Genomic DNA, 522,134 nt, shown 5'->3' with positions numbered 1-522,134 from the left:
TGACGGCGGCGGCGGCGGCGGCGGCGGCGGCGCAGTCCCGGCCCGGCGCCCGCGGCGGCCCCGCTGCGGCCCGAGCGGCCTGGCTGCGGGATCTGTGCGCAGCCATGGCACGACCGCCCCGGCAGCGCCCGGGGGCCTGGGTGCCGCTGCTCTTGCTGCTGCTGACCGGGCCCGGCACCTGCGCCGCCAGCCCCGCAGACGACGGCGCGGGCCCCGGGGGCCGGGGACCCCGGGGCCGCGTGCGGGGGGACGCGGGCGCCGACGAGGCGGTGCCGCGCCACGACTCTTCCTACGGCACGTTCGCCGGGGAGTTCTACGACCTGCGCTACCTGTCGGAGGAGGGTGAGGCTGCGAGAGGGAGACGCGTGGTGGGGGTGGGGGGGGACCGAGGCGGCCGCGGGAGCAGGGCCGGAGGGGCGGTTTGGTAAGGAGGCCAATGGAGGTAGCTCTGGGACCGCGGGACTGGGATGGGGAGCGCACTGCTCAGACCCCCGCCGGCCCGCAGGAGGCACCCGGAGAGCTGTCAGCGCCTTCCACCCGCCGCCCGCTTTACAGGTAGGGAGACTGAGGCCAGGAGAAGGAGGTGGTCAGCCGAGCCCTGGGAGGCTGCGGACAGGTGGGGCTGAGCCTAGGCTCCCCCAGTTCTTGGCGTCTGGCCTCCACTCTCCCTGTCCGGGGTTGGGGTAGCGGGTGCTAGGGGAGGAGGCCGCCATCTGGCCTGGGGTGTGTGAGATCAGGGAAGCTGGTGGGAAGCAGAAATCACAATTTAAAGTGATGCTGTTTTATTTTCTCCCTGTCTGTATTGACCTAAATTTACAGTGACTAGTGACCTAACCTTTCAGCGTTCTGTTCTTGCTGATTGCCTGCCATCAGAGCTGGGGCATATTTCCGTGCCCACTTCCATCCCAGTTCTTTTCTGTTATCACACATGTTAAAGTTCCCTACTGTGAGCCACCATTGTAGGGGGCTGCTGGGCCCAGAGACTAGGGGTTTTTCAGCTACAGACCTCCCTGTGGAGTTGCTTTAGTGAGCACAAAAGCCAAGCTGATTCTGTTGTAGAAGGCATAGAAACTGGCTTCTTCTGCAGTTTGGAAAGTAGTGATTTTTCCTATTTTTATGCTAAGAGGAATATGCAAGAATTAAATTGGGGTTGAAATGTCCCCGCAACTGATATGATGCTGGGTGTATTTGTTATGAAGGATTCGGTTTAGCTGTATACAAGAAGCACACATTAATAGCTTAAATAAGATAGAAGTTTCTCTGTCATGTAAAGAAATCTATAAGTAGGGAGTCTGGGCTGGTATTGGAGGCTCCATGCTCATCAGAGACCCTGGATCCTGGTCTTCTGCTTCTTCACAATTCTTAGCATGTAACTTCGTGGTCCAAAATGGCTACTTGATGTCCAGCCACTACATTCACTGTCCAGACAGTGGGAAAGAGAAAGTGGGAAGGTCACTAACTACTTTATAAGGAGATTACTCAGAAGTCCCATATAACAATTATACTTCCTTGGCCACAATGTGGCCACATGTAAATGCAAAGGAGGCTGGGAAAGTTAGCTTTTTAGCTGAGAGGCAATATGCCCAGTTAAAAAATTGGAATTATTGTATTGAAATGGAAAGGATGGATTTGGGGAAATATATTAGTTGGGTAGAGGTTCAAGCACTGAAACAGAGACCCCTACGTATAGTGGCTTAAATAAGGTACTTTATTTTTTTTTCTCACATGAGTCTGACTGGTCTGGGCAGTTGGGACAGCTCTGTTCCACAAGGTCAGTGCATCTTGTTCCGCCATCCAGTAAAGTTTTGTCCTCATTGGTGTGGTAGAAGATGGTTGCTTGCATGTCCTTGTTCAAGCTTGAGGAAAGGAGAAGAGGAAATTCAGGACAGGCCATTACCTTTTAGCCTGGTCACACAGGTCACTGCTGTTCACATTCCTTTGGCAAGAACATGACATGACCTAGCTGCAAGAGAGGCTGGGAAATGTAGTCTTCTAGCTGGGCAGCCATGTGGCCAGGGAGGAGGAGGGATGGGGGAGGAGGCGGGGACAGACAAGCCGAAGCAGCATCTATCACCCTGGAAACGAACAAACATTTCAAAGCCCATCTGTTTCTGAAAGGATCTAATACATATTTATTCTGTTCGTCGTCAGCCCGGCACGCTGCCAGGTGACTCACGCATGGCACCCGAGAGCTCATATTCTCATTGGGCACATGTCCCTAACAGACGGAGGAGAACAAGGTCAGATGCTGTATGTCCGTTTGTATATACAGAGAGAAAGAAGTTAGTTGTAGAGTCCAGACGGTTTTATGAACATGGACGTCAGGGGGCTGAAGCCATCAGGGAGGCTTTATAGAGTTGAGCTAGGAAGTATGAAAGACTTTTATGAGCCAGAAGAGGGAGGGCATTGCAGTGAGGTGACCCCACAGGGCAACAGGGCATGTAATGTGTGTACAAATCCCTGGTTTGTCTGCTTGCCCCTCTCACCTGGCCTGCACATGCAGCCGCCGGAGGCTCAGCTCTAACCCCCAGAAATCCATGATGGTTCCAACCTGCTCACTGAATGAAGCTTCAACTCCTTTATCTGGAATTTTCTCTTTGGCCCAGCTTCCTTTTACCGTCATCTCTTACTCCTCCCCTTTGCTTATCCGGGGCTTTCACTGTCATTTCTTCTCTTCTCTCCAGCACTTTCACTATCTTTAAATGCAGACCCTACACCCGGCTGGTGGGTGCTAGTGGGGATGTTTGTGGGCTGAACCTCTCTGGGGCAGCACCTCTACTAGATTACCCTGGGCCTGGGTTTTAGCCCTGTGGATCCTGAATAGAGATTTTCTCAAGATCCTTAGAAATAATCAGTGATATTGCCTTAAAGGGTACGCCAGAGCGGGAGAAGCAGACCCAGGAAATGTCCCCAGTGGATGTTCTAACCCAGAAAGTGAAGGGAAAGAGGGTGTCAGGATGCCGTGTCCCAAGCCATGGTGAGGCCCAGTAGCATGAAGGCTTGAAATAGTTGATGGATTTGGGAAATGAGAGGTGAATTTTCCTGGGATAAATTCAGTGGAGAAAGGAGGGACCCTGATTGATTTTGAAGGAAGTGGCAAGTGAAGAGGTAGAAATAGTGCCTTTAAACTACTCTTTCTTCTTCTTCTTTTTTTTTAAGATTTTATTCTTATTTATTTGACAGAGAGAGTGAGCACAAGCAGGGGGAGTGGCAGGCAGAGAGAGAAGCAGGCTCCCTGCTGAGCAGGGAGCCCAGTGCAGGGCTCAATCCCAGGACCCTGGGATCATGACCTGAGCTGAAGGCCAATGCTCAACCAACAGAGCCACCCAGGCGCCCCCCTTCTTCTTCTTCTTCTTCTTTTTTTTTTTAAGATTTTATTTATTTGAGACAGAGAGAGAGCATGAGAGCATGAGGGGTGGGGAGGGGCAGAGGGAGAAGCAGACTCTCCGCTGAGCAGGGAGCCTGACTTGGGGCTCGATCCCAGGACCCTGAGATCATGACCTGAGCTGAAGGCAGATGCTTAACTGACTGAGCCACTCAGGCAGCCTAAAAACTACTCTTTCTTTCTATCAGTACAAATGGGGCTGTCTTTTCTAGTGATTGGACTACGTGTTTCCTCTATGCAGGGGACCCCCTTCTCAGGTTCAAAGTAGCCAATAACTGAGTTTTCAATGAAAAGATGGCCTGGTGGTATGTAAATTCAAAGAAGGGAATTAAACTAATGGAGATGGAGAATTCACTGAAACTTCCAGAGAGCCCACTGACTATTACCCACCCTGTCTAGAAACCATTTCTCCAGTGTCCTGATAGCCCAAGACTCCCAAAGCCAGCGCTGAAAACTGGCTAATTTGGTATCTTTAATTGCCCCCTAAACATGTTCATTTTTAAAAATTTATGTTTTGGTTTAACTATGCTAGGGTTGTTTTGTTTTGTTTTGTTTTTTGGAGAGAGAGTGCAGGGGTAGGGGGATGGGCAGAGGGAGAGAGAGAGAATCTTTTTTTTTTTAATGTTTTATTTATTTATTCATGAGAGTCAGAGAGAGAGAGAGAGGCAGAGGCAGAGGGAGAAGCAGGCTCTCCACCCAGCAGGGAGCCCGATGTGGGACTCGATCCCAGGACGGTCCTGGGATCATGACCTGAGCCGAAGGCAGACGCTCAACCATCTGAGCCACCCAGGCGCCCCAAGAGAGAGAATCTTAAGCAGGTTCCATGCCCAGCAAGGAGCTCATTGCAGGGCTCCATCTCATGACCCTGAGATCATGACCTGAGTTAAAATCAAGAGTCGGACACTTAACTGACTGACCCACCCAGGCACCCCTTAACTGTGCTAGATTTTAGAATTCTTAAAGATTTCCCCTGTCTTAGCCTATACGACTCATCTTTATATTCCTAACACCACTGCTACCTCTTTCAGGGAGCCTTCCCTGATTTTCTCCTTCCCCCCATCCCCTGCCATTAAGGGAGGATATTCTCTTGCAGCATACAATCTAACCCTGCCATTGACCCTTTTTGCTCTCTATGATCAAGAGTTTGGATAGGGTCCTGGTGCTCGAATCCTACCATTCATACCTCTTCCTCTTGAGGTTCTTAACACAGAATCTATATATTCAGAACAACAGAATGTAAAATAGATTTCTTCATGATTACGGGCAAATATTCTATTCTGAGGGTTCTTTGAAAAAACTGAGTTGGGTGTTTTTGGCTTAGTGTTAAGTCCCAAGTAAAGCCTCCTGCTCTCTTGTCCCTGCCATGAAGATCTGCATGCCCTGAAGCCTTACTAGCCAGCCATATGGAGGGTGGTAACTGACTTGTCCCTAGAAACATACTCTGCCTTGGAAGGAAAAGAGGGAACATATTCATGGTTGCTTATCTTTAAGGCACAGTGATCTGACCACTCGTAAAATGTGGCCCATTTCTGATCAAGTTCCGACCACATTTTTTCCTACTGAGGAAAGAGCTAGTAAGACAGTAGAGAGAAGGACAGAGCTTGGGGAAAAGGGCACAAATTCCTTCATCTGCCTGTGTTATTCCTACAAGTACATGTATTGTATGTGGATACCTAACTCATCACCTTGCCAGTCTGCAAGTCCTTTAAAGGTAAATAGCCTACATCTGATTTACCTATGTATCCTCCATGAGTGTAGTCTGATAATAACACTAACTGGGGCTAGCTTTCAGTAAGTGCTTACTGTGCACCAGGTGCTGTTCTCAGTTCCTTACCCATATTAACTTTCATTCTTACAGTAAACCTCTGACTTAGATGCTGCTATTAGCCCCACTTCGAGTTCAGAAAACTGACCCACGGAAAAATTTAAATAGCTAAAGCCACACAGCTAGAAAGTAGCAGGGAACTACATAGATTTGTTGATTAACTTTATGGATGAGATGGTGCAAGTTGTCCAGCTCTTTGGAGTAGAGGGTCCCTGTTGATCTGCTGTACTTGGAGGTACAGTGGGACAGGCTGAATGAGGTATTTCGGCAGGCAGACTTGAGGAAAGGGATTCAGAACCAATGGGGTAGGCAGTTAGTGGGGAACTGCGGGTTCCCTCCTGGTGGAGTGCCGTGAAGAAAGCTTTGCTCGATGGCCATTCACATGTGTGTGGAGCTTTCCGTATTTTCCATTTTCTAAAGCCCCTTGACCTTTGTACTTGATTCTCTGACTCTGATAAACAAAAACAATGATTCAGGCAGTTCGGACAGTGAAAGAGGCTGGTGTAGTAGTTCTCAGATTTGAACAGACAGCTGCTGGTTAAAACTTCAAGGAATCAAGTACTAAATTAATACCTGAGGGCTGTGAGCCAAGCAGTCAATTAGAAGCAATAAATAGCAGACCAGAATCCATTAACCACCCAGTGGAGGATGGCGAAATAGGCTCAAGGGATTGCAGAAGAGAACAGAGAGTGTTTAGGAATTAGACAAGAAAGGAAACCACAGATACTCACCAACTGATGGATATTTGGGTTATTTCCCATTTTTGGCAATTATGAATAATGCTGCCATGAACACCTGTGTACAAGTCTTTGTGCAAATATATGTTTTTTAGCTCCCTTGATGTATTTACATAGAAAATCAGAAAGAATCAACAGATCCATAATCAGGAGAATGCAATAGGTCGCCATAGGCAAGATCAGCATATGTAAACCAAAATCTCTCTTTGTTTTTAGCAGCAATAAGCTAGAAAATGTCAAAACAAGATATCATCTAAAATAGCAACAAAAATCTGTATATTGTCCAAATTTTGCCTAACAAAAATGCCCTGGTCCTTGTGTGGAGAAAAAATTTTAACTATTAAGTGATATAAAAAAAGAAAAAAAGGAATAAATGGGAAATATACCATGGTCTTGGAAAGAGTAACTTGGTATTATAAAGATGTCAGCTCTGCCCCCATTCATCTATTCATTTACCGCAGTTCCATACAAGAGCCCAACAGCATTTGGGGAGAGAATTTGACAAATTAGTATCTATCCTTTGCATGGAAGAATCAAGTTCTGTGAATTACTGAGATATGTTACAATGCCTAGTAATTCATATAGTGTGGTCTTGGCTCAGGAACAGCCAAATAAACCAGAGAACAAAGCAGAAAAACCCAGAAATAGACCTGTGTTCCTCTAAGAACCAATAAAATATCAAGGTGTCCTCATAAATTGCTAGGGAAAAGATGAGTTATTTAAGTAAATGGCATTGAGAAAAATTGAGTCAGTGTAGGGAGAAAAATAAAACTGTTTTCTTCACATCGTATAAAAAAAATAAATTCCAAATGGGTCAGGTCTAAATGTGAAAGGCAGTACTACAAAGTTAATAAATAAACGTGTAGGGAAAGATCTTCATGTCCTTAGAATGGAGATTAATCTCTGAGATAAGACTCTAAAAGCACAAACCGAAAGAAGAAAAATCATTTCCCCAACTACATCACATTTAAAGATTTTGGTCCAAGGAAGGATATTATAGAAAAAAGTAAGATTGGTGGCAGACTAGAAGGGGGAAAAAATGCAGCATCTGAAACCTACAGTGAGTTAGTATCAAGAATACACATAAACTCCCATGAGAAAGACCGAAAACCAAGTCTAAAAAAAAGCGCAAAGATTATGTATATAAACATCATAGAAAAGGAAACCCAAGTGGCTAATACAGATACAAAGAGATGTTTAACCCCACTAGTACTTGGGGAAATACAAATTAAAATATTGAGAATGTCGGATGATATCAAGTACCGGCAAGAGTGGGGGTGGGGAATAGGAACCTCGTGCACTGTGGATGGGATTGTAAACCGGTGCTGTTAGTCTCAATACTAATCTCACTGAGCTTTGTGGAATAAAGATGTGACCTACCTATTGCTCTCTGGGGTTTACTGAAATAAAACAAAAACCTCTTGTATATGTCCACAAGAAACATATGTAAGGCACTTCATCTCCTCATTATTTGACGAAGCAAACATTGAAGGCACTTTAAACATTAAGGCAATTGGGAGTTATTTCAAAAAATGTGGTTATGTGCACATCAAAGAATGCTATTCAGTCAGAAGTAATAACAGGTCTCACCTTTATTATAGGGATAGATAGGGATAGATTTCCAAAGGAAAATAATAAATAGAACAAGATGTACCACACAGGGTCGTTTATGCAGATTAAAGACATACACAAGCCATCTAGTTTTCAAGAGCACACATAGATAGAAATAAACATAAGAATGGCGGCTGGTGAGTCGGGGTGGGGCCTTTGCTAGTCTGCTCTGCTCAGATGCTTCCAGACCTGTGCATGGCCATGGGATGGCCAGGGCAGTGCAGCTGTGGGCAGCATGGCAGGGTGGCGCTGTTGGCTTAGTGAAAAATTGGGCCTGGACCCTCCATGGTAGATCCAGGTTCTGCTAAAGGCACTTCGGTGATTATTTTATAAGGGAGTCACGCAAGACTTTCAGGATGGTGTGGTTGGGAGCGTGGAAGGACTTTTGCAGTAAAGCAGGACCTCCCCCTGGGCAGGCAGAGTTCCATGCCCTTTGAGGAGCTCGCACAGATGTGAAGCTTACCCCCAACCCCCCTTTCAGTGTATCACAGTAAAATATTGCTTTTCTAAGATGTGTATGTGTCAGAGTGCTCATTTTGTTAAAACCTGCAGCGTTTGCAGAAGGATACTTAGAAAATACTCTAGACCAGGAGGAAAGTGGGTTTAGGATCGGATTAGGGGAAAATAGAAGATGGGCTTTGCATAGACTGATAGGAGTATCCCATAAACCAGGAAATGTCATCAGTTTAATTCGGTGCACCTACATACTTAAAAATTAAAATTCTGCCGTCAAGATAATGGGCCAGTGCAATTGTACACAGCGTGTCCGACATCCCGTTGAACGACGCTGCTCTCTAACTAGTCACCAAGAGAAAGGCTGGTAGGGTACACCCTGCAAAAAACCCACTGTGTCAGTATTTAAGGATTAATCCGTTCAGTCTCTTTTCCATCAAGATCTGATCAGAAAGAAAGATAGAAACCAGTTCTAAGTTGTGTGTTTTTTTTTTTTAAACGGGATGACCAGCCCAGTCAGCTATCTAAGTAGATGTTGGGGGACAGGAGAAACAAAAAGGAGCACAGAGACAGTAACGGCGGGAAGCAGCTACTGCCCCTGGGACTGGGGTGCTGGGAGGGGTCGGGGCACAGAGCAGGGCTTGAAGCTGTGAGAATCTAGAAGCTCAGCCAAGAGACCCCCCGCAAAACTGCAGCCCATCCTCTCTGCCCAGCTGCTGCTGGTTCCTTTGAGGGCATGACAAGGCTGGTTAGGGGAATTTAGATATAAAGCTGGCACCAACTTGCCACTGGAAGGATGAAGCAGGATCACCGAGGACTTGTGTAGGGGACAGCAATCCAATAGGAAGGAATGGTCTTTCCTTCCTCCTGCCTCCTAGCCTCCCTCCAGTGTTTCAGCAGAGCCCAGCCAACTGGCAAAGGAGAAATGTGGTTTGCAGAGTGCTCAACCCATCACAGAGTTGGCTATCGAAGGCTGGGGTTGTAGCTCAGAGACAAGAGCTTAAACACTGGCACGCGGGCCAAACTAAATTTATGCCAAATAGGTCATTTAAATTCAGGGGAAAATTGTAATGTTGTTGTGCTTAATATTATTCTGCCAACCCCAGCTAGTATAGTGAAATTAATTTGTGGTGCTAATAACCCAGAGTTAGCTCAGGCCCCGCAAGCTAAAGGGGGTGGTCTATAACAAGACTGCTCTCACTTTAGATCAACTGGCTGCAAATCCTGGGGCTACCTACAACCCCCCTCAGATTCTGTAATTCACTCGAATGTTTCATAGAGTTCAGGAAAGCACTGCACTTACTGTAAAGGATACAATTCAGGAACAGCTGGTGGTGACACACGTGGAGTGAAGTCTGGAGGTCTCCCAAATGCAGAGTTTCTATGCCCTCTCCTCATGGAATCAGGCCTTGTCACCCTCGCCAGTATTAGTTTGTTCACCAACCAGGAAGCAGCACTGACTTGTGTCCAGAGTTTCTACTGGGGTCTCATTACATAGGTATTACTGATTTAATCACTGGCTACATCATTAAATGTAGTCCCCAGCCTCCCAGCCGTCCCTGGAGGTGGGCCTAACTGACAGCCCCAAACCTCTAGTCACATGGTTGGTTTTTCTGGGGACTAGCCCCCATCCTGAGTCATCTCATCTCTTAGCACAAGCTCAGGTGTGATCCCAAGGGGCTCATGAATAACAAAGACAGCCCTGCTGGGAAGTTCCAAGGATTCGGAGCGTCTCTCCAGGACCAGGGATGAAAACCAGTTAAATTCTTTATTATACAACATCTTACAAAACAAGAGAATAAGATATGCCCAAATGCATTTGGCAAAACAAGTTCTCATTCCAAGTTTTAGAAGCATAAAAGAGAATAGGTCTGTACCTCTGAAACAAATAATGCAATATATGTTAAGAAAGAAAAAAAGAAGAAGAAGAAGGTAGCAGGAGGGGAAGAATGAAGGGGGGGAAATCGGAGGGGGAGACGAACCATGAGAGACGATGGACTCTGAAGAACAAACTGAGGGTTCTAGAGGGGAGGGGGGTGGGAGGATGGGTTAGCCTGGTGATGGGTATTGAGGAGGGCACGTTCTGCATGGAGCACTGGGTGTTATGCACAAACAATGAATCATGGAACACTACATCTAAAACTAATGATGTAATGTATGGGGATTAACATAACAATAAAAAAAATTAAAAAATAATAAAATAAATATAGGTGGCTTGAAAAAAAAAAAAGAGAATAGGAAATTACTGCTAAAAAAGCCTTGAAAAGCCATTTGCCAATGCTAATAAGGTAGTTTGGTACATTAATAAATGAGTTTTTTCCCAAAGCTTGCTCATAATTAGAGCTTAGAAACCCATTCTTCTAGAGATGATCTTACCCAATGGTTATTAGTTCTCAGTCCAGTTTACAAAACTTAATAGTAATCCCATAGTAATAATAACTGGCATTTATTGAGATGGAAATCTGCTATATGCCAAAGTATTATTCTAGATGCTAGGAAGTGGTAAGGATAACAGAAGATGGGGAAATCGAGACGCAACATTATGAGAGACTGTCTTTTTCAGTTACCCATAGAATTTTTTCTTTTTTTTTTTTTTTTAAGATTTTATTTATTTATTTGACAGAGAGACAGGGAGAGAGGGAACACAAGCAGGGGGAGTGGCAGAGGGAGAAGCAGGCTTCCAGCTGAGCAGAGAGCCCGATGCGGGGCTCGATTCCAGGACCCTGGGATCATGACCTGAGCCGAAGGCAGACGCTTAACAACTGAGCCACCCAGGCGCCCCATCTACAGAATTTTTTCAAAAAAATATTTATTTGAGAGAGAGAGACTGTGTGAGCAGGAGGGGCAGAGGGAGAGAAAGAATCTCAAGCAAGCTCCCAGCTAAACACAGAGCCCAAGGCGGGGACCCTGAGATCATGACCTGAGTTGAAACCAAGAGTCACACTCAACTGCCTGAGCCACCCAGGTGCCCCGGTTACCTATAGAATTTTTAAAACATAAGTAGTCATTGCATTCCTGGATAGATGTTCTGGGAAAAAAATAGCCTCAGCATTGTAGTAAGAATAAGAACATATATGAAGATGCTTAACATAGTTCGTACCATTAAGCAGTTGCTCAGTACATGTTAAGAGAAAAAAAATTCATCCAAGCCTGGACTCAGTCTAGAGTACCAAAGTAGACTGAGGACTCAGCATAAAATATGCATAAAAGTAGAAAAAATAGTACACTTGGTCCAATTACTTAAAGATGGTAAAAAGCTACTAGGACTGTATTTTAGCAGGTGGTCAATATCTAGGGTAATAGAAATGAACTGTCCAAAGTGTACACACGTGTGCCAGGAAAGTATAGCCTAGTGGCTTTTTTTAAAGTATAATCTGCTGTGATGTGAGAAACAAAGGCAAAAGAAAAATTAAATTTCCTTACTACTTATAGCCCATTGACAAGTCCTTGAAATAGGCAGTGACATTCCTCTAGGAACTCAGCTGCCTCGATGTTAGTACTTTGCTAAGGGCCTGACCCCCAGGATCCTGTAAGTCTACTTTGACATATAAAAGTTCCTTTGGAAACTTCCTTTATCTCTACCCACCAAGATATATATTGGCAATCATCCCCCAAGCATATGACCCACTGATAATACATCTGAAGGGTCTCATGACTGAGTTTTTACTAAACAGTAATAAATGACCTTTTCCTAACAATAGCTGGCCCCCTCAAGGTCCTGGAAACCTTGTTTCCAAAATACCTGGGAGGCTTGTGCTTTCCCTAACCCCCTCCCAACTTGAAAGGACATAATGGGCCACTCCTCACGACTGAGTGCAGCTCCTTCTGCCCACGGGTCCTGTCCCCGTGCTTTCATAAAATCACCTTTTTGCACCAAAGACATCTCAAGAATTCTTTCTTGGCCATTGGCTCCAGACCCCAACATCTTTCCTACTACATCATAATGGAACAAAGTAAACAAAGCCTCAAGTTTACATTTATTTACATTGCCTATTATCTGTGGGTGATTTTATTTATTCATTTGACAATCATGTAGTCAGCGTCCAGTGCCGAGCACAATGCTGGACAGAGAACCCAAGATGACCCACACGTGGTTCCCGTGTGCATGGAGTTAACAGCCGAGGAGAAAAATCTTTGCTGTCACAAACTGGAAGCATAGTGCAGGCCTACCCTTCAGCATGTGGTTGAATGCATTAGGATGTGAAGTGATCTTACAAGAAAGATACTCAGGTGTTAAAAAGGATTGTGTTTGAAGAATTTAGTGAGCTAGGGAAATGTCCTGTACAGCTTAATGACAAATGGAAGTTCAGAGAAAGGGGAAAATCCTATTATCGTGTATAGGTATACATGGAAAACCTCTACTATCACATATACAAATATTTCATTGTTGATTTTTTTTTTTCCCCTCTTAAAGCATGGGTATTGTATGAAAATTGTGATGTTCACACTCCCAGGGATGGTGGTGAGCCCGTGGTTGTGTGAAATTACGCCACCTCTCTGCCTCAGGTTCCCTGCCAGTAAAAGGATGGAAAGGCCACATAATTCTCAGTTCACATGTAAGACTGGCTCAAAGATGTGTGCCCTACACCCTCCCCTCATGAAGAGGGTGATTAGGCTTACACAAAGCCCTTTTGTGAGGCCCTAAACATTTCTAGACAACGTGTGGTAGAAAATAGTCAACGTATTAGAAAGAAAAATTTCTCCTTGGAAAAACGGTGTTGTTGGATTTTCTAACCATTGTTTATTCTCACTGTCTAGGTTACCCTTTCCCTACTGCTCCTCCTGTGGATCCATTTGCCAAAATCAAAGTGGATGACTGTGGAAAAACTAAGGGATGCTTTAGGTTGGTAGATCTGCGAGTTGGTTAACTTTAAGGCTAAGGCACTGATTTACTTCTCAAGGTAGTATTTCAATCGCGTATAGCTCATTCCAGTCAGGGGCCTGCATCCCCTCATTGCTTCAGCCTGTTTCCGATGGCCACTCCAGTTTTCAGCCTTAGAGGCCATAAGCTCTCGAATGCTCCTTGGCACTGGAACATCCTTCTCTGGTTTTTCATTTATGGCCATACTGCTATTGGCCCAGGTATCTACTCCTGACCAGTTGGCTGTATGAAAAAGAATCAGGTGACATGGGCTGTGTCTTACTAGCTGGGCTGTGAGCGGGACAGACCATGATTGACACATTTAAGACCCAATTCCTTTTCAAATAAAGAGTCATGACTTTGGGGTATCTGGATGATACTAACTAGTCATGAACACTGATGATTGTAGCGAGCTTGTTATCTCAGATTTAGGGAGTCCCCACGTGATTACTAGTCATGCTCTATCAAAACATGATGGGCTGGAGCTAGCAAACACTAGTAAAGACGGTGAGCCTCCCAGCCAGACAGCTCCGCTTTGTTGGAAGAGCCGCCTCCTCTTTGAAACTGTTATTTCCTAAAATAAATTGTCCTTGAGTAAAGGTTGTGATGGCTACTGCACTGAAAGTTCTGGATGTTTTTTTTCTTTTGTTCAGTGCTCAAGGCCTAAGGAGAAAAAAAATCGAATAAAGGGGTTTTGAGTTTTCTTTGGATTACAAGGGTATTTCTAAGGAATTTAAAAAATATATATTTTATTTATTTATTTGAGAGAGAGAGAGAGAATGAGAGAGAGCACAAGCAGGGGGCAGGGGCAGAGGGAGAAGCAGGCTCCCCACTGAGCAGGGAGCCCGATGTGGGACTTGATCCCAGGACCCAGGATCCCAGGACCTGAGCTGAAAGCAGACACTTAACCAGGCGCCCCTCTTAGGAATTTTTAAGAATCCAAATAATACTATTATTGAGGAAGATGGCCAGCAATGTTAAGTCTGGTGACCGGGGGACATTTTTGAGAAGGGAGGGAATTTCAGTAGCTGCTGGCTTCAGGGTGACTTGTTTTCTGGCCCATTCGTTCCTCCTTTAGCTTTCCTTACACTCATTTAGCGTTTTTACCCGGTTCTACACTGTCCTGATCTCACATCTCTTCCCAGCCATTCAGGGTCCCTGCCTGGCATGTTCCTTGCCTCCCTCTTCAGTCAGTGCTTGGCAGCTTTGTGCCCTGTTCCTTTAGATACCTTCCACCTGAGCTTCCCTTGTCCCACCCATTGCTACAGTTTTCTGTTCTTCTGAAAATGGCATAAAACAATGTCCCTCTCACTAGGGCTTCCCGATTCTTAAAGGATCCACAAGTCCCCTGGAAGAAAATTTAAATTTGAGTTTCCATTTCAATCATGCCCCTTAAAATGATGAATGTATGCATAATCGGATTATCTGGATAACCAGTTTATGCTGCTCGGTACTCTGGCGTCCTGATTGGTAATTGTGTGATAGCCTGATAGAGCCAAGGCAGATTTTATAAATAAATGATGTATTCATGCTCAGTGAATACTAGATGAGGTATTCATTTGATGTATGTATGAGGGTTTTGCAACCTTTCAAACAGATAAGAGTGGGGGAAAGTGAAATCATGTTTAGTAGTAAGAAAGTGCTCATCCAAGAGACCCTGCACTGTGTGTCAGATATACCCCATGCAGGTAAGCAAAATCTACCTTCAGTAAGATTACACCATCCATCACACGGATGCTGAGAATTTAAATGTTCCTGCGTTTGTAGTTTAATTTGTATTTAATTTGTAAGTTTTTGTTAATTTAGTTGTATGAAAATTTCTAAGTAAAAAAGAACTGGTATATATTTAATTCACAAAAACAGTTTATTAACTCTGAGAATTTCTTCCTCTGAAAGGGATTCAGAAATAACTCAGTAATAACGACTATCTGAGAAGCTCTAATATAATGTTGAGAACACTGGCCGGGAGTGGAGGCCCAGGTTCAAGTCCTCCAGCAGCTACTGACTCACTATGCAAGCAAGCCCCTTCCCATCTCTGGTCCTCAGGTTGTATGTAGATAGAAAGGAGCAGATCTTTTCCAAGATCTCTCCCAAGTGAAACTGTGGTTTTCAGATCCCTGGTAGCAAAGATCTCATTTACTTGGTAATCTTGCTTCGCTCTGCCTGATACACTGTTGCCTTCTTAATGTGTTGTGAGTAAGGAGATGAAGCAGCAGTGCTGTGTTTTGATCTCTCCTGCAGATACGGCAAGCCGGGCTGTAATGCGGAGACGTGTGACTACTTCCTTAGCTACCGGATGATCGGGGCCGACGTGGAATTTGAGCTGAGCGCTGACACAGACGGCTGGGTAGCAGTTGGATTCTCTTCAGACAAGAAAATGGTAAGATGCAAATCATGATAAAAGATGATTTTTTTCTTCTTTAGTTTGCTGTGCTACTTTAGATTTTGGAAAATGGGCATGGTTTCTCCAAGCCACCATGCCACTATTAAATGTGTGGATTTCTAGCAATTGATTTTCTTTTTCAAAGCAAGGGAAACAAATTGATAAAAGCAGTATAACAATTACATTAGTTACGGCTCTCTGATTGCAAGTGAAAAAAAATTCAAGCTAGCTTAAACAGAAAAGGAAGGGCTGGTTATGGGAATGTGAGGTATCTCGTGGTACCTGCATTTATTAGTTATTATGGCAGTACTGCTGCAAGAAAAGCCTCCAAACCACATGGCTTATTAGCATTTATTTCTTGTTCACGTGTGTGTGAATTGGCTAGGGTTCAGCTGGGCTTGGCTCCAGCCCATGAGTTGGATTCGGGTTTTCTCTAATCATTCTGGAACCAGCAGCTACCAAGGCATGTGGTTTTCATGGCAGAGACAGAAGGGCAAGAGCCCTCCAAGCCTATTTCAAACCTCTGCTCTCGTCCCACCTGCTAACATTTCATTGCCCAAAGTAAGTCACACAGCCAGGCCCAGAATGAAGGGATAGGGAAGTTCACTCCCCTGCCCAAGAGGCCCTGTGAAGGGGCGGGTATGTAATAGTACTACTGGGGAATGAAGAATCAAGTCCAACAACTCAGTCTTCCACAGTACGCGTGGGCAAGAACGCTGCTGGACCTCAGAAAGACCAGAGACAAGGAGCAGGACCAGGCAGGGCATGCAGATCCCAGGCAGCGATCCGTCACTTACCTCTGCTTCTCTCTGTGCCTCTGCTGTCTTTTTCCCTCTTCCCTCTGTGATACCATCATTTGCCACCTCACTGTGCCAGGGTGCTTCCACAGCCAGACTTTCTTGGACCCCTGTACCTTTGCACAGGCTGCTGCTCTGCCTTCTTCTTCTTTTCACCTGACCTGTCTTGAGGCTCCTGCAATGAGTGGAGGCCAGCTCAGATAGGCTTACCGCAGTGGGAGTGGTGAGAAGTGCTCACATTTGGGATATGCTTTGAAGTAGCACTGACAGCATTCGCTAGTGGATTGGAGAGAGGTTGTCGGTGGGTGTTAAGTAGAGACTGGGGGATCAGGCTAAGCAGTCAGAACCCCGGGGGCTTTGTTCTTGGAAAGGGCACCAGAAGGATGAGCTTCTACTAAAGCCAGTCCAGGCAATAAGACAATGGGCCTAACTGGTAAGATTGCATGGATATGAATCTGCATGTCCTGTCTCCTACTTTAGGGTCAGTAAGAGAGAAACAGCAGGTGTGTACCATCCTAGAAGCTGGCTTGCAATGCGATTGACCGTTTCCTGTCCTAGAATGCGTTTGCCCTCATGGTGCAGCTGTTAAGATTAGGGCGCTCGGAGGACGGAGGTTGAGTAACGCCATTCACATTTTATGTTTGACTTTTTTTTAAAGATCTATTTATTTATTTTAGAGAGCATGAGCAGGGGAGGGGCGAGGGAGAGAGAGAATCCTCCAGCAGACTCCCTGCCGAGCACGGAGGCTGACGCAGGGGCTCGATCCCAGGACCCTGAGATCATGACCTCAGCTAAAACCATGAGTCAGACACTTAACCGACTGCGCCATCTGGGTGCCCCTATGTTTGACATTTTGCTATCTGAAGGCCTTTAACAGATAAGTCTCTCTTTTCTTCTCCTATTGTTCCAAGGAGAGGCATAGCTGAAATTTTTTTCAAAATTTGATGTAAAGGAAAAGCAAAATGGAACCCCTTTTTAATAGCCTTAAACTTTTTTTTTGAAATGGTACGTTATTGTTTTTTTTTAAATAAGACTTGATTTTTAGAGCAGTTTTAGGTTCACAACAAAATTGAATACAGGGCTCAGAAGATTTTCATATACTCCCTGCCTGCACACATGCATAACCTACCCCATTATCAGCATCCCCCACAGAATGGTACATTTGTTATGGTTGATGAACATCTTTAACTTTGGGGACCTGGGTTTTTTTTGTTGTTGTTTTTTAAGATTTTATTTTTAAGTAACCTCTACATCCAGAGTGGGGCTTCAAACTGCAACCCTGAGATCAAGAGTCTCATGCTCCATCGACTAAGTCAGCCAGGTGCCCCATTTTTTGGACTTGTTTTTACTTAAATGTACAGGGGGCACCTGGTGGCTCAGTCGGTTAAGCGTCTGCCTTCGGCTCAGGTCATGATCCCAGGGTCCTGGGATCGAGCCCCGTGTCAGGCTCCCTGCTCCGTGGGAGAGTCTGCTTCTCCCTCTCCCTCTGCCGTTCCCCCTTGCTCATGCTCTCTCTCTCTGTCTCTCTCAAAAAATAAATAAAATCTTTAAAAAAATTAAATGTAAAATGTACAATCTGCAAGGATAGTGCAATACATATTCTTCACCCAGATTCACCGAACAACTTTCTTTTTATTGTGGTAGAATGTACATGACGTAAAATCTACCATCTTAACCATTTAAAAATGTACACTTCAGTGGCCTTAATCACGTTCATGGGGCAACCATCACCACTGTCTACTTCCAGAACTTTTTTTTTTTTTTTTTAAAGATTTTATTTATTTATTTGAGAGAGAGAGAATGAGAGACAGAGAGCATGAGAGGGAGGAGGGTCAGAGGGAGAAGCAGACTCCCTACCGAGCAGGGAGCCCGATGCGGGACTCGATCCCCGGACTCCAGGATCATGACCTGAGCCGAAGGCAGTTGCTTAACCAACTGAGCCACCCAGGCGCCCCCAGAACTTTTTTTTTTAACAAGTGATGACATTTTGCCACACATGCTTTAGCTCTCTCCCCTGCTGTTGCTGCTGCTATTTTCATCATTTTCTGGAAACTTTGGAGATTCAACCTATTAAAGTCGGGAAGTTTGACATTAACATGATAGTATGGTCAAACATAGTGCCCATTTTCCAGTGTTGCCCATTGTCCTGATACTACCCTTCATAGAAATTCTCATTTTATGACTTAGGATTCTGTCTAGGAACACTATTAGTTGTCATGAATCCTTAGTCTTCTTTATTTTGAAATCGTTTCTTCGCCGTGTGTGTGTGTGTGTGTGTGTGTGTGTGTGTGTGGTCTTTCATGACTGACATTGGCCCTTTTGAAGATTACAAGTATTTTTTTTTAATACTTTTTATAATTGTTTTTTGTAGAATGACTCTCAGTTTGGGTTTGATTGTTTCTTCATGATTAGGTTCGGTTTGCGTTTTCAGCAGGAATACTAAATAGCTGGTGATGTATTCTTTGAACATCACGTCAGGAGGCACTTGATGTCCGCTTCTGCGATGCTAACTTCGTCACTTGGTTAAAGCTTTTTTAATAAAAATAATTTTGGAGGGTGGGATTTCAAATTTACAGAGATAATGAAATGGATATATCTGAGTGAAATTTCTTTCTAGCAGAGACGTTTGTAAAAGACGCACTTTTGACTCTTTCCTTCATCGTTTTTCATGGTAGGGTGGTGATGACGTCATGGCCTGTGTCCACGATGACAATGGGAGGGTCCGCATACAGCACTTTTATAATGTAGGCCAGTGGGCAAAGGAGATCCAGAGAAATCCTGCCAGAGATGAAGAAGGAGTCTTTGAGAACAATCGGGTCACCTGCAGATTTAAACGCCCCGTGAACGTTCCCAGAGATGAGACAATTGTCGATCTGCATTTGAGTTGGTATTATCTGTTTGCCTGGGGTCCAGCCATTCAGGGTAAGCTTACATTTTGGCATCTGGATTAAACTCCAGACACTGCTTTGCTTGTGTTCATTATTTATTGGGCAAGAGAGCAATAAGCCCTTTGGATAGTGTAAAAGACAAAGGAGATAGGATCCTGCCTTTAGGAAGTTGTAATGGATTTATTATACACATGGACATACAAATGGACAAGTAATATGCGAACGTAGTTGGCACAGTACAAGGTAGTATGTGATGAGCTCTGCGCTTAATGGAACAGATCATGGGTCTGCTATATGTGGAGGTATGTGCTAATTCTCACGACATTCTCATTTACTCCTCACCACATCCTTGAGTGGTATAGATATTACATCCTCGTTTTAGAGAGATTAAGGAACTTGCTCAAGGCTATACAACTAATTAATGGAAGAACTAAAATTCAGTCCTAGGTCTGACTGACTCCAAAGTCAGTGAGTACTCTTAGCTCTTATGCCCTAAATATAAAAAATATTGAACAGGAAAGGACATCTGGAGACTTCTGTAGAGACTGACGCCAAGCATCCCAGTAGTGTTCACTTTATGACCATTCTGGTAGTCACAAATCCATCAAATTATCCTATAATTTAGCCCACTGCTCCTCAAATTTTAATGTGTACAGGAATTGCCTGGCTATATCATTAAAATGCAGTTTCAGTAGGTCTGGGGTGGGACCTGAGATTCTGCATTTCTAACCAGCTTCCCAGTGGATGCTGGTTCATTGACGACCTTGCTTTGGGTGGCAAGGCTTTTCAGCAGATCCCCGACAAAGACCCAAGGATATCATGAGACCTTTTGGAGGCTGCCAAAATCAAGTTACATGGTGTCTTCAGCAGTCCTCCTGGCTGATCAAGCCTAACGGCCTAAGAACGGAAGTGAGTTCTTCGTGGTGCTTGTAGGAGAGCTCATTCTGGCTTTGACAGTTGTGTCTTTCTTTACTGTGTGCTCATCAACTTTCAGTTGCCTAATCTGATCTAGGTTTGTTTTTTTTATCTTCTTCTTCAAAATGTTTCCACTGATTGGTCTGGAGATTTTATACCTTCTTTGCCTGTTTCTTTCTTTCTTTTTTTTTTTTCTCCATTCTGAGAGAGAGAGAGAGAGTGCATGAGCGAGAGCATGAGCAGGGGGCAAGGTCAGAGGGAAAGGGAAAAGCAGGCTCCCCAGTGAGCAGGGAGCCCGATGTGGGACTCGATCCCAGGACCCCGAGGTCATGACCTGAGCCGAAGGCAGACGCTTAACTGACTGAGCCACCCAGGTGCCCCCTTTTATGGGGCTTGTTTCTAATTGGGAAAACATTTGGATGCCTCAGATCTGTGACACCTTTCCCATTTGCTTATTTCCCAGGATCCCAGCAATGGATCTGCAGTTATGTCTGAGTACTTTCAGTACATATATCTCAGCCTAGAGAAATGGACCTATTTAAAATGATGGGGTTTGGAGCCCAAAACTTTAGATTTGAGTGCGGGTTTTTCCCATTGGTAGCTATACCCGGCCTTCCTCTAAATTCTGAACTCCCATTTCTTTGTATCTAAAATGGGGATGATGAGAATACCAACTTCAAAGGATCATTGGAAGCATTCAATGAAAACAAGTATTTGAAGTTCCTTTACAATTTGGAAAGTGTTGTACTTGGGAAAGTCATCATCTCACATAAATGGAATAATAGCCTAACAGTCCAGGCCCTCCTCAAGTCTGATCCCTCTTTGCCTAATAAGCCCTCCAAGACTCTGGGTGTTCTTACTGTCCTCAAACAGAACAGGCATATTCCTACCCCATATACAGGCTTGTGCACCCTTTTTTGATTAAATCCCTCTCTATTGATCAAATCCTATCCATTCTCTTAAAGTCTCTCAAAGGGGCTACACTTTAAGCTAAGGCTTAAAGGGGATATGGGATTAGGTTTCCCTCAAGGGCAGCGTTGCTGCATGGTTAAGCCTAGGAGCCCATGTACATGACCAATGAGGGAGGTTAGGTTAGATGGGAGAGGGGAGTGCATCTGTTGAAAGAAAAATGTCTGCCGACCTGAGGAGTTAGACTTGCGCTAACAGGAGCCAGCGCAGAATCTGGAGCAGGGAATTAACGTGTCCGATTTGGCAGGCCTTCCCTAGCAGACAGGACTTTAAAAAACTCTCACTCGGAGCCCTGTTTCCAAGGAGACCTTTGCACTGAACTCACACACCTGTGGTCTCCCTAACCCAAGTTCCATGTGGCTTATTCAGGAGGCCAGGCACGTTGAATAAATTTCAGCTTTTTTTTTTTTTAAAGATTTTATTTATTTATTTGAGAGAGAGAGAATGAGAGAGAGAGGGGGGAGGGTCAGAGGGAGTAGTAGACTCCCCGCGGAGCAGGGAGCCCGATGCGGGACTCGATCCCGGGACTCCAGGATCATGACCTGAGCCGAAGGCAGTCGCCCAACCAACTGAGCCACCCAGGCACCCCAAATTTCAGCTTTTTAAGCATCCCATGTACACAGCCTTTCCCTCTTTACACATCTAACCAAGTTAAAAAAAAAAGTCTCTAGTCCAGACATTTGTTTGGTATCTTAATCCTCCTGCTACCTCACTCTGCTTCTCAACCATACAGACATGCACACAGCACACCCACACGCTCTCCCGTCTGATCTGGGCCGGCCACCACGTCATAGCCCACAGACGGTGACAGAGACCTCCATCTAGAAGCAAGTATGGCGTGGTCAGGAGTGGTTGATGATCATATATAAAAGATATGTTTGAGGGGAAAAAAGAGTAGCTCTTACTGTTTGAAATCAACATACAGTTCTCCTTATGGTATTAGTAAGATAAAACTCATTAGAGACCTTGAAAGTAGGCATTCATACAATACTAGGAAGCAACAGAGTGGGGTGAAATGGAAAGATCAGTAGTATTGTTCTGGTAGTGGGTGTGTGGATTCATGAGAACCAGTCTTCTGGGTAAATTTAGGTAATTTCTATGTTCTTTCTATTTCTATGTATGTACCATTACAGAGAATTCTGATGATAGCTCTAATATCTGATTCCAGATCTTTATAATTCCTGCTTATGTAGTCAATGCTAAAGACTTGTCTAATCTTTCTGTTGTTTGCATATATCATTTTAAATCTTTTTTTTTTTACTGCCCCCTTCCTTTTTCTTTCTTTCTTAAAGGCTCTATCACCCGACACGACATAGACTCACCACCGACTTCAGAGCGTGTTGTCAGTATTTACAAGTATGAAGACATTTTTATGCCATCAGCTGCCTATCAGACCTTCTCCTCTCCATTTTGTTTGCTTCTCATTGTTGCCCTGACCTTCTACTTATTGATGGGAACCCCTTAAACACAGCTGCAAAGCCAACATATTAAATGGATTAGAAAGTCTTTAGTATAAATATATTTTTTAAGAATATGCAGTATAATTTTAGCTTTTCTTATTTAAAAAAAGACTCCTATGATTTCAGTTTTTGGAAGAAAGAGCAAGCTGCTTTTCTAATCAAAGAGGATTGTTTAATATTGATCCCATACTTTTGGAAAGTACTTAAAAATTTTTCTAAGCACTTTCAAATGTGTTTTCTTATTTGAGCTTCAAAACATCTCTGAGTTGGCTTGATGAAAATTGTCAGTGCCATCTTACTGAATGGGATTTGAGGTCGAGGAAAGCTGCCTTTTTTGGTGACCCACATACCATGTGGCCTTGGCTACTTGGTCAGATAACACATAACAAGGTAGAGAAAGAGCTAGGCATACAGCTTCTAAACAACCTTTATGCTTCCAACTACAGCTCAGGAGAGTTACTTTGGGACATTACTAAAGAGAACTTTACTGGATGGCCCTAGTTCACAATCAACCTTTTAGGCAGAAGAAGTTTCAAATTTCCATAAATGCATTTGGATATTTACACAGCTGATGGGGAGAATGGGAAAGATTATAATGATAAGAAAATGGTCCATACTTAGAGGAAATTTCTTCTCAGTCAGTGAGTAGTTATGAGAAAATATTTTTTATTGCTGTTTGGAAAGGTTAGGAATGGAACTGTGAGTGTTCCTGAAGATGTAAAACTATATTAATGATAAAAAAAAAAAAGGGCATTGTTAGCGGTTAGAATTTGGACTCTTCTCTCACTGTATTTTATAAATTAACCGATTCATGTGTTGTTACAGCTAAATCCGTTGTCAGAGTCGACATCCACTGAGTATGACTAAATATGTATTATAATAGACAAGTCCTCTTAATAAAAATTTAAGGCATTTTGAAAATAAACATTTTTGGAGATTGTGGAGATTTGGAGTAGAAACTTTTTAAAGACGACATTTCTTTTTTAAATCAGAAAATGGGAGATGACCCCTAGAGTGAATTCACCTAGAGTTTCCGTTCAACATGTTTGGACTTGTAAACTGGGCCAGCAATCAGCAGTACTTATCATAATGCCTTGACTTAATGTATCCCCTTTTTTCAAAGGAACCCAAATGTTCCTTTGTTCCAAATGTCTGTGCTAACAGCCCATTCAGAGGAAAAGAGTCTATGGGTGTCATTGAGTTGCCGATGGATTTCCACTGGAGAGTTTCGCAGTCCTCTGGCTTGGCCCCATCGTTGCTATAGAGCTGGATTTGTGGATTTTGTGATTAAACAAGACTGGAGATTGATTTCTAATGCCATCCTTGAAATTCACCGTCAGGGTGAAAGTCCGCCTGGGGGGTAGGGGGAGAACTTTTAAATTCTGGAACTGTACAAAAATAAGGAAAACATTGCGATTCTGTGACACATAGTCTACCAAGTGACGTAGGAGAAATAATCCTCATTGCAGATGGAGAGAGGTTCAATGACATTAGGTGAGCAAAAGAACTGGGTAGGATTCAAACTCAGGTCATCTGGTTCAAGTCTGTGGCTCCACCTCACTGCCATGGCCTTGGAACTGAGCCCTCCAGTCCCGGCTGAGGGTGGCCTTTGCACACCTTCTGAGCTGTCATGCTTGTTCAGTAGTGAGGATACAGCGTATGCAGGCACCCACTTTGTAAATAAGAAGGCAAATATTTTTATACTTCACTCTCTGATGTATATGGTATTTCAGCTATAAATAGGTTAAGACTAAAGAAAGACGGGCTAGCCTCTGTAGCAGGCAGGGAAGGAACACATTAACGGATTTTCCCTCTGCTTGGCGTTTCAGGTCAAGCTATTTATTTCACAAATTGTTTCCACTTTGACGACCAGTCTTGCATATTCGTGCTTAGAACTTTCTCTGACTTCTTATTGCCATTAGGGTAAAATGCAATCCATTTTGATTACCTCCCAAATCATCTTTTTTTTTTTTTTTAAGATTTTATTTATTTATTTGACAGAGAGATACACAGCGAGAGAGGGAACACAAGCAGGGGGAGTGGGAGAGGGAGAAGCAGGCTTCCCGCTGAGCAGGGAGCCCGATGTGGGGCTCAACCTGAGCCGAAGGCAGATGCTTAACGACTGAGCCACCCAGGCGCCCCTCTCCCAAATCATCTTTTGCCACCACTCCTCACTTGCCATGTCCACGCAAGGCAGCTGCTCTCAACTCCCCTCTCATGGTGTTGCCTGTGCCCAGACATCTCCCACTTCCTGTGCTTGCTGATCTACTTACCTTTCAGGTCACAGCTTCGGTATTTGTTCCTCCAGTCCCCTGGACTAGATAGGTTTAAGTCCCCACCTCGTGCTCCCACAGCACACTGGGCTTCCCCATCCAGCTGTCCATCACACTTTACTGCAATCCCTTGCTCGTCCTCCCTTGCTCGCTCCCCGATGCAGGGACCATTTCTTGCTACTCATGGTTGTAACAAGACACCGCTACACCGTGGGCGCTCCGCAAACACTTGTTGGACAGAAAAAAGTGATGAAACTGTACTTCCGTGGCAAGTTTGTTTGGTTCAGGGGCTTGTATTTCATATACAATGCCAGACTGACCAGCATTTTTATATTCTTCCACCTGTGATCAAACCATAAACCGTTTCTTTAGCAAACACTGAACTTTTGAAACACAGATAGAAAGTCGGTTCTGTCTTGCCCTGCGGTGAACCTTAATTGATATTCTGAACAATAATTATTGTTTGCAAATAAGAACTAACAGACCAGGAATGCAGAACAGCATTTGACTCATTCCAGAGGACCGTTAGTTTATAGGCACACTGAAATTAAAATTCTGTAGACTTCAACTTCATTTATTTTTACCTAATACGAGAATAAATTTGTTTTATCTCTGTATTCCCATTTTCCAACATAGTACTTGTCACCAGGGAGATGCCTAACCAATATTATTTTTTTCCTAAAATGCCCGAGTAGAACCATAATAATAGCTAAATGTGTTTAGTGCTGTTCTAAACACCTTATGTGGATTAACCCATTTAATCCTCACAATCCCCACAGGAAGTAGATTCTATTATTAATCCAATTTTACAGATGAAGAAACTGAGGCTAGTCATTTGGCATAAATGACCAGTGCTGGCCATTTAATCTAATGCCCTTACTTGACAAAGGGGCAGCTGAGGCCTAGGAAGGTGAAAGGACTTCCTACACATTCGTGTCTTTATGCACACTCAATAAGGTGTTTGTTAAATGGAACCCACCATGCACACTCAAATTAGGTAGGTGCTTTCCCCCCCTTTACTGATTCACAATAAATAGGAGGACTTTTATAGTTCTGTTTGGGGAAAGAGGTACATTTCTCTTTCTATAACTTTCTTCTCAAAAACATTTAGAATCTTTATCAGGTATGTAGTGCTTTTAATAGGTTTTTTTTTTTTTAATACAGATTGGACAATACTAGAAGAATGTATTTGTCTTAGTTAATTTTTAAAAGTGATTTGCCTAAAACCCCAGGTCTTCTCATTTAGAATCCAATGCCCTCTTATTGCCCCACTGTAGTCTCCAAGCTGAATTTATAACCACGATTTCAGACAAAATGCAGGAGCCATATTTAATGATCTTAAGTTGGCTTTTGACATTAAGGACACCGGAAAGTTCGGACAACTCAGGGATGGATTTTTCATCCCAGACGGTTTTTACTACAATTTCTGTAATTAAGTTTACTGTCTATATTCTGGATTTTGTGCTTCCAAGATATTGCCACTGAGGTTGTGTGTCATTCTCAGGCCTAGCCTGGGGTCCGCAAACTTTCTGTAAAGGGCCAGATGGTAGAGAATTTTAGGCTCTGTGGTCTCTGTTTCAGCTGCTCAGCTCTGTTGCAGTAAATTCAGAACTGGGTAAGCAGCAGTTTTAATTTCTCTAAGCTGTGGCCATCATGAATGACTTTTACTATTGAATTGCTCTTGTGGGGATTATAGTGTTTCAGAGTAATTTATTTCTCTGTAGATTTCTTTTTAAGCATTATCTAAATCTGTTATGCCCAGGGGAGAGTTTTACACACACGACTATGGCATCTCCCTCATGTATCCTCATGGAAAGATATTTGAGAACTCCTTCACTAGGCCAGATGCTGAGATGTGTATACTTCGTTGTATATAATTGTAGTGTATATCCTTGTTCTCTAAACAGAACTGATTATGTTTAGTGGACAGTTTGATTATTCTCAGTATGTGTGTGTATATACTTGTACATACATGACGAGGTCTGTGTGTGTTTGTACATAGACGCCATGCCCCTGTGAAGGTCTTTGTCAGGATTGTTTCTGTTCCTGATCCCTTGAATACTCGAAAACCCAAGCGATACAACATTGTGCATATTACAGGCAAAACTACCTTTGAGTTTATAGGAATTTAGTTTGTAGAAAGGATTCCTTTATTAAGCCTTGCCTCCTCCACTCAACATGATATGAATTGTTAAGAATGTATAAAGTATCACTGTTGAGTTTGACTTGTCTATACTTTTAGTTAAGAAACTAAGGCTAATGTTAATTAAGTAAATGGCATGTTGATAGAACCTATACATATTTTGTATTTAGATTCCTTATTCAGATACTCTGTTATTTAGTTACAGGTTGGACTTCCTTGTTTTTATATTTAATAAACAACCTGATATAAGTTCCTTTTCACAAAAATAGTGGCTATGCTAGTGTGATTTTAAGTATGTCTGGAGACTGAACATTGAAGTGAATCATCAAGCTCATTGAGATTTTTCACTTAAAATGTACTGATGCTTGTTATTAGGCAAATAGCTGTTCCGTTCCATCCTTCCGGAGGGTAAGTGACTCTCTAGGGTGACTCTCTGTGGTGGTTGTGGCGTTCACCTAGGTCACTAGAGTTACCACTTCAGCACGTACAATGTCCCGGCCACCTGGATGAGTGAATGCAGCTTCTCCACATGCCTTATTCCCACAGACACGCTGATGCTGGGACAATCTGGCTCCAGGAGTATTAATATACTTTTTTGAGACTGTCTACAAAATACTATTTTGTAAAAACTATGCCTTTAAATAGACACCGATGGGTTATATTTGTTTTATAATAATTGTGTACCTAATGTTCAATTGCAATTGATTTTGAGATTTATGTATATTTATAAGCCTGTCCTATGTGAATTTTTACTCTAAGATGTGATACCTTACTAATAAAGACATGGATTTCTATTTATGTAAAGTAATTGTAGCAATATTCCTAGATGCTACCTAAATGATTGTTTGGTCCATTTGCCATCACAAATCCTTTTATCTTTAGAGTATTATGTTACAGTTAGAATATATTAACTAGATTTAAACTTTAAAGTATAAATTCTCAACATGGTTTGAAATTCTTCCTGTTGATACAATTAAAGTTAGTTTATAATTCCTTATCGCTTTGCTCTGGTCCATTTTCGGTTTTCTTTTAACATGCTTTCATTTGTAAAGTGTCCCTGAATTTATAGACCTTGGAGAAGATGACAGCCTGTCTTGTCTGACAAAGAGGAAAGTCACGTTGCAGTAGTCAGATAAAAGTCCTTGTAGAGAAACAGCTTGCAAAATGAAATTGTATTTATAGCTTCAGCTTAATACCTTTATCAAATAGTACATGAAGGCCTATAATCCCATTTAAAGGATACAGTATTAATTAGTTAGTAGCATAATTTCGGTTATGAGCCTTACTAGGAGCTAAATCATATTATATGTTAAGAATAGTTAGAGTTTAGTAGTAGAGCTTCATGAATCATGAGGGAAGCATGGGATTTGCAGAATGGAGCTTCTGAGCTGTCAGTACTACCCGGGCTAGGTTGAGAAGCTCAAGGAATGTCAGGTTGGGAAAGAATCAGGCATTACCACATTCTACATTATAGGCTCTAATCCTCACCCTGCCCCAAGAAAACAAATATTTTGGTGTTCTAAGTGTTCCCTCTGGCATTTATTTTGCAGGATTCTCAGGGGATAGCTCAGCTGTCAGACCTGAACCTGGCTGATGGTTGAGTTGGAATTTTCTTAGGGCTCAGTCCCAGGCGCAAGGGACTGTTCATTCATTCATTCAACAATTACTGAGGATTCTGATGTGCCCATTCCTGTGCTAGACACTACACAGAGAGGACTGAAGGAAGAAGAGCTTTTGATTTCTGCCCGGAAGAGGCTCACAGCCTGCTGGGGAGGCAGACACATAAACACCATGATAAGACCTTTTGGTGACTGCAGTGGTAAGGAAATACTCAGGTGTGGTGCACGCCTGGAGGACGGACCCTCACCCGCCCTGGGGCAACCAGGAGAGCAGGCGGTGGTCCTGAAGCTGAATCTTAAGGAAGGGGTAGGAGTAAAACAGGCAAAAGGCATGGAGAAGCATCTCCAAGAAAGAGGAGAGCAACCCCAGAAGAAAAACCAGCAGGATGTGTCTGGGACCACTGCCGTTTGACAAGGTTTATATGAGTTTCCCATTGCAGCTATAACAAATTACCACAAATTTCGTGGCTTAAAACGACAGAACTGTGTTCTCTTTCAATTCTGCTGGCCAGAAGTCCGAACTGAATCTTAGGGCGCTAAAATCAAGATGTTGGCAGGGCTGGGCGCCTGGGTGGCTCAGTCGTTAAGCGGCTGCCTTCGGCTCAGGTCATGATCTCAGAGTCCTGGGATCGAGTCCCACATCGGGCTCCCTGCTCAGCGGGAAGCCTGCTTCTCCCTCTCCCACTCCCCCTGCTTGTGTTCCTGCTCTCGCTGTCTCTGTCAAATAAATAAATAAAATTAAAAAAAAAAAAAAAAAGATGTTGGCAGGGCTGATTTCTCCTGGGAACTCCAGCTTCTGGTACCTATGGGCATTCCTTGGCCTCTGGCCTCACCACTCCAATTTCTCTGCATCCTTGGTCAGATTGCTGCTCCTCTTCTGTAGCCTAATGTCTCCCTCCCTCTGATGAAGATATTTAAGATTACATTTAGGCCCCACCCATATAAACCCAGGATAATCTCCTATCTCAAAATCTTTAAGTGCCAAGTGCCTTTAACTACCTAAGGTAACACACCAGATAGGTTGTAGGGATTAGGACATGGCCATTCTCCTTTCCACCACAGTGCTGGAGGATAAAGGACAAAGAAGGTATGGGGAGAAGTGAGGGTGACTGTGGCCCCATCACACAGGATCTTGGAAGTCAGAGTAAAGAGCTTGGACTCTTCCATGGGGTAAAGAGGTTTTGAAGGGATCACATTGTATTTGGAAAGGTCACAGTGCCTGCAGTGTAGAGAATTGAGTGGAGCAGGAGGGCAGAGATGGCAGCAGAGACAACCCAGAGGCTTCGGTGACATCACTGTGTGGTGCCAAGAGCATACAAACAGGTGGACACTTAGGATTCAAGCCCAGCAAGACTTGATTCTCAGACACAAATTGTTTATTTATAAATAAAGAAGGATTAGTCTGGCCAACTTGAAATGCATCCAGCATCTTCTGGTTTTCAGTCTTACTCTGATTTACCCAGAAGGGTGGGTGTTTATACATTGGGTGGTCTCAGCCTTAGTTTGAGTATATTCTTGGGAGTAAAGCCAAGGAAGGGGTCGGCTAAGAATTCCAAATTCTGATCTGTAATTCTCAAACTCAGCCATTCCAGATAAAAGGTAAATCTCTATCAACTAAGGACACGTAAGACCACCTACTTTCTGGACAGGCACTCTGGCTTTCAGCACAGAATTGTTCATCACAAAATTCACCCATTTTCCTGACCAACCTTCCTCCCACCCTAGAAGAGGAAGGGGGAGCTCTCTTGGTTACAGACTTTTTTTTTTTAAGATTTTATTTATTTATTTGAGAGAGAGCGAGCGAGCATGAGCAGACTTCTGCAGACCAGGGAGCCCAGCGCGAGACTTGATCCCAGGACCCCGGGATCACAACCTGAGCGGGAGGCAGACTGAGTCTTTTGAACCGACTGAGCCACCCAGGTGCCCCAGACTTTTTTTTTTTTTTAAAGATTTTATTTATTTATTTGCGAGAGAGAGCACAAGCAGGGCGTGGGGGAGGAGCAGAGGGAGAGGGAGAAACAGACTCCCCGCTGAGGAGGGAGCCTGATGCGGGGCTCAATTCCAGGACCTTGAGATCATGACCTGAGCTGAATGCAGATGCTTAACCGACTTGAGCCACCCAGGTGCCCCATTGGTTGTAGACTTTGAAAAACGTGTGTGTGTGTGTTTTCCCAAAAGGACTACCCAAGCTGCTTCTTATTCACCTGGCTCTCTCCTGGGTACATAGGTCTCAGTTGAGTTGATTGAATCAATTTGATAATCTTTTCACTAACCTTTTCATTAACTAGTAAAATTTTCTTTGTTGACATGGCATGGAAGGTTAGCTGAAGCTGGATGTCACAGACCAGAAGGACAGGAACCTGGAGGCAGGAGAGGCTACAGTCTACTCAATGAACTGGCAGGACCCACACTGTAAGTGATGTCCTGTGTCCCAACATGGGAAGAGGAGAGGGAAGGGGAGTAGTTAGGGAGTCAGGCAAGGCCTGATGGTAGCAAACTTGTTTGCAATATTTGTCCTTCAGCCATTGAGATTTTTTTTTTTAAATCTCTTATTAATTTCTCATATACACACTAATTAACTTCCTAAACCCTTCTTCGAGACCAGTTATCTACCTTTTTAGTCTGCCAGTTTTATCTAGTATCAGACACTCCATGATTAGTTACAGTAGGAAAGGCAAATAAATTTCACCTTGTGTGCCTACTTTGTTGATAGTGGTTCCCTAGAATATTCTGCTGAGGATTTTGAGGTATATACCTAGGCATAGGGAGAAAGAGATCAGTGGTTGATTAGCAGTGTCTGCCTTGGACTTAACAAAGAAAAGTTGTAACTTGTATTTGGAATTGCATGTCTGTTTGATTACTTTTTCACATGATCTCTCCTCCTTCACTGTACATATGTATCACTTTATACTTGACATACACACTCCATGGTTTTTGTTTTATTTATTTTAATTCCAGTGTAGTTAACATAATGTTAAATTAGTTTCAGGCGTACGATATAGTGATTCAACAATTCTGTACATTACTCAGTACTCATCAAGATGAGTTTCCTCTTAATCTCCTTTACCTCTTTCCCCTATCCTCCACACTGGGTAACCATCTGTTCTCTATAGTTAAAAGAGTCTGTTTTTTGGTTTGTCTCTTTTCTTTCCTTCGTTTGTTCACATACACTCTATTGTAAGCACTGGATTTTGTACAAAGCAGGTGCTTAGCACAACTCAGTAACTGTTTGTAGAGACACTTGGAGAACTCCAAGATACAATGCCTGGGAGAATCCTCCCTTTATTTGCTTTATCTCTGGGGCTTTTATCTTTGTTTTTGTTTGTTTGTTTTGTTTTGTTTTGTTTTTTCCTGGGGCTTTTATCTTGATACCTTGAGGAAGTGGGGGGGGGGGTCTGTGGACGTTAACTGTTGTTTAAGAACTGCCTCTTTGGCTTCAAGACAGCCATTAGTCACCCTGAGAGCCCCTATCAGGTTCTCACCATATCCCAGGCACTATACTGCTGCTTTAGATAGACTCTTACTTCGAAAATCCTCAGAGCAACCAATGATGTAGGTATTATCATTTTATCTGCCAGAAAGCTTTCTGTTGCAAGAAATGTAAAACCCAACTAAAACTGGCTTAAATGATTAGGGAATTCATGGGTTCGGGCAAGAGGAAGGCCAAAGGCAGTGTGGTGCCAGGGTCGGTTTGATCCACTCCTGAGTCCATTTTACCTCCACTGTATCCTGGCTGTCCATGGAGGCCATTCTTGCTCGAGGTGGTTGGAGTGAGTTGTTATGTGAGGTGAGCAAAGAAAGCTCAAGTAACCTTGCATTTTGGAGGAGAAGCCTAAAGGCACCTGTCCTGTGAACTAGAGGATTGAATGGACTGTGTGTACTCTTCTCAAATGTAGTCTGTGGGTTCTACATCTCAGTATTTTAATTTGTCTCTACTCTCAATCTCAAGAATGCCTGGCAGAAGCATTCTCAGTGTTTCAGTAACATTTCGAACAGGAAGCACAAACAGGCTTTTTGAAAGGCTACCACTCATTCATTCACTTGCTTAGCAAACACTTACTGAGCTTCTACTCTGTACTATGAATGTCATATACTGTGTCTGGTGCTGGGGAAACAGAGCTGAAGCAAACCCATGTAAACCACCGACCTTGACCACAGTGTGGTAAGTACAATCATAGCATGGTGAGCAAAATTCTGTAGAAACCCAACCTTAAATTAGGCCATATAAATGTTAGTCTAGTTCGTTTCTAGTGCATCCGCCATCATTTCTGTTAGAATTCCATTCTTGACTGGAAGTTCTATCGGAGACTTGTCAGTTCGATTGCTTTGGCCATTAGAACAGTTTTGAAATGTTCAGCAATTTTGCCTTTTGCTGAGGCCTGGAACCAGGAACACCATGACAGGGAATTTTTGGTTTGCCGAGCTGGGGCCCTAACACAGTTTAGGCAACCTTACTGCTGTGCCAGCCCCCCCCCCTACTTCCCCCCCACCCCCAATGTCCAATGCATACCTAAGTCACTTTCTGTTTGTAAAGCCTTTTGTTACATAAAATGGAGCTGTTGGGGTTTTTTGGTTTTTTCTTTTGTTTTTCTTTTTTTTTGTACCACAGGAAGAGAGCTGTCTTTGGTTGAGGAAGACCTGGGATACTTGGTCTTGATAGCTTTTGAGCCCCTGTGCTAGAGGACAGAAGGCCAGACATGGAAGGAACTCTCATGAGAAGAGTCACAATACATTGAGCACAAGTGGCTTGGTGTAGGGCTTGGGTCACAAAGGGGTACAGGGTAGGCAAGTCAGGGAGGAGGACTTCTTCCCCTTCTCTGAGTGGAACCCAGCTCTTTGGCACTCTGAGGATTAGAAGTTTGGGAGTATCCAGGATCTGGGAATAGTGACATAGACACTGCCAATCCTATGACAGGTACAGGTAAGCTGTGTGGGCAGCAGGGTGGACATAGGGTGTTTGGTGGTTGACTCATGTCTCTGGATATATATGAGGCACCCTCTTTGGGATTCCCTACTCATTACTGAGGACTTTTTGGGAGGGAGGCTGAGGCCTTGTGATATAAATAGGAGCTTGGGGCCAGTGTAAAATGGGAACTGAAAACAAATGTGACCATGATTGTAATATAATCTCAGCAGCCCCGGACAAAGTAAAGAAGCAGAGCAAAATGTAAGACAAGTGAAGCAATATATTTACAGAGTCAAAGTCCAAAGACCACTTGAGAAACAAGAGCTGTGACCTGAAACCTAAAAAAATGAGATGGAAAAGAATTATTTTTTATTTTACTTTATTTCCTGACTCACCTTGTCTCCAAGTCTTAGTAAGCAACAGTTTCTTCATCTGAAAACTGTGGATAATGATACTTGTCCTGTCTAATTTAAATAGAGAAACAAAAATTGTGTTTAAATTAATATGAAAACAGAAAAGGTATGACCTGTAGGGTTTAAAAGCAATCACATATTGAGTACTCAGTAAAGCCTGCCTGCTTGCTTTTCTCTCTCTCTTTCTTTTTAAATATTTATTTGTTTGAGAGAGAGCGAGCACTGCTTGAGCAGGGGGAGGGGCAGATGGAGAGGGAGAGAATCTCAAGTGGACTTCATATTGGGCTCTTTCTTTTCCTTTCCTTTCTCTTCTTTCTTTCATCTTCTTTTTTTCTTTTTTAAAAGATTTTATTTATTTATTTGACAGAGAGAGACATAGCGAGAGAGGAAACACAAGCAGGGGGAGCGGGAGAAGGAGAAGCAGGCTTCCCACTGAGCATTGAGCCTGATGCGGGCTTGATCCCAGGACCTGGGATCATGACCTGAGCTGAAGGCAGACGCTTAACGACTGAGCCACCCAGGCGCCCCTCTTTCATCTTCTTTTAATAAAAATGTTGGTTAAGGTATGAGTAGTAGGGTTGGATCCCAGGACCTTTCCAACATAACAGAAGCAACTTGCACTGCTCTAGCCATTTCTCTTTTTCTCTCCTGAGACAAGAGCTTCTATTATTATCATTTCCATGTGACAAAGGGGAAATCAGGGTTGGGGGCTTAAATAAGCTGACCCCAGGTCTCAAAAAGAAACAGTAGCAGTTTGAGACTCTGATCTAGAGCTCTTTTAGGAGTTTAGATAGCTCTCACATGACACCAACCCCAATGTCAACAGTAGCTGTACTTTATAGTCCACCGAGGAGCTTTAAAAAATATGCCAAAGATCACTAGTCAGACCAATTAGTATAACAGGTAAGACAACAGACTTAGGAGCCAGATTCCGAGCTTGAATTATGCCTTTGCTACTCAGTAACTGCGTGACCTTGGCAAGGTACTTAACTTCTCTGTGCTTTAGTTTTCTTTTTTGTAAAGTGGGGATAATAACACCATGTTCTCTGTAGGGTCATTCTAAGGATTAAATGAATGAGGCACTTGGAACAGGGTCTGCGGTATGGTAATCGCTACTTAAAGTCCACCAGAGCAAATACTTTGCTTATTAAATAAATGAAGAGAATTGAATGTGGGGGTCCGTCTTTCGTAAGTACTACCCCCCACCCCCGGGATTCTAATGTACCGCCTAGAATTTCAATCTGCGAATGTAGTGCCTCTTTTGGAATTCCGCCTCCTGAAAAGTTGACTTTAACCAATGGGTGAAGGGACCTTCCCCCCCTCCACCCCGACCCCCCGGGAAGATGTTGAGCCCAGAAACCTGTTACCTGGATCTGCAGGGACCAATGGGCGAAGGAACCCGGGGGCGAAGGAACTCTTTCCATACTTTCTGGGAGTTGTAGTTCCCCAAGGGTCTCGTAGGTGCCCGGTGCCCAGCTAGAAACTACAACGTCCATAATGCTGCGCGCCGCGCGCCTTGCCTCTCTCCCGAGTCCCCCGCTCGGCTTCCCAGTACCGCCTCTTGGCGGCGGCAGCAGAGGCACTATGGCCGACGGCGGCGGCCCTCCCGAGGCGCCCAGTCCACGGGGCTCCCCGGGCCGGGTGCCGCGGGTCCCGCGCCCGGTCGGCCCGGGAAGCGGCGGCGGCTGCTGCGGGGAGACCTCGAGGACGCCGGCGCTGGCGCTGCGCTTCGACAAGCCCATCAAGCAGGCCTTTTACAACACGGGAGCCGTGCTGTTCGTGTGCCTGTGTTGCGGCGCTGCCGTGCTCGTCTACTTCATCCTGGAGGCCTTCCTGCGGCCGCTGCTGTGGGCCGTGCTGTGCGGCACCTTCTTGCACCCCTTCAAGAGCTCGCTGACGCGCCTGGGCCGCCACTGGCTGCAGCGCCTGCACCGCGCGCACACGCCCATCGTACTGGCCGCGCTGCTGCTGCCGCTCTGCTTCGCCGACTACGGCGTGGAGGCCCTGGGCGAGCAGGCGCTGCGCCGCCGCCGCCTGCTGCTGCTGCTCGGCGCCGGCGGCCCGCTCCTCTACGGCCTCTACAGCCTCGGCAGCTACCTGGGCGTGCAGGTGCTGCTGGCACACGCCGGCGCGCTCATCTGCCGCGGGCTGGACTACTTCAGCAGCCTGTGGGTGAGTGAGCGGCGGCCCGGCCTCCGTCCGCGGGCCCAGCGGGCACGCGCGCGCCGCACCCCTCACCACACACCCCTGGTTCCCGGGGGTGCCCTCCCGCAGCTCCCCCTCACCAGTGCGGGGACCATCAAAAGTCTCCGCCCTCCTCCCCGGGCAGCTAAGGAACTTGGCCCACTTCCTTCCAAAGAGAGAGCGGGTGTGGCTCGAAAACAGCCTCCTTGTCCCCCGGCCCCATCTGAATACATCCTCTTTGGGGGACGTGTCCCCAGGTTGGGAATCGCAGGTCCGCTCTGCAGGTTGAGTTGAGCATCGGCAGATGGACTTGAATTTACCCTTGGTCAGAGGAGGGGGAGGGTGGTGGTGGCTCCGGCCATCTGGAGGGCCGCAGGAAGGGACCTTACAGATCCTAGTCCAGCTTGTCATTCTGCAGATGGGAGAGGTGACTTTTTTTTTTTTTTTTTTTTTTTTTACCAGGCCACGGCTAGTTAGGGACAAAGAAGGGACTGGTTGACTCAAGTTTCTCAAGTTCTAATCAAAGCGTTCTTCAAAGGCCGGGGCCGCTTCTGAGTTCAGATGATTTCAGTACACTTAGTGAGAGGGACCTGGGCCTGCTCCACCACACTACTTCTTGGGAACCACCTGTGGAGGTACCCCGCCTCCCGCCTGGATTACTTAAGCAGACTGAGTGAAGGAGAGGTAGATTTGTGATTCTTGGATCACCTGAGTTTATTCTTAGAAAATTAGGGAGCTTTTGAATTGGAAGGGATTTCAAAGATAATCTAGTGGCACATTTCCTAACTCAGACTAGATTGCAGACCAATTAATACCCAACTATTTGAGTGAGGACTATTAAAAACAGGTGGATATTTAATGCACAAGAAGACTAATTTGTCAATAAACAGTACCATTTAAAATTTTACTCACTTTTGTCAGTGTTCAGTGCACCTTGACGTCAAGTTGCAAAATAATTCCCCTTATGTGTCAAACAGGCCTTTGACTTGCCAAGGTTATTTGTAGAAGTGATGATCAGGGACGCCTGGGTGGCTCAGTCGGTTGAGCGGCTGCCTTCAGCCCGGGTCATGATCCCAGGGTCCTGGGATCAAGTCCCACATCGGGCTTCTTGCTCAGCTGGGAGCCTGCTTCTCCCTTTCTCTCCCTCTGCTTGTGCTCTGTCAAATAAATAAAATCTTAAAAAAGAAAAAAGAAGTGATGATCAATCCCAGAACTCCTGTATTCTCTTGCTCTATCACTGCTACCTCTCAGTTTCCATTGAAAGGTGATTGAACATGTTGATGGATACTAGGCTTTGTGTAGGGGTTTAAAAGGAATATGATGCAGGCTTTGTCTTCAAGGTGCATATAATTGTATGTAAACATATTCTCATGGAGAAGACACACAACACACGTCATGGGCCAGCAAGGTATTGAGGAGTGCCTCATCCATAATTTTGGGATGCTGCCTGTGTGATCAGACAGACAAGCTTTGGCCTCCAAGTGGCCTGAGCTATTTCAGTTGTGGTAGGAAGGAGGGATGTGGAATGACCTTTGAACTCCGAGGGCCTGCTGGATTGTCAGGTGGGAGAGATCCTGGAGTTAATGTACTTTTTACTGCCAGATGCCTGCCACTTTTCAGGAGAGGCTTCTTAGGCACAGAGAATGTGATTGTTCCAAAGTCAAACAATGTGAAGAGAGCCACGCTTCGCTTTTATGGAGTATGTCACAGCTCCTTTAAAACCCTGTTATTTATACCTTCAGTGCTATTTCTCCTTTATCTTGTTGCACAGTTCACTTGATTGAATGGCTCATATAAGGCAGGATACTGTATGTTGTTAAGAAATATAAATACTATGACTTGATTCTGAGAAATTCAGTCTTGTCAGAGGCAGACACATGTATGGTTTCTGCTGACATTTTGACTGTTGATACTGCAATTTAGTATAAATTATTGTAGGCAAGGCCAAATAGGGTATCCACCAAACTAGGAAATTGGAAAATAAAAGATCGAACATGTGAATAGTGTAATTTCATACTGTAGTGAGAAGTTGAATACATGGGTAAATTGGCAGGGTTAGTGGAAAGTGGGGAATTTCTGCTAGTTACCCTCAGTGAAAAGAGATGAGGAATTTGAGTACCAGTGAAGAAGTGCCTGGAGCTGAATGTATGTAGTTTTGTATGTGTTTTTACAGAGGAGAAACCCTCATTTTTGTATTTTACTTAAATACCCTAATCTGAGTTGTGGATGAGTGGAAGAGAAGTAAGGGCCAATACTGATTTTGCAGCGGGGAGCGGGGGTTAGGGTGGTCAAGTTAATTAATGATTTTTAAAAGGCTTGAAACAGCTGTTTGGCTATAGTGAAGGGCTCCGGAGAAGAAGAGTCGGGGGGAAACAAAGCCATTATAACAGAAACCGTATGAGTTAATTAGTAGTGAGTAGGAGTGGTAGAGGGGGTTAAATTGAACGAGTAGGTCCCCTAGGTTGATCTGAGTTTGAGAGAAATGAGGCTTGCAGTTGTGGTTTCTTGAAGCAGCACTTAGGGGTGGGTGTTTGGATGCGGGGAGAGGTGTACTTGGGAAACAGACAGGGAGTCCTCAGCTCTCAGCCAAAAGGGCTGATTAAGGCTTGACATGAAGTGAAGGAATGTCGGGTGACTGGGCAAGGGGCCCACTCTGTAACTTTCCTGTATCATAGTTCACTGTCGCTGTGGTTCTGTGAGCCCAAGCAGAGCTGCCAGGTATTGAAAAAGAGTCCATGTTTTCTAGACAACTTGTAAATTTGAGCTTGCTGCTGAAGAGGGATGTACATGGGAAAGGCAGGGAGAAAAGTCACATAGCTGACAATTCATATGTTTAAGATCCAACTTTTAAGCATCTATCACGTGCCAGGCGCTGGATTAGGTGCTTTCATGGGTGTTGTCTTATTCTCACGATTATCCTGTGAAGGAGGGAGGAGTTTTGTTGGTGCAAAGATTGATTTAGAGATTGATCTGTTTATTCTGTCAGTAAAAGGTATTCAGCAGACCTATCAGCAGGTGAAGTCCTTTTGTCAAAATTCTGAGTAACCTTTGATAAGGATTTATAAAAGTTTTCCCCCCACTATATTGTGTTTAAATGTTTTAATTTAACTTTTTAAAATAAAAATTGATTTTAATTATTTGGGAAAAAACATGAAAGAGTATCAGGACTGGGCTAACCATAAATGTTTCCCCAAAGACCCTTGGATTCTAGTCATCTAGAAACCTTGGTCATCTCTTTTCTTCTTTTTTTTTTAAGATTTTATTTATTTGACAGAGACACAGCGAGAGAGGGAACACAAGCAGGGGGAGTGGGAGAGGGAGAAGCAGGCTTCCCACTGAGCAGGGAGCCCGATGTGGGGCTCAGCCCCAGGACCCTGGGACCATGACCTGAGCCGAACGCAGACGCTTAACAACTGAGCCACCCAGGCACCCCATCTGCTTTCTTCTTTTATCTTTGTATCTGTTCAGCTATTTCCAAGTGGCTTGGAAATAGTTTTCCTTTGTAGTGGCTTCAGTACCTGTATTTTCCTTTTTTGCGCGTTTTATCCTTCTAGTTCAGTTCCTCTTCACCTCACTTTTGTGTTTCTTCAGTCTCCTAACACTCTGTCCTGCTTACAAGTAAAGACCAGTAATTTATGGTATGAGTAATTCTTTTAAACAGTTACAAATATATTAGAATTTTGTATGGACTTAGTGAGTTCTAAACACTTAAAAAAAAAAATCCCCTGTTGCACCATGCTCACATGTGACACAGTCCTTGGGGCCCTTGGTGTCTTCCATGATGTGGAGTTGTCAAGATGAAACTGAAAAGCTAATACCCACCCCTCCCCCACCCCTTTTCTTTCTTTTTTTTTTTTTTTTTTTTAAAGATTTTATTTATTTATTCACGAGAGACAGAGAGAGAGAGAGAGAGAGGCAGAGGTTGAAGCAGACTTCCCACAGAGCAGGGAGCCCGATGCGGGACTCGATCCCAGGACTCTGGGATCATGACCTGAGCCGAAGGCAGATGCTTAACCATCTGAGCCACCCAGGCGCCCCCCACCCCTTTTCTTTGCTGGGAGTGTTTTGATCTTCCTCTCCGTCTTAGTTCAGACATGTTAGAAAATTTGGAGACCATTTACAGTTTTTGCAGTAGTGATAGATTTGACTTCTCCATGGCCCCTGACCCCACTGTTTCCATTTTACTTTATAAAGAAGTATGAAGTAGGAAGAATAGTGGTTGAAAGGTGAGAAGACTGTAAATTCTATTTATTTATTTATTATTTTTTTGTAAGTAATCTCTACCCCCAACATGGGGCTTGAACTGAGATCAAGAGTCGCTTGCTCTTCTGACTAAGCCGGCCATGCGCCCCGAGACTGTAAATTCTAAACTGAGCTCTGTCAATAACTTGTTTTGTGACCTTGGATTGACCAGGGCTCTTCTCTGAGCTACTCAACTCCAGTTATGTGAAGTGCGGGGTTGGCTTGGATGATTTCTAAGGTTCCTCGCACAGTTCCGAAGTATTTGTCAGTGCTGCTCTAGAGGCTCTTAGGAAGTGCACATTAGTCAGCCAGCCAGGCCCACTCCATCCCACTTCTGAACCCTTCTCTAGGTGTGTTTCTGCTCGTCTGGCATCAGTAAGGAGAAACGTTTCCAGTGCTTAGGTTCTTTCTCAAAGACTTTGATCAAAAAAGATTCTTGACTCTAAGTTGCCACACCGCAAAAGAGAATAGTTTTCAAATTAGAATAAAGCTGTTTTAAAGGAGGATGAAGTACCTGAAGCGAACACTGTACATTTGTGCAATTGGGATTGTACGTTTTCTGTGGTTTTATTCTCTCTGTAAGACTTAGGAAGCTGTTTTGCAAAAACCTGCAACAGAAGCAAGCCAAGTTATTTTTCTGGCTAATGTCCACATGATGATAAATACAACAGTCTAAAAAGCAAAGTCTACTAATGCATTTAATATTTTATTTAATCAGAAAAGCATATGTGGTTAATTAGCCAGATGAAAGGAAATTGGATTGTTTATTAGTTTGCATGTAGTGCTAAATAAATGTTGCCAGTTTTTATGGGGCGTCTTATATGGTATCTGGCGCACAATGGTGCTTTAAAGTAAGTATTGAATGTGTATTTTGAGAAGGATACATTGTTTTAAAGAACATAAATTTGAGAAAGTATGACCTCATATATAAACTGGTTCGTTGATTTATGGCTAGAAGAAAATTCATACTTGAACAGGTTTGCTCAGAGGCTAAACATAGAGACAAATAAAAAAACTCTTAAGGACACACTAGTAGGAATCCATCCTAGAAATTATGTATGAAATCTGAAAGTACAAATCTTTACTTTTGGTCAAGTTATTTTAAAGAATATTTAGCAATTTCAAAAACTGATTCAAGTAAAACATGTTTGTTATGTAAGAATCAGTTTAAGCATCATAGAAGTCTATATGGTAAAGTGAATAATTTCTTTTTTCTGCCACCATTCCCACTGGGTAGATGTTACTATTGTTAACTGATGAATAGCCTTCTAAATTTATTTGTATGCTTATGTGAACATATAAAATATAGGGTTTTTGTTTTACAAAACAGAAATTGGTAACATAAATATAAAATTTTGCACCTTGCTCTTTATCATTGTATTGCAGACATCTTTCCTTGTTAGCACTTACAGATAAAATTCTTTCTTTTTAGTACTGTAGTATAAAAAACTTTTTTTCAGATGTTTTAGAAAGTGTTCCTATCAGATTGTTGTAGCTCACAATTTGTATTAGGATAATCTGATAAATATTTTTTTAAACATTGGTAATTTGTATAATATGGCTTAATAAAAAAAAATCTCAAGTGCTTACAAATGGTCATACTTTTTGAGCTAATAATATTCTGTGACTCTTTTCTGAGGAGACACTTGAGAATATTGAAAAAAAAATCCATAGCCAAAAGAGTTTTTTTTAAGTTAAAAAACATTTGCTATTTATAAATATAATAATCTTAGAAAATTCAGCACTTGAAGAAAAACAGAAAGAAGCAAATTACCCCCTGAAATCCAACCATCCAGAGATAATATTTTTAAATATTTTGGCAAGTGTATTTTCACCATTATAAATTTATACGTGTATGCATTTATACTGTCATTGAATGTGGATATTCATCACGTCTCTGAAAGCCTGAATAATTATTCCAGTTTTTCGAGGTACCGTTATTTAAAGAGTCCCTTATAAAATGACACATAGGTTGTTATTAATTTTTTAATATTTTATGCTGCCATGGTGAACATTTTCATATCTCTCTGCGCAGTCTGTAGTGCTTCTGTAAACCAAGTTTAGAAGTGGAATTGGGGAGTGTATTTAATAAGTGGTCATTTTATTTTTTATTTTTATTTATGTTTTTGAAAGATTGTGAGCAGCAGTGGGGGAGGGGCAGAGGGAGAGAATCTTTTTTTTTAAAGATTTTATTTATTTATTTGACAGAGAGAGACACAGCGAGAGAGGGAACACAAGCAGGGGGAGTGGGAGAGGGAGAAGCAGGCTTCCCGCGGAGCAGGGAACCCGATGCGGGGCTTGATCCCAGGACCCTGGGACCATGACCTGAGCCGAAGGCAGACGTGTAACGACTGAGCCACCCAGGCGCCCAGAGGGAGAGAATCTTAAGCAGGCTCCATGTGCCCAGTGCCCAGCCTGATGACCCTGAGATCCTGAGATCACGACCTGAGCCGAAATCAAGACTCAGGCGCATAACCGACTGAGCCACCCAGGCGCCCTTAATAAGTGGTTATTTTAAACTGAAATGAGGTTATCCATGAGTTTTAGGTTTACTAGGTGAAAATATGTGCTTCTCTTTAGACCATGCTTTTCCCTTAAAAAATCTGAAATATGAAGTCTTTTCTCTCCCTGTAGGTGATACTGATTCCTTATGAGTCCAGGTAAGAACGAGAAACTTAATGGAGATCAGTTTAAAAACATAGGCTTAAAGTCTGAAAGGATATGTCTTTTGTGATCCTCTAGGTCAGCTTCTCACTGAGAGCAGACTCTCCTGCTTTGTCATCCCTGACAGCTTTTGCTCAAATAAAACATTCCATTTTTAGACAGCTGTAGTTTGTTAGAAAAATTTATTCTCATATTGAGCTGAAATGTGCTGCTTCCTAATTCCCACGTATTTTTCCTACTCTCAGGACCACAGGCAATTAAGGCGAATGCCTCTCCCAGAAGACATTTCCCCAGCTATTTGAAGATAGTTATCAAACCTTGATATTTCCTCCTTTTTTCTAAGCTAAGCAGTTTTTTCTCCCCCATCTATATTTGTATCTCCTATGTTGTGATTTCTATTTCCTTTCCCAGTCTGAATTTTATTGCTGTGGTTCGATAGTGCAAACGTCACTGAAACAATCATTTCCCCTGATATGAGCATTGTTAATAGGCACTCACACCACTTATACTCCTGACTCACACTGAACTGGAGATTAGCTTAGCTGTCCTCTTCCCATTCAGTACTTGTGCAGTTGAGTTTTGAACCTAAGAGCAGATTTTTGTATCTTTCTATTAAATTTAGTCTTATGAGCCGTTTTCTAGCTTCAGCATATTATTTTGAATCATTATAGCCATCTCAGTTTTTATTGACTCTTCCCAGTTTTGTGTAATCTCTGAGTTCAATTAATAAGCCTTCTAGTCTCTTACCTGAATTACTGACTAAATGTTTCATGGGGTGGGGCTGATCACCCCTGTATGGCATACCCACTGAAGACCACCATTTGCTGAGGATCATTTTCTATTTCAACAATTTGTAGTTGCCAAAACAGACTTTTTATTTTTGCTTGTGAATACTGGAGCAGCTTTTCATCTTTATTTTTTTAGCACCACCCTTCTTTCCTCTCACAGTTAAGAAAGCAGACTGTGGATCCAGATTCCTGGGTTCTAATCCTGGCTGTGTCACTTTTTAGCTATGTGACCTTGAGCAGGTCACTCCCCCAAAGTCCCAGTTTCTTTCATCTGTAAAATGGGGATGGTAATAATACTTATTTCCTGGGGTTATGAGGATTTAATGAGTTCATATATATAAAGCATTAGAACAGAGTCTGGTCTGTAGTAAGTGTTATGTAAGTGTACCATTATTATACTCAAGGTTTTGTTTTGAGTTCTACAGCCCTACCTCAGATTCTCTGAATTCGCAGGTTAAATTTGTGTGGTTCTGCAGGCTTGAACTGTTTTGAAGCAGCTGTGGTCTCACTTCCCATGTGCTCATATATCTGGGGCTTAAGACCTCTTGATATTTATGGAGTTGCTTGAAGAAGAGTATTTTTTTTTTTAAGATTTTATTTATTTATTTGACAGAGAGACAGCGAGGGAACACAGTAGGGGGAGTGGGAGAGAAGAGGAAAACCTATACACATGCCATTTAGCACCACCACCTTCATCTTATCTGTGTTGTATCCACAGCTCTCATGCTATATAGATGTGTGCAGATTTTGTATAATTATATGTTTATTTTCATGTGTATATATTTACAACTGTGTCTATATTTCATTTTAAGATCTGGACGTTGGTAGTTGGCTATGTGTTGACTGTTTCATTCAAGTGGAATGCAAGCACTGAACGCTACTTGAGAGCAGTTTCAATTCCTGTCTGGATTATATTGCTTTTTCATTTAGGTGGGTCCCTTTTTCTAAGAAAGTCTAGATTAAGATCAGCAGAGGCTGATCACGTGAATTCAAGTGAATTTTTTTTGTAGTGTTGTATGCTGCATTTAACATTCTGTAAAATCTTTAGAAATTGTGCTTTAATCCTTCTTTAATCTTTAATACAAATGTTATGCTTTAACATGTCTTTTAATGATATTGAATGTTCATTTTCAAAAGGTCCTTTAAAAATAAATATATCTTAAAAAGTAGAGCACCCTTAGACTGTCATGGCCACTTCTGAGTGTCAGACTTAAGGAGGATATAGATAAGCAGTCAACTGTGTGAGCAATAGTTACGGAACCAGAGGTATTTACTCAGGATGAGAGAAGGGGACTGGGCTCCATGGGTGGAGGGAAGGAGGAGATAAAATATGGAAGCCTGTTGCAAATATTTTAAGGACTATGATGTGAAAGAGTGGTTTAAACAGATCTCTGTAACCATGAGGGAGAGATGTCAGAGCAACGAGTAGCTTCAGGGAGACAAATCTGTTCAATGTCAGGACGATCTTTGTCAGCAGCTTCAAGTAATGAGTTCTCTTTACTGTTAGCTGGGTGGCTGCTGGGAGATTGCAGAGTGATTTTTTTTTTTCAGGGACTCTTTTATCTCCAAGTCTTAAGCTTATGGAAACATTAGGTTCTAATAAATACAAAATTCAGTAATCTAGAGCAGTAGTTAGCCTATTTAAAGTAGTTTTTAGAGCTCCTTATTGTTAAAAACCAGAGTTTTCCATGCTTAACCTACTGAGCCACCACGACCTGAGCTGAAGGCAGATGCTTAACCTACTGAGCCACCCAGGCGCCCCAATATCTTTTTCTCTTAATGTAGGCACTTATCACTCTAAAGGTCTTTGCTTAGAGTCTGATGTGGAACAAAACATTAACAAAACATTACTTTCTAGCTTTGCTGATTTGGAATCCTAAGGAGTATGTTATATGTTAGCAAGATCCCCTGATGTCTGATGTGACTCATTTTGAATTTGGGGAAAGCAGCGGAGGGAAATAGGCAGTCCAGGGGGCTCTAGATCAACTCAGGGAAACGCAAATGGCTACAGGTAGGGACGAAAAATGTTAGCATTTTTGCCCTATACACTGAGGATACACTGAAGCTTTTTGCAGTGCCCCTTTGGGCCATTTCACCCTTTCTTGAGAGATGGGAGTTCACACCCAGTGGTATTTTCAGGAAATGAAGTCGTGACTTTAGGTTCTGTGCCTGATGCAGGTCACTTTGGGGTTAAGCGAAAGGCTTGAGTTCAGGATTGTTTTAAATGCTGGTGTGCCTTAGAACAGACTTGATTCCTCAGGTGATAGAAGCCCATTCAGGGTAGGCTGGCACATACCCAGTCCTTTAGAACAGGGGCCTCAGAGCAGGGCTGGATTTAACTGAGAGGAGTCCTGAACTGAGATTTCATCTGTCTTATGGCCTTTAAAAGAATTTGTTTTCCCTGTGAAATAATTTTGTTAATGACATCTATGCCAAATTGTTCTGTCAGTCTACTGAGTCTTTTTTTTTTTTAATCTAACCTTTACCTTCAGATACTGTTGCTAAGAATAAACTGAATCTTTTAAAGACAAGTGCTAGATTTTTATTTAACTAAAAATGTTAACTCTTAATAATTTTCAGCATCCCTGGCTGGCTCATGGAGAATTCCAGTGTTCCTGGTTATTGTTTTCCTGATGTCTGTGGGCACGCTGTATGAGAAACAGAATGGAAAAGAGTCTTCTGGTAAGAAATAGGGCATTCTATTAATATTACTTTAAAGAAGTATTTGAGAAAGTAGCTTTATTTAAAAAACATGCAATGATGAAAGTGCTTTAAATCTGTTTTAAAATCTGTGGTATTTTCTGAACAGAAGATAAACATGTTTAAAATATTTTAGGTTTTAAGACTGTGCCCCACTCTCCCCCCTTTTTTCATTTTTTAAGGGTATAATTCATATAAAATTAACCATTAACTTTTTAAAGGTGGATTTAGTCCATTTGCAACCACTACTTCCATCTAGTTTTAGGACATTTTAAAAGGAAAGGCTATACCCGTTAAGCAGCTAGCCATAAAGTTATTTATTTGCGTTTTTCCTTCCTTCCTTCCTTTCCTTCCTTTCCTTCCTTTCCTTCCTTCCTTCCTATTTTATTTATTTATTTGAGAGAGAGAGAGAGAGCCTGAGCAGGGGAAGGGCAGAGGGAGAAGCAGACTCCCTGCTGACCGGGGAGCCCAATGTGCGGTCCTGGGATCATGACCTTAGGCAGACGCTTAACCTGCTGAGCCACCCAGGTGCCCCAATATGTTTTTTCTTAATGTAGGCACTTACCACTCTAAACTGTCCTCTTAGAACTGCTTTTCCATCCCATAAATTTCATTTGTTGTGTTTTCATTTTCTTTGGGTCGAGATACTCTTTGATTTCTTCTTTGACGCATTGGTTAATCAGAATTGTATTGTTTAATTTCCACATCTTTATGAGTTTTCTAATTTTTTTGTTGCTTGTTCTTTTGGTGTCCTATGTAAAAATACCATTGCCAAATTCAAGATTGATCTTGGGTCCTGCAACTTTGCTGAATTTATTCATAAGCTTTAATAGTTTTTTGTGGCTTCTGTAGGATCATGCATATATAAGATCATGTCATCTGTGAAAAGAGATAGTTTTACTTCTTTCTAATTTGGATGCCCCCCCCCCCCTTTTTTTTTGCCTGGCTGCTCTGGCTGGAACTTCCAGTACCAAGCTGAATATATCATTTTCTCCTAAAGAATATTTTTGAAATGCCCTGGTTGCAAGTGATTTATATCCAGAAACAGTTTGTTAAAGACACAGGTTTCTAATGAGTTGTAAGGTGAGGCGTGGGGTGGCCAGATACTAACGGATCATCAGAGTGGACGTCTCCTCATCCGTCCCTGTGGAGACCGCTGTGACTGGAAAGGTGGGTCTGAGCAGCACACAACTTTACTGCAACTGACATTCGTTCCTTCTTTCTGAGGGCTATACATGAAGTAAAAGCAAATTACTAATCGCAGCAGATTTTTCAAAAAGAATTAATTTCTTCAGTATTTTGTTGTTGTTAAGTTGGAGAAATGAACAAAAAGAAAATAAAAATCATTCAAAACTCCACTGTCCACCTAAACATTAACTAGTGCCTTAAGACTTGTGTGCCTTCAGGCTTTAAAACACAAGAAAATTGGCTGATAGTGAATGTTCTCTTTTGTAATCGACATTTTAAACTTTATGTCATGAGCACCTTTCTGTGTCCGGTATACTTCTACATTATTCTCAGTCTCTTCATTTTATGCTAATCGCAAGGCTATTTGTGGTGTTTTGTACTGCTACCTCATAGTTTTTGTCTTTGTTTTTTAATTAAATTGCTCTTTGGTTATTATTTTGCTTGGAAACCTTCTCTCTCTGATAGTGGAAAATAGGAAAGATTTTATTTTGCTCTCTTTCTGGGTTTTCTTTGCTCAACCTGTCTTCCTGGTCACAATCTGTTAGACTCTGTGGTTTTGTATCAGCCCAGTAGACGTGAACTTCCTGTTTCGACAGCTATTGTGGAAAGCTTAGTGGTCTAAGCTTTCCACAATAGCTGTCTTGTTCCTCTTGGTAGCTTTATCTCCTCTCCCCCAGCCCCCCACCCCTTTTTTGCTCATAGTGACAATTCAGATAACTCAGCTTATCCCTCACCCTTCACCCCAGGACGGTTTTCTTTTTTTTGTTCATCTGGAAAGTCCTCTCTTTCTTTTCTTTAATTTTTTTTCAAGATATATTTGACATACAGCATTGTATCAGTTTCAGGTATACAACAATGATTTGATGTTCGATCAGTACCTTGCAAAGTGATTATAAGAAGTCTAGTTAACATCTGTCACCTTATGTATGTACAAACAAGTTTTTTTTTTTACTTGTGATGAGAACTTTCTCTTTTGGCAACTCTCAAATACGCAGTACAGTCTTATTAGCTTTAGACACCATGCTGTACGTGACATCTCTATGATTTATTTTGTAATGAAGTTTGTACCTTTTGATCCCCTTCACCCATTTTTTCTATCTCCTACCCCCAGCTCTGACAACCACCAATCTATTCTCTGTATCTGTGAGCTTGGTGTGCGTTTGTGTGTGTGTGTGTGTGTGTGTTTAAGTTTCCACATATAAGTGAGATCATATGGTATTTGTCTTTCTCTGAGTTATTTCACTTAGCATAATGCCCTGAAGGTCCATCCATACTGTTGCAAATGGCAAGATTTCTTCTTCTTCTTCCCCTCCTCCCTCCCCTCTCCCCTCCCTTCCCCTTCCTCCTTTTGTGTACACATACCACATTTTCTTTATCCATTCATCCATTGATGGACACAGGTTTTTTCCATATCTTGGCGATTGTAAGTAATGCTGTAATGTACATGGGGGCATATAAATCTTTTCCAGTTAGTGTTTTTGTTTTCTTTGGATAAATACACTGAAGTGGAATTGCTGGATCCTATGGTAGTTCTATTTTTAATTTCTTAAGGACAGTGTTCTCTTCTTGACTGCTTTTGTCCAGGGCTAAGTAAGTATGTTGCTGCAAGTATATGAATGATGTAGGTTAAAATGGATTTCAGATGGGTTTTCTCTTGGGTGTAAATTCTAGTCAGCTATGGGGCGCCTGGACAACACAGTCGGTTAAGCCTCTGACTCTTGGTTTTGGCTCAGGTCATGATCTCAGGGTTGTGAGATTGAGTCTTGTGGTGGCTCTGTGCTGAGCGCAGAGTCTGATAAAGTTTCTCTCACCCTCTCCCTTTGCCCCTCCCCGCCTTGCTTGTTCTCTCTCTCTCAAGTAAGTCTTAAAAAAAAATTCTAGTCAGCTGGTGATGGCAGCTGAGGGAGCTGTGCAGTTGGGATTCTAAGACCAATTTTTGAGCTGTGGGAGAAAGAAGGCCATATTTGATTATTATCATTATTATTTTTCATGTTCGATTATTATTATCAGCGATAAACCCAGCATAGTGATGTGCTGGCATGCCAGCCAGATTTCTGGTATTTGTATTCTAGACTATTACAAGGAAGGAAATCACAGGGACACAGAATACATGTTGAGAACAGATTTGGAAATGTTGTTTTTTGTTTTGTTTTGTTTTGTTTACTCTCATTCCAGTCTATTTCAGAATTTTTTTTTTTTTTTAAAGATTTATTTATTTTGTAGAGAGAGAGACAGAGAGAGTGCAGGGAGGGGCAGAGGGAGAGGGAGAGAGAATCTCAAGCAGACTCCCCACTGAGCTCGGAGTTCTACCTGGGGCTAGATCCCTAAACCGTGAGATCATCACCTGAGCCAAAACCAAGAGTCAGGCACTCAACCGACTGAGCCACCCGGGCTCCCCTAGAATAGATTATTCTTGATCTAGAGTCCTTTTACAGATTTCTAGTCTAGATAATCTTCATCATAAAATAGGCCTTTTAAACACTTTTTTCCCCTAAATTTCTGAGTCTTCTTGCCCCTAGAACCTTGTTTCTTTTAGGCATCGGAACTCAACCCATCTAGTCCATATCAGGACAGCCTTTCCCTTTTATTATAGTCAGTTCTGTCCTGAGATGTCACTCTAATATACTTAGGCCCAGGAAGGCTTAAATGCACTGCTGTGGCAATGTGTGCATTTATTCCTTATCATTTCCAGTGTCCCATTGGAGGATGTGTCTGATAGTCAACTGTGTAGGCATCTTTCTCTGTGTCTTCTGAGCTTTGACTCTTGCTGTTGTAGGAGCTTTTAGGGTGTATGGTTCACTGGATTCACAGGATAAATCCTTTGGATCAAAGCATGAAGGCTGTTTAGTTCCTAGATCTGGAAAACTCTTCTTGTGGATCATCATGGAGTTAGTTTCAGTGGTTCCTTCTGAACCCAGGGGCCTTACTCAATGGTTTTCTCTTAGACCTTGGGAACTCTTACTTGGCATTTTCTGGAACTCCAAGATAATGGAGGGAAAAAGTGTTAAGTGTGTACTGTGTTTTAAAATGTACTTTTTAAATCCATAAATAATCCCCAACCCCTCCCCGCCAAAAAAACCCTTGTAAAGTAGATATGTCCATTTTGCTGATGAAGGCATTTAATTTCAGAGTTTAAGTAACTTGCCCCCACAGGCGACTGGTAGAGCTAAGATTTAAAACTTAGGGTCCTTGACCCTGAGCCTGGTGTTCTTCCCCTTTACCAGGCTCTTTGAACAAGCATCAGTCATCCTGAAAAGGGAGTGACTGCTGATCTCTCTTGTACTCAGTTGTAGTTGTGAGCTCCTCAGTCTTACCTGTGGGCCCCGTTGGCCTACCACAAGTTCAGGAACTAGCTTCTGTGCCTCCTGGATCATGTCTCATTTGGTAGAAACCTGGAATCCAGCTTCAGAGTGTGCCCTTGGCTTGTGAGGAAAGAACACTCACATTGTTAATAATAGCAACATGAGGGGCGCCTGGGTGGCTCAGCCGCTAAGCGTCTGCCTTCGGCTCAGGTCATGATCCCGGGGTCCTGGGATCGAGCCCCGCATCGGGCTCCCTGCTCAGCGGGAAGCCTGCTTCTCCCTCTCCCACTCCCCCTGCTTGTGTTCCCTCTCTCGCTGTGTCTCTGTCAAAATAAATAAATAAAATCTTAAAAAAAAAAAAAAAAATAATAGCAACATGAGTGAGGCCCTGCTGGGCTCTTTAAACATGCTATCTTATTTAATTTTCTTAATAATCCAGTGGGGTTGGTACTTATTTAATTAATTAATTAATTAATTAATTAATTTATTTATTTATTTATTAGATTTTATTTATTAATTTGACAGAGAGAGACACAGTGAGAGAGGGAACATAAGCAGGGGGAGTGGGAGAGGGAGAAGCAGGTTTCCCGCTGAGCAGGGAGCCCAATGCAGGGCTCAATCCAGGACCCTGGGACCATGACTTGAGCTGAAGGCAGACACTTAATGACTGAGCCACTCAGGTGCCCTGGTTGGTACTTATTTTACAGGTGAAGAAACGTAGACACAGAAAGCCATTTACTCTGAGTAAATTTACACTTGAAAGTGCTTTTTCAAAAGCTAGGCAAACAAGCACCAGATGTACCTTTGATAACCTGGACACCCAGTCTGACAAGTAAGGGCAAGTACAGTTGGGTCTGTTCCTCCAAATATTGGTGATTGTTTATAAATGATCAGAAATACCTTGCAGGGAAGGTGTTAGGAATACCTTAGGAAGGTGTTAGGAAGGTATCAGAAATACCTAAGCAGGGAAGGCTTAGTAGTTGCCTTAATCATTTTGGGGTAACATGTAATATGAGTGAACAAGTTTGGTCCAGTTGAGCCCAAACTGGAAAAAGAAAAGGAATAAACTAAATTTCTTACTGCTCATCTGTCACTGCCCGGTCTGACACAGTCATTTAAAGAGGCCTAGAGAAACTCCTACTGGTCCATATCCAAGCCCTTGCTACTGACCAGTAGTATAATGAAGTGATACTAGAAGCCATTGAGAGGGAGGCATATTTTCCACATTATTGATGGAAACAAGCCTTCTTCAAAGGGAACTTTGCATGCTGGGGAGATTTTACTTGGTCTGTGGTAGAGCCCCCTTCCAGTAAGCATCCTTGGATGTATTTCTGGCATCTGCCACTATCACTGTCAACGAGCACTAAGTAGATCGAGTATCTCCTTCTTTAGACTGTTCTCGAAATATATCATCCTCTGAGTATTAGAAACACTGTTCTGCCCGTTGTTGCGCTAGCCATGTTAACAGATACTGTCCAAACATGTGATTGGTGTCTTATGTGCCAGACCGTGAGTTTCCATCCCCTGGTGCTAGGCTGCTAATGTTAGTGTCCTGCTTGCTTGGCCTTGTGTTAGGTCCCTGTTATTTGGGCCTCCACTTGACGCTGGCCCTGTCCCTGGGTAGATTGATACTTGAAACCTTGGATGCTCTTTCCTTTTTTTGTTTATGGTTCTGAGGTCCCAAGATTATGTGCCCTTGTCTGTGTGCCTATTTTTAGCTGGGGTTTCTTTTCGAGTACCGTGACTTTGCCTAGATTCTCTGTCCTGGCGTTCTTGTGTTTTTAGTTCATCATTTCTGCCAGAACCCTTGGGGTTTTTGAAGTGATGATTTCACTAAAGCAGAAATCGTTAAAGTGCCTGTTTGATGAATAAGAGCAGTCGTCACATCTTACATCCATGATTTTCAGGTACTCTGGATTTTCCCTGTGTGCTACTCTTTTCATTCCTTTGCAATGTTTCAGGCACTCTAAAAATTTGTCGAATTGTTTGTGTATCAACGAGGATGATATTGCATAGTTTTCATTGATTTAACTATGATTCACTGAATATTTACTGCATTATTTTAGTGACATCAGCAAGTTGGAGAGTCTTTAAGCGATAATTGTGAAGGTTTAATTTACTGGCCTTTTCCTTGAGTCTGTCATGCCTACTGGATGCAAGATATTTCGCATAACTCTGTGGGGAGATCTAAAAATGTGGCTGAGGACATAAGATCTAGGAAAATGGCTATACAATGAAGTAGAAAGGGGATGAGAAGCACAGACAAATAGTACAGGAGTGCTAGTGGCTTATGCTCATAGTTTATACTATCAAAGCCAGTGGTTTTGAAATAGCTAACATTTATTGAGCAAGCCCTTCATACCAGGCATTGTTCTGATTATTTCATATGTATTGTTTCACTTAAATGTCACATGAAATAGGATTTTATATAAGTCCGATACATGAGGATTTTAAGTAACTTGCCCATGGCCGTCTAGCTAGTAAGGAATAGACCTGGGATTTGAACCTGGACGGTCTTGTTTCCTCCCCTGTGCTCCCAGCCACTGGGTTGCACGGATTGTACTGCCTGGGTGCCTAGTAAGTATGAGATGCTCCGTTCTCCCTCTGCATCCTTGCATCTCTTCGCTCTTCTCATTGTACCATACGTCCTGGCCTTATTGGACTTCTTAGAGTTCTTTGAACAGGACACTCTGCTTTTCCTTGCCTTTGTGTCTTTACACCTGCTTTTTTTGTCTTTTGGGAAACCTTTTCTCCCTCTGCCTTCTGAGATACCAGCCTCTTCCTCTCCAAGACAGACTTGCTGTGTCTTTTTTTTTTTAATCTGGATAACATATTTAAATGGATTAAAAGAGTGGCATCTTTTACCATTCTTGTCAGGTAGCACCTTTGGAAGTCCTTCCCTGACCTCCCAAGCATGGATTAGGTTTCCATTTTCTGTGCTCCTCAAATATGCTACACTTGTGTTTACATTAGCTCCTAATGTACTGAATCGTAACTGATCATCTAAATATCAGACTGAGCTTGGGACTTGGCTCTCAGCGTCTTATCTCAGCATGTAGCCTAGTCACCTGTTTGGTCAATGAGGATTTAATGGGAGTTGAGAAATATAAGTCAAACTGCAGCCGAACTGAAAATCCATAATTAAGGAGCTGTAACATCATTACTGCGGAGCGACTTAATACAAGGGACTTATTTTTCAGAATCTCTCAAAGATGAGTCACTATTTGATTAAATTACTTGTGAAGAGGCGGGTTTAATAATTTAGGACCCTTGACTAGTCTTTAATCTTACATAAGGGAGAATACTTTGTTTGCATTCTGACTGGAGGTCTTTTTCTGTCTCTGCTGTGCTGTCCCAGGCCATTAGTCATCAGGCATTCCCATCCTCTTTCTGGAGTGGAGCCTAAGAAACCTCTCTTGGGTGCACAGAAAGCTAAGTCCTGTCTTGTCTCCGGTGTAATCAGTTTTTGAAAATTCTGTCTGGAAGTCTAAAAAAGCATGTTAATATGTTCAGATCTTCCTCCGTTTCCCCTCCATGGTTGTCAATATGGTATTCCCTTGTGGTTATCTGTATAACCATAATCTGGAAACTTGGGGCTTACCTTTGACCCTTAATCTCTTTCATTCCCTTCATGGGTTCATCATCACGTCTGGTCCACTTTGACTACTCCCTGCCTCTTCAGTGTGGCCACTTTTCCGACACCTCCCCTGCTAGCTGCTGCAGACCACACTATCATCATGTCTTGCCTGTAGTATTGCCGTTAACTTCTCTCCCTGTACCCATTCTTGGTCCCCTCCAATCTGCTCTTGACCAGACAGCAAGAGTCATCTTTTTATATCTCAAAACTGTTCATTTATTTATAAACCAGGCAGCTGGGTGTGCTCCTGAAGGGGCAACATGAGAGATCCTTGCAGTGATGAACCTGTCCTGTATCTTGTGTCCATGATGATAATCCTGATCACAGTACTGTGCCTCAGTGTGGCAAGATGTTACCACTAGGGGAAACTGCGTAAAGGGTAGACAAGGTCTCTCTGTCCTCATTTCTTAAAATTGCATGTAAAGCTACAATTATCTCAACATTTCAGTAGAAATATTATCACCCTGTTTAAAATTCTTCACTACTTTCCTACTCCTTTCAGAATAAAGCCTAAAGTACTTACTTTGATCTTCTGTGACGTGCATCATCTGACTCACCATGTCCAGCCTGGTTTATTAGATACCGGTTTCCTGCTAGCTGTGATCCGGACACACTGACCCTCTTACACTATCTTTAACATGCTAGTGTCTTCACTTACAGCCTTCCTACTCACTTCCTTCTGCCCAAAATACTGTTCTTTACATTCTCTTGATGAATTCCTTCTCATCCTTTGTATATCAGCTTCATTTTCTTTTCTTTTTTTGGCATTTTATTTTATTTTAATTTAAATTCAATTTAATTAACTTAGTGTATTATTAGTTTCAGTGGTAGAATTTAGTGATTCATCAGTTGCATATAACACCCAATGCTCATTCCATCAAGTGCTCTCCTTAATGCCCATCACCCAGATACCCCACCCCCCCCCACCCATCTCCCCTCTAGCAACCGTCAGTGTGTTTCCTGTGGTTAAGAGTTTCTTATGGCTTGTCTCCCTCTCTGTTTCTGTCTTATTTTTCCTTCCCTTCCCCTGTGTTCATCTCTTTTGTTTCTTAAATTCCACATGAGTGAAATCATGTATTTGTCTTTCTCTGACTTATTTTGCTTAGCATAATACCCTCTAGTTCTGTCTACGTCATTGCAAATGGCAAAATTTCATTCTTTTTGATGGCTGAGTAATCTTCCTCTGTGTGTGCGTGTGTATGTATACACACACTATATATATATATCCCACATCTTCTTTATCCATTCATCTGTTGATGGACATTTGGGCTCTTTCCATATTTTGGCTATTGTGGACATTGCTGCTATAAACATTGGGGTGCATGTGCCCCTTCAAATCACTATGTTTGTATCCTTTGGATAACTACCTAATAATGCAATAGCTGGGTCCTATAGTAGCTCTATTTTTAACTTTTCCAGAGTGGCTGCACCAGTCTGCATGCCACCAGCAGTGTAAGATGGTTCTTCTTTCTCCGCATCCTCACCAACATCTGTCGTTTTCCTGAGTTGTTAATTTTAGCCCTTCTGACAGGTGTGAGGTGGCATCTCATTGTGGTTTTGATTTGTATTTCCCTGATGCTGAGTGATGTGGAGCGTTTTTTCATGTGTCTGTTGGCCATTTGTATGTTGTCTTTGGAGAAATGTCCACGTCTTCTGCCCATTTCTTGACTGGATTATTTGTTTTTTGGGTGTAAGTTCTTTATAGATTTTGGATACTAGCCCTTTATCTGATAAGACATTTGCAAATATCTTCTCCCATTCCATAGGTTGCCTTTTAGTTTTGTCAACTATTTCCTTTGCTGTGCAAAAGCTTTTTATCTTGATGAAGTCCTAGTAGTTCATTTTTGCTTTTGTTTCCCTTGCCTTTGGTGATGTGTCTAGCAAGAAATTGCTGCAGCCGAGGTCAAAGAGGTTGCTGCCCATGTTCTCCTCTGGGATTTTGATGGATTCTTGTCTCACATTTAGGTCTTTCATCCATTTTGAGTATATTTTTGTGTATGGTGTAAGGAAATGGTCCAGTTTCATTCTTCTCCATGTGGCTGTCCAATTTTCCCAACACTATTTGTTGAAGAGACTGTCTTTTTTCTATTGGATATTCTTTCTGCTCTGTTGAAGATTAGTTGACCATAGAGTTGAGGGTCCATTTCTGGGTTCTCTATTCTGTTCCATTGATCTATGTGTCTGTTTTTGTGCCAGTACCATACTGTCTTGATGATTATAGCTTTGTAATATAGCTTGAAATCTGGAATTGTGATGCCTCCAGTTTTGATTTTCTTTTTCAACATTCCTTTGGCTATTCGGGGTCTTTTTTGGTTTCATACAAATTTTAGGGTTCTTCGTTCCAGCTCTGTGAGAAGAGTTGATGGTATTTTGATAGAGATTGCATTGAATGTGTAAATTGCTCTGGGTAGCATAGACATTTTAACGGTATTTGTTCTTCCAATCCGTGGGCATGGAATGTTTTTCCATTTCTTTTTGTCTTCCTCAATTTCTTTCATGAGTGTTCTATACAGAGTACAGATCCTTTACCTCGTTGGTTAGGTGTATTCCTAGGTATCTTACGGTTTTTGGTGCAATTGTAAATGGGGTCAATTCCTTGAATTCTCTTTCTTCTGCCTCATTGTTAGTGTATAGAAATGCGACTAACTTCTGTGCATTGATTTTATATCCTGTGACTTTGCTGATTTCCTGTATCAGTTCTGGCAATTTTTTGGTGGAGTCCTTTGGGTTTTCTACATAGAGAATCATGTCATCTGTGGAGTGAGAGTTTGACTTCTTCTTTGCCAATTTGTATGCCTTTTATTTCTTTTTGTTGTCTGATTCTCAGCTTCATTTTCATTTCTTGAAGAGAAGCTATTCCTGATTCTCCAGACTAAGTCAGGTTTTTTCTGTTAGGAGTTCATAAGATAGTATGTTTCCCTTATAGCAGTCACTATAGTTTGTATGCATTCACATTTGTGTGGGTTTTTTTTTTTTTTAGTTTTTTATTTTTAAGTAATGTGTACACCCAGTATGGGGCTCAAACTCACAACCCCGAGATTAAGAGTAGCACACATGCTCTCTATCAAGTGAGCCAGCCAGGTGCCCCTCTTTTTTTTTTTTCTTTAAGGTGAATTAACAAATTATTCCCTAAGTATGATAAGAATTTTTTTTTTCCATGTGGTTCTTTAATTCGTATCTGTCTCTTCCACTAAACTCCATGGGGGCAGAGTCTGTGTCTTTATCCCTAGCATTCAATACAGTGAGTAATGAGAACATGTGAGACATGAAAGACAGTGTCTTTCTTTCTTTCTTTTTTTTTTTTAAGATTTTATTTATTTATTTGACAGAGAGAGAGACAGCGAGGGAGGGAACATAAGCAGGGGGAGTGGGAGAGGGAGAAGCAGGCTTTCCGCCGAGCAGGGAGCCCGATGCGGGGCTCGATCCCAGGACCCTGAGATCATGACCTGAGCTGAAGGCAGGCGCTTAATGCCTGAGCCACCCAGGCGCCCCAACAGCGTCTTTCCCTCTCAACCTGTTCCCTTATTGGCATGTAAGAAACACCTTACATACTTAGGCCAGAAGAATAGGTCCCAGTTGTTCTCTTCCCAGATCATGAGTTTGACTTTCTCTTGGATTGCCTAAAAACAAACCTCTGTTAGGCATTTATTAGAGGAAGAATAGGATATGGTTGAGTAAGATGAATGCTCTTGATCCTGATGGTTCGGCCTACCGGTGAGCCATTTCAGGGCCTGGCCTACTTGTCTCTGGGAGATGGCCAGCCTTGGATTTGTTGAGTAGGTGGAATTCATTTGGAGCTGAAATTCATTGGCTTTCTGAATGGTCAAAGCTATTTTCATTGGTTTGGCAGAATTCTCTGTTGTTACATTGTATATTGGCCTACCAAAAGTGAGGTCCCATCTCTATGAGTGTGGGTGTATGATTTGGTGAGTGTTAATGTTCTTAGTTGTGGACAGTAGAATCCACACTAGCTAGAATAGAAAGAGATATTGGTTAGCATATAGAATTTTGGGGAAGACCAGACAATTAAGCTTGGATCTGACAGAGGCAGAAGCAGTATAACCGGGAAAAGTGCTCAGTGACACCAAAGGACTATTTGAGCAAAATGCCACAGCTGCCACAAAGTTAGAGATCAGATAGCAGAACTTTCAGAACTTCTGCTAAGTAAGTTCCTGCAGAAAAACCATATGCCTCCATGACTGTTTGACACTCGAGTGCCCAAGTTACAGTCAGTCCCACTTTGGTCTTCTGGGTCTTGTACAGGTGTGCCTGCCTGGTAGAAACTGCCTGTACATGGGACCTTAGCTGCAAGGGGATCTAAGGAGTACAGTCTGTAGCTTTCCAGTCCCTTGGAGGAGGAAAGCATGCTAGAACCTGGCACTGGGTGAGCTCGTCTGTGTGGTCTGCCATAGCAGATGAAGGGCTGACCATTACAGACAGACCTCATTGGGAAGTGTTTTATTTGAGTTTAGTGCAAATGATTAAGCTTGGTGTACTACCTTTTGGAACTTAACATGGGAACATATAACATGAAACAGAGTAATGTATTTTAGACTCTCAGTGGTGGATTTTGCCTGTGCTGAGTTATGCACCTTATGGAGCTATATGGTTTTGCATTGTACCCATATGTTTGCCTATTCATTCATGGAATGTTCTTATCGAGGGCACTGAGTGTTGGCTGTTCCGTACGGTACTGGGAGCTAGTAATGCAAAGGAGAGTAAGACAGTCTGCATTCAGGAAACTCACAGACTTGGTGTGGCAGTGTTTTTCAGCAGAGATGTGCATTTACATTAAGTTGTGAAGTTAAAAAGTAAAAAAGCAGGACTCCACATTTAGATCTCCACTCTGAGCTGCATGCACCAGTGTGAGGTTCCTAAGGGAGACTGATATGCAGAGTCCAGGAGCCAGATTTTTAGCAGACTTTCCTATTGATTCTTAAGCATTCTCCCTTGGTAAAGAACCCTTGGTCCAGTGGATCAGTTAATAACCATTTTGTTTTATTGCTTTTGAAATCTTAGGACTATATTTCCGCTTGTAACAGTTGTTTCCCACTTTGCTTTAAAAAGTTGTAAAAACACATACTTGTTTTACAGGAGCAGAGTTACCAGGGCAGGTTATTTCCATGGCAGCTTCTACTCTGGCAACCTTGGCCATCTCCATCACAGGGTACGAATCAAACCCTGAGGACCCGCCCTCCGCCCACCCTGCAGGTGACTGACCTTACGAAGGAATGTTTTCAAAATCATTCTGAAAATGAAAGACGCTTTATAAAGGATAAACTTAAGGACATGAGCATCACAGAATGTAATTTACTGGTCCTTCCTTTTCGTCTGATTTCTCTTTTTACACTTTTTCCTCCTCTCATCTTTGTTCTCACATAATCACTTTTTTCATGCTTTTAATTATTTACCTTTTTATGTTTCTTATCTTGAATCTTTATCTTTTCCCTTTTTTTTTAAAAAAAAGCTTTTCTTATGTTTCTTTTCTTGAATCTTTATCTTTTCCCTTTTTTCTTTTTTAAAAAAAGCTTTTCTTATTTTTCTTTTGTTATTCCTTCTCACTTTCCTTTCATTTTATTTTTTTTTCTTGGTGCCCTGTGTACCTTTTCCATATTTTTTCCCACTCAATCCTTTCCTTGTTTTCCACTTCTATAGCTGTCAGTTCTTCTCCATTGTTCTGTTTTGCTCTCTTTACATTTGTTCTCTTTACATTTTGCTTTTGTTGTTGACCCAACTTTTTTTTTTTTTTCCTCTCTCTTACAGTCATCCATTTCTCTGGCATTTCTTGCTTTACTTCTCAAAGTTTGCTTTGCATGCCTCATGCTGTTACTATATTAACTGTTTCCCCTAAAGCGGGCTGTTTGGTTGTTCTGGATACCATGCTCCAAAAGATCCAGCTGGTAGATTTACATCAGCTTTAAAGTCACACTGTCCTCACACAGGGTTTAGGAATGGAAAGGGCCATCTCTGTGCCAAGCGGTCTACTAGTGCCAGGGGATTTGCAGTTACAGAATATTTTTCGTGAGCTCTTCCTGAACAACTGACTTTAGAAAACTCTTGAAAGGAGGGATCAGCTAAGAAAAGTCATTTGGAGTGGTAGGAAAACACATTTTTATTTCACATTGAATCATGTTTTCAGAATGAAGGAGGGGATGATGTTTTGGTGATGAACATACTCTTCTTCTAAGTATCTACCACACCCACCAACATGCAGTTTCCAAATTAGAAAGATTCTTAAAGAGCAGAGTCAAACAGAAGCGTATTATAACTAGTTGGGCTTTAGCCCCAGACCTCAGGGTGGAATGTTAGTTCTGGTGAGATGGGCCGACTTACAGCGTTCTAGTGTGTCAGTAGTAAGAGTTTACTCACAGATAAACATTTAACATTAGGAGAGGCACTAAGGACATTATAATACAGCACTCAGAGGGCTACTGTGTAGTTCCTTATGAACATTATGAAATGAGACGGAAGGTTGTCTTTCAACAGTATTTAGGGAGCACCCACTGTATGTCAGGTACTATTCTGTGTGCTGTTCAGCGGAGGGAGAACAAGACAGACAAGGTCTTAGCTCTCCTGGAGGTGACATTCAGCTGAAGGAAGAAAGTGCGACAGGGTAAGTGGAACACGATATAACTACATAAAACTATGTAAAAACTATGGGACAGGATGGGGGTTCTTGTTTCTTTCCTTTATTTTTGAGACTTTATGAAATATAATATTCTTTTGTCATTAGCTTTTTTAATGGAAGGCAAAATGCAAGTTGTAGGGTGTTACTCATTTTCATCATCATGGCATATACTGAATAATATTGCTTTAAGACTTACATGATTTCTGAGGTATATGGTATGTTTTGGTAAAACCAGGAAATAGAAATAATATAACCCTATAGTAAAAGGTAACTTGGTAGTTGCATTGTTAGAAAACAGTACTTTATGTGAACTCATTCGGTATGGTCTCCTTTATTTGAAAATTCCTCACCCCCAGCAATCTGTCGTTGTTTTATTTCTCATTCTAAGGGAACGACCTGTTTCAAAGCCCTGGGTTTGTTTTTATAAGAGCAGTTGGCTCCATTTTAGGTGAAATGACACTGAAAAGCCGTGTTGTATCAGAAATACATATATATCTAATAAAATTATATTAAAAGAGGTGACATTTTTATATCTAGGAATTCTGTATCTTAATATTTCTTGCTTTATACAGTTTGAGGAGTTTTCATGGGGTAATTATAATTCTCAGCTATTTTGTCATAATTTTTATTTAAATTACATATATATAAAACTTTGAACAGTATGAAATGTATACAGTAAAATATAAAAAACTCACCATACCCAGCTCTACCCCCCAACAAACTCAATTTCCCTAGATTTTTTTTTTGTAAAGATTTTTTTTTTTTTTTTTTAGATTTTTTATTTATTTATTTGAGAGAGAGAGAATGAGAGAGAGCAAGCACATGAGAGGGGGGAGGGTCAGAGGGAGAAGCAGACTCCCTGCCGAGCAGGGAGCCCGATGCGGGACTCGATCCAGGGACTCCAGGATCATGACCTGAGCCGAAGGCAGTCGCTTAACCAACTGAGCCACCCAGGCGCCCTAAAGATTTTTATTTATTTATTTGACAGAGAGAGCGAGAGTGAGAGCAGAAACACAAGCAGGGGGAGTGGGAGAGGGAGAGGGAGAAGCAGGCTTCCCGCCGAGCAGGGAGCCCGATGCGGGGCTCGATCCCAGGATCCTGGGATCATGACCTGAGCCAAAGGCAGACGCTTCACACCAATGGAGCCACCCAGGCACCCCTCAATTTCCCTAGATTTAAATACGGTCGGTAGTGTAATTCTCCACACGTTTTTCAGTGCATATGCAAACACACATCCAGATCCTTGTTTCTTTTTTAACCCAGTGTAATCATGCTGTCAGAGTCCATTTTGAAGGCTTACAGTAGAGTAGCTTAGTGAATTGCGCCGTAGGACTGCTAACTAATGTGGACTAATATGGTGGTGATTTTACCCCCCTTTTCAGAAACCATGGACAGAGGAGAGCCCCCTCCAGCGCTGTCCTCCTCTCCTTCAGCTTCCTCCCCTTCACCCACTCTGGGCAGACAAAGGCCTGAAATGGGAACGTTTGTCAGGAAGAAGAAGACCAGCGACATCTACTTCGTGTCCCTCGTGTGGGCCATTATTGGAGTCCAGCTCTGGTTGAACCTGTGGATTATACAGTTGCTGCCAGTGCCTATTGCAGGTGATCGGTCCCTGTGGTCTGGTCTTGGAAGCCTTCTTTTTCTTTAAATTTTGGATTTTAATATTTGAGGTAATATTATTCTCTTTTAAGATAAAACAATTGTATATTTAAAGCTGTCTTCTGAGGATGGAAAAGTAAGTAATTCAGGTGAATTTTAGAAGAGTCTTTTATTTCATGCTTTCCTGATTGTTTGGGCTTAACCTCTTACTGCAGTCAGAACCTTTGCCAAATTTATTTATTTATTTACTTTTTTTTTTTTTTAAAGATTTTATTTATTTATTTGACAGAGAGACACAGTGAGAGAGGGAACACAAGCAGGGGGAGTGGGAGAGGGAGAAGCAGGCTTCCCGCCGAGCAGGGAGCCCGATGCGGGGCTCGATCCCAGGACCCTGGGATCATGACCTGAGCCGAAGGCAGACGCTTAACGACTGAGCCACCCAGGCGCCCCTATTTATTTACTTTTTAAAAGATTTTATTTATTTGAGAGAGAGAACGCGTGCGTGAGAGCACAAACAAGGGGGGAGGGGCATAGGGAGAAGCAGACTCCCCGCTGAGCAGGGAGCCCTGTGTGGGGCTTGATCCCAGGACCCTGAGATCAGGACCTGAGCCACACAGGTGCTCCCCTTTGCCAAATTTATTAAGTCCTCAGTTGATGCTCAGGGTCCTGCCATCCAGATACCGCCTAAATTTGATTAGTCTTTTCTTTATCAAAGCTTTTCATTATTGACTTAAACATAATTTCCTTTTTGGAAGCCTGTTTTCCACCATGGTTTAAAAATCTAAACTCATTGGACCATTTACCTTCTAGATCCTTAGTTTTAAAACTTGTGATTCTCATTAACTTGGACAGTTAATGAAATAGTTACCTTTTTTTAAAAAAAATGAAAGATTTGTTAGGACCAGAACGCTGTATAATGCCTGTCCTTAGGGAACATAGAATACGAGGTCGAAGTTTGTCTGTGCTTCTTGCATCCTCAAACAGAACTTCTGTTTGGCAGTTGGAGCTAGTCACAAAGTACATACCATAGCCATGCTTTCTGTTAAGGAATTTATAGAAATGCTTAGTGAAATAGTTTAAATTGCTCTTTCTGGATTGTTCCATACATTTTTGGTTTTGCCAAATGATTTATTTTATACTGCCAAATTGTGTCAGGTACTGTTGGAACCCCCTTCTCTTTAAAATTTGTTAGCAGGAGTTAACATTTATCCTAGTCATTTCTTGACCTTCAGGCCATCATAACAATTTGACATGGCTTGGGAGAGCAGGCTTTGAACAGGTGGCCCCCAGAACATTTTCTACAGCCTGTAATTACTCTGGGCTTATTCTAGAGACCATAGGCGCTTTCCTAGGACCTCTCTAGAGATTTAAAAATGTTAATGATGGAATTGTTGAGGTGGTATGTAACACTGACCTCACGGTTCAAAAGAGTAAACTGTGAACCATTAGATTGTATGGCCAGGGGTAAGGACACAGAAATCCTTGGAATTAGGGAAATTATAGTAGTTGGGATCAGTTATCCAGGGTCCAGACTTCAAGGCACCCCCACAGATAAATAGCACTTCCTTCTGGCCCCACCACCTTCTTAGGTGGCCTTTAATAGGAAGCTCACCCCCTGCTTGCAGGGTGACCTCGCTGCCCAGTGCAGAGGGTACATACATATTGTGCTCTGTGAGTGGTCTCTGCAGAAGCTGTGCCCTGTGTAGCCTCAGGGACCATTTGTAACAACCCTGCTTGTCCCTACTCTACTTCTCTACTGAAGCCTGCTCAGAGATTCGGATGTACAGAGCAGCATCAAGTAGAGAAATAGGAATACCAGGGGTATAAAATCATGATGCAAATGGAATACCTGATACTTTCCTGGCCACTAACGTTAAACATCCAAGGAGAAGAATAACATTTGGCAAGAGCATCTATAATAGCCAAGGAAATTGGGACATGTCAGGGGTTAGGATTCTTCATCCCGGAAGGGTAAGGTGTGAGGGGCCAGGATTGTAGTCACTGAAATCTTCATGATCAGAATATCTTATGTTTATATGGTCTATGAAATAATCCCTGGCTCCTTCAGGGATTCGGACTTCACAGCGAAGGTAGTATATGGGCAGGTGGGGATTGTGTAAAAAGTTATTTGTCCTAATTCTGTCAGTTTGGAATACCATGAACTTTTCATTTCTCCCCTTGCCTTTTTTTTTCTTAACTGATTTTTATTTAATATTAGCTTCACTGTTTTAGAAACGTCACATGAAATTAAAGGACCTTTTCACGTTCTGACTTTGTAATCTATGTTTTGGTTTTATATGCATTCGTTCCTTCTAGTTTGGATCCTCAAAAAGCTTGTTATTCACTTTGGAGTTGTGGACTTCTTGGAGAAACGCTGCCTCGTGTGGTGGCAGGCCGTGGAGCACTTCCTCAGGGAGCGGCAGGAGGCTCTCGCCCCGTGGCCCGTTGTTGGGCTTGGAAAATTCTTGTTAAAAGTCGATAGCAAGGTATTGTATTTTAAGACTTGGGCTGTTTTAATGGAGTTTATATATGCATATATTCCATGTCATGGTATTTGGTATTCATACTATGATTGTCAATAACACGTTTCATGTCTACATCTGTGATGAAATTTAAAGTTTAGAATTATGGCTTCTGTAAGGGTAGGATAGATTTAGGTTGAGTCAGTATTGTATAAGTAGTTTTCCCTCTTAAAAATGGGAGAAAAGGATGTTAGGGAGCACCTGTTCAACTCCCTCATTTTATAAGGACCAAACTGAAATCTAGAGGGGCTATGTGACTTGCCTAAAATTATATTGCCAGGTAATGCTGCCTCAGTGCAGTATTTCTGGAGTAATTCCCACATGTCAGATAATGGGCTAAGTCCTCAGGAAAATCCACTGACTCACAGAAAACTAGATGCAGGAGCTCTGTTTAGTGGAGAGACAGCAGTCCATTAAAATTTAGATGCAGTGGTTAGGAGCATGAACCCTGATCCCAGTTCTGCTATTTACTAGCTATGTGATCTTGGATGAATTTCTTAACCTTCCTCTGCCTTGTTTTCCTTACCAATACAATAAATATAATAGCATGTGTCTCGGAGAACGGCTGTGGGGGTTAAATGAGTTAATAGACGTACAGTTCCTAGATTGGAGCCTGATTCATAATAAGCTCTGTGTGTTAGCTGTGGTTTTAATTTGTGGAGGAAAGTATGTACAGAGTACAGTGTTAGTACTGAGCAAGAAAGGACTCACTATTGGCGAGGCAGTGGGAGAGGGGAGGTTTTGCAGAAGAGGTGGTGCCACAGCAAATTTTGAAGCACAAGTAGGAGTTTCTTAGGTGACAGGGCAGGAGGAACAGGTGGACGGAGCAGGGCAGAGGTAGATAGAGACTGCCGCAGCCTGACTTCTTAGGGAGCACCAAGGAAACAGGCATGGTGGGATATATGCAGAAGCGAGGCTGGAGAGTCAGGCGAGACCCAGTCGAGGTCTTTGTGGGTGCTGTGCTCTGTGAGCCGGACTTCCTCACAGAGCCTAGTAACTGTTTCCCTGAGCAGGTCCGTCCATGACTTCAGGTTAGGTGAAGTCACTAATACTGTTAGATGAAACCAGCATAGATAGAGATGAGAAGAATAACTGGAGTTCACGTGAGGTGGAAGGAAAGAAATCTTTTAAAGCCATGGTAACATCTCCTGGGCAACAGAGATGCAGGGGGATATGTTTTTCTGTTTTTGTTTTTGTTTTTGTTTTTTTTTAAGATTTTATTTATTTATTTGAGAGAGAGTGAGTGAGAGGGAGAGGTAGAGAGAATTTGAAGCAGACTCCGCACTGAGCACAGAGCCCAACGTGGGTTTCGATCCTGCAACCGCGAGATCATGATCTGAGCCGAAACCAAGAGTCGGTCTTTCTGTCTTCCAGAAAGCTTGCCAGTTTTAATTACCATCAATGTAACATAAGGCAGTGCCCATTTCCTGAGCTCTTGCTAATACTAGATGTTATAGTGTAACAAAATGTCCTTTTCAGTTTCATAAGAAGAAGTATCTCAGTGTGGTTTTAATTTGAAATTTTAAAAAATAGAGTTTGCTTATTGGCTATTTATATTTTTATTTTGTGATTTGCCTATTTGTATTCTTACTTTTTTCAACTTTTTAAATAAGAAGTCTAAGACTTCCCACAAATTTTAACATATTTATCACATCTTCCTGGTATAGGGTGCAGCTTTGTCTTACTAGAGCAGATTTAGTCCTTCAGACTGTTTAAAGGGGGCGACTCTTATTTCAGTTAACTTCTGACAGCCGTACCACTATCAGAAGGGATGGACACTAAATCTTGTTTTCAGAATCCCACGGACTTGTATTTGGAACCCTTCACTTAGGACGACTCTATAGTTGTGTCAGTTGAAGTTCCGGGGGTATCAAAAGTATTTGTGATGGAGTAGCCTTGTCAAAATTTGTCATTTTTTTATTCAAATTTATATGCCAATTTGTTCTTCTTAAGGGAGATAGTAAAATGAATAAAACTAGCATTTTGGGCTATAATAATAAAACATATCAGAATAAATGTCTATCGCAAACTGAGTGTCTAGTGATAATTGATGCCATAATTATATTTTATCTAATATAATATATATGGGCTGCTGCTTTGGGGAATAAATCTGTTTTTCATGTTTCTGTTAAATTTCGATTGATTAGACTACTGTTTTTGAAAATATTCCTCTACAGGAGATTGTTTGAAGTATAGTTTTAAACGTGCATTGAGTGTACTTTTAGTAAAAAACTCTGCAAAGAGCATTTAACAGTTACTCTGATAAAATTATGCTTTTTAGCTTTTATACTTTTTATATCACTAATAATGCCTTAAATCCTATGTTTAAGAAGTTTTACATCGTGTGTCCACTAACTAGCATTAGTTATTATAGTGCTAAATATTGTGAGGTGTTTAGATGAGGTAATGTTAGTGTGAAAGAAAGGATGTTACATAAAGTAGAAGGATGTGTGCCAGAAAAATTGAGATGGAAGGAAATACACCAAATATTAACAGAATCTTGGATGTGTCTGCTCTTTGGCCAGGTGTTCATTGTTCCAAATGAGCTCTGATGTGTTTTACTGTTTAAAAAAATGTGAAATAACCAATACTATAAAGCTACAACCACAGAGTTCAATGAACACATAGTATATGAACATTAATTAAAAATCCTTTTGGTACATGATATGTGAAAGAATCTTAGTTATTATTCTGATCTTTGGAATTTGGTGTGACTATTTAAGCTGATAAGCATTCAGGCTATTTTTTGTATTTTTAATTGTTGAATTGCCCACAAAGCTTGTGGTTATTTCAATCATTGTGTATCTTAAATGAATACTATATTCACTTGATTTTAAAACTTTGTTAATGCATTACAATTATTTTTCTAGTTTTTGTTTTGTTTTTTTGGTCTGGGATTATTTCCTCCTCATACTCTCAGTGACTTTCTTTTCTTTTCATACTATTATTGCATTCTCTAATGATATTCCACTGTTCTTATCTTCTCTTTCTTACCTTACCCCCTATCCTCAAGCTCTGGCACTGGCTAAATAAGAAGGTAAATGAACACATGGATGTTGGTTTTTACTATTGAATTCTGTAACTTCCCCCTGTATCTCCATTCTCATTCTGTTTCTGTCCATATGTCAAAATTAGTTTTTGCTTTTAAAGTTCAAATTAATAAGCTATGGAAGGTCGTGAAATGTTGATACTATCACAGTACAATTTGCTAAACACCCAAAGCTATATATTTAGGATATATGGTTACTATCTCCTTGCCCAGGTGTGTGTAAGAAGTTCTGTCTTATAGTCCTTCTGTCCACAGTGAGTGAGTGACGTTCCTTTTCAGCTCTAATGTAGCCCTACTTTAGTCTTCTTTGATGTGTGAGAGCACATTAGGCAATAGTTACCGAAAAGGAAAGAGAACTTTTTTTTTTTTTTAAAGATTTTATTTATTTATTTGAGAGAAAGAGAGCACGAGCCGGGGGGAGAGGCAGAGAGAGAGGGAGAAGCAGGCTCCCTTTTGAGCAGGAAACCAGATGCCGGGCTGGATCCCAGGACCCCGGAATCAAGACCTGAGCCAAAGGCAGATGCTTAACCAACTGAGCCACCCAGGCGCCCCAGAAAGAGAACTTTTTATTGCTACTTATTTTATAAATGACACAGGAATTTTTTAAAAAGATAAATTTGTGAAATACTCGATTTACTTGGCTGGTAATTTTATATAGTATCTTTTTTTTTTTTTAATAGCAGCTATTCTAGAATTTCATTTTTAACTTAAAAAAGATGGTGGTCATGGCCTGTGACCTCGTATTTCTCAAGGTATGAGGTTGTATGTGTGGTGAATGCTTCACATGATTTGCATGAAGTAGGTACATTTTTAATAACTTCGATAAAGGATAATCCAGATAAATTAGGAGTGCTGTACTTGTGACATGTAGCCCACATATAGTAGTTCTAGACTTAAATTCAGCAAATCCCTGAGACAGATAGCAAGAGATGACATTTATGTGTATTGTGTTTAGGCACAACAAAACTCTAAAATTGTCAGTGGAGATATTATAGCAGACCTTAAGAAGAATGTGGTACTTCTTAGAAATAGACCAAGGTGACACATTTGGGTTAGAGTTTAGGGTTTTCTTCTTTCTTTTGAAGAAGAAGAAAGAGGGGACTTCACAGTGCCTTAAACTTCTGAACTTTGGATTGAAAATAAACAGTGTGTAAAATAAATACATACATACATACATACATACACTTACCGGGCACTCCCTCGCTCCCACCAATGTACATGCTGTTGTCTGTACCTCCATTCCCTGCAAAACTAATATGAGTAAATGAGTTCAATCCTTGGCAAATGATAGTGCTGCAAACAAAAGTCACATTTTCTTATTTTGATCAGAAGAGGTGGTTTTATATACTGCTCCAGCTTGTGTATATTGAAATGAAATTGTCCTCAAGGGATGAGAGAAAGGAGAGCTAAAGTCATTAGGTGCAATTTGATTTAACCTTAGGTGACTACATGAGTTAGATCACCTAATTTAGGAGCCTAATTCATAGCTAACCAGTTGTGACTCAGTTTTAAAAGATTCCTAAGAGATCAAGTGACGGTTTCCTTTCTTTGATGATTCCGTGTAGCACAGGTAAAGCATTGGTGGAGAGCAGGAGTGCTGCTGTAAGTTCTGGGACTGTGTGTTCTAGGAAAGCACATAAATAAGTTGAGGTCTGTTTTATTACATTACATCCAAGGTCAGAAAATTTACAGTATTGGGTATTTGGTTTTTCAGGTTCAAGTGGAGTGAACTAGGAAACTAATTCAAGGGAAGGGAGGGTGAGAGAGAACATATCTGTGGTTAATTGAGACATAACCTATTTCTCAAGGCTTGTTTTATTTTTTAGTGTTGGTTATTTGCACTAAGACTCAACTAGAATTTGGTTCAAAAAACAAAGCAAAATGAAAGGCCCAGAATAATGAAATAGAAAACTCAGTAATGGAACGATAACTTTCTTAATAGCTTGCTATAAATAAAGCCAGTTTAGAAGTTTCAAAGTCTTGCAGTATAACCATACATTTACTGACCTCTCTAAATTTTAAAAAATGCATGCCCTTCATTCACACTGGAAACATTTCAGAATGTCATTTTAAAATTACTCCCCTTCCCCTTTAAGAAAATAAATTTTAATAACTAAGATAATTTCTCAGAGCTTAGAAGGCTGGGGAGATCACCAGGGACAGTGTGATTTCTACAGGCAGGCATTAATGACAGCTGATGGCAGTGATGACAGGTGGTGTGGATCCTGCTGCCCAAAGCTGAGTACAGCACAGAGTCTGTCTCCTTGGACAGTGCCTCTGGCATTTCTTTAGGAATTCTCTCCTCCATTCCCTTCTGCTTCTCTATTGCTTCTTTTGTCCATGTTTCTCTCCTTTTCTTTTTTTTTTAAGATTTCATGCATTTATTTGAGAGAGAGAGTGAGTGAGAGAGAGAGCACAAGCAGGGGCAGAGGAAGAAACGCACTCCCCTGCTGAGCAGAGAGCCCAAAGCAGAGCTTGATCCCAGCACCCCGGGATTGTGGCCTGAGCTGAAGGCAGATGCTTAACTGACTGAGCCAGCCAGGCACCCCTGTGTTTCTCTTTCGATGTCCGAGTTTCTGTTTCCTTGAGAGTCTTGTTCCATTCACTCTTTCTTGGGGTTCTTATCCTCCATTTAAGTTTTCTGTCCACTTCGTTATTTCCTCTTTATTGATTGGTCCTTCGTTCTATGCACCAGTTGCCCCCAGCCACACATTTTTTTCTCCTGTTTTGACCTTTAAAAAAAAAAAAAAAATCTCCCTTTATTCTTTAATAAGTCTTTCCTGGTCTCTCTTTCCCACTCCTTCTCTCTCTGTCTCCCTTTTTGTCCTGTTTTTTCACTGTACCTTAGCTGTCTATAATGTGAATAGATTCTCCTCCCCATCTTTTTTAGTTTATATATTGAGCATCTTAAGTGGTTTTATTTATTTTAAATTTTGAATGAAACCTCTAACCCTCACTGTTAGCCCTGAATATAAATTTTTATTTAGGTGACTCTTAGTGTGGATTTTTTCCAATCCCTAGGTATATGGCTTCTAGTAGGAAAATTCTACCGTGGTTTGAAAACATAAAGCTTGATTTTGTAATGTTGATATTCATAATGTGTTTGTGAATTCCATGTTTTATATGTTAGAAATACCTGGTCTTAAATTTAGTTGTACTTTCTAAATCATCATTTACATTTAAAAAACATTTCAGAATAGACATTTTTCAAAAAATTGGGGCTCCGAAGTTATTTTTAGAAATTGTAATTTGTGAATACAGATCTGGTCTTAATTCTGAAATTATTTATGTTTGCCTGTTCAGATATATATTTGAGCTTTCACCATGGGCCGTGCACTGTCAGGCTTGGGAACTACAAAGAAGAATAATACAACCCTAGCTCTTTTCTCAGGAAACTGTCTCAAGAACTCTGTGTAGAGCTGGTTTCTAATTGTGAAACTTTTCAGTTTCATTGATTTTAGAATGTATATTCAAAATATGACATCTGACCTTCCATATCTTAAAAACTTGATACTACTTTTTTTAATCTCTGCATTGTCTTTGATGCTTTGGTAGCATGCACTGAAAATTAACTCTTCTGTTTGAAGCTGTAATTGTCAAGATAAAAGATGAACTTTTTATCTTTGAGCTCACTGCATTGATCTTTTAGTGATAGTATCTTTCATGAAAGATAAAGGGATGCAAGCTTTTAGCCTGGAATGGAAAATGTTTTAGAAGTCATGTTTTATTTTTAACCACCATTTGCTCTTGTTTGTTTAACTCACTGGAGAGCATAATTCAGATTTAAATTAAGACTAACTTATTCAGCAATGCTGTAGCTTATGTAGGGGTTGAGGGGTGCAATGTGGTATTTCAGCAGTCATCTAATTGATTTTATTTTTGGAATGTTAAATGTAGCTTTGCATGGCAGAAATTCTAGAAATCTGTCAGAATTATATATTCTGAAAACAAACATTTTTTTAAATGTAGGATTATTTGTGATTGTGAAAGATGAGAGAAGTTATACTCAAAATGGAATGTCAAGTAGCATTTAGGAAGAGCATAATTTTAATTATTGATTAAGGAATAACCATTACAATAATGATTATTCTTTATTTACAGCCAATTTGTCCTAAAGCTTATGTTTTCAAAAGAATGGAGATTTCAAGTGGAATATCAGATTTTAAAAAGTATTTTGTTAAGAAATATTTCAAATATAAAAAGATGTAAAGAACATCAGTGAGTCTGTCCTCCAGCTTGATAAAACATAACCTATGTAATTAAAGCCCATTTTGTACCCCTCCTAATTGTGCATCTACCTGCTGACCCCCCCCCGGTAGTATTCTGAAATTGATATTTATCATTACCTTAACATTAGATTTTTATTATTACTATTTTTGTAACCCTAGTGGCATCAAAGGGAAAAAATATTTTGAATGTAATTCCTATTTTAATTTGCTCCTATTTTATCTGTATAATTTAGAGCATACCTGTTTTGTAAGAGGCCTATTTTTTGTAAAGCTATCTATATTTGCTAATTGACAGTAAAATTTCATGAGATTTGAGGTCAGCTAATGTATTATCATTATTTCATTTAAATATTTTATGTTGTTTAGAATATTTGCCAATTACAAATTACAATTTGAAATGTAAATATACCACTGTATGAGAATTCAAACGTAAATATGGATTATGTTCAAATTGCCTTTTCTTAGATAGGACAATAATAAACTTTTTTTTTTAATTTATTTTTTTATTATTATGTTATGTTAATCACCATACATTACATCATTAGTTAATAAACTCTTTTTATATAACAACAGTAATTAATGCTATTAGTTAATTTTCTGAAGTTGCTTACAGCTTTAATCATTATGCCATAGTTTGATTTGCAATGCTGACTATCCTATTTTGTCTTAATAATACTTGAATATGTATGCATTTTTATTAAGTTGTGCTTGAAAGATAAGTAATTCTCTTTTTTGTTTCTGTGCAGATGATCATCTGGTTGGAGAAGATGTTAGACAAAATAATAAGCATTTTCATCATATTTTTGTTAGTAATAGGAACCCTTCTTTTAGCTCTACTCCTGACTGCAAAGGTAGAGTATGATAATTACTATTGCCATTGATAAACTCTTGTTGGAATTGTAGTATGCAGGGGCGCCCGGGTGGCTCAGTTGGTTAAGAATCTGACTCTTGGTATAAGCTCAGGTCTTGATCTCAGGGTTGTGAGTTCAAACCCCTAGTTGGGCTCTGTACTGGGCGTGGAGCCTACTTAAAAAAGAATTGTAGTATGCACAAGAAGCTGGCAGAAGCTGGCATGGAAAGCTTACTTTGCTTATAAATATATAACAATTAAATTATTTAGATTTTTGCATTATTTGTTTTTATTTTTTTTTAAAGATTTTATTTATTTGAGGGAGAGAGAATGAGAGAGAGAAAGAGAGCACATGAGAGGGGGAGGGTCAGAGGGAGAAGTAGACTCCCTGCTGAGCCGGGAGCCTGATGCGGGCGGGACTCAATCCCGGGACTCCAGGATCATGACCTGAGCCGAAGACAGTCGCTTAACCAACTGAGCCACCCAGGCGCCCTGCATTATTAGTTTTGCCATGAATTTGCCTACTTTTAATTTTCTTACGTGCATTTTAATTTTGTTATCAAAGTCCTCAGAAATGAGCACAAATTAAAAAAAATTGAGATAGTGAAGAATAAATGGCTTCTTTTTTTAATGGGAGAACTGTGATCTGGTCTCATGAGTCCTAATCTAGTTAGTTCCTTATTTACTAGATCAGAATTTCTTAATTAGCTCCTTCCCTTCTTGTCCCATTGGTCTTTCTGCTAATTTACCATAGAATCTTTATGTCTTACTGTCTAGGTCCTTCCAGCTTACACTTCCATTTCTTTCTCTTCTTAGTTTGGACTGCTGTAACAGAATACCGTAGACTGGGTGGCTTAAACAACAAACATTTATTTGTCACAGTTGTGGAGTTGGGGAGTCTCAGATGAAGGTGCCACCATGGTCAAGTTCTTGGTAAAAGGCACTCTGTCTGGTTTAGAAATGACCATTTTCTCCTTGTACCCTCACATGGTGGAGAGAAAGATCACCTCTCTTGTGTCTTATAATGACACCAATCCCATAATGAGGGCTCCATCCTTGTGAACTAATTACTTCCCAAAGGCCCTATCTCTTAACCATCATATTGGAGGTTAGAATTTGAACCTAAGAATTTTGGGAGGATACAAACATTCAGGTTTTAACACCCTTCATTATTTAAAAAAAAATTCTCTAAAGTACAGCTAAAATTTTCTCGATAGTGATATATCTTACTGACTTTTAAAATAAATTTTTATTATATATCTTAATCTTTATCTGAAGTCCACTGAACTTCTCATCCTAGATTTTGATATGTTACTTTCCAGGAATTGTGAAGTTTATGTGAAATCATGGATATGAAAAATTTTCATATAGTGCTGTAGAGATATGTTATCAGTAGGATTTCATTGTTTCCTGCTATGTGAATCTCCACTTGGAAGTCCTGTTCTCAGTTATTTTCAGACTCAGTATGTCCTCAGTCTCAGCTTCTAACAACTTGCTCTCTCCATATCTCTGTTTCAGTTTCTATGTAGTTCTTATCTGTTCTTTGGATATTGATCATGTATAGTCACTTACATAAACTGTATAGACTTGTTCAGAGACCTTTTTTGTTTTTGTTATATTTTGCCTAAGCCTGCCATTATACATTCTTACCTTCTATTCTAGTTCTTAGAAAAACCTTACACCAGTATGATCTTCCATTTTTTTTTGTCTCTTTTTCCTTTCTCCTGCTCTTCTATTCCACTTTCCTTTCTTTGTTTCTTTGCATAGGGTCTTCTTGACTGCTCACGTCAATTCTATTCATTTTTCACATCCTTTTTCTTTGTTCAACCCATGCTTCAGCAAGCTTTTGCTTTCCTGAACTTTGATAACATGTATTACTGAACCACTTTTTTGTGGTCTAGGACTTATGCAAACTGAGCTTTTGAAGGAAACTTATTGGTTATCTAGTTTATTCAATAATGGGATTCTCTAAAATATCCACTTGAATGTCTAATAGCCTTCTGAAATATAACATGTCAAAAACTGAATTTCAGCTCTTTCCTTGCTTGTCTGTTCTCCTGATAGTCTATTTTGGTGTAAATGACCACTCCATTCTACTTGCTTAGGTGAAAAACCTTAGGGTCATCCTTGACTACATTTTTTCCTTTTGTATCCATACCCAGTTTGTCAGAATTCTTTTTGGCTTCATCTTTGGGTAATAACAGGGCAATGATGTCAGATAATTCCTTCCCACAGAAAGGAAGAGCAAAACAGTATAAAATTATTAAAAACACTGGGATGCCTGGGTGGCTCAGTCGGTTAAGTGTCTCACAACTCAGGTCATGATCCCAGGGTTCTGGGATCGAGCCCTGTGTCGGGCTCCCTGCTGAGCAGGGAGTCTGCTTCTCCCTCTCCCTGTGCCCCTCCCCCTGCTCGTGCTCTCTCTGTCAAATAAATAAAATCTTAAAAAAAAATTATTAAAAACACCATGTCAGGGCATTGGAAAACCATCAGTTAGGCAACAATTTGAGGAGTATTTCCTCATGAAAAACTGTTACTGCAGCTGGTAAAACAGGTAGTTTGTGGCTCTCTTGCTTGGACTTTTTCTCATCCTGCTTGGCTTGGGCAACAGAAACCTGCAGCTTTTCCTGTGGGAGGTGGTAGACTTGGTTTGGGGCTGGTAACAGAGCAGCTATAAATTAAAGGGGGAGGTTCTGGAAGCAAGAGAACCATGAAGGGCTTAATAATAAGAAGATTAATAAGCCATACATCCTAAACTGGTATATGGGAGACCTCAAGGAGCCCTGTGCACTTTGAAAGCCTGGGGAGATTTGCAAATTGGTTGTGCCTTTGATTGCATTTCTCAACTCACACATCTCAGGCTGCAGAGAATGAAGATTTGTATTGTGAAGTATCTGGGCATGATTTCTGCCAGAATCATTTGCTGTCTGCTAAGCTATGCAGGCTCAGGGGAAGGCTTTAGGCTTTAAAAAATAATAATAAAAAACACCGAGCAGAAACATCAGTGACAGGGAAGGCAGATTTCGCAGCTTAACTACAGAGAAGTTAATTGCTTGCTGAAACAAATAACAGGTCTCAGAAGAATAAAACAAAATCCAGAGTTGCTACAACACATTTTTTAAACAATTTTTTAACCAGAAATTACCAGACATAAAAGAAACAGAAAAGTGTGACTTGGAGGGGGAAAAAAAACAGTCAAAAAAGTGGATACTTAAGTAGTGCAGATGTTGGATTTAGCAGCTATTATAAATATGTTCAAAAATTAAAGGGAAGTATGCTAATAATGTGTAAACAAATGCAGATGTTCAACAGAGAAATGGAGACTATAAAACAGAACCAAGTAAAAATCCTAGAGTTGAAAAGAGCAGTAACAAATGAAAAATTTACTAGATAGGCTCAACAGCAGATTTGAGATCCAGAAAAAAAAAGAATGAATTTGAATGATTAATAGAAGGTATCCAATCTGAAGAACAAAATATTTTTAAAATAGTGGATGAGGAGAGACTCAAAGATTTATAGGACAATAGCAAAGACTAACAGACGTGTAATTGGCATCCCAGAAAGTGAAAGGAGAAGGAGAAGAGTGGAAAAAATACTTGAAGAAATAATGGTCAGAAACTTCCCAAGTTTGATGAAAAACGTTAAAATAGCCAAGAAGTTCAACAAATGCTGAGTGGAATAAATACATACAAAACAAAACCATACCTAGACACACATCGTAGTCCAACTACTGGAAGCCAAAGAGAGAAAAAAAATCTTGAAGGAAGCAAGAGAAAAATTACACATCACACACAGGAAAACAACAAAACAAATAATGACTGACTTCTCATAATAAACAGTGAGTACCTCAGGACGTTGGAATGACATATTCAGTCTTGGGAAAAAAACAACTAGTCAACCAAGAATTTTATATTCACTGACACTATTCTTTTTTTTTTTTTTTTTTAAGATTTTATTTATTTATTAGAGCAACGTGCACATGAGAGTGAGAGAGCGGGGAGCCCGATGCGGGGCTCGATCCCAGGACCCTGGGATCATGACCTGAGCTGAAGTCAGACACTGACTGAGCCACCCAGGGGCCCCTCTAAAACTATTCTTTAAAAGCAAAGGCAAAATAAAAGTATTTCTAGATAACCCAAACTGAGAATTTGTTAATAGCAGACCCGCACTGTAAGGAATGCTAAAGGAATTCCTTCTGATTGAAGAGCAATGACTCTAGAAATAACTTGTATCCAAAGGGAAGAATGAAGAGCACTTGGTAAATATGTGGGTATATATAAAAATTATATCCCCCCCTTTTCAGTTTATTTAAACAACAGGACTATTTAAAGGAAAGTAAAAGAGTAAAACACTGTATTGCAGAGTTTATAATACACATAGATGAACTATATATGTATAACCATAGCACAAAAAGAAGACCAGGAAACAGAATTATACTGGTATGAAGTTCTTATATTTTATTGGAAGTAAGTCAATATTAACTTGAGGTGATCTGTGATAAAGATGTGGTAAGCTCAAGATAAATAGCAACCACTAACAAATTTTAGAGGAACTAAAATGGTATACTAAAAATATAGTTGCTTAACACAGAAGGCAGTAAAAGAATAAGAATAGGGATGAGACAGAAAGCAAATAGCAAAATGGCAGACCTAAATCCAGTCATATCAATGGATGTATTAAATGTGAAGCAATTAAATAATCAAATGGCAGAGATTTTCAGACTGGATATAAAACAGCAAGTTCTAGCTAAATGGTATCTATAAGTGTTTTACCTTTGAAATTCAAAGCCATGAAGGGGCGCCTGGGTGGCTCAGTTGGTTAAGTGGCTGCCTTTGGCTCAGGTCATGATCCCGGGGTCCTGGGATCGAGCTCCACATCGGGCTCTCTGCTCAGCGAAAAGCCTGCTTCTCCCTCTCCCTCTGGCTGACGCTCTGCCTACTTGTGCTCTCTCTCTATCTCTCTGTCAAATAAATAAAATCTTTAAAAAAAAAAAAAAATTCAAAGCCATGAAAAGATTGATAGTAAAAGGATGAAAAAAGATATACCATGCAAACTGTAAACATAAGAGTTGTAGAATGATTATATTAATATCAGACAGTGTAGTTAAATATTACTAAAGACAAATAAGAAATAAGGACTTTTCGTAATGGTGAAGTAATACTGCAGTAGGATATACCAATTTTAAATGTGTATGTTCCTAGCAATAGAGCTCTAAAATACATGAAGCAAAATATTCAAAATTAAAAGGAGAAATAGAAAAACCAGTGATTCAGTAATACTCCTCTTGCAGAAATTGAGAGAATAAGTAGATAGCAAATTAGTAAGAATATAAAAGTCTTGAAAAACACTATCAGCCAATGTGAAGTGACCACAACAGAATCATGTTGTTTTTATTTTTATTTTTTTATTTTTTATTTTTTAAGATTTTATTTATTTGCGAGAAAGAGAATGAGAGACAGAGAGCATGAGAGGGAGGAGGGTCAGAGGGAGAAGCAGACTCCTTGCCGAGCAGGGAGCCCGATGTGGGACTCGATCCTGGGACTCCAGGATCATGACCTGAGCCGAAGGCAGTCGCTTAACCAACTGAGCCACCCAGGCGCCCCAGAATCATGTTCTTTCAGGTAAACATGGAATACCAGGATAAACCATATGCTCAATATGCCTAATTTAAAAATAGTAAAATACTTGGTAAAAAAAAAAAAAAATAAATAAAAATAAAAATAAAAATAGTAAAATATAGGGGAACCTGGGTGGCTCAGTCCATTGAGTGGCTGCCTTCCGCTCAGGTTGTGATCTCAGGAAGTAAGCCCCATGTTGGGCTCCCTGCTCAATGGGGAGTCTGCTTCTCCCTCTGCCCCTCCCCCTGCTCGTTCTCTTTTTTTTCTCTCTCTCTCTCTCCAATAAATCTTTAAAAAAAATAGTAAAATATAGAGCATGTTCTCTGACACTGGCTTGTTTCTTTTTATCCCTCTCTCTTTTTTTTTTTTTTTATTAATTTTGGGGGTGGGGGAGAGGGGGAGGGGCAGAGGGAGAGAGAAAATCTCAAGCTGACTCCACGCTGAGTGGGGATCCTGACACAGGGCTTGATCTCACAACCCTGAGATCATGACTGGAGCCGAAATCAGGAGTCAGACGCTTAGCCAACTGAGCCACCCAGGCACTTCTGTCCTCCTCGTCTTGTTGGTTATTTAACAAAGTAAATTCTGAGGTGCAGTTTCAGCTGGCTTTGTTTTTTGTTTTTTTTTACTCCAAAGCTTTACTAAATTCCTTATTTGCTTGTATGTCTCACACTGCATCATAATTTTGTAAGCTCATGCACCGTTGGTTTTGCTTACATATACTATAGGCACGTGTGTGAACTGAATATATTTACTTATTTGTCTTGTGTATATGTATAAATATTTGAATGTATCATTTTATGTAATTTTTCCTGAAGTTGTTGAGCTTGAAGTCAGGGAGCTGTTATGTACTTTTTAAATTCCATAGTGAGGGTCATAGGACATTATGTATAGCAGCTGTTCAGTACAGGGTTCTAAATTAATTGAAACTAAGATGCGTAATTATTTGACTCAAAAGCATAGTTCCAATAATAGTGTAGAAAAATAAATGTTAAATTGGGCTTATTTTTTATTGAGATTCTTTTCTATCCATAATACAGGTACATCAAGAGAGTGTACACATGATTGAAGTCACAAGCAATTTGATTAATGAGACTCTAGCAAATCACCCTGAGTGGGCAAAGTAAGGATATTATTTTGGCAAAAATAGAAATGGATGCCCTAGGTTTAGTATCATTTCACGAAATGATCTTCATTGATGCAGCTACCTTGGAAGAGAAAAGATGGGAAGAGAAAAGCTTTGATGAATGTTGTCATTTTTGCATAAGAACGGCATGTTTTGGGGGTGGTGGGAGAGGGAAGTACTTAAGATTTTGGGAACAGTTTATGGTCAATGTCTTTATATTTGAAATGAGATTTACAGTTTATAATATATTTATGATTTGCAAAGCACTTTCACCTACAGTGTGTCCTGTGTTCCTAACAGTGACTGAGGAGATTGAAGAGACAATCCCCATTTCACAGATGAGGAATCAGGATCAAAGGTTAAGAAATTGAGATAATCCCCCAGTGGCAGAGTCAGCAGTGTTTCCACGTTGTATCTTTTTTTTTTTTTTTTTTTTAAGATTTATTTATTATAGAGATAGAGCAGAGTGGGAGGAGGGGTAGAGAGAGAAGGGTAGGAAGAGAATCCCAAGCAGACCTGCAGCTGAGCGTGGAACCTGATGCAGAGCTCGATCTCACTACCCTGAGATCATGACCTGAGCCGAAACCAAGTCAAGATGCTTAACTGACTGAGCCACCCAAGCACCCTCACATTGTATCGTTTTGGAGGCAAGGTTGGCAATCTGTGGCTCAGGGCGACTTCCAACCACCTATTTCTGTAAAGTTTTGTTGTTGTTTTTGTTGTTGTTTTTAAAGATTTTACTTATTTATTTGACAGAAAGAGAAAGAGAGCACAAGCAGGGGGAGTGGCAGGCAGAGGGCCAAGCAGGCTCCCTGCTAAACAAGGAGCCTGATGTGGGGCTCGATCCCAGGACCCCGGGATCGTGACCTGAGCCGAAGGCAGATGCTTAACCGACTGAGCCACCCAGGCATCTCTGTAAAGATTTATTAGAACAAACCACACCCATTCATTTACATACTGTCTATGGCTGTCTTGGGGCTGCAAGAACAGGTAGAATTGAGTAGTTGTGACACAGGTTTTATGTCACAAAAGCCTGAAATACTTACTCTCTTTCCCTTTACAGAAGAAATTTGCCAACCCCTGTCTTAGAGGATCTCTTTTTGTACTTGTTTAATTTGGCTTCTGTGAAAGGGGTTTTTATGTTACCTTGTTGAATTTGATGACAAATTGTATGGCCTCTTTTTTTTTTTTTTTAACTCCAAGGTAGTCACTAATTTAAGTAGGAAATATTCAGCCAGTTTTAGGATTGTAAATTGACATTTAGCTTGGTTTTCTCCTTTCAGTTGACTTTATTTCTTTATGTAAAACCTGCTTGGACATTTCTTGAACTTGGTTTAGAATCATATTTGAATATCCTTAAAAGGATATCTTTCAGAATATATTTCTCTGCACTTATCTCCTGTTACCCAGAGCATACTCAAGTGCTTGTCCTTAATATTTCTGATTAGTTACAAATTGTAGTATATCCGTACAAAGGAATAATACTTAGCATTAAATAAAAATTAACTATATATGCAGCAGCATGGATGAATCTCAAAATAATTATGCTGAGTGAAAGAAGTCAGGCAAAAAAAAAAAAAAAAAACAGTCCATACAATATGATTCCATTTATGCAAAGTTCTAGGAAATGCAAATTAATCTATAGTGACAGAAAGATCAGTGGTTGTCTGTGGATAGTGGGCTCTGGGAAGGGAGTACATAGGGGCACAAGGAAACTTTTGAGAATGATAGATATGTTCATTATCTTGATTAAGGATAGAAGAAAAGAACTGGCATAAACAGATTTCATTCTAGAACAGTTTTTCCCTCTGTACTGTGGAGAAAAGATGGACCAGGGTATAAGATTTGAGCCTTTTAGATCAGTTAAAAGCCAGAGTAAACCAGGTAAGAGATGATGAAGCCCTTAATTGTGGATAGTTATAGTGGCAATGAACAGGATGGACAGATTTGGTGATTAGTTGGATATAGTTGGAAGAAATCTAGCATTACTTGTGTTTTTGGCTTTGTAAGTTGGCGGATGATGGTAGATTCACCAAGATGGGAAATAGAGGAGCAGATATGGTGGGGAAAAGAATTCACTTACTTTTTTACTTGTTGAATTTGAGGTGCCTATGGTAAGTATAAGCAGAAGCATGCGGTAGGCCATTGCCTTTGTTGGTGTGTAGTTCAGGAGAGAGATCTGGAGTGAAGTTAAAAAATTGGCAGCCTTAATATCTCAGTGGCTCCTCTTCTTTGATGGTCATTCTTCTGTAGTGGAAATGAGTCCAGACGTCCAGAGCCTCTCTGTACTGGTTTTCAATTGCAATAGGACTGACTATCTCTACTACTGTATTGAAGGCACACACAGTCTGGGGAGCCCTAGATCAGAGTAGTTTAGAAAGTTGCTTGTTTTTATTTTTAAATTTTGAAATAATTCTAGATTCACAGGACATGGCAAAGAAAGGCACAGGGAGGTCCCATGGACTCTTCACCCCACCTCCTCTAATGTTGTCATTTTGCATAACTATAATACAATAACAAAACTAGGAAATGGACAGTTCACTTGTTTTACATGCACTCGTGTGTATGTGTGTGTGTGTGCTCACAGTTTTTATCATATGTGTAGCTTCCTGTAAGCTATCAAGACCAAGACCATCAAGATACAGAGCTGTTCCATACCACAAGAATCCTCATGCCACCCCTTTATAGCCACACCTACAGAATAATTCTGTTGAAATTCATTGAAGGTGTTGTATGTATTATTAGTGTGTTCCCTTTTATTGCTGTGTAATATTCCATGCAGGCAGTTTTGTGTTTTGTTTTTTTTTTAAGATTTATTTATTTAAGAGAGCACACACAAGCGGGGGGGAGGGGCAGAGGGAGAGAGAGAGAGAAACCCAAGTAGACTCTGTGCAGAGCGGGGAGCCGGACGCGTGGCTTGATCTCACAACCCTGAGATCATGACCTGAGCCGAAATCACGAGTCTGGCACCCAACCGAGTCACCCAGGTGCCCCATGCAGGAAGGTTTTTAAAAGCTGTTTAGACTTTGATGATTTGTGGAAAGTCTGATTCTTTTGCAGCAGATTAATGGGGGTGGACATGAATACTAATGGTTCTTATAGTCTCAGTACCCAAGTGGGTTCCTGTCTTGAAGAAGACAGTTGACTTTGTGGAAAATTCATGTGGGTATACCTAGTGGAGGAGATACAGTTAAGAATTGGTCAGGGGTCCCTGGGTGGCTCAGTTAGTTAAGTGGCCGACTCTTGGTTTCAGCTCAGGTCATGATCTCTAGGTCCTGACATCAAGCCTGGTGTCGGGCTCTCTGCTCACTGGGGAGTCTGCTTCTCTCCCTCTGCCCCTCCCCCCACTTGCTCTCTCTCTCTCTCTCTCTCTCTCAAATAAATAATCTTAAAAAATAAAAAAGGAATTGGTCACATATATTTCCAGTGTGCACATTTTATACACCCTATGTAGGTACCTTGACTCCCCATGAGTGTATTCAGTGAGCTGATGAATAATATGAAGACAGGATAGTGTCATCTTTACAGAGCTTCATAGAAAATGAAGTTGAAGTTGGAGCACATCTTAATTCTTGTCTTGGATGGTTCTGTTCACTTGGAGTCCATTTCCTGCTTTCTGTTAACTAGTCTCAAGCCTGTTGATTCTCATGGCCCTCATTAGGAGATGACATTAAAATGGTAATGAATGTGACTTAGCCCTTCCCTTACTTGGAAGGAATCTAACAGGCTAAGCTAAGTTGTTTTTAATTGTTCTCTTGGTAGGTCATATTGTGATACAGATTAACCTTTACCCAGGAAGATGAGGGTACACCAGTCCAATTTGTAGGAACTTGGTTTCTCCTAAGGGATCCCTCTTGACTTAGTGTAGGAGAGTTAGTGATTGGCTCTGGTTGGTAGAAGGTCAAAGCGCATCCCAGCGTGTCCCAGCCAGGGTTGCTCAGGTGGTTTTGGCCCTGTGTCTTCTAGAGGGCACTCCTTGTGAGGAGGTCTGGACAGAGCCAAGATCTTTGACTTGGCCTCACAACAGCTCCTCTCATCTGTGGCTCTTAGGATACCTGTGTGAGTATTTTGGCAAAGTGTTTTCACAGTAGCCAGCAAGAATTTATCAGGCCTAATAGATACTTGTTAGTCATTAAAGATCTATTCAAATACTAATGTGAATTCTCATACTTTAACACTAGAGGTTATAATTTTCCCCATAAAATGTCATACTACATAATTGAAAATATTCAGCAGTTCCTTCAAAGCACTGGTGAACCTCTAAATACTAGAATAATTTAAAATCTACTAAATTTCTCCCAAATCCCATCTCTATTTAAAGATTTCAATTTCCGGGGCACCTGGGTGGCTCAGTCAGTTAAGCGGCTGCCTTCAGCTCAGGTCATGGTCCCAGGATCCTGGGATCGAGCCCCGCATCGGGCTCCCTGCTCAGCGGGAAGCCTGCTTCTCCCTCTCCCACTCCCCCTGCTTGTCTTCCCTCTCTTGCTGTGTCTCTCTCTGTCAGATAAATAAATAAAATATTAAAAAAAAAAAAAAAAAGATTTCAATTTCCTGTTCATGTCTTCATACTTAGATTATTACATTTGTAATCATCTCTAAAGTTTTGTCTTAACTTGCTGAGAAATATTTGAGAATTTGCCAAAAGTTTCAGAAATACTTTATTTGGATGTAGGAAGAACTGATTAAAGATTGAAACCATTACCAATTTGACATTGCACTTTCTAATGTATCCAAAATGTCTTTTTCTCTGTATCATTACATTTGTCCCTGTCAGTGGCAGTTGGCTTTCTCTTTAGGACCGTCTTTCTCTCTCTCTCTCACACACGTACACACACACTTCCAATTTACTATATAGAGTACTACAAGTATGTAAAACTGCTGTAGGTTGAGAACATTGCTCATTTGACTTGACTCTTTCCCATAAGCCAGCTTTGTGTTTTGTGTCATATTTAGGCCTCAGGAAAGTTCTTAGTTACTGTTTGCCTTGGCCTTTGGGCATCAGTCATGGATAGTTGAAATCAGGACTATTAAATTTGTGAATGCCAACATCTGTAGTGTACAACCCTTTGAGGTACAATTTAAAGAATATATGAGGGGCTCCTGGATGGCTCAGTCAGTTAAGTGTCTGTCTTTGGCTCAGGTCATGATCTTGGGATCCTGGGATCGAGGCCTGTGTCAGGGCTCCCTGCTCAGTGGGGAGTCTGCTTCTCCTTCTCCCTCTTCCCTTCCCCCTGCTTGTGCGCTCGCTTGCTCTCTCTCTTTCTCTCAGATAAATAAATAAAATCTTAAGAAAAATAAAGAATACATGAAGGTATTTCTCCTTCGGAAAACACTGGGTATAGGTAATGTGTTATTGATTAAGGCAGATGATACAGTCTGCTTAGTTAACAGGATAGTGGGGAGGCCGTCTCTCATGGCATGAAGAGTAAAGCTTGTAGACGCAGTTCCTTGTATAGCTAGAACTCTGCTCAGGACTTCCTCACATCATAACGAAAAAGATCTCCATTGAAAACAATGATTTGCCCTCTTTTCTTGTTTTCTTTCTCAGTTCTTCACTCAGTTCTTAGATCATGTATCAGAATCACTTTCACAGCTCATTAAGGATACTGGTTGCTGGGCCGCAGCCCCATTTCTTTTTCAGTAGGTCTGGACCTGGGCCCAAGAATTTGCATGTGTAACAGGTTTCTGAGCCTTCTGATGCGGAATAAGGCTGGTGTTGAATAAGGGAGATGATCCGGGACATGTATGGGCAGAGACACCAGGCAGAGCAGAATGAAAGGGAGTTTGTGGGGAAAGTGGGTCTAAAAGCTAAGGAGAGCTTGAAGGGCCTCTCTGATGGTAGAATTAAGTGTTAGGCTTGGAAGTCAAGGATTCCTGCATGAGATTCATTTGTATCTGCTTGTGATGACTGAGCAACAATTTGTCAGTTACTGATTGTTTAAATACATGGAATTCCAAGAGTTACTGACACAGTCCACTAAAAATATACTAGCTTGTAATTTTTTCTTTCTTTTATTTTAAATTAGTTGGCTTCCTGAGGCTCAAGTAGTCCAAAGAGCCCTCAATTCTGCAGCTAACAATGTGTACCAGTATGGAAGAGAATGGATAACACACAAGGTAAGGGAAGAGCCTCTCTCTGTGGCTTTCTCTCTGCAGGGTCTTCATTGGTAGGGGCTTCCTGCTTTGATGAAGTATAAGTAGAGATTCCATTTAGAACAGTTTCCATTTTTTAAATAGGCTTAAATATATAAGTCAACAAGAAACATACAATGAAAGTAAACTTTCTGGAGGCTTTATTTAATAGTGCTAGTAGCCTGAACAGAGAGGTTTGTCTTTTGCTTCTTGTTCAAGGTAAGTATTCATTATTTGTGCATTAGGACAGAATGATCATTAAAATTGGGTGGTCAAATAAGGCTTTGTGGAGAAAAAAAAAGGTTGTTAGCAAATATTAAATATTATTATCTGCTGGTGACTGTGCTTGGCAGTTTCCAGTTTGTTTCATTTAATCTTTCCAAGAAACCTATAGTAGTCTAAATTGTTTGGCCCACTTTACAGAGGAAGAAACAGGTTTAGCAAGGCTAAGTAAATTCCCAGTGGTCATGTAGTAAATTGCGGAGCTTGGTTTCAAACTGAAGAGGAATTCTAAATCCCTCGTTCTTTCTGCTGTACAGGCTAAGAAGTGCATGCCCAGAACTGGGTTAGGTGCTTTACTGTGGCACTTGAGATAAACCTTGAAGGAATGAATGATAGGTTTTCGATGAATAAAGAGAAGGCATTGTGTATTTTAAGGTGTGTTTATGTGGGTCAAGATGTGGAGGCAGGAGTGTGCTTGAGGAGATTAGCTTGTCTGAAGCTTTGTGGAAGGACATGAAGGATAGAGGATAAGGCACAGTTACTGCAGGTAAGGGTCAGACTCCATGATACAGATTTGGGATTGCCCCCCCTGCCCCATATTGCCTATGAGAAAGAAGGTAATTTGGAATTTTAATATATTGAAGTAATTAGGAACATCTAGGGATTGACAAGATTTGTTGCAGTGAGATGTATGCCCAGAAAAAAAGTATTGGTATGTTCAAAATTAAAAAACAAAATCTCAAAAAAAAAAAGTTATCTTAAAAATTATACTGTACACATGTGTATAGTAATCTAACCTAAGGATGAAATTGTGGTCAAGTAAAAAGTTAAAAGAAAGATCTGTGTAACTGATTTTCTTGAGTCCATACCAGGTGACCTAATCAAATGCCACATGAAAAGTCTTTAAAAAATATTTGCTGAGTAAGTGAAAGATAAAGTTTATGGGTATAGATCTCCTAACTATCATAGAAGAAGATCCAGTCCAGGCCTTTTAGACCTCTAGAACTATATTGGCTGATTTACTCTGCTGAAAGCATAGCATTTACTTTTTTGGTTTTTCTCTTTGAGTTCTGGAATTCTTACCTATTTGGAAAGAGCTGGAGAAATATGCCTTAGATTTTATAGAAATAAATTTCAAATTACGTAGAAGATAAGTTTGAAACCTTTTGCTCAGGACTCGAAAAGGGAAGACAGTTGAAGAGAAATGACATTGCTAACAAAGGTTGTAACATATTCATGTCCTGATTTGGAAGACATGGGGATAATATCTAAAACCAACCATTGAATGTCCGTTGACTGATGAATGGATAAGCAAAATGCGGTATATCTCTCTAATGGAATATTATTTGGCCATAAAAAGGAAGGAAGCACTGATACATTCTACCATATGGATGAACCTTGAAAACATTACACTGAGTTAAAGAAGCAGTCAGACCACATATGTATGATTCCATTTCTATGAAATGTCCAGAAGAGGTATACCTACGGAGACAGAGAGTAGAGTAGTGGTTTCCAGGGGTATGGGGAGATTGAGAGAAATGAGGGAGTGATTGCTAAGGAGTATGGGGGTTCTTTTTGGGGTAATGAAAATGTTCCAAAATTGATTGTGGTGATGGTCCCATAACTCTGAATATACTAAAAGAAACTATTGAATTGTACACAGAAGTGAGTGAATTATAAGGTGTGTTAATTATCTCAATGACTCAGTAAGTTAAGTGTCTGCCTTCAGCTCAGGTCATAATCCCAGGGTCCTGGGATTGAGTCCCACATTGGGCTTCTTGCTCAGCAGGTAGCCTGCTGCTCCCCCTGCTTGTGCTCACTCCCTCTCCCTCCCTCCCTCTCTCTGTGTCAAATAAATAAATAAAATCTTTAAAAAAAAATTAAAAAACCATTGAAATTGTAGGGGTAGCTTTTTTTTTTTTAAGATTTATTTATTTATTTTAGAACTTTAGAGCATGCTCAGAGTTGGGGGGGGTAAGGGGGAAAGGAGAGGGAGAGAGAGAATCCCAAGCAGACTCCTTGCCGAGTGGGGAGCCCAGTGTGGGGCTTGATCCCACAATCCTGAGATTGTGATTGGAGCTGAAATCAAGAATCGGATGTTTAACCTACTGAGCCACCCAGGCGCCCCTGTAGTGCTAGCTTTTCTAATAAGCTCAGATCTCATCTAGCTAAAAATCATGTGAGAACTGGGTCCTGAGAGCTAAAGTGTAGGAAGGGCTAAAGCTAGGGGAAAAGGTCATACTCAGAAAACGAAGAGTTTTTTAGGGTATGTTTAGGTATGAGCAGAGAAGGTTCCTGTCTGCCTGCCCCAGTGTACCTTGTCAGCCTTGTCTCCTGTATCCTCCATGCATTATTCTACCCAGACCTGCTAGTTTGCTGTTTGCTCAAATCTAATTTACTTTCTTCATTCGACATCCTTGCTTGAGCTAACCTTTCTGCTTAATAGTCGTGAATGGGTTTTCTCTGTCCCTCCTCCCATGCCTAGAATGAGGGAAGTGACAGCCAGTCCACAAATGTGCCAGGCACTGTTCTAAGTGCTGGGGAAAAGCGGTAGACCAGAAAGAGTTACCACCCTCCCGGAGCTTACTCTAATGAGAGGAGGCAGACGTGAAACATGTCAAGAAGTAACCATTCCAGTTCTAGAAGTGCTGTGACCAGGTAATGTAGAGAGTAACCTAGGGTGATGCCTTAGCTAGAATGCCAGAGAATGTCTCTCAGAAGGTGATGCTTTCACCAACACTGGGAAAAGAATGTTCAAGTTGAGGGCATAGAAAATTCAAAGGCTCTGAGATAGGAACACGCTTGGTTGAAGGAAAGAAAGAAGGCCAACATGGCTGGAAATGGGGGATGTGGTGACAGGACGAGCCATAGGTGATAATAAGAAGTTGGGATTTTATTTTAGTTACAGAGATAAACATGGATTTAAAGCAGAAAGGGACATGACCTGATTTAGGATATTGAAAGCTCATTTTGGCTGCTTTATGGAGAGATGGGCAGGAATGGAGAACGCAGGGGGCTGGCTAAAAGAATATTCCAGTAGTCCAGGGGAGATGTTGATGACTTGAACTAGGATGGTAGAAGTGGAAATTGAGAGAAATGGTCACATCTGGGATATATTTTTGAGGTAGTTCTGACAAGAATTACTCATGGATTAGATGTGGAGTGAAAGGGAAGGAAGTTTTGGTTAGCCCACCTGGAAGGGTAGCTGTGCCCCTTCCTGAGATGAAAAGACCTGGAGGTGGTGGGGAGGGTGGGGGGTGGGGTGGGGAATTACAGATAGATGGAGCTGTAATTCTGTTTGGGGCATGGTAAGTTAGAGATACCTAGCAGATATCTAAGTCAAGGCATCAGAAAAGGCAATTGGACATACATAGCTGGGGCTCAGAGGAGAGATCGGGGCTGTAGGTGGAAGTTTAAATATCATCAGATAGTACCTATCACTCTACCCATCAGTAGAGATGAACTGTATTAGTTTGGTAGGGTTGCCATAACAAAGTACCACAGGCTGGGTGCTCAGACAACAGAAATTTATTTTCTCATGGTTCTACAGGCTGGAAGTCCAAGATCAAGCAAGGTGTTGGTGGGATTGGTTTCTTTTGAGGCGTCTCTCCTCAGCTTATAGATGCCTGTGTCTTTTTCACATGGTCTTCTGTCTGCGTGTGTCTGTCTCTTAATCTCTTTTTATAAGGACACCAATCATATTGGATTAGGGCCCACCCTGATGGACTCATTTTAACTTAGTTACTTCTTTAAAGACCTTATCTCCAAGTACAGTTATATTCTGAGGTACTGGAGGCGTTAGGATCTCAACATATGAATTTAGGAGGGATACAGTTTATCCCATAACATGGCCTAAGGAGACAGCACAAACAGAAGAGGACCAAAGATAGATTCCTGGAGCACTTATGCTTTTGAAGGTCACAGAAGCGAGCCAGCAGTGAAGACTGAGGAGGAGGAGTAGCCTGTGAGGTGGGAGGAACCACCTGTGTGTGTCTTAGGGGCTGAGAGAAGATTTTGCAAGAAAGACTTGGTCAGCTGTGGCAGATGCTGGCAAGGTTCCAAGCAAAGTGAGAGCAGAGAACTGCCCACTGATTCCCCATCCCCATTTTATAGATGAGGTTATTCGTCTTAAGTTAACAAAGCTCTCGGCGGCATTCTGACTACTCTTAGTGCTTCATTGTCTTCCGTATGCGAAGAGCATCTCCTCTACCACCAACAGTACCTGTGCTTTGGTGATTCTTCTGAGAGCAGTGATGTGGCCGCCAGGCTCCTGCTCTCTGGCCCAGTCTTCCTTGTGATTTGTGATACGTACCGTAAGGTCACAGGCTGGTGTTCCGGGGCTGATGTTCTGTGGCCGGCAACACCACAGGTTTGAAGTGACGCTGAATTCTGCCTTCAAAGTCGTGGTGTTGTAGAGTTACTCACTGTCGTGCTGGGATAAAGGGGGTGCGGGTTTGAGAGACTGCTTGATTGTGGCAGAGGCCGCTGGGTGGACAGCCAGCCCGGGGGCTCTTCTCGGTAAAGAAGGGTGTCAGGAACTGAGCGGACAGTGACAGAAAGAGCTGGTAGTAGGAAGTCTGTGAGTATCCAACAGTCGTGATACCTAAAAGACAAATGCAAAGTAATTAAAGGAAATTAGACTAGGGGTAATTGTGGCTTGTAGTTATTTTGGGCAGTTTGCTGTGTTAGGTGTTCCTTGTTCATAGGTTATAGATGCTAAGTTGATATTAGAGTTTTTAATCCTACCTCTGCCAGTTAGCTGCCTGACCTCAGGCCTGTCATGGGTCCTTTCTAAATCTGCTTTCTCATCTTGAAAGAACAAAGGTGATAAAAACCTTTTTCTGCCTAACTCTTGGGTTTGTTGTAAAGATCACATAATGTAGGGGAAAGCCATTTGTAAATTGTAAAATGCTGTGCAAAGATAAATGGTTTTTATTATATTCACTCATTTGCATTTGGTTTATGAATCAGTATAGAGGAAAACATTGGGCAGATATGTTTGCATCCAATATGTCTAAAAACTGGTTCAGATATCTATAAGGACAGTGTCAAGTGAGCAAAAGGTGTGGATAGGACACACACAAGAAAATACACATTGAAAACCAACATGGAAAAATGGTCACTCTTGTAACTGAAGAAGAAAATAATAAATAATTGGTTACAGTTTCACACCTATTAAATTATCTAATAGTTTATCAGTCTATAAGGCTTTGGAAGAATTGGTTTATTCATACAATGTTGGAAAATATTAATTGGTACAATTCCTATAGAAGACAATTTAGCAATGCATAGCAAGAGCCTTTAGTAAAGTGCCTCTATCCTTTGATTCCTGTACATTTATCTTACTATTAATAGTAAGAAAAAAATTGTGTGTAAGGACGTTCATTGCAGCGTTACTTGTGATATTAAAAATTGGGAACCATCTCTATATTCCTTGATCAGGTAATGTTAAAATAATACCAAAACTTCATGAACTGGGGTGCCTGGCTCGCTTATTCGGTAGAGTGTGCGACTCTTGATTTTGGGATTGGGAGTAGAGATTGGGTGTAGAGATTACTTAAAAATAAAATCTTAAGGGCGCCTGGGTGGCTCAGTCGTTAAGCGTCTGCCTTCGGCTCAGGTCATGATCCCAGGGTCCTGGGATCGAGTCCTACATCGGGCTCCCTGCTCGGCAGGAAGCCTGCTTCTCCCTCTCCCACTCCCCCTGCTTGTGTTCCTGCTCTCGCGCTCTCTCTCTCTGTGTCAAATAAATAAAAAATCTTTAAAAAAAAAAATAAAAAATAAAAAAAATAAAATAAAATCTTAAAAGAAGAAAAACTTGAACTAATATGGAACCATTAAAAATGAAGATGAAAGTTAGTGATGAAGTGATGAAGAATTCTAAATTTCTATAGACAGGCAGAAAGTTGCAGAGGATATGGAAAAATAGAAACAGTTATGGTAAGAAAGTGGGACTATAAATTCGTATTTATCTTTTAAAAAATGTCTTTGGGGCACCTGGGTGGCTCAGACGGTTAAGCATCCAACTTCTGATTTTGGCTCAGGTCATGATCTCAGGATCATGGGATCGAGGCCCATGTCAGGCTCTGCACTGGGCATGGAGCCTGCTTAAAATTCTCTCTCTCTCTCTCTCTCTCTCTCTCTTAAATAAATTTTCTACTATTAGGCTGTGGTTTTAATAACAAAACATGTGGTATTATAATGAATCATTTTCCTCAAAGTTATCTTGTCTCACTGTACTTGATTCCCAGAAGCCCCACCAGTCTCATTAGTTGTAACTCTGAGACCTGACGTCTCTCAGCAGACTATGGGAAATATTTGTGTTTATAACTAAGGTTCTAAAATTTTACTTAAAGTTCTGTGGTAATTCTTATACCGGTGATAAATGTAGCATGGGATTTCTGTGTAACGGATGAGCACTTGGGCCACATGCAACAGATTTTTCTCTGGGCAGATTTGCTGAGTCTGATCATGGTTTTATATGACCATTCTCTTACAACCTGAAGTAGCTCTCTTAAAGACCCAAAAATAGAAGGAAGCAAAAAGCCAAGAAAGGCAAGGAAATTTGCTAGGAATATTGAAGAGTAGAGTTTAAGAAAAGATCATAAGGTAGCTAGAGGCAGTTAAATAGTCTGGAACATTTTAGTTTGATTTGGAACAAATGTAAAGACCAAGCATGAATTAATTTTACTGGATTGTTGTCTGAAATATTAAACCAGATCATATCTATATTTCTTCCAGCTTCATAAAATTCTGGGAGATAAGGTGAACAATACTGCTGTAATTGAAAAGCAAGTACTAGAACTTTGGGACAGATTGTATCATTCTTGGTTTGTAAAGGTAAGTTATTTTATTAGAGGATTTCAGTTGTAAACTAATAAAGTCCTTTTATTTTACAGACTCATTGACTAGATAGATGTTAATTAGATAGATTATTAACATTGGGATATCATTTATTGAAATTTTTAAGCTGCAAGGTCTTAAACTTCAGGTTACTAAAAGTCCACTTGAATTGATGGCTAATCTGCATGCAGAACCCACCAGTCCCTGTGATGGGGACTGAACACAAGATGAAAAACAGCATCATCAACAGCATCTTATCTCATTATGTAGAAATGCAATGTAAACCATGTGTATAATGTTAATTTTTCTAATGGCCACCTGAAAAAGCTAAAAATAAACAGTTGAGATTAATTTTAATATTTCACTTACCCCAACATACCTCCAATATATCATCATTTCAATATGCAAACAAGTAGAAAAAATCTTAGTGAGATATTTTATATCCTTTGTTTTTTTTCTTACAAGCCTTGGAAACCTGGTGGTGTATATTTTATACTAATGCCGTTTTTGGACTCTCCTGTTTTTGGACTAGCTCCATGTTAAGTGCTAATAGCCACATGTGATTAGTGGCTCCTGTTTGAGATAGTACAGCTCTAGACATTAAGAACTTTTTCTTTGAGGAAGTAAAATAGATCCAAAAGTTTGGAGATCTTGATTTTTTAATCACCTTTACCTGTTCTTGTGCTGATATACTATTATTACTTCAGAAATTGTGATGGAAAATAATACCATTTTCCATCCAAAACTAATACAATGTTATATGTCCAATGGTATTAGTTCCAATACCATTGGAAAATGGTATTATTTTCCAATAAATATAAAAATGCTGGTTTTGACAGCAGCTGGTTGTGTGGGGTCATGCTGTACACCGGGTTGGCTGGGCCCGTGGGCCTTCAGGAGCAGCAGTGTGGAAGAGGACTGTCCAGTGGGGAAGGAGTAGAGAACGGGACAAGTTGGTGGTCAGTTGTCACAGGGTTGACAGGAGAAGAGGAGCATGTATATATCAACCTCTTCACTTGGGGTGGAAGGGAGGAAAGCTCAGTTTCAGGTTTGAATTTGTTGCTCAGTGACCTGTTTTTACTCTTCCCCTGGGACGAATTGAGGGAATAGTGTTGGTTTTTGGGGGTTTCAAAGAGGGGAGGTTAGAACTAATTGAGGAATTTGTAGGTAGCTATCTGCTGAAGAACTGGTCAATTGGAAAGGTGTCTTTTTCCTCTGCTAAGTCTGGGGCTTCTGCTTACAAACAGCTTTTTCTATCCCTCACCCCCATTTAAAAGCTTCATTTTATGGTCCAGGAAGCTCAGTGTTTTAAAAGCATAGGTCTGTAAGCAGGCAGGTGTATTCCTTTCTTTATATCTTCTACTAGTACCTAATGTCTTCATTGCGTAATGAAGAGTGATTTCACTGTGCCGTTGGCAAGTGTCAGAATGCAAACAAAATGTTAAGAAACAACTTCTGTTTCTGAATGTTAACCTCACTAGTCACTTTGTTTATTCTTATCTCTTTCAAATTTAATTATTCCTGCATTCTTGTCAGTGTAATTGTCTTTCATATGGAGTTAGATTCCCCCCCATTCTTGTTTCTTTTTCATTTTCCCCCATTTTGTCGAGATAGAATTGACATATAACATTGTATTAGTTTTAGATGTCCTTTATATTCTCTCCCCCTTTGCTCTCTTTATCTTGTGTGGAAGATTAATAAGGGGGATGAGAAAAGGAGGAAAAAAGCAAAAATGGGAGACCCAAAAAAAGGTAGAGGGGCTGAAAAGAAAAAAGAAGGTAAATGCTTTGTTGGTGTATAGTTGTACATATTGAGGAACAAAGTGTGTTCACAACTGTATTTAGGAAGGGAGCACTTGAGCTAGGCTGACACGTGGTATTGAGAAGATAGGCAGAAAAATAGAGTTCAGGTCTTTAGATGGAGTTCTTGGCTGATTTCTTAAATAATGCAAAATTTTTCACCTTTGAGTAACTGCTAAAGTGTTCCAGTGGACCTAAACTGAAATGGGGTATTTATACTTTTTCTGCTTTGGATTAAATGGAGATTTCATGTGTGAACCATTTTGTTCCGTAGAATGTAACGCACTCTGGAAGGCACAAGGGACACAAGATGCATATAAATCGTCAGAATAGCTGGCTGGGAGACATCCTGGACTGGCAGGATATCGCCTCCTTTGTTCACGAGAACATCGAGACGTTTCTTTCGGTAAGAAGTAGTATTTTTAGTGAAACTGGACTTAGAAATAAAAACAGAAATTCTAATTTCCAGTTTTCCTTGCACTGTTAGAGGCCTTTAGTTACCCTGTTTTTAATGCCATGACATTTACAATTTTGAGAGTTCTAAATGCACTAGAAAGATGGCCAAAAGCCATAGGCCTCAAGGGTAAATAGTTCCCTGGGTGCCGTCTCTGTGGTTGAAGAGTAACTGAGCAATGCTGAGTCAGAAAGCAAGTGTGCAGTGTTGTGGACTCTCACATTCTGAGAGACAGGTGTTCATGTCCCCTCAAGCTGACTAGGATGTCCCCAGGCCGGACTCCTAGAGAGAGAATGGCTTTTCTGGTGGGCAAGGTCTTTGGCAGATGGAAATATGGTTGCAGTTACATTAGAGAGACTGGATGTTCTTTAGTCCACACTTTGGCCGTGTACCACGCACCTCTGCCTTGTTTGCCAAAGGGTCAAAGGCAGCAGGGAACCATGCTTGGTTCCACATCGTGTTTTGTAAAGTGTCTTGGCATGTGGCTTTTCACAGAGATGAGAGGAATTTTCTTGCAAATAGACTCATGACTTTCATCAAGTTAACGAAAATTGAAGTTTGCAATGTAGTTTTTTTTTTTTTTTTTTTTTAAGATTTTATTTTTAAGTAATCTCTACAACCAAAGCAGGGCTCAGACCCACAACCCTGAGATCAGGAGTTGCACACGCTACCAACTGAGCCAGCCAGGTGCCCTGCAATGCTAGATTTTTTTAAATTTAATTTTTATCAAACTAATAGATGACCATAGTGGAGAGTAAGGAATATTTTAAGATTTTTTTGGTAAAAGATAACAGTGACCTGCTTTGTGCTTCCCCACTTCAGTCTCATTTTCTAGAAACAGTTGTCAATTCTTTTAGCTTTCTCTGAGTATTTACCTCTAAATTTCCAAAATAACATTTATGTTGGTCTGTCTTGGTTTTGCAATTTGTGATATTATATTTTGGCTCCCTGATGTGGAAGATGAAGATAAAGATGTGCTTTTGAAGTCTCTCTGTGCTCTCTTACACCACCTTTGGGGTTTTCTTACAACTCCCTTGGTTCTTCCCCTGTCCCTGCGCTCACACTTGCCCTTCCTCCCATGCACCTAATACAGCTGATCAGAGTTTGGAGTTAAATCTAGAAATTCATGTCCGTCAGTCCTAAGACTTTATGGTTTTGATAGTCCCCTCCCTCTGTTTCCTCTAGTCCAGTGGCCATGAAACTTTTTGGTCTGAGATGTTTGTTTTTGTGGGTTTTGTTGATTATTATTGTATCAGCAGTTAAAACTGAAACAAATAATATATATAAATATATATATTTATATATATATATTTATATATATATTTATAATATAAACAAAGTGTTTGTTTTTGTGGGTTTTGATTATTATTGTATCAGCAGTTAAAACTGAAAACTTTAAAAATATTTATCAATTCACTAAAAATAACATTGCGTATTAACATAACACATTTCTTGCATCTGCAAAGTAACCTTTTTCCAAAACGAAATATAATTTTTTTAAAAGATTTTATTTATTTGTCAGAGGGAAAGAGAGAGAGAGCACAAGCAGGGGAAGTGGCAGGCAGAGGGAGAAGCAGGCTCCCCGCTGAGCAAGGAGCCTGATGCAGGACTCAATTCCAGGACCTCGAGATCATGACCTGAGCCAAAGGCAGCCGCTTAACTGACTGAGCCACCCAGGCATCCCCAAAACAAAAAATTATTTAGTGAGAAGAGTGGCTTTCTTTTATATTTTTTGCAAATCTGTTTAATGTCTGGATTCTCATATATTCTTCTATATTCAGTCAATTGGAATACGTTGTTTTGATTGATAAAAGAAGAAAATCCAGCCTCATACGGATATGTAGATGGAAAAGAGGGGAGTCTTTTAATAGCCTTTTCAGATAATTGTGGCTCTTCTTTGATCCTACACCAAAACTCAACAAACGGTATTTCTTACAGGTTAGTTGCAGTGTGGAATTTGAAACCGTATCAATAAACTTTTTGTACTGTCTTGTATTAAAGTCCATTGATCTATCTTGGCTAGAAATGGGTCTTTTACTCTTGCATATTTTTGTGATATGCACTGGTCATTTGGAATATTGGTTCACTGATTTTTGTACATCATCTAAATATCAACATATATTCTTACAGAGTATAAAACAATCACATTCTTTAATATAACTACCTGTCTCATCAGAAAAAAATCTTAAGGTGTGAAGGTCAAACCTTGATCAAATTTTTTTTTTTTTAAGATTTTATTTATTTATTTGACAGAGAGAGACACAGCGAGAGAGGGAACACAAGCAGGGGCAGTGGGAGAGGAGAAGCAGGCTTCCTGCGGAGCAAGGAGCCTGATGCGGGGCTCAATCCCAGGACCCTGGGATCATGACCTGAGCCGAAGGCAGACGCTTAACCGACTGAGCCACCCAGGCGCCCCTCAGATTTTTTATTCCTGCCTTCATACTTGGAATATCCAAAAGCTCTCACGTTCTAAACCTTTCTTCCTAATCCCCTTGGTTACACAGAAAGGTTACTTGATTGTTGTTGGAGACTGAGAGTTGACAATGTATTCAGTTAATTTCTTAAGAATTACAACAGAGTATTTCCTGTCAGTGTGACCCAGAAACTATTTAAATTTTTTTTTGATAAAAATTCCAAAATGACAGAAGCCCGCAAAAGAATGCATGTAAAAATCACAAGTAAGGGCATTGTTGATTTGTTTCTTGGAATCAGTGGTGTTTTTCATTCATTCTTTATCCCACAAGGTCAAATGGTCAGTCATGCATATTTTTGTAGGCATTGCGAAGCATTTGCAAGATTTTCTGTAAGGAGTTATTGTAAATGAAACCAGCCTGCAAAAAGCTCTCCCATGAAGACTGAGCTGAGGTTTGCAAGAAACGCAGGGACAACAAAATACGCCTTTATAAATGGTACATTTGAGATAGGAAAGGAATGGATAGGCCTTTCATAGAACAGATGGTATAACTTGCACATATGACAAAAAACAGAACTGCTGTTTTGGAAAGGGCACACCAAAATAAAATCAGACATTAGACTTCTGGTCCCAGTCTAGTTCCACTTCTTAGCTCCAAGGCCCTTGGGCAAGTTTTAAAAAATCTCTGAGCTTCAGTTTCTCTATCTTTACAATAAAGATCATGTCATCTGCATTGCTTCTGTCACAGGGAACAGATGTTATCATGAGGGAATTTAAGTTCATGGGGAGATAGGACATGAAAACATGTAGATGTGCCATAGATATCCTACATCTTCTTTAAGAGGTATTAATAACTATTTTAATAACTGGTTCTAGTGAATTTGCAGGTGATGGACTAAATGAACATTTTAAGTCTTGATATAAGGGTCATCGTCTATCTGAAGAAAGATCATCAGCTGCAGAGTTCTGCCCTTGACCTATTTCTTTTACTATGATTTTAGTGAAATCATCCAAGTGATGCTTTTGTGTTTGTAAGTGAATCTAAGTTGGAGGTGGCAAGGGGGGAGGCGGCTAATAGGACAAATACTAGAATATTCATGATCTACACTTGTGATCCTGTACAGGTTGCCTTCTGGCATATTCTCCTGTAGGTATTTTTTCTATAAATATCATTTTTACATAGTTATAATCATGCTGTATATAAAGTTTTTATTTCCTGCTTTTTTAGCTTTGCAGTGTATCAGAAAATGTTTTTCTGTGTTATAATAGAGCTATCTTTAATGGCTACCTAATATGATTTGGAGTTAGGTTCACCATGGTTTTCTTAACCATTTTCCTTACTATTCAACGTTCACGTGATTTCAGGTGATTTTTTTTTTTTTTTCATTTAAAATAATACTCTATTTTCAGTTTCTGGTACTCACACTTGTACTAAAAGCACAGCAGAGAGCTGTAGAAACTTCTTTCTGGAGGATTAGTTCTGATGTTCAGCTTTCCCTCGTCATCAGATCTTGGAGTCTCTGTGGATTGTCATGAGCCGGAACGTGAGCCTGCTTTTCACCACCGTCACCACTCTCCTGACCATCCTCTTCTACAGTGGGACTGCCCTTCTCAATTTTGTCCTGTCTCTGGTATGTACATGTAGATAAGTGCATGGCGCCTCTCCTTCCACAGTAAAGCACCTTCTTGGTTCCATTTATGTTTCCTTCCTGTAGTTTCCAAATGTGATTTTTTAGGAGATACTATCCTTTGTTTTGCAGATAATTTTCCTGACCACCCTATTTTATCTATTAAGTTCCAGCGATGAGTACTACAAGCCAGTGAAGTGGGTGATAAGCCTGACACCACTATCTCAGCCAGGTCCTTCTTCTAATATTATTGGCCAATCTGTGGAAGAAGCTATCAGGTAGGGAGAAGATTTATGCTGTTCTTCTTTCCATTAGAAACTGCTTTCTGTGAGAAGCCTGTTTTCTGTCTTGAGCCTTTCTAATAACATTCGGTGCTAAACTAGTGACGTACCCTGGTATTTTCAAAAATTTTTATTTCCTTTTGAGAGAATGATGTGAGCAGTGCAAGTGTTGATAAGAAAAAAATTCAGTTTCAGTTTCCTGCTGTCAGTCTTAGGAGTTAACAGCTTTCCCCCACTGCAGCTCTTGCTGTAGCTGCAGCTCCTGTCATCATGTCACTTGCTGGGGAGAACCCTCTTGGCACCACACATACCTCCTCTTCTCTGGGAGCCCTCCTATTCTCAGGAACTGCAGCTGTGCCCAGGGAACGGCAGCAGATGGTCTTTCTGTTTCTTCCTCTCTTCCTCTGTAGCCAGGCTGTGCCCTTTGCATGAGGGTAGATCGGATACTGGAAATGCAAAGTTTCTGGTTATTTTCAAGTCACAGGCTATGTGTGCATCACAGGTTCTGGCCAGAAACTTCCATCATGTCTTGTAGCGTCCATGTATTGCAGGCTTGGCTTCTGAATTAGATGATTCTTCAACTTTTTTTCTCCATGTGCGCTTTCCAAGTCTTTGGCTCCTGGTTCCCCACGCCTTCCTCTTTGTCATTTTGGATAGGGAAAGGCCTCTTGCAGCTCAGGCCTATCTCCGCTCCTTCCCTACCCTTGTCCCCCATTGCTTTTAGCTCATTAGGTTTCTACTGTATTTTTACTGCTTACGAATAGTTGCCCAAATTGAATCCTCATGTTATCCATCAGAGTTTCTTTTTCAAATAAGTTGTTCACTAATGGTCTTAAACTTATCTTGAATAATGAATTTTTGGCTGGCCTTTATGTTTCCACTTACTTTTAAGAAATAGCATTCCTTGGAACTAGTCTTTCGTAGAAATCTTGATTTGACCTGCTAATGCTGTCTGACTGATCTTGGCTTATCTTCATTGTGTTCATTTAACAACTGATTGAGGATATCACTTTGGTCTCTGGAAAACCCTTAGTTACATTCAAATAGCATATATGTTCCTAAAATACATTCTCTCTAGAAAGTTTGCTGGATTATCTTTCTTTTTTCCTATTAGCAAGGCCTGGGTAAAGTCTTCATCAGTATCTTGCTTCCTTTATTAGCCATCAGGTAGGATTTTAAAGAATGTCCTTATCCTCTGTGGTGCTCTTGGGTATCCCATGTGGGACCATCTGTGTAAAGATTCCAAGTTTGGGGGGCGCCTGGGTGGCTCAGTCGTTAAGCGTCTGCCTTGGCTCAGGTCATGATCCCAGAGTCCTGGGATCGAGCCCCGCATCGGGCTCCCTGCTCAGCGGGAAGCCTGCTTCTCCCTCTCCCACTCCCCCTGCTTGTGTTCCCTCTCTCGCTGTGTCTCTCTCTGTCAAATAAATAAATAAAATCTTTAAAAACAAAAAAAAAAAGATTCCAAGTTTGGGAGTGTATTATCTAATGTAACAGTTTTCAAGGTGAAGCTGTCTTCTTCAGGGAAGAAACTTGCTGGCTTTAGCATCCCTTGTAAGTCTATATGATCATGGGGTATCATCTTTATTGAGTAAATAAAATGTTGAAAACTCTAGCAATAAATTCACGTCAGTTTATCTAAGTGACCTCTCTCTGACTCAAAGAAGTTTATGTAAATCACTCAACCAAAAAGAAAAATAACCTTCTACCTTCCTAATAGGCCGAAACTATCAAATCAACCATGTCAAAGGTTGGCAGAATTCTTTAGTCAATGTGACTAAAGCCAAGCCTTACAGAAAATTATCTGCCTTGTCCCATTAAGAACTTCAAGAGAGTTACTTCCTTTTCCTGAAATAACCTTTATTAACACTGACTCTTATTCTCACAAAAGCTTTTCTGTTTTCAAATCACGGTTCTTGAATTTTCTCTTGTCCTGCTTTCTTAGAGTGAACCACTGGTCAACTGTCCTCTGTCATTCCAGTCAATTTTGTTTTCATACCAAATATGCCACCTCCTTTGTTTTAAACTTAATTCTTTAATGTCATGGTTGCTTGGAATTGGTAAGCTGAGCTGTGATTTGTACGTTGGTCCCACTGGTTGAAAGCACATATCCTGGAGCCCCTGGCTGGCTCAGTTGGTGGAACAGGTGACTCTTGATCTCAGGGTTGTGAGTTCGAGCTCCACGTTGGGTATATAGTTTACTTAAAAATAAAATCTTTAAAAGAGCAAGCAAGCAAGCACATATCCTTCTGGTGTACCATGGTGCCTTCTTCCAGGAGTTGCTGGTTGGAGCAGAAGATTGTGAGTTTAATTTGTGACACTGTTAGGACTGTTCAAATGGACACATGAGGTTGGCAGCTAAAAATTCAGGCCTTTGACTCATCAAGGGAATTTGAGGTTAGAAAGAGTATGGTCACATCTGTAGGGAGAGGAAATATATATGTGCCTTTTCATCAATTAGATTTGCCTTATCTTCCTGGGATTGTACACGCTTACGCACTATAGCAGCAGCCCATGTCTTGGTTCCAAAGGATACTGGTATAAAAACCATTCATTTTGTCATATTTTTAATTTTGGAAAAAGTTTAAGCCCTCAGTACCAGAACTATAATCCTAATGGTTGTCAAAACTGAAAAATACAGTACGGACTAGATAACTCGTCTGGACCATTTGTGTAACCACAGCTATATCAAGTTATGTAAAGTAAAAATTATAACTCAAGACAGTTTTTAGCGGTCCAAGTGCTTTTTGTCTCTTTCTTTACTGGGTCAAATTCAAGACCTAAAATGGACAGGTTTTACATAGATGCCTCTGAAGAACCTTCTCACAGGTGTAAGATAACAATGAGTTCTAGTTCTCAGAGCTCTTGTCAGAGTTTTCATTCTGAAGGATTGTGTTCAAGACGGAATATGTTTCTTCATGGACAAAGATTTTAAGAGGAAAAATATTATACAAGTGAATATGAAAATGTTATAAAGTCCTGAGAGTGCAATTTGGTCTGCAAATCATCAATGAAATCAGACTTCATAAACATCAACCATTAGTCGTCACCACTGTTATGGTCAAGTGAAAATTATTCAACTCGTTTTATATGATCCATCAATAAGTTGAAAGTGGAATTGAAATTGAGAGTTAACTGCATGGCCAGGCAGCCCAAGTGTCTAGGCTCTCGAAGCTTTTCCTTCCGAAATATGTGGCTACTTTATGTTCACCGTCTTGTTGAATTTTTGAACCTCAGTTATGATTCTCAGTTCTGAATAAGTAAGTGTTTTTTCTAAATTGAATATGTTTGTGTATTCATTTGGATTTCCATTTCATGAATTTTTGAGTTAGTGGCATGCATCTTTTTCCCCCAAACCATTGTCGTCCCTGTAGAGCATGTTGTGTCCTGAATGTTTGCATCGCACCCTTCTGCCCCGATGCCCCCATTCTGCTTGCTCTGGTGGAGATATTGCACATTACTAAGTTGCATGTTGTCACGGCCTCCGTGCAATTTAGTGTGTGTGATATTTTCACACGAGTGCATGCACACGGGTATGGCTCTTGCTTGTGGGATTACAGCTTTTCAGTGCCGGTGGGTGGGAGTCCTACTTACGAATTGGATGGGAGAATGTATGTACTGTGAGATTTATTTTTTCTTTTTTTTTTGTTTTTTGGAAAGTGAATGTGCTTCTCACCTCTACCCCCCAACTCTGGAAAATTAAAAGTATTTGGGTTAAAAAAAAAAAAACTGTGTCGATCATTCAGTAAATCAGTATTTCTATTTTTGACTTTGAACAAATTAAATATTGGTTGGAAAGAAATTCTCATGAATTTAAGGTTATAAACATTTGTTTAAATTAAAATGTATAAGGAAGAGTTTAAAGCTGTAAGAAAATGTATTTTCATTTATTTGAAGAGGTAGCTCTCCTAACACTGGAATAGAGAGACAAAATCTCTTATGCATATTTGGGAAGATCAAATTAACTGAAGTTCTTAAGTAATAACCCACTCAGTAAAAATAATGCCTTTTTAAACTACTTGATTATAGATTGGTCTAATAATCTTAAACCTTTATGTCAAGTTTCCAAGGAAATGACTTAAGAAACTTTGTCTTGTATTTAGTTTCCCATTGTGATGATTTAAAAATTGTTAAATTAATTTTAATAGCCTTATAATTGAATTAGTGTTGAGATACAAATGTTTGCTATTTGTCTGTATGATTGAAACAGCCCCTTGTTAATGTTTTAGTTAGCATTAGAGTAAGCATCCGTGATCAGTGAGCACCGTCAAAGACACAAAACCATGTACTGGGGCGCCTGGGTGGCGCAGTCGTTATGCGTCTGCCTTCGGCTCAGGTCATGATCCCAGGGTCCTGGGATTGAGCCCTGCATCGGGCTCCTTGCTCAGCAGGAAGCCTGTTTCTCCCTCTCCCTCTGCTGTTCCCTCTGCTTGTGGTCTCTCTCTCTGTCAAATAAGTAAATAATCTTTAAAAAAACAAAGAAAAAACAAAACCGTGTATTAATGTGTAAAAATATTGAATTAATATTTCTACTGCCAAGAATTCCAGTTGATTGAATGTGATGTCACTGTTGTATGCTTCTGTGTGTGACGGTGACTCACTGTTTTTTCCAGTGGGGATGGAAGGCTTCCACAGAAGCGGCCTCTCCCTGTGCTTCTCAGCAGCACACTAGGTCTGCTCGTGCAGCCTGACCATTCCCCTCTGCAATGGGGAAATCCAGTGTCAACCAGGTTTCTGTACACTTCACCGTGGAGCTGGGTCTCTGGGGCAGATGAACCAGGAAATGGAAGGAGATGTAACTTTTCCTTCTTTTTTATTTTTTAAAGATTTTATTTATTTGTTTAATTGACAGAGAGAGGGAGAGACAGCGAGAGAGGGAACACAAGCAGGGGGAGTGGGAGAGGGAGAAGCAGGCTTCCCGCCGAGCAGGGAGCCCGATGCGGGGCTCCATCCCAGGACCCTGAGATCATGACCTGAGCCGAAGGCAGTCGCTTAACGACTGAGCCACCCAGGCGCCCCGAGATGTAACTTTTCAAGAGAGGTTAGGTGTTAATGAAGAGAGCTGGGGGATACTTTTCCCGATTGGTAATTTTATCTGCTGTGTTTCTGGAAGCTGGCCTGCCCTGTCTACTCCCTAGCCTTACCTGGAGGAGCAGTATATTGTAGTGAGGGTAGAACACTGGTAAGGTCATGCTCGTGGCTGTTTCCTGAGGGAACAGTAATCTGGTAAGTCTTCCTATTTGACCTTTAGAAAGAAAAAAGGGCAGAACCAGTGTAAGGAAGTGTTGGGAGTAGGCAGAATTTGATTTTGGACTCTTCTTCCTTAGACACGTGCACTCTACTTGTCTATGGTCTAGAGCCTGGTGTCCTCTGAGGGCATAGAGCTTCCTGACTGTGGCTTATCGTTCTCTCCAGCCCCCTCCTTGCTTCAATCTGATTCCATTAATCCAGGTCGTCTGATCAAATCCTGGGTTGTCTGGCCAATTTTCTCTTACTTGTTTAGAAAAGTAACAACACCCCTTTCTTCTTCTTCTTTTTTTTTTTTTTAAGCTTCCTCACCATCTCTCCCTACAAGAACACCCTTTTGGTCAGAAATGAGAGAGGGCTGAGAGCTGAAGGAAAGTATTACCTAGCTTGTAAAAGAGTTAAGTTTCATCTTAGAGTTTAGTTTGTAAAGGGTGAGGAGAGAGCTGGTTAAGAATTAAATCCTAATCTAACCAGGCATTTTTTTTTTAAAGATTTTTAGAAAATATTTATTTATTAGAGAGAGCATGAGTAGGAGGAGGGGCAGAGGGAGAAGCAGACTCCCCGCTGAGCAGGGAGCCCTACGTTGGGCTCGATCCCAGGACCCAGGGATCGTGACCTGAGCCGAAGGCAGACACTTAACTGACTGAGCCACCTAGGTGCCCCCAGGCATTTTTTTTTTTAAAGATTTATTTATTTGAGAGAAGAGAAAACGTGAACGAGGGGAGGAGCAGAGGGAGAGGGACAAGCAGATTCCGTGCTGAGTGGGAAGCCCGATGCAGGGCTCAAGCCCACGACCCCAAGATCATGACCTGAGCCAAAATGAAAGAGACAGACACTCAACTGACTGAGCCACCCAGGTGCCCCTAACCAGGCATCTGAAACTAGTTCAAGTCCCTGGTGCAGAGGAGTTAGATATGTAGTTCACCCGTGAACAATGTGGGGGTTAGGAGACACCAACTCCCTACACTGCCGAAAATTTGTGTATGACTTTTGACTCCCCAGAAACTTAACTACTATAGCTTCCTGTTGGCCAGAAGCCTTACTGATAACATAAACAGTCAATTAACACATACTTTGTGTGTTATACTTGTTTTATACTGTATTCTTACAGTGTAGTAACCCAGAGAAAAGAAAATGTTATTAAGAAATCATAAGGAAGTGAAGATATATACCAGATTGAAAAATATCCCCATAAAAGTGGATCCACATAGTTCAAACCCCTGTTGTTTAAGGATCAACCATGTAGTTGTGTAAACGACGCATGGACACACACCTTTAGTGCCATATAGTATAAATCCACAATAGTGTTTATTAGGGGAAAACTTAGACAATAACTGCTTGTGAATGAACTTGGAATTTTTATTCACAGAGAAGTATGCTTAGGTGGGGCCTGACTGGATTGGATGCACTGGAGCCTGCCTTCCAGTTGAGGGGAAACCCTGCCCTTTATGGGTCTGCATGTAGCATGGGGCAAGGGAACGTCTACAGGACTATCTAACAGTGGAAGGTTTCTGAATGAGGCTGTGGCCTTGTTAGAAAGGGGGAGCTTCCAGCTCTGTGGCTGGTATCAGTCTCATCCCTTGAGCTAAATCAGACTTGTTGCACCAGCTTGACTGAGCTACCAAAAGAGGGGAGGAAAAGGGCAGCCAGGGTCTTCTGAATTTGATTCTCTTAAACTGCTGAGTGTTAGGAAAGCCTGGAGATGTAGTTGGAGAACAATGTCAATGATCTTTGAAGAATCACTGAAAAAAGAGGTCCCAGAAGACTGGGCACAGGCAAACACCCTATTCAAGAGAGAGGACTGAAGTAGACAGTAGAGGAAAACTAAATGTTACATGTATATTAACCTGATGAACTTGATGCAGGTTTTCCGTGAATTTCTATAGTAGATGCTTGATCATATGGTTGTGAACAGTTATAAAGGGAAGGGTAACTTCCAGTGGCACCGTGCGTTCGTGCAGCACAAGTCCTACATAACCACCCTTAGAAAATGCCACAAGTCAGAGCTTTTGTGATTTTTGCAGATTTTTTTAAAATTTTATTTTGTTTTTTTTTTTAAGATTTTTATTTATTTATTTGATGGAGAGACAGAGAGAGTGAGCACAAGTAGGCAGAGAGGCAGGCAGAGGGAGAGGGAGAAGCAGGCTCTCCGCGGAGCAGGGAGCCCGATGTGGGGCTCGATCCCAGGACCCTGGGATCATGACCTGAGCCGAAGGCAGACGCTTAACCGACTGAGCCACCCAGGCACCCCTTTTAATTTTATTTTGATGAAGTATATCATAGTGTCTTTCTTTGATGACAAGATAGGAAAATGCTCACTGAATTTGAGTATCCAAAAGTGTTGATTAATGGGTTGATATCAATGAGTGAATGAAATGAGTGAATGATGATTATAAGGAATAAATACTCTTTGCATTGATTAAACTAGTGATTTCTGGTAACCCATTCAAACTGTATTGTGCATGCCATTAATTATGTGCCAGATAAAGTTGTATTTGATTTGATTATGAGAATGAACAATTCCTAGCAGTCTCTGAATTTTAGGTTCCAAAGAACCTGAGAGATGAGTGATTATATACACTGTATTTTGGGTTTTTGCTTATGTAGCTTCATCAGTACCTTACAATTTAAAATCATTAATCTAAGACTTTGTGGTATGCTTCTTCTACTCCCAGCTTTGCCATACCCCGTATCTCTTTAGGACACAGCAAAAATTGGTATACTTCCGGGGCGCCTGGGTGGCTCAGATGGTTAAGCGTCTGCCTTCGGCTCAGGTCATGATCCCAGGGTCCTGGGATCGAGTCCCGCATCAGGCTCCCTGCTCCTTGGGAGCCTGCTTCTCCCTCTGCCTCTCTCTCTCTCTGTCTCTCATGAATAAATAAATAAAGTCTTTAAAAAAAAAAAAAAAATTGGTATACTTCCAAAAACTGCAAGGAGAAAAAAGAAAGTTACTATGTGCATTATTTTTAGCCTTACTAAAATGCTAATTGGTAATAATGACACAATTGTCTAATAGCACCAACTTAATTGCGTGCTTACTGTGCACCAATCACTAAGCTTATCACTTTAGTTGCATTATTAATCTTCATAATAACATCAGGAAGTGAATGCTTGTCTCTGTTATCTCTGTTTTACAATGAAGGAAAGCGAAGCTCAGAGAGGTTTTACAGTTTTGAAGATCATGCCACTAATCAGTGACAGAACTGGGATTCCAGAGCAGTTGGTGACAGACCAGAGCTCTTTCAGGTCTTGTGACACCCATTTCTGTATTCTTGCTGCCCAATCCACATCCTGTTCGCCTTCATTAACATTTCTCATGTATTACCTCATTCTTGACTGTTGCCTTCCTCACCGCCACTCCTTTCGTTTCATTCATTACCTCTCGGAGTCTCGTAACTTCTGGGCTCATGACCTCCAGTTCTGTCCCTTCTTTCATCCATCCTCTACCTGACATTTGCTGAGTACCCGCTGTGCGCCAAGCACTGAGTTACACGCTTTGCATATATTATTTCATCGATTTCCTCTTGGGTCCCCTCATTCATCCAGAAAAGAGACCTCTGGTCAGATATCAAGAGAATCTTTTAATCTGGGAGTGTAGTTCAGTTTTTTAAAAAATGAAGGCAAAAAAAAAAGGCTCAAAATGAGGGCCTGAGTTCTTCCAAGTAAAAAGGCAATAACGAAATTGTTGGATCTGTACTAGATCAGCCTGGTGTACTAACTCCCAGTCCAGGCACCCGACTCACTAAAAGCCCAACATTTGGTGCCGCAGTGGTTCACAGAGCTCTCCACAGAGTTGTGCCAGCAAGGCATGGAGGTACACACTGTGGGCACTGTGTGCCGTGTCACATCTCTCATTGCTCCTCGCCCCATCCTCATGTTCTACCTCTATTTTCCAGAACATCTCACTCTAATAGGGTGAATAGGACCCCAGTTTGTCTCAGGATGGGTATACTGAGCCCCAGTCCCCTTTGGAAGTGGGCAGCTAGGATGGCCACTATTGAACAGTGGCCCTGGCCAGAACCAGATGTGGGCGTCACGCGGCTGCTCAGGCTTCTGTTGGTGGTGTCTGGGCTTTGAGAACCATTAAGTATGTGTTTGGCCTGCAGGTGAGTATCTTAGTAATATTTAATAGGAATCTGGATACCAAAAATACATCTTTATCCAACATTTTGAGCTTTAGTGAGTTGGGTGCCTTGACTGGGAGTTAGTATACCAGATCGATCTAGTACCCAGATCCAACAATGTCCAGAAAGAGTTTTCTTGCCTTTTAACTGTAAATAGCTCAGCACCACCCCCCCGGCCTCCGTCCTCAGTTTGAGCTTTCTTCTTCTTCTTCTTTTTTTTTTTTAAAAAGATGTGCATATGCACCTTCAGTTTAACAGATTTATCTGATTTTTGACTGGGACTCTTTTCTGGAGGAATGAGGGGACCCAACAAGGAGTCAGTGGAACCACACAGGCAAAGCATGTTAACAGCACTTGGCACGTAGTGGGTTGTATTAGTTTCTGATTGTGGCTATAACATGACCATAAGCTTATTGGCTTAAACCACAAAGATTTTTTTTTTTTTTTATCTGACATTTCTGGAGGTCAGAAGTCCTAAAATTAGGGTGTCAGCAGGGCTGTGTTCTTTCTGGAGGGTTTAGGGGACCGTCTGTTTCCTTGCCCTTTCCAGCTTCTGGAGGCTGCCTGCATTCCTTGGCTCATGGTCCTCTCTCCATGTTCAAAGCCAGCAGTGTAGCATTTTCAAATGTCTCTTTCTCTCTGACCTCTGCTTTTGTCCTCATGTCTTCTCTAACTCAGACTCTCCTGCTTTCCTCTTTTTATAAATTGTTTTTTATTGAGATAAAATTCATATGCATGAAATCCACCATTTTAACCATTTTTAAAGCATACAGTTCAGTGGTTTTAGTATATTCACAATTTGTGCATCCATCACCACTGTCTTCTATCACAGCCTCCTTCTTATAAGGACTTCTGTGATTACATTGGGCCTACCCAGTAATCCAGGATAATCTCCCTAATCTCAGAATGCTTAGCTTAATCCCATCTGCAAAGTCCCATTTGCCATGTAAGGTAACATATTCACAGGGCCTGGGCATTAGGATGTAGATATTTTTGTGGGGCTGTTATTCAGCCTACCACACGGGTACTTAGCAAACGTTAGCGTCTCTTGAACTTACCTTCTCAATTCAGATACACTAAGCTGTTGTACTACAACCTTCTAGAGTTTTCATCATCAGAATCCTCTGAGCATTAATGAAGTCTACTGTTCTCAAGAACTAGAACTGTAATAGCTCCTGTTTATTGGGCACCCAGCATGCACTGGGTCAGTTAGGAGGGGATTTGGATGCATTGCCATTTAGCTTTTCGTGAGGTTGAATTGCTCTTTCTGCCAGTGTTCACCCTCATAATACCATAAGTATGAAATTGAGCCTCACACCTTGAAGAGATGTGGGGTCGTATAGCAGGAAATGACTTCTGGCTGATCGTCCATGGACTGTACGTTTTCTTTGAATTGAGAAATCAAAGGAATTGCTAGTGTTTCTTACAGAATTAAGACATACCACATGACCCAGCATCTCCATTTCTAGGTACATACTGAGAAGCGGTGAAAGCAAATGTCCACGCAAAGACTAGTGCTCGAATGTTCAGAGCAACATTATTCACAATAGCCCCAAACCAGAAACAGCCCAAGTGGCCATCAGCCGGTGATTGGATAAACAAATTGTGGCATATCCAAATAATGGAATACTACTCCGCAATTAGAGAGCAACAGACTGCTGATGATAATGTGAGTGAATCTGAAAATATGGTAGCAGGTTGAAGAAACCAAACACAAAAGCTATATAATGAAAATGTGAATGTCTTTGACACTACTGAACTGTACAGTTAAAAATGGTTAAATGGCAAATTTCTTGGTATGTATATTCTACCACAGTTTTTTTAAAAAGCTACATAATGTATGATTCTGTTCATACGAAATTCTGGAAAAGGCAAAACCATAGTGACTGTAGTGACAGAGAACATACCTAGTTGGTGTCAGAGATCAGGGTTCAGGGAGGGGTAGACTATCCCGGGGCATAACGTTTTAGGGTGATAGAAATGTTCTACATCTTGGCTGCAATGGTGGTTCTGCAGCTGTATACATTTGCCAAAACTTACTGAATTAATACACTTAAAGATGAGTTTTATTGTTTATAAATTCTAGTTCAGTAAAGCCGATAAAAAGGAAAAAATGGCTAGGAATTTGATGGAGTTAAAAAAAATTCTGTCTCCTAGTAAATTGTTAGGGGATTTGTCTTTCTGTTCTATAAAGCCTGTGTACCAGATCCTAAACAATAAGATCGAGGGGAATGCATTGCCTTTTCATCCCTCATTGGGTTATGTGAACATGTTTAGTAGCTGTAAACAGTATCTAATACGTTTAGGGTCCACAAAGTTACTTGAAAGTTGTCTTAATGAGAATGTTATCAGCAATCAGTATTCCCAGAGGTAGAGGAAGGAAGACTGTGTGCTGTTTCCTACAAGTGGTCCTTTTTGGATTGAGTTTTGCCTACTTGCCACCCAGAGGGGTGATTCAGTTGAGATATTTCATTGCACCTTTGATATCAACTTCATTTTGGTGTAACAGTTTTTGAATAACAGTTGGTAAAACATTTTGAATAACATAAGGTTGGTGAAAATATCTATATCTTTTCTCATTGATCTTCCCAGTTCTGGTCAAATTCTTTACCTTTTTAAAAAATTTTATTTTTTATTTTTTTAAAGATTTTATTTATTTACTTGAGAGAGAGGAGATATAGCTAGAGAGAGCACAAGCGGGGAGGAGAGGGAGAAGCAGGATCCCCGCGAGCAGGAAGCCCAATGCGGGGCTTGATCCCAGGACTCTGGGATCATGACCTGAGGCGAAGGCAGATGCTTAACTGACTGAGCCACCCAGGTGCCCCTGTACTTTTTTTTTTTAAGACCTTAGTCTTATTAATCTCCCTGGGGTATTTGACCTTAATATCATCCCCTCTTTCTTAAAAGCTGCTCTCTCCTTTGGTCTCTGGGAATACTGCACTCTAGTGATTGTCTCCCAGCTGCAGGTGTGATTTCATTCTCTCTTTGGCTGATGTATCTCTGTCCTTAGGTCCCCTGTGGGAACACAGCCAGTTGCCCCATTTTCTCTGGGTTTGTCCCTGGAGTATCTTATCCTTTCCTGTGATTAATCTCTTCTGGCACATCTCAAAGCTCTTGTCCCAAGTTCTCCATCAACTTTGTCTTTTACTTCCAGCTACCTCCAGGGTTCACCATCCTTATTTCTTACCATTGCCCAAACTAAATATATTCCCCTTTCTTCCATGTCCTCTCTCATTTGGGGCTTTTCCATGCCCTTGAGACACTGCTGTTCTTTTCCCCTCAGGTTGAAAACCTGAAGCTCGGCTATTTTCCCTTTTTCCCCCATCTCCTCTATTTATTTACTGTTTGGATATTTTCTGTTTCCTCTGGGCTCTCTCCCTTCCTTTCAGCCTTTTTGATACCACTTTAATCTGTATCTTTATTGTCAGAGGTCACATGGCAGTTCCACATTCTCGAGTGAAAGCTGCTGGTCAGCATGACAAAGGAGGTTTGACAATTTGGGGAGCCCTGTGTCGCCGAGTCCATGTGTCAGAACCCTAGTAAATGACTGAATCTCTAGGTTCTGGAGCTTGACTTTGCTCTTACAGTCTATCTCTTGGGATGCTTTGGAAAAGCGCGGTGTGTCCTTTTGTGTGTCCAGTGTCCCCTTTGCTGCCACAGCCTCTGATTTTTTAATGACAGCTTTTCCTTCCCTCATGAGTATATGCCCATGCTTCCCCTGTGCCCCACAGAATCCTGGGTTTTGTAATTTTGTGATACCTTTGGGATAACTTAAGGTTTGCTGCCTTTGTGCTCTCTTTGAGCAGTTCCTAATTTCTCCTCCTGACACAATAGTGCCTTAATCTTCCAACTGAAAACGAAAGCTGAAGCACCTGACATTGCAGATTTTCATGTACTTCATTCCTATTAATCACCAGTTATGTGGGTCTGTTTTTATCCCTTTTGTATTTTCCTCTCTGCTTTTACTTGGGAGGTAATAAGATTTTTTTTTTTTCCATAAATTCTCTCCAAATGACTTGCATTTTTTGACAGCATTTGTAGAAGTGTCTTTGTAGGCTTGGTTGCAGAGTTGAAGGAACATGGGAAAATTTTGTAAATAAGACCCATGAAGTGCAAGTTATATTATCCTGCACTTGTTCTTCCCAAAGAGGAGAGCTGGCCACAGCCTGTATTTCTTTTTTTTTTTTTTAAGATTTTATTTATTTATTTGACACACAGAGAGATAGAGAACACTAGCAGGGGGGAGCAGCAGGCAGAGGGAGAGGGAGAAGCAGGCTCCCCGCCGAGCAGGGAGCCTGATGTGGGACTCGATCCCAGGACCCTGGGATCATGACCTGAGCCGAAGGCAGACGCTTAACTGACTGAGCCACCCAGGCGTCCCTCACAGCCTGTATTTCTTTTTTTTTTTTTTTTTTTAAAGATTTTATTTATTTATTTGAGAGAGAGAGAATGAGAGAGAGCACATGAGAGGGGGGAGGGTCAGAGGGAGAAGCAGACTCCCTGCCGAGCAGGGAGCCCGATGCGGGACTCGATCCAGGGACTCCAGGATCATGACCTGAGCCGAAGGCAGTCGCTTAACCAACTGAGCCACCCAGGCACCCACAGCCTGTATTTCTTAAAATTTAACTGCATCCTCAGAAATAAGATAGTCATGCTTAATTTTTTTTTTCCATTTATTTTGGCGGTGAAAGATGTGCTTCAGAAGTGAAAAGTTGATGAGTTATTTCAGTGAATAGGCATTTTAAGGTGTTATATTTCAGTTATTTTTTTCATCAGAGAAATTTAGTTAAACATGAAGCCAGAGGCCTGGAAATATTGATTTTTCTGAATCACAATGTGATGCTGTGTTTATTTACTGTCCCTTTTATCTTTGGGCATTCTAGAGGAGTGTTTGATGCTTCCCTCAAAATGGCTGGCTTCTACGGATTGTACACATGGCTGACTCATACCATATTTGGCATCAATATTGTCTTCATACCATCAGGTAACAGTAGTATCATAACTTCCACTGTCCCCTGTTTAAGGAAAATTAAGCCATTTTCTGTACATTGGGAAATGTCATCTTCCTCAAGCTTAAAATACTAAATTTTAGAGATCTAATCTAGTCCAGAATAGGAGCAGAAGTATGATTTGTAATGTGTATTTATGCTGTATTTCCAGTAGCTCGAACGATAACCCAGCACATAGGAAGCAGTGCATAAGTATTTGTTAAATGAGTGAATGTCCCAGCACTTAGCACAACACCTAGTATCTATGTACTTGGCACTCAGTAAATGTTTGAGTTGAACTGATTGGCAGGGAGCAATGAGTTGGTCAAATAGCTTTGTCCCATGAAGGATACTGTCCCAGGGGCAAGATGAATGAGTTGTCTCCATACCCCGTAGGATCAATTCCATATGCTCATTCCATAAGCACCAGAATGGTTCAAAACCACCCTTTACTTTTTCCTCTACATTATCTCTGCTCCTCTCCTTCCACTTTTCCTTCCTTTATTTCTGTGGTTGCTTGACTTCCCGGATATATCTGCCTTCCACATTTACCCTCTACCACCCTTTTTTCCCCTTTTGGTCCACACTCCCTTTCTTCCTTACATTCCCAAGTTCATTCATGTTCTTTCCTACTTCGCTGTCCACTAAGCCACCCTCTGATGTGCGAGCAGCCTGAGAACACATGGCGGTCGTTGTTTCATAACGACCTTGTGAAGCAGGCAGGGTCGGTGGGGTTCCTGTCGTAGAGATGAGAAACCACACGTTTTCCAAGGTCACATACCTGGCAGGACCAGAACTAGATCCACGTCTGCTTGACTCTTAGTCTGGAGGGGAGCCAGAGGAGAGAGCGAACACGCTGCTGTGGAAGGGGATGAGCTTGAAGTGAGTCCTTTGGCGAGTAGGGCTTTTGGTTTTGTTTTTGTTTAAACTACATTTCATTTTTATTAGAAAGAAACAAGGTGAAGGATATACATTCATCTCTGAGGTTTAGAAACTAACTTCTAATTTGGCTTTGGACTCAGTATAAATTTGACCAATGCTTTACTGTTGCATTATAGGGTTGTATATTAATTAACTAACCATTGATTCAAAATAACAACTGTGGGACACTAGAATTTTGTTGCTTAAGAAGAGATTCATGAAAAGAAAAAGAGATTCATGAAGTAGACACATACTTTAGAAAGATTTTCAGCATCAGCTTTTGAGATACATATCAGACCTTCATTTCACTAACAAATTCAGTTAAACGGGGCGTTATCATGCACTGAGTTTGTGTTTAACTTGTTTTGGTGTAATTGTTTAAGTAGGAGGAGCTAGTGCTTAGGTTCTGCTGTTTTGTTATTGTTTTAGTGGTGATGTTAAGTTGCTTTCCTTTTAATCTTAGCTTTGGCAGCAATCCTGGGAGCGGTACCATTTCTGGGGACGTACTGGGCAGCAGTACCGGCAGTTCTAGACCTGTGGCTTACACAAGGCTTAGGGTGCAAAGCCATCTTACTGTTGGTTTTCCATCTCTTGCCAACATACTTTGTAGATACTGCCATCTATTCGGATATATCAGGGTAAGTATCCACAGAACTTCTCAAGTTGCTGGTGAATCATATCCAGGGATTTATGTGGCCTTGTTAAAGAAAGGTTGTTTTGTTTTGTTTTCCCTTTTGGGGATGGGAAAAGGGACAGATGGTAGGATTTTTCAGTGAAGTAGTCTTTTGTGATCCCACTGATACAATCAGATTTTAATGTAATATAATTAATACTGTTTGCAAGGTATGCTATTTTGTTGTCTAAGTATTTACAATATATGAGACTCTGTGTTAACACAAAATTGTGAATAATCTTCTGTTTTAGTGATATTTAAGCTAGGAAAGAAATATTATTAGATGTACATAAAACATTTAAAGTACAGAAATGAGTTAGTGGTTATTTTTAGAACTTCTTTGCTTTTGGAGAAAAACATTTAGTTGTAGGTCTGAGGTTCTCCATGTGAAATCAAATCTTATCAAGTTAATGTCTGATAAGCAGAGAGCTCTCTTTACTTAAGATATTATAGTATGGTTCTAGGATGAGTACAGGTTAAATTGAAGACAGAATCCAAGCTTTGGCTATGTAATATAATAAATACCTGTTTTTTAGATTTTGGTATCTCTTAGAAATTGCATTAAGTAAATCAAGCCAATTCTTATTTAGTCACATATCCAGATTCACATTGCTTATTAGAATCTAGGATGTAACCAAATGCTGAATTTTCATCAGTTACTCAAGTTCAGAATATGCCTACTGAAACTGTCATAATAGTTAATATAGTAAAATTCACCATCACAGTAAGTGTAGACAAGGGCTCAGTTCATAGAAAGAGTACCCTTCAGTTAATTTGAGAATATACAGGGACAAATTATATGCCACCTTGTTTTCTCTCTAGTAAGTTGAAGTAGAAAACAAATGATATATAACTACTCTGACGTCCCAAAGTTCCAGAGCAGAAAGAAACAAGCAATTCCATACACAAGCCTTAGGGAAACTTATGTCTAAAACTTGAGAGAGAAAATGAAAGACAAAAGGAGAACATCAGAACGTGGTTAACTAGTGCTTAGCAGTTGAAATTTAAATAGAGTAGTTATATGACTTATCGTTAAATGTTTTCATTTCTCTAAACTTTAAATTTTTTATTGAAGTTTCTAGCTAGAATTTAAGATTTTTATGTGATTTTATCTTAATAATAAAATACTACCTTATTTAGCCAGCATTAGGAAATGAAAGAGTTTGTGTAAGTTGTTTTATTTTTTAATAAATGAAGCCTTTATTTAAAAGCTTCCACACTTTTTTTTAAGCTTTAAGCATTTTTGATAGGAAATTTTTAGAAGTGTATTATTTAGGGAAAAAGCTTACTTACATAGCATACATATGTGGAATATTGCCCTAAATTTTTTTTTTTTTGGAGTGAGGAAGATAGATTATGAATATAGTGTATTAGTTTCCTAAAGACTACCTCACCTTAAATCTTACTTATTGAACTGTAACATAGTACAGAACATTATTCCAGAGTTATTTGCCCCACAGTAAATTGTTCCAGTCACCTGTGTTTGAAAACTAGAAATAGAACAGACCGTCTTTCCCAGTCGCTCCTATGTTAGTGGTCATTTGTTATTGTTATCACTGTGCGGTGCTCCTGTAACCTCTTACTGTATTCGGGTTATGTAAGTGATCCTGTGATAAGCTGGAGGACAATTATGACTCTTGTGAGATAGAAATCTTGGGCTTTGTGACCAATAGTTTCTTCATGAGGCCCTTTATCATTACCCGTGTTTAAAAACTATTTTACGATGTTGCCACAAGTCTAACCTATGAGTAATGTGGATGCTATTGTATTGCTTTATAAAAAGCATAATTATTTGAATTATATGTAAATTGTGCCCATTTAACTATTCTTGTTGGAAGTAAACTTAACATGTGACTTTTGTAACCAGTCCTCAGCCAACACTAACCTAGGTCAGGCATCCATGTAATGGGTGTAGGATATCTGCTAACAGTCTGACTTCACTCCCTCCATTGATGGACCTTATAAAAAGGCAGATGTTGTATGTGTTACATAGGTAAGAAAATGCTTGCATCTCAGTATTATTACAACCAACGTTGTTATCTGCACTGAGGTAATCTAAAGAAAGCTGGTCATGCAATCAAAGGCCTGGTGTGTTAGGAATGAACATAGTGTTAGAGCTGTGTTTCAGATTTACTCCAAGGTTTATGTTTGTTAAAAGCCATGAGCTAATCTGTATGCTCTTTCTTCCAGAGGTGGGCATCCTTACTTGACAGGCTTGGCAGTGGCTGGCGGGGCTTACTACTTAGGCCTGGAAGGAGCAATCATTGGGCCCATACTTCTCTGCATACTCGTGGTCGCTTCTAATATCTATAGTGCCATGCTAGTGAGTCCCACGAATTCAGTGCCCACGCCAAACCAGACCCCGTGGCCTGCTCAGACTCAGCGGTGAGTTAAAGTAGAATGAGCATGAACTCTGTGTGTGAAATTGAACTATCCCATGATTTATTTTTTTACATGAATGGTCTGTCAGGATACAGGTATTTCAGTGCACACGTTCTGCTAAAGATTGTAGAAGACTCTAAGTAGAAAACATTTGTTTGTAGACGTTTGGGTTTCAGATACCAGGAAATTTTAAAAACTAAATTGGGACAGAATTGTTCATGTCATGAAAGACCAAAATAAAAAAAAAAAAACATTTAAAAAACACTTGGGGACATGGTGTACCAGATTAAAGGGGGGGGATCAGGGAACAGGACAATCAAATGCAGTGCAGGGATCAGTGGATGGTCCTGGATTAGGGGTGGGGAGAATCGATAAAGAATATTTATGGAACAGTTGGAGAAATCTGAATATGGGCTATATATTAAATAGTATTTTTATATCAGTGTTAAATTTCCTAGGCATGATAATGATACCTTGGTTGTATAGCAGAATATCCTTTAGGGGTAAGATGTCAAGATGTCTGCAACTTATTTTCAAATAGTTTAGCCAAAACTAATAGAGGGGGAAGTGACTAATAGCAACATACTAACAATTGTTGAGTCTGGATGAATGACATATGGTTAATTGCACTAGTCTTTCAATTTTTCTGTAGCTTTATAAAGCTGTAAAAAGTTGGGAAAAAATTTTGAGTATGCTAGTATGGAGTTATAAAAGTACAGACAGACAATTCATAATTGCTGTCATCTGCTGTCACCAACAGTTCATAAATTAAATTATAATGTAATATGAATTATAATTAAAAAGTTTTCCCTGATTGTGTCAAAATTTTACAAAGCTTTTTATTGAGGTTTATCTTCCATGGGCTGAGATGCACATCTTAAATATACAACAGATGGATTTTTTCAATACATATACCTATGTAAGCATCCCCTGTATTAAGGTATAGAGTATTTCCATTACTCTAGAAAGCTTCCCCATACACCTTCTCAGTCAGACCCCTTCTCTGCTAATAATCTGACCACTGTCACCTTAGATTGGCTTTGCCTATTTTTGAACTTCACTTAACAGGAATCCTATATAGTAAGTACTCCTGAGTCAGGCTCTTCTGCTCAGCATTGTGTCTGTGGCCTCAGCCACATTGTTGCATGGACCAGTCATCGTTTTCTCATGCTGCCTAGTATTCCAGTGCATGAGGATACCACAGTTTATTCATTGCAGTGTTGATGGACATTTGTGTACTTGCCAGTTTATTTTTTTTTTTAAGATTTTATTTATCTAAGAGAGAGGGAGCACAAGCAGGGGGAGGGGCAGAGGGAGAGGGAGAAGCAGGCTCCTCGTTGAGCAGGGAGCCCAGTGCGGTACTCCATTCCCACCCCTGGGATCATGACCTAAGCCAGAGGCAGACGCTTAACCGACTGAGCCACCCAGGCGCCCCCTACTGGCCAGTTTCTTGTACTACATGTCTTCTGGTGGACGGGAGTACTTAGTTTGAGTATATACCAAGAAGTGGAATGGCTGGGTATACATCAGGTTTAACTTCAGTGGATACTACTTGTTAAACAGTTTTTCTTCATGATTGTACCAGAAATCACATGTTAACAACAGAAAAGTAAGATGGACTGTTAAGAATGAAAAAGTAAGAAGTCTCAGAATGAAGAATTTTAACTTTTCAGAGACTATACTACATTGTCCTTATTATTCTCCACTGGAAAATAATTTTTCCTGCCATTGGGTCTTCTAGTGTAATCAAGGAGTCATTAACGAGTTGATTCTGAAAATGTATTTACTGAAACTATTTTATGTTTTTCTTTAAAATTCTTTAGAGGGGCGCCTGGGTGGCTCAGTCGTTAGGCGTCTGCCTTCGGCTCAGGTCATGATCCCAGAGTCCTGGGATCGAGCCCCGCATCGGGCTCCCTGCTCCGCGGGAAGCCTTCTTCTCTCTCCCACTGCCCCTGCCTGTGTTCCCTCTCTCGCTGTGTCTCTCTCTGTCAAATAAATAAGATCTAAATAAAATAAAATAAAATAAAATTCTTTAGAAACATGTTTCTGCTTATTTTGTGTAAATGTTGTACTTTGTGAAGAAAGACATGGTCCTTTAACTCAGAACAAGTCGAATACAGTTTCTGAGTTAGACCCACTTGGTTAGAGGGCCATTTTAGCTAATGCAAGGCACTTAACTTGATGGCAGGGAAAAATCCGTTTCCTTAAAAAGAATAAAAGGAGAGGCACTTAGGTAGCTTTAACAAAAGCTTCACCATTTTGAAGGTGGTGACCCTATGATTTCTGCCTTTACCTCTTAAAGGCAGGTACGTGGGTACCTGAGAAACCAATGAACAGTTACTTGAAAGCAATAAAGAGCACTTGATAACTGGATACCCTACTCCTTGGGGATCCATACAAGAAACCAAAAGAAAATTGGTTGATCAATATTTTGCTGTTATTTTAGAAAAAAACTTTTAATGATTCCAAGTTAGTAAAGCAGGAATTGGTTTTTAACTAATATGAATTCTTCCAGAGGCAAATGACCCTTTCCCCCTTCTCTGAAGGGGGAACTAACATTCTCTGAAGGTAGAATATTATTAATTAGGTGGCAGGGGAGCTAGAAAATTTAATGTGAGGGCTTTTATAGTCTTCATCTTTTTTTTTCTTTAGAAGTTATGTATGCATGTATTTGAAAGGGTCAAAAATTTCTACAAAGCTTATTGTGAAAACTATCTTTTGCTTTCCCCTTGTCTCTCCTTTTCTGCTCTGAGAGGAGCCACTTTTTTTTTTTTTGAGAGAGAGAAAGAGCATGGGGTGGGGGGTGAGGAGCAGAGGGAGAAGCAGGCTCCCTGCCAAGCGTGGAGCCTGACGTGGGGCTTGATCCCAGGACCCTGGGATCATGACCTGAGCCAAAGGCAGCTGCTTAACCAACTGAGCCACCCAGGTGCCCCTGAGAGGAACCACTTTTTGACTCTAATTTGACTTTTACCTCCATTTCTTGAAATAGCATGTTTATTTCTTGATTTTTTTTTTTTTCATGAATAGGCATTATCTGTTTACTTCCCAGTTGGAAGGTGAGAAATTAGCTCTTTCCTACCCACCTCCCATTATTGAACTGTGATATCGGTTAGATCAGTATTTGGCACTTACATTATTATGACTCTGTAAATTACATTCCTATTTGAGCCTTCTTGTATATTGTGTCTGTATTTCCTTACTTTATATAGCTTTTTGCTTTCCTTTGAGTTATAAAGATACTGTGTTTTGTTGTATGTGAGTACTTACAATTAGCCTCAAGCTGTGCACCAGGTGTTCACATCTCCTCTTGCTCAGTATGCTCAGTTGTATCAACTGAGCATATCTTCCTGATGAAGTCTCTGCTAGAGTCTTCTGATCTGCTCCAGTGGATGCTGGCTGCCCTTTTCCCCGCTGTTCAGCTGTCATTCCTTCAGCTCTCCCCTGTGTTGGAATTCTCACTTCCTATATCATTCCCCATATCATTTTCTTTCTTGATTTATTCCCTTTTTGTTGGAGCACAATCTCCTATAGATTTTTGGGAAAGAATGCATGGGGAGTGAATTTTGGGAGGATGATGCATGTCTGAAGAGGCTTTTCCTAAAGTCATACTTAATCAATAGCTTGCCTGGGTAGAGAATTTTTTTTCTAAGATTTTATTTATTTGAGAGAGAGAGAGTGTGCGCATGACCAGGAGAAGGGGCAGAGGGAGAGGGAGAAGCAGACTCCCCGCTGAGCAAGGAGCCTGACAAGGAACTTGATCCTAGGACCGGGATCAAGACCTGAGCCAAAGGCAGATGCTTACTGACTGAGCCACCCAGGCGCCCCTGGGTAGAGAATTTTATGTGTGAAAATTTTTACCTTTAGACTTTCTTTATTTCCTCATTCTCTTCTTGTTTCCATGCTTGTTAAAAGTCTGAAGTCGTTCTGATTCCTGAGTCTTTGTAATTTAACTGTTTGAAAACCTATAGGATCTTCGTTTTACTTTTTTGTTGTTGTTATTCTAATTGATACTTGATAAGACCTTTAAAACTGGAAACTTATGTTCTGCAGTTCTAAAATTTTTCTTGAATTATTTCATTTTTATGATTTCCTTCTCATCCTTTCAGAAACTTAGTTTGATGTTGAGTCTCTTACCCTGGTCATCTTATTTTCTTATCTCTGCTATTTTTCCATTCTGATTTTTTGCCTCCGTTTTCTGGGTAAATTTTTCAACTTTATTTTCCAAACCTTCCACAGAGATTTCCATTTTTACCACATTTTTTTTTCAGTCCTGTTTATCAAGGTGTTATTTACATAAATAAAATCTATACTTTTTTTTTTTAAAGATTTTATTTATTTATTTGAGAGAGAAAATGAGATAGAGCATGAGAGGGGGGAGGGTCGAGGGAGAAGCAGACTCCCTGCCAAGCAGGGAGCCCGATGCGGGACTTGATCCCAGGACTCCAGGATCATGACCGGAGCTGAAGGCAGTTGCTTAACCAACTGAGCCACCCAGGCGCCCTAAAATCTACCTTTAAAAAAAAATAAAATCTACCTTTTTAGCATTCAGGAAGTTATTAGTTTTCTGTGATGCATAACAAATTAGCCCTGGCTTAATGGCTTTCAAACAACATGCATTTATTCTGTCCAAGTTTCCGTGGGCCGGGAGTCCAGGCACCATGTAGCTGGATCTTCTGGCTTTGGTTCTGACAAGGCTGCAGTCAAGGTGTCAGCTGGAGCTGGGGTTTCCTCTGCGGCTTGGGTTCTAAGCTTGCCTTGTGTTGGCAGGATTCATTTTCCTGCAGTTGTGGAACTGAGGCTGACAGCTGGAGGTGGCCCCTCTCCATAGGCAGTTTCGTATCATGGCTGTTGGCTTCTTCAAGGCCAGCAGAAGAGCAGTTTTCTGACTTCGGTTTCTGACCACTCAGATCCCTTTTTAAAGGGCTTGCCTGACTAGGCTCAGTCTACCCAGTGTGCTCTCCTTTTGATTAATTTAAAGTCAACTGATTAGGGGCCTTAATTACATCTGCAAAATCCCTTCACCTTTGCCATATTAACACAACATAATCACAGTATCATTTATCATATATATTTGGCTGTTGGTTCCTATTAAGAGTGAGACATTCACTCAGGAGCTGTGGGTGGGTTATTGTGTGTGTTACCATGATAGAATCTGGCAGAGCCATTGTCTTGTGCAATCCTTGGTGTCAACATTTTTTGGTTCCCCATTTGGACTGGTAAACCCCTCTGAGAAAGATCTTAATAATCTCCTGCCTAGAGGTTGGTGGCCCAGGGGCTGGCATTCTGGAAGCCAAGAGAGGGAAAGGGACAGACGGTGTTTAAGATGTGAGTATTCATGCAATCTCCCGGTGTCAGTGTGTACCCCCACCCTCATCTCTGCCTCTTGTCCCCTACTCCAGAGACTTTTTGTTTTACCTTCTGTCCTGGGGAAAAAAACTCTTAATTTTCTGCCGACGACAGGGGCAATTCCTTGGCCAGGTGGAGGTGGGCGGGGTTATTGAGCAGGGGAGTCGTACTGCTTTTTAAGTAGATTTTAAAGCAGTCCTTCGGCATTTAGCACCACCTTCACCCCAATTCCAGAGTTTACTTGCTGTCACCAGTGTCACCAGTTCCTGAGCCCTCATGGGGATTTTACTGAAGAAATCAAATTGTTTGCTGGCGTTTTCCACTACCGGCCTAGGATCAGCTTTTTAGGGTATGCTGGGTCAGAGCAGTTGTCCCATCTGCCTTCCACCTTCTAGAAGTTTATGGCTCTTACCTCTTACATTCTCTCTCCCTGCCTTCCTTTTCAAGTAAGTGTATGCCTTCAAAAAAATACTTTCACTGGCATTTTAATGAGGTTTTGAAAGGGCTTGAAGGAAGCGTGTGTTCAGTACCTCACCCTTCAGTGGGAAGTCTGAACAAACACAACCTCTGGGGACGTTTATTGGGGTGAAGTTCTGTGATAAAACTTTACGTGTGTTATTTTATTTGATCTGTCCAGTGTTTGCATATAGGTTAGGAATTGGAGGCTTCCATGTTTTATAGATGAGGGACTCAAGGCTTAGGTTCCCTTGCCAATAGCCACCCAGCTAAAAAGCAGGAGAGCCGGTGCGTTTCAACTAATGATCTTTCTTTTCCTTCTTGAGCCATCCTCTTCCCTTCCACAAGAGCAAACGTCATCCTGTTAGACTCAGGGAATGTTACGCTCCACTTCTGTGGGCCAGTTTGTGGTCATCCTTACTACTCCCCACCTCCTTGTTCACCGCCCTCACCAAGTGCTGTCCGTTTGTCTCAGCATCTCTGAATCTTCTTCCTCCGAATCTCCAGTGCCACGCCCCTGGTCTGAGCTGGGCCCAGCTGCTGCATTTCTCACCTGGACTGCTGTGGTCATCTTAGCCTTCTAACGTCTCCCGCCCTCCGCTTGTACAGTTCTCTCGTCCCTTCTCTGCACTGCAGCTGACATGTTCTCTTCAAAATGCAGGCATATCTGATCGTGACCCTGGCTGACCAAAAATGGCCTCCCGTTGGTTTTAGGAGGGAGATCAAAATCCTTGACATGGTTGCAAGACCCTACCTGATCTGATCCTGAACTCTTTCCTCTTGCTGTCTGAGCTGCTGCCATACAGGCTTTTTCTCGGGGCCTCAGACACGCCAGGCTTGCTGCACTGTGATAGTAGAGGGTGGATGGTTGCATTTTGTTAGGCGGACATACCTTTTATGGTAGCTACAAGTACACATTTGCAAGACTGTTTCTGTGAACTACCACCTACAGGAAAAACGAAGGAAGGAGGACCCCCTGCTCTGATTATCACTGTTGATAATGCTGTTTGCAGTATTTGATGGGGGTGAATGTCATGGACACACCACAGCGTAAGGCTCCCAACTATTTTGGCCTTGATTCAGTAACCCGAGTGTATCACTTCCTCTGTTCTGTTTCAACGCTGGGGCTGTCTGGGAGGTGTGGGGAAAGGCAGAGACTCTCCTGCAGTCATGTATCTTAGAGTACTTTCTTGATTTTTGGACAGGATATTCAGACTTGATTTGATGTATTTATTTCACTCCTCCCCAAAATTGAGCAGCGATCTCTGAATATTAAAGGTCAGCAAAACCTGCAAGGAGCAAGTAGCAACGTAGCCCAGCGACTCCTCCAGGAATGTTGTTCTCTGTATTAAGGTTTTCCCCTGCCCTCTGTCACATCTGGACAGTACCTAGAGCGACAACTGGAATGTGGTTCTTTGGGAACTCAGCTTGCTCTTTCACTAGGAGGAGTTATCAGGAGCTCATTTCTGCTCATTCAGAAGCATTCTTTTAACCAGACTTCGAATATCTTTTATAATTTAATACCCAAAGTTAAATCAAAAGTGAGTGTTCTGTTACAAAAGAAATTGTTTAGTAATTAACCTAAGGTTTCACACATCCAGCTTTATAGAGCAAGAAGTTATTTTTTTTTCTCTGTCTTTGCAAAATGAGATAGGAAGGTGTTCTCCAAAAAACCTCACCACTGCTGCAGACCTTTATATTAACCTTCAGAATTTCGGCTGCAGTGCACTCCCCGTTTGGCCAGTTTGGACTAATGAGGGAGAAGAGAGAGGGCTGGAGGTGGGAAGTTTAAGTTGGCCCATCAGACTTCATGCCTACTTTCTGTCTACATCTGCAGACTCCTCTCTCTCTCTCTCTCTCTTTCTCTCTCTCTGCTGCCTGCCTTGTGTTTTATTTTCTAGCCATATTGAACTTGTTTTATGACAATGACCTGAAGTCATTGTCATCTTTGCACATGTTTTCCCTCTTTATAAAGAACACCGCACCGTTTCTAGGCACGGCTGGTACTGTGGCCTGTCCTCAAAGGACTCTTCTTCCGAGAAGCATTGCCAAAACTCTCTGGGCTAGGTGAGATGTGCCTGCCGTGTGGTCCCCTGCACCACAGCATCTTCCACTTACCTGTTGGAGCTTAATACACATTATAACTGTGTCGTTTTAATTAATCATCTTTCCCAGTAGTTGGTAAGCTTTCTGAAAGTAGGAGCTAGGTCTCATCTGTTTACTACTCTTCTACCATTCCTAGCATGGTGTCCAGCACATAAAAAATGCTCAGTGAACATTTGATGAATTAATAGATTAGTGAAACCAAGAACAGTTCAGATAAAAAGATTTTTGCAATATCACCTTGAGGCTGATAAAAGAGGATGGGACATAGTAAGCCCCAGCCTTAGTGCTATATTCCAGATTTGTCGGAAAGTAAGGGATGTGCCTAATAGTGATGCCATGTGCTCTGTCACAAGATTGTGCACCTGTGTGCCAGGTGAGGGTTTGGAAATATACACTCAGCTATGCCAAGCCAACTACGTTAATTTAGTCAGGTAAAGCTTTTTACTTTTAAATGTCCAAAGTTTATTCTGTATCTTTAGGAGGCAAGGAGTCAACAGCTCTTGAGCTGTCAAATCAGAAAAAGTTTAAACATTTACATAAAGGAATTTTTAAAAATCTTACCGAAATCTTTTGGGGAGGAATATTCAGAATTCAAGGAGCTGGGATTGTAAATGAGAAATCACACTGCACATTCCCCATTGCCATTAAAGGAACTGTAAAATGTTAATAGCAGTCTCTGTCCCTCCAGTCACATGTGGTCCTGTTCTGCTTTTCTTGCTCTTAAGTGAGAAATTCTACCACTGTAGTTCTTAGCATATAATAATCCATATGGTTTGGAAAAGAATACTGTATTTATTTATTTTTAAAGAACACTGTATTTAGATGACTGAGGTAGGACATTTACCATTTCTAGACATACTGTCAATGCAGTATTATCCCTTTGTTTCTTCCTATTCTAGAGAGGTCAGGATTTATGAACCCTGCTGATTTGTGAGCCCAGTGCTTCTCCATGAGGACGGAAATAAATTATTTCTGTATCACTAGGTTAGGGGGTTTGTTTTCCAGGAGATAGACATTTATTTAAGATCATTGTTACTTCTGGGGCGCCAGGGCTGCTCAGTTGGTTGAGCAGCTGACTCTTGATTTCAACCCAGCTCGGGTCATGATATTGGGTTCCTGGAATTGAGCCCCGTGTGGGGCTCTGAGCTCAGCGGAGAGTCTGCTTCAGCATTCTCTCCTTCTTCCTGTGCACGCAGTCACTCTCTCTAAAATAAATAAGTGAAAATCTTAAAAAAAAAAAAGTGTTACTTCTGTAGGCTTCACACGCACATGCACGTGCGCGCACACACACACGCACTCACACACTCACACACGCACTCACACGTACACCCTGCCATTGCCACTCTAAACATCTAGAGAAGATAGAGTGTTGAGTTGGAAAATTGTTAGTAACTGTTTTCTTAGCTTGCTTCGGTTTGTTTTCCTTTTTTCTGGGTCCTTTTCTAGGCTTTCTTGGCCTGGGGGCAGAATTGAATAGTAGGTATGAATTTCAAGGTGACAGCTAAGCTTACTTGTCAACAGAAAGCAGTCACCAGGCCAACCACAGTCTTAATCTCATTTCATGCATCTTTGCCCTGAGGCAGAAATTTTCATTCATAATACAGAGGAACTGAATAGAGATTCAAACTTGCAGATATCTTAGAAATGTGAAAAGATGTCAAAGGGTGAATTTAGAAACCTATTGTGTATTGGGAAATGCTTTTTAATATTGGCAAATTTTTGGTTATTGGTTTTAAAGATTTTCCAGGGCTTCCCACAGCTGGTAGCCAACTTTGCCTGTACACAAATGTAAGAACACAAATTTAGGTGAGAGTGTGAAAAATAGATACATAAATAGCAGACACCTAGGGCAGTGGTTCTGGGTGGGAGTTGTGAGTTTTGCTCCCCTCAGGAGATATTTGGCAATGTCTAGAGACATTCTGATTGTCACAACTCCAGCAGTTAGAGGCAGGAATACTGCTAAATATCTTACCATGCACAAAAATGTCGATGGTGCTGCTGTTGAGAAACCCTGATTTGATAGACAGGTGGACAGTAACACATATAAAACCTGGGAGGATAGAAGTCTTCGTTTTGGGGGATTTCTTTCTTTCTTTTTTTTTTTTTTAAAGATTTTAGTTATTTATTTGACAGAGACAGACACAGTGAGAGAGGGAACACAAGCAGTGGGAGTGAGAGAGGGAGAAGCAGGCTTCCTGCGGAGCATGGTGCCCGATGTGGGGCTCGATCCCAGGACCCTGGGATCATGACCTGAGCTGAAGGCAGACACTTAACGACTGAGCCACCCAGGTGCCCCTGGGGGATTTCTTTCAGAATGTAAAATTACTTAAGGAAACAAAATTCATTCCAGTTCTTTCTCCTATCAGCATATATTCAGCGTGGTGGGTTGGGCCATGTCACACGCATGCCCTTTCAAAGCCATAGCCAGGAAGCTTATCCATTCTTCCGAGCTGTTCCTTTGGATGTAGGGCCGTGCTGGGGGAGGCAAGCGTCAGAGGTGCAGAGGCCAGGGCCCCCCGCCAGGGAGGCAGCCTTGAGATAGGGCAGTGTTCTTGAATGTAATCTCTTTTCTGTAACTTTCTGCCTGTGCCCTCTTGATTCTGAAGTACTTCTGACATTATGCTAAAGGGTTAGTCTTTCATTTGCCTCTGTTCCACCCAGCTGGCCCGCCTCGTAGTGTGATGCGAAAATTGAGAAGACAAAGGAAGAATGCAGAAAGGGGTAAGACAGGTGGCGTGAGTGCACAATTGCACCTGATGTACAGATTATTTGCTTTATGATGTTTTAGATGATTTGTACTTAATGACAAATTTTTGTCACCTTTTGTATCTACAGCTGAGTTGTTTTCTGAATTTTTGGAGTATTTCCCTTATATTCCACTTTAGGTCTGTTTGTAATAAAAAAGTTGAGTCATCTGTGTACAGTAACCAACACTTGGTTATAGGTATGAAAATAAAATGGGCTTTATTTGACTGATAAAAAAAATTAAGAAGATATCACATAGTATAGTGACAGGGCTACAAGTTATAACTTGAAGATTTTAGAATTGTTTTGAAAAATGCAAACATTTTAAGCTTAACTGTTTTTCTGAGTTCCTAGTTGATGATATTGCTGTAAAGGAGCAATGTCACTTATGTCTGAAAGGGTAATATATGTGTGCTTTGTCTCTTTATCATTTAAGATAGATTTGACTGTATATAAATAGAAAAACCCCCAAAACTAAAGAGTTTCCACCATCAGGAGAACTCAAAATAACAATGACTTAAATAAGCTAGAGGTTTATTTCTTGGGCAAAAGAAGCCAGAAGTAGGCAGTCTAGGACTCGTATGACTGTTCCACAAACATTCATGCCCAGTCTCCCTACATCCTGTTCTGCCACCTTGGTATGAGGTCTTTTCGGGTAAGATAGGATGTTGAGCTCATCATCAATAAACTCTGACCTGGCCACCACAGATACAGACCAGACTGGGTCACATGCTCCTAGCTCAGGCATGTAAATGATGTAGCAAAGGCGAGCTAGCTATTACAGTGCTAAGGTAGGCACGTTGGATGTGCAGCAGACAACTCCATCCAGACTAGATACTACTTAGTCACGTGGTCGGTCATACGTGGTTTCAGGGGAGTCTGGGGAGATTGTCTTGGATGGGAGACAATGGACCCAGCAAAAAAAAAAAAAAAAGAAGAAGAATTCTTGTTACCAAAGACTGAGAGCCAACTAGCTGGACTTTGAAACAATACTTGGTGAAAGTATTAGCGATACATAGTGACCATATAACCTTGTCAAGGCTCTCAGGTTATAAAAATAAAATGTTGTTCTATGGTAATTAATTATTGGTTGGACACTGTTTTGCTTTTCTTTTTTTAAAGTATTTCTTTGGCTTCATCCACACCCCCTCCTCTCTTTCCAAAAGCAGAACTAATCATTCTCTCTTTTCTCCTTACAGGACTTTCCATGATATTTCTGATGATCTGAAATCTTCAGTAAACTGACATGGTTTGCAACAGAGTGATTTCTGTAGGAGGTTCAGTCTTGATAGTGAGTTCAGCCCAGCTGTGGCCTTCTGTCCTTTCATCTGTGCCTAGCAAACAGAGCCCAGGAAAGAAGCAGAACCCTCCTGGCCTTCCAAACAGAATGCCTGGACAAGAGAGAACTTGCTGTGGGTTGCTTTGCCTTTTAAAGCACAGCTTTAGAGCTCAGAATTGTGGTTTGCTCACTTACCTGTTGCTAAGATGGCTTGAAAAGTTTCAGTTTATACACTGGTACCATGGCTCGAAATTTCCCACTTTTGGTTATCTATATTATTATAATATGTATTTATAAAGTTATTTTAAGAGTCCTGAACTACCTGCTGTTAAAAGTATTTGCCATGTAATTTTCTCCTGGTTTAAGAAATCTGTTCTTAAACTTTTTTATGACCGTCACTTTTTAATGAAGAGGGTTTTTCACTTTTGAATATGTAGTTGTTTGAGCAGGAAAAGGAAGCCTTCTACCCTTCTACCCTTCTACCTACTCCCCTCTATAAGGGTAAGGCGGGGTGGCTTATTTCAAGGTCACCTAGGTGTGTGTTGCAACCACAGGAGACACAGAGAAACAAGCTCTTCCTGCCCTTTCTCCTCCCTCCATCTGCCATTACACTATTGCCAAATTCTTAAAACTTGGTTGACCACTTTGAAGCAACATACTTACTAAGCTGCTGTTAATGGTACCAATATGACAGAATTCATGTTGTGGTTCAGTTTTTCTTTCCAAATGCTTTAAGTGAAAAATCTCAGGAGTAACAGTTCTCTGAGTTGTTAAATGGATCCCTGTTTACTTACTTGGAATTCTGCCAATTAGTTACTTATTAGCAGTAGAATGTTACAGTTAGGTAGTATTTTTCCATCACTTAGCAGAGTGCGTTGCACGTAAGACTCTAGATGAAGGCGTGTTGAATTATGACTTTTTAAGTCTCCCAGACATCGCAATAACCAGCATAGTGCTTTGCATTTTACAAAGTCATTTTGCACGTATTCTTCCACTATCACTTCCCGGCAGCTTTCATACAGCTTTATGGTATTTTATAACACTTTCATACAGATGGGAAAACTAAGGTTCAGAAAAGTTTAGTAAGATTTTTACCTCAAATTTTTCTGACTTCACAGTCTGCCAACTCTGCTCTGCTGTAGCCTTTCTTCTAATTCCTTATGCAGTTTCCCCAGCACTTGTCCTGCAGTTAATGACAGGCTGGGACTAGAACCCAGCTCTTAGCTTGGTGTCCTTCCCACGGTAGAAAACAATCATCAGGCTCTTTCTCCATCCCCAGGGGAATATGGAGGAGAAAGCGTTCCTGAATATCAAAGACTTCCCTTTGGAAAACATTTAAAAGTAGAAATCCTTCTTTTTCTAAACCATTGTCTCACTGAGAAGCATAGTCTGTGATAATTAGCTTAAATTCATTCTGATATTACTTAAGAAATTAACTCCCTTTGGGAAAGAGGCTACTGTGAGGGTTTTGACTGTTCATACAGTAGACTGCATGCAGATCTCTTGTTTTTACTGTTCTTCTACAGTTATTATCTGATATTACATCAACTGTTCCATTTGGCCGCTAACCGACTCCTTTTTGGTCATTCGTTCAGTAACACATTCATTGAGAGTTGGCCCTCTCTGGTTTCCACGCCAACCGCTGTCCGGGGTGCTGTAGGGGATGGCTCCTGGGAAGGCCTTCTCCCACCGTAAATCTTAGCCAGATCATGTGCTTGCTAAAATTATGAATTTTGCAGTAAAAGGGTTAAAAAAGAAATCAGGTTTGTTTTTGTTAATTGTATACTGATAAGTTTATAGCTGTAATTGGCACATATTCATAAGCGGCAAGTGTTAGACACAGTTTAGTGTGCATAAACAAATTATGTTCCTCCAGAGTGTTTTTAGCTGAATAAAGTGATACTGCAAAAGACTAAACTCCAGCTAATGTATGGCTGTTGCCGGTCATAATTATTAGTATAAATACCAGGTTCTTTAGAAAAGAACTTGGAGCCCTAAGAGAATAGTTTGGAGCTCCCAAAATGGGCAGTGATGTAATATCACCTAAAAAATCAGTCCTACACACGGTCCTCATGAGGAGACTGGAACTGCGCTGGTACTTCAGCAACCGCAGAAGGACTCCGAAGGCCAGCCAGCTGGGGGAGGAGCCCTCGACCAGAGAAACCTATCCCCTCAGACAGTGAAGAGGCTTTACAGATTTTCACAGGGCACAGAGCTCACGTGGCATGAAAAGCAAGGAGTCTCAAGCTCAGGTCTCAAAATGGCTTGCCCCCAGATTCTCAGGATTTGTCCCAGAAAGAGTACATTTCCTAGGAACAGACAGTGCATGGATGAAGTAGCTTCAGTAAAAATGGATGCAGAAAGCCTATCACAAGTCTTATAATTTTATAGCTTTATTAAAGATTAGTTTTAAGTTCACATTCACTATTTCAGTTGTAAACCGAATGGGGGAATGAGAAAAGATAAAAGTCTCCACACAGATGTGCTCCTCTCTCTTCCAAGAATAAGGTATAGCATTTTTAGCATAAACACCATGTCCTATAAATCCTTCTTCAGTTCCAAAATTACTTTCACATTCTGTGTTTCTGGAAGTGATCTGTCACACTGCCTGAGATACAACTCTTATTTATGTTTAAACTTGTGAGGATTCCTACCACTCTCTTCCATTAGAGGTAGTTAGCTGGTAGAATTTTCCTGTGACTTGTGAGACTGGTGTAGATTGACTCTTGACAAAGAGGATTACCCAGGAAGTGTTCTGAAGGCCTGCTGTATTTAAACAAACTCAGAGCCTTGGAAACAGCAGCTGTTTATTCCAGTTAAAGGGCTGCTAAAAGGCTTGCAGATGAGGTCCTCTGGCTAACCTTGGTCTTAAATACCCATTGTGACCTTACTCATACCCCTAGTTCCCACACTGGTTGTATCTAGTGCTTTAGGATGTGTCCCTACTGGGCAAGAAATACTCAGAAATTCAGGCCATGAAGGGTTAGATTAGAGCAAAAGAATTTTAGGTGAGCTATCCAGGGCTCTCAACGTCAGGGTTTGTAGGAAAAACCCCTTCAGAACTTCCCATACTCTAGTCCTGACTGGCAGTTTCCTGTAGGGGTCTTCTAAGACCCTTACAAGAGTATTACACTAGGCATTTCATATTGGAGATAGTCTCTGGCAATATACTTCTAAGTGTTAGTTCCAGCTGAGAGCAACTTTTTTTTTTTAGTTTTTGTCCTTACACATTTGCCATCAAAATATATTCATTTCATTAATTTATTAAGGACCTGCAAAAAATGTGCTACCTGAAACCACTGAGCAGTTATTTTTTTGATAGTTTAAAAATAAGAGAATTGTAAATCAAGATGATCTGTCTACTAGTCATAGAAATTCTGTGCTAGAATGGGCCTTACATATAATTAGGCGATCCTGTCATTTTCTAGGGGAGAAAATAAATCCATAGATTAAAGTGGCTTTTCTACCACACAGAGAGTCAGTTAGTAACAGAATTCTGAGTAGAATACAGTTGTTTTTTTTCCCTTAGCCCACTGTTCTGTGTCTCTTCCCTTTCCCTTATAGTTGAGCAGCTTTTGGAAAAATGTGTTCCTTATAGCAGTAGTTTCAAGAGATGTTATTAGATGTTATAAGAGACAAAAGTGGGCATGGGGGGAGGGGACTCCATGGTCAGTTAAAATTGAGGAATGCTGAGTTTGTTTCCTTTCCGTAGGACTTCTAAGAGTTTTTAGCGTGCTGTTATATATTGTGAACTTATGAGGGGACAGATTGTGTTTACTACACTTATTTGACCTTAAACTGCACTCCCCTCCCCCGCCCTCCCATCCTTTTAGCAGAGCTTCTCCAAGGACTACTAGTCCTTTGGGAAACATGGCTCTCGAGTAAGTTTACAGCTCTTTTAGGAGACATCCTTAATGGAAATTCTGAATGGTAAATCTGTTACCATAGTACCACATAAACTATAATAAATCTCAAAGTTTAGTGAGATACCAGAAAGAGAACCTATTTGCCATTCAGAGCTATACGTCAAGTATAGAGATTCTTTTCCACCTATGGTGTGTAAAATCAGTATTTGTGTTTAGTTTTGCAAGTTTTTCAAGGATCTAGTAATGTGCAGATACAGTGATGATATATTGATATTACATTTTTATAATGCTTTTGTATGTCACTTTATAGTTTTCAGACTGCTTTCTTAACAACCCTGTGAGATAGGCGGGTGTTAAGTATTATTGAATGAGGCACTGGAGGCTCAGAAAGGTTTTTTGTGAATTTTCCCTTAAGTTTATACCATAAAATGATGGAGCCAGAATTCAGTGGCAGAACTTCTGACTCCAAGTCCAGAGTTCTTTACTCCATACCTGGTTTCTTATTTTTCTTCTGGCTTTATAGCTTACAATGAAAGGTGTGGAAATGAATCTTAAAGTAACATCATTTTGGCTATTACCAAATCCTATTTCTTTTTTATTGCAGTGACCCAGAAGGTGTAACTCTCATTATAGCTGTCCCCAAGAAAACCCTTCTTCTGTCTTTTGCAGTGCCACTTGTTTGGGTGACTAGAGTATATTTCAAATACCATTTGATTCGGAAACCAAGCGTGGATATATAGTTGTAACTGCTTATGTAACTTTTGGAAAAGATATCCTCTGCATTCTCAGGCAAAGTAGAGATGGTTTGAAAGCAAAAAAGTTTATTCAAATACAACAGTACATATTCTTCATTCTCACACAGATGCTACTTCTTAGCTTTAACTTGGGCTTTGACAAACTTCTAATGTAACCTCTTTGTAAATGTGAAATATTTATATTTTGAAATAAAATTACTAGTGTTGAATGAATCAGATGGTAAACTTAGTCTCATTTCTGTGGAGAAATTTGATCTTCAGTGGGGTGAAACTTCCGCGAATACATCCGTCTCCTAGGCCTTACGTATTTTCCTTTGGCATCAATGCCTACACTGAATTTTTATGTAATATGGGCAGCTTGCATAAGAGAAGAAGATATGTCTGGAGAGGGAATGTGGGTACCTGAAAGAGGTGAAAGGGTCCAAGGCTGAGGCTAGAGCCCTCAGTGCACAGGGAAAGGTGGCCTTGTGGTAGACAAGGAATTGGTAAGGTGAGTGGCTGGGGAGTAAGAATCTGGGGCAGAGAAAGTTGGTTAAAGGAACTGCACATTTTGAACGAAGAAAACAAGCCTACCTTATGGCTATCTTCAATAGCAAAGATATCTGTGCAGCCCTGGCAGACGGAGCTGAACCCCTAAGTGGGAGTGCTGTGAAGCACATTTCAACAGTGCTTGGGAAAGAGCCTCTGACACCTGGAGTTGGTGGTGTTCAGCTCATCAATCTGACATGGAGGGAGAAATAATCCTGGCAAAAGTGAAAGGGTGGACTCGCCAGCCTCAGATTCTTCTCTACTCTGCTGGTTGCTTACTGGCAGATATGTTCACAAATATTTCTCCATGCTTCTCAGTCTATTGCTAAAGCCGACGACCCCCTCACAGGGGTTTCTGACAACCTCCTTTGGGCTTTGCTTCTGAACTCCTGGGGAAAGGGGTGTTCAGCTCTCCCTCCCATCTGATCAGTTTCGGGCTCCCTGATTCCTTTTAGTGAGTTTAGTCAGAAATCTACACTAACGATCTTTTCAGTCAATAGAACAGCCTTTAGGAAATTGCTCTGTGCTAGGCCCTAGGGGAAAAGTAATTCTCAAAAGTAGTTTTAGGCACGCCTGGGTGGCTCAGTGGGTTAGGAAGCTGACTCTTGATTTCAACTTGGGTCTTGATCTTAGGGTCATGAGTTCATGCCCCCCTTGGGCTCCACGCTGGGCGTGGAGCCTACTTAAGAAAATAGTTTTAAAATGTAATAGTGTTGAACAGTAGGTGAAGCTTTTCCATATGCTCTAATTTCCTTTTGAAGAGTAATTTTGAACAGTAGCCTGAAAGATACCCAAATCATTGCCTCCTTGCCAAGTACTCAGGTACTCCTTAAGGCTGCATTATCAAATGTTTCATTCTCAATCCAGCCCAAATTGTGACAATGAGAGGGTCAGAAGAGGAGCCAAGGGGAAGTGGGACCTTCAGGAAAGCTCCAGAAAGACGCTTTACCGGCAAAATTCCTGTCTCAGGGTAAAAGACGCTTCCTACAGACTTGACTGTGATTCTGCTCCACCAGTTAGCTCAGCTTCTAGAAATCCTCGTGGGAATTCGGAGTTAAGCCGAGTCACCTACCAGGAGGACGAAAAGCTTTGCTAGAGATAGTTGTCCTCTTCCCGGTGGGAGGCCCGCAGGTGTCTGGCTTGATCCGTCCTGGCAGGGGCGAGTCAGAGCAGGACAGACCCAGCCGGGCTGCAGGGCAGACCCTAGACCCGAGCGCGTGGGGGCGTGGCTGCCAGGGGGCGTGGCTCTGCTGGGGGCGGGGCCTCGGGCGGCGCGGTAGCATTGCCGCCGCCGCGGGCGTGCTGGCTGGCGGGCGGCGGGCCCGCAGTGGCGCGGTGTCCCGGCTGCGCGACGGGCCGAGGGCCATGGCCGCCTCTTCGGGCCCGGCAGGCGTCGGCGGCGCCGGCCCGTCGGGCTTCGCCTTCGACTCGGGACTGGAGATCAAAACTCGTTCGGTGGAGCAGACGCTGCTCCCGCTGGTCTCTCAGGTAAAGTGGCGCCCGGCGCGGCCCCTCGTCTCCCTCCAGCCGCGGCCCGCGATGGCGGCGGCCGCTCGCACGGCCCGGGGCCGGGTCGGGCCCGGCGGGAGGCAGCCGCTGCCCCCCATTCTCAGCAGGACTGCGGCGTCGGGTCGGGCCGCCTGTCTGAGGCTGGGGGACCGGCCTCGGCTGCGGCTGCGGCGTTTGGTCTGGACCATCCGAAATCCGGCGGCGAGGCCGAGTGGGCTGCGCGGCGGGGGAGGCAGGGGGCGGGGAGCCCAGTGCGGCCCCGAGAGGCCGGCAGGCAGGTGCGCCGCCCGGCCTGCCCCGCGCGACCCGCCTCGGGCTGTGGCTTCGGCGGCCCCCGGCCCAGCGAGGGGCCCCGCGCGGGCTCCCCCGAGGCAGAGAGGACCCTGCGGGGGCCCACACGTTTGCATCCCCAGTCCACACCCCGACTGCTGGGCACTCCGGCCCGGGCATTCCTGCCGGCCTCCAAGTCCAGCGTGCTCTCCCCGAGGCCTTTGTCCCTGTCCCCTGCGCGTGTCTGCTCGCTGGGCTCCCATTCCCGCCCCCCCCGCCCCCCGGGCCACCCTGCCTGCCCCTGCCCCTTAACCTGCCGCTCACTTCAGGCGGCTTTGTCTGGCTTCGGAAGAGTGCAGCGAAGCACTGTCTGATAGTTAATCCGGATACACATCTTTTTGCCAAATCCCGTCTGGGATGTATGCTTTATTGTATTTGTTGGTCGTAACAGAAGTCTGGAATCAGCTAATTGACGCGCCGAGTTTTACAGAAGTTTTTGTTACTGTGAGCCGAGTTATACGCAGCCTGAGGGCTAGAATTCCTCACCTCGATCTGTTGTAATGTGCCAAGCACTGTGGGGAGTGAAGAATTCTGTGCCTTCGGGAGCGCGTTGGCGATGTGTGATTCACAACTAGATTGTAATGTCTTTGTGACTCACGCTAGTACTGCCAAGACTTTAGAGGTAGAAGGAATCTTAAAGTTTATCTGACTCTAAATTAAAAAATTCTTTCTTACAGCATCCTTACACCTGGTCACCAGTCTCCTGCTTAAACATGTTCAGTGATGGGGAGCCTGTAGCTCTTCCGTAGAATTTTAAATGCTGTCTCTTCTCCATCCCAGCCCTGCAAATATTTGAAAATAGCAGTCACACATGTCCCTAGATTCCTGTTATGCTGATTAAATAAACAGCTTTTTTTTTTTTTTTTTTAACCTGTGCTTACTTTAGCTTGGCTAACAGAACAGTGAATGAATACACCTGACACACCTCCCCCCCTTCCCTTCCATGTCTGAGAGAGGCACTGACCAGAGAGAAGGAGTGCTAGGATCGGTTAATAATGTCTCCCACCATGGGGTGCCTGGGTGGCTCAGTTGGTTAAGCGACTGCCTTCGGCTCAGGTCATGATCCTGGAGTCCCAGGATGGAGTCCCCCATAGGGCTCCCTGCTCAGCGGGGAGTCTGCTTCTCCCTCTGACCCTCCCCCCTCTCGTGCTTTCTCTCTCTCATTCTCTCTCTCAAATAAATAAATAAAATCTTTAAAAAAAAAAAAAATAATTTTTTATTTTTAGAATTACTTTTTGTTTTTTTTTAATGTACGACCAATACAACCACAACCCAAAATGAGAAATACTGGAGTAGATTTAAGAGTGATAAGAGAGTGGTGGAGTTCAACCTGACAGTATTTTATCTGTTTATTTAACAATATGTGTGTTGCTTACTATATGTTAGGTAATGGTTTAAGCACTTTATAAATATTAACTGCTTTCATTCTCGTAACAATCTTATGAGGTAGATATGTGTTTATTCTCATTCTATGGAAGAGGAAACTGAGGAATAGTGAGGTTAAGTAACTTATCCTGGGGCTTTGAACTGTAAATGTCAAATTGGCATTTGAACCCAGGCATTCTGGTTCCAGATTCTGTGCTTAGTTACACCATATGCTGTTTCTCTCTAGAGATTAGAAGCAGTGATGAGGTCAGCTAGTAGGTACAGAGAAGGGAGTCCACAGTGGAAAAGCAAGGTGGAAAGTAGTTGTAATCTGGAGAAATGGTAACTTTTCACAGTATCACTGCTAAAAATGTATCAGTCCTACAGCTCTGCTTTGTGTAATTCTGGGATAAAAGAGGGTGGAGTGGAGGAGGAAATGTGTGAATCTGTGAGTCCTGTGAATTGCTGCTTAGAGTTAACTAGAGGTCAGTGCTAAAGGGGGAAAAATGCCAGTTTTTTTTTTTTTCTTCCTTATTAAAGATTCATTCAGGGTCATAGCCGAGGTTCTGCATCCCACATGTTATGTATCCACAGCTGTATCTTTAGTACAGTATCATAACTGACATTCCTAATGATTGACTGTACTCAACAAGTAACAGTTGACTTTGCTTAGAATCAAGAAATGAATAAAGCATGGCCAGAACACTGTTAACAAAGCAGGAAAGTGTGCAGTACAATTTAGAGTGATTTTTAAGTTTCAGTGACTATTAGCTGATTAAAACTTCACCTTTCTAGAAAATTCATGTCCAGAAGTCTCATTTTTTTAAGGATGCTGCATTATTATCCAACTCATGTTTCACCATTTTATCACAAGAATATTTTAAGTGATCATTTATTGTGTACTTACTAGCTGCTGCTTGAGGAACTTGTAGTCAAGTTGGGAGACAGGACATACAAAAATTAACACATGCCAAGTGTCAAATGAATAACATCAATAGTAAATGCTCTAAGAGCTCAGAGAAGGCATGGATGAGTCAGGAACGATGCCGTAAAGAAGACAGGGTCTTGAGGTGAGCAAGTAAGACTAGCATCATAAAATTTATTGAGTTTTAAGCAGGTATCATCTAACCTCTTCTGACTCTGCAAGTAAAAAGTTCTGGGTTACTGGCCTTATTCTAAGAATGCATGGTTGAGTTAGTATTAGGCAAATGGGTATTGTTTTCTGCATTCATGTATTAGAAAAGATACATGTTCTTATCAGTAGATGCAGAAGAAGTATTCAATTAAGTCCAAATTATAACCATGATAAAAACACTTAGCAAACTAGTAATAAAAGAAAACTTCCTTAACCTGATAAAGAATATCTGCAGAAAACCTACAGTTAACATCATAGCAACAAGTCAAATTTAAAACAAACATTTCCTGGTGCGCCTGGGTGGCTCAGTCTGTTAGGTGTCTGGCTCTTGATTTTGGCTCAAGTCATGGTCTCGGGGTCTTGGGATGAAGCCCTGAGTCGGGCTCCATGTGCAGCAGGGAGTCTGCTTGAACTTCACTCTCTCCCTCTCCCTCTGCCCCTCTACCCTGTGCTCTTTTGTGCTCTTGCTCTCTCTCAAATAAATAAATAAATCTTAACAAAACAAAACAAAATATTTCCTTTAAAACCAGAAACAAGAGGAGGGATATGTGCTATTGCAGCTTTTATTCAACACTGTACTGAAAATCCTAACCAGTGCAATGAGACAAGAAGTGAAAGGTGTAAAGAGAGAAGGAAAAAATCAAAACTTTCGAGAGTCTACAGATAAATCATAAAAACTAGGTTTAGTGAGCTCACTGAATGTAGGATACTAAAGTCAACTGCATTTTTCTACATTAAAAAAAAACAAAAAGTAATTCTAAAAAAAATACCAGTTAGAATAAAAATTACAGCAGAAAATGAGGTTCTTAAGAGTATACGCATAGCAAAAGAGATGCCAAACTTTGTGAAAATAATTTTTTAAAATTTTTATGTTTTTTAAAGATTTTCTTTTTAAGTAATCTCTAATCCTACTTGGGGCTCAAATTCACAACCCCGAGATCAAGAGTCATATGCTCCACACACTGAGCCAGCTAGGCACCCCAAGAATTTTAAAAATTTATTGAAAGCCAAAGTAGATCTAGATAAATGGAGTGAAGTACTGTGTTTATGACTAGATTGACTCAATATTATAGACACATAAATTTAATACAATTCCAGTGAAAACTTCAACAGGATTTTTGAGTAGAATTTGATAAAAAGTAATTATAATTTCATATAATTATATGAAAGAGCAAAGAGCCAAGAATAGCCAGAAGAGAAACAAAGTGGGAAGATTTCAAGGCATTATAAAGCTATCATAATTAAGGCAATAGACCAGTGAAAGGGAACAGAGAACCTAGAAACAGGTCCACACATATGTGGAAACTTGATAAATCACAGAATTGGCACTGCTGGTTAGTGGGGAAAGGAAAAACTTAAAAAATGGGGCTAAAACAATTGTTATCTAATAGTAACATATGAAATTGGATCCTTGTCTCACACGATATACAAAAATCAATTCCAGATAGATTAAGGACATCGATATGAAAGTGAAAACGTGTGACACTTTTAGGGAAAAAAACCCCAAAAAACTGGGCAATATCTTCACTACCTCATGGTGGGAAGTGATTTTTTAATATACCAGAAGTAAAAATTCTGAACAAAGATTGATAAATTTGACTCCATTAGAATGAAGAATGTCTTCTTATCAAAATTGAAAGGATAAGCCATAAAGTGGAAGAATATGATTGCAACACAAATCACCAATAAATGATTGGTAGTACCCAGAATAAAGGACTGCAATGAATCGAAAATAAAAAGATTACCTATTAAAGATTGGTAAAAATAAATAGTCATCTCATGTAATAGGAAACAGATGGCTAAAAGAAACGTAAAAGATATTCAATTTTATGAGAAATTAGTGGAGTACAAATTAAAACCACAATGAGAACAAGTATTGGTGAGGAATGTGGAGCCAATGGGAATGTCAAGAGTAAACCACTTTGGAAAACAGTTTGATGTAATCTAAAGTTGAAGGTGGGAATTACCTATGGCCCAGCAATTCTACTCCAAAATCCATACCCTCTCTCTAAAGTCCTGCATGTGTATTAGAGACATGGATTGAAATGTTGATTTTTTTTTTACTTCTAATGGCCCCAAACTGGAAACTACCTAAATCTACCTAAATGTCTTTTAACAGTAGGATGTTTAAATAAATTGTGTTATGTTCATACAGTGAGATACTGTGCAGCAGTGAAATAATTGAACTACAGTTATAATTATCAGTATGGATGAATCTCAAAAACATAATGTTGAGTGAAAAAAAATTAAAGGCTCAAAAGCAGGCAAAATGAAACCATGTATCATTTAGGGATATAACATCTGTGCAGTAATAATAAGGAATAATAATAAGGAAGTGATGAGCACAAAATCAGGACAGTGGTTTCTTTTGGGGAGAGGGAGGTGGGTGATGTGGAAAGGTAGGGGTCCACAAGGCATGTGGGCTGTCGGAGGTACTGGTAATGTTCTCTTAAGGTTGGTGCTGGGTGCGTAGGTCTTCCGTTTCTTTATACTGTGCATATATATGTTATATATACTCATTTGTTTTATATTTTCTCATTCAGACAGTTGTTTAAAATGCCCTGGATTAGATCCAAAACACATTTTCTGCACCTTCCTTAATAATCATTTTGTTTTTGGGGCACCTGGGTGGCTTAGTCGGTTAAGCATCTGTCCTCTGCTCAGGTCATGATCCCAGGGTCCTGGGATTGAACCCCACATCGGGCTCCCTGCTCAGTGGGGAGTCTCCTTCTCCCTCTGTCCCTCCCCCCTGTTTGTGCTCTCTCTCTCAAAAAAATAAAAATATAAAAAAAAAGCCCATCTTAAAAAAAATAATCATTTTATTCTTCCTGTCAAAACGCCCACTCCCAGTCTTAAACTGTTTTTATCCAAGGAAGGGAAGAGGGATGTCTGCCACGTACCCCACCCTAGTGTGGAATGTTATTCTACCACCCACTAGTCTTTTCCTGTCTGTGATAGATTTACTTCATTCACCATTGTACAGACCCCTCACATTTCTAAGGTAGCTCACCTTGTCTTTCTGTTTCTCTCTGTATTGTCCTGTAGGCTTTTCAGGATCCTTGTCTCATTAATTGAAGATGAATAGAGAATGTATGGGGCCCTCTTTGCTAATTTATGTATGTGAATATATGTGTTTTTTTACTTGCAAACATAAAACACATAAAATAAGTGAAAGTGTCCTTTTTTTCTGATTCTTTTAAAACACCTCCCATGATTTGGTATGTTTTCTTCCATACTGGTTTCTATAGCTGATTAGCTTTTTTTTTTTTTTTTTTTTTTTAATAGCTCTATGCCCAACGTGGGGCTTGAACTCACGACCCTGACAGGATCAAGAGCCACATGCTTTACCAACTGAGCCAGCCAGGCACCTCTAATTTTTATATCTAATTATTTTGAGAACTCACTGATGAGTTTAAGCCCAGAGACAAATTTCTCTGTACTGGGCTGGCTCCCTTAATTTTTTATTAAGCCATTGTTCATTTATCTGGGCTACTAGCATTTTTTTTTCTTCCTGGTCTTCACTTGCTTTCTTGCTTCCCCACAAAATAAGTAAGTAAACTAAGAAAGTCCATTTCAATGAAGAGATTACTGTGAGCTATTCTAGAAAATAAGAATAACATCACAAACATGAGGAAAGAAGATTCTAGAAATGTAAACTGTAATATCTAACAATTATGTAATGTTTACTATATACCAGACACTATTCTAAATACTTTATTTAATTTACTAATGTATTCCCCACAATGACCCTGTGAAATGGGTACTATTATTATTCGTGTTTTTACAAATGAGAACATGGAGTTACGGAAAGGTTAGATGACCTTTGTCATTTTCACATGACAGAGCCAGAATTCAAACCCAGGCAAAATAAGCCAGAGTTCATTCTCTTAACTGCTAGGATATACTTTGTTGGAGATTGTTACTTCTTGATACCCTTTGTCAGAAGGTATCAGATAAGCCCTACTTCTTACTAGAAGGTATCAAATAAGGTATCAAATAAGCCCTAGTTCTTATTCTTTTATTCCACAGCAGAATTCTTCAATATATCAGATGCTTTCTTCCTCATAGGATGCCTTTCTGCCCTCCTTTCTCCAGTTCATTCAGGCATACTCTAGACTCGGGTCAGGGCGTCTTCAGGTTGTGTCTCCCAATTTAATATGCCTCCTATTTTTGTAGAATAATAACTAAAATTTTATTTGGCACATATAATTTACAAGGCACTCTCATCAACTGTCTTTTCCCTGATCTTTAGCATAATCCTGGGAGGAAAGAAGCAGTGTAATTACTAACAGTGTAGGCAACTTACTCCCTTTGTGACCTTGGGCAAATTCTTTACCTCTTCAAAGTTCAGGTCTTTATCTGTAAGTTGAGGGTAATAATAGTATCTGCCTCATAGAGATGTAAGCATTAAATGAATTAATTTGCATAAAACACATGCGATAGTGCCTGAGTGTTAAATGCTATCTAGTCTTATTTTTCACATGAAGTTTGATCTCAATTTTGTAAAACTGTATTTAGGTATGTATAAAACACGATTGAGAAAAATTATGGCAAAATCCTCATGGGGTTGTGTGATGATGAATAATTTTTATTTCTTTAGTCTTTCCTATATTTCCTTTTTTTTTTTTTTTTTAAGATTTTATTTATTTGGCAGAGAGAGTGAGAGAACACAAGCAAGGGGAGCAGCAGAGGGAGAGAGAAAAGCAGGCTCCCCACTGAGCAGGGAGCCCAAGGTGGGGCTCAATCCCAGCACCCTGAAATCATGACCTGAGCCGAAGGCAGAGGCTTAACTGACTGAGCCACCCAGGCACCCCATTTCCCATTTTTTAAAAATAATCAACATGTATAACTTTTTGAGCCTCCCTTTTAAAAAGTTTAAGAATAATTTAAGGATATAAATCGACCTTTTAATAAGGAATTTTATAAATTGATTTGACTCCTGTATATGTCAGTTTCAAATGTATACCTGTATTGGGATTAAACATTTTCTAGGCTGCTTCGAGTAAAAGGAAGACAGCCACACCTAATTATGCACTAGGGAGGATGCTTGTAATGAAACAAAATGTGTGTTTCAGAACTGAACAATAGTTGGCATTTTAGTCTAATTGCTGATCTTTTCTATATAATTGAAAATTTAAAGCTTTTGGTAATAAACACAACTTAAACTCCTTTTCACTCTAGAGTTTCTTCCAAGTTAATTGTTTGGAATAGTCAATGGTGATTAAGTCTTCTGTTCTCCAGGTGGTACAAAGAGTTCCTTAGGGTCTATCTGGTGTGGGGAAGGATCAAAGGCTCCTAAGGACTACACACAGACACACAGACACACACACGTACACACAGAATAAGTGGATTCAGTAAAGTTGCCAGTTAAAAAATCAACATAAAGAAATCAGTTGTGTTTCTATACACTGACAACAAAATATTTGAAAAAGAAATAAAACAATCTCACCATAGCATCAAAAACAATACTTAAAAAATATATTTAATCAAGGAGGTGAAAGATCTGTACACTGAAAACTGTAAGACTTTGATAAAAGAAATTGAAGAAGACACAAATGAGTGGAAAGATAGCCCATGTTCATGGATCTGAATTAAAATGTCCATAACACCTAAAGCCATCTAGAGATTCAGTGCAATCCCCTATCATAATTCCAAAGGCATTTTTTTCCCTACAGAAATAGAAAAACAATCCTAAAATTTGTACAGAAGCACAAAAGACTCCAACTAGCTAAAATAGTCTTGGGAAAGGAGAAGAAAGCTAGAGGCAACACACTTCCTGACTTCAAATCATACTACAAAGCTGTAGTAATTAAATAGTATGGCACCAACATAAAAACAGACACATAGTCCAATGAAACAGAATCAAGAGGCCAGAAATAAATCCATACATATATGGTAAACTAATATTTGACAAGGGAGCCAAGAATAACCAATGGTAAAGGATAATTTCTTCAATAAGTGGTGTTGGAAAAACTGAATCATCGCATGCAAAAGAATGAAACTGGACCCCTATCCAGTAAATGGACCAATGACTTAAATGTAAGACTTGAAACTATAAAACTCCTAGAAGAAAAGAGGGAAAAATCTCCTTGACATTGGTCTTGGCAGTGATTTTTGGATATGGCACCAAGAATACAAGTAACAAAAGCAAAAATAAGCAAGTGGGACTACATCAAACTGAAAAGCTTCTGCAAGGAAAAGAAGCAATCAACAAAGTGAAAAGACAGCCTACAGAATGGAATAAAATATTTGAAACCATCTATCTGATAAGAGGTTAGCATTTAAAATATAATATATATATGGAGCTCATACCACTCCATAGCAAGAAAAAAATCTGACTTAAAAATGGGCAGAGGAGGGGCGCCTGGGTGGCTCAGTCGTTAAGGGCCTGCCTTCGGCTCAGGTCATGATCCCCAGGTCCTGGGATGGATGCTTAGTGGGGGCCTGCTCCCACTCCCCCTGCTTGTGTTCCCTCTCTCGCTGTCTCTCTCTCTGTCAAATAAATAAATAAAATCTTTTAAAAAAAAAATGGGCAGAGGAACTGAACGTTTGTTTGTTTGTTTATTGCAGAACTGCTTTTAATAACAAAAACTGGAAACAACCAAAATGCATATTAGTAGAGGAGTGAATCAATAAATTGTGACTGATTCATATAAAATAAATACACCAGATCTACATATATCAATGTAGCTCTCAAATTTATCAAACTTAACAACAACAAAAGCAAATCCAGAAAGATACAGTATAATACTATTTATCTGATACATATTGGAGTCACTTCAAACCCTGCCTCAGGGAAGAGTGTGAAGGGAATGAAAGGTAGTTCACTTTTATCTGTACATTTTAAAATCTAAAGCAAAACTAATAAAATCTCAACATTTTTAAAAAAGATTTATTAGAGTGGGAGTGGGGTGGGGGAGGGGCAGAGGGAGAGGGAGAGAGAGAGAGTCTTAAGCAGATTCTACGCTGCCTAACACAGGGCTTGATCTCATGACCCTGAGATCCCGACCTGAGCCCAAACCAGGAGTCAGATGCTCCACTGTCTGTGCCACCCAGGCACCCCTGAACAGACATTTTTTGAAAGAAGACACACAAATGGCCAATAGGTTTATGAAAATATGTCCAGCATCACTAGTCATCAAGGAAACTAGGTCAAAACCACAATGAGATATCAACTCATACCTCTTAGAATTGGATGTTATCAAAAAGACAAGAAAACAAGTGTTGGTGAGGATGTGGAGAAAAGGGAAGCCTTGTGCACTGTTAGAGGGAATGTAAATTGGTTCAGCCACTATGGAAAACAGTATGAGGGTTCCATAAAAAATTAAAAATAGGACTATCATATGACTCAGCAATCCCACTTTTGGGTATATATCCTAAGGAAATGAAATCGGGATCTTGAAGAGATATTTGCACTCCCATGTTCATTGCAGTATTATTCACAATAGCTAAGATATGGAAACAACCTCAGTGTCCTTCTATTGATAAATACATGGAGAAGATGTGGTATAAATATACAATGGAACATTATTCAGTCATGAGAAAGAAGGAAATCTTGCCATTTGCTACAACATAGATGGACCTTGAAAGGCATTATGCTAAGTGAAATAAATCAGACAGAGAAGGCAAATACCAAATGATCTCACTTATATGTGGAATTTACAAAAGCCAAACCCACAGAAACAGTCCAGTGGTGGTTGTGAGGGGCTATGTGGTGGGGAAAATAGGGAGATGCTGGTCAAAGGGTGCAAATTTCCAGTTATAAGATGAATAAGTTCTAGGGATCTGATGTACAGCATGGTGACTATATGTTAACAACTCGGTATTATATACTTAGAAGTTGTTAAAAGAGTAGATCTTAAATGTTCTTACCACCACCACAAAAAAAATTATGTGAGGTCGTAAAGGTGTTAACTAACTATTGTGGTCATCATTTGTAGTTTATTGTGGAATCATATGCAATGTATATGTGCATCAAATCATCACGTTGTACACCTTAAACTTACACAATGTTTTATGTAAGTTATATATCAGTAAAAATAAAGTATGGTCTCAGAGTCAAATTGTCTGACTGTGAATCTTGGCTTTACCTTTTAATAGCTGTGAGACCTTAAATAAGCATCTTTTAATGTCAGCTGCCTTCTCTGTAAAAAGGGGATAAAGTAGTGCCTACATGCTAAGATTATTGTGAAGATTAAATTAGATTATTTGTGCAAAAACACCTTTTTTTGTGCCTGCCACATAGAGATGTTAGTGTTATGCCAATGCACTCTGTTTCTTCTACCACACATTTAGGGGTCCTCTTGGACAACACCAGTCTAATCCATCAAACAATCCAGTTTATCCGTTTTCCTCCATCTTGACTATTGCTTCCTTATTTCAAGCCGGCATTTTTAAAAAAAGATTTTACTGATTTACTGATTTGAGAGCGAGAGAGAATGTGAAAGTATGAGCAGGAGGGAGAGAATCTCAAGCCAACTGCACACTGAGCATGGAGTCCAACGCAAAGCCCGATCTCACAACCCTGAGATCATGAACTGAGCCAAAACCAAGAGTCGGATGCTTAACCAACTGAGCCATCCATGTACTCCACGCTGGCATCATCTTTTACCTGGACTATTGCAATGGTTTCCTAACTGGTCTCCCTCCTTCTACTTTTGCCACTTTATCAATCCACTCTTCTCCCCAGAAGGGAGTATTCTTTAAAAAAAAAAAAAACATTTGAGATTGTATTAGTTATTTACTGCTGCAAAATAAGTTACCTCATACTTAATGGTTTAAAAACAACAAACATTTATTATTTTAGATTCTGTGTTTCAGGAGTTTGTGAGTGGCTTACCTGCCTGGTTTTAGACTACTCACGTGTCTGTAAGCAGTAGGCCTCAGACTCTTGCTCGCTCGCTGTTGGTCAGAGGCCTCCCTCAGTTCTTTGTCATGTCAGACTGCATCCGGCTGGTCAGGTGACTTCATGACATGGTAACTGGCTTCCCCTAGAGTGAATAATCTCAGAGAGAGAAAGATTGAAACCACAGTGTCTTTATGACCTGCCCATAAATGTAGCGTACCGTCACTTCTGCTTTATTAGAAGTGAATCACTAAGTTCAGCCCACACTCAAGGACAGGGGAACGAAGCTCCACCTCTTGAAGGAGGAATAGCAAAGAATTTGTGGACATATTTTAAAATCATCACACTCCACCCTCTGGCCACAGATCGTTTACTTTCTTCCCATTTGCAAACAACCTCCACCCCAGTCCTCCTAAAAGTCTCATTCCTCTATGGCATCAGCTGGAAATTCAAGATTTTGGCATCTAATTCTGATTCAGATGAGGCTTTTTGTGTGTGTAGTTCCTTAGATGTAGCTCCTTGAGTATAGTTCCATTTGATCTGAAAACTTGTGAACTACAGCGACAAATTATCTGCTCCCAAACACACAACTTATAGTGGTAGGACAGGCAGAGAATAATCATTATGGACATTTTTGTTAAAACAACAATAACACCCCCCAAAAAACCCAAACAAAACAAACAGAATAGGCATAGGATAACTGCCATATACTTCTGTTTGAAAATGGGAAACATAAGAATAGGAATCACTGGTTCACAGTATTCTGAAAGCTACCGAGACACGTGTTAGCAGTACCTTGACGAAGACCTGCGGTGTGGGAATGATTCTTCATGGCTCTTAGCACTGCTCTCGGAGCCATCCTCGCTCATGAGAGGTGGCTCATGTTGTAGCTGCATAGTTTCTCAGCCCGCTCCCTGCCTGTGGAAGCTTGGGGATTCAGAAGCCTCTCTTCATTTTGTACTGATCTGTCTCCTTCAGTCCAAGCTGGTAGCATTCCTCCTGACATAATTAGCTTTAAAATTTTGTGGGTCTCCTGCGAATCTTACTGGGCTCACTCAATTAGGCAAACCATACCCACAAGTCTCTTTATGATAAGCCCTGCTCTAACTTGGGCTTTTGCTGGGGCTCCTGAGGACTATACCTCTAAAACTTCTCAGGAGACCTGTTGTTTAAGTGAATGGATCTCTGGAACACCACCTTGAACACCATCTCTGAACGCCATCTGAGATCTTAACAAGATTTTATAGTCACACTCTTAGCTTCATCTTTAGACCGTGCTTTCCTGACAGTGCCCTAGATTTTGTTTTTGCTTGGAAGCCATTCTTAATCTTAGCATCATTTGCCTTCTGGAGGAGCAAGGAATTTTCAAACCCAGTAGGGCCTGGCTTCTTTTTATTTAAGAGTGTTCCCTTTAGCTTCTGTCTCACCTCTTATATTTTACGTTTTAAGCAAGAAACCAAGTGGCATCTTCAAAATCTGTCTTGAAATCTCCTTAGCTAGATCATCCAGTTCATTAGGTATATTCTGTAATTTACACATTCCTGGGGTGATTTTCTGCCATTACATAACAAAGATCCTTTTTTCTCCAGTTTCCAATAAGATTTTTCTCATTTTCCTTTAAGCCTTCACCCATAGCTTCTCAATGGTCACCATACTTCTATAAAGTTTATTCAGCACTCTCTAGCTTTTACTAACTCCTCAAAGTCCATTCAGCTTCCACGGCCTGATGTCAAAGCCACTCCCACATTTTGGGTTTTGTTACAGCATTGCCCCAGTTCCAGATACCAAAACATGTATTTGTTATCTATTAATACATAACAAATTACCCCAAATTTACAGCCTTAATACAATAAATATTTATCATCTCATAGTTTCTGTGGGTCAAGAATTCTGCAATGGTTTACCTGGTAGTTCTGGATTAAGGTCTTTTGTGAGATGGAAATCAGGATGTTGGCTGGACCCACGGTAATCTGAAGGCTTGACTGAGGCTGAAGAATTTGTTCCCATCTTCACTCTTGCTGTAGGCAGGAGGCTTCAGTTCTTCATTACCTTTTGGCCAGAGGCCTCAGTTTCTTCCCCTGTGAGTCTCTCCATAGAATTGCATGAGTATCCTCCAAGATATGGTAGCTGGTTTTCTCCCACAGTGGTTGATCTGAGATTGAGGAGTGGGAGAGATGGAAGTTACAATGTGTTTTATTACCTACTCTCAGAAGTATGCCATTGCTTCTATGTTATTCATTAGAAGTGAGTCACTAAGCTCAGTTCATACTTAAGGGGAGAAAAATGAGGCTCTACCTCTTAAAAGAAGAAATATCAAAGATCTTATGGACACATTTAAAAATAGCTACAGGGGCGCCTGGGTGGCTCAGTTGGTTAAGTGTTGAACTCTTGGTTTGGGCTCAGGTCATGAGATCAAGCCCTGCAACGGAGCTCTGCACTCAGTGCAGAATCTACTTGTCCCTCTCCCTCTGCTCCTCCCCCCCCCCAACTCTCTCTCTCTCCCAAATAAATAAATAAATACATACATACATAAATCACTACAGAGATCATATCACTTTCCTGCTTAGAAACCCTTCAGTGGCTTCCTGTCACACTTAGAATAAAATACAAACTCTTTACTCCAATTCACAGCCTTCCATGGCTGATCCCTGCCCACCTGCTGGATATTGGTTTATATTTGTCCTCTTGACCCTGTTCTTTGACCACTTCTGGCCTTACCTCATTTCTTGAACAGGACAGGCTCCCCTTCTCTCTCTCCCCATCTCTCCCTTTCCCCCTCTCTCTCCATATCCCTCTCCCTACCCCTCTCCCGCTCCCTATCTCTCTCCCTTTCTCTCTCTGTCTTTTAACAATTATATCTTCTCCCTAGAATGCTTTGTCTCCTGGTGTTTGCCAGCTTGGCTGCTTTATATCATTTATATCTTAGCTTAAATGGCATTTCCTCATAGAAGGAAGACCAACTAATCCGAAGTAGCTACACAAATACTTTCTACCACATTATCCTATTTTAATCTTTTGCATAGCATTTACATTAATTTTTTTTGTTTACCTATTTGCTTGATTATTGTGTCTCCCCTCCTCCCACTTGAATGAGAGTTTGGGCCTTTCTTTCTTGTACATTGCTTTTTCATCATTGCATATGATAGGTGTGCAATAAATATATTTCATATGATTGCATTATTGTTATCCTGTTAGACTATAAGCTGAATAGGGACGGAGTTGTGTTAGTCTTGTTCACTGATACATCTTTAGGAACTGGCATCTAGGAAATATTAAAAAATTTAAAAATAATATTATAGGTGAGGAAATTTGGAAAGATTAAGTAAATTTCCCTGGGTCATTTAGCTGGTAATGGCAGAGCCGAGGCTCAAACCCAGGCCTTCCTGATTCTAAATTATTAATACCATAACATAAAGTGCCTGGCACATAGTAGTTGCTCAAAGAACCATTCCCTTCCTCTTTTCTTAATTCTCTGTTCTGGTCTTTGTTAATGCACTTACATAAATCATTTCACAGTTATATTTAGTGGACATGTACTATTTAGGATCTGTATTTTTTATGTAACATTGCTTAAATATTTTTATATGTCAGTATAGTTCATGTACTAGTTCTCTAGGACATTTTGAAGACTTATATTTGTTTCAACAAGCTTAACTTGTCACCTTTTATATTTTATTTCAGGGCCTGGAATCAAGTGTTAAAACTCTTGGTATTTAATTTACTTTGGGTCTACAACAACACTCAGAGAAGTATAACACGTAGATTACAATGGTCATTTTAAAATGTTTGGCTAATTCAGTAAGCATGTGTGGCACGCTTACCCTTTTGTACGACCTATACACTGTGCTAGGCAGTGGAGTGAAATGCAAGGGGAACAAGGTGCTGTCTCTACTCTCACAGCAGCTCAAGCCGTATTAGAGGAAACTAGATCTCTAGTATGCAGTAAGAACTAAGAAGTATTTTGGTTTTCTGTGGGGTTTATTTGAATGTAATGATCCCTCCTTTTCTACTTTTCTCCTGTCTTTAAATTTGTTGAAATATCTGGAGGGCTTCTGGAACTATGTGTCCCAGATAACTGTCATCAGGTAAACTTGGAATTGTTATTAATGGAAACATTGTCCTAAGGAGGGATGCAGGATGGATGCTTTGCTGGTTGTCTCTGGGTTGAAGCATTAAAGCTGTAAATTTAGTCTTAGGCCAAAGACTGTTGCTATATGCTGGACCTAGTCTCATATGCTGGACTTAATTTTCTTAGCCTTTGTGATACAGCTTTAAAAGATATTGAGGGGCGCCTGGGTGGCTCAGTTGGTTAAGCCACTGCCTTCGGCTCAGGTCATGATCCTGGAGTCCCGGGATCGAGTCCCGCATCGGGCTCCCTGCTCAGCAGGGAGTCTGCTTCTCCCTCTGACCCTCCCCCTTCTCATGCTCTCTCTCTCTATCTCATTCTCTCTCTCAAATAAATAAACAAAATCTTTAAAAAAAATAAAAAATAAAAAATAAAAGATATTGAGATAGGGGCGCCTGGGTGGCTCAGATGGTTAAGCGTCTGCCTTCAGCTTAGGTCATGATCCTAGAGTCCTGGGATCGAGCCCTGCATGGGGCTCCCTGCTCGGCGGGGAGCCTGCTTCTCCCTCTCCCTCTACTACTCCCCCTGCTTGTGCTCTCTTGCACTCTGTCAAATAAATAAATAAAATCTTAAAAAAAAAAAAAGATATTGAGATAAATTTTAATCAAGTTGCTTTCATCTTTTATTTTTAGATTACCACGCTTATTAATCATAAAGATAATACCAAAAAGTCTGATAAAACTCTGCAAGCAATTCAGCGTGTAGGACAAGCCGTCAACTTGGCAGTTGGAAGATTTGTTAAAGTAGGGGAAGCTATAGCCAATGAAAACTGGGATTTGAAAGAAGAAATAAATATTGCCTGTATTGAAGCTAAACAAGCAGGTATGTGATATTGATATTAAAGCCTATTTATACCAGTTTTATTGCTTCGGATATGATGACAAGTTACTGTCTTATTTTGAGTAAAGATGTGTACTGTGCCTTAGCCCTGTGATTACAGATTCCTAGGACGTTAAAGGCCTGGATTAGCTTCCAGGAATATTGAACTTCTCTTGGCTCAAATCCTAAATCTGGCACATTGAATTCTTTCACTGGGTAGGGTAGTGTCTTCCGTTCTTGCCATTAACCATTGAAATGCCAGAGACATAGGAGAAGGTGAGGCATAGACTCTGCCCTTGAGGAGCGTATTAGTCTAATTGCCACCATGTAGAAAATGGAAATAAAATTAGCATGTTCGGGGTTGTAAGTTTGAGCCCCACGTTAGGTATAGAAATTACTTAAAAATAAAATCTTAAAAAAATTAGCATGTTCCTATACTCATAGCAGACAAATCATAGCGATTTCAAATTTTGTGATGTCCCACAATTTTCTATAGCTGGTGGCACAAAAGCCTGAGAGAACCTGGGGTGTCTTGATGGATACAAATAGTTCACCTTTGTTGAAGTATACTTTATCCATTTATCCTTTCAATAAAGATTTACTGAGTGCTGGCTATAGGCCAGGCTTTCTTCTAGGCCATAGGGATACAGCTGTGTACACGTCAGTCAAATGTCTGCCCTCATGGAGCTTGCATTCTAGTGGGGGAGACCATAAACAAATGAATAGATATATAATGGTTATTCATGAAAAATTAAAGCAGAGTAAGGGTTAAGAGATCAATGGAGGTATATTTTAGAGAGGTCGGGTTTTCCCAATTTTGATGCTATTGACATTTTGGGCTGGATAATTACTTGTTGATAATTCTTTGTTGGGGGTGGGGGCTGTCCTGTACATTATAAAGTGTTTACCAGAATCCCTAGCTCCTACATATTAGACGCCATTTGATTCCCCTCTTCCCACACTGTGACACCAAAAATGTTTCCAGACATTACCAAATGTCCATCACGGGGTCAAAATGGCCCCCCGTTGAGAACTATTGAGGTAGGGGGTCAGGAAGCCCCTCTAAGGAAGTAACATTGTGGCAGAGTCTGCTCCAATGAGGGCCCCAGCTACATGAATGAATATCTGGTAGAATGGTACTTCTGGCAAGGAGGAGAGTGAGAACAGGTATAGGCTTCTAGAAGGGCAAAGACAGGAGCTTTGGACTGTGTTCTAAGTATGATAGGGGGCCTGGTGGAAGGTTTTTTGCGGGGTGGTGACATAATCTCATATTTTATTATTTTTATTTATTTATTTACTTATTTATTTTAATTTTTATTGTTATGTTAATCCCCATACATTACATCATTAGTTTTAGATGTAGTGTTCCATGATTCATTGTTTGTGCATAACACCCAGTGCTCCATGCAGAACGTGCCCTCCTCAATACCCATCACCAGGCTAACCCATCCTCCCACCCCCCTCCCCTCTAGAACCCTCAGTTTGTTTCAGAGTCCATCGTCTCTCATGGTTCGTCTACCCCTCCGATTTCCCCCCCTTCATTCTTCCCCTCCTGCTACCTTCTTCTTTTCTTTTTTTCTTAACATATATTGCATTATTTGTTTCAGAGGTACAGATCTGAGATTCAACAGTCCTGCACAATTCACAGCACTCACCAGAGCACATACCCTCCCCAGTGTCCATCACCCAGTCACCCCATCCCTCCCACCCCACCCCCCACTCCAGCAACCCTCAGTTTGTTTCCTGAGATTAAGAATTCCTCATATCAGTGAGGTCATATGATACATGTCTTTCTCTGTTTGACTTATTTTGCTCAGCATAATACCCTCCAGTTCCATCCACGTCGTTGCAAATGGCAAGATCTCATTCCTTTTGATGGCTGCATAATATTCCATTGTATATATATACCACATCTTCTTTATCCATTCATCTGTCGATGGACATCTTGGCTCTTTCCACAGTTTGGCTATTGTGGACATTGCTGCTATAAACATCAGGGTGCACGTACCCTTTCGGATCCCTACTTTTGTATCTTTGGGGTAAATACCCAGTAGTGCAATTGCTGGATCATATGGGAGCTCTATTTTCAACTTTTTGAAGAACCTCCACACTGTTTTCCAGAGTGGCTGCACCAGCTTGCATTCCCACCAACAGTGTAGGAGAGTTCCCCTTTCTCCGCATCCCCGCCAACATCTGTCATTTCCTGACTTGTTAATTTTAGCCATTGTGACTGGTGTGAGGTGGTATCTCATTGAGGTTTTGATTTGGATTTCCCTGATGCCGAGCGGTATTGAGCATTTTTTCATGTGTCTGTTGGCCATTTGGATGTCTTCTTTGGAAAAATGTCTGTTCATGTCTTCTGTCCATTTCTTGATTGGATTCTTTGTTCTTTGGGTGTTGAGTTTGATGAGTTCTTTATAGATTTTGGATACTAGCCCTTTATCTGATATGTCATTTGCAAATATCTTCTCCCATTCTGTCGGTTGTCTTTTGGTTTTGTTGACTGTTTCCTTTGCTTTGCAAAAGCTTTTTATCTTGATGAAGTCCCAATAGTTCATTTTTGCCCTTGCTTCCCTTGCCTTTGGTGATGTTTCTAGGAAGAAGTTGCTGTGGCTGAGGTCGAAGAGGTTGCTGCCTGTGTTCTCCTTTAGGATTTTGATGGACTCCTGTCTCACATTTAGGTCTTTCAACCATTTGGAGTCTATTTTTGTGTGTGGTGTAAGGAAATGGTCCAGTTTCATTCTTCTGCATGTGGCTATCCAATGATCCGAACACCATTTGTTGAAGAGACTGTCTTTTTTCCATTGGACATTCTTTCCTGCTTTGTCAAAGATTAGTTGACCATAGAGTTGAGGGTCCATTTCTGGGCTCTCTATTCTGTTCCATTGATCTATGTGTCTGTTTTTGTGCCAGTACCATACTGTCTTGATGATGACAGCTTCGTAGTAGAGCTGGAAGTCCGGAATTGTGATGCCGCCAGCTTTGCTTTTCTTTTTCAACATTCCTCTGGCTATGCGGGGTCTTTTCTGGTTCCATACAAATTTTAGGATTATTTGTTCCATTTCTTTGAAAACAGTGGATGGTATTTTGATGGGGATTGCATTGAATGTGTAGATTGCTCTAGGTAGCATTGACATCTTCACAATATTTGTTCTTCCAATCCATGAACATGGAACGTTTTTCCATTTCTTTGTGTCTTCCTCCATTTCTTTCATGAGTATTTTACAGTTTTCTGAGTACAGATCCTTTGCCTCTTTGGTTAGATTTATTCCTAGGTATCTTATGGTTTTGGGTGCAATTGTAAATGGGATTGACTCCTTAATTTCTCTTTTTTCTGTCTTGTTGTTGGTGTATAGAAATGCCACTGATTTCTGTGCATTGATTTTATATCCTGCCACTTTACTGAATTCCTGTATGAGTTCTAGCAGTTTTGGAGTGGAGTCTTTGGGGTTTTCCACATAAAGTATCATATCATCTGCAAAGAGTGAGAGTTTGACTTCTTCTTTGCTGATTTGGATGCCTATTTTTTTTTTTTTAAATGAATTTTTTATAGTGGTTAGGCGATGGGGGCCGGGGTGAGAGTTCCTGCACATAGGCAGGGCCTTATGTGGTTTGAATCTCCAACCAGTGGCAAAGGAGGGAGCACCCACCCTTTCTTATCAACTGGCTTAAATGTAGGGCAGAAGGGGGAAGAAAAGGGGTCAAGCTTAAAAGGTGTTAGCAGTTGAACATCAGAAAATGGAGTCAGACTCCTCATGAGGTAGTTTCCTTCTTACAAGGACAGTTGTGATTACATTTAGGGCCCATGCAGATGATCCAGAGTAATCTCTCCATCTCAAGATCTTTAACTTCATCAAGTCAGCAAAGTCCTTCAAGCCATATAAGATAACATTCACAGGTTCCAAGGGATTAGGACCTGGGTATCTTTGGGGGCCATTATTCAGCCTACCACAACCCACCACTGATATTGCACTATTAGTGCAAATAGCAACATAGTGCAAAAGGCAAATAACTTCTTGATATTATGAGAACAGTTGCCATGGACCCCTTAAAAGGGTCTCAGGGTCCCCCACAGGTCCATGGGTCACACTTTGAGAACTGTAGCTCTGGGGTATGTAGGTAGAAGTGGACTTAACTAAGTTCATAGGGATGTACAACTTCAATTTTACTTGATATTGTCAAACTGTTCTCCTTAAAGGTTGTAGCAATTTGTATCCCACCACCAAGGTGGCAGGGTTCCTGTTTCCCCACATCCTCACCAAACCTGGCGTTATCAGATTTAAATTTTTTGCCAACATGACAGATGTGACACAATCTTACTCTTTTTTTTAGATTTATTTATTTATTTAAGAAATCTTTGCACCCAATGTGGGGCTTGAACTTATGACTCTGAGATTAAGAGTCGAATGCTTTTCCAACTGAGCCAGCCAGACACCCCAACACAAATCTTATTCTTGTTTTGCTTTGTATTTCTCTAATTTTTTTTTAAAATTTTATTATGTTAGTCACCATACAATACATCATTGGTTTTTGATGTGGTGATCCACGATCCATTGTTTTCGTATAACACCCAGTGCTCCATGCAGTACGTGCCCTCCTTAATACCCATCACCGGGCTAACCAATCCCCCCTCCCCACTCCCCTCTAAAACCCTGTTTTTTTTCTCAGAGTCCATAGTCTCTAATGGTTCATCTCTCTCTCCAATTCCCCCCCCCCATTTTTCCCTTCCTTCTAATATCCTCCATGCTATTCCTTATGTTCCACAAATAAGTGAAACCATATGATAATTGACTTTCTCTGCTTGACTTATTTCACTTAGCATAATCTCCTCCAGTCCCATCCATGTTGATGTAAAAGTTGGGTATAATCTCATATTTTAAAAAGGTCACTGGTGGTTTCTATATGGAGAGTAGATATTAGGAGGCATGAGGGTGAAATCAGAGACCAATTAGAAGGTTGTTGCAGGGGTTCAGTTGATGAATGATGGCGACTTAGATCAGGTCATCACATTTGAGGTGGTGAAAATCAGTTGCATTTGGTTGTATTATCAAGGTAGAGCTGATACGATTTACTGATAGTTTGGATGTGGGATGTGACAGAAAGAGGAGTCATGGATAACTCCAAGGTTTGGAGTATGAACAGCTAGGGAAATGGTGGTGCCATTTACTGAGATGGGCAACCCTGAGGGAAGAGCAGGTGTGTTTGGAGGATCATCCTAAGTGAGATAAAGCCAAGTAAATACAGAGGGACCAACCAGATCATACATGGTCCTGTGTGTTATATGAGTGACTTTAGGTATTACTCTATAGATGACAGGTTGAGGAATTTTCAGCCAGATAAGAGACATAGTTTTGTGTTAGAAATCTTTCTGGTAGGATAGAAGAAATGAACAAATGAGGGTTAATTAGAGAGAGTTGAGGATAAAGGCAGGGAGATTAATGTGGAAACTTTTACAATAAACCAGGCTAAGCCAAGGCAATGCCTTAGGGATAATAACAGGGAGAATACCTGAAATATTCATTAAGGTGGTTAAATAGATAGGACTTCGTTATTGGTTAAAAGCAGGGAGGATTCTGAGTTGACTCGAGTTTGTAGCCATTCACTGTGCTAGTGAATAGATTTTAAGTGGGGAAGGAAGGATGATGGCCTTATTCTATTCATAATTTATATTTTGCCTACATTTTATTTTATTTATTTATTATTTTTTTAAAGATTTTTTATTTATTTGACAGAGACACAGTAAAGAGAGGGAACACAAGAAGGGGGAGTGGGAGAGGGAGAAGCAGGCTTCCCGCGGAGCAAGGAGCCCGATGCGGGGCTCAGTCCCAGAACCCTGGGATCATGACCTGAGCCGAAGGCAGATGCTTAATGACTGAGCCACCCAGGCGCCCCTTGCCTACATTTTAAAGAGGATTTGAAATAGCTTACAATAAAAGATACATGTTTAATAAATCATTGCAATGGGAGATGAAAATAAATATACTGGAAACTTTGGCCAACATTGTTACTCTAATTAAGCATGAAATTTATCTTTGTACTTCCTGGAAGGCAAGACACAAAAGTGGGAAAGAAAGGGTTATATAATTCTCATTGTTTGTTGAAAGGAAACAAACCAGCTTGTCAAGTGGAGAGCAACTTCTTTCCTGGCACTAAATTACTGTGTGGGCGCTTATACAACAGACATTACATAATGCAATGGACAATTTAACAGAAAATGTAGAGATGTTCTACATATTACTGTTTTTTTATAGCAGCCCTTAATTAAAGCAAGAGTAGGGGTTTTTGAATGAAAGGGCAAGCTGAGTCCTACTCACCTTATGGGCTTTGTAGGATGTCACTGTGCTCAGTATAGGGTGAGAAAAGAGGACGTGGTCCACCGACTCACACTCCTGTAGACTGTGGCACTTGGAAGCCATCTGTTGTCATGGGCTCCACCTGTTGTCTCTTTTTGAAGTGCCCTTCCCCCTCTTGAGAACTACCTCTTCTGTCACTCTGGTAAGAGAATGAGAATGGCGCCTCCTGGAGTTGTGTAGTATGGAAGCCTTATTTTCTCTTAACATGTACAAATTTCAGACTTAACTTGAATCACTCCTGAAATGTTTCTAGCCCACTCAGCCCATAGTAATCAATTTCTCCTTTGGACAATTTAATATTTATTTGAGGGAAATAATGTAAAGTAGTGATAAGGAACTAGGATTTTGGAGTCAGACTGCCTGGATTTCAGTCCCAACTCTTCACTTGATAGCAGTGTGATATTGGGCAAGCTATTAAAATTTTTTAAACCTCAGTTTTCTCATTAATAAAATGGGGTAATGTTAGTGTTTATAGAAGTGTTTTGATATAATGCATGTATGCATTTGGCACATAAAAGGACTCAATAAGTATTATCATTATAATTGTTATTATTTTTTTTTACTTTTCTTTCCTCTGGTGACTTCTTTTTTTTTTTTTCTTAAAGATTTTATTTTTAAGTAATCTCTGCACCCAACGTGGGGCTCAAACTTACAACCCTGAGATCAAGAGTCACACGCTTTACCCACTGAGCCAGCCAGGGGCCCCTCTTCTGTTGACTTCTTGCATTGTGTTTTTACATTTGGTTAAATTGAGGTATAATTGGCATATAATGTTATGTTAGTTTCGGCTGTACAACACAATGATTTGATATTTGGATGTACAGTTGACCCTTGAAAAACACAGCGGTTAGGGGCACCAACCTCTGTGCAGTTGAAAATCCATGTATGACTTTTGACTCCTCAAAAACTTAACTCCTAATAGCTTACTGTTGACCAGAAGTCTTACCAATAACAAATGGTTGATTAATACATGTTTTGTATGTTATATGCATTGTATACTGTATTCTTACAATAAAGTAAGCTAGAGAAAAGAAAATGTTATTAAGAAAATCATAAGGGGGACGCCTGAGTGGCCTAGTCAGTTAATCGTCTGCTTTTGGCTCGGGTCATGATTCCAGGGTCTTGGGATCGAGTCCCACATCCGGCTCCTTGCTCAGTGGGGAACCTGCTTCTCCATCTGCCTGCCGCTCCCCCTGGCTTGTGTTCTCTATCTCTCTGACAAATAAATAAATAAAATATTTTTAAAAAATCATAAGGAAGAGAAAATACATTTGCAGTACTATCCTGTGTTTATTGAAAAAAATCTGCATGTAAGTGGACCCACAGCATTCAAACCCACATTGTTGAAGGGTCAACTATATTGTAAAATGATCACCATAGTAAGTCTAGTTAACATCTGTCACCAAACATAGTTAAAAATTTTGTGTGTGTAGTGAGAACTTTTAAGATTTACTCTCTTAAAAATATGCAATATTTAAAAAAATATGCAGGGTGCCTGGGTGGCTCAGTCATTAAGCATCTTCCTTTGGCTCGGGTCATGATCCCAGGGTCCTGGGATCGAGCCCCACATTGGGCTCTCTGCTCGGCGGGAAGCCTGCTTCTCCCTCTCCCACTCCCCCCTGCTTGTGTTCCTGCTCTCACTATCTCTCTCTGTCAAATAAATAAAATCTTTAAAAAAATTTAAAAAATTTAAAAAATAAAATATATGCAATACAGTATTAACTATGGTTGCCAAGCTATATATCGCATCCCCATGACTTACTTGGTAACTAGAATTTTGTAATGTTGACTCCACCCAATTTGTGCCCCCTTTCAACATTTTTACTTGTCCCATATTTTTTATGGGAGTGCAATAAATATCTATAATAGACTGACTTTAGATTTTCACATTAAGACACAACACTAATTACATATACAAGTTAAAAATGGCAACCACGAAGCTAAAAGGACAGCATTGTGACTTTTTCGGGGAGCTAATTTCTGAACAGTCTACACTTTGAACAATTTTTGTAATGTTAAGGAAGAATTTGACCATGTTAATGGAGCTAACCAAATGTTACCATCCCACATAGTTACGAGTTTAATGCCTGGGTTTAGTCAGAAAAAGGAAAAGTTACATAATGCCATATGGGCAGGCTCATATGTAGTATCTTTGAGGATTGAGAGCTGTAGGAAAAAGTAACATTTTCCAGAGGCAGAGAGGAAACATTTTTATCCTCAAAGCTATTGCAAACTGATACTTTTCCTCCTGCCCCTTTCTGTGCTCATGAAGGTTCAATGCTAACCTTTTCTCCTCTGTGTATTTTGCTGTATAAACTGTATAGTGACCTATTGCTGTGTAACAAATTAACCCGAACCTAGCAACTTAAAACCACAAACATTTATTACTGCACATAGTTTCTGAGGGTCAGAAATCAGGGAGTGGCTTAGCCAGTGGGGTCTCTCTCCCAAGGCTGCCCTCAAGGTGTCTGCTGGCCTGTAGTTATCTGGAGGTTGACTGGACTGCAGGATCTGCTTTCCAGTTCCCTCTGTTGGTTGTTGGCAGGCTTCACTTCTTTGTTGGCTTTTGGGCAGAGGCCTGAGTTTCTCATCTATGCCTCTTTGTAAGAATGCCTGCTTACAACATGGTAGCTGGCTTCCCTTAGACAGAGAGAGAGAGAGAGCAACCAAGATGGCTACCTTAGTGTCTTTAAAAACCTATCTTCGAAGTGACATACCATCACTTCTGCTGTACCAACCCTAGTATGATGTGGGAGGAGACGACACAAGGATGTGGTAAATTCCAGGAGGTGGGAATCACTGGGAGCCGTCTTGGAGGCTGGCTGCCACAGACTTCCTCTATTAGTAGAGTTTCAGCTGTTGTCATGATAGGTGACCAATCCATAGCTACAGGCTTGTCTTTTGGGTGTTCCTGTGTTGTTTCAAATTCCTGTTGTCTGAAAGTAAATTTATCATTTCCCTTTCTGTGCCCTTCTGATGTTTTTTTAAAAAGTGATTTAGGTTCACAACCTTGAAGGCTTTTTTTTTCATTTCTCTTTTTCTTATCACTGCTCAGGTACCAATTTTATATTTTCTTTCTCTGATATCTCCCAAATCATCTTTTTTATGTTCCTGTAGCTACCGTCCTTGCAAGATCCTTACTGCTTCATACCCACAAATGAAATGCTGCCTGAGTAATACTCTGACTTTGAGTCTCTCCTTTCTCCAGACTGACCCTAAATCTTGATTTCATTATGTCACACCTTGTGACCTGTCCATTAAAATTCAGGTACTTTTACTCAAGATCCTTAGCCTATGGGCTGATACCTTATTGGGTATATATAATAATATTGACAAGGGGGCTTTTGTGAGAAAATCAATCCATGCACTAAGGTTTATATAGGATGTAAAAAATTACCTTGAACATTGCAAGATGATGGAAAGTTTATTTTTTTAATCTTGTTAAGTTAAACAGTAAAGTTTGGAAGAAATTACAGCCTGGCTTCATTTTTAAGGAGAACAAATATTTGTATTGTTTTACTGATAGATAATTGCTATTACAGAAATCAAAGCATTTTGCTAGCAACATTTTGATAGTGAAGAAGAGACTTGTTCTAGAGGGTTGGGCGTTCATTTGGTAGAATGGTTTATGCTGGGCATCATAAGAAGTATACATTCAAACAGCAAGCCTCAGAGTCAGCCTGTGTCTTAAGTTCTCAGGAGAGATACTTTTGTTTTTTTCCCACCCAGAGCCCAGGCTGCCCAACAGATAAACTTGCATATTATTTCCCTTTGCCTATGGATGATTTTTCTAGGCCCCCTTATTACTGAGGATGCCTCCCAAGAGGCCCAAAGGTTTGTCTTCTTTTCATGGGTGTTCTTAAGAACCCTAGCCTCTTCAGGCTGTGGAGATGGGCAGTGACTACCACCCCCGCCCCAGTACTTTTCTATCCCCTCACCCCTGGCCAAAGCCTTGGCAACTGCTTACTGCCCTACTTTAGATTCTTCTTTGGTTATTGGCCCTTGGGATTTCTCTTATTTGGTCTTACAGAGAAGAAGGCTTTTTTAGATCATGTAGTTTGCCATATCACTAGAAGAAAAATTAAAATATTTTGCGAACTTGGTGAAGGCTACAAATTTCTCAAAGTTCTTAAGAATGTGCCATTATTTTGTCATTAGAGAGCCTCATACGATAATCCTTGTGCTCATCAAGGAGAAGCTGTTTCTTCTTCCTGAAATGAGACTCCAAAGCCAAGTGTCTACCCACTTGAGCACATTCCCTTCAAGAGTAAAGTCTGGATTTTAATTTAAGTGCATCTTATTCCCAATTTAACTTTTCACCCTTGCCTTTCTTGTTAGGAGAAACAATTGCAGCACTTACAGATATAAGCAGCTTGAATCATCCAGAATCTGATGGCCAGATCACAATTTTTACAGATAAAACAGGAGTTATAAAGGCTGCAAGATTACTTCTTTCTTCAGTGACAAAAGTGTTGTTGCTGGCAGACCGAGTAGTCATTAAGCAGATAATAACATCAAGAAATAAGGTATTTGTCTTTCTCGTGTTTCTATACTTGTGTCTTTTGGGGTTGTTCAAAAGTTGTTTTTTAGGTTAATTACAGGTAATTTGGCAATGCTTATCAATTTTAATTGTTTTACCTCCAGTTGTCTGTAGTTTAAAAGTGGTATTTCTTCTGTACCTATAATTCCTAAACAATGTGTGTACTGGGTCTAAACATTTAGATGTAAATAATATTTCTTCTCAGAAAATCGTTATCTACTTGTTGAGGTTTATTCGTGAAAGCTTTTCATGTGTACAAATTTGGGAAGAAAAGCCAAGAACCATGACAGTGTATGTAGTAGAAACCTAATTGATAAAAATACCAAATTCCTCAGTACCTTTTTTTTCAGAGTCAGAGGATAATAATTTATAAGCTTAAAAAAATTCAGTCATCTGAAATTGCAGTTATCAACACTACAAGAAATTTCTTTATGCAACATCCCTAGAGGTTATGAATAATCATAAAGCTTGCAGAATAAATTTAAACTCTCCAGTCTAGAACTCTTCCAGTTGCTCAGATAATGGTCGTGCTCCCCCATCATCCAGCAAAGCCAGGGCATGGACAGTCACTTTTTTCCCTGGATAATTCCCTAGGCAAGGAGGAGGGTAGTCTGCCAGGAAAGGGATTGTCTCAATCAGGTTTGAGGACAGAACTACCTGATGGGTGTTGAGTGAACTAAAGAGTGTGAGTTTCAAGCGAAAAAGAAATTGGAGAGGTGGATCGGGCAGTGCTGGAGTGATAGGAAAAAAACCCCTATCTCTTTGAAAGACGGAGTTTCTGCTCAGCGTAGCAATCTGCCTTATCTGTGCTAGTCGCCTGGACTTCCTGAGCTGCCAGGGCAGGTTAACGTGCCAAACAGCCATCATATCCTCATTTTCAAAAGTAAACACAGGATATCTGTGTTTTCTTTACCTATCTTGGTCTGACGAAAGCTAATCCAGTACTATTATTTTAAGAGAAAAGTATTTGAAAATATATTTCACATCTATTTACTTTACTTTTAATATCAAGAAAACACCTAACATTGTCTGTCAGCTCTACTATTGGTTTCTCACTTTTTTTTTTTGCCCCTGGCTACCCAAAGCCTCTTGGCAATTAATTTATTCAACATAGACAATTCCTGACTGATCCATACTGTTCTCCTGCTCTCGAAGCACCACACCTTCCTTTCCACTCCTCACTGTGCAGGTGACCTTCCTTCCACTTTCTTGGGAAGAATGGGGTTCCCCAAAGTGAACCTTAAGGCTTCTGTGTATTACCTTTATCCTCCCTGTCTCCCTAGTTCTCTGAAAATGGGATTACCTCTGTCCTGCATATGTCCACCTTCTCCAGACTTTGCTACATAAATGATCCCCTCCTGTATATCAAGGTGTTTCTTGTACTCTTTTTCCTTTTAATTTTCAAGTAAGCTCAGGTCTCCCCATCATAAAAACAAATCATTCCCTAGATGATTCTAACCTTTGGATGTGCTTCTACTTCTCTGGGCTCCTCCTTCCCTGTCTTCCCCTGTGACGACTCCTTCTCAGCTCTCCCCTAGAATTCAGAGTTTCTCCTTTTTCTTTTCTATTCAGACTTGACATCTCAGTCTCTTTCATGTCTACACCTGACAATCAAATATTCTCTGTTTTGCAGGTTCTTGCAACTATGGAAAGACTAGAGAAAGTGAATAGCTTTCAGGAGTTTGTCCAAATATTCAGTCAATTTGGAAATGAAATGGTGGAGTTTGCACATCTAACTGGAGATAGACAAAATGTATGTGTTTACCACATTTAAACATTTTCAAATACATGCATACTTTTTCATTTGGATGGAGGTGTGATCTTTGTGATTATCTGGGTTGGTTTATTTGCTTATTAAATTTATAACCTTGGTGTTGAAAGCCTTTCATAAAGGAGCTAGGATAAAGTAAGTAAATTTATGTGACTTTTTTTTTTTTTTTTGCATACATGTAATAGTTAAATATGTTCTTACCACACACACTAGGAAAAGTCATATTTGCCTTCAGGGCTCAGATCTAATACTTCCTCTTTTAGGAAAATACATTTGACTCTTCTACCAGGGCTCAGGCAAATAAATTGAGTCATCATATATATTCTGTTAGTATTTTATTCTGTTTCTGTTTTTGTAACATGTTATGTATTATTCTGCTGTTATCTATTTCTGTCAGTTTTCTCAGTAGTAATAAGTCAAGCCATTATTTATCTGCATTAGCTATGTGTTAGGTACTTGATACACATGATCTCATTAATTTTGAAAACATTCTTGTAAGATAGGTATTGTTATTACTGTTTTACACCTGAGGAGATAGAACCTGAGAGGATAATAAACTTTCCCAAGGTCACTCATCTAGCAGGTTGAACTTCGTTATGTCTGATTTTGGAGCCTGTAGTTTTTAACCTACACTGTGATATTAGTTCTTTATAGGTCTGTTCCTCAATTTAGACTATAAGCCCCCCAAATTTAGGGAGGTGGAAGACCATATTATATTTAGAGTTGACTTTTCTTTGTTGGGGTATTCATGCATTAGTTCATCTTGTCAGCAGGTTAGATATATAATAAGGGACCTCTTGAGATGTTTTGGTGTAGTCCCATAGAGTATCATCATGGTGGATGTGAACTTTCCTGGTTGTAGCTGGAGTTGGAAGAGGGGTATGGCCTGGAAAGTGGCAGGCTGGTTTGTATGCTTCACCTAGTACTTCTTGGACCATCTGGGTTTTATGGAGGCCTCTTTTTGTCCTGGGGACTAGACCTCTCTAACAGATTGAGATGCCCTCTTTTTCGCTCATTTATTATCACCGTACAATAGATGGTGTCTTGTATGGCCTACAACCCACAAATGGAAAGACTGACTAATGTGACAGGTGAAAATTTTGTGTAATTCAAATTTCAGTGTCCATAAGTAAAGTTTTGTTGGGACACAGCCATGTTTGTTTGTTTATGGATTGTCTCAGGGTGGCTTTCACACTGCAATGGCAGAATTAAGTAGTTGTTTCAGACTCTGACCCAGAAAGCCTGAAAAATTTATTATCTGGCCTTCTGTTGAAAATGGCTGCTGACCTCTGATTTAGATGGCCATGACCAAATTATTATAAGAGTATTTGGTTCTAGATTTGATCACACTGTTTAGGTACTTTCTGTAATAGCACACATCCTTATCAAGGGCTCTATGAAGAGAAACTAAAAGAAAATAATTCAAAGCATGGTGCCTGCTCCAGATTTCATAATCTAGTTGGAGAAAATGATAGACCTGAGAAACATCTTCAGACTGTTTCAGAGCAGGGGCGCCTGGGTGGCTCAGTCGTTAAGCGGCTGCCTTCTGCTCAGGTCATGATCCCGGGGTCCTGGGATCGAGGCCCACATCGGGCTCCCTGCTCACCGGGAAGCCTGCTTCTCCCTCTCCCGCTCCCCCTGCTTTTGTTCCTGCTCTCGCTGTGTCTCTCTCTGTCAAATAAATAAATAAAATCTTAAAAAAAAAAAAAAAAAGACTGTTTCAGAGCAGCATATTGGTTAAGTTTAACCAGACATGGTCTCTGAAAGAGTTGACTTCTAAGTATCTAATCTGAAGGAAATAATAACCCATAACTGCTCGATAACTAGGTCACTCTTTTTTTTTTTTTAAGGATTTTTTTTTATTTATTTGAGAGAGAGAATGAGAGAGAGAGAGAGAGCACATGAGAGGGGGGAAGGTCAGAGGGAGAAGCAGACTCCCTGCTGAGCAGGGAGCCCGATGCGGGACTCGATCCCAGGACTCCAGGATCATGACCTGAGCCGAAGGCAGTTGCTTAACCAACTGAGCCACCCAGGCGCCCTAACTAGGTCACTCTTAACGGAGTAAAGCATAGGACGGTTGTTTCGGGTCGGGAGTGAGGTATATCCACATGGGCACAAGAATGTCAGGTGTGCATGCAGGCCACCAGCGTGCAAGCCGCGAGGCCTCCCCCTGCTCCGTCTCAGGCCCTCAGGCCCTGGCTCTGCCACCCTCAGTAAGGGCACCTGCTTCTTTCCACAGTGTGTTGATGGATTTAGATCAAAGCGGTGACATTTTATCAAACTTCATCCTGGTTTTTTTCACTTTGTCACTTTTTAAACAATGTTACTTAATTGATTCTTGTTGCGTAAATGATTTTTTTCATGAAATTGTTTACAGGATCCTAGACCGCTCAGTGGTTTTATTTCTTTTTTAGGATCTGAAAGACGAGAAGAAAAAGGCAAGAATGGCAGCAGCCAGGGCAGTTCTTGAAAAGTGTACAATGATGCTTCTCACAGCCTCAAAGGTAGGGACCCTTTTGTTTTACCTGCTTAAATGCATCTACTTTATATGGTTTACATTTTTAGAAAGGTCGAAGTGATAACTTGGAGCATAGGCTACAGCAGTCAGATCTCAGTTATCCTTTAGCAAGAAGGCTCACTTCCTTCCCCGGTTCCAGACGGCGGTCAGTCCGCGAGTCAGCTGCGTGAGCAGCCGAGCGCAAGGTGGCGTGTGAGGTGCCGGGAGTCGGGGTCTGTCACACACGGTCACTGCCCACAGGGTTTGCCAGGCTCGTCGGGGAGCCAACACATGTACTGTCGAGAAAGCGAGGCAAGTTAGAATCTGTTAAGTAACAGTGGAGTATTAATCCAGCCTTTGGTTTGTTTATTCTGTAAATTCATATGTCTGGTTCCTTATTCTACTATTAACAAAATTGTCAGTCGAGCGCTGGTGATTCCAAACAGCAGCTGGCCAGCAACTCGGTACAATTCAAGAAAAAACTAGTCAACAGCTTGTGAGCAGTTTATTTAGAATTGCCTTTTCCGCTCGCAGGATTTACTCTAGGCTGGGTTAGTGAGGCCACCACAACAGCTCCCTGGAGCCGGCTTGCAAGGCTCTGTTCACATGGAGGCCCCCTGAGCAGCTTTCATTCACATCATTCTTAAAAAGTCAAAGATATCCACTGTGATAGAACATGTGTTCATGTGTGCTTGTCCTCGTTCTTTTTTAGGTTTTGCACAGGGAAGGCAACATTTTAAAATAGTTTTAATCGTGATGAAGATAGTTCCTCCCACAAATTTTAAGTAAACTTATTGAAGTATAAAGATACAGTTTTGCACTCTGCCTTTTTCACTTAACCTTGCTATCGCTTTTTACTCATCCTGCTTCCACTTTTAGTGAGGAGAAGCAGCTGGGTGAGCCAGGGACCCAGGAGATTTTGGTAAAGAACCATTTTTATTAGCATGATATGTTCTCTGTAAGATTTTGTGTATTATGGTATGGGCCCAATCTGAAAATAAAAATTTTCAATTGTTTTGAAGACATGTCTCAGGCATCCCAACTGCGAATCAGCCCATAAAAACAAAGAGGGAGTATTTGACCGAATGAAAGTGGCATTAGATAAGGTGATTGAAATCGTGACTGACTGCAAACCAAGTGGAGAGACTGACATTTCATCTGTCAGTATTTTTACTGGAATTAAAGAATTCAAGGTAAGAATAGAGAGAATGTATTTTTTTCTTTCCATATCAGAGGAACATCTTTAGAGGTAGTATCCATGTTCTGGTATAATATTTTAGGATAGATGCTTCACAAAAGCAGAGATTTTTCTTTAACACAGTGTCACTCTGTATAAACTTAATACTCGGTAACATTTGGTTTAGTGTAGTTTGTACGGAGAACGTTGGTCTGGGGTTATGGTAGCTGCCGGGCCCTGTGTCACTGCATGGTTCAGCAGAAGCCTCCTATCCTCTGTTTAGAAAGGTGTTCCCTGCCCAGTCTTTTGAGCAGTGCTGTGCTATCCGTCCGTGGCTGGTGACAGACAGCAAATGGTTTCTGCTGGAATCCCTACTCTTCCCTGAGCTCTAGGGTGGATATTTTGAGACTTTAATAATAGTAATAGTATTCATGTTAATTAAAATCTGGAATGAACACTAATACATGCTAACATGTATTATTGAGCATTTACTCTGTGCCAACCCTGTTCCGAATGCTTTAAATGTATGTACCTGTAAAATCCTATAAGAACTATTGCTACTATACTGTTGGGGAGACTGAGAAATAGAGATTAAGTAATTTGCCAGCAAGGAAGTGCCAGAGTTAGGATTTGAAACCAGGCAGTCTGACTCAGAATCCCCCCCATTTTTGGGCAGAACTTCTCATGGGAAGTCAGAGAGCTGGTGAAGGTGCTCTCTGGGTCTGATTGAGGAGGGCCCTAGGAAATCATCTCGTAAAAGCCCTCATTTAACAGCTGGGAAGACTGAGGCCCTTGGAAATTATCTATAGGCTAAGGGCTGCAATGAAGATGGCATTCCTTCCATCTTTTTAATTCCTACTTAGGTAGGAACATAGGATGAAAGAAAGTCATGGAAAGAACAGTTATTTTTAGGGGCTGTTGTCTTCCTGAATATTATCTAATTTAATCAGTAACTTCCCTTTAGGTGGGTACTATTATCATTGTGTTTTTGAGGAGGAAAGCTAGTAAGTGGTGGAACCCTTCTTTAGAACCGGGACTCGCTAATCCCAAAGTCCGTGACCTTTCAGTTGATGCCTGTGGGTTTGCCTGTATGCTGCTGGTCCTGCCCTAACTCTTTCTGAGGGCAAAGAAGCTCCAAAGACCAGTCGTGGTTTTAGAGTTTGTATTGCCTGAGGGATCTTAGAGCTTATTTTTCTAATCCCCTCTTTTTATAAAGGCCGAGGGGGAGATGTCTTCTCAAGGGTTAAAGGATAATTAGGGAAACAAATAGGACGAGAGCCAAGTCTTTTGCTTCTTGCTGCTACCCTTGGGCTCCAGGTTACCTCGGGCGGAGCTGTGCCTGAGGCTGCTGCAGCCGGGCTAGCTGCTGACCCTCCACCAGCCGCAGTCTGCAGGGTGGAGCTGTTACGGATAGACTCCGTCTCACCGTCAGTGGGTATCTTTTTGGCATCTTACCATTTTTCCTGGTGGAGAGTATAATCTGTAGACGGAGACGGGATGCTTTACTGTGCTCGGTACTGTGAATATGTGGACAAATCTTAGGAAACCATATAAATGAATGGCTTTTGAAAAAACAACTCTACTCAGTTGCTGTTTTTTTAATTTTATTTTTAAAAACATTTTTTTAAGACTATTTATTTGTCAGAGAGAGAGAGCACAAGCAGAGGGAGCTGCAGGTAGAGGGAGAGGGAGAAGCAGGCTCGCCACTGAGCAGGGAGCCAGATGCGGGACTCGATCCCAGGGCCCTGGGACCATGACCTGAGCCGAAGGCAGATGCTTAACCAACTGAGCCACCCAGGCGCCCCTCAGCTGCTGTTTAAAAGCATGTGTATGTTCTTTCAAAGGGGAGAATCAAAAACCTTAACATAAATGGTGTATGGTCAACATGATTGATTTTTATGTTGTAATTCTGTTTAAATTCTAAATTCTCAGATGCTCCTTGTCAATTCCATACCTCACTTTTATCCATGTTCTTTCCTAGCTTAAAAAAAAAAAATGCCATCTACCTAGGATGGGGTGGTTACTGGAGACACCTTGGGCCAAGAGGAGGAGGGGAAGCAGGCCCCGACTATGGCCTCTTGACCTTCCCAAATCTTGGTATTTTTGTGGGTCCTGTGAAAATGGGTCAGATGTAAGGATTAACTTGAGACTATGTTTGTGAAAGGACTTTAAAGTGCTAAACAAATGTAAGCTATTCTTATCAGCACATTCAGTGTGAGCACAGTCATGGTCATCACCGCGGATCGCCTCTTGGCCCAAGTTGTTTTGTGACTCCGCTCATGGGGGGCGTTTAGACCCAGCTGCAGCGGCATAGTGTCATGTAGGCAGCTGAGAGAGAGAAAGATGTGCCAGTGAACGCGTGTCCGTCACGCGTTCCGGGAACTCTGAGCACAGGGTGGCTGAAGTGACAGGTTGTTGGGAACTTGAGGGGTGGTTGGACAGACTGTCAGAAAGATCTATAAAGTCAAGACCCTAGAGGATTTTGTGTTATGCAGTAGAAATTTGAGCTTAATTTTATACGTGGTGAGGAGTCAGTTGGAGGGAGGTGGCAATATCAGAAGCTTTCCATTTTAGAAAGATGATACAGGTAGAGGATGGTAGAGAAGGTTTTGGTCAGGGAGGTGCTGTCGGACATAAGTCAAAATGTAGGGAGACCGATTAGGTTACTAGGAGAGTTTTGCTGAATTAAGGAAGGAAAATTTGGTGCCTTTCCCAGCCCTTCCCATACCCACACCCTCCACACCCTGTCCCCCTGGGCTCAGCACAAGTTCATATTTGGGTGTAGCGTCTTTCAGGACTTTGCCTCAGCATTTTCTCAGGTGCAAATTCTCTACCTGTGGGCTGGTTCATTTTTCCTACCGGTTGCTACATGATCATGCTTTTCTGCCTTAGTATTTACTGACTTCATAGGACTGTTGTATTAACAGCTGTTGTAGTGAATCTCTGCATGGTTGCTGGTGGCCCTTGAGCAATGTGTCCTGGAGAATAGAGTCATCACTAGAGGTTGTATTCCCCCCCGAGCCCTCAGACAGGGAAGGAAATTGCTAGTGTCTCTCTGGGCACTCTTAGAAGTTACAGCCCATTTGGTTATGTGGGAATATTGACTCATGCAGATGGATATCCTTTCTGTTCTCAGATGAATATTGAAGCTCTTCTGGAGAATCTTTATTTTCAGTCAAAAGAGAATCTTTCTGCTACTCTGGAAGTCATTTTGGAGCGCACTGAGGACTTTACTGATTCTGCCTACACCAGCCATGAGCACAGGGAACGCATCTTGGAACTGTCAACTCAGGCAAGACTGGAACTGCAGCAGTTACTTTCTGTGTGGATTCAAAGTGTAAGAACTTTTTTTGATCCTATACAATAGCTTTTTCCTAAAGCTCTGAGAATTGTGGAAGCTAACATGAATGTGGTCTGGAATGGGACAAGGATGTCTCATCCCTTTTCTCCCTCTTTCTTGGCCCGAAGCATCCTTCCCATCCAGCGCTCACAGTACTTGCCATTTCTAGGCCTGCTGTTTCTCAGTTGCTCATCCTGGCCAGCCTCATTCTGTACCACCATCACTATCACAAGTTCATCCCATAATCCCCACTCGTCCACCAAACTCGCCTCTGGAAAATTCCTCCCCAAAATGCTTCTTCAGAGTGAAGAGCCCTACCTAGAGGTTCTCGTCCCCTGAGTCTTACTGCCAAAGCCATTCACACGTGCACAGTGCTTAACTCTGAGGACAGCTGATTTATAGACACAACAATTTATTTTATTATTTTTTAGAGAAAGAAGGAAGGGAAGGGGGGAGGGAGAGGGAGAGAGAGAATGTGAGCAGGGAGCCTGAGGTGGGGCTCGATCTCACAACCCTGAGATCATAACCTGAGAGGGAATCAAGAGTCAAACACTGAACCAACTAAGCCACCCAGGCGCCCCTACAGAACAACAATTTAGACAATTTATTGACGTCTAGACGCAGTGAAGACAAGGGTAGATCCAGCAAGCAGGTAAAAAATTTTTCAACCTTGCACTGATTCCTGGTCTAAGACTGTGAGCAGCCTACCTCTCAGGTAGAGTGCTGGTGTGCATACAGCCTGGGAGGTTATGTAGTGAGAATGGTAAAGATGGACAGCGTTGGGGGTCCCTGGCTGGCTTATGATAGAGCATGCAGCTCTTGATCTTGGGGTCATGAGTTCGCGCCCCATATGTGGTGTAGAGTTTCCTTTAAAAAAATTTAAAAAAAGATGGACAGAGTGGGACAACATAGAAAGTGTGTATCCAGACTCTTGTAGAGAGTGGTTACAAAATTGAAAGGTAGAGGCTTGAGACTGGGCTGTGGCACTATTTATTTATTTCTTAGACCTAGGGTATGTCAAAAAAAGTATTTAATGTGATTTACAACGTACAGCGTAGATGGAGCAAACATGGCAGCTGTGAACAAAAGCTTTGGCAGTAAAGACGAAGAGGGGTGAATGTGGCTGAGAATAGTGAATGAAGCAGCAGTTGACTTTCGTGTAAAGCGATTGGTTTTTGAATGAAGAGTGGATATAAATCAAGATTTCTCCTATTCCTTGGCATCATGACAGTGCAAATGCTCATATTAACGGGAAATTAACCTAGAGTAGAGTGCTGTCAGGGCTAAAAGCAATATTTTGTGATTACTTTGAAATATCTATGTGATATCTAATCTGAAGTGTAGATTGCTTCAGTTTTAAATTTTAAACCCAACAGTCAACATGAAGAGTTTCTGTGAGGAAATGCTGTGTTGGGAATCCGAGTCTGTCAACACTTAAATTTGCAATTAGCACCTTTCCCATATTTCACAAGCGCTCAGATCTCTGAGTCTGCATGCCAGATGTATTGTTCATTCATTCATTTTTTTCAGCATTGGTTACTGAGTGTTTTTTGTATGCCAAGCACCGGAAATCTAAAGATGAATAAGATAAAATCTTTGCCTCCAAGAATTTTGCAGTGGAGAAAAGTGTGGGAAGGGGTAAGACAAGTACAGAAAGCTTTGTTAAGTGTCCTGCCAGAGGTACAGACCATGTGTGGCAGGGACTTGAAGGAGGGCAAATTTATATTTAGGGAGAGGAATCAAGAAGACTTCTTGAAGATATTGGCATTTAACTTTGATTTATCCACTCAAAGAACTGAGTACCTCTACCTTACATTTGCTGTGCCAGGTATTATGTATTCATTGGTGAGCAAAATAAATGTGATCCCAGCCTTCATGGAGCTTACCAAGGCCTAGTGGGGAAGATCGACTTTAATCAAAAAAAATAAAATAAAAAAAGTAAATATGTAATTGTAAACTAGAATAATTACTTAGAGAAAGATTAGAATGGGTAAGAAGAGAGCCTAATTTAGATTGTGTGATCCGAAAAGGCCTTTCTGAGAAAGAGACATTTATGTAGGGACTTAAAGGTAAATAGGATTTTAATTTTTAACTCCATTAAGAGTGAAGAGATGAGCATTCTGGGCAGAAGATAAAATAGAATCATTTTAGACATGATAAATTTATTAACAAAATGAGATTTTAAAAATTCATCTTTTTATAGTTACAATGGGAAAATATAACTAGATAGTTAAAATTCTATTTTCCATTCTGTCCATAAAAAGGTGAATTTTTAAAATCTACTTTTTTTATAATTCACAGAATGATATTAAACATTTATTATAATTTATTGTTCAAGTGAAATTGGAATTACCAGATTAAAAAGATGAGGTAACACTATATATATATATATATATTTTTTTTTAATTTTTAGCAAAGCAAGAAAACAAAAAGTATTGCTGAAGAACTAGAACTCGCTGTATTGAAAATCAGTCACAGTCTCAAAGAACTTAAGAAAGAAGTAAGTATAGTTTGAAATTTAGCCTCTTTTAATCCTTTGCTAGTTTATGTGGCATGGTATGTACGAAGTGCATTAGTATTAGTATGTCTGTGTGCCCAGAAGATGGTTTTCCATTTTGAAGCCACTGTTTTTTGTAATGCCGTCCTTCTCAAAGCTTGTACATGGATGTTCATAGCAGCTTTATTTATAATAGCCCCAAACCGGAAACAGTCTAAGTTTCCATCCACAGAGGAATCAATAAATGAATTTTGGTATATAACTGTAACAAGTATTATTCAGTAGTAAAAAGGAACAGTATCGATACAGGTAATCATATGGATGAATCACTAAAACATAACACTGAAAGAGGTCAGACACCAAAGAGTGTGTGTTTGTGTGTGAGTGGGTGTGTATATATATAATTCCATTTAGAAGGAATTCTAGCAAAGGCATTACTAATTTATAGTGACAGAAACCAGATCAGTGGCTGTCTGGGGTCAGAAGTTGGGGGATATTTACTACAAAGGGGCATGGGAGAACTTTGGGTGATAAAGGAAATGTATTAAATACTGATTGTGGTGGTGGTTACGTAGATATAAATGTCAAAACTCATCAAACTGTACCCTTGGTACATTTTGCTGTATATAAACTATAACCTTAATGTAATTGATTTTTAAAAATACTCTTTTGGTTGAGAATTCCCTGCTTCCTGCAAAACTTGGCCATCTCATGACTTATTTGATCACTCTCAGGCTATTGAAAGTCACTGCAAGTCAGATGTTTGCCAACTACATCCAGGCTGTCTGTTTTAAGTCAAGTTTGGGGAGACATAGTCCTGCCCATGTGCTTACATATTGTCTACTGTTTTTTCACAACGGCAGAATTGAGTAGTTGCAGTAGACACTGTGCAGCCTGAAAAGCCTAAAATATTCCCTATGTGGCCCTTTACAGAGTAAGTTTGCCAGTCCCTGCCTTAGGTCATGAAACACAATCTCAGTTCCATAATTAGAATGATTTCTCCAATATATTAATTGCTGCTTTGCTATTCATTCAATTATAGGACTTACCCCTGTTTCCCAGCTCTCAGCCTCGCCTAGGGCTTTTGGGAAATGTGTGTGTGGTCTCTGATCTCTTTTCACACCTTTCTTCCTTCCCCCCCCTCCCGCTTAGCTTCAGTTCCCGATCTTTGCCAGGTGTGTGTGGCTCAAGGCCAAAAGAGAGGAAGTGGGGAGGTGGAAAGTTCTTTGAAACTGGTGCGCTTACAGGATGCTTTGGGCTCTGTTTAGGCTGACTTTGTCTCTCCTGGATGATTGCGTGTGTTCTTCAGAGGCCCTCCTGTGGGGCCCTCCAGCTCCTCACGGCAGCTCCTGTGCCGTCCTGCTCCCTCTACTCTGGGGTGCACTCAGTAAGCACCCATCAGCTCTCCAAACAGAGCTTCCTTATCTCTAATTCCCTTATTCTTTTATATTTTGCACAGTCAGGGGTTCAAGAGAATGGAATTGGGTTTTGGTTTTCTTTGATAAATTATATACATGATGATTCGTTTCACATCTTAGTGGACCTTCATTTTACCATCTTATTAAACATAGAAGGATGTTATGGTTTTCTTTGGTTTAAAAAAAAGCCTATCCATGTTTTCCAGCCTATTCAATTTTAACTAAACTATTGTTAAAATTTGACTATCAGTAAGAGGATTAAATCCTTTGGTGATAGACTGAGCAGCTTTCCACCAGCTTCATTTTCTTTACCTCTGAAATGAGTGTAACAACATCAACCTAGAAGAATTTTTTTTTTTTAAGATTTTATTTATTTATTTGACAGAGAGACAGCGAGAGAGGGAACACAAGCAGGGGGAGTGGGAGAGGGAGAAGCAGGCTTCCCGTTGAGCAGGGAGCCCGATGTGGGGCTTGATCCCAGGACCCTGGGATCCTGACCTGAGCCGAAGGCAGACGTTTAACGGCTGAGCCACCCAGGCGCCCCTAGAAGAATTTTTATAATGATTAAGGCAGATGGTCTCTATAAAACCGCTGTCAGTTCATTGTGCAGAGTGGAACTTTGGGTTTATTCACCCTTCCTCCCTTAGGCGTGGTAATAAGTTGTCTCTAGAACCACTCAGATTTACGTGACTGTGGGCAAGTCACTCAGTCTCTAAGGACCTGTTTCATAGTCTGTAAAATAAAGGGCTGGCATTAGGTATTCTCTAAGGCCCTGATGGTTAAATAAAATCTTTTAAAATTCTTATGTGGCATTTAGTTTCCAAAGGAAAGTACATTTTAATGTCTTTGTTTCTGACTGTAATTATTCTCACTTGATTGCATGAATGCGGACTACTCCATTGTTAATTTTGTAGAAAGTCCTGTAATTTGAATTGACATTGGATTATTTCCAGGAAAAAAAAAAATGATTCAATAGGCTTCGTTCAAAGTCAGATTTTCCTTAGGACAGTGTTATTAAAAACAATCTCTTCCTGGAGAACCCCAGAATAACCCATCACATCATTTTTTTTTTCTTTAACAAAAAGCAGGATGAAGGGAAGATTTTGGAGTTAATAGTACCCAAAGATATCTGCTGAGAGTGGGCCATGCTTAAAATCCATTCCAAGTCAAATACAGCCTCGGGGTTTTGGTTACCCTTTGTCTGTCATTTATCCTGTGACCCAAGAGTTGGGGAGAAAAGTTCTAGATAGCAGCTACAGGTGGGCTGTAACCCCCTGAGGGAAGGGAGTATGTCCTACTTGTCTGTATGTCCAGCCTCTAATACAGTGTCTGCCATGATCTGGGTATCTAATAAAATTGTGTTGAATACCTAATTGATTGAATCTCACATCAGTACCTTTTCAAAAGTCTATTAAACCTTACTGATCATGTACTGCCATTTGATTATCCTCGTAGTACTCTGAATACTGTCCTCTTACTACTGTTGTGTTTCTTACTAACTTCCAGAGTAGTGGAAGCATTTTTTAAGTGAGAGAGAAGCTATGTGGGCAAGAACTAGTTAATAGCAGGATGAGAAAGGGACCAGCCATGCCACACTAGCTGAGCAGGTCATCTTCTGCAGACAGCAGTTCTGCCCACATGAGGAGACTCAAAGATGTCCCTGTCCCTCCTGCCTGGGAGAAAGGACAAGCTCCCCTGTGCGGCCCAACTGCTGCTGTTGCCACAGGAATTTTATGCTTTCCTCTCTCAGTGGATCAAGTGGGGACTGCTCCTTTTTCATTTTTAAAGTGCTTGTGCGCTGCTTGATGACAAAACCTGATTGTTGTGTTTCTTTCATTGCCCTTCACCCCCCACATCTGCAGCTCCACAGGACAGCAACCCAGCTGACAGCAGATCTGTTAAAATACCATGCTGATCATGTGGTCCTAAAAGCATTAAAACTTACTGGAGTAGAAGGAAATTTAGAAGGTTTGGCCGAGTATGCCTGTAAACTCTCTGAACAGAAAGAGCAGCTTGTTGAGGTGAGTAATAGGTTTGTTTGTTAAAGAAATTGTGGTTTCATGATAGCCGTACCATCATCAGGGAATATTGACACAAATATAGTTTGGGGGTAACTTATATGGGCACTTTCTCTCTCCTTTGGAATCTTAAAGATACAATGTTTATCTGTCCTGTTCTTAAAACAATCTGGCCTCTAAAACAAAACAAAAAATGCTGGAACCCGCAGATGCACTTACTAATCCTCTTGTCCTTATTCTCTCAGAGAGGTTAGGCTTAGGCGTAGAGCAGTGGAGACACATCCTATGACCTTGTTTCTATTTGAACCTGTGGGGTCTCAGTAGGAAAGAGATGGCACACTTGAATTAGGATAATTTAAAGAGACTAATAAAGGAGCTGTTTACAATCACATAGACACGGTGTAGGGGGAACCGTGGGAGTACAGTAATTGGGGTTAGTGATAGCAGAGCTGGTTACTGCTGGTAGGCCCAAATTAATAGGGGAGAGGAGTGGTTATTGGAAACTGGAAGGGCATAGAGTCTTTCAGAAAGCCACCGTGAGAGGTTCTGATTTCAAGACTAGATGCAGAGCCACAGCCCAAGGCAACCCTGCAGGGAAAAAGCATGAGAATAAAGGCCCTTACTGTTTGCATTCCTGCTGGTCTATTGCTGGGGCTTCCCATTGGCCAAACATAGCTGGAGACCACAAATGTCCGTCTCCCAGGGCATAAAGCAGTTTGAGGAGAAAGGAGAGTGGATGTGGATGGACAAAAGACATTCAGCACAGTATTCCTCCTCCGAACCTCTTCTGTTCTGCCCAAACCTCTGTTGGGTGTTACTGGTGCTTCACCTGCCACTTTTGCTATAATTTCAATTATTAGTTGATATTCTAAGCCTTTCACTTATTGAAAACAGTAGACATCTCTTAGTAAAAAATGTATGCTTAAGCTGTGTATAACTTGTGCATGTCAGGTATGTCCAGCGTGTATATAAATGCACAGATACAAACCATAGAGCTGTCTCCATATTACCTGCTGTCCCCAGCTCACCCAGTAATGGTTAGAAGGAACCTTTAGACTAAGTCGACTACCTTTCTCTCCTTTACTTGCGTACATATGAAAACTGCTAGGGAAAAAAAGAAAAAAGAAAACTGCTAGGGAGCATTCTTAAAATGACTATAGATACGTCTCCATTTTACAATAGATTTAATGATTATGTTTTTTAAAATAGTTTTTTAAACATGTAATTGACATATAACATTGTGTAAGTTTAAGGTGTACAACATAATGTCAAATATGTATGTATTTTGAAATGATCACCACAATAAATTTGGTTAACATCCATCACCTCAGATAGTTACAGAAAATTATTTTTCCTTCCTTACAAGTAGAACTTGTAAGATCTACTCTCTTAGCAACTTTCAAGTATACAAAAGAGTACTGTTAATTCTAGTCTTACATATTATATCCTCAGAACATATTTATCTTATAGCTGGAGATTCGTACCTTTTGATTACCTTCACCTGTTATGCTACTGTTAGGTTTATAAAGCAAGTATTATGACTGTAAACAGTTTAATCTTGCTATTTATAGGAATCCTGCAGCAAAATTTTTAAGTGAAAAAATGTTTTCTGTCTCAAGTCTGAAGATTTTCAATAATTTTCTCTGATAAAGGCTCTTTTCTCATTACATCAGCCTTTCCTAATCCAGTGTTTTCTCCAGTGAAAGGTGTGTTAATTAATTGACCCTGAGAGGAAGTGTTGTTTGTTGACAGAATGTGTAGCTTGGGGGCGCCTGGGTGGCCCAGTCATTAAGCTCCGCTCAGGTCACAGCGGGAAGCCTGCTTCTCCCTGTCCCACTCCCTCTGCTTGTGTTCCCTCACTCGCTGGGTCTCTCTCTGTCAAAATAAAAAAAAAAGAATATGTAGCTTGACATAGTATACCTGAGGGACCTTGGCAAATCACTTCTCTGAGTGAAGTTTCTTCATACATACAGTGTGTGGGCACTTACTAGATCCTTTCAGAGATTCCCTCAGGTTCTAATATTCAGTGACCACTTGCCATAATGAGATAAGAAATAGAGACAAAGAGACAATATGCTCTACCCTTATGCATTCCTGCTTTATTCCTAGAAAATCTGTTGGTGACCAATATAGTATTATAATAATCTTCTAAGTAATATACAACTTGATTTTTAATAAATAAGGTTTAATTTAATAAGGTTTTAATAAGTTTTCTGTGTAAGGCTTTATTTCCTTTATTAATTATAAAATGAAAACCTGTATTGCGAAGAACGAGAAGGTGGAGGTTGAACTGTAGAGATGTTTTCTCATAGGTCTGTCGGTTGTTACGCCATATATCTGGGACAGAACCTCTTGAAATAACCTGTGCACATGCAGAGGAGACATTTCAGGTGACTGGCCAACAGGTATGAGCAATAGCAGATCATTCCTTTATATTATGTCTTGTCTGAATGTCATAACAAATTGTGTGGAAGGAAGATGTGTGTGGTTCTGCATAACTAGAGGTCAAATCCACTGAGAGTGATGAAGAAGATCATGGAATTTTCACGGATAGTGTGCCGGGACATAGCTGAGTTTCCATGCTGATGCTGCTCCTCTGCAAAACTGGAGATTGGCCCATTTAATTGATGTCCTAGTTTATATTTATTTTCAGTGAAGCTGTTTGCAGTGCAGGTTGTAGTGACATATTTGAAAAGTAATTTACTGGGGCGCCTGGCTGGAGTGTGAGCGTGCAGCTCTTGGTCTTGGGGATGTGGGTTCCAGCCCTGTATTGGGTATAGAGATTACTTAAAAAAATAAAATCTTAGGGGCCCCTGGCTGGCTCAGTCAGTTAAGTGTTTGCCTTTGGCTCAGGTCATGATCTCAGGGTCCTAGGATCAAGCCCCACGTCGGGCTCCCTGTTCAGTGGGGAGTCTGCTTTTCCCTCTCCCTTTGCCCCTCTCCCCCACTTATGCTCTCTCTCTCTCTCTCTCTCAAATAAATAAATAAAACCTTTAAAAAAAAAAATCTTTAAAAAAAATAAGTTACCATTATGGACCAAGCCATAAAAATATTTACGTGTTTTGACCTAGGATTCCCAAGGACATAAGGAAATTAGAAAAACAAAAACAAAAGCAATGTTTGTTACAGCATTACTTATAATAAGATTCAGTTGGAAGCAAGATAATTAAGGTAGGCAAATAGTACATTATGACCTTTAAATAATAATCATGATAGCTAAAATTAGCAACATTGAAAAATGTATTGTTAAAATGTTAGATGATAAAAGCAGGATACGTATTTGTATACTTACTATACTTGCTACTATGTAAAATGTACATATATAAGAAAATGAGGGGTGCTCGGGTGGCTCAGTCAGTTAAGTGTCCAACTCTTGGTTTTGGCTCAGGTCACGATCTCAGGGTTGTGAGATCGAGCCCCGTGTCAGAGATTTTCTCTCTTCCTCTCCTTTTGCCCCTCCTGCTCGTGCCACCCCCCTCTCTAAAAATAAATAAATCTTAAAAAAAAAGAAAAAAGAAAAAAGAAAATGACTACATAGGAATATGTAGAAATGAAAGTTCTTGTGCTTTTTTGGAAGAGTTGTGAATTTTTTCTGAATTTTTTGAGATATAACTTTTTATAATTTTCCAGAGCCTTTTAAAAATTGATATCCCATTTAATATTGTCCCTGTCAAATTAATCTAAAGAGAAAAATGAGGGGCAGAACTTCCTTTCTTTTTTAGGTCTAAGCTCCAGAATACAATTTACCAGGTGTTCTTGTTTCATTTATCATGGTCAGCCAAAGGACGTACTCCTAACTGTAGTATTACATGATAGATGTAGAGCCCTTGGATTTAGAGTTGAGAACAGTGCAAGTGACTTAGAGACCATAGTGGCCTGTGTCCTCTAGCAGAAGCATGTTGAATGTTGGAGGGATGTGTGCTCTGTAGAGAACAGTGTCAAAGGCTTATCATGGAAGGAGGAAGTATATGAGTCAACCTTGGCAATGATCATCTGCTGAACAGTTTATTATAACCAGAGGATCTCTCCTTATTAAGAGAAACCAAGGCTTCAGTATTTGCTTGTCCGCTTGAGATTCATCCTGCTTGCCTTGGCTTTAAATGTATTTCAGTAGAATGAAAAGGTTTGTCTCTTCTGCCATATGCAATCAGCTCTTGCTTTCCTCAAGCCATACTTGCTATTTGGCTGTAATTCTCTGCTTACTGTTTTTATTGTAGTAGGGATATTAGGAATAACCGTACTTTCTTCCCCAGGATGGTGATAGAGCCTGTTGTCAATTTCCATAACTTGAGAAGCATTTTTTTTCTCACAGCCTTAGCTTTTGCTCCTTGTCTTTGCCATCTGTTTCACAAAGGGATCGTTTAAGGAAATAGAGCATGCCTCTGGGTTAATTTGTATTTATTTCTGGACATCTCTACTTCAGCTATGTCATCTTTGTATTTCCTTTAGAATGTTAGATCCTATCCAGGACACAATGGAGCAGTTTGTACAGCATACAATGGCTCCTGGTCGAGAGGGAAGTCCCACTGAAATCTAGCTTGTGGTTCTCTGGAGAGCCCATGTGCCCGCCCTCCCTGAAGATGGGGAACCTTGTTTTACTCATGAAGCTGCCACCTCCTTGTCAAGTCCTGTGTGTGTGTGACTGTGCCCCCCCAGGAGGAACACGTAGCTCTAATTCCCTTACAGGTAGCATGACGTGGACCATATCAGTCTTCTGAAAGCTCTCCAGTGACTTCCTGTCTCACAGTAAAGTCCGGTCCTTACTGTGTATGTCCCGCATCACATGGCCTCTGGTGACCTTCCCTTTTTTCATGTCAGTCCAGTCACACTGGCCTACTGGCTGATCCTTGAACACACTAGAAGTGCTCCCACCTCATCCCAAATGGCTCGCCCTAGATTTCCTTTGGCCCCACTGACCTTTAGTTCTTTGCTTTTACGTGCCACCTTTTCCGTGACCACCTAACATCCTCTCTCGTCCTTACCCTTTATTTTTATACATATAATTTATCATAACTTATAATATCTTATCATTTACTTGTATGTTTTTTATTATCTGTCTCCCCCCATTATAGTGTGAGTCTTCATCTGTCTCACTCGTAGCTATTCCCCAGCTCCGGGAACACGGGTACAGTGCCTGGCACAGAGTAGGTGAATGAATAGCCATGTATTAGTTACTTGGTGTCCCCGAGCCTCAGTTTCTCTCTCTCTATTGAGAAAATGTATTTTGTTTGTGTGTTTCTGAAGGTCAATACTAATGTAGATCGAGCCCCTGAGACAGTATCTCAAGAACGTATCTGCCGTGTGCTCATAGGTGTGCGTGTGTGTTACCACTCCCACCACTGCCGCTACTGCTGGCCACCTGCCACTCCCACTACTGCTGCCGGTCCTACTCCTCTTACCGGTACTCCTACCGCCACCAGCACCACCGCGGCGACCGCTGCCGCCGCCGCAGCCCCTGTCCTGTCTCTTGTGTACAGCGCACTCCACCCTTCCCAGTCTGAGCGTAACTCTTTGAATTCTGCTGTGGAAATGACTCTGTGGAAGTAGTTTTCCTGAAATAAAGACCATTGCTCCCTGGATACAGGTTTGTATATAATAATGCATGCTATTTATTCGCAGAAACAGTGAGTTTTGTTCCCTGTCTCTCCACGTTGGCCAACATGGTGCTTATGTGTGGAAAGCACTTCATAGTTGTTTGTTGAGTGAACAGTACAGACTTAAGTCTGGTCTCCAATATGATGTTGAGAGCTAAGATTTTGAAATGGACACCTGTGTATGTTGTATTTCATTAGATAATTTCTGCCGCTGAAACATTGACATTGCATCCATCTAGTAAAATTGCTAAAGAAAACCTAGATGTATTTTGTGAAGCTTGGGAATCCCAAATTGGTGACATGTCAACACTGCTAAGAGAAATCAATGACGTGTTTGAAGGAAGACGAGGTGAGAAACTGTCCGCGTATTTAAATATATTATTATTTCAATTAGCTCTGTTAGTTTTTTAATGTCAAACCTCAGTTGCAAAATGAATTATCTTGTTATAACCCAATGGGTTATTTTTATAGTAACATACCTTCCACAGAAAAACTGAAAATGTTGTGTGTCCTTCTTTATTGTAGTATGTAAGCAGTACAATTTATTGTACAACAGTGTAGTAGATTTCTTTGAAGTAATATTAATATTCTAGTTTTCCTATTGAAATTTAGTCATTTTATATTTTATCAAAATTGTTTTTTAGTTTTAGTACAAAAGCTCTTCTGTAATACAATTATTCTCTGATTTAATTCTACTAACTTCATAATGAAATGAATGTAGTTATTTGATTTTTGAATTGCTTTCCTTCCACTTGGATGGAATCTCTTTCTTTGATGACTACATAATCTTGGAAAATTTCCTGTGGTGGGTAAGTTCATTGGTATTTTTACAACATGTAGAATAGCACTGCACAATGTATAGGAAGGCATCATTTTTATTCTTTATTTTAATAACAACTGGGACTTTGGTTTATTTTCCGTTGTATAGTGTGTCCTCTTATTTATGTTTATGTGTTTTCATGTATTTTATCCTCTTTGAATGGCTTCTGTTAGTGTCAAGCATGCTTTTTTTTTTTAAATAAAATGTCCTTTAAGCCACAATAACATCAAATTACATATTTATTTTTATTGACTTGAACATCTAAACATTTCATATTTTTAAAAATACCTATATAGGATAATTGCTGATTTGCTTTTAAAAATCAGAAAATTAGATAGAGTTTGTAAATATAGCATAATTTGTAAAATATAATAAATGTTTACCATGCTTTTACATTTAAAGATTTCTGTGATAGCTAGTCTAAATGGCTTATCACTTCAATGCTTTTATAAAGTATTTATAGACACATGGATTTTTATGTGAGACGAGTTTCATGTATTAAAAGGTAAAGTGATGTTGTTGATTCATATCTGAAGAAGAATGGTCATTTAGCTATGGGACTTGTTTAGGAAATGAAGAAAGTGACTTCCCCATCTTCCTCAACACCAGCACCCACTACAGATAGACTAGAGCTGAAACAGGAAAATCCTATACTTATGTTTGGACCACATGGTCTCTGTGGTTTCTTTTACTTTTAAGCTGGATGTTATGTAAATGGTCTCTTCTTTAGGTTTGGGTAACCTATCCTCAAAAAAATCAGGTTACCTTAACTTCTTTAGGGCTGAAAGAAATTCCTCTGTAGGTAGGAAACTCTGCTGCCTCAATCAGTGGTACATCCATTGTTTAACTGGTAAAGTATCTTGCTGTTCAGAAGGATCCTTATGTGGGGTTAACTGAGATAGAGTTGGTTGATTTCTTGTACTGCCTTTCTTTGTCCTGACTTTTAACATTAAGCTCATAAGAATAGCTTTTTTGACAAAGAAGTCCAACTCTGGGTTAGCCATTATTGACTGGACTGAGTCCAGTGTCACAGTGTTGTTTTTCCTGTTCTGTATGGTTATTATGACATGTCTGCCTGTTACCTTGCACCTGTCCACTACTTTCCATACAAAGGGTGGAGTGTATTCTTCAGATCCTGATTTCTCTCTGCTGCTGTTATAACTCATGTTATAGCTATTATTGAAAAGCCTTTGCTGTATTCTAGCTACCTTTGTTCTGCTCTGAATATCTTGACTCTCATTAATAGAAGAATTATGGGATATGTTTGCAAGTGTCGTTTAACCAACCAATTAAAGCAAATAACATGGTAAGCAATGAGAAAGGGACTCAGAGCTAGGTCATTGTCCCCCTTATCCTGAGACACGGAAATTTCACAATAGGGCCTCCTGAGGTTGTTTTAAGAACTCAAAAGTCAATGCTCATCTTCCTGCCTTTCTCTCTTCATCCATTTCTGCCTTCTTACCCAACCCTCCTGGGAAGCCATGGTCTTCATATTAGAAAGGACCAGATCAGAAAGATTCCACTTTCCCTTAATGATGAATTTGTAATCATAGCATTTAGAATTTGAGATTATTTTAGATAACTAAATGTTAAAAGAAGCCTTCTCTCACAGCTTGTAGACTGTTTCTCCTTTAAAGAGGCTGAATTTCTCTTGTTCTGTTTGAACCATCTTAGAATTAATATGACTAGGCTTCAGGTTATAGGGATGTACCTAATGGTCCTGTTCCATAGCTCTGCGCCTGTTTTATCACTTGGCAGATTGGATGTGTAAGGTGCTGTTCACCGAAATGGGATGCATAGAAGGAGGAATATGCTTGTGGATAAATATGAGCTTATTTGGGGGACATGGAGTTCGAAACAAGGGAGTGACCCATCCAGACAAGAGATAATGAGATGATGGTAGTAGAAATGGAGATAAGAAGACTGATTTAAGAAGAATTTTACAGGTCATATTGGTAGGATTTGCTGATTAATTGAATGTAGAGGTAAGGGAGAGTTTGAGGATGACAACTGGGTTTGGATTAGAATACCCCAATCCTACTCCTGTGGTTAGCTAATTGCCTATCCTTCAGTAGTTAGCGATTCATTTTCAGTGGGTCTGGGGACATGATCTTTCTGATAATGCCATATAGAGCACCTTCCGGAATAAAAAAAGCTAATTGTGGGACCTTCTAATAGGGAATTACATAGCACATCTTTAGTGAAATAGTGAGGCTTTTCTGTCCTTGGGAAATTAGCTTTAGTTTGTAAAGATGCAGAAGAGCTCTGGATAGTGAAAATGAGAGCAGCAAATAAGCGATCATTTTGGTACTCCCATCAGATCAGAGGGGCTCTTGAGCTTAACCCCGAACTTAGTTTATCTGGAGGTGTAAGGTGAGAAGTAAAAATGATACAGTTGTGGTGTTGATTTAGGGAATATTAAACAAAGGATTTTGGGAGTATTAAACTTATGATACCCCTGTGAAAACAGTGCTTTGAAAAACAGGTTTATAATTCAAATATTGACTGTGTTTTCCCCATAAATATTCCTGTTTTTCCAGTTACTTCTAATGTTTATAACATGTTTTCATCAGAGATAGAAATTGTTTGTTAATGCCACTTCTTTAATTTGATATAAGAGCTAAACGTAACTGAGTCAATGTATTTGCTCTGCTTAGAATCAATGGCAATAATTAGGCTTGTATGGAAAAAAACAGCTATAAAATTAATTATAAAATGATTCAGATTAATGATTTTTGGTATCTTTATCAACTTTTTTTTTTATCAACTAAACTTGGCTTATATTGGAATTGGGGGAAAGAGGGATAACCTTACCTGCAGAGCATTTGGGGAAAAGCTGTCTTGAAGAATGATCAGTTTTGCAGTTATCCTCAAATATGCAAATCATTCTGAGTCCAGCTAAATGATGGGAATATGGAGCAAAACAAAGTGTCTGTAAGACAGCCTCAGGGACTGGAAGTGCCAGTGATTAATTGGTGATGGTAATGCTAGAAAACCAGATTATAGAAAGGCTCCTTTTTTCATTTATTTCTCCCTGCCTTCTGGTTTCTTTACCTCTATTGTTTCTCGGAGAAATAAGGGATACTAAGATAGGTGGCTTTTTTTTTTCTCTTGTAGAGAAAATGTGAACATGTCAGGGTCATAGGCTCTATGGAGGATCACAAGGGTAAATAATACAAGATTGCTCATGCCTAAGCTAGTTATGCTTAAGTAATGATTATGCTCGTTTCTGCAGCTTATTAAGACCACTTTTTAGGGCTATTATAGACAGGATTTGGACTTTGAATTAAGATAAATGGTGAATTTTGAGGTTCTAAATGACTTAAAGTCTTCTATTAATCTTTCACAGCTAAATCAGGCACTTTTTATATCAGCGCTAGGAGACAAGGCATGGAAATAATGTCTTTAAGTTTTATTTTTCTCTCACAATTCTGAGAACAGAAAATCATTAATAAAATTCCCTTACTATTCCGACACTGCAAAGAAATGATTTGAACCATAAAGCTATTCCCGAGTACCAATGGCTGACCCGTAATGACAGTTCATTTTCTAGATCAGCACTGTCCAACAGAAATATAAAATACATATGTACTTTAAAGTTTTCTAGGAGGCACAAGAAAAATTTAAAAAGAAACAGGTGAAATTCATTTCAATGTTTTCTACTTAACCCAATGTATCCAAGATAATTGTTTCCGTTTATAATCAATACTTAAAAATGATTAATTAGGTCTCTTACATTTTTTCCCCTTTATATTAAATCTTCAAAATCCAGTATGTATTTTATAGTTACAACACATCTCAATTCAGACCGGTCATGTTTCTGTTGCTCAGTAGTCATGCATGGCTGGTGGATCCCATATTCAACAGCACAGTTCTAGATGAAAATTTAAATATGTTATGAATAGGCTCACCCTGTTCATGTAACAGTCATTCTATAAGAAAGTGTATGATTTAGTGCTCTTACACTGTATTTACTTTCATTAGGTGAAACTGTATGAAATTGCTATTTTTGTATTTCAGAGTGGTTGAGTATCAGCAATTTCATATGGTTCTACCTAATATATTATAGCTGAACAAACTCCCATTCCTTAAAATCAAGAAGCAATTACTGTTCAATCTTATTGTGAATTCTTTCCCCTATGAACAAACTAGGCTTTGAAAACAATCTACCATCCATTGTAACCTGACTTTATACATGATCTAGAAGTTTGAAATAGGGAAGCGCAGGGGTGAAGTGGGCATCACATGTCTCCTTCCTTTCCTCAGTTACGGTGCTTCCTGCATGTGTTAATTCACAGCCAAGAGACTGTATTTGGTTTACTTCCTCTTCCTATCTTGTACACTAGAGTTGCTCTGTTTGACTGGACGAATACTTTAAGAATTTAGGTGTAAATGATTTGGTTTGATAGTCACAGAAAAGGAAGCAAGCACTGATAACTGGTACTGATAAAAGAAGAATCTGGTTTCATTGGAGGCAGGCCGCTGTGAAAGATTTCACTATGAAGGAAGCTTGTTGTAAATATAAGTAAATAACACTGAGAAATTGTGCCTTTCTGCCCTTACATTGGGGGAGGGAGAGATTGTCCAACCAGGTACCTTAGAGATATAACTGTTGACAGCCTTCATAGTCACCAAATTACAATTTTGTTTCTGAAACACATGTAATTAATAGCCTAAATTATCAAAACTAATGTACTACCATTCCTATTTAATCATATTAAAAAAAATTAAATGTGAATAATAGAAAATACGCTAATAGAAAATTTGTTTTAAGTTATATGTGTTATTTGTAGGAGAGAAGTATGGCTACCTGTCACTTCCAAAGCCAATGGTAAGTAGAAGAGTTTTGTACATTCTGGAATGTTTTATTCAGAACCCAAATTGTAAATTTGAAACTGCAACTAATGCATCTGACTGCAGTCCAAAATAGTGTCCCACTAGGTGGCCGGCTTGGTGACATGTATGAAGATGGTTTCTGCACCTTGTCAGGCAGCTCCCTTTCAGTCTTCAGTAAACACTTTAATAATAATCATTTGTAAAAGTAAAAATAAAAATAATGAAAACACAACTGAATTAAAAAAAATAAGATAGGCTGTAAAATTCTAAATAAAATAAACCCTCAAAACCTCGAGCTATGTCTTAAATGCTTTATCACCTGCTTTATAGTCTACCAGACGAGGGAGGAAGATACAGGTGAGTGACTCTCTATACAAGGAGGGGCCGGAGAGAACACAGATCATCTGTATTTTCCAGTGAACATAAGGGGCAGCTCGTATCTGTACATTATGCGGCTTTATAGTTTCCCCACATTCATTTTCTGTCCTATTTCTTCTATAGTAAGCAGCATTAGAAAATCTCAAAAGGGCTATGTTAAATGAGTAAATATAAACTGTGAGACAGAAGAACAAGGAAAAGTTGAGGCTCTTCTGTTCTGCAGTGAAACTGGTGACAGAAGAGCTGGTCAGAAGTATCAAGTTGTGGTAATAAGGGAAACAAAAAACAAGGGGATACACATATACCTGGAAGGTATTGATGATGACCTGTTTCTTAAGCTAAGGGAGCTGGGTATTTTGTTTTATTATGTTATAATTTATACTTTGTGTACATCTACTCAATGTGTGTATGTGTGTGTGTGTTTAGAGTTTGAGTAAATGTTAAAACAAAAAAGGCTACCAGCGTCTCCTACCCCTTTATGTACAGTAGCCCTGGCCATTCTGGAACTCCTGCCCCAATTAGGGGAGCTTCCACCAGACCTCAGATTGGGGGGAACGGCCAACCTGGGCTGCCATCTCCTGAGAGCTTCTGCATATATTTTTCAAAGAAACATTGCCATTGGTAGTGGTTTCCATTCTTTTTTTTTTTTTTAAGATTTTATTTGTTTATTTATTTGACATAGAGAAAGCACAAGCAGGGGGAGAGGCAGAGGGAGAGAGAGAAGCAGATCCCCGCTGAGCAGGGAGCTGGATGCGGGGCTTGATCCCAGGACCCCGAGATCATGACCTGAGCTGAAGGCAGCTGCTTAACCGACTGAGCCACCCAGGCGCCCCTCTGTTCTTCATGTAAATAGGAATCTGTGGGCTAGCTTGCTAACCTAACTAACTATAATGTTTTAGCCTCTCCTTGGGGAACTATATTCTGAGTTCCATATAGCTTACACAGAAACAAACTTGCTGTTTCAAAAATAGGGGCCCATCAAATATGTTGATTCAAATATGAAATACTATATTCTAAGTATAATCTCCTATACAGCTGGGTAGAGGATTAGGAACTGAGATGTCAATGACACTAGGGTGCTGAAATTTTGCCTTCAAAGGGCAAATTGGTTAAAGGAATTGAGCTCCAGAGTCATAACATTAGGAACATGTGGAAAACTACATATAGTGGCTAATTTTATGACATCATTTCATAAAAATAACTCAACAGAGGGGCCAGGAATGTGTGGAGGTATAATAACTGGACTCTGAGAAGACTGCAGAAGTCTTTAAATCCTTCTGGGACATGATCTGCTTTCCCTGGTCCCGGGTTTCTGACTACTTACCTATTCAAAGCTGAACTTACATGCTAGAAGAGTATTTGCAAATAATTGTTTCAACTTAATTTAATATAGTTTAAGTATGTTCTGAAAATGTTTAAGTTAAAATTTTATTATAGGTAATTTGTTTTCTATTACTATTGTATTTCCTCACAATTAGCTGTACTGCTTTTTAAGATGTCTTAATCTTTTTATTGTCATAGAAGAATAACGCAAACTTGAAATCATTAAAGCCGGACAAGCCTGACTCTGAGGTAAGACCTTTTTCTTTTAACAGTCTTACTTATAATCTTCCTTTTACATCAATAATGACAATATTGTGGTGATTAAAATGTGTATTTTATAGGAGCAAGCCAAGATAGCAAAGCTTGGACTTAAGCTGGGTTTGCTTACCTCCGATGTCAACTGTGAGATCAAGAAATGGGAGGATCAGGAAAATGAGATTGTTCGAAATGGGCGCAACATGTCCAGTATGGCCTATTCTCTGTATTTATTTACTAGGTAAATGTAGTTACACTTGATCCTTTTAAATCAGTTTAATAATATTTGGTGTAAGGAAAAACTCATGTTAAATCATTGATAGGTTAAAGTCAATTTCAAATATTTGGTAAAAAAGACTAAGTTCTTATGATAATTAAGTGAATACAACAAGAAGACATTTAATTAGGATTTAGATTTAGAAGATAACCCCTCCAGGTTTGTGTCCTGTTCTTTTCATAATTTTTTAAGATGTCATTCATTTATTTGACAGAGAGAGACACAGCGAGAGAGGGAACACAAGCAGGGGGAGTGGGAGAGGGAGAAGCAGGCTTCCCGTGGAGCAGGGAGCCCGATGCGGGGCTTGATCCCAGGACCCTGGGATCATGACCTGAGCCAAAGGCAGATGCTTAATGACTGAGCCACCCAGTCGTTACAATTTTGCATCCTGATTTTTGTCATTCAATATATCATTCTCTCTCCTAGCAAGCATCAGTAAGTTTAGAAAACATGTCTTTTAAACTCTTTATGCAAGTGACTGATAATTGATTAGATAATACAGATCAAAGAATAGAACCATAAGGACTACCACCTCAATAGGGTGCCAAATCTCCATGAATCAGTGTTCATTATATAGCAGAGAATTTCCCTGACTTGACTATTGCATGACCTACATTCTTTGTCTTGTCCGCATAACAAGACTCTTGATCAAATGCCTCATTGAAGTCCATGTTGATCACATTCCACAATCTTCTGTTAAAATAATCTATACATATGGTATAGTAATTCCATATTGTAAACATTTATCTGTTATCTGCTCAATAATCTGTTCTAGAATTTTCTCAAGGAATGACTTCAAACTTTTCACTAATTTTCTGAAATCTATTTTTTTTACTTTTGGAACTCTGGAAAATATTTGATATCTCTAGTGCTATGGCTCTTCTCCTACTCATTTTGATTTTGAAAATATCAGCAATGGTTCACACCTACAAGTTGTTTCAGTATTCTGGAATGTAATCTATTTCATCTGGAGTCTTTTTTTTTTTTCATTTTTTAAAAAAGATTTCTTTACTTTTAGAGAGAGAGAAAGCATGTACCTGGGGGGGGGGGGGGGGGGTGCGGGGGGAGGAGTGGGCAGAGTGAGAGGGAGAGAATCTCCAGCAGACTGCCCTCTGAGAGCAGAGCCTGACCTGGTGCTCGATCTCATCACGACCTGAGATGAAACCAAGAGTCAGTCACTCAACTGACTGAGCCACCCAGGCACCCCTCATCTGGAGTCTAAACTCAATTAAAGTAGTTAGGATCTCCACAGCTGTGTGGGCATTGGGGTTCAATAAATAGCACCCTTTTTCCTACCCAATTTCTGAACAAAATGAAAAAATAAGCAAAAGAATAGGCAGGTAGGGGCCGTAACCTTTATATTGATAAAGCTATTATTGGATAATGTAGTTTATATCCACTAACAAGTAGGTTTTTAAAAACGATCTCTAGAATTCAGAAATCTTACTCTACAGGGACAGAATGTATCTTAAAATAACTGACAGAGTAGGTGTCTCCCAAAAGCAGCTTTACTTCCAAGAGAAAAAGGAGAAAGGAAAGGCCTACCACATCCAATTTATTTTTGCAAAGTCACCAAGAAGACTGAAAAGCTAAATAAATGCCCATACCTTTCTATGGGAGGGAATAAGGGGGAGAGCTGAGAGAAGTGAGGGAGGTTATGCTAGTGAAGATGCCTTTGTATGGAAGGAAGATCAGGAGTGAGGAAGGAGCATTCATTTCCCTCTTGATGAAGTCCTCTACCTTTTCAAGATAGAGAATTCTTCTGGAGGGTGCAGAAGTGATAGGAGCTGAGTGACTTGGCCTCTGTTTAGCAGCCATCTGTTAATACTTTACCATACTTTCCAGCATGGGTGACCTTTCCTCTTCGGTGGTTTCCTTCCTTTGTGCTTAGTCGTTTTTCTTTGCAAGCTTCTCCTGGGATTGAGTCTTCCTAACGCAATTTTGATCTTTTTTTCTTAGTTCCTGTCTTTTTAAAATCTGATGAGTCAGATTTGCAGAAGAAAGTAAAATGGAACTCCTTTGTTCACACACACCAAATGTGCGCAGATTAGCTGGAATAACAAAGATCTTGACCTTTGGCTGCAATCATGCTAGTTAACTCCTGGGGATAAAAATCAGCAGATCTTTAAACAAAAATTTGTTTTTCACCAATGAAAACTGGAGGAATATCATTATCACCTAGTAAATGTAGTTTGATATAGAAAATCTTCCTAAACAGAGGATTCCTCAGTAGAATTTTTTGTTTACATTTTTAACTGCCTCTTTTATTTCTTGTTTCTTGTTTCAGAATATTCCAGGGTGATATGGTCAGCATTTTTTGTTTCAGAGTCAGGATAGTGGATTCTGGTAAGGGATGACATGCATCCCATGGAGACTAGGAAGCATGAGGAGCTGCATTTTGAGGGGTAGGAATAACTAAAGCTCTGTGGAATGGGACTTGTTATGAGACGTAGTTATTAGGCAGGAATGCTCAGTTCAGGGAAGAAAATGGCTTTTCTGTAATGGGTAACACCTTGTCCCATTTTGACACATCTTGGTATATCTGTGGTAAAATCTCAAGCTGGCTTTGTTTTCTACCCACACTGTCAGCATATGTTTTTCCCCAACATTTTTTTCTGTTTTCCCTTAATACCTGTGGTTTACCAGCCTCATCTAGTTGCTTGTTCCTTTTTTTAAAATATTTTTTAAGGATTTATTTATTTGAGAGAGAGAGAGAGAATGTGTGTGCGTAGGGGGAAGGGCAGAAGGAGAGAATCTCAAGCAGATTCCCCGCCCAGTGGGGAGCCCAATGTGGGGCTCAATTCCATGACCCATGAGATCATGACCTGAGCCAAAACCAAGAGTCGGACGTTTAACTGACTGGGCCACCCAGGCACCCCTTGTTTCTGAGACCCATCTGTTAGCCTTCACAGTATCCAGTTTTACAGTTTTCCCGGGCAATTTTATAGCTTTTCCTCAGGCTGCTGTTTAAGGTTGTCTTAACAATTTATACAGTTTCTTAGTAATTTATAGGTGATAATTCATATTTCTTGATAATTTTAAAGATTTTATTTTCAAGTACTCTCTACACCCAATAAGGGGCTCAAACTTACAACCCCAAGATCAGGAGTTACATGCTCTACCAACTGAGCCAGCCAGGCATCCCTATTTCTTGATAATTTATGTATTTAAGATTTACTAGTGCATTTTTCCTTAAAAAAATTTCAAACTTACCAGAGCCTTATAGGTCTTTAAGTGGTTTCTGTTTCATAATTTCATTTGATGATCACAGCAGTTTATCAGAGAACAGGAATAATTTGTTCACATGTCACAGATGTTGAGGGCAGAATTGGTTATTAGATTTCTTCTGATTCATGCCTAGTCTACTGCTCTTCTTAATGCATTCTGTTCTCTTTGCTGTGGTTTGCTTTTTGTTTGTAGAGGTCTTGGTTCTTCTTGGTAGTTTTCAATCTGATGTTCCCTAGTCTGCTGGTGAGAGTGGTAGCACAAATATTGTGACTATTTTATATACCCAGCGCTGAAACTTAAATGACATGCCTTGTCAAAGTTTTAGAATTAAAAATGAGAATTTTTTGAGTTTTGGTCTGATGCTCTTAACATTATGTAACAAAGGCCTTTGGTTAAGACATATTGTCAGATCTCATGTATTTAATTTATGAAGCAAAATGAAAAAGGTTAAAAAGGAAAAATAAAACTTAAATATTACTTGTCGGTTTTAAATTTCTTTACATTATAAAATTAACATATATAATGTTCACTGAAAAATTTTAAAGTGCCCTAAGAAGTAATAGTTAAATATTAAAGTTATTCAAGAATAAAGTCACAATATTATTATTCTATTCAATATTACTCTTCAAAATTTGGGATCTATTAATATACAAAATGCTCTAGAAGTTTTTGTTATGAAACCAATTTTCAGACAATAACTTTTTCTTAGATCTCCTTGATAATTCATTTTATTTCAGAGGAGAGGGGCCACTGAAAACTTCCCAGGATTTAATTCATCAACTAGAGGTATGTTTTATTTCCATTTTATGCTACTAATTTAATTCTGGGCTAAATGTGGGTAATAACAGATTTTCTAAATGATTTACCATATCATGTTTGTATGCTTACCTATGCACACACATGTACAGAGAAAAGTGGAAAAGCAGATGGCTTGCAGTAGCATTTTGTGGAACTTTTTTTTTGGATATCTTATGTAAAATTCAAATATTATAAGGATAAAGCAGAGTGGGCTTTGTTGACAGTCAATATGTGCAATAAGTTACAGGTTTCCCAAGTAGGTGGAAGTATCCTGTCAGCAGGCACATATCCTGGATACCTTCCTGAGTGCTAGGAAGGCTTTTTGGCCTCTTCATTATTGGATTGGATGAATGATACTGAGTAAATGAGGACAACACATGAGAAAGCATCTGTCATAGGCTTGAGACAGAGGGTACTTGGTATAGTTTCCTTCTTTCCTTCCATGTTCCTGCTGATTTAAGGCATTCAAGGAGGGACAGACATGCTCACCCCCACCCCTGTGCCCCAGTGTGTCTAATGGAACTCCACGTAGGCCCATCTTGAATTCTTCTCCCTCAGTTAGAGGCCTTAGATTGGCAAGTGGGTTGCAAGAATACTTGCCCTAACTCTCACGGTAGTTTGTTTGCTTTTCTAGAACCAAGGGCATTCGTACATTTGAAATGTGTAATTTCTATCACTTTCTTACCTTTAATAGTTTCCTTTGGCATTCCCATGTGCTGCCACCTGAGCCTCTTCAGGAAAGGGATTTTAGCTTGGGAGGATGATTATCATCAGAGTCAGATGATTTCTAGAAAATACTTCTTTTGTATTTTTTTATAAAGTCGACTGTAGATGAGCGATTTCCCTTAAAACAGTTGGAATAAATTCTGGATTCACTCTGTTCCATTTGGCTCATATCCATTTGAAATCATACCACACCACATGGGGTATTTCACTGCAAAAGATCCACTAGTCACCTTCCTCCTGTGTGAGCTTACTCATTAAACCGGTGTCTACTGAATTGTCTACTGATGAACATGAAGTGCTCATCAAGTATTTATTGAGCTTCTACTGTGTGTCAGATCCTGGGGGGAAGAGCTCTGTGGAGAAAAGAGAACAGAACAAAGCCAGTGCTGGCCTGGAGCTTACATTCTAGTGGGAGGAGGTAGGCAGGAGAAGGTTAAGTATGCGGTGCCTATATATAAGCATTTAGAGAGAAAATCATGAAAGATAAAGAGAGAAAGGTGATAGAAGGCTGGCAAGAAAAGACCTCTCTAAGGGGGTAACATTTGAGTAGAGATATTAATGAATGAGAGAGTGATCTGGATGGATATCTGGGGGTAGAGTATTTTAGGCAAACAGAGCAAGTGCAAAGGCCCTGAGATGTTGGGGTAGGCTGGAGGGGTCTGAAGAAAAATAAAGAGGCAAACATGGATGGAATGGAGTGAACCAGAAGGAAAGTGGTAAGGCATGACATCTCCGTAGCCCTGGGAAGAACTTTGACGTTTTTTCAGGTATGAGGGAAAACCCATTGAGGGTTTGGAGGAGCAGCGGCAGGATCGAACTTAGGTTTTAAAAGGTTTTTGGCTTGATCACCAGGGTAAATCGTAGTGCCATTTACTGAGCTAGGGAACACTGAGGGAGAAAACCAGATTTAGAGGGTGGAAATCAAGCATTTTGTTTTGCTCAAGTAGTATGTAAAAGACTGGTGTCAGGATCGTTCAAGAATGGAGAGAGAGACTGGGGAGTCATCAGCTTTCAGGTGGTTGTAAAACCGTGATAGTCCAGGAGATAGACATGGATCTTGCCCCCATGGGGTTTGTAGGCCAGAAGGGAAGAGATGTAAACAAAAAGTGGTAATGTAGGATGATGAGGAACGTATGGGTAAATGAGTCATTCTGTTTGGTTAGAATCTATGTGTAAAACTCATTGGTCTCCCTTTTAAAGGATAAGGAAGGGAGCAAAGGATTATTTGACCTTGAGATCAGTTCATCCAGTGATAGCAAGGTGTTGGATAGAGTGTTAAGGTTAATGCTGCATTGCCTCCTTCTTCAGGTTCTTTATCTAATTCATTACCAAGCACTTTAGTTTTCTTCACAAACCACCCTCATATTGCCATTCTCTTCTTTTTTATGGCTGCCATCTAAAGCTGACTCCTACCCTTTATTCCCCTGGTGTCTCTTACTCTGAAACATTCTGTTACTATTTTAAAATAAGCATCCGAAATATTCCTATCTTATCTGTCCAGCCTTATTTTTCCACTGTTCTTTGGCATCATCCTGTTCTCTTCACTAAATTGTAAAATGCATGGTGAATGCTCAAGAACCAATCTAAATTGGTCCTCTCAAATGGCTGGTTAAGGAATGTGTATGGGCGACAAATTTTAGTGGAAGTAGGAAAGTCCTAACCCTTTGACCTCATGTTCCACAATTCATCACCCTTTATAGTTGGGGTATTATAAGATGAGCTCCAGATCCTTCCAGAAGCCCAGACATAATTTGTATGGTTAATTTGTATGGTTAAGTATCATAGGTCTTTATGACCCTCCAGAGTAATTGGAGGTGTCCAGGTGTAGAGGAGCCTCTCCAGGGATGGATTCTGCATCAAGCCTGAGAAATCTCCTTCTGAATACAGCTAAACATTTGTGTTTCCTGGGTAGGAGAAAAGCTTCAGGCGTTCCACGACAGACCTTTTATGTTTAGGTTTACTTTTAAAATTCAATATGACAATTAGCCATGAGTATATTTCTTATGAACTATCTGTAAGATATACATCTAAGTAGTGATACTTTTCTTTTCCACTAGGTTTTTGCTGAAGAGGGCTTAAAGCTTGCTTCAAGTGTACAAGTTTTCTCAAAACAGGTAATGCAAGTCTGCCTGCTTGGTCTTGATGGTGATGTCACGAATACCCACTTGGGGTGTATATTATTAAGGTGTAAGGGTATTTAAGGTTTAAAAGATGGTGTTTGTTGGAGTTGTTATAACTTCCTAAATTATATTTCAGCTGAAAGATGATGACAAGCTTATGCTTCTCCTGGAAATAAACAAGCTGATTCCTTTATGCCACCAGCTCCAAACAGTAACTAAGACACCTTTGCAAAATCAAGTGTTTCTAAAGGTAAAAGGAGTTGTTATAACTTCCTAAATGATATTTCAGCTGAAAGATGATGACAAGCTTATGCTTCTCCTGGAAATAAACAAGCTGATTGCTTTATGCCACCAGCTCCAAACAGTAACTAAGACACCTTTGCAAAATCAAGTGTTTCTAAAGGTAAAAAGGTAAAAAAAGCGTTACTCGGGAGATACTTGAGAAACTTTCACATTTATCAGGTGTGCTTCTAGCCCATTTTTCTTCAGTGTTATTACCCACAGACAGGCAATTTACTTCCATTTTTCATGCCTCGATTGCAAGAATCATTTATCATCTGTAGTTGTAACTGACCCCAGGGAGCAGTAGGTTCACCAAATAAATCAGCTTTCTTTTCTTTTCTTTTTTTTTAAAGATTTTATTTATTTATTTGACAGAGAGACAGCGAGAGCAGGAACACAAGCAGGGGTAGTGGGAGAGGGAGAAGCAGGCTTCCTGCGGAGCGGAGCCCATGCAGGGCTCAATCCCAGGACCCCGGGATCATGACCTGAGCCGAAGGCAGATTCTTAACGACTGAGCCACCCAGGCGTTCCATAAATCAGCTTTTTGGACATGATTAATTCCACCACGCTGAGCAGCTACCCTTAAATCCTGAGGTCGTCACATGTCTAACTAGGGCACAAATCCCTCAGAGTAGGGGCTCCCGTTGTTTGTCTTAGGGAATTTAGCTTATGCCTGCAAAGCAGAGTGCCAGAAGTTGCAAAGTAGGGGGTTCACTGCCGCACTTTGGAGTGTTTTAAGAAGTGCCTAAACAGCTCAAAATAGAACAGGTTGATTTTCCATCCATTCTTCCTGGGGTTCCGTGAAGTGGGCAGGAGACCTGGGCAGCAGGCCCTGCACTTGTGTTCTGGGGCCTCAAGTCTGCTCATGTGCCCTAATCCATATGCCTTTTGAGATCCTTTAAATTTCTACAATGAAGAAATTTTATCAGGTTAAAATGTAATTAATAATACAGTCTTTTGAAGTACCCTTTGTAGAATTTTATTTGCTTGCTTTCTGTCATTATAGGTTGATAAGTGTATTACAAAGACAAGATCCATGATGGCTATTTTGGTCCAACTTCTCTCACTTTGTTATAAACTGCTAAAGAAGGTAAGATGGGTTTTCTGTCTGAAAAATCACATTTTAAAAACTAGTTTCCAGAAAAATGCAAAAGAAATATCTATTTAATTTTGCAATTTTTATTTTGAAAGTAAAGTAGAAACTAATTGTCTTAACTCTTTCCAGCTTCAGATGGAAAATAACAGATGGGTCTCAGTTACAAATAAAGACTCCGTGGATGGTAAAACTTGAGAAGCTTTTGGGGTCAGATCTCTCGAACAGCATGCGGCAAAGCTGATATTTTTAGAAAGCAAATGATCCTTTATATTTTCAGAAATTCAACAGTTTTATAAAAAAAACAATTATGAAATCTTGCTTTATTTTCTGATCATGAAACTGATTGTGATGCTTTTTAACAGCTAATAAATGCCACGGTAGTTGCTACATTCCTAATTGCAGTGTGAATTTACAATGGGACATTGCCATTAATAATGTTGTTGAAAGTCAAACCAAATATCCCAACTGTCTTAATGACAGTTTAATCCAAAGAAGCTATTTTGAATATGTGCTCACCTTTGGCATAAAATACCTTAATATCCTCTTTTCTGTTTTTATTTAAGCTTATCATCTAGAACACTAATTTTCAGCAGGAAATACATAAGTTGTCTGGGTGAACACAGGGGTTTCCTTAAATCTGTGGACTTTTCTTTAGTCCCTCTGTCCACAATTGTGACTGGCCTCTTCGCTGTCCTGTCACAGATCACCCATGCTAGGAGCACACGTTTGTTCTCTAACAAGCATCTCAGAGCATAGGCTCTCTGCTGTGCTGCACATCTCCCCGCCCCCCACCCCCCCATTCCCAAAGGCAGGGTCATGGAGCTCACTCCACAGAATCCTCCAGGAACTCACTAGGAGATGGCTTACACTTCTCCTACCATAGCTGGCTGGTCTGTCTGCCTTAAATATTAGCTGGAATCCTAAGCCTATCTTACTGGTGTAAAAAAATAGTCTTTGAACCACCCTTTATACTGACTGATGGAATGGAAGATACGAGACAGAGAACAATGGAACGAAGATGTTTAAAATAAATTCTGAATAATTGTGCATCTTGTATATGTGCCTTTGGAGTGTTCGTTATAAAACATTTTAATTTTAGGGCTTAAAGCTTTTCTTCTTTTTGTTTGGGTTGGGGCTTTGATTGAAGGGTCTGGTTTATATGTTCAGTCCTTACAGTATAGTATAACTGTTTTGAACTCTTGCTAGTGCTTGTATCCCAATACTGTGAAATTCATTTTGAAATCTGATAGAAAATGTCACTTGCCAAATGGCAGTAGTTATATAAGCTTGTTTGATGATTGGTATCTGGGTCAGCTATCACAATCAATATTCACAAGATCCTGAAGAACCACAGTACTACCGATTAGCTGTCAATATTTTATTGAAGGAAACTTGAACTTACCATAAGCCTTCAGGAGAAAATGGGATACACTTGGCTTAATGACCTTTATATTTCTTCTATAAAAATTATCAAGCATGATTTTTATTCCTTGAAACCAAAATATTCCTTAAAATTACATTAGAAATAATGGGAGAACAATGTGAGGTAATGTTACATGTAAAATATGTATTTCTTTTACTATCTTTAGTATCTTTGTTTTCTGATGTCTTCAGGAATCATTATGCTACACAAAATGGGGATCTGCTGGTTTGTGCTTACATTTCCAGTTCATAGCACCGTCATTGTAGGTGTTTGTAGAGTTATTACCTATATCATGTCTGGTGAGTATATTTAAGGGACTGTCATGCTGGCACTCAAGTTACAAGAAGTTTTTCTTGTGAATCAAAAATAACTTTTAGATTTTATTTACAAAATAGTTTTACATACCTGAAATGAGAATATTCTCTTATTTAAGTGTAATTGGGGGTGGGGAAGGGATGACTTATGACTTCAACAGCATAAGAGGATAGAGAACCACTTTAAAAGTAAAGTGATTTCTTCTGTATTAAATTACATCTTGTTTTATTTACAGATATTTATTTATTTATTTATTTTTTTAAAGATTTTATTTATTTGACTGAGAGAGAGAGCACAAGTAGGCAGAGTGGCAGGCAGAGAGAGATGGAGAAGCAGACTCCCTGCTGAGCAGGGAGCCCGATGTGGAACTCGATCGCAGGACCCTGGGATCATGACCTGAGCCAAAGGCAGACGCTTAACGACTGAGCCACCCAGGCGCCCCTACAGAGATATTTAAATGTACACGTGTTGCAGCCTTAAAAAAATGACAATTTAAAAAGTCCTTTTATTTGAAATTCATTGTAAATGAGTAGACAATCTTAAATCGTAAATCAGTTCCCTTTTCAGTTTAGATGATGAGAAAGTTTTTGTTCCATTCAGAGGCATCTGTGTCTTTGGATTATGGCAACTTCTCAGTAACTTCTTGGCTGGCTACCCCATAGCTAGAGTGTGAGACTGAGCGACTACACTGTACGTATTGTAATAAGCAGCTTTACGCCGCATTAGAATACTTCCATGTTGGGAAAGCCCTTTGTAGTTTTCAAAGCCTTTTCCTGTATCCCTCATTTAAGAAGCCACAGTGTTACACTGGACTTTGTTTCAGAGAGGAAGGCCATCTGAGCCACATAAGGAGTGGCCAAGTATACTCTGCCTCTCCCCTGACCTAAGGGGAGAAGAGTTGGGGCTGAAGAGGCGACACCAGCCTTTTTGGCAGTGTCACTTGGAAGGAGATTGGGTAAAAAAGGCCTTTTTTTTTTTTTAACTTCAAACTGAGGGAAAATTGAGGCAAAAACAATAACCATGCCATAACATTCAAACCGAAGCATGTCAAAATGTAGTATTTACCAGTGGGTTACAAGATCATGGGTAAATTATTTTTACTTTGCTACTTAAAACTTATCTGTCTTGTCCAAATTTTCCTCAAAGTGCTTTGTTTTTAATCAGAAAAACATCCTTTGTTTGCCAGTTGTTAAGAAAGGTAAAAGAACAGAGTGGGTACATGGGCAGGGCAGATCTGGGAGGCTGAGGACAAAATGGGAACCAAGGCTTGTTATGCAAGACGAAGAGGGGAAACTAGGTTAAGTTTGAAGATCAGGCCTCTCTGCGGATGGCTGGGTGTGAAGCATGCGTCACACATGCTGGTTCTTCTTTAGCGCACGCATTGCATAGGCTGGGGAGGGGTAAGCACGCCGTGGTATTCGTTACCCATCTCAGTCCTCATGACGTAGCTGTTGTGGCATTCATGCGCTTCACCACGACTTCTTCATACTGTTTCTGTGTCAGTAAGCCTTCTGTTATGCTTTTACTTTCTTCAAATTTGGGCAACACAACTGCAATGTAGCCTTCAGTGGATGGCTGGGAAGGAAAGAGAATATTTAGTACTGTCAAATGTGTAAAATCAGATAAAAAGTATGTGGATTGGATCATACTTTTTTCTGCCTCCTTTACCTTCTCTTGAAGAATAGATGGCTTATGGAGAATGTTTTCATTCACTTCCATCAACCGTCCTCTAACACAGCTGTTTTAAAAAAAAAAAAAGTTGTTTTGAAGAAAAATACTACCTCCTTTGTTTCTCCTAAATTGTGGTTAAAAAGTATCTCACCTAGATACAGTATATTCTTCTCCATCTGAGCAGTAAATCTTACACAGAGGTGCAAGCTCTGTTAGAAACTGTGCCCCCTGATAATAAAAGGGAAGAAGTAATTAAGTGATGTATATGTTCACTTTCCTTTGAGAGGCAGTCCTCAGTGTGATAAGAGAATATATTCCTGGAACTAGTGTTTTAAATAAAAATGACTTAAGTACTGAAAAACCATTTATTCAAACACTTATGTAAGCGCCTACTATGGGCCAGGTACCATCAGAGGCTCTAGGGGAAAGAGCAGACTAAGATACATAACAGGTAGTTTAATTAAAGATTAAGAATATATTTTATCAACTTTAATGAGAAAGCTACATATGGCCAGACATGAAGATGTCAAAAGTGTAGGAAAATCCATCAATAAGCAATAATACAAAATTCAACATGACAGAGTATGACAGCAATATTATACAGTTACTTTCATTAAGATTCCTAACTTATTTTTATATTAGAACTTACTAGATAAAGGAACTTCTTTATTAGGGTCAGTCACTAACACTTTTTGAAGCAGTGATATTTTTCTAATTAAAAAGAATGCACTTTGAGGAAAATTGGGAAAATACAGAAAAGTTTTAAATAGCAAACAAGAGTAGTTTACCCATTATCCTTATAATCCAGAAGCAAATACTACATTTTAACGTTCATCTGTTTGAATGCTATGACATGGTTGTTTCACGTACTCCACATTGATGTATCTGGTGAGGTTCTGACAAATATCTACAAGGAAGCTCATGGGAAACTGATGCACGCCTGTCTATGTTGCTCATTTTCCCAGAAATTTTTCCTATAGTTAACATGGGTATTTGAGGTCAAGATGCTATTCTCTATGACTCTTTACCACTCAAAACATTATTTTTTCTCTTTTTTTAAAAAGATTTATCCATTTGAGAGAGAGAGAGAGCTTGTGAGTGGGGTGGGGGTGGGGAGACTAGCAGAGTGGGAGGAGGGAGAGGGAAAAGCAGACTTCAAGCTCTGCGCAAAACCAGACATGGGGCCTGATCCCAGGACCCTGAAATTATGACCTGAGCTGAAACCAAGAGTCAGATGCCACCTGACCACCCAGGTGCCCCCCACTCAAAACATTAGACAGCATACAGATGCTACCACATTGGCTTCAATCGTCTGCATATGGGTACTTTATTTCAAAATAATTCTCAGTGTGACTCCTCACTTTTGGGAGGAGGGGCTGGGGATTTGTCCCAAAGGGTGTGTCTATCACTGGGTTTACGTTAAAAGAGCATAAGTGTTTTGACCCTTTTTATCACCTCCCTTGGGAGAATAAATGATTGGCAATGCTGAGAATCAAAACTTATCTGTAGTGGGTTCCATATGCAGGTTCTCCTCTGTTCTTCAATAGTAACAACAGTGTTACTATTTTGGACAAAGATTTATCACATGAACTTCACAAAACACTGTTACACTTGTAATTTGTAGACTTTATCCTTTTTTTCTTTTAAGAAGCTGGGGGTGGGGGGGACTGGAGGGGAGGGGCAGAGAGAGATGATCTCAAGCAGGCTCCATGCTCAGCTCTAGCCCAACGCAGGGCTCGATCTGACAACACTGAGATTATGACCCAAGCCAAAATCAAGAGTTGGATGCTCAACCGACTGAGGCACCCAGGTGTCCCCATAGACTTTACCTTTTATTTTTTTATTTTTTTTTAAATTTTATTGTGTTATGTTAGTCACTATACAATACATCATTGGTTTTTGATGTGGTGATCCACGATCCATTGTTTTCATGTAACACCCAGTGCTCCATGCAGTACGTGGCGTCCTTAATACCCATCACCGGAAGACTTTACCTTTTAAGAAAGGTTCATGCTTTTCTAAGTCCATGTGTTTCCGGAGCAAGGAAAAATTTCAAACCTACAAAGGGGAGTATAACAAGGGTCTCCTACAACAGTGAGGATAATTAGCAGAAACTCTTAGTATCAAGTCAGAAAATGAAGGACCTGAATCATCCACTGAAACCTTCTTATCCAAGTGCATATGTCGGGATACTTCAGTGTTACTGAATTGTCCTTGGTGCGATACTCTAGTAAAATGTGTCCATCCTGCCTGAAGTTGTAGAGGGTAGAGATGATATCCTGTACAACCCAGCACTGTGTGGAGGTACAGCTGTGGCTAGATATGTATGAAATTGGCAACGATTAAAGAATGGAAAATGGTAAGGAGCAAATACTGTATTTTTTTCAGACTGATTTTTTTTTCACTACCTGAGGATGTATTTTTTTTTTTTTAATTTACATCTGAAAGTACATGGTAAAGAAGAGTTGGTCACTTAAATTTTATAGAACTCAGGATACTGGCTTAATAAAACTAGAAGAGACAAAATATCTTGTTATATTGGTATGAAAGTTGTCCTTTCAAAGGCCGGCCTTCCCCATCCTCCACCCTGGGAATGATAGGAATGGTGGTACAGAACTAAAAATATGACAAATCCTGTACCTCCTGAAATAACCTTATTTTTTGGTCTAAGAATTTCTTTGAGGTTAAAGTATTCTTTTTTGTTGTTGTTAAAGATTTATTTATTGAAAGAGAATGCGAGCAGGGGGGAGAGGGAGAAGCAGGTTCCCTGCTGAGCTGGGAACCCAACATGGAGCTCGATCCCAGGACCCCAGGATCATGACCTGAACCCAAGGCAGACGCTTAACCGACTGAGCCACCCAGGTGCCCCTAGGGTTAAAGTAGTCTTAAAATCAGCACATCACGGGCGCCTGGGTGACACCATCAGTTAAGTGTCCGACTCTTGGTTTCTGCTCAGGGTCATGCTATCAAGCCCTGTCACGCTCTGCGCTCAGCACATAGTCTGCCTGAGATTTTCTCTCTCTCCCTCTGCCCCTCCTGCTTGTGCTTTCTCTCTAAAATAAATAAATAAATAAATATTTTTTAAAAAAAATAGGCATATCAGACTGTCAGGGGAGTATGCTGAGCATATATCCCTGGATTCTAAGACTGACTAGATTTATCATTACTAAGACATTGAAGATTTAAGTAGAGCATGACAGGAACATACCCGCTTAAATTTCCCAGAGACCTTGTTCTGAAGTCTGCTACAGTTGGTACTGATTTGATAGGAGATGTTTTTAATTGTTTTTCCATTTTGAAGAACTGGATGAGATTCTGCCAATGTGATGACGCATATTCTATAAGGAGCAAAAATGTGATGCTGTGTTATTGGTTGGTATAATTCTTCCTCATACCACACAGTACTCCTACTGGCACAAAAATATATGAACTGACATTTGTTTAGTCAAACTGTCATGTCCCCGCATTTTCCTCTGGCTACTGCTGGAGCTTAACTGTAGAAGGGAATGCAATAATAGAAGAGGAGAAAATGAAACCGAATATCCTTCCCAGAAAAAGGAAGAGTACTAGAAGTCTTTAGGTGGAACTGAGGTAGAAAAGAGAAGAGTAAGGCATCCCTGGATGTGTAGGGTACTACCTGTGCATCTACCCCAGTCCTTTCTGTGAGCCCCGGCAATTCACCGTGGTTAGGCACAGGCTGGTTATTTCCCACAGTGGCTGGCTGAGGGTGTGGTCCTCCATCTGGATGTTTGGGTGATCAAGTTTATTTGGAGTACGCACTGAAAGGCTCATTCTTGTCAGCCAGACTCCTCTAATAAACGCCATTTCAACACAGTGGAAGATAATCATTTAATGAGTATTTGTTTATTCCAAGACCATACCAGGCTACAATACCAGAAACTTTTTTTAATAATTTAAAATTCCCAATTTGCTTACCGGTTGGAGTGCTGTAGTATACAGTGGTCCTCACAGGGTTTGCCTTTGACATCTGGAAGGATGAATGAGTCTGTTGGTTGTTGGGTCAATATTTACTGCCACTGTGTGGTATTTTTCTTTGGTTTGTAGAGATAATTATGAAGACTGAATACACACTAATCACTAGTATCCCTTCATTACTTAAAAAGATATACATAAAGGCTTCCTGTAAAGTATTTAAAGAGATCTGGCCCAGATGGAATCATTCATTCAATATTAAATGATTATTAACTCTTTGCTCCATCTTGCTTTATCCTCACTTTAAAATGAGTACATTCATTATTTCTATTAGAAAAAGTGCCATTAGCAATGCATTCTTTATATAATATAGTAGCATATGTTTTATCGGTCAATTTTAGAGTGACCAACTCTTCTGGTTTACCCAGGACTGTCTAGATGTTAGCTCTGAAAGTCTCAGATTCTGGGAAATCCCTCAGTTTTGGATAAACCGGGTCACCCTAAATTTGGCTAAAAAATTGTATGCCATAATATTTAAAAAAATAAGTTCACCTATCATCCCTGAATGAAAGGGAGCAAGTAGGGGTTAGAGAAGGGTCCTCAACGATGCTCCCACCACTGATTTTTACTGGGTACACAAAGCAGGACAACACGATATCTACTTCAAGTGACAAGTATATGACACCAGCAACTTTTAGTAAAACTGTTAGATTTTGCTTTCTAACCAGTTCTCCTCTCCGTCCCTGCCTCTACCGTAGTTTCGACCTGATCATTTAAATCTCTGTACGTATCGCCACTGCTGTAGGACTGAGCCAGTCAAATGCTTGCAGGCATTCAGGGCGATTGCAATCCACCTTCCCTAGGGGTGGTGCCTCACCTTAGACTATCTTCCCGCAAGCGACCCACCCTTCAACTCGCACCGCGACGCCAGCCCCTAAGTGCGCCCGCATGTACCGCAGCCCTCCACGGCTTTGCGACTGCCATTCCTTCCGCCTAGAAAGGAACAGAGATCCAGTTCCTTCTACTATGGGGAGGAAGCGACGGGGAAAACGCGCGTGTCTCATGACCTGTCACCACCGTCCCTACAGCATCAGGCAAATGCGGCCGAACAGAAGCCGACACCATTCCCCACTTACCGGCTTTGTACCAGCGAGTGAAGTAACGATCCACGAGCGACGGAACAGTCGGTTCGGCGGCCGCGGGCTCTGTGGCCATGGCGACCAGGGGCGCCGCCACCCCCGCCCTATGAGACCCGAGCACTTCCTCCGAGCAGGCCCTGGAGGAGGGCGTACTTCCGGCGCGCGGCCTGCGGCCCGCGGCGTGCGCACGCGCGCTGCTCCCTGGCCCAGCCAACTCCGCCGCCGGAGTTTCTTAGCACTGTTTTGGAGTCCGACGTCAAAGTGGGGATCGAATACCATAGCCTGGGCGGGAGGGTGGAGGGACAGGGACGGAGGGGCAGCGCCGCTCCCCACCTCTAGCTAGCCGGGGCTTTGGAGAAGGCCGGCCACGCCCCCGCCGCCTCGTGACGTCACTCCCTCGCCGCTGGGCGCGTGTCCCACCTGCTTCGCTCGCTCTTCGCTGTCTCACGGGTCGACCCTCCGCCCACCTTTAGCCATTACTCCCCGTGGTCGAGCTGCCGGGCAGCCCCGTGCGCGTCCCGAAAGCTGGAGAGTCGCGGACGGAGAGGTGTGTGTGTGCAGCTTCGCGCGGGCTCTGGAAGGCCAGCTGTGCGTGGCCGGTGAGGAGAGGGTGGACGCACCGCTGTTTGCGGGTCCCCGGAGCTCGTCGCAGGTGAGCGTTCGGGGTGGAGGGCACGGAATCGGGCGTGTCCTCGGGATGTCCTAAGGGGACCCTGGAGCGTGCACCCTTTGCCTGCTGCAGGAGGCTCGGGAGTGGAGTGCGGCGTGACTACCTCTGTCCTTGAGCCTTGAGTTCTTTTTCTGCAGACGTGCCACCTGCTCCATCCGGGGGCTCTGCGCTGCATTCCGGGGACGACGTGTTGCTCCCCCGGCTGCACATTTACCCAGCTTCTGAATTCTTTGCAGGAGTGGACAGTACCGCCGAACCAGTTAATGTGCGACTGCTGTTAGTGGATTGGATGAGTGTTTGGCGCTGCTTCTCGCATCTACGACTTTTTCGTGGAGCTGCGTCCTGTACTTCTCCATCCAATGCATATTATATGGCTCTCTCTCCCTTTAAGCTGTGACCTCCGTGTAGGCAGTGACAGAGTCCTCTCTTGTCTTCAGATCCTTGCACTTACCAAGTGCTTAGATGTTTCATGTGGGCCATAAGCCGGGTCGTATGATGGATTTCACACTATGTAAAGGATTCAAACAGCGATGGAACTAACCAGTAAATGAATAGTTTAATATGAAATGTGAGCAAAAAGAAGGGAAAGACCGTTTTCAGCTTGGGGGGGGAGGGCAGAGAGAGTAGAAGAAATGCCATGTCCTCAAATAGAAACTCATTTGAATAGGAGAATAGCAATACTTCGTTTTCCAGGTTGTATTTGATGTGCTTGTGAGACATTCTTGTGATAACAGCAGGAAGTTGAAACTGTGGGTTTATTGTTCACTTTGGGGAGGGTCTGGGCTAGACATGTAGATCTAATCAGCGTATCAGTGAGCTGTCTGATACTGGTAGTCATGGGCATGGTAATTAGCCAAGAGGTGAAAGGATGGAGGAGCAAGGGTGGAGGAATTGCCAGAAATTTCAGAGAAGATACAAACTTGATCTATGGTATGAAGAGATCTTTAGCACAATTAAGGGCTGGGAAAAGTGTAATCGAGGGTGAGAGAGTTGGGGATTGCAGATGTAATAGAAAGGGTACTAGTAAGTTGAGGTCCTGGGGGAGCATGGAGGATACTACTTGCCTAGCCTTGAAAAGGAGTGGGGACACTTTTGAGAAAAGGGAATAAGGATGATGGGTGTGAAAAGTTAGAGAAGTTCCTTTTGAGCTTGGAATGGTTGGGATGGGGGAGATGAATGATGAGCTCACCTTTGTCAGTGATTTTGAAGCTCTGTGACTTGAAAACACCCGTTGTTTGCTGTGTTGGTCAGTCAGGGTCCAATCAGGAAAGTAGAAACCATACAAAATTTCAACAGAATTTAATATGAAGAATTGGTTAAGTAGCTATTAGAGGGATAAAAGCAAAAGGGAGCAGTGAAGTAAAAGGTAAACTGATGGAAATAGCTACAACACTTAGCTTAGGGCTTGGGTTCAAAACGGGAAGATGGAGTTATCATGACCTAATCTTGGAGGAGAGGTACTATTAGAGCTGGGACTCAGACTTCTGATGTTGAGGACTCTGGAATTCAGAGGAGGAGTCCTGCGTTCTGGATTTCAGTGTCTGGAGAGAGACTGCCTGGTTAGTGCTAATATCTGTTGGGGTGGGGTTGATGAGGTTGGTCCTGGGAGTGCTAGGGACTGAGACCAAGGGCCCCTTCAAGAGTGGAGGCCCATTGCTGGGATGACAATGACTGGCGCAGCCAGAGAGTCCTCAGCTCCTTGTCTTTATCCTCCAAATTCTTATCCTGGGGTCCTTGGATACAACAACCCTCCACAGGTTGTTGGTTAATGGAATCCAAGTTTACCGGGAGGAATATGAAGACATTTTGATGATCTGATAATGGCAACAGTAACAGCATGATTATTATTAGATAAACTAGCATGGAAGACAGGAGACTCCACACATTGGACCCCAGTTGCCTGTCTGTCCTCTTTTCTTGCTCCTCTATTACTTGCTTACTCCCCTCTAGCCAGATAGTCTCTCATCTCGAATCTACCCATCCTTTCAGATCTGTGTCACTGGTCGTCTGTATGTTTAAAGATGAAAGATAGGTGATTTTTATATTTTTTAAAAAACCCGTTTTCTCCACAGTATGGAGGTTCCTCAAAAAGTTGAAAATAGAGCTACCATACGATCCAGTAATTGCACTTCTGGGTGTTTACCCCAAAGAAACAAATGTAGGGATCTGAAGGGGTACGTGCACCCCGATGTTTATAGCAGCAATGTCCACAATAGCCAAACTGTGGAAAGAGCCAAGATGTCCATCGACAGATGAATGGATAAAGAAGATGTGGTATATATATACAATGGAATATTATGCAGCCATCAAAAGGAATGAGATCTTGCCATTTGCAACGACGTGGATGGAACTGGAGGGTATTATGCTGAGCGAAATAAGTCAAAAAGAGAAAGACATGTATCATATGACCTCACTGATAGGAGGAATTGTTAATCTCAGGAAACAAACTGAAGGTTGCTGGAGTGGGGGGTGGGGTGGGAGGGATGGGGTGACTGGGTGATAGACACTGGGGAGACACTGGGGAGGGTATGTGCTCTGGTAAGCGCTGTGAATTGTGCAAGACTGTTGAATCTCAGATCTGTACCTCTGAAACAAATAATGCAATATATGTTAAGAAAAAAAAAAGAAGAAGATAGCAGGAGGGGAAGAATGAAGGGGGGGAATCGGAGGGGGAGACGAACCATGAGAGATGATGGACTCTGAAAAACAAACTGAGGGTTCTAGAGGGGAGGGGGGTGGGAGGATGGGTTAGCCTGGTGATGGGTATTAAAGAGGGCACATTCTGCATGGAGCACTAGGTGTTATGCACAAACAATGAATCATGGAACACTACATCTAAAACTAATGATGTAATGTAGGGTGATTAACATAACAATAAAAAATTAAAAAAAAAAACGTTTTCTAGATCTAATTCTAAAAACCTGCATGGTGTTAATATAGGTTCAGATAGTTTCCAGAAGTTCTTGAATATGAATGTCACCAAAGCTTACAAAACCGTGTTGGCCTTGATTTTCTTCCTCACTCCCACCATGTATGGTCTTGCCTTCCTCTTAACCCACATTACATGTTGTATTTTTATATTACACTTAAACCATTACGTGCAGTGGTAGGATAAGGATTAACTCATTTTATTCTTACATTGTCATATGTATGAAATGCAAGATGAGAGAATTCACCTTGGATGAGGGTGATAATAAGGCCATTGTGTTCTATATATTTGCCACCCCTACCATAAGTTAGGGACTTCTAATTATAAACTTTATAAACTTTAATGGGGTCTGAGTATAAATATCCAGGACGTTAACATTCATTTTTTTTTCTCTTAGCTAACGTTATGCATTAAAGCAAGTCTGATTTGGCCAGACCAAAGTAGATTTCCTATTTATCATCCTTTTTCACCTTTTCTATTTCACTGGTAAAAATCAGGCCAGGAGAGCTGAATTACGTGAAGTAGTTATATCAAGTCATCAAGCTCCTCAGAGGTTGGTCATCACTTTGAAGTAAACTGCTATAATTTCATAGTGTCTTTTTTTCCTCCCTGAGATTGGTAAATACTTTTATTTCTGTCTTTAATTTCAGTATTTATTTTTAAAATGAATACATAAACATAAAGCCAGTTTACAAATAAATTTATCTGTGATATTAAAGCTATTTTATTCTAGATTTTCTTCAACTGACTGTGTGTGTGTATATATATATGGATTTTTTATATGATTTTTATAAATCAGGTTATAAAGATATTCTTTTTTTTTTTTTTTTAAGATTTTATTTATTTATTTGACAGAGAGATAGACAGAAGAGCACAAGCAGAGGGAGTGGCAGAGGGAGAGGGAGAAGCAGGCTCTGCACTGAGCAGGGAACCCGATGCGGAACTCGATCCCAGGACCCTGAGATCATGACCTGAGCCGAAGGCAGACGCTTAACCATCTGAGCCACCCAGGCGCCCTATAAAGATATTCTTATATGCAAAAATAAAATGTTTTCCTATTTATTTTGATGTTTTCAACTTTTTTGAGGAATAACTGATGTTAAATCTTTTTGAAGAAGAAATTCTGAAGTTCAGGATCTTGCCTCTCCCAAAGAGTAAGGACGTAAAGTAGATTTCAGAACCTCAGTTTGTAGACCATAGATAAATGCTCTGAGTTGGTGAGGTTGCTACCACACGCCCTATGTGGGTTTAGATTAGGTCTTTTTCTTTTTCTTTTTTTTTTGGTTATTCTAACTACCACATCCCTGCCCCTGAATCATTTTGCTTCTGTGAGTGTCATTTATCACTGGTAAGCTATTCCTTTCTCTCAGAATAATTCTTCATCAAGGGATATTTGTACTTTTCTTTCAGGAATTGTTTCATCATGAGAAATCTTAAGTTATTTCGGACCCTGGAGTTCAGGGATATTCAGGCTCTGGGGAAACCTCAGTGCTTCTCTCTCCGAACTGAACAGAAGACAGTGCTCATTGGCTCAGACCATGGACTGATAGAAGTAGACCCTGTCACAAGAGAAGTAAGTTAGTGATGGAGAATGCAAGCACTTGCAGGACCCTCAACTTATCTTTTTCCAAACCTGCTTCCCCTAGATTGTCTTTAGTTTAAATCTTACTGAATTCATACTCTCCTAAATGGACATTCCCTTTGCTTTATATCAGGTCATATTAGACATTACTTAAATAGTAACCTACCCTTAACTCTGCTTCTGTTTGAAATGTAAGTTGGCAAAATTCTGACTTTATATTTTGTTTGGGTGCCCTACTTTTTACCCTTTCATCATGTAAATAACTGAATCTCAACTGGGAATGCAAGTGAAAATTGCCTGTAGAGCCTTTTAAAATTGTGTTTCAGCCTCCATCCCATGCCAACTAAATCAGAATCTTCACTGCTGGACGCTGAGTGTGTGTGTGTGTATGTATATATATGTGTGTGTATATTTATGTGTATGTGTATGTATGCATATGTATGTATATGTGTGTGTATGTATGTATACACATACTTAAAAAATCTTTGAGTTGATTCTGAGATCTTCCCTTAATTATATTTTGCTAGTAATGTATTTTAGGTGATTACATTTTTAGTTCTTTTCCCCCATACTATAGAAATTTTAGAAAACCATAGTTACTAGCTTCATGTTTATAGGGCTTTTTTTTAAGAGACCATTCTTCTTGCTTTTGTTTAGTGCTTGCTTGGCAAAAAGGTCCCATTAACTTTTATTTATTTTTTTATTAAAGACAGTAGTGTTGTGATATTTTCAAATGAAAGTTTGGGTTTTAATCTGGAAAAAAAGTGAAAGCTTTTATATTAGAAAGGAACCATTAATTTGTTTTGGACATGTTATGAATTGTTCTTGCAAATAGATTAGCCTAATTTGTTTATGTGTTTGTTTTGGTGAAAGGTGAAAAATGAAATTTCTTTAGTGGCTGAAGGCTTTCTCCCAGAGGATGGAAGTGGCTGCATTGTTGGTATTCAGGACTTGCTGGATCAGGAGTCTGTGTGTGTGGCCACAGCCTCTGGAGATGTCATACTCTGCAGTCTCAGCACATGCCATGTAAGTGGAGGAGTCCAGTGAGGAGGAACTCTCAAGCATCCTCAGACAAGTTGCGTGTTTTGTGTAGAAGCTTAAAAAATCAGGAGCTAATGCGTAAATTTTACATTTAAGCATTTTGCAAATTAGAGTCTTTGCATTATGTGTTTCTTTACAAAAAGTTGTCAGCATGGCTTTAGCTGTATTTCACCTGTACTTCAGCTGTATTTCAAAAACTCGCTTTTGTCCACCGATGCAGCTGGAATGCGTTGGGAGTGTAGCCGGTGGTATCTCTGTCATGAGTTGGAGTCCTGACCAAGAGCTCGTGCTTCTTGCTACGGGTAAGCTTGTTACTGTCTCTCCCTGTGACTTTCATAAAACACGACTCCAAATATCTTAAAACTCTGCTAGGAGCTCTCATGAGCTCTTAAAAATTACTTTCTTTCCTTTAAGCTTCTTCATTCCAGATGAGTTTCTGTAAACTGGTACCCCTGATGAGGTATGTGTTTGAAGAGATAGCTTGGTGAAGTGTTGAAGTTAGTGGAGGAGGGCTAGGTAGACTTTTATGTTAGCTTTATGTACATAAATGGCTGAGAATAAGCACTAGGTAACTTACCTGGTCAAAGCTTTTTTTTTTTCTTTTTTCAAATGAGAGTCAAAACATTTAGAATGAATTATGTCTTCCATATTCTGACTCTACACTCCTCCACTCCAGTTCTGTAGCTTCCAGTGTTGTAGATACTTAACAAAACGGCAAATTTGTTACATGAAAACAAAATTGTTTTTGTTTGTGCCCACCCAAGGTCAGCAGACCCTAATTATGATGACAAAAGACTTTGAACCGATCATGGAACAGCAGATCCACCAGGATGATTTTGGTGAAAGTGAGTATAGCTCTGAAACATTTTGTGATCTGAAGTTCATCTCAAGTTTGATCATTTTCTTGTACACTAATAGCCACATCATAAACCCAAAGAATTATGAAACATATAGCCTTGTGCATTAAATGTCTGATAAGCCCGTCCCTTTAGCCCATTCCAGACTGTAAAAGGCATACCCCTGGTGTCTCTCCAAGTCTGAGAGTTCACTTTGCCAGTAACCTAGGGAACAGAAATCTGCTTAATGTCACCTACATAGTTGTTGCCCAAACCTCAGGACAGGCTTAGGCTGGGGCTTCAACGAAAGGAACTATGTTAGCTAAAATAAAGAGAGCATTTCTGGGGTGCAGTTTTGGGGCAAAAACAAGAGAGGTGGGATAGAAGGCTGAGTTTTAGTTCCTACTGATTAGACCTGACTGTATTTTCATGGGAGCCATCAGATTGTTCTCTTGCTAAGATCTAGCTGAGGTGATTTGGGCCTTGGAGCTTTGGGAGTATTGAAAGAGGAGAAGGGCTGGGGAGCCTGGGTGGCTCAGTCATTAAGCGTCTGCCTTCGGCTCAGGTCATGATCCCAGGGTCCTGGGATCCAGCCCCGCATTAGGCTCTCTGCTCCGCGGGAAGCCTGCTTCTCCCTCTCCTGCTTCCCTTACTTGTGTTCCCTCTCTCGCTGTGTGTCTTTCTGTCAAATAAATAAATAAAATCTTTAAAAAAAAAAGGGGGGGGGAGAAGGGGAGAGATGTTTATTGTATATAAGAAGCTCTGACCAACACGAGGGCACCAGATAGATGGCCTGATTGAGGAGAGGAATGGGGGGAGAAGGGATTTTAACTTTTACTGATTCCTGACCTCATGCCTTCTTCTTCCAACTCTGAGAAATCATTTAGAAAGTTGCTACTCATTTATTCATTCAAAAATAATTTATTCAGAAATGATTTTTGAGTAGGTACGATGAACACAGCAGTGTGTTTGGTGCTGTGGATAATTCAGCTTTTCTTTTGAGGAGTCCCATAATAACATGATGTGCAGGTATTAGGGTAGCATGAGGGGAGGAAGGGAGCAGTGGACAGGGAAGACTTCCCAGAGGAGGCTGGCGTGAGCTAAGTCTTGGCTGGGCCGAACTGGTGTTGGGTCGGTGAGAGTTGAGGGTGGAGGGTCTAAGCAATGGAATTAGCCCATTCCAAGGCACAGACGCTACATAGACGAGTCATGGCTCGTTCAGGCAGCTGTGAGTACTTCGGTATTGCTGCTGGCAGGACATGAGTGTGGCTTGAAATAAACAGGGTAGATTTTGATTGAGTTTGGGAGGGAATTTGGATATACAGATGCTCAGCCATTAACGGTTTTGATGACCCAAGATTCATTGGTGGATTACTGGAGAGGGAAGAGACTGGAGTCAGGGTGATCGGATAGTGCTACAGGAATCCAGATAAGGAAGGTGGGTGTGGGCTAAATTCAGAAAAAATTTGATTCTCAGGAGGGGAATACATTGTTGGAATTATCTGAGAAATGTCTTTGGAATATGTGTGCATGGTTGCCCTGCCGTCCTAGCCAGTTTGAGAAATAGCATTTTAGAAAGTGAAATAAGGGGCGCCTGGGTGGCTCAGTCGTTAGGCGTCTGCCTTCGGCTTGGGTCATGATCCCAGGGTCCTGGGATCGAGCCCCGCATCGGGCTCCCTGCTCTGTGGGAAGCCTGCTTCTTCCTCTCCCACTCCCCCTGCTTGTGTTCCCTCTCTTGCTGTGTCTCTGTCAAATAAAATCTAAAAAAAAAAAAAAAAGAAAGTGAAATAAATGGGTTTGGGTATGTAAGCTGAGGAAGAAAGAGTTTAGTGGGACTGTAGTCAGAAGTTCAGGTGATGGGAATAAAGGTACCAATAACTGAGACGGTGGGTGGAGAAGTGCTAGCTTGTAAGCAGTAGCTGGTGAGTTTTGGTTTGTTTAAGGACCTTATGGGATCATCATGTGGAGTAGGCAGACATAAGTAGCTGAAGCTCAGGATAGGCCAGACCTGTGGATTGGGAGTCAGTGGCATGGAGGGAATCTTTCCAGTCTTGGGAGGAGGTGAATTTGGTCAGGGACAGGTATGGTGCTAGAAGAGTCTAGGATCTGTGGTGGAATTCCTGGGCATCCATTTTTGAAGCTAGTCATAGAAGAAGAAACCAGCGCACCTTTGGATGGCAAAGTGCACTGGGCCTGGCTAATCCAACTAGCTTTTTCAGAAGAAGCCTAATAATAGAGTGTAAGTCAAAGGAGAAAGGGTCCAAGTTAGCATCCTAGGTCTTAGGCATACATTTGTCAGTACAAAAAAATCATTCTGTGGAGTTGTGAATAGGTGTTTTTCCTCTAACCTAGGGGTTGACAAACTTGTTCTGTGACGGGCTGGATAGCAGTTATTTTCAGCTTTGCAGGCTGTTTAGCCTCTGTTGCAGTTACCTCTGCTATTGTATTGTGAAAGCAATTATAGACAATACATAAAGGAATGAGCATGTCTGTGTTCCAATAAAACTTTGTTTTGTTTTTTAGATGTAGTTTATTTATTTGATAGAGTGTGCACACAAGCAGGGGGAGTGGCAGAGGGAGAGGGAGAAGCAGGCTCCCTGCTGAGCAGGGAGCCCGATGAGGGGCTCGATCACAAGACCCCAGTATCATAACCCGAGCTGAAGGCAGACGCTTAACCTGCTGAGCTACCCACGCGCCCCCAATAAAACTTAATTCGTAAATGTAGACTAGGCTGTAGTTTGCTGATAACCTGCTATAACCCCACCACTTACTGTCTGATCCCATTGGAAAAGTTCTTTTGCTTCATTCCTTGGTCCTTTACATCTCTCTGCAAAGTGTCAGAAGCACAAGGGTGTGCACCGGGTGGGCATTGCTGTTCATAGATAGCTGCAAGGTGTGCTTTGAGGTGTTATAGTACTCACATGGGCCCATGCGAAGCAGACAGGAAGTGGTCATGCTGACCCATAATATATAGAAATTATGAATAGCCCTGCTTCATCAGGATCAATGGCAGGAGGGAAGTATTGGGTTTTGGATCTGGCTGAAGCTTTTAGAGACATCTCTGTATACCTGTTGCTGGTGGATGCCTGATTCTCCTCCAGGAATAGGGGGCTGCGTTATTTTAGCATCTCTGATTTCTTATTTTATGCAAGAGAAACATTATGATTTAGAGAGAACCTCAGGCTAGAAGGCAGATACCCTGTGTTCTAATTTTGGCCTCTTCCACTGGAGGGTCTGTCTCAGTCTCTGTGTCTGTGTGAGGAGTGAATTCCATAATCTACAGTTCCTTTCACCACTGATAGGGAGGTTGGATACATTTAGTTGATTGAATGCTTATAATCAGAATTTTATTCCCAGCTCTCGTCTTGAGTTTAATGTTCTTATCCATGGATGTGTCTTGTAAATTCTTCGTGTTTCATTCTTCTTACTTGCAAAGTGGGAATTGCTGACTATCATCAGGGGAATTTAGAGTATATAAAATGGCAGTAAAGTGCTTTCCCAAATAAGGCCATTTCAAATTCTTCAAAAATCATTGCTGCGTATAATATGGAATATTGGTTTTTCAAATATTGAGTGCTGGTCAATTTATTGAGAGGTCTCGGAGGACCCAAGTAATTGCCAATGACTAACTTAATAAAGAATAGCAATGAAACTGCTTTTATTTCATTTAATTTAGCTTATTGGTTGTCTTGCATGTTCTCCATCAATTGTTCCCTAGGCAAGTTTATCACTGTTGGATGGGGCAGGAAGGAGACGCAGTTCCATGGATCAGAAGGCCGGCAAGCAGCCTTTCAGGTGCAAACGGTAAGTTTGATTGGTCTGATGGATACAGAACCTTGACTGGAACAAATAGGAGTTTTGCCATGTACCAGGAACTCTAGGTGTCCTGTTAGAGGCTAATAATGGACAGAGCTCTTGTGCTTTAATAAAACTGAAACAGTTTTGAGCCCTTAGGGTATGAGTCATTCTAGAAAGACCCTTTTTCCTTGCCAAGTTGCTTTGTAATTTCTTTTCTGTATAGAGAATAATTATAACCAATACTTAGTTTAAAAAATATATCATCACAGATAGAAATGAAGCATTTTGTGTATCCTTTCCTGTTACTCTTTCCTTCCTTCCCAGAAATAGCTGCTGTCCTTAATTCACTGTTGATCCTTTCATGGGTGTTTTCATACTTTTTTCCTACATATATATATTAGATACTTTTTATGATTTTTCCCTTTGGATGAAACTCTTTGTTTTCCTTTTTTATGAATACCTTTTGAAGGTAGAACTATAGGAGTTACTGATAATGGATTAAATGTGGGGTGAGAGAGAAGAATTGAGAATGATCCCAAGATTTGGGCTGAGCAAATGGAAGCGTATCATTTATGTTACATGTAGACATTTCCATGAGCTCCATGGGACAGGTGAATCAATAATATATCATCTGTCATTTACATTTTTCTGTCTGTAACGATTTCTGGCCACCTTCCATGTAATTCGTCTGTCATCTCTTAACCATTCACTAGAGGAGGTTTATGTTCTCTGCCGTAGGGCAGTGTCATTGAGAATAGGTCTTGTTATTCCCTGTGTATTCTCTCCCATGCAGACGTGGCGCTGGTGCCATTCTGCTGCACCCTCTTACTGGAATGGGTGCTCGGGTGGTCCTTTGTTCCCCACCCTGCAGAGTCAGCCCGTCTTCAAGGCCTTCAGGATTGAGATGCAGGTGGCGCTGGAGACCTTTCTTCTTCCCATACTGCGGAACGTAGAACTCTTCTGTGTTTTCATCACTGCTGCTGGCTTTACTGCCTCTGGTTTTCCCTGCCTGCCTTCCTCTCATCTTCTTAACTCATCTCTGTGCTGTTGTGAAGCTTACACAGTAATCAAAGAACCAGAACTCTACCCTCTTCCATTTAGATAAACAAACGTTTATTTCCTCATCCTACTTACCTGGCAGAATATCCAGATCTACAGCTCTCTTCCTTTGTTGCAGTGCTTGGAGGCCACTTTTTTTATGCCTGAAGACAGATTTTGTTTTGTTCTCTTTTCTTGATGATTTTTGGGTCTAAGAGGCCTTCTAGAAGGGTTCCTGAGGATTCTGTGAAGTTGGTTTTCTAGATAGTTGAAATCTCAAGTAAAAGATTTAACTTTAATAGCCTGGGGCTTGTTTGATTCTGGGCCATTTAAGTCCTCCAGTAACATTTGTGTTCCTTCCCCTCTTTAGTACGAGTCGGCTTTGCCCTGGGATGACCATAGACCACAAGTGACATGGCGTGGTGATGGCCAGTTTTTTGCTGTGAGTGTTGTTTGCCCAGAGACAGGTATGGAAATAAATTGCAGTTAAAAAAAAAGAAATTTTATTTTATGAACTTCAAGAAAATTTTCTTCCTTTTGCTTTCTAAAATTATACATATAAGGTGCTGCTTTAGACATTAAATGAATTTAGAGCTAAGAACTGCAAGAATTCTTTGAGGTCATCTGGTCCAGCCTCCTACCTGTTGGGTACAAATTCTTAACAAGATTAATCTCCTTGGCAGTTTTTATTAATGAGATGTTTGAATAGTTCTGACTTGACAACATTTTAAGTTTGTCTGTTTATTTTAACTCTGCCTGCTACACAGGAGCCCGGAAGGTCAGAGTATGGAACCGAGAGTTTGCTTTGCAGTCAACCAGTGAGCCTGTGGCCGGACTGGGACCTGCTCTGGCTTGGAAGTGAGTGGGAGACGAAACCTTGTAACTTCTCCCTCAGAGAGTATCTTGGACCTGGGGTAGGGGTGCTGGTACCTGTGGAGTACAGGTGTTTATATAACACAAAAGGATATTAACTTCTCCTCATTTGGCTATAAGCCTGTATCTTTCTCTTTCTAATTTTTCTGAAGTCTGAATTCAATTTGAATAGTAAATTCAGAGCTTCTTCACAGATGTCATCATTCCAAGGCCCACACATTTTACAGCTTATAGGGCGGGCCTGTAGGAAGCCGTTGGCTATGACAGAAAGTGGTGCTTACAAGGGAAGTCATAGTCTACAAAGCTCTGTGGGGCAGTGGAGCTTTGGTGAAAACTAGGAAAAGGGCTCTCTTCTCTGCACAAGCCACAAGCTCTTTCGCTAGAGGGTTCTGCTTGCCGAGGAACATGCAGGCTGGATTCAGGCTCAGTTTACCTCGTGTCCCATGTCTGCAGCTGCCCTGAGTAAAGACCGAAGAAATGTCTCCTGTCTCAGTAGCATCTGTTATATGCCAAACCCCTAGGTCTCTGGGTTTTAGACATTATGTTTCCCAGCAGTATTTGAGTGACAATTGAATGACAGAGCAAAGAGAGGTATTTAAATTAGAGACAAATATGAATAAGATGAGGTAATGGATGTTTTAAGTAGATTGAGAAGTCTTAAATACCTACCTGAGTGTGGAATAGTTGCTGAAGTCATATACTTGAAGGAGAAATACACTGTTTTTATAGGATATTATACTTGGAATAGTTTTAAAAATTTATTGTTTTATTTAAAAGTCACATTGGTGCAGTCTAAATTTGTAAGTCTTTGTGGGCACATGGAGCCTTTGTGCAAATTAGGAAGAGCCACTCTCTCCTTTGGGCAGGTGTAGTCCACATGAGGCTGAAGTGCTTGCCAAGAGACGTGTGGGGTTTAAACCTTCCTGGGTAGAGACTTTTTGTTGGAAGAGTCATTTCTCTGACTTTCCTCTTGTTCTTAGCCAGCTGGCTGCACTTTTGGATGTCCTAACACTCAGGCTTTGCTTTAAGGCCCTCAGGTAGTTTGATTGCATCTACACAAGAGAAACCCAATCAGCAGGATATTGTGTTTTTTGAGAAAAATGGCCTTCTTCATGGACATTTTACGCTTCCTTTCCTCAAAGATGAGGTTAAGGTAAGTGCCTGAGTTGTTTCACCATCAGATTGAGAGGACTTTCCATAGCTGTAGAGGCTTATATCTGATCCGGGCATGTAAAGAGAAGCTCTGGAGTAGACAGTAATAAAAATATTGGGTTCTTATAAATGAATTTTTTTTGAAAGAGAGATTCTTTTTTTAAGGATCTTTTGCAAAGAAGAAATGGCATTCTTTCTTGCCCTAGGTAAAACACAGATAGAAATAGAAATTCTCCTTTGTATTGTTTATCCGGACAAAAGCATAATGCTTCCAATGGTAGATACTTTTCATTAATAACATTCAAACCTTAAGCCACTTGTGTATCATTAGGATTTTTACTGGAGCAGAAACACCAAATGGTAAGCTTTAATTATGTAAACATACACATAATTTAAAATTATGTTACATGTAAATTAAAACTTGAAGCTAAAAGTTGAGAGAAGAGTTTAATGAACGCCCATGTCCTTTTTACTCACTTTCAACAGATGCCAACATTTTGTAGAGTTTTCACCCAGTCACCACTTTCTAACCTAAACACATGCACATGGTTTTGTTTCCTGGGGTTTTAATTTTAGAAATTGTATTTTTAATACTCATTTCTAACATGTAAGGAAATATTTTTCTTTATAATACACAAATCCATTATCACACCTTACAAGATTATTAGTAATTCCTTAGTATTATCTAATACCTAGTCCATGTTCACATTTCCTTGATTGTCTAAAAATGTCAACTTGTATTTGGTTAAGTCTTAAATTTTTAAGCATAATGCATTTTTTAAACATCTCCTACATATAATGACAAATTACCTAGATTTGTTTAATGATTCCATAAGTTGATAATTTATAGCCTGGGATCAGCTCAAGTAGTGGATTATTTGGTTTATGAGAGCGGGGAACTCAGCTCTTGTAAAGATTTTGAAGTATATACATAGGTAAAAGCCAGTGACACGTCTTTTTTCCTTCCTAGGTAAATGGCCTGCTCTGGAATGCAGATTCCACTGTGCTTGCAGTTTGGCTGGAAGACCTTCAGAGGGAAGAAAATTGCACTCTAAAAACCTATGGTAAGACTGCGCTGGTGTCTCAGCCTTATGCCACATAAAATGTAGTTGAAAGTAGTAGGCTGTGAAGTTGCCTTTCTTCCTCTACGTTGTCCTATAGTAGAATCAGAGATAACTAAGGGGACAGGTGGAGGTGAGGGAGTGGTTTGGTTTTGATTATTTATGGAGTTTAGTCATGTATCAGTCAGGGTTCTCTAGACAAATAGAATCAGGGCAGGCTGGCAGGTGGGAAATTCAGTTAAGAGTTGATGTTGCAGTCTTGAGTCTTAAATCTGTAAGGACAGGCCTGCAGTCTGGAAACTCAGGCGGGTTCTGTGTTACATTCTTGAGGAATTCCTTCTCTGGGAAACCTCAGTTTTTGCTCTTAAGGCCACAAGCTCTTTGCATGAGACCCACCCACATTATGGAGGATAATCTTCTGTATTTAAAGTTAAGTGATTGTGAAGGGTAATCACATCTACAAAATACCTTCCAGCAGTATCTAGACTAGTGTCTGTTTAAATAGCTGGACCTCATAGCCTAGCCTAGTTGACATAAAACTAACCATCACAAGTCATCAGTGCTTCCTGTGCATGGATGGTGTTACTACGGGAAGTTAAAGTGCTAGACACAGGAAAACTAGCAGTGAAAGAGAAACGGCATTAGCTACAAGTAAGAATCTTCTCTATACCTTTTTATTGTAGATCAGATTGTAAATATGTATTTTCCAGTGTATGTGTAGTCTGTGAAAATATTAGGAAGTAAAGGTGAGAAGAAACAAAAGTTTTTCCATAACTCTGTTGCTCAGTAATGAGCACTGTTAAAATTTTCTTGTCTTCCAGCTTTTATGTGTATAAAACAGTATGGCTATGATCTCAGTTTTGTTAAGTATGTGATACAGGTAGATTTATAACGTCATAGACATGTTTCCATTTCAGGTACCCATAGGCATCATTTTAAATTGCTATATAATACTCATTTGTGCCACAGCTTATTAAATCTCATGCTGTTAGGCACTTAAAATTTTATAATTTTTCGTATCAACAGCAATGCACTGAACATTTTTGTTAAATCTTTTCACTTGGTTATTTTTTAAGTGGCTTTCAAACTTTTTAATCAATAGAACTTTTTCTTTAATTGAAATGTTATTTAGAAGTTCGTTTATTTATTCATTCATGACACAATCCTTCTCAACGCTGGCTGTGCCTTTAAGAAAAAAATGCCATCCAGGCCTCATTTCAGAGTTGGATTCAGCGTGTTAGAATGGGGACTATACATCAGTGCTGAATTAAAAAAATAAAAAAGCTCCCAGGTGATTGTTAACGTGCAGCCAGAGGAGCGAACCTCTGATTAGGCAGGGTGGCAGGGGCTGGCACTGTGATATGCTTGGGATAAAAGTGTGGTGCAAGAACAGCCCCATCGTTTGTCCTCACAGAGCATGAGTACGTGGTCTAACCTAGCAACTTACAGCTAGGTAGAAGTGTTCTAATAAAGGTTGGTTTCTACACGATTAGGTCTTTTTCCCCCAGCTTTATTGAGCTACAACACTACGTAAGCTTAAGACGTACACTGGGATGATTTGATACACGTGTATATTGTGACATGTTTACCACAGTAAAGTTGGTTAATATCCTTCACTTCACATAATTCTCAGTTTGGTTAATATGGTGAGAACATTTAAGACCTACTCTCGTAGCAACTTTCAAGTGCACCATACAGGTTGTTAACTGTAGTCACCATGCTGTTTATCAGATCCCCGGAACTTGCACTCAAAGTCTGTGCTCCTTGACCAACATCTCCCCCATTTCCTCCCCGCCCCAGGATTAGGTCTTATTCTTTTAACAGATGTTGGAAGGGACAGTTGCTGATACAGGATAAGTAGTGATTTTCCTTGGAGAGCTGAGTCATGCTTAATACCAGATGGCCTGGGACAGAACGGTAGGGAAAGCTCCTGGGGGAAAAGAATCAGCGTCTTAAGCCTAATACAGCATAGTGATGCTAATCTCGTGCTCTCGGATTGAGTGTTTTAATACTTTTAATCTAATTGCCTAATTTTCTTCTTTCTAAATCTTTCTGAAAAAACAACTCACTAAAGCACTGTTGTCCTGGTAATTTTCAGTCCTCATGATCCTAAAGTTTGAAAGTAGAGACAACCTGAACATGTGTGCTTCTGGCCTTTGTTCATCCCCATGGAAAACTACTTCTTGACTAATATTATTGTTAATATTATTATTTGGATGAAGAGTTTGAGCAGGAAGGGTCGTTTGAAAAAGAAACAATTGCCCCCATCCCCGTGCAGCAGGTGATGGGAAGTCTGGTCATCTGGCCTCTGACGGCCCTCCTTGCGTTTCCCCTTGCAGTGCAGCTCTGGACTGTGGGCAACTATCACTGGTATCTCAAGCAGAGTCTGCCCTTCAGCACCTGTGGGAAGAGCAAGCTCGTGTCTCTGATGTGGGACCTGGTGACCCCGTCCCGGCTGCATGTTCTCTGTCAGGGCTGGCATTACCTCTGCTACGACTGGCGCTGGACGACTGACCGGAGCTCGGGGGAGAGTTCCAGTGACCTGGCAAACGTGGCTGTCGTTGATGGAAGTAAGGAGCTGGGAAGCGTGTCCGTGAGCCTGTGCCTGCGGATGTGGTGGTTTGACTAAAACTGGGGAATTTTGATTTGTGTGTGCGTTGGTGGTTTCGTTTATTTTTACTTATTTCCTGTTTTGTTTTGAGTGGATGGGGATGCCCTTAGTGGGGCATGTACTCCTGAGAACCATAGTCCTTCCTCCTCACCCCTACCCCTGCCCACCCCAATTCCATCCATAGTCTTCACGAATTTACTTGTGTGGCCTTTGAAGACGTTGGAAATTTTGACCCCAGGTATGGAAGAAGATAGCAGTGTCTTGCTAGCCTTACCTTTTTGCCTTGCGGTAGATTTACATTGACCCTTGCACACCCCCAACTAGGTTGCTTTGCTTTTTGATATAATACTTGTTATTTATATAATCTTTCCAATATGTTCAAGTCACAGACATCTGTCTAGTGTGAGGATTGGTTGGTGTTTTTGTTTGATGAGGGGGAGGGAATTGGGACAAGAAATAGTCATCTGAAAAGACAGTTTACTTAATGCTGGTAACATAAAGAAAAACTTGTTTATAGTTTTGTTCTGTGTAGTAGTCCTAATACTGATTTTACAATCATATGTTCTGTCCAGAGGACTTAATCAGATATGTCTTATTACTAAAAACATGCATAGGGATGTGGTTTAATGATTTTCAAGGGAATCATTCCCTTGGTTCAGTCTGACTTGGTTGCTGGCCTTGGTTTCAAGCTAGAACCCTTGGCCTTGTTGCCCTTGTTCGCAGGAGTTGGACTGCTCTGGGCCTGGAGGTGACAGTAGCCAGATACAGAGCCCTGACAATTTTCCCTATATATTGTGTTTAAGCTTATTTATAATAAAAAACCACCAAACATTTTTAGGAATTGCTGTATATTTTCTACCCCCATTATTAGTTAGTGGTACTGTGCTGTCAGATGCTTCATTTTACAAATTAAGCATCCATGTGTCTAATCTCCTCTCTCCCTCTCCTACGCAGACAGGGTATTGGTGACAGTCTTCCGACAGAGTGTGGTTCCACCTCCCATGTGCACCTATCGACTGCTGCTCCCACACCCTGCAAATCAAGTCATGTTCTCTGCACACCCCCAAAAGAGTAATGACCTTGCAGTCCTAGACGCCAGTAACCAGATTTCTGTTTATAAATGTGGTATGTTCAAAAACTTGGTTCAGGATGTTCTGAACCAAGTCCCTCCTGCACAAAATCAAATGATAGTGTGGTATTGCCTTAGCTCCAGTGTTTCTAAAAACTTTGAAGTTTGTAATTAATATCATTATCATGATGATATATAATTGATTTGTGGGATTTTGGGGGATGGGAGGGGGTCTAATCCCACTGTGGCTCATAAGAGCAATTCCTTTTGCTTATTAAACTTAAAGTGTCAGTGATTTAAGAATAACATTCACCCTGGAAGTAGCATAGTATCTTTTTTTTTTTTTTTAAATTTTATTTATCTTTTGACAGAGAGAGACACAGCGAGAGAGGAAACACAAGCAGGGGGAGAGGGAGAAGCAGGCTTCCCGCTGAGCCAGGAGCCCGATGCGGGACTCAATCCTAGGACCCTGAGGTCATGACCTGAGCTGAAGGCAGACGCTTAATGACTGAGCCACCCAGGCGCCCCAGTAGCATAGTATCTTACTGGGTCTTTAACGTGGTTTACAGTTCTCATTGCCTTTGCACATATTTCCAGTTGATCTCACAGCTTTCCTAGGAGCGGCATCAGATCTGGTGTTTTTCTGTTCTGTAGACGAAGGAAGAGAATGCCAGGGTGTTTGCAGTTTGCTTAAACAAGAATGGACGAGGATCTCAGCTTAGGTGTTCTAGCTTCTAATCCAGTTGTCCTTCCACTGTCCCATTTCTGTCAGTTGCTGGTTGCTTTCCTGATGTCCAGGAGAAGCTGAAATGTGTTTTTATTTGTGAGTTCTATGAACATGTTGTAAATATACTGGCACATGATACTGGCAGCCTTGTTTTCAAATCGTCCTGAATTCTCAGCCTGAAAGGCAGACAGAGATTTAAGAAAGAGGTTGAGATGTGGTTGTTTCTGATTGCTTTATATCTAAAGTGGATTACCTTCTAGAACCCGCTGAATGCAGAATTCAGTACCCTTAGTATCAGGGAAAATGTGTGTAGTTTACTATGATAGTAACTGCATTTTTGTGTTCTAGGTGATAGTCCAAGTGTGGACCCTACAGTGAAGCTGGGAGCTGTAGGTGGAAATGGATTTAAAGTTTCTCTTAGAACACCTCATCTGGAAAAGAGATACAAGTAGGTTGTTCTTGATTACCTTGGGCCTCCAGGAACAGCATTGAGGCCTAAATTCAGCCAGCTCTTCCTGTTCTGTGCCTGTTGCTGGGTGGGACAAGGAGTAGATGCAGTGCCTGGCCCAGGTTTTTCAGGCTGCTGGGGAAGTCAGTTACCGGTACATCTGAATGCCATGTGCTGGTGGGTGGCCGTGGAGCCAGGCTGGTAGCTGGCTTAGAACCCATTTCCTCCAACAGCCCTTGGTTCCCCAGGAAAGACCACGTGGGAAAGGTGGAGATGAGGATGAGAGGACCAAGCTGCGTTTGCTTACGTACATGAGGGGTCTGTGTTGTTCACATATGGCTGACTGAATGCAGTCTCTGTCTTTGTCGCATCCACACTCCACAACTTTAGGTTGCTGCGTTTTGAGTCTCTCAGGTTGGAAATCAGAATGTGTTGTCCCATTGAAAGGATATTATAAACGGTTGGGTATAAATGAGTACCTCAGGCACGTGATAAGTATTGTAAAATGACCCTGAAGCTAATTATTAATACTAATACCGTTTCTGTGAGAATCCAGGATTTGATTCTATTCTACTTGATAAGCACATGTTCGTAATTATTGAACTCTGCCTCCTGAGAGTATTTATTTATAAGTTAATAGGGACAGTAAACTGACTAAAATAACAATTTCATAAGTAATATGTTTCTTAAATATATGCACTATGTTCAATGAACGTGTATAAGTTTTTAACCTGTGTATGATTTGGGGGCTGTCTGTATAATGCTTAGCCGTTTTCAAAGAACATTTATGTGGGTTATTTCATTTCACAGAATTGAACCCACTAGAGGACAGACTTAAGGCAAACTAGGAAGCGTGAAGCAATTTAGTATATAATTTGATTTTTAAAAAATTGAGAGAAGTATAGCTCCCAGTCATTTAGGAGATTTCATGAAGGACATGAATACCTATCTTGATCTTTGAAGAAGAGATCAGGTTAGGACTGGCAGAGACGGACTGGGAGTGTTGGCTGTGGTTGCCAGAACGTGTCAGTGGGAACCAGAGGGGGGAATGCCCCGATGTGGGGAAGAACGCAGTGGAGGGGCTGAGACCAGGGAGAGCTGTTCGAGTAGGAAGATGAGGGTAGTGACACAGCTTCTTCAGTGCGTGCGGAGGATTTGCCACGTAAGCTAAAAGGCAGGAGAAGTAGCCATTGTGGGTTCCTGCCTGAGTTGGCAAAAACATGCTGTCCCCTGATGTGTTAATGCTACAGGAGGCAGGTGTTAGAGGCCAAAGAAACCGTCTCTGAAGCTAATTAGTCATTTTCATGTGAAATGCTTAAAAATGACCCACTCTGCCAAGACCCACATATCTGCTGGAGCCTGGTTTGAATGCTGATAAGTGGTGACAGTGGAAAACCTCTGGGGTTTGTTACTGTAGGGCCTGGGGCAAGTGATTTTCTTGTGTAGTCAGTTTCCTGAAGTGTTCCCTTCAAATCTAAAGATCTCAGAATATAAGAAACCTAAATATTAAATAGAAGAACATTCTGGCATTACCTTAGGTTTTGTCCCTCCAAATAATTAGGAACTGACTCTATACAAGGTGGTTCATTCTTCATTTAAGAAAATCTCAGTGATATTAGGGCTTTATTCATGTCTTGGATATTCTTCAATATTTAAAACAGAATTCAGTTTGAGAATGGTGAAGGTCAAGAAGTAAACCCACTGAAGCTCAGCCTTTTCACCTGGATTCAGGAAGATGTTTTCCTGGCTGTAAGTCACAGTCAGTCCAGCGCACAGTCTGTCATTCACCATCTGACTGTGGCCCCTTCTGAGACGGATGACGAGCACGGACAGCTCAATATTAGGTATTGCGACGCTTCCCTGCATTCCGTGTGCTCATAAGCCGATTGAATTACACTTTTGTCTTTTCTGGGTATGGGACTCTTTTGACTTCTACTGAGCAAGGTTGAGGGCAGTAGCTGCTTTGTTAAACACACTTAGCAAGAGCGTTAAGTGTAGTTTTGAGTCACGTCAAAATACAAACCTAAAAATGCATCAAGAAGTGGTGGAACATAGGACAAATACTAATAGATGGGGCAAAACATTTTGAAGATGTGTTACAATTTTTAATTCAGCATATACTTACATTCCAGCAGGGTAACTGTTAGCCCAAGAGAATTAGCCACTGTGGTCACCCTTGTTAGTTACTAAAATTAATGATAAGGTCTGTGTACGTGCATTTCATTGGATGTGGTGACTTCAAAATGCCGCTTTTGGCTTCTCTATGTTCTGTTTGGCGCTTGACTACATGTACTACTAGACAGTCGTCTCTGTTTCTCTTTGCTAAAATTTCACTGCTCCCTGGCCCTGAGTTTTGCTTTGATTCCAGACTGCATGTTTGTCACAGGTATCAGATAATGGATGCTGTTTTCTGTAGTGTCTCTAACTCAAGCCCCATTGTGCGGTAGATGGCATTGCGTGGACAGCTCTGAGAAATCCTCAGACTTCCGATGTCAAAACTTGGCACATTAAACGTAAGCTGATATTAATCCTCACACTCATTTGTAGTAAGGGTTTCCTAGTTAGATTTCAATTCTGAAAACCCTTGCTGCAAAATTAGTAACTTTTCTTCATTGTGTACACAAAACATATTCTAGTGTAGTTGTTAACTCCTAATCTTTGACTCATAGTGCTTCATGTTTTTACAAAGCTTTTGTGAATATCCAGATGGTTACAGGAGATGTTCTAGCTATATGCAACACTCAGTTAACCAGGAGCTTGCTTTTAAAAAGCAGAGCGAATGGAGGGGTGAGGATGGGTGAAACAGGTGATGGGGATTAAAGAGTGCACTTGTCATGATGAGCCCTGGCTGATGTCTGGAAGTTCTGAATCACTCTGTTATACACCTGAAACTAATACAACACTGATACCTACACTAGAAATAAAATAAAAACTTAATTAAAAAAGCAGAGCAATTTACATTAGAAATACCTAAATTGTACACATTTCTGCTTCTCCGAATTTGAAATTCTTTACCATCAGCTTGCAGGAAAAAAGGCTAGATCATCTCACTTGCTGTAAAGGAAATGAGAAGTCATTTAAAATACATTTCTGCTTTGACTTTTGTTTCTCAAAAAAAGGCTGTTTTGTTCATATAAAATATTAATGTCTTTAGGGAATATAAAGTCCCTCAGTCAGCTTATAGCTTTTAATACCTTACATTTATTACAGTTTAAGTTTTGTAAAAGGTACTCTTTTCAATGCTTTCTCTATGGTAACTCACTTCTTTCTCACGCTGCCTCTTTGAAGTATGTATTATTAGCGTTCTTGTGTTATAGCTGAGACCACTAAGGCACAGAGCAGTTCAGTAACTTGCCTGGCATCATGCAGGTAGAGCCTCGATCCAGTCCCAGCCAGTCTCACTCTGGAGTCTGTTCTCTTAACCTATTCGCAGATCATTTATCCTCACAAAATTTGGGGCATTTTGAGTTTTTTGTGTATTGGCTAGAAACTCTTTGAATAAATACTAGCATTGGCAACATTTGCTTTTATTGCTACCTCTTCCACTTCTTTTAAGACACGTCTACTCTATTCATTGACACAGGAAAAAATATGACAGTAACAGATTCCCCTCTTCTCAATTAATGAAGACCCACAGATTTCCATGAATGAATATGATAGCAGTAAGAGATACTGAGTATGCTCACTTTCCTGCAGACTCACTGCTTTATTTACTGCAGTATATATTTTAGGGAGACAGAAATGATACCATGCATGTCTAATGAAGGCAATAAGTTGTTATAAGTTGTATTAAGTTGCTGCCAGAATGCGAGTGATGACCTCACAGCTTAGACACCTAGCTTATTGGCATTATGGAAAACATTGTCATGTGACAGGTCATTACTTTGGCCTTCTGCTGGAAATATTTATCAGTGTGTATATGTGTGTGTGCGTGCATGTGTATGTATGTAGTATGTATATATTGTATTGAAATAGGCAGTGCAGCCCAAAGGGAAATTGTTTATTTCTTTACCTGTTTCTGCAAAATCAGTGAAATGTTACTACTTTTCTTTTTTTAATTTTGTCAGTTCATCTGTGACAGTGGATGGAGTCATAATCAGTCTGTGTTGCAATTCCAAGACCAAGTCAGTAGCATTGCAGCTGGCTGGTGGCCAGATACTTAAGTACTTTTGGGGTGAGTATCAGAATTTTCGGAAAGCATGTTTATGACTTACATAAATGTTTAATTCTTGAGGATGTGTACTTAAGAGTTTCTTGTCAATGCTACATTGACAGTTAGGTCTTTTAACTGTCCTGGAAAACCCTAAGCTGTAGAGTGGAATTGGCAGGTGTATTCTGTAATGGACCAGAGTGTTTTAATGAGTTTCCAAAATATATTTGGAAAGTGATCCCAATTGCATGTTAAGTGTCTCAGCAAGTATTGATGTGACAGTGTTTTACAGTGAGCATACCAGCTTTTTGTAAACCTCATCTGCCAATCCTGCAGAGTCACCCTCTCTGGCTGTTGAACCATGGAAGAACCCCAGTGGATTTCCTGTTCGGTTTCCTTATGCATGCACACAGACTGAATTGGCCATGATTGGAGGAGAGGTCAGTGAACAGGAGACTTTACCACTTAGAACAGTGGCCCAGGAATTGCTGGCATTAGGTAAAAAAATATGGGCTTTGGAGGTAGACTTGAGTCTCCACTTAATCTCAGGGCAACAGTGAGAAATTTCGGAGCCTCAGTTCTTCATCAATGAAGTGGGATTAAGAGATTGTCCGGCATGTATGTAGTAGTTAGTTGATTCCTTTCCTTGGAGGTATAAATTAAAAGATAGAAAAATGCAGTTGGCAGACTTTTAGTCCACGTTGTACAGATCATCAGTTTTATTTAAATACCATTTGGGGACAGCAAAAATGTAATCTCAAAAATAGTGTTCAGGAGGTTGCCATTCATCAAATATTGGAATGTCTGTAATTGTGGTGGGTGGTAAGATACAGCAGTTACAGAACAAAAGAGCTGACTAATCCCTGCTCTTAATATAGATATGATGATCCCCTCTGATAGAATGAAGGAAATGAACAGGGTGTGGTGGAAGAGTGTTGAGGTGTTTGGCTACTGAGAGGATGGTAGCTATGAGGATGGGTGTCTGTATTCAGTCTTGACATGGACTTAGATATGAAACCACAGGGCAGTAGAACTATGTGATAGAAAAATTAGGTTTGACCAGTTTGGTTAGAATTGTTTGTAATTTCAGTTTTGTTTCTTTGCAGGAATGTGTCCTTGGTCTGAGCGACAGGTGTCGTTTTTTCATCAATGACACTGAGGTAACAAGGCTTGTTTTGGGCAGGATACTTTTCAGTGTTGCCTCCAAGTAATAAAGCTAACTTTCCCCTTTGCCTTGTTGTAGGTTGCTTCGAATATTACATCATTTGCAGTATATGGTGAATTTTTGTTGTTGACAACCCATTCCCATACCTGCCAGTGTTTTTGCTTGAGAGATGCTTCATTTAACAGTAAGTGTTCAGTATAGTAGAAAATAGTCCCTCTTCTATTATCTTTTGTCCTTTGAAGTCTTGATGACTTTAAAGTTCACCACCTCCTTTGGCTTTTTATCATAGAGTCCTAGATTATGAGAAAGCTTTTAGGGGTGCCTGGGTAGCTCAGTCGGTTAAGCGTCTGCCTTCAGCTCAGGTTGTGATGCCTTCAGCTCAGGTCATGATCCCAGAGTCCTGGGATCGAGCCCCCATCGGGCTCCCTGCTCAATGGGGAGCCTGCTTCTCCCTCTCCCGCTCCCCCTGCTTGTGCTCTCTGTCAAATAAATAAAATCTTTAAAAAAAAAAAAAAGAAAGAAATCCTTTAGAGTTCATGTACTTAGCGCCTAATCACAACACAATATCTCAGTTCAATGTTCTTTTCACGAGTTAGCAAAGACTTCCAGACAATGTCCTTCCTGGAGCAGAACATTGTGAAACGCAACAGAATTTTTCAGGATTATGTAACAATGCAGTATTTTCCCTTGGGTTACCATGCAGATACAAACTGGCTCTAACTTCTTTGTAATCTTCCTTTGCTCACTGTGACCACACTCCATTGTAGATCTGAAAGACTCCATCTTGTGGTTTATAGGAAACTGTGTCCATTTCTCCTTCAATTCCACGTGTCCCCTCCCCCCACTGTGTGTGTGTGTGTGTGTGTGTGTGTGTGTGTGTGTGTGTGTGTTCCTTATTCTAGAAAACTCCAGTTACTATCTTTGCTTCTAACGTGGAAACTGGGAATCTTTCACTGATGTGATTATACTGTACTGATAGTGCTAAGAAGTAGAGACACTGCGTCCTCCCTGTGTTTTCTGAATCAGTTGAGAAGCTATATATGTGAATATGCATGGGCTCTGTGAGAGAGGGCAAGTTCTAGGGATGAGAAAGATTACTAGTCTTAAGGTTGAGTGGGAGAACAAAGGGGTGTCATTGTTAATTGCTTTCTTCTATTTTGTTTTGTTTTAATTTTTTTTTTTTAAGATTTGATTTATTGGAGAGAGAGAGCACAAGCGGAGGGGAGGGGCAAAGGGAGAGGGAGAAGCAGGCTCCCCGCTGAGCAGGGAGCCTCATGCGGGGCTCGATCCCAGGACCTTGGGATCATGACCTGAGCTGAAGGCAGACGCTTAACCGACTGAGCCACCCAGGCGACCCTGCTTTCTTCTATTTTGGATCATATGTTCAGTTTTGACCTCAGTTAATGGCAAGTGTCTTATCATGACAGTGATTCTTATGGCTTAGCCAGTGGTGTCTTTAGCATTACATGCAGGTCTGAGCATCAGCCATCTGTCTAAAGGGGAGTCTCTGCGGAAGGTGGAGAGGGGTTCACGTATTGTCACCGTTGTGCCCCAGGACACAAAGCTTATATTACAGGTAAGCTGATTTTTCAGGCTATGTTTCTGACTGTCGTTAGGCTGTCAATACAAAACAATTCTTGCGGATTGTATTTTAGGCCTTCTTATCATTTGTAGCAGTTTATTATAAGCCATTCCTTGCTAGGTTCTCCATTAGCTTTATACAAAGGAGTGCTCATACAGGCTGTGCCCAGCAAGGCTGGAAGGGCAGCTTCTCTGGGAAATCAAAATAAATACTGAGCACAGCCAGATTCTGCTGGAAGTGTGCTCATTTTACAGGATCGTGGTAGTTCTCTATGAAGAGTTGAGTTAGGTGAAGTTGTGTATCCTGGGTATTTAAATTTTTTCTATTTAATTAAAAACATTGTTCTGATTTATTTAAGATGCCAAGGGGAAACTTAGAAGTTGTTCATCATCAAGCTCTGGTTTTAGCTCAGATTCGGAAGTGGCTGGACAAGTAAGAACCATGTATATGACTAGTTTGCTTGTTGTTATGACTTATATGTGAAGATAGTAAGTATTCTATTAAAGTTTTTAAAACTTAGAAGTACGGAAAACCTCTATTACACATGTCTTCAATCAGATTCTCAGAGGCTTTTTTTCCTCCTACACTTTGATTTTAATAATTACCTAGTCTGGTAAATATTCTTAGTAGAAAGAATCATGAAACGCATCATACAAGACAGGGTTTCCTAGCCTGAGGGGATCCATATGGGTTTTAGATGCTCTGTGAACCCAGGGAAACTGCACCAGACTGTGTCTGTGTGTATTTATTCGGGCAGAAGGCCTAAGGCTTTTGGCAGGTGTACAGGGGAGCCTGTGACCCAAAAATGCCTGAGCCACTGTTGTGAAGGAAATGGTCCATTGTCAGTTTATTTTGGGGAAACTTTGTCTTTGTTAGCATTTTGTTAAAGAGAAAGTAGACCTAAGTTCGGTGATGATTTTTGGTCATGTGTATGTGGGGGTATAGTCCTCAGACTGCCGTGGTGACTAAGTTCCGTCTTTTACGAAGGCAAGCGAATCTGGTACCTGATTTTTCATTCTGTGAGTTCAGAGTAGAAATCCAGTAGTAGTTGTTTGGCATTTGGACTATAATCTAATTATAACTGGTTTGCATCATAATAATGGTGTTGGATCCAGGGAGTTTAGTTTTTGTAAAATGACCTTTCCATCCATTCTCTCTGCCTCTTCACAGACTGATGTTTAAGGAAGCATTTGAATGCATGAGGAAACTGAGAATTAATCTCAATCTGATTCATGACCACAACCCTAAGGTAACTTTCTAAATCTGATGTCAACTCTAGCTTACCTTAGACTTGATCCTGTGTGATTGGAACTAAAATTTTTTGTCCTTTTTTTTTTTGGGTAGGTGTTTCTTGAAAATGTGGAAACCTTCGTAAGACAGATAGATTCTGTAAATCATATTAATTTGTTTTTCACAGAATTGAAGTAAGTATTTTGAATAATTCCTGAGTATCATATCCATAATTTATCTAGTTTAGGAAATCAAACAGATAAATAGCTAAAGGAGAAAAATTAACTTTGTGTTTGGTATTTTTTTATCACTATAATTCTCAGATGCCACCTGTAATAGATTTTTGCCCTTTTCCCTTCTTTTTAAAAACAGCCTATTTAAAACTAAGACTTGAAAACACGTCATTTAGAATTATAATTGACTATTTTTAGGTGTATATATAAGACTATTTGTCTTAGGAAATTGAAATCAAATGGTATGTTTTTCTGCAGTGACTTTCTTCCAACTTAAGAAAACATTTTAAACATAAGAAAAGCCGTCCAGTTAGCATCCTGCACCACCATCTAGACTCTCTAGTATATATTTTCCTATATTTGCTTTGTCACGATGTACCATCTATCCATCCATCATTCATCTTTTTTTTTTTTTTAAGATTTTATTTATTCATTAGAGACAGAGATACAGAGAGAGAGAGTATGAGCAGGGGGAGAGGCAGAGGCAGAGGGAGAGGGAGAAGCAGGCTCCCCACCGAGCCAGGAGCCAGACGTGGGGCTCGATCCCAGGACCCCAGGATCATGACCTGAGCCTAAGGCAGGCACTTAACCATCTGAGCCACCTAGGCGCCCCTCCATTCGTCTTTTTTAAGGCAAATTTTAAGTTAATTGTAGCCTTCAGTCCACTTTATGTCTCAGTATTTCACTTCGTAGAACGCTGACTAGAGTGCATTCTCTGTGGGTCAGAGTCACATGTGGTGAAATGCATAAATCATAAATGCACTATTCAGTGAGTTCTGACCAATGCATAACCCAGACCTCTATTGAGACAGAGAACATTTCCTTCACCTCAGAAAGTTCCTCCAAACCTCATGTCAGTCAGTCCTGTCCCCACTCCTAGGCAACCACTGTTGTGAGTTTTTTACCATAGATGAGTTTTGCCTGTTGACCTTGAAGTGGAAGCATATAGTATTTACTCTTCTGTGTAAGTTAGGCTGCTCTCACTCAGCATATTACCTTGAGATTCACCCGTGTTTTTACTGGTATCGCTAGTTCCTTCATGTTCACCCCTCAGTAGTGTGCCCTAGTGCAGATATGCTACAATTTGTTTATTTGTTCCCCTGGAGTTGGACACCTGTCTGTACCCAGTTTGGGGCTAATATGAATAAAACATCTATAACATCACTGTACGAGTCTTATATGAAAATGTTTTCATTTCTCAGTTTGTTTCTTCATTTTTCACCTTATGTGAATATGATGAATCTGTTGTCCAAAAGCCATTTTTATTCCCTCCTCAGCCTGCCTGGATATATGTTCATCATTTGGTAGCTGGGACACGTGTTCAGTAAGTGACCTCTTAATAACTTGTTCTTAGGGAAGAGGATGTTACAAAGACCATGTATCCTCCACCAGCTACCAGCACTGTCCAGCTGTCCAAGGATCCTGGTGGGAAAAAAGTAGACCTTGTCTGTGACGCTCTGAGAGCAGCCATGGAGAGCATAAACCCCCACAAGTATGTGCGCTGTCATTAGTTGGCATCTTTTGAGTCACCGAAGTGTACTCTTGTCCTTACTCAGCTTGTTCGTCCTTCTCATTCTGGGCTTCTCCACTTACCACCACAGGTACTGCCTGTCCATACTCACCTCTCACGTGAAGAAAACAGCCCCAGAGCTGGAGATTGTGTTGCAGAAGGTACACGAGCTGCAAGGTAGAGACCCGTTCACAGACGGTGTGTCACCGGCCTTCCAGGCTTCTGGGGCGCTCACCGACCACGATCAGGGCCCCATCACACAGTGTGGGGCTTTTGGGTTGCCATTTTAAGACCTGTGTCCGTGTTTTTTGAGCACTGCCCTACAAAACATGTACAGAAGAAGTCCTATGGCGTCCAATTCTGTCAGGAAAATCACTTACTTTGTCTTTTTGGTTGTGTTGCTAGAGACGTCGGGTTTTCCCCAAACGGCTTTGTTGTGTTTTGTTTTCTTACACACTGACAGGCAGTACTCCACCTGTTCCTGATGCTGTGAGCGCTGAAGAGGCCCTGAAGTATCTACTGCTTCTGGTAGATGTTAATGAGTTATATGATCATTCTCTCGGGACCTATGACTTTGATTTGGTCCTCATGGTAGCTGAGAAGTCACAGAAGGTAGGTGCAGTCACTACTTTAACGGCCTTGCGGGTCTTGCTTCTGCGGTCATGGCAGTATGAAACCCTGTCCCCGACAGCACTGGGTCTTGCTGACATGAATATAGCGAGTACAGGCCTGGGGGCAGGGCTGGGCGTTTCCCGGACGCCTGCCTCTAAGCCCCATCTCTTGTCAGGGTTCAGGGCTGATCAAAGTGTTTGGAATGCCAGGTGGAACAAGTGAAATCAATTTACTTGGTTATTTGTAAGATTATGGTCATATGTGTGAATGAACTCTCCTCTTGTAAAGGAAGTAGAGCAAATGATTCAGATTCCCGTCCAGTTCCTTGTTATGGGGCTGGAAAGTGGGAACACGGAGAATAGGAAGGCTTGGGGCCTCTCGTCCCACCTTAGCATGCTGCAGTTGGAAAGTTTGGGCGCCCCTGATCTGGTCTAGTTTCTGCAGCCTTAGTTTCATCCTGTCATCCCTCTCCTTGCTCTTGCCAGAGTGATCTTTCCAAAAACAAAATTTTGATCCTTCATTCTTTTACTTAAAATCCTTCATGGGCTCTCCATTGCCCCTAGGATGAAGTTCAGAAGCCATCATATTGCTTGAGCCCCTGCCCCCAGGATGTGGTCTCTGTGTATCTGTCTGTGCTTGTCTCTTGATATTGTTCCTTTTGCTCAGCCTATAGTGGTTTTGTACCCCCCCGCCCACCAGCCGCCACACTCCCTCTGCAGGTAGCGCTACTTCTGCTTCCCTTCACCACTCTCCACCTCTCCATTCGCCAAGCTAATTATCACTCGTCTAAGGCAAAGGAGGCCAAGGTAGCCTCTTGCCAGTGCTCCATTCTTGCCTCCCTGCCCGCCACGTGGGGACTGGATGAGGTGGGCCACATAGGGCTTCCACTGCACCCAGTGCCTACCCTATCATTCTAGCTCCTCTTCTAGGTGGTAGGTCTCCTGAGGGTAAGGCTTGGTTGTATTTTTTATACATAGCAAATTCTTACTAAATGTTTGTTGATTGAACACCTTGGCCTGTAGTTCTCTATATTACATGCCTGAGTATTTAATTATTTTTTCCTTTGGGCTTTCTTTTTTTTCTAGATTGTTCTTATGTGTATTTATCCTGTCTGCTCAGTGAAACTGTATTAAGAACAGGGAGCATCTGTTCTTTAGAAAGAAAACAATTTCCGGGGCATGGCACAGAGCTGCAGACAATCAGTGCTAATAAAATCTTAGTTGGCAGGGCCTTAGAGTTTTGTCTTTAACTCAGTACAATTTTACCTTTGTTTTAAAACTTGATGGAGGGTGGGATGCCGGGGTGGCTCAGTCAGTTAAATATCCGACTCTTGATTCCAGCTCAGGTCATGATCTCAGGGTCCTGGGATCGAGCCCCACGTCCAGCTCCGCGCTCAGCACAGAGTCTGCTTGGGATTCTCTCTCCCTCCCCCTTGCACGTACATGGGTGCATGCGTGTTCTCTCTTTCTCTCTAAAGAAATCTTTTGGAAAAAAAACTGGCAGAGGGAGGGCATGTGATGCACTTCTGGAGAAACTTGGATGCATTTGTTGAGTATCTTCTAGATTGACCTTGTTTTCCTTATTAGCCTCTGAAATAAGTGGCTCTTGTGAAATTGCATAGGAGATCGTTATCATTATTCTCAAAACAACACCTGTACGTTAAAGCATTTTCACCCAACTGGCTATATGTTGTTTCATTTTATATATTTATACAATATGTATAATATACTAATATAGTACGTATTTTAAACATTATGTAGCTTTGGGTTTATTGATTGTTGTAATTGTTATTTGTATTGTTATAAATAAATGTAATCATAAGCAATAAAGATCTCCTATTGGTGTTTTTTGTTTTTTGTTTTTTTTTTAGGATCCCAAAGAATATCTTCCATTTCTTAATACCCTTAAGAAAATGGAAACCAATTATCAGCGGTTCACCATAGACAAATACCTGAAACGATATGAAAAAGCCATTGGCCACCTCAGCAAATGTGGTAAGTGTGACGATTAGTATGTTTATTTCTGCTTCAGGTCTTCTTTGGAGCTAGGCAGGGTAAATTAAAGTGTTAGTTTAGATATAGACTGATTTCAGTTTCCACTCCTGAAAATTTTAACAGTTATGTATGTGCACCTTCTTTTATCATATGATCTGAAAAGCTGAAGGCAAAGCAAATGACTTTTAATGAATTGGAGGAGCTCCCTAACTTAAAAAAATAGAGCAGATCATTTTTGGGTTAAGGATAATCACCTCGTAAATTCATTTCAGTATCTCAGAATGAAAATTGTTTGATAATGCACTCTTCTCCCCTGGTATTTGCCAACACCTGAGGGAAACGTAGCTTGTCTGGAGGGAGTGGCCATGCGCACCGACAGTTCCCAGAAGGACACAGGTGTACATGGTAGCGACGGACTAGGACGAGCACGGTGCACGTTGTTCTGCTTCACCCCATGCCTGTCCCCTGCTGGAGTTTCTGGCTTCAGCAGGTGCAGTTCTCTCCAAGAGCTAGGATGGGGATAAGAAGTTACCTGGGTGTTAGTAAGCTGCTTTGGAGAATCTGATTGAGCTGGGCTGGGCTGGGACTCTGGTATCTGCATAGGTGATAAGCTCCCCAGCTGATTCTAATGAAGGAGGCTGAGCAGACAGAAGGTTGGAGAGTCATTTATCAGGGCTAGTATATAAAGCATCCTTTTACATGGAACTCTGATCTCAACCTGTGTTTCTCATACCTCACATATGCTGGGGTGCTTTGCTAAAATTAGAATTCCTGGATTCTGATACTCTGATTCTGCAGGTCTTACAAAGGTCCCTTGTTGATTTTGTGTAGGGACCACTGGTACAAATGAAATTCATTACGCTTCCAAAGTCTTAAACTTGTGTGTGTATGAATCTTATTCCTCAGGACCCGAATACTTCCCAGAATGCTTAAACTTAGTAAAAGATAAAAACTTGTATAAGGAAGCTCTGAAGTTATATCCGTCAGACTCGCAGCAGTACAAGGTGAGTGGTGTGCGAAATGAGGCTCTTCTGACTTTGTGCGTTAGCTGGCAGGGGGAAGGATCCCGAGTCCATAATGCCATTTTTGGCCTCAAGGTTTATCTTCAAACGAAGTCACCTTGTCCTGAGCTCTTATCTGGGAGAATGGCCCTGACCTGCTCTTGTTCTGAAGAAAGTGCCCAGGCTGGAAAGCTGGGAGTTGTCCCCCATTCCTCATCATGAATACCATCGCAGCTTCTCCCTGGGGTTCCCGGCTTCTGTCCCACCCCTTGCTCCAGCCCAGCCTTGCTGTCGCATGACTGATCGTCCTGAAGCATGTAGATCTTTCTCATGTAGTTCAGAAGAAAGGGATGCAGTTCGGTTGTTTGTTTAAACAGACATCTATTTAGTTCTTCTTACATGCCAGATATTTGCTAAATGTATTCTGTGATTCTCATGACAACCTGATCAGGTAAACAGATGAGGAGACAACCTGCCTCAGGAGCTGGAGTGTGAAGCGCCGGCCTGGGATGTGGAGCCCAGGCTGGCTGACCCCGGAGCCTGGGCCCCTAACCACTGCTCATCCCCGCCACCCTCCCTGCCCTCTGCAGTTCGCCCGCGGCTCTGCTCTGGCCCCCGCCTGCTCCCTTAGCATCGGCTGCCTCTTCCAGGCCTCTCCTTGCCCCTGCCTTTAGCCCCACTTGTCTTTTAACTCTCGGTCTCCTGTGCCAGAAAGCTGTTCCTGGGCGAGGTGCCACCCTGAGCTCCCAGATCCCCCTTCTCACCTCAGTGACGGCACGTAACCACCTGCCACCGCACTGATTTGTTTTCCCTGCCGGCCGCAGGCCGCTTAAGGGCAGGGGCCGTGTCTTGTGTTCCGCTCTGTGTCCCTGCCTGATGTTGAGCCTGCGGATAGAGAATTTGGCCAATGGCTGCCTCTTTGCGCTCATTTTCACGGTCTCTTCCTCTCTCCCGGGCTCGCTCTCTTCTCCACTCACACCAGCCTTCTTGTTACTTCGTCCTGTGTATTCCGTACACATTTCTGCCGGATGGCCACGGTGCTCTCTGTAGCTCTCGGCCTGGATTACTGTGCCGTAACCCTTCACGTGGCTGGTTCTCCTCACAGCCCTCTGAAATAGCACTCCCGTCGCTCTCCTTTCATCACGACGTCACGGGCCTTCCTGTGTTTGTAAGCCTGTCGCCACAAGAGCAGGAACTTGGTGGTGGTTCTTGTTATTGTTTGGGATTTTGCCTGTTTTTATTTTCTGCATCGCTATGTGAGTCCCACTGCCCTTAAGAGTACTCAGTAATGATCTGCTGTGTCAATACATGGCACATCCTCAGTACGGTTTTGAGTGGAGGAATGAGTTCACTGATTAACCACGGGATATTTCTGAGTAATTCAAGAGACTTTCAAACGTAGTGGCTGAGACAGCCTACACTGGAGGTTAAGAAATGACTGTTGCCTTTCCTCACCAAGCCTCCGTCTCCTCTTGCCACAGGATATCAGCATTGCTTACGGGGAGCACCTGACACGGGAGCGCCTCTTCGAGCCAGCCGGGCTTGTGTTGGCCCGCTGTGGCGCCCACGAGAAAGCGCTCGATGCCTTTCTGGCTAGTGGTAGCTGGCGGCAAGCTGTCTGCACGGCAGCCCAGCTGGACCTGACCAAAGAGCAGCTGGCTGGCCTCGGCAGAACTCTGGCAGGTGAACGTGGGTGGTGGTTTAGGTCCTCTAAAAGGAGGACTCTCCCAGAGGTTTTTTTGTTTCTTCCTTTCTTTGGCAATTTTGCAAGTAAATTTAGGACAGCATACCTTGAGACCGTCTCATATTCACTAATAAAAATTAATTAGATAATTTAGAATGGTTTATTTAAGTAAAGGTTAAACTGCTACAGTGAGAGTCCCCAAATACGGTGGCATGATAAAGAAAGCTTGTATCTTTCACGTAAGGACTGAGAAGTCCTTCTGTTGTGTGGCTCTGTCATCCCAGGCGGATGGTTGTAGCTGGATTTTCTCCATACCCATATTCCAGGCCTTAGGAAGGGGAAAAAACTAGAGCCTTAGGAGAACACTTGAAGTTGGAAACGACCTTGAAGTTACACTGTTCCTTGTGTTCCATCTCATTTGCCAAAACTTACATCCTAGTGCAGAGTAGCTGTGCGGCCATGTGCCCTGTCAGAAGGTAAACATGAGTTTTGGAGTGGGGCCATTCAGGTATAGACAATAGATCGTTGGGATCTGTAATAGCATTTATGAGAAATGAGGTGAAAGAAAAAACCAAACATGTACGCATTCTGAGAGCAAAGGCAGTTCAGCTGTGTCACGATCTAGGGATCGTCTGAACCAGAGGCAAGCCTATATCAGAGTCTGACTCCTTAGAGGAAGGAGAGCTAAAGGACGGCCTGGGAGAAGAGGTGAATAGGCGCCCTGCCCTCTCACCTGTGCTTGTATGTTCTCCCCTTGCTGTTTTTTTTTTTTTAAAGATTTTATTTATTTATTTGAGAGAGAGAGAGCGTGAGAAGGGGGAGGGTCAGAGGGAGAAGCAGACTCCCTGCCGAGCAGGGAGCCTGATGCGGGACTTGATCTGGGGACTCCAGGATCATGACCTGAGCCGAAGGCAGTCGCTTAACCAACTGAGCCACCCAGGCACCCACCCCCTTTGCTGTTTTAAGAGTTTTAAAAATATTGTTTGGTTTCAAAGAAAATGCGGTTCTGAAAAAATCCCAAATTAAATCCTGTTAAATGTATGTATGTGTCCTCCTTAGCTATTTGCATTCTTCCTTTTTCTCTGGGTCATAAAAATGTGTGAGGTTACCACTTTTCTTTTTCTGGCATTTCTGGTTATTAGGTCTGTAGGCTCTTCTACAAGGCCTCTTCATTTCCATGGTGAACTCTTTAGTTTTTGAGAATTCCCTATATTAGGTCTTTTAGTTATTTATTCTGGCTCCATTGTTATTTCTGCTTTAGAAACTTATGTTTTGGTAGTTCATACCTTCCAGCTCTGTTCTTAGGGTCTATTATCTTCTCTTACATTCTTTATAACTCTTAGCTTGTCATGCTGTATGTTCTCCCCAATGTTTAGCAAAAACGGTAGGGAAGGTGGTGGTCAGAGATTGTTGAGAAAAGTTATAAGGCAGAGTCACTTCATGTGTACTTTAACTTAGGCAGTTTATACAAGAAAAGAAAGATAGCTGTTGAAATTATGGAGATGATTATACCTGCTTTTGTCAGGGATCATATGCGCTGGAGTTTGCATGAGATGGGAGACATGAGTCTGCCAGCCCCGTAGTCGACTTCAGGTTCTGTGTGCCTCTCAAAGCATGATTATCTCAACTGCTGAGTCATTCGAGCATTTAAAGACACTGCATGACCCGTAAGCCAACTACCTTCATCTTAGTGCTCAACCAAAGAACAGCAGTCTCTTCCTATTTGAGGAAGAAATGGATGAGCTGGAGGTGCTAGGTCATTTGTCCATATGTGTGCCTTTGTAAGCTTTTTTTCATGGCTAATTTTGGCTCTACATGGATTTCACGTTCTATGCTAAATTTAGATTGTAACTGCCATTTGAGATAGGACTCTGTAGTATTCCTGCCTATTTCCTGACAGAAATTCACAAAGTATATAGTTTGATACATAATAAAGATATATTAGTGAGCATATCAGCAAAGGAATCTGTTGAGTGTTGTTATGCCCAATGTTTCACAAACTTACTTGACCCAAGAATGGTTTTTTGGTATTGCCTTTTATTATCCTACAGTCTTAGGGAACACTTTGGAAAATGCTGTTTTAAAGCTGTTCTATTTGAACGTATACAGTAGAGCTTAGTCTCCAATTTGTAGGGGACGGTTTTTATTTAAAAAGTACCCCCAGGGGTGCCTGGGTGGTGTAGTTGGTTGGGCGTCTGACTCTTGGTTTGGGCTTGGGTTGTGGTCTCAGGGTTGTGAGCTAGAGCCGAGTGTTAGGCTCTGTGCTCAGTGTGGGGTTGGCTTGAGATTCTCTCCCCTCTCTTTGCCCCTCCCACTTGTGTGCCCACATGCATGCTTGCTCTTTCTCTCAAATAAATAAATAAATCTTAAAAAAAAAAAAGAAAAGTACCTCCAAAAACCATTTCAACTTGAGTTTTGGTGATCCTGTTCTTAGCAAGCCAACTATGGTCAAGTGTTTATTATCTTTGCAGGAAAGCTGGTTGAGCAGAGGAAGCACAGTGATGCAGCCACAGTCTTGGAACAGTATGCCGAGGTAACCTCATTTCCTCCCTTCAGCCACTCAGTCAACAAGGAAGGTCTTCCCGGTTGTACCTCACCGATCATGAAAATTAAAGGAACTTGGGGTAATTAGGAAGTCCAGAGACAGTATTTGCTCTGCAGATCTTCCCTCTTGCTGACCTTAGAAATCTAAATTTAACTTCTAAAAAATTAGTTCTCTAAACAATACGTTCTGTAAGGTAGAACTCTACCACAATAGGCATTAGTGGTATGACCTTGGTAGAAGGTACTAAATTAAATCTCAGGGGAGTTGTGCTTTTTATGTTAACTTGCCAAGTAGAAACAGTGAGAAAGGACCATTCTAAAACAAAGGGATTGAACTTCAGATACTTTTCTGGCTTTTACAGCCATTCTTACTGTTGGAAGTGTCTTTTATCTCAGGCAGTATGATGGGTTCCAATTTTCCAGCAGATTATGAAGATGAGTACCTTTACCAGCTTTTGATACGATTGTCGAATTTGTTATGAAAATAATAAAACTATGCACTGACATGGGGCGCCTGGGTGACTCAGTCGGTTGGGTGTCCAACTCTTGATTTTGGCTCAGATCATGATCTCAAGGTCGTGAATTTGAGCCCTGCGTCAGGCTCTGGGCTCAGTGGGGAGTCTGCCTGAGATTCTCTCTCTCTCTCTGCCCCTTCCCCACTTGTTTTCCCTCTAAAATAAATAAATCTTAAAAATTAAAAAACAAAAAAACAAAACAACAACAAAAACTATGCACGGACACTGGCCATGGACTAATAGGACATAGTTGATACCAGGGATTACTGCCTTGTAGAGTTTTAGCCTTGGATGAGAGAGTGTTTTTTACAGTTGTTACTAGTAGGCACATTTGTATAACATAATTGTGCTTTTAAATTACCTGAATGTCTTTCATGTAATAAGGGTGAGTGAAAGAAGATCACTACAATTTGACAGATCCTAGCAAGAAATTACGTTGGTGGGTGAATGAGCTGAAAACATCAATGAATAAAATATGCATAATAACAAGGCTAGAGTAGAAAGATACACCATCTAAGATGGGTAATTAAATGGATCAGATGCTACCATCCTTTTTCTCTGTATAAATGAAGATTAATTCATATATATATGTTTAATTTATATATTTATAATTTGTATATCTTTAATTGGGTATACATTACATATAATAAAATCTACCAATTTTAAATTAACAGTTGGATGAGTTTTGACAAATGCTCCTGGCCATGTCACACCACTACAACCATGGTGATAGAACATTTGTAACACCCCAAAAAGTTTCCTGCTTCCCCTTTTGCAGTGAGTCTTCTCCCTCTACTCTCAGCTCTTACCAAACACTGATGTGCTTTTTGTCATTAAGTTTTGCTTTTTCTAGAATTTTATATCAGTGGAACCATCTTGTATGTGGTTTTTTAGTCTGGCTTCTTTCACTCACATAATGCTTTTGTTTTCTAACATTTTTTTTTTATTTTTTCTTAGAATTTTCATCTCTCTGCTTGCAATACCCATCTGTTCCCGCATGTTGTCTGCTGTTTCCATTAGAGCATTCAGCACATTAATCGTACCTCTTTTTTTTCTTTTTCTAATTGGAATATAATTCACACACAGTGGCAGTGTATTAGTTTCAGGTGTAATCATACTGATTTTAAATTCCTGGCCTTGTAATTTCAATATCCCTGCCACATCTAAGTCTTGTTCTGTTACTTGCTCTGGCTCTTCAAACGGTTTTTGTCCTTTGTGCAAATTTTTGTTGGAAGCCTACCATGAAGTATGGGGTGTAAGGAAATTCTGTAAAGAGGTCTTTAGTGATGTGGTGATAAGGTGTGGGGAGAGGAGAAGTGTTCTACAGGCGTATGATTAAGTCTCAGTCTTTTAGTGAGCCTGTGTCCCTGGACCTTGAACTTCACCAGTGCGTCTCAGATTTTTCACTTCTTAGGTAGGACAGGAAGGCCAGGGGAGCTGGAGTTGGGTATTTCTCTTCCCTCACATTAATTAGGCCCTGGTCAAACCAACTTTAGTTAGGCGTTGGCAAAATTGTTTCTCTTGACTGCAGGCCTTGTTAAGAGCAGCATGCTCTGGGCGTTTTCAGAATGACAACTTTTCCCTTCTTGTCGGAAGCAGATTTTCATCTGATACTCACTGTGAGAACCTGGTAGGGCTCAAGGAGGTAAAAACTCACAAAAGCGTAGGAGCTCCCTAAGTCTGGATGTCTGTAGAGTTTTCAGCTCTAACCTTGTCCACAGTGATCCTTCAGCCACTGGTCACTTACAGTTTAGATTTTCCTACCCCAGTACTGGTTCTGGTAGAGATCTCTACTTGTGGGTCTCTGCCCTGTTCTGGTAAGTTGTAGCTCTCTGTGTCTGCCTGTCTGTCTCTCCAGTCTTGGGGGCAACAGTTTGCCCTATGACCTCAGTTCTCCAGTGGATCAAAGGAGAGTCTGCTCAGCTTTCTACTTGTTACAATGGAGGGATGTCTTCCAAGTTCCTTGCGTGTTGGACTGGAAACTGGAAGTCATGTAATGCTTTTGCGATTCATCCATGTTATATTGTGTATCTGTGTATTCCTTTTTATTTTGCTCAGTGGCATTTTGTTTTATGAATAGGTCACGATTTGTGGATCTATCCACAAGTTGATGTACATTTGGATTGTTTTCAGTTTAAGGTTAGAATAAAGCAGCTATAAACTGGTTCAGTACGTCTTTGTGAGGACAGATCCTTGCATTTCACTTGGATGGATACCTGTGAGTGGGAATGCCGGTCACGTGGTGAGTGGGATGCGTAACTTAATAAGGAGGTGCAGAGCTTCTCTGCGGCGGCTCTCTCGTTTTGTGTTCCCACCAGTGATGTGTGAGTACCTCTCTTGCTCCTGTACTCATGTACACTGGATGAATTACTTATCTATGGATACATAACAGATTACCTATTCTGTTTGAAATGAAAACACCTATTTGTTTCTGTGGGTCAAGAATCTGGGCAGGGCTTAGTTAGGGTCTCTGGCTCAGGGTCGTTCACAGGACTGCAGCCAAGGTGTTGGTCAGAGCTGGGGTCATGTTAAGACTTGACTAGTATTTTTTTGTTTTTCACTTCCAATTTTTCGTTGCTAGTAAATAGAAAGATAGTTTTGTTCGTATGTTAGCCTTATATCCTACAACCTTGCTGTGAACTTATTTAGTAGTTCTAGGAGTGTTGGGGGTAAATTCTCTAGGATTTTCTATATTAATGAGCATGGCTTCTGTGACTAAAGACTGTTTTATATCTTTTCAATTGGTATGCCTTTATATTTTTTTGTAGTCTTACTACATGTATTAGCTAGGACTTTCCAGTATAATGTTGAACAGAAATGGTAAGGGTTGGTGGACATCCTTGTCTTTTTCCTGATATTAGGGTGGAAATTCACTCTTCCACCATTAAGTGTGATGTTTGCTTTTTTTTTTTTTTAAGATTTTATTTATTTGAGAGAGAGAGAGAGATAGTAAGAGAGAGCATGAGCACGGGGGAGAGGGAGAAGTAGGCTTCTTGCTCAGCAGGGAGCTAGATGTGGGGCTCGATCCCAGGACCCTGGGATCATGACCTGAGCTGAAGGCAGATGCTTAACTGACTGAGCCACCCAGGTGCCCCATGCTATTGTTTTTTTAATAGATGTGAGAACCTGGTAGGCCCATTAGAGTTGGGAAACTATAGTCTATGGTCCAAATCTAGCTGGCCATCTATATAAAGTTTTACTGGAACATAGCCACACCTATTTGTTTACATATATTCTGTGGTTGTTTTTGTACCTACAACCTCAGAGTTGAGTTGTGACAGAGATGGTCTGACCACAAAGCCTAAAATATTTGCTATCTAGCCTTTTACAGAAAGAAATTGCCAATCCTTGCCCTCTTGGGTTGAGGAAATTCCTTTCTATTCTTGGTTCTCAGAGTTTTTATCATGAAGAGGTATTGAATTTTGTCAAATGCATTTTCAACTAAGGTATTCTGTTTTAGACCAGTGCTAGGATGAATTACATTGATCTTTGAATGTTAAACCAATCTTGCATTCCTTAGGTTAAATCCATCTTGGTCATAATGTATTACCCTTTTTCATTATTGGTGGATTCAGTTTGCTAAAATTTTCTTGAGGATTTTTGTATTTGTCCATGAGCGATACTGGTTTATAGTTTTCTTGTTATATTCAGAATATGTGAAGAAATTTTACAACTTAACAACAAAAAGACAAAACAACCCATTTTTAAAATGGCAAAAGACTTGAATAGCTATTTCTCTCAAGAAAACATACAAATGGGGGCGCCTGGGTGGCTCAGTCAGTTAAGCGTCTGCCTTTGGCTCAGGCCATGATCCCAGGGTCCTGGGATCAAGCCCCACATCGGGCTCCCTGCTCAGCGGAGAGCCTGCTTCTCCCTCTGCCTCTGCCTACCACTCCCCCTGCTTGTGCTGTCAAAGAAATAGATAAAAAATCTTAAAAAAAAAAAAAAAAAAAAGAAAACAAAAATGGCCAACAAGCACATGAAAAGTTGTTTAGCTTCATTGTTCATTAAAGAAATGCAAATCAAAACCACAGTACCCACTAGAATAGCTTTAATAAAAAAAAAATGAAAAATTGGCAAGGATGTGGAGAAATAAGAACCCTCGTACATTGCTGCTGTGAATGTAAAATGGCACGGCCCCTATGGGAAACAGTTTGATGGTTCCTTAAAAAGTCCAACATATGGGGTGCCTGGGTGGCTCAGTCAGTTAAGCGTCTGACTTCGGCTCAGGTCATGATCCCAGGGTCCTGGGATGGAGCCCCACATCAGGCTCCCTGCTGAGCAGGAAGCCTGCTTCTCCCTCTCCCTCTGCCTTTCTCCCTGCTTGTGCTCTCTCTATCTCAAATGAATAAATAAAATCTTAAAAAAAAAAAATTCAACATAAACATATTACCCAACAGTTCCACTCCTAAGTATCTACTCAGGAGAAATGGAAACATGTCCGCAAAGAAACCTGTATGCAAATGTTTATAACAGCATTATTTATGATAACCAAAAGGAAGAAACAACCCAGATGTCCATCAATGAGAGATGAATGGATAAATCGTCAGATACAGACACACACACACATAGCATTTGTACACACACAGAAGAATATTATTCAGTCATAAAAAGGAATGTAAAACAGATGGATGCTTCAGTGTTTTTTTTTTTTAATTTTATTATGTTATGTTAGTCACCATACAGTACATCATTAGTTTTTGATGTAGTGATCCACGATCCATTGTTTTCATATAACACCCAGTGCTCCATGCAGTACGTGCCCTCCTTAATACCCATCACCGGGCTAACCAATCCCCCTTCCTCCCTCCCCTCTAGAACCCTGTTTGTTTCTCAGGTCCATAGTCTCTCATGGTTCATCTCTACCTCCAATTCCCCCCCTCCATTTTTCCCTTCCTTGTCCTAATGTCCTCCATGCTATTCCTTATGTTCCACAAATAAGTGAAACCGTATGATAATTGACTTTCTCTGCTTGACTTATTTCACTTAGCATAATCTCCAGTCCCATCCATGTTGATGTAAAAGTTGGGTATTCATCCTTTCTGATGGCTGGGTAATATTCCATTGTATATATGGACCACATCTTCTTTATCCATTCATCTGTTGAAGGGCATCTCGGCTCTTTCCACAGTTTGGCTATTGTGGACATTGCTGCTATGAACATTGGGGTGCATATGGCCCTTCTTTTCACTACATCTGTGTCTTTGAGGTAAATACCCAGGAGTGCAATTGCTGGGTCATAGGGTAGCTCTATTTTTAAATTTTTGAGGAACCTCCACACTGTTTTCCAAAGTGGCTGTACCAACTTGCATTCCCACCAACAGTGTAAGAGGGTTCCCCTTTCTCCACAACCTCTCCAACATTTGTTGTTTCTCTCCCTGTCCATTTTTGCCATTCTAACTGGTGTAAGGTGGTATCTCAATGTGGTTTTGATTTGGATTTCCCTGATGGCTAATGATGATGAACATTTTTTCATGTGTCTGTTAGCCATTTGTATGTCTTCTTCAGAGAAGTGTCTTTTCATATCTTCTGCCCACTTTTTGACTTGATTATTTGTTTTTTGGGTGTTGAGTTTGAGAAGTTCTTTATAGATCTTGGATACGAGCCCTTCAATTTGAATAAACCTTGAAGACATTATGCTAAGTGAAATAAACCAGATATAAAAGGACTAGTATGGTAGGATTCTACTTATATGAGGTACCTAGAGTGGTTAGAATCATAGAGACAGGAAGTAGAATGGTGGTTGCCAGAGGCTGAAGGAGAGGAACATGAGAAGTTATTGTTTTACGGGTATAGGGTTTCAGTTTTGTAAGGTGGAAAATGTTTTGGAGATGGATGGTGGTGATGGTTTCACGACAGTGTGAATTTACTTAATGCCACTGGACTAGACAGTAAAAAAAAAATGGTTAAAATGGTAAATTTTATGTTATGTGCATTTTACTATAATCGAAAAAATTAATTTAAAAAAATGGAACAAAGAGCTGATACATGCTACAATTTGGATAAATCTTGAAGACATTATGCTTAGTGAAAGAAGCCAGACACAAAAGGTCACCTATTGTATGGTTTCTGTTGTATGATATGTCCTGAGTAGGCAAACCCAGAGAAAGGGCATATCAGAGGTCACCAGAGGAGGAAGGGAGTGGAGAAATGGGAGTGTTTTATCAGGTGATTTTAAAAAAGGTTGGTGGTCACACAACTTTGTGAACACAGTAAATGCCACAAATTGTACACTTCAGAGTGCTTGTATGTCATGTGATTGTCACCTTGGTAAAACACCCCCCTCCCCTTTCTTTCTCTGCGGGTCAAACAGCACATACCCTGCTATGTACCTTCATGGACCTGTGGTATGGGCCTGTTAGTGGGGCATATGCACTGGGGTCTGGGAAGAAAATACTTACTTTTATTTAATATTTTTAATTAAAAGTAACTTAAAGTAGTATGTATGTATTGTAGATTATTTAAAATGCTGAAAGTAATTAACAAGAAAATAAAGCATGTCATTCCTACCACTCAAGAGTTTGCTAGTATTCCCTTCTATTTCTAATTCTTCATACGGTGCTCTTTCTCTGTACACACACACACACACACACACACACACACACACACACACACATACGTGCATGCATTTTTAACCCAAATGAAATTACACTGTGCTGTTTTTAAATTTGCTTTATTTGTTTATGATCTTTGTCTTTTCATGTTAATACATTTTAATTTATGTAATAATTAAAATTCAAGTTCCCTCAGTGGTTCCAGAATTGTTTACAGTAGGTTGATCCAAAATAGGTTCTAATCTAGGGTCATGTGTTGCATTTTGTATCTTACGTCTCTTAAATCTCTTTTAATCTAATGCATGCCTATCCCCCCTTCTTTTTATCACCATGACTACTCGATGAAACCCAGCCAGTTGTTTTATGTATCTCACCTTTTTCTTTTTAAAGATTTATTTATTTATTTGAGAGGGAGGGAGGGAAGGAGAGAGAGTAGCAAGGAGGTAGAGAGGGAGAGGGAAAGAAAGAGAGAATCTTAAGCAGACTCCGCACTGAGCGCAGAGCCTGACATGGGGCTCAATCTCATGACCCTGAGATCATGACCTGAGCCGAAACAAAACTCAGACACTTAACTGACTGAGCCACCCAGGTGCCCCACAAAACACATTTTTAAATGGTGAAATACAGGGGCGCTTGGCACAGTCGGTTAAGTGTCGACTCTTGGTTTCAGCTCTCTGCCTCCCCTTTAAAAAAAAAAAAAAATGTGTTTTGTTTCACTTATTTCCAGTTTCACAAACTTCTAGTTATAAAATAAATAAGTCATGGAAATGAAAAGTACAGCTTGGGGAAGTAGAGTCAGTAATTCTGGAATCATGTGTGATGACAGATTCCCAGGACTGTACTCACCGCGGGGAGCACTGAGTAATGTACAGAGCTGTCCCATCACTGTGTTGTAAGCCTGAAGCTGATAATAACATTGTATGTCAACTGTACTTGAATATTAAGAGATAAACATGAAATGGACCTATAAAAATGCTTTGTTTTATATGCTTTATGAGTACATTAAGTAATTACATACTGCGGTACATGCTCAAACATTTTTACTGGTAAGACTACAAGTATCAAAAATGCTTGAAGACTTAGGATATGCAGGTGTTTATTACCCTCATCTCTCAGTTTCCTGTAGGTTTGAAGTGTTTCAAAATAAAAGTTGGAGGGGGAAAAAAAAAAACCATTAAAGAGCAAAAAGAAAAGTTTAAAAGCCCCTAAACCTGTCGAATCGAACTGGGTGGTGTACCTGAGGCAGTTGGCATTTCCGTCAGACCTCTCTGGGGGTTTCGATGCTCAGGGCAGCAGGGAGATGATGCCATGTGTTCTGTGGTTATTTCCAGAAGGTGTACCTTCCCCCCACCGCACCCATTGTCTTCTGCGTCACTGTTTACTGAGCAGGGACTGGAGGCCAGACGTGATTCTGGGGACTGGGACCGTAAGGGAAAGGCGGGAGGAGAGGCCACTCTGAGGCAGCCTTGCAGTTGGTCATGGTGGCATCTGACACGCTTGTTCTGTTTACCTGTTATCTTCCTTGATGTTTCCTTGTCAGGATTATGAAGAAGCTGTGCTCTTATTATTAGAAGGAGCTGCCTGGGAAGAAGCTCTGAGACTGGTAGGAGAACTTTTAAAATCCTGCCTGTGTTAGGTGCTCAGCAGAGCAAGAGTGCAGGGGGGACAGGGTCAACGGGAATCCCTTGTCTTCTGAGGCTAGCGAAACCAAGTCAAAATAGTTTAGGTTCCTGGCCTAAGGATAAGCAGTATTTTTAAAACCATTTAAAAAATTTACTCTTGATGTTTGGAATTAGTCCGTTTTGTAAATGTGAAATATTACTGGTTTTAACTGAAATGAGTTGAATGTTCATTAGCTTGTTAGAGGCCTGCTCCTCTTGAAAATAACCTGGTGACCTCTGAAAGTCATCCATTTCCTTCCAAGTGTCTTAACTCTACAGTGACTTGCAGTTTTCTTGCCTAAAATTACTGTCTTTTTCCTTTTAGGTATACAAATATAACAGACCAGATATAATAGAAACCAACATAAAGCCTTCCATTTTAGAAGGTAAGGGTTACATCTCAGAATTCTACATTTGGAAGTATAGAGGTGGGGAAGCGAGAGAGAAGAATACTCCCTGTTATTACATCCTTGAATCATGTGTTACATAGAGTTGATCAGAGTTCTTCACTGAGTGTAATACTTAATTCTGACCAGAATTTTTAAATATGCTAAACTGTCAAATGGTAGTATATAAAATACTTGAATGTTAAAAATACGTGATAAGATATGGTTAAGAATCTTTATATTTGTAGGGGCGCCTGCCTGGGTGGCTCAGTTGGTTAAGCGTCTGCCTTCGGCTCAGGTCATGATCTCAGGGTTCTGGGATTGAGCCTAGCATTGGGCTCCCAGCTCAGCGGGGAGTCTGCTTCTCCCTCTCCTGCTCCCCGTGCTTGTGCGCACTCTCTCTCTCTCTCTCTGTGTGTGTCAAATAAATAAAATCTTTAAAAAAAAAAAAAAAAAGTCTTTGTATTTGGGAGTAGTTGGTAAACTTGAATATGAACTAGGTGTTAGATAATACAGTATTTTGTCAGTGGCCGATTTCTTGCATTTAATAGTTGTATTGTGCCTATGTTAGATAATGTCCTATTCTTTTTTTTTTTTTTTTTTTGAAGATTTATTTATTTATTAGAGAGTCCGGAAAGGGGCAGAGGGAGAAAATCTTAAGCAGGCTCACTGCTGAGTGCAGAGCCTGACACGGAGCTCGATCCCACAACCCATGAGATCATAATAATGTCCTTACTCTTTTTTTTTTTTAAGATTTTATTTATTTATTTGACAGAGAGAGACACAGTGAGAGAGGGAACACAGCAGGGGGAGTGGGAGAGGGAGAAGCAGGCTTCCCGTGGAGCAGGGAGCCCGATGCGGGGCTCAATCCCAGGACCCTGGGACCACGACCTGAGCCAAAGGCAGATGCCTAACGACCGAGCCACCCAGGCGCCCCTATGTCCTTATTCTTAAGAGAGATGTTCTGAAGTATTTAAGAGGGAAGGATCATATCTGCAACCTACTCTCAAAAGGTTCCACAAAATAATAGTTGTGTGTGTGTATGGAGAGAAACAGGAAGCAAAATGTTTACAATTGGTAAATCTAAGTGGAGGGTATATTTTTATATTGAACCAGGTGAGTTTTACCAGTTCTGGAACACTTGGGTGATAACTGTGACTCCTTAAAAGCAAAGTGGAAGAGAAGGACATCAGTTTGGCTTACAGAAATTTTCAGCAGTGGGGGGTTGGTTTTACGCTCTGCCTTTTTTAGCACAGTCTACCTTGTGAGTAGGATCTGGCCTTTGTGATGTGTACATGTACTCACATGCTTACCCTGCCTGCATCCCCCTCCCCCATCCTCATTAACACCATGGGAGGATTCTTTTCATATCATTCACCTAGGTACCCTTACCTGGTTACTAAAAACATCCATCCTGACCCTCTAGGCGTCCATCTAGCCGTCTCTTGCTTGGATTTTCTCCCCTAATGAGCACCTAGAAAAATGCTGACTGTTCATCTGCATAGGCCTAATACCTATGTTTCAGAAGCATCTCCGTGACTGTCCTGTTTTTGTTAACAGCTTCCTTGTATACTCCTTTTCTTTGCTGGTCTGCTCTTGGGTACCTAGTCTTTGTTCAGGTGATTTTACTAATTTAGTGCTAGAGAATGTTCTAGGATGATGTTAATGCACTCTGAAATCTGAAATTTCAACATGTAGTTCATTCTCTTAAAACAATGTAGGTTAATTCTCATTAAGGAAAAAAATCTTGCTTGGAAAACCTAGTAACCTGTTTCTTTTTGTTAAATTCTTACTCCCTCACTGCCTTTATCGAGTTTTTCTCTTTACTTAAACATCTTGCTCAAATTATTTTCCATCTGCACCTCCAGCCCAGAAGAATTATATGGCACTTCTGGACTCTCAGACAGCCACATTCAGTCGCCATAAAAAGCGTTTATTGGTGGTTCGAGAGCTCAAGGAGCAGGCACAGCAGGTGAATCTGGGTGAGTGTCTGCATGAAGACGTGGACGCTTGGGCATGGTGGGGACACATCACACTTTGCCTTAGCTGCTTATTGTGCCTCCTGCATTGTGGTTACCATGCTGGGGGACATCTAAGGCCTCTGTGAAACCCCTTAGGGGCTGTGTAAGTCTGTGTTTGTGCGTGTTGGGGAGGGCTAGGGGCAGGACCAAGCATGAATGGGAAGAGCTCTGCCACACATTCCCTGCACCCCCACCAAGCAGAGCAAAATGAGCCTCCTTGCCTCCAAAGGTTCCTTTGCTTTCAGAAAGGAGAGAAAAGAAAAAAATAAGCTTGGTACTGGTGCGCTGGTATATGGTAGGAATAACTGTATTTAATATTATCTCATTTCACTTTGAGATCTACTTTATAAGAACTTTCATCCATCGTCAGATATGCCCTGGTTAACTCTAGTCCACTTACGCTACCGAAGGTAAACCTACATCAGCAGGGAGTTTTCATTCTGTGTCTGGTTCTTTTCTAGATGATGAGGTGCCCCATGGTCAAGAGTCAGACCTCTTCTCTGAAACTAGCAGTGTCATGAGCGACAAATATTCCCATAGCAGCTCCAGGATATCGGCGTATGTATCATGTTTATTCAGCACATTGGCCAGGCCCTGGGCATATGGAGAAAGTGCAAGTAAGGGGGTCAGTTTCTCATCAGGACAGTGCAGGGGAGAGAGAGAACAGAGCTCAAGGCCAGGATTTGGTGTGCAAGGGCTTTCCCCACATATCTAAGAGATTAGACTTGGTGTTGAAATGTTTTTCTGCTGCAGCTTCGTGGACTGTGTGTTTGTGCCCACGAGGCCCTTACACTGGTACTCAATTTTTATGACATCTGATTTTATTCATTTAACAAATATTAGGTGACTGGATTGTGTGGGTGCTGAAAAAATTAAAAGATTATAAAAAAAAGTATCAGGCATCTTCAGTTCAAAGTCAGGATTAGAATAGGCTATTAACGTAAAACAAGTCATCATGCTTACGCAGTGTAGCATTCGGTCACAACACCCATATGCTAGTTGTAGTGGATGTTACCAAAAAATTAAGGAGATGTGAGTTATAAGAGCCTATAGTCATCCTTGGGAAGCATAAAACAATGCAAGATTGTGTATTTAAACTGAATCACGACGGGATGCCTGGGTGGCTCAGTCGGTTAAGCGTCTGCCTTCAGCTTGGGTCATGATCCCCGAATCCTGGGATCAAGCCCCGCATCGGGCTCCCTGCTTCTCCATCTCCCATTGCCTGCTGTCCCCCCTACTTGTGTGTGTCTGTGCATGCTCGCTCTCTCTGAAAAATAAAATATTAAAAAATAATAATAAACTGAATCATGCTTTAGGAATTCAGAATAGAGATTTCTGAGGTTATATGGGGTGATCAGAAACTGCAAGAGAGGCAGCTAGAAACTGGGCTTTTCACAGTTAGGACAAGACAGGTGGTGTAATTAAAGACCTTTGAGCAGGAAAGATACAGGATTCATATATATTTTGTTATATCCAAATTTCAGTGTGCTATGTCTGTGTCTCCTTATTTAAATTTTACTTTAAACTTGTTTTTCATTACAAAATTTAAGTTGGTTGTTCTGGTGTTCCAGCTGTCATTATCAAATATAACCTCATTTTACTCTGTATTTTAATTAAAATTTCAAGGCCAGCTACTACTTTTTAGGGTTTTCCTTATTATTTCCTGCCTGTAACACTTGCCTTTCCCAATTTATTTTAGCTATCACTCCCAACACCTCATTACCATTTTCCCCCACATATACATACCATCTGTAGACTCTCTGGGTTCCCAGAAAGTTTGTGGCCAACAGGTACATTCATTTTAATCTGTTCGGTGCAAAGAGATCCCCTTTTATAACATCTTTCCAATGTCTTCTAACAGGCGATCATCTAAGAATCGCCGCAAAGCAGAGCGGAAGAAGCATAGCCTCAAAGAAGGGAGTCCGCTGGAGGATCTGGCCCTTTTGGAGGCACTCAGTGAAGTTGTACAGAGCACTGAGAAATTGAAAGGTATATTCTCAATACTGATGATTCTTACCATAAAAAAAAGTAAATGGATAGCACAGAGTTTAGCAAATAATTAAGATACAGTTTTCCCAACTTGAGGAAAGAAACTTTCAGCAGGAAGTGTCATTTCAGGGCACGTTCCTGAACGACCCTCAGCTGGGAACCTAGGAGCCTTCCTGCACTGGCCCCCACCCAAGCCCTGATGGGAGACATTAGCATCAAAGCCGGGGAAAAGGATTATGAAGATAGTGCTTCCTACTTGGGCCCCAGTGTGTTCCTTTTTCTTTTTGTAGTAGATAGGTTGAATTACTCCAGCCTTTGGGGAGACAGAAGAAAATGCGGGACATGGCAACTGTAGGGTGATATTAAATATTTTTCTGCTTGGGAAAGAAACTGTGTTATGATCCTAGCAGTGGAGCTGGGCACCCAAGTTAACCACTTTCTCAAATTTCTTCTCTCTAGATGAAGTATACCATATTTTAAAGGTGCTCTTTCTCTTTGAGTTTGATGAGCAAGGAAGGGAATTACAGAAGGCCTTTGAAGATACCCTCCAGCTGATGGAAAGGTCACTTCCAGAAATTTGGACTCTCACTCACCAGCAGAATTCAGCTACACCTGTAAGTTTTCCTCAGAGACAGAATGTGTGTTTTTTAAAAGTCATTTCACAGGTTCTTACGTTCACATGAACTCTTAAAAGTCAAAGCAAAAGATTTTCTTTTTCTTAAAAACATAATATTCCATAGTTACATTAGCCTAGGCTTATGTTTAAGCTGTCTGTAAGAAGATTTTCTATTTGAGTACACCTTGGACTAGGTTAAGTTTGCTTTTATTTCTCCTTTACGCATGAAACAGCTGTCGTGAAGAAGATGGGCAAGTCAGACTGTTGCCCCTGCCTTCAGTGAGATTGGAGTGGGCAAGTGGGGAGCTAGGGCCAGAGTTGGCCTCTCACCTCCCTGTTCAGACTTTGAATGGTATCAGAGTGTTTTAAAGTAACCCAGACAGAGGCCCCTGGGTTGCTCAGTTGGTTAAGCATCTGACTCTTGATTTCAGCTCAGGTCATGATATCAGAGTCGAGGCATCTGCGCTCAGCAGAGTCTGCTTGAGATTCTCTGTCTCCATCTCCGTCTCCCTCTGCCCCTCCCTCCGCTTGCATGCTCTCTCTCTCTCTCTCTAAAATAAATAAAATCTTTAACAACAACAAAAAAAGTAACCTTTGTAGACAATTGCTTTCTCTTTTGTTTTATGGAAAATTTGACTTGTCACTTCTATTCTGTTGTTAGGAGGAGCTTTGCTGCTCATGTTTAAGGCAGTTGTGTCCTGTCAAGAATTCTGATGTGTTATCTGTTGTGTGTACTTTGCTCAGTCTCTCACACCTGAAGCCGATTGTTAAAGAGTTTCTCTTTTGATTCAGAAAGGCTGGTGTGTCAGGCACAGTCCATTAAGGAAAACAACCACAGCTGTTATTGTAACAGAATTTAATACAGGGAACTGGTTCAACAAGTATTGGAGAACTGAAAGGTAAAAGGGGAACACAGCGAAGGAACGCTGAGATAGTAACTATGAGGGAACAAAGGAAGAGTTTGGGTTTACTATGTTTTAGAAGCTTGGAGGTGAGGCCCTGCTGAGCTGGTTCTTGACCCTCTGAGAAGGGGTGCCAGCCATCTGGTGGTGGTACTTCTGAGGGGGCATGATAGCTCTAAGGGTGGAGAAATAAGTAAACTGGAATGAACGGCTGCTACCAGGGTAAAAAACTGTTGAGTGAAAGGAAGGAGCACATTCCTTTTCCTCCAGCCTTGCACTCTTCCTCTGATGTCTGCATAACGAGCCAGCTGACAAAGGCGGAATTCTTCTCAGGCTCCCAGTCCCAGCATCACAAGCACTGTAGAGAAGGGTGGGTTTGGAGCCTGGAGAGAGACTGGTATTGAGCTCACTGGTTAGAAACATAGCAGCTCTACTGGGGCCTCGATTTCCTCAGTTACAAATGGGGATATACTTCCCTATACATTTCACTGGAATGTTCTGAAGGTTAGATAAGAGGGTAGATGTAGGTACATATAGCATACCTTAAAAATAAAAGTTGAGAATCAGCACCCCACAAATATTTGAATTTACTAAAATAGGTATTTCCTAGAAGAAATGTGATCATCTTCAAAACTGTAGTGGTTTTGAAGCTTAGCAATTTATAATACCTACTCATGCTCTCCCCTACCCTCTTCTATTCAGATCATAGTAATTTTTTAAAAAAATTTTTATATATTTTTTAATTTTTAATTTTTTTGATTTAAATTTTGCTTAATCTGGTTTCTGGGGTAGAACTTAGTGATTCGTCACTTACATAATTTACCCAGTGCTCATAACAACTAGTGTCCTCTTTAATCCCCATCCCCCATCTAGCCCATCCCCCACCCACCTCCCTCCATCAACCCTCAGTTTGTTCTCTATCATAAGAGTCTCTTATGGCTTGTTTCCCCTCTCCCTTTTTTTCTTTTCCACCTTCCCATATGTTTATCTGTTAGAGTGAGATTGTACGGTATTTGTCTTTCTCTGACTTATTTCCCTTAGCATAATACACTTTAGCTCTACCCATGTTATTGCAGATGGCAAGATTTCATTCTTTTTGATGGCTGAAGATCATATTAATTTCTGAGACACCAACTTTAAGAGTCTTCTGGGGAAAATGACCAGAAAATCATGTGTTTGCTTTGGTTGGTAAATTATGGTAATGGCACGTGTGCTGGATCCCGAGTCATATGGAAGTGCTTTGAGCGCACGTTGCTGCTGAGAAGGTGCCCCCGAGGGTATGCATGCTGAGCCAAGTGAAGACAAAGCAGAGGGCCTGGCATGTGCCCCCTGAGGCTTATACAAACGTGGAATTCCTGTGAAGGCTCTGGTTTTACCTTGAACACATGTGCACAGTTTGCGTTCTACACCATGATATATGCACGTATTTGTTTTACTATCAAAATTCCCACAGATCTTTTGAGGGCAAATTGATGCTCTGTGTATTCTATAACCTCTTGTACTCCTCCCCTCAGGGTATGGCTTATATTCCTTAAGATTTTCCTTTTTTGTTTTCCCCTCATCATTACCTTGTCTTCTGGAAGAAAGGAGATTTGGAGGTCTGAGTCAAGACTGGAAAAAACTGGCGAAGTAAAAATCACAAAGGAAAAGAGAATTACTGTGCTTGATACCATGAAAATGACATGCTATTTACTGCTGGTAGAAACTTGGCCTTTGGTATCTGCGGTCACCAGAAGTATAAAGTAATCTTTGCTGATCTACTTTCTACTTAGGTTCTAGGTCCCAATTCGACTGTAAATAGTATCATGGCCTCTTATCAACACCAGAAGACTTCAGTTCCTGTTCTTGGTTAGTATTTTTTTCTCTTCAAATTATCACAGTACTCAGCAGAAGGAATATCTTTCTCTAAGTGTTGAGAAGGTCAGCAGTGTGAGGAAAGATCAGGTATTGACTACAGTTTTCCCTCAATTTTATGACTGTGTCTTTAATAAAATCCATTTAGTGCTTCTAGTGTTGGGAACCAGAGGGGTGGGGAATCCAACATGACATTAGACGTATACATTTTGAAAAGGTCACCTTGACATACACCGTCCATACAGGCACATCACAGTTGGAGTTTGAGTCTAAACAGTCCAACTTACTATATATTTTAAGGATTCTTCTGAATCATCATTTTTGGCTCTTGGCAGTTATGATTGCATCTTGGGGACATTTTCATAATCATCCTCAGGATTGACAATATAATTTGAAAGCAAATCCAAAGAATGTTAGCATTTTATTTGCATTTCCTATTTAAGTTTACCGAAAATATTTTGTTTTGTTTTGTTTTTTGTTTGTTGGTGGGGGAGATGATTCCTGATTAGATTGCGTAGCCCTTAAAGTTCAAAACCCTAAAAACTTTCTTTTTAAATTTGGTTAGAAATTTTTGATAGATCAGTTTGGTGCCTGAGTATTTACCCTTTAGGTGGATCAATCAAGCATAGCAGCCTCTTAGCTTTCAAAAGTTAGTGGTATGTTCTAAAATAATTGGGAGTTTTTACTACTGTAATTTGCATTTTCCAGAATTTTTTTCCCCTTAAATGCTGTGCTATACTAGCATTCTGATGACATTTGAAGTAGCCTTTGGGTTTACATTAAGTTTGAAGTTTTACAGCTTATGTTGCTACCAGGAATAAATGAACTACTTCCCATCCAGTTTAGCTCTTGTATCTGGACAGTAACTATTGTATTCCTAGCTACCCTTCTTCCTGAAGGCTGATAAGCTGCTTTTGCTATCGGTTCCAACATATACTTATTTCTGAGATGCGAAAAATTCATCTTAGACCTGAGGCAGCTTGGTCATTGCTCAGTTTGTACCCTGGGCAATTCTGTTGTGATTTCCGCCCCATTTTCTGCCCTATTGGCCTGATGCTGACCTTCATGTCAAGTCTAGTCACATTTTTCCCTAGAGTATCCTGGTGGCTTTATCGAAGAGCACTTTCATTTTCCAGCTGAGCCTTAAAGACAGTATTTTGAGGCTCCTCATTATCTGAGTACGTGTTACCAGTGTCCTTGTGGTTACAAGATGGCGTAGGAAAAGAGAGGTTCTCATAATCTAAAAATAGGCAGATGAACTACTGACAAAGTCCCAAGCACTATTCCTCAACTGCTCCTCCCCAAGTAAGGGGAGTAGTTAAGCATACTCACACAGCCCTGCGAGTGGAATCCATGACTTGATTGATAGCCATTCTCTCTGTTTCATGTTTGCAATGCAGTATCATGCAGATCAGTTGTAAGTCTTGCAAAAATGTAGGGTTTCATAAAATGGATTAAAGTATTATCAGAGAAGTGCTTGAATCATCATAGCTGAGTTGGGCTTGTTACAATTGATAACAAAGTAAATGCTTCAAATGGGAATGATTTTGGCTATCAAAAGATTAAGAAAAGTCCTTGGAAAAATGGATAAGACCTTCAAAGTATTTTTGCAAAAATAACTTACACTGTGAAATTCAGACATGGAAAGGTGAAGGATGTCATGCCTTGTCATACAGTTCTCAGCACAGTTACTTTCCTGCTAAAAGGCTCATATGTGTGTGTGTGTATATATATATGTATATATATATGGATCATATATATAGATATACTTTTGTTGGAAGTATATTACAAATAATGCTGAGAAAAAACATCTTTATATACACGTATTTTCTCATGTCTTTACTACCTATATACATCTCTGCTACCACAAATCTGATTGAAAGAGGACTCAGGTGGAGCTGTGTCTCTTCATCTCGGGGTTGTGGGTTTGAGCCCCATGTTGGGAGAAGAGATTGTTTAAAAACAAAATCTTTAAAAAAAAGTAAAGAAAGAGGGTCTGGGAGTTTTATTTAATAGTGACAGTTTTACCCCATCCATCCTCTCCTCCATTTGCTTTTTTCTAAAAGTAGGGACATTTTTATTGATCAGTGTGTTTGTAGAATTTTTTTTATCATGAAAGTATTTTCTCTTCATTAACTCTGTTTACCAAATAACATACCACCACATTTTTTTCTCTTATAATTGAGGAAAATTTTGTGGATAATGAAATGTACAGATCTTAGGTGTACAGTTTGATGAGATTTAATAATTACATATGGCCTTGTAACCACCACATCCCCTCCCATTCGAAATCTAGAACATTCTTCTACTTTGAATCACTCAGTGGGCATTTTTTTCTTCTACCCTTCAGGTGCCGAAGTGGAAATCCCTGTTCTTGGGGCAGGGCCTCCAGGCTGTGTTTGCTCTGACTGGAGGTTGCGAGGGGAACAGGAACTTTAGCTCTCGACTGATGGTTATCTTGTAGCTGCAAAGTCCAGTCCCTAGTTTTAGTGCAGTTACTGCCTCAGCTTCCCCTAGCAAGGAAGTGTGTCTGTCACAGTTTTCCTTTCCTTTCTTCTAGATGCTGAGCTTTTTATACCCCCAAAGATCAACAAAAAGACCCAGTGGAAACTGAGCCTTCTAGAGTGACTGACGGTTTTCCTTTCACTCCGTCCTTGGGGCCTGGCTGTCGGGACCTGGGAAGAGTAAGACAATGAACTACCTTAGCAGTGTGGAGAGCTGCTCTATACAGCGGACCTAAGCAGACACCAAGCAGTTCTGCCTTATTTGGGGTATAATTTTAATTAGCAAAAGGTTAAGCTTTAACCAGTATTGCATCATTTTGTAAGAATTACTGTTCTTTTGTTTAGTGCTGTTTGAGAGCATATTTCTGGTATTTATAGTAATCAGAAGATTGGCTTTCATTCCCGGCTGCCAGTCTGATTCATTTTGGGACCTTCGACAAGTCACATAATTAATCGATTTGTGCCTCAGTTAATTGGGAATAATGTTTCATGGCTTCTACCTCAAAAGTGTGAGGAAAAGAAAATAATGTTTTTTAAATATTTTATGTTCCGGCAGGAGAACATTATATATAAACAATGTTGGCTATTCGTGCTACCAACAGTTGGTGAAATTTAATCACTTAAATGACTTCTTCACCTTGAACTAAAGCAGAATAAAAAGCTAAATATATCCTTTGAAATTCTAAGCTTTCCTTTGCTGACAGCTGTTATTTTATAATATCTTACCAGGTCCTCTGCTTCCAGTTATAACGGCATTGAGCTCCTATCACTAGTGTCCATAGGGACTATTTTTACTGCCTGTGAATTTTCTGCTAGAGATTTAGCAGTTTTAGAGCTGGAACAGATTAGAATTTCTGAAACAGTATCGTGCACATTTGGTATGGTGAACAGTGTGCACAATTGTAAGTTATTCCTTTTTTCTCCAAGTAATTGCTGCTTTTAACTAAAAGGTTTTTGTCAGTGTCAAGGCCATTTCATTTATTTTTCTTTATGGTGCTTCACTGACTTCTGTCTTTTAGTTATTTTCTTTGGAAAAAATGAGAATGTTTTCTCTTTTTGGTGAGTCTAGAAAAAGCTCAATTCATTTTGACAACAGTTATGTGGCTGATTCTTGGGTAAGGTTAAAAATTTCTTCCATGCCTCTAATACCAGAACCAGACGTTCATGACTGTACATAAACGAAAATACTGCCTCTGATCCGTGGAGTATAGATATGCCCAGAATTGTAATTAAATTTGTTCCCTAAATAGCAAAATGTTAACTATAGAATCTAGGTGTGTTTGCTTGTATAATTAAGCTTCTCTGCATGTCTGAAAATTTTTACAAAATAATAGGAAAAAGAAAAAGAAGGTATTTCCTGCCTTGTAGAAATCTACTTTTTGATTTATACCCGTGATGGATTTGCTATAATTAAGTGCCCCACACTGAAAGGCTGAATGTGCTTTGTGACTACTCTTTGACCTGGGTAAATGAACATACGGCATTTTAATATATTATAGTGCTCTTGCTATGGATAATGGTACCCATGCCTGATGGATTGGAAATAGAAGTAAATGTGTCTGTTGATACTCGTGTGACTTTTCATAGATGTTCCATTTCCTTGAGATGATGTTACTATCAATTACTATCTATTTCCTGTGAGCAAGATGGAATTTTGTTCATTTGGAGAAGGAGCAGGCTGGAGCAGACCTTCCAGGCTGAAGGCAAAGTCACAGAAGAATTCATGGGGAGAGTGCAGTGTATGGGAAGAGGAGAAACTTCTGGAAGTGATGAATACTTAATTTTGGCGAAAGGCTTGGTCAGGGTCCTGGAAAAGAATATGTAACTCTTCCACCAGATTTGAACTCTGTCCCAAAGCAAGTTCATGCTGCAGTAAGCTAAAAACCCCAGTTATTTTGTTGGTGCCATTGAGTCAGCTTTGCTCAGATGCTCCAGACATCAAGAGGGAACTTGCAGAGGACTGTCTCCTACAATCCATTTTAAATTTACACTTTAAAAAAAAACTGAGGCAGGAGGTAATGTTTTTGTTACGTTTTTATGAGTGTAGCTTGGTGTAATTTTTTAGTACTGCCACGTATTTTAATAAATTCATTTTCCATACGTGTCTACATATATATACACACACGTGTGTAGACACGCAGGTTTACCTTTTAGGGGTTGTTCATAGCCATAATTGAAGAAGGTGTTTTCAAAAGTAAATAAAACTAATGATTCTTAGTAATTTAAGGTTACTACAAGTTGGGGAAACAAAATCAGCTTTTTTTCTGCTTCCTGTGCCTCCCCATAAACTTGTGCTTCTCTAGAAGCACCACCTGAGCAAGCCCTTAAGAGTTTCTGGCTGTCGTTTCTTGTCTGTTGTATTTATTAGTAACTGAGGTGAGGAGAATAAACATCTAAGAAGCTAGGTAACCATTAATATCCAAGAAGCTATAGACAAGTCAAAGCTAATATGGTGACATTTGGGGACCCTGAATTGATTCTTGTGTCCTCTGTGATCCCTGAGTCCTTGCCTGCGCCTCACGCCCACATTAATCTTACTGGCTCTGAAGTCCCAAGGGTTTTAAGACCAACAGATATTCTCTTGGTATACAGGAAAGAACAAGGCCATGGGTCCACCCATCTTAGTGTCCTTGGACAGAGACTTTTTTTTTTAAGATTTTATTTATTTGAGAGAGAGAGTGAGCACGAGTGGGGGAAGGGGCAGAGGGAGAGGGAGAAGCAGATTCCCCGCTGAGCTGGGAGCCTGATGTGGGGCTCGATCCCAGGACCCTGGGATCATGACCTGAGCTGAAGGCAGATGCTTAACCCACTGAGCCACCCAGGCACACCTGGACAGACACATTTAATCTCACTGAATCTTGCTTTCCTCCAGCCTGTGTACCCATTAGCACCATTGTGTACCTTAGCACTATTGACATTTTGGGTCATATCATTCTTTGTTGTAGAGAGCTACCCTGTGTATTATAGGATGTTTAGCAATATCTCTGGCCTCTACCCACCAGATGCCAGCACTATATATCTCCCACTCCTGTTCTGATAACCAAAAACATTTTTAGACATTGTCAGGTGTCTCGTGGGGGGTCAAAATTGCCCCCTAGGCTAGGATGACTTTCATGCACTTACTAAAACTATTCATCTCTTTCTTTCTCTCTTTCGTGAAGTTGACTTTTTATCCTACAAGGGGAGTTGTGTAAGGATCAAGTGAGAATTCATGGAAGTGGTTTTTTTTTAAAGATTTATTTTAGAGCGCACAGGGAGAGGGAGAGGAAGAGAGAAACTCCAGCAGACTTCACGCTAAGTGTGGAGCCCAACGTGAGGCCCAGTCTTACAAGCCTAAGATCATGATCTGAGCAAGAGTCAGACACCTGACTGTGCCACCCAGGTGCTCCCATAAAAGTGTTTTGAAAAAGATATGTAGTTGTTCGGCTTTATATTGGTATTTTTTTTCTTTTCTTTCCTTTTTTTTGTTTTTTTTGTTTTTTTTTTAGTTTTTTCATTTTAAAGTGCAGCAGAACATTTAGACCTACTGTGGCCTGGAGATTTCCCTCCAGAGCCACCTCCCAGGCTTCCCCTTCATCAAGACTCACCTTTTTTGGGGGATCCTTGACTTGGGGTTCATAGATACTTAAGGGATTTAAAGATAGTCTGTTTCTATATGATTGGCTTTCTCTGTAATTCTATGTATTTTATTTTATGCATTTTAACGTATTGTTCTGAGGAGGGGTACAAGGGCTTTAGCACCCTGCCAGTGAGATCCAAAGGTTAGGAATAAATCAAATTTTAACCTGCCGAACAGTGAATGTTCATGGACTGTTGGACAGAAACTGAGGTGAATAAGACCTTATACCTCCCTCTCAAGTCAATGTACCCAACTGCTGGGTGATCCTCTGATACTTCAGAGTAAGGTTTAGTCAGCCTTGCTTAACTATAGGAACTTCAGAAGCCCTTCTGTGTGGGTCTTGTCTTCTCTATTCTGGCTTGCTGGTGCCAGTCAGCCATGCTTACCGGGCCTGGATCCAGGGTTGGGCATTTAGGTCTTTCGAGGCAGTTTAGGCAAACCTGGATACTATGAAGATGGCTCTGTAGGGCTTCTCCTGGGGATGTAGAGATGCCGTTACCTCTCCTGTGAGTGCTTGGATGCCTGCCTTTAGGTGTACCTGTGACTAAGAACCATGGTGAGGTACACCTGGGTGGTGTAGGTGGTTAAGCATCCCACTCTTGGTTTCGGCTCAGGTTGTGATCTCAGGGTCGTGAGATCAAGCCCTGCTTGAGACTCTCCCTCCCCCTTGGCCCCTCCCCCGCCTCCTATGCTCTCTCTTTCTCTAAAATAAATCTTAAAAAAAAAAACAAAAACCATGGTAAGACTTTGGGGCTCCTGTATAAAATAAGTCTACAAGATAATTCTAGCTAGCTCTTGTGATCACCTCCCAGAGGCCAGATACTAATATTTCAGTGTTTATCTCTGTTTTTTACATCAGCTATGTGAAGTAGGCCTTTGAATTCAATTTTATAGGTAAGTAGACTCAGGCCGTATAGTTAGGTGGTAGTGAAATAGGGTTTCAAATCAGAGTTCAAAGCCCATTTCTTTCCACTGTTTGATGCTGCTCCCTGCCAATGTTCAGGTGCCGAGGTTTAGAGACAGGGCAGAGAATGTACTGGGGACTAAAAAAATCTGTGTTCCATTTACAAAACTGGCCCTGTAAGACTACCTACAGAACATGCTGGGCCCTGGAAGGGCTTCTCTGATCTTGAGGGACTGAATGTTCCTTCTGGCTCCTCAGTTGGGTTAGAATGACCAGCGTAGGGCAGGTTCCCGCAAACCATTAGCCCCAGAACTGGCAGCCTCTATCCTGTGCCCATCCCAAATTCCAGCCGTATATCCTACAGGTTGATGGGGAATCCAGTCTAGTGGGTGATGAGCCGCTGAAGAGTTGCCCCCTCAGACCCACACATACACCTTGCTCATTACATGCCAGGTTTCAACAGCCGGTCACCATGATGGCTTGATAAAAGAGCTGGCATTGAGACATAAGTTCCTGTTGGAACTAAAAGAAAGTACAGTTTAAGCAGGGATCAGACAGCTTCGTCAGCTCTTTACAAGCCTTCATGAAGCATGAAATGTACTCTACTGCTTTGTGGGAGATTGAACCGTTATAGCAGACTTCCTGTTGTTGATCAAAAGGAATGTTCTATATGCCCTAACAGCACTGACTCTGTAATCTACCTTCCTCACGCTCCCCTTCTGAGCAGATTTAACAGTGCGATAGTTCCTAAAACGGGGAATACAAAAAGGGACAGAATAACTTTAGAGCTAGTTTTTCCCAAGAATATGTAAGCAAGCAACATGTAATACATGCCTTTGTTGTTTCACGCACCCCCCGACTTCTGTTTGGCACATGCTGCATATATGAACTTGCTCTTATTAAGTCAGGAAATAGAGAAACACACTGTGGAGGGAACACGAGGATTGTTTAATACTACAGGAGCAAACATGTGGACTCAGCTCCCTATGTGTCGGGTGGGTGCTCACCCAGCAAAGCTGACGCATGGCAACCATGCTTGGTCAGAGTTCAGAAGCACCTTCTGTAGAGGAAGAAAGGCCCGTGCTCCTCGTACTCACAGCGGTGGACCCAGAGGGGCTGGAAGCCCTGAAGCGATGCCAGGATGGAGCCACCTGTCCACACTGCAGTGTCTCTTTCGGGCAGCACGTTTACCTGCGGGTTGTCATTGGGACACATGGTGCTCAGCTCCTTCTGCATCCGGTTAGGGAAACCACTGAGCATAGTGCTCCCCCCGCAGAGCAGGATATTCCCCATGAGATCCCGTTTGAGGGCAATGTCACACTTGTGAAGGCAGGACACGGTCTGAGTGTGGAGCCCCAGCTGCATGGACTTGATCAGAGAAGGCTTAAAGAACATCTCCGAGCAGAGGAACCTTTCCTGGCACAGGTTTATCTCCTGCCCATCAGGCAGAGTGTACTGGATTGTATGCTCAGTGGCTGGGACTTTCTTCTCTTTGAGGGGGTCCAGGGCCACAAAGCAGCATTTCTTCTTGATGTCCTCCACAATGCCTATCTGGTCCTCGGTGAAGTGTTTCCCCGAATTATTCATCAGGCCCATCAAATAGGCTGTCAGGTCAGAGCCCGCGTAGTCCAGGCGTCCGGTGATGCTGGGCAAAGGATAACCCTCATAGATGGGGACCACGTAGGACACGCCGTGGCCGACCTCCACCACCAGGCCAGAGGTCCTCCCGTAGGAGTACATGGACAGGCGGGATTGGTAGGCGATGTGCATTGCAGGAGTGCTGAAGGTTTCAAACAGCATTTCAGCGTACTTCTCTCTGTTGGTGTGCGGGCTCAGGGGTGGGTCTGAAACCAAGACCGCGTGCTCCTCTGGGGCGATCTTCATCTCTTGATGGAAGAGATATTCCCAGATATCCTGCACTGTGTCCCAGTCCACGATGATGCCATGTCGCAGAGGATTAATTAGCTTGAGACGAACCGCTGGGTTGATGAGCTCCTGCCCCACGAATGTCTCCTTGCGATTGTCCCCGGTTTTGGCCGTCTCCATGTAGGGCTTGCCCACTGTTGATGAGATGGTATGGGTGGGTTTCGGCAGCCCGGCAAAGCCACATTTGCAGGAGCCAGTGCCGAGGTCCACGACCACTGCTTGGGTCACCTCTCGCTTGGGTTTCTTCTTGACCATCGTTGATTTAGTAGGTTCTTCCGGCTCTGAACGGTTACAGCGGACCCACACTGCCCGCTTCGCTGGTCCATCTTTTAAGGAGGCAGTCTGGAGGACGTGTGTCTGTAGGGGGGCCTGTTCACCCACTTTCTTGGCAGGCCCATCCCCGATGATTGATGCCTGGGCAGCCCACATGCTATCAAGAGCCATTTTGCTCTCAGAAAGTTCCTCGATCCCACCGGCTTCAAGGCCTGAAAGGCTTATTTCAGAAGGCAACTTGAGAATTTCTCCAACGATGACATCACTGATTGTGACATAATCTGGTGACCCGGGGCTTTCTAGACACTGGGAACCTGTGTCCCATGTTAGGGTGGATTTGGGGTAGTGTTTTGGAAGTCACTTAACCTTCTTCTAGATGTTGTAATAAACCTGATTAAACCAATCAGTTATTTATTGAGTGCTTGCTACGTGCAAGGCAGCTGGGAATAAAAGGCAGCTGTGGAGGGAAAAAGACAAAAATCTCTGCCCTTGTAGAGTTTACACTCTAGTCAGTGGGGGCTGGGGAGAGAGGCAGTAGCCAGAACAAACAGCTGTCAAAAAATGGTAAGGGCAAGAGAGAACAGGCAGGGAAGGGGCTTGGGGACGGTGGCCATGTTCTGTGCTGGGCAGGGGTCCTGAGAGGGTGACACTTGCGTGCGGCCCTGAAGGAGGGGAGGGGCAGTGCCCCGCGTGTATCGGTGTATCGTGTATATCGGGAGCAGCAGGTGCAGATGGAGGCGCGCCTGGGAGCACGATGAGTGAGAAGAGGGGTCAGCAAACCAGGGCCCGCAGCCTGTTCTCGTAAATCAGCCTTTATCCGAACACAGCCATGCTCACTGATGCACTGTCTGTGGCTGCTTCTGTGGGGCAACCACAGAGTTGAGTCATTGCCACGAAGAGCACGGCCCGCCACGCTGACAGTGTTGATTATCAGGCCCTTTACAGGAAAAGTTTGTCGGCCCTTGAGTTAGAGGCCGAGTGGGGACAGCAAGGAAAACTACGGGAGGTGGGAGAAGGGGGTGGGGATGGCGAGCAGCCCGCATCCATCCTCTTGGGCCATTGCTAGGACTTTGGCTCTGACTCTGCATGAGGTCAGAAAGCACTGGAGACTTGAGCACAGCTGACACTACCAGATTGAGATTTTGGCAGGCCTGCTTGCTGCTGCAGCGACCGTGCCAAGCACTTCTGTCTCCCTTGTCCCTTCGGACAGCCCGCAGAAGAAGAATTTTTAGACGTATACGTGTATGCATACTCCTTCACGCAGGTCATTGGGTCGGCGATGAAATCACACCGGACAGAGTCGCACTGACGACAACACTGAGGTTCTTAGGTGCATGGCTCACCCGTGCATATCCAGCCAGCGGGAGCCAAGCTCTCCCGACTGAGACTTCTTCCCCGGGGTAAGGTGTGGACATACCTCAGTGAGACCCAAAACGTGTCTCTGAGGCCATGTGGCCATCATATCACATGCCATCTCGGAAGCTAGGCACATAGGTGCTCACACCTGTTCCTGTCAAGGCACCCAGGAGCCCACTTTTTGTTAGGCAATCCCACACTTGTCATAAAAGACGCAGTTACTCCAAGGTGGGGGGGCTTTCTCCTTTAAGGAGGTTACTGGGGAGGCTCTTGGCTTCTGGGGGGGGGGGGTTGAGAGAAGAAAAGGACCAAGTCCAGTCTTGTGACCATCTGATGTCATCTCAAAGACAGTGTCAGCTTCTTGGTTCGATGGGTAGAGGATGAGTTGGCATTGAATTGTGAGAGAAGAAGAAAGTGCTTTCTCTATGCCTGGCTGCCTAAAAACTGGTGTACTTGCCTCTGCTGTTCAGTAGGGGTTCGCATGGCCACTTGGCTTGTTTGACTTCACTTCAAAAGAATGTTTATGTGATACCCAAAGGCATATTTAATGTAGAATGACCTATTTTTCCTTCTCAACCCTCGTCTTGAATTCGGACAGATGTGCAGCTGCCTAGCACATTTTTATTGCCCTAGATGCCTGTAAGAGCCCGTGCTCCTTTCCTGTGGCCGCTGTAGCAGATTACCACGTATTCAGTGGCTTCAAACACAAATTTATTATCTACAGTTCTGGAGGTCAGAAGTCTACAGTCATTCTCAGCTACAGTCAAGCTATCAGCAGGGCCGCGTTCCTTCCCAAGGCTCTAGGCCTTCATCTTTAGCCTTTTCCAGCTCCCTAGAGGCCGCCTACATATTCCTTGGCTCGGGGCCCCTTCATCTTCAAAGATCTGTCAGGCTTCTGCTTCTGTTGTCCTACTATTCTCTGACCTCACTCTCCTGTCCCCCTCTTATTAAGACCCTGATGATTACTTCAGGGCCACCCAGATAATGTAGGTTAACCTCCCTATCTCAAACCCCTTAACTCCTATCTGCCAAGTCCCTCTTGCCATGAAAGGTTACATTGACAGATTCCAGGGATTAAAGATGTGGACATCTTTTGGGGACCATTATTCACCCTGTCCCTTGACCTGTGCTTCCCACTTCCCTAAGACACTAAAGTCTGCCAGGCTGTGTTTCACGTGCTCCCCCCCACCCCCACCAGGCTCACCCCTCCTTGGCCCTTTCTGTCAGTGTGGGTGGGAGAGGTGCTCTGTGGGCTTAAAGCCAGTGGCTCCATCTTGTCTGTAAGGCCCAAGAGCACAGGGACTCTCGGTCCACGCCACATCCTTCAGGCTAAAGTCACTGGATGCTTTTCACTCCTTTTACTTTACCGCAGGATTTTGCGTGCTTGGATGCTCTCTCTTAAGTGAAGCCCTTTTCCCTTAGCTTCTGTGTCCTCCTTTATGTTCCTTCTCTCCTCTCAGGGGTCAGGACACAGTTAATGGTATCAATGATGGGAGAATATGGAGACCATTGGCACACTGCACCCCAAACCTTCAGTGCCTGGCATGCACAAGCCCCCATACTTGTCACTAGCCATCTAAGGTACTCGTGGGCTCCCTGGGGTCTCTGGTGAGGTCCCTCCAGGTTAGAGGCGTCCTCTATTGCTCAAACACCACCCACCCTTGATTTTTGAAAGAAAGGTGAACCAGGCCCCCGTAATTTTAGCAGCTATGGGAGGGAAGAAAGAGAATCTAGTAAGGAAAATGCCAGAATACAGGGTTTCTTATGAATTACCTGGCGGTTTTTTTGTTTTTGTTTTTTGAGGGAGGACGGTTTGTGGTGGAGGGCCCTATGGACACCTCATGAATGGGCCTGTTCTGGACGACAGGCCATGGTTTTTTTTGGCGGAGGCGAGGGATTCATCCTTCCCTCTCCCTCACTCTCCACAGCTGGTCTGATCACCTGATGTAAATGCGGTGTTTGGGGTGAGAGATGTCACAGGAGCAATGAGAGAAGGCCTTAAATGCTAGAGTCAGAGCTTGGGTTGAATGGGGGATAGTTGGGAAACCAACCAAGTTCTACCTTCTGACCTTCTGGAGAACCTGTTCGTCCTCCTCTTTCACACCGGCACAGCCTGGCTTAGGTCACCTGCACGTCTTACAAGAATGTCTTCTGTGGCCTTGCCCCTCTACATCACAGCTAAACACAGATCTTTTCCCAATTTTCCCTCGGTCAGATCTGACCACCCCCTGCTTAAAGTCTTCATTTGTTCCCCAGCTGTCCTCCATGTAACCCAAGCTCTTCCTCCGAGCGTTTGAGGCCCTCCCTTGTTGGCTCCAGGAACTCTCTAGCCTCATCTATTTTCCCAAACATTTAACTACTAGAAGTTCCCACCATTCTCCACCCCCCTCCCCAGCTTTGCTCAGGTTATGCTCTCTGCTTGGGATGCCTTCCCCTCCTAGCCACTTGACAACTACCCACATACCCTTTAGTAGTTGCCTTACGGTCACCTCTCTCAAGAACCTGCTGACTCCTTCCCTCTAGTAATCACTCCTTCCTCATGCACCTTTGTTCTCCCAATAGCCTTCCACCTACAAATTCGTCTGCATTCATTTGGTCTCCTTCCCACCCAGGCGGGACACTGCTGTGGCCAGGCTTCTGGTCTATCACTGGCAAGCTGCCCTGGGCTGGACCTGCCACCAGCCCCAGGAAATGTTGAATGAAGGGATGAGGGTATTGTTGGAGCCCTCACGCTCGAAGACCTGGTGCACTGGAGTTGAATGAACTTGAGTGAAAAGACAAACATTTCAGGAACTGTTTGCTCCTGAGCAAATCATCTGAATTCCGAGCCTTCATTTCCTCGGCTCTGCCTATACATCTCAGGATTCTGGGGAGTAACATATGTGAGGTTCCCGGTACAGTGCCTGGCTTCCTGTAGGGGCTCAAATCTTTCTCACCCTCTCAGTCAAGCAGCAGAGGAAGAAAAGCTGTTCGGTCAGTGGACAGTGGACAGGGCAATAGAAGCAGGGGTGTAAGGGGGGGTAGCTGGAAACCCGAGACCCCAGTGTGCTTGGATTTCTGAAAATGCTGGCCACCTGCTCTGTCTTGGAGCAAAGTCGAGTGAAGTGGATGGCGGTGGGGGTGGCATATCAAGGGCCTGCCAAGGCCAAGCCCTCCCCGGGGCTGCCAGAATGGACCAGCCGTCAGTGACATCACAATCCTGAGGGGTTGCCGAGGCACTGCTGGAAGTGGACCATCTTATTTCTCCCCACGGAGCTCTAGGATGTGGATGTGAGAAAGGTGAGCCAAGAAGGAAGATGGCAACGAGGAGCAGCCCTAGCCCCATGCCTCTGGGCACGGCTCAGGGTGACCCTGGAGAGGCAGGAACACTGCCAGGTCCCGATGCTGGCATCCGGGACACGTGTTCAGCCACTCAGCTGAAGATGAAGCCCAGGAAGGTGCGCAAGATCAAGGCCCTCATCATCGACCTGGGCTCCCAGTACTGTAAGTGTGGCTACGCAGGCGAGCCGAGGCCCACCTACTTCATCTCCTCCACTGTGGGCAAGCACTGCTCTGAGGTGGCTGATGCTGGTGACACTCGCAAGGAGACCTACGTGGGCCACGAGCTGCTCAACACGGAGGCGCCCCTGAAGCTGATGAACCCGCTCAAATACGGCATCGTGGTGGACTGGGACTGCGTCCAGAGCATCTGGGAGTACGTCTTCCACACAGCCATGAAGATCCTCCCCGAGGAGCATGCGGTGCTGGTCTCTGACCCCCCCCCTCAGCCCCAGCAGCAACCGGGAGAAGTACGCGGAGCTCATGTTCGAGACCTTTGGCATCCCTGCCATGCATGTGACGTCCCAGTCGCTGCTGTCCATCTACTCCTATGGCAAGACCTCAGGCCTGGTGGTGGAGAGCGGGCACGGCGTCTCGCATGTGGTGCCCATCTCGGAGGGCGACGTGCTGCCGGGTCTGACGGGCCGAGCCGACTACGCTGGGAGCGACCTCACCAACTACCTGCTGCAGCTGCTCAACGAGGCCGGCCACAAGTTCACGGACGACCACCTGCACATCATCGAGCACATCAAGAAGAAGTGCTGCTACTCGGCACTCCTGCCTGAGCAGGAGCTCGGCCTGTGCCTGGAGGAGATGCGCGTGGACTACGAGCTCCCCGACGGCAAGCTCATCACCATCGGCCGGGAGCGCTTCCAGTGCGCCGAGATGCTCTTCAAGCCCACCCTGGTGGGCAGCAACCAGCCCGGCCTCCCCGCGCTCACGGCCGCCTGCCTGGAGCGCTGCCAGGAGGCGGGCTTCAAGGAGGAGATGGCGGCCAACGTGCTGCTGTGCGGTGGCTGTACCATGCTGGATGGCTTCCCCGAGCGCTTCCAGAGGGAGCTGAGCCTCCTCTGCCCCGGGGCCAGCCCTGCGGTGTCTGCTGCTCCGGAGCGGAAGACCTCCGTGTGGACCGGCGGCTCCATCCTGGCCTCCCTGCAGGCCTTCCAGCAGCTCTGGGTCAGCAAGGAAGAGTTCGAGGAGCGGGGCAGTGCGGCCGTCTATGGCAAGTGCTGAGCGGCGGGGCCCTTACAGGCGGGGCCTGGTGGGCCGGCGGCCTGCGACCGCTCTACGCATCCACAGAAGTTCCCATAAAGCCTTCATGTGCAGTCGTTCTGGTCTAGTCTGGATTTCTTGCTCTCGTCCAGCAGCCGGGGGAGTGGGGGGATGTGGGCTGAGCCATCTCAGCTCCTTTTGCTCTGCTGGGTCAGCAGTACCGGGAGGGCTGGGGAGGGTGCGCTGTGGCTCAGCCCCCATCGTGAGGGTGACATCCCAGGACCCAGAGTGCTGTTAGCTCCCCCGAGCTCGAAACCCAGCTCAGCAGGCAGATCGCTTGCTCGCGCGCGGACCAAGAGGCAAATGAAGCCCCCTGTGAAGGGACTAGCTTGCGACCCGTAGTTAAGTGGTGGTGGGCGGCTTAGCCAGGGGCCAGACTCCTGTTTCTTGCCCTGGTGGTCCCACATCTTCCCACTGCTGCTCCTTGCTGGATCTCCCCAGGCGCTCTCACTAACCGCCCCCCCCCCCCAACCCGCCCTTTTCAAAGGTGTAGCCCGTGCGTGTGCATCCTCTGATTGTGAGCAGCCATTTCTGCCTCTTCTGGGCCCTCCCCCTTCCAACCCCGGCCAGACTGAGCTGTTTCTGCGCTGGCAAAGCCAAGCCACCGAGTCCAGAGGATGCCAGAGGAAACCGGAAAGCCCTTTGGAAATCACGTGATTCTCTCCCTGCTGTAGACGCGGGGAACTGGAGGACCGGGAGGGAGGGGCCTAGTCTTCTGAGCCGGGCCATGATTATTTCCAGAAGCGTAAGCATGGTTGCTCTAGGGGGTGGGCTGCTGTAACGAAAGACCACAGACCAGGTGGCTTCTAAACAACAGAAATTTATTTCTGGAGGCTGGGAGTCCAAGATCAGGTTGCTAGCATGGCTGGGTTCTGGTGAAAGCCCTCTTCTGGGTTGCAGGTTGCGCGCACCGTGCTGTTCTCACAGGGCGGAAGGGATAGGGAATGAGGCCTTTTACAGAGGCACTAATCCCATTCATGAGGGCTGCCCTCATGACCCAGTCACTTCTCAGAAGCCCCACCTCATACCGTTACCTAGGGCACTAGGTTTTCAACATATGAATTGACCACGGGGACCGGTAGGGGTCAGGGTGGGACATTCAGTCTGTAGCAGCGGTTCTTAATGGTCAGCAACCATGACCAGAATGTGGCCCTTCCCTCGGGATCACACACAGCTAGTGGGGGATTCGGTGATCACCCACGTTGGTAAGGAGATGAGTCCGGAGCTGTGTTTCTGGGGGTGGGAAGGTGGAGGTGGTACTGGAAAGCTGTAAATAGAGAAGTGCTGGGCGTGGTGGCCACTTGGTGGCTTCAGGGCTAAGGGAGAAGCTGGTGAGTCCTGTGAGATTGCAGCTCAGGGATGACCGTCTGCCTAGAGGAGGGTGGCTCCCGCCTCTTTGCCCAGCCCCCCTCTGCTGATGGAGCCCATGGCCAAGCGTCTGCGGGGTCAGACACTGGTGAGCTGTGGGATCTGATGGGGTACCGAATGGCCCTGAACTGCCTCTTACCTTAGACAGGAGTCCTGATTTGGGGCACCCGGCAAGGCTGCGTCTGTCCCGGGCCCGTGCTGGAGGCCGCAGGCTTGCGAAAGAACCAGCCGCGGTCTTTCATTGCCCAGTGCCTGGCCATTAAGTCCTTCCCCATCGCCCAGAACTGGGTTTCTAGCCCGGGGTTGGAGTCCCCGTGGGGCTAGGCAGGGACCCGCACTCTTTCCTGGGGGAGGGGGGTTGCAGACTGGGGGCTGCAGGTCGATGGTGCCAGGAGGCACATTACCATTTGGCCGGCACAGTGTATGCGTGTTTTCCTGAATGAGGATTCTTTCAGTGGGGCTCGCAGGCTCAGGTTGCTCCTGTTTCTCCCACCCTGATCTCTTCACACATACCTGCTGCTGCAGCATCTTTTGCTTAATTAGCCGGCATTCTTCTCTATTGCTTGTGCTCCAAGAACCTTTGATAAATACTAATCCTAAAATCCTGATGAGCTACAGACAGGGAAACAGAGGAAAGTGATGTGCCCCAAATCACAGGCAGTAAGCTAGGGCTACACAGAAACCCTCCTCCACATGTTGGTCTTGGAGATCTCCAAAAACCATGCCTCTTCCTCGCTCTCCATCTCTTCCTTGCTCCCCATCTCTTCCCTGCTCCCCACATCCTCAGCAACTTTCCTCTCCACAGTCAACCGCCTCACTGCCTCCTCTCCTGGTCCTCTCCTCGCTAATGGTAGAGGCTGTAGAAACACTTCATCCTTGACATGAATTTATCCAAGCTCATCACAGACACAACAGAAGATTTAATTTTGGCAGAAAACTACAGGTCAGTGATTTCCCTCTTAAAATGACCAACCAAAGGTGCGTTTGTCTCCTCTCCCTCCTAGGACTACGTTAAAGTAATAGTAGAAGATACCGATGTTTCATCCCACTGCAAATGAGGATGGTAGAGGGATTGCAGGAGGCCCAAGATTTCTGCCTGATTCTGGAAGAAGGAAAGTGGATGCAGGGCAGGAAGTTTGCTGCCTCAGGCTTGCAAGGTGCTCCTGGTGGGTGAAGGTGTCTTCCTGTCCTGCAGGAGTTTGGGGACTTGGGAGTGCCAAGTAGGGGAGGATCTACGAGTGAAGCGTGTGAGACAAAATGGGACAGGGGAGGGGAGGGGAGGGTAACGACTGGTCCCTGAGAGCACAGTCCCCCTCCCATGCACTGCAGGTAGGGGGTGAGCAGAATGGTCAGCCTCCAGGTGGGAATTTCTCAGGCAAGAAACTGAAGAGCTCGCTCTCTGTGAAAGCGATGCTAATACAGGGGAGAGGAGTGTATATGAAGAGCAGGTCATGAACTCCACCTGCATCCCCTCGTTCCTCCCGGAAAGCGTGGCCACACCCAGGTCTAATATGCCCCAGGCGGAGCCGATGGCTGATGCCTCCAATTCCCCCTGAACCCTTCCCTACAACTTCCATCTTCTGCGTGGGCATCACATGTGGCCCAGGGCTGTCTCCCTCTGCAGAGCCCAGGGGCGAAGCCCATCAGAGCCGCCGTCTATCTGCCTAGCTAGAGTGAGCATGTGACTCGGTGGGCCCGAGCCGAGTCACAGGCCGTTCGCTGGGAAGCTTGACGTGGGATTGGTGTGGCCTGGAACCGCCGCGGCAACGTTTGTTACCAGGAAGGAAGCCAACCTGAAGCTGAGCCAGCGGGGAGCAGCGAACTCAGACACCCGGTGCCCCATGGGGTAGTGAGCTCAGAATGCGACCGGGCCCGGAGCGCCCTCTACCGGCGGCCTCTGTTTCCGAGAGTCGACGCACTCAGCCTGCGCATCTGCCACTTGGGACCGAACATTTGGCGTCAGTGTCCTTCTCGGTAGTGGTATTCCTCCAGGGCAGTTTGCGGAGAGGAGGGGCTGGGGTTGGAGAGGGCTCTTACAAGTGAAATTTTAAGACCAACACTTCATTTATTTTCCAACAAATCGGCTACTAGACATGAAGACTTTCAGGATTTTAGAGTGTCAGGTAACACACAATGTTGAAATGCAGAAACCTAAGAGTGTCTACTGGCCAGTGTCCTATATTCTCTGGTGTAGATATTTGTCCCCGAGGTTAAAGATGGAGCTCCTTAAGGGCAGGAACTTCCGACTTCCTTATCTTAGCTTTCTGCAAGCCCAGTGCAGGACATGACTACCGACCGAGATAACTTACTCCCAGCCTGCAAGGTAGAAGTTACAAGTATTTCCCCCCATAGGGCCTGGAGAGGTTACAAAATCTTGTCCAAGTTCGCCTGCCTGGTAAATCAATCTTGTGCTAAATCAAGGTATTGTGATTCCAAAATGCCTCCCTGCCTTTGTCTCCTAACCTTCCTGCAAATTATCGATTTCTTTAACCAAGAAAAAAAAAATGACATAAAAACTGCTTTCAAGTAATGAACAACAAATACGATGTAATTTCATAATCAACTTGAGGTACAAAAGTTAAGCATGCCGATCTTTTAGTGAGCGAGAGACTTCTGTTGCCTGAGATTGCCAGAGACATAAATAAGCAAGTACCAGGGTGACATCACGTGGTGAAATTCTACTCTTTAGACACAGGGAGCGGCCTGTCATCCTCACTGCCTGTCTGGGCAACCTGATCTCTTTTCCCCTAGTGGTTATTACTAAGTTTGCTCTAAGAGTTTTCTGCATAGGATTTTTTTTTTTTTAAGATTTTATTTATTTATTTGACAGACAGACAGAACACAGGCAGGGGGAGCAGCAGAGGGAGAGGGAGAAGCAGACTCTCCCCTGAGCAGGGAGCCCGATGCGGGACTCAATCCCAGGACCCTGGGATCATGATCTGAGCAGAAGGCAGAGGCTTAACCCACTGAGCCACCCAGGTGCCCCAGCAATTAACTTTATTACAATACAAACTATTAATGGTGTTCTACTTGACGTTAGAGCAGGTCATGAACTGCTCTATTTTCCTGGAATGTAGTGTTTCTTAACCAGTGGGGAGAGGAAGTGTGGGCCATTGGTTATGTTGGAGCTGGCTCTTAAGATGGCCTGTGAGAGTCCATTGTTAACTATTCAGGAATTTTGCAAGTCAAATTAAATTGTTAATTTTTTTTTTAAGATTTTATTTATTTATTTGACAGAGGCACAGCGAGAGAGGGAACACAAGCAAGGGGGGTGGGAGAGGGGAAGCAGGCTTCCCGCCGAGCAGGGATCCCGATGTGGGGCTCGATCCCAGGACCCTGGGATCATGACCTGAGCCGAAGGCAGACGCTTAACGACTGAGCCACCCAGGCGCCCCTAAATTGTTAATTTGTGTTGGTGGCTTGAATTGGGCCTGGTGGGCGTATTGACCCCCCCAGAAATCAGCAGTGTTACAAATCTGGGTCCCCCGCCCCCACCACCACAGAGAGGTTGTTTAAAGGTGGGAGCAGGAGAGTGGGAGAGAAATGGTGGGCAGCAGAATTGTCTAGGGAGCTAGTTCCAAAAAACAAATAACAAAACTGGTGTGAACCATCCTCTTAGATTGAATCCGTAGATCTGGGAGGCACCTCGGAATCTGCAAGTGAGAAGTTCCCCCAGGTGATTCTGATAGACACTCCTGGTAAAGAAGCTGCTCAGCCCCATGTCCGCTCCTCTGGAAGGCATTCCCTGACATGCTGGAGCAGGGTGCTTCCTCCCTGCACCCCTTTGCACTGCTGTGGCTTTGCAGGTCTGCCTTGGTTTTTTTTTTTTTTTCTTTTGGTCTTGGTGGAAGTTTTTTCCATCTTTGAGTTCTGGTGGAGGCTTGTGTCCGACATGGAGCAGGTGCCCGGTGAAAGGTATGCTGCATTTATTGTTCCTAGACTCCTTTAATTTATCTTTCTTGAGTTTTTGTTGTTCTTCCTTTCCAGAGCTCTGCAGGATCTCTAAAGAAAATATAGTTAATATAATTGGCCCTGTGATGAACGGATGCCGAAGAGACAACAGAATCTAAGAAAACACACTTAGACTGGGTTTCAAGGGGGGCTGAATGAGGAGTTGGTCTCTCACCTCACCCTCTGCTCCATGGAAGTTGAGTGCCATGCTCAGATTCCCCCAGTGGGGGAGTGTCGGGGATCCAGTGTGAAGCTGTAACTTCATCTGCACCCAGCAGCAGTGAGGTGGAATGAAGTGGTGAGAGGTAGGGCTACCTCTGGCACTTACCTCCCACCCCCTTCTCCTCTGCTATTAGTGGGGCCGGGTGAGGAGCTAATCTTCCACCTCCCTTTATGGCAAGTGATTTGTGGATACTGCCAAACTGATTCTAAAGTTTATATGGAAAAACAAAAGACCCAAAATAGCCACCGCAACAGCAAGGAAGAAGAAAGACAGTTTGAAGACTGACACTATCTGACTGAAAGACTTACTGTAAAGCTACAGTAATCAAGACAGTGTGGTCTTGGTGGAAGAATAGACAAATAGATCAATGAAAACAATACAGAGAGCTCCAAAATAGATCCATACAAATATATAGTCAGTTGTTGGCAAAAGAGTACAAGCAATTCAATAGAGAAAGGATAATCTTTTTAGTAAATGGAGGTAGAACAATTGGAAATCTTTTTGCAAAAAAAAAAAAAAATCTAGACACAGACTTCACCTTCCATAAAATTTAACTCAAAATGGATCATAGACCTAAATGCAGAACACAAACTCACAACATAGAACTTCTAAAAGACAACATAGGAGAAAAGCTAGGTGACCTTTGGCTTGGTGATGGAATTTCAGATACAACACCAACACAATCCATGAGAGAATCTATTGAATTGATAACTTAGACTGTATAACAATGAAAACCTTCTGCTCTGTGAAAGAAACTGTTAAGAGAATAAAAGACAAGACTCAGAATGGAAGAAAATATTTGCAAAACACATATCTGATAAAGGATTTGTATTGGAAAAACTCTTAAAACACAGCAATAACAACACAATTAAAAATGGGCAAAAGATCTGAACAAACACTTCACCAAAGAAGATATAGAGATGGCAAATAAGCATATGAAAAGATATGCAACCTTATATAAAAGATACAAAATGGTGCATCCACTTTGAAAGGCCATCTGTCAGGGTTTTTGGTTTTTTGTTTTTAACCAAGATAAACGTATTCTTATCATATGATCTAGCAATCACACTCCTGGATATTTACCCAATTGAACTGAAATTTTACATCCACAGAAAAACCTACATACAAATACTTACAGCAGCTTTATTCATAATTGCCCAAAACTGGAGGGAACGGAGATGTCCTTAGATAGATTAATGGGTAAATAGTGGTACATCTATGTAATGGAACATTATTCAATGATAAAAACTATGGACTTTAGTTAATAATAATGTGTCAGTATTGGCTCATTAATTATGAGAAATTTGCCACACTAATGCAAAATGTAATAATAGGGGAAATGTATGAGTGGATGGGGGGTGGTATATGGAAACTTTCTGTGCTACCTGCTCATTTTTCTGTAAATCTAAACCTGTTTAAAAATAATTTAGTTAAGAAAATAATCTGTTAATTAAAAAAATCAAACAAAAGACAATTTATAAGCCAGGAGAAAATATTTGCAAACCGTATATCTAGCAAAGGACTAGTATCTAGACGATATAAAGAATTCTCAAAACTGAACAATTAGAAACAAACAATCCAATTAAAAAATGGACATAAGACATGAACAGACATTTCACTAAAAATGATATGCAGTTGGTAGTTAAGCACATGAAAAGATATTTACTAGGGTGAATCACTAGCCATTAGGGAAATAAGTGCAAATTAAAACCACAAGAAGCATTATCACACATCTATCAGATTGGCTTTTAAGAAAAAATTGTGTCAAAAACTTGATCACTCATGCATTGCTGATGGGAATGTAAAACAGGACAGTCACTCTAAAAAATAGTTGGGCAGGTTCTTATAAAACTAACATGCAGCTGCCATACCGCCCAGCAATTGTACTTTGACATTGATCTCAGAGATATCAAAACTCATCTTTATACAAAAACCCGTACACAAATGTTCATGACAGCTCTATTCATAATAGAAACTGGAGGCAACTCAGATGTCTTTCAATGGTTGAGTAGCCTGGCACATCTATACCACTGAGTACTACTCAGCAATTAAAAAAAAAAAAAAAAAGAACTATTAAAACATGAAACAACTTGGATGAATCTCCGGGGAGTTTTGCTGGGTGAAAAAAGCCAATCCTAAATTGTCACAGACTGCATGATTTCATGTATACAACATTCTTGAAATGACAAAATGATAGAAATGGAAAACAGATTAGTGATTACCGGGGATTAGGTTTGGATGGGTAGTGGGAGTTGGCTGTGGCTATAAAAAGAAAATTCAAGAGATCCTTGCGGTGTTGAAACTGTTCTGCATCTTGACTATATGAATTGCCGTATTATGGTTAGGGTATTATGCTGCAGTTTTGCAAGGTGTTACTATTGGGGGAAACTGGCTAAAAGATACATGGGATCGATCTATATTATTTCTCACAACTGCACATGAATCTACAATTATCTCACAATAAAAAAAATTCATTGAAAATGAAGAGATAGACTGAGGAAAAAATATATCCTCATGCCCAGGTTACACTTTAGACTAATTAAATCAAAATCTCTGCAGGTGAGATCAGGTATTAGCATTAATTTTTTAAGTTTTCCAGGTGGTTCCAGTGTGCAACCAAGTTTGAGATGGTTCTCAAACCTTAGCCAGCTGTGTGGAGCGTGGGGTATCAGTGGAGAGGCAGTGGAGAGGTTAGGGGTTACATAGATCAACTCAGACCTACTGCGTGGTCTTGGGGAAGCCATTTAACCTCATTTAACCTCTGGCTCTTTAATTTGTAAAATGGTGGCTATCTGTTCTTTCTTCCCAGTGCTTTTCTGAAGATTGAAGAGAAAATGTAGGTAAGTATTTAATAAATTGTAAAGAGCGATGTAAATGTTCCGATCAATGTACAGTGTGTTGTACATATGTGCAAATGTGTGTGTGTTTTTAAATATGTACAGAATATCTGCTGCATGCAGCAGTCCTTATAGTCTCATTCAATCTCATCAGCAACCTGACAATGTAGGAATTGTGATTCTGATTTTACAGAGAGAAGGAGCCTGAGGCTCATAGAGATAAATAACTATGCTCTTGATGTTAGGAGTATAAACAGACTCTGTTGCAGCAAAACTCACCTGGTCATGGGTTTGCCGACAGAGGTGGTTATCAGGATAATTTAGGTGAAAAAGTAAGCTCCTACTTTCACTTCCAAGATACATAAATAAAATTCCTGCTAGGACAATTTTGGTTGAATTATCTGGTTAACAGTCTGGATTCTTGACTTCATTTTACCAATATAGATGAATCTAAGTGTGAGAGGGAGAAACAGAAGTGGAGAATAAGAAAGCACCTGGTTCCCAAATGATTTTTGCCTAGCAGGTAGCCAGAAGACAGAGGCCACTGGGGGTAAGAACAAACTAGGACATGTGGCATCCCATTCATGAATATGAAATTCCTCCTAATGCCTGTGTTTGATTACAAAGGTAGAACATATTGCAACCATTGAATACATTTTTTATTTCTTTCAGCGTCTGCTGTCTATCTCAGTCTCTCTGAAGACTTGGATTGTAGGGACAATAGTCCACACTATGTTAACATTCCTTTGACATCTGGCTGGGACTGGCCCCAACAAAAGGCCAACTGTAGGTCCTAGTACCTAGGAAGTACACAGGGTGAGTCTCTTTGGAGACCTTGGATTTTTCCACCTCAGGTAATGGATGTAGGATAAATTAATGAGAAGGAAAGAGGTATCTTTTCCCTTTAGTTACTGCTGAGGTGTTCCAAACAAGAAACAGACAAGAAAAGGTCATGGACAATTGGGGATTGGAGCAAAGAATCTAGAAATGATCTGGTCAAATATTTTTAGATGAGAAAACAGAGGCCCAGGGTTGGGAAGCAACTTGGCCAAGGACACGTAGGTGGTGAGTGCAGGAGCTGAGACCATTGTGAGATCCTGGCGTTTGGTCCTGCGCTCTCTCCACACCATCGGAGCATCTCCTTGAGCTACGTGCAGCTCGGCACATCCGAAGCCTTCACACTGTGTACTTTTTAATCCTTTGAGAATCACTTAAAGAGGAACAGACCTGTCTGTGGGTGCCATAGGAGCATACTTTTTGCAGAAACAATGTGATTTTGCTCTCTCTACAAAGAGCAGGAATGAGTCATCTCCAGTAACAGCCAAGTCAGTATCTCTCACCCTCCTGGGGGAAAAGGCCCCTCACATCAAAATCATACCTTCAGAAAACAGCTGGGTGGTGCTTTGGGAAGAGCCCTGGCCCTGGACTGAGCTCCCAGGGCTCCTTTTTTGGGCCTCAGCTTTTCATCAGAGGTAGAGAGCCCAAATGGCCAATTATATCTCACCAGAGGGTCTGATGGCCTTGAGGAAGCTTCCCCCAAGCAAGGCCCAATTTAGTAAATGGCAAAGGCTCCACAGCTAGACCAAGAATAAGCCAAGTGTTGTTGAAGAAGAGTAAAGCAGGAGGAAGGCTGTGGCAGAGAATGATAGTTGTTAAGCAACACATTCCTCTGCTTTGATAGGATTTGTAGCTGGGTACACGGTTTGAAGTTGGAGATTGCATTCCAGCCTCTCTCGCAGTTAAATGTGGCCATGTGACTAAGTTCAGGCCCATGAGGTGTGAATGGAAGTGTTACATGGGTCATCTTCAACTTACAAACCAGTGTCCCACCGCGCAGCTCTCCCTCTCCTCTTCCCTTGAGCTGGAATGTGAATGTGCCTGTGACCTAACCTTGTCCATTCAGACAAGGATGATGCCCTTTTTTTTTTTTTTTTTAGGATGATGCCCTTGATGGGCGATGGCAGAGCAATAGGATGGAGGGAACCTGGATTCCTGAATGGCCACATGGAGAAAAACCAGTCACCAACCTAGACCTCAGGGCCCTTAGTGACAGAAATCTCCCTCTCCTTTAAACTATATTTTGGGGATCTTTTGGATGTAGAAGTTTATCCTTTACTCTGACTTTATTGGGGAGAGCACAATAGGAAATGGGTGATATTTTGAGCAAAACTGGAAGGACTCTAGGCCAGAGCTGGTAGAAGTCCCACCCTTTTGGAAAATTACTGGACTGGGCATGGAATTTCTCTGTAAAGCTATTGTCCATCACTTTTCCTTTTCTGACAGTTTCCCTAAGTAAGCAAATCAGCTGTCTCATATAACTCTCGTAAAAATCCTGTGAATAGGGTCCCCCCCCCCATTTTATAGCTGAGAAAACAGACTCAGAAAGGTCACTCGCCCAAGATCGTACAGTTAATATATGACGGGAATATGACTTAACTTGGGTCACTGTGACTCCAGGGCCCAAGAGCTTTGCTCTGTGGCATGCTGCCCCTCCCAATAAGCCAGAATGTGTTTCTGAAAATGCTTTGGTGCTTTTAAAGTCTTAAGCTCATAAGTAGAATGGGCTTGGCTGTTTCATGCAGGTAGGGGCTAGCAAGGGGCTGGTACAGGCTGTACCCAGTTTATAATGTGATCTGACAATTCACTTACATTCCTGTTGTTTGGAACCGAGACCGTGTTTTTCCATAGAATCAATGTGATTCATGGTGACACATACCCAGGCTAGCTCCCAGGCACCTTTATAACTCAGTCTGAATTCTGGGTCTAGCGAGCAAGGACAGAGAATCATGATAGAGATGATGATCCTCCAGTGACCAGATGCCTCATGCCCACTCTGCCCTATGCTTCTGGACTGCCTTGCCTACAAATTGCCACCTCCCCTATATTTTAACCAAATTCCCCAACTCCTCCGTCTGGCTCATTTCACAAAGGAATAAATAGGAAAGCAAGCTGATTGAACTAATTTACACTAACATGCTTGTTATCTAAGAAAATCTAAGCCATTCAGTATGGTGGACTTAGAAAAATTTGCTTTCTATTCTGTGTATTTTACTACAGTGCTGTTGTAATCTACAGGCGTGCTTGGGTCAGGTCAAGGAATTAGGTTATCTTGTTGACCACATTTCATTCTTACAAATGGATTAGGTTTCATCTGGAAAGGCATAAGTCATATTTTAAAGGAGAGTGAAATGGGGAAACAATTTCAAAAGGCAATCAAGTGCATAGCTACCCAGTTCAATTGCTAGAAGACTAGGTTGCATGTATGGCGTTTGGAAAGCAAAGGAATGATCTGGAAACACAAGAACTATGCTGTCAATCTGCTTTGTCCCACATCAATCAAAATTTGGTAGCCTTTCTGAATATTTATGCAGGAAGAGATTTTAATACATTAAATCTTACCAAATTTTGCTTACCAGACTAGTGATGAGTGTTGGGGGAACTGGTTCTGGTTCTGGGCCTCGAGGTATATAGAACACTACAGAAATGACGCACCTGGAAAGCTTAAGCTTAATCCTTAAGAACTATTGAGTTCAAGAACCTATCGCTGTAGCTTTGAGCTGGGATAAGGCAGTGGGAATCACAAAGCTGCTGACATTGCTGGAAAGGCCAAGGCCAATGCCACACTGCCTTTGACACATAGAAAGCTCAATAGACGCTAGTGTGCCGCTGCAGAAGAGCTTGAACATCTTCATGGTTGTGTTTATCTTTTTGTTTCTTTTAAAAGTAAGCTCTATGCCCAATGTGGGGCTTGAATTCACAACCCCTCCCAAGAGCATGAGATCAAGAGTCGCATGCTCTACTGACTGAGCCAGCCAGGTGCGCCATGTTTATCTTATTTTTGCCTCACCAAACTCCTATAAGCATATTGAATTGGCAAACAAAATTTGCATCCAGAACCTGCAAAGGAGTGTGGAAAGCGTAGTTCTTGCTTTCTGACCTCCCATACAGGAAGGCATTCTAGATCTACATAGTCCAGTAGAACTTTCTGTGATGAGAGAAGTGTTCTTTATCTGCACTGCCTGGCACAGTTGCCATATGTGGCCATTGAATACTTGAAATGTGGCAATTGTGGAAGTAAATTTAAATTTTTATTTTAGTTATTTAAATTTAATTTCAAAGGGTCACATGTGTCTGGTAGCTAGGGTATTGATTAGTGCAGCTCTGGAAGGAAGATGGAAGGGAGGTGGAATGAGCCAATTCATAGTATCCATAACACTGATTATAACCCTTGAGAATCACTGTGGAGGGTAACCCTCATGGCCTCTATTTCCACACCTGTAAATGAGGATAACTATTTCAAAGGGTCATGTTATAATAAAGTAGCTGGGAAACAGCTCGTGGTTAGCAATAAATTCAGGATCATGAATACCAGAGGGCTAGGATTAAGATGTGGCAGGAAAGAGTCTGCTTGAGATTCTTTCTCTCCCTCTGCCCCTCCCCTGCTCGCTCACTCTCTAAAATAAATAAATATATAAATAAAATCTTTTAAAAAATGTTTATTTAAGGAGCAAGTTATAGCCAGTTTTTCCTCCCAAACACCTAGGCAATTGCCCCAACTTTGTTGAATACCCATCTTTTCTCCCTGATTTGACATGCTATCTTTACAAGAAGCTAAATTTCTTTTTTTTTTTTACCTTTTTTTAAAAAATTTTTTTATTGTTATGTTAATCCCCATACATTACATCATTAGTTTTAGATATAGTGTTCCATGATTCATTGTTTGTGCATAACACCCAGTGCTCCATGCAGAACGTGCCCTCCTCAATACCCATCACCAGGCTAACCCATCCTGCCACCCCCCTCCCCTCTAGAACCCTCAGTTTGTTTTTCAGAGTCCATCGTCTCTCATGGTTCGTCTACCCCTCCGATTTCCCCCCCTTCGTTCTTCCCCTCCTGCTACATTCTTCTTTTTTTTTCTTTCTTAACATATATTGCATTATTTGTTTCAGAGGTCCAGATCTGAGATTCAACAGTCTTGCACAATTCACAGCGCTTACCAGAGCACATACCCTCCCCAGTGTCCATCACCCAGTCACCCCATCCCTCCCACCCCACCCCCCACTCCAGCAACCCTCAGTTTGTTTCCTGAGATTAAGAATTCCTCATATCAGTGAGGTCATATGATACATGTCTTTCTCTGTTTGACTTATTTCGCTCAGCATAATACCCTCCAGTTCCATCCACGTCGTTGCAAATGGCAAGATCTCATTCCTTTTGATGGCTGCATAATATTCCATTGTATATATATACCACCTCTTCTTTATCCATTCATCTGTTGATGGACATCTTGGCTCTTTCCACAGTTTGGCTATTGTGGACATTGCTGCTATAAACATCGGGGTGCACGTACCCTTTCAGATCCCTACTTTTGTATCTTTGGGGTAAATACCCAGTAGTGCAATTGCAGGATCATATGGTAGCTCTATTTTCAACTTTTTGAGGAACCTCCATACTGTTTTCCAGAGTGGCTACACCTGCTTGCATTCCCACCAACAGTGTAGGAGGGTTCCCCTTTCTCCGCATCCCCGCCAACATCTGTCATTTCCTGACTTGTTAATTTTAGCCATTCTGACTGGTGTGAGGTGGTATCTCATTGAGGTTTTGATTTGGATTTCCCTGATGCCAAGCAATATTGAGCACTTTTTCATGTGTCTGTTGGCCATTTGGATGTCTTCTTTGGAAAAATGTCTGTTCATGTCTTCTGCCCATTTCTTGATTGGATTCTTTGTTCTTTTGGTGTTGAGTTTGATGAGTTCTTTATAGATTTTGGATACTAGCCCTTTATCTGATATGTCATTTGCAAATATAAGAAGCTAAATTTCTGTACACAGTTGGGAAAATTTATGGACTATTCATGCCCAGATTCCTGTATATTTCTGTGCCAATACCATTTTTTATTTACAGTAACTTTATTAAAATATTTTAAAACCTTTGGGACACTTGCCCCCCTCATTACTATTATTTTTCAGAATATCTCTGACCATGCTCCTATTTTTTCTTCTTTTTATATTAATTTTAGTAATATTTGACCCAAATCACCATAAATCATGTTGGTGTTTCATTATAATTGTAGTGATTTATAGATTTAGAGAAAACTGACATCTTTATAATGTTGTATCTTTCCATCCTAAAATAATGTGTATCTTCCTCACCTAAAACAAATTTTCTCTCCCTTAAGTTCCTAAGTAGAATTTGAGAAACTCGTGATTTTGTAAATTTACCTTTTTACTTAGCTACTTTTATTATTTTATTGTTTTATCTGTTCTCTTGGCTTTTCTAATTTTTCTGAGTCTCTACCTTAGTCATGTAGTTTATAGACAGTATGGAGTATGGTTTCATTTTTGGACTCAATCTGAGTTTTTCATTTTCTAAGGATTTTATCCCACTTTCATGTAGTGCTATCACAGAGGTTTGTTCTGCTTCTGCATTCTTATTTCAAAAAGTCTTCATCTACTTGGGCTGCTCTAACACAAATACCATAGGCTGGGTGGCTTAAACAATGTTTATTTCTCACCGTTCTAGAGGCTGAGAAGTCCAAGATCAAGTCACTAGCAGATTGGGTGCCTGGCCAGAGCCTGCTTCCTGTTTCATAGACTGTCGTTTTCTAGCTGTGTCCTCACATGGGGGAAAAGAGAGATCAGAAGTAAGTAGTCTTGTGACTCTGAAAAGGGTTAGGGTTAGGATGAGGGCTCTACCCTTATGACCTCATCTAATCCTATGCACCTCCTAAAGGCTCTACTTCCTCATATTATCCATGGTGGTGGTGGTGGTGGGGGTGTTTTGAGATAAATTTTGAGAGGGACACAAACATTAAGTCCCTAACATAGTCTGCGTTTCCTTTATATGCCTTTTCTTGGTAGTCTACTTCATCACTGCCATCCAGACAAGTCCGGGTTTTTTTTTGTTCAAATAGGTAAAATGTTTATTTTTATATCTCTTCAAATACAGGTTTTTGTATAGATCTTCTGAGCTCTGTCCCAGACTATTAGCATACATTATTTACATTATTATTTCTACATTATACATAATGGATTTTTAAAGGACACCAAAATAGGGTGACAAGGTGGTCTAAAATTTCAAAATCCTGCTAATCTTTTTCTACTGAATAGCTCTCATATTTCGAGCACTTACTATGGACCAGGCATTTCACATGTCATCTCATTTAGTCTGTAGATTATTTTTAGGAAATGGGTATTATTCCCATTTTCATGTGAAGAAATCAAGTCTCAAAAGATCTAGTAAATGCCCAACTTCAATCAGTAATGGATTTGAACCATAGTCTTTCTAGTTCCTGCTCTTTCCTGTTCTTCACATTCCTTTTACATCTTGAGGAAAGAAAGAAAAGCCAGGCTATATCATCTCTGTTTTTGTTGATGAATCAAAGGAAAGGGTTGGAAGTGAGATTTCTCTTAAGTATAATTTACTTTTGACTTTTTTTTTTTTTTAGATTTTATTTATTTGACAGAGAGAGACTCACAGCGAGAGAGGGAACACAAGCAGGGGAGTGGGAGAGGGAGAAGCAGGCTTTCTGCGGAGCAGAGAGCCTGATGTGGGGCTCGATCCCAGGACCCTGAGATCATGACCTGAGCCGAAGGCAGACGCTTAACGACTGAGCCACTCAGGCGCCCTACTTTTGACTTTTGAACTGTGTAAATGTTTTGGGTTTTTTCTGAAGACTAAAATCAGTAGGGAAAATAGAGCTAACCCTAAAATTGAAAATAAATTGTAATTATTAACCTTAACTCTTTATCAAATTGGTTACATAACCACACAGAGAAAAGAATTATTTCTAGTGACTCTGGAAGATATTCTTCTGGTATACATTCTTGGTAAAGTATATTCTAAGGAAAAAAGAATTGCAAATAATTCCAAACTTCACTTCATAGTTTTATTAAGAGTAATATTTATGTTATAATTTTGAAATATATAATTTTATATATTCTGAAAGGACAAATGAGAATGGTCTTGTTAAGATCCAAACTTTTCATTGTGAGAGAAAGGAGATACATATAAAAATTAAAGTAAAAACCCTGTGTTAAATTTGATATATTAATATGAACTCAAGGTTTAGATACGTTTACTTTCTCTGTTCACTGAAAGGACCTAAAAGCAACAATATCCCGGTAGCCATGTTAACTGAGGATCTATCCTCATACTTGTTTTTGCTGCTGGTTCTGGCAAAGCCTCAACGTTTGGGTGAGAAAGGACTGGGTGTCCCAGGCTAAGACTGCTTCAGGGAAGGAAATAAGTCAGTGCTTAATTCAGCAGGTGGGGATTTTAAAGTTGTTGCCAGGAGTGAGGTCTACCCCAGTCCTCTTCATCATCATTTTGTAAAGGCTACATTGCCCTAATGCTTTTATGTGAAAGTGGATAGGTAAACAGGAAGGCAGGGTTGTATCCTATGTTTGGATTAATGCTGGGTGGGAATCTGGAGGTGAGAACAGGAAATCCTGAGAATTTAAATCCCTGGGAATTAGCAAAAACTCCTGAAAGAACTTGAGATCTTCAAAGGCTATATAATTGGTAGGATCGAAGCTGAGGTGACCAACGGGGATGACCTAGCTAATATCTAGGTTGTAGGAGGCTTAAGTGTTATCTAGGATACAAAGAAAGGATGAAATTGGAAAAATACTAAGGCCCAGAGAAGAATAGAAGGATCTAGAAGGCCCCGGGAAGGGTGAAGGGATCTACTAGTCTGTGGGGAGGGATTGTGGGTTCACCTTCCTCTTTAAGGGCCCTCTCCCACCTCAAAAACACTGTCACTGCCCCTAACTCCCATGATGGGGCCCTAGAACTTTAGTCTACAGTGCATATTCTCAGTATCAGTTGAGACTTCTGTGCACTTCAGATAAACTGCTTTCAGATGCTTCTCAGTGAGCTTTGGGGTACAAGTTCCATTTTATATTTTCTGTGAGTATGGGGTTCCTTTTTCTGTTCCTCTATTTACAGAGGCATCAAAATTTACCAACATTTAGGAAAAACAGACACATCAATTTGGCAAAGGAACCTTAGGCCCAGCCCCCAGCAGAGATGAACCTTTTCCTCTTCCTAATTTCCTAGATCAATTAGGAAGTTGCTACAGAGAGCCACCGGAGATGGAAGCTCTCAGGAAAGACTAGAATTCACTGAGGGGCACCAGGCAGGGGTAGGGGCGGGAACTAGGGTTTATATTCAAAGCTCACAGACCCTCTTTCTGGGTGTGGTAGAGGGCTCCATGATAGAACCCTGACAACAGTGAGTTACTGGCCATAGATTGGATCATTAAAAGAGTTCAGGATACCTGTAGGAGGACGGAGTCCCTCAACTCCATTCATCCGTCATGATTCCAACTCCCGTCTATCTCTGGGCCAAGGTTTCCCTTTGTGTTAGGACTGATATGAAGAACAATGCTGCTAGCCTTTGGAAGCCTCAAATCAGATGCTGGAGCCCAAGTTCTGTCATCAAGGTCAAGTCCTATGTGAAGGAGTACACCTGAGCTTGCCGTCCTGGGGAATTTGTGTCTTTCATCGGAAGAGGATAGGGACGGAAAAATCAATTGAGCATGACATACAGAAAACCCTTCTTGAAATTTTTGCAGAAGGAAAAGTGGCAATATTTTACCCACTTTAAAGTGAATAACAGGGATGGATCCCAGAGCTCTATTAATTCAATATAGAAAATCAGATTATCCATGAATAATGAATAATGAACGTGTGCAGCTGGCCTAGAGAGAAGAGAGTGAAAATTTGGTCCTAGCCACTCACTCTAGTCTCCTAACATCAGTGCAGAGTCAAAAAGAGGAACAAAGGTGTAGCACTAAAAGGCAAGGTTTTGTCAGGTCATCTGTGGTATGCCCAAGGTTTAACCTTAATCTCACCTATCCATGAGGACCCAGGTCCACAATCTCTGAGGATGGCAGTTCCTAGAGCAAGTCCCTATTAGAAAACAGAGCTCTTAGAGGGGGGCCATGTGAGATCTATTGGAACCACTGTTTGTGTTGGGGGCAGAACTCCCAGGTCCTCATTTTGGACAAGCTGTCTGACTTCCCCAAGGTTCAGTTTCCTCTTCTGAGGTGTCACCTGGTCTCCGTACCTCACAGGGTTGTTGTGAGGATCGCACGAGAGAATGTCTGGGAAAGGCCTTCCCATTTTTGTCATGGGCTATTTTATCTTGTGTACTAATTTTGTTGCTTTCAGAGTCTTAGTCTTTCAAGAGCCTGCCCCAAAGGATCATTCCACAAAACCTCCTAAAATATCACTTTGCTCCTCTCTTCAAGTAACCCAAGCTCTTGGATTCTCAGATCGGAGAGGATGACTGGAAGAATCTGATGGGAGCACAGGACAAGCTTTTCCAGGGAACAGGAGAGGACTCTCTCTCCCCTCTCCTGTGTCCCTCTTCCTAGGATGACTTGTGCAGTGGCAGGGCCCAGTGCGGCCTGGGGTTGACGTTGGTTCAGAAGCCTGTAGGGAAGGGAATGTGAAAGAAAGCCTTGGTGTGAGGAATGAGGGAAACATTGTGAAGTCTGGGATGTGGGGGAACATAGTGTTTCTGGCTCTGCCAGGCCCCCGTCCCAGCTGACTTTAGCTTACTCCTCTCGTCTTCTGCAGCCACGTGGACAAACACCCCGTTACAGGCAGTTTGTGGCAACAGTTTTGTCAAGATCCCCACTGTGAGTTGTATGATTTAGTGGCCTTGGAAGCTGATGTTCTGCTGTGTGGGGAGCCTGTGGAAGATGCTGCTGCCTTAGAGCCCATGGCTCCCACCACTCCTCTGAGGAGCTTAGCTCAGTCTCTGCCTTCAGCCTCTCACTGACCTTCAGAAGGCCTAGAACGGACCCCTCAGCCCCTGTACCTCTGGTTTCCACCTTCTCACTGGATTCTACAGATGCCCACGTCCCAGACCGTCTGCAGACCCCATGACTCTGCCTTCCATGTTCTCTGTGCCCTCTCCACAGGTGTAGTGACCTCAGTTGCTTCTTTGCCTGAGTACCCTTTGGGACCCCTCTTCCCTCAGTGAACTCTTACCATCTCTTTTCCTCTCATTGTGTCCCATTTTCTCAAAACACCTCTTTGTCACTCATTTTACCATCATCACTGGCTTTCCTTTTGTGAAAATTTGGGTGGAAAAGCTATTTTTCACAAAAGGTTTCTGAGCATTTTTTGTTTAGGAACCCAGACTTCCTTTCTATGTATGACGTGACAGGAGGTTTTAGAATTCTGGTTGTTTGACCTGTTATACTATTTTTCATCCCCAGATCACTTCTTGGTTGAGTCTTAACACCTAGGAAATAATTTGATCAATTCCATGACATTGATAGCAAAGGAAGTTGGATGGCACCCAAAGGCAAGTACGTACAAAGCCAGCAGACAGTGTAATTGCATGTTGTAGCCAAATGGTAAGCAAACTGCAGCCTGGCACTGGACTCATACTGAGGAGTGACTACGGCAAAATACACACACACAAACACACAACAGCATGAAAGGTAAAAACCTTGGAGATATCATGGTTAATAGGTAAGAAGTGTCAACAATTTAAACCTTAACTTTACAGGGAGGGAAAAAAGAGAGCAAAAGCACATGCAGATTAAAGCACCACCATGGTAGCTCTGGTGGTCTTGTCTGGTGGATCTTGAGGGAAGGTGACAGTTCCTGTGGTTACCAGCATGGTCCCAATGGTCTTGGGTGGAAGGGGCAACTTCCTGCCCTCATCTGTTTTGGAATGATTCCTCAGATGGCGCTGTTTGAGGTCTCAGGACAGCCTCCCAGCAGTTTCATGTGGCTTATGCCTTTTGACTTGGGAGGCATGAGTTTACTGTTGTGTTTAGTTGTTAACAGTACCTGGTAAGGTCCTCACCGAGTCCTTCTTTGCTGTCTCATCTAGTAACAAAAAAATGAGGAAATTTGTGTTATTCAAGAGAATGACAGGACAGAGAGTTAACAGAATATTTTGGTGATTCAAAAGAAAACTATTATCTAGACACAAAATAACCTGGGTCATTTTATGGAGAGAAAACCCTAATTCTATTCTTTTTGTGTACTGTCTATATTACAATTTGCAGTAAGAGACTTAGAAGACTTTTTCTGTGAATAAATCCATTAATGTGGAATATATCCTTGAAGCTGTCTTTTTGTCATTTATAGAATTAAAATTTATTAATGTATCTTTATATGTATATGTAGGCATACATAAACATGTGTATATAATAAAGTTAATTTTAGTCTTAATGTATAATTTATCTTAGCATATAAAAACAGATGTATATATTACATTGAATTATCATTTAATAAAATAAAAATTCCTTAACAGATAAACCATATTCATTCTTACATATACATTCATATTTTCTGTAATTATTATACTAAATATAGTCAATCATTTTTAGTTCTGTTTAATCAAGGTAACCAAATTTTGTTTTCTCCAGACACAGGGACAAATAAAAGGTAAGAAACCAAGAACTGACTAAATTTTTAGGAGTACACATTTTAGATTACCTTTTACACTTTCAGGAGGCAGAATAAACACACTGTCCAAAGGCACTTACACATTTTATTAATAGAATTAGTAGTTAATTCTATTAATCTACAGTCCTTATATATGAATAAGGATAAATTAAAACTGTTATATTTCATATATATTTAAAAGCTTAGAAACTATTCAGGTATCCAAATGTTATATATCAAGTAACACAACATTTCCTAAAGTCTTAACATTTTAACTAAGTATTTAGAAATTACAATTTTAGCTAACACATTAAATCCTTATGATTTGTAGTACTGTAAGAATTTTACAAGATCACAACCCTTTAAAAGACATCTGTCCTGTGATTTCTCTTAAACACTTTTATATTTTGTAATCTTAAAAAGTTTGCTTCAACAATGATTCTTTTCTTATCCCATAAAACCAGTATACAAAATTTAGAAGGTTTAAATCTTGAAGTTTTTTTTTTTTTTAAGATTTTGTTTATTTATTTGACAGAGAGAGTGCACAAGTAGGCAGAGCGGTAGACAGAGGGAGAGGGAGAAACAGGCTCTCCGCTGAGCAGAGATCCTGACCTGGGGCTCGATCCCAGGACCCTGGGATCATGACCTGAGCCGAAGGCAGATGCTTAATCGACTGAGCCACCCAGGTGCCCCTAAATCTGAAGTTTTAATCCTAGTTTCTTATAAACTAGAATACTGTCTCAGCATTAATTTTATGTAGCAAGGCCAGAGCAAAAGCTTTCTATAATAAAACCAAGGCAATATGGACATAGAGTTGTCTTTAATCAATATGATTAACCCATTCCAATTTGCCCAAAATTTATTTATGAGAAAATTACAGGATACTTTAAAAATATACTTTGTAAACTTTGTATTCATGAAACAAAACTTAAATAATCTTAAAATCATATTTAAAAGCTCTTATATTGAAACTAAGATCTCTCATAGCTATAGTAATGAGGTTATTATTTAAATACATTTGTCTATATTTTATAATGCAAATTTTTATTTTCTTTTTTCTTACATGTTTTTGACTATTTAGTGTGCAAAATAATGACAATGATTTTTTTTTTCCTGAGCATCAAATTGATCTTTAGAATTTCCCAAGTGAGGGAAAAACAGAGGGATAGAACAACAAAGTTGAGTGAAACGTAGTTTTAGACAAATATGAAATTATCAGTGTAAAAGGTTATCTTCTCCCTGTGAGGAGAAGGGAGAAAGTTTATATGCAGGAGAAACTTTTTCATACATACATAGACACAAAAGAGAAAGTCATTACAGGTTTAAACAGTAACTCAAGCCCTTGACAATTTTATCAAGCCATACAATTAAAAGCCAGTGTTTATTAATCCCTATAGAAGGGAAACAGAAGGGAAATCTACATTAATCACAGTGCTCTCTTTCTTTTAGACCAGTTATACAATCTCCTCTTGAAAGTTTCTGTTCCCTTTTTACCTCAGGCATTTCTCGAATGAACACCCTTGTTCATCTCAAAGTTTCCCAGTGGCCACTATAATTCTGATTTATCCCCAGTGAAGTTACGCCAGGTGCTAACACAAGCTTATTAGCAGACAAGCCCATGAGAGGTTTTTGGACTGTTGATCAGAGGTAAAATATCACTTGTGTTTTAAGTCTTCAGCCCTAAGGTTAGGCTGCTTCTACTTGCTGACCTGAGAAGTCAGCAGCCACCTGGCTCAAATATGTGGAGAGATCTTTCCCAAAGCCAATTTCTCATACCCAGAGAAGGCTGGAGAAAGTTCTCGTAGACAAACAGAAGACGGTGGACAAACATAAGGCAGAAGATGGTGTTAAAAGTCAAATTTTACCAGGGGACACTCAGGTCTGATCAAGAAACCAAAAATTGCAGCAAATATTAAACTGGTTGTATCTTTGGTCCTTCAATATCAGAATCTAAATTCAGTCTAAAACCACACAATCAAAGGCAGAGAGACCTTCAATGTCTTGAGATTCAAGGAGTCTCAGATATGCACATTATTAGTGAGTCAAGGAGGCCAGTGCTTAGTAGGGAAGGTCTTGACCAAATACCAGGAGAACATCCAAATGTCCTATTTAGGACAACAGGAGTAAAGTTGTAGTTGACAAAGTCAGGTTTATTGCTTCATTACCATGACGGAGGTCACACACCAGAGGAACCATGGGGTGGGTCACCAAGAAAGGGAAAAGTTACAATACAGTTTTGAGGAAGGGTGGCATTTAGATGAAATTTATATGAAACAGTATTTTGATAAGTTAAAGGAGGACTGTGTGAAAAAGGGGCAATATCAGGTCTGGATGGTGAAATGGACACGAGGTCTCCTTTTCTTCGAAATTACAAATTAAGATAGATGTGGAATATCATACGCCCAAACCCCTATCCTGAACCTCCCTGGGTTGGATATCAAGCAGCGGCTCTCTGTCAACGTGAATTAGATCCTGTAGGCAAGGGCAGGATATTTTGATATTACTGAAATTATTTCAAAAGTAAAGTTTCTGATAAACTATGACTTTTAGAAAGCAAGATTTCTCATTAACAAAGTAATAGTCATGCTACTGAGTGTCATTAGAACACTTTACAGCTGCGGTGTTTCCTTGGGAGAAATAGAATTTTCTGCTAACTTTGCAGTTGGCTTTATCTGTGTTCTGTGTCTGTTTTCCCAGCTTGATGAATGGCATGGTGGATTTTCAGTTTCTCAGGCCAAACTAATTTTCACTTTCTCAACATGTAACTTGGTCTCTTGTTTTACCAGCTGGTAGAACTTGCCAGAAAGAAGCTGTGGTGGCATGGGACCTTTTCTGATAAGTCTCTTCCCTTCTTTTCTGTTTCCCTGCTCCCTAGGATGGGCTGTGTAATTTTGGGGCCCTAGTGCAGCCTGGGGTTCCCGAAGGAGGAACCCATAGGGAACAGAATGAGAAAGCAAGCCTTGGGGTGAGGTATAAAAGGTGTACAGGTTTCCCCACTATCCAAAAGTAGTGTGTTCTTATGAAAATTTTCATAAGCCAAAAAAATGGCATAAAGCGAAGGAGCATTACCATTAATTTATATGGGAAGTTTTTTGAATGTTCCCAGAATCCCCCCCCCGAAAAAACTTCTTGTGCTTTTCTGATACCTTAAGACACATCTTGCTAAAGGAGGCACAAAATAAATCAAGAGCAAGCACAGATGCTCACAGATACACCTCAGAGGGTTGGTGGCTTGATGCTGAGATGCTGAGTATAGTTTTGGGGAAGGAGCTTGGGGTGCGCGTTGTCTCTATAAAGGCTCTCTGCAACACAAACGCCAAATGCTATTTTCACTGTTCACTTTTTTTGTAAAAGCAAAAATTCTCTTTGGATGTCTTTTGGGTAGCGAAAACAGGTAGTAGCGTAGGTCTTTCCTAAAAGCGAGGCTGCATAACACAAACTTTCAAAAAGCAGGGGCAATCTGGAACTACCTGAGTGTTCTGTGGGAGAGGAAATGCATGAAGACACGTGAAACGCTTCCCAGGGTGTTTGCATAAGTAAGACAGCGATATAGGTTGGTATCCAAAAAAGGGCTCACTACAAAATCACTTTTTGCTTTCCATCTTTTGTTGTGAAGGTGAAAATCCTCTTCGGATTTCTTTCAGCTAGCAAAAACAGGTGCTAAGCTTAGTAAGTCTTTTGTAAAAGCAAAGTGGTGTTACATGAACTTTGGAAAAGTTGGGGGAGGGTACCTGTATGATGAGTCTAGGATGTGGGGGAATGAGCAGGGGGAGCATGCCTTTGGTGCCCTTACTCTCTCTAGACCCTCTTGTTCCTATTCTGTTCCTAGTCTTAGTAACTGTGGGGTCAAGACCTGCGCAGGGAGGCTTGGGAAAGCCTCGCCGTGGAGGCTGACCTTATGTGTTGAGCAGGCCCGTGGGAGATGCTGCTCTGTCAGTGTCCCCTTTGGTTCCTGCAGCTTCTCTACCTGGGCCCTCCTCAACTCTGACCGCCACTCTCTTACCAGACCTTCCAGAAAACCCATTACCAGTCCTTCTGGCTGAGCCCATGTACTTCTGACCTATTTATCAACCTCTCTTTCCAGGACTCTGCAGAGTCCCGTCAACCCTTGCAACTTTCCTAGCTTGTGTCTGATTCTGCTCCCACAGAGCCTGTTTTCTTCTCATTCTGTCCTGCCCTTCACAGTGGGTCCCACTCCCTCATCCCTCCATTCACCCTATTATTGCCAGCAGAGGCTTTCCCACATTCTCACTCATCTTTTTCTCTACTCCCATGATGGCTTTATCTCCTCTGCCTGGGAGTCCTCCTTGCCTTGCTCTCGCCTAATCTTTCACTATTCTTCCTTCACCCCCACTACCAGCTTCCTCATTTTTTCCACAAGGTCTCTCTGCCTCTACTCGTCCCCCAGGTCCCCTTATTCAGTCTCATCACAGGGTACTGGATCCCTTTTTGCCTCTGGAGCTACAATCATAACAGACTGTCTTCTACTCCCATCATTCACCCTTTCTCCTCTCCTCTGGAACACACTCAGATATACACCCTCTTCCCCAACCAGATCCCACCCCTTCACGTGATGCTACCCTCTTTGTAAGGACTTCAGCCTCTTATTTCTCACCAAAACCTCATTCACTCCTTGAATCCCTCGGATTCATTTGCCTGTCAACCCCTTCCACCAACTGTCTCTACCCCACCATTGCCAGACTCTAACAATGACTCAGTTTGGCTCAATTTCAATCTTACTGAACATTGTTCCAGAGAGCTCAGCTTCAGAGCTCTTTTGTCTGGCCTCTTCTGCTACAACCACCTTAGGCACTGACTGCTCAAAACACTTGCCCCTATCAACCTTCTGGTGGCAGGTGTCTGCTGAGGACTCAATTCTATTGTTGGTAAGCATCCCTTATTGCTGTGCACTACGCCACAGCCCTCTAAGTCTTCTGGAGATATGAAGGTAAACGAGAGAAATTGCATGGTCTGTAGGAGCTTACAAATCCCCAAGCCTTCACAGACTCAGCAGCAGCAATGTAGTTAGCTCTTCTGAGGTCCCCGCTCTGCACAGTGAGTCCCGGCTGGCTACTCTCCTGTTCTTTGATAGCTGTGCCCCATTAGTTTCCCTTTCACTTATTCAATTTTTAATGCCCTCCTCCTGCAATCGTAATGCAGATAACCAATCCCCAGAAAAACCAATTCTCCACCTTAAAGCCTAGCCCCAGCCCTTGGGGAAAAGTTCTAGAGAGAAAGAACTTACCAAAGAAGGATGGTATGTATCTTCTCTAAGTTGAGTTTCCACTTTAGGAATATGATGATGGAAATGAATTTAGGAATGAATTGGAATTCTTTCACGGAGGGAAATAGTTAAGGCCAAAGCAACCCCAGCTCTGGAGCAGCCTGGGTCAGCAGAAGCCCTGTGTCCATAAGCTTCAGGCCCCAAGGAAAAGCCAGAAAAATAATGTAGCTCCAAAGGATGAGAGGACCTTAGGAGATCCACAGCATAAATGCATCAAAGAAGGGAGGTAGGATTAGGGACATACCAAGCCAAAGAGTCGCCTTCCCAGCCCAGGGACTTAGGTTGACACCCTAATGACCAAGACCCGTGGTTTTTGCCCAGCTGGAATAGACTTCTACAAAAAGTCACTTAGGAACAAAGGATGAGATGCTTGGTTCAGTGGCTTTGTCCCAGGACACAGCTAAGGGCAAGAAGGTCGCTCGCAAAAAACCTCCATCCCCTGTGCATCGTCCACATCCAGTTGAAACCAGAGGAGTTTGGGTAAAGTATCACAGTCATCGTTCCAAGCATTTGGGACACATCAGTGAGAAAAACAAAACTGACTGCCCTTGTCGAGTTGACCTCTTTGGTCCTTGAGTCCGCGGCGGCTTCCTCTCAAACTACACAAAACTATCAAACCTCCTTCATTCTCCTCAAGCTTCTGCCCTGCCCACCTCCTCGAGAGATTTGCTGTGTGGCCTGCAAGCCTTCGGATGGGAACTTTTCATCATCAAATCTTCAAAACCGTTGCATCCCACCTTTCTTTCCTCCTTCCTTACTGCTGTGTGAAGGAGGGGTCCTTCTGGAAGGCCTTTCTTGACCCTCCCGAGGAGGGACCAGTGCTCTCACTTCGACCATCACAACTCTTGTTACACTGTCTTGTAACTTTGGACGACTGTCCGGCTTCTCTGAGCTTCCCTGAGGGGCCCTCTCTATCTCCCTCACGGCTGGCCTGGTGTGTCACACCCAGCTAACGGTCAGTAATAACGGTGCAAGAGAATTCACGAGCAAAACTCCAGGGACTCTGGGGGGCGGGGCCGCGGCCTGGAGGCGGGGCCACGTCGGGGGCGGGGCTGCGGCCTGGGGGGCGGGGCCTGCACTGGGCTTGCTTTCCGCTTTCTGGTGGTGGTTGGCCCTGCTTCTTAGGCTGTTGAGTCGGGGAGGAAGAGCCGGGGCTTCACCCTCAGAGACGAGGTTAGCATGGGACTTTCCCTACCCCTGCCTGCGGAGCTTCACCAGCTGTCCCTCACCTCAGCCCCGCTGGGCCAGGGGCGGCCTCCGAGGGCCCAGAGAGACCCCGAGCGCCAGCCGCCCTCTCCGCTGGAGCTCGGCGCAGGTCACCTTCATCATCGTCACCGTAGCACTGACCGCTGCCTGGTGAGGCCGCACCCCCTCCCTGGCTGCCCAGCTCTAGGCAAGTGCCCGGGCCCGGGTCCCAGTGTCATCGTCCCAGGGCCTGGAGCACTACGCACACCTGCCTCGTGAGGCTGCCGCGGGAGTGGAAGGAGAAGTGGAAGGGGGCCTAGAACCTACGTGCAGCGCCGGGTTCGGGGCAGGCCCAGAGGCTCTGCCGCAGCTGCCGCGGGGGCTTGGCGAGGCCAGCATCTCACGCTACCCACAGGACCAGTAGCCACACCGCGGAGGGCGCCCAGGCCGCGCTGGGCATCGTTTTCTGGGAAGCTGCCAGGAAGGCCCCAGCGTCTCCAGCAAGGCCAGGGGGATAGTTCCTGAGAGCCCCCAGGTGAAGGCCATCAGCACAGCGTGCGGGTGGAGGCACGAGGTCTCTCCCGAGGGGCAGAGGCAGAAGCCGGTGCAGACCCCCGAGGCCTCCAGCGCAGCGGGTGGAGGGGCCTTCACGACTTAGGTACGCTTCTGTTACAGCCTTGCTTTGGTGGAGGGGCCCTCAGTGTCAGGCCCTGTCATAGACAGGGCCTCATGGTCGTCACCAGGGATGGAAGCAAACGCTACGTTTCTTCTTTTTTTGGACAGGTTTTCTTACATCAGTATTACCAAGCGAATTTGCAAGATGTAGATTACCCCATAGTAGTAGTGCTCATAGGCTCCACTCCAAACATTTAATACTAACACTTGGATGTATTTCTTTCCAGACTTTGCTATGCAGATTTTTTGGTGTTTAAATAATATATATACATATATATTTTTGAAAGGTCGGAAAACATTTAACATTTTATCATAAGCAATCTCTACATTATTGTATACTCTTCCTAAACCTCATTTTTAGTTGATGTTCCATATTAACCATTCTGTTTTTTCTTTGATATTCAGGTTTGTTCTAAGTTTTTGATATTATAAGATGTTGCTTAACATATTTGTGGGTAATTGTACTTGCTTCTGAACTGTCTTATTCCAAAAATCACAACGCTTTTCCCGAACTTCAGATGATTTTCTAATCCAGGGTTCTACTCTTGAGCCATTTCTCTTCTTTTTCTATAGTCTCCTTAGGTGAGGTTTCTACCTACCGAGTATGTTATTTCAATAGTGACTTCTCCCTTTTGCTTCCAATTTATACATCCAGATGCTTGCTAAACATTACCAACCTTGATTTCCCACAGGTTCCCCAAACCTAACATCTGTAAATTTAGCTCCGCCAGCACGGGGCTCTTGTTCTCCTAGTCCCAGTATCAATTGGTGGCACCTGGTCACCAAGCCAGAAACAGGTGAGCCTTTCTCTGCTCCGCCCCCTTCATCCTTCCCATGATTAGTCAGTCACCAATATTTAGCACCTATCTGCTAAATAGTTCTCAACTTTTAATCTCCTCTCAATTCTTACTCCTACCCTGGTAGTTCAGGCCCTCATCATCTCTCACCAAACTATGCAGTAGCCTCTTAACTAATCTCTGTTCTTAACTAATCCTCTGTTGCTGATCTCTATTTTTTTTTTTTTTAGCTGCTTTTGTTACTCTCTGCATTTTTTTTTTACTCTAGTAATAAACACCTGTTTTGTTCAGTGCTTCCATATCTTTACTGATTATGATTTTTCTACTTGGAGAGCCTCAGGCAGGTAAACACTAGAATTTTCACCATCTACAGTAGGTCAGGGGCTTTATTTATTTATTTTTTTCAAGGAATTTGTCCGTTTCATCCAACTTTTTTACTTTATTGTCATAGTTCATAATATTTCCTTATTTTTCTTTTAATGTTAGTGGATCTGGTACTGTTCCTTCTTCTTGATATTGGTAATTTGTGTCTTGTGATCAGTCTGACTAGGGGTTTATCAATTGTCTTTTTTTTGCAAAGAAACAGCTTTTGGTTTTATTGATTTTATTATTTTTCTGGCTTTTGTTTGATAGATTCCTGCTCATGTTTTTATTATGTTCTTCCTTTTGTTTGCTTCCTTCGGTTTCCTTTTCCAGTTTCTTAAGGTGAATACTTATTAGATCATTAATTTGAGACTGTTCTTCTCTTCTTAGTATAAGTTTATTTTTTTCAAAGTGAACATAACCTGAAGATTTTATTGCCTTTATAATAACACAAAAGATGAAGCTCAAAACTGGATCATTTGGCCTTTTCTCTTGTTATCTCCTCATAGTTCAAAATGCTTGCATCTCTTAATAGCCGGCATTCTCTTAGATCTATAGTTGGGCTCCACGCATTCTGCGTTCTCACCTCAGCACAATCTTCTCTGTGGTTTCAGCCTTTTTCTGGAAAATTGGCTTAGTCTGCTTACCATAGTCACTCTGCCTCCTGTCCCAACACTGTTTCCCCTGGACACATGAAAATCCTTGCCCTTCTTGTACTGTGTTATTTTGTTGGTATCCGCCACACTTCTTAGAGAAAGTCTGCTGGGTTTTAAGAATGTTTACCTTGGTTGTGTGGGTACTTTCCCTACACATGTTTAATGCTATCAATTTTCCTATAAATACTGATTTATCTGTAGTCCATATCTTTTGATGCATTGTCTTAATTTTCAATTGAAATTATTTTTTAAATTTATTTGACTTTTTCTTTGAGTTATTTAGAAGTACGTTTTCAATTTTCAAATATTGGGGAATTCCCCAAATATCTTTCTGTGTTGATTTCTAATTTAATTCCATTATGGTAAGAGAACATACTTTGTACAATTTCAGTATTTTAAACTTTACTGAAGTCTGTTTTATGAACAGTGTATCTTGGTGACCGTTTTTTGTGTACTTGGAAAGAATACGTATTCTGCTGTTTGTTGGATAGAATTCTCTATAAATATTAGGTCAAGTTAGTTTATAGTGTTTTTCATGTCTTCCATGTCCTTCCTAATTTTCTTTCTGCTGCTTTTATTCCTGAGGGAGGATTAGGGAAGTGTCCAACTCTAGTCCTGGTGTTGTCTGTGTCTCCTGGGCTCTGTCAGTTTTTGCTTTGTGCATTCTTCAAGCTCCACTGTTAGATGTATATACATTTAGGATTCTTATGTCTTGTGGGTGAATTGTCTCCTTTATTATTTTCTAATGACTCTCTTTATCTGTGGTAATACTCCTGAAGTCCACTTTGTCTGGTATTCATAAAGACCCCCCAGCTTTCTTTGGATTAGTGTTTTCATGGTATATCTTTTTACATCTTTTTATTTTTTAACGTAGTTATGTCTTAATCTCAAAGGTGAATTTCTTGTACACGGCATATGATGGGGTCTTGCTTTTTTATCTGATCTGACAATCTCTGCCTTTTAATTGAGGTGTGTAGACCATTTACATTGCTATTATTGATATGGTTATATTTAAGTCCACTATCTTGCCAACTGCTTATTTGTTCCATCTGTTCTTCCTTTTCCTACATTTGCCAACTTGCTTTTGGATTATTTTTTATGATTCTATTTTCTCTTCACTCTTATTAAGCCTCTTTTAATATTTTTTCCTGTGCATGTCACAGGATTTAAAATATTCATCTTCAATTTACACATTTTAAAATCATCTTCAGAAAAAGTCTTCAAATAATATTATACCACTTCATGTATAGTGTAAGAACCTTACAACAAGATATTTTTCCTTTTCCCCATCCTTTGTGCTATTATCATATACGTAGGGGCTGTATTATTTCAAATGAGTTTTAAATTTCTTAAGTAATATATGACTTTTTTGTGTAAAAATATTAAAACATTTCGCATAAAAGTCCCCTTGACCGTCCCTTCCCGGGAGGTAAGCAAAGTTATCAGTTTCTTATACATTGTTTTAAACTTTTTCTATGCCTGTACCGTGTGTGTGTGTGCACGCACATACATATACACTTAGAATAGGTATAGTTAATTTTTTTACATAAAAGATACCATACTGTGCACACCAATCTATGGCAGCTTCTTTTATCAACAGTGTATCTTGTCCGTCTACCCATATTAGTACTTCATTCTTTTGAGCTGCTACATAGTACTCTATTAAGTGAGTTGCCTACCATGTTATTTAAGGTGATGGACCTTTGTTTCCTATTATTCATCATGATAAACAAGCTTCCAGTGAACATCCTTCTGTATGCCTTACTGTGGACATATGCAAGTGCTTCCCTAGAGTACCTGCCTAGAAGGGTAATTACATTTTTCATAGAACCCTCTAGCAAGAAATAAAGGGGAGAGGGGAGCAGAAATTAAAATGAGAAGGTTTTAGGGTTGCACTGAGGCTAGTGGGTGTGGTAGTGGGGGTGGTGGGTGTGTTTGGGATATGATAGAGGATTTAAAGCCTTGGAAAGTCTTTGAAAAATCTTATGCAGTAATGGCATAATCTTTGGAACTCAGGGGCATATGAGGGAACACAGATTGGTTGCTATTTTCATGCCTTGGGTATAAAGAATCCACTTTTTTTCTTCGTGGGAAGTAGAAAAGAATGGTGCGACTCATTTTGATGGTCTGTCAGAGGGGTTAAATAACTTGCCCAAAGTCCTATGGCTAGCAAAGGGCTTATTTTCTGGTTACCTCACAGCAGAATGAGTGACGGCCCAGGGGGCTTGGGAAAGTAATTGAATTTAGAGGTCATCTGGTTAGACACCTTCATTCACATGGAGAGAGGCCTTGAGAGGAAAGAGACTTGCTCAAGGTCCCGTATCAAGTCAGTGTCAAAGCTGGAGCTCCAGCCCTAAGTGCCAACATATTTTGGCCTGGCTATAGGTGGCAGAACAGCAGAAACAGGAAGGAGATAGCTTAGTCCAGCTAGGGAGTGGTGGTGGGGGACCAAGGAGACAGAGAAGCAAACAACATTGCCACCTCCTCCGCCCCCTGCAGCCCACTCTCTTCCTTTCTCCAGATTCCTGCGGACTTCTTTCTTCAGCAGCATCAAAGAAGTCCAAAAAGGAAAACTAAACAATCCAAATTATAGGATAGAGAAAAAGACCCATTTCCATATAAATGTTACCATTATGTAGCAAAACAAACACAGTGGAAATAACGAGGTTTTGGTTTGAATCTGCGATGAGGAAGATGGGCATGAATAGTCTCTAAACCAACTGGTGGAGCCACAGTAATTCTCTCCTGGATGGCGGAGGGGTGGGGGCTGGGCACGTACCCAAACACTGCTATCTATCTATCTATCTATCTATCTATCTATTTATTTATTTATTTATTTTTTAATTTTTTTATTGTTATGTTAATCCCCATACATTACATCATTAGTTTTAGATATAGTGTTCCATGATTCATTGTTTGTGCATAACACCCAGTGCTCCATGCAGAACGTGCCCTCCTCAATACCCATCACCAGGCTAACCCATCCTCCCACCCCCCTCCCCTCTAGAACCCTCAGTTTGTTTTTCAGAGTCCATCGTCTCTCATGGTTCTTCTCCCGCTCCGATTTCCCCCCCTTCATTCTTCCCCTCCTGCTACATTCTTCTTCTTCTTTTTTTCTTTCTTAACATATATTGCATTATTTGTTTCAGAGGTCCAGATCTGAGATTCAACAGTCTTGCACAATTCACAGCGCTTACCAGAACACATACCCTCCCCAGTGTCCATCACCCAGTCACCCCATCCCTCCCACCCCACCCCCCACTCCAGCAACCCTCAGTTTGTTTCCTGAGATTAAGAATTCCTCATATCAGTGAGGTCATATGATACATGTCTTTCTCTGTTTGACTTATTTCGCTCAGCATAATACCCTCCAGTTCCATCCACGTCGTTGCAAATGGCAAGATCTCATTCCTTTTGATGGCTGCATAATATTCCATTGTATATATATACCACTTCTTCTTTATCCATTCATCTGTTGATGGACATCTTGGCTCTTTCCACAGTTTGGCTATTGTGGACATTGCTGCTATAAACATCGGGGTGCACGTAGCCTTTCGGGTCCCTACTTTTGTATCTTTGGGGTAAATACCCAGTAGTGCAATCAAACACTGCTATTTAAAGAGTGGTCTAGATCCCTTTGCAATTATTAATTTCAGCCAGCAAAACAAAATAAAATTAAAAAAACAAAACAAAAGGAGGCATGGAGTCTTTAAAACAAAAAAGTTGGGCCCTCAAAAGACTTCTCAAAGCTGGAAAGCTGTGGAAGAAGGGTTTGAAACTGTCACCAGGCTCTTGCCTACTTTACAGCAGAGGTCCTCAAGCTGCCTGCAAGCAGATTAAGGATGCCCTTTGAGAAGTACGGCATTTTGGGGTGCTGTCTTCTGAGTAGTTGGGAACAGAATATTCTTCCAGTTCAGAAATTTTCCAGGGGAGGTTTTTTTGTTTGTTTGTTTTGTTTTGTTTTTAGAGCAATCTCTCTGCCTTGGAATATCTGGAATGCCTTTTAAAAAGGCAAGTTCCTGAACTACCCCGCCCCAACTCCGGTACTGAATATGGGGGTGGGTCCGGGAATCCTCATGTTAAAAATTGTCCGGTGGGGCGCCTGGGTGGCTCAGTTGGTTAAGCGACTGCCTTCGGCTCAGGTCATGATCCCAGGGTCCCGGGATCAAGTCCCACATCGGGCTCCCTGCTCAGCGGGGAGTCTGCTTCTCCCTCTGACCCTCCTCCCTCTCATGCTCTCTGTCTCTCATTGTCTCTCTCGCAAATAAATAAAATCTTAAAAAAAAAAAAAAATTGTCCGGTGGTTCTTGTGCCTGCCTGCTGATGTCCAGCCCAGGATGGGCTTGTTCAATCATTTTGCAATGATAGAGGAACTTTCTGAAAACCTGCATCAATTATGTGGAACCCAATCAATTTACTTTTTTAATTTTTTTGTAAGTCAAAAAATAGTCGAATATTGGTAACCTATGGTTCAACCTAGTATCTTTCTTTTCTTTGAGTTTTAACTGAGTGTAGAAAACGAGTTTTCTAGGTTTTTGCTTGGAGACACTCAGGATGAAGAGAATTTTCAGGGTGTGGACATTAACTGACAGAAGACCTAGGGCAGAGGTCTCCATACTTGGTTAAGTTTGGAAACCATTTCATGAGGCACCTTAGAGTTCTCATTTCTATTTGGAGCTATGAAGTTCAAATATATATGTTATGAGGTAGCAGGTCCTCAGGTTTTTGTTTTTTGTTTTTTTTAAGATTGATTTCTTAGGGAGTGTGTACGATTGGGGAAGGGGCAGACTCTCCACTGAGTGGGGAGCCTAAGGCAGGGCTCAGTTCCAGGACCCTGAGATCGTGACTTGAGCCAAAATCAAGACCCGGAGGCTTAAATGACTGGGCCAGCCAGGTGCTCCAGGTCCTCAGGTTTTAAAGGTAGCTCCAATGTTACTTATGTTTCTGACCTAATCCTCTTTCTAGGATCTCTACAAACACAGTGGGAGGACTTTCTCTCCATGTTGCAGGAAAGGATTTAAGATGTTAAACTTCTGGAATAATGCAAGGACAAATCCATCAGTCAATCAAAACAAAACTCCCAGTGGTGAAGTGATAGGGCCAGGATCTGACATAACAACTGGGAGAATTAGGCTTTGGATTTAAGTTTTTGGGAAGCAATCTGGTGCTGTAAAGAGTATGAATTAAAGTAAACTTTGATCCTAAATTAGGACTGCCACTTACTAGTTAGTTATGTGATCCTGGTCAAATCAGGTAACCTCCTGGAGCTATCCGCATTTCTAAAACAAGGAGAATGACTTCTTGCAGAGCTGGTGGGATTGGCAGTGCTGTGGTTTGGGGAAGGTGTGTGAGATGCTCAGAGCTGTGCATGCCCATAGGAGGTCCTTAGTAGTGGTTATGATTAGTGAATTCCAGGCTGAAGTTTTTTTTTTTTCCCTACAGATACGCAGCAACCTTTCAGGTAAGGAAAATAAGTCTCCCAGTGCCTTTTAGACTAGCTGCAACTCTTACCCTACTCCCCCTACCACCCTGTTCATAAATATAACTGCCCTGGGGCATTTGCCCTCCACAGCATAAACCCTTGTTGAAGCTGGCATATCTACCATGGACGCCAGCAGGTACCAGCCCAGGCTAAGCTTTCAGAAGGGCTGCTTGATTTGATCCTATCATTCTTCCATCCCTCAGTGTGACTCATAAGAGCCCAGACTTCCTTTCCTTTCATCTACAGTGATTTTGGTCTCTCACAGCCTCTCTTGCTTGTTACGCTGAGCTGGGAGAAGATGCTCAGGGTTGCACTGTCAAATATTAATGAAGAAGAAAGGCCTCCTGTTTGGGGATCCCTGTAACAGAACTAATAAACACCAGAGGCTCCTTTTGGGCAGTACTTTATAGTTTGCAGAATCCTATCTTATCTATTAGCTCATTTAATATTTGCAAGGCAGTGTGATGGCTAAGGACGGGGCTCTGGAGTCTGCACGTTGCCTTCAAATTCCCTTCTTCACCTTTTCCCAGCTAAATTTTCTTGGGTAACTAACTATCTCTGAACTCCGTAGATTCAAGTGGGAAGTAGTTACAGTATGGTTAAGAAGAGCTCAGTAACAGTTAGCTAGTGTTTCTATCATGTCCGTTTTACCAAATGACTTCAACTTTTTCCATAACCTAACCATTTGTCCTTAACCTAATAGGTCGAGCCTTACTTTCTTTATTTTTACCCCTGTATCTTGTCCTCCCAGTCCTCTGCCTCCACATCCTCCTCAGCCTCACTCCCCCTTCACACATAGCCTACCCTGAACTTTCCCCTTCCTGTGCTGTGCAGACTGTCTTGGGCCTTTGCAGGTGCTATCCTGTCTGTCCTGAGCCTGCTTCCTGAATCCTGGTAAATACCTACCCATCCTCCAAGCAGACAGACTCCCTCTTATCCCTAGGCTTCCTGCTTGCTTTCTGCACACCTTGGTTACAATACACCGACACTGTCTCTTTCCCTGTCTGTCCACTCATCAGACTGAGTGCTCCCCTTATCTTAGATAAGCACTCAAGTCATTGAGTTCGGAGGCTGTGGGGCCAGTCCTGGAACTCAGGCTCCAGCTCTCAGTCCTCATGCTGTCTGGGCACCCCCGAGGCTGCCTCTCCACGTGGCTTCCTCACATTGCTGAGTAATTTTTTGGACTAAGCTGGACACAGACAAAAATGAATGATACGAAAGCACTAGACTCCATGTTTACAGGCTCAGTAGAGATTTCCAAAGGACACCAAGCAGCCAGTGTGCAAAGGCCTGCTTTTAATGTATCAGAAAAGAGACAATTACGAATGCCCGCTTTTGATGTGCCTTCTGTTTCGTCTTTCTGAATAAAAGGGAAACTCTGGCTCCAGGCTGATTTTCAATTGCAAAAATAGACTAAATTCCAACCCTTAAATTACCAAAAGTGCCACATACTTGACAAGCAGCTAAGCAGAGAGCAGAAACTACCAAGTTAGTAATTAAACAGAGCTTAAGTCAAATTAACAGAGACAGACGTTCTTGTCTGGCGGTCAGAACAGAGGCCTGGAGAGTCCTGACTCTGGCCCTGGTGCCCGCACGTGTCAGAGTCCAGTCCTGATGTGCAGCCACAGTTGTCCGGGAGAGACCCAGCTCCCTCCACCCCCATCTGTCTTCCTGGAAAGGCTCCCAGGGTGGGAAGGGGTAGTGTTCCTGCTGAGAGATGAGAAGTGGGGCGGGGGAGGTAGGCCTGAAAGGAATCAAGAGGTGACTGCTGTGGGGACCTAGCTATTCCCCATTTCAGAATTTGTTTCCAAATATTACAAGGGGCCATGGAAGATCTTTTTAAAAAATATAAAATGATTGTAGATTAGGAGCTCTTATTAAGTACCTTAGTGGAAATTATTCATTTACTGAAAAAATACTGAGTGCCTACAGTGGTGGACAAAGCACAGTTCTAGGCTTGGGTTCCTGACATGCTGGAAGGGGAAGGCAGACAATGAACAGGCAAATAAACGTGTGGCATGGATATCACTATAGTGAAGGGAGGAAGAGAGGGAGTTCAGGAAATAGAAGGGGTGGGGAGTAGGGGAGGATGGAGTTGTTATTTATATTAGGCAATTAGGGGAAGCTCTTCTGATAAGGGATATTTGAGTAGAAACCTAAAAGCAGAAGAGAATTCCAGTCAGAAGAAACAGCAAGTATAAAGTTCTTGAGTTGGAGGAGTGTTTAGCATGTTTGAGGACTAGCAAGGAGCCCAGTGTAGCCCGATTAGGGCAAGCAAGTGGGAGTGGTAGAAAGATGAGGTTTGAAAAGGTTAGGGGCTAGATCATGTAGGCGTTCTAAAGACATTGGCTTTTATTCTAAGTTAAAAGTGAAGGCAGAATATCCTCCTTTCCCATGGCTGAATAACATTCCATTGTGTATGTATACCACATCTTTTATGCAAAAAAAGGGAAAAGGGCATTGAAGGATCTTGAGCAGGTCTACGTGACTTAGAAGTAGACTTACAAGTGATTTCCAGTCACTTGGGCTGCTGCATTGGGAATAGGCTGTGGAGCAACAAGAGTAGAGACAGAAAGACCTGCTACGAGGCTATTGCAATAATCCAGGGGAGACACAACTGTGACTCAGATCAGATGATGGTAGAAAGTGGTTAGATTCAGAATAACTTTTGACAGTAGAACTTGTAGGATTTGCTGATAGTTTGGAACCAGGATGTAAAAAGTATTCAGGGATGACTTTAAGGATATGGGCCTGACCAAGTGGAATGATGGGTTCCTATATAATGAGATGGGGAAGAGAAGGTCTGGGGGTTGGAAACTAAGAATTCGTCTTTGGGTGTGATAATCGTGAGATGGCTGTCACACCACCTGAACAGGTATTGTGATACCATAGTGTGTAATAAAATAGGTGCTGCGAGGAAACACAGCTCTGGAAATCAATGAGAATGTGGTTTTGGTTTTGTCTCCTGATGTCCCGTTAACATTTATTTGCTGGAGGAATAGTTTTTTCTGGCGTCGGGTGAAAACTCTGGTGAGTACCATGATTTTTTGGGTTACTCTTAGATATCAGTAAGTCTTCTAGTTTTCTTTAGGTAGGAAATCAGAGTCTTGATTCAGAAATAAGTATGTCCAGTTTAGTTTATTGATTAATACTTACATATGCATTAAAAGGTCATGTTCCTTCTGCTTCTGATTTTTTCTACTTTTAAGCCTCTTCCTCTACCTTCAAACCTGTCAAGCTAGGTCCTGTAGCAGACAGGAAAAAATTATCCCATTGGGGAAGAAATTATGGTTGGCTTTTTTTCTCTTTCTTATGTTCTCAGTAGCTGGGCTTTCAACCACTCCAGAGTTGGAGGCTTTGGAAGGTAGAGGGGAAAGAGATCAGAAAGTCCCCACTTGGCTGAGACCATCCTAGTACTTCTAGCCGTGTCCTCCTTGGTTCTTTCGTGGCTTCTGTGGCTGCTCCCCTGCTGTGGCTCCTCTTTCAGCAACAGCATGGGAGTGGGTGGTATATCCTGTTCTTCCAGCTGCCACTGGTTTTCGTGCAGCTCACTCTCCCGTTTACAGTCCCATCACCCCACCGAGCGGCTCCTGGCTGACTCTCCTGCATGGCCCACCTCTTGTCCACAGGAAGCACACACCCTGTCCCTCACCTGATCCCCCAAGGATATCTCTTCTCTGCTGCCACCCACTTCTTTAGCAGCCTCTCACCTTTAGGCACCCCCCCCGCCCCCGGCCCGGGGCAGTCAGACTCCAGTGAATTAAGCAGCTCCCACCATCCCCCTTTCTCCAAACTGCAAGGAACACATTTCAGCTCTCCAAGTCATAGTCTATCACTAGATCTGAGCTGAAGGTAGACTTCCCCACCTTTTTTATTATACAGTGAGAGGAGCTATTCATAGCATACTGTCTTGAAAGAAATTTCACAAATCCACTCTCTTCAATTTCTAGGAGCCAGACCATTTTATAACCTTGATTACAATGAGGGGCTCAAGTTAAACTGTTCTCCGATACCGCTGTGAAAATCTTGATTTGCAGCGGCCCCTTAATTTCTCTGTGTTTATGTCTGTTGTATTAAAGCCTTGTCCCAAATTCCTTTATAACACCTTGTTACGTTTTCAAAGTGTGGGAATCAACAGCATATGAAATGTACTTAATGCCACAAGATTAGGGGAAATTGCCTATGGTATGAACAGCAAAAAGGTCTGAGGACTGAGCCCTGAGACTTTCAGAAATCAGAGAAATGAAGAACCAGCAAAAGGACACTGAGAAGGAGCACTTAGAATTTGCCCTATTTCTGGACTGGCTTTAAAAAAAACAAACAAACCCCCAAACTACCCTTCAGGCTTGTAGAACTCTTCTGTTCTGAACTATAATCAATACTCTAAGAACTGGCTTTCCCAAGAGTGAATTTTCCATTCTTCGTGATGTCACTCTTGATGTGTACATGCCTTGGCGTTTACCCAGTGTCCGTTGTCTCCTTTTAACCACTGATAACCCTGTGAGGAAAGTTCATTACAGACAGGAGAACTGAAGGCCAGAGAACTTTCAGAGACTTCCCCAAGGTTCAAGAAGTAAGAGGCAATGGGTGGATTGAGATGTTTGGTTTCAATTTTATTTTTTTATATATACTTAATGTAGCTTAAAAAAATGTTTATCTTAATTCCAGGTAGTTCACATTCAGTGTAATACTAGCTTCAGGTGTACAATACAGTGATTCAACACTTCCATACATCACCCAGTGCTCATCACGACGTGCCCTCCTTCATCGCCATCACACCTATTTAATTCATCCCCCCACCCCGCCTTTTGGGTTTTGAGCTTTTTTGCACAGCAGCCTTGGAGACCCTCATGAAAATCATAGTATTTCAAGGTTTTGCTGAAGTCGTCTATTTAATCAATGGACGACAAAGGTTTTATCTCACCAGCAGGACAGAGTACCGTGATTGATTAATTATGACTGATCAGTTATGACTGCCTGATTGACCAGTTATGACTGCCTGAATGACCAGTTGTGACTGCCTGATTGATCAGTTATGACTGCCTGATTGATTAGTTATGACTGCTCTTGGTGTGGTAGGGGTTCTGGTGGCATGTATGCCATGTATTTGGCATCACCGATTTAATTATTGTGTGTGTGTGTGTGTGTGTATTGTTTCCTGGAACAGTTGCAGTTTCTCAGCACATATTACAAGAATGGGAACAGGAAGAAAGAGCAGGCTAAACCCATCTTAGGTTACTGAAGATGACAACATTGTATACATGCAGTCTGAGAGCACACATTTTTTTAAGATGTGGCATGAGTAAAGAAAACAGCCTCAACTCAGAGCAGCCTTACAAACCAGCAGTTTTCTCCCTGGATTTTTATTTTGAGAAATTTTGAACCAACAGAAAAGCAAAAGAGTGAGTATTACAATGAGTACTGTATGTCATTTTCCTAGATTCATCAGTTGTTAAAATTCTCCCTCTCTCTGCTTTTATTCTGAATTATTTGAAACTAATTTAGAAGTTCATGACACTTGGGGATTCATCTCTTAAGAACAGGGAATTTTCTTATATGATCAAAACGCCATTATTACACCATTAAAAATAATATATAGGCCATATTTAAATTTACACAGTTGTCCCCTAAAGTGATATCAGATTGACTGTACTACTTTTTGACAAGATTTTATCTCGGTAAATGATATATTGTAAGATTTTTGACTTCATTGATAAAATGTCCATCAAAAATGAGCATGTTGGGGTGCCTGAGTGGCTCAGTTAGTTAAGCATCTGCCTTCGGCCCAGATCATGATCCCGGGGTCCTGGAATCGAGCCCCGCTTCAGGCTCCCTGTTCACCCTTCTCCCTCTGCCCCTCCCCCTGCTCGTGTTCTCTCTCTCTCTCTCTAACAAAATCTTTAAAAAAAAATGAGCATATTATTTTATTACCTAGATATAGTACACTTTATTTTACTAGCCTTTTACTTTTGGGCATTTAGTCTGCTTTTGTACTTATCAGTTGCTCTTGTAAATGCTGCTGCAATGAACATTGTGGGAACATGGTAGATTGGCCATAATATATATTCCAACCTCTTTTTCCGGGGCCTTCCTATAGTAAGAGGCTACATTTTTCCCAGCTTGCCTTGATTTGGGTTCTAGATGTAATTTAGTTTCCACCAATCACTTGCACTTACCTAAGATTTGGAAGGCAAGAGAGAGGTGGATGTCTGGCTTTTGCTGCTCCTGGATTTCTCCTAGAAAGCATGGCTATTTATTTATTTCTTCTGCAGTGTCAGAGGCTACGGAAAGCCATTGGAGAGTTGAAGGCAGAGGCGTGGAATGATCTGATTTAGTTTTTTTTTTTTTTTGAGTTCTTGTCTTTATCTTTTTTTTTAATTATTATGTTATGTTAATCACCATATATTACATCATTAGTTTTTGATGTAGTGCTCCATGATTCATTGTTTGCATATAACACCCAGTGCTCCATGCAGAACGTGCCCTCTTTAATACCCATCACCAGGCTAACCCATCCCCTCACCCCCCTCCCCTCTAGAACCCTCAGTCTGTTTTTCAGAGTCCATCGTCTCTCATGGTTCATCTCCCCCTCCGATTTCCCCTTCATTTATGTTAAAAAAAAAAAAAAAGAAGAAGAAGATAGCAGGAGGGGAAAAATGATTTAGTTTTTAAAATCATGCTAGCTGCTGCTTGGAGAACAGATTTAGAAGGGAGTGTAATTGGAGTCAGGATCCAGTTAGGAGGCTCTTGCTATCTGGGCGGAGATGAGGGTGGTTTGGACTAGGATGGTATCTGTTGATAGAGGAGGTGAGCAATAGCTGGGTTCAGAATATATTCTGAAGGTGGAATCATCAGAATTTGCTGCTATATTGTCTGTGGGATGTGAGAAAAAAATGATCCCTGGCTCCCTTGTTGTTAGAGTTCTGGTTGTAATTCAGCGTTCCACCTATCAGATGCACTCGTGTGAGATGTGGAAGGCAAAATTAAGGTAGAGGTCTTGCCTTTGCTATTTCTGACTTCATCCACTGCACCTGGAGGGAAGGCAGCGTGTATGGGTTTAGCTGTAGGAGCAATGGTAGATTTGGTGGTGGGAGCGTTGGCTGGTTGTCTCCTGGTGTTTCACTTTCCTCATGAACTAAAATGCAGACATCAGCTGAGATTGGGGATTGTGGGAGGAGGGACTGGGGCTTATTATTTATCCCGTGTTGCTTCCTCCCCTGCCAGGACCCTATACAATGCCTGGCCTCTAGAAGATAATCACTTTGTTGTTAACTGGACAATTCTCTACTTTCACAGAAAGATTTACCCATAAAGCAGCACCTTTAACTTCAAAATAAATCAATGCAGTAAACTAAAGCAAGGAGATTCTCACATTGCTGAAAGAAGCAATCCTTTTACTATTTAAACCTCAGGTTTCAAACAGTAGTTGTCTTTGAAAGCGTTGCTAGGTTTAGAAGTGTTTTTTGATTCTGACCTATCCCCAAAGGTTCTGTATCTTTTCAAGATATGATTCGTCTCCTGAGGAGCTGTTAATGTTTCTTTAAGGGACAAATAGCCACCTATATTTGAAAACACTTGGGAAATCTCTCGCATTTTTCTGACAGTCTTGAGAAATTGGTAAGCCAGCCTTTAACACTTGGTGTGATGAAACTGGTCATTCCTGTCATGGTCCATATTTCTTTTTAGAGCACGTTACGCTTTTTTCATTATCCTCTGCTATATTGAATCCTAATTTCTTGATTCAGATTTCTTTACTTAACCTCTAAATATCCTCAGGTTGGAACAGAATGTTTAGATCGAGTATAAGCCATCTGTGCTATCAATGGTGGAAAAAGTATTTGATTTAGAGCTAGAAGATATAATTTTGGGTCCTTCCTCAGCAATGTCCTGGCTATATGGCTTTGGGTTATTTAATTAAATTCCTGAGACTGCGTTTCCTTTTTATAAACAAGGTTGATACCTACCTCATGTAGTTACTATAAATAATGACAACTAACATCTCTCTAACTTGCAGTCATTTTTCCACATATCATCTTCTTTGATCTTCAGATCAACTCCATGAGCTTGATGGGGCATATATCAACCCCCTTCTACATACGTGGGGGCTGAGGCTGGGCAAGTCTCATGTGAAGGATCAAATAGGAGGTGTCAGAGCTGGAATTTGAACCCAAATATTTTTTCTGCCAAAGCCCATATGCCACCCATCATATTCCGTTGGGTGTATATAGCATTTTATAAATCTCAAAGTGTTCTTCAAAAGCAAAGCACTATTATTTCTGTTATGTTACCATCTATTCCCGAGGAGACGTTCGGTGGTGGTTTTGTTGTGAAAATCGCCAGACATGCAGTCTGATGGTCTAGAATTGTGCTGTTCAGTATGGGAGTCACTCGCCACATGGGGCAGCTGGGCGCTTGAAGTGTGGCTGCTATTACTGAGGAACTGAAGCTTTAAATTTTTTTAATAACTTTAAGTTTAGAAACTGAAGCTCAGTTTTAGTCACTGGAAAACTGGTAAGTATATTTGAAACAATTTGGTTACGTCCATCTATTTTTCCAGCTGTAAGTTTTATGATCTAAATACAGATGAGTATTTCCAATGAAAATGTAGCAGTCATATTGAGATGTACTATAAGTATAAAAAATATGTCAGATTTTGAAGACTTAGTACGACAAATGTAATGTAAAACATCTTACTAATAATATTTATATTGATTACATTTTGAAAGGATAATACTGTAGATACACTGGGTTAAATATATTATTAAAATTAATTTCATCTGTTTCTATTTACTTTTAAATGTGGCTACTAGAAAATTTAAAACTATGCATGCAGCTCACATAGTATTTCTTGGACAGCATTACTCTAGAATTAGCTCTGAAGGAACATTTGTGTTTCGGTGACTAGGTATTTCCAGACCAGACAGTGCAAATCATAGTTCAAATTTCATGTTTTCTCTCAAATAAGGAGTCTCTGGAGCAACCTATTTGGTGTATTATGCACTGGCTAATTACTATTCCTTCCAAACAAGTAGAGGCTCTTGTGGGTGCTCAGTGAGGTTTGTTCAGACCTTCCGTGAGGAGATTTCCTACTTCTGCCTGGTGGGAAGAACCAGCCGGTCTGGCAGGTGTAGCCTTCTAACTCTCCTTCCCACCCACCCTCAAGGCTTCCCGAGTTTGTGTCTTGGGTTCCACTTCGACCTGCCGCCCCCCCCCCCCGCCCCCGGCCCCCGCAGGTTCCAATTCTACCATGCTTGGTTTTGGTGCTTCCTGGCGAGCCCCCACCTGGGTCTGTGCTGGCTTGGCTATTTGCTTGGAGCGTTCCACTGTGCAGGGCGTGATTGGACATAGCTATGGAAGGTGCTAGGTTGCAGGTAATACCTTCGTACATATCCACATTCCTGAAAGTGTATGTGAAAGTTAAACATACCAAAAACAGAGCTATATAAGGTGAGGACTGTAAACCCAATAGCCTGAATATGTATCTTAAGTAATTCCTTGTCTTCTATTATTTTATTTTGGTTCAGTATTTGTATATATTGCGAATGATCACCACAGTAAGTCTAGTTAACATCCATCACCATACATGCAGATTTTTTTCTTGTGATGAGAACTTTTAAGATTTACTGTTTTAACAACTTTCAAATACACTATTATTAACCGTAGTCGCCATGCTGTACATCAGCATGACTTATTGATTTTATAACTGGAAGTTTGTACCTTTTGACCTTCACCTATTTTGCCCATCCCGTACCCCCTGCCTCTGGCAACCACCAATCTGTTCCCTGTATCTATGTTTTTAAAAATAACATAGTTCCTATAAAGTGAGATTATAAAGTATCTCTGACTTATTTCACGTAGCATAATGCCCTCAAGGTCCATTCATGTTGTGACAAATGACAAGATTTCATTCTTTTTTATGGCTGAATAATGTTATCTGAATAATATATATCTATATCTATCTATCTGTGTACACACATGTCACATTTTCTTTATTCATCCACTGATGGATACTTGGTTGTTTGCTTATCTTGGCTATTGCAAGTAATGCTGCAGAGAACATGGGGATATATATAGCTTTTTGAGTTAGTGTTTTTGTTTTCTTTGGATAAGTAGCCAGTAGTGGAATTGCTGGATCGTATGGTAATTCTATTTTTAATTTGTTGAGGAAGCTCCATACTGTTTTCCATAGTGGCTGCGCCAATTTACATTCCTACCAACAGTGCACAAGCTTCCCTTTTCTCTACATTCCTCACCTCATGCTTGTTATTTCTTGTTTTTTGTTTGTTTGTTTGTTTTTGTTTGTTTTTTTTGGTAATAGCCATTCTAACAGGTGTGAGGTGATATCTCATTGTGTTTTGATTTGCATTTCCCTGATGATGAGTGATGTTGAGCACCTTATCATGTTCCTGTTGGCCAAGTATATGTCTTCTTTGGGAAAATGTCTGTTTAGATCCTATGCCTATTTATTTTAATTTAAATTCAGTTAGCCAACATATAGTACATCATTAGTTTCAGATGTAGAGTTCAATAATTCATCAGTTGCGTATAACACCCAGTACTCATCACATCACGTGCCCTCCTTAATCCCCATCCCCCCACCCATCACCCCTCCAGCAATCTTCTGTTTCCTATAGTTAAGAGTATCTCATGGTTTTTCTCCCTCTCTGATGTCTTCCCATTCAGTTTTCCCTCCCTTCCCCTATGATCCTCTGCGCTGTTTCTCATATTCTGCATATGGGCAAAACCATTTGATAATTGTCTTTCTCTGATTGACTTATTTTACTCAGCATAATACCATCCAGTTCCATCCACATCGATGTAAGTGGTAAGTATTCATTCTTTCTGAGGGCTGAGTAATATTCCATTGTATATATATACCACATCTTTATCCATTCATCTGTTGATGGACATCTCTCCTATGCCAGTTTTTTAAATTGATTTTTTTTCTTTTTCTTTTTTTCTTGCCATTGAGTTGTATGTTTTCTTTATTTTTGATATTATTATATATATGATTTGCAAATATTTTCTCCCATTCAGAAGTTGCCTTTTCATTTTGTTGATGTTTCTTTGCTGTGCAGAAACTTTGTAGTTTGATATAGTCCTACTTGCTCAGTTTTACTTTTGTTGCTCTTGCTTTTGGTGTCAGATTAAGAAAATTATTGCCAAGACTAACGTTGAGGAGCTTACTGCCCATGTTTTCTTGTACAAACTTTGTGATTTTAGGTCTATGTTCAAGTCTTTAATCCATTTTGAGTTAATTTTTGTGTATAGCATAAGGTAAAGGTCCAGTTTCATTCTTTTGCATGTAGCTGACCAGTTTTTCCAATACCATTTATTGAAGAGTTTGTCCTTTCCCCTTTGTATATTATACCTTATCTTTTTTTTTGAAACAAAAAATATTTTTACTATAACATAAGATTTACAGACGTTTCCAGACAAGCCATACAAAATGGTCCTAAGCTTTTTCTTGAAGGAAGGATTCTACACTTGGACTCTATAGCAAAGTCACAATGTTATTAGTGAGGGCTGTGATGTTTGCTTAATGTTCCCATTTTGGTTCATCAAGCCCTTGTCCTCTACAATGTCTAAATAAAGTTAGACTTGGCTAAGGAGCATATTATTTTTTTTTTTAATTTTTTTATTGTTATGTTAATCCCCATACATTACATCATTAGTTTTAGATATAGTGTTCCATGATTCATTGTTTGTGCATAACACCCAGTGCTCCGTGCAGAACGTGCCCTCCTCAATACCCATCACCAGGCTAACCCATCCTCCCACCCCCCTCCCCTCTAGAACCCTCAGTTTGTTTTTCAGAGTCCATCGTCTCTCATGGTTCTTCTCCCGCTCCGATTTCCCCCCCTTCATTCTTCCCCTCCTGCTACATTCTTCTTCTTCTTTTTTTCTTTCTTAACATATATTGCATTATTTGTTTCAGAGGTCCAGATCTGAGATTCAACAGTCTTGCACAATTCACAGCGCTTACCAGAACACATACCCTCCCCAGTGTCCATCACCCAGTCACCCCATCCCTCCCACCCCACCCCCCACTCCAGCAACCCTCAGTTTGTTTCCTGAGATTAAGAATTCCTCATATCAGTGAGGTCATATGATACATGTCTTTCTCTGACTTATTTCGCTCAGCATAATACCCTCCAGTTCCATCCACGTCGTTGCAAATGGCAAGATCTCATTCCTTTTGATGGCTGCATAATATCTAAGGAGCATATTATAAAGAACTTGTTAGCTGCTTTTAACCAAATGCTACTAGATCGCCATTAAAAGGGGGAAAGGAGCCCACAAAATTAAAGCTACCTCTCCCCCTCAAAAAAAATAAATAAAAACACCCACACCCCCAAAGCTAACCCTGACAACTACTGTCATTCGTAGTTCTTTATACTTAAACCATAATGGGGGAAATGAAGAAAAGCAGAGAGGGGCCACTTGCTTTTAAATGTTTCGCAGCAATCCCAATGGTACTTCTAGCCTCTGATCATGCTTTACAACAGTGAATCAAGACATAGATCTGCTAATGTGCATTTAGTCACCAGAGGACTGAAGATGTCTGGGCTTTTATTCTGTAATGTTTCTAAGACTGTGTCCATTAAATGCAAACAATAAAGGAAGAAGTCTTGGCATATGAGGAGAAGTGATGCACACACTTGATCAGATTGATTTTAAATATTATTCATAGCATATATCCTAGTGCATGCTCTAGATGTTTCTATGGCTTGGGCTTTGTTTGTCTTCCACTGCTCTGCTCCATCATTTGCTAATGGATCATCTGGACTGGGAGGACTTAACAAAGCCTGGATCAATAGCAGAACTGGCAGATCTGCAGTGCTGGGGAGCACTTATCTTTCAACATATCTAAACATATTTTTTCCAACGTGTCCACATTAGGATGATAAATTTTGGTCATGAAACGTACTTAAGGGGCTGCCATTGGGTATTCTTCTGGAAGGAATAGTTAAAGTTTAAAAGTCCTTCCCTTGGGGCGCCTGGGTGGCTCAGTCCGTTAAGCGTCTGCCTTCGGCTCAGGTCATGATCCCAGGGTCCTGGGATTGAGCCCAGCTTCTCCCTCTCCTCCCTGCGTGTGCTATCTCTCTCTCTCTTTCTCTCTAATAAATATATAAAATCTTAAAAAAAGGGGGGATCCTGGGGGCCAACAACGACCACATGAAACTATGGGCGTTGCTCTCATCTTATTCTTTAATGCCAGGAACTGGTTCTGCCAGCAACCGCTAGTTTCCTTGATAAATCCTGCAGGGCAGCCTGGCCATCTTGCCAGATCCTGAGTTTGGCGTCTGGTCTTGACTCTGTCTTCCTATACCTTGTCTTTTAGCTACAGTCTTTGATGCTATCTTCCTAACATTTCATATTTGCTTTTTGATTTTGTGGGATTGTTTTCACAGTTGAAAACATAATTATCTAAATGTACCACTATGGCTAAAGATTTGACACTTTTAGCACCCCGGATAAGTGCCCTCATTTTTCTCAAATATATTAAGTTTGTATATCCCACAGATCTCACCAATAGTATTAATATTTTAATTTTTCCCACCATCCATTTTTTTTTTTTTTAATATTAAGGGTAAAGAAACAATGCTTCTCAAAAGTTTTAGCCTTGGATTTTAGTGTGTTTTCAAATGAAACCTTAGTTGCAAGCCTAGAAAGTAAAGCAGAGCACTGTAGCATGCTGTGGTTGGAACAGCGGGGGTGTGTGTGTGTGTGTGTGTGTGTGTGTGTGTGTGTGTGGGTGCTGGGGGATCGGAAAGGGAGTGCAGGGGCTCTGACCGGAGCAGACAGATGGCTGCCAACTCAACATGTGAAAAATCACTGAGTCACTGAAATAAACTATTCACACAGGATATAGACCCTTCTTTTGGGGCAGAGAAAGTGATGCTGCTAAAACTGTTGTTGACTTGTAGGTGGTGCCACCATGATGTTTTTGAGTTGATATCCAGTAGCCTGAAATTGCTTGTTGAAAGTTGATTTATGACTGTCAGAGTGAAATATTCCAATGGCGGGGGGTTGGCCTGATTGGTCTCTGCTGGATTCTTGAATCCCATACTGGGCAGTCCTGGAGGGAGGCTCTGTGTGTTTATTCCTATGAGAACATGCCTATAATTTGGGGGTGGAGGAAGAGAACTACAGATAAAGACACTTCACTCCATGCTCAACAACTTGGTTTTATTCCCTTACCATCTAATGCAGAAGATCACAGATGATTTTTCTGGCCAGGTTTTCCTCATAAACCAAGACAATGAAGTATGGGACACTTGCTAAACACATAGAAATGGACTCCAAAGCTCTTGATCACCCTCCTTCCCTGCTTCCTACTCTCTGGTCCCACTTGGCGTGTTTGGCATGAGGATGGGGAGGGCAGAGCTCCAGCATCCAAGGTGGGCACGAGTGACACCATATTAATAAATAAGTATTTTATTAATGGTGAAGAAGTTCCCGCTTTTCCAAATGATGTGGTTTCAGTGAGAGGGCAGAAACTAAGATTCCTGTGCAAGTGAATGGTTTATGAAATTGTCTTGCGAATGAAAGCAGATAAATGGTTTATCAGACCCCATCCTTCTTCCCCATCAGCATTCCACTTCTTTCACTGCACAGTGGCATTTAGTTTTCAAACAACATGAAGAAAAGGTGGGGGGGGGGTGCCAGGTTTAAATTTATTTACCATATAATTGGTACTGAATGCTTTAAACATTTATTTAAATGGTAGGATTTACTTTTCTATTCAAATATAAGATAATCCAGGCTCAGAGAGGTAGAGCATTTGCTGAAAGTCACACAGCTGGTAACTAGGCGTTGCTCTAAAATCCATTTGCTTACATAACACTGGGCAAATGCCCTCATATGAATGAGTAGTTTCCACTTAGGATCCCTATAGCCCTTTGTACACAATAGAATATAATGCACACCATGACTCGTGTTATGCACCTGTCTGTCTTCCTCACTATATGTAGGTTCCCTGAGGCTAGAGACTGAGGCAGACACGTTTGTTTCTCCTCCCATCAGCCTCTCCTTTTCTCTTTGCCAGTAGTACTTATCTTGTTGTCCAGAATATAGTCACATGACTACACTTAGCTGCAAGGAAGGCTGGTAAATGTAATCTTTAAGTGGGATTTTTCTACCCTTAATAAAAATTGAGTTCTGGGGCACCTGGATGGCTCAGTAAGTTAAGCATCTGACTCTTGATTTTGGCTCAGGTCATGATCTCAGGGTCATGAGATCGAGCTCCATATTGGGCTCTGCACTCAGGGCAGAGTCTGCTTGAGATTTTCTCTCCCTCTTCTTCACTCTAAAATAAATAATGTTAAAAAAAGTTGAGTTCTATTGCTAAGAAAGCAGGGGAGTTTGGATATGAGGTACAAAACATTTTTGTATAGAGTACTTTAAAAAAAATTATATTTTAGGGGCACCTCAGTGGCTCAGTCGGTTAAGCATCTGACTCTTGATTTTGGCTCAGGTCATGTTCTCAGGGTCCTGGGATTGGAGCCCCGCATCCGGGTCCCTGCCAGTGGGGAGTCTGCTTCTCCCTCTGTCCCTCCCCTTGCTTGTGTTCTCTCTCTCTCAAATAGATAAACAAAATCTTTAAAAAAATTTAAAATACCTTAAAAAAATAAAATACCTTTTAGGAAGGGCACATTTTCTAGCCTCCTTTCTACTCCTTTTTCTAACTTACCATAATACACATATATGTTACTTCTGGGCATTGGGTTTAGAACTTGGCAGAAACTTCTGTGGAGGCAGCACCCTTCTTTCTTTTCCTGACAATTCCTCTCTGAGGTCAGGAGTGGGTTCTACTCACTTTCTGCCTGGAAGGGGCTCCTACCGTCTCTCCAAGATCTGGAAATGAAGCTCTAATCCCTAGTAAGTGAGCCCCTCAAATCTGTATTTGCCTCTTTCTTGCTTTCTAAAGCATTTCTTTTATCAAGTTCTTCTCATTTGTTCAAAACATAGTTCAATGTGATTTTCACCTCATTTGCAGGAAAAGGTCCATTGAGAAAGGTGGGGGAAGAGGTGTCATAGCTATTGCATTTGCCTGGAAACTATTTGTGATATGATTAGCCCATTTGGAGAAGAGATCCGTGGACTCTGAGCAAGTGGTAAGAATAAAAGTATTTCCCATTTAGGGAAAAAAAAGCATTCATTCATTCATTCATTCATTTATTTAAAAATTTCCAGCAGTTTCTCTGATTCTTGGGAAGGCTTTGAGGGACTTTGTGAAATTTTAGGCAATTTTCAAAGACTTCTCCAGTTGTTTCCCACAGGAAATGTAAAAGCACACATTTAATTTTAGTTCATTTGGAAGTATTTCAGGAAAACAGATAGAATGTAGAAATAGGGAGAAATGTCTAAATAAATAAACTTTTAAAAAAATCAGGAAATAAGTCATTTTGTGTTGTTTTACGAAAACCCATTTAATACTAATCATGCCTACCATTAACTATTTGAAGTTCAAACTGTCTTTTGGCAGGCAGGATTGCTTGGTAAGCTGGCTCTGTAGCGCAGGGTTATGGCACTGGATTCATCTTAGTTATTTTAATAACCACAGAGATAAGCACGACCAAGGGCCTGGGACATATGTGTAGAACTGAATGGGTGCCAACAGTAGAAAGAGTTTCATTAATGGACCTAATTGATTCAGGTCTTAAAACTTTGATGAGGGCGCCTGGGTGGCTCAGTCGTTAAGCGTCTGCCTTCGGCTCAGGTCATGATCCCAGGGTCCTGGGATCGAGCCCCACATCGGGCTCCCTGCTCAGCAGGAAGCCTGCTTCTCCTTCTCCCACTTCCCCTGCTTGTGTTCCCTCTCCCACTGTGTCTCTCTCTGTCAAATAAATAAAATCTTTAAAAACAAACAAACAAACAAAAAACTTTGATGAGACTCTTACAAACTTCTGGCCATTCTGGGGCGGGAGGGGAATCAATTTGCAAGTTAATTAACTAACATCACATATATTATTTATTAAGTTTAATTGTCTATGAACTTTATGCAGATGGTTTTGCTCTGAATGAGAGAATCAATGTCCATAAATAAGTGAAAATATTTGATTTCTCTGAACTCTGCTTATGTGTCTGTATTATGGGTATTATAGCAGGACCGAAGGTTAACAAATTATTTTGACACAGAGAAATGTAATCAGGAACTTTCTACCTAAGTAAGGATGTAAGCAGTTCTCCACAGTGATAGTATAAATAGAAATTTGAATTTGTTAATTGGCAAAATAGGTCATTTCCGTTAGGTCAGTCTTATAGCCAGTGGGGAATCTTTCTACTATCCAATTAAAAATATCAGCAATTAGGGACATCTTGTAGAAGCCTATGTCATGTATTTTATATTAGTAGTTGTGAAATAATAGAAAAAACTATTAATTAAACCTTTTTAATTTCCTAAGTGATAAGAGCACTAGGAGCATCTTTTGTTCTAATATTTGGTCTTCAATCCTGATTCCTGACACAGAGCTCCTAAATCCCTTGTAATTTCCTGGGTAATAGCAATGTCTTTTGTTTTCATGAGATGACCTCTCGGTGGGCTCCTGGATGGGCTCTGGTCTCCAGAAAGACCAAGCTATGATTAGATGCTTGGAATTTTCAGTTCCACCCCGTTTTCCAGAGAGGGGAGAGGGACTGGAAATGAAGTTAATGATCCATTATGCCTCTGTGATGAATCTCGAAAGTATGGGGTTTGGAGAACTTCCAGGTTAGTGAACACATCCACTTATCGGGAGGATCACACACCCCTACTCCACAGGGATGGAAGTTCCCAGACTTGCCCCTAATTATCTCTTCATCTGGCTGTTCATCTGTATCCTTTATTATATCCTTTATTACATAATAAACTGGTAAGTGTTTCCCTGAATTCTGTGAGCTGTTCTAGCAAATAATTGAACCTGAGGAAGGGGTAGTAGGAACCTTCCATTTAGAGCCCATTGGTCAGAAGCGCAGGTGACAACCTGGACTGGCTATTGGCATCTGAAGTGGTGGTGGGGTGGGGGGCAGTCTTGTGGGGCTGAGCCCTCCACCTGTGGGATCTGACGCCATCTCTGGGTAGATCGTGTCAGAAATGAGTTAAGTTGCAGGACGTCAGGCTGGCGTCACAGAACTGACTGGTGTGGGAGAAAGACCCACCACCCCTGGTGGCAGGAGTGTTGTGAGTGTGTCCGGAGTGGGAGAGTACAGGAGACACGCAGGGGGAGTGGAGGTGTTCTCTACAGTAGCCCAGGGAGATAGAGCCAGGTTTGCCACATATTTGAAACACTCCTTTGTTAAAGTATAATTACATAGAGAAAAACATAAAAATCTTAAGTGTGGAGCTCAAATTTTTATAAATGGAATCTACTCATGTAATTAGCACTCTGATTAAGAAACAGAGTATGACCAGGGGTGCCTGGTTGGCTCAGTTGGTTAAACATCCAACTTTTGATTTTGCTCAGGTCATGATCTCAGGGTCATGGGATTAAGCCCTTTGTCGGGCTCCCTGCTGAGCGTGGAGCCTGCTTGAGATTCTCCCTCCTTCTCCCTCTGCCCCTCCCTGCTTGCACGCTCTCATTCTCTCTCTCTCAAAAAAACCCGAAAAAAACCAAAACAAAGAAAAACCCCACAACAGAATGTGACTAGTACCCTAGAAAATTCAGTCATGCTCCCTTGCAGACTGCCACTGTTTTTTTTTTTTTTTTTAAAATATAGACACACAAGCACACCTTTTTCTTAGTCATCAATCCCTTTTGGTTTCCATCTATTCTTAATACCATCTAAAAGTAAATGAGTTCTGACATTTCTGATGAGCCCCCAGGTGGTACAGATGCAGTCGGTTAGCAGGCCGCACTTGGAGTAGCAAGGACCTAGAACTGCAAGGTCCAGTAAGGTGACCTTAAGCCGTGTGTGGCTATTGGGCACGGGAAACGTGGCTAGTCCAGGTTGCGATGTGCTGTGGCAGAGAAAGAAGAGTGAGAAACTGAAGGGGAGACTTTCCTGCTCCCATTTCCTGCACGAAGAACCTCCCTCTTGAACCAAAGGAACTCAAAGTATTCCCACACTACATACACTGCATCACTCTGGGCTGCTAACTTCACAGGGACACGTACCACATCTGTTTCAGTGCGTCATTGTGATTCCAGCACCTGGCATAATGTCTGACATGTGAACATTCTTCAACATAGATCTTGAATGGCTGAATGAAAGAATGGAAGAACAAATGTATGAAAAAAACAAAGCGGTGGTCACAGGGGGCCCAAAATAGAGGAGAAATCACAACAAACTCAGTATACAGCTGCTTGACCTCCTCCATGTAATTTGGTAGTTGAGCTCTATGGGATGAGACCCATTCATCTTTGAACCCCTCAACAATGCCTTGCCTATAGTAGGGGGAACTCAAAAATTGTTGCATGAAATTATATTTTTTAAAAAAGTAAATGCTACTAAAGGCCATTGCCGTTCCTTGAATTATTCTTAAAATAATAATATTGACTGGGGTGCCTGGGTGGCTCAGTTGGTTGAGTGTCCAACTCTTGGTTTCAGCTGAGGTCATGATCTCATGGGTTGTGAGGTTAAGTCCCACGTCAGGCTCCGTGCTCAGCAGGGAGTCTGCTTGAAGATTCTCTCCCTCTGCCCCTCCCCCACTCAAACACATGCACGCTGTCTCTCAAATCTTTAAAAAAATAATATTGATGATAGTCTGTTTAAAAGTTTTATATTCCCATTTATATTACTTTAAAAGGCTTAGGGGTACCTGGCTGGCTCAGTTGGTAGAGCATGCGACTCTTGATCTCAGGGTTGTAAGTTCAAGTCCCACATTGGGTGGAGAGAACTGCCACTGAGGCAGGGAGATCACACGGCCTGCAAGGGGTCCCAGGACTCAGGGATTTCAGGGCAGGGTCTTTGCAGCTCCACCAGGAGAAATGTATGATCCTTCACTGACCAGAGTGTATTATGGTCTCAAAGACTTGAGAATCCTTGGTTTCTCTGACTCCCAAAAGGAGACCTCTTCATCCTTCATTCAGAGACATTCCAAGTATGCAGATAATTCACAACAGGGCCCGGGGAGAGTTGCTATCCATTTATTCATGTATTCATTCTTTCTTGATTACTCTTTGCCAGGCACTGTTATGAACAATAGGGATACGGCATGGAACAAGACAGATATTGTCCTTGTTGTCTCTTGGTGCTTATATTCTAGACAAGGAGACAGAAAATCAATAAGTAAACACAAACATAGACAAGTTAGTTTGAAATACAGTGTCAAGACAATAAGGCTAACATGAGAGTTGGAGGGTGGGGGCCATGGGATGGTTGGGGAAGGCTTCTCTGAGGAGGTGACTTATTTTGTAAAGTAAACTTTCACTGAAGTATAACATACATGCAAAAATGTGTGCGCGTCCTAAGTGTACAGTGTGATGAATTTCTGCAGAGTGAGCACATGCAGGTAACTACCACTCAGGACAAGCATTAGAGCATTACCAACACCCTGGGAGCACCCCCACTCCCTGAGGTGGTGACATTTGCGCTGAGACCTGCATGCTAAAGAGGTGGTTGTGCAAAGCTCTAGGCTCAGAGTGTTCCCGAGAAAGAGAAGAACAGTTGAGAAGCCAGAAAGAACTTGGCATGTTTGAGGGACAGAAAGAAGGCCAGTTTGGACCAGTTTATTGATGTAGCACAGCGATATTTGAGCTATGTGTTTGTAATAGGACTCTCAACTTGGGACTGGAAAGGAAGCAACACCTTGATTATAACTGCTCTTCAGGCCCCATCTCAGTAAGTTGGGCTCTTGGGATCCTGAAGTAACTTGGAGCAGAGAGTCTTAGCAGAGAGTCTTGGATCATTTCTTTGGCTCAATTTTATGGATCACATAGTGTCCACCTCATCCAAGGAGGGTAGTTATCCTAGTTCGTGCCCAACTCAGGTATAGAGACTTACACAATGATTTTATAATCTCTCACATTACAATAATTCCCTAGATTTTTTTTTCAATTCCATCAACCTCCCTTCACCATAGTAACCCATCAAACAAGAGTTCCTCCTGTTATCTTGTCTGGGGCCCCGGTCTTGACATTTGATATTCCAGAATTTCATCATGACAATCTGCTTGAAAGTCCCAAGTTACCTAAACATTTGTATATAGGTAGGGTTGGTTCCTGAGAAAGGGATGTAGGTAAATGACAGAGGTAATGGGATGCACTTATGTAACTGGAAACAGTAGGAAAAATGCGGAAGTTTTTACACAAACGTCTATTCCTTGAAGCTATTATGCTCAGAGGAGATATGTCAAATCGTTTTCTTCCCATCCTAGTTAAGTTTTAAATATTTATGTGTGTGTGTGAGAGAGCGCGAGCGAGCACGGGCGTGCATGAGTGGGAGGGGCAGAGAGGGAGAGGAAGAGAGAATCTCAAGCAGACTCCACGCTGAGCGTAGAGCCTGATGTGGGACGCCCAACAGACTACGCCACCCAGGGGCCCCCAACCTTGTTAAGTTTTAATTCTGCTTTAATATTAGATAGTCCTACAAGTATTGATATTTTCTGGTATGAACAACATTCAGAACTTGACAGATGAGCACTTTGGTGAGGCAGTCATGCCTTCACACTGGGACACAAATTAACCTAATTTGGTCCCTGACTGCCTATGCAGAGGTTCTGTCTGGGCCCCCAGCCACTCTTCAGGGTGTGTTTCTGATGAGCGCAGAGCCTATCCACCTTTGTCAACGTCCATGCTGTGCCCCCCCCCCGGAGAACTCCGCAGGGTGTGACCACTCCTGTGGTGGACATCGCTGCTCTAAGGTAGGCTCGGCCAGGGACCCTGTTCTGTGCCCGTCTGTAGCTGGCTGTGACTCCTCCCACAGTTCTTCCCTGGCGGCTGCCCCCACAGCCCTCAGATGCCAGAAGCGTATGGAGGAGGACCGTCTCCTCTACTTTTACTACACTCTGGGGGAGGGTCCCCCAGGCAGGGCTGCGTGAGCTCCAGAGTGTTTCCATATTTATTTCCAGCCTTTTGTTCAACAGAGAAGTCTGACACGATCCCACTGGGGGCTGAGTCGAGAGACAAATTAGAAGGACAGATACCTGGCTGAGCTCAGAATGTTCCCATCCTTAGGAGTTTCTTACAGCTTAACAGGATGTTTCTTACCCTCAGGGTATGTGCCTTCCCTGGAGGCTCCTTAGCTTACCTCCATACAGATACCTGTCAGCCTCTTCCCATCTGCCAGGTGTGTGCAGGCATCCTGATTCTCCAGCCTCGACACAGCACTAGATCTTTCTCAGGGTGGCTTTGCAGCTCACTGATGGTTCACCATTCAGGCTCAGGAAGGCCTGAATCTTGCAGCCTTGCACTGGGAGCCGCTACTCCTTTTAAAGAATGCTCAGTGCTTTTTTGTTTTTTCATTCAGCAAAAGCCTGGTCCTTGTTTTGACAAGTCATGTCCCAACAAGAGAAGACAGTGCTTGCAGTCAAACCACCTTAACATGTAAATCTCCTGGGAAGTTGGATCATTTCTTTGGCTCAATCTTAGGAGGATGAAGGAAGACGGTGGGCTCCTTACTGATCTCTCAAACTAGAGTCTCACCCCCATAATTTATCTGCTTGCATGGGGCCATTTGAGTAATCTTTCTTAAGTACTGAGTCGTACCTCTGCTTTCAAAACTTGTACTGTTGGGGCCCCTGCGTGGCTCGGTGAAGCACTTGACTCTCAATTTTGACCCAGGTCATGATCTCAGGGTCCTGGGATTGGCCTGCATTGGGCTCCCCACTCAGCGTCGAGTCTGCATCGGATTCTTTCTCTCTCCCCCTCTCCCCCTCCCCCCCAAATAAATAAATCTTAAAAACAAAACAAAACAAAACAACTCGTACTGCTAACCCATCACTTAAAGGCTGATGCCCTTCCTGATCCTTCTTGATCCAGTGGCCACCTTACTTCTTCTGCCTCTACTTTCCCTACTTCCCTCTGCATGCCGTATTTCCCAGTCACATCGTCTACTCCATGCCTGTACCTTTCCTCATGCCGTTCCCTTTGTTTGGTATACCACTCTCCCCTCCCCTTTACTACCAGGCAAGCTACTCATCCTTTAGGCCCAGCTCACAGGTCCTCCTCTAAGAAGCCCTTCCCTCCTGATACCTTAAATTGTCTCCTTACTGCAGGGAAGGTGTCCCCAGCTGGACGTGCAGGGCCTGGCTCACAGAGTTGAAGTTCTACTGAGTGGTTGGTTGGTCCTGAGGCCTGGCGTACCTCTCTATATGGCATGGATTTTTCTCCTTGGTTGTGTTTGTGAAATGCTCTTTCTCTCCTTATTTGGCTTCTGGGGCCCAGTGTGCCATCCATTAGTGCATAAGGGAGTTGCCTGTTCATGCCAGATCATCAGCCTCTTTAATCCTTCTTTGTAACTGGATTATGTCAGATTTTACTGTGTGCCTGGAGACATCCTATGGGTCTCATTTCAAAATAACAGAGAAATGTCATACTAACCACCCCTCCCAGCCCCCAACAACAATGTATTTGTTTTTGCAACAGTTCAATAGAATAATATTCAGGGAAAAACCAGGAACAAGAGGGGGAAAAGAACCCAAAACACCCTCCCAAATTCTTGAGACAGTTAATGCACTAAGTATGTCTAAGGACTCTCAGCTCCTCTAGGAGGTCTGCAGGAGAACCAAGAAGGAGTCACTGTGTGGAGGGGTGAGTGCCTGTACTGCCCGGACAGATGAAACTGTTGGGCTGCCAGTGGGGAGGACCCGTGGTCAACAGGACCCTTTAATCAAAGCCCAAGCCACTGCTAATAGATTAGGTATTAGATCAACAAGAGGCAGATGCTGAGGGTGGCAGTGGGGTGGGGGTAGGGGTGGTATGGTATGGGTGAGGGGGCGGGGAGGATTCAAGTCTTGGAAAGTTAGAGCTGAGGCACTCAGAATGAGCAAGATTCTCTGGCCTGTGCTATTCCTATCACTCCTCTGCTCAAAAACCGGTACTGCTTCCCTTTTATAGCCACCCCTGCCGCCCCAGCCCACTTCCCTGGCAACCACTCATCTGTTTCCATCTCTCTCATTTGGTCATTTCAAGAATGTTATATAAATGGAACCATACCGTCTGCAGTTGTTTTGAGGTGGGCTTTTTCACTGGGCATAATTCCTCTGTGTGTCGATAGTTTATTCCCTTTTATTGCTGAGTAGTATCCCATGGTCTACATGTATTATCATTCGTGTAACCATTCCACGAAAGGGTAGTACAGAAAATTCTTGTGATGGAGCTGTTTCTTGATTGTGGTGGTAGCCACATGAATATATACATGTGATAAAATTGCATAGAACAAAACACACGTACACATGAATGCGTGCACAAGTGCTGAAAGTTGAATGAGGTGGGTGGATTGTATCAATGCTGATTTCTTAATTGTGATTCTGGGCTATAAGTCTAGAAGATGTCAACACTGGGGGAAACTGGATGAAGGATATGTTGGATTCATCTATAATGTTTCTTACAACAATGTATGAATCTACAATTATCTCAAACACAAAACAAAACACAAACACTTGGTGGCTCTCCTTTGCCTGTGGAGCCAAAGGATAAACCCTTTGGTCTGGAACTCAAGGCCTTCCATGCTCCGGCTCTACCCTCACCTGCCTACAGTCTCCTCTTGCACCACTTCAGCAGGGCTGACTTGTTCAACATTTCGTGCCAGTCACTTTTCTTTAAAGTAAACTTTTCTTTTCAGTTGAAATGTAATGTTCAAATGGAAAAGGGGTCAAATCACAAAGGTACAGTTTAATGAATTTTCACAACATGAACGCACCCATATAACCAGAACTAGAATAAGAAGTCGAACATCGCCAGGACTCCAGATGTTCCCCACCCCCCACTGCCTCCTGTCCATTTACTACCCTCCAAAGGATAATTGCTGTCTGGTTTCCATCCCATATATTGGTTTTTCCTGTATTTAAACTTCATATAAATGAATTCATGGATTCATTTTAATTGGCTTCTTTTGTTTAGCATGTTGGTTAGATTGATTCATGTTGCAGGTGGAAGTGGTTCATTATCTTTGCTGTATAGCATTTATTCCAATGTGTGAAAAAAACCATAATTATACAATTTATACATGGTACTATATTGGTGATTATTGGATTGTTTACAGTTTGGGTTATTTCAAATAGATCTGTCATGAAAGCTCTTTAATATGCTTTTTGGCTCATGTCTCTACTCATGTCACTTATATTAATACCTAGAAGTGGAATTGCTGGGTCATAGAATATACATGTGTGTAGCTTTAGTCGGTACTGCCAAATACTTTTCTAAAGTGGTTGCACCAGTTTAGACTTTTCCCAGGAGCATAGGGGAGTTCTTGTTGTTCTGCATCCTTGCCAATTTTTGGCATCATCAGTCTAATTAATTGTAGTGATTCTGGTGGGGTGTATAGTGGTAGGTCATTATTGAGGACTGGTTGCAAGGGGGTTTTCTGCTCTTCCTTGCCAGGAGGAGAGTGCCGTTGCTGCTTGTTCAGTGCAAGGGTTACCTTGGGGATAGAGAGGTTTCCCACTTCTTCCCCAGAGGTAGATGGCTATGTCTATCCCTTCTGCAAACAGAGGATCTTAGCCTGGGCCTCCGGGGGTGGGGAGGGGAGTTGCCTACCACTCCCCTAGTGGTTTGAAGTTTTGACTTCTTATAAGAGAAGCTTCTGGAAATGGATGGGGTTGCCAGTGAGGGCTCTCTCAGCTATCCTGCCTGCCTCAGTCTTTCTTTTGAGTACCTGGTAGAGATTATGGAAAAGAGCTTGGGAATATGAACCTCTCTTCTGTCTGGGGTTCCCATGGATTGTTAACTTCATGCCAACTCACACTTCACTTTTAAGAATTTGTTATAATGCTAGCTCTTTTCTTCTTACCCTGTTCCTCCAAAGAGGCTCTGGCAAAGGTGAAACAGTCCTTGTGTATTGTCTCTCTGTGGTAGGGCTTGTCATTCGTAGGAATTCAGATCTCCTGATTCGTCTTGTAACCTCCATACTCTGATGGGCTCAAGGGAAGTTATGATTTTATAGATTGTCTGGTTTTCTCTCATTGTTGGGGTATGTTCTCTTGTGGCTTTCTAACTCTCACTGTGGTTTTTAATTTGAATTTCTTTCATGACTAATGAGTTTGAGCATTTTTTGGTGAGGGGGCAGAGCCAACTAAAGCTTTATTTGGGAAAAGACACTTGAATTGACTTTTAGTTAGGGGCATGGGCAAGAGAGGATACCCAGGGCAGTAGACTACCCCCAAGGGTAGAATGAGGAGTGGGGCTGAGCCTTAGGTGGGTCTCCTATTCCTAGTCACTCCTCTGCACATTCCCCCAAAGGCTGTATGGCAGCCACAGGAGAGAAGAGACTGGGAGGGACTGCAGTGGCTGTTTACTTGGACAGGACATCAGACGACTCAGACAGGAGCTTCCCATTGCGGGTCTCAATCTTCTTTCCAACCATGGCCTTGGAGAAGCTGAGCAGCTGAAGGAGCTGGAGCCCCTGACAGAGCTGAATCTGGACTGGAAGAAGCTAAGGCTGTAGCTGAGGCCAGGGCTCATAAGACTCCCATAAGATTGAGCTCAGTCCACCAGAGTAGCTGCTGGTGGTCTTGGTAGGGATACTCGTGTTCAGCATCCCAGATTCCAGCCAGCTTTCCTCACCCTCCAGCAGTGTGGTAGGTGGTGATCTTGATGTTCAGGGCCAGCATGATGTTCATGAGCTCCTGGTACTCATGCAGCTGCCACGCCATGTCCTAGTTGGCTTGCTGCAGGGCACCCTCCAGTGGCGTTGGCATCCTTAATGGCCAGCTTCCTACACTGCTCTGCATCAGTGATGGCAGCCCCCGGGAGAGCCCTTTGGCCTTTGAGGGCCTAGATTTCGGCCTGGATTTGTCTGATGTTCTGGCTCATCTCGGAAATGTCTATCTTTGTGCATGCAACAGGTTATTCCCGTGCTTCCCAGCCAGTATCTGCAGTTCCTTGTACTTGATCTGGTACATGGTCTCAGCATTGGCCTGCCCGTGGTTGGTGATCTCCTTGTACTGGGCCTTGACCTTGATGATGATGCCATCTGGTCCAGGGAGCACTGTTGTCCATGAAGAGGACCATGGAGGTGTCGGAGGTCTGTGACTGCAGCTCTTGGTTCTCTTCTTCATACAGTGGACTTAAGGAGTTGCTCTTGTCGGTCAGCCCCTCCAGGTGGGACTCCAGCTCCGCCTTGTTCATGGAAGCTTCATCCACAGCCATTTTGACAAGGACAGTTTTGTCTTCCCATCTCTGCATGCTCTTTGATCTCTCTTTAATCTCTTGCTTGTTCTTATTCTTGAAGTCCTTCACCAGCCCCTGCATGTTGCCAAGCTCTGTCTCCAACTTCAGCTTCTCCTGGGCCACTGTGTCCAGCTGCTGCCCAAAGTTGTTGACATAGCTCTTGAACATGTTGTCCATGTTGCTCTGAGCCATTTTCTGTCGCTGTAAGAGGCTCCACTTGGTCTCCACAATCTGGTTTTCCTGCTCTAAGTTCTATACCTTGTTGATAAAGGAGGTGAACTTGTTCTTGAGGGTCTTGATCTCTTTATCCTGGGTTTGCACAGCCTGGGTGTTCGGGTCCACTTCCAGCTTAATGGGGCAAAGGAGGCTCTGTTTCACTGAGAGCTGTGATGTTCCTCCTTCCCCTGGCCCCGATGTAGCCACACTGACCTGACCCTGACCACACTCATGCTGGTGGCCAGGCCAACCCAGAAGCTGCTCCTGCTGCCCACCCGGGAGAAGGCCGAGCAACTGATGTGGGTGCCAGGCACGCTTGTGTACGAGCGGCTGCTGAAGGCCCAGGGACCAGAGGTGGGCACCTTGTAGGACTTCTGGGTCATCCTGATGGACGCAGTGGAGGCTGGAGTGGAGGTGAGTAGGCTGAACCAGACAGAAACTTGAGGCACTGAGAACCACCCCCTTGGTGTGGGACCTTGAGCACCTTTTAATATAACAACCATATCTTTCATTTACCTGCTCCATTGCCTTTGTCTGAAATGCCTTTTCCTTTTATTCTCTGCCTATTCCTTTAAGGGTCAGTTCAAGGGTCCATTTGTCCGTGTAGCTGTCTCTTACCACCTCTGTCTTCACCTACCACCCCTACCAAACCTTGCTGTCTCCTCTCCTCCATTTCCCCAGCATTTTGTACTATTTGACTTAGGCAACTGGGAACTGGGGAAAGATGTTACTTTTTTCTGGTTTCCATTAGTTTTCCTTATGATCAGCTAGGAGAAGCAGAGTAGGTGGATGAGAGGTAGTATAAATACCCAGGGTGGATTTTTCCTGGGACTTGAAGAGAGGATTAGGGCACAGAGATGATTTCTTCCAGAACTGTTAAGGTTTCACCTCATTTCTCCAAAGGCAGAGCTTATAGTCTGGGAATTTGTAGGAGGGTCATCTCATAAATACCCTGAAGGCATACTCCTGGTTTTGTTTTGTTTTTTTTGTTTTGTTTTTTTTTGCCAGGCACTTTTCCTGGTTAATTGAGCCCAAAATGCTGAAAACAAACTTTCTCGGGGTTATCCTCATCCTGCTGGGTATCAGCTTTCCCTAAAACCAAAATTGCTGCTTAGTCTAGACCTGCACGTTTATCGTTCTATTTTAAGAGAAGCCCCAAATCCACACCAGAACAGCAGAGGTGGCTGCTCTACATAAAACTGCCTTTCCCGGTGGCATGGACTTGTCTCCCTTGCAGCTGTGAACCCTTTGTACATTTTCTGTCCCTGGCTCCTCCTGGGCAGACCTCAGCTGCTTTGTTACCATCCAGGGCAGCAGCACAGACAGAAATAGCACTTTCAAAGTGAGAAAAGAGAAAAATAGGATACATCTCAGTCACAGAAGAGGAAGCCTGAATCCCGAGGGTGGTCACAAAAGACCACCTGTTAATTAAGCCATGACCAGACGTGCCTGGCTGGGTCTTCCTGTCTTTCTTTTCCTCTGACTCCACGGACTGCATTTTCCCTTTACATTTTGCTTCTCTGTCTGGATTTCCTGGGTGAGTTGGTAAAGCACTTTAGTTTTCTGTGATTCTCTCCCACAGTGACCTTAAGACAGTGGTGTGTTGGTAAACTTTTAACAACCAGCTTCCAGGAAGAGAAGCCTTGACTGGCAGTGTTTGCCCATTTCTGTAGTGTAAATACTTTCACCATAGCTGATTTTAAGCTACTAATGTGATAACCCTGAAAATGGAGTTGGGCAGAGATGTGTAAGAGCACACAATTATATAGTATCTCCACCATATGAGTGAAATAGATGTAAATAACCTCAACATCATAGATCAATGATTGGCAAATTATGCCTGCTATTATGCAGCCCATGAGCTAAGATTGGTTTTTATCTTTTTAAAGCATTGTTAAAAAAAACAACATATGACAGACTGTCTTTGACCCTCAATGCCTAAAATATTTAGTATTTGTCCCTTTGCAGAAAAAGTTTGCTGACCCCTGGCATAGATAACAGTAAAATGTAGTAAAGTAACTGGAAAGTGGTGAATTTGGGATATATTCACTGTTGGATTTTTTTTTTTTTTAAGATTTTATTTATTTATTTGACAGAGAGAGACACAGCGAGAGAGGGAACACAAGCCCGGGGAGAGGCAGAGGGAGAGGGAGAAGCAGGCTTCCCGCGGAGCAGGGAGCCCGATGTGGGGCTCAATCCCAGGACCCCGGGATCATGACCTGAGCCGAAGGCAGACGCTTAACGACTGAGCCACCCAGGTGCCCCATTCACTCTTGGATTTTAATATCATTTATTTAATTGTTAATGTATATTATTTAATTTTTAAAATAATAGCCGTGTTTAACAACCAGCCACAAAGTTCCTCCAAATTTAATAGCTGGTTCTCATGATCCAGTAAGAGCTGACTTTAGCATACCACTGCCTCAAGGGTCATTGCTTCGGGGACCTCAAGTTTCTTTAATCCAATCTCTTCACCTTATAGGTGGGGAAACTGAGGCCCAAAGAGAATGATTTACTCAAGATCACTTGGCAAATTAGTGGCAGAGCCAAGTTTTCTGCTCCCCCCCCACCCCGTTATGTTGTATTTGGTCATTTGATGCTGTCTAACAAATACCTACGGTCCCTTTTTTTTTTTTTTTTAAAGATTTTATTTACCTATTTGACAGAGAGAGAGACAGCGAGAGCAGGAACACAGGCAGGGGCAGTGGGAGAGGGAGAAGCAGGCTTCCCGCTGAGCAGGGAGCCTGATGCGGGGCTCGATCCCAGGACCCCGGGATCATGACCCGAGCCGAAGGCAGATGCTTAACGACTGAGCCACCCAGGTGCCCCCTACGGTCCCTTTTTTATTGCTTTTACCTCTTAACTCCCTGATTTCCTCTGAAGTCTGAGCTGGCACTTGGCCCCATATGGTGCGCCCCAGCACTGCGCAGCCTGGGCCAGCACATGGAAGAACCGGTGCATGGACTTAACTGGGACCCCGTTCAGATTCACTGACTTACCGTTTTTGTGTTTACTTTGAGGATAAATATTCTTTTTCTCTCCTCCAGATTGTTACTCCCCTGGGTATTTTCTCAACTCCTGACTTTTCACCCAGTCTTGGTTTCTTCCGACAGGATGGGGTGTTCTTGTACCAGCCTCCTTGACCATCACCTCCCCTTTGGGGTTTGCACTGGGCACTCTTCTGCTAAGTCTTTATTCTCAGCAGACTGGGACCCTGTTTATTGTGAGAGAACCTGATGTTTTCTGAGGAGCTGAGACACAGGTTGGGGAGGGAGCAGAGGAAGCTGGGCCTGAGAAAGAGGAAAATGCTGGCTGGGGCTGCATCTCCCCACAACAGTGAGTTGAGTGAGGGGTTAGGATCCAGGCTGGAGAGAGGAGGGAGAGAAAAGCAAGGAGCAGAGACAAGCTCTGGGTTCGACAGCTTCCATAGTCCCACAAGGCTAGGCTAACCTCCTGTGCTTTAAGGGCATCAGTGATCTCTCTCTAGTAAGCTTATAATCAACTCCCACATACTTTGAGCTAGTCTAAGTGGATTCTTGCTCCTTGTGACCATTAAAACACTGGAAGTCTCAGAATCTTTATGGACTGGGACTAGCTGAGGCCCTGAGGGCAGGTGACCCAGTGAATGAGCAGGCACCTTTCCATCGGTGTCCCCTCGTTGTCCAGAAGCTAGGGCAAGGTTCCAGTTGCTTTCTGCTGTTTTCTCTTCCTCTTTTGCCAGAGTGGTTGAATGCCAAATGGTTGTTATAGCACAATTAATGTAGTCACAGGCAGGGGCAACCATAGATATTGGCCTGATTTTGATATATTCTAAGGTTCCAAAGAGAAAGTGATAAATTATAAAAGATTTCCTATAAATATAGAAGTAGAAAAATCTTAGTTTGAAGAAAGTTTTCATTTTATGTTTACTTCTGTAAAGCAAAACTGAATCTATTTGAATCAGCAGATCGAACAGATAATTTGGGAAAGCACATACATCTGGCATTAGAAAATCAGGGATTTGGGGTGCCTAGGTGGCTCAATCAATTAAGCATCCGACTCTTGATTTTGGCTCAGGTCATGATCTCAGGGTCTTGAGACTGAGCCCTGCGTCGGGCTCCGTGCTCAGTACAGAGCCTGCCTGAGATTCTCTCTCTCCCCCTCTGTCCTCAGTCACACTCACGTGTGCACTCTCTCTCTCTAAAAAAAAAAGAAAAAAATCAGGGTTATTATAAACCTATTTATTGTTAAGACATCATCATGGCACTAAAAAACACTTGTAAAGAAAAAAATATGCTCAGAACTCTATTTCCCTGCAATAATACTTTCATTTTGTCTGATTTTCTGCCTGTCCTTATTTACATAGATAAACTTTTGCATAGTTGTGTGTAAAATGATATACATACACATTTTTCAGTTATGAAAAGTTTCCATGTTTCTGTAATCTATGAAATTTTCATTTGTAATGGTCAAGTGATAGTGTTTCTAGTGGATTTATAACAGTTTGCTTAATTATTCTATAATTAGATATTTAGATTGCTTCCAATTTTTGGTGTCATTTTTAATAATTCAGTGAACTTTTTAAAAAAGATTTCATTTATTTTAGAGAGTGAGCAAGTGGGGTGAGGGGCAGAAGGAGAGGAAGAGAGAGAATCTCAAGCAGACTGTATGTGGGGCTCCATCCCAGGCCCCTGCGATCATGGCCTGAGCTGAAATCAAAAGTCGGATGTTCAACTGACTGAGCCATCCAGGTGACCCAGTGAACATTTTTTATATTTGATTTTAAGATCAAAATGCAAAATTCCTTAGCAAAAATCCCCTGGAGTGGGATTACTCGGTGATGAGGGAAGGCTGGTTCCAGAAGGAACACTGAATTTAGAGTCAGAGACCTGGGATTGATCTTTGATCTATTACCTGTGTGATCTTGGGCAAATTACTTCATGTCCGTAACCTACAGTTTTCTCACCTGTAAAGTTGATTTATGCTGTTTCATACCTCCTAGGATTTTAATGAGCATTGATGAGATATCAAGTATTAGCACATAGCATATTCAGATGAGTTAGTTGAAAGTGGATAGATGTTTTTATTCTTCTTGATCCATATCACCAAATTCTTTTTCAGAAGATAGAATCATCAGTGATATAAGAGTATATGCAACTTACCAGAATTGAATTTTATGATTTTAAAGGTCAAAGTAACAGGCAATATGATATTAACAGATACTTAGGGATATTCTGAAGTGTGCAAAAGAAATGCTTAGATACTAAAAAGTAAAAAAAAAAAAAAATTTACAACAGTAGGCAAAGCACAGCGTGGGATGAAATGACTGAAATAAGAGGAAGGATCAAAGAGACCAGGGTGGGGAGGGGCTGTGGCAGAGGAAGTCAGTACTTTTCTGATGCATCTCTAACCTTTGTCAGGTCAGCTTATGGGTGGGCCCCATTCAATATTTCCCTTTCCTTCTAGATGGGCAGTGCACAGTTCTCTCCCAGGGCCCTGGCAGATGCTCCCCAACTCAGTTCTTCCCTGCCCTCCACCCTTAGATGAGCAGATGTAGTGCAGGGAGGGAACAATGCCACATTGTAAGCCCAGCTGTCACAAACGGCTCCCTGCTTCCCTCCCCACCACAGAGGCCGCCCCCATGCTGCCAGAGCCTTCAGCCCACTCCTCTGCCCACTCAGGCTCAGCCCTGCCAGACCCCAGGGGCAAACAATGCCTGCTTGTGCTGAGGCACTGGTTTCCTTCTTGCAAGGAAACCGACCTCCCTTTGCAGAATAGCCTTTGGCCCATCTCTGACTTAGGAAGGTGGGGTTCTCTCTCTAAAGTCCTTGGCACTGGAAGAAGGGACATTCACTTCAGTTTCAAGGGATCTGGTGGAAGTGACTTGGGTCTATTCCTTCTTCTCATGTGGCTTAAAGTGGTCTTGACCATAAAATGAAGGAGAAACATCAGAACAACTATGGTGAGCCTCATGCTTCAGAACTGTTCTTCTGGAAAAGTCCATAGTCTCTACAGCAGTGGTCCTTATTGAGCACCCATACTGTGGGCTGAAGAAAACATCTCTGCATCAGGCAGTTGATTTAAAATCCAGTATAAAAACTTCCTGATATGGGAGGAGGATTTCTTCTACTTTCATGGTACTTGCTCTTCTATAAAGCTCGTTCTCTTCTATTTTCTTTGAGGGAGGCAGGAATATAAACAGGGAAACTGAGGCCCAGGGATGGAGAGTAGTTAATAAGTTTGGAACTGGGACTTCGGAATCTAGGTCATCAGTCTCCTGGGCAAAATTGTGTTCTTTTTACCACACCACACTGAGCTTAGGAAAAAGCATGGAGAGCGCAGGAAATGAGCAACTCCAGGGATGTAGAAGAGGGTCCCGGGGGTAAGCCTGGAGGGGCTCCGCGAACAGTAGAACTACCCTGGGTGGAGCTTGTGGAGTCGAAGCAACACAGGACTCAGATTTCTTCTGAGTTAGGTTTGCGCCAGAGTGTCTTTATGGTTTTCTGCAGTAGTCTCTGTCCCCAGGGTTCTTTGGCTTCTAGTAGGACTGAGAGGATTGCTCTGAGCTGAGCATTAGCGAGAAGCCGTGGACTGAGGGCAGCTGCTCAAAACTGGATTGTAATTGCTGGCGGATCTCAGATCATTCTGATTAGAGATTGATTGTCTCTGTTTTTCCCTTCCTATGGACCCTCAGTGTTTCTCCCTTCTCATCTGGGGTGATTGTTTTAAAAGGAAACCCCCTATTCAGTAGTTTTCCATGGCTCCCCGTTCCCTCAGGAAAAGTACAATCAATCCCTGCAGGATGACATACAAGGTCTTTTTTTTTTTTTTTAATTTTCCACAAAATATAGTTTATTGCAGTTGTTTTTGTTTCAGGATCCAATCAAAGATTATATATTACATATGGTTGTCATCTTTCTAGTTTCCTTTAATTTAGACTACCAAATGGATAAAGAAGATGTGGTCCTTATGTACACAGTAATATGGAATCTTACTCAGCCATCTGAAAGGATGAATACCCACCATTTGCATCGACATGGATGGGACTGGAGGAGATTATGCTAAGTGAAATAAGTCAAACTGAGAAAGACAATTACCACATGGTTTCACTTATTTGTAGAACATAAAGAATAGCATGGAGGACATTAGAACAAGGTCTTTCTGGGCCTGTGTTGGACCCTAGCCCCTGGCCCTCCTCCCCACTGCTTTTCCTCTGACTCCCACCCTGACCCTTTATACAGAACTTTATCAAGTTTCCTAAATGGAGTATGCTGTTTTATGCTTCCGTGCTTTTCTTCACGTTGTGCCGTCTGCCTGGAATGCCTTTCTTACCTTATTCCCCTGCAGAGCTTGTATGCATTCTTTAAGACCCAGCTCAGACAAATCTTTCTTCCTCAGTAGAGGGTCCACTAATCCCACTTCTGGTCTTTCTGCCACCACTGCCCCTATTACAGCACCGAGTACTCTGGTCATATCTCTCCCTCCCTCTAGACTGAGAGCTCTTGGAGGACAAGGATCAGGCCTGATTCATTTCGGTGTCCTTGGCACCAAGCAGGGTTCAGAAGGCTTGTTGAGTGATTGGTCAAGGGGTTTTCTCTGGACTTCTGGCACAAATTGCCTCTACTGGGCTCCAGTCCATGGCCACACGGTAGCTTGAGTATTCTTTTAAAAACATAGATGGCGCCATATTGCTCATCTGCTTAAAATTCCTCAGCAGTTTCTGTTGCATTCTGGGTAAAATCTTTATGACGGTGGCCCCTGGCTCGCTCTGATCTCACTGTGCATGTCACTAGAGCTACCCCGGGTGCTCTCAGTTCCTGGGCCATTTCTTCCTGCTTTTAGAACTTCACAGTACCGTTTCTTCAATCCAGAGTGCTCCTTCAGTTTGACATGCCCAAGCCAGCCTGGCTCTTTGTCAGCCCCCCTAGCCTGTGAGACGGCCGACCTCGGGTTCTGGGGCAGGAACTCTGTGCCCTGTGATTGCCTGTCACTAGTAAGGCTTACCTGGTGTGCCCGGGAGCTGGGGTGGTCACCACCCTCTAAAAGAGTGAGAAGGGGGCGCCTGGGTGGCTCAGTTGGTTAAGCGACTGCCTTCGGCTCAGGTCATGATCCTGGAGTCCCTGGATCGAGTCCCGCATCGGGCTCCCTGCTCGGCAGGGAGCCTGCTTCTCCCTCTGACCCTCCCCCCTCTCATGTGCTCTCTCTCTCTCTCTCTCATTCTCTCTGTCTCAAATAAATAAATAAAATCTTTAAAAAAAAAAAAAAAAAAATAAAAGAGTGAGAAGAAGAGAAACAAAGTGGTCTGGGCCCTTGAGGAGGCACAGCAGAGGAAAGAAAAGGAAAAAAGGTAGGAATCAGTCAGTCCGACTCTTATCAGATCTAAGTCCAAATTCTGGCTCCATACGCATTAGTTGTGGGATTTTGGACAAGTTACTTAGTCTCTCTAACCTTAGTTTTCTCACCTGTAAAATCGAGTTAATAATGGTTCTTGCCTCACAGTGTTGGAGTGTGTAGTGAAGTTTAGCACGGTGCCTGCTGCATAAGTCCCCAACTTTATTTATAATTAATGTATTAGAAACACTGTGTGGATAAATATATAAGCATTTATTCAAAATCACTTCAGAATCTCTCTTTCCCCCTCTTCTTCCTTTCTGTCTCTCCTCTCCCTTCCTCTGTCCTTCTCTTTTATGTTTTCCCTTCCCTTCCCTTCCCTTCCCTATATTATGTCAGGTACCTACTGCGGTAGGAATGTGTGTTTTGTTTTCTTTTCTTGCCCACATCCCTGGGTGAACTTTGAATTTGTCTATATGACTTAGCCTCAAATGACAGACCCAGCAAATCTGAGGAGGTGAGGGATGGTGGGGGGTGGCTAAAAAGCTTCTGGGGATGAAAAGGTTTCAGCTGGGCCTGCCTCCCCTGATCTCTCCCCTCCACCCATGGCCCAGCAGGAAGTCTCCACTTGTGATATGAAAATGCCCTTTCAACAGCACCAGTGTGGAAGCTCAGATGTTTGTAACAGTTGCTTAATTCCAGGAACAGAGATATATTTTGCCAAGTTGTGATCCCACCGGGCTTCTGAGCAGTCTGAACTTGGAATGAAATCCAAACCGCGAAGTCTTAAACTCTTGAAACTGAAGATAAAAAAGGGTGGGGTGGAGTGATATCCAGGTTCAAAGAAAAAAGCTTCACGAGGATCCTGGATGAAGGAGTTGATCTAAAATATAATCATCCAAAAATAATAATCTGAAGGTTTCCTTTAGTAGAATCAGAGACCTATTGGTAAAACTTCCTTTATAACAGATGCACAAAAAGGTAGTGTGGGGGAATGGTTCTCCTTTCCAGAGCATTCAATCAGGAGTTGTTTTGTGATGTCACCTGCTAAGAGAAAATGTTTTTCTTTTTTGACTAGGGAAGATCATCTATGGCAAATGGATTTATAAGTTTGAATCCCAGTTATATTGCTTACATTTTAAAGGTGTAATTCACAATTATCCTGTTCCAAGGCAGAGAGGCCTTAAAATGAGTGAGACCAAAGACTATTAGCATAGCTCAAAGCAGATTGGCAGTTCATAAACAAACTGGGATTATGAAGGGTAGTTACTCTGATGTGGTATTTCCTACTCCTTCTTCAGGATGCAGGTCAGATTTTAGCTTCTCTGTAAAATGTTCCTATTCCTTTTCCCCTCAGCCTGTGTCCGCCCACTTCCCCTGGCCTATTTCCCTCCTTACCCCTACCAGCTGCCTCCTGCCTCAAGTCTGTGGCCCTCCACTACACCTGCTGGTCACGCCCCCTGCCTCAGTCTGCTGTCGTCAGGACCCCCTCACAAAGCCTGAAATCTTTGGGGAAAGGGTGTGGGGTGGGGGAGTGGTAGGTAGTCCAAGGTGATGGGTGTTTCTCCATTCGATTCCACTCTGAGTTGGAGGGGGGTCTTAGTCTACCTGCCTGCTTATGGGGAGGAATAAGAGATATGGTCCCTGCACCAGTCCCTGGGGGGATTGCTGGCTAGGATAGGAGTCTGGAAGCTCTAGAAGGAAGAACTGTACATGCAGAGCCTGTGTCAGGGATCAGACTTGGCTTAGCCAGCTTTACCAGTCCTGTAGTAGAGAAGGAGAGGTTGCAGGAGACAGTTCTGCTGGCCTGAGTTGACTTAGACTGTAGGTGTGGTGAGGCCTGGGACCTTAAGGAAGGGTACCTGGGTGAAGAGAGGTCTCAGCAAGGTGGGATGCATGAGGTTATGTTGGGTTTTTTTTTGTCTTTTTCATTTTAATTTATTGTGTTTTCTGATTTCAAACTTTTTTTTATATGAGTATAGTTGACGCACAATGTTGCGTTAGTGTTGGGTATAGAACATAGTGATTCCACATCTCTATATGTTATGCTATGCGCATCACAAGTGTAGCTACCATCTGTCACTGTACAATGCTGTTATAATATCGATGATATTCCCTAGGCTGGGCCTTTCATCCCCGTGACTTATTCAGTCCATAACTGGAAGCCCGTATCTCCCACTCCCTGTCACCCGTTTTGCCCATCCCTCCACCCTCCTTCCCTCTGGCAACCATCAGCTTGTTCTCTGTATTTATAGGTCTGATTCTGCTTTTTGTTTGTTTATTTGTTTTATTTTTAGATTCCACATGTGAGTGAAATCACATGGTATTTGTCCTTCTCAGTCTGACTTACTTCACTTAGCATAATACCCTTGTGAGTTTATGGTTTAAGTTCTGTCATGGCTGCCCCGGAAGTTGGGCCCATGAACCTAACTTGATCGGACTAGAAGAAGCTTCCAGTAGGAAACTAAAACCCTAGAGCTTCATGGGGTGGCAGGCTTAGTATGAGGCAATAGAGGGAGAAGCTTACACCCCTGAGGCTGGACCCTTCCTGCTTTCTGGCTCTGGATTCAAGAACCATCCATGGTTAATTCCAACACAGGCCCATCGGTGAAGTCCTCAGCTCTCTCCTCCAGGAAGCCTAAAGTCTGGCCTGGACTGAGAAGGAGAGGAATGCACACTCTCTGGGCTAGGAGATGTGCCTTTAAGAAAGGACTCCAGTGTGAGGCTTTTATGGTAGTACCCAAAATGGTGGTTTTAAAACAAGTTTGCATTTTACTTGACACTACCCTTCTAAAAGCGGAGCCTAGAAAAAAAATAAAAATAAAAAAAAAATAAAAGCGGAGCCTAAACTCCTTTTGAATATGGGCTGTCCTTTAGACTCACTTCCAATTAATGGGATGTGCCAGAGGGGATGGTACATGACTTCTGAGGCTAGGTTTGAAAAAGCGATACAACTTCTTGGAACCCAAACCACCATGTTGTAGGGAGGCCCAGGCCGCAAGGAGAAGCTCTGTGTGGGTATTGGAGCTGATACAACCAACTAAAGTCTCAGCTAACAGGCAGCTTCCATTGCCAGACATTAAATGAGAGAGCCTTCAGATATAATGAGATGAGCCCCCAGCTGTTGGCCCTGCCCAGCTGATTTCACCTCCCACTCCCATGCCCTGCCCAAATTGCAGATTCATGAAAGAAATAAATGTTGCATTGTTTTAAGTCACGAAGTTTTGGGGTAGTTTGTTACATAGCAATAGGTACGTAGAACACACAATGCCAGAGTTGTCTGGCTTCTGTCATTTGTTAGACATGTAGGTATGTTGTCTTCTGTCCCCCAGCAGAAGAATGGTTCAGTAAATCATGTTACATTCAAAATGCAGAATGTCATGTGGCCATTAAAAATGCCATTTTTGAAGAATTTCTAATGATTTGAGAAAACGCTCTTTTCATAGTATTGAATTAAAAAATCTAAGTGAAACATTGCATGCGTGATAGAATCCCAATTCTGTTTTAAAAACATGTACATAGGAAAAGAACTAAAATGGAACACACAGATAGGATGAAGTGGGATCATATCTTTAATTTTTATCCATTTCCAATTTTCTGTAATACATATATTCTGTTCTTATAATGAGAAAAGATGGTTACACTAAAAGAGATGATCTATGCCTTTCTTTTTTTGTCACACTAAACATGGTGTCATTTTCTCATCTTTAATTTCTAGTTTCCAACTTTGCCTAGGGGGAGATTTCATATTCATTCCAGGAAACCATTACAAATAGATAACAGTAATTGAAGAACTAGTTTCATCAAAACAAATGTAGATTGAGTTTTCATCAGATTTTCAAAAAAATTAGTCCTTTCATTTCTTCCTTCTCCTCTTCTGTCTTCTTCTCTTCTTCTATAAGCATGACTGAACCATGTTGCATCCCACTGAGTGTCAAAGTCTTCTCAAAACTTCACGCTTTCTGAACACTCTCCTGGAGCTGTCTCTGTGCTGCTCTGATTCCCATTCCCAAACTTATGATTTCTCTCTCTCTCAGGAGCAAGAAATATCTTTTTGGAACTGTGTCTCTAAAAGGCACACATGCTGTGCAAAATTAGTCTCCAGATGAAAGCTTTCTCCCTCCCCCCCCCCCCCCCCCCCCCCCCCCCGCCCCGTAGCCCTAACTCAGCATTGTAATCCAGGAGATAGTAAATGAGTCAAATCATGTTAGATTTGGAAGAAACCCCATAGATGATCTGATTCTACCTCTTTCTTCCAAAGAGAGGGAAATCCGGTTGTATTCCCAAGATCACAACATGAATGATAACAAACCAGCAGTAGGGCCAAGTTTTTCTGACTGGAGACAGCAGAGCCTGGTGGAAAGAGTGAGGCTGTTGGTACCAGACATGTTTGGGTTCAAGCCTTTGCTCTGTCAGTTACTGACTGTAAAGTTGGGCAAAGTTATAAATCTCTCCAAGCCTCAGTTTCCCCATCTGTAAAGTGAGGAGAATAGCATGTACCTTGAGGAACGGCTGTGATGTTAGAAATACTACATCTTCCCTTCATATGATCAAAAGACGAAGTGGCTCTTGCTGGGTTTTATCTGAGCGCATAATTTCTTCAGAGGAATCAATTCAAGGATCACTGATACAGACACATATAGTCCCAAGAAACAAATATAGGCATTTTCAAAGTCCACAGCTTTAAACACCTGAGTTAACAAATATCTTTCCTAGGCCAACAGAACCCTCCTCCCAATCCAACCACTTTGCATCTTACCACCTGGTGGCTTGTCATTGCCCTTCAGCTCATTTGCACCCTGAGCTAAATCCATCATTCTTCTCCTACTGTCCATGGTTTCCTTTACTTCTGACCCATTTTTAAATATTCTTTTCCTTTTTCTATATCTTCTAACACATATCAGTTGCCTCAGAAAAATCTCTCTTTATTTTATCCATAAATTTAAAACCTCCCTAAGTCTTGGAAGACATGTATGAAAATACTTATGGTCATGATTCACTTGTGTGCAGGAAAATGAAATCCACATGCTTTTTTTTTTTTAGTGCTATTAGATTGTAATAAAACATGATTAAAAATGAAATAACATTTTTCATCCATCAGATTGGCAAGAATAACAGACATATTATCTATTGTTTGGGTAAAGGTGAGGAGAAATTTATGTACTATTATGTTAATGGTAATTAATATATATAAAGTATAGTATGCACTATTATCTTGCATCAATAAGTGATTATTGATGTAGCCCTTTTGGAGAACATTTTGGCTCTATTTGTTAAAGTAAAAAATGTATTTATCCTTTATTTGGATAAATGAACAAAGAGGCATGTCCCAGAATATTTACTAAAGCATCATTATTATTTTTTTTAAGTAGGCTTCACACTCAGTGTGGAGCCCAATGTGGGGCTTGAACTTACAACCCTGAGATTAAGACCTGAGCTGGGATCAAGAGTCATATGCTTAACTGACTAAGCCGCCCAGGCACCCCTAAAATATTTATAGTAAAAAATAAAACACAAATGTTTTTTTGTAGGGAAATGATTAAATGAATTATGGTTCATTCATTTTATGGAATACTCTGAAGCAGTTAAAAAATAAATGTATCTATGTTTGCCAACATGGAAAGGTCTCTAAGACATAGGGTTATGTGAAAAGCACAAGTTGATGAACAATATATATGGTATGATACTATTATGTAATAGGTAATCACATAAAAAAGATGTGGAAAGATATGCTTCAAATGGGTAGAGTGTTTATTTTTGGAGAGGAAAGTGGTTTGTTTTGGGAAAAAATTTTAAATAATTAGGATGTTTTTACTTGTAAAATTTAAAGAACAACACTTTAAATATGACTAAAAAACATAAAAACTCCCCATGTGATTTTGATGTTCATACAGGTTTTGAGACCAAAATATGTAATCTTTTGCTGTGTAACAAATTACCTCAAAATTTAGCAGTTTAATGTAACACACATCTGTTATGTAATACTTTTTTTGAGCCAGGAATCCAGGTATGGCTTACCTAGACCTTCTGCTTTAGGATCTCTCAAAAGGCTGCTCTTAAGGTGTTTTCTGGGGCTATGATCTCATTCCACTGGTCTATTGGGAAAGGCTCTGCTTTTAAGATCACTCACATGGTTTTTTGGCAGAATTCAATCTCTCCTAGGCTGTTGGATTGAGAGCTTCAGTTAGTTCTTCACGGCTATTAGCCAAAGGCCACTCTCATTTCCTTGCCACGTGAGCCTTCCCAGTGTGGCAGTTTGCTTCATCAAAGTGTGTTAGCTGAGAGGGCAATAGAGAGAGGCCAGCAAGATGGAAGTCAGTCTTTTGCAACCTACTCCTGGAAATGACATTCCATCACTTTGCCATAGTCTGTTCATTAGAAGCAATTCACTAGGTCCAGCCAACACTAAAGAGGGAGCGGATTACACAATGGCATGACTACCAGGAAGGGAGATCACTGAGCGCTACATAAGATCCTGCTTACCACAGAAATCACTGGCTTGGGGCGCCTGGGTGGCTTAGTTGGTTAAGCATCTGTCTTCGGCTCAGGTCATGATCCAAGGGTCCTGGGATCGAGCCCCACATCGGGCTTCCTGCTTGGCAGGAAGCCTGCTTCTCCTTCTCCCACTCCCCCTGCTTGTCTTCCCTCTCTCGCTGTGTCTCTCTCTGTCAAATAAATAAAATCTAAAAAAAAAGAAAGAAAAAGAAACCACTGGCTTAGGTAATTAAGAAAAAAAATCTAAAAATGAACTTGTTTTTGTCAACCACCATCATTCAGATTTTAAATTTGCATATTCAATTGCATTTCTACTTTAATTATAATAATTACTTAAACATTTTTATACCTTAATGTATTTCTTAAACAATATCTCATAGTGGTTAAATATACGTTTATGGACCAGCCTAGGAACTCTATCATCATCTAGGTCAGAGTTTCTATGGGAAAATTCGTTTGAATTCTGTACAGCACTTCCACACATTGTGGGGACATCATTCACTTCTAAACTGAGGCCATAGGACCACTCAATCTAGAAATTAAAATGGCCAATATATCTTCAAATCTCTTTCTCACTTCAGAATTTGCTTGTGTTTCAGTTCACATTGCTGTATAAATACCATCCCAAAACTTAATGGCTTAAAACAACCACCATTTTATTATTGTTCATGAGTTGGTGGTTAACTGCAGTCAGCTATTCTCACCAGATGGCTGGCGCTGGATGGTGTAGGATGACCTCACTCACATGTCTGGTGGCTGGCAAACTGGTTGTTTAGCTGGGACAGCTCTTCTCTATTCTGTGTGGTCTCTCATTCCTCAGGAAGCTAACCTGGGCTTCTGCATATGGTAGTCTGAGGGCAAATCTCATTGGTCAAGGCAAGTTACACGGCCAAGCCTGGAGTCATTATGGGAGGGGACTGCTGAAGGGGAGGCCTGAGTGACCAGGGGCCATTACTGAACATTCCTGCCACAGTGTCAGAAGTTTTCAAAATCTCTTGTCACTTTCTTGTTCCATACTATTTTGTTAAACATAGCCACCAAAGGGTATGAATCTTGCCAACCAGTAAAGAAGTCGCTACACTTTTGGGTCTCACTAGGGAATGTATCTCAGTGAGAGCTGATCTAGTCCTTGTCCAGAGCTAGTCCAGGGCTGTTGCAGTTTGAGGAAGTAATTTTTTTTTTTTTAAAGATTTTATTTATTTATTTGACAGAGAGTGAGTGCACGCACAAGCAGGGGGATTGGCAGGCAGAGAGAGAAGGAGAAGCAGGCTTTCTGCTGAGCGGGGAGCCCAATGTGGGGCTCAATCCCAGGACACTGGGACCATGACCTGAGCCAAAGGCAGACACTTAACCAACTGAGCCACCCAGGTGCCCTGAGGAAGTAAATTTGAATGACATTTCTTCCATTCATCCGTGTACTCTAAGCTCTATCCTCATAGCATTGAAAACCAGTCAGCATCAACATGCATACCTGGACTGCAATAACTCAGCCACCTGTAAGGAAAAAGCATCACCAAGTAAGAGCTTAATGTCATGCCCTTGACTTTTATTCATGGTCAATATGAGAAATGACCGTTGGAAGAAATCTGTATATCTTTTAGAATCAATGTGGAGGATGCTATTGGGAATGATTTTCAGTGTCCCTCATATGAAGTGCCAAATGATAAATTCCTTCCAGAATTTAGTGTCAGGAAAGTGCTTATCTCACCTGAAAAAGGGTAATCAATCAGTCTTCCTTTATAAGGCAATAAGAGTCCGTAACCTTTCTTTTTTTTGGCTTTGGATGGTAGAAATAACTAAAGTTAAATGTAATGTTTTATTATAGTAACTCTATTAGCCCCATGGCTAATGGCTTTTGATACATTTATTTCCCTCTTTCTCTTTACCAGATGATATCTTTCTATTTTAATCCTAATTTTTGAGGAAGTGTTTTGGGGATAAAATTACAAATACATGAATAAACAGATAATATTAAGCAATCTCAGTTTTGCTGCTAACAAGTTGTGTAATCACTTAAAGATTTATTTATTTGAGAGAGAGAGTGCAAGTGGAGGGAGGGGCAGAGGGAGAGAGAGAGAGAGAGAGAGACAGAGAGAGAGACAGAGAGAGAGAATCTCAAGCAGACTCTACACTGAGCATGGAGCTCCACAGGGAGCTTGATCTCATGACCCTGAGATCATGACCTGAGCCGAAACCAAGAGTTGGTTGCTTAATTGACTGAGCCACCCAGGCGCCCCAGGTTGTGCAATCATTTAAAAAATAATCATCACATGATTATTTAAAATATAATTTCCCTTTTGCAGATATGACCAAGCTAAGATTGGACCAAATGATCTTTAAAGTCCCTTTGGCTCTTAATAAGTCCCAAACTCTTTCTCCTGTGACTCTTCCATTTGAGCATTTTATATTTTATGATTTATTCCAGCTATTAAATGTCTTAAATGGCTTAGTAGAAAAAGGTAAATACAGACCTCTTTCAGTGTGGTTTAAAATTTTTTCAAATATTGTGAGTTTGGCAAAAAGTGATGGATATTGGCAAGCCTTTGTCCCTTGTTGCTAAGATCCAGATGTACAGTGTTTCTATGGAAGTGTAAAGCACATGGCACTGATTCATAGTATAGCTCATCCACAGTGTTCGTCAAAACGCACTTGACACCTATGAAACCTCTATGACTTGACATATAAAAAGCTTTAAGTTGGATTTGCTTTTAAAAATAATGTAGATGCTAAAAGTTACCAAAAGGCAACCATTGACTCTCAAGTGCTCTTAAATTTCAACCACTTTCCTAATGGTAATTAGGGGATAATTTAGTTTTTAGACACTACTCTGGGATTCTGTGGTTTAGACTGGCTGATTTTTTTATAGAAAACTTTATTTTTAAAGATTTTATTTATTTGAGAGAGAGAGAGAGAGAGTGGTGCAGGGAGAAGCAGAGGGAGAGGGACAAGCAGACTCTGTGCTGAGTGCGGAGCCCAAAGTGGGGCTCAATCTCAGGACCCTGAGATCATGACCTGAACTGAAACCAAAAGTTGGAGGCTTAACTGACTGAGCCACCCAGGCTTCCCCAGGAGACTTTTTAAAAAGAGACTTTGGATTGGAGTTTCTTATGAAAGCCCATTAGAACATAATATGATATTCCTGTACGATTTGTTAATTGCTGCTATAGAAGCATAAGGAAGCATGAATATTTGAATGTGCTGCAGCCTCATGGTTTCATGGTTAAGAGATTAGTTATGGATATCAAACCCCACCTCTGCCTCTCTCTCTCTGTGACCCTGGCAGGTTACTTTTCTAAGCTTAGTTCCCTAAGTTTTAAAAGAGTGGCCATAACTATACCAGTTGTAGAAGTGTAAGTAGGAAATGTGTGTAGGCCACTTAGCACAGTACCTGGCACTATCTACATTAGCTATTATTAATGTTAAATTACATAGGATTAGGCCTATTTTTTCCCCCTTTGTCTCCCTCTTTATGTGAAAAGGTTTTATTGAGATTGAAATGAACTGAGTGAATTTAGGATTGCTGATAGTCCCATTATCATATATGTGTAAAAGGAGCCAGAAGATCTGGCCTTCCTTCTGTCTTGATTCCTTCCCGGTGATGTTACGTTGAACAGACAAGTTTCTTCACTTCTCTGAACTCCACTTTTCAAAGCATAATGTTGGTTTTCCTGCCAGTCTGACGGGTATGTGAAGCACAGGGCTCCCCATTGAGTCACCAACCTAGTATGACTTTTCATGAATACGCCAGCAAAACTCTGATAGCAAGACTTGCCTAAGATAATGGTTCCTGAGGGTCCCACATGGGGTTCTCAGCTGGGAGGTATTTGGAAAATGTTTGGGATTGCTTTGATTGTCACGGAGACAAAGGGTGTTGCCCATAATTAACAGGCAGGGGGCAGGGATTCTAATTGTACTGCGGTACATGAGATAGTCCTGCACAGTGGAGAATTGTTCTGCCCCAAAGATCACTGGCATCCACGCTGAGAAATGTTGGGTTTGAGGGCTAAGAGAGGGGTCCCTGGTTCAGCATCATAAGGTTCAGTTGAGGTGTGGATAGTGGTGCCTCTGAAGGGCGAAGACTGTTGAGGTTCAAGGATGTCTTTGTGGGTGCTGCCTTTTCCAAGATTTCACTAACAGCATGGATACTGAGTCATGTCCTTAAAGCACTATACAGTAATAGCTGGCTTTCCTAGTTACATGGTTTCCTTGCTCTTCCATGCTGGCCATGCTCACCACGCAGGGCCTTTGCATTGGCTGCAACTTTTGTTGAGAGCACTGCCTTGGGCCGCTCCACCTTACTTGCTTTGCACCAGTGAGGTCTACTCTAACCACCCAATCTAAAATTAAGCTCTACCCAAAACTCCTGAGTCCTCTCATTCTGCCTTTCCCCCCCCCCCCCATAGTACTTAACATCTTCTGTAATATTATATTACCTATGTTGATCATGTTTGTTTTTCATTTTCTGTCTTCCTGCCACTAGAATGTAAGCTCCACAGGCAGGTGTGTGTGTATGAGAGAGAGACAGAGTTTAATTCACAAATGTATTCTAAGCCCTTTATCCAGTGCCTGGCACAGAATGAGTGCTCCATAGATATCTTTGAGTGCATATATGAATGAATGAATACCATTGAAAAGAGCTAGAAAATATGATGGCATGGAAGGTCTGGGTCCCAAACACAATAGCAAGAGGAAAAAGATTTTTAAAAAGGCATAAATTTGAGAAATACGCAGGGCCTGTGTGAGAAAACTATGACATGTTATAGAGAGGCATGAAAGACTGGAGTAAATGAGATATTCTCTGATTACTTGATTTGAGGATTTTCTAATAAAAAAAGAAGCCTATAACTAATAAATTTTTTAAAAAAGATTTTATTCATGTATTTGACAGAGCACAAGCAGAGGGAGCAGCAGAGGGAGAGGGAGAAACAGGCTCCCCGCGGAGCAGGGAGCCCGATGCGGGGCTCGATCCTGGGGCTCTGAGATCATGACCTGAGCCGAGGCAGATGCTTAACCAACTGAGACACCCAGGCACCCCTTTAATAAAATTTTGATTAAAAAAATGAGTTTTTTTGAATTGACAAAAATGGTTCTCAAATATTTTGGGAAAGTAAATGTGAGAAAAGCTCAGAAATGTAAAAAGAGTAACAAGGAGAGGCATACCCTAGTTTTACTGAAACCATTTATAAAATAATTAAAAGGTGCAGGAGTAATCAGGCAGAGCAATGGAACAGAATAGAAGCCTCAGAAAAAGACACAAGTATGTATACAGATTTGGAGTGGGATAAAGGTAGTATTTTGAATTTTTGAATTACTAGGGAAAAGTAGAAATAACATTTATTGAGCATTATCTATTATCTGTGTTATTTACTTCTTGCCACGGAAGGCATGCACTATCATTACCCATTTTTTACAGACAAGGTAAGGAGGTTTAGGTGCAGTCACTGCTGGGCCTGAAGTCCCCTGGTTTGTACATTGCAGAGTTGGGTTTGAACCTGACACCAAAGTTCATACCCTTAACCTCTGTCTTACATGAATAAAAGATACTGGCTAAATGACTTGGAAAAAAGAGTCACACACAGATTTAAATGTAGAGAATGAAAATGTAGCAAAGACTTAGCTTTAGGGAATTTTTACAAAATATTTTTACAATAAAAATTTGAAACCACAGGAGGGGAAAGATGGCGGAGGAGTAGGGGACCCTATTTCAACTGGTCCCCGGAATTGAGCTGGATAACTACCAGACCACTCTGAGCACCCACGAAACCAGCCTGAGATGTAAGAAGATCTGGATCTCTACAAACAATATCGCAGGCAGTTGGTTTTGAGGTACGAATTGGAGAGCGGTGATCCTGCGGGCAGATATCGGAGGATAAACGGCGGCGGGAGGGTGCCTGGACGTGGGGATCCTACACTGCCGGTGAGTGACAGCCTCGCGGGCTGCGGACAGGCACAGACTCGCAGACCGGTATCGTCGGGAAAGGACTTTAGGGCAGCCCCCGGGGTGGAAAACCAGACCGGCGGGGTCACGTGCACACGAACTGCAGCCCCCCCTCCCCCCAGAAACCGGAGCGACGGTCGCGCACGCGAACTGCAGCCTCCGAGATGGAAACCCGGTGCGCCGGGTCCCGCTGGTGAACTGCAACCCCAAGGGGTGGAAACCCCCAGCGGCGGAGTCGCACGCACGCGAACTGCAGTCCCCGGGACAGAACCCCAAGCGGCGGAGTCGAGCGCGCCTGAACTGGGAGCGGCTGGCGGTTTTAGAAGCACAAAGGGCAGAGACGTGCCCCGACCTGGAGGCAGGACGGGGAGCGCTGCGGAGGGGCGCACAACCCAGGACGCTGCAGTTTATAGCAGCACGGACAGAAACAGAGATGGTGTGGCCTGGAGAGCTCACTGAAGAACAGACTGAGGTCTCTCTGCTCTGAGGCAGAGGGTTGGAAACGTCTCTTCTGCTCTGACTCGCGGAAGAGACGCGGAAAGCCGCCAGGGAAAGGCGCCAGAGAACAAAAGCCCCAAAGACTGATTCCCACTGAGCCCATCCTCTGCCACAGGGGCGCAGGGCAACTCCGCCGGAACAGGGTTGCCTGAGTAACAGCGCAGCAGGCCCCTCCCGCAGAAGACAGGCTGGGAAAACAAGAGGCCAGCAACCCTATGGTCCCAAGAAAACAGGTGCATCTTGCTTGGGTTCTGGTCAATAATTTCGACTCTATACATTGCCTCAAACACCCATCAACAGAATGACTAGGAGGAGGAGCCCCCAAAACAGAAAAGACTCAGAGATTATGACTTATGCTGCAGATTTACAAATGGATGCAGATATAACCAAGATGTCGGAGATGGCATTCAGGCTAGCAATTGTGAAGACAATGGCTAGAATGGAGAAATCAATTAATGGCAACATAGAGTCTCTAAGGGGAGAAATAAAAGGTGAATTGGCAGAACTTAAAAATGCTATCAGTGAGATCCAATCCAATCTAGATAATCTAACAGCTAGGGTAACTGAGACAGAAGAGAGAATAAGCGATCTGGAAGACAGTATAATAGATAAAAAGGGAAAAACAACTCAGAATCCATGAAAATAGAATCAGAGAAATAAGTGACACCATGAGGCGTTCCAATGTCAGAATAATTGGAATCCCGGAGGGAGTGGAGAGAGAGAGAGGGCTAGAAGATGTATTTGAGCAAATCGTAGCTGAGAACTCCCCTAATCTGGGGAATGAAACAAACATTCGAGTCCTAGAGGCAGAGAGGACCCCTCCTAAGATCAAGGAAAACAGGCCAACACCCCGGCATGTAATAGTAAAACTTGCAAATCTTAGAACCAAGGAAACCATCTTAAGGGCAGTTAGGGGGAAGACATTCCTTACGTACAGAGGGAGGAACATCAGAATAACGTCAGACCTATCCACAGAGACCTGGCAAGCCAGAAAGGCCTGGCAAGACATATTCAGAGTACGAAATGAGAAGAACATGCAGCCAAGAATACTTTATCCGGCAAGGCTTTCATTTAGAATGGATGGAGAGATGCAGAGCTTCCACGACCGGCAGAAGTTGAAAGAATATGTGACCACTAAGCCGGCCCTGCAAGAAATATTAAGGGGGGTTCTATAAAAGGAGAAAGACCCCAAGAGTGATCTACAACAGAAATTTACAGGGACAATCTAGAAAAACAACGTCTTCACAGGCAACATGATGACAATTAATTCATATCTTTCAATAATCACTCTCAACGTGAATGGCCTAAACGCTCCCATAAAACAGCACAGGGTTGCAGATTGGATAAAAAGACAGGACCCATCCATATGCTGTCTACAAGAGACTCATTTTGAACCTAAAGATACATCCAGACTGAAAGTGAAGGGATGGAGATCCATCTTCCATGCCAGCGGACCTCAAAAGAAAGCTGGGCTAGCAATTCTTATATCAGACAAATTAGATTTTAAACTAAAGTCTGTAATAAGAGATACAGAAGGACACTATATCATTCTTAAAGGGTCTATCCAACAAGAAGATCTAACAATTGTAAATATCTATGCCCCCAACATGGGAGCAGCCATATACATAAGCCAACTGTTAACCAAAATAAAGAGTCATATTGATAACAATACGTTAATTGTAGGAGACCTCAATACTCCACTCTCAGCAATGGACAGATCATCTAAGCAGAAAATCAACAAGGAAACAAGAGCTTTGAATGATACATTGGACCAGATGGCTCATAGATATTTACAGAACATTCCACCCTAAAACAACAGAATACTCATTCTTCTCGAGCGCACATGGAACTTTCTCCAGAATAGACCATATACTGGGTCACAAATCAGGTCTCAACCGATACCAAAAGATTGATATTATTCCCTGCATATTCTCAGACCACAATGCTCTAAAACTGGAACTCAATCACAAGAAAAAATTTGGCAGAAATTCAAACACTTGGAAGCTAAAGACCACTCTGCTCAAGAATGTTTGGGTCAACCAAGAAATCAAAGAAGAACTTAAATAGTTCATGGAAATCAATGAGAACGAAAACACATCAGTCCAAAACCTATGGGATACTGCAAAGGCGGTCCTAAGGGTGAAATACATAGCCATCCAAGCCTCACTCAAAAAAATAGAAAAATCCCGAATTCACCAACTAACTCTACACCTTAAAGAACTAGAAAAAAAGCAACAAACGACGCCTAAGCCATGCATTAGAAGAGAAATAATTAAAATTAGAGCAGAAATCAATGAATTAGAAACCAGAAACAGTAGATCAGATCAACGAAACTAGAAGTTGGTTCTTTGAAAGAATTAATAAGATTGATAAACCACTGGCCAGACTTATCCAAAAGAAGAGAGAAAGGACCCAAATTAATAAAATTATGAATGAAAGGGGAGAGATCACGACTAACACCAAGGAAATAGAAACAATTATTAGAAATTATTATCAACAACTATATGCCAATAAACTGAGCAATCTGGATGAAATGGAGGCCTTCCTGGAAACCTATAAGCTGCCAAGACTGAAACAGGAAGAAATTGACAACCTGAATAGGCCAATAACCAGTAACGAGATTGAAGCCGTGATCAAAAACCTCCCAAAAAACAAGAGTCCAGGGCCTGATGGATTCCCTGGGGAATTCTACCAAACATTCAAAGAAGAAATAATACCTATTCTACTGAAGCTGTTTCAAAAAATAGAAACAGAAGGAAAACTTCCAGACTCATTCTATGAGGCCAGCATTACCTTAATCCCCAAACCAGGCAAAGACCCCATCAAAAAGGAGAATTTCAGACCGATATCCCTGATGAATATGGATTCCAAAATCCTCAACAAAATCCTAGCTAATAGGATCCAACAATACATTAAAAGGATCATCCACCACGACCAAGTGGGATTTATCCCCGGGATGCAAGGGTGGTTCAACATTCACAAATCAATCAATGTGATAGAACACATTAATAAGAGGAGGGAGAAGAACCATATGGTCCTCTCAATTGATGCAGAAAAAGCATTTGACAAAATAAAACATCCTTTCCTGATTAAAACTCTCCAGAGCATAGGGATAGAGGGAACATTCCTCAAGCTCATAAAATCCATCTATGAAAAACCCACAGCGAATATCATCCTCAATGGGGAAAAGCTGAGAGCCTTTCCCTTAAGATCAGGAACACGTCAAGGGTGCCCACTCTCACCACTGTTGTTCAACATAGTACTAGAAGTCCTAGCAACAGCAATCAGACAACAAAAAGAAATAAAAGGTATTCAGATTGGCAAAGAAGAAGTCAAACTCTCTTTTCGCAGACGACATGATACTTTATGGGAAAACCCAAAAGACTCTACCTCCAAATTACTAGAACTCATTCAGCAATTCAGTAATGTGGCAGGATACAAAATCAATGCACAGAAATCAGTTGCTTTCTTATACACTAACAACACAACTGTAGAAAGAGAAATTAAAGAAACGATTCCATTTACAATAGCACGAAAAACCATAAGATACCTCGGAATAAACCTAACCAAAGAGGTAAAGGATCTATACTCTAGGAACTACAAAACACTCATGAAAGAAATTGAAGAAGACACAAAAAGATGGAAAAATATTCCATGCTCATGGATTGGAAGAATAAACATTGTTAAAATGTCTATGCTCCCCAGAGCAATCTATACCTTCAATGCCATCCCGATCAAAATTCCAATGACATTTTTCAAAGTGGTGGACCAAACAATCCTAAAATTTGTATGGATTCAGAAAAGACCCCGAATCACCAAGGAGATGTTGAAAAAGAAAAAGCTGGGGGCATCACGTTGCCCGATTTCAAGCTATATTACAAATCAGTGATCACCAAGACAGCATGGTACTGGCACAAAAACAGACATACAGACCAATGGGAACAGAATAGAGAACCCAGATATGGACCCTCAATTTATAGTCAAATAATCTTTGACAAAGCAGGAAAAAACATGCAATGGAAAGAAGACAGTCTCTTCAATAAATGGTGCTGGGAAAATTGGACAGCCACATGCAGAAGAATGAAACTCGACCATTCTCTAACACCACTCACAAAGATAAACTCAAAGTGGATGAAAGACCTCAATGTGAGACAGGAATCCATCAAAATCCTAGAGGAGAACATAGGCAGTAACCTCTTTGACATCGGCCACAGCAACTTTCAAGATACATCTCCAAAAGCTAGTGAAACAAAAGCAAAAATGAACTTTTGGGACTTCATCAAGATAAAAAGCTTCTGCACAGCAAAGGAAACAGTCAACAAAACAAAGAGGCAACCCACAGAATGGGAGAAGATATTTGCAAATGACACTACAGATAAAGGGCTGGTATCCAAAATCTATAAAGAACTTCTCAAACTCAACACCCAAAAAACAAATAATCAAGTCAAAAAGTGGGCAGAAGAGATGAAAAGACACTTCTCTGAAGAAGACATACAAATGGCTAACAGACACATGAAAAAATGTTCATCATCATTAGCCATCAGGGAAATCCAAATCAAAGCCACACTGAGATACCACCTTACACCAGTTAGAATGGCAAAAAATGGACAGGGCAAGAAACAACAAATGTTGGAGAGGTTGTGGAGAAAGGGGAACCCTCTTACACTGTTGGTGGGAATGCAGGTTGGTACAGCCACTTTGGAAAACAGTGTGGAGGGGCTTCAAAAATTTAAAAATAGAACTACCCTATGACCCAGCAATTGCACTCCTGGGTATTTACCCCAAAGACACAGATGTAGTGAAAAGAAGGGCCATATGCACCCCAATGTTCATAGCAGCAATGTCCGCAGTAGCCAAACTGTGGAAAGAGCCAAGATGCCCTTCAACAGATGAATGGATAAAGAAGATGTGGTCCATATATACAATAGAATATTACTCAGCCATCAGAAAAGATGAATACCCAACTTTTACATCAACATGGATGGGACTGGAGGAGATTATGCTAAGTGAAATAAGTCAAGCAGAGAAAGTCAATTATCATATGGTTTCACTTATTTGTGGAACATAAGGAATAACATGGAGGACATTAGGAGAAGGAAGGGAAAAATGGGGGGGGGAATTGGAGGGAGAGATGAACCATGAGAGACTATGGACCTGAGAAACAAACAGGGTTTTAGAGGGGAGGGGGGAGGGGGGATTGGTTAGCCCAGTGATGGGTATTAAGGAGGGCACGTACTGCATGGAGCACTGGGTGTTATACGAAAACAATGGATTGTGGATCACTACATCAAAAACTAATGATGTATTATATGGTGACTAACATAATAAAATTAAAAACTACAAAAAAAATTTTGAAGCCACATGAATTTCATTTTCTATTTTTAAAATTACATATTTTAAAATTAGTTATATCCACAGATTGTAACATTAGGTAATTATCAGAAAATGAGGGAGAGGGATAGTTAAGTAATTTGAGGAATGATTTGCAATATAGGTTAAAAAAAAAAAAGCAGTTGGCAAAATAGTGTCCAAAGTATAATGTTATTTCTATAAAATGTGTTTATAAGCATCAACAAAAGAAGACCCCTCCCCAGTGTAGGTTACATATGTGTAAGGGAAGCTTAGCTAGCACCTGAAGAAATCTGGGACTGTTTTTCTCTCTTGTGGGATGGTTGCTGCTGGTGCCAGGCAAAAAATGGCACTCTGGTACCTTGTAAAAATCGATGCCCGGGTCTTTTTTGGCCACAGTCATTTCTTAACCTGTCACTCCTATCAACAAGCCAAAATAATAGCCTGACTTTCTCTGTGCCGACTTCCCACAGGGTTCCTATCTTCCTTGACCTGACATGTCAAACCCTGTAAAAGACAAATTGGAAGCCTTGTTAACTCTCTTTCGACTCTGCCTTGACTTGGAGCGTTTGAAGGTTGCGGCTGGTTAATGATGTCTGTTTTTGCAGTTACTCAGCCCAGGGCCTTGTTTTTTACCCAGGTGTCAGACTGACGGGAGGCCGTTCTTCCAGCCGTGAGCATTAACAAGCAGAGAGGTTCGTGCCTCAGCTCCCTGCTCCACCTGGCTTCTCATCTGGGACGCCCTGGGGTGGGGGAGGGCTGGGAGCCCTGAGCACATTGACTGCGCTCACTCAGTTCCTGTCTCTGTGCGAACAGCACTTAGGACTCTGCGTCTGATTATTTAATACGAGTCGGCCTGCCCAGTTAAAATATGGGAACACAGTAAGATCAAACAGCCCAACGGGGGCTGGATCGTATTCATCTCTGTGTCCTCAACACTTTGTACTCAGTGTGATGTTGAGGAAGGAGCTGTGGACTGGGAATTCCCCAGATCTTATTTGGAATCCTTACTAGCTTGGTAACTACGGACAAGTGATTTAAGCTTTTTGAGTTTCTTCATCGTCTATAAAATAGGTCTAATGATAGTCACCTAATATGAGCATTAGTGAGACTAGGTATATGAAGGCACATATCCCAGAGCATGGTATGTGGAAGGCTTTCAACTGTTGTCCATTGGCCACATCACAGTGAAGCCTGGACAGGCCTAATGGCTCCCAAGTAGGTGGAGAGGTAGCCTCCCCAGCAGTAATCCCTAGTATTGCCACTAGGAGGCGTGCGAACTCCATGATTGATTTTTTTTGGCGGCGGGGGGGGGGGGGGGGGCCCTCCTCCTATTCCAAGCCAGTAGTATGTGCAATTCAACTTCTGCAACTTTACGTTTATTATTTAAGAGTTGATGAATGGCCTGCTCCTGTATTCCTTTCCTATTCAAATTATTGTCCTTAAATTAAGACAGTGGTCCTGGCTTGTAAAATGTTGAATCCTTTTTGTTTTTTTTTTTTTTGCTGATCTCCGCTTGGGGGATGAGCCTTGGTTAATTGGCTACCCAAAGCTTAGCCTTCGTTTTGTTTTCTGTACACTTAATACCCTCAGCCAGTACCTTGCGTCTTGGTCCGACAGTTTGGACTATTTATGGGAAGGGGAGTGAAACTGGTCTTGATCCATTACTTTTATGCAACCGAGGATGTCCCTCTGGCCCCAGATGTGTGCTGGCTGCTCTTTCCCGCCTGTAGAGAATGAGAATGCTTCTCAGTTCCACCTTTGTTTCTTGTCTCTGGCTGCTGTGTTCTTTGAGCTGGAGCCGGATACTTCCAGTCAGAAGAGCTGGGTTTGAGCTTCACAGATAGTTAAGTTAGGAAGAGCCTTCATGGGGGTGCCTGGGGGGCTCAGTCAGTTAAGCCTCTGCCTGCGGCTCAGCTCCTGATCTCAGGGTCCTGGGCTGGAGCCTGGTGTCGGGCTCCCTGTTCTGCGGGGGGTCTGCTTCTCCCTCTCCCTCTGCCCCCGCCCCCTGCTCATGCTCTGTCTCTTCCTCTCTCTCAAATAAATAAATAAAATCTTAAAAAAAAAAAAAAAAAGGAAGAGTTTTCATGGAGGAGTGAGTCCAAGCTACCGCCAGATGGGGAGATTGAGGGTCAGAGTGGGGCTAGGACCTTGGGTTTTAGTTTCTTCATGGGTAAACCAAGAGGATCGGGCTGAGTATTTTCTAACACCCTTCCAGCACTGACATTTTTCCACTTTCAAATCTAGAGGACATGCTCACAAGTCCAGTTCTCCAACTCACCTGAGGTGTGTGAATTCTGGTTATGAAGAGCAGGCAGAGATGTCGAATGTCACTGTGATTTATGGGTGTTGTAGGAGCCTAGCCCTGGGAGCCCTGTTGGGGCTTTCTCAAAGTAGACATTATGCCTTGGAACAAGTTGTTCTGATGAGCAACACAAGAATACATCAAAGACTCCAGCTCCCCTGCCTGGCTTTGGGGCCCATGGTTCTCCTTTTTATAATCCTGTGACATTGGGACAGCATCAACGTTTACTTCCATTTGCTAAGCAGGGCAACCTGCCATGTGAATTGGGGGAGTATTCTCATGGAAGTACATGGCCAGCCCAGGAAAAGAGCCCAGTTTTCTGACACATGTGAGGCATGTGGTGTTGATTGCAGCAAGAATACAGAGGATAGAACCCACAGCTGTGTGAGCTTAAGTCCTGCCTGCTGTTTACTGGCTGTGTGACTTCCGGCAGGTAGCTGAACCTCTCTGAGGCTCTCTTCCCTTCCTGTGAAAAGGGATACTAATACCACCTTCTGCCCAGGGTTGGTGTGAGGTTTGAGAAGAGAGTATTACTGTAAGGTGTTCGTGGAATATGAGACTCTTTTTATTTCTTTCATTTTGAAGCCCAAGGGCAATGAAACATGCTTTTCTGTCCTGAAATGGGGGTTTAGGTAGGGTTAAGAAAATGAGGCAGAATAATGTGAGAACTTGAAGAACGTCAGTGAGCTGTAACAGTCTGAATTTAGGATAACTGAACATAAAAAGAAAAGAGTGGGATTATGTAGGAAAAATAAACAAGACCTGCTAATTGCTAATGTCCCTGAGCTTATGAAAAATAGGAAGCCAGAATCTTGAATTCACTGGAGATTCCTGAAGGGCCAGATTGCCAAGGATAGTATCAAACTGGTGGCCATGGCTTCTTATCTTCTATTATCAATCTGCCAGAATATTTATCCTCTCTCCGACCCTCTGCTTCATTGGGCCATGCAGACATCTATTGGGCATCCATCATGAAACAGGCACGTGTCACTGCTGGGGACACTTGGAGGCTAAGGACAGGTCCTGGCCTCCATGGTCCGATAGGGAAGACCCAGGGGAAAAGGCAAGTACACTGTACCTAGGGCGAGGGGCTTCAGCTGAAGCCTTCCTCAGCAAGGAGGGGGTGTGGGGAGCATCCAGCCCTGTCTTCCAGGCAGGGGTCAGGGAAGACCTGCCCAAGGAGGAAGTGTCTGGGCTGGGGGTGGAGGCTACTGAGGTCGTGGAGGAGCCAGTGATGAGAGAGGACAGAGCCAGCTCCTGAGGAGCAGAGTTGAGGAGGAGGAGATGGTCAGGATTGTGGGAGGAGGCTGTTTCTCCTTCCTTCTCCTGTCCACCACAAGGGTTCAGGTTAGCCCGTAAAGAAAACCTAAAGCCAGTGAAAAAGCCTTCTTCTGCCTTTAGCTCTAGGAAGATGATTCAGACATCTCAATGTTCCATTTTAACTCCGACCATCATCATCTGACAGTGTCATCTTAGGTACTGAAGCAAGCGTCTGAAGGAAGAGTATGATCACCAGGGAGCATGCATATTTAGATCCACAGCTTCTCTTCAGTGACTATTGTGAACTAACTCAGTTGGCAAGTTTTTGAAAAAAACAAATGTTGACACTCAATGCTGATGAGTTTCTGTTGAAAACAGCACATTTGCCATCTACCAGGAGCAGTGAAAATGGGTACAATGCCTTAGGAGAACAATCTGGTAATATAGAGCAACCAGCAGTGAAGCTATGTATAGCCCTAGACCTGCTCCTGGCCCTTAGTTCCGTTCACTTACCCCCTAAAGGAATCAAAGGAGTCTGCCCCAAGGAAGCAACTCCCCACTGCGGCCCATGCAGACTGTGCACTGCACTCTGGGGGTGTCATTCACATACACAGGGACACAAATGGCATCCTCTGGAGTTGTGTACTGCTGCAGTCTTGAGAGCAGGGACGTTATCTTGGTCACTGTTAGGTTCCCGGGGACCTGGACTTACATCTGGCACACAGTAGGAGTCCAATAAATACTTGTTGACTCACTCTGGCATGCTTAAGTGGCATGCCGACCCATGAGTCCATTATCCAGAAATTTAAAATGATCATCATGAAGATAATACATAAACTCACATATGCTGAAGCTTTAGCCAGGAGAAAACAAGACTTAAACATCACTTCTGCTGTGTAATTACTACCATGCAAAATTGTATATGAATATAAAAATGAGGCCTGAAACGGAACGGGCAAAAATGAAAATAATTCTGTTAGTGTGCTGAGATTATGGGCCATTGCTTTCCATCGTTAGGATGTTTCCAAAAATAAAGTGAAGTCAGATATTTTTTGACCACACATTTAAGGTTGATTTAAGAAAAACAAGGCAAGACGTTATTAGTAGTAGAAATGGGTTTAAATAACTACTTTATTTCACAACTTTTTTTTCTCCCTTGGAGTCAATAAATATTCTTCAAGCATCTGTAATCCATACGTTGTAGTATCAGTCCCAAGGCAATCAACAAACTCAAAAGCAAAAGGACTGCCAAGATGGAAACCGAGAAGAGTACTTTTGTTTTCAATATCTACTGTGAGAAAGCACGCAAATGAACAATAAAGAACCACAAAGAGAAAAGCAAGCCCTGGTTTGTTGGGAGGTTTAGATTCACTAATTGACCAGAGATAGAATTCCCCTAGTGAGTTGAGGATGCTGTGAGGGCAAGCAAAATCGGGCCCAGCGTTTCCTGAGGCAGGACTGGCTTTGCCGAACATTCCAATTTGCCTGTTTCAGCGTCAGCGTCTCTTCCTTCTCGCTGCAGAGGACGGATGAGTTCCTAACTGTGGGAACGGAACCTCCAGTGAGGCTTTCTGGGTTCAGTGCCCCATTCCACAAGGGACTTGCATCCTCGGAGGGAGATGCATTCCTTTTCCGTGTCTAATGTTTTCAGTCTGTGGCTGGCTAACGGTGCTGGTTGCCACTGAGAGCACAGAGATGCCATATGCAGCAGAGGGTCTCAGTGTTTGATGGGCACATGTGGGAGAGCTCGCCAACGCAAAGTCCCGGGCCCTGCCCCCAGCTGTTCTGACGCAGGAGGCTGGGTGGGGCCTGAGAATGTGAATTCTACCCAGCCCCCAGGTGATGCTCCTGCTGCTGGTTGGGGGACCCCACTTTGCGTAGCACTGGTGTACAGCTCTCCCAGGTGGGTCACCGGATGCTGGTCTGGAGGGGCACCTGAGTAAGGACCAGGTTACACTCACTCCCTGCGAAGTCATCCACTTTGATTTCTTGAGAAGTAGCCTGACAGCTTTAGAGTTGGGTCCAGGGTCCAATCCCTGCTCTGGCCTTTTCTCTGTGGCTGTGGGAACCTAACTCTCTGGGTCTCAGTTTCCTTGTCTACCATAGGGCTGATGTTGACCACCTAGTAGAGTTCTTGTAAAGATTAAATGAGACAATGTTAGAAAGATACCTTGCACAGTGCCTAGCTTGTAGTAGGTATTCAATAAATAGTGGTTCTTAGTAGAATTCCTTTTGAGATTCCACAGATGACTAAAATGTTATTAAGTCTTTAAGCATCTCTAGGGAGATTCTCAAGAGCACCTCTAAGGGGTAGATGGATGGAACTAAAGGTTAGAAAGGAAAGTGGAAAGGGGGAAAACTAATATAATGCATTAAACTGCAGCTTCTCAGCCTAATTTTTGTTTTCTGAGGGAAAACACTCTCTATTGTGTTCTGTCTGTTCTGTTCTACCCTACCCTGCCCCACCCCTACCCTATCCTATCCTACCTTATTCATTAAGATTTGAAGTCTCTAGAATGCCACGCACTACACCAAATGTTTCTATTCTTAAGGAGAAGCAGCCTCATGAGATGACAAAATTGTGGATTTTGAATGAGCCTGATTTGTGTTTGAATTAGGACTCTGCCCCCTCCCATTTGTGTGATCTCCAAGCTGGTCATTTCAGTTCTCTGAGCTTTAGAGTTCTTGTTTGTAGAGTGGGGAAAGAGCACAAGGAACACGGGGCAGGGAGGTGCTTAGCTAACCTGACTGGCTGGGGGCTCCTGATGGAGACTGTGGACTGTGATGGGTAGAGAGAGCCTGCGGCTTTTGGGACTGAGAGCCCTCCTTGTCTAGCCTAGACGGCTGCTATCTTTACTTTGAGCAGAGCTGGGATCCCCTCCACAGGGATCTCAGGTCCCGAGGGACCAGTGCGGGGTGGGAGGCCTTCCCTGTAGGGCAGAACTGGGTCTCTGATCTTTCACTGGACTGATAGAGGCCAGGGATGGCTGATCCCGCTATTTATGATCCGTGTGACCGTACCATGTTTGTTTTCTTCTTGGCACCTGGCACTGTCTGTAATGACTTAGTTAATTGTTTCTTTTTCTGGTCACTGTCTCTTACCCCCCATACTGGACTGTGAGCTCCTTGAGGGCTGGGACAATATGGCTTATTTTAACTGCCTGTCCCCTGCCTTATCAATTGCCTGGCAAATGTTTGTTGTCTAAGTGAATGGGTAAATGGTGACTGTGGCATAGACCATTGTTTCCTGCCTCTGCTGTCACCTACTAAGTGACCGTAGCACAGGCATTCAGTTTCTTTTGTCACAAAGAGACAGCAATGGGTCCTGTCTCACAGAGATACTGTGAACATGAAATCAAATAGCAGATAGGAAAATGCTTGGTTATAAACCACGTAATACTATGCACATGTGGGGTGAAGAGGAAATAGTTTCCTTTTAGCTGTGGGACTCTGATGAACATCCATATCTATTCCCCCAACAGCTTTCTTGAAGTTTGCTCTTTCAATCTGATCAGTTTTGGGCGACTGGGGAGAAGTTAATGCCACCTTAGTCAGGGCGCCTAATGACTTCCTGCTAAAGTAATTTTAAACCAATTATGCCCGAAGTGGTAAATTCTTCCATTCTCTATGAAGGCCTGTGATACTTTGTCTTAGAGCAAGAGGTTTCTTGGTTAGGTCCATAGCCTGCTATGGAGGGATGATCCTTGAACTTAAAATTCAAAGACCCGGGTTTTAATCCTGGTTCTGTCAAATGAGAGGCCTTGGGCAACTTCCTTCCTTTTAGGTGAAAGGCAATATCAGGGCTCGAAGTTAGAGGTCCTCTTGTCCAGGAAAGGCAAACTATAGGCCAGTGAGCCAAATCTGGTCTACCACCTGTTTTTGTAAATGAAGTTATATTGGGACACAGCCATACTCATTTGTTTACATATTGCCTGTGGCTGCTTTCTTGCCACAAAGGGGGGGTGAGTAGTTGCAACAGAGACCATATGGTGTAGAAAGCTGAAAACATTTACTATCTGGCCATTTACAGGAAAAGTTTGCTGACTTCTGCTCTAGTCCAGTGTCCCTCTCCCTCTTTTCTTAAATATTGGATTCCAGAAAAAGAAAGGAACTTGCCCAAGATCATATAAAGAATTAGCAAAAGCAAAAAGGCAAGTACTTAGGAAGGAAAAGAACTAAGGTCCAGAGGCTAAACATATTAATTGTTCTAAGCTCATTCAGAGACATTTGAGGTGCTCTGCCCTCCCTTACTTTATCTCTGTCCGAATAAGACTAGTATTATCACATTTAAATGGTTTCAAGGATATGAGTGCCTTGGAGAGTCCTATAATGAAGCTTTTGCTGTGTGAATCTAATGAATTCATCCTAATGAACATACAGCCAAAACATCCATTCGCATGTTGTTTATGTGATAATGTCCCTGATGTCATGATTCATCTGAACTTTACTAATTTGGAAGTTGTGTTAATTTGATGACATATGCTCTGGTTAAATTTATCTTTGCATACCGCCTGACAAAATGCTTCATTAAGCATGTTGATAATGTAAACAAGATTTTGGGGGAGTAGTGTTTAAATTACTTAAGGGGCTGAATGACTTTTTAGGTATTGCCAAATCATTTAGAAGTGTTTATTTGAAAATAAATGATTACGAATGATTTCTATCTGCTTATTAATGTATATTCAAGGTCCTTCTAATTGGAAAACGTTCTGACAATGTTTAGATGTTGAAAGTAATTTCTCTCAGAATAGTCTGTAACTCAAATTTTCCGCTCATTATGATCACCCTTCCTCTACAGTGGGGCCAAATGAAATATCAGTGTGGGAGAAGACCTTAGAAATGATCAGTTGTTTCCTAAATCATAGGATTATTGAGATCATTTAGGTGATAAGGATAGGATATTATCATCAAGTCCTGTAGTGAGAAGTTATTCCCTTTTAAGTTTTCTTTCAGTCTTTTTTGATGAATCGGGGGAAAGTCTCAAGTGGGTATTGGGGTGTCCTTAACTTCTCTTGACCATTTATGAATCTCCCTGCTTTGGGAACAGCAGATCTCAGGCAGCCCGTCCTCGAGAGATAGCACTTCCCAGACATCAGAAGCATTGTTCTTTTTGTCGTATTTACTTTTATGGCTGCCTTCTGTTCTGGCAAGTGATAGTGGTTTCCATTCATGGTAATTCTATCAAGTTTCCCATTAAAATCAATTTCAAGGAAGAAAAAAGTGAGGAAGTGAGGCCATTTTAACCAAATACATGAACAGTGCCAATGATGTAGATATGACAAAAATCACAATGTGGCATATTGTTGATACGGAAAACCATGAAGATGGGCTCATCTGACAAAAGTTTGGGAGAAATTAGTATCGTCCAATTGCCTTATTTTATGGTGGAGAAAACTAATGTCCAAAAAGGGCTAGAACAGGCAAAGTTCACCCAGCCCTGATATAAGAGCTGAGACGAGGAAAGGCCCCTGACCCACAGCTCGTACTCTTTCTGCCATGTGACACCACCTTGCACCCATTTTGGTGCTCCTGCCCAGGTCCAAGCAAACATTTGGGAATGTGAGCTTGTTCTCTAAATGTGACGTTTTTTTTACCCACCCACTCTGCATCAAAATATTTGCCTCAAATTAGCCTGCTCTGTGGTATTGAAGAAAAATTTGCGGGAATTACAGTGAGTGGAATACAGGATTGGGCCCTCACCCTATTGTGGTTCTATAATTCCTTCTGTGACTTCCCTCACACAGCCTTAGGAAGCTAAAAAACATCAGCTCTTCAAGGAAAAAGTGATTCTTTCAGAATGTGGTCCTTTTCTCAATAATACCTCAAGAAGTATTTATATTTCCCCCTCAATAGGTAATTTACTACTTCATAATGTGGCCCGCCCTTCCTTCCTTCCTTCCTTCCTCCCCGCCTTTTCTTTTCTTTTCTTTTCTCTTCTTTTCTTTTCTCTTCTCTTTTTTCTTTTTTTCTTTCTTTTTGCTGACACCTGATGTTACATTGGTTTCCGGTGTACAACTTGGTGATTTGACAATTCTATACGTTATGCTGTGCTCACAGCAAATGCAGCTGCCCCCATACAGCGCTGTTCCAGTGCCACCAACTATATTCCTTGTGCTGTACTTTTCATCCCTATGACTTATTCATTCCATAGCTGGAAGCCTATACCCCCCACTCCCCTTTACCCATTTTTACCCATCGCCCCATCCCCTCCTCTCTGGCAACCATCAGATTGCTCTCTGTATTTATAGGTCTGTTTCTGCTCTTTTGTTTGTTTATTCATTTGTTTTGTTCTTTAGATTCCACATATACATGAAATGATATGGTATTGTCTTCCTCTGTCTGACTTATTTCATTTAGCATAATACCCTCTAGGTCTATCCATGTTGTCACAAATGGCAAGATCTCATTCTTTTTTATGGCTCAGTAATATTCTATATATATACACACAACAGTAGAATATTACTGTATACACACACACACACACACACACACACACACACACACCACATCTTCTTTACCCATTCATTTATAGATGGACACTTAGGTTGTTTCCATATCTTGGATATTGTAAATAATGCAGTGAACATGGTGGTGCCTATATTTTTTTGAGTTAGTGTTTTCATTTTCTTTGGATAATTACCCAGAGGTGGAATTACTTGATCATATGGTAGTTCTTTTTAATTTTTCAAGGAACCCCCATACTCTTTTCTATAGTGGCTACACCAATTTACATTTTCACCAAAAGTACATGAGGTTTCCCTTTCTCCACATGCTCACCTATACTTGTTATTTCTTGTCTCTTTGATAATAGTTATTCTAACAGGTGTGAGGTGGTATCTCATTTTGTTTTTGATTTGCATTTCCCTGATAGTTAATGGTGTTAACACATCTTTTTATGTACCTCTTGGCCATCTGTATGTCTTCTTTGGAAAAATGTCTGTTCAGATCTTCTGCCCACTTTTAAATTGGGTCTGTTATTTTGCTATTGAGTTGTAGGAGTTCTTTATATATTTTAGATATTAGCCCCTTTTCATGTATATGATTTGCAAATGTTTTCTCCCATACAGTAAGTTGCCTTTTCATTTTTTTGGTGGTTTCTTTTGCTGTGCAGAAGCTTTTTAGTTTGATGTAGTCCCACTTGTTGATTTTTGCTTTTGGTTTCAAGTTCAAAAAATCATCGCCAAAGCAGATGTCAAGGAGCTTACCATTACATGTTTTCTTCTAGGAGTTTTATGGTTTTGTGTCTTTAATTCATTTTGAGTATGGTTTGAGTATGTGTTTGTGTGTGTGTGTGTGTGTGTGTGTGTGTGTATGGTGTAAGCTAGTGATTGAGTTTCATTCTTTTATTTTTATTGATTTATTTATTTTTAAAGATAAATTTGAGAAAGAGAGAGTGGGGGGGAGGGGTAGAAGGAGAGGGAGAGAGAGAATCCTCAAGCAGACTCCTTGCTGAGTGTGGCTTGATGTGGAGCTCAGTCTCACGACCCTGAGATCATGACCTGAGCCGAAATCAAGAGTGGGACACTTAACCAACTGAGCCACCTAGGTGCCCTGAGTTTCATTCTTTTAAATGTAGCTGTGCAGGGGTGCCTGGGTGGCTCAGTTGGTTGGGTGGCTGACTCTTGATTTTGGCTCAGGTCATGATCTCAGGGTCCTGGGATCCAGCCCTGCATTGGGCTCCCTGCTCAGCAGGAAGTCTATTTGCGGATTCTCTCCCTCTACCCCTCCCCCCACTCTCTCTCTCTCTAAAATAAATAATTAAATCTTTAAAAAAATGTAGCTGTGAAGTTTTTCCAACACCATTTATTGAAGTGACTGTCCTTTCCCCATTGTATGTTCTTGGCTCCTTTATCATAAATTAATTGAGCATACATGCATGGATTTATTTCTGGGCTCTCTATTCTCTTCCATTCATCTATGTGTCTATGTCAATATCATACTCTTTTAATTACTATAGCTTTATAATATATTTTGAAATCAGGGAGCATGATGCCTCTAGCTTTGTTCTTCCTTTTCAAGATTGCTTTGGCTATTCAGGGTCTTTTGTGGTTCTATACAAATTTTAAGATTACTTGTTCTATTTCTGTAAAAAATGTCATTAGAATTTTGATAGGGATTGCATATATTCTTAGTAATATCCCAGGAAGTATTTGCATTCCCCCTTCAATGGGGAGCTCACTACTTTATAGGGTGGCAGTGAATGGAGTCCAGAGGACCTTCTGGAGTTTAGGAGAATGGCCCATGGCCCTGAGATTTCAGATGTACTTCCTTGAGCTAAACTAGCAGAGATATTGAGGCTTCAGATCTTAGAATCCTGATGGGAGTAGGGGGCTACAGTAATGGCCTCCTTGGTTTCTGTCTTTCCTTGCAGCAGGCCTAGAGGAGATCTTACAGGATGATTGGGTAGGTGATTGCCCCATTTCCCCCACGTTCTTGGCCTCTGAGTATAGCCGAGACACTGGGCCCTTCCATCGTGGGGTACACCCATTCGCTGTGGCTCTCTGGCATCCCAGGCATGTGGAGCATGGAGAGTTGTCACCTCTTTGCTTTGAAAGTAAAGTGGCGGAGAGAACAAAGGTTTGCTTCTCAGAGTATTGCGCCAGGATACATATTTCCTATATAATTGTCCCGAAACCACATACCAGCTCTCATGGCACATGGTGACATCCGTTTTTAACAGTAGCTCTTCAAGTGACACGGTGATTGGCAAATCAGGAGATGAAAGGTCAGATGAGGAAGCTGGCTGGAGATCGGTATCTCCCCTTGGTCTGCATTTGGGAATGACTAAAGCAGGATTGAAATCATGGTAATAAAATTGCGACCACTTATTGAGCATCTACTTTGAGCCAGGCACTGTCCTAAGCACTTTATTTCTCTTGTCCTATTGAATTCTCTCAAATACCTTTAAAGGTACATTTTATAGTCCTCAATTTTCAGATGAGAAAATGAAGCTCAAAGAGGTTAAAGTATTTGCCTCCAGCAAGAAGCAGCACTAGGATTTGATTCCAGGTCTTTCTGATCTTGGATCCCTTTTTCAAACTGCAGCAGCCTTTACAAAAAACACTGGATTGTCGGGACTCTCTGGTCTTGCCCGAATTACATTATTTATCAATGACACATTGGATCAGAGTCCATTAAGTGAGAAATATTACAGATGGGGCTAGGGGAGGGCTGACATTAAAAGGAAAATGTTATGGCTGGCTTGGTTTTGGATCCTTGAGGCAGCTGTCCCCTGGTCTCACGTCTACCAGATTGTGGGTGCTTCCAGGACAGGGGTGAGCACGCAGCACAGGGCCCTTGAAGCCAGGGGGTTTCCAGTTGAATTGGATTTAGAATCATTTATATCCCTGAGTCCTAGAATAAACACTCATTGGGGAGAGGGAACATCATCAGGAATAGATTACACTGAAGTTTGAAAAATATTAATACTTGATTTTTCCTTAATGTTATGCTTTTTTCCTTTCTAGTATGTGTCCTCACTCTAATTAAGTCATTTGGATGATAATACATTCTCACATGCCATCTTCCTGCCTCTAGTCTCTCCCTCTTCCCATCTGATTAATCTCCTGTGGACCTGCTAGGACAAGGGGCGTCTTCCTCAAGTGCAATCCTGAGTCTATCCCTCCTCACAAAACCCCTCCGTTGTGACAGAACTCTGTGAGCCCTTCTTCCCCCTTGAAGCTGGGAGCAGTTCTGATTGTATATTATCTGCCTCTCTCAGGGCGGACTGCTGTGCCTGATACAAAGCAGGAGCTTTATAATTTTTCTTATCGAAGACATTCCCTCTTACTGAAAGGTCCTTTCCTTTTTTCTTCATTAAAACACATTGCCACTCATTCCTAAGACTGTCTTGGGTCAGGTTCCTTGAAGCAGAGCCTGAGATGGGGATAGTTTTGCATGTGGTTTATTGAGGGAGCGCTCTCAGAGGAAAATCTTGTAAGGAAGTGAGGGTATAAGGCAGGGATGGAGCCAATCAAAGAGGAGTTTCCAGCTAAACTCCTGCCCCCAACCTGATCCCACAGGCAGCTTCGGAGCATGAAGAGCACCCATGAAGCAGGGGGCCAGCCTTCTCTACTCTGAAGCAGTCAGGCATTGACTGAGGGTTACTGCTGGTTTTTGTGGGGTGGGGGAGGGGCTCTGTCTCAGGCGGTGTCAGGCCAGGTGGCTTCTGTCTGCTGTGGGCAGTTTTCTCAAAAGTGTGAGGCTGTGAGCCCTTAGCAGCTGGGGGCTGGGCCTGCCAGTCCGGCCAAGGGTCGCTGAGCCCGAGGCTCCACCAGCATCTCCTCTAGAGACTAAGCTCAGATATCCTCTCCTCTGTGACTCACGGGGCAGGGCCTTAAAAATTATTGCTTTTTACTGTTACAAATACAGAACTTGCTGCCTTGTTCAACATGTGAGTTACTTGCTAGTCATGGAAGAAACTGAGGCTTTGGAGCCAGACACATCCGGGCTTCAAATCTGGCTCTGCCCCTTATTACTTTGGTACTTTGAACATCGCTTTACCCCTCTCAGCTCAGTTTCCACCTCAGAGAATTGTTGCAGCACCGCATGAGCTGTGGATACATAGCTCCTGGCCCACAGGAGGCTCCAGAAGGTGGACCCAACCATTAAATGAATGAGCAAACTTGGAATGAATTTTTTGCTTTTCAAAGAGCCATCAGTCCCCACCACTGTTACTGTCCCCACTACATGGATGAAGAAACAGAGTTGAGGGATCTGGTCAATTGCAGAAGGTAGCGGTCAATAAATGGCAGGGCTGCGTCTTACCTTGGAACTCCGTGAAGCAGCACGAGTGAGTTTTGCTGTATTTTTCCATGTAGCCTTACTTTTCGCTCCGAGGAAACCCTGGGGATAATTAGATTGATGGGGGAGGTAGATTGAGAATAGAACTGATGTTTATTAGATACTTGCTGTGGGCCAAGCACTGTGGGAAGCATTTTTATCCCTAAATTCTTTTATTTTATTTTTTAAAAAGATTTTATTTATTCACTTGAGAGAGAGAGAAAGCATAAGGGGCGGGGGGGAGCATGAGCAGGCGGAAGGGGGGGGGGGCAGAAGGAGAAGCAGGCTCGATCCCAGGACCCTGGGCTCATGACCTGAGCCGAAGGCAGACGCGTAACCGACCGAGCCACCCAGGCGCCCTATCCCTAAACTCTTTTAATTCTTATAACCCCCCATTTAATAGATGAGGAAAGTGAGCTAGTTGTTCAAATCATGCATTTGCTCCGTGGAGCATCACACCTGCTCCAGGCCTGGGCTCCCTTCTTCCAGGGAGAGGTGCTGGCTTCTGCATTTGCTCTCTGCTGGGCTCTGATCTGACAGGGGTGGCTTATTTAGCCCGCGTCAAGTGCCACCTCCTCTGCTGCTGTGTCTCCAGCCCTGCCCACTGTGGCTGGGGATGGTATTTTTATTGCTGTGGGCACAGAACTAGACTTTTCCCGGGCCAGTGCCATCTGTCTGCCCAGTGGACACTGGAGGCCCTTCATAGCAGATACCGTCCAGAGGCATGTTCCATGCGCTGCTGAAAGGCAGTGTTGTGTGGGCCCACGCGTGTGCACTTGCCCAGACATCTCAGTCCCCAGGGGAGGCCCCTGGGGTCAGACAGTCTGTCAGCATGCCTCTCAGGAAGGAGGTTGGCAAGATTGCCCCTGTCATCTACCCACAGGTGTCCATGTGCTGCAGCGCCCTGGTGCTTGGAGCCTTGGTGCTCCCTCAGTGTGCGCTGACATGGGGAGGCCGCCGTATTTGGTCATTGCCTTTCATTTGTTGGCCTGTCCACGCATACAGTCCACCCCCACTTACCGAGCATCTGCCGTGTGTCACTCAGAGTCAGTGGGAAGACCCCGATAATGTCGTTTGTATGGAGATGAGAAATTGTCCAGAATTTACTGTAGAGGCTGCTGCTTTCTCAGGGAAGGAGAGTAATCCGTATCAGAGAAACCCCCAAGTTCAAGCCTTTCCTCTTTCATGGATTCTTCGCTAATGGGTTCAGGCAAGATTAACCACTCACTCCTCTGTGCACAGCCCCTTGTAGTCACACCCCTGGTGGCCGATGTCACTTCTCCCATCTACTTGTTGCTATCTGTGACACTCCTTGAGAGGCTGAACACTGTCTGGTCGTTTTGACTTTTGGAAGAATGGCTTGGAATCAGAAAAACCTGGATTTGAATCTCAGAGCTGCTGGTTACTAATTTAGGGCCAGGACAAGGATGAGGAGAGTGAGGCACCCACCTTAGCTTTAAATTTAAAAGGGCACCAATAGACTCACCAAGATAAATAGTATTTTAATGCAATATTTTAAAAAAAAATCAACATTAATGCAAAAGAAATCCATGATGAACAAAATTTTAAATAAAGCTAGGATCTGACCCTGAACTTGCCTCACTTACTTCAACTGCCTCTCTGTAATACTGGCCCTGTCATATTAAGTTTTCACTAATTTGGCCTAATTTCTGCCTTAATTTTGACTTAAAAAATATTGCCTTCAAGGAGCTCACATTCTAGTTGGAGGGGCAGATATGTGCACGAATAACCGTAACACATTCCATAAAGACACAATCCATCTCCCAAGGTTGCTGCTGCCGGTAGTGGGATGAATGTTCGGAAATGCTGTCGAGAAGTGGTGACATTTGACTGGGGTCTTGAAGGATAAGTAAGAGTTCAACAGTCGGTTGACAGGTAGATGGTGAAAGGGAAGCAGAGGGAGTTGCCTGAGAAGCAAAAAAACATGGGAGTGCTGACATGTCTGGGGCATGCAAACAGGTTGGGTGTTAGGTTTAGTGAGAACTGTTCAGCTGATAAGAGAAATGGTTATTTCCATTCTTGGTGTGTTTCTGAGAACATTCAAGTGAAGTTTCCCTTCAGGCAGTTAGAGATGCTGGAAGTGAGACTTGGAAGAGGGAATTTCAGAGTCATAGGTAGTAAGAGGTAGGAGGTAATGGCAAGAAAGAATGTTTCTCAAGGGAATAATATGGGTTATCTGGCTCTGTACAGAAAAAGTTAGTTGGCCCCTGGTCTATTACATAGCAGGTGTGCATTTTTGTTGCTTATATAATTATGTCATTCAATCCTCACAACAATCCTGTGTCATTGATTTTATTAACTTATTATCTCTCTCTCTCTTTTTTAAAGTAAGCTCTGTGCCCAGCATGGGGCTGGGACTCATGACCCTGAGATCAAGAGTCGCGTGTTCTACCGACCGGGCCAGCCAGGCGCCCCTATTATCTCTCATTTTAAGGGTGCAGACTTTAGTGAGGTTAAGTAACTTGTCCAAAATTACATAGTATGAGAATCACTGGAACATAAGGAAGAGTTGAAATCATGGGAAGTTGCCACGGGGAAGAGTATAGAGGCTAGAACATGTATCCTAAAACTTTCAAAAGCCACAAGCCCTCTTTGGAAATCTGATGAAAGCTAAGGACACCCCCTTCCCTCCCCTGCCCCAAGCATGTATATACACAAGATCCTGCATATAATTTCAGGGAGTTCACGGAACCCCCAAAATCTCCTGTGATATTGTGATTTACAATAAAAAATATGTATTTGGTCTTCTTCCCTATGATGTCACCATGCCCAAGGTCATCTAGGTTATATTCTATGTTACCTCCTAGGAGTTTTATAGTTTTTCATTTTATATTTAGGTCTATGATCCATTTTGAGTTGGTTTTTGTGAAAGGTGTAAAAGTCTCCTTGTTTTAATTTGTATTTCTCTGATGACTAATCATATTAAGCTTTTTTTTTTTGTACTTATTGACCATTTGTATATTTGTTCTCGTGAAATATTCAAGTCTTTTGCTCATTTTAATTGAGTATTTTTTTTTGGTTACTTTGTAAGGGCTCTTTATATATTCATTTTTTCTGCATGGATATCCAGTGTATCAGCACCATTTGTTGAAAAAAACTTCTCATTGAATTGACCTAGTACCTTGGTAAAAAGTCAATTGATGCTATACGTGTGGGTCTATTTCTGAATTCTCTATTTTGTTCCATTGATCTACTTGTCTATATTATACCAGTACTACACTATTTTGATTGCAATAGCTTTCTAGTGAGGCTTGAAATAACATAGTGTAAACCTTCCAGCTTTGCTTTTGTTTTTAAAGATTGTTTTGGCCATTGTAGGACTTTGCCTTCCATATAGATTTTAGAATCAGCTTGTCAGCTAGAAAATTGATTGGTATCTTTTTATTTAACATCAGCTTGGAGGTATGGACACCTAATACTGTTGCCTTTTTGAATCCATGAACCTGATATTCACATATTTAATTAAGGCTTCAGTTGTTCCAAGCAGTGTTTTATAGTTTTCAGCGTGGACGTACTATGCATTTTTCATTAGATTTACTCCTAGATGTTTTGCCTACCCCCATTTTTTTGGAAGGCCACTGCTGAGCACTTTGTAAAGTCCTAGAGAGGCTCAGAGGAATTTTCCTCAGGTCTTCCAGTCCTGCCCTCAGCTATCAGTAGTCCCCTGCCTTGTACTAGCCAAGTCTCTGTGCTTCTCAGGGGGATCTTTCTTAGCTCTTCTGCTGTACTTCAAGCCTTTAGAAACCATCCCCATGCACTCGGTGAAAGCCTGTGGCAAGGACGTGGTTGGTGGGGTCAGACTTACTCTGTGACCGGCACCCCTGAAATTCTGATCCACTACTGCACTCTACACCTAGTTCGTTAACGTTCAGCTGGTTTTTCATCTCCCTGTCTTTAGTGGATCTCTCTCTTCTCCTCCAGGAAAAGTTTGCCACTTTCTGGAATTTAGTTCATTTGGATTTATTTATATTACATCTCTTTGATGTGTTTCTACAAAACCATGATTTTGTAGCATACCTGGTTTGGTCTTGTTCTTAACGGCAGGTCTGATAGCTTCTTCTGACTCTCTGCATTTTAACTGGAACTGTATCAAACTTTCAAACAAACACCCAGAACCATGAGTATTATTATTTTGGTTGAGTCCTGGCTGCAAAGCCTTGCTAAACTTTCAACACCTGTGAGTTCTCACTTATCATCCTCCATGCCCCCTCCTCACCCCATCAGTCACTGGATTGCTGTTAAATGCTCATAGAACGTGCCAGACTCGGCTTTTGTGTTGGATTCAAAGAGCTCTCTCCTGAGGAAAAATAGCTGGCTTATTAAAGAAAAGAGTCCAGGGAAGCAGATGCTGACGTGAAGGCCCGGACTGGGTGCCCTCTAATTTGTGGGCTTCATGTTTTGAGAAAGAACGAAAACTTCTAGCCTGTGACACACCCTGCCCAGGACTTGTTACAGCAGCTAATGTTTATCGGCCATAATATTTTTCATGTTCTGTTTCAGGCCTCCTGCAATCTTGTCCCCAATAAGAGGATGGGTCACAGCAGAGCTGGGTAAAACAGGAATAATAAAACCTGTCCTGCACGACTGGTAATGAGGAAGTGAGGTAATGTTTCTGGCATGGATGGCATGTAATAGGCGCTGAATAAATACCACCTCTTCAGACCTTTAGTTAGAAGAAAAGGGCTCTCAGAATTGAGGTTGAGTTTCCTGTTTTCATGTAGAGACCATATGGGGCTGTTGAGAACGTGTGTAGCAAGTAACCCATAAGATCCAAAGCTGGATAGAGAGTTGGGGGGTGTGCCCCATAATCTGTTTTCATCATCTACCATGGAAACTTCTGCAGAAAGTTCATTCAAGGGGAGAAGGAGTCAGGTGCATAGCTTGGTCCAGGTCTTAAGGGCAGGGGTGACTCTTATCCTGCTCTCACTTAGATTTCTCTTCAGCATCAGCCCTTGTGGATTCCTGTCTTGGTCCTGAGAAGGGAGAGTGCTGTGTGTAAAAAAATAGTTCTTCTCTTTTCTTTGGTATAAAATAATATTGTGTTGAAAGCAGGATCTCAGATATCTGCACTCCCATGTTCACTGCAGCATTATTTACAATAGCCAAGGTGTGGAAACAACCCAAATGTCCATTGACGGACAGATAAAGAAGATGTGGTATACATTTTTAGGCTGATTCCAATATTCCATTTATGTTAACTGCTGCTTCTGATAGAATAATTTAAAAGAATGCCACCATTTTTAGGAGAATTGAATAAACTCACTGCAAGAAGTTTCTCTTACAAATGAAAATAAATCCTGCTTAACCTAAGCAAAATTGCCTTGGTCTCCATAGTACCATTAAAGTTCACATAAAAGGTGGGGGCTTCTGGTTCTATCCCATGACTCCATGGGATCTGTAGGATACTGAATTTCATACAAAGCAGTCGGTAATGGTATTTATACTGGTGTATATTAAAACTGATGGAAACTGAACATTAGGTAAATGAGAAGAAGTTACCTTAAGATTTATAAGCTAGTAACCAGGGCTAGGATTGGAAAACTGGTGGCCATCAGATGACCTTTTAAGTGTGAGGATAAAAAAATTAAAGTTGGCTTTGATCAGAATTAAAGAAAAATGATGTGATGAATGCATACAATATTATTCAGCCTTAAAAAAGAAGGAAACCCTACTATTTGTGACAACATGGATAAACCTGGAGGACATTATGGCTAGATAAAATAAGCCAGTTCCAGAAGGACAAATACTGTGTGATTCTACTTATATGAGGTATCTACATTAGTCAAAGTCATGGAGGCAGAGAGTGGAGTGGTGGAGTGGTGCCAGGGGCAGAGGGGACAAGGAAGTGGGGAGTTGTTGCTCAATGGGCATAAAGTTCCAGCTATGCAAGATGAATAAGTTCTAGAAATCTGCTCTATAGCATAGTGCCTAGAGTTAACAGTATTGGTAGATCTCACGTTAAGCATTCTTACCACACACACACAAAGGGATGCAAGGAAACTTTCAGAGGTGATGATGAATATGTTTATTACTTTGATTATGGTGATAGCATCACAGGTGCATGCACATGTCTAAACTTATCAAATCGTATACATTAAGTGTGCAGTTTTTGGCATATCAATTATATTTCAGTCAGTTAAAATAATTCTGTGATGCTAAGTCCAAGGCCACGTAACTTGAGAATCAATGCAGTAGAATGTGGCATGAGAGTAGGAGAGAGGCATTCTCCCACTTGGCAGGGGGCAGCACAGGGCTCTGGCTATCTTAGTGAGGGTCTTGGCTGAGTGGCTCACATCAGTGGGTGGAGGTGGAGTCTTAAGCTAGAGTGCTACGGTGTCTTTTCACAGCTTCTCCCCAGCTCGGGGATACCTCTTTTCTCTGGGCCTGACTCTTGTGTTTTGCTTGATATGAATGGGATGGAAATTTTGGGTCACTAAAGACAGAGATTGGTAAAGAGTCTCACCGAGGCTTAATTCACTATCAAATTCAATGGTCAAGCAATATCCTGCTTGACAGTAGGGGTCTTCAGTTGCCTGAAGGGTCCTGGGCCCCAGAGCTGATGGGGTTGGACCAAGAGAGAGGGGTTGTCCTCACCGCCAAGTCTCCCTCGGCCAAGGCTGCCCTCCAGCAACGAGAGGGGGCCTCCGCTGACCCTTTTTATTATTTACTTTGGTGTGGAAATTGTAGACTCAAGGTGAAATTCAGTCAGACTGTTTTGCCTCATTTGGGACATAGGGACGAGTTTCTCTTTAATCTATTTATGAGGCTAACATTTCAGAAGAGCAAACAGCACCCTTCTGACATCAGAAGATGTCTATGTGCGGGTTCAGTGGATGGCACCCCCTTTTCCTTCGATGTGGACATGAGAATCTCTTAGAAGAAGGGGGCTTACCTTGGATTTATTAGTTTCCCCTGTGCCCCTGGGGAGGAGGAATCCTGTTGAGGCTGATGCCAGGTGTTCAGGCACCGTGGGGGGATTTTCCTGAGGCTCTCCCATGGCAGATGGCACCAGCAGCTCCGGGAGGCGGCAGCGTCAGGGCTTTAATAGGGACTCAGAGTTGCAGAAGCATTGGCAGCGGCATGAAGCGGGGCTGGCGGCTCTGAGGGCACCGAGGGACAAAGCCTCTGCCACGGTTCCGGGGGCCCTTGCTGGTGGGTACCGGCAGCATGGTGGTAGGAGGCGCAGCGACGTGACTTGCCAGTCAGCAGAGGCCCAAGTAGGATAAAGGGGGCCACGACAGGAGAAAAGGAAACTGGTGGACACACTCGGGTGGTGCCCAGAACTTGCTTGTGTGCCCATGTGTGGTCACCCTGCCCTGCTGGGGCAGAGTGGAAACTCTGAAAAGGGTTCTCTTAATTTCCTAGGGCTGATGTAACAAATTACCAAACAACTGGGTGGCTTAAAGCCGTAGACATTTATTCTCCTACGGCTCTGTAGGCCAGCAGTCTGAAATCAAGGTGCTGGCAGGTTTGCACGTCCTCCAGAGGCTCTAGGGGCCAGTTTCTTCCTCGCCTCTTGCAGCTGCTGGTGGCCGTTGTCATTCCTCGTGGCTGCCTTATTACAGTCCCTGCCTGTCCCTCCACATTGCCTTCTCTGCCGTGTGTTTCAAATCTCCCTTTGCCTTTTTCTTACAAGGATACTTGTCATTGGATTTCAGCCCATTGGAATTCAGGATGATCTCATCTCGAGATTCCTAGTGTAATTGTATCTGCAAAGACCCTTTTCTCAAATCAGGCAACGTGTACAGGTTTTAGGGATTTGATGTGGACGTCTCTTTTTGGAGACCCAATCCAACCCCCTGAAGAGGCTCAGGGTCAGAGGCCTAATAATGACCTGGCTGACGGGGTGTAGCTAGAGAGAACAGAGTCAGTAAGACTCCTTTCACCCCATGCTGCTGCATATGGCCCCATGCATTATCCTCCAGACATCCACTTTGGTCCTGAATGCCAGAGCCCCTTCTTGGGTCCTGCCCCTCTCACACAAATGTGCAATCATATACCACCTTCTAAAGCCTTCACATTTCGGTCAAAGAACTATTTGCTGATTTTCACAAAGCCGTGAGACCCCTTCTTTACCAGATGACAAATGTATAATATATACTTGTGTGTGTGAGTGTGTTTTCAAAGATTGCCCTTTTGCAGCAAATGATTTGGGGGACCAGCACCTTCCCCATGTCTATGGGCTTATTGGCATTCTTTGCCCCTGTGCCCGGGCATCATCTGGCAACATTTGCATTTACGGGTCTAGACCAGAGATCTGGTGATAGAAGGAAAAGAGGACAGCTTTGGAGTCAGACCCGGATTGAATGTTGGCCTGGCCACTTGGCTGTGCTGTGGGACTCTGGGCATGTCACTGAGTCTCCATCACTGTGTCTGGAGAAAGGGGTTAATAACTCCTGGTTCTACAGGATGGTGGTGGGGAGTAGAAGGAAAAACGCACACATGGCACCTGGCACAGGGGAGGTGCTTAATCAGCTAGTACCTTTTATCCTTTATTTCCTCTCATTTGGGTGTCTTGAGAAATCACCTTCCTGTCCCCTCAAAGACATAACTCACTCCTAGTACTTCAGCTCCAAAGACAAACACACAAATTGTTCAGCAGCGACCAATTTTGCGCCATGGCAACCTGCTGTTTTTAATTCTCTCTCTTTACTCTGCAACAGCTGTGGGGCACTTGGCCTGGCCAAATGTAATTGAGTCTTGTGACGTGCTCCAGATGTGGAGGTGTTCTGCCAGGTGTTTATTTTGAGTATATAATGTGGCATTTTAGCACACAGTCTTTCTTTCCCCCGCCCCCTTGCTCTACCCCAAGTATTCTTTCAGGAAAGATCCAGGCTCTGGCCCCCAGCTCTAGGCCTGGGCCTCTGAGCCAGTGTTGTGAGTTTGGAGTCTTTATAACTGGGCTTCCTACCTCTTCTGGAAGGGGGGCGGGGGGGCATTCCTTGTTTCCCTGGAGACTTGCTCTGTTAATTAGGAAAGTCACTGCTACTGCTTTGAGAAGGAGCCACACAGGCCTTGGGCCTTGCCACCTTCCTTGGTGGTCTGGGTCACGTCTTCTGGGCTTTCACTTGGCTGGGCCAGGCCTTGTGCAGCCACTTCATTTTTTGAACAGAGGCTTATCTTCCAGGGAGGGAGGCAGTAACTCCCTTTCAATATGGCTTGAACAATTAAAAATATATGTTCTTTAGAACCCAGGAGGCCAGCCTTGAACCCAGTATCCGGAGTGGCTCCGTCCAGCAGCGCTGGGCTGAATGCATGGGCTTTCTCACGCTGCCGCTGCCCCGGAGCCCCGCCTGGATCTGGGGTCTGGCTGTCACAGACTCAAAATGGGGCAGCTGCTGGGAAAGTGCGGCCTTTGGAAGTGGAAACATGTTTGGGGAATTTTTTTTTTCCTTTTTTATAATCTTTGTAAATGTGGGACAAGTCCTTTGGATTGTTGAAGTTTTTTCCCTTGTTTGCATTTGACCAAAACCTTTGGGGTAATGTGTTGGAAGTATTGAACACATTTGGCTGATGGTGGCTGGTTTGAAACTGGGTTTAGATTGCCATTTAATTCAGTTTCACTTTTTACCTAATCTAATCCACTTAATTTATACATTCAACAACTATTTTTTAAGCACCTACCATATGTCAGGCACTCTTCTAAACACTGAGAAACAACTGTAGGCAAAGCAAAGCCCCTGCCCTCATGGAGTTTATAATCTAGTACAGAACAAAAATAATAAATAAGACAAATAAATATATGTTAATATGTTAGCTATGTTAAGTTTTAAATTAAAATGAAGCAGGAGGAGAGGAGAGAAAAGGAGGATTTGTCCTTTTAGAAAACCCCCAAAACAATAGGTTGAAGAAGGTAGAAGCATACATTTTTTTTCTCATGCAAAATCAAATAATCCAGCTCTTTTTATCCTCTTGTTCCATCATCCTCAATATGTGGCTTGCACATCATGGCTGTACATGGCTACTTCAGCTCCAGCCATCACATCTGCATTCCAGCAGGAAGGGGGAAACGGAAAGAGCAGGGCATGGCCCTCTTTTGAAGGTATTTCCTGGAACTTGTTCACATTACTTCTATTCACATTTTCTCGGTCAGATATTAGTCACATGGCCACACCTAGCTGCAGGAAAGGCTGAGGAGATGTTTTCTTTATTCTAGGCTTTATTCCGTGCCTGGCTAAAAATCAGGGGTCTTTTTTGTAGAAGAAATAGGAGAATGGCCATTAGGGGATAAGAATAGGTTGCAAGAGAAGATCTCTCTGAGGAGGCATCATCTGAATAGAGACCAGAATGACATGCTTTTCCTCTAAGCTATTTAATGAATCAACTCCCCCGAGTGCCTCTGCTGTGCTTGGTATTAGAGATGTAAAGATGAATAATAATGCATGGTCTTGTCCTCAAGGGTTTGTAATCCAGAGCAGAGGTGGCAAATCGGCAGTGCAGGGGCCATATCTAGCCAGCACGTGAGTAATTTCTTTGGCTGACACATGTTTTCACAATTAGGAAATTTCACATAAAAAGTCAGATTTCTACGTTTTCATAAAACTTGAGAAGATCTGGTCATATAGGATCTGTCTTCCCACATGACAAGCCGAATAGCAGCTGACTTTTACCAGTTGGTCATGAGCACCACGGTTTGCTCCAGTCTCCACCATTCCCAGCTGTAACACACTGGCTTGTTTTCCTCTTTTCTCTAATTTACTGGCCTGGCCCCTCTAGGCAGTTGACTTTGTAGTCCAAGAAGTTAAATGAAATGATTAAAATAAAACAGGCTTCATGATTTGGCTTGTTTCTCTCACCATTGAGGATCCACAGCTACTTGTCTCTTCTTGAAACCTTGAGTGCCCAAGGGAATTATGGGAGTTCCAGTCAAATTCACTCTGAATTTCTGTTTTTCTTGATCGCGTGTTATAGTGAGAAAAACACCACACCTTGAGTCAGAAGACATGAGTTCACATTTTGCCCTTTTATAGCTAGCTGAGTGAGAATCTTTGAAAAGTTCCCTCCTCTCTTTGGGCCTCAGTTTCCCTTTCTGTAAAAGAAGAGTGAGGGTCATCATTCCTGGTCTGCTGGTCTTCCAGGACTTGAAGAAGGGCAAATAAGATAATGTAGGTGGAAAAGATTTGTAAAGTGAAGGTGCATCATTGTGGCAAGGGGCAGAAAGCAGAAATTCAGACTCCCAGCCCTGAACGAACCCTGAGGCATGACACAGGAATGGAGTACAGCCTTGCTTGTGAAAATTGGAGCTGGGAACTAGGAAGCCATTAAAAATTAAGGTGGCTTGTGCCCTGTTGGTAGGAGCGTGAATTGGTGCAGTCACTATGAAAAACACTATGGAGGCTCCTCAAAAAATTAAAAACAGAACCACCATATGATCCAGCAATTCCGTTTCTGGGTATTTATCCAAAGAAAACAAAAACAGTAATTTGAAAAGGTACATGTTCCCCTATGTCATTGCAGCATTATTTACAGTAGCCAAGATATGGAAGCAATCTAAGTGTCCATCAATAGAATGGAAAAAAAAGAGGTATATACACACATATATATATATACAATGGAATATTACTCAGCCATAAAAAAGAATGAACTCTTTTCGTTTGTGACAATGTGGATGGACCTAGAAGTTATTATGCTAAGTGAAATAAGTCAGAGAAAGACCAATATCATGTGATTTCACTTATATGGGAATCTAAAAAACATAACAAATGAACAAACAAAACAAAACAAACAGGCTCATAGATAACAGAGAACAAACTGATGGTTACTGGCAGAGGGGATGGAGTGACAAGCAGAAGAGGCAGAGGAGGTTAAGAGGTGCAAACTTCCAGTTATAAAATAAATAAGCCATGGGGATATTATGTACAGTATAGGGCAGATAGTCAATAATATTGTTAACAACTTAGTAAAGGGACAGGTGGTAACTAGACTTCGGCGATCATTTCATAGTGTATAAAGACATAAAATCACTATCTTGTATACCTGCAACTAATATAATGTCTGTCAATTATAAGTCAATAAAAAAATAAGAAATTGAAATGGCTATTATCTTCTGGGACCGCATGAGTTCTTTTCTTTGCTTTTCTTTTCTTCTTTTTTTTTTCTATCTGAGCCAATCTCCCTCTTCTTTGTAGACTGTTTCCTCCTCATTATATATAAGCCAAGAAGGGTACGTCTAGCCCTAAAGCTATATGACATTTTTTTTAAAGATTTTATTTATTTATTTGACAGAGAGAGCAAGAGCGAGAGAACACAAGCAGGGGGAGTGGCAGAGGGAGAAGTAGACTCCCTGCTGAGCAGGGTGCCCGACGTGATGCTCGATCCCAGGACCCTGAAGGACCCTGAAGGCACATGCTTAACCGACTGAGCCAACCAGGTGCCCCGTTATATGACCTTTTAATTTAACTGCCCCTGATCAATTAATGGCAGTCTCCACAACTTTTATTTCAAGTCCCCAAGCGAAAGATTCTTAAATGATACATTGGCTTCCCCTGGGTCAGGTGACAAGCTGAGTTTCAGCTGCCTTGAGACCGTGGAAGCAGGAAGCGGGAATCACACAGTTCCTACGTGGTGGCTTAGGCCCAGTCCTTCAGCAGGTGCTGAGCATAGCCATTCCTGGAGCAAGGGATGTGGCTGGGCAAGGACATTACGCATGTCTTCTACAACATAAGATGTTTAACCGTATACCTACAATGATTCTGTCTTGAATGGCTCTGCTGACAGTTCTGGCAGGTGGGGTGGAAGGGTCTTTCTAAAGAGACAAGCCGTCTGAGACAACTCTGTAATGAACACACAATCATTTCCAGGCCATGGACATGTGTACCAAAGTCCTTTGAAAAATTATGCCACCTTGGTGCTCTATGGAGCATATTTAATCTATAGCTGCTGCTAACTTCTGGGCTCCAAAAGAAGGAATGGTGCTCAGAGAGGCTGAGGAAATGACATGAGGGTTTCCATGGCTACTGGCTTGAGTGCGCATAAGACAAAAGTTTTTGAACTGCAAATCATCAATTCATCCAAAATATTTTTCCTCTTCTATTTCCCTTGTTTACTTGGTAAGCAGAGAAACAGAGCAGGGAATGTTCTGGTACAAATACATAGCTTGAGGGAATCAGAACTTTTCCAGCTGCCAGGAACATCCCAAACAGAGCTTTGAGTGTTCAACAAATTTTGGGGACACTCAGAACTAGCTTGGGAAAATTTGGATACCAGGAGTTTGGGTCTCATTCCTGCCAGTCTCTAGCTGAGTGATGTTGGGTGAATGACTTCATCTCTCTGCGTTTAGATGTTCCATCTGTAGAAGATAGAGATGCTGGTTGAATGTGAACCCTTAACTGAGGTTAGTGCTAACAACCTATCTCAGGTAAGATTAGACTCCCCTGCATGTGAGAGAAACTCAAGTCAAGAGTCACTTTCACACACTTAAGGTTTTATTCTTTTGAGTGAGAAGCAATGATGACGTGATGAAATCACCAGGGACTCAGGCTTCTCCTTCCTGTTTTCTGATCCACCATCTCTAGGGTGTGGCCCTCATCCTCACCAGCCAAGATGGCTGGCAGAATTCTAGCCGTTATATCCAGACAAGAGGATGGAGGCTGGTGCATTTCTGTAACCCCTTCCCTTGAGTGTGGTCTCACTTCTAATGAATAGAATACAGCAAAAGTGATGTGACATCATTCCTGAGATTAGGTTACAAAAAGACTATATCCACTCTTCTCTCCCTTCCTCTCCCCTCCCCTTTCTACTTTTTCCCTCTCCTTCTCTCCAACCCCACCCCCAACTCCCAGCTTCCCCCATGTTGAGGGAAGTGAGCTGCTATGTTATGAGGCAGCCCAATGGAGAGGCCCACTTGGCAAGGAACTTGAAAGCAGATTCTCCAGCCCCAGTCACACCTTGAGACAAGTGCAGCCCTGGCTGACAGCTTTAGCAGCAACCTCATCGGCAGCCTTGAACCAGAGGTGTCCTGCTAAGCTGCACTCAAGATTCCTGACCCTCAGAAACTTTGACATACAAAATGCTTGTTGTTTTTAGCCACTAAATGGGATAATTTGTTGTGCAGTAATAGAAAATGAATTCACTCTGCAACTGCTTTAGAGGTATTCCGTGAACCTGGGTAAATATAGAGACCACCAGAGACAGCCTAATAGGAAATTGGACTTGGAGCCTCTAGTTCTCCCAGGTGGCACATGAGCAAAGCGTTTGAGCTGAAGCTTTCCTCAACTTACTATCACTTGGGTATTTTCCTAAAATTTGCTTAGAGGAAAAGAATGAAACCACCACGAGCACTCTATGTGTAAGAGCAGAACTGACTTAGCACCCGTTCTCAGAGCCTGCTCTTTGCATGCTGTGGTTTGACCCTGTGCTCTGGGGCATGGGGCATAGATCTGGCACAGACGCGGCAGATGGAGGGTGCCAACTGTGCTTGCCCTCGCCGGCTCCAGTGCGGTCAGAAGCAGGGTCCCTGGGTCCACGGTCTCCATGGCTAGAGTCAGCCTTTCTCAAAGGCCGGCACGCACAGCGCCTCCATGCAAATCACACAAAGGCCTCCTTCCCTGGATGTTGTCGCTGTGCCAGGGGGCTCGCCTGGGGACTGGAGCAGGCTGGCTTGCAGCTCTCGTGTGTTCTCCTGGCCCCTGTGCAGGGCACAGGGTACTACAGGTGATGAGCTAGGTACTACCGGTCCTCTGAGGGCCGGTTTCATAAGCCATTAAGAGGATGATAAGTAAGCCGCCTGGTTCTTTCCACAGGGCTGATCTAAGCTCAGAAGTACGGCATCCTGAAAATAAAATTTTCTTGATTTTTCACTAAGTATAACTTGAGTGAAAAGAATATCACAAAACAGCATGAAGAGTATGATCCCATTTATTAAGAATTATATGCACACATATATAAACACAAACAGATTTGTAATATTAGCATTAAGATGCTAATTATCTCTGGATAATGTTGACTTTTTTCATGCTTTTTTTCTATAGTATTTTATTTTTTAACTTAAGAATATATTCTTTTAAATAGAAAATAACAGTAAATCCTCTTTTCATTTTGTAAAAACACCCCTTTCTCTTTCATTTGTATAATGCTTTGTGGCTAAGGAAATTGTTTTCAATTCATAGATTTAGTAACTGAGGCTCAGAGAGGAGAAGTGATTGGCTTATTCATGGAGACAAATCCTCCACTGTACCTTTTCTGTCTCCCTGTCCACCCCCGCAGGGGTCTCCCATCTAGAATTTTATCTGACATCATCAAGCTTATATAACTTGGATTAGTCATTTCCCCTTTCAGTTTTCTCATCTGTAAAATGGGCTAGTAATAGCATCTACCTCATAGGGTCATAGTGAGATTAAATGTGCTAATGTGTATGAAACACTTAGCACAGCCCCTAGACCCCCAGCATCAGTACTGGTTAGCATTGGTTATTCTTGCGTGACTTTGGAAAAGGCATTTCCTCTCTTTGGGTCTTTTTCTTCAAATTCAAAATGCATGGATTGGACTTAATGATTATTGAAAATTCTGCGTTCAGATTCTTTGGTTCCAAAATTTTGTTGCTAATATATGAAGCAAAGTTGACTTTCAGAAGCTGGGTTGCAAGAAGCAGTTGTTATCTACTCATTACTCTGTTGAATTAGCTCAAAAAATGATTTGAATGTATGAGCACCTAAAAAGAATCTGGGGGAAGGGTGTTCCTGGCAGAGGAATAGCATATGTACACACCCTGACAAGGGCTCAGCAACCTGGAGGGAGTGAAAGGAGAAGCCTGGTGCCGGAGGTGTGGGCTGACAGCTCTTTCCAGAACCAGGTTCATAGCCACAGTCAAGGAAATGGTGTCCTGCTTCTCAATAAGCTCCCCACACCCGGTTGTCGGACAGCTGAGGTGTTTTTTTAAAGGTGCAACATAGTCTCTTAGTGCCAGTTTTACATATCTGCTTTTGCTCATTTGTGTTAGACCCAAGAACATGAGAAAAGTGTTGAGTCCATGCCACATCGTAAATCAGAGGCCTGGATGTGGCTTTTCCGTCTTCAACAAGTCCACTGGGCCATCTGTGGGAATTCCCTGCCCTGATGGAGCTAATGGTAGGAGCAGGTCTGGTGAGCCAGGAAGCTGCTGGGACAGAGACCTTCTGGAAGTCCCTCTTTGAAGCTGATCAGGGAGGTGCAGCTGCATAATTGGGAGCTTGGGAGCATCTGGGTCATGGGGAAGTTGGACAGGTGACCAACCATTGACATGATCTGACCGGGGAGCAGTATCCTGGCCTTTATTAATTAGCTGAAGATGACACACCTGTTACCATGGTGTCATTGAGCTCACCTGGTGTAAGGGGACCGGTCAATGACATTGTCTGTGAAGGAAAAGAGTCCTTTTTACTCAGCTTTTTGAGGATGGGAATGGAGTTAGAAGACAGACAAAAACCAAAACAGGACGGAGGATGCTGGTGAGTGAACGATGCTGCCCCCTCTTCCATTCATTTTTCTTTCCTATTTTTCTGATAAAACACTGATAACTGCTTCCTGTTTGGACAGCATTCAGATAACACTACCATCCAACTTACAGTGCATCCTCCACTCATCCAAGCCTTCAGGGCACTTTGCTAACATAGTGGCCTGGTCATTTTGTTCCCCTTTCGTGGCTCCCCACTGAGTAAAGCACAAATGCCCTAGCATGGTGTGCAAGGCTCTTCATGATCTCCTGCTAACCCTCCCTCCCAGCCTCTTCTTGAAGCAATCCCATCTCCTCCATCTGGAACCATAGACTGTTAGAGCTGGAATGGATTTGGAGATCATCTAGTTCTTGCTTAAAAAACATGAAGGATTTTTCTTAACAAAATCTTATCTGGATCATCAGAAAGGCAGAGATTAGCTAGCTGAAGGAGTTATGGTGGTAGTGGTGGGACCCAGAGGCTCACCGTTGCTTGGACTCCTTAATATCTTTCCCTCTAAACCTGCAGTGGCCTCCGAGAGAGAATCTGAAGCAGGTTCTGCGCTGAGCACAGAGCCCAACCCAGGGGTTTATCTCACGATTCTGAGATCACGATCTGAGCCGAAACTAAGAGTCAGGTGTTTAACTAACTGTGCCAGGCAGGTGCCCCAAGAATGGTTTTCTGAGAGCCATACTTTACCTCTGTTCTTTGGGAATGGCCTCTGGGGACAGACTGGATAGCCATATTGGTACAGGTTGACCCTCACCCTTGGCCAGAGCTGATTGGTCCAGGGGTAGACACCCGACCACAGGGTGGTCAATTCAGTGTCTAATCAACAACTTATCAGACTCTCCATGTGAATATGAAATGAGACGTGGGAACTAGGGTAAGTTGGTGTTGGGCCTTTGGCCCAAATGATGAGTCAGAGTGGAAAAGAAAACTGAAGTTGGCTTCCCTGTTGTGCTTATTTTCTCTTACCCAGATTGCTCTCTTGTTATGAGAGCTGGATGGAAGATGGAAAGGGGAACAGGCTTTGAAACAGAGAAGAGAGATTAGTGAACTCGTACTCTATCCCAGGGTCGCTATGATTTTGCCAGCAGGCCTTGGAGAAACTAGGAAACCCAAGGCCAGGGAAGCTGTGTGTTGGTTTCCCAACCAGTGGGTGGCAGCAATGGGCCTCGAGTCCAGGCCCTACGTCCCAGCCAGGGGAGAGGGACTCTAGGAAAGGGGAGGGAAGGTTGTGTTTCACATTTGCATCAGGCATTTAGAAAGGAACAATCTGGTTCAAAGAGATAAGCCTGGATTATATATTGCCCTGATCACATAAAAGAAACTTACTAAATCCACTCCAAATGCGAATATTTCATAGTAATCATTACATTTCTGTCCTGTTTACCCGTAGGGGTAGGGATATGCATATTTGGGTTTATAAGCAAATGTATCATGTTTCTTAGGAGTTCATAAAGGTATCCCTCTCTAAAAACTGGGGTGGAGAGGAAAAAAAGGACGTCGGGATAAAACAGCGACTTCAAACTGAGCTGAGATTCCCTCTGTGGTTTTTTTTTTTTTGGCCTGAGCTTTGCATACACCCTGAGAAATGTACTTTGCTCAGTTAGAAGTTAATTTTCTCCGTCATTGATGATGCTGGATACTAGCAACTCTGTTTATAATGCACTGTGGAATTACTCTCCGTGTAACACAATCATCATTAAACAAGGGCTTCAGGAAAAGCTGGAATCCTTGTTTTGGTTGTGGTTACCGTGGCGACAAGTGGCCCATTGGTCCTGAGTCTCTTGTGTGACGCTCACAGTGTTTCCTTGTTCTTCTCTTACATCGTTACATGCAAGTAGCAAGTTACGTTTCCAGTAACTCACGTCAGAGTTTTAACATGCCTAGGCATAAGGAGGGAAAGGCTGGGAGAGAGAGGAGAGCCTCCTCATGGAAAGGGAAAGGGGTGAGGTTGGATGGCTGTTGTCATCAGGCTAAAGAAATCCTGCAAGGCCCAATAGACCTGTCCCTGCCCTGCCTCTGCTTCCTTACCTTCTCCCAGGCTAGACTCATTGACTTTCCTTCTTTCAACTGGCCTCTGCCCAGGCCTTAGATTCCTTTGGACCTGAGTAAACAGCCCCAGTCCCTTGGAGATCTCTTTTTGTGTCTTATACTCTGGTTCAAATGAGCTGCCTGGTCCTAAAAGCCTCTTGCAAAGTCTAGAGCCTTGGTTTGGCCTGGGATCCATTTGCCTCCTGGGGACAGGGACATGATGACCTCTCATTGCCACTTCCACCATAAGGTATCAACCACTCCAGCCTGGGTTTTCAAGTGCCCCCTGCCCCCTGTCACACTCTGCCTCTTACTAGCATACCATATGTGTGTTCATCTGGGACTCCCACCATTTACTGAGCCTTACTCCACTGGATCCTCTGCTTATGCCTTGACTACATGCTAGAATGCTCACTGTCATATGGGCTTTCCCCTCCAGAATTTCCCCTAGTCTTTAGAGGCTTGGCTGGAACCCAACTCTGGCTTTTCTCTGTCACTGGTCTTTCAGCCAGCTTTACATACAACTTGTTCGTCTTTTCTGAAATACGACAGCAGCGCAGTGGGACAGCTGTTCAGTCACTTTCTGGCCTGGAGGTAGCTGTGAAAATTTATTTTGTTTCATTGGCACGTTCTGGTGGATTTTAAAGAATGTACAAATAATGCAGACCCAGCCATGGGTTGAGAGCCACCGAGAGGCAAATCCCTGCCTTCTCTTCTGTCTTAGGGTCCTGTGATCCTTTTTCTGATTTTGGAGAATCAAGTCTTTGCTCAAAAAACATTACTGCTTCCTTTTGGTTTCCAAAATAAACTTCACCACCTCCCCAGGTCTGTCCTTGGCTTGCCTCTGCAGTCTGTGGAACTGGTTTATAGGACGACTGAATGTGGTTGCAGACTATCAGGTTTTATTTTTCCCTCACCAGTGCCCCTGAAGATGCTCCATCACCCCTTCTCCCACCCCACATCCCAACTTGGAACAGATCCTGTCATTTGCTGGTCACTTGCAGTCTTAAAAGCCCAGTCCAAACCTAAATCTTAATCCACATTCAATTCAAAACTCTCTTCCTTCACATAGTCACCAGCTCACGCTTGGCCTGTGGCTTGGGGACCCACTTTGTGGCATTCTGGCCACATGGCTTCCCGATCGATTCTAGAACTCACCCGCCACGTTTCATTCAGAGCCTGTTCCGAGCCGTCTCTGCCCGGAGTGTTCCTCAGAGCTGGTCGTGTGGATGGCTCTGTCTCAGCCTTTGGCTTTCAGCTCCAGTGTCCCTCCTTAAAAGGACTGATCCTGATTGCCCTGTCTGAACTGTGCCCTTGCTCCAGTTTCTAGCACAGAATAATTCCTCTCAGCTTTTTTACTGTTTTAGTTAGTTCGTTAAATTTTTTTTGGTTAGCTGAACTCTGCTTTTTGCTGTAGTAATATTAACTCCAAGAGGGCAGAAACTGTGTTTGTCTTGTTTAGAGTTATATATCCACGGCCTCATTCCATGTCTGTCACACTGTAGGCATTCAAAAATATTTGTTTAATCGGTATGAATTCTTAGTTGAAATAAAATACCAGTATTTTACAAAATTGCAAATTAATAGATTGATAGGAAATTGCTGACACTGATTTTTTTTTTTTGATGATGGGAGGAGGGTCTGGAAAATGGCAATTTCATATGGTTCATCCTGATATTTGAAGCATTCTCATTAAAGTCAACAGCAAGATATCAAGATGGTTGCTATCACTAATATATATTACATTTTCCTGGTAATTTAATTCTGGTTAACATAATAAAATGAGGAAAAAACCAGATATAATATTGGAAATACCAGTTGCATAGGATAAAAATTATAAAATTTCCACTTCTCTCCATAATTAATGTCAACATTTATTTCCATTCTAACCAAATTCTAATAGGATTTTGGGGGAGAAACCTAACAAAAACAAATGGAAAGATCATCTGAGATTGGAGGGGGAGACGAACCATGAGAGACTATGGACTCCAAGAAACAAACTGAGGGTTCTAGAGGGGAGGCGCGTGGGGGGATGGGTGAGCCTGGTGATGGGTATTAAGGAGGGCACATACTGCAGGGAGCACTGGGTGTTATACGCAGACAATGAATCATGGAACACTACATCAAAAGCTAATGATGTACTGTATGGTGACTAACAAAACATAATAAAATAAAAAAAATAAAAAAATTAGGCTATTTGATTAAAAAAAAAATCATTGGAGAGAAAAAAATCAACCAAGAGTCTTCTTAAAAAGAAGAGAGATGTGTAGGGAATTTCCATGCCTGACAGTAAAACAATCATGCTACCATAATTAAAATAGTGCCAGTGGCCCATGAATAGGCTGATATATGAATGCAATGGAATGGGAACTCAAGAGCTAAATCAACTTTACACGAGAACTCAGTGTACTACAGGTGACCTTGAATTCCAGAGGAGAGAAGGGATGTATTCTAAAAAGTATTTTGGGGTAACTAGCTACCATTTAGAAAAAAAAATTCCCATGTCACACTTAACACTGAAATAAATTTCCAATGAATTTAAATATTTCTTATGCTATTAAACCATAAATATTTTAGAAGAAAATACGTTATTCAGTCTTATGGAAGAAAGGGCTAGATTTCTAAGCAAATAAACTAAATATATAACTCTGAAGGAAAAGATTGATAAATTTTATAATATATGAACAAAAGTATAAACTTCTGTATATCAAAAATATCACAGAGTTGAAAAGGAGCTATCAAAGTGGGTAAATGTTTTCAACATGTATGATAGAAAAAATAGTTGAAATTCTTTTTTTTTCTTAATTATCTTCAGTTGGCCAGCATATAGTGCATCGTAAGTTGTTGATGTAGTGTTCAACGATTCATTAGTTGCATATCACACCCAGTGCTCATCACAACACGTAAAATAGTTGAAATTCTTAATATATAAAGGACTTCTATCAAAAGAAAAGGTCAAATATCAATTGAATTGGGCACAGGACATAAATAGGCAAGTGATGAACTGAGAAATATAGAGGATGAGCCTGAACACAAATGTCAAGTGAACCAGTAAAAGAGTTGCCTCACCTCAGTTATCCTTGCTGTGTGAAATAATGCCCATGTAAGTTATTTTGTGTGGAGGTCTTCTTTTGTTTTTATTTTTATTGTTGTTGTTATTTGCAACCCAAAGTTATTTGCAGTCCTTCCTGATCCATAATTTGGTACCAGGAGTAGGCTGTTACTACAAGTAATTGACCTAAAATGTGCAAGTGGCTAAATAGTGGAGGACGTGTCTTGGGCCAGTTATTTCAGGCTGAGAAGTTGGCAACTTCTTGTTCTATCACCATGAACCTTTTTCTTAATCTCTCACCTATGATACCTTAGGATCTTAACTGTATGCCTTCAGAGATATAGTACTGGGGGGATGATAAAAGCAACTCAGGATGTTAACCTGGGTGGCCTAACTCTGTCTTCAACAGGATTCTACTAGAAAGGGACAGGCTTAGCTGAAGGTGACCCATCTGAATGCAGAAAAGGAAGAAAATATAGCTTTGCTAGGAGAAGTTCTTCCTGCCTGTGGCCTTCGATATAGTCCCATCATTTGGAGTTTTTGCAGTTAAAAAACCTGAATGTTATATTCCAAGGGTAGTATCATCCAGGTAGGGAGGTGGGAGACTTAGGAGACAGTTGATAAGATTTGTTCCTCTCTCCACAGAAGCCTTCTTTCTTTCCCAGCAAATTTCCTTTATTAAAAAAATTGGTTTGATTTAGAGTTTCTTTCCCTTGGAGTTGAAAACACCCTAAGTGGTTTAAAAAATAGCAAAATTTTGGAAACAAACAAGATGTCTGACAATGGATTGGTTAAACTATGGAACCTTCACACAATGGGATATCATGCAATGCTTGTGATAAAGTGAAAAGATTAGGTGGTAAAGTTGTTACTAGAGCAGGGGTGGGGATTGGAGAGGGATCTTTCGGCAGAACCAATGTCATGATCCCTGATGTTTAATGAATCGTTGCTAAATACCAGTTATGGTGCTAAGGGCTTTGCCTGTATTAGTTCGTTCCATCTGCCCAACTGCAGTCTGAGGAAGACACTGCTCTTACTCCTTTCACAGATGAGGAAACTGAAACTGAAATTTCATAACTCGCTCAAGTAAATGTTAGAACAAACAAGTCAAGCTCAGGTCTGCTTCATTCCAAAGTGTGTACTTAAAACTCGGAGCTATTTTTTGCTTTCTCTGTTTTGCCATGGTATCCAGTCAGTTTCCAAATTCTGTCAGTTCTTCTCTGTAAGGCTTATTTTATTTCCGTCCTTTCCTCTTGTGTCCAATTACAACTGCCCCATTCAGGACCTTTTTATTTTTAGCTTGGACAATTGCAGTAGTCATTTAACTTCTCTCCTTCTTCCATTTTCCCTTGCTCACACCATGAATTCATTTTATTCATTCCCTTGCTCGAACCAGATTAATCTTCCAAGCATTTCACTCTGATTATGATTAAAATGATCCTTTCTCCACCAAATACCTGCTCAAAAAATCTCTGGGGACTTCTAAATGTTTACCAAACAAATTGTAAACTCATTGGCATTCTGGGCTCTTTACAATCCCAACCTGCCTTTTCAAGTCTGTCTTCCATTATTCCTCTAAATAGGAATCAGCAAACTAAGTCCTGGGCCTGTTTTTGTAAATAAAGTTTTGTTGAAATAAAGTCATTCCCATTCATTTACATGTTGTCTATGGGGACTTTGGTGCAGCAGAGCTGAATAATTGTGACAGAGACTGTATGGTCCACAAAATTTAAAATATTTACTGTATAGTCTTTTATGAAACAAGTTTGCCAACTCCTCTAACCAAATGGATCTACTCTTCATCCCTGTCTCAAATAATTTTTGGAACAAGATAGAATAAGTTAAAAAATGTACATTGTTTCCTGAATACCACTTGAACTTTCTCACCTTCTATGTCTTTTTTAAAAATTAAAACTTCTTTTCAATTCCAGTACAATTAACATACAGTGTTATATTAGTTTCAGGTATACAATATGATTCAACAATTCTATACGTTCGTCAATGCACATCACATGGAGTGCACTCTTAATGCTCCTTGTCTGTTTCATCCATTCCCCCACCCGCCTCTCCTCTGGCAACCACCAATTTGTTCTCAGTACTTAAGAATCTGGTCTTTTTGTTTGTCTCTTTTTTTCTTTGTTTTGTTTCTTAAATTCCACACGTGAGTGAAAACTGGACAGCAACATGCAAAAGAATGAAACTGGACCACTTTCTTACACCATACACAAAAATAAACTCAAAATGGATTAAACACCTAAATGTGAGACCTAAAGCCATGTCTTTAAAAAAAAAATGCTGTTTCATTCAATGAGTGAATGATTAAACAAATTCCATGGCACATCTATCACCTATACTTTGGAATACTACTCAATAATAAAAAGGAACAAATGAACACTTCAGTGGTTAAAGTTATGGCCAAATGCTCATGTCTGAAAACTTTTTTGATTAATGTGGAGAAATTCATCTTTGAACTCTTCCTCTGAATTACCTCCCCTGCCCACACACCTAGAAAATTTTTTTGTACCATTCACATGTTTGTTTTCTCTTTTTCTGATCAAGTTTCTGATTCTTTAGGGCTTTCTAGGATATAAACACTTGTAGGTCTTTTTTTCCATGGTATTCCCACAGCAACCCAGTGAGGGTAGGCAGCGATGGGCTTATCATTGCCATTTTTTTTTGATGGAAGAAGCTATGTTGTTCGGAGGTTCTGTGATTTGCCAGTTGTCTCGAGGCTGGTCTTTGGGATCCAAGTCTAGTGCTGGTCCTCTTTGCCATCTCCCTGAGAATAGTGATCAGGCAGTGTGTACATTTATATTGCTAGTGCAGTTATGGCGTTGGGAAGCAGTCAGTGAACTGTGGATCAGTAGTTCTCCAAGTGTGGTCCCTGGACCAGCAGCACCATCATCCCCTGGGAACTGTTAGAAATGCAGATTATCAGACCCACCCAAGACCTACTGAATTAGTCACTTTATAGTGGGGCCTAACAACCCATGTTTTAACAAGCCCTCCAGGGGATTCTGATGCCCACTTAAGCTTGAGAAGCACTGGTCTTGGTAATCAGAGGCATAGTCCTGCTGCTCTTCTCTCAGTCTGACTTTGGTTCTGAATGGTGGGAAGGCAGGGACACACCTGACTCCCTTTTCTTTTCTTTTTTTGATCAAAAAAAAAAAAAGATACGTTTATTTTAGAGAGAAAGAGTGAGTGGGGGGAACAGCAGAGGGAGAGAGAGAATCTCAAGCAGACTCCCCGCGAGCGTGGAGCTGATGTGGAGATCTATCTCATGACTCTGACATCATGACCTGAGCCGAAACCAAGTGTCAGACACTCAACTGACTGAGCCACCCAGGTACCCCCTGACTCCCTTTTCAATGATGATCTCTCATGCTGTCAACTGACAGCAAGGATAAGGGAGGATCACCAAAATGTTGCAATCGGATGTGCAGTACCTCAAATTAAGTTAATGAAGCCTGTGTCTTTCAACATAGGATCAAAGACTAGAAACAACTTCTTATGTTACCTTGATTTTTTCCCCCAATTAAATAACCTTTACCTTCCCACAAGAGAATGAGGGAGTTAGGACCTCAATAGAGGTGGAATGCATGGTATGCTTTTCTCACAGATAGAACGAACGAAAGAATGAATGAATGAATGAATGAATTTATCCATTTAAACATCATCTACATAGTGTTTAGTTCTGAGCAGGCACTGGAGTAGTCTTTATTAATAGAGGACACAAGCAGGTAGATAAAGACTTACAATATCATATAATATGGACAGTAGTAGAATTTAGCACAAGATATAAAATTATATGGAGAAGGGAGTAGAGCCCTGTGTTTGTGTGTCTGTACGTGTGTGCATGTACATGTGCGCACTTGTGCATGCATGTGTACACGTGTGCGTATGTGCATGTGTCTTGTGTAAGGCAGGATGGGTTCAGGGAGAGGTGTTTTTCTGCACTTCACAAAGGAGGACATTCTTGAGTTGGATTTTAAGATCACTTAGTTCAGCAGGAAGACAAGGAAGATAAGACCATTCCAGGCATGTTGAACAGAACATGTAAATGTAAGGAGGCGTGAAATAGCATGGGATCCATAGGAAACAAGGAGTGGTTTGGTGTTGGTCGAGTCTAGGGTGTTTAGGTGCAGCTGATGGTGAGGCCAGCGAAGGAGTCAGGAGGCAGACCATGGCTGTGGATGTGCTACTAACGAGTCTGCCTTTGACCCATTTACTAGTGCTTCCCAAAGTGCATCCATCACAGAACACTGGGTCCAGGGGATTATGTTAGGCATTCTTTGGAAAAAAGGCTTCTCTGATCAGGCAAATGTAAAAAGTTAGTAAGATTAAATGGGTGTGTGTGTGTGTGTGAACTCTGAGAGCCTTTAACATGTATACTGAGAATATCTAGGATGGAGATTCAGAGGGCATGGGAAGCTGATGAGCCTCCTCAACATCCTAAGTTCCTTAAGAAAGGACTTTGGACAATGCCACTGTACACCGTGGGGGAGGGTTATTTTGTCCTGTCTCTCTTAGGATAAAATCAACGTCCTTAGCATGACCTCCGAGGCTCCGCACAACCCAGTCCTGCTTACATCTCTGACCTTGCCTCGTACCATCATTTTTGGGAACATGGCCTGCATTTATTCATTTGCTTATTGTCTATGGTTGCAGAGTAGTTGCTATAGAGCCTAAAATATTTACATTTTGTTCTTAGCAGAAAAAAACTTGCCGATCCTAGCATTGTAATAGTGCCACGGTGTTTTCTGTCTGTCCGCCCCTCTAGATTTAGAGCTCCTAGATGCTGGGGTTTTGATCTTGTTATTTTTGACATTCATCTTTATGTCACCAGCATGAAGCCTAGGTCTTCACATACAGAAGGCAGCCGGTGAATGCTTAATGAAAGAACAAGTGAAACTTTCATAATCATAATGAAAGCCTGGTATTTGTCCAGGCTTTGTGGTTTCCTATATACCGTCTACTTTAATCTTCATTCCAACTCTCTGAGATGGATGAACAATATCCCTCTTTAACGTATGAGGAAGCAGGGGCTCAGAGATGCTAAGAGATTTTTCCAAAGTACCACAGCCAAGTTAGAATTACGGGGTGGTCTGCTGCTGCCGCCGTATCCCATGTTTGTCCCCTTGCCCTTGGGCGTCTCACACGGCTGCCCTCACTGCCAGATCCCTAGTAGCAGTTTCACTATGACTTGGGTGTCAGCTTCATGGTTCTTTCAGAGCATCTTCCTGTGGCACCCCTTCTCCCTGTCCCAGCTGCCTTCCTCTCCTCTCTATTCTCTTACCTCCCTCTCCTTGTTTGCTTCTGCCCTCTGTGCAATTTGTGGCTCAATCACTGAGGGTACGTATTTCTTAGGAAGTCCATGCACCACACAGTACGTGGTCATCTGTATTTTGGCTTGTTTTTCTCACAATGAGAAGCAGTCAAAAGTGTAGGAGAAGAGATTGACCTCCAAGCTATGCCCCACTAGGATGGACAGTGTCTTATTCTGCTCAGGCTGCTCTAACAGAACACCATAGACTGGGTAGCTTATAAACAACAACAGTTTTATTTCTCATAGTTCTGGAGGCTGGAAGTCAACATCAAGGCACTAACAGATTCCGTGTCTGGTGAGAACCTGCTTCCTGATTCATGGACGGCTGTCTTCTTGCTGTGCCCTCACCTGGCAGAAGGGGCAAGGATGTTCTCCATGGTAGAAGGGGCTCCACCCTCATGACCTAACCACCTCCCAAAGGCCTCATCTCCAAGTACCAGCATATTGGGTGTTAGGATTTAACATATGAATTGTGGGGGGGGGGGGCACAAACATTCCGTCTATGCCAGACTGACACTCCTCTGCCGACAGACAGGGCTTTGTACTGCAGGACGCTGGGCATCCGCTACTCTGCTCACAGCACAGTGCTCGAGGCCTGCAAAGAAATGCGTTCTAGCCTCTCCCCTAAGACTCCTGTGAGCTGGCCTTAGGGTACTGCTTGCAGGAAAAATATTATGCTGAGCACCCCCGAGAGAAAATGAAGTCATTGCTTGCCTGAGAGTGATTTATTCGTTCATTAATAACATATTTGCTATCTTTTCCAATGATAAATTAGGTCCTTATGGCAAACGCTTTTGTTCCTAACCTGGCTCAAAGGAGAGGCCCGTGCATCACTAACAGGCTGTCAGTTTTCCTGGTGTTCATGTTTGGTCAACTGACAAATCCCTCAAACTCATCGCTAGCTGAATTATGTTTGAACTTTATTCTTGAGCTGTCTAATTGTCACACGATATGAGGCAAACCTCTAGAAGGGGTTGCTTTACAGCTAGCAATTTGGCCTTTGGAGGAGGTACAATATGCAAAAGAAATTACGCGAGAAAAAAAATTCTAACACCTTCTCTATCGAAGTTACTATAAAGGTCCAGATAGAAGTCTTGTAAAATGAAATCTGAGGTCATAAACATGCTTTGCACATCTGGAATCTTGCCTGTGGCAGATATTCTAAAATTGGAGATGCTATATTAAAGCAAGGAAAAGAGCATGTATTGAATACCTACTAAGTGTTAGGCTTTTTCACACCTCACCTCATTACAGCAGCCTCGTGAGCAGGGGCCATTCTTATCATCGGTTTACATAGTTAAATAACTTGCACAAAGTTCAGATTTGAATCTAATCATTTTCTGAGTGCATCTTGCCACCCCTCCAAGCCAAGTATATCGAAGAGTTTACCAGGAGCCCCAAATAGTTTCTCCTGGGGAAGAGGAAGGAGTCTGGCTCCTCAACATCCAGGAGTGAAACTGTTTGTCGTGTGTGAGTGGACTGATGTAGGGCTCTGAGCTGAGGATGGGAGTGGGGTTTTAGAATAATGCTCTGTATGCAGTGGGTGCTTTTAAAATGAACACTGACTGACTGGCTAATTACAACTCAGTTACTGATTTGTGTTGTGACCCTCAATTCTCTTCTGATATCCTTTCTCACTTCTGTGCTGGAAGATGAAGAGCCAGGACTTTATTATTATTATTATTATTATTATTATTATTATTATTATTTTTTAAGTGTTGCCATTTAGCCTTCAAATGATTTTCCTAATTTGTATTGTTATTAGAAATCAATAAATGGCTTATTCGTTTCTTAGATGGACTTTCACATTTCTGCCTATATCCACCTGTCAAGTTCCTCATTGGGATACCCTTGAGCTCAATAAATTGTGACACCTTTCCTATTGTTGAGCACAGATGTTTTGTAGGCCTGGGGTTCATGAGTGCTGCTCATCACATCTTTGTGGTTCTCCAAATTCCTGGCCCCGTGGCTGGATGGGGCACGTGGCCACTTCTGGCCAATGGGTTGGGACGGGGAGTGATGTGTGTCACTTCTCAAAGCATTTAATTGTCGGTACTTTTTCTTCTTTCTAAAGCAATGACTGCCAGTGTTCTAGAAGATGCTGGCTTCTTGCTGAGCCTGGTTCTCTGAGTGATTTTGTCGAGCAGAGAGCTTTTCTGATGTCCTGTGACCGACTTATACTCTGAGCCAGAAAGAAAAATTAATTGTTCTAAGACACCGAGATCCTGGGTATTTTGCTATCATATTATAATCTAGACTATCTTGACAGAAATAAGAATTGGATAAATCCGTTCCTAGTTTCTAGTCTCACCACCCTAAGTCCTAATAAGTCCTACTACATTGTAAATCCCAAGTAAGTCTTTTTCATTCTTACTCACTTGTATAATTATACCATCTTTGGCCTGCTAACTTCTAGGTCCCTATTTTGTCCACCTCCCGCTTTTTTTTTTTTTTTTTAAGATTTTTATTTATTTGTGAAAGAGAGAAAGAGACAGAGAGCATGAGAGGGAGGAGGGTCAGAGGGAGAAGCAGACTCCCTGCCAAGCAGGGAGCCCGATGCGGGACTCGATCCCAGGACTCCAGGATCATGACCTGAGCCGAAGGCAGTCGCTTAACCAACTGAGCCACCCAGGCGCCCTGTCCACCTCCCACTTTTAAAAAAAAATTTAGTTTTAGCAAATTCATCTGCTTCTGTGATTTCAACTACTCCCTATAGTTATAGCAAAACAGCATGATGTGAAAGAATAATGGATTTGAAGACGGATAGAGGCCTGAGTTCCAGTCTTGATTCTCCCACTTCCCAGAGGCCTGGGTAAACTGCTTAAGACCGTGACAGTTCTCTTAGCTGCACAGTGGGAGTGATGCTGACTGTCATGCCTGTTTCGCCAGGTCACCTATGAGAATCAGATGAGAGAGCAGCTTTGTGAACGGTAAAGTGTTGTTCACACGGGAGGAGTGTTTTAGAGGAACCCTGGACCTCTATCCCAGCAGAGCTTCTTCCCTGAACTTCCTCATGTTCAGGGCCCACCTCCTCATTAAGATGACCTGCCTCTACATCCGTGCCCGTCTACTTTGCTGTGGCCGCATTCGTATCACCAGCCCTTTGTCCTTAGGGCCCACTGCACCCTCTCTCCCCCTGGGTGACCACATCTTTATTTCTCTATCACTTTTCCCTGGGGATTCACCTGAGATTCTTCCTGAATCTCACCTGTTCCAACCTGGTACCCATCTGCAGACTGTGACCAAAAGATCTTACGCTGCAGTTGTGACAGCCAAATTCAGCTGTGCATCACCCTCTTTTCAAGTTCTCAGTCTTTTGACCTAACTCACTCTCAGCAGTGAAAACGAATTTCCCTAAGCCTCACTTAGCTTGCGTCACTCCACTCCTCAAAATTAAACACTGGCTCCCAGTTGCCTCATTAAAATACGCACATGCGTGCACACAGTTTTTGTGGTTATTACAAAAGCAACTCATGCTTGTTGTGCCAAAATAGTAAAATACAGAAAAGCAAATGAAAAAAACAAAACGATCACCTATTATCCAATCACTTTAAGATAATCACTGTAAGCATATCCATTTTTTCTGTGCTTCTATATTTTATAAAAATGCCGTCAAACAATGGGTACTGTTTCATACTTGGCTTTTTCCTTTAGTAATATATTCTGAACATTTTTTCAGGGCATTAAGTAGACTGGTTTAATGAATCAATGGCTTCATTAAAGTCCATTGAATAGATTTACTGTAATTGACTTAATTCCCTATTATAAAGGATTATTTTCTATTATAAATAATATTATAAAATATATTCCTGCACATAGTCTTGTGCATATGTCTACATTATACTTTTTTGGGGGGGAAGGGAGTAATGAATCTGTACAGGTAGAATTGCTTGAAGAGTACACACATTTTCAGATTTCTGAGATATATTGCTATTTGCCTTTCTAAAAGTGTGTACCATTTTGTGTTCTGAGCAGTATAGAAGAGTGTCAGTATCCAAACACCCTCAGTGAGTTATAGTCCTTGCTAACTTTATGGGAAACATAACCCATCTTAAGCTTTTAATTTGAATGGTTTTGATTAATAGTAAATTTGAACATTTGTTCATATATTTGTCAATTGTATTTCTTCTTTTGGAAACTGACTCCATATAGTTTCCCCATTGTTATAATGTAGTAATCTTTTTATCATTGAGTTGTAAAATCTCTTTAATGTATTAAAGATATTAATTCCTTACCTATCATAGATGTTTTAAGTTTCGTAGTGTGTCATTTGCTTTTTTTCCCTCTATAGTATGAAAGTTCTTTATTTTCAGATTATTCAATATAACCGTATTTCCCTTTAAGTTTTCTGACTTTATTCTTATGTTTGAGGAATATATGTACATAAAAATATATATTACATTAAAGATTTAGTTTACATATATACTACATTAAAGATTTAGTTAAAAACATTTACTCTGGAGTCCAACTGTAGTTTATTTTGGACTTTGATGTAAGTAAAAGTGTGACTTAATTTACTTTTACATAGTTAATCCATTAGTTCAACCAAATATCCCATGGAACATAAATGCTATCTTTGTCATTTAATAAATTCTTGTATAGTTATACTTGGAACCATTTCTGAACTTTCTACTCTACTTCTTTGATCTATCTTTCTCTTCTGGCACCTGTACAGCAGTATTTTATTTATTGTAGGTTTATAGTATATTTTAAAATCTGGTAAAGCAAGTTTAGCCACATTCTTCTTCTTTTTCAATATTTTCTTGATGGTTCTCATGCATTTATTTTTCTAGCTGAATTAGAAATTACTTTCTCAAGTTCCAAGAATACCATTGTAATTTTGATTGAAAAAGTAGTAAGTTTGTCAATTAATGTAAAGGCTTACCACCTTTACAAAGTCTGATTTCCCATTCAGGAGTATGGAATTTCTCTCCACTTATTTGAATCTTTGTCTATGCCTCATTATAAAATTCTGAAGTTTAATGAATACTACTTAAGTTTGTTAGTTGGTATTTTAATATTTTTGGTTCCTTATTTTGATTGAGACTTTTTAAAAATCCTTTTTTTTTTTTAAAACTGGTTATTGCTGATCCCTCTGAACTCTTTTTAGTGGTTCTAAAATAAATTCTCTTGATTTTTCTGGGAGGAAAATCTTAGCATCTGAAAGTAATTATAACCTGATTTTCTCCTTCCAACTATTTCTACCTCTTATTTATTTTTCCTGTCTTATTGCATTGATTAAAACTTCTAAAACAAGGTTTAAAAATAGGAGTGAGGGTTGGCAGTTCTATCTTATCCTGAGTATTTCCCAGTTAAGTAGGTAGGTTCCTGGCTGGTGCTTTCAGATAGTTACCCTTTCTCATGTTAAAAAAGTAAGTTTCAATTCCCAGTTGTCCTTGTTGTTGTTTTTTAAACCTTGAATGACTGTTGAATTTTATCAAATGTCTTTTTGGCATCTTTTACAATGATCATATGGTTTTTCTCCTTTGACCTATAGATGTGATGAATTATGTTAATAGATTTCTTCATATTAAACTATCCTACATTCCTGGAATAAACTCTACTTAGTCATTCTGTATTATTCTTCAAATGCACGGCTGGATTTGATTTGATAATATTTTATTTAGGAGTTTTGCTCCTATGTTTTTAAGATTGGTCTGTAGAGTTTTTCAGAGGAGCGTCTGTGCCAGGTTTTGATTTCAGGGTTTTTCTAGCTTTCAAAAATATAATAAGATGGTCTTCATCTTGAATCAATTAAGTGACATTCCTAACATGGACATGTAGGCTCTCAGGATGGTGTGATGGAAAGAACACACGACTGGGGCTTAAAAGACCAAGGTTTAATTCCTGCCTCTGTCTCATTAACTCTGTAAGTTTGGGCAAATTATTTCAACTCCCTAAACTTCAGTTTCCTCATCCTTAATGTGGGGATTACACCCACTTTCTGCCCCAAGTACATTGCAGGGTTGTTGTGACAGTCCAATGAGCTAATGAGAATGGAAACACTTTGCAGAGAAGAGAAACAACATTTATTGAGTATCTGTTCCATGTAAGGTGCTGTGTGGCATTCCACACAAATGATGTCATTACTGAGAATCCTCACTATAATCCTCATATGTTCCAGTGACAGTGAGGACTCCTGACAGCCTTGCAGCAGTGGTCCACGGAGCAACATCACCAGCATTACCTGGGGACATGGTAGAACTAGCAAATCTCCAGGCTCACCCGTTGAACCAGAATGCATTTTCACAAGACCTTCAGGGTGATTTACACTCACCTTAAAGTTTGAGAAGCACTGATGGTTCCCCTATCAGTGGTGCAGATTCCTCAGCATCAGAATAGAAATACAAATGTAGCATTTAGAAATAATTCCAATGATGACTGTCTTTTGTTCAGGCTTCTGATAGTCTGGATGAGGTGGCGGCACCGCTGAGACTATAAATGTTGGTCCTTTAGAAGAAATATCATGAATATGCACACTAATTTCCAATCCAAAGTTGACTGTCTTTGGAACCTGAGTTAAAATGACCCATCAGTTGTGAGTTATTTTCTAACAAGTCCAAAATTAAAAAGTAGTTTTAGTGCCTGCAGATGTACTCTCCTCTAGGGAGACTCAGTCATAGTGCATTCCCATCAGTCAGGCTGAAGGAATTTTTCGGCTGATCCTATGAGCAACCACAAACCTTTTACTGGGGCAAGGATTACTATGTCATTTTCATCACAAAGATTACACCAGTCACTCCTCAAGCATGTTTTGGCTTCCACCAAGAGCAAAGGGCAGCATGCACTAAGCTTCATTACACACATTAATATATATACACGCATGCACATGCATGCTTAGAGAACACCTAATATCATGGTGAGAACTGAAACCATGGTGACCAAGAGATCAACAAGGATGCCCTCCGTGGGAGTTCTGCAGGGATGTGTAATGCAATCAAGATAACTGTTTGTAGGCTGTGGCTGGCAGTTGCCATGGAGACTGACAGTTGGGTGAGGGAAATCCTCCTCAGTGACGTACGTGGTCAACAGCTGTTTTATTCCTCTGGGTCTTGCGCGCAAGAAATTCTTTCACACCCTATGTGGGAGGGAAGCACAGGTGTGTCTTTTGCTAAGCTAGGGAAGTATACAGGAGAAAGTCCAACATAAAAATATTCCTAATCATGGCATTTTTCCATGATGGAGAAGATATTTCTCTTGGTTAGAATTTAAATGGACATTAAAAAAAGAAGAAGAAGAAGAACATCCATCGTGTCAAGGATGCTATCATTTTAACCCCAAGTGTAGAACTTTCTGTGAATGTGAAATGATTTCACTGTGTTAGAACTTACTTCCAAGTTCAGATGTTGTATTTATAAGGCTTTCTTTAGCTTCCTAGGGCAGAAATAATTGCTTCTGTAGCTGCACACACTCGGAAATCTGTTTATAAGTCTATTATAAGATTTTGTAAGTTATATTGTACTTTAGGTATAACCATCTTGTTTGTTTAATAGTTCATCTCCTGTTGTCCCCACCTAGGACTGGGTCTATGGCCTCATCAAGCTAATAGGACAATTGTGTCTAGAACAGTGCTCAACTTATAGCATGTTTGTGACTCTATTAATTAGGCATTGCTGTGTAACAAGTTGCCACAAATTTAGTGGTTTAAAAAACATACATTTATTATCTCACAATGTATGTGGGTCACCTGTCTGGCCCTGGGTTAGCTGGTTCAGAGTTTCCTAAAGCTGCAGTCAAGGTTTTTGATGGGCTGAATTCTCATCTGGAGTCCCAACTGTGGAAGAATTTGCTTCCGAGATCATCAAGTTGTTGACAGAATTAGTTTCCTTGTGGCCTGTAGGAGATGAGGGCCTCAATTCTATGGGCTGCCTACAGTTCCCTACCACGTGGCCCTCTCCATAGGAAGTTTACAACGTAGCAGCTTTCTTCTTCAGGAGGACAAGAGTGACTCTGGGGAGACAGAGTTTATATAAGGTAGTGTAGTTGTGGGAGTGATATCTTATCACCTTTGCTCTATTCTATTGGTGAGAAGCAAGCCGCAGATCCTGCTAATACTCAGGGAGGGGATTATGCATGAGTGTGGACACCAGGAGTTGGGGATCACTTGAGGGTCTGCCTGCCATAATGACCCTTTGTAATTTTGTCCATTGAACTGGCCTTTGAGGTGCACCAGAAACATGAATACTTCCTTTGAGCTTGTTAGGATGGGAAAGGAGGCACCTGTCTGTCGCAGAATATATTCTATATTCTTGTGAAAATTGAGTTTCATCATAAATAGGATGTCTGAACTTTCTTCCATGTTGAGTCCATGTCTCTTAAAAAAGGCTTTTTAGAAATTATATTGGCCACTTTTGTGTTTAGAAAAAAAGTTGCAGAATGTTCAACTGGGGTTGCAAACAAAACAAGTATTTCAAAAGAGTTCTAAATGTTTTTACCTGAGTCTGTACAAAAGTACCATGGCAGCTCTGAGAATGCACCTCTCTGACTATAGGGAGTGTGATCAATCAAGCCCCCAGCTGCTCTGAAGTCTGTCACTGCATTCAGGCCAAAGCCACACTTTCCACAGTTACTCTTGGCATGGGAGGAGGCTGGGAGAGATACTGAAGAACGCCTGTTCCTGTGCAGTGGGGTACTCTCTGATGGGCCACTTGGTCTGAGGAGTACCCCCAATGGTGTGGCCAAACTTCTCTTAGGCCTGAGTGACATTCTGAGGTCCTTCTACCCAGCTTTCCTTCTTGCCTTCCTTCCCTATCTCCTCCGCTCAGGGTCAGACCTCTTACATGGTCAGCCGGCTCTCCCAGCCTCCGCGGACTCCTTTGCCAGCTTTTACTCACAGCCGTTTCTCCTCGTACATTTCTGGACCATTTAATCCCATCTGGGAAGATGGCCCAGACCAATACAGTCATTACCATTGACATAAGCCTGCAGCACGATTCAGTGCTCTGTCTTTGAACATGGTCCTTTTCTCTCTGCCAAGTCCAGGAATGGCACGGGGCGACTGGACAGAACATTCGATCTGGGAGACCCAAGGTAGAATCTTTGTATTCCCTGCATGACCTCGGACGGGTCACAGTCTCTCTCAGGCTCCCTGATCTCATCTGTAGAAGGGGAATGACACTACTAATAGTACATTTCTGACAGGGTTAAAATGAAATTGTGCCTAAAAACATAATGCCTGGAACAGAGTTGGTGCTTAGAAACTACTGTGTTGATATTTTGCAAGATGTAGTAAAACAGTGATGCTTTTTACAAACTGAGAAGGGGCATTCCTAGGAGATACATCTTTTCGTGAGTCTCATTAGAGATTACCAGGTAATCTCTCAGAGGCACAAGGGACATAGGGAGAAGGGATGCTTTCCAGGGCATCTTCATGGATGAGAACATTCATAAAGAACAACTAAATCAACATCTTGTGACACATGCCTTTGGAAGGCTGGGCAGGGAGGGGGAAGACCATGTGTTTTATAGTCAAGTTAGTGGAAAGGAGGGCCGAGCCTGGGCAAGTCTAGAGGGTTGGGGCTTGCTGGCCACTGCCTCCCACTTCTGCCCAGCAGCCGGAGCTGCAGTAGAAGTGGTGACTCTGCTGCTCAGTGGGGCTGGAGAGGACCATTGCTGGGGCCTTCACTCTCTTCTGCAGCGGAACCTCTACTGTACTTCCCCATGGTATTTGTGGCTTGGTCTAGTGAGATTTCTGTGGTTTCCTTGACTTCTCTCACCTTTTCCCCTCCCCAGTTCTTAACTTACCTAAACTGCCTTTACCAGAGAACAGAATGCTTCCTTCCACCCTTAGGGATAACCAGCTAAAAATGGAGATGCCTTTGGGGGAGACACATAGCTGGTGCACACGCATGTGTTGCAGCTAAAAGCTTAGGCTTTGGACTCAACCAAGTTTGGCGTCTAATTCTGTGCTCCTCTTCCTGTGGGACTCTGGGCCTGCTTCTATGAGTGATTCTCCTCATCTGTAAAATGGGGTAATGGTCTCTTTCTCTTATGTTGTGAGGACTGATGACCTCTTACAGGGGCTGGCACATGGGATGGGCTCAATAAATTGGATCCTTCCTTTCCTTGTGTGCAACGGCCATTCCAGTGATCCTAATAGCAATTTTGGTTCCTGATAGCAATATATAAAACATGGATGAGGGTTTACGCGTATCTGCCCAGGTTGTGGCAGTTGAGCTTTGGAAAGTGAGAAGTGCGGATGAATCCTGTGTCTGACAGCGAAGGGTAAATGGCCTTGGGCCTAGCTTTAGAAGTTGGTCTAAAGAGAAACACACCTCTTAAAAAACGAGTAGGAAGCAAAAAGCTTTCATGTGTATAAATGTTAGGGCCATTCTGCCAGTGTAGGCCAAAAAGCTGTTTGAAGTGGTCACAAGAAAAAAAAAATTAAGGGGGAAGGGAACGCAGAAAACTTCTAGCTAGAACCATCCCACTTCCTTCCATCTCTTACTTTTCCTGGGAAGGGAAGCAAAGTGCTAGTCATGCGGGATCCCCCACTTCAAGTGAGGGTGGCTGTTGGAATGAGAGCTAGGGCAGGTGCCTTTGCAATATGACCAGAGGAAGAGTGGAGAAGTGGAAAGTTACCAGATACAGAATCTAAAAACCTAGGCTCCCATCTGCAATCTATTCCTTATACCTGTGTGACTTGGAGTAAGTCACTTTATCTTTCTGAACTTGTTTCATTATCTGTAAAGTGGGCATAACAAAATAAAACATAACATAGGGCTGTTATGAGTGGGATAATGAATGCATATGAACGTTCTTGTAAATTACTGTGTCAATGTTAGCTATTTATTGGAATACTGTGTCCTATTACAGCCCACCTGAGTTAGAACCTCCCTATGGTTATTATTGAAAGATGTCTTTAAATCACAAAGTCATGAGAATCCAGAGTAACTGGGTGCATCATTCAGTGGATGATGATGAGGAGGAGGAGGAGGATGATTATGACAACATTTGCATAACTCAAAGTGGCAGTTGCTATATAGGAGGAATTAAAAAAAAAACAATTGGACTGGAAGTAGATGCTAAGAGACCTGTCTGGAAGCTGCCCTTGCATAGCATAACACTGTGTTTACATGCATCATGCATTTTTTCATTTGGGGCAGCTAGGGGAAATATTGGTGAAGATAATGGAGAGGGAGGTGGGGCCAATGGAGAGTTGAGTCTAAATGTTTATATAACTTTTTAAAGAGAAATCTTGGATCCCCTGTTTAATTTGTTTCTTTCCCTATTTTACAAGGAAACTGAAGTTCAGAGAGGTTAGTTAACTTGTCTAAGGCCACACAGCTCACAGGTTTGAGTAGGGTTTCCATGCCAGGCCTGACTTGATGCCCCTGAGACAGTGCATAGAGCATGGTTTGTAAGCAGCACAGCCCCATAGAGATGGACTTCATCACTTCTGTTGTATTCAGACAAAGGAGGTAACTAAAGCCCAGAGGAGTGCAGTGGGTAGCTTGAGCCCACACAGCATTCGAAGCAATAGAGGGGCCTAGAAGCTGGATTTCCCCATTCCCAGAACATGGCCTGTTTCACTCTGGTTGCTGCCCTAACAGTGCTCTCTGGTCCTGCCCCTTGCCCCCTGCCCCTTTTTCTTTTTAAAAAATTAATAAAAGGCAGCCAAGCAATGGCTAATGGGCTCATGAGAGATTAGGAAGCATACTTGTGAGGCAATCACAAGATTGCTTTCAGCGAAACACATGATCTTGGTAACAAAAGGAATACAGAAATAAATTTCTTTGAATGCTCTTCAACATAATCAGCCCTGATGCTGCTAAACTGTTCCTGACATTCTCTGGTCCCCCCTCCTTTAAAGCCCCAAATAAAGCATAATGAAATAAGCTATAAGCATTTGGGGGTTATTCAACTCTCTGAAGTGCTTGAGGATGCAATTTGTAGGCAAGATGTTAAGGAATTAAAAAAAAAAACAAACCAAAAAACTGGCCGGTGCCAAGCCGCATTGTACCAATTTCTCCGTGGCCCTGTTGCATGTTAGGTATGCATATGGTGCACACATTTCTCAAAAACATACCCCCAGGTGTCAGAGCCTGTTCTTTAGAGCATATCAACTAAATGTAGAGAGACGGGTGTGCTGAGGAAATAAAAAATAAAGCCACAGCTGCTCCTTAGAACATTGCTGTAGTTTGGAGGCCTGGTGCGGGCTGCAGTGTTCTTGTCCAGAGTACTACAAACGCAGCATCTAGAAGGTGAGCTCCTGGAGGGCAGGATCGAGGGTACCGCCTCCTTGTCCCCTGGCTCCGCATGAGGCACAGCGCCAAGGAAGGGCTCAGAGAGTCTGAGGCGGATAAACGGATACGTGAGCGAGGCTAGCAGTGAAATTGGTACAAGGGCAGAAAAGCTAATTAAAATAAGCCATGATCCCAGCCCCGTTGCCCTTTTAGCCAATTCCTGCCTAAAAAGAACTGGCTGCATGCATGATGAAAGAGAGACAAGGAATGACCTCGGGAGACATGGGTATGTGGCCGACAGGATTGCGTTGAACGCCTTCCCTTTTAATGAGATTGTTGTAGAGCGTCTAGGGCAACGTTTGGCACACAACAGACATGCATTTCATTCCTTCAGAATTTAGGCAGTCACCCAGAACGTGCCAGAACTCATATCACAAGCGAATGGTGGAGAAGTCACTACCTTCAAGGAGCTCAAAATTGAGTGGATATGAGGAACTTCACTACCATTATTGAGTTCTCCAGATAACCCCTTCGAAACAAAGTATTTTTCTTCATCGAGTGATAAGGAAGTCTAACTTCAGAGAAGCTCCACGGCCAGCCCCCCTGTAGCCCTAAGGCGACGCCTCACGTGGTACAGAGGTCACCGGTGGGCCCCTCACAGACCAGCTCCGCCTCAACACACATTTAGTTTGGGCTGCCTGTTGTTAGTTGAGCAAGACAGTATGGAATGGGGATGCCTTTAGACAGGGTGTGCGCCGCTCAGTGTGTCATCCTGGCTCAGATCCACTGTTTCCACATGGGGGGCTCTTTCTGGGGCCCTCACAGATACGCTGCCTGCCTCTGGAAGGGCCCACACTCGCGTTACACATCTCTCTGGGTCTTTTCTGACCCAGCGCCCCGGTCACCACGATCCCTGTCACAGTTTGTTCAACCGTGTGGGCTGACTGTCAGCTTGGGATTGAATAGACCCAAATTACTTGTGGCAAGCCCAGACTCTGCTATAGTTCTGGAGTGTTCTGGGGGCAGGGACGATGGTGCTGGTGATGGTAGTGGGGACGTTGTATAGCACAGACCTGGCACACACTAGATGCTTGGTCAGTGTGTCCCACGTAAAAGAAAAATATTCTGGAGCTAGTCTCTTCCAAGAGCTCCAATTAAAAAAAGAGTTGTTTTTTTTTTTTTTTCCCCCTTCTTTTCAAAGTAAGCCTTCCTAGGGCTCTCTTCAGTTCACTTTTGGTAGTTCTCTAACGGAAAGGGTGGGTAGCTGGTATTCTCTAAAATGTTTCCATGCTGAGGTCATCCCTTCCATTTAATGTAGTGTGGGAGCTTTGGGGTCCCCATCAATCACTGGGAAGTGAGCTGGAGAAAACATCAGTCTCCCTCCAGAAAACTCCCATTGGCCTTGGAGGTCCGTGCTAGGCGTGACTTGGACTGCTTCGGGTCGGGGCAGGAGTGGAATCTGGTCTAGAAGTGTCCTTGGAGGTGGCAGGGCTTCCCATTAGGAGGAAGGCCCACTGACTGTGCTGTAACTGAGAGCACAACCTGTCTGCCCCGTTCCCACTTGGGTGACCTAACAGGGAGCTGAGTGAGTTCCAGTGCTTGTCCAGAGCTCATTGACTACAGAAGATGTCCGGTGGGCCACAATCAATCAGTTGAGGTGGAGTCTCCTGATGTGTAAGAAAGAGTGAGGGTTTGAAGTCAGGCTGCCTGGGTTAGAATCCGGTACTACCACTTCTAAGCTCTGTGACTTTGGGCATGTTAATGTCTTTGTGCCTCAGTTTCCTTACCTGTAAAATGGGGATAATAATAACACCTACTGCATAGGGTATTTTTGAGGATTTAATTAGCTATTACACATAGTGGCTTAGAACAGGGCACATTATAAGCACTCCATGTGTGTAGCTATTACCAATCTTTTGAGATCCACCCCCCCAAGCCTACCTCTGGATTAAATCTGATCTACAGAGAGCAACTGACTTTCACTGACCCATCTTTGACATGATTCCTTTAGTTATTAGCAGGTGATGCAAGGATAGCATTTCTATTCTTTTACATATGACAGTTGGAGATAGCTTCATTACCCATATAGTGCACTCCCAGAGAGCCACCTACCTCTGTCTGCGGATATGTTTGTTTTCTGTTGACAAAAAATGAGTGATGTTACTGTGTTTTCTTTTTGCCTAAACTGTCAGGAAATCTAGAACGTTACCCACTGCCTATCTTGAGTGCTCCAAAGCATCTATTTCTTCCATTTCCTTCAAATGGAGTATTTGTCCTCAACTAGTGCTTCTGAATTTTTTAACGGAACCACTAAAAATAGCCAAGTATAGTGACTGAGGGGAATTTGGAGATTTTATCTTTGGAATCCAGAAGCCCGAATTCTCTTACAAATTTTGTACTTTATTTTATTTTTATTTATTTATTTGACAGAGAGAGACAGAGAGAGAGGGAACACAAGCAGGGAGAGTGGGAGAGGGAGAAGCAGGCTTCCCAGAGCAGGGAGACCAATGCAGGGGCTCGATCCCAGGATCCCGGGATCATGACCTGAGCCGAAGGCAGACGCTTAATGACTGAGCCACCCAGGCGCCCTCAAATTTTGTACTTTAACTTGAAAATCTATACATGTCTTGAACGTCAGCCCATTACATACCTATGTTTGTTTTATTGTTCAGTCAGTGTTTTGAATTATCAATCTTTAAGTAGGACTGATATTCTGGGAAGGTGATTCTCTGTATTTATGACTCCTTAGATAGCTATTAGTGCTGCTCATCAAGTGTTTATGTCCCTTTTTCTTTCAAGGCATATAATAGGACTGCATGTCCCCGTCTGCCTGACGTCAGGCGTGACTGACCGTGTGACTAGCCTGACCAAGGGAAGCGCATCAGTTCTGACCAATGTGCAGCCACATTGCTTTGCTGTGGAGAGGTAGAAACATGGGCTATGAGGAAGCCTCCATCAGCTAGCTGGGTCACCATGTGACTGAGGAGCCAAGCTCTTCTACTGGACTGGGCTGGACAGGCTGGGTAAATAAGAAATAAATGCTGTTGTTACTAGCCAGTGAGAGTTTGTCATCGTTGTATGACACAGCCCATCCTAACCGACATTATTCTCCTCCCTTTTGGTGCCCATCAAGTTTCTGAAGGGGAGCCTATCTTCCATTTTGAAAGTGTGGCCTTGAGCATCTTGTTTAGAATCACACATTTCGGAAGATGAGGAACACAGATGAGAAATGAAAAATTTCAAATACTGGTTCCCCGCCCCCCCCCCCACTTTCCCAGAAAGATTATTATTCTTAATCTTTAAAATACAGCAGATCGTATGAGATTTGTGAGTCATTCTCAGATTTAGAGTCTCAATATATAGACTAAAATCAGCCTGTCACTTGTGAATTTTTGGAGTGTATCACTCTTTCCCCAGTTATTTATTTACTAAATGACCAGGACAACATATTGTTTTGAAGGTGTGAATGATAAATTTACATTGGGTCATAAACCTCTGACTGTTGGCTTTTGGTTGCAGTATTGTGCCTAGAATATAATGGGTGCTTGGCAGATGGTAGGGTGAATGAGTGTCCCTTCATTAACACAGTAGTGTAAACCCACAGTTCTTTCACCTGCTTGCGTCTCGCTTGAACATCGTTTCATTTGGTCATTGTGTTTTATAGCTTGCTGTTGATATGTTAGTCCCTCTGACTAAAATATTAACCCCTTTGTGCAGGAACTAGATCATCTTATCTCTGAATCTTCCAATGGGAGTAAGCTCAGTTTCTGTACCCAGCAGGTGTTCAACAAATGCTTGCTGAGTTGAATTGAATTGAATTGGGTGGTAAATTAGTATGGTTCGGAAGCCAAGGCTACCGCCGTGTGTCCTGACACTATACCCAGATCTCCCCTTGGGCGGCCTCTAATTCTCAGCCAGAGCGCACTCCTGTTTCTCTGGCAGAACCTTCTCACCTTGGTCAGTGCTGTCCCTGAGGCCTGTCATGTGGGCAAGCGACAGCAGCAGCCTGACTTTCCTGTCCCCCTTTTCCCAGGGAGAATGTTCCCAGTACAATGAAAATGGCCTCAGCTCCCCATTTACAAAGTGTTACAGGATTCCCACTGCCCTGACTGGTAGGATCAGAGCAACTGTCAGGGAATTTGTCTAAAACATCCAGCTGCATGGCTGGCATAGTTAGAGGCTGTCCAGGTGGCTCTCCACATGACTAGCTGGGACTTCTTTCTAGCGTGGCGGTCTGAGGGGAATAGGACTTCTTACGTGGCATCTGGCTTCCCTTAGAGCAGGGTTTCTCAACTCGGCACTAGTAACATTCTGGGCCATTCTGTTGTGGGGGTTCTCTGTGCACTGTAGGACGTTTAGCAACATTCCTGGCCCCTATCCATTAGATGCTAGTAGCAACCCCTCTTCCCCTGCCAATTTGTGACAACGAAAAAATGTGTCCAGACATTGCCAAATGTCATCTGGGAAGCAAAATTGCCTTGGGCTGAGAACCACTGTCCTAGTATTGGAGGAAATCCAGGTGGAAGTTGCTAGGCTTCTTATGACCTAGCCTTGGAAGTTAGGCAGAGTTACTGTCTCTGCATTCTGCCGGTCCAACGGGAGCCCCAAGGCCAGCCCAGATTCAAGGGGGAAGGACTCTACAAAAGCACGCGATATAGGGAGATATGGTTCACTGGGAGAGGTGGGGGAGTCACCTTTGGAAACCAGAGGTTTGTTGACAGGGTACTCATGGAAACAGTAGTCCAAGACTTTTTATGCTTATCGTCAGCTCCTTTCAAAGACTCTCTGCTCAATGCACACTTTGTCCCCATTTCTGTGAGAGACACTGGATAAAATGAAGCCTAAGTCATGGCTCCTGTTTTTGAGGGTCCTGGAAGCTCTTTGGGATGACAGACTCAAAACCAGAGATTTTCAGTGTGATGAGGTGGATGATGAGATAGCGAGCACAAGGTGTGAAAGGAGCATGGGGACGGGGTGCTCGTTCTGATAGAGGAGCTCACGCAGGGCTTCCTAGAGGATATGGCCCCTGAGCTGAGACTTGAACGCTGAGGAATCAGTCTGGCAGAGGCAATGTGGGAAGGGCGTTCCCAGGTGAGAGCACAGTGCAAGGAACAGCAGGGCGCTGGTGTACATGCGGTGTCTACAGGCCGTAGGTGCGTGCGTGTGGGGCTGGGGGAGGGGGGCGCTGGTGCTGGTTCAAAGGGCAGAGGAAGCATACACAGTGGCCCTGTGAACCCAGCTAAAGAGCACACACTTGATGCATATCAATTTCCTGGTTATTGATTTACTGGTCCCTAGTCACTAGGAAATGACACATCACTGTCTGGTAAAGCAAACAGCAGTGAGGTTTTCCTTTTGGGGTACCTGCAACCTGAAGTTATGAGGGAGGCAAAACCGAGCACTGTAAAGCTGGCATGATGTGCTGCTCTACCAGGAGGGGTGGGGAGCCCAAGAGGGGTGGCAGGTGTCTCGCGGGGTGTGTCCTAAGCACCAGACCCTTTGACAGGGGCTTTAGAGACCTCCTGTCTGTTAGTCCCCACAGTAGCTGTGTGAATACATTATTCGCATTCATAGATGATGTCACTGAGAGTCACAGACTTTAAGTGACTTGATCGATGTCTCATGGTGGGTTGGAGAGCTAGGATGGTACCTGGGTTTTCTGATGGCTATACACACACACACACACACACACACACACACACACACGAGTGTTGTCTAAAAAGAAAAAAGTTAAAAGAGAAAAAGAAAACTGAGCAACGTTGTATTTTTTTTTTTTATGGGTGAAGCATTAAAGAATGCTGATTTGTACTTAATGCCTCAGTGTACCGGGGCTCTTTTTGGTGCTTGGGAGTGTCCACGTGCCCTCTGGTTCTTGCTCTCTCCCTCTGCTGCCTGCTCTGATTCACAGGAGCAGCAGCTGGTCAGCAGGGACACTGCTGACGCCACCTGAAGGATAAGGTGGAGGATTTGGACCCTCCACGTGAAGGGGGCCTCTGGGTGAGAGAGATCAGGCACGTACTCGGCCAGACTTGGATTGAAATCCTTAAGCGTTCACTTGCTGGGCTACACCACAGCTACCAAATGAACGCCTTTGCTATTAAAGAAAAAAAAAACAAACCTCCAATTTACTGACGTCCAAGACACAGTGTTTTTAATTGAGAAAGTATGTCCACATGGATCTACCCATGGCAAGCCCACACTAATAAATGTACCCTCTATTCCCAGGATGAAGTTCCAACTTCTTTGCATGGCATACTGAGCATTTCCCAATTTGAGCCCAGCTTCCTTTTCCAGCATCATCTTTTGCTGTTAGCAATGCCACATCCATGCTGAAATCCTTGTCCTTCCTGCAGAGGCCCGTCCAGTGAGCCTTTTCATCATGGTGCCCGCTCTCCCTGCTGTACCTCCTTTCTCTTTTTTGTCTAGTGACTCCTACTCATTCTTTGAGATCTTGATTATTTACTTGGCACATGTCTCTGAGCACCTCTGATGAGCAAAACCCTGTGCTGTGCCTAGGGGGCACAGTGATGAGTAGGACACAGTCCTTGACCTCAAAGAGACCACAAGTATTACTTTCTCTTTGAAAATATCTTTAATCCCTTTGGTAATTCCCAAAGCATGCTCTTAGGGTCTCTATTACACCACCGATTACAATATGTTGCAGTTATTCGTGTGTATAACTTCCTCATCCTTCTATGAGGACAGAGACCACACCTGATTTGTTCATTGTTGCTCATGTTCACAATACCTAGTTCATGTCTGGATCACAGTCAATACATATTTTTAAAGAAATGAATTTAAATGAATGAGTGAGCGAATGAGTAAGTAAATGCAGCTTCTTGGTGCTTAAGCATATGGATCTTCACCAGTATGTAGCTCACAACGCTGGGTCAGGAGCATGATGTTCCTACTATATGGAAGTTTTCTGAAGATTTCTCTATGCGTACTTCACCTCTGAAATCTCTTAAGTGGAAGAACAGGTTTTTGACGCACAGCCAGTAAACCCAACAGAGTCAAGTTGCTTTCTTTAAGTAGATTAATGAACAAGGACTTAAGAGAAGGGATGGGTGAACTGGTTACTAACAAGTAAGAACCAGCCATAAGCTCAACCCTATTTTGGGAACAAACCAAACCAGGATCTTTAAGGTTGAGCTTGGCTTGGTTCAATTAATCCTTCTCCTTCTCTTTGTGTCTTTGCTGCTCCCACACCCACCACAGCCTCTCACTCATCTCTGTTGAATCATGAGTCATGAGCCAGGAGCACCTCCACACTGTTCTCTGTTGGGTCTGGCATTTTCCTCACTTTGCTGTCCTATGAGGACAGAGGCCTGGGGGTGGAGGAAGAAACTCAGATAAATAAGCCATTCTGAGTCTTTCGGAGGCAAGGAAGGTCTGAGTGGGCCTCATGATTCATGGTGAAAGGAAGATGCGGAGGAGGAAGGAGACATGGGCTGGATGGGGATCGGGAAGAAAGGGACGTGGGAAATGTGTGTGCAGCTAGAGTCAGATAAGGTTTTCGGCAGGCAGAGTGGGTCACAGATGGCTGCATTTTATGTAACCCTTCTCCACGGGTGAACTCCTAGTCAGCTTTGAGGATCCAAGTGGAATGCCTCTTCCTTGTGAAACCTTCTCTGACTTCTAAGGTGCGCTCTGACTTGCTGGCATCCCTCAGTTCCCTACTCCACCATGTCATTCCACACACTCGTCCCTTCCTTCCCCATCGCCTTCTCTTCTAGACTGTGAGCACTCAAAGGGCTGCAGTCTGGCATGCCCTGACACTGACCATCTTTTCCTAACCCAAAATTGAGTCGTGTGGCCTGGCACGGTGTGCGCCACGTGGTCTGAGCCAAGGCCCAGAGCATCTGAAATGAGGACCATCTTGGAAAATCCGGGATACATGGTAAAAACGTGCTTACGGTGCCCTGTGCACCAAGTCAGTGGAATTTAATAGTATTCATTTTATTGCCTTTCCCTTCAAATTCCTGGGTTTCTGCCCTCCCTAATATGAAGATGCGTTTTGCTGAAATGATTCATTTTATAAAATTCCTGCAGGCCAAACAAGAAGAGGCATGCCTTTAGTTCGATTAGAAATGTGCGATCTGGAAATCTAGGGTTTCGGTTCCAGTTTAGTTTATAGGTTTTGCTAGTTTCAGACTGCCCTTTTTTTTTTTTTTTTTTTTTTTAACCAGGATCTTGGGTAGAAAAGGAGTGCCAACAGACCCAGTGTGCAATTATTGAGCCCCTACTGTATGCCAGACCCTTTCACTGACGTTATTCCATTTAGAACCATCCTAGGAGACAGGTAGGTGTCAGTCATGTATATTAAGCCGATGAGGAAATTGCTTGGCTCTTTGAGGGGCAGAAGTGAGCTATGCCAGAATCATTCCTAGGCTAACCACCCACATCACAATCCAGACAGTCCACAAATGAAAAAGAGCCCTTGCTTGTTGAGAATGTAAGGATGGCAACTGCTCTTGCTGCTTAGGTAGATGGCCTAGAATCCCTCTTCCGGGACACCGGAGGGCAGTGTGGTACAGTGGTTTGAGCTTGGGATTTGGCATTGGGGGATTTGGGTGTGGGGTTGAAAGCTGTGTCGCCTTGAGCAACTTAAGCAACCTCCCTGAGCCTCAATTTCCTTGTCCCCAAATGGGGATAATCACTATAATCCACACCTCACCAGACTGTTGTAAGGATCAGATGAAGAATAGATGTGGGAGATGCTTTGTTAACTGTGAAGAGCTGAATGCATGATTCTAATGTGATTGGAATAGCATAATGGGGGGGTTATCCAATAGCAATTATCCAATAGCATAATTGGAATAGCATAATTATCCAATAGCAATTATCCAATAGCATAATTGGGTTAGCATAATATCTCTAGTAACAGGGATCCTAAAGCCCTTTCTGCCTAAAACATCATTTCCCTCAAAGCTCTCTTAATGATTACCCTCCTTGACTCTGGAGTTTCCTCTCAGGATTCAAATACACCCTATAGGAGCCCGTTGCTCAAATAAACCTGTATTCCCTGAGATGGAGGTGGGGAAGGGTAACCCAGGTATAAGTGGGGGACCCATTTATCAGTTTCATCTAGTCTCGTAACAGGGAAGTGGGTTGTTTAGGATCCAGGACAGGTTTATTTGGCTGGGGAGGAGGCAGGGAAGGGTTGCCAAGACTGGATGTTCTGGGAGGCCAGGTGAACACAAGGGCTCTGGCGACTCCAGCCTTGGGGCCTGCACTTTGCTGGAAGGAGAAAGGCAGAAATCAAAAGTGATCCCTGGTTGGAGGGTGAGTATGGAACATCCGAGAATCTTGAGGCAGGGATGAGCTTTCTTGGTCTTCTGGTCATCACATTGCTTTCTTGTCTTTAGTCATTCAAGAATTTTGCCATGTCTTCATGTCCCCTCCACTGGATTTTACTTGATGGATTTCTTTACATTAATTGACTGACTTAAGTAAATCCAACCTCATCTAAATCAAAGATACCTGTGAGATCACCTTATAACTATTAAAATAAAAAATACCTGTTCATGTACCACCTAAAATCACCCTATGGACCACCAGTTGTCCATGCACTGACTTTGTTAGAAACCTGTGTTTCAGATGACCCCCACCCCACCCCACCAATCTGAAGATAGAGTCTGCTCTGTAACATCTTCAATAAGTAGTCACCTTGTGTCTGTTTGCATATCTCTAGTAACAGGGAGCTCACTCTCTTGGGGCAGCAATGACAGAAAGTTCTTCTGTAGATTGCACCCAACATTTCTTACCTGTAATTCTACCCATTGGCTTTAACTCTTGTGTCACATAGACTATGTCTATTTTCACTTCCCTGCACAGCTCTTTAGAAATATGAAGCCAGCTCTCAGGTACCCTATACTCCAGCCAGGCTGGACACCCACAGTTCTATCCAGTGACATGATTTCCATCCAGTTCATCCAGATGACATGGTTTCAAGTGTTCTTGACATATTTTGTCGTTGTTCTTTGACAGGACTCTAATTTTGGAGTTATTTTTTAAGGAGCCTGCTTAAGATAAGATTCTCTCTCTCCCTCCCTCTGCCCCCTACCCAAATAAGAAAAATAAAATAAATTTTATTTATTTTATAAACACAATTTTATTTATTTTATTTTATTTTATTTTTATTTATTTATTTTTTTTTTTAAAGATTTTATTTATTTATTTGAGAGAGAGAGAATGAGAGAGAGCACATGAGAGGGGGGAGGGTCAGAGGGAGAAGCAGACTCCCTGCCGAGCAGGGAGCCTGATGCGGGACTCGATCCAGGGACTCCAGGATCATGACCTGAGCCGAAGGCAGTCGCTTAACCAACTGAGCCACCCAGGCACCCAATTTTATTTATTTTATAACACAGTCCTCCATGTGTAATCTGGACAAGTAAGGTTAAATGTGACTGTCCCCCTCCCTCATTCTAGATATGCTACTACTATGAATGCAGCTTAAATAATGCCCTCTTAATAATGTATCTATCAAGAATCAGTGGGTCCTGTGCAGAATGACTTGTTTTTACAGCAGTGCAGATGCTTTGCTATGAGTAGCCATACTCTTATCTGTCCACCCCGAAGCCAGTAGAAGGCATCTGTGGGCTCAGTGACTGCCATCCTGAGCAGAATTCTTTAAACCTTTTTGATTATGCAAGTGTCTCAGTAAAAATGTATTGAGCAGGCATCTCTACCGCGTGCATATTTATTTACTTATAAATTATATAACATATAATTTACACATGCAAACATCAGAAATTTTAAAGTATGAGATAAATCAATCAGAAAAAAAATTCTAATATATCCACCCTCACCTTATTGGATCGTCTTGCACACCTCCTGGGGATATTTACCCCCAGAATTCAGACTATGCAGTGTCCTTCTGCTAAACAAAGCAAATCTCTGTACGAAAGAACTGAACTCCCAGTTATGGTCACCCTAGCACCATGCTTAAATTTACTGTTTCTCAGACTTCCCAGAGAATGACAGTGACCTGCCTGGGTATGCACCCAGAAGAATCAGAGCAGAGAAAAAGGGGGTCATCGCTACCCACCAGCCCCATTCACCACCCTTATTTTGCTTTCTCCACACATATACCCCAACTTTCCTTTTTCCCAATGGCTTCATCTGTCTTCTACTCTGCATCCTTTTTGCATTTTATCTTAAAAGACCAGAGATGTCTTTGGAATGCACAGAGGTGTGGTGACATGCTGAAGAGGTAATTGTGATTTTGGGTGCCAGAGAAGTAAGGAGAAATCTTTGAAATAAGATTCCTTCCAATGTCAAAACCTCAAGCGACAAACCGGAAGTGATCTGGCCTTGGCCTGAGTTCAGAGGAGCATGAACAGAGTGTGGATGGGTGTAAAGGCCCTCTGGGGGGAGAGGCTTCAGTCACTGGATGGCTTTAACCAGGAGAAGAGGGGCTGGGGCATGAGTACCATCTTTGGATGCTCAAAGGGAGTTAAGCAGATGGGGCGCTCAGAGGTAAATCAGGGAAGTCTCATGGGCTCAATATAAGGAAAATAGTCACAGCTCTCTAAAGACTGGCAACTGTGAGAGCCAGGCTTTCCCATTGCTGGAGGATTTTAAGTGTGAGTTAGGCAAACCGCTGATGGAAGGCTATAGAGCCCCACTAGGCCAGAAGGCTGAATCCCAGTATTGTGAGCTCCAGGACAGAGTGGGATGTTGACTGGGAGGACTCCAGTTCCACCTGATCCCCCGTGACTCCCTCATGGAGTCATGCTTGGAGTTCCTGCAGGCATGGGGCTGCCTCCTTTTGTGAGATCCTGGACCAACAGGGTTGGTTGATGTGGAGCACCTTTGGTGTGGCAGAGAGCCCTGGTAGACCACCACCTGCCATAGTTGAGGCCGATTTAGCTAGGTGTGCACGAGCTTTGAAGGGAAACAGCACCCACATTACCTTTTGCCCTCAGTGGGCTCCTCTTTTCTGGATGTTTTCCTTATGACTTTCTTCCTTGAGTCATTAAGAAATGTATGATGTCTGAGAACCTGTGGGCACCTTTCCTTCCCTGAAGGTAGGAAGAAGACACTGGGCACTGTCCTTCATAGGCCAGGGTCACCTCCTGTTGGCAGCCTTGCATCCTGTGGAGCCTGGATCAACACAATCTGCTAATTTGGCCTCAGGAATGGCCTGGGGATCCGTTTGTCCCCTCTGCATTTTCTCTGTCACCCAGGACAGTGACAAGAGCATCTTGCTGTTGGCTTTCCTGGCCTCTAGACTCTCTCTGTAGAGTGAACACTCTGAAAACTGATGTGATTGCATCGTGTTCTCTGCACACAAGATGACGACTCACGCTCAGCCCTTTGTGATGTGATGTGCACCCTCCTCTGCCTCCTCTTCATGCAGGAGCCCCTTCTTACCGTACCCTCCCTATAACTGTGCTGTGGGGACTCCAGAGTTTTGCTTATGTGGTTTGGTTTTTCAGAATGCCCCAATCCACCTTTTCTGCTTGGGAAACTCCTCACTTAAGACCTTTTCAAATGTCACGTTCTCAGTGACATGGTACGTGTTATGAGTCAAACTGTTATGAGTCTTCCTTGACTCTCCCAGACAGAGTGGGAGAGTTTTGCCCGGCTGCTTGGAGTCCTCTGAGCCAGACTGTGCTGTGTTTCAGTTGCCTGGTGGTAGTCCTCCTGTGGCTCACGTGTGTGCCCCCCAAGTGCAGGGACAGAGCTGCGCTTATGGTGGCACTTTGTGTGTGCTCAGGAAATATTAGTCACATGAATGAATAATCAAATCCCTAGCCTATAATTCACTGACCTTCTGATTATCTTGTAAAGAAGCATGATATTAGGCTTGCCCTTTAGAAGTCAGCAGAAATGGCCTCCCATTTTCTTCAGAACTATTGATCTGTAGCAGAGAGAGCACTGTATTCCCTTGCTAAGGGCTATTGTAACAGGATCACAAACTGAGTGGCTTAAGCAACAGAAATGTATCACCTCATGGTTCTGGAGACTGAAAGTCTGAGATCAAGGTGTTGGCAAGGTTGGTTTTCTCTAAAGGCTGTGAGAGAGAATCTGTTCCACGCTCTTCTCCTAGCTTCTGGTGGCTTGCTGGCAATCTTTGGAGGTCTTTGGCTTGGAGAAGCCAATCCCTGACTTTATCTTTACATGGTGCGTTCTTCCTGTGTGTCCACATTTTCTTTAGTAGGGCACTCATCATATTGGACGAGGGTCCACCCTAATGACTTCATTTTAACTTGATTACCTCGGTAAAGACCCAAATGAGGTCACACTGAGGAACCGGGGGTTAGGATTTCAGTATATGACTTTTTTTGGGGGGGGGCACAGTTTGACTCATAACACGTACCATGTCATTGAGAACATGACTTTGCCTCTCTGAGTGTCCCTTTCCATGTCTGTAGAAGGGAGACTGGACTAGCTAGAGAAACCCTAAGGCCCCATTTCTAATATGTTATCTTTTCACTTTCGAAAGTCCAACCTAACTTTCATTTGTTCATTTCACATGTATTTCTTGAGTGCTTACTATGTGCCAGGCTCCATTGGTGCTCTTTAAGCAGAGTTCTCTCCAATGGTTCGTGCTCTTCCTGCTGAATGAGACAGAGCAAAGTGTCCCTGATATATCTGTGGTCGGCTTCTTCAATGGAACCTGTGTCGTTTGATTGGGAATCTGCCTCATCAGCTATGTGAATATTGGTTTCACAATCTGAAGAATAGACCTGTGGTTGCCAAGTTTAACTCTTAGGCATAATCTGGTTATGAAATCTGTTTGGAAACACCATGAGTGAGTTCCTTTGCTCAGTCGTTCTCCAGTCACGTGTTTCTGGCTTCAGGAGGCTCGGGCATCCTTTATTCACAAAGGAAGTAGTGGTACACACCTGTGCGGGCCTGTTTTGTCCAGAACTGATTCTAAATGCGCATAACATAGCCAGGTATCCACACAGCAGGGACCTGGGACCGGGTACCCCCAGGGGTGGGAGGTGAGCTAATTTCCCTGGCTCGTTCCCTGGGGCCTCCCCCCTCCCTTACCAGAACCGTGTCCATTGTTTAAAAAGCTTCTGTGGGGCCTGTGCTCACCTTGTGCTCTGGGCTCTGCGGTGAGCACCTGGAGTACTTTTTCTCAATCTTTCCTACAGCCTTGTGAAGTAGGAACTATACCTATGACCATTTTATAATGAGAAACGGAGTTGCTACCTCTTAAATCAATGTGCCTGAGGTCTTACAGTTTGGAAGGGGCAGAGCAGGGTCTCAAATCCAGGTCTGTTTGACCCTAAAATGGGAGCTTTTACTTTCTGTTCTCCTGCCATCTCTTAATACAGGGATCTGATCATATCACTCTCTTGCCGAAACCAGTCTGTAGCTCTGTATTGTGTACAGCGAGGGTATCTAGCCCCAGATATGAGGACACTGTGATGCTGAATGTAAAATTTTGCATTTGTGTGAGTGTATTTTCTGGGGAGAGGATTCGGAGCTTGGCCAGATTCTCAAAGGGTCCCTGACTTCAAAGGCCTTAGAGAGGCAGTTAAGACTCATCATTGTCAGCCCTCCACATTTGTCACTGGGGTTATTCCCCGCCACTTCCTCCCTGTGCAGTTCTGTTGTTTGGAACTTCTGACAGTTTTCTGGAAGGTTCTTTGCACTCTCACTACCTGGCCTGCACTTTTGTGGTTTCCTCTGCTGGTCCTACCTGCTGTCTTCTTCCTCACTGGGGAAACTCCAGCTCATCTTCAAGGTCTAGCTCAAATGCCACTTATGTAAAGCTTTCCTCAACCCTCTTGGGCAAAGTCGTTTGCTCACCTGCTCTGTGCTCATGTGGGCTTTACTCCTATGATGCACATAGGACTCACTGCATCTACTTGGGGGGGGGGGTGCTGTGGAGGCAGTTGTCGAGCCACCAAAGAGCCCAGAGTCCTCTTCATTCTTCTCTCCTGCCCGAGAGAGGGCCTGACCTAGGATGGACATGCAGCCACCATCTGTTGAGCAGAATTTAAAAAACGTTGAGTCATTTAACTTTCTCCGAGTGCAATAATCTAGGGAACACATTTTCAGACTCCTTTCTTGGAGGGTAGTACTAACTGACCCCTTGTAGGCTACATGTGTTCTGCCAGTTCTTACTTTCTGGAAATGTTTGCTTTGGGGAATGACATTTGTGAAACAGTAGACCCTGGACAGAATAGAAAGAAAGCTAGACCAACCTGGGAGCAGCCTCTGTGCAGTGACTGGTAGTTTTCAGAGTCATGCTGGTCATATTTAATAGCGAGATGATGGACTTGCTCCACTTATCTCTGTTTCCTACCGTCTGTCTGTCCGTCCGTCCATCCATCCGTCTATCCACTGCATGAAACGTCTTTCCTATTAAGATTTTCTTTCCCTTTCCTCCCTTCCATTCTCATCTCTTTCCATCCCTTCTCTTTCCTTTTCATATTCTGGAACCAGACTCTTTAGGTTTAAATCTTCACTTCATTTACTAGCTCTAAACCTCAATGTCTTCATGTATAAAATGGGAGATAATAATGCCTGTACTAGGGGATGTTGTAAGGAATTAATTAAATGAGTTAATGTACGTGAAACTCTTAAAACTGTTCAGTCAACCTCGGTAACTCTTGTTTTTACTTTTCTTTTGCCATCTATCTCCCCTCTCTCTCTTTGGGTCTCATTTATTCCCTTTTTCTCATTCTCAGCTTTTTTTTCTTTCCCTCTCCCTCTGGGTCCTGGGTCTAGGAGTTCACAGGCCTCTGTCTGCCCCTGCTTGACTCACCATAAGGGATGGTGCCAGTCAGGCAGAAGGGTCTCGAGCACCTGCTCTGGGCCCATGAGGTCTCTGGGCTCCCCTAGGAGACCCACGTCCCCCAGGCCTGTAGGAGCTGTCTGGGCCTTGGTGTCATCTCCAGCGTGGCCCAGGGATTCTCTTCCCCAGAGCCCTCCTGAGCATCCCTGCTGTGAATTCAGACCCAGGACTCTTGCACCAGGCAGTAGTGGGGGTTGGCTGGGACCCCTTCGGCCCCTTACCTTCCTCATCTTCCAGTCCTTTCCTTCTGCACACAGTGAGGAAGATCCACAACCTTTCACTCATGCTTTGCCTTAGAAGCTTCTGTACACTGAGCATAAGAATAAGCCTTGCTTGGGCCCTCTCTCATTACACCTGAGCCGTGAGCAAGATTTGTATCAACTTTTAAGCCAGAGGAGGATCCTGTTGGGGCACGAGATGGAAAGCAGAAAGCCCCCTTCCTTTAACTGCTGCTCACCGGTGGCTTCAGCCATGGAGGCTCTGTCAGCTCTTCTCACCTCTTATTCTTCTATCCTGTAGCCCCTGAGCATCTTTATTCTCATTAGGTATGAATGAGAACTTTCATATATCATGTTCTTCTTCTAAAAAAGTACATGACTCAAACCTAAACATATATCTACATATTTAAAGGGGATTTTATTCCTTGAGAGCTGAAAAATGATATGAAAAGTCTATTTTTTTACCTTGCTTTTGGATAATGCAATTTTAGCGTGAAGAGTATGTTTGAATGTTTTATTCTTCTCCTTCCTAAGTAAATACACAGACTGGCTTAAGTCCATCAAGTATCCAAATGAGGCAAAAATCTGCCATGATGAGCTTGCCTAAGGATTTCCAGTTGAATGAAATCTCTGAGATCTGAGCTGCTTATTGTTAGTGTTAACTGGTTGATGTTCCTATTTTCCAGGAAGGCTGGATAGGGCACAGTACTTCCCTGTGTCCTGCCCGCCCCCCCCCCCCCCCGGCTTATTTCTAATTTTGCTCTTGGGGCAGCTCCTCAGGGATGCCCATCACTCCAGCCCTTCCTTCTCAGTTTGTCTTGTAGTCCTCAAGCACAGAGGGAGGTGCTTCCAGAGAGATTTGACTTCCTTGAAGGAAGCTCTGCTCCACAACTCTCTAGGTGGGGACCTGGCTTGTAGGTAGAGTTAGGGTCCTGCTTGCAGAATTTTGGTGGACATGCAAGTTACTGGTGAGCAACAGGGTGGGGAGGGGGGTGCTTTCCTAGCTTGCAGGGCAGGCTGCAGGCTGTCTTGGGGGTTTCTGAACACTGGGGCCACTGAGCAACCTCCCAGGCTAATTGGGGTTTATTTCTTTCCTCATTCATTCAGCAAATATTGAGTGAGTTCCAGGTACCATGCTGAGCCCTGGGTAAGCCAGGCTGAATGGCACATTGGCCCATTCTCAAGGGGCTCAGTCTCATGTAGGAGAAATAGAAATGTAAATAAGCAGCTGAGTGCAAAGTCCTAGGGCAGCGAAGGCAAGGGGGCTATAAAAAGGCAGAGTAGGGATCGCCTCATCTCATTCATTGTTTTTGTCATTTTTTTCATCCAACATTTTTTGTCATTTTTTTCATCCAACTCTGGCGCCTACTAAGTGTTCATTCTGGGTCAGCCTGCTCACATTTATGATGTGAAGTGACTGTACTTGCATATCTGTCAGGAATAAGAGTTTGTTCTTAACTTCCTCATGGGTTTCTCATCAAAAGTAGCCACGAACTCCCAGTTGTTCCCCAGGGGAGAATTTAAATTCTGCAAATGCAAAAACCATGTCAATTTTATTCAGTACTATACACCCAGCATCTAGCTGCAAGGTTATTAAAGAGTAGATACTCAGTAAGTATTTGTTGAATGAATTAATAAAAAGGCAGGTGAAGGGAAGATAGTCTATGGCATGGGTACTCAAGCTTTAAGAAAAGAATCATGTGAAGAGCTGGTTGAGCTATAGCTTCTGGGGTGGAGCCTGAGAATGCGCATCTCTCCCAGGCTCCCAGGCTCCCAGGTGCCGCTGTTGCTGCTGTCAGGGCCATGCTTTGGGGAGCACTGGCCTGGGGCGTCTTCTTCCCTGTCAGAGGCCGAAGATAAGAAATGGCGTTGGAGCCTGTTCTCATAGGACTGCCGTGGGGTTTGGCCCTCCCCACCTTCTTAGCAGGGGCCCAGGGCTGTCACCTGGGACAGGTCCAAGTGAATAGGGTTCTAGCAGGTGTACAATAACACAGCCATGATGCAGGTGTTTAAGCCAACGAGTGGAAATATGAATGTGCGCCTTCAGCAGTCAGCTCATTAAGTGAAATATAGGGCTATTAAAATATCTCTGCTTGTGAAAACTTTTTGTCTATCACAAGCATCATGGTCCCTTCTTACGCAATCAGCTTCTTCAAGGAAAAGGACCTGCTCTCGTGCAATTTGGGTTTTTACTTATTCATCATCACTGCCTATTCATGCTGAGTAAGTTTTAATTGTCTTCGAAATTGAGCAAAGAGCCCAGTGCAGGTGACTGGGCTGTGCTAACCTCTCTCACGGAACTGCTCAAGCACGCATGGACTCCAGGCGAGGGGCAGCTTTCAGCCGACTCACCCTGCAGTCCTGAGGGAGGAGGTCCGATTCAGTCTCCACGAGACCGTGCTTTTTTCCCTTTCCACAAATACTTGGAGGCTGGTGTCCCTGCCTCAATGTACCGTAGACTTCACCCTTCAGAAGTACATCTGCGGTCACTCTGGAAAGCTGTCTGTCATCTGATGACATAAGCAGTGTGGTCAGGTGGAAAGAGTTTGGAAGCTTCCAGGATCCTTCTGGGTGTCACCTCCCCCATGACCTTGGCTGAGTCAGGTGCCTCACCTCCGCACACAAGCAACCCCTGGGCTTCTCTGCCCTTCTACCGTGGCCTACAATAGGCATTACTGAAATAGCCAGGCCACCTGTCTGTCTCCTTTGCTGGACTTGGAGTTTCTTGAACACAGGGATCATCTCTGGTTTCTGCTTTCGCCGCAGAACCCAGAACAGGACCTGCTGTCTGCTAGCAGCCCACTTCATGGCCACTGAACTCATGAGGAGTCACAGAGTCTGGTGTAGTTAGCATCCTAGCGGGGCTGCTTGCTGGCCCTGTGATCTCTCAGTCACTTCCCTGAGCCTCACTCTCCTTTTCTGAAAAATGAGGATGATACCGTGTAGCTGAACGTTGGCTTTCTCTGTGCCAGGCCTGATTGTACATGCTTCATGTGTGATGTCTCATTTAATCTTCACCACCATGTGTGGGAATTAACATTTTTGGTTAAGAGCACTGAGGAACAGAGAAGCTATAGGATTTTCTCAGGATATCTGATAAATGGGGTGAGAGTGTCAGGATTTAGATTCTGGCCGTCTGATACCACAACCTACAGAATTATGTACCGTAGTAGAGGTTTTTAACTTGGGGTGACCCTGCCTCTTGGGGGACATTTGGCAATGTCTGGAGACAATCTGGATCACCACAAGTGGCGAGAGGAAGTGCGTGGAGAGCGGGGATGCTGGTGAGCATCCTACAGTGCATGAGACAGCCCCCCAAGACAGGATTCTCTGTTCATAGTGTCTTGATCGAGAACCCTTGCCCTATCCCATCCTGCCTCAGTGAAGCCAAGTGTGCTAAGAGCCAGGCCCAGAGCAGGTCCACGACAAATGACACTTCATTCTTAAAGCTTGCAGGCTGCAGCCCTGGGAAGAGGGATCAAGCAGTTTCCGGTTTCCTTCAGCAGCTCAGGTTTTCTTCTTAATGGTTCCCGGCTGCTTGGCATCTCCGCCTCAGGAGTTCCTGTTTTTGTGAGACGTGCTGACAGTTATCAAGAGTCAGGGCAAAACTCTCCTTGGTGGAAGTCCAACTTCCCTGAGAGCTGGCAAGTTCAGACATTCCACACGGAAAACACACCTTCCCGAGAAGACTCCTGGCCTCTGACCCCCACGGCATGCACGACTCTAGGGAGAGCTGGGCTGTGTGCAGGTTTCTCCTTTCGTGGGAGCCGACATTTCTTACCCTTGGCATGGAAGGTATAGTTCTGGCCCTTGAAAGTGAGTGAGCCAAGGAGGAATGTGACAGAGGATCTGTCAGCTGGAGCAGTGCAAACCCCCCGCACACTGGCCCTTTTGGATAGTAGGCTGCGAGATCGTGGCTCTACCACTGACCTGCCAACTGACCTTGGGCAAGGGCCGGAACTGACCCCTTTCATTGTCAGGGTGATGGCCTCATTCCTGCCTTAGGGAGGCTCCAGGAATGACCTTTGGGTCTTTTTGTGTATAAAAGAGAAACTGGAAGAGGAAGGTAGTGGCGCAGTAGGAGCGTACTGCTCTGCATGCCAGAGGGTGCAGGGGTTTAGCATTTGGGGTTTTGTTTCTCTGTAAGCTCACATGCTTTCAGGCTTCAGCAATATGGAGTGCAGTTTAATCAGAACAGTGTTTTCAGCTGTTAAAGGGCTGTTGAACCTCTGTTGAAAGCTTGCCCACAGCCTTGCCTGGGTCTTGATACCCCGTGCAATATTTTCTAGCCATGAGGTCAAGGAAGTTTTGCTCAAAATGTTGGCCAACAATAGGCAGCATAAATTGGCTCTGGAGATCCGATGGCCAACAATGAGCTATCATATCTATCCTGGCATCAGAGCAGACAAAACTGGCTTCTCTGAGATCTAAAGAAAAAATTAATTTCTTAGGATGTTACCTGGGATTTATGAGCTGAGGAAAATATGTTCCTTTTTAAGGCTGATGTCATGCATTTATACTTATCTCTAAACTCATCAAGTTATATATATTAAATATGTACCACTTTTTCCATGTCAATCATATCTCAATAAAGTGGTTAAAAAAAACCCAACCTGATAGACACAGGGCTCCAGATGGAAGAGTCTGTTGTCTCTCTGGGAGTGGGTGGGTGAAGGAGTCCATAAGAGGACTCTTCGCTGCTTGTGCTTCACACAATATAAGGATACTTGGAGAACTCTCAAGAATTGGCAATCATCTCTTCTCCTCAGCCCTGACGTGGTTCAGAGCTTTAATTTCATGAATGGAATTACCAACTTGGCCAGGGCGTGCTGCTAGTATTGTAAGGTATAATTGTTGCTTCCATGCTGCAAATCTGGAAACTCCTTTGATAAAATGCAAGAAGGCAGTAGAGCCAATGATAAAGTCCTTCCATGTGTCTCCTTTTAGGACCCAAGTTTATCACTTCAGCTGGTCTCAGAAAGCCGTATCTGATGAGATGGAATCAGTCACACCATAGAAATGAAAGGAGCAGCTTCTAACTAAAATACTGACTGAGGACAGAGAGTACCTGCCCACCTGCAGGGTTCAGTAGGTGTAGACCCACTCTCTATTGCTCGGTTGTGAAGGCTGCCCTCACATTCTAGTTGCTGAGTTGACATGCAAAGTGCCAAGTTGAAAGGCTGTAGGTGTTCAGAAGTGGGATGAAGTCCAGGGCCAGCTGTTGGGACTCCTATCATATTCCATCAGATGAACATGACTGTTCATAGGATATTGAAGCCTGAGAATTCTAACGTATTTAGGAGGTTCCGAGTTGGATGCCTCAGGGCACTGTGGGATTTGCAACAGGCCTTATCGTGTTCTGAAATAAATGATAAAAATAGTAGCAATTACAGCACTCATTGCGAACCAGAATCATACACGGTCCTTTATTTATAATTCTTTTAACAGTGTGAGAATTTGATATTATTTGCCCTTTTTTCATGTGAGAAAAATGAGACCTAGGATGATTAACTGTAGATGACTAATTATTGGTAAAGCTAGAATTAGAACCTAGATCTATAGGCCTTCAAAAAACACACATGCTTTGTTTTTACCTTCGGATGAAATCTATATAGTTAAGGAAAGGCTAAACTGTAACACAGTAACCCAAATACACAGTGGATTAAATAAATATGTATTATTCATTTATACTGTTAATATACCATATTAATTTTACAAATATTAATATGTTATACTGTTAATATACTATATATGAATATGCTTTATTATGGATATTAATATATAATACACTAATAATATGTATATTATTAATATACTATTATATAAAACAGAAACTTATTTCTCTTTCGTGTTAACAGCTCTATTGTAGATGGAGGGCCCAGGATGGCTGGGCAGCTCCATGAGGTCATTCAGGGACCTAGGTTCCTTTTTTATTGCTGCTGTACTATCTCCTAGAATGCTTTCTTTATCTTCGTAGTTGATTTTTTGCCAACAGCATGTCCATGTTTTGACCTTTGGGAAGGGAGAAAGAATGGTAGGAAGGCAAGATATTTACTGTGAAGAAAGTGACCAGAAGTTGTACACATCACTTTCTACCTACTCACTATTAGGGAAACATAGTCACATGGATATACCTTGCTGCAAGGGAGTTTGGGGAATGCATTTCTGGATGTATCCTGCTAAAACTCAGGGTAGAAGTATGTGTACACATGCATGTGTGTATTCTTAGATGAAATAGAAGAAGGAAAGAGTGGATTTTGGGGGACATTTAACAGTTGCTGATATACTCCTATATAAAATTAAAAATATAACTTTCTCTGTTTAGAAAACGTGAAGTGCTTGAAAATTTAACCTGACGAAGCACCCTTGAACCAGTCATGCCTACCCACTGAGTTGGTACGAATGCTAATTGTGAGATGAGACTCTGGGGCAAGGGCCCAGGCTGAGTGAGTAAGGCATTAAGCATTGTACCTTGCTGACCTTGCCTGGGGGAAGGTCTCAGGAAATTCTGACCTTGGCTTCGTTGGTCACTCAGCACTCTCAGCAAATACTTGGATCACGGCCCAGTCGTCAGGATCACTCCAACTTGAGCATTCTATCCTTGGAATTCCTGGAAAATTCCTTCCTCTGTGGATTGTAGAGTTGGGATGGTGGGCTCACTTTAGGAAAATGGTGCTGAGGGTTGTCAGGATGTTCTGCTCACTTCATTCCCTCTACTTCTTCAGTGAAGATAAAGGAATTAAACAATCCCAGTGTCATTCTCTAATGCCTGAATTTAGATATGGCTGCTCTTTAATAATGGAATGATCTGGAATCTCTTCTGGCATTCTATTCTAGGGACAAGCGTGCCTGAGGGTGGGGCACTACATTTCCCATTTACACCCCTTCCTTTTGTACTTTTTTTCTTTAACTGTACTGCATAAAAATAAAAAAAAAAGACCTTTGGTTCCAAGAAATCTGAATTTGTTTCATGCCACTTTTTCTTTTCATATATTGTTCCCTCTCCTTGGGGTCTCTCAACTCACACTGCCCCTACCCTAGGTTCCCACACACCTCCCTGCAATATTTAACCAACTTATTTTTTAGATCTCATTGCAACCTCTCTTCCTCTGGGGTGCCTTCCCTCAATTCCCAGTCCAGTTCGGGGGCTTCTGGTCTATGATCCTGAGAACTTCTGTACTTCTTTGGTTGTTGCATAGTGCAGTCGTCAAAAACCAAGTCTGAGTCAGGGCTCTGCCCCTTACCAGCCGTGCAGCCTTGGCAGGTTTCTTCCTCTTGTCAAGTCTCAGTTAACCAGTGATTCTGATAGCAGAGTACCTGTCTTACAGGACCGCTGTGAGGATTAAATGAGATAGGGCCTGTGAGTTGCTTAGCACCACGTCTGGCACGCTGGAAGTTCTCAGTAAACATTTGGCTGCCTGGCATCTGAAACCCATCCTTACATTTGGAGGATTCTCTCAGGGCGAGTCCTGGAAAGAAGGTGTCCATCTGCATCTACCTTTCAAGCTGAATGACCAGCTGCTGCTCTCTCCTCCCCATTGGGACCCAGGACCTGGGCTTGGTTCATTGGACACCCTAGACTCAGAGTTAGTGTTGCATCTTCCCGTGTTACGTGGGGATTTATCCTGTTGAACTGGGCAGCGGCAAGCGTAGCCTTTTTTCCAGAGTACCTGCGGAAACAGGACCAGCCACTGTGTCCTCACTGGATCTCCCCTGTGGTGGGATTTTGGCTGTGGTCCCGTGGTGTGGCCTCTCTTAGTTTCTGCCCATTTTTAGCATCTGGTTCTCCAAAGTTCCCAGAAATTCTGTGAGTAATTCCCTGCTACCCCCCACCCCAATAAATTCCCTTTCTGCTTAAATAAGCCAGAGTTGGTGTTTGTTGCTTATAATCAGAAACTTGATCAACAGAGTTAAATTTTATTGTTGTTGTAGTGGTTACTGCCCTCATCACAGTGTGGTGGGATCACTGATGGACTTACCTGCCTCCTGCACTGTGAACCCAGCCATTGAACAGCCCCCAGCACAGCACTGGGCTCACAATAGACTTGTTGAATGAATGCCTGATGTTTAATGATGGGTGGGAAATGAATGAATGAATGAGGAGATAAATGAGATATTTGCTCGATGCTTATGATGATTCTTAGAGCACCTAACTTGGAGTTGAGGTGCCCTGAGTAACAGTGACATAGCGGAGCTCAGATAAGGCACTGTCATTTCTGCTGTACATTTTAATATTAGAAGGCCTAAATAACCTGCTTTTCATGATGAAAAAAATTTACGAATAGTTGCTGAGGCTCCTGGATGGACACATGTCATATCTTATCCAGGTTGTAGCAGGGCTCCCAAGGAATACCCATAACCAGGTATATGATGTTTTGCCCTTTATGATGTGTGTGGATGCACATTCTTTTACTTAATCCTCACAAAAATGTTGATTGATAGGTATTACTATTCTCATTTTACAGACGAGGAAGCAGAGTCTCAGGATAAGTAGCTTATAGAAGATGACTCACCCAGGAAATAGCAGAGATATGTCTCAAACTAGGTACTAATCTCCAAATATTATGCTCTTGCTGTTTTACTTCTCCACCCAGGGAGTAGTAAACTGTCAATAAGAGTTACTTACCAAGAGTGCTTTTTAAAATGAGGAAGTTGAATTATTCTTGTTGAAGGCACTAATCACATTATCTTGGGCCCTCCATTGGTAATATACCAGGAGGATTTGCATGTCATAGCCCAGGAGCTAGGCTCAATGTTTTGGAATTTATTCTGATCGTTAGAAAACCACAGGATTGTGGTACATATTTTGATTTACAATGTAATGAAACAACCCAGACTAAATTTTGGTGGTAATAAACTAAGAAGGCCTGACAAAGAATCCATATGGATTTTGTAGGACACTTCCTCAAATTGTTCTTAAATGGTCTTTCTCTCCCTCTTGTATGGGCTTAAAGGGCCCATCGTTTTATTTCTGACATTAGCAGTACCTACCTCCTCTGTGTTCCTTGTAGGAAACATGCAGATTCTGGATTCCATGAGGCTGACAAGATTGGACCGTTACCACGGTGGAGCTATGGAATTTTCGAACAGAAGTGTCTTCAGAGACATCCCCATTTTATTCCAAAGCCTTGGGCTGGTGGGCAACCTGAAAGGAGGTGTAAACAGCTCAGGATATTTTAAAGAGGATTGTTGGATGAAATTGCACTCCTCCAGTGTACCTAGCTCCTCTGTACTGATACCTGTATGTTGATAACAGGAAGCTTTTATCATGGCCCTTGGATCGTTTGTCTTTGGCAGAAGAACAAGATAGATGGCATTATACCGATTCCATTTGATGTTTTGTTGAGGATAATATAAGCTTTTTAATAGGGTAAATGACAGTTTTGTTTGTTCACTTAGTCATTGTTCAAATGTCTGTTTAAATGTTTTTCATAGCACCTGTCAGCATGCGAGAATATTGTGTTGATGTATTTGTTTACCTATTTATAATCCATCTCCTCCATCTAGAATATGATCTGTGAAAAAAGCAGAGCCCTTCTCTTTTCTGTTTAACACAGTACCTGCAGTACCTGAGGGCACTCCCTGGTATGGGGTAGGGACTCCGTAAATGTTATCTCCATGAATGAGCTAATGAAATAAAGTAGTTTATTGGATGGGACTAGGATCTTGAAACCCAAACTTGATTTTCTGGTGGAAATATGTTGAAAGAAGTACTAAAAACAGACTAAGAAAATTGTGGAAAGATGATTAGATGGCAAAACAAATTCTAAATCTTTTATCTTCTTCATCAGATCATGTTTCCTTCTCTGTAAGTTGAGAATGATGGTAGTTACCTGGCAGATTTTGGGGAAGATTAAAGTTAATTCATGTACTGTGGGTAGCATGTAGGTAGATGTGTAATGAATATTGATATACAGGTAACAGGGGAGGCAAGGAAGGTGTGAGGATTATCAGTCCATAGACTGAACATGCCATTTTCATGGGAATTCTGCTTGCAAGCTTTGGGTTGCACGTTTCTTCAGAATTCGCAGAGCTCTTTCTCCATGCTTTATTTCACCTAATTCTCAGTCACCACAGTCTTGCCTAGTGGTTAAAGTTAGTTCTGTTTTACAGATGGGAGTCAGGTGCGGGGCCGGATTGAAGTTTGGGGCTTTCCAAACTTTCCTTTCAGGGGCAGTCCCTGAGCTTCCTGAGGGACCATCTCCTCTGGTCATGGGCACCTCCTCTTGCTGACCTGGCCAGGCTTGCCTCTCCAGCCCACTTTTAAAGATTTTTTTTTTTTTAATATGACAGAGAGAGACACAGCGAGAGAGGGAACACAAGCAGGGGGAGTGGGAGAGGGAGAAGCAGGCTCCCCGCCGAGCAGGGAGCCCGATGCGGGGCTCGATCCCAGGACCCCGAGATCATGACCCGAGCTGAAGGCAGACGCTTAACGACTGAGCCACCCAGGCGCCCCTCCAGCCCACTTTTAATTAATCAATTAAAAAGAAAAATTTTTTTTATTACAATTGACACACAGTGTTACATCAGTGTCGGGTGTGCAACCTGGTGATTCAGCATCTACACGTTATGCTCTGCTCACCACAGTGTAACTACTCTCTGTCACCATGCAAAGCTGTTACAATAGCATTGACTGTATTCCCTATGTACCTTTCATCCCTATGACTTATTCATTCCATAACTGGAAGCCGGCATCTCCCATTCCCCTTCACCCATTTTTCCCATCCCCCAGCCCCCTTGCCTCTGGCAACCATCAGTTTTTTTCTCTATTATTTATAGGTCTGCTTCTGCTTTTTATTTGTTTTGTTTTTAAGATCTACATATGAATGAAATCATGGTATTTGTCTTTTTCAGTCTGACTTACTTCACTTAGCATAATATCTTCTAGGCCCATCTATGCTGTCACAAATGGCAAGATCTCATCCTTTTTTGTGGCCGCTTAATATTCCTGTGTGTGTGTGTGTACATGTGTACACATACATATACATTTACCACATCTTCTTCATCCATTCATGTATCGATGGACACCTAGGTTGTTTCCATATCTTGGCTATTGTAAATTATGCTCTCTAGTCCAGGTTTGCATTGTTTCTCTAGAATTCAGACCAGGAACCCCTTGAGGGCAGGAACTGTCTCTGTTGTTCTATTTTGCAGAATTCCGGATGCAATCTGATTGCTTATGTGATTATTAGTAACAGAGTTATGCAAAGATATTGCACGCCTGGTTTATGTTCAGTTTAAGCAAATACACAGGCATTTCCTCCTGCCCCCACTCCACTCCCTGGCCTACTTCCTCACCGTCTGAACACCCTCTGTGTCAGCCAGTGGATTCTGTGGGAAAAGAAAGCAGGTAGAAGTGAGCTTAAAGGTAGGATGGGAATGTGCTCCATCTCCCATCTCCTGCCTCTACCCTGGCTTTTGTATATCTTCTCTGTATCTGTTGCAGAACACCAGATTTCACACCTTGCTCGTGACATCCAGAACCATCAAAAAACCCCAACACTATCAAGTATAGATTGAAAATGCAAATTTTCAATGCAAAAGGACTAAGAGAAACTCTAGGTTGAAAGTGATCAAAGTGGTCTAAAGAGTTGGAACTCCCACTTTTTCAGTCTAGCCAGTGTTTATTGAACTCTGTGATATAGGAAATGCTTGTACTGCTATTCCCTCTCTAGTTTACTGGGCAGATGGTCATTTCTGTCATTTCTAGATACTTCTGATGAGTGGCAGTTCACCCAGGAAGACAGCTTGGGATGGTGGTTAAGAGTATGGGTTTTAAATACATGAGAACAGAAGCAATAGTATGGAGGACCTTAGGGGAAGGGAGGGAAATCTGAGGGGGGGAGAAATCAGAGAGGGAGATGAACCATGAGAGACTATGGACCCCGGGAAATGAACTGCGGGTCTCAGAGGGGAGGGGGGTGGGGGAGGAGGGTGATGGGTATTAAGGAGGGCACGTGTTGTGATGTGCACTGGGTGTTGTGCGTAACTGATGAATCATTGAATACTACGTCAGAAACTGATGATGTACTATACAGTGGTTAACTGGACGTAATAAAAAAAATAATTAAAATACGTGGGCTATTGACATCAGATGAATGGTCAACCACAGCCAAAGTTACAAAGATAGGAAGTCTGTTCCTCCAAACCACATAATCTGAGATTATAGATCGCACTGAGCAAAAAAAACTCATGTCTTATAGATTCTTTCCACAAATGATTAAAGAGTAAATGCTGTGTAGTATACACAGATGCTTAAGTAAAACTTATTTGATGACAGGAGAGCATTTAGAAACCAAACCAAACCAAAAATAAGTTCCTGGCAGAATTAGGAAGATGGTGTAGGTATGTTTCGAAAAGTGAAGTACTTTGCCAAGAGACTTTATCATAGTGACTGAGGAAAATTGTAAAATTATCATGCAATAATAGAAGGAGGGAATTCACATAATATAAGCAATCATTATAAAAAGTTCTTGATACGAAGGTAACACCTGGAGCTGCCAGTGCTGATGAGGACGCTTCAGTTGCAAATACCTGCGATCAGCACCTTTTATAAGCAAAGAAGTGCTAAAACAGCTCCCACGTGATCCCTGAGGGCAACTGAACAGAGTGTTAGTGCTCAGAGAGGGTCGTGGTGATCGGGAAGCTGCAGAAACCTTCAACTGCGACAACCCCATGTTCTACAGATGAACAAACTGGGGTGCCGAGTGCATAGGTTTTAAAGCCAGAAAGATGTGGGTTCAAACCTTCAATCTCTAAGTTGATGATTCTGTCTCTCACTGTTTCTAGCTAAATGACCTCAGACGAACTGCCTAATTTCTAGAAACCTGTTTCCTCATTTCTGTCACCAGCAGCATAAAGCAAAGTCTTCTTTAGTTCCACTGAAGGTTAAACTGAAGCCTCTTCTTAAATCCCTCAGAGGGATCTGTGCGTACTGGACCCCCAGGAAAGGATAGATATTCTTACCTCATAGGGCTAACCAGTCCACTAAAAAATAAGTTTCATTTTCAGACTAATTTTTTGAGCCATAAAATGCTTATGTCTTTTGATCTAGTACTGTGTAAAATGGGGACAATGATGCTTTGTCTAAAGAACGGAAGAGCTATAAGCATTAAGAAGTTTGTAGTGCTATTATTTGTAATAAGAATATTTTGGAAATCACTCAAAATGTCTTATAACAGAGAGTGAGTTAAGTAAATTACTGTCTATTCTGAGGGATACAAGATGCATCATTGCAATAATAATGAAGACAATGTTAGATTTAACATGCTGAATCCAAAATTGCATTTACATTATGATTACAAAAATGTAAATATATTTATGCATGCGGGCAGGAATTGGTGGGCAAAAACAGAAAAATGAAGAGGAACTTTTGGGGATTAATGAAATTCTGGGTATATATTTTTTTCATTTTCATTTTTCTTACCGTCCCTCTAGGGTTATTTATAAAATAAGTAGTCACATAAAATGTTTTTATTTAAAAAAGAAATTTCGTCTCTTCTCTTCAGTAAGGCAGTGACCTCTGACTGAAGTTTCACCCTTCACTACCTGAAGAGCCACGTTATATTTTATGCTTTGCAGGACATTGTCTAAATCAGTGGAACCTCAGCCACAAGATCACTTTGGTTGCTTAAAAAATGATTTGAAAGTTGGCATGGTTGGAAAGATTTAGAGCAGAAACTCTCTGATGTCATGTGTTTTCTTTGCTTCTGACAAAGGAAATAAACAAAGAAGAGCAAGGGTGAGTTAGCAGAGTCCAGTTTTGCAGGGGATGTGTTGGTGGCCACAAAGGCTTCCCTCCTGCCTGGGCAGGTTAGTACAAGGCCAGTGACTAGGGTTGTGACAAGGCTTGAGACTGAGTCCCGCCAGGACTGATTGAAATAACTGGGTCAGTGACTGTGAAATGCTTGCCACCTTCATGTTTTTGAAGGTAGGTCAAGCAGAAGAGAGTGGACTTGTTCTGATCAGCCTCAGGACAATGAGTCGAAGATACCAAGTGACAGAGTTCAGCCCAATATGAGGAAGAATTTTTTAACAGTCACAGATGTCCCAAAGCGGGAGGGTTCAACTCGGGAGGTGGTGAGCTCACTGTTCTTGGAGGTATTGCCCACCTTGGAGAAGCTGAAGGCTCTAGTGGGGACATGGTATTGGCTGAGGTAGGGGATGGCAAAGGTAGGGGAGGTCCTTGAGATGCCTTCTACCCCTGAGATTCCGTGACTCTTCCTGGAGCTTTATTCCTAGTTGGTGACAGCAGGTCTCAGGGATCCACCCTCACCTCCTTTCTTGTCACCCACCCTGAGGCACTCAAGAGAATTATTCCCTGTCACCATGTCTCAATATCGCCATGACCAAAATAGGGAAGTTAATGACCTATTATTAACTATCTCAGTTTACCGTAGGGATTAATGAAGATTAGTAAAAAGAATTGTCAAGAGATTCAGTTTCCCTAAGGACAAATAATTTGGCTGCAATGTAGGTGAATCATTTTAGGAGAAATAGCTACAGATGACAAAATATTCTGACTCAGTATAAATAACAATTATTTTACAAACTCATTCATTCATGAAATATCTATTGGGATGATATCAACACTAAGAATGTCCTCTCCCATATGCAGCATATGTATATAACAGTGTACAGTGCACAAAAAGTAATTAAACACAATTTTTTCCCTACAAAATCTTTCTGACTTTAGAATTATTCTAAATCTCTTATTCTTATTTCCCCCCTCTTATCTCCAACTTATAGTCCAGTTAGTGTTTTATTTTAGGCTCTATTTTCAGAGGGATTCTTGGATATGTTCAGCAATTGAAAAGGGACACTAAAGATAGTAATCTTGTTTTACTAAATAAACAGGGACTGTAATGATTTTGTACTTTTCCAGATTGTGCTAGTTTATGCACATAATTTACAAGAAAGAGGGCATAAAACAGAGAGAACACTAACAAAGACAGGAAGAAGGGAGGTTGTCACTGCAGTGGCTGCAAGGAGGCAGTTTTTTCTTTTTTTTAAGGATTTATTTACTTGAGAGAGAGAGAGAGAATGAGAATGAATGTGAATGGGAGGGGGAGAGGGAGAGAGAGCCTCAAATAGACTGAATGCTGAGCATGGAGCCTGGCATGGGGCTTGATCTCACAACCCTGAGATCACAACCTGAGCTGAAACCAAGTTGGACACTCAACCAACCATACCACCCAGGTGCCCCAAGGAGGCAGTTTTTTCTGTGTGGTGCACAGGAAGCAATGCAACAGGGAGCTTTACTGAGTAACAGGTGCGTCTTGAAGAAAGCTGGGACTAGGACCTCTTATTTTCTTCTAAAAGCAGGGAGGTCTTCATGGCACTCTGTGTTAAAGAAGAGCTGGTCTTCCTACCCTGCAGAGATTTGCATGGATTTAAAGGATGACTAGGAAAGACCATCACTGAGCTCGAGTAATACATAGTACAAAGGTGACTGGGAGACTGAGAGCAGCCTTTGGGAGTGGCTTTACCAGGCTGGGTGGCGCTGGGAGAGGTCAGCCTCAGATGCAGGTGACTTGAGGTGTATTACCTATAGAGAATTTAAAAACAATGATAAAGAGAAAAAAAGTGGGGTTTCTTTTAATTATTACATGCTCTCATGATTCCCAATGATGCCAGTGATAAGATACACCTTGAGAAAATCTTTTGTTCTAAGTTTTAGAACATTTAGTAAGGTAGGTAGCTATTAATAATGTACATGTAAGCTTCACAGTAGCCCAATTTTAATATTTTATCCTTTAATGAACATTGTCTTGCACATGGAAGCTATTTCAGGAAACTCCATGTTATAGAGCTGGTGCACAGTACACATGGGCTCAGCTACATGTGTTGGTTTTGAGGATCAGTCGTAATGGTTTGGAATTTGTACTGCTCCTTTCATATGCACTTTTCACCTCCAATACCTGTGGCACACCTTTGCCTGTGTTTAAACTGAAGACTTGAAATTAACAGTGATAGCACACTGCTTATGAGGATGAAGAGAGAGAATGTAAGTTCCATTACTGTTAGTCTGTGTGACCACTGACAGGTTTTCTCCGTGCTTAAAATTTAAAACAGTGAGATCACGTATGAACTTGTGAGGTACAATTTTGTTTAAGTGCAAGTTCTAATGCACATGTGAAATAGTCTGTAGACCTTGAGTAATAACATTTAAAATCAAAATTTATTCTTCTTTTGAGTGGACTGTTTTAAAACTAAAGAACAAAGAAAATTGTGATTCTTTTATGATAATTACTGAAAATAATTTGGTTGTATAGAAGTGGCAGTTTTAAAACATTATCTGTTTTAGACGTTACAATTTCTAGGTCCCCCACTGAATTGGGCAGTTTTGGATCAAGTCCTGTTGAGTTACTGAATCATTTTAAACCTAAACTTTCTCATGAATGAAAAAGGCATATCCTTTGTAGAGTTATTGTGAGATTAAATGGGATAATGCATGTAACCACCTAGAACAATAACAGGAACATAGCAAATGCTCAATAAATGACAGTTTGATAATAATAATAGAAATAGTTATTGCATTTTGTGAAATTCATTGCAGAAAGGCTTTGCATGTTAAAGAGATTCAAGCTGAGATGTAAATAATTATAGGTAGAGACACTGAGACTTCTCTGGATATAGTATGCTGTTCTTGTTACAGGGAAGTGAGTAGTCTCGTTCGTTCATTTAAAAAATGTCTTGGGGCACCTGGGTGGCTCAGTCATTAAGTGTCCGACTCTTGATTTTGGCTCAGGTCATGATCTCAGGGTTGTGGGATCGAGCCCCGTGTTGGGCTCCACACTCAGCATGGAGTCTGCTTGAGAATCTCTCTCTCCTTCTGTCCCACCCCCTGCTTTTGTTTTCTCTCTCTTTCTCTGTCTCTCTAAATAAATAAATAACTTCTTAAAAAATAATAAAATGAAAAATGTCTTTTGAGGGGACGTTACAGTCACCATTTTAGGTGATGTATATAGCAGTCGATAAGAGAGACAAGGTCTTTATTCTCATAGAGCCTACTAGCAAAGTTCTGGTGGAATTAAAAGCCCATTTTAGGTATCACTACATGAACTGGGTAGATCCAAGCCCCATTTATGGTTAACATTGTGGTGACCAGAGTAAGTAGGGAGTACGTGGAGTCTTAGATCAGCAGTGTGGTTTATTTGGAAGAACATGCACTGTACAGTCATATGGGTTGAATTTCAGCTTCTCCGTGCATGAGTTATGTGGCTGTGAGCAGGTCATTTCACATGTCTGTGATTCAGGTTCTTCATCTCTAGAATTGGGATAACAATCCCTGCCTCACAGCATTCTTGTGAGAAATAAATATAAAAACAAAGAAAAGGATACAGTGGTATCCCTGGTACAAAGAGGTACTCACAGATGTTAGCCCTTTTTTCTCCTCTTACCAGATTGTGCCTGAAGAGAACCTAGCACTGTTGGGTTCATTGTTCTTTACACATACATACACATACGTATGTACATATGGACACATCAGCCATAGCTAGAAGGACATTCATTGATTGATGCTTAAGGCATATTACTCAGGGTTGACATGGGCTGTTTGTTCTAGTAGTGAGGGTATACTTGGAGGTCTGCCTACTGATAGTGTGTAGTCCCCTCCATATTTAATAGAGCAACCACCTACTCCTTCCAAACTATAGACCTGTATGTTTACCAGCCTGATGTCTACACTGTGTACCTGTTTGCTTCTGACAAAGTGCACGTGATGTCTTTAACCAAATCTATTACATGAGGAGTAGGTCAGCTTTTTTTTTTTTTTTTAATTTTATTTATTTTTTTGAGACAGAGCACAAGCGGGGAGGTGGGTCAGAGGGAGAGGGAGAAGCAGACTCCCCACTGAGCAGGGAGCCTGCCATGGGGCTTTATCCCACAACCCTGAGATCATGAGCCGGGCTGAAGGCAGATGCTTAACCGACTGTGCCACCCAGGTGCCCCAAGTAGGTCAGCTTTAAACACTGTTGACAACGTTATATTCTTTACCACCTTGTGGAGGAAACCAGAACAAACTAAGAATTTTACCTTTCACTGAATTTTAAACTTTCACTCTGTGGAGAAAGAATTGCTTATGCGAGAAAATCTATGTCCCCAGTAGACTAATGCTAATATAGAATCTAAATGTTAATACTACCATGGAAGTCAGCAGAGATAGGAGTCTCCTGAGGGAGGAGATGCACTCTCATGGGGTAAGTAATACATTCTGCTGCCCCATTTTTATAAACTTGTGTGGTGATAATGTAACATGGCACTTGGGTGACAAGGCATATGCTCTCTACCTCCCTTGACAGAGAGAATAACAATATCCTGATTTCATCATGGTTTTTATTGTTTCAAAGTAAGAATACCTCAACAAGACAAACTGAGGCTATCATCTAATGCCTGCCAGGGAAAGATCACTGAATATCAACTAGTCCCGAAACCTCTGACATTTAACTGGCTTATAGTTAAGAATTCTATACAATTGTTATTGTATTGTTTACCTTCACTGACAGTTTGCAGCTAGTTTATCTTGGAGGGTAATGAATGAGGGAATGACATTTCTTAGTACCTGATATTATACAGAGGCTCTATTGATTCTTTTATGGTCATAGTTGGCATTAGAAACAACTTTAAAACTTTTCCTGGATAAATGAGCATAATCATGTATATGATGTAGAACTTTGGGGTTGCGATCCTTCATTGTCTGTGCACTGGACAGAACATGTGAATGCAGAAAAATTGAAACCTGTAATAGGTGTCTGCCTGTATTTTTCTTTGGCAAGTAGTGCATTGGCCTTTAATCCAGGGATACTTCTGTTTATACAGATGTGAATTCCCTTTTGCAGATTTATATGGTTTCCCTTATCCACTCTTCCATTCTTCCTGGAAGTAATATTACTCTCCTTGAGTTGTAGGTAGATTTGAAGCTGCCCAAGAAAATTCCATTTCCAGTCTTCCTTGTACCTGGGTTTGTCCATATCACTAAATTTTGGTCAATGGGATGCAAAAGAATTGATATGTGCAGCTTTTAGATCACATTTTTATAAGGAAGCTGTTTGCCTTTCACTCTCTTCATTTCTTTCCTTTGGCTTTCAAATGGTGACAGCCAGAGCGGCTGCCTTGGACTCAGAGGAAGCTGCTTGTTGAAGATGGTAGGGGCATGCTCCCAGCCAGGGTTCCTACATGACCTTGTGGGGAGCAGAGCTGTCCATCTACCTTGGATGATCCTCCTATACCTAGACTGTTACCTTACAGGGAAATAAACTTTGGTTTTATCTAAGTCACTATATACTGGGGCCTCTTTGTTACAGCAGCTGAACGTATATTCTAACTAATATATACTCCTGCAGGTCACCTGACTGATAAATCATATGGAACTTTTCATAGTTCCACAGTATTGACTGTGTTCCGGATGCTTGTCACTTTCAATTCACTATTACTTAATATTTATTAGAAGTTTTCCCATGAGAAGTAAAATTCACAGAGCCCAGCATATGAAGGGTGTGCAGTTAAATGATTCCTCCAGAATCTCCAGATGTCCTTTTTGGATTAAGACAGACCATAGGAGAATTGCACACCTGGCCTGTCTTGATTTGGCTTCTTGGAGAATTACTCCGTGGATCTGAGCCTTGGCCTTGTGCCATCAGCCCACATTGAGGAATGCTAACAAACAACCCTGTGAGCCCCACTGCTGTATGTCCAGGAGGATGTGTTTGAGGATGTGGTTTGCTACCCTTTGTGAGGACCCAAGGGAGAAGTTCCTTTCAGTGCTTGTACCAGAAATAGTTGTATTTCTCCTGAGCAACTAGCTTGTATTTTGTTTTTGTGGACACTCTAAATTGTGTAACTGTCTGTGTCTTTCAAAGCCACCTCAAATGCTTTGGGAACAAGACAGGGTATAAAATAAAGCTAGTCAGAGTCAAGACCAACTTTGCTATTTAACTCATTATATTGCTTTTGGTAAAGTCACTTTACTTGGCTTTACTTTCTTTGCTTGTAAGTTAGAGATAATGAGTTCTTCCTGTGAGTAAAGTGTAAATTAATGTTTATAAAGCACTTAGAGTTCCCTCAACGTAAATAATTATGGAAACTAACAGTAATATTTCAGTTTTTTATAAATCTCTGCTATTTTTTTTAAAGGTTTTATGTTTTTTTTTTTTAAGTAATCTCTATACACAATGTGGGGCTCAAACCCATAATCCTGAGATCAAGAGTCACATGCTCCACTGATGAGCCAGCCAGATGCCCCAAAACTCTGCTATTTTGTAATTCCCCACCTTTTTATGTGCTTTCTGAACTTTACTTGTTTACTCATTATTCAACAAATTTGAGGACATACTAGTGCACCAAACACCCTGGAAGGATACAATTTAATAAGCCTGGATCCTTGCCCTCAAGTAGCATGAGGAGTTGAGGATGTGATTTCACCAAATTCAAGATTAAATAAGAAAAAAACGAATAAATGGATAAATGAATACCCTTACTTATGAAATTCTGAGATTGCAACGAAGAAAAGGAATAGGGAACAGTGGGAGAGAATAATGACAATCCTAGAGGTGGAGGTGGAAGGTGCCCGTAAGAAGGCGGCATTCAAGCAAAGATTTGGAGAATAAGAGGGAACAACTCTGCTAGCACTGAGGACACGAGTGTGAACCCATGAAAGAATTGATACAGTAACGGATCTGAACACGCACGGTGGTAGTTCAGTTAGTAAGCAAGGGCAAAAGAGGGTGTTTGGAGAGAAGGTCAGGACGGTGCCATATGGTGGCTGAGCTGAGTTGTTGAAGATTGAGTAAGAGTTCGCTGGAGAAAGGGAAGGACGGGTGAACTAGATCATGGACTGCACAGCCGAATGTACAAAGGTGTAGAGCTTCACAACATGGACGCTGTTGTATTGAAGCATCAAGTAAAAGAGCGCATGAGGGGAGATGAAGCTGGAGAAGAGGCTCAGAATTGGATCATGGAGAACCTTGAATGCCTAATGCTTTCTTCCCCATTACATGGCTGGGAGGTAGGAGGGAGCTGGGTTCCATCTCCTAATGATTTAGGACAATTGTTTGGGAAAATATTTGCTGGCAATCTCTTAAATAAAAACTTACTCCCCACTCCATACTTTCTTTCAAATAGAGCCCTTAGAGTAGAGACGGCCACGAATGACTCTTTTGGAACCTCAGATAAAGCAGTTGACTGAAGGTTAATCATCCTCACCCCTGCCAGTACCTTGTCAGCTCCTGTCGACTCCCCTGCTCTTTTCCCTAGCTCTTGCCTTCTCTAGATCTCTGCAGGGAGAGTTACTGCTGGGTGCCCATCCCACTTTCTAATGCATGTGGATGTGCTTAGTAAAATGGTCCATAGATATGAGGTATTTATTATTAGTGCTAATAGCACTAGATTTATTTTTTAGAGATTTTATTTATTAGAGAGTAAGCACACAAGCAAGGGGAGGGGCCGAGGGAGAGGGAGAAGCAGACTCCCCACTGAGCAGGGAGTCGGATGTGGGGCCTAATCTGGCGACTCAGGGATCATGACCTGAGCTGAAGGCAGATGCATAAGGGACTGAGCCACCCGGGTGGCCCTAGTAGCAGTAGATTTAGATTCAGGGGCTGGTCCTGGGTCCTCTACTTCATAGGTTGGGCAGGTTACTTCTTGGAGCTGTTTCCTCACATGTGTAAAGGAGAAAGTACCTACCTTCTTGAGTTGTTGTGAGGATTAAAGGAAACCTGGAATATGTGTGAAGTGCTTACACAGTGTCTGCTTAACAAATTGTAGGTGCTATTCATAGTAGGAAAGTAATCAAAAGGGAAAGCAAATTCAAAATCCTTTTCTGAACACGGAGCATGGAAGACTAAGATATAGGGAATCTACTGAAAAAAAAAAAAAATGAGGTAATTGATCTTGGCCAAGTCACTTACCCCATTTCCTCATCCAAACAGTGGGGACTACAATTTCCCTTTTGTGTAATTTATTGGATATTTATAAGGAATAGATATGATTATAAAATTTCTTTGAAAACTTTTTTTTGCTTTGTTTACAACGTTAGTCTGGGTCCTCTAAGAAAGCAATGCCAAGGATTTTATTAGGGGAAACACTTGTGAGAGAAAATGGGGTGGGAGCTAGAGAAGCTGCCAGAGCTGTCAGACAACGATGGAGGTCTGCCCTGAGGAAGGAAAGAGGTAGGGTCATTGGGTGGAAGCTATGCCATTCAAGGAAGGCTTGGCAAGGGGCGACAACCCTGGACCAAAGTCAGTCAATTCAGCAATCCTGCATGTTGCATCTTTCAGGGATGGGGTAGCCAATCCCAGCTCTATCCCTGCGGAGCTCAGCAGTTGGCTGGGAAGAGCTCATGGGAGGTGTGGCCTCAGCACAAAGAAGTGCTGGATGTCAGTGTGGCAGCTGAGGCCACTGGTCAGTTCTGCTCCTTGTAGCTGGTACATTCTCACAACCACTACATTGACCATGAGGAAGAATCTGTTTTCTAAATAGGAGAATAAACTGGTTGCAGCTAAAACTGTTTATTCTGATTCCTCTTAATATGCTTAATATGTAAGAGAGCTCTTTTTAACAAGTCTGATGCAGGCGGTCTTCCAGTGAAGGTCAAAACTAGCGTGTGGTGCTCTGATAATGAGCTAAAGAACTGTGAGCCTGGGGACTGATTTTATCCTGTGGATCCTTGGAAGAGCTAATGGGGATGGGGTTGGTGTTCTCTTTTAGAGCTGGTACCTTTTCTTTCTTGATACAAAATAGAATTTATTGATAGTGACCTCTGCATCCATTGACTTTGTTTTAAAGATTTTATTTATTTGAGAGAGAGCGAGAGAGAGCGAGAGAGAGCCGGAGAGGGAGAAGCAGGCTCCTCACTGAGCAGGGAGCCAGATGCGGGGCTCGATCCCAGAACCCTGAGATCATGACCTGAGCTGAAGGCAGATGCTTAACCACTGAGCCACCCAGGTGCCCCCATCCATTGACTTTTTACAGAAAAATTAAAAGCACTTTCTCTTTAAACAATTATTTATGCTTGTAAAGCACTTTACATTTTACACACTTCATATATATGTTTTCTCATGTGATTGTCACAAAAGCCTTGAGGAGCCAGAACTCCCATTTTAGAGGGATCAAAATACAGATCAAAAAGGTTAAACAATGTGTCCAAAGCACAAGGCTCACAAGTGGCTAAGTGGGGACATGAACCCATACCGTAGTATTTCCAGCTTTTGTCACGGCAGGACAGAGCTCACATGTACCTCTAATTTGATGAAAAAGAAATGTTCAGAATCTTTCTTATCATTGCTCCCAGTTTGGATGTCCTCATTTTATAAATAATGGAAGAAATCTGGAGAGGCTCCACAGAAAAGCACCAGACATTTTTAAATGGGCCCTGGGAGGAGCTCTGAAGGGAGCTGGAGTCACTCATTTTGGAAAAGAGAAAGCTGAGGATTGATTTCATTACTCGCTTTACAGCCGCAAGGGGTTATTATGAGGTAGAGGTGGACAAATTGCTCTCCATCTCCAGAAACATCAGGATGTCAGGAAATAGGGCTTAATGTGGAGGCAGAAGAACTTTCTCCGTTGTCAGGGTAATCAAACAAATAAACCACCAAGACCATGAGGAAAGGCTTGACTAGCTTTACAGATAAAAATGAATACAACTGTCTGGCCAGTTTTCTACCTGCTTTCATGGAGAAGGGAAGGAACCGGTGACCTCCTGCCCTCTGTACCATGTGGGAGCTGTAATTCTTTGACCTCAGAACAGAGACTTCTGCATCTACTGGTTAGCCTCATAATATGATGACTTGAATCATGTGAGAGCCCTGACATAGCTCAGCCCTTATGTTGGTGTTACAAAAAGCTCGCTGTCATTTCATTTCTTCTTTCATGCGACAAATATTTACTGAGTGCCTACTACTTTCCAGGTACTCTGTTAGGTGCTAAGGATCTATGTCGTGGTGAGTAGAGAAGGCCCCTGCCTTTACTGCTCTTTAGTCTGTGAGTAGAGGCCACTTAATTAACAAATAAACAAATAACAAATTCAGATAGCAGTAAGTGCTATGGAAACAACAGAACGGTGTGATGAAGTGGAGAGAGCCTCAGGCTACTCTAGGCTCAGTGGTCTGGGAAAGTTTCTCTAAAGAGGTGCCATTTGATCGGAGGCCTCAGAAATGAGAAGGACTCAGCCCAGCAAGGTTTAAAGGAAGAGCATTCCAGGCAGAGGTAACACCAGAGTAAGGTAACATTTGGGCTGAGCCTCGAAGGTAGAGAGATAGTGGAAGGAGTGTAGGAGGGAGAGGGAAAACCAAAAGTAAAGATTTATTGACTAATGATTGGGAAGCACTTTTTGTGAAGGGTGTAGTTTGGCTGGAGGTAGCGATGACGTAGAGCCATGATTCTCAGACTTGAGTGTGCTTCGTAATCACCAGGAGAGCTTGTTAAAACCCAGCTGCTGGGCCCCACACCCAGAGTTTCTGAAGCAGTTGGTCTGCTGTGAGTCCTGAACTCTTGCATTTCTAAGTTGCGAGGTGATACTGATGCTGCTGGTTCAGGGACCATGCTTTGAGAACCACTGGAAGGATGGACAGTTTACATCTAATTAGCTTACCGATATTAATAAGAAAAGCTAACATTTGCTATGCCATCACTATACGTAAGGTACTGCATGGACTTTCTTATGGAATCTATATAACAGCTCCACAAAATAGCAGTCATGATTATCCCATTTTACAGTAGTGGGAATAAGCACACAGAGATCAAATAATGTCCTAAAGCTTATAAAGCTTCTTCACAAAGCAAGAAAGTCGCAGAGCTGGAGGGTGAACCATGACCTTGGGATTCTAGAGTTCTTCACCACCGTACTGTAATTCAATTACAAAACCCAGAGTGGTGGAGAGGCAGCAGCTGATGGGGCAATTTAATCAAGGGGAATGAAGGGATCATATAAGGAAAATGCAGCACTGGTGTATTAGATCCAGTTGGTTCCCTCCTTTTGATTTTTCCTAAGAGAACCCTGATTTTATTCAGATACCACTTTCCCAGCTTAGGGGGTAAAATTTAATTACTCTGCATCTAGATCTGTCAGCACACAGCATTTTCCTGGCAACTGTTATGGATTCTAGGTAGGATGTATGTCCTAAATTGGCCACATCATACTAAATGGAAGCCTTATATTTCATGGCTGGGAGGGCAGCCCTCTCCGTCTCTTTCCTTGAGCATGAACATGGAAATGTGCCTGGTGGCAATGGTGGCCATTTTTCGACCACACAAACAGGCAATCTCTGCACAAAGCTGATAGGCTGAGGCTGCGGAGTGAGAAGATGGAAGGAAGCTCTTGATGGTACAGATTTGTCCTTGAATCAAGGAACCCAGAAGTCTGCATGACTTCTGGACTTTGTTATGTGAAATAGCCAATTTCCATATTGCTTGGGCCAGTTCAGTTCGAGTCAGGGTAACAGGGAGCCAAGAGCTTTGTAACTGGTTGAATGGGCACTACAATATAAAGGAGAATGTTTGGGATTTATAAACTTTGAACATAAAAACCAGAAGTAAATGTTCTAAGTCTATAGGATATTGGGGGACATAATGGTATCCGTTTTTATCTGGGATGCTGTCTGGAAAGGGAGGTGTAGGGAGACAGAAGTGAGATTGTGGGGACTTCTCTGTAATGGCCATGGTCCCTCACACCCTTGAGAATGCCTACAGTAAATTCAGATGGCTTTAAAGTAACAATCATCTCAACACATCCCTATTCTTTCCCTCTCCAAGCCCTTTATCCTGGCCTCTGGTTTCCTCCTCAAAATGAGTATGTAACTCATACTTCAGGATTCTGGGTGATTTTTTTGCTGAAAACATTTTGGCCAAAGCAGTTTGATGAAGAAGAATTGGCCAGTACAGTGATGTGGCTGAAATGATGATATAATAAGAAATGAAAATTTTACAATCATTTTTTTTCAAATAAGTCTAATATTGGTGCATAATGAGGGTATTTTGTACTTCCCGTGCTTCCCTGTTTGTCACAAAGAAGAACTGAAATAACCTGTATGTCTGATAATAGGTGATTCATTGGAAAAATTAAATAACCAGTAATAGAGGATTGGTTGGAAGAACCTAAGGGGCAAAAATAGGAAATTAACTGAAATAAATTAAATGTCCTTTACACTGTCCATAAAAATAAAGTCATTGCCAAACATAAATCCTTTCTGGAGAAGAATACCAACAAGCACATATGTGTTATTTAGAAAACCACTAACGTTCTACACACATGTACATAGAGGCATATAAACATTTCTCCAAGTAACATGTACATGTTGGTATTTTTCTCCACAAGGGATTTATGCTATTTTTAGTATAAAGCAAAAAATGTTTATAATTCAGATGATAGTTTTTTAAGTGTTCCATCACATTGGCCATTAAAGTGACTCCACAATTTCTTTCTTAAAATCATGGAAGGAAAGGTGTAATACTTAAAACGGAAATAGAAATAGGGATGCCTGGGTGGCTCTGTCGGGTAGGTGTCAGACTCTTGATTTCAGATCAGGTCATGATCTCAGGGTCATGAGATTGAGCCCCACGTCAGGCTCCACGCTCAGTACGGAGTCTGCTTGGGATTCCCTCTCTCTCCCTCTTGGCCTCTCCCACTTGTGCTCTCTCTCTCTCTAAAGTAAATAAATAAAAATCTTAAAAAATGAAATATAAATAAATAGAGCAGGAAACTATTTTTGAAACTGTGGAGCATTTCAAAAACAGATAAATATGTTTAAAAGCACCTAGAATATTTGCCAAACTGCCATATTGTGCATTGAATTGGCAATACTTGGAGAATCAGTGATTGGGGATATTTACTCTTGCATATGATTGTTCAATGCTTTTGCATTGATCATCTTTTTAAATCATCTCATAGCTGGGGATAATTGTTAGGGTGAGCCAGAAGTGACATGGCTTTCAACCCGAAAGTGCCAGATAGACTAACATCCTCATTTATGTGGGACTGTGTAGTTTTAAAACTAAAAGTCCCACAGCAAAGCAGATACCTTTTCAGTCCTGGGCAACCTCCTTCAGTCCCAGGCAAACCAGGACGGGTGGCCATTCCGTTAAATCTTTTTCCTTCAAAAGCTGGGGAGTAATATAACCCTCTTACCTAGAAGACTTGAAGGCATTTTGAAGAGCTGTCTTCAAAGCTCGAAGGTAAAACATATTTCCTGTGTCTTTAGCATTTGCATGGGTCAGTGCGGCAGTGGACAGGAAAAAGAAATAATTAGGATTACAGACTAATTTAAATGGTGAACTTTGAGTGACTCAGAGTAGACCAGCAAAGGCCCAGCCTTTTGGTATAGTTCTACTCCCCTGTCCCCCCTTCTCTACTCCTTTTGAGCCCATTTGCCCACTTGGGAATATAGAGATTTCCTGAGTCATCCTAGAGCCAAAGAATTCAGAAATCAACCAGAGGTGGATGAGGACAATTTGCTGGAGAAGGAAGAAGTATAAGACCTCCTAAGGAGTGGGGCACAGGAGAAGAGAGCTGAGATGATAGGACCAATAGAATGGGTGACATTTCCACTCCTCTGCATAAGAGAGACTTTATAGTAATACAGCTAAGAACACATCATTACTGTTCAAATAGAGCCAGAACACAAGCAAAGGTAGGACAATAAAAAATATTTTCCAAGTGAAAACCTGAAAGGAAAATCAAAACCAAAACCAAGAAGCACAAAACTCACTCTAACAATCAGTCTTAGAAGTGGTTATTCTCTGCCAAGGAAGGGGAACACCCAGGAGAGGCACAAAAACACCTGAAAGAATGAGGAGGAGGAGGAGGATTAGGTGAGACTACCACAGAGTGGTTGCTATTATATTTTGGTCTTGGTGAGGATGTTCGTGACTTACTTAGGTTGGAAAAGTTGGTTGAGTGTTAGCTGTCAAGTGGAAGACAACAAACTTAAGGATGGTTTACTTTGTTAAAACAATTGATGCTTTGTTGTATTTAAGGAGGAAGTTGCTTTCAAGCAAAAAGTGACTTAGTAATTATTTGCCCAAATTAATATCAAAATATGTTTTAAGGATATCTTGGCAAGTTTATCTGACCTCAGTTCTTTCATTCTGCTTGTCTGTTTGTCAGTCAATCAAACATCTAGTTTATTTGTTTAGTTTTATCTTGTTTGGGATTTGATTTTAAAAGTGAGCACAGGGCTTCTGCTTCTCACCACGGTGGAGTAAAAGGACTAGATACATCCTCCCTGAAGTAACCCTCCCTAACCATACTCTATGAAACAACAGTTTCAAGACACCAGACATTAGGCAGTGAAGTATCTTTGATCCCTAGGAGCTGAGAAACAAACGAGGTGAGCCCTATGAATGTCCCAGTTTACTGCCTGGAGACATTTCCAAACATTTGATATGGAGGAGCCCAGAAAATGCTACGGTAGAATTACTGAGTTATTAAAAAAAGACAGAGGGAAAGAGAGAGAGACTGAGCTGCATACAACTGCAGACAGGAGACAGACTTCTCTACAAGACTTCTGTTGGCTCTACTGTAAGGAGGCCAACTATCTGGAAGTATACAAGCGTGGGGCAAAGAGGAGGGTCAGCAGATGAAAAGACACAGGACTCAACAGAAGTGGAGAAGCAAAGCCAGGGCTAATTAAGGGCTTCATAAATTTTCTAATAAGGAGGGATTGATAGTTAATGCTAGAACCATGGTGTGGCTTGACTGGTAAATTATTTGCAACTTGTTTTCTGGTATTTATGCTTAAGGACATAATGAACTGTGCACAATTTATTTTATAGCATGAGGATGAGGTTCCTTTCTCTTGAGTTCCCACTCATTTTTAAAAGTCCTGAATCAAAACCTCCTTCATTAACTCATAAGGACGGGGCCTGAACTGAGCGCGACGCAAAATCATTTGTCGTCCCTTATCCCTGGTGCCCTCCTGCCCTTTCCAGGAAAGGGACTCCTTCTTGTTTGACTGTAGCTTGACCTTCACATTTCTAGTGATAAGAATTAAGGAAGCAAAAATGAGTTTATGAAAGGGAAAATATTTAAAAAAAAAAAAGATAAAATGAAATTTATGGGTGGATTTGTGTGTGTGTATTCTTTCCTAAAATGAGGTGGGATTTTCTGGAAGATTTTACGTCAGAGGTTTCCTAGCACCTTAGATTAATTTTATATTTATATATGTAATAATACTATGGTATATGTAATCTTATAATTAGGTTGACCTTTTAATCTTTATATTCTTTCCAAAGTAAAGAACATGAATCATTTAAATAAATAAATAATGTGAGTTGAACGCCTACTATGCACACATCATAGAGACGGAAAAAGGAGTGTTCCTTCCCTGAGGGCTCTTATGGTCTGGGACTGTGGGGTTGGGGTTGGGCTGGCAGAGCGGTGGGTGGGGACAGAGTTGAGGGAAGCCAACAGACAGGTACACACATACCAGACAGAATGTGGTAACTAGAGCCAGAATTAGTCTTTAGAGATTCCATGAATAAGAGTTTTCTGACTTTTAGAAAGCCAAGAAGACCTTATATGGATTTATACTCAAGTGAAAAGTCAGACCCACAAACCATGTAGGGATCTGCAGGCATGTGAGCTGCTCCATGTGTGAAATGTCTTCTGCAGCTTCAATTTAAAAACAAAGTCAAGCACCAAGATGTGGGACAGACATTTTCTGAAATGTCACTTAATTACACCTCGCCATAAATAGCTGGGAACATCATAAAATTATTTTGGTGTCTTGTGTGTGATGTTAGTGATTAGGCCTGAGTAAAAAGTCATGTTCCCGGGGTTGGTATGTCAGGCCAACACCCCAAATTCCCATCAAATTTGGTCCTGTGGCAGTAGAAGTTTGCTTTCGAGTTTGTATTGAGTCACTGTCATGATGACTGTCCATCCAAGAACTGTGGCATTTTTTTGGGGGGGGGGCCCAGGATCAGAAGCAAGTGTGAACTGGCTATTTGTGAGATTTTCCAACTAGAAACGGGCTGAGGTGGGTAAATATGGAGGGGAGGGGATTTGAACTGGAGCTGACTGGAATGAGATGGCAGACACCTTGCTGAGTTGTGTTCTGGAAGTGAAAAGCAGCCCTTGAATAGGGGTCAGAAGAGGGTTAATGGGTAGGCTTTGTTAGAGAAAAATATTTAAAAAGCCATAAAAGTCAAAAGATGGCCTTGCAGAAAGCATCAGCTTTGTGATTAAGGTATCAAGCTACTAATTATTCATGGGAAGGTTGTCTGTTTGTCCAGACTTACGAGTTAGAGGCAGCACTGTGAGTCATGGGGGATTTGGTTATTACAACCAGAAAAACCAGAATGGGCTTTAGGAGCTGGATCCCTTAGAATTAGTAGAGACCCTATAAAGTATCTCAAACATCCAAGAGTTTATTTTTTTGTGTAAATGAAGTCTGGGAGTAGGTTGCCCAGAGCTGGTTTGGCAGCCCCAAAAATCATCAGGAGCTTGGACTGTTCTGGCTTATAGCATTTGTAATCCCAAGTCTTGTATCGGCAGTCCAAGATGGTGACTGGAACTCTACCTCTACATTCCAAAAGTGGGAGGGAGGGAGGACAGAAGAAGGACCTTTCCTCTTCCTTTTAAGGAAACTTGCTGGAAGTACCACACAGTTCTTAAATTTTATTGGTCAGCCTTAGTCACAAGGCCATACCTCCCTTTAAGGGAGGCTGGGGAATAGACTTCTTTAACTGGGTATGTGGGGTCTCTCTGAATAAGTTCAGGAATTCAGGGTTTTGTTACTAAGGAGATGGGAGGAGAACAGATTTTGGGAAGTGACTGGCATCTTTGCCAAGGAAGCTTGCAAGTGGTTTTGAAAATGGACAGAAGCAGCCTGCACAGAACACATGTCACCAGGGGCAGAAACTAGTGACCGTTCACTTAGCTATTCACCTCCTTTATTCATTCATCATTTAATAGGCCCCTGGATGTGCCAGTCCTGGGGATAAAGGGAAGACTCTAGACTCTACACAGATTCCTGGAGATCTTTGTCTCTCTCGAAAGGTAAAAGCATGCCCTTTAATTAGAACAAGCCCTTGTGAGGTATTTGGGAAAAAGACTATCTGCAGGCTTATCCTGTGCCTCTGCATTGATTCTTAGAGCCCGTTATGCTTGCAGAAGAGTTTTGAGTTGTCCTTTTGGAATGATCAGATTTTTCTGTTCATGCTAATGAACAAAATTATTCATAAGGTCATAACTTGTAGATGAAGAATGATTTTTCTCAGAAAACTTGCAGAGCAGCTGAATGCCAGGAAGTTCGTTACAGTGATGAGTCAACTTTTTTTTTTTTTTTTTTTAAAGATTTTTTATTTATTTATTTGACAGAAAGAGCGAGAGAGCACAAGCAGGGAGAACAGTAGAGGGAGAGGGAGAAGCAGGCTCCCCGCCAAGCAGGGAGCCCGATGTGGGGCTCGATCCCAGGACCCTGAGATCATGACCTGAGCCGAAGGCAGACACTTAACCATCTGAGCCACCCAGGCACCCCATGAGTCAACTTTTATACCACCCCCATACTTACCCTGATCCCCCGACCCAGAACTTTTATCCATATAATTTTAGTTGTCTTTTGAGGACTACCTTAAACAATTCTTCTCTCCTCTCCTCTGCTCACCATCTTTCTGTTCTTTTCTGAGGCTTCATTTTTCTAGACTGGAAAGCCCTTATACTTCTTCAACTGTTCCCCCAAATGACACGATTTAAGGAAAGGATTAAGAAGGAGAATAACGTTTTTTGTGGGGCTTATTATGTGTTGGATACAATGCTAGGGCTTTCGTATACATTATCTTATTTCAGCCTTGACAGCAACCCTGTGAGGAGGCTGATATTCATTATATTTTTTAAGTAAGGACCCAGATTCATGGAGGTTACCTTCACAAGTCACCTCTCTTAAGTTCCTATTCTCAGCCAAAGTTCAGGCAGAATTTGGTCCTGATCTGTTTGGGGACCAGACTGTATTTTTCCACCATGCCTTGCTGGTCCATCTTCTTGGTCACTCCATTCTGAGGATGCTTGGTTTCCTCAGCTACAAAATAGGACTCATTCCCTACCTACCTCAGGAAGAGACTTCAAGACTGACGCACCTGGGAACTGACCTTCCCCTCCCCCAGACTTGGGGTAGGTACAGAGAAGGTGAGCTCCTTTTGCCAATTCCCCGTACACGTGAGCAGGCAGACAAGGAGCCGGAGTCCCCCAAACAGTAGAGAGGGCCAGAGTGGGTCTCAACCCATGTATAGGGATGCCTGGGAACTTCTTGGAGGGCAGCTCAGTCAGGTACTCTTACCAACAGCTTTGTGGAGACTTGAAGGCTGGGGAAACTCTTCCCACCAGTGGGGATGATGAAGGTGAGCCTCCTGCATCACCCAGCTGCCTTCATAGACCTATTTTTATTGTGTTCTTTATTGACACTAATGGAACTTATGCCCTTTGCCTTTTGTTGATCATCATTGCACTTGTCAAAATGCTCTCTATTCCGACCAAGTGGTTTATAAAAATTAATAGCAGTTAACAGGGAAATGTGTAGGAAACTTCTTCATTAAAATAATGAAGCTAGTTGGAAATATTATTGGTTTGTGTGATTTATTCTTCAAAAACCCGTGTACCATAGTCAGAACCATCTAGCATTTCTCTGTGATTTTTATAGGGAAGGAAACTGAGGCATAGAACAGGACCTTGTAGCTAGCTTTTGGATCCTTTGGGGGAAATTTGCTTAGGAGCCCCAAATTTGGACATGTCACTACAGGCACAGTGTAGGTTTTAGAGAGGATTCAGTCGTCAGTAAAGCATAGTATATAAGAGCAGCCACCATCCATACAACCCCGGGTGAATTACTTAGCTTCTTTAAGCCTCTGTGCCCCCATCTTAAAATGGTTTGTTATGAAGACCAGAGAGATTGCTGTTATAAAGCTGGGACAGTAACTAGCACATGTTAAGTAATGAAAATAAGCTTTTGCTAGAAGAGAAAATGACACATGGGTCTGTGAGATTAGAATGTTCTTATTCCTTACCCTATTTTTGTCATCAGTAACAGCACTGTATAGGGCCTGGGTATTGGATGGCTTATCAAATAATTTTATGTGCATTATATAATTTGGCCTGCTCAGAATTCTGTGAGCTGGGTTCTATTAGCTCCTTTTTAAGGTAAACATGCTGAGGGGCGGAGAGGCAAAGTACTTTGTTTAATCTCATATGTCTAGCAAATGACTACTTTCCCACTAGTACTGTTAACTATTATTATTTTCATAGTGCTTGCCATGTGCCAAGCAGCATGCTAAGTTTTTTAATGTTAACTCTAACCCTCTTAGCAAGCCTATAAGATATTAAACCCATTTTACAGATGGCAAAAGTGAGGCTTAGAGGAGTTAATTAACTTGCCTCAATGCCCATGACTAAGTAATGCAGTTATCAGAATTTAGAACCAGGTCTGCTTGAGACCAAAATCCTTGTTGTTCCAACACACTAATTCTTGTTACCATCTTCCAGAAGAAAAGATGGATTGTTGTTTCTTTGACTATAAGGGCTCTGGTGACAAGGATTGTATCTTCATTTTTATATTCCTCAAGCACAGTGCCTGACACCAAGGCCAGTGTGTGCTGTGATGAATGCAAGCTGATTTAAATGGAGCTAATCCTGTGTTGGCTGTTTCTCCTCCTTCTAGGTAGGTAAGAAGATGAGTGGCTAGCAACCTGGACCTTGGTTCAGTTGCAGCTTGGTGCCAGGTCTCGACTGAATGTAGTTTCTAAAGTTGCTTAGTTTCTTCTCAATCACTGGATGTCATCAGATATTACTTCCTTTGCGTTTTTTGGGCTCTTCATCGGGAAACTGCTCAATGTTGTGATTTCACTCGTCCATAGCAGAACAAGGTCTCAGTAATGCAATGATAATTGAATTGTTAAAGAAAACAGGCTTTGATGAAATGGAAACCCCAGTTCTCTGCCAATTGGGAACATTCAGAACCGGGGCTGTGGGGAGCACGATAGATATTTAGCTGTGCTATCAGTAATTGAAAAGAATTGTAGGGAGAGGTGAGATGAACAATGTTTGGAGGGGAATGGGACTCTAAAGTAACCAATCCTTGGGCACTCAATAGGCAAATAGGGCCTGGAAGGCAATGGCTTAGGTGGATTGTACCCAAAGGAAGGGTTGAGCTCACTCACTTTTAATCCTCAGTTGTACAGTTGAGCATGCTGAGGCTTGGATATGAGAGTGGCTAACAGAAAATCATAAAACAAATTGGTAGGAAGTCCTAGGCTGGGACTCAGACTCTTTCATTCTCCTTGTAGGGTTCTTTTCATATAAGATTTGTGATTGATTGGCTGTGGGGGGTGATGAGAACACCCTGAGGATAGCCCCCAAGCTTCTGGCTGTAATGCTGGGGGAAGGAGAAAAAGAAGAGTATTGTATTTGACAAATTTAATCATGCAGCTAGTGAGGTATTAGTTTTTATTGCCAAGCTGTGTTTCAATGGTGATGTTTCGGTGGAGTCTTTAGGGTAGCCATATTGTAATGCTTTGAAGACGAATGAGAATTGAGGTAGTAGAGATAGCTAGTATAGGTTACACTGTCAGTATATTTGGTGAAGGGAAAACCCAGGAAGTAAGGTGGGAATTGGAAGGAGAAATTAAGAGTTTGTTTGTTTTTAAGGATATTTAGAATTTACACTTCTTTGTAGGCTTAGGGGAAGAAGCCAGAGTGGAGGTAATTGAGAACAGGTATTAGAGGGAATGGATGGCTGATAGAGCACAGTCTTGGAAGAAGATGAGGGGGAAGAAATCCAGTCCACAGGGCAATGGACTAGCTTTGGAGGTAAGGAGAAAGACATGTGAGCAAAGGAAATAAGAAAGCATGAGTACTCTTAAATTTAGAGGAGGAGGGGCATATGGTACTTGTGCTGAAAGCCTTTCATATTCTCTGTGAAGTAGGAAATATTCATTGATAAATTGGGTCGGACTTTAATAAGTTTTGCATCACTCATAGAGGAATCAAGATGAGACAACACTTTCACATAAGAGCATAAAGATAAGGAATAATATATGAGTTAGACAAATCACCATTTGTCTTTTGGAAGTGAAGCATGAACAGAAGGGATAATGCCTGGCTTTTCTAATTGTTGGGTCTCATTTGGTAACAGAAGTGGGTAGTTGGTCTTTAGCCAGGATGCTTATGGATGTTTACACATAACTGATGTTTTTGCATGCTTGTCAAACCTACCAGAAAACTGCCTCCTGCCGGATCGTTACCATTCGCTGATCAATCTTGGGCTCCTAATCTGTTTAGACCATTGCAGTGTATTCTGGCTCTCTTCCCACCCTCTACTGAAATGCAGCCACCTCTGAGATGTAGCATGAAACTGCTTATGACAGAGCCAGGAAATTGTCTCCTTCTGGAAAGGACAAGGCGGATGAAACTGGTGTTTTCAGGCTGGAATCTCTGTCTCCCCTAGGACTGAGAAGAGTGTGGACGTCCAGTTGTCCTTTTCCGAGCACTCTTCCCACTGTCCCATGATTTCAGCCACATGTCCCAAGGTGTCTGGTCAGATTTAAAAGCCTTATCTGTGAAGCTCATAAAGCCTAGGTGTTGCAGTAGAAAGATTTTCAGTTTGGAGATGGACGCGCCTACGTTTGAGTCCTGGCTCCATCATGAATGACCTGAGCTTCTAGTGGAGACTCATTTGACTTGTGGGTTGGTATGCTTCTCAGTAAAAGGAGAAGATGGTGTCTACTTTGGTTACCACATAGGTTCATTGAGTGGATTACACCGGTCAGTGAACATAAAAAGTGTTGTGTAAGATAAAGTGCTTTTCTTGAACAGTGAGGGGAGGGAACAGTTCTTTGTTGACTGCCGTTGGCGTGTCAGATGTCACCCTGGGTGCTTCACTTCCATGGTCATGTTTCATCTCGTGGAAAATTCTGAGTTAGCATTATTATCCCAACTTGATAGGTGATGAAACATATCCAGGGGTGGGGCGATCTTTTGTCTTTTTTGCTTGGGATGGTCCTGGGTCATACCTACTGTCCAATAATAATCATTAATAAATGTTTATTTTTTCACTCTCAAAAATTTGGAATACAGATTATATGGTCATCCTGTGTGAAGGTAAGGGCCTTGGTAGGGTAAAATCCTGCCTTTCTTCCTTTGCAGGTGTAGGTGGGAAGGATTTCCTTGGTACGATTTTTGTGTTCTAGCTCTGCCCCTGCAACCAGACTGTACTCTTCTGCCTCAAAAGCAGAAGAGAGGGTCCCTGCTAATCTGCTGAGCCCAGCCTAGGATACTCTTAGCAAGGCCAGTTCATTTAAGAATAAAGGTCAAGAAATGAAGCTATAGTAGGAGAGAACCATTGGTTAGACATTTGTTGGATTCATTCATTCATTCATTCATTCACATATTTCATTCATCTTCTCATTTACTGACTGCTTACTATCTGCAAGGCCCAGTGGCAGATACGAGAGTGGGAGTATAAGAAGTTGAACACCACACAAATCCTGTCATCAAGAAGCTTGTTGGGAGGTGGGTAGGGGATGGGGGGGTGGGCACCTGACTGGCTCAGTCGATAGAGCATGCAACTCTTAATCTCAGGGTTGAGAATTTAAGCCCCACGTTGGGTGTAGGGCTTACTTAAAAAATAAAATGAATAAAAAGGAACAAAGATATTTGTATGTTAACTAACTGAAATTTAAATGAAAACTTGGGGGGAGAAAAAAAGAAGCTTGAGCTCCCAAGGGCAGATGCAATTCATTGAGATGCCAGGCTGAAAGTGCACAGTTTAAGGAACTCATCGGGGATGCATCACTGGGATTTGGCGAGAAAGACTGCTTCCTGCTTACAATAATTTGGATGAGTTTCTTATAGGAGGCAGCCTTAGGACTAACTTTGGTAGGATGGGAGCCCATACACAACAGGGGAAAGGGCTGTCAGACAGGTCACCAAAAGCAAGGCAGGACATCTTAAAATCAGGTGCTAGGAGGAGTTCAATTTTATTAAAATAAAGACTGTATAAAAGGGAGTGGGTAAAGTAAGGTGAGACTATTTGGTTGGGTTTACATCATGGATGGATGCATACTGAACAAAACAAAACCTTACATTTTACTCTGTTTATAGCAGATATATATGTAAGATACATTACTTAATTTATCTATTTCTGTTTGTAGCAGGAGAATAAAATATCAAATCTGGTAGTTTAGTGGGTGTCTCCCTCAGCTCAAGGGTTAGAGTGTTGTTGAGTGTGTTGTCTCAGTAAGGAAATCTATCTATAAAAAGATAATAGTAAAATTAATCCCAATTTCATATTTCGCAGGGTATTGCAATTTTTGTTTATATACACATGGACCATGAAATACAGGGCATGGCATTATTAAGTGTGATGGTGTGACCCAGGAAATATTACGGAGCTGTAAATAGGGATCTTTTTCAATTTGGCCTCTGAGTAGGAGGCAAAAGGGGATTAAGCTCCCACAAAATCCACAGTGTGGAAAGCACAGATAAGGGCAGAGAGATGGTAGCGGCTCTAAGGAACAAGAATAAAGAATTCTCAGGTCAGAGAGACACAGAGCTGGCTTTAGTTTCACCCAGCCATTCTGATTAACAAGCTGAGCAGTGGTTCTCAAAACTTGGCTTGACATCAACAGTAAAAACTTGATAGAAATAGTCAAAATGGTAACAGTGCAGTTGGTTTCTCAAGAACCAAGTAGCAGGAATAAAACCTAATAGCAGTTCTATACATCTGTTAGTTAAAACAAGAGCAGAGGCAACTCAAGACCATATTTAACCTTAGACCCCAATGATAAAGCACCGGGAACAATGCATTCTTTCTGAAAATTGCTAGAATTCCAGCCACTGGGGATTGTACACATACAGTAAGAGCTTTGTGTTTTGTAGAAATAGCCAGACTTCTTTGGTGACCACTGAATTGAAGAGTTCAGTACATTTTAGCAATGTATTAAATTTTTAAACTCAATTTTAGTAATCTTCCATAGCTTAGAAAGTAACCAGTAACATAGTCCTTAGATATACGTGGATATGAAAATCTGTGGAATAGTTTAATATTTGCCAAGTAGAAAGAGTTCATTCATTGCTCATTAGGGGCCACTTTGGAGTGAGACCTGCTGCCAGCATTTTTTTTTTTTTTTTACAGCAGTTTAGAGGGAACTGCTGCCATCATAGAAATCGATTGTAAAGACTCAATAATTTGATCAAGAGTATTAGCAGTAAGACTTAGAAATGAGAGTCCTAGAGATTAAAAAAGACTTCTCCAACCTAGGTCAAATCATGTGAGAGGCACAATCAGTGTCAGCCAAAGAGCTGACATGGAAGAGCATCTACACCTGCAGGGCTCAGCAATCTACACACTGTGATGTCCCTGCAGCCAGTCTGGGTGGGGGTCTCTCCAGGCCTATGCAAGGGCCTTGGGGACCTATTATATGTCCCATAATACAGCAACCAAATGTAGCTCATTTCAGAGCATAGGCTTGGCCATACTCACAAATACCTTGCGATCTTCATAAAACTATAACCTAAAAACAAAACAAAACAATTCTGCTCTTGTAATACAGTAGAAGTCCTCTTATCAGATATGATTGAGACCAGCAGTGGGTTAGTGTTTTTGAAAAGTCGGTTAAAGCAGGGATAAGATGATACACGTATACCATAAACATTTTATTTTAACGTAGATGACATATATGTACATGCCTTTGCCAGTCTTTTGATGTTAGGCCAGAGCTCTTTTTTGAGGGGGGATGGTTCACTGACTAGTCATTTGTCCTTCATAAACCACAGCCATGATGCACAATCTACAGTTGCACTTCTGCTTTCTTCAATGTGGAGAAAGAACTTAAAAACATTTGTGAAGCAACTTGGGCATAAAATCTTTCTAGACTTTTATGATTTTTACCCCAATTATTGTCATCTCACCAACACCTATTTCCAAAGCCATTTACTTAGTGACTCATCCTTATTGAGTCTTTTCAAGGTATTCAAATTATTTTTCATAAAAGCAACTCTTTATGTATTCATATTTTATTAGATTCCAAAAATAATTAAATTATGTCATTTTACTGGTAAGTACAGTTGGCATAAACACACTTGGATGCAAACCCAAATGACTCTTGGTAAGCCGACAGCAGACTGGCGGAGTGTTTGGGGGAGTAACCTGCTGTCTGTTCTGTGTGCTTTGGGTGTCTGTCCATATGCTTTGCAGAAAGATTGGAGAGTGTGATTAACTTAGCAAGGAGGTTAAATGGAGGGCACAGGTATATAGGTCCCTGGACTTGTTATGCTCCTCTGCCTAAAACCTTAAAGATCCCAGTGCCTGGAGTGGGCAACCCGGAGGAGTACCCCTTCCCGCTTTCCTGAAGTCTGGGAATGAGTATTATTCTGTCTGGGTGAGTGGCATGTTATAAACATTGTAATTTTTAACTGCTAAATAGAAAGTCTCTTGAGGTCTTAATATTCTTTTAATACCCGTAGGTCTTGGCTGAGGGCTTTGTTAAATTGTAGGTGCTTGGCATGTGTTGGTTTGATGATGGAGTGACTTCCAAATACCTCCCACTTAAAAGTAAATTTTCAAAACTTTTTTTTTTTTTTCTACCTTTAAGAATTGGAGCAATGATCTCATTATCCCCATGTTATGGGGTAGGTAACAGAGGCTGAAGTGTTGAGGGATTTAGCCACGATCACCAGGCAGAGTGAGTGGAGGAGGTGGGAATGCCAGCAGCTTGACTTGCCACACCAGTTAGGTTACAGCAGCGCCTGTCAGGAGCACAAGTCTCACGTGGCCTCCCCTGGGTTCGAGCCTGACACTGTCGCTCACTAGCTCTGTGACTGTGGGCGAATAACGTGCTCTACAGTGTCTCTGAGCTTCACCTTACCTGTATGTGAGCAAGGGACAAGGAGACTTCCCTTACAGAGGGTTATGAGGACTACGTAGGATACTGTAGACAGAGTGCTCAGCATCCTGCTTTGACACAGAGTTGATGCTTAATAAGGGGTGGTTTTCTTTTTTTTGTAATTAATAAGTAACAATGTTTCAGTGCTGCTCTAAAAGGAAAGGACTTTATACTAACAGTGACTATCTGTCCTCAGTGCTTCAGTGGATCCTAGACCATTGCCCTGTTCCCTTACTTTCCCAGGTCCTTCTGGAGTTGTGCTGTTTTTGACTGAACCATGCATACACTTCCTTCATTTCTACACATTGCAAAGAGCTGGAACACTTGTTTATTTTTCAGCAGCTGGAGCCTTCTTGGTGGCTCCTGGCAGGTCTGCAAGCATGATAATGCCTACTGGAAAAATGAGGCTCATCTGTAGCCTGGAAAGCTTTAGGTTGAAGTAGTTGTGATGAGTAAAGAGACTGCCGCTGAATTAAACTTAACTTTGCTATTTATGTTTTTCTGGGACATTGTGAAAATAGAAACCCAAAATGTTGTGCAATGAAAAAATACAAGCATGAAGCTGAAGCAGGAAGTTAAAGACAATGAAAACACCAGCTCTCGTCCCATCCCTGGGAAAACAAATAAGCAACAAGCATATCAACCACCCCAGAAAGCTTTAGAGTATACCCAAGAGAAATGTTTGCTTATGGACAAAACCCAGACTCCTCAGAAATATACATCAGGCCCTTTGTGATTTGGTCCCACATGCTCATGTCCCATGATTAGCCCTCCCTCCTCACTCCCCCCCTTTTCAAGTTTCTGGTGCTACAACCAAACCAAACCATTATCCTAAAAACTCGCTGTGTGCTTTCAAGCTTCCATGAAGTTGTGACTTCTATACCAAAGGCTCCTTCTCCCTATTTCTACCTGGTGAACACCCCTCACTCTTCAAATGAAATCTTCACTCTGCATCTTTTCCTAAACACCTTCACCCCGACCCTCAAATATTTCAATGAAAAGTTAGTCATCACATGATTGATAATCAATAGCTTATTATATATACACTGATAATCATACTCAGCATACCCTATTCTTCATCATCTTCTTCCTCCTCCTCCTCTTCTTTCTTTCTCCTCTCCTTTTTCTTCTTCTAATATCTGTCTTTATTCTAGAATCAGCCCTGTGTGGCTCTTTAACTTTAAATCTCAATTAGTTAAAATGAAATAAAATTTCCATTCCTCAGTCACATTTCAAATGTTCAATAGCTACATTTGGCTAGCGGCTACTGTGTTGGAGAGTGCAGATATTGAATATTTCCGTTATTGCACAAAGTTCCATTGAATGAAGCTGTGCTAGAGTATAAGCTCCTTGAAGGCCGGGACCATGTCAACATTACTTCTCCATCTGTGGCAACCAGCCACTTGTCTGGAGGTCAGTGAAGGCTTGAGAGAATGAATGAAACTTAGCTAAGATTGTGGACTCTGATAAGTGGATTTGAATTCCCAGTGCCTAGGTTTTTCTTTCTTTCTTTTTTTTTTTTTTTTTAGGGTTTCATTTATTTATTTGAGAGAGAGTGTGTGTGTGTGCATGCAAGAGGGGGGAGGAGTAGAGGGAGAGGGACAAGCGGACTCTGCACTGAGCACAGAGCCCCATGTGGGGCTTGATCTCAGGACCCTGGGATCATGACCTGAGACAAAACCAAGAGTCGGATCCTTAACCGACTGAGCCACCCAGGCGCCCCCCACTGCCTCGGCTTTTCAAGAAAAATGCCAACTTTTATTCCCTTCCAATGTCCCAAAATGAATAAAATGTACAAATTTCCAGAATAGAAGCAGAAAAAGATGATTTTGATAGGCTCTTGCATTCCTACTTTAAGAATGCCTCTTAAGTGCATTTCCCAAATGTGATAGACTCTTGAACAAAATAGTGACTGGAAGGGAAAATAAAGGCAGGTTTTTACCTTAGATGGATGTCATTTATAATCCCACATCTGTTGTGAGAGGCTCATTTGTGGGGAGAAGCTTTTGAAATCCCGAACATTGTTTTGACAGTTGGTCACTGAGGTAGCTGAGTTTATCTTTGCCAAAATTCTCATAATTTTTGAGGGAAGTAAAATATGCCTCCCTTCTCTGAAGGAAGCCAAACATTAAATGGATTCATTCTAAGCTTTTGAGACAAGGGCTTTAGAATCCTTTGCAGAGGTAGTGAGATTAGGATCAATGTGTAATGTATGCCGTCATTAAGAACTCATGTTAGGCCATTTAAAACTATTGGTCCTCTTTCCAAGATGATGCTAAAGTCATGGGACTTAGAAAGATCACATAGCTCTCCAGAGTCCTAGAGCTAATTAGCCATCAACTCTGGTTGGAACCCTGGTCTTCTAACTTCAATCTCAGGGCTCTTTCATTATGAAAGAATTTTCTAACTCACCTGGTTCACCTGGATGCTCTTATTAAAAATAGCCAGACTGGCTGAATCAAAATCTATAGATTGGGAGTCTGAGAAATTTGTATTTTTACCGAGTGCCCAAGGTGGTTTACTATATGTTAAAATAGAATGTGTCAATTCCCTGTGAGGTTAAGAGCCTCATTTTAATATATGAGGATCTTGCATAAAATATCTTACTATTTAATCACCTGGTTGGTTAAATGATTTTACTATTTAATCTTAAAGAGCTTACTATTTAATCCCCTGGGATTTAGAATCGGGTCTGGTTATTTCACACAGGTACAAAGTCACAGACTCTGGGTTAAAAGGGATGTTGAGGTCATTTATTCTCATTCTCACTGGACACAGGAATTATCAGCATCCCTGGCAGAGGGTCAAGTAACTGTTAATTGATTAGCGCCATTACTCCATGGGAAATTATTCCATTGCTGGGCTGTTCCTCCTATTAGAAAGCACTTTCTTCTCCTGAGCTAAAATCTACCTCCATCTTGGTCTGGTTAGGACTTGCAGAGTAACAAGGTATGTAACATAGTGACCTAAGGAGTTGGCTGTCCTGGCTGGAGGGACTTTAGAGATCACATGGTTGAATTTTCTCATTGTTCAGGTGAGGAAACTGACATACATTTTATTCAACATTCAGTTAACAAATTGTTATTGTGCACTTAACCTTTGGCAAGCCCCATACCATGTACTGGGGACACAGGAACAAAAGTGGACTTGGACGGACGTTGCCATCTTAGAGGTTACAGCCTGTGAGGGAGACAGACAGATCCTGGCCATATTACCACAGCAGCATGTCATTCATCAACCCACTGATACATGCTATGGAGGAAAAAAGAGTGGAAAATGAGGAAGTGTGACGGGGGCCTATCTGACCTGGGGGTCAGGGAAAGCATCCTCAGTGAAGCAATCCCTGAGATGGTCAAAAGAGTTGAGAGCGGATGAGGGGTGGGAGGAGCCTCGCAGGCTGAGGAACCACACCTGCAAAGGCTATGCATAGGGAGTGCAGGAGACTGAGAAAATGAAAGGCTGGAGCTCAGGGAACAGTGGGGAGGGAGGTGGGATGAAACTGGAGTGGGGGCCAGGGGTCTTGTGTGCCATGGTAAGGATTTGGTTTCATTAGAAGGACAAATGGGGGGCTGTGATAAGCTTGTGTTTTTAAGGCTCAATCTGGCTATAGCACAATTCTTGGATTAGAGGCCAGACTGAGTGGCTGTGGACACCAGTGATGAATTCAGAACTTAGTGCACAAGTTCAGGTGAGAGGACTAGGGTTTTGGTAATGGAGATGGAGAGGACTGGTCAGATTTGAGATATATTCAGGAAGTAGAAGAAGTAAAACTTGTTGTAGATTGGCTCTCTAGGGTAAGAGAGGGTTTTAAGAAAGGAGTGGTCAAGAGATCCAGGTAGAGGGAAAATGACTTGTCTATGACCACATAGCTAGCTAATTGCAAAGCAGAACAAAGAGGCTAAGACCAGTGACCCTAAAGCCAGGATGTGGGAGAGGACGCTACAGTGTGAAGGAACTGGACTTTGGCAGTAGGCGCCCAGCTTTGAACACTAGCCATGCAACTGATAAGCTCTGTGATTTTGAGTATTTCCTCTACCTCTTTGAGATGGGGATGAGGATGATAAACATCTCTTTCACAGGGGACTTGTAGGGAATTAAATGAGATGTTTCTGAAATGGCTAGTAGGGTGCCTAACACATACCAGACACCCAAATAGTAACCTACCTGCGGTTGTTTGTATTATTAACAGCTTTGATGTCTTCCTTGAGTTTTCTTCAGGCCCACTTTGTTCACTTCTTTTTCATATGTCATAATTTTCAGAATCCTTTCACTTCCCCAAATACTAATGGAACATGGTCTTTGGATCAGACATTCCACTGGGCTTCCGTTACACAATATTAATACCTTGTGGTGCTTACAGTAAGTAGAATAAATATGATACTGAGTTGTGTAATAATTTTATATCATGTAGACTCTGCCTCCGATGACCAGGAAACACTTCCTAAACTGATGTTTAGCTCAGCCATGAAGGATGAATAGATATTTTCCAGTTGGAGAAGGAGCAGAAGATGGTAGTAGGGGTATAGAAGGTGGTGGTGAGGCATTTTTATTAAGAAGGAACACCAAGCAGAAGAACACAGAGGCATGAGAAAGCCTTTCCTTCCCTGAGGCCCTGCAAGAAGTTCAGCATGGTTGAACTGAAGATTTCTTATATGTGAAAGGCAGAACCTGTCATTGAAAAGATAGACAGGGACTGGACTGTAGAGGAGTGTGTACATCAAGCTAATATCTTGAACTGTATTCTGTAGACAACTGGGAGGCACTGAAGCCTTTAAACCCGAGTGACATAATCAGAGTTGTGTTTAAAGAAGGTTTTTCAAGGGATTAAGTTTATATATTTTTTTCTCTAGTGAGTCATTGTGAGTAGTCCCTCTAGAAGGGTTGATATTGGAATTATTGGGGAAATATTACTTAAAAGGAGGTAGCCTCCCTTACAAGGCTGTCTAGGAATAAGGAATATAATATGATTTTGAGTGTTTTTGGGTGTTTCCATGAAAAGACTGCCTAATCCCTTGGGGTTGATCTCTGGGAAAGAAAGGGAATGATGGGTATGGGTCCCTATGGTGGTAGATGCTGGAACTGGTACTAACCAGAGCAGATGGAGCTCAAACAATTAACTGGGGACATAAACATGTGACCACACTTGTGCTCAAGTTTGTGGATAAATACAGGGTACATATATTTGTCAAGACCAAGATCATCTGGTTGTATTTCCCAGCAATCTAGAAAGAACAGAGGAGAGAATGTGATCATCTAACTGCTCATATGATCTGAAAGAAGGGATGTTTATCCCACTTGATTTTTCCCTCTTGAGACAGAATTTATTTAACTAACTTAAAAATAAGAGTCTTAAGAGAGTGTTTTATAATAAGTGTTCTCTATCTGGTTTTGTTCTTTCCTGAGCACCAGAATCTTGATGATCACAGCCAGGTGTGTCCTGTTCGAGTATCTGTACATAAATGATATTTAGAGCAGTGCTTTATGAAGAAGACAAAAAGATTTGTTGATGATGACCTAACCTTCATTCTGAAATAAGGACAGTTCGTAAATACAGAGTACAACCAATATACTTCAAAGAACCCAGAGGTTCAATATGCATTTGATTCTTTGGCACTGAAGGTGCTTAGGAAATCATTCTGGTTTCATCTGGATTTTCCTCCAACATGTCCCAGATTGGTTAGTTGTACACTTCTGTTCCATTTGGATTCACAGTCATTTTATCTTTTTTTTAAAAGTTTTTATTTAAATTCCAGTTAGTTAACCCACAGTGTTATATTAGTTTCAGGTGTATAATAGAGTGATTCCACACTTCCATACATCACCCGGTGCTCATCACAGAAAGGGCACTCCTTTATCCCCATCACCTATTTAACCCATCCCCCCTCCCTTTTATCTTGTTAATCTTGAATGTCTTCATCAAGTTTGCTTTTGTCTTTCTACCCTCAATTTTTTTTTTCCTTGGGTGGCTGGATTATCTCTGTTCTGATCACATTGAGGTTTTAAAATTCCTTTGGTTAAACCTCTCTCTCTCTCTCTCTCTCTCTGGTATTGGAACTGAATATCCATTCCCTCATTTGCATTCCCCCACACCTTGACAGTTCCTCCATAATACTTTAAGCATCCTCTAGATAATGTGAACTTCCGAGCACTATTTTTAAATTACTTCATTCCAAATTTAAGGTAGGATATACTTTGGTTCATGTTTAGTATTGACTCAGGGGTCCCACTGAACTCAGTAAATTATTTTCAGGAATTGGGTATAACCACCCATGCCTCCAACCTTCAAATGCTGGAACTAGTTCTACTTCACTGCCTCATCTGTTTCGGAACTTATCAAAAGTTTCTTTTATGTATAGTTGAACATTTCTTTTTAAGCAGCAATGCTGGAATTGGCATTTTCTAGATAAATTATATACAGTGGTAAAGAGCATTGTGTAAAATTTGTGAGCAAAGGATATTTCTCAGTACATTCAGCAAGCTTGAGTTTTGTGTCCTGGTAAGGGTGGTCAAATACCTATCAATGTTGGCAGCAGTATTTTGGAATCCTTTTTACTCATTTCCATTTGCTTTCTCTATGATCCATTGTCTTTAGCCTTAAACTCTCGCTGTTTCTTTATAATCTTAGTCGTACACTTTTAGATTTGATGCTTATATATGGTCCATGATTATCAGGTGTGATTCACAGGTTTGGGCATATGTTCTTTCTGGGGTTCTTCCTTGTTTGCCTCTCTTCTATAGTTTCCCTTCCTCAGCCAGTCCCCGTGGAATCTAATTTCTGGGCATCTAATCCCAATTTTGGGAGCAGAAGGGACTAAAATAGGATTTAAGAAAGAGAGAAATTTGGAAATTTGGTCAATGGAGGATGGATAGCTGAAACAAACAGGAGGAATATTTGAAGTGAGATGAAATGAAACACAAAAATCTAAAAATATTGGTTGACAATAACCTTCAGTTAACTGAAAGATCAATTAACCAGACTTTCCATCCCTCAAACATTTCCATTAACTTTGAAAAAATTCTAAACAAAATCATTAAAAAAACAAAACAGATGGATGAGGTCTGGGACTTCAAAAGAGGCAAAGTTTAATACAAGATTTTAATGGGACCCACCTGACAAAACAAAGACAGGACTTGAACATGTACTGTTGGAAATAAAGAGACAAAGAAATAGACACAGTATAATGTCTGTTGGGCTGCAAGAGCTTAAACTAACCTCTAATGCAATTTATAAAGCACCAAAGCATGCACAGGACCTAAAGGACCTGCTTGGAATTAACTTCTGATGTTGCTGACTTCAAAGGCAATGAGGATGTAGACCCCAATGAGGCAAATCTTCCTATAATAATACAGGAGGCATATTTCATGGCCAAGGAACCAGGAAAAGAGTTCATTGCTGTAGATCAGATGAGAAAAATGAAGTATTTTTCTGCAGTGGGGAAGACAGTTTTCCACATGACTTGCCAGGTCCTAAAGCAGAACCTTCAAACCCCATTTGCTGAACCTGAGGGTTAGAGGCCATGGAAAGGAGATGATGTCATTGCCAAAAGTCAGCAGCCACACTACCTGGATTTTTACTGTCTTTTCTCACAGTTAGTAAACCTTAGGGTTTAACCAGTTATTACACAATCGACTACCAGACATAATGGAACCTCAGTGGGTAGAAGATTCAGGCTGTGTTGAGCTATGGCTAGAATCATAACCACACTGTAAGACGGACCCCAAACACATTACCTAAAAATAATCTACGCTTGCTTCCATCTGGGCTAGACTTCATAGCCAAAGATATTCAACCTGGTAGCAGAGTGTAACAGCAAGTGTTTGTAGCAAGTAGTGATTTTACTAGTTCATGGGTACAGTTATGGTTATGGGTGGTCTGTTGATTTTGGGACAGGACATCAGCCAACTGCTTAGAAAGGAAGCAGGGACCAGCCTCCAGGAAGATGGTGCTGGCCAAAATTAGGCAGGGCATCAAGGCCACTGACCACTAGCTAGTGTTAAGAGAAGGGCTCCACTCTATAACAGTGAATATGCACTAAAAATTGGGACCCAGGCAAGAAGCTTGGTCATCTAAGCTTAATAACTGTGTAATAATTGTGATAGGGATCACCCTGTAGATGCATTGTATAACTGGCCTAGGCAGCAGCCTAATTCCAGAACTTCCTGAATGTGCTAATATAATGGCTGCCCCAGTAAGCACTAGCTCAGGGACCAAGTGTTAGAAGTCTCCATGGAGGCTGCGGCAGAATAAGGCTTGGAGGAGGGGTTGACCCAGTCCTAGACCTGGAACAAACAGACTTAGATGAGCTGGGCTGCTCTGCAGCCATCTGGAACTCAGACAGTGAGACTCCAGAGGTACGGGCCACATAGTCTGTCTTTTAAACCTTCACAGCTCTAACTTAGGCATAAGCAAAGTTGTTAAACTGGGTATTCTCTATTTGTCTCTTTGATTATGTCCAACACCTTCTCCACCCTGCTCTCTGTCCAGGGAGGTTGAACTCAGTGGACATCAACCCAGCTCCTTTGCCCTCTGTCTGCTTGCTGGATTCTCCTGTTGGCAAGCCAGGGCAGTCAGAGAGCAGGTGGAAAGAGAGGGTAGGCTGGCTCTCTCCCGGCTGGGACATGGTTTGGGAGTGGCTGTCTTCCTCACCGGAGGCCATATCCCCTGTCAGGTGGCTCTTCCTTCTGCTACAGACCTAACTGGGTTCTGGTAGCTCCAGAACCCCCTTCCTTTGCTTATTTAAGCCTGGTCAGTGGTGGCTTCCCCACTGTTTCTCGGCTCCACCCCTTTTTGCCTCACCATCTTTGTTGGTTTCCCTTAAACCCACCAATGCCTTTATAAATATTCTTTTCATAAACTCCTTTTGCATCTGCCATCCTGTCTGGATCCAACTAACACAGGAGCATAACCAGATTTAAGTAAGGGGATTTTTGTTTTGTTATTTGTACTAACAAAAAACTGGAAACAAACCAAATTTCCATTGCTGAAAAATTGGCTAAATTAGTTATGATATATCATAAGGTGTTGTTTAGCCAAAAAAATCATGTTATTAAAATATTTAATATCATGGGATAATACCCAATATATAATGCTAAGGGGAAAAAACGATATAAAATGGTATGTACGGAATGGTGTCATATACCCCCAAATACATATGTTTATAATGAGTAGAAATCAACAGGGAGAAAATACAGCCAATTATTACAAGTAGTTATCTCTGGCGTGGTTGAAGGTAATTTTGTTTTCTTGCTGTTCTTTTTACATTTGCCAAACATGACACAATGGACATTATTACTTTAAAATCAGAAGAAACATTATAAAAAACAAAATAGAACTACTTGTGATCTGGAACCATCACTTGTGGGCATTCTGTCATATTTTGAGGGTTGCCATAGGTATATTTGGTTTATATTCAGGTGAGTCATCACCGTTGGTAAAAGTCATCAGTCCTTTATACAAAGTAACTGAATGGATGTCTCTTACCCCACCAGATCCCATAGAGATGTGTTACCTCTTTATAATATTTACTTTGTTTAGCCCTTTAAGGATAAGGTGAGTCTGTGTCACATGCCTAAAATTTTCCAGGGTGGACGCTTGCTCCAACTCAAAAGACTTTGTGCTGTGGTACAAAGGAGTAAACTTACTACATCTGATGACAAATGGCACATATAACAGCAAAGAAGCAGGAATCAAGTAACACATTCACATAGGAAAGCAGAGGAAAGTAATTATCATTTCTAATTTGTGACTGTATTTTTTCTGTTCCTGCTCTTTGAAATGTTGGTAATCAGTTGTCTATGGGATTGGGATGGCCCCCCACCTGGACATGTCCAGTGGGTGTCTCAGTTTTAGCAGGTCTTCTATTGAACTCATTAATTTTTGTTTCTCTCTATCCATGCTACTCTTTCCCTATCATGGTGAATGTTACTATTATCAACCAAGTCACAGTGCTTTCAGGATGATACATAAAGTTAAAAATTCAAATCTGATTATTTAAATTCCAGGATCAGCTCACAATATGATCTATCGAGCTACTGGAATAGACCTTCTAAGACTTGAAGTTCATGTTTGTGCCCTTCTTGGGTGGCTCAGCAGCCTCAAAATATCATGAAAACCTCTATGATGAGAAGATGGCACCCCCAAACTTATGGGTTAAGGATATCAGTGTGGTCTTCCAGCATGCTATTAAATCCCATGGGAATCACATTTTCCTTAAATTACATTGTTATTGATCCCATCAGCTCTTTCTTTTTGAAAGGTATTGACTTTGGTCTAAGAAGAAAGAGTCCCAGGTGGTTAAATAAACACTGAGTGAGATTGAAAAATGCGTTTTCCTTCATTGCAATGGACATAAATAACCTCGTGTTTATTTATGGATTTGTGTTTTCATTAAATAGAAGGTAGTGAAATGGCAGGCATCTATTGGTGTTCGTATGGGTGATATCTTTTCTTCTTCGCATCTTTCTTCTCACTGTGGCCACTGTTTTGTCTCCTAGAAGATTGTTGGGCTGCCTTGAAATTCTTTGCTAGGACTTCCTTGGGCCCCTTTAAGCCTCCTCCAGGTCCTGCATTGGAATTCACGCTTTGTTGCTTTCCAAGTGAGGCTCATCTATAACATTTTAATGAGTGGGGCAATTACTCATGTGCATGAGAAAATCTCTTATAATGCCCTCTTGAGTTCTGTCCAAGTTTGAGGTAAGAGATAATTGTGCCTCTGGTTGGGAACTCCATACTCTGTTTATGGTATTTGGGCTTTGTTTGTCTTTCAGTAACTGTGCGATTTCCCTCCCTCCTTGCCGACTTTTATGGAAATGATCTTCCTGCTGCCTGAAGTGTGTCATTCTGCACCTTGCCAAGAAGAAAACCTCTCCATAGAGAAAATGACCCATCTCTTCCCCTCTGCAACCATCTGACTTAATTATGCACTGCACTTGGCCCCTGGAGAGCCCAGTGAAGAACACAAGGAAGTCCTGGCTTGATCGCCAAGCCCTAGGGTCTTTGTCAATTATCATCTGGCACCCACGAGTCTGGCCAAATTTACAGGCATGTCTGTCTCTCAAAACATGTCAGGCCTGAAGAGTGAATCACTTTTTTTTTTTTTTTTTGGAGCCGCTATAAGTAGAACAATCTTTTCCATTAAAACTCACTTTACTGTCTTCTCAACACCCCAGAGCCTCTTGAACACACCTTCCAGTCTACGTGTGATGCCTGGGAGACTGCAGTTGAATAACATTTCTCCTTTCCCAGGACTCCTGGCATGTATGGAGGCGTTGCAGGGCTAGAGGAAAGGACACGGGCTTTGCAGGCAGGCAGAGGTGGATTTGAGAGGCCCATTCTTCTCTCAGCTAACTGTGAGCCCTTAAGAGAGCCATTTACTTCTCTGCTCCTCCATTTTCTTACTGGCGCAATGGTAGTAATAATATCTATCTCATGGGGTTGTTGTCAGGCAAAATTAAGATAATGCATTCAAAAGTAATTTGCAAATTACAACGATAAAAATATTAACGAATTTAATGAATAAGAAAAGCAGCAATCATTAACCATAGTCTTTATCTTTCCCCACTCTGCTCTCTAAGGGAAAAAGAAAATAGCTTTGTTCTCATCTCTTTTTATTAGGATTTCATACCATAGGATCCCATCAAAGGCATGTTTTCCCAACAAGTTTTGAGGCCCAGATTTGCAGGGTTGTATACAAATATCATACCTACTGGGATGCTTCTTTTGACCCTGACCTCCAATATTTCAAACAAACGAATGATTTCCCCACACTATTTTGAATGTTTCTTATCTTTCTGAGGGGGCAGTAGCATAAGTCCGTTCATGCCAGCGCCTGTCATACACCTTTGGGATTATTTGCCAGTCTTTCCCACCAGGCTTTAAGACAAGACACGGTCTGGGTTTCATTCATCTCAGTGTCCCCAGTTCCCAGCACAGGGGCTAGGGCAAAGGAGGAGGTCAGGATGTGACTGTTGGAGGAGGAAAGAAGGAAGGAAGGAAAGCAAGAGAAAAAGGAAAGGAAGGAAGAAATCCAGACTCGATATTCTTAGAAGTATAATCAAGGGACACTTGTAACTCTCTATGGAAGCAGTCATACTGGGGAAACCTATTATTACACCCTGGCTTCAAGTGTTGTTTTCATATTTGGGAGGAAATACATTATTTGTGTTTTGGATTAGCCCCATCAATCTGGTCTCTCCGTTCCTGTCTCAGACTTCCCCTGGAGTTGTGTGGGCAGAAGGAGGAGGTCCCTGGTTTGAATTGGTAACTAAAAGCTAATGAATGTTTTCCTGCTCAAAGCCAGCGACTTGTAGCTGCTGATGAGGAGATGGGGCGCGGGAGCCCTCCAAGTCAGGATTCTTGGGCTTCTGCCTTACCCTCAGCACTGCATGTAGTTGCCTGCATTATGGGAAGACTCTGGGAGTTGGAAGATGGCAGCCAAATAATGCTCTAAATGGGTTCAAATATTAAAAAATATATATATATTATGTCAATCAGGAATTATGTTGATGTTGAATATCTGTTTTGATGCATTTCCCCAGGGAAGTGAAAGAGTCGAGCTGTTTGTCTTGATTTTCATACATGTCACAGAGGCCACTTCTTCCTGCCTTAAATAATCTTTGCTAAAATTTGCAACTGGACCAGACACATGACAGTGACAGGAAGAGAGCATTGGTTTTAGTGTCAGAGGAACTAGGTTTTAATTCCAGCTCTGCCACTTACTGGCTTTGTGGCTCTAAAGCAACCTACTAAACCACTCTGAGGCTCAGTTCTTTCTCTTCAAAGTGGGGACAATAATACCTACTTTTCTACCTTGTTGTGAGGTTTAAATAATTTGATGTACATAAAGCATAGTGTCTGGCCCACTACAAATCCTCAGCATGTGTTTGGAGGGGCTGGGGGTGATGATGATTTCTTTGCCATCTTTTAAAGGTTACAGGTGGGAGTGCCTGGGTGGCTCAGCCGGTGAAGCAACTGCCTTTGGTTCAGGTCGTGATCCCGGGGTCCTGGGATTGAGCCCTGAGTCCGGCTCCCTGCTCAGCAGGGAGTCTGCTTCTCCCTCTCCCTCTCCTTCTGTCCCTGTCCCCTCTTGTGTGCTGTCTCTCTCTCTCTCTCAAACAAGTAAATAAAGTCTTTAAAAAAAAAAACTATTAAAAAAAATAGAGGCTACAGATGGCCTGAGAATTGGCATGGACTACAGGTTTGTAATCCTTTAGGAGAGATGGACAATAATGCCAGTTATTCCAGATGGCTGACGATCCCAAGCAGCTTCGGGTGGACTCCAGATTAGTTGCTGATGGATATAGTCATATACTGTTTTGTAAACACATGCACACCGGTAGTGACGGTTCTTCTTTTCCCCCAAAATGGAACAAACAAAAAAAATAAGCTTAAAATCTCGCCATCCTGATAAATAACCTGACCACGTGTTTTCAAGTTCCCTCCCAACCCTGATCCATGTGCAGACACTTATTTTATACATTGGTGGAACCAGAATGCAGGAACTTTCAAACATTCTTCTTTCTAGAGCTGACTTGTCTGGTGAACTGACTGATAGCCTGAGGCCTAGACAGGGCAGGCTCGGGGGACCTGGCTACTCTCAGGGCTGGACCATCCGTGCAGCGTTCGTGGAGTAAGAGCCGAGGCAGCCAGTGTCTCTCTAGACCGGTGGTTCTCAACTGGGGCAGACGTTTAACATTGTCTGGAGACATTTTTGGTTGTCCCAACTGGGAGGGTGGGCTACTTGCATATCGTGTGTAGAGGCCAGAGATGCTACTAAACATCCTAGAATGGAAAGGACAGATCCCCACAACAGAGCCTTACTCAATCTAAAGTGCCGGTATTGCTGAGGTCGAGAAACCCTGCTCTAGAGAAAAAGAACTGGGGGCAGTGCAGCCAGAGAACCCCCTGAAAGTACACACAAAATTGTTGGCCCTAATGTAAGCAGATGGCTCTGAGGTCTGTTGAACTTGAGTGTAACCCAGTGGATGGCGTCATGTTCATGTGCCCCTCAGAAGAGGTGGTGGTCAGCGTGGGACATAGGAAAACCGGTTCAGGGAGGCAGACTTGGGCTCTCTTCAGAGGGGTCTGTGCTCTGACAAGCAAACAACTATTGACAGTCTTCCTGCCAGACCTGTATCTATGGTAAAGACAGAGACTCATGTTATTAAACGTTCAAATCATGTTAACTAGACTGGCTGCGGGGTCTGTGCTCAATAAGGATTTTAATTTCTCTTCAATCTAGATTTGTCTATGGTGTTACTATAAATTCATTACCAGGCCCCTATGGGGTGGGGCTGGGTATTATTAATTTGTATCCACATTGCTTAACTGCCGTGGTGTTAATAGTCAATAATTGTGTGCTATATAGTGAGCAGAAGAATTGAACTAATTTTGTCAACACAAGCATACTACTCCACGTTACAGGATGTTTCTTCTTATAAATAGACCTATTAGTTTTTTTTTTTTTTAAAGATTTTATTTATTTATTTGACAGAGAGAGATACAGCGAGAGAGGGAACACAAGCAGGGGGAGTGGGAGAGGGAGAAGCAGGCTTCCCGCTGAGCAGGGAGCCCCATGTGGGGCTCGATCCCAGGACCCTGGGATCATGACCTGAGCCGAAGGCAGACGCTTAATGACTGAGCCACCCAGGTGCCCTAGACATATTAGTTTTTAGGTTTATGCTTCAAGCTTCTATAAGCTTGGTTAGTGTGATTTGTCCTTCCTAAATCTGACTGCCTTTAGGACAATGCAAGAATGAGTTTCAGAGTCTGCAGAAGGCAGATACAGGTATGTTGTATATAAACTGTCCTGTAGGACATCTTGGGAGAGGGAGAGTCAGTTAACATTTTCCTGGTAATACCCTTAAATTCTATATGCCTTTATTCAGCCTTAATACTGGGTACCAAAGGGTGACTCAGAGAGGCTGATGTGCTAATTCCCAGATTGTTTGCTCTCAGATCTACTCCTTGCCCCTCCCCTGCTCTGCTCCATGTTATAGGGAGGCTGACCGTGAAGTCTGTGCTTCCCAGGCTCACAAGCAAGTTGGCTTATGGCTGGGTTTGGCCACTGGGATGTACTGGCAGGAAATTGGAAAGTGGACCGAAGGGAAAATCTAGGGGATTTCTCCCCATCTAAGCCTTGCACAACATCTCTAGTAGTGGTAATACTTCCTCTATGGCTTGTGGAGGATCCAGGTTTTGTGAAGATGAAACTTATGCAGTTGGGAGGACCCTTTTAAGGAAAAAGAATACAAAATTAGATCCAGAGCCTTAGAAGGGACCCAGGAGGGCAAGGAGCCCCAAAGCATAACTCTCATTAGCTTCATGATAAATCTGTCCCTGCCAACAACGCTCAAGCTTCTGCTAGGTGACTGACCGCTGGTCTGCCTTTGTTATTCTAGCCTGGAAGTGGTAGCAGCTTCCTGCTTCCTGGGTCACCTCACCATCATCCACTTAAGTGTCTCAATTTCTCCATCATTTGGATTATTAAATAATTATTTAAATTGAATTCTGTCTGTATTAAGTAGAGTGATTTCTTGTTTCTTCTGGTTGGACCCTGACTGATAAAACAAGTTAAATCAAAGTGGAAAAAAACCAACTTTGGTGAAATTATTTTTGTTATCCACCATACATAATGAGAAGACTTTTTTTTTTTCCTTGATGTGGATAAATAACCAGTTAGAAGCAGCTCAATGCTGTAGAAAGTTAAGGTAGGGCACTCATCTCTCCTAAAAATTTTGGGATACTTTGGTGAATTTTACATAACTGCTCTGAAGGAGCTCTTAATCCTCAAATAATCAGAGAATGACATTTTGATTCTGGAGAACAGGGTTGGATAAGCTGGGAGTGCTGACAGCCTGAAGATTCATTCATTTCTCCATGTGCATACCGAGAGGCACTCAGCCACTAAGGAACAGTTGTAGCCACTGAGGAATTTATGATCTCGTAGGAGAGACAGACCCCAATGTGTGTTTTCACTATTTTGTGGAGGAGTGTTGGATGCCATGCGAAGGAGATGGTATGGCAGGGGGTGCAGTGAGGGTTTTTGCTCTGAAGGTAATATTCTCTGTGCTTTATAAAGATAGCAATGAGGAGGAGATTCTGAAAAGGCAAAAGAAATAAGCAGGAAGACTGGTTATGAAGTAAAGGCAAGAGTTTTTGGCCAGGAGCTGGGGCAGTTAGGAAGGAGGGAAAGAACTGATACAGCTCAGTACGAGTGGGGTAAAATAGAAGGAGGGGTCAAGGGTGCCTGAGCTTTTGACCTTGGCTGGAGAGGATGGTGGTGCCACCTCCGAGGCAGCAAGCATTGGCAGATGAGCAGGTTTCGATGGGGGAAGTTGGAAGTTTGGATTTGGACAGCTGTGTTTGAGGCCAGTGTAGACCAAGCAGATCCTACAGGGATTCCATGAGGGGGTTGGCTTTGCTGTTTTAGACTCAGGAGAGAGAGAATTGAGTTAGAGTCAAGGAAGATTCTGTATTCTTGCAGAAGTAGGAAGTATCTGGAACCATGGTGGGCTGCTGTGGTATCTCCTAGGAAGAGGGTTATGGAAAGAGAAGGGACAATGGGAAAAAAACTCAGAAAGCCCACACCTAGAGGTGGGCAGAGGAAGAAGAGTCAGCCAAAGTAAACTGGGACGGGGTGGGGGTGGGGGGGCAGGAGAGTGGTGGGAGGAGTGTCAGGAAGCCAAGAGAGGGACAGCTTTCCAGGAGAGGCCAGTGGTCGAAGTGGAGAACACTGAAGTGAGCCAAGTAGTGTGAGACCCTGTTGGATTCGCAAAGGTATTAGTGACTTGCCCAGAACATTTCAGTCTCATGGGGAATGCAGAAAGAGATTTCCAGAGAATGAAGAGTGACTACCAGGTGAGATGCAGCAGTGGGTGTGGGCCACTTTGAGCAACATGCAGTGGTAGGTGGAAGGAGACAGTTGATGTCTGAACGGGGGCATGAGAAGTTTCCAGAGTGTTTGCAAATGAGAGGATGAGAGTCAGAAGATAGGAGGAGAGATAATAGTTGGCAATGAGCAATATCTTTATCCATGAATGCCCTTACTTTCCAAGCAAGAGGTTTGGAGCAGGAATCTCAGTCCTGTCTGAACTGGGAATATCAGAATATCTTCGATCATGAGCCATGATTCTAGAACCCAAACTGTTCCTGGATGGTAAATTAGCTGTGCTAATTGTGGTAGCTATGTTCAGAGCTTTGGGCCATGAGGGTGGTGCTTTTGCTAATCTAGAAGAAGTAATTTAGCCTGTAGGTGAGATAGGAAGTAAAAGAGTGATGCATATGTGCTTAAAACCAATACCGATGTCTCCATTCTGCATCATAACTACCCTCCTAGAGAGAAAGAAACAGTCCAATAATCTCTGGGCCTGGTAGATTCCGACTGGAAGCTGGGCACAGGGCCAGTGCAGCTTGTCAAACCAGGTTACATGGGAATGTGCCCAGGGCTGCTGAGAATAGGCAGCTCTGATCAGTGTGTATGGGCTTGTTAGACTCAGGCTGGTTTTTGCTTTCCTTCAAAGGGACACCTGAGCCTCTCGTGTAGTAATAACTCGGTTCGTCCCCACTCCTCTGTTTGCTTTGGTTACTGCTCAGCAGAAGAAGCCTCTGTTTTGGTGAATGGATCTTTTCTGAGAATATTCTTGGCAAAAGGCTTTTCCACTGTAATAATGGTGGCTACTACTTAGAGAAGAGCCGCTCTGTGCCTGATGCTCTGCCAGGGACCTTGTGTACATCTAGCTCATAGCAAACTGGCCAAGTTGGTGTTATGATTGCCATCTGACACAGGAGGAAAATTTGACTCCTTGAAGTTTGCTGAGTTTCCCAGTGTCTTCCAACTGATAAGTTGTAGAACTGTGGTTTTGTTGGATTTTTCTCCCTCTGAGCCCACCATTCTGTGCTGCTGGCCTCCACTGGGTGCTGGGTCCTGATTCTTCAATGTGTGTCCACTCATCTGGCGCTAAACAGCCCCCGCAGTAGCCTATGTAGAAACTTATTAGGCCACATGACTTACTCCTCTGTTGTTGTTTTCAGAACAGATAGATGTTCCACACAAAAATAGCAATAAAACTCCTCCTAACTTGCCTCCTTGCCTTCAGTATCTCCCCCAACAATCTGCCTTCACAGTGCCCCAGAAGAAGCTCTGTTAAAGTCAATGTCACTCCAATGTCTGAAAGCTCTCAAGGGCTCCCCATGGCTATTGGACAAAGGCCAGGCTCCTTGCCTTGGCCCACAGGATGGCCCTTTATGACTTGGCTCTTGCCCACATCTCAACTGCATCCTCCACAGTCTTTGTCTCCAGACGACTCACTGTTTTTTCAAGCAAGAAACTGAACAAGTTCCCATGCCTCTTTATCTCTCTGAGCCTTTGCTCAAGATACTCCTTTTGCTTGACATGTTGTCACTTTCTTCTCTGCTTGGTAACCCAAATGGCACCTCTTTTTTTAATCTGAGATAGAGTGAGCACAAGCCGGGAGGGGAGTAGGGGGAGAGGAAGAAGCAGACTCCCCACTGAGCAGAGAGCCCAATGCGGGGCCCCAATCCCAGGACCCTGGGATCATGACCTGAGAAGAAGGCAGACACTTAACCAACTGAGCCACCCTCAGTGGCAGGTGCCCCCAAATGGCGCCTCTTCTGTAACACTGTCTCTGACTGTCCCAGATGGAATTGTTCTAGAATATTTCATATTGAATTTCCATGATTACATGTCTGACTTCTCTAAAGTTGGTGAGCAAAAGGTCTGTACCCCATGCTCTGCTTGAGGTCAGCTTTGGGCCTGACATGCACCTTGGAACTCAATAAAAGTAGTTCCATTGGGACTCAGTTTTAAAACTGAAACTGGCAGGAGATTGCTGGGGTGGAGAGGGGACATCTATCTAACCTTTAAGTTAGACTAGGTTTAACCTATTCATGAAGAACTACAATACCTTTTCTATTTCTCTTCTAACTCCAAAGATGCCTTAGGAATCATATTGAGAAAGTTTTATACAGGAAGCGTTTTATGGTCCCCTGAAGAAAGACTGCAGGTACTTAATTATACAATCTTAATTAAGTCTCTCTGAAATTAGAGTTGATCATTGTCCTCAGGGAAGTGGGGCCCCAATATCATCTCTCCCTTCCCCCTTGAATCTTATCATGGTGTTAACACATGTATCATATCAAATACCTTACTCTGTATTTCAGATAGCGCTTCCTAAGCTTTCATTAAATTGAAAAGCTCTATTACCATGGAGGAGGGAGTAACCTTATTCCCAATTTACAGATAAAGGAACTGAGGTTCAATTCAATTTTCAAAGATTTTATCCTTTGTAAATCATTCTTCATTTTTCTACTAGTTACACTGATTTTATCATAGCTAGAGGTTCAGAAAATGACCATTTTTAGGTCTATTAGATGCCACTCTAACTACTTTGTCACTTCTAATACCCTCACGAAGGAGAGATGCCTCCTCTCAGTCTTTATGGTCTCTGGCCTTTACTTTAGGCACTGTGTACCTATCTGTGGGGGTTGTGTTGACTCCTCTTCGTTTCCACATTTGAGTGTCAGTGTCTGCCACATTCTAGGTGCTCGCTTCTGGGTTCTTTTCTTCCAGAGCTGCTTTATCTGCTCTCTTTGTTGGATTTGTAATTTAAAAAATTTTGGAGGGGGAGCGTGGCTGGTCGGTCAGTAGAGCATGCGACTCTTGATCTTAGGGTCATGAGTTCCAGTCCCATGTTAGGTGTAGACCTTACTTAAAACAATTTTTTTTTTCTTCAAAATTTAGCTTCTGGGATTTTAAGTGTGTTCATGACTGGGCTTAGAAAAATCTTTTAATTAGGCATTCTGACGACTATTTCGAGCAGGGAGGAGAAAGCATTCCATAGTGAATGAAACGTGCCATGGCGGCAACGTGCTCTGAATGGCTCCAATGCCTCCTGTTCTCCTTTCTTGCTATTATGCAAAGTGGGGAGGTATACTGTTACTTCTTGGCCCATCCACTATCACTGATGATCTCCACATGGATGGTCTTTTGGCACCATCTGACTTGTCAGCACTGCCCATTTCCCAGAGTCCTGCGGTGGATGTTGTGTTGTTTCATCCACTCCCAGAGTATCAGATCCAGGGGCCCCCTAGAGCCCATCTGGTCCAATGCTCCCTCATTTTCCAGAGACAACTCAGTGAGGTCTAGGTGGGGAGGAGGCCTTTACAAGGTAGATAAGAGTTAGAGCACAACCAAGAGTGGATGTCCCACCTTTCCCCAACCTTCAACTGATGCTGTTAGTATCTTTTTTTACTTTCCCTAAATTTCAGTTAATTACTATTCCCTTGTTAATGTCAACCCCTGATGACTTCCACAGTGAGCAAGCATCCCTATCAGAGTTTTATCAGTTCATTTTCTAGAGCACATTAAGTGCTGGGACTCATGTGCATGTCCAGCTCCCTCATTAACATCTCTTCTGTGCCTTTGATTCTGCCAAAAAGAAAATGTGATTTCCTTCAGGTATGGTGGAGGGGGAGAGATATTGGGATGATGGGAGGGGCTGGCCTCCTCTACTAAGTGGGAAGGGGGTTAAGCTGCAGATACACTGTTTGAGGGATGTTAAAAAATCCTGATGCTGATTGCAGTGTAGATTCAGATGGCTGCCTCTTTCACATGATGGGGTTGGTATCAACATTGAAGCACATGACAAAAAGCTTTGTTTTCTCTCAGCTCCAGCAAGACCTGTATGCATATATCCTTCCAGAGAATGTAACCAGAGAATCAGTCATGAGAGTCATTGGTCTTGATAAGACATTACCTGCAAAAGGAGCTCTTGGGTTTCAAAAATGTGGCCAGCATGGGGTAGGAGGAATCCCTACTAAATGAAAGCATGGGAAAAAGGTTTGCAGAACTAAAACTTGATCCCAAGCTTTGACTGAAAGTCAAACAGATTTCCTTTTTTCTTTTTTAAACCCTACTCAAGCAAAAAGAAAAAGTGAAAAGAAAAGATTTGATTGACTTTTGTTTTTCATTATTTTTCCATTTTACTCATTTCTATACTTCTGGCTTCCAACCGTGACTAGGGAAAGTGCCAAAGTATCAGACGAGGTAGTCCCCTTGGAATTTAAGTCTGACCAAATGCTGAAAATATGAAAACTCCACCAAATGAAAGAATCCAAACTCCAGGCCTGTTGTGCACACCATGAATTTAGGGGCATTTTCCTCAGACTTATTAAGGTTATTATATTTTTTATAATATAAAACACAACCAAGTGTTTGAACATTTTCTAGTTCATTGACAGGTCTTAAAATAGGGAAATCGGCGACCAGAAGAAGAGGTGTGGGGAGGTATAAGGAATGACCACTTTTTAAGCCCTTATTATATTCTGCATATATTATTTCATAGAACTCCCGTAAAAGTTCTATGAGGATTCATTTTACAAGTGGGGAAATTGAGTGTAAGTTTACTTGTTGAGTGTGAGTTTCCTATGGTTATACAACTAATAGGAGGCAGAATTGGGATTCAAAACTCTTATTCTAAAACCCATGCCCTTATCCACTTCCTATTTCCTGGTCACCTTTTTGAAAAGAACACAAAATGGCAGTCCTCTCTCTGCACATCTGTGCTAATTTTTGTAATCCCTGAGCTCTGGTTAATTGAGTTTGGTTTCTTAAAGTAGTAGTAATTAATCTATTCAGTAAGTCAGAAACATTGGCCAAGACCTGAGATTCTTATTTTATTTATTTATTTGAGAGAGAGAATGCAGAGCAAGAGAGAGAGAGCATAAGTGGGCAGGAGAGGCAGAGGGAGGGGGAGAAGCAGAGTCCCTGCTGAGTAGGGAGCCCAACGTAGGGCTTGCTCCCAGGTCTCTGGGATCATGACCTGAGCCGAAGGCACACGCTTAACCAACTGAGCTACCCAGGTGCCCCAAGACCTGAGATTCTTAAGTATTTTTAGATGCTAAACTGGGGTCAGGACTGTAGTATTTATGTCTATGAATTCACAATGATTTATGGCACCATGGCTTCTCTTTAAGATCATGATGTCAGACATTCTGGAACCACCTTAACTTAGGTGGGCTGCTGTGAGTGGGTGAGCACTAAATTTATGGTCAGGAAATCAGAGTTTAAATTCCATCTTTGCTACTAGCTTGTTTTGTGACGTTGGGGGGAATTTCGTTCTTCTCTCTGGGTCTGAATTTCCCTATATAAACAACAAGAGAATTGAACTGTAAGATCTATAAGATAATTTCTGACTCTATCATTCTGGGATTTTATCACACCTGACTTAAATGGAAGTTTCATGAAGGTAGGGACTTTGTATATTCGCTGCTGTATCCCCAGGACTCAGAACATGTGCTAACACATAGTTGGCATTTAGTATACACTTCCTAAGTACATAAATGAGTCTCCTTCCTTTATAAACTCAGCATTGATTAGTCAATTATTATTTGTTGAGTACCTCTTTTTTTTTTTTTTTTAAAGATTTTATTCATTTATTTTAGATAGAGAGACAGTGAGTAGAGGAGCGGGTGGGGGGTGGGGAGGGACAAGCAGACTCAGTGCTAAGCCCAGAGCCCATTGCAGGGCACAGTCTCACAGCCCTGAGATCATGACCTGAGTCAAAATCAAGAATTGGACGCTCAGCCAACTGAGCCACCCAGGCGCCCCTGTTGAGCACCTCTTATGTGCCAGGCACTGTGCAGGGCACCAGACAACTTTGAATCTGTCGCTAACGTGGCCCACATCCCATACTAATAAGCATAACTTTTTTTTTTTTCATTTTCTGTCAATTACTTTTTTTTTTTAGGTCATAAAATGGTCTTTTAAAATTGTCAATATTCAGATTCAGTATTGAGCATCCACTAAGGATGAGTCAGGGATCTAGTTAGTCAATTTTAGTAAATCATGATCCCAGGGTTTATTTCCCAAAAGCTCTCCAATACTGTCTCCATCTCCATTTAAAGTCCTATAAAAGTAAGTCAAATGGTGGATGTCTCCAATATTACCACCTCTGTTATGTTTCAAAGCCAGGAAGAGGTGAAGATGAGTCAAAGGAATAGCAGAAGTAAACTCCATTCTGCTAAGATAATTCTAATTTTGTCACTGCTTTTCAAGATTTTCTAATGGCTTTTTTTGGTAATATGAAGGAGAGGCAAAGACCAATAAATGGCTTATTCCAAATTCCCCTGGGGAGGCTCACACAAGAAGCTCCCACCAAACTATTTCCCAATGAGTGGTATTTCCAAAACATAAGATATGACCATGTTCGTCTCCTGTTTACACTCTTCTTTGTCTCTTCATTGTCAGGGTAAAATTCAAGCTCCTTCATACTTCATCTGTAGAAAGAAAAGCAGGAAGGTATAGATATGTTCTTATGCATTGCCTGTGAGTGATAACAAGGTGTGGCGCCATTTGCTAGGGGAAGCCATTGCTATTTGAACCATGGCACGACTGAGGGCCAAGCTTCTCATTTACTTCCATACTTCCTCATTAATTTTCCTTATTCTTCACCTGTTCTTTTACTCTTTCACTTCTTTATCCACTCCATCCTATTATCATCTACCCATTCATCCACTCATTTGTTCATTCACTGGTCGGCTAGAGAAGGTCCCCAGGGAAGTCACCAGCCCAGACCTATCCTATTTGCATACTGAGGGGGGGTCGGTAAGGAGTGGCAGTGGCAAGAAGTGGGAGGTGGAAGAGCTGGATCTTTACCTGGAAACTCAGTTTCTTCTCTAAACTTGAAAGGATAGACTAGATTAGCTTTTTATCAAATTGGCCTTACGCTGGATATTCTGTGAGGTTTAAGATATCCAGCACAAAAGGAGTTCTGTAGTAAAAACAAAACAAAAACTTGGAAAACATTGGGCTAATTAAAAATAAACATTTGGTTAATAAAGAAAGAATTTATTTTTTAAAAGATTTTTATTTATTTGAGAGAGAGCGTGCATGGTGCGCATGAGTAGGGGGAGGGGCAGAGGGAGAAGCAGACTCCCCGCTGAGCAGGGAGCCTGATGCAGGGCTCCATCCCAGGACCCAGAGATCATGACCTGAGCTGAAGGCAGATGCTTAACCCGCTGAGCCACCCAGGCGCCCCTAATAAAGAATTTTAAAAGATGTCTGAAATGTGGGGCTTCTCAGAGCCCCTCATATGCTAATACATATGATCCTCTCTAAGAGGGAGCTGCAGTGTGATAAGGCTTGGACATCTTGAGAGTTTATAAGCATTCAGAGCAGTTGGGTGTCCTTCAATTTACATAGCTCTTAATGTTTTCAAAGAATGAGCTGGGCAGTAGGCTTGGTCCTTCCAGATCTGAAACTGTTGAATTCAATAAAATGCAGTAGTTCCACTAGAGAATAAATGATGTCATTAAATTCTTTAAATTTCTATGATGTATAATTTGATAACACTGAAATCCACCTGCGGCAATGGAGGGGTGATTGGGTAGGCCTCGGTGATTGAGTAGAAGGGATCACTAAGTCTTTGGCTTCTCCTTTGCATTATTTGCCTCTTACAAATTACAAAAAATTGTATGATGTAGAGCCACATATTTCTAGAGGGCAAGTCACCTATCTACTCAGTCTCTCCATCTGCAAAGTGGATAAGAGGAGCCCACAATTATTTTCCAGCACAAGTGGTTGTGATTTTGTGATTTTCTCTCTGGTTACTCATCAAGAGCAGGCCCAACCTTGAATACATATGGGAATTAATCATGCCATGGGGAAATGAAACAATATTTGTTTTGATTATGCCACTACTAATTAGGTAAGGTTCACCCTGACCCTGGCTGAATGGTACGGGCAGGGGCTTGTAACGTGAGAAATGGATCCAAATGGGATTGCATTACTTGAGCAGAGAGTAGGAAGCACTTAAGTTCAGATCTTTTGAATTGGGGTATGACTAGGATAGTTTCTGGAAGGGTGCAACCAACTTTGGTCAAGTATGGGTCGGCTACGCTGGTGCTTCTATATTCTTATTTATACCATGGTCTTTACCATCTACTTTTATTTAATGCAATGCAAATAATAAAACTAATATAACCGCTATCACTTAGGGAATGCCTACTAAGTGCCATATGTTCTTCTAAGAACTTTACAAATAGTACTTTATTTACTCTTTACAACAATCCAGTAGGGAGATATCCTTTTTGTGACAGATGTGAGGAAAACCTTTCTTGAGATCCCACTTGATTGCATGTGGATTCAAACTCATGCCTGCCTGCCTGACTTTAAAGCAGTGATGTGCAGGCAAATGTTTAACAACCAGCTCTCTGTGGGGAAAGACAAAGCCTTGATTTCTTGTGTTTGCTGACTTCTGTGGTGTGAACATTCCCATCATGCCAGTTTCCAGCTACCAAGGTAATTACAGAGTTGGGAAGAGATGTGCACAGTTGGCTCCGTGGAGCTAATAGGACCCACTGCCGACGCATCACTGCAATAGCTCTGCTTTTAGCCCTCTGCCTGACCCATTTGCTCGTATTCAGGGTCACTGAGGAGTTCTGCTCAGTTTCTGGGTTTATAACTGAATAGGTAGGGACATACTGTCAGCTTCAGGCTTTTCAGATGCAGGAGTCTGGAATTTTCTCCTGTGGACAAGAAAATAGTGAGGAGACATTAACATGATAATAGAAATGATGATCATGAGGATCATGATGATGACACATAGCCTCAGCAATAGTTAATATAGTAACTACTTTTTTTAAGACTGTTATGTATGCTAGATATTGCTCTAAGCATCCGGAGAAGCAACAGCAGAATGGAGTACTTAAGGGCTTGGCTCTGGAGGTAAGACGGCCTGTGTTTAAATCCCACTCCATGTGTGCTTGTTAGCTCTGTGATTTTTGGGCAAGGGATAGTAAGTACCTACCTAATAAGATTGGTGTTGCTTAGAACAGAGGATTTTTATGAGATCAGGAAAGTAACATAATGGTAACTAAATGTTCCATAAATGCTAGCTGCCATTATGTTACCTTCCTGATCTCATATAATCCTCACATCAGCCTTCTAAAAATGTATTATTCCCATTCACCAAAGAGAAAACTAAGAAACTGAGTGGTTAAGGAAGAGTTTGGGCTGGGACTGGAACTCTGGTCAGTGTAGTTATAAAACCTGTGCTTTTATCTTTTAGGCCATATTGGATATATTTTACAAATAAAAAAGGTGAGGCTCACAAGCATTGTTTGTTAAAGGTCAAATGGCTAGTAAGTAGCAAAGTCAAGATTTGAACACGGGAGACCCCAGAACCCTGCTACTTTTTTGAAAGTATTAGAACATCATCCTTTGTGGAGGTCTCATTGGTGGACAGACCCTGAAGCTGAACTTTCTGTCTCTTTCTCTCCCATAAACTGCCTCTCCAACACCGGCCGAGAATCTGTATTTGTCTCTATGAATATATAGTAAACATGCACTTGAATTTGGACTGTGTGTGACATGCGACATAGCAACTCATATGTATACATAGTGACATTTTCACCTCAGATTACCTGAGGCAATGGACAGAAATTTATAATAGTCCCAGGAGCAAAGGCCCGAAAGGAGGAGGGAAATTTGTTTGGTCAGGATTTGCAAAGAAGAAACAGACCTTCTTTGTGTAATTGCCTCTTTTTCTTCCCCGACCCTACATCTTCTTCTTTTCTTCTGTTCTTTACTCTGCATACTAGTGTAATGCAGAGGAAGTACTTGGGCTGTGGAATCTCACTTATTCATTTAACCAATGTATATTAAACACCTAGGATATAGCGGGCACTGCTCCAGGTAATAGAGAAAGAGCAACAAATGAAAATGGGCAATATCAGTGCTCTTGCAAATTTTTCATTTTGTTAGTAGGAGACAAATAATAAATGAGTCTAAAATATGTTAGGTGGTGATAAGTGCTTAGAAGAAAAATAAATCTTGATAAAAGAGCGATGGGGTGCTATTTTACATAACTTCACCAGGGAAGCTCTCTCTGATATTTGAGCAGAGCCTTGAATGAATCCATGTGGATATCCAAAGGAAGTGCATGCCACATACAGAGAAAGCAGGTATGAAGACCTGGAGGTAGAAATGTGTCTGGCATGTCAGAGGAATAGAGCGTGGGTCTGGGTTGCTGGAGTGGAGAGAACAAGGGAGAGAATGGTAGGAAATGATGTTCCAGATAGTTCTGACTGTGTAGCAAACTGTAACAGTGGATTAAAACAATCATGAGTATCTATGAGCATTCTGTAGGTTGGGCTGGGCTGGGTGTTTTTTCCTTAGAGTCATTCATGTGGTTATACTCAAATAGCATTTGCGGGTGGACACATCTGAAGGCTTGACTGCACTGGGAGAATAAGATGGCTTGCTTACATGGCTGCAGGATCTCGGTTGCAGTTGTTGACTGGAGTGCTTACCCAGGGCCTCGTTGCTATCATGTTATCTGGGTTTTGAACAGCCTGGTGGCCTGGGGGCACTGAACCTCTAACATGGTGGCTGAGGACTCCCAGATGCCTTGCATGCCAGTCAAAGCTACTAGTCCTCTTAAAGACTGGCCCTGGGACTGGCATGGGATCCCTTCCGTCATACTCTTGGTCATACTGTACTCTGATTCAAGGGGAGGGACAATAGATTCCACCTCTCAATGAGAGGGGGGCCAGTTTTCATCCATCACAGAAGAGATTGGAAAACTAGTGATGGATCAGATCCTTGCAAGCCACGGGGAAGGCTTTGGACTGTGTTTTTCTGAATATAATAAGAAGCCACTGAAGGGTTTTGAATGAAGAATGTCATGACCTAATTTATGTTTTACAAAGATCACTTTGACTGCAATCAGAGAGAGTTCAGACTATAGAGTGATGAAGGTGGAAACAGACCAGTTAGGAGGCTTTTGTAAAAGTCCAGTGAGAAATGATAGTGCCTTGGATTAGAGTATAGTGGGCTCATGAGATGTGTTCCAATTCAGCATATAATCTGAAGGGAGGAACTTCAGGATCTGCTGATGGATTGATTAGATGTGACCTATGAGAGAAGTAGAGTAAAAAATACCTCCTCTCTGGCTGTTTTGGCCTTTGTGGAGAGAGGCACAGAACTGTTCTTTTTAAGGTTAGGAAGGCAGATGAAGAATTAGTGTTTTGAGGGGTGGGTGTGGAGATCAGGGTTCAATACTTGACTATTATGTTCAAGTTGCTTACTGAACTTCCAAGTGAAGAAGGCAAGTGGTTGGTTAGATCTGCTAGTCTGGAGTTCAGAGTAGAGAGGTTGGGCCTGGAGATATAAATTTGGGAATCATCAGTAAGTAATTGGTATTTAAAAAATCAAGGACAGAATATAATAATCTAGGAAGTGAGTATGTAAATAAAGAAGAGAATAAGTCTGAGGCTGAAGCCCTGGACCCACGGCATGTTTACAGGTTGGGAAGATGAGGAGATTCCAGCTCGTATGTGGCTGGTGAGATAGGAGGTAGCAAAGAGAGACCAAACAAACAGTTTCGAGGAGGAGGGAATGATCTGTTGTGTTCATCACTGTGGAGAATTGACCATTGGTTTTGGCAACATGGCCCCAGAGATTGTCTGCATCCCAACTCTGTATGACCTTAAGCAAGTTATTTCTCCTCCTCTGCTCCTTAGCTTCCTCTTCTGAAAATGAATATAATAATACTGATCTTAAAGAGTTGCGATAATCATTAAATTAAATAACATATATATGTTATATGTTTGTGTATTTTTTCACTTAACATGGTTCCTGACACATAATAGTAGTCAAAACGTGTCAGTTAGTGTCCATCATCTTCCCTTTTATAAAATGCTTAAATGATATTCAACCAAGCCACAGGAAATTGCCAATTTTGAACCGTTTTTAACCTACAAGATGGCAATTTCATATGGTTCAACTTAGTAACTGAATTCCAAAATGGGCATGCTTTTACTAGCCTATTCTCTTGTATTAAGACTCTTACTTGCACATTTCCCACTTAATAAATTCTCCAGAAGAATGCTAGTTTCTAAACTGCTCTTCAGTTCTGTCCTTGCTGCATAAGCATTTTCATGTTGGCACCACATCAAGGCCCACCACACAGACCCAGCTTCAGTCACGTGTACCACTCAGCGTGTAGAACACAGGCATGTGAGCTCTACTCTTCTGATCCACTTCCTGAGGGCTTGCTATGATGCTCATACTTTCTGGGAAGGTCTATTCATTCCCTATCATACACTCTTGGCTGCAATTTGGGGAAGCTGCCACCAAGTGGACTGTGGTGTCAGCTCAAGGGATGACCACATGCGACATGCTTGTATTTTATTAGAAGTGTTTTCTCCTTTGACATCCATGGGCTTCCCTAGTTACTAATGCTCACAGATCTGATTAACTAGCTGCCCAATTTCTTCCCACATCTTAGCTCAGGGGAAACATAGCCAAACAAAATATAACAAAATGAAATTATCTTCTATTCTCCAAAATTTGGCAGAAACTAGAAGAGAAAGTGATTAAGGTCTATCAACAGCATGATTTCCCAATGATGTGCTTTTTCCAGAGGCATTTTTAAACCACCTGGCTACCTCTCTTTATCTTAGCTTCTTTCCCTGGAAACTTGAATTTACTAATTAGCTTACATACTTAAGTTAACTCATTAAGGCCTGAATTGGCCACTGGCCTTTGCTTTCACTCTAAAAGACCCCCTTTACATGGGCTATACTCCCATTTCCACAAAACAGCATGTGAATCTTTTAAAAACAAGTCCAAGGGGCTCAATGAAAACATGTTTTCTTATTTTTTTTCTCTACCATTCTAGCAATAGGAAAAAAGATTTTTAAGACGTCCACAAGGAAGAGTGAAGACTTTTAAATGAAATTGTCCTATTTGGTGTATATGGTTACCAAGAGTTCTGGAAAGGAATACATATTGAAAAAGAAGACCCTGCAAATGTGTTCTGAGCTCCCTATCCTTAATGGGAGATGGGGGAAAAGCAGCTAATTTCTGTGTGCCGGCCTATGACCCTGTTTATGTCTCACACAATCCAGAGGGCAGGTCGTATCTACATCTTACAGATCAAGAAGGTGGGGCTCGCAAGGGTTAACTGGCTTGTTAAGTCAAACAGCTGGTAAGTAGCAAAGTCAGGATTCAAACACAGGTCTCTGGGGCCCCAGAACCCTACTACTTTCTTGAAAATATCAAAACATCGAAAGAGTCTGAAGAAGGATTCTAGGGACTCTTTGGATGCCCCTCCCTTTTTAAAATAAAGGGGTGCGTTGTGATGAAAGAAGGGTTTTGCTTTGCAAGAACCTGCCTGCAAATGGCACAAGTCTCCAAGAGAGCCAGAGAAGCAAAATTTGTCATTGTTCACCTAAGATAGAATGGCACAATATTTAAGACTTTGAAATGGAGCTGAATTTCTATCCAGAGTAAGCTTGGATAAATCACTTAACTTCTCCGATTTTCAGTTTCCTCATCTGTGAAATTAGGGATAGTAATTATTAGTACCTACTTCCTAGAGTGTGTTGTGAGCAGTAACTGAGTGTGTAAGACATTTGATTCTAGTACCAGGCAGTAGTCAGCCTGTTAGTCATTAGTGTGGTCTCTGGTCCAGACACCACCATCACCTAGCTCTGATTATGCATATAGAGCAGGGGAAAGAACATTGTCTCTTGCACAATTGTTGGACAAGTTTTAACGTTGACATGTGTCTTTTGGTCTCCTTTTGCTTCAGGAACGCAGGATAAGTAAGTGCTTTAGGGAGCAAATCTTTTAAGTAATTTTTAGCCTACTCAGCTTAGCACACCTAATAGGAGGAAAATCCCCATATATACACAGACTCTCCAGTTCATCTCCAATGCTACAAAATATATCGGGACATCTGCATTTACCATCCACTTAACCTCCTTTTTATTTTCCTTACCACTGTGCATGAATGGGAAAAGCCCTAGACTGGGGTAGTGGGCATTTATTGCTTTGCTTCTCCAGCATCTGTTGTCTCCTCCTTTCTTCTCATGAGCTCCTGATTTCCTACTGGGTTTCTTTTCTTTTTTTTTTTTTTTCTTTTCACGTGAATATTTATAGCAGCTTTATTCATGATGGCTCAAAATGAAACAATTCAAATGCTGATTGACTGGTGAGTGGATTAACAAATTATGGTATATTTATAGTATGGAATACTATTTAGCAATAAAAACAAAATACTGACACACAAAAATATTACACTAAGTAAAAGGAGAAACACAAAATAATACATACTGGATGATTCAGTTTATATGAAATTACAAAAGAGGCAAAACTATAGAGACAGAAAATAGATCAATGGTTGCCTATGCTGGGGACGGGGATATTTTCTAGTTGCATGGGAGCACAAGAAAATTGATTTTGATGGTAGTCAGAAGACCGTGTACAACTGCTAAAATCTATCAAACTTCAAATGGGCAAATTGAACTGTATATAAATTCTACCTCAGTAAAGTGGGGTGAAAACAAAGAATCCATAAACAAGTAAGTAAAGGTATGAATAGCTGGTGGCAAATGCTAAGGCTAAGGCCAATAAGTTTAAAGAATCATTAATAACTTTAATTGACAAACAGAATGTAGATATTATACCCCCCCAAAAAAATATGTAATGTAAATAATGTAAAATTACTATCATTTTAATAGACAGGGACAAGAATTTCAATTTCATGCCCTTAAAAACACACAAAAGATAATAATAAAGAAAAAGTAAAATTATTATTCAATATAAAGTTCAAGAATGAAAGCATTGAACAAAGAGGCTTATTTTCTTATTAAAGAAAGGTATAGTACATAATGGAGATATGCTTGCCACGAACCTATAGGTTACAAAAAGCTACAGCCTTAAAATAGAAAATTTACACACATACACACACACATATATATACATATATCAGAAATTACTAAAATTATAAGGAAAACCTGACAAAATCAAAATAGATACTTTATAACATCTCAATTGGACATTGACATTGTAAGTAGAAATAAACATGATAATTGACCATTTATTTTTTTTAATTTTTTATTGTTATGTTAATCACCATACATTACATCATTAGTTTTTGATGTAGTGTTCCATGATTCATTGTGCATAACACCCAGTGCTCCATGCAGAACGTGCCCTCTTTAATACCCATCACCAGGCTAACCCATCCTCCCACCCCCCTCCCCTCTAGAACCCTCAGTTTGTTTTTCAGAGTCCATCGTCTCTCATGGTTCGTCTCGCCCTCCGATTCCCCTCCTTCATTCTTCCCCTCCTGCTATCTTCTTCTTTTTTTTTTTCTTAACATATATTGCATTATTTGTTTCAGAGGTACAGATCTGTGATTCAACAGTCTTGCACAATTCACAGTGCTCACCATAGCACATACCCTCCCCAATGTCTATCACCCAGCCACCCCATCCCACCCACCCCACCCCCCACTCCAGCAACCCTCAGTTTGTTTCCTGAGATTAAGAATTCCTCATATCAGTGAGGTCATATGATACATGTCTTTCTCTGATTGACTTATTTCGCTCAGCATAACACCCTCCAGTTGCATCCACGTCATTGCAAATGGCAAGATCTCATTCCTTTTGCTGGCTGCATAATATTCCATTGTATATATATACCACCTCTTCTTTATCCATTCATCTGTCGATGGACATCTTGGCTCTTTCCACAGTTTGGCTATTGTGGACATTGCTGCTATAAACATCGGGGTGCACGTACCCCTTCGGATCCCTACATTTGTATCTTTGGGGTAAATACCCAGTAGTACAGTTGCTGGATCGTATGGTAGCTCTATTTTCAACTTTTTGAGGAACCTCCATACTGTTTTCCAGAGTGGCTGCACCAGCTTGCATTCCCACCAACAGTGTAGGAGGGTTCCCCTTTCTCCGCATCCCCGCCAACATCTGTCATTTCCTGACTTGTTAATTTTAGCCATTCTGACTGGTATGAGGTGGTATCTCATTGAGGTTTTGATTTGGATTTCCCTGATGCTGAGTGATGCTGAGCACTTTTTCATGTGTCTGTTGGCCATTTGGATGTCTTCTTTGGAAAAATGTCTATCCATGTCTTCTGCCCATTTCTTGATTGGACTATTTGTTCTTTGGGTGTTGAGCTTGATAAGTTCTTTATAGATTTTGGATACTAGCCCTTTATCTGATATGTCATTTGCAAATATCTTCTCCCATTCTGTCGGTTGTCTTTTGGTTTTGTTGACTGTTTCTTTTGCTGTGCAAAAGCTTTTTATCTTGATGAAGTCCCAAAAGTTCATTTTTGCCCTTGCTTCCCTTGCCTTTGGCGATGTTTCTAGGAAGAAGTTGCTGCGGCGGAGGTCGAAGAGGTTGCTGCCTGTGTTCTCCTGTAGGATTTTGATGGACTCCTGTCTCACATTGAGGCCTTTCAACCATTTGGAGTCTATTTTTGTGTGTGGTGTAAGGAAATGGTCCAGTTTTGTTCTTCTGCATGTGGCTGTCCAATTTTCCCAACACCATTTGTTGAAGAGACTGTCTTTTTTCCATTGGACATTCTTTCCTGCTTTGTCAAAGATTAGTTGACCATAGAGTTGAGGGTCCATTTCTGGGCTCTCTATTCTGTTCCATTGATCTATGTGTCTGTTTTTGTGCCAGTACCATACTGTCTTGATGATGACAGCTTTGTAATAGAGCTTGAAGTCCGGAATTGTGATGCCGCCAGCTTTGCTTTTCTCTTTCAACATTCCTCTGGCTATGCGGGGTCTTTTCTGGTTCCATACAAATTTTAGGATTATTTGTTCCATTTCTTTGAAAACAGTGGATGGCATTTTGATGGGGATTGCATTGAATGTGTAGATTGCTCTAGGTAGCATTGACATCTTCACAATATTTGGTCTTCCAATCCATGAGCATGGAACGTTTTTCCATTTCTTTGTGTCTTCCTCAATTTCTTTCATGAGTATTTTAGTTTTCTGAGTACAGATCCTTTGCCTCTTTGGTTAGATTTATTCCTAGGTATCTTATGGTTTTGGGTGCAATTGTAAATGGGATCGACTCCTTAATTTCTCTTTCTTCTGTCTTGTTGTTGGTGTATAGGAATGCCACTGATTTCTGTGTGTTGATTTTATATCCTGCCACTTGACTGAATTCCTGTATGAGTCCTAGCAGTTTTGGGGTGGAGTCTTTGGGTTTTCCACATAAAGTATCATATCATCTGTAAAGAGTGAGAGTTTGACTACTTCTTTGCCAATTTGGATACCTTTGATTTCTTTTTGTTGTCTGATTGCTGTGGCTAGGACTTCTAATACTATGTTGAATAGCGGTGGTGATAGTGGACATCCCTGCCATGTTCCTGACCTTAGGGGGAAAGCTCTCAGTTTTTCCCCATTGAGAATGATATTCACTGTAGGTTTTTCATAGATGGCTTTTATGATATTGAGGTATGTACCCTCTATCTGTATACTCTGAAGAGTTTTGATCAAGAAAGGATGCTGTACTTTGTCAAATGCTTTTTCTGCATCTATTGAGAGGATCATATGATTCTTGTTCTTTCTTTTGTTAATGTATCACGTTGATTGATTTGCGGATGTTGAACTAACCTTGCAGCCCAGGGATAAATCCCACTTGGTCATGGTGAATAATCCTTTTAATGTACTGTTGGATCCTATTGGCTAGTATTTTGGTGAGAATTTTTGCATCCATGTTCATCAAGGATATTGGTCTGTAATTCTCCTTTTTGATGGGGTCTTTGTCTGGTTTGAGGATCAAGGTAATGGTGGCCTCATAAAACAAGTTTGGAAGTTTTCCTTCCATTTCTATTTTTTTGGAACAGTTTCAGAAGAATAGGTATTAATTCTTCTTGAAATGTTTGGTAGAATTCCCCTGGGAAGCCATCTGGCCCCGGGCTTTTGTTTGTTGGGAGATTTTTGATGACTGCTTCAATTTCCTTAGTGGTTATAGGTCTGTTCAGGTTTTCTATTTCTTCCTGGTTCAGTTTTGGTAGTTGGTACATCTCTAGGAATGCATCCATTTCTTCCAGGTTATCCTAATTTGCTGGCATAGAGTTGCTCATAGTATGTTCTTATAATTGTTTGTATTTCTTTGGTGTTGGTTGTGATCTCTCCTCTTTCATTCATGATTTTGTTGATTTGGGTCATTTCTCTTTTCTTTTTGGTAAGTCTGGACAGGGGTTTATCAATCTTGTTAATTCTTTCAAAGAACCAGCTCCTAGTTTCGTCGATCTGTTCTACTGTTCTTTTGGTTTCTATTTCATTGATTTCTGCTCTGATCTTTATTATTTCTCTTCTCCTGCTGGGTTTAGGCTTTATTTGCTGTTCTTTCTCCAGCTTCTGTAGGTGTAGGGTTAGGTTGTGTACTTGAGACTTTCTTGTTTCTTGAGAAAGGCTTGTATTGCTATATACTTGCCTCTTAGGACTGCTTTTGCTGCATCCCAAAGATTTCGAACAGTTGTGTTTTCATTTTCACTGGTTTTCATGAGTTTTTTATTTCTTCTTTAATTTCCTGGTTGACCCATTCATTTTTTAGTAGGATGCTCTTTAGCCTCCATGTGTTTGATTTCTTTCCGACTTTCCTCTTGTGATTGAGTTCTAGTTTCAAAGCATTGTGGTCTGAAAATAGGCAGGGAATGATCCCAATCTTTTCGTACCAGTTGTGACCTAGGATGTGATCGATTCTGGAGAATGTTCCATGGGCACTAGAGAAGAATGTGTATTCCGTTGCTTTGGGATGGAATGTTCTGAATATGTCTGTGAAGTCCATTGGGTCCAGTGTGTCATTTAAAGTCTTTATTTCCTTGTTGATCTTTTGCTTAGATGATCTGTCCATTTCAGTGAGGGGGGTGTTAAAGTCCCCCACTATTATTGTATTGTTGTCAATGTGTTTCTTTGCTTTTGTTATTAATTGCCTTATATAATTGGCTGCCCCATGTCAGGGGCATAGATATTTACAATTGTTTGATCTTCTTGTTGGATAGACCCTTTAAGTAGGATATAGTGTCCTTCCTCATCTCTTATTACAGTCTTTGGTTTAAAATCTAATTTGTCTGATATAAGGATTGCCACCCCAGCTTTCTTTTGGTGTCCATTAGCATGGTAAATGGTTTTCCACCCCCTCACTTTCAATCTGGGGGTGTCTTTGGGTCTAAAATGAGTCTCTTGCAGACAGCATATCGATGGGTCTTGTTTTTTAATCCAATCTGATAGCCTGTGTGTTTTGATGGGGGCATTTAGCCCATTTACATTCAGGGTAACTATTGAAAGATATGAATTTAGTGCCATTGTATTGCCTGTAAGGTGACTGTTACTGTATATTGTCTGTGTTCCTTTCTGGTCTATGTTGCTTTTAGGCTCTCTCTTTGCTTAGAGGACCCCTTTCAAGATTTCTTGTAGGGCTGGTTTCGTGTTTGCAAATTCCTTTAGTTTTTGTTTGTCCTGGAAGCTTTTTATCTCTCCTTCTATTTTCAATGACAGTCTAGCTGGATATAGTATTCTTGGCTGCGTATTTTTCTCATTTAGTGCTCTGAATGTATCATGCCAGTCCTTTCTGGCCTGCCAGGTCTCTGTGGATAAGTCTGTTGCCAATCTAATGTTTCTACCATTGTAGGTTACAGATCTCTTGTCCCGAGCTGCTTTCAGGATTTTCTCTCTGTCTCTGAGACTCGTAAGTTTTACTATTAGATGTTGGGGTGTTGACCTATTTTTATTGATTTTGAGAGGGGTTCTCTGTGCCTCCTGGATTTTGATGCCTGTTTCCTTCCCCGAATTAGGGAAGCTCTGCTATAATTTGCTCCAATATACCTTCTGCCCCTCTCTCTCTTTCTTCTTCTTCTGGGATCCCAATTATTCTAATGTTGTTTCATCTTATGGTATCGCTTATCTCTCAAATTCTGCCCTCGTGATCCAGTAGTTGTTTATCTCTCTTTTTCTCAGCTTCTTTATTTTCCATCATTTTGTCTTCTATCTCACTGATTCTCTCTTCTGCCTCATTTATCCTAGCAGTTAGTGCCCCCATTTTTGATCGCACCTCATTAATAACCTTTTTGATTTCGACTTGGTTAGATTTTAGTTCTTTTATTTCTCCAGAAAGGGTTTCTCTAATAACTTCCATGCTTTTTTCAAGCCCAGCTAGTATCTTTAAAGTGATGATTCTGAACTGTAGATCTGACATTGTACTAATGTCTGTATTGAGTAGATCCCTGGCAGTCGGTACCTCTTGTTCTTTTTGTTGAGGTGATTTTTTCCATCTTGTCATTTTGTCCAGAGGAGAATAGATGAATGAGAGAACAAAATGCTAACAGGGTAACAATGTCCCCAGAAAATATACTCTAAACAAATCAGAAAAGACCTGAAGCCAGGGGAAAAGAAAGGGAAAGAAAGAAAAAAGAAAAAGAAAAAAAAAAAAGAAAAAAAAAAAAGATAAAAACAAAGAAAAACAGAACAAAACAAAAAAAATAGAATATGATCAAATATGATCAGGCTGGTGCATAGATCAATGCCACACACTAGATTTTGGGTGTATTTTGGTCTGTTAGAAGAAAGTGCCTCCCAAAATTTTAAAGAAAGAAAAACTTACATATGTACAAAAATAAGGGTTGATATGATGAAGGGATGGAATATGACTGTAAAGATGAAAATTATAAAAAATTTTATAAAAGGAATTGATAAGTTGTTTGAGAAAAGAAAGAAGAGGATTTAAAAAAAGAGAAAAAAGGTAACTACTATGAAGGGCTAGAATATGACTCTAAAATGAAAAATAAAAATGTTTTTTAAAAAAGGGATTGATAAGATGCTGGTTGAAAAAGGGAAAAAGAAAAATTAAAAAAAAAAAGTTAAAAAAAAATTAACTTTGAAAGACTAAAGAATCATGGTAAAAAAGGCATGGATTCTATTTGCATCATTCCCCTAGTGCTGGAGTTCTGCCGTTCTCGTCGATCGGTAAACTTGGTCTTGGCTGGCTGTTCTCGCTGATCTTCTGGGGGAGGGGCCTGTTGCCGGAGGTGGAATTGCACTGCCCTTGCCGGTCTGGGCTAAGTAATCTGCTCGGGTTTGCTCTCGGGAGCTTTTGTTCCCTGCAAGCTTTTGGTACAGCTTTGGAGGCTGAGAGTGAAAATGGCGGCCTCCCAATCTCCGCCCAGGAGGAGCCAAGAACTCGGGGCCCCGCTCCTCAGTGCACCCCCAGAGAAAAGCAGTCAGTCACTCCCGTCTCCCCGGTCTCCGGCCGCACTCCATGCTCACCCGGCCTGTGACCGAGCGTTTCTATCTCTGGCACCCGACCCCGGGTGGAGTCTCCAAACCCAGCAGATTCCTGCGGTGCGCTCCTGCACCACTCCTCCCGGGGGAGGAAGGGGAGTCTCCCCGGATCTGCCGCTTGTTGGGTCCCTGTTGGAAGAGCAGTGGCCCGACTGTGCCGCGGATCATGGTTTATGACAACCCCGAGCTGAGAGCCCATGCCTTGGCTCTGTCTCTGCAGCTGGCTTCCCTGCTCTGATACCTGGGAGCTCTGCAGCACTCAGGCACCCCCGGTCTTTCTGTGACCCCAAGGGTCCTGAGACCACACTGTCCCATGAGGGTTCCACCCCCCGCTTAGCCACTGTAGCGACGTCCCTCAGCGGAGCGGACTTCTAAGAGTTCCCATTTTGTGCTCCGCGGCTCTATCACTTGCCAGAGGCCGCCGACGGAGGCCCCCTCCCCCGCCATCTATCCTCCCAAATATCACCTTGGATTCCCTTCTCCGCATGTCCTACCTTCCAGAAAGTGGTCACTTTTCTGTTCAGAGAGCTGTTGCTATTCTTTTCTTCGATCTCCTGTTGAGTTTGTAGGTGTTCAGAATGGTTTGATCCCCATCCAGCTGAATTCCTGAGACCAGACGAAATCCAGGTCTCCTACTCCTCTGCCATCTTGCTCCGCCCCCCCCCCAATAATTGACTGTTTAAACAAAAGTAGTAATGTACTGTGGGATTTTATTTATTTATTTATTTATTTATTTATTTATTTATATATTTATATATATATATATATATATTTATTTATTTTTATTATGTTAGTCACCATACAATACATAATTAGTTTTTGATGTGGTGATCCACAATCCATTGTTTTTGTATAACAGCCAGTGCTCCATGCAGTTCTTGCCCTCCTTTATACCCATCACCGGGCTAACCAATCCCCCCTCCCCACTCCCCTTTAAAACCCTGTTTGTTTCTCAGAGTCCATAGTCTCTCATGGTTCATCTCTCCCTCCAATTCCCCCCCTCCATTTTTCCCTTCCTTCTAATGTCCTCCATGCTATTCCTTATGTTCCACAAATAAGTGAAACCATATGATAATTGACTCTCTGCTTGACTTATTTCACTTAGCATAATCTCCTCCAGTCCCATCCATGTTGATGTAAAAGTTGGGTATTCATCTTTTCTGATGGCTGAGTAATACTCCATTGTATATATGGACCACATCTTCTTTATCCATTCATCTGTTGAAGGGCATCTCGGCTCTTTCCACAGTTTGGCTGTTGCGGACATCACTGCTATGAACATTGGGGTGCATATGGCCCTTCTTTTCACTATATCTGTATCTTTGGGATAAATCCCCAGGAGTGCAATTGCTGGGTCATAGGGTAGCTCTATTTTTAAATTTTTGAGGAACCTCCACATTGTTTTCCAAAGTGGCTGTACTAACATGCATTCCCACCAACAGTGTAAGAGGGTTCCCCTTTCTCCACAACCTCTCCAACATTTGTTGTTTCTTTCCCTGTCCATTTTTGCCATTCTAACTAGTGTAAGGTGGTATCTCAATGTGGTCCAAGATACATCTCCAAAAGCTAGTGAAACAAAAGGAAAAATGAACTTTTGGGACTTCATCAAGATAAAAAGCTTCTGCACAGCAAAGGAAACAGTCAACAAAACAAAGAGGCAACCCACGAATGGGAGAAGATATTTGCAAATGACACTACATATAAAGGGCTGGTATCCAAGATCTATAAAGAACTTCTCAAACTCAATACCCAAAAAACAAATAATCAAGTCAACAAATGGACAGAAGATATGAAAAGACACTTCTCTGAAGAAGACATACAAATGGCTAACAGATGCATGAAAAAATGTTCATCATCATTAGCCATCAGGGAAATTCAAATCAAATCCTACTGGGTTTCATATAGTTCCACAGATGCTGCCTGTGTCACTTCCCTGGCCTCTATGATTGGTTTGGGGAGGCAAGTAACTGAAGTTATTCCAGTCAGAGTGAATCTAGGGATTTTTCCAGGAGTGTTGGGGCAAAAACTTTCTTGCTGGATGTGGGTGAAGAAGCACAAGGGTCTTGGAATTACAGACAGCCAGCTTGCAGCCATGATGGAGGCTGATCTTAAGGCAAAGTTGACTTTGCACAAAGCAGAGGGGAAAGATGGAGAAAGTCAGGTTCTTGGTCATATCATTGGCCTCATCCAGCTTCTTTGAATCCAGCACCGTTTCTTGACTTTTCTGTTACAGAAGTAAAAAACTTTTTTTTTTTTTTTTTTTAAGAGAGGGAGGGAGGAAGAGAGAGAGAGAAGGGGCAGAGGGAGAGGGAGAGAATCTTGAGCTGGGTGTGGAGCCCGATGTGGGGCTGGATCTCACAACCCTGAGATCATGACCTGAGTTGAAATCAAGAGTCAGACACTTAACCAACTGAGCTTCCCAGGTGCCCCTCAAAAACTTATTTTTAATGTTAAAGCTTTGCAACTGAACAAGTCCTAACTGACATAATTGGAGGCAGGCAGGCTGTGTTGCTGGGCTGGTTCTGCCAGGTTTGTAACATCTCAACTTCCAAATCTGTAAATTGGGAATTAAATGAGATTATGGAAGTGAAAGCATTTTTTTTTTTTCTTTTACACTCTAAAGTAATTATAGATGTAAGGTTTTTATGATAATTTGTATTATATGTTGACATCATAATGGTGATTCTGTGTCTCTTTCATTTCCAAAGCTTGCGTTGCAGCTTGCATTGATCCCCAAGCTGTAGTCAGGCTCCCATGACCGGCATTTGTTGCATTTCATCCCTCAGGTTTTGGTTGGTGATGTGGATTTCACAGAGAACCTGATGGTTTGTCAAGTCACCATGAATAGGTTTACTCTTGGAAATAATAAATATGAAAATCATCAAGCACATGGTTTCCTATCCTTTTTATTTTCCTTCACCTGGATTTTGAGTTTTTAAGTCAAAGTTCTCTTTACCAGAGGGTTAAAGCAATGTAATGACAGCAATGATGAAGTTATAAAGCATCCAAATAACTCAGTAGAACACAAAAAATATCACATATAGGATTATTTCCTCAAACGCTTCAGTCATCCCTGCTAAGGATGATTCCCAGCGTGACCATACATGGTGTTATTCAGATATAGTAAGTTCTATGGAATATTGTGACATAATACATGTTAGATGACAAGATACATGTACTTATGGATGCAAGAGATATGAATTTATTTCACTTATTTATAAAACTATACTCATGCCAAGCCTCTGGGAAGTTTGAAAAATAAACGAAAAATAGAAAATAATAGAATACAGAAAGGCAAAACTCAGATTTCATCACTGATCAAGAAGTTCTGATCCCATCCGATGCCAGCCTAAATGAATGGCTACTCTTTGAATTATGTGCTCTTATTCTAGGAGAGTAATTTCCAAAGAGTTGGGACTTTTCATTCTAGTGTTCTAGATCAGTGAATGCAAAAGAAATATAATGCAAGCCACAAATATAACTTAAAAATTTCCAGTAACCACATTAAAAAAACAACAGGTGAAACTATTTCTAATAATATATTTTATTTACTTGGATGTAGCAAGAATTTATCATTTTAGCATGTAATCATCAAAAATTTTAATGAAATACTTTGCATTATTTTTTTGAACTAGGCCTTCAAAATCTGGTGTGTATTTTTATCCTCACATCACATATCAATTCAAACGGTCACATTTCACATGTACAATAGCCAGATGTAGCAAATGGCTCTTGTATTCAACAGTGCAGCTCTAGATTTCAATGAGGGGAATTTTGGGGTTCAGAAAGACCTGGGTATGAATGCCTATTCCATCATTTATTTCCTTTGATTAAGTTATTATCTTGCAGAGCGAGCATGAGACTTTGGAGACGAGTCACATAAAGTGCACATCTCCCAGCATCTGGCCCATAGTAGGTGGTGAATATATGTTAGTTCTCTTCCTGCCTTTTCAAAATGGAGATGGAGGATGGAGTGGGAGAAAGGCAGAGGCATTAGCAGCAGGAAACCTGGATGAATCTTCCCACTCTAGGAAAGGCTAAGCATGAACTCACAGGCTGATAGGTTAGAGGAGGTGGGGAGGGGCTGGACTGGGTGAACAGATGGAGACCCTACAGGCATTTCCAGATTAGTGCTACATGGTTACTATACAGTTACTCTGAAAGCTGAAGCATCTGTCTTGTCTATGCTGGTCTAGAATAAGCCATGTAACCCTGCTCAAAGGAGAGCTATCAGGGATGATGAAATGACTCAAAATAATGCCCTGTAAGGAATGATTAAAGAAGGTGATTGATATGTTTCCATTAGAGAGTGAGAGAGTCAGAGTGAGCATGCAAGCATGAGCACAAGTGAGAGCCTGGGGGACAACGCCATTTTTATCTTTAAATAACCAGCTTTGTGTGTCCCTAAGAGGAAGAACTAATATGGAAACTACAGGAAGGAAGACTCTAGCTCAGCAAGAAACAACTTTTTAACAGAGATGTTTTGAAAATGGAATGGATTGTCTTATGGCATGGAAGGATCCTTCCATGCCACATTCCAAACACACAACAGAGATTTTTCCAAGGTGAAAATCTAATCATGTCATCTCCAAGTTCAAAATGTTTCTTGAATTCCGCACTGCCTACAGGGTAAATGTCAGTTCCATATTAGGGCTTTCATGATATGATCCTTGCCTATCCCTTTACCTTTATCTACCACTGTCCCCTTCCCTCCTGTAGTCAGATGATTTTCCCATACCCCCAGGAACACTCAAGCATTTGATCTCACAGCTTCCTTGTTTGGGTATTCCTCCCAGCTGTCAGCTGTCTGGTAAATGCCAGCGCCCCCCCCCCCCCCCCCCCCTCTCCCTCTCTTTCTGATTCTATTTATTATTTTTTTTAAGTTTTTACTTTAATCACCCAGTGCTCATCATGACAAGTGCACTCCTTAATCCCCAACCCTATCACCTTTTTAACCTACCCACCTCCCCTCTGGTGACCATCAGTTCTCTATAATTAAGAGTCTGTTTCTTGGTTTGTCTCTCTCTCTTTTTTCCCCTTTTCTTGTTTGTTTTCTTTCTTAAATTCTACATATGAGCGATCATATGGTATTTGTCTTTCTCTGACTGACATATTTCACTTAGCTTTTCTTTTAAGACCTGGTTCTAGAATCAGCTCTTCTCTGAAGCTTTCCTGACTTCATAAGCAGAAATAGCTGTCCCTATCCTTTGTTCCCATTCTCCATACCTTGCATACAGAAACCTGTAACATGGATGCTTTACTTGTGTCTCTCCTCTGTTCCATCATGATCACGAAACATGGCTGTCTTGGTTGTATTTGTGTGCCCGGTGACCAGCAAAGGGCTTGGCTTGCAGTAGGTGCTCAGTAAATATTGACTGAAAGAAAATTTGAACCTAAGGCTTAATTACACCACAGGTGTGAAACTGTGCAGATGGGCTAATGCTAAGCCCCTTGTGGGAGGCTGTAAGTGACATTTTTCCATAATTTTTTTCATGTTGGAAATAGAATATATAGCAACCAGTGAATATTCTGATGGCTTCACATTAGTTTATAAATGCATTTATTTCTATGAACCTAATACAATCAAGTCAGCTTCTGTCCAATCTCTTTGGATTTGATTTTTGGATAATATCTTTTAGTATCAAACATAATGATGATAAAAATATTATTTGTACTAAACTTTGTAGGTACAAACTCTTTTATTTCCATTATCTTATTTGATATTTATAACAACCTAGGAGTTGGGCTGGATAGATATTACTCCCATTTTATAGACAAATGGAACCAGGTGCTCAGATATCACATGACTTGCCCAAAGTCACACAGCTGGTAGTTAATAGAGCCAGATGTTAAGGTCTTTTTCTTTCAAGGTCAGTTGATTATTCAGATCTATTTAAGGGTCCCATTACCACTAAATGACTACCCTCCTATTTCCTTGAACGTAATAAATAGGTCATTGGGGTCAAAAGAAAAATCCTTGTTGACACACTTGTCTCAGAGTCGGTCATCTGGAGAATGGGGTTTTCCATCATCTTATTTACTTATTCCCCCATTCCTTCCCTCAAGGCTTCCCCATGTCAGGTTGCCAAGACTCTGCAATGGCCACCGCAATTTGTTGACAAATAACAAAGATGCTCCTTGTCTTGCTGTCAATTTTACATCCTCTGGGGTTGCCAAGTGAGCCTGACATGCCAGGAAGGGCTTTGTTGTGGTCTGTGACTCACTGTGCTCACTCCTCTGCCGCTCCCTGGGTGCAGGCGATTACAATCTGCCTATTGCACAACATCAGAACATCCCTGGGTGAATCGTCAGAAGATGAAAAAAAAAATCCAGCAGACCAAGGATTCAGCCACTGCTACACGAATCAAAAGTCATACTACCATAGGAGAGTTACTCTAATCTCATCTGCAAATTGCTTCTGTCATCATCTAGAGGTTTAGTGGAGGCATTCACTACTGGAGGGAAAAGCTTTCTCCTAGGTGGTTCTATCAACATGGTCTTGGAATGTCCTTTGGAATAAGGGATGTGAGTAGGAGAAAGAGCCCTTCTTACTTATTCAGAAGTAGCTCAGTTCAAGTCCTGTTGATGAGAGGTGTTGTTTGTATGGCTTGCTCAGAGATTACCCATGCACTCACGCTTCAGGTTCTTCTCCTCAACAGGACCTCAGAGTGTCATTTTATTTTTTGGAGGGTCACTTTATTCAGAGAGCATAAGTATCATTTGTGAACTAAAATTCCAGTATGAAATGAAGCAGTTCAATTTCTCCATGGAAAATGTGTTTGTAATAAATCACAAATTGTATATAGGTAGGACCAGAGTTGACTTCAATTGAGAATGTTAATTGCTACATTACCTTCGAAAGGTCTCCTGTAAAACTCTTAGGCTGGAGAGGTAAAGGGAGTTAGTGTCTGGGTCTGGTGAATATCCTCTTCTTCCATCATCATCTGTATCATGAATTCCCAACTGCTTGGCCATTGGCTAAGGTCTTGCCTTATGCTATGCTCTGCAGTGGAGGCCTGGCCTCCACCATGATGAGTAAGGTATAGTCCATGCTCCCTTCTTGAGACCTAGGAACAGATAATTGTAATACACTGGGCTAAATGCAGAGTTTGATACACCTACAAGGTACTTTGAGAACAGAGAGAGATAGCTCCTAGCTT

General features: G+C 42.0%; 7 protein-coding genes and 2 pseudogenes across 13 annotated transcripts; 5 read left to right on the top strand and 4 right to left on the bottom strand.

Annotated features, from left to right (window-relative positions):
- The first annotated feature begins 39 nt into the window (after nt 1-39).
- FRRS1L (ferric chelate reductase 1 like) lies at nt 40-23,031 on the top strand. Its single transcript, XM_032418629.1, has 5 exons — nt 40-342; nt 12,770-12,854; nt 15,114-15,252; nt 18,728-18,974; nt 22,117-23,031. Exons 1-5 carry the CDS (start codon nt 105-107, stop codon nt 22,287-22,289), a joined length of 882 nt encoding a protein of 293 aa, XP_032274520.1. The 5' UTR covers nt 40-104; the 3' UTR covers nt 22,290-23,031.
- A 12,191-nt stretch (nt 23,032-35,222) lies between these two features.
- On the top strand, nt 35,223-134,841 carry TMEM245 (transmembrane protein 245). 2 transcript variants are annotated; one of them, XM_032418167.1, is made up of 18 exons: nt 35,223-35,810; nt 44,329-44,446; nt 46,097-46,198; nt 59,438-59,554; nt 62,354-62,572; nt 64,887-65,056; nt 68,106-68,129; nt 73,117-73,221; nt 79,879-79,961; nt 85,991-86,081; nt 93,060-93,158; nt 95,235-95,366; nt 99,336-99,458; nt 99,588-99,733; nt 113,988-114,088; nt 115,477-115,651; nt 117,877-118,071; nt 129,921-134,841. In XM_032418167.1, the coding sequence occupies exons 1-18, from the start codon at nt 35,223-35,225 to the stop codon at nt 129,964-129,966; spliced, it is 2,634 nt and encodes an 877-aa protein (XP_032274058.1). In that variant the 3' UTR covers nt 129,967-134,841. The 2 variants fall into 2 exon arrangements, with proteins under 2 accessions (XP_032274058.1, XP_032274060.1); XM_032418169.1 differs by lacking the exon at nt 68,106-68,129.
- A 1,624-nt stretch (nt 134,842-136,465) lies between these two features.
- Nucleotides 136,466-202,646, top strand: CTNNAL1 (catenin alpha like 1). 4 transcript variants are annotated; one of them, XM_032418314.1, is made up of 19 exons: nt 136,466-136,637; nt 153,092-153,281; nt 163,970-164,157; nt 165,805-165,924; nt 168,357-168,446; nt 169,462-169,632; nt 172,753-172,953; nt 175,370-175,456; nt 178,734-178,892; nt 181,202-181,294; nt 184,682-184,832; nt 190,097-190,134; nt 192,042-192,089; nt 192,182-192,336; nt 196,338-196,386; nt 199,182-199,238; nt 199,381-199,494; nt 200,533-200,616; nt 202,237-202,646. In XM_032418314.1, the coding sequence occupies exons 1-19, from the start codon at nt 136,515-136,517 to the stop codon at nt 202,309-202,311; spliced, it is 2,193 nt and encodes a 730-aa protein (XP_032274205.1). In that variant the 5' UTR covers nt 136,466-136,514; the 3' UTR covers nt 202,312-202,646. The 4 variants fall into 4 exon arrangements, with proteins under 4 accessions (XP_032274205.1, XP_032274204.1, XP_032274206.1 ...); XM_032418313.1 differs by having other exon boundaries at nt 192,039-192,089; XM_032418315.1 differs by lacking the exon at nt 202,237-202,646 and adding an exon at nt 200,752-201,011 and having other exon boundaries at nt 192,039-192,089.
- A 199-nt stretch (nt 202,647-202,845) lies between these two features.
- ABITRAM (actin binding transcription modulator) lies at nt 202,846-209,262 on the bottom strand. Its single transcript, XM_032418213.1, has 6 exons — nt 209,101-209,262; nt 207,968-208,019; nt 207,240-207,369; nt 204,183-204,259; nt 204,029-204,098; nt 202,846-203,935 (listed from the first exon to the last, which is right to left on the bottom strand). The coding sequence occupies exons 1-6, from the start codon at nt 209,177-209,179 to the stop codon at nt 203,798-203,800; spliced, it is 546 nt and encodes a 181-aa protein (XP_032274104.1). The 5' UTR covers nt 209,180-209,262; the 3' UTR covers nt 202,846-203,797.
- An 84-nt stretch (nt 209,263-209,346) lies between these two features.
- ELP1 (elongator complex protein 1) lies at nt 209,347-266,177 on the top strand. 3 transcript variants are annotated; one of them, XM_032418212.1, is made up of 38 exons: nt 209,347-209,755; nt 213,200-213,255; nt 214,113-214,275; nt 215,158-215,310; nt 215,546-215,627; nt 216,090-216,170; nt 219,880-219,965; nt 221,368-221,464; nt 221,765-221,855; nt 222,900-223,023; nt 223,993-224,086; nt 226,423-226,653; nt 227,649-227,819; nt 228,839-228,938; nt 230,600-230,782; nt 233,006-233,112; nt 233,425-233,528; nt 234,195-234,248; nt 234,332-234,437; nt 235,714-235,829; nt 236,194-236,267; nt 237,006-237,084; nt 237,180-237,259; nt 238,653-238,790; nt 238,900-238,985; nt 239,272-239,420; nt 241,291-241,414; nt 242,321-242,418; nt 243,897-244,098; nt 246,571-246,632; nt 255,253-255,315; nt 255,699-255,759; nt 257,628-257,741; nt 258,242-258,338; nt 259,642-259,769; nt 260,229-260,383; nt 263,060-263,135; nt 265,702-266,177. In XM_032418212.1, exons 3-38 carry the CDS (start codon nt 214,126-214,128, stop codon nt 265,767-265,769), a joined length of 3,984 nt encoding a protein of 1,327 aa, XP_032274103.1. In that variant the 5' UTR covers nt 209,347-209,755; nt 213,200-213,255; nt 214,113-214,125; the 3' UTR covers nt 265,770-266,177. The 3 variants fall into 3 exon arrangements, with proteins under 3 accessions (XP_032274103.1, XP_032274101.1, XP_032274102.1); XM_032418210.1 differs by lacking the exon at nt 213,200-213,255; XM_032418211.1 differs by lacking the exon at nt 209,347-209,755 and having other exon boundaries at nt 212,613-213,255.
- Nucleotides 266,178-269,967: 3,790 nt separating this feature from the next.
- ACTL7A (actin like 7A) lies at nt 269,968-276,092 on the bottom strand. Its single transcript, XM_032418726.1, has one exon. It carries the CDS (start codon nt 272,536-272,538, stop codon nt 271,216-271,218), a length of 1,323 nt encoding a protein of 440 aa, XP_032274617.1. The 5' UTR covers nt 272,539-276,092; the 3' UTR covers nt 269,968-271,215.
- A 17-nt stretch (nt 276,093-276,109) lies between these two features.
- ACTL7B (actin like 7B) lies at nt 276,110-282,527 on the top strand. Its single transcript, XM_032418727.1, is given in 2 exon segments — nt 276,110-277,478; nt 277,480-282,527. Coding segments are annotated over 2 exon segments (1,254 nt in total). The 5' UTR covers nt 276,110-277,019; the 3' UTR covers nt 278,275-282,527.
- A 43,584-nt stretch (nt 282,528-326,111) lies between these two features.
- LOC116641374 lies at nt 326,112-326,836 on the bottom strand (annotated as a pseudogene).
- Nucleotides 326,837-339,415: 12,579 nt separating this feature from the next.
- Nucleotides 339,416-341,526, bottom strand: LOC116641316 (annotated as a pseudogene).
- Between the last annotated feature and the right edge of the window lie 180,608 nt (nt 341,527-522,134).

The sequence above is a fragment of the Phoca vitulina genome, unplaced genomic scaffold (assembly GCF_004348235.1).
Source record: "Phoca vitulina isolate PV1807 unplaced genomic scaffold, GSC_HSeal_1.0 scaffold21, whole genome shotgun sequence".
Classification (NCBI taxonomy): domain Eukaryota; kingdom Metazoa; phylum Chordata; class Mammalia; order Carnivora; family Phocidae; genus Phoca; species Phoca vitulina.
This window is presented reverse-complemented; position numbering and strand designations above follow the sequence as displayed.

Excerpts from the sequence above, each read along its gene's own strand:
- FRRS1L (XM_032418629.1), top strand. The coding sequence starts at position 105 with ATGGCACGACCGCCCCGGCAGCGCCCGGGGGCCTGGGTGCCGCTGCTC. Across the intron at positions 15,253-18,727 it reads TCTCTTCAGACAAGAAAATG|GGTGGTGATGACGTCATGGC; the intron begins GTAAGATGCAAA and ends TTTTCATGGTAG. Across the intron at positions 18,975-22,116 it reads CTGGGGTCCAGCCATTCAGG|GCTCTATCACCCGACACGAC; the intron begins GTAAGCTTACAT and ends TCTTTCTTAAAG.
- TMEM245 (XM_032418167.1), top strand. The coding sequence starts at position 35,223 with ATGGCCGACGGCGGCGGCCCTCCCGAGGCGCCCAGTCCACGGGGCTCC. Across the intron at positions 62,573-64,886 it reads GCTGCCAGTGCCTATTGCAG|TTTGGATCCTCAAAAAGCTT; the intron begins GTGATCGGTCCC and ends CGTTCCTTCTAG. Across the intron at positions 99,734-113,987 it reads TCTGTGGAAGAAGCTATCAG|AGGAGTGTTTGATGCTTCCC; the intron begins GTAGGGAGAAGA and ends TGGGCATTCTAG.
- CTNNAL1 (XM_032418313.1), top strand. The coding sequence starts at position 136,515 with ATGGCCGCCTCTTCGGGCCCGGCAGGCGTCGGCGGCGCCGGCCCGTCG. Across the intron at positions 190,135-192,038 it reads TGTCACTTCCAAAGCCAATG|AAGAATAACGCAAACTTGAA; the intron begins GTAAGTAGAAGA and ends TTATTGTCATAG. Across the intron at positions 199,239-199,380 it reads TACAAGTTTTCTCAAAACAG|CTGAAAGATGATGACAAGCT; the intron begins GTAATGCAAGTC and ends ATTATATTTCAG.
- ABITRAM (XM_032418213.1), bottom strand. The coding sequence starts at position 209,179 with ATGGCCACAGAGCCCGCGGCCGCCGAACCGACTGTTCCGTCGCTCGTG. Across the intron at positions 207,370-207,967 it reads ATACTACAGCACTCCAACCG|AATATGCGTCATCACATTGG; the intron begins GTAAGCAAATTG and ends TGCTCCTTATAG. Across the intron at positions 204,099-204,182 it reads GAAGAATATACTGTATCTAG|CTGTGTTAGAGGACGGTTGA; the intron begins GTGAGATACTTT and ends TTTTTAAAACAG.
- ELP1 (XM_032418210.1), top strand. The coding sequence starts at position 214,126 with ATGAGAAATCTTAAGTTATTTCGGACCCTGGAGTTCAGGGATATTCAG. Across the intron at positions 214,276-215,157 it reads TAGACCCTGTCACAAGAGAA|GTGAAAAATGAAATTTCTTT; the intron begins GTAAGTTAGTGA and ends TTTTGGTGAAAG. Across the intron at positions 238,791-238,899 it reads GAGAGCATAAACCCCCACAA|GTACTGCCTGTCCATACTCA; the intron begins GTATGTGCGCTG and ends TTACCACCACAG.
- ACTL7A (XM_032418726.1), bottom strand. The coding sequence starts at position 272,538 with ATGGCTCTTGATAGCATGTGGGCTGCCCAGGCATCAATCATCGGGGAT.